Source organism: Schistocerca nitens, chromosome 8, assembly GCF_023898315.1.
Source record: "Schistocerca nitens isolate TAMUIC-IGC-003100 chromosome 8, iqSchNite1.1, whole genome shotgun sequence".
In the NCBI taxonomy this organism is placed as follows: domain Eukaryota; kingdom Metazoa; phylum Arthropoda; class Insecta; order Orthoptera; family Acrididae; genus Schistocerca; species Schistocerca nitens.
In genome coordinates this window covers 127,651,158-128,227,873 of record NC_064621.1, presented here as the reverse complement: position 1 = coordinate 128,227,873, position 576,716 = coordinate 127,651,158, and the positions used below count along the sequence as shown (strand labels likewise).

Sequence of the window (576,716 nt, the reverse complement as noted above, 5' to 3'; positions counted from 1 at the left end):
ACGTCTGGTGAATGGTGGTCGAGCAACTGCCTCGTCACAATACGCAAGTCACTACTCTTGATGAACTGTGGTATCGTGTTGAAGCTGTATGGGCAGCTGTACCTGTACACGCCATCCAAGCTCTGTTTGACTCAATGCCTAGGTGTATCGAGGCCGTTATTACGGCCAGAGGTTGTTGTTCTGGGTACTGATTTCTCAAGATCTATGAACCCAAATTGCGTGAAAATGTATTAACATGTCAGTTCTAGTATAATATATTTGTCCAATGAATACCCGTTTATCATCTGCATTGCTTCTTGGTGTAGCAACTTTAATGGCCAGTAGTGTAGTTCGGCGCACCGAACATGGGCCCCACAGCAGGCGACCCCTACGTCTTCCCTTATTTAATACGCGACGTTGTCAGTAACGATCGTAGTGCGCTCAGGTTCATCGCGAATGCATTGTGTGCAGTATCGACGACATCTACGTCGACTGAACATGGCGCACCAGGCACCGCCCACGTCTCCGAAGAAGCCGCAACGTTTAAAGTCGCTTTGAATGGGCGCCACAGTGGGACTCACTATAGACAGGGCTTGCCGTATTCCTACGGGAGGGCTATAGGAGATACCAAACAATGCACTTTCACTCACTGCGCCTAAATGCATCCGTATGCAAGTATCCTTTTTCAGATTCTGCACCCGAGGTGCATCCCAGAAGAGTCTCAATGAGACACCTACGAACACTGTATAATGTTATCAATATTCAACGCCCATACAAAATATTTCTGTGACACTGCAGAAGAAAGACACACCGTGAACCAAAAGATACGTAATACGAGGTGTGGCTAGAAAAAAACCGGACTAGTACTGGTGAAACAATAAAACGAATGCAATAAGGCTGAAAGTCGCGTGGCCTGTCACGTGACTCTCGCTCCGCCTACTGCTCGAGTTTCATCTGCCTCCTGCACTCAGTCTGCCCGTGGCGTCTGTTTTAAGTAGTTGACGTTTTGTCTGTGCGTCGGAAAATGTTGAGTGTACAGAAAGAACAGCGTGTTAACATCAAATTTTGTTTCAAACTAGGAAAATCTGCAAGTGAAACGTTTGTAATGTTACAACAAGTGTACGGCGATGATTGTTTATCGCGAACACAAGTGTTTGAGTGGTTTAAACGATTTAAAGATGGCCGCGAAGACACCAGTGATGACATTCGCACTGGCAGACCATTGTTAGCAAAAACTGATGCAAACATTGAAAAAATCGGTAAACTTGTTCGACAAGATCGCCGTTTAACAATCAAAGCAGTGTCTGAGTTAACAGGAATTGACAAGGAAAGTGTTAGGCAGATTCTTCATGAAAGTTTCAACATGAACAAAGTGTGTTCAAAAATGGTTCCAAAGTGTCTCATAACTGAACAGAAGGAACGCCGAAGAATGATTTGTTCTGACATCCTGGAAAACATTGAAAGTGATCCCACCTTCTTACAAAATGTTATTACTTGCGATGAATCGTGGTTTTTTACTTACGATCCCGAAACTAAACGCCAATCGATGCATTGGAAAACTCCTGGTTCTCCACGACAAAAAAAAGCACGAATGTCAAAATCGAAACTCAAGGCAATGATAATTGTTTTTCTTTTTTTTGACATCAAAGGGATTGTGCACATTGATTGGGTACCAGAGGGACAAACAGTGAATCAGCATTACTACATTAGCGTCCTGGCTACCCTACGTGAGCGAGTACGGAGAAAACGGAACGATTTGTGGAGAAAAAAGTCATGGATCCTTCACCAAGACAATGCCCCAGCTCACAGTGCGTTGTCAGTGAAGACGTTTTTGGCAAAACACAACATTCCCATCTTAGATCATCCACCCTACTCACCTGATTTGGCCCCCTGTGACTTCTTTCTTTTCCCTAAAGTCAAGTCAGCTTTGAAAGGAACTAGATTTGAGACTGTTGAAGCAGTAAAAGAAAAAGCGACGGAAGTAATGTATGGACTTACCGAAAATAATCTGCAGCATTGCTATGAACAGTGGAAAATTCGTATGGAGCGGTGTAGAGACCGAGGAGGAGAGTACATTGAAGGAGATAACATGAAATTGTAAATAATTGTAAATAAATGTTTTTTCCAGCATCAGTCCGGTTTTTTTCTAGCCGCACCTCGTATTTTACTACACTGTCGATGTTATAAACAAATTTTTTTATGTTTTAGTAATTCTCTTCATCTGTTTAGTGTTTGATGGTTACTCAGCTACCTCTTACAAACAAAAGACAGAGCAGGTCGATGGTCGTGACCACGAACGCCATTATCCAGGCGATCGACTGATCTAGATATGCACTGTGCCGAATATGCAAGCCTGTGAGAGCAGTGTTATGGTGTAAGGGACATCCCTGGGCTTTTGATAGTAATCGAAGACACCATGCAAGCTGTGCACTACGAGGACAATACTGCGGGTGACACTTGTTTGCTTGATGTATCATCTCAGCAGTCATTACATCTTCCAGCAGGATAACCATGTCACGAATCAGAATCGTGCTACAGTGCTATGATATACGAAACCTCGTCCCTTACTCCCGCCCCTCACCCTCCTTACAGCCTATCAGTACTAGAAATCTTAGGTGTAAGAAATAGCCCAATAGCGTAAGTGGAAAATAAAAACCATGCCCTTCTCCCCCTGTCTCCAACCAACCACAGTGCAATACTCCTTATCTCCAGCCAGTCATAATAAAGTATAAAATTGGTGCAAGTAGTCTAAGTGTGTTAATGGAAAATTTATAACCCTCCTTATATGGAAACAGACCAATAGTGTGATGGAAAAAAAATTTACTGTTCATGTTTTAAAGTCCACTGCTTTTTCTTCCGTTGTTGACGGAGGTTGGCGTCGGAGAAAATCATATTTGCCCAAGCGCTGAGTGTTGAACAGATGAAACAAGAGTTAGATCTGTATGATAACAACTTGTGAAGTTTACAAAAGTAAAATGAGGTGCAAAAATTTGTAAATGGCACAAAAGAAGAAGCGAGTTTGCAGAACTCGAGAAATTGTGAAAGGTAAATGTACAACGTGTTGTTTGGTTTCCAAACTCCACTAAAAACGCAGAAAAAAGAAATGAACCCCAAAGCGTGGAAACAAGAGGAATAAATACGAGTGAACACAGAGGATGCTTTGCAAAAATAAACGAAAAGCATTTGGTACAAAACTTTTTTATATTACAGTAAGAGTAAGACGGTAAAGCACACTAATAATTGCAAATCGTGAAGTGATTGTTTTCAAGATGAGTATGTAGGTTGTTGCGTCAAAGTTATTAGACTCCTACTTTGTAAATTCCAAAATTGTTCAAATGTGTGTGAATTCCTTAGGGACCAAACTGCTGATGTCATCGGTCCCTAGACTTACACACTACTTAAGGTAACTTATGCTAAGAACAACACACGCACCCGTGCCCGAGGGAGGACTCGAACCTCGGGCGGGAGGGGCCACGCACTCCGTGACATGGCGCCTCAAACACCGCGGCCACTCCACACGGCTTTATATATTTCCTGGAATTCGCTTTTGTCTGTGAGCTAACTGTGTTTCAGTCAATAGCTCCAAATGTTATAATGCATCAAATTACGGGTTGTAAATAAAAATTTCCCTGCTCTAGCTCGGATAGTTACGAAGAGAGAATGTTTTCTTTTCCTTAATGCTCACATGATCAAAAATAAAAATAATGAGTGAACTTATTTTGCCTAATTTTAGTTGTATTATAGAGTGTGCTATATGTAATACTTGGAGCAAACACTGTTGATTCTTTGTCTTCTTCATTACTGAAACACCTCTCGCACTAGGGTATGAACTGAGAAACTGCAGTTTTCCCAATGATATCGTTTGGTACTATTGGTATTGGTATTGTTGGTACTGGACCGTAATTTCAATCACAGCAAGCTCACAAGCAGCAACTAAAACTAATGTTTAATGATTTTAATACATAACGCCGTGTACCATCTGTTGACCGACGTTCGTAGTTTGTTCTAAAAACTATGTATCCCACGCTACGAATGTATGAGGAACGTTCGATAAGTAATGCAATACATTTTTCCTCGTCCAGTTTTGTCTGAAAAAATGCGGAATTTGTTGTGGAAAATCGTGGAATATTGCCACCTCAACAGGTACATTGATAGTGACCGGGCCAAATAACTCACAAAATAAGCATCAAACGAAAAAACTACAGAGAATGAAACTAGTCTAGCTTGAACGGGGAAACCATATGACGCTATTGTTGGCCCGCTAGATGGCACTGCCACAGGTCAACGGATATCAACTGAGTTTTTTTAAATAGGAACACCCATTTTTAATTACATATTCGTGTAGTACTTAAAGAAATATGAATGTTTTAGTTGGACCAATTTTTTCGCTTTGTGATAGATGGCGCTGTAATATTCACAAACGTGGTATCACGTAACATTCCGCCAGTGCGGACGGTATTTGCTTCGTAATACATTACCCGTGTTAAAATGGACCGTTTACCAATTGCGGGAAAGGTCGATATCGTATTGATGTATGGCTATTGTGATCAAAATGCCCAACGGGCGTGTGCTATGTATGCTGCTCGGTATCCTGGACGACATCATCCAAATGTACCGAACGTTCGCCGGATAGTTACGTTATTTAAAGAAAAAGGAAGTGTTCAGACACATGTGAAACGTCAACCACGACCTACAACAAATGATGATGCCCAAGTAGGTGTTTTAGTTGCTGTCGCGGCTAATCTGCACATCAGTAGCAGACAAATTGCGCGAGAATCGGGAATCTCAAAAACGTCGTTGTTGAGAATGCAACACAAACATCTATTGCACCCGTACCATATTTCTATGCACCAGGAATTGCGTGGCGACGACTTTGAACGTCGTGTACAGTTCTGTCACTGGGCACAAGAGAAATTACAGGACGATGAAAGATTTTTTGCACACATTCTATTTAGCGACGAAGCGTCATTCACCAACAGCGGTAACGTAATCCGGCATCATATGCACTACTGCGCAACGGAAAATCCACGATGGGTGCGACAAGTGGAACATCAGCGACCTTGGCGGGTTAATGTATGGTGAGGCATTGTGGGAGGCAGGATAATTGGCCCTCATTTTATCGATGGCAATCTAAATGGTGCAATTTATGCTGATTTCCTACGTAATCTTCTACCGATGTTACTACAAGATGTTTCACTGCATGACAGAATGGTGATACACTTCAACATGATGGATGTCCGGCACATAGCTCGCGTGCGGTTGAAGCGGTACTGAATAGCATATTTCATGACAGTTGGATTGGTCGTCGAAGCACCATACCATGGCCCGCAAGTTCACCGAATCTCACGTCCGCGGATTTCTTTCTGTGGGGAAAGTTGAAGGATATTTGCCAACGTGATCCACCAAAATCGCCTGACACCATGCGTCAGCGCATTGTCAATGGATGTGCGAACATTACGGAAGGCGAACTACTCGCTGTTGAGAGGAATGTCGTTACACGTATTGCCAAATGCATTGAAGTTGACGGACATCATGTTGAGCATTTATTGCCTTAATTTGGTATTTACAGGTAATCACGCTATAACAGCATGCGTTCTCAGAAATGATAAGTTCTCAAAGGTACATGTTTCAGATTGGAAAACCGAAATAAAATGTTCAAACCTATCTACGTTCTGTATTTTAATTTAGAAAACCTACCTGTTTCCAACTGTTCGTCTAAAATTGTGAACAATATGTTTGTGACTATTACAGCGCCATCTATCACAAAGCGAAAAAAGCGGTCGAAATAAAACACTCATATTTCTTTACGTACTACACGAATATGTAATAAAATCGGGGGTTCCTATTTTATAAAACCCAATTGATATCCGTTTGACCTATGGCAGCGACATCTAGCGGGCCAACCATAGCGTCTATGGTTTCCCCCTTCGAGCTAGACAAGTTTCATTCATAGTTTACGAAGTTCCGATGGTAGACGGCGCTAGGCGTTACCTTCAAAATGGAGTTTCTAAAGGAGGTGTGTCTCAAATAGAGAGCTGTCACCGAGTTTCTTTTGGCAGAAAACAAGAGCACCGCAGTATTCATAGGGGCTTATGGAATGTCTACGGAGAACTAGTAGGGAGCAAAAGCATGGCGAGTCATTGGGCCAGGCATTTGTCATCATGGGAACAACGTCGCGCACACATGTCTGATCTCCCACGTGCCGGCCGGACGCACACAGCTGTGAATCCTGCCATGTTGGAACGTGCGGGCACTCTCATTCGAGGTGATCGAAGAATAACAAATACCACGCTGTCCAACTGGACGTTTCTGTTGGTAGTGCTGACACACTCATCCACCAGTTGGGTACTCAACGGTGTCTGCCAGCTGGTTTCCACGTCGCCTATCAGAAGAGCATGAAGAGCAACAAGGACCATTTGTGTGGAGTTGCTTGCGCTTTACGAGGCTGATGGAAGATGGGAAGGTTATTGATGCAGCAAGACGTTGTCTCCAACGTCGATCTGTAGAGTGGTACCATGCGGTCACTCAAGCTCTCCGGTTAGGTGGCTTAAGAGATCCACTCTGAACAAAGATTATGCTGAAAAATAGGAACCTGCAGCCAGAAGAGTGGAAAATCACGTGGCGTATTGGAATCCTGAAAAAATCAATCTGCTTTCAGAAAAAAGGGCTGAAATACTTATTGAACGCTCCTCTTACAACCCACATAGAAGAACCGAACCAAGAAACAATTTGTTCTGAGAGAAATTTTAATCTTGGTGTTTTACCTAGCAGCATCATTGAAACCTTTGCGTTGCGTGTGAAGCATGATATTGTATTGAACAACGCGGATCCCTCCCTCCCTAAAATCTTGGTTGTGTAACGTAGCCTAAGGACACCGCCAGGTTGAAAAATGATAATTCGGTGGAGAGTTAGTGAAGCTAATGCAGGTGAAAACCGAACGAAGGTTTCTGCCACTCTCTGACCTGCAATGTATCCTAATATATATGTCCACACTGAGCAGAAATTATGTTGAAATATAGGAACCTGCAGCCAAAAGAGTGGAGAATTACGTGGTGTATTGGCATCTTGGAAAAATCAATCTGCTTCCAGAAACTTCCTGGCAGATTAAAACTGTATGCCGGACCGAGACTCGAACTCGGGACCTTTGCCTTTCGCGGGCAAGTGCTCTACCAACTGAGCTATCCAAGCACGACTCACGCACCGTCCTCACAGCTTTAGTTTGGAAGGTAAGAGACGAGGTACTGGCAGAATAAACCTGTGAGGACGGGACATGAGTCGTGCTTGGGTAGCTTGGTAGAGCACTTGCCCGCGAAAGGCAAAGGTCCCGAGTTCGAGTCTCGGTCCGGCACACAGTTTTAATATGCCAGGAAGTTTCATATCAGCGCACACTCCGCTGCAGAGTGAAAATCTCATTCTGGAATCTGCTTTCTGTTCCGTATTCTAGCAGTAGTGGACACCAGAAGATCCTGAGGAAGATCCCAGCAGAGGGGTTGAAACGTCGATCATTTTAGAGGAACCGTGACGCGAATTAATGACCCAGAAGATTTTAAGTTTATACTTAAACCCCCCCCCATGAACCATGGACCTTACCGTTGGTGGCGAGGATTGCGTGCCTGAGCGATACAGATGGCCGTACCGTAGGTGCAACCACAACGGAGGGGTATCTGTTGAGAGGCTAGACAAACGTGTGGGTCCTGAAGAGGGGCAGCAGCCTTTTCAGTAGTTGCAGGGGCAACAGTGTGGATGATTAACTGATCTGACCTTGTAACACTAACCAAAAGGGCCTTGCTGTGCTGGTACTGCGAACGGCTGAGAGCAAGGGGAAACTACAGCCGTAATTTTTCCCGAGGACATGCAGCTTTATGGTTAAATGATTATGGCGTCCTCTTGGGTAAAATATTCCGGAGGTAAAATAGTCCCCCATTCGGATCTCCGGGCGGGGACTACTCAAGAGAATGTCGTTATCAGGAGAAAGAAAACTGGCGTTCTACGGATCGGAGTGTGGAATGTCAGATCCATTAATCGGGCAGGTAGGTTAGAAAATTTAAAAAGGGAAATGGATAGGTTAAAGTTAGATATAGTGGGAATTAGAGAAGTTCGGTGGCAGGAGGAACAAGACTTTTGGTCAGATGAATACAGTGTTATAAATACAAAATCAAATAGGGGTAATGGAGGAGTAGGTGTAATAATGAATAAAAAAATAGGAGTGCGGGTAAGCTACTACAAACAGCATAATGAACGCATTATTGTGGCTAAGATAGACACGAAGCCCACGCCCACTACAGTAGTACAAGGTTACATGCCAACTAGCTCTGCAGAGGATTAAGAAATTGATGAAATGTATGATGAGATGAAAGAAATTATTCTGGTAGTGAAGGGAGAAGAAAATTTAATAGTCATGGGTGACTGGAATTCGTGAGTAGGAAAAGGGAGAGAAGGAAACATAGTAGGTGAATACGGATTGGGGTTAAGAAATAAAAGAGGAAGCAGTCTGGTAGAATTTTGCACAGAGCATAACTTAATCTTAGCTAACACTTGGTTCAAGAATCATAAAAGAAGGTTGTATACGTGGAAGAATCCTGGAGATACTAGTAGGTATCAGATAGATTATATAATGGTAAGACAGAGATTTAGGAACCAGGTTTTACATTGTAAGACATTTCCAGAGGCAGATGTGGAGTCTGACCACAAACTATTGGTTATGAACTGTAGATTAAAACTGAAGAAACTGCAAAAAAGTGGGAATTTAAGGAGATGGGACCTGGATAAACTGAAAGAACCAGAGGTTGTACGGAGTTTCAGGGAGAGCATAAGGGAACAATTGACAGGAATGGGGGAAAGAAATACAGTAGAAGAAGAATGGATAGCTTTGAGAGATGTAATAGTGAAGGCAGCAGAGGATCTAGTAGGTAAAAAGACGAGGGCTAGTAGAAATCCTTGGGTAACAGAAGAAATATTGAAATTAATTGAAGAAAGGAGAAAATATAGAAATGCGGCAAATGAAGCAGACAAAAAGGAATACAAACGTCTCAAAAATGAGATCGACAGGAAGTGCAAAATGGCTAAGCAGGGATGGCTAGAGGACAAATGTAAGGATGTAGAGGCTTATCTCTCTAGGTGTAAGATAGATACTCCTTACAGGAAAATTAAAGAGACCTTTGGAGAAAAGAGAACCACTTGTATGAATATCAAGAACTCAGATGGAAAACCAGTTCTAAGCAAAGAAGGGAAAACAGAAAGGTGGAAGGAGTATAATGAGGGTCTATACAAGGGCGATGTACTTGAGGACAATATTATGGAAATGGAAGAGGATGTAGATGAAGATGAAATGGGAGATAACATACTGCGTGAAGAGTTTGTCAGAGCACTGAAAGACCTGAGTCAAAACAACGCCCCGGGAGTAGACAACATTCAATTAGAACTACTGACGGCTTTGTTAGAGCCAGTCCTGACAAAACCCTACCATCTGGTGAGCAACATGTATGAGACAGGCGAAATACCCTCAAACTTCAAGATGAATATAATCATTCCAATCCCAAAGAAAGCAGGTGCTGACAGATGTGAAAATTACCGAACAATCAATTTAATAAGTCACAGATGCAAAATACTAACACGAATTCTTTACAGACGAATGGAGAAACTGGTAGAATCCGACTTCGGGTCAGTTCTGTTTGGATTCCGTAGAAATATTGGAACACGTGAGGCAATACTGACCCCACGACTTATCTTAGAAGCTAGATTAAGGAAAGGCAAACCTACGTTTCTAGCATTTGTAGACTTAGAGAAAGCTTTTGACAATGTTGACTGGAATAGTCTCTTTCAAATTCTAAAGGCGGCAGGGGTAAAATACATGGAGCGAAAGGCTATTTACAATTTGTACAGAAACCAGATGGCAGTTAAAGAGTCGAGGGACATGTAAGGTAAGCAGTGGTTGGGAAGGGAGTGAGACAGGGTTGTAGCCTCTCCCCGATGTTATTCAATCTGTATATTGACCAAGCAGTAAAGGAAACAAAAGAAAAATTTGCTGTAGGTATTAAAATCCATTGAGAAGAAATAAAAAGTTTGAAGTTCGTCGATGACATTGTACTTCTGTCAGAGGTAGCAAAGGACTTGGAAGAGCAGTTGAATGGAATGGACAGTGTCTTGAAAGGAGGGTATAAGATGATAATCAACAAAAGCAAAACGAGGATAATGGAATGTAATCGAATTAAGTCGGGTGATGCTGAGGGAATTAGATTAGGAAATGAGACACTTAAAGTAGTAAAGGAGTTTTGCTATTTGGGGAGCAAAATGACTGATGATGGCCGAAGTAGAGAGGATATAAAATGTAGACTGGCAAGGGCAAGGAAAGCGTTTCTGAAGAAGAGAAATTTGTTAACATCGAGTATAGATTTAAGTGTCAGGAAGTCGTTTCTGAAAATATTTGTATGTAGTGTAGCCATGTATGGAAGTGAAACGTGTACGATAAATAGTTTGGACAAGAAGAGAATAGAAGCTTTCGAAATGTGGTGCTACAGAAGAATGCTGAAGTTTAGATGGGTGGATCACATAACTAATGGGGAGGTATTGAATTGAGTTGGGGAGGAGTTCGTGGCACAACTTGACAAGAAGAAGGAACCGGTTGGTAGGAAAATGTACTGAGGCATCAGGGGATCACAAATTTAGCATTGGAGGGCAGTGGGGAGGGTAAAAATCGTAGAGGGAGACGAATAGATGAATAAACTAAGCAGAGTGAGAAGGATGTAGCTTGCAGTAGGTACTGGGAGATGAAGAAGCTTGCACAGGATAGAGTAGCATGGAGAGCTGCATCAAACCGGTCTCAGCACTGAAGACTACCACAACAAGAAACAACTTAAAAACAGTTTTTGCCTTCTTCGTCATAAAATCTGTGGTTCAGAAAACGCTTATTAGATAACGGACATGCGAATAAAAAGCGTCTGTCTTTCCCACAAACGAGGCAAAACCTATGTTAGTACAATAATGCCTTCTACAGCTTGTAAAAGGAAGCTGCTGAAGTTTTCATGTACAATGTGTGTTCCATTTCATGAAAATGTTGACAAAATCATAGACTGGTGCTTGTATGAAATCCCAGCACACTAACAGAGGTATCCCATTTGGCATCTCATTTGGATTGCACTGACCAAAAATTCAATTTAAATGTAAACTCGCGCGGCACTTGAAGAGGAGCTTGCAGGGCTTGAAATGAATTGCTTTTTAAATATGAAACACAAATTGTGATTTTTGGTGGTGTTATTTAATTCCTGATATAGATATGTTACTGTCGAAAGAAATTACAGCTGACGAACTACTGCCATTTTTCTTGTTAAAGACTTGGCATTCAAGCATGGAATTTCTACTGCAGATTTGTTGAGGCAAATGGACCATATATATGATATCGCAGTCTGTGGAAAAATCGTATCATTTCAAGGAAGTTCATAAACGACACCACAGGATTCTGTAAATTGCTTTGGATATTATAAAGCCAGTTTTCAGAGAGCTGCCTGACAAACATGATACAGAAGTGCCTCTGTTGTTGAACAAAGAATCAAAACAAAAGTGGAAAGAACGCAATGTACGATACAAGCCAGACAAACCAAGAAAGAAGTAAAAATGAAACGTGGGGAGGAAATGTTTAACTACTCAAAATCCAGCTCAAGGAATAGAATTAAATATACAGCAAAATATTTGAGGCGCATTTTCACTATCCTTGTTTCTTCATGTATAAGCAACTTTTCTCAGTACATATCGAAGATTCGAAATTTTTGGCTATCGTGTTTCCGTTTGGCCGTTTGGAGCATATAGACTACACTGCAATGCTTCTGCTAGCTGCTCATATTCAAGCTTCAGCTTTTTCCCTTCTGGACCTACAAGTCTGTTCTCTTCTTTAGAGAAGTAGGAACGACGGTCTGGCAGTGGCATGTGAGACTGCACCCGGATTAAAACGTGGTTTTTAGAAGGAGAGACTTGATAATTGTCCTCTCTCTCATCTGAAATTTTTATTTCCCGAAGAATTTCATGCTCTTGAAAGTGGATATGGAACACGAATAAATGAGAATGAATAAATAATGGGAATTTCACAACCAGGTACTTTAAGCAGACTTCTGTAGCTCTCAACATATTAATCAGAACACTGCAGGAGAGGTCCATATGTGATCATGAGGTCCTTTTCTTGTAGTGTCAGTATTATAACTGTTTCACTGCTCCACTATACAAAGTTATTGTCCTGTTGTAAGAACACAACAAGACTAGTAGATCGAAGACAGAGTATTAAAATCTCTATAGTAAAATGTCTATGATTCAGCGCCCACTGTAATCATAATTGACAATGTTGTAGGGTTAACGTGGGAACACGTAGGGGTCCTCTGCCGCAGGACACCATGTTCAACACTGCGCCCTGAACCGTTGCTCCAAACACTTGTGCCTGTACCATCACTGTGATCTGTCGTCAGATCTGCCACAGATCGCCGCCTATCCCGCGGGCAAACCTTCGATCCCTATGTTCTGGGATGAGGTATGGACGTCCAAGTTCTTGTCGCCTATTCGTGGTTTCAGCATTCTTCAACCACTTTCCACAGATGCCCACAACAGTAGGACGCGAACAGTCGACCGGCTTCGCCGTTTCTGAGATGCTCCCAGGTATTGGGCCACAACAATCGGGCTTTTTTCAGAGTGGTTTAAGTCGGCAGATTGTCGCATGTGCACCACTTGTCGTCGCTAGAATATTTTTCCATTCGTCTCTGCTCCGCTCATATACATCCTCTTGGCTACAATGGACCATTCAACCTCTCGGTGTACACACACACATACGCACACACGCACACACACAATAAACACAATAAACACATACAGAAATGTTCCATTGCAGCTATCGTGAAAGAAAGTAATGAGATTCCTTTATGGAATATCTGTGAGGCCATTTTGTACCTCTGTCTTTTAACTATCATTTCACGTGAATGTCTTAGTCCATACACATAAACTGATACTATTAAGAAAACTAAAACATTGCTACTCATGTGCTGCATATTAGCACATACATGTGCAGGCAATAGTATGTGCAGACAGCTGTTTTCAAGCAAGTTAATTGTGTACATAAGAAGGAAATGTAGGGAACTTACGTGTACCTGAAATTCAGACCCAGGAATCAAGACGATCTGCACAAAGAACTAATAAGGTACACTTGTAACTTTTTACACATGTGTCCACATTTTGTTTGTATTTGTATCTGCTGATGGACTACAAACCCTTGAAAACAAAATTGGTTCCTGTCTTTCCGTTTGCTATATTGACGTACTTTTTCCGATTGTGGAACTCTATCAACACATTTAAAGAAAAATTATTTGTGCATTGTCAGATTAAAAACTTTTTTCAATCAGACTATTATGCCCTAAATTCTTAACGTAGATTTTGAACATGAAGTTGCTACAGATAGCTCAATTTTTGGAGATGTGCTTATATGGTAGCTACTCTTAATTTAGTTTTGATTTACTGGGTATACATATACGAAATGTTTTGTCTTCTTGTGTGTGTTTGGATATTATGGTCGACCAATTTCGAGGTCATCAGCGCCCTTCTTGTCTTCATCAACAGGCAACTTACTAAAAGTTTTTGCAGTACAAAAGAGAACTGAATACTGCTACAAGTCCATAATAAAGTGACTTACATTCTGTGTATATCACACTTGAAACTTCTTAATTTGTGTCTACTGAAATAACTCAGTAGATGAAACTTCTTTGTGTTTACTTAAACTGCTGAGTGAAACTAAACCTACTGTCTCGTTACTTATGTTTATGATTTCAACACTGACCTATGGAATTTTCCCTGGGAAAGACAATACAAACTTAACCCATTCATTTATTACCCACAATATACAAGCGCAACGCAATCTGACTAATCTAAATGACAGTTACTCATGTACTGGATATATATACTGCTAGTAGGACAGTTCATGGTGAGAGTGAGTTTCCGTGGTATATAGTCGCTATAAAAAAGCGGAGCTTACTGCATAATATTTGTACTAGTGTTCGCCAGAAAGTTGCAATTGGTCGTGAAATGTAAACCACAGTGAAAATCAGAAACATATTATTTGTAACAGTTAGCTACACCTCCCAGCTACTTCCTTACATAGTTGCCACTTTGACTTAGACATATGTCGTAACGTTGAATCAATTTACGAAGATCTCGTCACAGAAAACAACCTCCTGTGCTTTCCGCATGTTATCTCTTGACAGCCAGTGGTTGATGTGAGCAGAGATGAAACTTGGAGGGAGTCATGTCCGTGTCGTGTTGCGGCTGACAAAACACATCCCATCAAAAACGCTACAGAAGGGTCTTCATTGCCCCTTCAGCATGCAGCCGAGAATTGTGAAGAAGTAAATGTGTGACAGTTATGTTATGTGGGGTTGCATGCAGTCAGGCGAATACTCTCGGCAGACAACTTTGTTTGGTGGGAGACACTATTTTATTGGCCTTTTTATATGCTTCTGTTTGCTCAGAGCTGCAACGTGGAACATGACACAATCGATGGACGCTGCCCAACACATTTGCGTGAAGTTTCATCGGCTTTTCACTGTGGATTCCACTTCGTGACTAATCGGAACTTACTTTCTTGACAACCTTTGTAAAACAAAAGGTAGTGCTGTAGATAGGATGATGGTAAATGCAGCACATTTAGCCATCTAGAGAGATATACACGAAGCTTTCAATGAGTACTGCAGCAGAATATTGTCAAATGACCTTTCATAAAAGTGAAAGAAAATAGAGTTATGCAAAACGGCTGTTGGTGGCACCAGACATAGTATCCAGTCACTCGTGGATGAAACAGGAAGTTAATATGGGAATAGCAAGACAAAAGCAAAAATGTGTAACTGTTTCAAATGTTCGTTTGCAAAGGAAAAGTCAGGAGTATTTCCCCAGTTTAATTCTTGTATCACTTAAAAGATGAATGTAAGTGTTAGGGGCGTAAGGAAACAGATGAAATCATTAAAACTGAAAAGAGCTCCAGGGTCCAATGAAAAACCTATCAGATTCTGTACTGAATCTATGGCTGAGTTAGCTCTTTTGTTTATCCATAATCCATCGTAAATCTCTCAGACAATAAACCATGCCCAGTAGTTGGAAAAAAGTGAGTCACCCCCGTCTACAAGAAGGGCAGCAGAAGTGACCAACAAAACTACTGTCCAATACGCTTGACATCCATTTATGGTAGAATATTAGTTCATATTCTGTGCTGAAACATAATGAGGTGTTTCGAACAGAATGACCTCTGCCAACTAGAATGGATTCCGGAAAAATCAATCATGGTAAACCCAACAAGTAATTTTCTCACGTGACCTACCCAATCGACATATGTAGCAATAACTTGGGGGGTATTCCAGGGAAGAGTGTTCCGACCCTTGCCGTTCATGCTGTGTGTCAATGAACTTGAGGACAATATTAATAGTACCCTCAGACTTTTCGCACTTCAAGCACTTCTAATTAAGTACTGTCTGAAAAAGCTACGTAAGTATTCGGTTAGTTCTTATAAGATTTTAAAGTGGTTCTGCGACTGGTGTCTTCATTTAAATATTCATAAATGCAAAATTTTGGAATTCACAAAACGGAAACAGTAATATCCTGTGACTTTAATATGAATGAGCCACAGTAGTAATTTGTTAGTTCATACGATTACGTTGATGTATGATTTGGCAGGAAACAAAATGGAATGATTGCATAAGCTCAATAATGAGTAAAGCAGATGCCAGACTTCGGTTTATTGACGGAATACTGAGGGAACGAAATCAGTCTCCAAATGAGATTGCTTACACTCATGCCACCGATCCTAGAATTTCGCTCAAGGGTGTGGGATCCATACCAGGTATGACGAGCGGGAATGTAAATGCACATATGTTTATTTGTTCGATTGCAGACTCCTGATGATAGGTATAAACTCTCCCGGGAAAGCCTCCTCACAGATTTCCAACAACCGGCTTTAAATGGTAACTCTAACAACATTCTACAACCCCCTGTGCTGGGATCTTGAGAACAAGGTCAGTTCAATTACAATATACACAGATGCTTTTAATATATCATTGAAACCGCACTATATATTATGGAGAGGAAAAAACCGTAAAAACTGTTATAATGTACGTTCTTTCTTGACACACTTCAGAGTGTTATGCAAGATATAGTATGCAGAATGTAGTTGTTGGTGTTTACCTAGATGTAGATTCAGAAATGAATGCAAAATTAGCTTTTCTTAAAAAAGAAAACAAATTCCCCCTACTGTTATGGAGAAATTAATAATTTCTGTTTTGGTTTTGACTTTTTCATTAGTCTTTGGCTGAATAATCTGAAACTAATAAAGCCAATTAATAAGGATTTATGGTTTTACACGCCAGATGTCACATATTTAAAACATCAACTCACTTGTAAAATAAAATGACGTATGATGCGGATTTATACACGGAAATTTGACTCTGGGACAGTGACTTAAATTTTTGCCCCATGGGACGTTTCAGATGCTTCCACTGTCATGTACACGCACAAGGTGCATTATTAAACTATTTTCGTAAACGCGTCAGAAAGGAACTTTTGGAGCCTTCCATGGAAAATCATATGTGGAACAAAAATTGTAATACGAGAAAAGACGGTAGGGGAGTTAGGCTGTTGCAGACGATACGTCACGACTTAACGCCGTACCTAGCCACGTTGCGGGATATCACTCGTCCTGCTGTCTCCAAAAGTCTACACGTACAAAAGCTGACGTTCAGTTATTCATTGTACCATACCTTATGATGAAAGATAACCTTCTGAAACGCTTCTTTGGGTGAATACGTTAATTCACAGAACTGAGATTGAATACTCTTCTAATCACAATTTGTGCTCACACCGTATCAGTCGTCACCATTCCTCCTCTTGAATATGGACGATTGTATTGATTATGAATTTTGAAAAGAAATGACGAAATTCCTGCCTCCGTCGTATTTAAAGTGTTCCTCCGGTCATCAACGGTGTTGGAAACTTATTGTAATATCTGTTTAATCTTCATAAGCGCAATAAAGCACAGGAGGACATGTTGATTTCTATCAACAATGTAAGAAGTAACTCACTGTGTCCAAAGTAAAGAGGTATACAAGTGGCATCTAGCGCTGCCCGCCATCGTCACTTCTATTCGACCTCTCTTATTGGAACTCTCGTCGACGTCTTGGCACGCCATTGGTTAGAATGACTCTGTCTCGTGTGCTTCTTTGAAATATTCGCAGGAAAGTCGCTTTGCTCTAAGCAGTGGTATAGTAGCACACGATACGGAATTATTTGACGAAACAATGTTAATGAAAGTCTTGGTCGTACCGTAGTCCCTTGGTTGTAAATCAGCCAAAGACTCATCAAAATCTGAGCGATACATAATATTGCAAATCATATTGCTGTGAAACCCTTCGAATGTGCTTATCTGGGAAGAGAGAGGTTTTTACATATGGTAAAACGTTATTGACTTCCAAAGAAAATCAAGTAACCATCAACAACTAAAGACATGAACTGCAAAAGTTTCAGTTACGCCACAGATGTTACCGTATAGTAGGGATAGACAGAACGAAACCGAATGCTCTCTGAGCAACGCATGTTTGTGTTTGTATGCACATACTGCTTGCCGTATGAAAAGGGCCGTCGTTGTCGTCTTACAAGGTTCAAAACTTGCCTGTTAAGTTTTTACAAAGGTTATGTGCATCGTTTTCTTGATAAATCTATTTCTCTGCTTCACATGCTGTTTTCACCTGTCACTGCATTCACATGTTTCCTCATTAACAGTATGTACAATCAATCAATTTCGAAAGATTTCAGTCTTCACCAAATATTTTCTTGTGCAAGCCCTAACTCCCCTCAACAACCTCTTATCTATATTTATCCAACGCTCGCTTCCGTACAACGGTAATGCTGTTACCGTAGTTTTCTAATATTTAACGTAAGCATCATTCGTGTTTTCTAGTTATGATTTCTTTTTATTGTTCACGAGAACGCTTGAAATCTGTGCAGCTTTTCATCTATATTATAATAACAACAACTCGTGTCGCAGCCACAGTATTTAAAATGTGACACCTGTTCAGTTATTTCGTATATTTTAGATCGTATTGGGTATTTGACTTGAAAGGCAGTAAATTTCGTCTAATGTAATGATATTTAAACTTTGTTTCGTACCAGACCTCTGTTATTAAGTCACGCTTATCATTAATTTCTTCTATTATTATTTTATCAGTGCCGCGCAGGATTAGCCGAGCGGTCTAAGGCGCTGCAGTCGTGGACTGTGCGGCTGATCCCGGCGGAGGTTCGAGTCCTCCCTCGGGCATGGGTCTGTGTGTTCGTCCTTAGGATAATTTAGGTTAAGTAGTGTGTAAGCTTAGTGACTGATGACCTTAACAGTTAAGTCCCATAAGATTTCACACACATTTGACATTTTTTGACTTTATCAGTAATGGACTTAAATTTGTATGTGTATCTAAATACGAGGGCCGTTGAGAAAGTAACCTCCGGTTGATTTAAAAAAATACACCAAGTTAAACAAAAATATTTTAATATATACATCTTACAACTACATCTTTGCACTATTTTTCTACATAGTCTCCATAGCGATTGAGGCACTTATCGTATCTCTTCACAAGCTTTGAAATTCCTTCTGCATAAAAATCACCCGCTTGTGCCTGGAGCCAGCCTGTGACCGCATCTTTGAGCTCTTCGTCGTCATCAAACCGCTGTGACCCGAGCCATTTCTTCAAATGCATGAAGAGGTGATAATCACTTGGCGCCAGGTCTGGGCTGTAAGGTGGATGGTTGATAACGTCCCACTTGAAGGACTCAAGAAGGGCCGTTGTTCTGCGAGCAGAGTGAGGACGGGCGTTATCGTGCAAAAAAACGATACCAGAAGTCAGCATACCACGGCGTTTGTTCTGTATAGCCCATCGTAACTTTTTTATTGTTTCACAGTACACGTCTTGATTAATGGTCGTACCACGTTCCATGAATTCAACCAACAACACCCCTTTGGCATCCCAAAACACCGTTGCCAACAGTTTTCTGGCAGAAAAATCTTGCGAGGCTTTTCTTGGTTTGGTAGGCGAATTTGAATGTGCCCACATCTTTGATTGTTCTTTTGTCTCAGGGTTCACGTACTTAATCCAGGTTTCGTCACCGGTCACGATTCTGTTTAACAATGGTTCTCCTTCGTCCTCATAACGTGACAGAAAGTCTAATGCAGAGGCGATTCTTTGAGTTTTGTGGTGGTCGGTAAGAATTTTGGGCACCCATCGTGCACAGAACTTACGGTAACCCAATCTTGCTGTCACTATCTCGTACAAGAGAGTCTTAGAAATCTGTGGAAAACCAGTAGACAACTCCGACATTGAGAAACGTCGATTTTCACGAACTTTTGCATCAACTGTCTGAACGAGTTCGTCAGTCACCAATGATGGTCTACCACTCCTCTCTTCATCATGAACGTTTTCTCGTCCACTTTTAAATAAACGTACCCATTCACGGACAACTCCTTCACTCATAACTCTTGGTCCGTACACGGCACAAAGCTCACGATGAATAGCTGCTGCAGAATATCCTTTGGCTGTAAAAAACCTTATGACAGCACGCACTTCACATTTGGCGGGGTTTTCTATTGCAGCACACATTTCAAACTGCCACAAAATCTAACTAGCGCAGGTACGACGTTCACTCGACCACGGCTTGATGCCGACTGACCTGTTGAGTGCGTGAACGCACAGATGGCGTCGCTACTCCCCCCACAACCCGCACTGTGACCAATCGGAGGTTACTTTCTGAACCGCCCTCGTAAATTTCTGGATAATTATTTGGATTGCAATTTTTAGGGATATTCTGAACATAGATATTTAGATAGTGAGACCACACTCCTGACTCCCCCCCCCCCCCCCGATTGATTTCTATCTTATTTATAGTTACTACTGTTTTTCGTACGTGATATAAGCTTTCGATTCCCCTTGCGAGATGTTGCTCCTTATTCTTCACAAATCATCCGATTATTTAGTATGAAATGTTCCTCAGCATCTACAAGACCATCGAGGGTATAAAATTTTAAAAATCCCTTTGTTTTTCACGAGTGTATTGCAAGAATATTAAAGTAGTAGTCTGCTTAATGGGTCAGCCCCACTCGGAACATCCTTTGTGTCAAGCGTCTGAGCAAATGGTGCGGTTTAGCCAATAACCAACCCATTTGCGCCAGAAACTCGTGAAATACGGGAAATCTCTCTTGTGGAAAGCGCTCGAGGAAAGAGAAACGGTCTGCTGAATCACTAAAACGGATCAGGAAGACCCATACGGAGGTGCGCCAGAACCGTGCGTTGGGGCGACATCAGAAGCTGAAGGCGGACATAAACGTTAATGAATGGTTGGAGGGCGCAGGCGCTGGGAAAACAAAACAGTGACGCCGTGCCTCGCGGAGAATTTCCGCATTAATGCCGGGCGCTTGCGGCGGTGATTAAGGAACTGTGCTAAAGACATGCAAAACAGCCGGCAGCGGGGAGTGCAGAGTCTGCAAAACACACAAACTGTGGCCCTCGCGGTGCCCGCCGCTCCGCGGGAAAGGCAAAAAAGTCTCCCACACAGAGCGTGTCTTTAAGGTCTGCGAGCGCTTTTCTTATCTTTCCGTTCTCAGACGTTCCTTGTAGCGGCGTTCCCATTTCCGAACGTTTACTCAGCGAAAATCGAACGTCTCTCAGTGTACGAACGGAGGTAGAGCTCGCACCGCAACTAAAAATTCACTGCATACTTTCTAAAAATATTAATTACTCTTAATCGCAAATGTACATAACAAAACGAAGAGCGATAAACCTCGGTGCGTAAAGATACTACAGGAATTTTTCCATGAGTGATCCCACCAACGCCAACTTCAGTGTCACCTGTACGCCTTTCCAACCTTCCCTGACTGTATCTACTGAGGTGAAGGTCATGACTAGTGAAACCCTGTCTGCTGATAGACTCAACTGACACCACTGCAATCTGAGCCATGCCCTCCACCATCAGTGCCTTCTCCAGCACACCTAATAGCAGCGTTAATATGAGGCGGATCATGACATTGAAACAGTTACACGAAGGGCACCTTAGTGCCACCAGTTTGAGTAGCTATCTTTACCAGGTCACCACCTTCATCACATTCCCCTTCCCTATGAAGACTGCCCCTTGCTCCTCCCACAATCACTACCTAATCCACTTTCGTAAAATTCCTACGTAACTCCCCTATGTTAACAGCCACCTGAGCCTACCCTGCACTAGGCTTCACAGTGCTGGTGACCCAGTATTTACTTCCCAACGCTTCCAGCAACTGCTCGCCCACACCTCTGCCACTCGAGCTACCTAGCAGGAGAATCTTCTTCTTACAATTTGCAATTGACATAGACTATATATTTATGTATGTATGTATGTGTGTGTGTGTGTGTGTGTGTGTGGGTGGGTGTGTGGGTGTGTGGTGGAGTTGCAGTTTGTCACTAGTTAGTTCTAAACAGATTGTACATGTAGGTTTGGGAAAGTTTTTTAAATTCTCATTAAAGATTGAAGATTTAATATTTGGCGCATTGGTTGTTATTATAGAGATGATTTTAAAATCGACGTTGTATTTGTCAATAATAGGCTTTACCCAGTTGGAGATGTTTCCTGCAGTACATCTGTTTTCGAATTGTGACCACTGTAAAAGGTCTGACTTTAGTTCATTCATCCCATCTATGAAATGTGCAGTGAGACCATAGAAACCAATGTCATTTATACTCGTCCACGTATCAGACATAAGGAAGCCTGCATTTTCGGTGTCCAAATCATTTTTAATTTTACCGAATAACTCATGATACAAAGTAGGCATTATCTGGTTTGACAGTGGGATTCTACCTGGTAAGTTATAATCTGGGCAAAGTATATAATATATAAATTCCGTGTCTTCAACTATAGAAAAAGGATAGTACTCTCTGCAAATCATTTTAAGATATGTACATCTAATTCCATACTTTGTAATACTAAAATATTTACTTATTGGGCGTTGTAACTGAAAGCAGTCGACGTGAAGACATCACAAAAGGAAATAAATCAGGGCTGGTACCAGGACCTGATGACACTGAAGGAGTGGATGCAGCTTGAGACTCCATTTGCCTTTCTGAGAGGATTTCTGCAGCCGAGATGGAAGAAAACGTCAGTGAGGACGGTTCACGAGAAATAATTTCCCGAATTTCTGCATCGATTGAAGTCGATCTTGATCGGCTTTCTGACCCAGGTACTGCAGGACGCTTTGATTTTAGGTGTCTTATTCACGTTTGATGATGAGCCAGAAGCAATGGAAAATATATGCTGACAGTAGCGACACTTTCGTTTTTCTTCCATTTCGGTAAAATAGTACCGTACATAGCTCATAATCCTTTTAGTCGAAGGCAATGTAGTTGACATACTGTTATGCTGAAGTGAAAAGTACGCTGGAGGAGTTAGAATATTTACTGATAACACATATATTTTTAATTTTAAAAGCTTAAAGTGACAACAAATATACATGCAGCACATTCTATATTCAGAAGTTATAGGGCAAATGTAAGACGTTATGATCTGCGAAACTTAGGCCGAGAATAGTGAAGTTTCTATCTACAAAAAGGTCTGAAACAGTCTTAGGGATTAAGGAACTCGCAAAGACAACAAGAGAGGATTTCACTGCTGAAAGATAAAAATTTTGATTACTGTAATATCCGATATTGGGCTACGCAGCTTGTGAAAAAGAGATGGCAGGATAATGTGGATAAAGGCTGGAAAAAAGCACTACAAATGAACTCTAAAGCCTGTGCTTTAGGAGCTACGAACTCCTCTACTCATGCGACCCTAATTCTACCAGTGTATATGCATTGTTACTGTAGAACATAGTTGTCCATCACTTTCAACTCATTTCGACGAATTTCGCCATATATTTCAGAATATCGACAACCATGTCTTTCTTCTAACGAACGTAGACAACTAGCTCAAGTCAGTATTGACTGCACTGTTCTAAGACACCACTGAAGTAGCAGATGCTGAGCTGGAGTGGCGGCATACAAACACTTTGACTTACTACCGACCGTGCAGCTCACATCAGTAGTAATGAAGAGAAAGAAGTCAAATATACACTCCTGGAAATTGAAATAAGAACACCGTGAATTCATTGTCCCAGGAAGGGGAAACTTTATTGACACATTCCTGGGGTCAGATACATCACATGATCACACTGACAGAACCACAGGCAACAGAGCATGCACAATGTCGGCACTAGTACAGTGTATATCCACCTTTCGCAGCAATGCAGGCTGCTATTCTCCCATGGAGACGATCGTAGAGATGCTGGATGTAGTCCTGTGGAACGGCTTGCCATGCCATTTCCACCTGGCGCCTCAGTTGGACCAGCGTTCGTGCTGGACGTGCAGACCGCGTGAGACAACGCTTCATCCAGTCCCAAACATGCTCAATGGGGGACAGATCCGGAGATCTTGCTGGCCAGGGTAGTTGACTTACACCTTCTAGAGCACGTTGGGTGGCACGGGATACATGCGGACGTGCATTGTCCTGTTGGAACAGCAAGTTCCCTTGCCGGTCTAGGAATGGTAGAACGATAGGTTCGATGACGGTTTGGATGTACCGTGCACTATTCAGTGTCCCCTCGACGATCACCAGTGATGTACGGCCAGTGTAGGAGATCGCTCCCCACACCATGATGACGGGTGTTGGCCCTGTGTGCCTCGGTCGTATGCAGTCCTGATTGTGGCGCTCACCTGCACGGCGCCAAACACGCATACGACCATCATTGGCACCAAGGCAGAAGCGACTCTCATCGCTGAAGACGACACGTCTCCATTCGTCCCTCCATTCACGCCTGTCGCGACACCACTGGAGGCGGGCTGCACGATGTTGGGGCGTGAGCGGAAGACGGCCTAACGGTGTGCGGGACCGTAGCCCAGCTTCATGGAGACGGTTGCGAATGGTCCTCGCCGATACCCCAGGAGCAACAGTGTCCCTAATTTGCTGGGAAGTGGTGGTGCGGTCCCCTACGGCACTGCGTAGGATCCTACGGTCTTGGCGTGCATCCGTGCGTCGCTGCGGTCCGGTCCCAGGTCGACGGGCACGTGCACCTTCCGCCGACCACTGGCGACAACATCGATGTACTGTGGAGACCTCACGCCCCACGTGTTGAGCAATTCGGCGGTACGTCCACCCGGCCTCCCGCATGCCCACTATACGCCCTCGCTCAAAGTCCGTCAACTGCACATACGGTTCACGTACACGCTGTCGCGGCATGCTACCAGTGTTAAAGACTGCGATGGAGCCCCGTATGCCACGGCAAACTGGCTGACACTGACGGCGGCGGTGCACAAATGCTGCGCAGCTAGCGCCATTCGACGGCCAACACCGCGGTTCCTGGTGTGTCCGCTGTGCCGTGCGTGTGATCATTGCTTGTACAGCCCTCTCGCAGTGTCCGGAGCAAGTATGGTGGGTCTGACACACCGGTGTCAATGTGTTCTTTTTTCCATTTCCAGGAGTGTATATTCGTCAATATCAAATCCCTCAACATAATTTGCCTAAAATTTTTTGTTTTGAAAATTCAGGCTTAATCACACCACGTATATGACAAGAACATAGGTGACCGGTTTCGGTCATATCACATGACCATCATCAGACCCATGGCATCCTTCTCAGCTACTGTGATGTCAACTGGACCAGTGGTCGTCCTTGTATAACAACACCAATGCGGAATCGTTTCCTTCTATTGTCGGCTTGCAGGTGCCCAACATCAACTCCACAAAGTACGGGCAATTACTTCTTCCGAGCAACAGGGATTCGCACCCCAGACCAAAGAGTGCATAGAAAATTACATCAGGTTGGTCTTCATTCGAGAAGACCAATGAGAAGTTTTGCACTGAACCAACAGAGCCTACGACATTGAAGGACTTGGGCTCCTGCACATCATCACTGGATCACTGCTGAATAGGGGACTGTCATGTTTTCTGATGAGCCCAGGATTGGTTTTCGACCAGAAAATAGACGTTATAGGGTTCGGAGAAGCGCTAGACGACACCAGGGATGCCGATACGTACAGGAAGTCCATCCGTTTGTAGGTGGAAACGTAATGTTCCGAGTCGCCATAATGATGGCACGGCGGAAAACTTTAATTTCAATCACCTACATGACACCCTAAAAGCAATTGTTAGGCCCTACAGAGGTGAAGGCCCAGTCGATAACACTGGAAGACCACTCTGTACTCTAGCCGTGTAATGGTATCTTCAAAGATGCAACGTCACCTGAACACATTAGCCAGCACAGTCCCTAGACACGAACAAAATTAAGGGGCTCCGGAAAGGCTCAAAATCATGAAAAGTTCAATTTTTACTTTTTTGCGTTTTCTGAATCTGCAGACTATTACCTTTTAATAGTTATATAATTTATTCAATTCCGAAGACTACAACTATTTTTAAATTTTTTTTGAAATGTGTTCTACATGGGCGTGACCCACTGTGGCGCTATTAAACTGCTGTCAAATGGTATTATTAACGTCCGTGTTCATCAGGTACATTTTAGTGATGTGAGATAAAGTATGTGTTGTGGCTAACCTGTGATGGTTCAATATATATCGCTGGTGTGATTGTCGATTGTTTCATGTTTATTTACTGTGTCGTTATCTCGAAAATATTCGTAATTAATTCTGTTTCTTGAGTCTCTGTTTTGTTGAAGTATAATAATGAGTAAAAGTAAAGTTATTAGAAATCCTCTGAAGGCTTTTAAGAAAAGGAGAAATGTTGGAAAGCCAAAGGTATTTAGAAATATGGGAATGAAGATAGGTTCTAACATGGTACGAGCGATGCTTGCTTTAGACAAGGAACGCCTTCGGGCTGCAGACAGGGCTGTAAAGAGTCTAGAAATACAAACAAGAGTAAACAGGAGGAGGAACAAGAGGAAGCTGGAGGAGGAGTTTGCAGAGGATGAAGATAATCCATCCTATGGATCTGGAATGCACTAAAAAGTTAATCCAATCTTTGTCGCTCGATTCCCAAAACTTTTATTTTCTCATACTAATTACATGTTTTCTAAGGATCTTCCAAACATATTTGTTTCAAACTTTCAGTAAATGTTACACAGTACCTTCTGCATAATTTAACACAGCCTTTTTCCAAAAAACTGTATATTTTTGAATATATAAATAAAAAATTGCAAAAAAATGTTGTGAATTTTCATTACAATTGAAAAAAAATCATCTTTAATAACTGAACTAAAATTTTGTAAAATCCCTGTGTTAAGTTGTAGCCCATATTCCAATAAATAATCTGTAAAAAGTTCAACTTCCTACCTCAAATACTTTGTGAGGAAAGATGTAATTTATAAGCGTTATTTTAACATTGCAAGTATAGGGCGTTCCGGAGCCCCTTAAGCTTGCTTGGGTTCTGCTGAGGATGGCCACTGCACAGCGTCGGAATCCATGTGACAAATTTAAGGACCCCATTGAAGCTGTCACTGAAGAGTGTGACCTCGTACCCCAAGGTAAGCTTGTTGGTCTCATCCAGAGCATGCCTCGCAGAATGGAAGAACTCATCCACATGTGGGGAGTACGTACTACTAAAGACAGACAATCATCATCATGAGATAAAGATTTTCACAGTTTTTCGTTTCATGTTGTACATTTAGGAGAGAGCCTGCTTTGTTTTGTAATGAGTTTTTGTAGCTAATCGAAATCGTTCTTGTTTTCAGAATGAACTATGTTTATTTTGTTAATAAGGTATTATACAAACCCCATTGGGTGTACGGTAAGAGGCCATTGTAGTCTATGATATTTCAACTTTTTGTTGAGGTGTGTACTTCGCGTATTCATTAACTCACGGCTTTTTCTTCGAACTACCGGTTTCCGCCATATGTGTTTGCCTATATGTATTTTCATGAAGTACCTTGCTTATTAAACTTGCGTTCCATTTATCAGGACTTTCATAACGCATCCGTACCCACTGCTGTTTATTGCATTGTAAAATATTTACAGCGAAGCAGGTAAGTTACTCTGATGCAGTTCTGCTAGGTATCCTGCACTTGAAACAACGTTACTGAAATTCATCGCATTCACAAGCTCAGGTTATTAGAGAATGCAGGTAACATACGCCAAGAATATTTGTCCTTGCATACACCGTAAATATAAGGTGCGGTTTAACATACTATAAAGCTGTGAAGTATTTGGTTTACAGTTCATGTACGTATTCAGTATTCAGGCGTGTTACTTCCACGATAGTTCCTCTGAGTTTCATTTCGCTCTGTATAGCATCCCGTCTTCAATTTCTAGTTGAAAAACTGATCGTGTTGTCATTTGGGGTATACAGATTCTTGCCGTAAGAGGTGGAAAATTTTAAAAGGACATACAGGATGTTCCACGGCACAGTGTGAGGTAGGGAACCTGGGATCGGAGAAGCTGGATTAAGCAGATAATCGGAATAAAGTCATAACTGTGTACTTTTTGTATAGATTAGTTAACTGCAAATACCATCACTAACACAATGAACGTACCATTTGTACTGTATCTTACAAAATATGCTGAAACTGACGATCATCAACCTCAATGCAAACATGACATCGGCGAACATGATTCTGAAGCATCCTGACAGATATCGAATCACATCACAGCCAGATACAATTCCGGAAACTAATTCCATCTCCGTATCCAGTAGGATCTCATACGCAAGTGACTTTAGATATACCCATAGGTAATAATAAAGGGAATTCAAGTCAGGAGACCTCGCAGGCCATGCAACAAGACCTCTCGCTTCAGTCCAGCGTCCAGGAAATACTGTAGAGGTACTGTTCCATCGAATTGTACTGTACGTCTCTGAAACTAATAGGTGTTGAAAAACGCACAAACGTTGGACTGGAGACGCATGTTGCACTGATTGACATAAAGAAAGCATACGCTAAGGAACTACCCAAAAAATTGTAGGAAAAGCTGAGAGAGATAGATCAAAGATTTTTTAAAGACTGTTATGAAATTACATGAAAATATCACAGCGAGAGTAAGGACTAGAAATAGTTGGACAGAAAAATTGGAGATGAATGAGGGTCTGTGACTTGGATCTGGGCTCTCACCGACCCTCTTGAAACTTTTTCTAGGAGCAGTCTTGCCTACTTGGCATAGAAAGTGACAGGTTAAAGGAATGACAATAAAGGACAGTAAGATATTTATTCTGAATTTTGCCGATGACAAGATTGTACTAGTAAAAGATGATCTTAGCCATATGTGGGCCTCGAGCTTAAATCATGGTAATTGACGTCTCAGTGGTTTGAAGATATTAGAATATGAAGTTTCATAAAAATATAACAACACATTTCACTAAGGTATATTTTTTCTTCAAGTTTTCTCTAAGTATTAGAATATTAAGGAACGCACTGGTAAGGTTACAAAGTGGAAATAAATTTTTTATCGGTAAAAAGAAGCGATACATAACACATTTGCACAAATTATAAGGTAGATACCATGTTATTCGTTAACGTAAAATGTAGATACCTTGTTATTGCATTAAAAATGTTCAATTCCCACGGGAAAATCTGACACTACGAAGTTAGCCGATAATAATGACACAATGTAATTTAATTAAATTTAACAGTTTTAATAACTGAAAACACTAATAATGGTATTCAAATTTCACTGTCACTGCTCTCATCGTTTGCCTTGGAATGGTCAGTTGTTTTTAATGTCTTGTAATAAGCATGACGTACTTCTGGTATGTATGGTAAACGAGATAGAATGACATTCAATTTGGTTGCGTCATTGGGTTTTGGACCTCTGTGTAGGATTGAAGCCTTAGAGGAACTGTACTGGACGACCTCTTCGCCTTATTGATACAGTATCCATTTTACCATGATATAAATTAAATACTTTCATTTTTTCGGGTTCCTGCCTTGACAACTCCATCTTCACAACATTTCTAATACCAAACTTTTCGCCAGAAACAGTTTTACAAGCCTTATTGAAGTTGTCCCGCATGTCTGAAACCTTTACAAAGTCACCTTTGGTCATATGGTAGACAATCACAGGTTTCTTCTTCTGACACTTCTTCAAGACCGTTATCTACTCCTTAGGCGAGAATACATGCTGGAAATGATACCGTACATATTTCTCAACAACGCCAAAATCACAGCCAGAAAGCAACATTGTACGCCATACTTGCGGAAATGTATATGTGACAGTTTTGAATCGATCCCCTGCTGTAAGTTCAACCGTACTGGAGCAATGGTCCAGTTTTTGTTTTGGATTCCACATTTGTCAGATATGACTATCAACTTCTCTCCCCGAATATCATGGCCTTCAAAGTGCTTCAGTAAACAATTGCCAAATTTACCTGCTCCTCTAGAAGCAGTTTTTTCATCCCACATATAGAAATATCCTCATTTTTCTGAACGAGAACGGAGACTGAGATTGTAACAGAAGAGTTTCTTTTTGCAGAAGGGTGAAAGTTTGGGAGTTGGTAGGGCCGAATCAAACGTAATGACATAAATACCTTGATCTTTCTCTGACTCTTCTGTAGCTAGCGTAATAACATACTGTCTTGGTTTCGCTTTGCGCTGCTGTAACATAAGTGTAGCAGATAAGGATTTTGATAAGTTTTGGTCTTTCTCCTTTTCTGTATTTTCTATTTTAATATGTAGGCAACTGCATATGATGCAAGTGTCTGATTTAGGTTTTTAAAGGATATGTTGTGCTCTCCTACAAAAATCCTTCGAAATTTATCACTGGATAGAGGTTATTTCTGCAGTTGTTCGCATTCTTGTGTTGGTCATAACAGCGTTCTATTGTGTACTCCATGCTGATGCTCATGAATTTCCTATTTGGACTATCATCTCTTTTGTAATGACTGGTTCTAGGCGCTACAGTCTGGAGCCGAACGACCGCTACGGTCGCAGTTTCCAATCCGGCCTCGGGCATGGATGTGTGTGATGTCCTTAGGTTAGTTAGGTTTAATTAGTTCTAAGTTCTAGGCGACTGATGACCTCAGAAGTTAAGTCGCATAGTGCTCATAGCCATTTGTAATGACTGGTATATGTTGACAGTCTATTCATGAAAGTATCGACAAATTCAATATCTGCACTCGAATTCTTTTTAGGATAATGTTGGTGTTTCCCCTTTCCATCTCGTGATTGCGTTTTACAACCTTCCTTTGTTTGGATCTTAAGTACTCTAAACGACCCCTGCTACTTTGTAGTCCATGAATATACAAGAGAGCAGTCTTACAAACTTCAATGCGCTTTCCAGTAGATGACATCACAGAATACAATACAATTGTACTCCGTCCTGATGCACTGTCAGTTTTATTTCTTTTTCTCTTTGTTTCGGTTGCTTGCATGCCACCATGAAGGTAGGCGTTCAGCAAGGCATCGTTTCCCATATTCCAAAACTTCTGAAAGATATGCATTCTCTCTCCCTCGTTGAATAATTGAAAAGACCTTTTCCTGCAGTTACTTTTAGGACCAGCTTCGCGGCTGTGACTCTCATTCCCTTTCCCTCGTTTCTGAACATGAGCTAAACCTCTATTGCGAGCTTCTTTAGATTTCTGTTCTTGGTTCATACTTCTCTTTCTTTTCCTGCCACATCTCTGTTCGCCTTTCTTAGGATCTGTTTTATTCTAAAAGAAAAAGGAAAGAAATCGGTAGGCCTAATGTAATTTCAATAAGAAAAGATATACTTCGAGAAACACACACTGAAATTCGTTTACAATTATATTTCTAGTACAGTTCTTATTAACAAACCTTAACGAAAAATACGTCAAAATTACTTTGTGTATACATTACATTACCTAACCAAGCAAGCTACACACTTTAAAAGATGATATTCACACAAACGTTTGCACAAGAGAATGTTACAGTGCATATCCATCAGTTGTAGTTCTCTGTATTAATTTGTAGCATGTATAACGTGGTAACTACAGAAAACAGCATCTCCATTTCTCCACAGCACGTATAATATGTTAATTGAAGTACATATCGTTTACATGCTAAGGTAAATATGATGTTAGTGACACTACTTACCATATTTTCTTCATTATTACTGCTGACATTACTCTCTGTATCGTGGTAATCTAGATTTTTATCACTGTTATCACACTCAAAATCACTGTTTAATAGCTCTTTGCAAAATCGTGCTCATCCATCGTGCTCCCAAACTCCAACTTTCTCGCGGTAGCCATTTTCTCATAGATAACATGTTATACATGCAGATGTCGCTACTTACACTGAAAATGCAAGTTGTATTTTGCTGCCATCTGTGGAGATTTTCGGAGAGTAATTAGTGTACTACTCTTAGCATGCAAGATACTACCTCGTATGTGGCATAAATAATTTTTGGCAAAACGTCATTTACCATGTTTTATGCCCGAACCCCTCGTATCATAAGAAAGCTGAATGAGGAACGCAATAAAGCTGTCCTGAAGATGAACACGAAGAAGTGTGATTACTTGGCTGCTGGAACGGAAAAAGTAAATAATTTGGAGATAGATGGAGAAGTAATTGTCTTGGGGAAAAGGCAAAATATATTGCACAAGCAATGATGAAATCACTAATAAGATTAATAAGGGATCAGTTACGAGATGTAACAAGGACAATGAACTCTGTGCTGTAAAACAAAAAGATAAGAAGAACAACGAAGAAGTTCTGAACGAGAAGAAGCCAGAAAAAAAGAAAAAAAACTGCTACCAAAATTTCATCTCAGCAGAAGCCAAGGGGTCGTCCACGATGCAACTGGCAAAGTAATGTTTAGGAGGTAATGTAAGCAAGAAATACGAATATTGAGAAAGAGGTCAGAAGACGAAAATTTTTTTCTTTGACTCTCATTTTGTTCGCTTTTGTTCGTTGCATCTGCTGGGGGCGGACGTCGTAAGACATCCGTTTAAGTTCGTTGTTGATCCATTAACTCAGTTTTTTTATTGCAGAGGGCAGCTAACCCGCTGACCTTTTTTTTGCATTTTGTTCGTTATTGATCGTTTGGTCGTTGCGGACGTCGCAAGACATCCTTCCACTCAGGTTTTTTATTACAGAGGCCAACCGGCTCTCTGACCGAACACGCTGAGCTACCGTGCCGGCATGATTGGGGGCGGAGAAGCGGCGATAGCTGTAGATAATGCGCAATAAGCAGAAAAAGAGTGAAAATAGTGCAGCTTGTAATTGTCTTTTAATACATAAGGAATGACGAGGTGCCCCGCGGAACCTGCAAAGAAAGGAACACATGGAGAACACTGACATGAAGAAGTGGCGGTATGATATGACGGGGTGTAAGACGTCAGGGAATAGCTTCCTTGTTACTAGAGGCGAGATGCACAGAGTAGAATGTGTAGGGGGAGACAAAAATTTTAATAAACCCTAAAATAAAGAAGGAAATTTGATGAAAAATACATTTTGTTTCCGAGTACTTCTCTCGTATCTTCTGGCAACATGCTAAACGCAATTTAGCTTCGTGATTACAGTACCTTCCACCTCGGGAGTCAATAGGAGATTCCGATATTTCTTCACAGCTGAGTTTCGTAGGTTTTTTTACGGGATTGTGTGTGATGGGACATGATATTGCCTTTTATCCATTGATGTACACTACTGGCCATTAAAATTGCTACATCAAGAAGAAATGCAGATGATAAACGGGTATTCATTGGACAAATATACTAGACCTGACATGTGATTACATTTTGACGCAATTTGGTTGCATAGATCCTGAAAAATCAGTACCCGGAACATTGAGTCAAACAGAGCTTGGATGGCGTGTACAGGTACAGCAGCCCATGCAGCTTCAAGACAATATCACAGTTCATCAAGAGTAGTGACTGGTTTATTGTAACGAGCCAGTTGTTCGGCCAGACTTTTTCAGTTGGTGGGAGATCTGGAGAATGTGTTGGCCAGGGCAGCAGTCGAACATTTTCTATATCCACAAAGGCCCGTACAGGACCTACAACATGCGGTCGTGCATTATCCTGCTGAAATGTTGGGTTTCGCAGGGATCGAATGAAGGGCATAGGCACGGGCCGTAACACATCTCAGATGTAATGTCAACTGTTCCAAGTGCCGTCAATGCGAAGAAGAGGTGACCGAGATGGCACCCCATCCATCACGCCGGGTGATACGCCAGTACGGCGATGACGAATACACGCTTCCAATGTGCGTTCACCGCGATGTCGCCAAACACGGATGCGACCATCATGATGCTGTAAACAGAACCTGGATTCATCCGAAAAAATGACGTTTTGCCATTCGTGCACCCAGGTTCCTCGTTGAGTACACTATCGCAGGCGGTCTTGTCTGTGACGCAGCGTCAAGGGTAACAGCAGCCGTGGTCTCCGAGCTGATAGTCCATGCTGCTGCAAACGTCGTCGAACTGTTCGTGCAGATCGTTGTTGTCATGTAAACGTCCCCATCTGTTGACTCAGGGATCCAGACGTGGCTGCACGATGCGTTACAGCCATGCGGATAAGATGCCTGGCAACTCGACTGCTACTGATTGACCCTTTGGAATCCAGCACGGCGTTCCGTATTACCCTCCTGAACCCACCGATTCCATATTCTGCTAACAGTCATTGGATCTCGACCACCGCGAGCAGAAATGACACGATACGATAAACCACAAGCGCGACAGGCTACAACCCGACCTTTATCAAAGTCTGAAACGTGATGGTACGTGTTACTCCTCCTTACACGAGTCATCACAACAACGTTTCACCAGGCAACGCCGGTGAACTGCTGTTTGTGTATGAGAAGTCGGTTGGAAACTTTCCTCATGTCAGCACGTTGTAGGTGTCACCACCGGCGCCAACCTTGTGTGAATACTCTGAAAAGCTAATCATTTGCATATCACAGCATCTTCTTCCTGTCGGTTAAATTTCGCGTCTGTAGCACGTTATCTTCGTGGTGTTGTAATTTTAATGGCCAGTAGTGTAAATATCACTGAAGATTTAACGTCCTGTAATGTGCTGTACCAAGCAGTCAAGAGTGACATGCTTGGTGGCGTGTTATGCAGGACACCGCAGGAGCGCATGCTACACTCGCACGTGAATGACGCGAGCACCGCTGGTTTAGAGATGGGGCAGGGCGGAGGAAGGGGCGCCAGTCAGCTGCAGCTAGTGGTGCCCGCAACGTAGTACGAGGTGTGGCTAGAAAAAAACCGGACTAGTACTGGTGAAACAATAAAACGAATGCAAGAAGGCTGAAAGTCGCGTGGCCTGTCACGTGACTCTCGATCCACCTACTGCTCGAGTTTCATCTGCCTCCTGCACTCAGTCTGCCCGTGGCGTCTGTTTTAAGTAGTTGACGTTTTGTCTGTGCGTCGGAAAATGTTGAGTGTACAGAAAGAACAGCGTGTTAACATCAAATTTTGTTTCAAACTAGGAAAATCTGCAAGTGAAACGTTTGTAATGTTACAACAAGTGTACGGCGATGATTGTTTATCGCGAACACAAGTGTTTGAGTGGTTTAAACGATTTAAAGATGGCCGCGAAGACACCAGTGATGACACTCGCACTGGCAGACCATTGTCAGCAAAAACTGATGCAAACATTGAAAAAATCGGTAAACTTGTTCGACAAGATCGCCGTTTAACAATCAGAGCAGTGTCTGAGTTAACAGGAGTTTCCAGGATGTCAGAACAAATCATTCTTCGGCGTTCCTTCTGTTCAATTGTGAGACACTTTGGAACCATTTTTGAACACACTTTGTTCATGTTGAAACTTTCATGAAGAATCTGCCTAACACTTTCCTTGTCAACTCCTGTTCACTCAGACACTGCTCTGATTGTTAAACGGCGATCTTGTCGAACAAGTTTACCGATTTTTTCAATGTTTGCATCAGGTTTTGCTGACAATTGTCTGCCAGTGCGAGTGTCATCACTGGTGTCTTCGCGGCCATCTTTAAATCGTTTAAACCACTCAAACACTTGTGTTCGCGATAAACAATCATCGCCGTACACTTGTTGTAATATTACAAACGTTTCACTTGCAGATTTTCCTAGTTTGAAACAAAATTTGATGTTAACACGCTGTTCTTTCTGTACACTCAACATTTTCCGACGCACAGACAAAACGTCAACTACTTAAAACAGACGCCACGGGCAGACTGAGTGCAGGAGGCAGATGAAACTCGAGCAGTAGGTGGATCGAGATTCACGTGACAGGCCACGCGACTTTCAGCCTTCTTGCATTCGTTTTATTGTTTCACCAGTACTAGTCCGGTTTTTTTCTAGCCACACCTCGTATGTGGAAGTGGTGAACCAGTCTGTGGTGCGTCACTGGCCCGGCGGCGTTGGTGCCCGTACCGGAAGTCAGCTGCTGCGAGGCTGAAAACGAGAGGCCTTCTATAAGCTGGCGCGTGAAGGAGCTGTCCACTGGCACATCAATAACGGCCAGTACAGGGCGTTGATGCTGTGTGAACCCGTTGGAGAGGCGGGTGTTTTTTCTCAGCCCAAAAGATAGCAATTACAGTGGAGTTTTAGAAATGACTTCCACTATTTTAAGATGGACACTATCTACGAGCTGCATCTTTGTGGTTATGTTATCCAGTAGAGTGTACAGCACAGAGTACAAAAGGTTCATGTAGATAGTTGGTTAACGAGCAATATTACACACAGAAAGTGTGTGGTTGCAGCGCGACGTGTTAGCTTTCTCGTGTGAAGGCACGCTAGGAATGCGAATGTGTACTCTAAAAGTGAGAACCATTTTCATTTTGTTGATTGCACACAGGGTGCGTCACTGATTTGTATGTTTTATTGTAGAGAAAGTGATATTCTTTTATTTACACTGTGAGCATAACAGATTTTCTGCGAGAGTTTACATATCTTACTGTACAAAAAATTTTACAGAGATATGTGTTTAGGTAGTCATGCAAAAAGTTGAGATTGCCGGATGTGGACAAAGCGATGACGTTATGGAAGTGTTTGAGTTTGTCCGGGCAGTGTGCTCGGATAGCCGAAGCTGCCGGCACTGTAGGTCAGCGTGTTCGGTCAGAGGGTTATCTGCCCTCTGTAATAAAATAACTGAGTTAATCGATCAACAAGGAACATAAACGGGTGTCTTACGACGCCCGCACCGAGCAGATGCAAGGAACGAAAGGGAACAAGAGATAAAAAAAAAGTGATTAAGACGACCACTCTCATAAAGCGAGAAATCCGGGTTCTAGTCCAGGTCCGGTATAAATTTTCATCATCAGTAATAAACTGTGGAGATGAAGTTTCACTATATTCACAAAGGCGAATATAATTCTTGTATATATATTTTACCGTATGTGGACAAGGGCCACGTACTGCAATTATCATTGTGCTTGACTGATTCCTTGTGCAGGAGCAAAGACGATTTTAATTCTGTTTCACTAAATTCTGTTTTACTGTGATGGAGGCATTTTAATTGTTATTGTGTTATTTGAGCTCTGATTTGCTTTGTAGATCGGTTTCAAGTTTCAAATTAATTTATTTTTAGTTGTTATTGTTCTGTTGTCCGGAATTTTTATGTTTAATAAATTAGTTGTCAAACTGAGCCCACGGCTGTATGATCCCCAGCCCGAAACCTGTTCCACCCAAATATTATGTTTCAGTAATTAAACGCAGTTCCGATTTACTTGAATGTAGCCACACGTAATAGTCGTATCTCGGCTTGTCGCAAAATCACTACTACTTTCTCGTCGCCTCCTTACATGCAGATATTACACATCTGCCTGTACCATCTTGCCATACTTCACGTCCACCATATGCAATCAACTTGTCTTCCTTTCTCGTTGTAGTTTATAACGAATAATTATTAATCTCTCATTCTTTTCACATGTTTATCCACCATCATCTTTATTCAGATATTTCCTCATCAACATCGAGTAAATTCGACTTGTAACACAACAACTCCGTGGGCTACCGACCTTTTTCCTTGCAATTTTACTTTTCGATGTCTTTTTTTTCTTGGGTCAAAGATTGTAAATATGTGTGCTATTATTTGTCATATGAAAGGGAATGTTTTCACACTGTGAAGTTAAATAAATGTTTGCGCGCAAACGCGTCAGCAGTTGGGTACAGTGCAGAGCAGAATGCAGGACAGCGTTGAGAGAGACATTCGAGTCTCTCTGCGGATTTTTTTTGTTGAGAAGTCGCCGTAGAGCAGTGGGGATACAGTATGTAATAGCTTGACATGTATTTGGTGTGGACTAGTATATGGCATTAAATGGGCACAGTATAATAACCGCAAGACGATGAAAATTAACAAGAACAGTACTGTGAGCCCAATTTCATTTGTTACGGAGCTGCAAGAAGAAGAGAGTGTGCCACAAATTGTCAACGAACAGTGCCTGACATTGCACCGACAACATCTCAACCTGGAGCAACATCCAACTAATTACTTGGTCAGACTTTCATACGGCTAGGCAGAGCCATAGTTCACTTTGTGTTGCAATAATACCGAGTTATATCAAAGTGATGACCTTCAGTTTTACCTAAGACAAAATACCTAAGTAGGATCCACCCTATCCGTTACTAATAATCCGAGAGAATCTTAATTGTTAAGGAACTATTACAGCGCCTTTATAAAAGAAATAAAAGTAATTACAATTTCAATAGTATGCAAAACAATAATTAACGCAAGTACTTCAATCTAATAAACAGTAATCTGAAATATGATGTGTTTAACAAAGTAAAATTCAGTAAAAAGTACTTTTCTTCTTTTTCATTGAAAAATAAGTTTTCATTTTTACACAACACTTCCACACAGCTGCAATCACTCAGAAATGTGAATTAAGATCATGAGCCAATTACAGTGTTAGTTGCACAAAGTCATTAACAGTAACTGTTAGTGAATAGAATTAAAATTTGATATTAGATGTCAGTAAAATCATATCACGAACTTTGCAATAGTTTTACAATAGGAATTACGTAACTACAACGCACAGGAATGTGATTATTGAGTAACGCTGTACCATACAATCGAAATTACGTAACTGGAACTCTCAGGAAAGAGATTACATCTACATCTACATCCATATTCCGCAAGCCACCTAACGGTATGTGGCGGAGAGTACCCTGATACCTCTATCGTTTCTCCCTTCTATTCCAGTCTCGTATTGTTCGTGGAAAGAAGGATTGTCGGTATGCCTCTGTGTGGGCTCTTCGCGAGATATACGTAGGAGGAAGCAATATACTACTTGACTCTTCGGTGAAGGTATGTTCTCGAAACTTTAGCAAAAGCCCGTACCGAGCTACTGAGCGTCTCTCCTGCAGATTCTTCCACTGGAGTTTATCTATAATCTCCGTAAAGCTTTCGCGATTACTAAATGATCCTGTAACGAAGCGCGCTGCTCTCCGTTGGATCTTCTCTAGCTCTTCTATCAACCCTATCTTGTACGGATCCCACACTGCTGAGCAGTATTCAAGCAGTGGGCGAACAAGCGTACTGTAACCTACTTCCTTTGTTTTCGGATTGCATTTCATTAGGATTCTTCCAATGAATCTCAGTCTGGCATCTGCTTTACCGAGGATCAACTTTATATGATCATTTCATTTTAAATCACTCCTAATGCGTACTCCCAGATAATTTATGGAATTAACTGCTTCCAGTTGCTGACCTGATATTTTGTAGCTAAATGATAAGGGAACTATCTTTCTATGTACTCGCAGCACATTACACTTGTCTACATTGAGATTCAATTGCCATTCCCTGCACCATGCGTCAATTCGCTGCAGATCCTCCTGCATTTCAGTACAATTTTCCATTGTTACAACCTCTCGATACACCACAGCATCATCTGCAAAAAGCCTCAGCGAACTTCCGATGTCATCCACAAGGTCATTTATGTATATTGTGAATAGCAACGGTCCTAAGACACCCCCCTGCGGTACACCTGAAATCACTCTTACTTCGGAAGACTTCTCTCCATTGAGAATGACATGCTGCGTTCTGTTATCTAGGAACTCTTCAATCCAATCACACAATTGGTCTGACAGTCCATATACTCTTACTTTGTTCATTAAACGACTGTGGGGAACTGTATCGAACGCCTTGCGGAAGCCAAGAAACACGGCATCTACCTGTGAACCCGTGTCTATGACCCTCTGAGTCTCGTGGACGAATAGCGCTAGCTGGGTTTCACACGACCGTCTTTTTCGAAACCCATGCTGATTCCTACAGAGTAGATTTCTAGTCTCCAGAAAAGTCACTCTACTCGAACATAATACGTGTTCCATTATTGAGTGACGATAAACTACAACCTAAACGAAAAAGTTCAGTAATGATTAACATCAGTAACTTTTGAGTTCAATTAAAGACATTACAGAGTGTGAACGAAGTTTTGCACAGTGTTCACTACTGATGAGGTTTTTACTAATTGATTTTCATAATCTGTTACCTAATTAAAAGTTCACTGTGATGTATACCTCTGAAATCACTCTAGAGCAATATTTAGCAGTTTTGTGCTGTTTTCGCCTTGGAACAAAACCAAGCATTCTGCGTAAGTTTTTCAACATTAACAGTGGTTACAATGACATCAATTTTCTTCCGTAGTGTGCGGCGGACCATTAATTTTCTTTAATTAATTGACTGGATTTATAATATTTTCCAAATTTGACCAACTACTGTAAATCCGAACAGTCAATTTATATATTCATTTGACCTTCACCGAGTTTTTACATCTTATCGTCACTGCTGCAAGTGCAGATATTGGAGACTCAACTATAACTGTACCCACATTTCCCGAATATGATTTATTCTTCGGAGTAGACGCCTTTCCCGCGCAACAAAGGAGTTTTGGTACGTAGTCTATTCAGTTCATAAGTAGCCGGAAGCGTAGTGGGTGGTTATAAACCGATCATCAGTTATCAACTCTTCAATAATAGTATCTCTGAAACGCATGCCTGAAAGAACTTGACGAGCGATAGCCATACGAAATATTTAATTCGTTGCTTGTGAGTTGCTTGAAATTGGCTGTATCTACTATGCAGTATAATGGGTAGTAGAACTATACATAATACAGCTGATGACATGAAAATCATATTCAGCGAAATTATTTCGAAATTCTGTGTCCCCTTTTCGTATTTTGCACTCGTAAATTGCGACATACAGTCTTAAGTAAATGTAGATGTATGTACTGTAAATCTTACTATGGTTATGAGATACTTCTAGTTAATATTCGATACTATCAGTACATAAAACGAGGAGCACATTATTATATCTCAGAACGAGTGTCACCCTACAAGATAATAAAGGCACCCTTCTGCTTCATGGGCAGTAAAACCAGAGAACTGAAACTTTACAAAAGCCACTCCAAGGAAAACACGACAGTATTATTCTAAGCAAATATATCGCGAGAAGAGGGTCGGCAAGTCTGGATGGAGATGCGAAGCACGCTTCCGCCTTCCCAGTGGGGAAATACACTGGCTAGACAGGAAATTTAGCCGAATCAACAGTGGTAATTGCCGTGGGGACGCGAAGCCCAACGGCAAACACAACATTAGAGCTGGTATGTTGCTGCCTTTAAATTATCGAGTATCATTACAGATCAGGGGGAGCGCTACTGACTTAATAATTGAAACTTTGGTGGAGAGAGTTTGTGGCGGTGTGGCTAGGTAATGAGGCAGGTTGTTTAAATGTGATAACGAGTTTTAATAGCTGAAGGTGGGAAACCACGTGAAAATCTGTATCCGGTTCCTCAAGTTACAGTCACAATGAGTAGCAGAAATGTAACAAAGAACTCAGAACACGGGTTTAATAACTATGTCGCAACTCCAGGTACTTCAGTATTGGTAGGAAATACTGTTTAACCCTAGCAGCACTAACACATTTTTCACAACGCACTTTAAGTAAGGGCAGAGGGGGGGGGGGGGAGGGGGTAAAAGGGGTAACTTACGCTCACCCTAAAAAAATTTAAGAACTTGATGTTTCTGACTTATGTTAAGACCAAGCTTATTAAGAAGGTATTGACGTGTTAGTACGTTCTAGAACATGGAAATACACTCCTGGAAATTGAAATAAGAACACCGTGAATTCATTGTCCCACGAAGGGGAAACTTTATTGACACATTCCTGGGGTCAGATACATCACATGATCACACTGACAGAACCACAGGCACATAGACACAGGCAACAGAGCATGCACAATGTCGGCACTAGTACAGTGTATATCCACCTTTCGCAGCAATGCAGGCTGCTATTCTCCCATGGAGACGATCGTAGAGATGCTGGATGTAGTCCTGTGGAACGGCTTGCCATGCCATTTCCACCTGGCGCCTCAGCTGGACCAGCGTTCGTGCTGGACGTGCAGACCGCGTGAGACGACGCTTCATCCAGTCCCAAACATGCTCAATGGGGGGCAGATCCGCAGACCTTGCTGGCCAGGGTAGTTGACTTACACCTTCTAGAGCACGTTGGGTGGCACGGGATACATGCGGACGTGCATTGTCCTGTTGGAACAGCAAGTTCCCTTGCCGGTCTAGGAATGGTAGAACGATGGGTTCGATGACGGTTTGGATGTACCGTGCAGTATTCAGTGTCCCCTCGACGATCACCAGTGGTGTGCGGCCAGTGTAGGAGATCGCTCCCCACACCATGATGCCGGGTGTTGGCCCTGTGTGCCTCGGTCGTATGCAGTCCTGATTGTGGCGCTCACCTGCACGGCGCCAAACACGCATACGACCATCATTGGCACCAAGGCAGAAGCGACTCTCATCGCTGAAGACGACACGTCTCCATTCGTCCCTCCATTCACGCCTGTCGCGACACCACTGGAGGCGGGCTGCACGATGTTGGGGCGTGAGCGGAAGACGGCCTAACGGTGTGCGGGACCGTAGCCCAGCTTCATGGAGACGGTTGCGAATGGTCCTCGCCGATACCCCAGGAGCAACAGTGTCCCTAATTTGCTGGGAAGTGGCGGTGCGGTCCCCTACGGCACTGCGTAGGATCCTACGGTCTTGGCGTGCATCCGTGCGTCGCTGCGGTCCGGTCCCAGGTCGACGGGCACGTGCACCTTCCGCCGACCACTGGCGACAACATCGATGTACTGTGGAGACCTCACGCCCCACGTGTTGAGCAATTCGGCGGTACGTCCACCCGGCCTCCCGCATGCCCACTATACGCCCTCGCTCAAAGTCCGTCAACTGCACATACGGTTCACGTCCACGCTGTCGCGGCATGCTACCAGTGTTAAAGACTGCGATGGAGCTCCGTATGCCACGGCAAACTGGCTGACACTGACGGCGGCGGTGCACAAATGCTGCGCAGCTAGCGCCATTCGACGGCCAACACCGCGGTTCCTGGTGTGTCCGCTGTGCCGTGCGTGTGATCATTGCTTGTACAGCCCTCTCGCAGTGTCCGGAGCAAGTATGGTGGGTCTGACACACCGGTGTCAATGTGCTCTTTTTTCCATTTCCAGTAGTGTACTTTTCACCACACTCTTAGCAACATCAACACATTTTCAGCTATGTGTACTAACAAAGGAGGAAGGGTACGTGAATGCAGATTTCGTTAGCTGTTACTCTCTTTTACTCACAACATACTTTTTAGAGAGGTTGTAACCTCCTGATCCCTAAATTCTTGACTATGTTGTTCCCTGAAGAAAGTGACATGTACTACTGAGACTTAAAGATCTAGGTTAAGTTTGTGGTATCAGGCAAAAGAATTCATTCGAAACATAAATACGTTTCTAAAATTTGAAAATATAGAGAAACAGACGAGATTAAAATATTTTACAGAGGTGGGCACAAAGTAATCCCCAGCCCCCTTTTTAATGGAATGTAATTTTACAGTAGATTTATTATAATACCAATAATGAGTATCGTCTCTAATGTCAGTCGATCAGGTGTTAATAAGCAATAAACACTAGTCCGAAACTTACCCTAAACTCTGAACATCATTTACCTGCCTCTTAGTCTAAAAATGATTTTGAGAGACATAGCGTGAAGCAGTCTCTAAGAGGTTGCCTGAACGCTAGCCTCCTTTCGTAAATAATAAGGTGTCAGGAAGCAGTGTTGCACAGGTAAATAACGCTGATCTGGCTCACCAGAATCTTCTGCAGTAGTTGCTTTATGTTATCTCGGAAGACTGTAGTTATAAAGGTATAAGAAATTAATACTAAGTATAGTGGTTTGCATAGTAATAACAGCATGTCAGAAATTAATAATAAGTTAAGCAATTTATATTGTTGGGAAAGAAATTAATACGAGATGAAGTAATCTGCATTGTTATAACAGCATGTCGGAGATTAATACTAAGTTAAGTAATTTACAATGTTGTAACTAGATATAGGATGCGCAGCAATTCGATAAATTTCTATAATTCATAAAAGAATACCATCAGAAGAAAGATAAGAAGCGTTAGGTTTTTAATACATGCCTCTACAGTTAACTTAATAGGACCTTACTTTTCTTCTAAACTGTGCTCGGGATCACATTATCCAGAAGATATCTTACCGTCCTCTTAATGTTGATGTAGAGTGCAAATCACTATGCACAGTAATATTTATTTACATAAAATGATAATTTGGAAAAGTACCCCCTAAACCATCTTGAGAATGGCACTTGTAGACCATCTTTCAGTTTATTTCTTTTTATTTCTTTCTTTCCTTATTTATTTTTTGAATCGTCAGAATCCTGACTCATTCGATGCGACCTGCCACGATTTTCTCCCTTGAGCCAACCTCTTCATCTCACTTGCTCCTTCCATAGTTATTTGTTGTACATATTCCAGTCTGTCTTCCCCTACAGATTTTACTATCTAGAGCTGCCTGTAGTACTATGTAAATTATTCGCCATTGTCTTAACATTTGCTTTGTCACCTTGTCTCTTCACATGTCAATATTTTTCACATACTCCTTTCTTTGCGAATCTGACGGGAATCTCCTCGTACCTTATCAACATCCTTCAATAGTACCACATCTCAAACGCTTTGACTGTCTTCTTTACTAATTTACCTACACTCCATGATTCACTACTTTTTTTTTTTTTTTTTTTTTTTTTTTTTGTTGTATCAGTCTTCTGACTGGATTGATGCGGCCCGCCACGAATTCCTCACCTGTGCCAACCTCTTCATCCCAGAGTAGCACTTGCAACTTACTTCCTCAATTATTTGCTGGATGTATTCCAATCTCTGAGTTCCTCTACAGTTTTTACCTTCTACAGCTCCCTCTAGTACCACGGAAGTCATTCCCTGATGTCTTAAGACACATCCAGTCACATGTCACTTCTCCATGTCAGTGTTTTCCACATATTCCGTTCCTCTCCGAGTCTGCACTTAACCTCCTCATGCCTCGCTTTTTCAGTCCACCTAATTTTCAGCGTTCGTCTATAGCAGCAGATTTCAAATGCTTCGATTCTTTTCTGTTCCGCTTATTCCACAGTTCATGTTTCAGTACCATTCAAAACAGCGCTCCAAACGTACATTCTCAGAAATTTATTCCTCAAATTAGGGCCTATGTTTCATGCTAGTAGACTTATCTTGGCCAAGATTGGCATTTTTGCCAGTGCTAGTCTACTTTTGATGTCCTCCTTGCTCCGCTATTATTTTGCTGCCTAGGTAGTAGAGTTCCTTAACTTCATCTACTCCATGATCATCAATCATGATGTTAAGTTTCTCGCTGTTCTCATTTCTGCTACTTCTCAATACTTTTATCTTTCTTCGATTTACTATCAATCCACATTCTGTACTCATTAGACTGTTCATTCCATTCAGCAGATCATGTAATTCTTCATTTTCACTCAGAATAGCAATGTCTGTATCATTGACATTTTTTCGCCTTAAATTTTAATTCCATTTCTGGACCTTACTTTTATTTACATCATTGCTTCTTCGATCTATAGATTGAACAGTACGGCCGAAAGACTACATCCCTGTCTGACACCCTTTTTAATCCGCGAACTTCGCTCTTCGTCATCCACCCTTACTGCTCCCTCTTGGTTCTTGTACATATTATATATACCGTTTCTCCCCTTATCCCTGCTTTTCTGAGAATTTCGAACATCTCCCACCATTTTATATTGGCAAACGGTTTTTCCAGGTTGACAAATCACTATCACACGAAGTTAGAAATAGGAAAGCTCAGTGTCTTGTCGCTAGTATGTCCTGAAGATGGGCAGAAGACTCTTCGATGAAGTATCGTGCCAGCAAGTTACAGACATCCAGCTGTTCGCCAAAATTTTGTGTAACAGTCTATACGCCACGAAAGTTTTAAAAAGTTATTCATTCTGACAGCTTCTATAATCTGTGTCGTTAGCACCATCGAAATGTTAATGGCTGTGAATTTGACAAAAAGTACGTACCGTACCATATCGTTGACTTTGGAGAAACTTCCTCTAAAGTTTAATTCGAAATAAGAGTTGTTTTAACGGCTTTCATAGTTGCTTGTTTTGGTATTTCACCAAAGAAGGAAATTTACTTGAAAAGTAATTTATTGATAACTTGGATTATGTTTTGCTGTCTTTGACGTGTGCGGAACTAAGTTGGGAACAACACAGTTGGTTTTGCTGTGTTCGTTTAGACAGAACGTTTACACTTAACATTTTTAATGTTAACTATCGGTACACATTCCTGGATAGTATGTACTTTTCTGCACTCAGATATGACTAACAGGCAAAGTAAGTGAGACTGGATGCAACAGCAAGCTTTCTAGGAAGAGAACCTTTAATGATTTAAGCTAAGACAGTATAACTAAATTCGTCTACAGTATTTGCATTGTCGTCTTCACTCAAATCTTCCCAAAGATTTACAGAGAGGAATTGAGTTAATTTAGTAAGATCACTAATGACGGTAAAAAGTAATGATTTCGCAGGTTCTACATTTTTATGTTAAGTGAGGAGAGACGTAAGGCGGCAAAACACATAATGAAGAAAAGATGAAGTACCGTTCGTCATGACAGAACATCAGCTTTTCACACAAGGGGCAATGAAAGCGGGAGTTATTTGCAACCACTTCTCGTATAAAACCTTCTTCGTGTAAGAACTGTCAGGGAAAGCGGTACTTTAGGCAAGTGAAGAAAACTAACTGCTGCACATTTCCCTCCTAATTTACATGGTGTAATGATTCCAGTACTAATTTTGATGATTGTAAATATAACGAAAAGTGGCCAAATAATTACTGTTACAGGCGCCACGGAAAACTTGATTTCCTTACACTGATCCACAAACACTTCTCTAAATGCTTCATCTCTAATTTGCAAAGAGTAGGAAGCACGCGAAACCGTATTTAGCTGTAAGTTCATGGAAGGTTTAATTAATTTAGACACTCGGCAACACCGCATCTAAATCATTTATTTGTAACAAACGAATTTCATTTTCTACGAGATGCAAAGTCATACGTAATTTATTTCAAAATCAAAATAGCAAATCTAATAAAAATCTTCGGAACAAAATTTTAGCATTGATTCTCGTTGCAGGTAAGCCTTACTACAAAAAAATTGCTGAATTTTAATCCAAAGTTTTCCAATGGTCGTATGAAATACTTTTGATACAGCAGTGTAGGTTTCCATGAAGATTTAGATAACATCTACAAAGCTCAAGATGCGTTCCATATGAACTGCCCAATCGATACTATCAACAACATGCTGCAATATCGAACGAATATTTCGCAATTCATAAATTAAATGAATCGTTTAACTGTTACTGCCCTTAATAGATTATTTGCAAAAGATTTGTTGACTAGGACTGATTCATTAATCATAAATACAAAAATTTATCACTGCCAGTTAAAAATCTAATTTTCGTATTGTCGAATGCAGCCGTGTACTGGCAAGCATGTTTCATCAGACAACTGACACGGTACTGGAGATGGGGAAACGATAGAGACGACATTAGATACCACGAGAAAAAACACTATGTTCTTAAGTATACCAAAATTACTCAGAGCGCTCCCAGATTTTACACTGAAGCACCAAAGAAGCTGATAAAGGCATTCGTATTCAAGTACTGATATATATAAACAGGTAGATTACGGCGCTGCGGTCGGCAACACATATACAAGGCATCACGTGTCTGCGCAGTTATTAGATCAGTTACTCCTGTTGCAATGGCAGGCTACCAAAATTTAAGTGAATTTGAACGCGGAGTGTTACAGTCGGCGCATAAGCGCTGGGACACAGCATCTTCGAGGTAGCGATGAAGTGGTCATTTTCCTGTACGACCATTCCACGAGTGAACCATGAATATCAGGGATCTGGGAAAACATAAAATCTCCTATATGGCTGCGGCCAGAAAAAGATCTTGCAAGAACGGGACAACTGAGATTGAAGAGAAACGTTCAACGTGACCGAAGTGCAAGCCTTCCGCATATTGCTGCAGATTTCAATGCTGGGCCATTACCAAGTGTTAGCCTGTGAATCATTCAACGAAACATGATCGATATGGGCTACTGAATCTAAAGGCCCACTCGTGTTCCCTTGATGACTGCGCGACACAAAGCTTTAGGCCTCGACTTGGCTCGTCAGCACCGATATTGGACTGTTGATGACTGGGAACATGTTGTCTAGTTGGGCAAGTCTCGTTTGAAATTGTATCAAGTGGATGGACGTATATGGGTATGGAGACAGCCTCATGAATCCATCGACCCGCATGTCAGCAGGGGACTGTTCAAGCTGGTGGAGGCTCTGCAATGGTGTTGGTCGTGCGCAGTTGGAGGTGATATGGGACCCCTGATATGTCTAGATACGACTCTGACAGGTGACAAGTGCGTAAGTATTCGGTCTGATCATCTGAATCCATTTTTGTCCATTGTGAATTCCGACGGACTTGGTCAATTCCAGCAGGACAGTGGGACACTCCACACGTCCAGAATTGCTACAGAGTGGCTCCAGGAACACTTTTATGAGTTAATATTTCTGCTTATCAAGAAACTCCCCAGACATGAACATTACTGAGCGTACCTGGGATGCTTTGCTACATGCTGTTCAGAAGAGATCTCCACCTCCTCGAACTCTTTCGGATTTGTGGAAAGCCCTGCAGGATCAACGGCGTCAATTGCCTCCAGCACTGTTTCAGTTATTAGTCGAGTCCATGCCACGTCGTGGTGAGACACTTCTGCGTTCTCTCGGTGGCCCTACACGATATTAAGCAGGTGTATCAGTTTCTTTCGCTTTTCACTGTATATTGCATTCAGTGCATTTCAGCGTGTTATATCTGATTAATTAGGTGTCTTAGTTACTGTTACATCTCATCTTCCTCCTTCACATCCTCTAAATTGACAGTGTTGTCACTGTCACTGCGTGTGTGCTACTGTTAACTGTCTGGAGATTGGTGTTACATTGCAGATTTCGTGTGTTGTTTTCGAAGTACTGTCTCTTAATGCATTTAGCTGTGATCTTTGTTCAGGATCTTTTGGAAAACCTTCTTCCCCCGAAGTGCATGTAGGTGTCTGTCTCAGACTCATGTGGTTTAAATGTGTGGAATAAGGTCCATGTCCATTTAGGAAATGTGCTATACCGCGGCTGGGATCTATATGTCTCTTTCTCAACGACTCTCTTATGTCTCGGAGTAAGTCGTACAATCAACGTCCCTTTTCTTCTATATCCAACTTATCTTGCCATGTATCCAAAAGCCAACTTTTAAGGGGACGTATGGTCCACACAAGTTACTGTGTGTGCCCTGTCTAGTGTCCCCACCTTTAACCAGCACATTGCATCTCTTTTTTTTATGACGGTATCTGTCGAGCACATTCCGCACACTACAAATACTGCATCCACTGAAGTGGTGCCGAAGGCTCCTGATAGTCTAAGTAGGACACTTCTCTATCCTCGTCTGATTGGTGCTTTATTGGTGATCAGGTTCTGTTCGTGTGCATACATGCCAGCTATGAAGCTGTGTACTGATCCGAAGTGCGCAGAGCGGTATCCCCATGTGATTGGTAGATGTAGTTCGTACTGTTTTGAATTTAGCCTCGCTAGTTTATGTAGTATTTTTTCTGCTTTTTCTGTTATTAGAGTTGTGTGCTAGTGGGAATTCCATTTCTCGTCAATAAATGCGAAGTAGCATCTGAAGTCATCGGGGATATAGTCGCCTTACATTACAGCTGCTCAGTGGTTTTCGTTTTAGAACACTCAACTGGCGACTGATTCGCTGAACTCTGCTCCGTTAGTATGCTGTTACGTTTATGCTACATCTACATCTACATGGATACTCTGCAAATCACATTTAAGTGGCTAGCAGAGGGTCCATCGAAGCACCTTCACAATTCTCTATTATTCCAATCTCCTATATTGCGCGGAAAGAACAAACACGAGCTCTAATTTCCCTTATTTTATTGTGGTGATCGTTCCACCCTATTTAGGTCGGTGTCAACAAAATATTTTCGCATTCGGAGAAGAAAGATGATGATTGGAATTTCGTGAGAAGATACCTTCGCAACGAGAAACGCCTTTCTTTTAATAATTTCCAGCCCAAATCCTGTATCATTTCTGTGACACACTCTCCCATAGTCGGCTATGGTGGCCGAGCGGTTCTAGGCGCTACAGTCTGGAACCGCCCGACCGCTACGGTCGCAGGTTCAAATCCTGCCTCGGCCATGGATGTGTGTCATGTCCTTAGGTTAGTAAGGTTTAAGTAGTTCTAAGTTCTATGGGACTGATGACCTCAGAAGTTAAGTCCTATAATGCTCAGAGCCATTTGAACCATTTTTTCTCTCCCATATTTCGCAATAATACAAAACATGCTGCCTATCTCTGAACTTTTTCGATGTACTCCGTTGGTCCTATCAGGTAAGGATCTCACACCGCGCAGCAGTTTTCTAAAAGAGGACAACCGTAGTGTAGGTAGTCTCCTTAGTAGGTTCTGTTAATTTTCTAAGTGTCCTGCCAATAAAACGAAATCTTTGGTTAGCCTTTCCCACAACGTTTTGCCGGCCGGTGTGCCCGAGCGGTTCTAGGCGCTTCAGTCTGGAACCGTGCGACCGCTACGGTCGCAGGTTCGAATCCTGCGTCGGGAATGGATGTGTGTGATGTCCTTAGGTTGGTAAGGTTTAAGTAGTTCCAAGTTCTAGGGGACTGATGACCTCAGATGTTAAGTCCCATAGCGCTCAGAGCAATTTGAACCACAACGTTTTATATGTGTTCCTTCCAATTTAAGTTGTTCGTAATTGTAATACATAGGTATTTAGTTGAATTTACGGCTTTTAGATTAGACTGATTTATCTTGTAACCGAAGTTTAACGAGTTCCTTTTCGCACTCATGTGAATGACCTCACACTTTTCGTTATTTAGGGTCAACTGCCACTTTTCGAACCATTCAGATATCTTTTCTAAATCGTTTATCAGTTTGTTTTGATCTTCTGATGACTTTATTAGTCGATAAACGACAGTCGTCATCTGCAAACCTAAGACGGCTGCTCAGATTGTCTCCCAAATCGTTTATATAGATAAGAAACAGCAAAGGGCCTATAACACTACCTTGTGGAACGCCAGAAATCACTTCTGTTTTACTCGATGATTTTCCGTCAGTTCCTACGCACTGTGACCTTTCTGACAGGAAATCACAAATCCAGTCACATAACTGAGACGATATTCCATAAGCACGCTGTTTCACTCCGAGCCGCTTGTGTGGTACAGTGTCAAAAGCCTTCCGGAAATCTAGAAATACGGAATCGATCTGCTATCACTTGTCAATAGCACTCAACACTTCATGTGAATAAAGGGCTAGTTGTGTTTCACAGGAACGATGTTTTCTAAACCCATGTTGACTGTGTGTCAATACACCGTTTTCTTCTAGGTAATTCACAATGTTCGAACACAATATATCTTCCAAAATCCTGCTGCATATCGACGTTAACGATATGGGTCTGTAAGTTAGTGGATTACTCGTAATACCTTTCTTGAATATTGGTGTAACCTCTGCAACTTTCTTGTCTTTGGGTACGGAACTTTCGTCGAGCGAACGGTTGTAAATGATTGTTAAGTATGGAGCTAATGCATCAGCATGCTCCTAAAGGAACCTAATTGGTATACAGTCTGGACCAGAAGACTTGCGTTCATTAAGTGATTGAAGTTGCTTCACTACTCCGAGGATATTTACTTCTACATCACTCATGGTGGCAGCTGTTCTCGATTCGAATTCTGGAATATTTATTTCTTCTTTATTTGTGAAGCCATTTCGGAAGGTTGTGTTTAGTAACTCCGCTTTGGCAGCACTGTCTTCGACAGTATCTGCATTGCTATCGCGCAGAGACGGCATTGATTGTTTTTTGCCACTAACATACTTCACATACGACCAGAATCTCTTTGGATCCTCTGTCAAGTTTCGAGACAAAGTTTCGTTGTGGAAACTGTTATAAGCATCTCGCATTGAAGTCCGCTCTAAATTTCGAGCTTCTGTAAAAGATCGCCAATCTTGGGGATTTTGCGTCTATTTAAATTTGGCATATTTGTTTCGTTGTTTCTGAAACAGTTTTCTAATCCGTTTTGTGTACCAAGTAGGGTCAGCTCCGTCGTTTGTTAATTTATTTGGTATAAATCTCTCAATTACTGCCGGTACTATTTCTTTGAATTTAAGCCACATCTGGTCTACACTTACATTATTCATTTGGAATGAGTGGAGATTGTCTCTCAGGAAAGCTGAAGTGAATTTTTATCTGCTTTATTGAATAGGTATATTTTTCGCTTATTTTTCGAGGATTTCGGGGTTACAATATTCAGTCTCGCTACGACAGCCCTGTGTTCACTAATCCCTAAATCGGTTTTGATGCTCGTTATTTACTCAGGATTATTTGTTGCTAAGCGATCAAGTGTGTTTTCACAACCGTTTACTATTCGCGTTGGCTCATGAACTAACTGTTTGAAATAATTTTCAGAGAATGCATTTAGCACAATTTCGGATGGTATTTTATGCATACCTCCGGAGTTAAACATGTATTTTCGCCAACAAATCGAGGGTAAATTAAAGTTACCACCAACTATTATTGTAAGAGTCGGGTACGCCTTTGAAATCAAACTCAAGTTTTCTTTGAACCTTTCAGCAACTGTATCATCTGAATTTGGAAGTCGGTAATAGGATCCAGTTGTTATTTTATTCCGCTTGCCAACAATGACCTCTGCCCTTACTAACGCACAGGAAGTATCTACTTCAATTTCGCGACAAGTTAAACTACTACTGACAGCAACAAACACGCCACCGCCTACCGTGTTTAGCCTATCCTTTCGGAACATCATTAGGTTCTTCACAAAAATTTCAGCTGAGCTTAAATCCGGCTTTAGCCAACTTTCAGTGCCTATAACGATTTGAGCATCAGTGCTTTCTATTAGCGCTTGGAGCTCTGGTACTTTCCCAACACAGCTACGACAATTTACAACTGTTATACGAATGGTTCCTGTATCTACGTTTTTCCTGTGTTCAGCCTGCACACTTTGTGACTGAAGCCCTTCTTGTATTTTCCCGAGCTCCTCTAACCTAAAAAACCTCCCAGTCCACGCCAGACAGCTCCTGCTACCCGTGTAGCCTCCTCCTGCGTATAATGGACACCTGACCAATTCAGCGGAACCCGAAACCGAACCACCCTTTGGCACAAGTCGAGGAATCTGCAGCCTACACGGTTGCAGAACCGTCTGAGTCTCTCCACTCGGCTCTGTACCAGAGGTCCGCAACCGGTCCTGTCAACGATGCTGCAAATGGTGAGCTCTGCTTTCATCTTGCAAGCAAGCAAGCAAGCAGCCTTTACCACTTCTGTTAGCCGCTCGAAACCAGAGAGAATCTCTTCTGATCCAAAGTGACATCATTGGTACCGACGTGAGCAACCACCAGAAGTTGGCTGCACCCTGTGCTTTCATGACATCCGGAAGGACACTTTCCATATCTGGAATGACTCCACCCGGTATGCACACGGAGTGCACTTTGGTTTTCTCACCCTTCTTATCAGCCAGCTCCCTAAGGGCCCCATAACGCACCTAACGTTGGAGCTCCCAGCTACCAATAATCCCACCCTCTGTGATTGCCCGAATCTTGCAGGCTGAATGGTTTCCTCTGAAACAGGACAGGCGATAGCATCTGGCCTAGCGACAGTGTCAGCTATGTGTTATGCTACATTAAGCGATGTTGTTTGCCATCAACTCGTTTATGTCCCCAGAGCTGACACTGCGCGAGGTTAACCCGACTCTCTATACCCTAATATATGTAGAGCCCATTACCATCAACACCTAGGAGAAATAGTGTCGCTTAATTGAGGATCCACCAGTCCCAACCCCTTTCTTGCCAAATCGAGACTTTTTTTTTCTGAGCACTATGGGACTTAACAGCTATGGTCATCAGTCCCCTAGAACTTAGAACTACTTAAACCTAACTAACCTAAGGACAGCACACAACACCCAGCCATCACGAGGCAGAGAAAATCCCTGACCCCGCCGGGAATCGAACCCGGGAACCCGGGCGTGGGAAGCGAGAACGCTACCGCAGGACCACGAGATGCGGGCGCCAAATCGAGACCATTGCTCCCGCCTTGCGCTCATAATGTCAGTGGGAAGCACGATGTCTGACGATGTGCCAGTTATGTGACACGAGCAGTCGTATTGTTCACGGTGAGATATGGGCGCTCTGCCAGAAAACAGCAGCTCTGCTCATTTATTTGCACAAGAGTATATGTTAGGAGATTATCTTCTCATGAATTGCATTCACAGCCGTAAAGAATTTTTTAAAACACTATCTATTGTAGAGATGGTTTATTTCACTTCTGCCGGCCGCGGTGGTCTCGCGGTTCTAGGCGCGCAGTCCGGAACCGTGTGACTGCTGCGGTCGCAGGTTCGAATCCTGCCTCGGGCATGGATGTGTGTGATGTCCTTAGGTTAGTTAGGTTTAAGTAGTTCTAAGTTCTAGGGGACTGTTGGCCACAGCAGTTGAGTCCCATAGTGCTCAGAGCCATTTCACTTCTAATTTTGTGTCCATTATTTAGTGGTACTAAGGAAAAATTTGCTTCAACACATGTCAGACTTAAAATTTTTCCAACATGTTACATATCCAGAGCCAGTTTAAGGCACAAGTGACACAAACCACGAGGTGGGGCGCTGAGCTGAGAAGGGTGCAGGAGATTACTACGCAGGTCATATCACATTTAGTATTAGGCGCTAGGACGCTAACCTGAGAGGGATGCGAAAGTCCTATGCTTGTATACAGTATGTATCACAGTAGCGAAACCTGACATGGGTGAAAGTGTACGAGGGAAAAGAGAGGAAGGGGGCAAGGAAAGGGCGCCATCTGATAGGGAACAAGTGTGGAAAAATATTCTCGAAGTGAGCCTTTGGCCATCGTTAGAACTGCGCCTTCTCACTGAATGATCGTGAAGCACCTTATGTCGTAAAACGAAGTAATTCACAAGCATTGTTGCCAGTATTAATAGCCTTAAAACAAATCTTGGCTAATTTATGATCTTAAACATTGTAAACTGATGTGCTTACACATCGTTTACATTGTGTAAGAACACAGGTTACAGAGCTTTGTGTTAAGAATGGTAACATCGGCAATAATGCATGTAATTTACATCACACTGCACAATGTAGTGTGGAAAAATATTCTCAAAGTGAGCCTATGACCATCGTCAGAACTGGGCCTTCTCACTGAACGAGCGTGAAGCACCTTAGTGTAAAACGAAGTAACTCACATGCATTGTTGCGAATATTAATAGCCTTAAAACAAATATTGGCTAATTTGTGATCTTAAACATTGAAACAGATGTTATTACACATTGTTTACACTGTGTAAGAACATCAGGTTACAGAGCTTTATGTTAAGAATGGTAACATCGGCAATAATGCATGCAATTTACATCACTACACAATGTACGGAGCTTCGCGCTCGTTCAGTGTTGCTGTATTTTTACAATGAAAAGGCTCAGTTCTGACTATGGCAAGTATACATGTCAGAAGACTTTAAAATATCACATGGGCTGAAGAAAAGTCTTTTGCAGTACCAATTGATAATCGCCGTAAAGCCTGAACTGGTACTGCGAAATAAACAGTCTCTCGAGTCACTGGCGAATATGATATGGTTTGAAATATATGTTAGGGGATTTTCATTACCGAAGACTTTCATCACCGACAGATTGTGTGAAAGGCCAAAGGAACCACCTTCCTAAGTCCGTCCTTGCGTATGGTAGATCATTACTTTCACGTCGCACCCATAATGTCGTCTGAGCCGCTCTGGCGCAAAGTTTAAGATGAAAGCAACACGTACACTACCAATGTGAGCAAGGAAGGACAGAGTTTTACGTTGTCGGCAGTGCAGCCAGTGACGTAAATGGGAGGGAGAGAGAGAGAGAGAGAGAGAGAGAGAGGGGGGGGGGGGGAAGGTTGAAGGAAAGCATATACCCTGAATTGCTTAATCTGATCTTTTACTGCATATCACAAAAACGGTCGGGTATGGGTGGCGGAGGGAGGGGGTGGGATGGAGAGGGAGTAAGTTGAATGGGATTGTAAGAGAAGGGCTTCGCCTGCCCTGATGCCAAGCCAGCTCTGAGGAGGGCAGAAGAAAGGGCTCGGCCGAGGTGTTCCAGCTACCCGCGACGACCGTCTTTTGTTTCGTCCGGGCCGCTGGAAATTTTTGCGCCCCTTTCCTGTGGACCGTGAAACAAAAGACGTCCCGGAGGGGCATCCTTCGCCCTGGCGGCTGACCCGGACAACTGCTGCTGCTGCTCCCCTGGCTCGCTACTGCCTGCACCACCCCGCCCTGGCCGCTCCAGCGCCTTATCAAAGAGTCGCTAGCCAGCGGCCGAGCAGCCTAGTCAGCTCTAGCCGATCCGCGCTGAACATCTGCACGGACAAGCGCACTCTGTTGGAAATGTGCCCGACCATATCTTGCTTAAGGGAAAACCTTTAGCTCTGTTAATAATTTCATCAGACAATCGTATTTCGATGGATCCCTTGAGCACACAATCCCAGTAACGAGAAGCCGGAGCAACTATTTGCGTCTCTTTCAATGACATGTTATACCCTTCATTGAGACAATGCTCGGCGACGGTAGATCTTTTAGGCTGTAACAAACGTTTGTGACGCTGATGTTCCACACCTCGGTCATGAACAGTGCGAATAGTTCAAAATGGTTAAAGTGGCTCTGAGCACTATGGGACTTAACTGCTCAGGTCATCAGTCCCCTAGAACTTAGAACTACTTAAACCTAACTAACCTAAGGACATCACACACATCCATGCCCGAAGCAGGATTAGAACCTGGGACCGTAGCGGACGCGCGGTTCCAGACGGTAGCGCCTAGAACCGCTCAGCCACTCCGGTCGTCTGCGAATAGTCTGTCCAATGTAGGCCTTTCCGCAATGACAGGGAATTTTATAAGCTCCAGGCTTTCTCAATACCAGATCATCTTTCACAGATCCACGCAGGGCTCTAGTCTTAGTTAAAGGCAAATGAACACTTTTAATACAATATTTCCTGAGAATTCCAGAAATTTTTGCATAAATACTTCCAGCAAAGGGTATAAAGCAACTGATTTACTAGCATCCGGCGCTGTTCTCTTGATAGTCGAAACTGAAAAGCACGATTAATTTGATGATCGATATATTCGTTGCGCTTGAAGACAGCCTTCAGATGATCCAGATCCTGTGTCACATTTTCGGAATCAGAAATGGCATAACATCTCTTGACCAATGTACAGGGTGATCAAAAAGTCAGTATAAATTTGAAAACTTAATAAACCACGGAATAATGTAGAAAGAGGGTTAAAAATTGACACACATGCTTTGAATGACATGGGGTTTTATTAGAACAAGAAAAAACCGATCACAGACCTCAGTCCGTGCCATTATTGGCTTTGGGGTTACCTGAAGTTGCAAGTGTATCGTGATCGACCGACATCTCTGGGATGCTGAAAGACAACATCCGACGCTAATGCCTCACCATAACTCCGGACATGCTTCACAGTGCTGTTCACAACATTACTCCTCGACTACAGCTATTGTTGAGGAATGATGGTGGACATATTGAGCATTTCCTGTAAAGAACATCATCTTTGCTTTGTCTTACTTTGTTATGCTAATTATTGCTTTCCTGATCAGATGAAGCGCCATCTGTCGTACATTGTTTGAGCTTTTGTATTAGTTTCGTTCTAATAAAACCCCATCTCATTCCAAGCATGTGTATCAATTTGTACCTCTCTATCTACATTATTCCGTGATTTATTCAGTTTTCAAATTTATATTGACTTTTTGATCACCTGGTATGTAGAACTCCCATGCGCTGATGTGGTGGGAGACAGCTCGTAGAATGAAGACAGTGGTCCGTATGTGTGGGTTTATAGTACACGCCATGAACCAAGGTACCATTTTCTTTTTTGTGTCCTCAAACATCAAGAAAAGGTAATTTGCCATCTTTTTCAATTTCCATCGAACATTTGATGCGTGGACGAAAGTTAAAATGATCCAAAAACCGATTGAGAGCTTCCATTCCATGAGGCCAAACAATAAAAATATCATCCCCGTATCTTCAAAAACATGTAGATTGAAGAGAAATGTCCTGAGTGCGATATCTTCAAAATCTTCCGTAAAAAGATTAGCGACAATAGGGGAAAGGGGACTCCCTATAGCCACTCGGTCAGTTTCTTAAAAAATACGTCATTAAATAAAAAAATGTCGATGTCAACAAATGGCGACAGAGCTCAGTAGTTTTATCATCCAAAAGTTGACCACTTATCAACCGGGACTCTTCCAATATCGTGTAGTGAAGACGATCATCCCCGGAGCATACCAGTGAAGAGCATAAACATATAAGACGCCGAGAATATCTACGGAATCACATAACCAGTGGTATATTACTTGTGCACCGACTGTTTTCTTACTTTCAGCTCTTGTGCACTTGCGCAACTCTGCTCTTTACTGGTACTCTACCTCATCCCATATTTATGTGGTATGCTCTTTCATAATACTACTTTCTCTTTAAGTCATAAGTGTGACGTCTATGATTCTGTTGGTAAATTATAGCGCTCTCATTGTAAAAAATATATTGTACTTTACTGTTAATATAAGACCACTCGTACGTATATCAGATTACCCTGGCTTCTACATCCGGTATCGGATGATACAAACAGAATATGATCGGTATTATTCTTGTTCATTTGTTTGTTATTATCATTGGCGAAAATGTATTATAATAAAGGCAAGGAGTTTCAATGAATAGGGGTCCCCAGCAGAGTTGATTCCGAGATAATTCCAAGTTTGTGGCTATGAGGGACAACTGACTTTAACACAAAATATTGATCAAGTTACTAAAGATGTATTGGGTATACAAACACTTGGACTAAGTCACTATCATATTGAGCTCAAATTTAACACATGGTTTCTTAGCAAGAAATACAATCCTAGTACTGACGTTCCGCAGTAGTATTTATTTTACAGTTCGTTCTGAACCGGTTTTCGGCTTCCTACGCCATTCTCAGACAACTTAAAAATAAACAGAAAGTTGACATAGCGTCACTAAGATTTAATAGGTGAACAAAGATTATTTTTAGAAAGTCATAAACTCTTGCTGATATTGTGTGATCTATTTTTTTAGTCGTAAGTTGTCTAAGGATGGTCTTGAAAGACAGAGCCTGTTCAAAACGAACTATAAAATAAATATTATTGTGGAACGTACTTTCAGTCTTTCATGTTGTATCAGCACGCTTCATGTAACAATGTACCTTTTAAAGGTGTTCCTCGTGTCGTCCTAGTATTTGTGTGCAACACTATGCTCATCTCTGTGCTGGGTTACAAATTTATTCAAACACCTCCGGATCATCTCGTAAATCTCGACAAGAATGTACAGTCTGCCACTATAATTCATTAAGCGTTTCAATAAGAGTGCTGTACATTTCCTTTTGAAATGACTCCAGGCAGGTCAGGTGACTATCTAGGCCAAGATGCAGGTTCTGTTATACATATTCATCTTAGGCCACACTGGCGTGTTAGACATCTTACATCAGAAGTCCTGTCATACAAGTCCAACATTCCCCAATGACGGTCATTATTAAAGCGATTACATTTCAAATATCTTTCTACAATCTGCTGGAATATTTCGTATTCAAGACAGAGGCAGACCCTAAGCACACTTGTTCAATTATCTCGGAAACGTCTCAGTTGTTCTGCTGTCATGTACATTCATCCATGTCAATTTTTGCTGTTAATTACAATACAACATGTATTGGTTTGTGAGTTCATAGTCTGACGTGGCGCAGTACTAAGACAAACGATTCACCTGTGAAGGAATTTCTCATAATCTACCGGAGAGAAAATGACGAGTCAGATATTTAATATAGTCATCGTTTTATGAAACTTGATGCAGATCCGTTCCAGCCCATACTTCTTAGGGTTTCTGAGAAAGGGCAACCGGAGCAATAGACTAAATCTGAGATAGTATTCTCAACACCATAGGAAAACATAAGATCACCTACTGGTTAAAATGACTGCCCTTTAAATGTCGAATATCAGACTTAATCCTGTTTAATGGATTTCAGATCCATCATATCCTACTGGTTAGAAATGTTATGTACCTCAGGACTCTTTCTGGATTTTATTCTCTCATAAACTGGACTGCAGCACTACAAGGGATGGTGTTAATAAGCCTGGATGTACATCGTTTCCTGTTGGATAGCTCCGTTTCGTGCAATTACGGGATGTGCTATCCCTGCAAGGCCGTAAAGTTCTTGAGTTGCTGGTGTTAGAGATCTTGTAATTAGCTGACACGACTGTTTAACGCGCCAGATTAACTGGTATTACTGCGTTACCTGGTGGGTTGGAAACTTCTATGAGAGATATCAAAAGTTCTAATTATCACCTCGAAAAAATGAAGTAACTGTTGTAATTCTTTACTTTCTTTTACTTTGCAGGTAAATGATTGCAGTCCTTACAGTCTGTGAAATCCTAGCACCATAGTACTGAGAACGGCGCTACAGGAACCAAACAAAATGGCAAATCCCGCTGACAAACTGAAGAATGTGGAAGGAAGTCACAAATTATTGCTTATCACTTCGAAAAAATGATGTTACGTGATTAAAACTTCATCATACTTCCACACAGTCTGAAAAGATCGACAGTTAGTTACTGTTTTAAAGACATTTCCATCTACTTACTTCTAATGGCATCTTTCCTCGTTAATGTTACTACGTGGGTTTTAGATGTGGGATGACATACAAACTTCAGTACATTAAGAAGCTGTTGCACATAACTACTAGTTTTCCCAAATATTATTTAAATGAAAATACTTACGTATCCCCATGGCCATTAAAATTTCAGCTCCAGGAAGAATATAGGAAAATCTGTTTATTTTATTGTATATGTAGAGTATAGTGGGAAGAATACATGGTTAAATTTGTAGGTGATTTGAAAGTATACACGGTGCGAAATGTTGGATACAGATCTTTAGTCTAAAAGCAGCATGTAACAAAAGACGTTTGGCGACATAATTTTTAAATGTAGAATTTTCATGTATGAAATTACTGGCCTAAACTTGTTTCGGTTATAATAAAGCTGTTTGGTTATGTTAATAGAATTATGTAAATCCTCAGTGCAACATAAATAAAGTAAAATTAGTTTCCTGTTCTGGTTATTGCTGCTCTCTGTCTTCACTCTCTAACATTCAAAAATTTCTATTAACTATGAAAACATCGAGACGTAAATTTTTAATTTGTTCCTGTGTGGCATTTAATTGACTTATCTACCAACATTTAGTAGAATCACTAATAGACAGAATGATCTGTGCACCCACAACCTTCTCAGCTCCGATAAACCACGCCTGTCAGCTCATTGCACTGGCACGTTTTCATTGTGATTATCAGCATGCGCTCCAGCAAGTTAGACATAATTAAGAACGTCGATGTCACAAGGTAGGTCCATTACTTAACTATTGCAGGCTATAAAGCTGGAAAACACTGTCAGAGCTGAGATCTCAGGGAGGTAACTGAAAAACTCGGAAACACGAAAGCAAAGGGGCTGTAGATTTATATTTCTTCTGTTCATGCTGAGGAAAACAGTCATTCACTACTGACCAAAATAAAAATCTCTGAAACTTTGGTATTTACCACGGTTTTCCACGGTTGTCAGTCGAGCACAGCGACAAAACACGATCGCAAGAAAATCTACTCTCTTGAAATTAGGTTTGGACAAGCAACCCGACGAGTTCATGAACTGAAAATGTAAGAAATAAAAGAGGTCTGGGAAAAAATAAAACTAAAAGTGCTTTGGAGGTAAAAAGACTGTTAATGAAATTAATGTCCTTGCAATATACCATGAGAGCGGGAGATACCTAGAAAAAGTTATCATACTCTGAGCAACAGACAATCAAAGAAGTAGGGGAAAATCAAGGAGGTTGATATAGGACATCAAAGATAACACAGGAATGGAGATGGAAGAACTGAGGACCAAAAGAACGTGCAGGAGAGCATGGACGACCATCGCTCATCAGATACGAAGAGTCGGGGACAAGTTGATGTATCATAAAAACAAAAAAACATAAATTATACAAAGTTCCAGTATTATGTGCAACATTTTTATACTGTTTTGTGTTGAACACACATTAAATGACATTAGGTACGGGGGTACGAAAAATATAATCTTTTGCATCACTTACACGGATATATACTTTTCACTGCATTGAATGGTTTATATATTGTTATTTACAATGGAAAATAGTCTAAGTTAGGAGTTAGCGGAGCATGTACAAAACACAGCGTTACATAGTATTAAAGTCCTGGTGTCGTAATTGGAGAGACAAAGTTTGGAGCTATTAACAAGTAATATTTTAAAGTTCAATCTGTTCTCTGCTATCACATCTCATACTAAGAAATGACCAATGAAATCTGCGTTCTCTATTTTTGCTGTAGCCATTTTTGTGCAGTGTTCATACCCTCTGGTTTCTAGCATACTTAAGAACTGTCACAGGTAGAGAGCAGTCACATCTTACATTTCAATTTTTTTAAAGAAGCTTGGTAGTTGCTTGTTGCTTTTGATTTTCCCACTTCTTCGAGATACAATAAGGAGTGCTAGCAGCAGGAAAAGGCAGTTTTATTTACAAGTTTTATATGCTTGCTGCCGAAGATGGATACACAAACAAACTTGATATTTATCCAGTATTTGAGACTAAGAGCACGTAGTGATTTTCGGTATATTACACGTAACTTCAAACATTTACAAAGATTTTTATCGTTAAGACTTCCTACAAAATTGTGAAACGCAAAATGTTGCTGCATACTACATTTTCACTGTTCAAGCTGTAAAATTGCAGCATCAGGTATGACATTGCACTTTGTTACTCCATTACTACGAATTCTATTCGCAACAAATTTTGCAGGCGGTATCCACATTTACTACTGACATGCAAAATTATATAAAAGTGCGACACATATTTCGTTAGATATGATGTTATAAACATTCAGATTCGTGAAAACCTTGGTTTTGGTTAAAACGGAACTCAAATCACCCAGACTACATTCATTCACTGTAAAGTAATAAAAGCAATTAGCGACTTCGTATAAACGTTATACATAATTTAAAAGCTTTTATAAACTTTTTCTCGCTTACATGATTGACTTCAAATGTTTAATACATTTGCGTTTGATTCTTTAAAGGATCGAGGATTCACTAGTAAAAATCTGGAAGAAACTTTTTCTTTTCCTCGCGTTTCCCAGTTCCACGGCAGGGTCGCCATTGTCATATGGTTTTCCGAAATCTGATTGAGAGTCGGTGGCCGATTGCTGTTCGACGCCACCACCGCACCACTCTAACACCCCGTACCCCCGCCCTATCCACCAACGCAGCCCGACGTGTATCTGAGGTAAGACATGGTTACCAGTTCGGTATTCAGCTAGTTTCATACGAGAAAGCGGCCAAAAGCCACATCCAGGCTGGTCATCTCGCTAATCCGAGGTGCACATTCGATCGGGGAGGGCTCGCCTCCCCGAATCCCGAAAGCGGAGCATTAAGATGCTCTAGAGGTAACTATGGCTGAATCTGTTAAACGACTGAACTATTTTAGTTTCTCTCTCTCTCTCTCTCTCTCTCTCTCTCACTCCCTCTCATATATGTATATATATACATACATATATATATATATATATATATATATATATATATATATATATCCTCCGATTAACACCCATATGCGTAATTTTTATTAGGTGCAGCAAGGCCACCGCTTAATGTTACAAAAAGATAAACTTTCTTCGAAAACAAAAGGATTCTTCTCCCACAAAAATTTTATAACAAGCCAAAGAATATGCCACCTTATTGAATTGAAATATTACGTTCCTTTGTCGGGTTTACTCTCGACGCTTTCCGGCGGATGCCAAGGAAGTAGACAGGCGCAGAGTCCGGGGTCGATGGCCGGCGTAGCGAAGACGGAGCACCTGGACGTTCCGGCTGCGTCCAAGTATCTTCCGGGCGGCAGTCCGGCCGGAGTGGCCGTGCGGTTCTTGGAGCTGCAGTCTGGAGCCGAGCGACCGCTACGGTCGCAGGTTCAAATCCTGCCTCGGCCATGGATGTGTGTGATGTCCTTAGGTTAGTTAGGTTTATGTAGTTCTAAGTTCTAGGCGACCATATGAACCGGGCGGCATTCCGCGGCGGGTCGACAGACGCCTGTTTCCCTTTCTTCCGGCTACTTAAAAAAATGGTTCAAATGGCTCTGAGCACTATGGGACTTAACATCTGAGGTCATCAGTCCCCTAGAACTTAGAACTACTTAAACCAAACTAACCTAACGACAGCACACACACGCTTGCCCGAGGCAGGATTCGAACTCGCGACCGTAGTGGTAGCGCGGTTCTCGACTGAAGCGCCTAGAACCGCTCGGTCACCTCGGCCGGCCCGGCTATTTAACACGTCGGCTCCAGTCTTCCTCCGCTGATTCCGGAGTGATGATTGGCGGCCGTAGGCGATCCCTCACTGGTGGATGGTGATATCATTGTGTGACCATCCGCGCCGGGAAAGGCTCTTGCACGTGCGTAGTTCGCGGCTGATTGAATGTTTGGCGGGAACGCCTCTAGCGCCGGCTGGCGGAACGCGCCGGCACTAAGTAGCAGGCGTCGCTTAACTCTGCCGCGGTAGCCGACCGTTGCGTTTGTGTGGCTGTGCAATAATTTCCACGTGATGCAAATATTTAAGGATGTCTACTTAAAACTTTGCTACTTAAGATGGTCTTATTTTACTTTTATGTATTTCTAGCCGCTTTTGAATTGTGATCGCTAAAAGGTGGATGCACTGGGGTGCAAGTAATTTTCGCGTGATGCATCACTGCCAGGTGACATAGTTCGATGAAACTTCGTCCATACTTAGAAAAAACAGCTACATTTTAGTACGTAAGATAAGTGAAAGAAATACGCAATGAGATGAACAGGAATCATACTTTTATTCAAAGGCACGTATTACACTGAATTCACAGCGATTTATGATGACCCCTGTGAGTAAAAAAGGCGGCATGTGGTTACTAAGAGGGTGTGTGATCACCGCGGACAGCTGTGCATGCTCTGCAAAGTGCTCCCATGCTGGCCATATAATTAGTAAGCATTTATTATGGTAACGCGTTCCATTCCTCCACCAAATAGGCTGACAGTTGCTGGATGGTCGGTGGTACCTCTGGGCGTGCTGCAACGTCTTCCCAATGCGTCCCACATGTGCTGAATGAAACTTAAGCTCGGGTTACGGGCAGGCCAGTCCATTCGCATAATGTCCTACCGTTCCAAGAACTCCTCCAACTGCTCTGTTCGATGCGATTGAGCACTGTTATCCATAAAAAGGAATTAGGGGCGGAATATACCCCCGAAAAGAGGCACTTCATGGAGGAGTACAGCGTCACAATAAGGTAGACCGTTGAGGTTACCTTGTTCAAAGGTTCGGAGTTCAGATCGCCCATGCAACATTACGCCCGCCCACACAGTTGCACCTGAACCACCAAAACTACACTCCTGGAAATTGAAATAAGAACACCGCGAATTCATTGTCCCAGGAAGGGGAAACTTTATTGACACATTCCTGGGGTCAGATACATCACATGATCACACTGAGAGAACCACAGGCACATAGACACAGGCAACAGAGCATGCACAATGTCGGCACTAGTACAGTGTATATCCAGCTTTCGCAGCAATGCAGACTGCTATTCTCCCATGGAGACGATCGTAGAGATGCTGGATGTAGTCCTGTGGAACGGCTTGCCATGCCATTTCCACCTGGCGCCTCAGTTGGACCAGCGTTCGTGCTGGACGTGCAGACCGCGTGAGACGACGCTTCATCCAGTCCCAAACATGCTCAATGGGCGACAGATCTGGAGATCTTGCTGGCCAGGGTAGTTGACTTACACCTTCTAGAGCACGTTGGGTGGCACGGGATACATGCGGACGTGCATTGTCCTGTTGGAACAGCAAGTTCCCTTGCCGGTCTAGGAATGGTAGAACGATGGGTTCGATGACGGTTTGGATGTACCGTGCACTATTCAGTGTCCCCTCGACGATCACCAGTGGTGTACGGCCAGTGTAGGAGATCGCTCCCCACACCATGATGCCGGGTGTTGGCCCTGTGTGCCTCGGTCGTATGCAGTCCTGATTGTGGCGCTCACCTGCACGGCGCCAAACACGCATACGACCATCATTGGCACCAAGGCAGAAGCGACTCTCATCGCTGAAGACGACACGTCTCCATTCGTCCCTCCATTCACGCCTGTCGCGACACCACTGGAGGCGGGCTGCACGATGTTGGGGCGTGAGCGGAAGACGGCCTAACGGTGTGCGGGACCGTAGCCCAGCTTCATGGAGACGGTTGCGAATGGTCCTCGCCGATACCCCAGGAGCAACAGTGTCCCTAATTTGCTGGGAAGTGGCGGTGCGGTCCCCTACGGCACTGCGTAGGATCCTACGGTCTTGGCGTGCATCCGTGCGTCGCTGCGGTCCGGTCCCAGGTCGAAGGGCACGTGCACCTTCCGCCGACCACTGGAGACAACATCGATGTACTGTGGAGACCTCACGCCCCACGTGTTGAGCAATTCGGCGGTACGTCCACCCGGCCTCCCGCACGCCCACTATACGCCCTCGCTCAAAGTCCGTCAACTGCACATACGGTTCACGTCCACGCTGTCGCGGCATGCTACCAGTGTTAAAGACTGCGATGGAGCTCCGTATGCCACGGCAAACTGGCTGACACTGACGGCGGCGGTTCACAAATGCTGCGCAGCTAGCGCCATTCGACGGCCAACACCGCGGTTCCTGGTGTGTCCGCTGTGCCGTGCGTGTGATCATTGCTTGTACAGCCCTCTCGCAGTGTCCGGAGCAAGTATGGTGGGTCTGACACACCGGTGTCAATGTGTTCTTTTTTCCATTTCCAGGAGTGTATCACGTTAGGCAATGTTCCATCTCTCGCCATGTAACAGTGAGTCCTGTATCATTACTCAGACTGCTCTCAGCGGGGCATGCGACCCCACTCCACGTTGGTGCCGTCGCTATCTTCTTGACATCATAGAGAATGGCGCCCTCGATGCGCTAGTATCAAGGAAAACAATATACTCGTCCTAGAGCAAAGAAACCACTCCTATATAAGGCGGTCCATTGATAGTGACCGGGCTAAATATCTCACGAAATAACCATCAAACGAAAAAACTACAAAGAACGAAACTCGTCTAGCTCGAAGGGGGAAACCATATGGCACTATGGTTGGCCCGCTAGATGGCACTGCCATAGGTCAAACGCATATCAACTGCGTTTTAATATGAATGTTTTAGTTGGACCACTTTTTCGCTTTGTGATATATGGGCTGTTATAGTCACAAATGTATAAGCACGCGGTATCACGTAACATTCCACCACGGCGGATGGCATTTGCTTCGTGATACATTAAACGTCTTAAAATGGACCGTTTACCAATTGCGGAAAACGTCGATATCGTGTTGATGTATGGCTATTGTGATCAAAATGGCCAACGGGCGTGTGCTATGTATGCTGCTCGGTATCATGGACGACATCATCCAAGAGTACGGACCGTTCCCCGAATAGTAACGTTATTTAAGAAAAAAGGAAGTGTTCAGACACATGCAAAACGTCAACCACGACCTACAACAAATGATGATGCCCAAGTAGGTGTTTTAGCTGCTGTCTCGGATAATCCGCACATCATAGTAGACAAATTGCGCGAGAATCGGGAATATCAAAAACTTCGGTGTTGAGAATGCTACATCAACATCGATTGCACCAGTACCATATTTCTATGCACCAAGAATTGCATGGCGACGGCTTTGAACGTCGTGTACAGTTCTGCCACGGGGCACAAGAGAAATTACGGGACGATAACAGATTTTTTGCACGCGTTCTATTTAGCGACGAAGCGTCATTCACCAACAGCGGTAACGTAAACCGGCATAATATGCACTACTGGGCAACGGAAAATCCACGATGGCTGCGACAAGTCTAAGATCAGCGACCTTGGTGGGTTAATGTATGGTGCCGGATTATGGGAGGATGGATAATTGGCCCCCTTTTTATCGATGGCAATCTAAATGGTGCAATGGATGCTGATTTCCTACGTAATCTTCTAGCGATGTTACTACAATATGTTTCACCGCATGACAGAATGGCGGTGTACTTGCAACACGATGGATGTCCGGCACATAGCTCGCGTGCGGTTGAAGCTGTATTGAATAGCGTATTTGATGACAGGTGGATTGGTCGTCGAAGCACCATACCATGGCACGCACGTTCACCGAATCTGACGTCCCCTGATTTCTTTCTGTGGAGAAAGTTGAAGGATATTTGCCATCGTGATCCACCGACAACGCCTGACAACATGCGTCAGCGCATTGTCAATGCATGTGCGAACATTACTGAAGGCGAACTACTCGCTGTTGAGAGGAATGTTGTTTCACGTATTGCCAAATGCACTGAGGTTGACGGACATCATTTTGAGCATTTATTGCATTAATGTGGTATTTACAGGTAATCACGCTGTAACAGCATGCGTTCTCAGGAATGCTAAGTTCACACAGCTACATGTATCACACTGGAACAACCGAAATAAAATGTTCAAATGTACCTACGTTCTGTATTTTAATTTAAAAAAACCTACCTGTTACCAACTGTTCGTCTAAAATTGTGAACCATATGTTTGTGACTATTACAGCGCCATCTATCACAAAGCGAAAAAAGTGGTCCAACTAAAACATTCATATTTCTTTACCTACTACACGAAGCGTAATAAAAAAGGGGGTTCCTATTTTTAAAAAACCCGGTTGATATGCTTTTGACCTATGGCAGCGGCATCTAGCGGGCCAACCATAGCGCCATCTGGTTTACCGCTTCGAGCTGGACAAGTTTTGTCCTTTGTAGTTTTTTCGTTTGACGCTTATTTCGTGAGATATTTGGCCCGGTCACTATCGACGGACCACCCTGTATAATCGCAGTGCCTGTGTGGCGGGTGAGGTTGCCTGCCTTGCATTCCTGCTGAATGTGGTTGCAATTGTACCCGTTGCTTGGCGTGGCTCCCTTCTTCGCTGCTGCACAGTGTAGCGGTCATTTGCTGCTGTAGGTGACCATAATCGACCGCCTGCCCACCATCGGGCTCCCCACGCAAGTGAAACAATGCTGTGAGCAATACCAAACTGTTGCGCTACAGTCGACGCGCTTCGACCTTCTTCCAGTTCCTGACGATTCTATCCCACGTTAAGTTATCCAGACTTGTCCTCCGATCCATGTTGTAGTGAACTACTGTGCTATGTAGTTGAGTGCTGATCGATACACACTTTGATTTCCCGTTTCTTTACCTGTCTCCTGTCGAGAGACCACCCCCATCTGGCACCTGTAGTCATGCTAATCTCGCTCCCTGTGACGTCAACTACGTGTGTACCACTGGAAGACCTCTGGCAACATGCTCTCGCTCTTTCATTCGTTTGCAGAAAGTTGTTAATACGTTGTGCTTTATTATCAATTTAGTCCTTTGTCTTGAAAACAGTGTGTATGTAAGAATGGAAATACAAATAAATTTCTCTCTTCGTCGGCTGCATTACTCACGGAACAGCCTGTTGATTGATACAGTTGATGGCAACGACAGGAGTGTGCGTAAACCCGCGCTAATAGCTGGCGAAATTATTTTATTGGAATCTGGATACCGGAGTCTAATAAAGTAAAGGGTGGCGTGGTTGGAACATTCTGATCGACGGCCTTCATTAGCCATGTTCTCCTTTTTTCGTGGAAAGTTCGTTTGATGTTCCTGTACTGGTTTCACAAGAATTTCTGATAATGTAGTATTACGAGGTACACTGTAACATATGACTGATGGATCTAATTTGCCACAGGCCAATAAAATAGTTGAAAGAAAGTTAATTAGCGTGTCACATATTTTCAATATTATAAAAGTATCCGAGGAATGTGGGCCGTGGCGGGTTTAATAAATCAGAGCGCGAACGTCATTGCCGTCGTTTCTGAGGTATTGCGAGACTGGGAGCTAGCTTCTAGTGCGACGGAAGGGGGCAAGACCTTCATTCCGCATCAGTGTTTTAAACAGTCAGTCAGCAAGAGTGGATTAAAAAATGCCTGAGTGACCTGATAAATAGTGACACATTCACTGAAAGTGTGAGCTGATAAACAGTGTCACATTCACTGAAAACTTTGGTCCTGTATTAAGTGTCTCGTCGTATTCATTAAACAAAAAATGAAGTGAGAAATGGCAGATTCGGCAATGTTCGTTCAATGACGTCACATAACGGACCATTCGTGTCGAGGAGGACAGTATATTCCGAGCTCAAGCCGTACACCTCAAAGTCGTGAACGTGTAATATAGGTGCAATGAACTGCGCCTTTGCCTATTACCGATATTAAAAATATCATTATTAGCAGTAATTATTAGTGCTATAAATGAGAATAATAGTCTCTAGCGAAACAGAAGAAAATTTGGAAGCCCTTTATACGAATTACGGAAATGGCAGAACTATTTTCGTCAGCCTGAGAAAATTACGTATTTAATTACTGTTGTTGTTGTTGTGGTCTTCAGTCCTGAGACTCCTTTGATGCAGCTCTCCATGCTACTCTATCCTGTGCAAGCTTCTTCATCTCCCAGTACCTACAGCAACCTACATATTTCTGTATCTGTTTAGTGTATTCATCTCTTGGTCTCCCTCTACGATTTTTACCCTCCACGCTTCCCTCCAATACCAAATTGGTGATCCCTTGTTGCTTCAGAACATGTCCTACCAACCGATCCCTTCTTCTAGTCAAGTTGTGCCACAAACTTCTTTTCTCCCCAATCCTGTTCATTACCTCCTCATTAGTTATATGATTTAGCCATCTAATCTTCAGCATTCTTCTGTAACACCACACTTCATTACTTCGTTTATAATTAAACCAATTACCAGTTCGCTTGTGAGCGCATTTATATGTATTCAGTTCAGGGACGAATTTATAAATATGTGTTGGCTTTCATCTCAGGATTCCGGCGGACGTCTTTCTTAAATGGTTTGGGTGAATATTTGAAAGAAATATGCACGAACTGTCAAATCATCTCTGGAGGCAGAAAATAGGTATTTATAATACGACAGTAGCGTATGCAAAATGGGTATGTGAACTGCAGCGATTTGAAATGTGACATCTGGGATGCGTTTTGATGAAGTATAGGTACTCCACGAATTATGTAAGAATTGTCAGGAAAACTAACACCCGGCGAAGTCAGACTGAAAAGAAAATCCGAAAAGTGGCCGTAAACTGCTGAAACACAGCTTAAAGACTGTATACGAACCCACCAATAAGATCAGAATGTTGGAGATAGGCTATGGCCAAAAAGAATCCACTCGCAATGACGAGAGTATAGCGTGCGCCGCGCACGTCTGGAAAATTCTATTTTGGAGTGAGCGGACTATCCATGAGTGCTAGGATCATCGTACATTGACGGAAGAGCAGGTGAAGTGGAGAAATCGGCAGTTTGGGAGCATGCGCTGAGCGTAATAAAATTCGTCCACATGCAGGACTTTCGCTTTGGAGAAGAGCTACCATGTCGTCTTGTTACGGGAAGCCACTGAAATTCATAAACTGGGAAATAGTTTTAAGAAGAAACCAGGAAGTCTCAAGATAAATGAATCTTGGATTCTCGTGCTGCGGGAAGAGCACGTATAAACCTCGTCAACGCGCCGGACTTCAGTCCGTCATTAGCAATAGAAGGAGAATCTCTTAGATGCGTGCCACTCCAGCTGACGAAAGTCAGAAAAATCGTTAAATGATCATCGGCCGAAGACCCCTGACGAAAGATGACAGACGATACCTCAACATGTGGCTATAAGCTTCAATAATCCTATAATACACGTAAGCAAAGACAGTGGCGTGTTAGACGAATTCTCACTTAAAAGGCTCAAACACTTCTTGACAATGTAACCTGCCATACGATAAAACCAAACGTTCCTTTTCTGAGTTCAGTTATCGCTTCTATAAGTTGTGAACCATGCAGAGCTTCCGTGGAGATATGTGGAAAGAATGACGTTTCCGTTTTTTAAATTTTGCTTCCCAGTTCCAAAAGTCATTCGCTGTTCTTTTGCCTCAAAATTCTATCTAGTTTAAGTCCCCTCCATATCCCCGCGCTATTTGGTTTTACATGAGATACTGTCGAACATTGACACATTCGCAGTTTTCATCGAAAGATAATGAAAGTTTTGTCGGAAGATAAGCAAAGTAAAGAAGTTTAGAGACCTCACAAGACTTTAGTGAGGAACGTGATAAAAATTTTCTGTCTGAACATAGTTAACGCTGTTTTTCACAAGTACTCAAATTTTGTTAAGGTACTGTCGATAGTTACTCTTGTGGATTGGAAAGAAAAGACATATTTCTATCGAGAAAAATGTGTCTAAACGTCATTAACGATTTGTGTGCCTATGAATTCTTATGCAAAGCACCGTTAGGAAACGATGGGTTTAATGCGCCCACTAAGTTCTTCATATCCCTTGTGAATTATTCGATCGATTCACTCACTACCTTTGGTCCCACAGCTTTTAGGTCACTCAGGAACTTTACGGTTTGAATCTGCGAGCACCTTTCGCAGTAGATTGATTTTGGAATTTACTGTTCTCGGTTTATCTCGTAAGAGAACAACTTCCAGTTTCTAACAATTCAGTTTCTGATTTTGTTTTTCCTTCTTCTTTTTTTAATGGAAATCTGTCTGCGTCAGATACCTATTCATTATGCACAACTCGTTGGGTGGAATATATATTGGCAGGCGTCGTAGTTTCTTCTCATTGAAAACAATGTCTCTTCTGGCGATTTTCTTTCGTGTAATATTTTGGTTAGGTATTTATGTAAACTGGGATACAAATGAGGAACGGCTCCGGCTTTTAGACAGCATCTTTGTCTTGGAATTTATCATCTATGATTAAAAAATTTGCTTTTGTTATAACTTCTTCTGCGAAATGTGAATCACACAAGAACAAGCGTGAGTCAGGTATTTACCTCTTAAGGACTTCTTCCACCCATTAAAAAAAATTGTAATTCACTTCTTGGATGTTTGACGCAATGTTATCTATACTTGCTCTGTAGGCGCATCTGTACACTCGATCTAACGCAACAACAGTTTACGTTCTTCTGTTCTTTTAAGTGCAAATAACCAAAACTCACAACACAGTCTTCTCAGCCCATTCTTCACGCACTCAGACGCGTGCGTTAATGCTCGACAATGCAACGCTCATACTCTTCTGTAGATGCTATGCATATACTGTGGTGTATTTTTGTTCAATAGTTAGTACAGTTCCCTGCTACACCGCCATTTAAATTCTTTATGTAGCCGTTCTGACTATGAGAAGCTGCGGAACCGAAATCATATATAAGCAGAAACATTGACGTAATTCACTTGTGTAGGTATGTACTCGCTTAAAAGTCTACTTTGACAAGAATGGAACAGGCAGTCAGCCATGGCCTTATAGTAGGAAGCTGACCGTCATTTGCATTCAGTAATTAGGGGAACCAATGAAAACGTAACTCAGGATATCTGGACGAAAAATGGTGCCTGCACCCTCCTTAATACAAGGCCAGTTTGTGTAAAGCAATGTTACAGCATTAGGATTTTCCATAATGTACAATACTAATTTACAAAGAAGTTATTTAACACTGCGGAAGGATAGTGGTACACTATTCCTTCTTAACTCACTCCCAGTCACTGCACACAGTAGACGCACTATACATACGTTGCTTCATAATTTTACACTGCACATGCCATCAGCTGATGTCGGGAACAGAGCGATGTTTGGTTTCCATTCTGTGTACCGAAACTTCCCATTTATTAGCGTGACTAAGTGAACCAGCATCCCTTTAAAATTGAGATTTTGGGCTCAGAAAGATAACAAGATGTTAGTGTTATACATTTCATTGCTTTGGAGATAGCGTTTCCAGAAAATAAAGAAAGAAGGAAAAACCATAGAGCAAAAGTGTTGTGTGATATTGTATATGTTTCAGTATTGCCATTATTATTTATACATGTTAGATATGTTAGATTTTTTAACAAACCCCTTCTCTGTGTTACCTAAGTAATCCTTCATCGTATAGAATTTATTCTTAATAGGTATTTTTAAAAGCCTTTTTAAAGAAATTAGTTTTTTAATGTCTTTAATGTCTTTATTCATGGGTAGAAACTGGTGTTTTAAATTTTATGTATTTTCTTTCATGTGAATGTAAGTTCGATCTAGCTCTTGTTCTATGGTAACGTGCAGTTATTATTATTAATATTATTATTATTTTTATGTGTACAACTGATTGTTAAATGTATTCACAAGGTATAGTTAAAATCCTTAGTGTTTTTAACAGAGCTTTACAATAAGCTATTTTTGGTTATTATTCACACAGCCCTTTTCTGTAGTTTGAAAACTGTGTTTATATTTGTACATTTGTTCCCAGAAAACAATTCTATAGCTAAGAACTGAATGTACATACGAATAGCGAGGACTTAGAAAGACTAGCTGTTACACACCGGTACAGGACTCTAAGGGTATAACATGCTGATGACATTTATTTACAAGTGCCTTTGCGTCATAACATCACTTCAGCCGAGTTTCAGTCTGCAGTCCTAGAAATTTTGTGTTCGTTATGCAGTATATAGGGATGCCATCTACGTTTGATTTAACAGCGGCTTTTTCTCTCTTCAAAGGGAAGTTCAGGTATTTGTTTTCTTTATGTTCAGTGTCACTTTACTGGGTATAAACCCACTGTAAACTTCCTTGAGGGTTTCATTTGCTTTTTCTGCGTGAAGTTCTCTTGCTTTCTCAGTGTCTTCAATACTTCTGTCGTCTGCAAAGAGCAATTCTTCTCCACAACGGACATGATTGGAAAAGTTATTGACATAAATTAGGAACAGTACTGGCCTTATATTCTACCTCAGGTAACATCTATATTAATGTATTTTTTGTGCTAAGTGTTTTATTAATAGTTTAGACTTAATAGAGATATGTGTTATCCTTGTTCTTTGTACCCTATCTCCCAGGTATGATCAGACCCAGCCATCAGCTGAACCTATTATTGCTAACGGTTGCAGTTCATTTATTAGAATCATATGGTTAGCAGTATCAAAAGACTTCCCTAAAAATATACCTGTAATTTACTCATATTTGTCAAGAGCATCAAGTAACGCTTTTGTTAATTATGGTGTGGCTGATTCCATACTTCTACCACTTCCGAAACCAAAATGTAATTCTCTTAAAAGGTTGTACTTATTAAAGAAATTCATTAATTTGTCTTTCATAACTGATTCCATTATTTTGAAGAATGGTAAGAGGAAAATGGACTGATAGATTTCTTATGTCTACTGTGCTAAATTTCTTTAGGAAGGGTACAATCCTTGCCTGTGTTAAATACCTGGAAATTTCTCTGATGTGAAAAATACATTTATTGTATTTGTGAAGGGCGCTTGCTTCAGCACTCTCATCGGTACTCTGTCCAAGCCAACTGATATTTTACTTTTTAGGTTTTGTACAGTCTGCCTGTTCTGCGACTGACATTTACATCACTGCACGTAGTGCATAGTTCATTACAGGTAGTGTATTGGGTTTAGGGAACTTCTGTTGCAATTTCTCTGTAACATTTGAAACATGTTTATTCACACAATCTGCTGGGTGGCGTGGATTGTTTATTACTTCATCTTCTTCCATTATTAGTTATTATGCCTTCGTTTGTCTCTCTGTTTTCAATGATCTTCTGCAATGCTTTGCTTTTATTCTATGCACTGTATATTGTTTGGTCATTAGATGGATTTTTTGCAGCTATTCGTACCGTCATAGATCTTTTTCTTGTGTATGACAGAAATTTAAGTACTCTGGTTCATTATCACTCTTTTTCATGGAAATGAGGTATTTAAGGCTTTGGGAGGACTTCGTAATACCTGCTGTTATCCACTTGCATTTGAGAGACATTGATATGGATGTTGATACTTTTGGACATCAGTTTAAATAATGTTCACAATTTAGATAATTTCTCAGTTGTATTGGATTCTCTATGCACTTCATCCCAAATTATGTTTTCTAGTTACCTTGAAAAGTATTTTCTTTTTGCGTCTGATAGACGACTTTTGTAGGTTGCCAATTAGAGGTCTTTTCCATTGCGATTCTAATGTTATTGTGTGGTAGAAGTACTCTGGTAGTCCAAGATCTTCTGCAGCTACATCACCCTTTCCCTACCCGCATATATGCCCACATGACCATGTACTGATGCGGTCGTTATAGTCACCATTATTACTCTATTGACCAACAAGAACATACCCAAACTCTAATGGATACTACGTTCATTTATCATATTTGTCTTTATGTTTGTGACTCTACAGAAAATTATGTTGTCTTGTGTACTTGAAACATTATCTAGAACTTATGTTAATTCATCGATAAACAAGTCCACTTTCTCAGCTGGTAATCGATATGCATACAAAATTATTAATTTCACGGGGATACGAAGTGTTTGTCTTCACATACAGTACTAAAAACATGTCTTGATTGATACTTCGGTCATTCACACAGCGACAGTACCACATGTTGGTTTTCTGTGTCCGTGCACCAGCGCTCGGTGGCACAGACTACATTGTAGTTCAAAGATTTGGTCTTAAACTGAAATTGCTTTATTTTATTTATTATTGATTGCATGTTTTGATGAACGACAATGAAGTCTGTGAAATGTCATGTTACTTTTTTCAGTAGTTACCTTTCCTTTGTCACATGTAGTAAGTGTTTCATTTTATGTGTTAGAATCTTTCCTGTGAGTCATATTTCACAATTTTTTAGACTGCTAATGATACTGTCTAGGCAATGAAACATGTTATCTGAGTTTATTATAAAAAATCTATTTCACTAGCCATGACAACAGGTATTTCACCATACATGGTCTGAGGTCACCCCACCTTCCCCCCATACATCCATGAATCTACTGTTACAGTATTCCCTTGTCACTAACAATGAAAAACACATATATTTACGATGTGTCTCATTTCCTGCACAGGAGTAACTGATCATTTTCAGGGATTAAAAAGTAATTTTTATGTCAAAGTTCACACTGACAGTTGCAGCTTTGTTTCAAATAATTGTAAACAAGATGAAAACTGAATGTATTGTAGTGTTACCCTATGCGTTTATAATGAAATTAAAATTTGACAGACAACCTTTCACAAATACCTTAAATTCTCTCTCAACGTCATTTCATTGTTAATCACTATAAAACACTAACAAAGTACCATGGCAAAGCTGAAATAGGATAGCCAAGTCATCGAGACATATAATTAGTGAAAGTACAGAACATTAATGAACGTGGTTAAATAAAAAGTGAAATTCATTATGATTTTCCTAAACAATGGTTTCAACAGTTCTTTGGAGTACAAACTAAGTTTCAGTTAACTTCAAAAGTTGGTCATTACTTTTGTTTCTGAGACTTTGGTTAATGACTTTAGTTAACTAGGTACAACATGCACTTTCAGACACACGAAAAAATGTTGTTTTACTTTCTGGCAAACTTATTGTCCAGAGCATTGATACTGGAGAAAAGGACAGGGATCCTTTTACAGGTATTAATGTCTTGGGATACTGACTATGAAGTTTTCATTAAAATTCACGTTAAAATTATACCGTCCAAATCACTCAAAGACTGGAAAATTCAAAGGCTTACGAATCCAAAAATATGACGTTGACGTTGTTATAGTTCTGGAATCTGATGAAGCGAAGTGAAGCTCAGCGGCAACAACTTTCCATAATTCAGAATAATGATATCTCATCTGCATATGCAAATATTCTTCTGTGGCCACTCCATACCGCATTCGGTGGTGGCACTGCAGAGAATCATCCAGCGGTCCGTTTATGTAGGTAATGTAGTTAAATCTTGTATCGGGATACATTTTCGCTAGACGCCGTAGTTTTCGATTCAATCAAGAAGAACGTACAAAAGTGACGTTGAAACGCAGTCCCAATCCCACACTCAGCCCCCACCGGTCAGGATTTCTAGTACGTTGTTCAGGGCACTCTTCGCTGGGACTGTCGAGATATTAGGAACTGCACGAATAATTTTCCACGTTCGACCTATTTTGTCCTCGTTGACTGGCCTTAAGGGGCTCCGGAAAGGCTCAAAATCATGAAAAGTTCAATTTTTACTTTTTTGCGTTTTCTGAATCTGCAGACTATTACCTTTTAATAGATATATAATTTATTCAATTCCGAAGACTACAACTATTTTTAAATTTTTTTTGAAATGTGTTCTACATGGGCGTGACCCACTGTGGCGCTGTTAAACTGCTGTCAAATGGTGTTATTATTAACGTCCGTGTTCATCAGGTACATTTTAGTGATGTGAGATAAAGTATGTGTTGTGGCTAACCTGTGATGGTTCAATATATATCGCTGGTGTGATTGTCGATTGTTTCATGTTTATTTAATCTGTCGTTATCTCGAAAATATTCGTAATTAATTCTGTTTCTTGAGTCTCTGTTTTGTTGAAGTATAATAATGAGTAAAAGTAAAGTTATTAGAAATCCTCTGAAGGCTTTTAAGAAAAGGAGAAATGTTGGAAAGCCAAAGGTATGTGTTATTACTGTAAACAATAAAGACGATGAAAATCCCCAACATAGCTTGTGTCCCAAAGAAGAAGACAGTTGGTGTAAATATAACAAAGGATTGCTAACTGGTGAAGTGTACACTCATAAGCATAGTCTGCCTCATGCAATAATGGAGGTGATAAAACCTATTTTCAGAGACTTAGCAGCACCTGAACTGTTGAAAAAGTGTATTCACGGAAAAACTCAAAACTCCAATGAAAGTGTAAATAGTGTTATATGGTCGAGAATCCCCAAGACTGTATTTGTTGGAATAGATACACTTCACTTTGGTGTGTATGATGCTGTTGCGACTTTCAATGATGGCAACATTGTAAGGTGCAAGGTATGTAGAAATATGGGAATGAAGATAGGTTCTAACACGGTACATGGCACAAGGAACGCCTTCGGGCTGCAGACAGGGCTGTAAAGAGTCTAGAAATACAAGCAAGAGTAAACAGGAGGAGGAACAAGAGGAAGCTGGAGGAGGAGTTTGCAGAGGATGAAGATAATCCATCCTATGGACCTGGAATGCACTAAAAAGTTAATCCAATCTTTGTCGCTCGATTCCCAAAACTTTTATTTTCTCATACTAATTACATGTTTTCTAAGGATCTTCGAAACATATTTGTTTCAAACTTTCAGTAAATGTTACACAGTACCTTCTGCATAATTTAACACAGCCTTTTTCCAAAAAACTGTATATTTTTGAATATATAAATAAAAAATTGCAAAAAAATGTTGTGAATTTTCATTACAATTGAAAAAAAATCATCTTTAATAACTGAACTAAAATTTTGTAAAATCCCTGTGTTAAGTTGTAGCCCATATTCCAATAAATAATCTGTAAAAAGTTCAACTGCCTACCTCAAATACTTTGTGGGGAAAGATGTAATTTATAAGCGTTATTTTAACATTGCAAGTATAGGGCGTTCCGGAGCCCCTTAATATGCCAACGGTTTAGTAGAGGACTTATAAACGGTAAAACTGACGTTTGTGTAAATGATACCTAACAGTTTAGTGAATGTTAAAAGCTTAAAATCAACTATTATGTCGCTCTATTCATTAGGTTTTCTAGCTGAGAAATTACTGTTCTTTGAAAGGTTAAGAGTGGATCTAATTGTCAACGAAATTAGTTTTAGCGTAGCGTTTACAAAAGTCTTTTTTCGTTCATTAACCTCGAATATTAACAAAGTAGCCATATATACTGGTGTAGTAACTGCCTAATCAATAGAGACCGAAAAGAGTGGAATATTGGTAGTTGTTCGTGTAGTCGGAAATTCTTGTACAGTGGTAGGACGGAGTGCCACGAATAATACTGTAGAAATCCAGACTGCTGAGAGATGAGTGTGGAGTGGAAGTGAGTGTGAAGCTCACTTTTGTACGTTCTTCTCGAATAATTCAAAAACAGAGACAACAACCGAAAACATATCCCAGTAAAAAATTCAACTACATTAAATTTCCTACAAAAAGGGCCTGCTCATTTTTTCTGTAGGTTTAATAGTTCGCTCTTAGCGAGCGGGAGCAAAAATCAAATGGCTCTGAGCACTATGGGAATTAACATCTGAGGTCATCAGTCCCAAAGAACTTAGAACTACTTAAACCTAACTAACCTAAGGACATCACACACGGCCATGCCTGTGGCAGGATTCGAAGCTGCGACCGTAGCAGTCGCGCGGCTGCAGACTGAAGCGCCTAGAACCGCTCGGCCACAGAGGCCGGTCGAGAGGGAGCATTTGAAAATCTTCCACGTAGATTATCAAGCCTGCTGTGACAGTGAGGGTTGCAAAAGACGAAAGCGGTAGGGGCAGACGTATCACCCTGTGTACATGTATTTTAGTTGTGCTTTTTACTTTTACCGTAGCGGTTTTATTTTCTTCGTTTGAAGTAAGAGACACTATCAAATTACGTAGGAAATTACTTTGGGTGAAAGCTGTTAGAAGTAAAGATGTGAAACCGACCAAATGTAACAAAATGTGTTCTCAGCGTTTTAGTGAAGACCGAACATCAGTTTGTTAGTCCGCATTAAGGAAATTGCTGAACTATCAAAGCGGGGATTTCGTATCACATACTTCTCTCCCTGGTTATGTGAAACGAATAACAAAAAGAAAGTTACATTACGTCGTATTACTGGATCAAATATGCATTTTAGATCATAAAAACTTCTGAAAATACTTTCCTGACGCTGGGTTATTTACGAAACCGCTGTAACATTTTCCATGTAAAACAACTGTTGCGTTTACTTGACAGAAAATAAGAAAAAGCAGCAGTTGTAAGCAGCAGTTTGCTAACGTTGTGGAGCATCTGACATGGCTTCACCGGTGCAAAGCAGCGTACAGCGTAAGTTTGTAGCGCCATTTCCCTTTAGTCTACCTGCACAACCAAGAGAGTTTACGCGACTACGCACGAAACAAAATTCCTGACATTGCCGGTGTTTCTGCTGCAAAGATATTACAAAACAGACTTAACACTTTGAGATAATATTTCTTGTATAATAAACGCATCTCTTATATTACCTTACTACGATGTCTACACAATAGTGAAACGGGTTATACATAATAAAAGAAAATTACATACCTGGAAAAGAATAAAATAGTTCAACAGTATTGCTTTGCTATAGTGTCACACAGTATTTTGTAGTGTCACGATCACGCGGAAATTTCAACGATTATATATTTGAAGACACGAGACGAACTGAAGCAAGTACAGATTCCTCAAAACAATTTTACAGAAATAATGAAGGAGGAGGAAAGAAATTACAATGAATGCCCGATATATTACGGATTCGAATATACCGTCGTGTGGGAGTCTCATCACAGTCTGCATGTAGCATTTCTGTTATAGCACTTATCCCTGCAATCTGAAGGCCCTGAAACCAATAACCGAAAGCGATAGGGATATCTACGCTAAACCTTTTGTTTCTCCTATTATCATTGAATCATAACTGTCTGTGAGCACAAACCTGAGTGTACCTTTCACGGTTAGCACTGAGACGCTGACAACAAAGTGACTACAGGTATGTAACAGTGCTTGATAATTGTTGAAAAGAGCCCAACCATAATTTATTATTCATTCGTAGTCTAGAGTTCTGTGGGCTTGTTGCGATGCTGCACAAAAGAAAAGAATAGTCTGCGTGTGAAAAAATTTATAGATCGTGGGAAATATGGGGATACAAACGCAAGTTTATGACGTGAGTCGGGCGTACTTAAAGTGTTCTGCCTACCACCGGTCATGACAAGGGGCAGATAAATTTTGTATGAATGGGAGAAGGCTTGCCAGACAGCTTTAGCCTTCCACAATCTCTCCCTCACAATAGGATTTTGAGCGCGAGTTGTCCTACTAAACCACTGTAGTGGGGCAACGCCAACAAAAATTTCTCAAAGGAAGAAAAAAGGAAAGGAAACTACCACCTATCAAGACTGGTCATGGCACCCATGTAAAACACTGAAATATTCAGCAGTGAATGGTGTAACAGGGATGAAAGCACGCCCGCATCTCGTGGTCGTGCGGTAGCGTTCTCGCTTCCCACGCTCGGGTTCCCGGGTTCGATTCCCGGCGGGGTCAGGGATTTTCTCTGCCTCGTGATGGCTGGGTGTTGTGTGATGTCCTTAGGTTAGTTAGGTTTAAGTAGTTCTAAGTTCTAGGGGACTGACGACCATAGATGTTTAGTCCCATAGTGCTCAGAGCCATTTGAACCATTTTTTTTGATGAAAGCAGAATAAACACTCCATCTTCAGCCACAGGATAGCCCTCTCCTGCACTCACTTGGAATAAATATAAACGGACCTCAAGCTGATGGTACACAGTACCTGTACAAGCAGACGTAACAAGGAATGGGTGCTAGTACAATTACTGATTGCTTAGAGTAACAGTTTAACACAAAGTTATCAGCTAGGATTCTGGCCTCATTGTAAGTTTACTTATCTGCAAATACGTGTATAGTATATGAAGTGGCACAATATCTATTGATACGACTTCACAATTGAAACTGTTCTTGTTTAATGAAGTTACAATTTCTGCCTCTTTCAAAGAGAAGGCCTATAGAAAAATTTTCGTTTGAGCTGTAAGGTCTACTGCTTTCTGAAAGACGTGATACATATGATCTAATGTCACTGGATCGATAAGCATAAAGAATGATTTGGCCGTTAGATTGGTTACACAAAAATGATGAACAAGTCTTGGAAAATTAAGTTAGAGGGGAACGAAATCGGTCTGTGTTAAGTGCGTTACTGAGTGAAATGTGATACAGGTCACATCATCTAGAGTTAAGATGTGGAAATACAAATGACGCCAGGCAAGTTATCTAGCATGTAACAGTGAAATATCGCAGATGTCACTATGATTGTCCACATGATATGATGTAGGTAAATAAAACATTAATGAACTAATATTGTAAAGACATCGTAGGTTACATCCACCCATACAGAGAACATACAATACTAAAGCAATTTTTTTTTTTTTTTTTTTTTACAATATGGATATGAAATGGTCACCTTGTATCGATCATGGCCATTGGTTAGAATTGTTGATTTTGACAATATTCTGGTTACAGACATGAGCATTTTCATGTCCTACTGTGCTACCTTTATGAACAATACACCGATAACGATTTTAGTACTCTTGATAAAGGGAACGTTGTACAATGCTATTTTGTCTAAAACTGACATGGCGAGACCGTGGCTGTGTATAATTAATGTAAGTTAATTCTTACAAAGAGCTTGCCGGCCGGTGTGGCCAAGCGGTTAAAGGCGCTTCAGTCTGGAACCGCGTGACCGCTACGGTCGCAGGTTCGAATCCTGCCTCGGGCATGGATGTGTGTGATGTCCTTAGGTTAGTTAGGTTTAATTAGTTCTAAGTTCTAGGCGACTGATGACCTCAGCAGTTGAGTCGCATAGTGCTCAGAGCCATTTGAACCAATCTTACAAAGAAGAAGACAGCGTCCTGACACTATTAATACTGCTATTTATTTAGGTAAATAGCGCCGTTACCGGTTTCGAACTGGCAAGTTCATCATCAGACGGCCGTTCACATGATTTGCAAGATACACTTTACATTATCGTCAGTTTTCGATTTTTATTCTTCCACTGTGGCGAAATATTTTGGGTGTGTTGGTGCCCTACGGTAGAAAACAGTGTTAGAAGCGCCTTATCTGAAAATAGCTAACCTCCAAACGATGAAATACAGAGTAAATAAATATGTGAGGTTAAGTGGCTATGGTACTTACGTCGAAAATTCCGCGCGATTTTATTGCAAAATTGCAGGATTGTATTTTTCGAATATTCCAAAATATATCCAGCACTTACGTAATTTGTACATCACCATATTGTGCAAAGCATCACACACGCAGACAACAAAAGGAATTCGCCGCAAAGATTGCAGATTTACAAATGCAACAGTGTCAGAGACTTTCTCTCTCAGAGACATCACAATCTACAGATTGCTTTGATTTCACGGTATGGCCGTTTTTAAAGAATAACATAACAAAATGAAAATTAAAACACAAAGATAAACCTTACGTTATGAGCATATAATATTACAGATGAAATTGACAGATGTAGTAGCCAGCTTGTGTGAATGCTACATATATGGTATTATGTAAATACTGTGCTATATACAAGTAGCAACATAGAGGTTAGATAATATGAGTAATATGACAGTAACAATTATATTAACATCTATTTGTACAGAAACCAGGTGGCAGTTATAAGAATCGAGCGACATGAAAGGGAAGCAGTGGTTAGGAAGGGAGTGAGACAGGGTTGTAGCCTCTCCCCGATGTTATTCAATTTGTATATTGAGCAAGCAGTGAAGGAAACAGAAGAAAAATTCGGAGTAGGTATTAAAATCCATGGAGAAGAAATAAAAACTTCGAGGTTCGCCGATGACATTGTAATTCTGTCAGAGACAGCAAAGGACTTGGAAGAGCAGTTGAACGGAATGGACAGTGCCGCTTTGATGCATCTCTCCATGCTACTCTATCCTGTGCAAAGGACTTGGAAGAGCAGTTGAACGGAATGGACAGTGCCGCTTTGATGCATTTCTCCATGCTACTCTATCCTGTGCAAGCTTCTTCATCTCCCAGTACTTACTGCAACCTACGTCCTTCTGAATCTGCTTAGTGTATTCATCTCTTGGTCTCCCTCTATGATTTTTACCCTGCACACTGCCCTCCAATGCTAAATTTGTGATCCCTTGATGCCTCAGTGTAGCCATGTATGGAAGTGAAACATGGACGGTAAATAGTTTGGACAAGAATAGAATAGAAGCTTTCTAAATGTGGTGCTACAGAAGAATGGTGAAGATTAGATGGGTAGATCACATAACTAATGAGGAGGTATTGAAAAGGATTGGGGAGAAGAGAAGTTTGCGGCACAACTTGACTAGAAGAAGGGATATAAGATGAACATCAACAAAAGCAAAACGAGGATAATGGAATGTATTCGAATTAAGTCGAGTGATGCTGAGGGAATTAGATTAGGAAATGAGACACTTACAGTAGTAAAGGAGTTTTGTTGTTTGGGGAGCAAAATAACTGATGATGGTCGAAGTAGAGAGGATATAAAATGTAGACTGGGAATGGCAAGGAAAGCGTTTCTGAAGAAGAGAAATTTGTTAACATCGAGTATAGATTTAAGTGTCAGGAAGTCGTTTCTGAAAGTATTTGTGTGGAGTGTAGCCATGTATGGAAGTGAAACATGGACGATAAATAGTTTGGACAAGAATAGAATAGAAGCTTTCTAAATGTGGTGCTACAGAAGAATGGTGAAGATTAGATGGGTAGATCACATAAGTAATGAGGAGGTATTGAAAAGGATTGGGGAGAAGAGAAGTTTGCTGCACAACTTGACTAGAAGAAGGGATCGGTTGGTAGGACATGTTCTGAGGCATCAAGGGATCACCAATTTAGTACTGGGGGGCAGGGTGGAGGGTAAAAATCGTAGAGGGACACCAAACAGATACAGAAGGATGTAGGTTGCAGTAGGTACTGGGAGATGAAGAAGCTTGCACAGGATAGAGTAGCATGGAGAGATGCATCAAAGCAGTCTCAGGACTGAAGACCACAACAACAACAACTATTGTGCACTAAAATTCTGAATCAAGTATAGTAGCAATAAAGTGTTTTTTTTTCCTCAGAGGAATCAAGGTAGCATTATAAGTATTTATATTACAAAGAATATCATATTCAGTAAGCATTAATTACAAATATATTGGGTAAATGTGATGGCCAGTTGAGATGCGTGTCACTGTCATATCATCACACAAAAGGGCATGTTCACTCCACTTGGGTCGGTGTGTCCTTTCACAGAGTATGGTGACTCAGAGGGCTGTGCACTGCTGTATGTGGCGTCAGAGTGAAGCCCATACTTTCCATTGCTGCTGCTGTGGCGCAAAGGGCTTGGACAGCTGGGGCAAGTCGTAGGCCAGCGCTGTCACGGACAGCAGTAGCCATTGTGAAACTGCGACCATCAGTCGTGGCAGCCGGCATGGACATCATGATTATCCTCTGGTCGCTGACTTCTCGACGCATCAAGTCTCCCCCAGCCAAGCAACACCTATGTGGGTAACTCGTCTGTACTGAGACAGAGCATTACTGAGAGATCATCAACAAGAACATTTGAAATGAAGTAGAGTAGCGTCCACATCTGTTTACCCCATCGAAGAAATTATCATGAGAAGTGACCATTGTAGGTGGTCTTGTACAGAAACGTTAGTGGATTCCCTGGGAAACCCAAAGTTGCAGAGACGTAATCCGGCTATTATGACGCTCTCCAAAGGGAGAAAGACAACAGCACAGTTACAGCGTCATGCAGCAGCGCCTGCAATTGAGATGCGCTGCTCTTGACAACAAGCAGTGATCCGTGTGGTCTGGATTAGTTGACCATCAAAGGCATTTGTCCTTTCCACCACTCGTGTTTACGCGGGCACAACATCAACGTGCGTAGTGGCCTCCGTCCATTGTCTGGCCGCCAGCACCGTGTAAAACTCAGAATAGTCACACTCCTGCCTTTGTCGCGGTGCTGTTTGGCCGAACCTGCACAATACTACAGCTATGTGTTAAATTCTGCACGGCTGGACAACGTGACACGAGACATAAGAAATAACATAAACAAAATAACTATTGCTTATTCTACAGCTACGCCCCTAACTAAGCCATGGCTACCTAAGATATGTGCACATCCACAAACTCAACACATTCACATCATTAGGATACATAAGGAAACTATGCGACTACCTGTTTAGCAATGAAATTAAGATTTTAGCTTTGTTAGAATTGACTTTGGCAAGATTCTGGTTACGGAAATGAGCATTTTTATGTCCTAGTGTGCTACATTTATGAACAATACATCGATAACGATTTTAGTACTCTTGATAAAGGGAACGTTGAACGGTTGTGCAGAGACTACTGTAAAGAAAACAGCGGAACTACTAATGCACCCTGATACTTTTGTCAAGTATATTTAGGACGTTAGAGATGCATGTAACTGTCACATCATCACACAAAAGGCCACATTCACTACGTTTAGATCGGTGTGTCATTTCACAGAGTATGGTGACTCGGAGGGCTGTGCACTGCTGTATGTGGCGTCGGATTGAGTCCCATACATTCCGTTGCTGTTGCTGAGGCGCAGAGGGATTGGACAGCCGGGGGCAAGTCGTAGGCCAGCGCTGTCACAGACAGCAGTAGCCATTGTGAAACTGCGTCCATCACTCGTGGCAGCCGGCATGGACATCATGATTATCCTCTGGTCGCTGACTTCTCGGCGCGTCAAGTCTCCCCCAGTCAAGCAACACCTATGTGGGTAACTCGTCTGTGCCGAGACAGAGCATTGCTGAGAGATCATCAACAAGAACATTTGAAATGAAGTAGAGTAGCGTCCATATCTGTTTACCCCATCTAAGAAATTATCATGAGAAGTGACCATTGTAGGCGGTCTTGTACAGAAACATTGGTGGATTCCCTGGGAAACCCAAAGTTGCAGAGACGTAACCCGGCTATTACGACGCTCTCCAAAGGGACAAAGACAACAGCACAGTTACAGCGTCATGCAGCAGCGCCAGCAATTGAGATGCGCTGCTCTTGACAACAAGCAGTGTGCCGTGTGGTCTGGATTAGTTGACCATCAAAGGCATTTGTCCTTTCCGCCACTCGTGTTTACGCTGGCGCGACGTCAGCGTGCGTCGGGGCCTCCGTCCATTGTCTGGCCGCCGCCACCGTGTTAAACCCGGAATAGTCAGACTGCTGCCTTTGTCGCGGTGCTGTTTGGCCGAACCTGCACAGTACTTCAGCTATGTGTCAAATTCGGCACGGCTGGACAACAACATGACACGAGGCATAAGAAATAACATAAACAAAATACCTATTGTTTATTCTACAGCTACGCCCCTAACTAAGCCATGGCTACCTAAGATATGTGCACATCCACTGACTCAAGACATTCACATCATTAGGATACATAAGGAAACTATGCGACTACCTGTTTAGCAATGAAATTAAAATTGTATCTTGGCCCTGTAAATGAAAGTTAGGTTGTTAACAAACAGGAAAATGCACGTCTTCTTCTTCTGCGTTGTTGGCGCCTCGTCTTTGGCTCAAACTTTGTTCTGGAGGAATCTAATAGAGTATGTGGTAAGATCTCGTTAGTATTTGTCTTAACCTAAGCCGTTGTACAAAGCAGTGGACTGTTCGTGGAATTGCCGGCCACGGTTGCCGAGCGGTTCTAGGCGCTTCAGTCCGGAACCACGCCACTGCGACGGTCGCAGGTTCGAATCCTGCCTCGGGCATGGATGTGTGTGATGTCCATAGGTTAGTTAGGTTTAAGTAGTTCTAAGTTCTAGGGGATTGAGTCCCATAGTTCTCAGAGCCATTTGAACCATTTTGTTCCTGGAATTACATCAGATGTATACATTTGTATTTTGTTTCTTCTCGTAGGTCGCATCTCATCACTTAAAATCCTGCGTACTCTGCTCACTTACAATAGAGATAAAACTCATTTCTATTATACGTGATAAATGCCAATACTCCCTGGCATCACACTACGTAAAAAAGCAAATGAGTCCACAAATCAGTCAAAGTAACGGTGAAGTGAATTTGCCCCAAATAAGTGGCATCCTGAGGACGTTCAACCGGCGCAGAAGACCACAACAAGAAACAACAAAACAGAAGAAAATTTCCGATAATGAAACTTATTAAGTGTAGTAGACGCAGACGCTTCTTCAGTATTCTTCCGGAATCACGTGGTTTGCCCCTCCGTCACAGCCAACTTGTTTTACATGTTTTACAACTGCTAACATGCCACAGTAAAGGTAACGGACGACTGCCAGCACGGCTGCTCCTCTTTGTACTTAGCCATCAATATTTCCATTACCCTCTGTCCTGCTCTAGCTTGTAGACAGATGAACTGACCATCCACATTTTTTTTTCTTTCACCACACAACTCTACATACGCGGCATATCTAACAATAATCCAGTGACGCAAAGCATTGTACAACAATAAAAATCACTGAATTAACTACTTACCGTAATTACGGTAATATATATATATTTCTACGGTCTAATGCTATCCTAATCGAAGAATGGTTTTAGTAGGTTGATGTGGTTAATTCCCAAGGATTTCCTTGTGTCCAGTGTCTCCAGCTCATACACCTTCGGATATGCAAACCGTCTGGTGCATAAAGGACCACTGCATGCCGGGAAAAATTTGTGGCATACACGTTTTTGTCGATTGAAAAGGCGGGAGGATTTCAGCAATTTTTTCCTCCTCCTGATACTGCCAAATTATTGCTTTTTTGTCAGCACATTTCTTTTGAGGGACACTTCCCGGAATCTACGCGATGCTTGGTCCACTATCTCGGAATGACGTTGTCGCGCTGTGGCTGGATAATCCACAAACGCCGTCAGTTTATTCGGCAGATGTCAGTTCTTGAGCACCGTGGGTGGAGGCAACAATGTCGTTCTATGTGCTGACTCGTCCATCACATCCTGTATGCCCTTAATACAGATGTTCCAGGACTTGCACTGTTTCGCACAGTGGAGCCGGCATAGGTTGCATAACTCCTTTATAACCCGTTACGCGCAATTTACGCAGAATGATAAGCTGATTTGAAGACTGGTGTGATTTTGCGTAGTCCGAAGGTGTCCTTCCACTTCTTGGATTTGAAATGCAGGCCATTGTCTGATATGACCTTATCGACGTGACCGACCTGTTGGAGGAAGTCTTTGCATATTACTTCACAGACCATCTGTCCTGTCTCCTCACGTACTGGCGTCAGTGTTATAAACTTGGTTCAAAATGGTTCAAAAAATGGTTCAAATGGCTCTGAGCACTATGGGACTCAACTGCTGTGGTCATCAGTCTCCTAGAACTTAGAACTACTTAAACCTAACTAACCTAAGGACATCACACACATCCATGCCCGAGGCAGGATTCGAACCTGCGACCGTAGCAGTCGCACGGTTCCGGACTGCGCGCCTAGAACCGCGAGACCACCGCGGCCGGCTGTTATAAACTTGCACGTCAGTTCCGTCACCATTATTATAAAACAGAAGCCAGGCCTACTTCTGGGGAGGAGTTCAATTAGATCTGTGGGCCCTGATTTCTCGTAATTTGACAGGTACGATTGGGTACAGAAGATCCTGTTCAGCGAGTGCCGAAGGCTTTGCATTTTGGCAATACTGTCACACGGAAAATAGCTCCCTGAGCACAATCGTGCTGTAGCCACATTACCCTTCCTACCGCTAAAGGCACGTCTTCCAGCAGGTTAAGCAGCGTCACTTGGAGGAAGTGCAGACATGCCTCGCTTGAGACGAATATTGAAAGTATGTGGTGTCGCAAGACGCTCGCCAATAATCACTGCCCACACACTAAGGGCGGTTGGTTAAACTGGTGCTGATGGTTTGCTGCCACCATACCACGAGGATTCTCTGTAGCCCACACGTGTGGTGGTTTAGGTTGAAAATACCACTCCTGATAAAGGCAGCCTCATCTGTGAAAAGGATGGACGACACAGATTCCAACACCATCGTGGTCTGTTCGACAGACCAGCATGAAATGGTCGCCGTGGAAGCATGTCAGTAGATAGTAAGACTTCCACACATTGCAGGTGATAAGGATAGTGGCAATTGTGGTGAAGAGTGTTCCACACAGTCGTCTGCTACACCCGCACAGGAGGCGGGTCACCTGCCTGGTGCAAAGATCTTTATAGTAATTGGTTAAAAACAGTCTTGGTTGCAATTTTTTTTATTTTTAAACTACGCGTTTCGCCTTATTTAGGCATCTTCAGGTTGATCTTTATTCGCTCCTGTGAACGGGAACGCGTTATTCAGGTCTTGAAGTCACCCGCGTCCATCTAGAAAAGTTTTTACTGAGTTTAACAAAGGCGATGTTGGCCTGATGTATTCGACGAGGCCCTTTGGCTACACTGTGTAAAAGATCGTTCCAAGAAATACCAAAATAAAGATCAAACTGAAGATGTCTAAATAAGGCGAAACGCGTAGTTGAAAAATAAAAAACTAAAATTGCAACCAAGACTGTTTTTAACCAATCACTGTTAAGCAATGGTTTGCTGTATGCCATATATCGATTGGAAGAATTTCTAAAGATTTTATGTTTTCCTTTGAATGCATTCTCAGCCATATGCCTATTTACCCACTTGAACCTGTTTGTGTGACAACAGTATGTTGAAGAGAGTGATGGTGAGCACCACTCTCCTGTCACAGGAAGAGCGCACAGGCAGATAAAGTAGTCTCGGTGCCTTAAGAGGGCAGTCCTCTCGGATAATCCCAGAAAATCGATTTTTTTGCATAAAATGTTCTCTGGGACGCCTAGTTTATTGTAATATTCATCCCAAGTTAGCCAGAAAGTCCGTTATCAAATTACAAGGAGATTTGTGAAAAAGTGTGTTCGAAAATCATTCACAGTGGGAAATAAGCGGTCGACACCGCGATCAGTTTGGGAATATGTAACTTCAACGAAGGCCTAACAGGCCCTATAGAAATATGTGCTCGAAGGTGGTATCGGACCAGTCTTTACAACCTCTGCACAACTACAGAAATAAATAACCCAAAACTTCTTGAGCGTTTTTGTTGATACCGTATGTTTCATATTGTCGGGAAATATACCTTGCGAACAGTATACACAAGTTTGATCGGAATTTCATGCCGGTATTCTAAATTGAATTCTCTGTCAGCGGACGTAGCCGTTTTGCTATATCTTCAGAAGCAGATTCGTGCAAGCTTTGATCTACCTTTTGTGACAGAAGAAAATGACGTTTGCTTCAGAAAGTGACCATTTGGTTAGAACTAAATACTTTTCAATTATCTTTTGTATGCTGATATAAAATATATGTAAAATGACTTACAAAAATTAGTTTCAATTAAGATACAAACTCCGTGTGGATAACCTCCCTTATTACCGACTACTGCTTCAGTATGCGCTGCAGGTCTAGATAGAACAAGAAAAAGAAGAAACAACCATAAAAATTACAAAAGTGTAACATTACAGACATTTACTATCAGAGGCTGCTCGAGGCACAGCAAAATATTGTGAGAATACATATATACCTAGCGCTGCAGGTATGCGTGGGTTGTCATAATATTTTGTTTCTAATTGTACAACCTCTGATGACAATGTTTTTAATGGCACCCTTTTGTAATTTTTATTGTTGCTGCATCTTATTCCTGTTCCAAGTAGACCTGAAAATGATCTGCAACTCAGATTGAAACCGGTAGTGGGTGGTAAAAAAAGTATTCCAGTCAGTGTTTTCTTATTTATTGTAAGAGTGGAGATCGCAGTATCCTACTGTAAGGGGTCAGCTGTGAAAAATAAGATTGTTACAAGTTCAATAGGAGGGCTTCTCCCGCCGATGAACGATGTCCCGGCTGCCAGCGTTTTTTCCACCTGGAGCACCAGTTGAAGGGAGCATCTGATGTCAACACAAAAATTATTTCTTGAACGCAAAAGTGTAAGGAATAAAACCGCACCATCAGTTTTAAAATTACGTTTTATTTTACCTAACGAAAATCATCTGTGTCTCGTGCGTAGGGCTTTTTTTAATGTGCGGTGCCTCGTTCGGCCGCCCTCTGGCGGTGACGGCCAGACAGTCAGCGCCGCCCCTCCCTCGGCAGGGAGGCGCGCCGTCTGACGCCGACGCCGGCCGACGCCGACCGAGGCGTCGTCGCGGGGCGTCGCGACGCCGAGCCGCGGGCTGGAGCGGCAGTCGCCGCGCTGCTGCGGTGCGGGTAGCGTGCCGGCGCCTGGCATGTGAGGCGGGCGTCTGTAGCCAACCACTTGCTGCCCCGCCGCCATGTGCTGGAGCTGGAACCGCGGCTGGAGCATGGGGACGGCGGCGGTGCTGCTGGCCGCAGCCGCCCTCGCCGCGTGCGAGGCTCGCGAGCACAGGTCCGCCAGCTGGGCCTTCTACCACGAGCACGCACCTCACTTGAGGCACCACAGGGGTAAGCACGAAGCACAGGTGGCCGCGCCGTCGTCACTGTTTGTCTGGAGTAAAAGTAGCTTTGTCAACATGAAATGGCTGTCTGTATAAAGATCTCTTCTTGTTCTACTCGCAATAGTCGTCACTCTAATCTGAGTAATCTAGCAACCAACTATACAAGTTCCCTCAGGCTCATATTACTAATGATCTTACTTGGAAGGTCTTGATTATAATTTTATATTGGTTAACATTTCATTGCCGACTTTCCAAACAGATATATTCCATGTGAATAAACAAGCAGTGTCTTTTGCAGTATTACTTTCTTTTTATTTATTATTTCCCAATCACTAGTTTCACGTTTATTCAGGTACGGTTTGGTCTACGGAAGAAACACAAAATTACATAATATTTGCGTAACCCCTTTCAGTGAGATTGCATTACCAAGAAAATATAAAAGAACTTACTGATTTGGTGGAGATGGGTACATGGGATACTCCACATAACATATCCCAGCAGGTAAATGTCACTTGTCAAAGCTTTAACTATAAAACAGAGGAAAATTGAAACGTATTTTCTTATGAAAATATATAACTTGCTTTGTCCCTAAACTGGAAACCTATGCCAGAAATGAGATGGAAGACGCAGATTATCTTATTATAGCACGTGGCAGAGTCAGTGCAAACCAAACGAGATCGGACTTTTACATCATAGAAATAGTCAAGATATGTGTATGAGTGATTATATATTATAAATTACAACTTCACTTACGATAGAATAAATTTAACAGTGACTATTTTTACTGTATATTCTCGTGCCAGTGGCATTAAGCATTTGTTGAGTATAAATAACAGTCATCCGATCGTTCTCATCATCCTAACACAGGTTTGCATGAAGATCTCTTGCTGTTCTGTTCCCAGCAACTGTCAAATTCAGCCGTCTGACAAACCAGCAACAGTCAATTTCTGGGACTGCTGGTACTAACATTTAATTTTCGAAAGCTGATTATTCCCCAATATGATGTTGATCGAACACGTTACAAGAGAAACTTTTCTCACATCCTTTCTATTATCTTCGTGGCATCAAATTTTGGTTCTACCCTCTTCACTCATCATAAAAAGGTGCTCTGCCTGATCTCTGTCGGTTCACAAAGTCTGCCATTCTTCAACGTATACTCCAGCGTGTAACTTTGTTGTTAACAGTGTGAACTCATTCAGAGAAAGCTACAACATTCATTCAGTGATGACTAGACGGGAAAACGATGTGTATTGCGGTACCATTTTCTTGATGCTTGTGCACGAAGGTGTGCATTATTCAAGGCGTTTGTATTTTCAGTAGTTCTGCGGCAAACCCGAAAAAATTTTAACCATAAGTCTTCAAACTTAATACGGAGGATGTCTTTGTGCTACACTCCTTCTATCCCCCACAATAGTTCCCCATTGTATTTGAAAATTTTTTCTGTTATATGCTATTTATTCGTCTAGTCCCTCACAAATGTTTTCGTGTTTCATTAATTCAAGAATTTTTCTGCTTATGAACTTACTAATCAGCTTTCATTGCACCATGTACTGATTCATCCCATGACCAAGTATCTTCAGCTTGCATGTTGTGACGAAACTCGTCAAATAAATAGACAAGATAAAAATATAAAAAACCACCAGATATACTTTCGTATCACATGCGTCTATGTGATTATACATTATTTATGACGAGTTTACTCACTGTGTACTTAATTTTTGAGACGTGAACCGGGTACTTTCATGGAATTGCTGTATATACCTTTATTTCAATGAATTTCGGCTTCCTAACCATGGTAACAGTGAATTAGTATTCAGTTTACATATTAATAAAATGACAGACAGTCACAGTTCATGCATTGGTAACAAAGATTGTCACGTTAGTAAAAAAGTGTTCGGAATTGCAAAAAGACTATTGGACACAAACAATTGTTGATGTGGAAACTCCAATCTGGCCATCAATATAGCTGAATGTGACATAAGTAAAAGTAAAATAATGACATACTTCCATCAGAAAATCGTCTATTGGTCCAGTTTTATTTTTAATAAATCCCAATCGTAAAATATATTAAAACTTTATTTATTTTCTACTCTCAACGAAAGAGGTCTAAAACACAATGGAATATAGCTACTAAAAGGAAAGTTACCAATTTTATCTGCTCGATTTCCATGTATTTTGAATAGAAAGTGCGTTTTCATAATTTAATGAAGTTTCCCGTCTAGGTCATATGGATGATCTTCACGAATGATGTTTTCCGGCACGATCGTCTTCAGATGCTATTATAATAAAAAGGTTTACGCTAGTTAAAAGATTAAAATTTTAAGAGGCTTAGTACTTAAATTGTGTTATAATACATATCATACCCTGTAGTGACGAAAATATTCAAGGAAACGTTTTATTATAGAGAAGAAATTTATTATAACAGACCGCGCACGGCAACGGAAAATCTTATATGACACCAGCTGACGAAACTATGCAGGAACAATAGAACCGTCAGAAGTGTAGGCGCAACAGTGTGTAGTGGGGTCGTCGTGGTTCTTATGTGATATACGAGAGCATTCACGCAACAGCCCGGCAACTGTCAGAATTGTCTAATACAGTCAGAGCAACATTTTACGGAAGGAACGTTCGTCATTTGGTTACACAGTGTGATATGCGACGACCTACAGCGAAATACTGACTGCCATCGTATTACAGCTCACAAATCAGTGAGATCACATGGAGCAATATTTTTATCGGTACAAACGAACTGTTACCTTACTGACATTGCATTTGTGCATAAGACATGCAAATTAATGGTATGAAGAAAAAGATGGGAATTTAGGTTTAATATTATTATCATTATGTGTTTTGGAATTGATGGTGCTCTTTCCTGTATTTTCTTGAGTGGTAATAGTTTAATAGATAATTAACAGATCTAGCAATTCAAAAAGGGAGTTAACCAATCGATATCATTAGGGATTTCCTTACTGACCATCCGACAGAAATGAATATGTGCTGCTGATCTGCGGACGAATAAATTACTGAAGTATTCTGTAAAATACTTATAGCTTTGTAATTAATACTGAAATTGCTAATGAAGGTCTTAATAACGTTACTTTCTTACGCATATTAAAACGTTTGTATACCTCCTACAATTATTTTTAATATGGAATAAACTGTAGAGTGATAGAACTACGATTCCTACCTTTGTGTAGAGAGGAGAATTAGTAATCGTTGTAACACGTTTTCTGGTGCTGTAATGGAAGTCTGATGCTAGCCAGGCAGCGTGGTTGTCTCTGAATCGTGGTGTCTCCTTCTCTTTAACTTGCGGGAAGGGCTTTAAGATGCACTTACAGAAACGCTACTACATTTCGTTTCCAAATGGAGCTGGGGTGTAGGCTACGGAATAGAACAAGTTACGACAGGTGATTTCAACAACATCGACATAGAAAGAAAGACACTTCACAAGAACATAACATTAGTCTATTATACAGGATTATTCTTCTGCAGTCACCCTCCATAGCACATTTATGAACTAACAACATTTCGCTAAGCACAGTATCCATAAACTACGAGACTGAAATACGAGTAGATCTCTTCTTTTCACTAACGTACAAGCAAAAACATTGCCAGTACAGTGATTACAATAAAGGACGTGAAGACGTGGAAAACAAATCTGTTTTATTACGCATTACTGTACGTTCCTACGTACGATATCATACTACTACATATTTATTTATTTATTTTTGTAATAGAAAATGCAAATATCTGCCGTGTAACACAATATAGGTTTCCCAGAAGGGGTGCTGTGGCAACCAAATCTCCTTCAGTGGAAATGGTAAACTCCTGGACGAAACTGTCGCAAAGGAACAACCCATTATCTATACTCATGGGAGAAGCTATCTACATTCATTAAGAGGATTGCTGGATTGCTGTAAGACTAGCGATCTCCAAGGCGACCACAAAATTTAGCAATTTCATGTAGGACTATCAGGGCCCATCAGGTGTAGATGATATTGTTCACCGAAGAAATTCACATCGTATTTACGACGACGCGGAAAAAAGTAAAAAAGTTGTGGAACAAAATATCATTCTCTCACGAAGTTATTTTACTAAAAATGTGCGACGATAATCTGCTACTTCATCAAGTCTAAACACTTCTAAAGTGAATATGCAAGTACATTTGGATCCAGTGGCGGAAATACTTCTTAACATATTAGCGATTGTTCTACGGCGTCCGTGTACGGCAATGGGGAAATTATTACTGTCCATATGGTTCGGTATGCTGTCTAATATTTGTGATTCCTTGTGCGAGATGTACGTTGAAGGGAACACAAGTGTCACTCAGCTTACACCGAACCACATTTTTCTTAAGTCAACCAATGGTTTCCACATGAATGACAGCACCTTTCTTTTAAGTTTTCCTTTCCGGCTCTGTGAACATTCGTGTTAAATTTTTTGTGGTCGATACCGAACTACTCTGCCTGACAAAAAAAGTGAACAACTCGGAAAGTGATCAGGAAATGAAAAGAGACTTCACGGTTGAGAAAATTTTGTGATGTTATTTCAGTGACTACAGATGGTTCAAATGGCTCTGAGCAGTATGGGACTTAACATCTGAGGTCATCAGTCCCCTAGAACTTAGAACTACTTAAGCGTACGTAAGGACATCATACACATCCATGGCCAAGGCAGGATTCGAACCTACGACCGTAGCGGTTGCGCGGTTCCAGACTGATGCGCCTAGAGCCGCTCGGCCACACCGGCCAGCTCAGTGACTACAATAACGAGTTAAATTTACAAAGAACTTGGGATATTTGAATACTTGCCCACTTGCCAGTAGGAAATTGCACACTCTCTGGTCTGGATGCATGCACTGATTCGATTCGGGTGTCAAGGAGTCATTGTATGCTACCCTGAAACAAGTTGTCCCACAACTGTAGCCGCGCGGTCTAGGGGGCGCCTTGTCACAGTTCGCGATACTCCCCCCCGTCGGAGGTTCGAGTCCTCCCTCGGGCATGGGTGTGTTGTGTTGTCCTTAGCGTAAGTTAGTTTAATTTAGATTAAGTAGTGGGTAAGCCTAGGACCGATGACGTCAGCAGTTTGGTCCTATAGGAACTTAAATCATATTTCCGAATTTCCACAACTGTTAATATCCTGGATATTGAGACATTCGGATGATGTCCTAGCTATTCCCATACATTATCTATCGGAGAAAGATCTCGGAAGCTTTCTGGAAAGAAGACTACCTGAAAATCAAGGAGACCGTTCATTGATACATATGCCATTCGTGGACGAACATTGTTCTGTTGGAAAATGGCACCACGAAGCTGTCGCATTAGAGATACCACATGAGAACGCAGGATGTAGCTGACGTACCGTTGTGCCGTTAGAGTTCTCTCAGTCAATACTTGCACTGACATGAAGTTATACCCGATGGTCCTCGACACCATGGCTTAGAAGTAGCAACGCTGTGTCTCACCAAAATATCTGTAGAACGGCACATCACCCCAGGTCGCTGTCACTTTCGCCGACGATAGTCATCCGTGGTAGTGCCGAACCGCAATTTACTGGCGAACAAAATGCGATACCATTCATCGGCAGTCTATATTTCCTTGTCACAGCACCACTGCAAACGAAACTGTTTGTGTTGTGGTGTCAACAGGAGCCTCTGCGTGGGATGGTAGTTGCCTAGAAGGCCTGCTGCTGGTCCTCAGCCAGTGGTATGAAGTGATACGGAATGTTGCAGAATGTCCTTTGCTTATTCTGAGACAGCAGACTTGGATGTAAAGGGGTTACATTGTGGTTGCCGCACAGTACGTCGATCATCCATTGTGAGCGTCAAACGTGGTCCACTGATATCTTGACGGTGATATGCCTGCCCTCACGTTACCATACAGTCGAACACCGGGCAGCATCGGAATGCCCCATAAATCTGGATAATGCACGATTCTATCAGTCGGATACACACACTGCGGCCCTTTTCAGACTCTCTCATCAGCTCGTATCGCTGCCAGGTCTCGCACGAGCACGTGTCAGCTCCATGTCCTCCATATCATTCAATATCTGACCCTGTTCACGCCCCTTTAACGCACTAGAGACCTGGCAGCAACAGTGAACACGGATACCACTAATGTATTCTGGTGGCTGATCTACGTGTCACGTAGAACTGCGACTGATAATCTACATACTCTCCGATAGTGCGTATTTGTCAGAATTTGCGTTAACATCCGACCACGTCTAATAGGTACTTCACTATTTTTGTCAGGCTATGCATTAGCATTCCTGCATAACATCTCTGATGTCTTTCCGTGTCTGCGGTCACGCTTACTAGGTAAAGACTATAAAGGCTGGCACAATCACGTCTAAATACCTCATCACGGTTTGTTTACCCTAAATGTTTTCAACAAAATCTTCCATTTGTTTCCTTTGCTACTTTTTTTACGTATTTTGCCATATAGAATCGCTTCATTTATATCTCAATTTGGTTTGAGCATTAGGCGTTTGATATGCTGCACTGGGTTCTATTACTCTAAAATTCTTCGAACCAACCACGTAGTCCATTTGTTAAGGTCCTGTCTTACTTATCAGTGGAAGCTGTGATACAGTGTCGACTTTTGGGCTAAGATGAAAGAAATCTGCATTGTCATCCTGAAACCACCAGCTGTTTCACGTGCTCTCATCAGATGCGACCTGCGCAGATGTTCGAAATTTCGTGTAGGTCATTGGCGCAAGCACTGGTGATCAGGTATTCTTCTCTTCTTGCCAGTCAAACACTGGCTATAAACTTTGCTTCCACCAGCAGGAAACGAACTGGATACGTCCAGCTCGAGCGCCATCTCACAATCGTTCGTTAGCGACCGTGGCTACACAGGCGGAATGCTACATTATATTCTGTTAATTTATATTATATCACTTTCATATAAAGATGTACAAAGCATTTATTATAAAAGACTGAAGCAGCATAATGCAAAGATTCGTATTCACATTTAACTACTGAATTATCAGTACTGAGGAAGACTTATTAGTTAACTGCATGCAATTTCTGAAGTTTTCGTCTGTATTTATTGTACAGAAAACGAAAGATTCGCCTTGATTAAATAAAAATATAACAAATCTCTGTCTACTTGCCTGCATCTACTTTTCTAAATATTGCGGCGTCTCTGCATCCACTTGATTCGACATAGCCTCTGGTATTGCCTAAGTTTATAAGTAATTTTCAGGTCTATCCATCACAAATGTCATCGAAAAACGAGAAACCGAACATACCACAAACTGACTACAGCCACTGAGCGATTTATAGCTGCTACATATCTGCGAAACTGCATCATCGAAACAATGAAATGCTTTTACAGCATTGTCAAACTGAGGCAGGTGAGCCATGCTGCGGCTGGCGTTGGTGCTGTTTGTAGGTTTCCGTCCTCTGTTGGAGGCCAGACCGTATCGTTTAGCCCGCATCTCGTGGTCGTGCGGTAGCGTTCTCGCTTCCCACGCCCGGGTTCCCGGGTTCGATTCCCGGCGGGGTCAGGGATTTTCTCTGACTCGTGATGGCTGGGTGTTGTGTGATGTCCTTAGGTTAGTTAGGTTTAAGTAGTTCTAAGTTCTAGGGGACTGATGACCATAGCTGTTAAGTCCCATAGTGCTCAGAGCCATTTGAACCATTTCGTATCGTTTAGCTGACATGGTTGCGGTTGTTTGCCTTCTTATCGTGTTGACTGGCGCCACTTGGTTTCGCAAGCGTTGCCTGTCCGCTAGTGGCAGCAGTGGAGGTTATCGATATGTAGTAACTGTGGCCCTAGCTTTGGGGCGATGTCGTTGTTCTACCGGGTCGTGTCAGTGTGCAGTTCGGTTGGGGACTCAGGAGGAGCCAAGTCCGCGCAGTGCAAGAACATGCTGGGACCGCTAGTGGCGCGCATGGACTGCCGGATTGAAGGCCTGTGGTCACGAGGGTGCACGGACTCGTTGTAAACCAGATCCTGCAAACTTTGAGTGCATTTGGATTCAGGTAGAGAAACCTCCACCATTACGAGATCTTGCGATTCTCCAGTGACTTGGGTTTGTGTCGCTACTCATAGTGTGCCAAGGCAAAGAGCAGCGAGTGGAGTTCAAATCAAATGGCTCTGAGCACTATGGGACTCAACTGCTGTGGTCATCAGTCCCCTAGAACTTAGAACTACTTAAACCTAACTAACCTAAGGACATCACACACATCCATGCCCGAGGCAGGATTCGAACCTGCGACCGTAGCAGTCGCACGGTTCCGGACTGCGCGCCTAGAACCGCAAGACCACCGCGGCCGGCCCAGCGAGTGGAGTGCTTGGGGAATTCGGATCTGATTAGCTATCCTAAACTTCTAATTAATATTTATTTTGTTCAGTTTGTTACTATTTGTTACGTTCAACCGGCGTTATTTTTCCTTGTTCGTGGCCTCTAACGCCCCAATTTTCTGCCCTGGTGGTTAGTGTGTGTGATGACAGTGTACGTTTCCTCGCCATGCCGCTGCTGTCCGGTGAGGCGTGTAGTTTTGACAGCCTTCTTGATTGGAGGTTGGTTGGCGGTTCCTCTACTCTGTGGTAGTGATTGCTTTCTCGTTCCGGGCGCTCTAAGCACAGTATTCTGTGGGCAGAGACCATACCGCTGGTTCCGGCGTCGGCGAATTTTTATATCTTTGCATTTGGTTTACTGGACGTCAGGTAGTCTCAGCAAGATTATCATTAGTCATTCGTTAGACTGCCACTAGTCTGAGTTACCGTCTTGTGAAGTGAATACAAGTCTTGGCTGCCTATCTCATCACTCGTGAAAGTGTTTTTTGCCGGACCTACTCAGATGTCGATTACTGGTGCACCGTCTGTGACTGGCCCTTGTATTCTATTATTGCATTTCCTGTTTTATTGTATGTTTCTAAATTTTTTTATATAATCGCATTCTTGGCGTTACAGCAGGTTTAAATGATTGTGCTACCTAGTGTACCATCATTTAGCCTCACCTGGTTGGTGATCAGCTGCTTGTTCTTTTAAACTAACCTTTGCTAATGTATTTGCTGTTTTACTGTATGTTTTTTTTTAATTTTATTATTATTGCCATTCTTGGCGTTACGGCCGGTTTAAATGGTGGTGCTACCAAGTTTATCATCATTTTGTTTCTCCCGATTATTGATAGTTGCCTGTCTGTTTAAATTAACCTTTGCTATTGAATTGCTGTTTTACAGTATGTGGATTTTTTTATAATTGCCGTTCTTGGCGTTATCGGCCTTCAGCTGTGAGTGTGGTTAGTTGGCTTAAAATTCAGATTGGGATCACACTGGCTTGTTTTTAAAACGTTATTTGTTGGGTATGTATTTTATGCTCATTTGGTAAATTGTAACGCACTGAAAGCACTATTAATTAAACAGTTGTTTATTCCTTCATTAATAACGTGTGATATCTTGATTTATTGTCGGGATGGCCGAGCGGTTCTAGCAGCTTCAGTCTGGAACCACGCGACCATGCCTCGGGCATGGATGTGTGTGATGTCCTTAGGTTAGTTAGGTTTAAGTAGTTCTAAGTTCTAGGGGACTGTTGACCTCAGCTGTTGAGTCCCATAGTGCTCAGAGCCATCTGAACCATTTTTATTGTAGGTTCATACTTTTAATGTACATAATATCCCAAAAATGTTGCCAGAAACTTTGATGGATTGTAGAGGATGCATTGAGGAAACAATCGATTATAGAAAACCGTGTACGGAAACGTCATCCAATGACCTACAGAGCTTCGAAGTTGTAAGTGCCACTGTCTGCAATTAGGCCACTTATTCAACAGCAAATGTGATTTTTACACTGACGGACTGTAGGCAGACCATTTGTCAATGTTGTTAATTGCAGTGATGTCAAGTGACTGCCACGATCACAAGTAGTGAGGATGGAACTAGCTGCTGCAGAGAAAGTCTTTACTCCTATGAATGTGATGCTGTGTTGCCTCTGCAAATGATGGTTTCGGACACGGGTTTCCATTTAAAGTTTATTTTTTTCCTGGAATGCTCTAAAATCTCCAATACTTTTCGGTGTACAGGAGCAAAACAAACTGCATATGGAAACCTATGCCTGAAAACATCATCCACCAAGGCAACAGAGCACAGGAGACGAGACATGTCTCCGGAAGTACTACCTCTATCTTCTGCAATGGCGATCGTGGCAAGTAGACGTGCTCACTGAATGATAAACAACATTGTGAGACATTCTACCTACAGACTGTCAGCATAAAAAGTCACATTTGCTGCCAAAGGAGTGGCCTACTGGCAGGCGCAGTAGCCTATAAGTTCGATGCTCTGTAGCGTCGTTGGATGACGTTTGCGGACACGGTGTCCTATCCTCGATTTGTTCCTCAACCTACTCCCTACAACCCCTCAAGTTTGTCTCAACATTTCTCGTACACCTGCTATATCTGTAAATCACTATTTTTCTGATTTGAATTTGTTAATAGGCTAACAGACTGGTTAGTAATTAACTCATGTCTATTGAGTCCTGTGTCCCACAGAATACGTCAAGGATGAAGTTTTTTATGTAGAGATACAAGATAAGTGTTTCTAACAATCTTCAGACGCTGCTCGACATCTTACGCTGTTAGCAGCAGCTCAAACCTCTACATTCTTTCTCAAAGATGCTATACTCTCTTTACAAGACAGCAGCTATACAGTCGATGGCGAATAGTTACATTTGGGCCTAAAAATTGGCTTTTTCTTACGAGTCAAAAGTAGTCTTGTATAGTTGTGCTAAATTTTAAAAAGAAATTTCATTTCACCCCAATGTAGTTTTTTAACAGTTGCAGTCAAGAAAGAGTTACTTAAGTTCATTTTCTGCCCGAAAGCGTTGCGCAAATACATTTTGAACCATCCATAGTCTTAGGTATCGTAAAACTCACCAGTTTTTCACTGTTACTACAGTTGTTAAGCTTTTCCGTGAGTTACAGCAATAATAGCGCGGAAAAAGTATGCTAATTTTCATAAATTGCACGTTATAGTGTTTGTTTTCAGACACTTTAAATCTGAACATAGTATATTATATTCCGATAATCACTCATTAACTTCGAGCCGCTTCCGCACATTTTTCGTCAATATCAATGTGAAATAACAAGATAAATACGAAAAAAGGTGTTATTTTCCAAATAATTATACCGTATATTTAATGCGCAAACCAGTGTTACCTGGAAGCTGTTTACATGTACGATGATCCTACATATACAGGATGACTCCGTGATGATGTTACCAAATGTTAGGGATTATAGAGATGTCTGAATGTATCTGAGCTAGGAGACCCTGGTACAGAAACGATCTATTCGAACGTTATAAGTGACAATCGTCCTGATACCTCTGACAACTCTGCAAGTGTGTGTGGAGGAGGCGATATCAAGAACAACAAGGAAAAATTTGCTATAAACACTGGCTCTAAAGTGCGTACCTTTAGAAACATGGGAATTTGTTCATATATGCTAATGCGAAATCCACATCTACTGAAGAAGTGCTCGTAGCTCAAAAGTTAGGCATTTCAGTGCCCGTGTTTATCAATTTTTTTTTCCCAAAATACGGAAAGCAAAGATATTGCAGTGGAAGAATTCCACTGTCAGTGGTATCAGAACGATTTTTGCCTATAACTTTCGACTCGGTCGTTCCTGGACCAGGGTCACTGGCCTCAAATTTACAAATTTATACCTTTACACTTCATCAACCCTGATAATTTGGTAACATCATTATATACTCACCCTGCACGTTTCATCTAATAATGGATGATATGTGTATCACAAATAAATAAATAAATATAGTGGAGAACGCTCAAATAGACATAAAGGCCCAGCAGGGCTTTAATATACACTACTGGCCATTACAATTGCTACACCAAGAAGAAATGCAGGTGATAAACGGGTATTCATTGGACAAATATATTTCACTAGAACTGACATGTGATTACATTTTCACGCAGTTCGGATGCATAGATCCTGAGAAATCATTGCCCAGAAGAACCACCTCAGGTCGTAACAGCGGCCTTGATACGCCTCGGCATTGAGTCAAACAGAGCTTGGATGGTGTGTACAGGTACAGCTGCCCATGCAGCTTCAACACGATATCACAGTTCATCAAGAGTAGTGACTGGCGTATTGTGACGAGCCAGTTGCTCGGCCACCATTCACCAGACGTTTTCAATTGGTGAGAGATCTACATCTACATTCACCTACATCTACATTCATACTCCGCAAGCCACCCAACGGTGTGTGGCGGAGGGCACCTTACGTGCCACTGTCATTACCTCCCTTTCCTGTTCCAGTCGCGTATGGTTCGCGGGAAGAACGACTGTCTGAAAGCCTCCGTGCGCGCTCTAATCTCTCTAATTTTACATTCGTGATCTCCTCGGGAGGTATAAGTAGGGGGAAGCAATATACTCGATACCTCATCCAGAAACGCACCCTCTCGAAACCTGGCGAGCAAGCTACACCGCGATGCAGAGCGCCTCTCTTGCAGAGTCTGCCACTTGAGTTTATTAAACATCTCCGTAACGCTATCACGGTTACCAAATAACCCTGTGACGAAACGCGCCGCTCTTCTTTGGATCTTCTCTATCTCCTCCGTCAACCCGATCTGGTACGGATCCCACACTGATGAGCAATACTCAAGTATAGGTCGAACGAGTGTTTTGTAAGCCACCTCCTTTGTTGCTGGACTACATTTTCTAAGCACTCTCCCAATGAATCTCAACCTGGTACCCGCCTTACCAACAATTAATTTTATATGATCATTCCACTTCAAATCGTTCCGCACGCTTACTCCCAGATATTTTACAGAAGTAACTGCTACCAGTGTTTGTTCCGCTATCATATAATCATACAATAAAGGATCCTTCTTTCTATGTATTCGCAATACATTACATTTGTCTATGTTAAGGGACAGTTGCCACTCCCTGCACCAAGTGCCTATCCGCTGCAGATCTTCCTGCATTTCGCTACAATTTTCTAATGCTGCAACTTCTCTGTATACTACAGCATCATCCGCGAAAAGCCGCATGGAACTTCCGACACTATCTACTAGGTCATTTATATATATTGTGAAAAGCAATGGTCCCATAACACTCCCCTGTGGCACGCCAGAGGTTACCTTAACGTCTGTAGACGTCTCTCCATTGATGACAACATGCTGTGTTCTGTTTGCTAAAAACTCTTCAATCCAGCCACACAGCTGGTCTGATATTCCGTAGGCTCTTACTTTGTTTATCAGGCGACAGTGCGGAACTGTATCGAACGCCTTCCGGAAGTCAAGAAAAATAGCATCTACCTGGGAGCCTGTATCTAATATTTTCTGGGTCTCATGAACAAATAACGCGAGTTGGGTCTCACACGATCGCTGTTTCCGGAATCCATGTTGATTCCTACATAGTAGATTCTGGGTTTCCAAAAACGACATGATACTCGAGCAAAAAACATGTTCTAAAATTCTACAACAGATCGACGTCAGAGATATAGGTCTATAGTTTTGCGCATCTGCTCGACGACCCTTCTTGAAGACTGGGACTACCTGTGCTCTTTTCCAATCATTTGGAACCCTCCGTTCCTCTAGAGACTTACGGTACACGGCTGTTAGAAGGGGGGCAAGTTCTTTCGCGTACTCTGTGTAGAATCGAATTGCTATCCCGTCAGGTCCAGTGGACTTTCCTCTGTTGAGTGATTCCAGTTGCTTTTCTATTCCTTGGACACTTATTTCGATGTCAGCCATTTTTTCGTTTGTGCGAGGATTTAGAGAAGGAACTGCAGTGCGGTCTTCCTCTGTGAAACAGCTTTGGAAAAAGGTGTTTAGTATTTCAGCTTTACGCGTGTCATCCTCTGTTTCAATGCCATCATCATCCCGGAGTGTCTGGATATGCTGTTTCGAGCCACTTACTAATTTAACGTAAGACCAGAACTTCCTAGGATTTTCTGTCAAGTCTGTACATAGAATTTTACTTTCGAATTCACTGAACGCTTCTCGCATAGCCCTCCTTACGCTAACTTTGACATCGCTTAGCTTCTGTTTGTCTGAGAGGTTTTGGCTGCGTAAAACTTGGAGTGAAGCTCTCTTTGCTTTCGCAGTAGTTTCCTAACTTTGTTGTTGTACCACGGTGGGTTTTTCCCGTCCCTCACAGTTTTACTCGGCACGTACCTGTCTAAAACGCATTTTACGATTGCCTTGAACTTTTTCCATAAACACTCAACATTGTCAGTGTCGGAACAGAAATTTTCGTTTTGATCTGTTAGGTAGTCTGAAATCTGCCTTCTCTTACTCTTGCTAAAAAGATAAACCTTCCTCCCTTTTTTGATATTCCTATTAACTTCCATATTCAGGGATGCTACAACGGCCTTATGATCACTGATTCCCTGTTCTGCACTTACAGAGTCGAAAAGTTCGGGTCTGTTTGTTATCAGTAGGTCCAAGATGTTATCTCCACGAGTCGGTTCTCTGTTTAATTGCTCGAGGTAATTTTCGGATAGTGCACTCAGTATAATGTCACTCGATGCTCTGTCCCTACCACCCGTCCTAAACATCTGAGTGTCCCAGTCTATATCTGGTAAATTGAAATCTCCACCTAAGACTATAACATGCTGAGGAAATTTATGTGAAATGTATTCCAAATTTTCTCTCAGTTGTTCTGCCACTAACGCTGCTGAGTCGGGAGGTCGGTAAAAGGAGCCAATTATTAACCCAGCTCGGTTGTTGAGTGTAACCTCCACCCATAATAATTCACAGGAACTATCCACTTCTACTTCACTACAGGATAAACTGCTACTAACAGCGACGAACACTCCACCACCGGTTGCATGCAATCTATCCTTCCTAAACACCGTCTGTACCTTTGTAAAAATTTCGGCAGAATTTATCTCTGGCTTAAGCCAGCTCTCTGTACCTATAACGATTTCAGCTTCGGTGCTTTCTATCAGATCTTGAAGTTCCGGTACTTTACCAACGCAGCTTCGACAGTTTACAATTACAATACCGATTGCTGCTTGGTCCCCGCATGTCCTGACTTTGCTCCGCACCCTTTGAGGCTGTTGCCCTTTCTGTACTTGCCCGAGGCCATCTAACCTAAAAAACCGCCCAGTCCACGCCACACAACCCCTGCTACCCGTGTAGCCGCTTGCTGCGTGTAGTGGACTCCTGACCTACCCAGCGGAACCCGAAACCCCACCACCCTATGGCGCAAGTCGAGGAATCTGCAGCCCACATGGTCGCAGAACCGTCTCAGCCTCTGATTCAGACCCTCCACTCGGCTCTGTACCAAAGGTCCGCAGTCAGTCCTGTCGACGATGCTGCAGATGGTGAGCTCTGCTTTCATCCCGCTAGCGAGACTGGCAGTCTTCACCAAATCAGATAGCCGCCGTAAGCCAGAGAGGATTTCCTCCGATCCATAGCGACACACATCATTGGTGCCGACATGAGCGACCACCTGCAGATGGGTGCACCCTGTACCCTTCATGGCATCCGGAAGGACCCTTTCCACATCTGGAATGACTCCCCCCGGTATGCACACGGAGTGCACATTGGTTTTCTTCCCCTCTATTGCTGCCATTTTCCTAAGGGGCCCCATTACGCGCCTGACGTTGGAGCTCCCAACTACCAGTAAGCCCAACCTCTGCGACCGCCCGGATCTTGCAGACTGAGGGGCAACCTCTGGAACAGGACAAGCAGCCATGTCAGGCCGAAGATCAGTATCAGCCTGAGACAGAACCTGAAACCCGTTCGTCAGACAAACTGGAGAGGCCTTCCGTTCAGCCCTCCGGAATGTCTTTCGCCCCCTGCCACACCTTGAGACGACCTCCCACTCTACCACAGGTGAGGGATCAGCCTCATACGGGCAGTATCCCGGGCAACCACAGTCTTAGTCCGATCGGGGGATGCGTGGGACGAGCTGGCCGTCCCCGACAAACCCCCATCCGGACCCCCACAGTGATGCCCATTGGCAACAGCCTCAAGCTGTGTGACCGAAGCCAACACTGCCTGAAGCTGGGAGCGAAGGGATGCCAACTCAGCCTGCATCCGAACACAGCAGTTGCAGTCCCTATCCATGCTAAAACCTGTTTTGCAAAGAACGTCTGAACTAATCTACAGAGAGCGCAAACAAATCGACAAAATTTAAACGGTTATTAAAATACAAGATTGCCTAGTAAATGCAGTAATGCTGCTACTTGCGCACTGCTGACACACTGCTCGGCGGCGGAAGGAGACTACGCGATTTTACACTATTCAGGTACGAAAACGCGATGCTACAACTCTCAAATACTATAATACGCACGAAATTTATGTATCAAACAATGCAAGTACCAAAAACACTCAAAGAAATTATGAATTAAACTATGTAACAAATGAGTGAGCTAGGAGTATACGACTTGCTGCTGCAGCTGCTTATCCAACGGCGGCAGGGAGCACACTGACTGTGACCAACCGACACTGGCCGTTCAAAACAAAAACAAAAGACAAACGACTACGCGAATTTACACTATTCAGGTACTAAAACGCGATGCTACAACTCTCAAATACTATAATACGCCCGAAATTTATGTATCAAACAATGCAAGTACCAAAAACACTCAAAGAAATTAAGAATTAAACTATGTAACAAATGAGTGAGCTAGGAGTATACGACTTGCTGCTGCAGCTGCTTATCCAACGGCGGCAGGGAGCACAATGTGCTGGCCACGGCTGCTGTCGAACATTTTCTGTATCCAGAAAGGCCCATATAGGACCTGCAACATGCGGTCGTGCATTATCCTGCTGAAATGTAGGGTTTCGCAGGGATCGAGTGAAGGGTAGAGCCACTGGTCGTAACACATCCGAAATGTAACGTCCACTGTCCAAATTTCCGTCAATACGAACAAGAGGTGACCGAGACGTGTAACCAATGGCACCCCATACCATCACGTCGGATGATACGCCAGTATGGCGATGAGAATACACGCTTCCAATATGCGTTCACCGGATGCGACCATCATGATGCTGTAAACAGAACCCGGATTCATCTGCAAAAAATTACATTTTGCCATTCGTGCGGCCAGGTTCGTCGTTGAGTAGACCATCGCAGGCGCTCCTGTCTGTGATGCAGCGTCAAGGGTAACCGCAGCCATGGTTCGGAGCTGATAATGCATGCTGCTGCAAACGTCGTCGAACTGTTCGTGCAGATGGTTGCTGTCTTGCAAACGTCCCCATCTGCTGACTCAGGGATCGAGAAGTGGCTGCACGATCCATTACAGCCATGCGGATAAGATGCCTGTCATCTCGACTGATAGTGATACGAGGCCGTTGGGATCCAGCACGGATACGCTCCGTATTACCCCCCTGAACCCACCGATTCCATATTCTGCTAACAGTCATTGGATCTCGACCAACACGAGCTGCAATGTCGCGATACGATAAACCGCAATCGTGATAGTCTACAATCCGACCTTTATCAAAGTCGGTAACGTGATGGTACGCATTTCCCCTCCTTACACGAGGCATCACCACAACGTTTCACCAGGCAACGTCGGTCAACTGCTGTTTGTGTGTGAGAAATCGGTTGGAAACTTTCCTCATGTCAGCACGTTCGTTGTAGGTGTCGCCACCGGCGCCAACCTTGTGGGAATGCTCTGAAAAGCTAATCATTTACGTATCACAGATATTCTTCCTGTCGGATAAATTTCGCGTCTGTAGCACGTTATCTTCGTGGCGTGGCAATTTTAATGGCCAGTAGTGTACCATATAAATGCCAAATCATGTACAGTAGAGAAGTATTCCGATGGATGAATTTAATCTGGAACTAGTGACACACTTCGCACATTTAGGATTAAGCATTTACAGCTGGACGACTTGTGTAGCGTGGAGTTAGCAGATTATAATCTATCTGATCAAAAGCACCCGGACATGCGTATATAATGCGGAACTGACCACTAGGTGTCATGAGAGGCGCTCCCGGCAGTATAAAAGAAGATGAGGACTATTGTATCGTTAGGAGAGACGCTGTAACAGCAAAAAGGTTCGGTCGGGCCTTCGAACCTGGACTAGTCGTTGGATGTGACTCGGCTAACAAAGCCATCAGTGACATCAAAACCCTTCTAAAGCTACACAAGTCGACTGGTGGAGATGCGATTGTGGAGACGCGAAGGAGCAACCACAGGTAAACGAAGACCAACCACTCCTCAAGTACTAATGGACAAGCACCGTAGAGCTCTGCGCAGGGTGTCTGAAACTGCACGAAACCTGGGGAAGGAATCACAAGTTAAAAAGAATTGGGTACAATGGTTGAACTGCTCCTCATAAGCGTCACTACTGCAGTCATTTTGCAAACGTCGTCGATATGGATGTTTAACCCTCCGTCGCTCTCGCGGATGACAGTCGTCATCCACATGACTTTCCCGCTCAATTTTGTCTGACAGGGCAGGATTGAGACCGCGCCATTTTCAGTATCTTTCTGTTAACTCTCCAGCAGTTATCTCCAATCAATGTTGGCTTTCAGTTACGAAAGATACATTGTTTATGAAACATTATTAGGATACCAGTTATCCGCGCGAGCTCTACTGCCACAATCTGAAACAAAGTAAGTCTGTATTACTTTACTGCTTTCCTAGTTTCATTAGATCTTTCATGTGCGTAGGTTTTGACTTACTGAAACTTACTGCAGGTACCTTCCGTGTTACCTAGTATTCTCTTTATTTTAAGATTGTGGAAGAAATGTCAAAACCAAAAAAACCTCGGACAGAGTTTAGTAGAGATCCTAATGTATGGTTGGAATGGTTCCATGAGCTGAGTCAAGAAGATGCTCACAGTGATAGCGCTTACTCAGAGACTGAGGACTGTTCATGAAAGCGGTCATGAATCAGGGACAGAACAAGAAGTGCCAGAGAATGATGAATATCAGTCACAGGAAGAAGTAACTCTTGAGGATGCATTTCTTTTAGGGAAAGATGGAATAACTAAACGGAAGAAAAATAAATATCCTACCATTGTTAGAAGCTGATCTTGTAATATTATTACTCATTTGCCTGGACCAAAAAATCAAGCTCATATAAAAAAGACAGAAATAGAAATTCTGAATTTGTTCTTGGATGAAAACATAATAAGCATTATCGCAACATGCACTAATATATACATGAATTAAGTTCGTGGTACCTTCTCTAGGGAAAGGGATGCGATGAGATCAGAGCTTTCATTGGTTTGTTATATCTATGGGGATCTTTGAGATGTTCTAGGAAGAGTATATCGAAATTGTGGGATAGCTCAAAGGGAAACGAACTTGAATCATATTATTTATGCATTAGTGAAAACCGGTTCAGGTTTCTGTTAAGATGTCTTAGGTTTGATAATATCCATGACGGAGGTATTCGCAGAGAGACTGAGAAGTTCGCTCCTATCAGAGAGGTACTTGAACCTTTCACGAACAATTGCCAAAAATATTTTTCACCTAGTGAATATCTTACTGTTGACGAACAACTTTTGGAATTTAGAGGTTCAAATGGCTCTGAGCACTATGGGACTTAACATCTGTGGTCATCAGTCCCGTAGAACGTAGAACTACTTAAACCTAACTAACCTAAGGACATCACACACATCCATGCCCGAGGCAGGATTCGAACCTGCGACCGTAGCAGTCGCGCGGTTCCGGACTGAGCGCCTAGAACCGCTAGACCACCGCGGCCGGCTGGTATTTAAACTGCCCATTCCATTCAGGCAATATAACCCTAGCAAACCATCAAAGTATGGGTTAAAAGTGTTTGATTTTGTTGATGTACAAACAGGTTACACTTTCAGTTTAGAACCGTACGTCGGTAAGCAGCCAGAGGGACCATATAATGCCAGTAATTCAACACAAGATATTGTTCTTCGAATGGTCGAACTGTTTCAAACGTTAGAATATATTATACTGTGTATTACATTTAGATTTAATAAAAAGTCATAAAATCAGTCATAAAGACCGTTCAAAGTATACAAATAGACCGCTTGCTTTGTGGATGACACCTGTCATCCGCGCGAGTGACAATGTCACGAATTTTGGCGCGGGTAACGGAGCGTTAAATGAGTACTTCGAAAAGCTTCGCAAATCTTTTGTCTTAAAAGGTGACTGTAATATGATAGTAGTAAATATCTGGATTGGGACTCTTGGAGGATTTAAAAGAGATTTCATTTCCTGTGTAGTGCTCGTTATGCACCGTTCCTTGGCAGCGATATGGGTACCTTTTATACGTGGTGCCGGCAGATTCTTTTATTTGATGAGTTCCCTGCAAACAGACCTTTTTATTTCTCTCTGCGAGAGATGCCCTTTGTTTCTGCTAGCAGACAGAGCGCTCCTCAAAATAAGCTTCCAGGGATAACGTAGAGGAAAAGTGCTCTGGAACAATATGTACGAATTCTCATTTCACGAACGCTAAAGACGCGAGGGAAATGGAGGTTTGTTATGAAGATGAAGTGAAAAAAACAGAACTTCTGCAAAAAAATAATTAAAGTAATAAAAAACTATGCTATAGACTTACGTCGAACATAAACATCCTGCAAGTAGTAGAGAAGATGCAGGAAGGTAGAAAATAGTGAATCTTGCGTAATACACTCATACTGCGTGATAGATGAGATAAATAAAATACATTCGAACGTACTGACGGTTACAGGGACACTATTTTGTTATTTAACTGACAGTGTATGAAACTTGGGACCGATTTTTGGACTGCACAGATTCTTCGACAAAAAATATTTTTATTCCATGAAAATTTTGATTTACAAAAATTAATTTTTGAGCTGCATTGACTAGTCAAATATTGCAAATATTCCTTAGCTTATATCCCAACTTCTGGTCTATGAAGTGTTAATCGAAAATGGCCTGTTGCTTTGCCTACAAATAATGTTGCCTTATTGATTCGAGAGAGGAACTGTGATTTTGAAAGCAGATTTGAACGGCTAGTGATCAAACCCCCTCCAATACGGAGAATACTCCCACCGTGCCATTCTAGTTGATGTAACCAAGGATTCGACGTCGGAATTGAATAGACACTAGAGAATATGTTTCTTGCGACTTGAAGAACCCAATGCGAAATCCCACCGTCCTACACGGGGTTATTCGTAGAACATGCAGACAAATCAACCACTTCGTACTGTCGGATCGAATTAATTCACGTCTGCAGATAAGAAACCCATGGAACAGATTTGCAAATGAGGCTGCTTCTCGCCTTCTCGGGCTATTCCTGTCAGCAGCTTCGATAAGCTGCAAGAGTGTATGGATGGCTGGCACTTCACAAATGGTCATATCGAGCAGCTATGATGTGAATTAAAAACTTAGGCAGATACTCTAGCCACTGATAGTCTTGTGACATTGGCGTCACATGTGACATTATTTCATGGCAGTTCTTGTATACTGACGCGAAAAAATCGCTGCCCCAAGAAGAAGTTTTGCGACGTAACCGAAAGTTGGCAGACGTGTTTCTATGCCTGAAAGGTGATGTCCATTCAAATTTGGTGCCAGTCGTGTAAGAGTGGTGCGGGTAGCACCACTATGAAGATGCAAACTAGGTTTGATTTAAATACACGCTGTAACGGTCGTTGGTGTTAGTTACCTTTGAGATTTGATGGGGTGAGCGTTCATTCCTCGATATTGCAGAAAGACTACGTGATTTCTAGCAGGGTGGTCACGGGAATGTACAGTTGCAAGAAGACGGGGCTGTGGACGGCTATGTAGCACTACCGAGAGGGAAGACCATCGTTTTCGGCATATGGCTCTTTCACATCGTACTGCATCTGAAGCAGCAATGTGAGCAACAGTTGGCTTCACATTGACACAACAAACTGTTACAAATCGGTTACTTCAAGTACGCCTCCAAGCCAAACGCCTTGTAGCGTGCATTTCACTGAACCAAACCATCACCTTTTATGACATCAGCGTGAAGTCATTGGAGGGGAGGGTGTGGATGTGTGTTGTGTTTCCTGATGAAGGCAGGTTCTGCCTCGAGGCCAGTGATGGTCGTGTGTTAGTTAGGAGGCCAGGTGAATCCTGCAACCTACCGTTCTGTGTGCTAGACACGCTGGTCCTACAACTGGAGTTATGGTCTGGGTTGTGATTTCATTTGATAGCTGGAGCTCTCTCGTGGTCATCCCACGCATCCTGACTGTAAATTTGTACGTCAGTCTGGTGATTCTATATGTCCTGCTGCCATCCATGAACAACATTCCAGGGAGTGCTTGTCAGTAGGATGGCACTGGCTCACATGCCGCTGTTGTCACGCGACATTCTCTGCAGTGTTTCGAAATGTTACCTTGGCCTGATCGCTCACCAGATCTGTCTCTAATCGAGCACATATGGGACATTGTGAGGTGATGAAGCAAGCGTCATCCACAAACAGCACTAACTGTCTGTTTATTCACGGACCGTGTAGAACAGGCATGCAATTCCATCCCATAACTGACATCTGGCACCTGTGCAACATGATGCATTCACGTCTACGTGCTTGCATTCAACATCCTGGTGGTTACATCGGTTATTAATGTACTAGCATTTCACATTAGAAATGGCTTATCTCGCGCTTACATTAACCTGTATTCTTGCAGCGTTAATCACTTAAATATGTTACTTAGACAAAAACATTCCCGAAGTTTCATTACCCTACATGACTTATTTTGTTTGCCGTCGCGATTCATTCCGTCAGTTTCTCGCAATCGGCAGTAGAGCGAGACGTTCTCTGAGTGACCATTTTACAAGGAAGAAACACACAAGCGCTGTGAATTCTGATCCAACTTTCAAACGGTTGACGAGTCTCCTTAGTGATAATCGGACTGACTCGGATAATGTTGCTGCAACAGAAGCCACATTTTCGTTGCATGCTGTGAAACACCAATATTTCTACAATTCTGCCTCATGTACATTGAAATTTATGTCTGAGATTTTCAGTGACTGGAACATAGCTGTTCAATTTTTATGGACGAAAATTAAAACTGAACCAGTTGTTGACACTGTTGCACGGACTTTCATAAAAGACACTGTAAGAAATGCTAAATCCAAGGTGAACTGTATCGTGTTGAGTACAGATGCCATTAATCGCAAGGACGCCAAAATGTTTACTATTCTGGCCCAATATTTTAATATTACGGAAGGTATTCACAGTAATTTATTACATTTTAATGAACGTAACCATGTACCCTTCAGTATAGTGTCTGCGTGTGTGGGTAAAATAATTTCTGAATTCAGCCCGAGTGACAAAGCGTATGCGTTTGGTGGGGATAGTACTAACACTAATTGTGTAAGTGTTAGAGGACAATGGGAAAACAATATATTGAGGAAAACGTGAAAACATATGTGGACTAGGGGTACGCTGCCCAGTTCTTGCATTACATAATCCAATCCAAAGTTGAACAAAGAAACCTTCAAGAACTATTCAAAGTATTATTATTTACGTGTATAATCACTTTTTAAGTTTATATTCTTCATGCAGCAACATTAAGGAATTTTTGTGATTTCCGGTATATGACACACAAAGATCTACTCAGGCATGAATAAACAAGGTAGGTAAGCTTATTTCCTGCAATTGAAAGCTTCATATACATGTTACAAGCTCTTAAATTATACTTCCTGCCTCTTGATAAAGTCTTCTCGAGTCTTTATTTCTTATTCTTGTGGAGAGACCCATTTACATTTATTCTTCATGTTCAGGTGAGTGTATTTCAATGCCAGCACTGATAAAGACGATATATATGTTAATGCGGTTATGTTGGAGACCAAGAACGTTGTGCATGTTTTAGAAGCAAGAAACAGGTTTCTCCACGTGACTTCTGAAGCAAAAGAAATACTGTAAGATCTCACACAAAGTCAACAGTTAACTTCAAGAGGAAGTCATGGCATTTCATCAGACAGTTATAGATTACCTGATGAAATCAAGCAAGCCTGTATCTAGCTCGAACATTTTGACCGGATACTGTTGAAGGCTGAAGAATGTAGAATCTTCATTGAAGTGTCTGCAAGGAGAAATAACTTTAAATGTGGATGAGCGTTTCCTATTAGATCATGTAATAAAATTGAAATGTTTTATAAGAAAGGCACAGAAACAGAATTTTGGGATTATCCTTCGCGAAAAGTGTTTAAATTTTTTTGAAGCTTGTGTTCCTGAAGAGCAACATTGAGCACTGCTTGCAATTGTGCAATATTATTTCTCCGGAGAGAACTTTTTTGAATGAATGTGAAACGTCCCCTTAGAAAAATTGTACATGACTGTGCTTAAACTGACACACAATATTTTTTTAGCGCAACGCAATCTGACTTTCAATAATCCCTACAAGAGAATGGCCCTGACTAAATTAACCTATACGTTTCACAAATCACTTACCTCACAAAAATCTTCGTTACTCAAACTACTGCAATACAGCGAGCGCCACTACTGCCAGCTAAATAAAAGAGTCAAACTACTGAAGGCACTAACTACTGATAGGCATAGTTACCAAATGAAAGATTTTGATAGAGAACAATCAATGTATTTACCTTAATAGTGTTCAAAAGTCATAATATATATAGCAGTTCATTACATCCATTCTTACAAATGTACTGTTTCTAATGGACACACGTCCAGATCATCCGCTCTCAAAATTCCGCCATCTCACTTCCCCACATCCACCACCTCTGGCGGCTCACCTCCAACTGCGCAACGCTACGCACTGTTAACATCCAGCTACCCAACACTACAATGGCAGACAACAATGCAAAACTAGCCACAGACTGCACACAGCACTGCCAGTAATTTTCATACAGAGCGCTACGTGGCGTTACCAATAAGAAAACCTATACAGCCTACTTACAAATGTACAATGAACAGAAGAAAGGAACAGTGAATGCTGTGTTCCTAATTCAGTATAACATGAAAAACGTAAGTTTCATGGGGTTCACACACTCATTTCGAATCGGAGCAGGTTCCTTTCTACTCTTCAAATCTCAGAGACATATGAATAGTTAAAAGTTAAGCGTAAAATATATCTCAGCTGTAGCAACACCAGTATGTATAATTCAGTAATTTGTGTTAAACGTTTTAATTAAAAAGTAAAGAAATGCAAACTAAATTTTTTTTCATTGATGGCAACTCCTTTGACAACGGCGATAATGCTTAGACTCATCTTCTTCGTTAATGACAGCTGCTTTACCGCTGATGTTAATGCGTCAACTACGTCTTTGATTTTGCTTCTTGAATAATGGCAACCATACATGCAGGGTGATCGTTAGTAAACCGACAAACAGCTGGGAGGGATTCCTGACTGTAAATGGAGAAAAAAAAATGTCCCATGAAAGTGTGTCTGGAAATGGATCGTTTCCACGGTAGATGGCGCTGACGAATGACAGTTCACAGTACCACGTGCCGTGTGTTCCTTGTATGTTGCAAGCTGTGTGATTGACGCAGCGTACTTTCAGCAGCAGAATTATCCGGTATTCATGTCGGTAACAAGCCGAAATTGTGTTTGTGTACTGCCAAGCATATGGAAACGGTCGAGACGCAGCACGGCTATACCAAAACAAGTACCCTCACAGACAACCACATCCCACAACATTTCAACCGCTCTTTGGGCGTATCTGTAAGCATGGGCCGTTTCAGATAGACGAACGTATAGGGCAGGGGCGGGCAAACGTTGCACGCGGCTCATGAGCACACAGCGCTGCACGTGTGCTGCTCGCGTGCAATCGTCGAACGGAGCAGTGGCGACAGCCGGCAGGTTGCCGCAGTGTAGTTCCAGGCTAAGCTGCGGACGCTGAAGCGAAGCGACCACTACGTAGTGAATTTCAGTAACCGGAAAATGCAGAGTGAATCAAGGAAACGGAGAATTGGAGATTTGCTATCTTTTAAAAAGGAATGGGAGAATCATTTTTTCTCTGTGCAAAAACGTGAAAATTGGAAATGTATAATATGTGACAGTATTCTCGCTGGTCAGCGGAAGTTTAATATTGAACGCCATTATAATAAATTTCAGTATGTTGCCGTTCTTAGTGCAATGAAAGAGGAATTTCTCAAGCGATTTGGGGATATATCTTACTTATCCCAAGGTTTTGAATAGTTCTCGAGACAATCTGCTGTTTCTGTAGATGATATTCATCCCAGTTTGCAAATGGAATTAATAGGTCTACAGCGTAATTCTCGTCTGAGAGACAGGTTCCTTTTGGCAAGACGTGTGATAGATTTTTATCACGACTTTCCACAGCAAGTTTCCTTGTCTCCATCGTGAAGCCGCGAAGATAATGTCAATGTTTGGCTCGACATACGTTTGTGAGAGATTTTTTTTCTGTTATGAAAATTAATAAATCTCCGTTAAGAGCAAACATCAGTAATGAAAATTTGCGTAACTGTTTGCGTTTGTCTGTATGTAGAAATTTTGTTCCAGACATTTAACGTATTGTAACTCCACCTTTGAAAATTAAAGAAAACGTATCGTAGGTAATAGGTACTCTTTCAAACGATGATTACTTTCAAGCACTCCTACTACCCTTATTCCTTCATTCAATAAAGCAGGCCAGGAAACAAAACGCATTACAGAGGTAGAAGTGGAGGGACGGTATGTTGGGGAGGGGAGAGAAGCGGGTGGCCAGCTTGCCCCTGTGTGCACGCAGAACACCTGTTAACTATACACGTGCATGTGCACCGCACACGTGCAGAATTCCTGCCCGCCCCTGGTATAGGGTGTTGGCGGTCTCCGCGTACACCAGATTTTCAGCTTTAACTAGGGTTTGTCTCAATATCCTGTAGAACCCGGACCACTAAATCTGTTGTACGCGCAGGGATAACAGAATAAACGGCGCCCGGCCGTGTAACAGCTTTACAATTGGTGAAGGTGCTTCAGGTTTTATAAAAACTATTAACTACTTTGGAGAATCTTAAGCTTAAACATAGAACGTTTTACAGCATAATGGTGAAGCAAAAAATAAAGTTAAACTTACACTAAAGCCCACTTCTAAATGGTGTCATTTAGATTTGTTACCGCAGGCTATGCTTAGTGGATTAAGTTGGACTACTTTGTATAAACAATGTTCTGGTATGAGTGAGGTCTTCTGCCTGTTGTATTGTATTGAGTTTGTGACGTAGATACGTTTTTCATGGTGTGGTTCTTTGTGTGCTTTTACATTCTGTGTCTTTAAAAACAGCGAAATTCAGAATCGTGTAAAGAAGAAATAAAATGAATGTTTTATGGTCGAAACGAGAGTTCCATTATAATTAACTACGTTAAAGGACACTGACGTCAGTGGCAGAGCCCTAAAAGCCAGCAGCGGATGTCAGATTGCTGGTGATACAGCGAGACGTGTTGTAGGAACACGAGGGGACGTCGTGGCTGGAGAAGGGTTGGCCAGCCAGCCAGAGGGCCGAGGGCCGCCCCTAGCGGCGGGGCCACGGAAGGGAGCGCGGCCACGCTCGGCAGCGCGCGGTCAGGGCGCTCAGCTGGAAGCGCGGGCCCTGCGTGCGTGCGTGCGGGCGACCAATTATAATGCGTTCTTTGGGCGAGACTGCGTAAAGCGAGCACGCGTCGTCGCGGGACGCACTGAGGCGCGCCTCCCGCCGCCGAGACACTGTGCGCGCACGCAGGTCGATAGCCGCGCCGGTGCCGGTTTCTGGCGCTCTCCCTCATTCTCCTGTTTACAGGGACCCTCGCCGTGAAAAGGCCTCCGCTTCCCGCCACTGCCGCCTCCCTCCACGGAACGCCTACGAGTTCTTCGTGCTCCACGTATCCGGCGCGTTAAACAATTTCCCGATACTGCGGGAACGAGGGTTTGCATGGACAATCAAATGGTTAGCAGCTCCACCGGTTCCGAAGCACGTCGAGCTGAAATAATTTGCCGGAGTGCTTCACTTTTCTCAAAGTTTCTCGCGCTCTAATCCGCTGGCAGGTACAATTAAACCGCAAACTGCTGCTTTATACTGCTGCAGTGTTTTTTTTTTTTTGAAAACCCCAGTCGCGCAGAAGCAAGGTGAGTTTTTGGCGTGAACCTAACTTAACCGTATATCGGACCTTCCTGCTGAATAAAACGGACACGTTTCCCTGTTAACCGTAACATTCATGCTAACAGGGCGAGTCAGAAACCGAAGGTTATCGATTCCGAAGGAAGAAAACGCCAAATTCTAGCTAATATTGTGTAAGTTGGCTGGAACATATGCCGACCACTACATCACTAGAAGACACTGGTGAAAGTTGCAGAGATCGAATTGAATGGCAACAACTGACCAGCTTGTAGGTAATGATGGACGATTTTCGTCATATTGACAAAACTGGAAGCGTAAGAGGCCATCAGTGGCTGTCGAGTAACGTCGTATTGCCTGTGCATTTTATCAAATGCCGCAATCGGCACTGGACTAAATAAAGTTCTACATCCAGAACGAGCCAAGGGGAAGCTAACGATCGCTCGGCCAACATCGCTGCCTACGGACCCCCACAGCAGGCGCCCGGTTCATACATCCACACTGACTGCTATTCATCGATGATCGACGACAGGTTGGAGTTTGTGCGCCAGTACCGCTACAGGACGTGGCGACAGTGACGACAGGTGACCTTTCCACAAGCTGTATCACAGAGGAAGAACCCACTGTAGCTCCTTCTCTAAATCCTCGCACAAACGGAAAAATGGCTGACATCAAAATAAGTGTCCATGGAATAGAAAAGCAACTGAAATCACTCAACAGAGGAAAGTCCACTGGACCTGACGGGACACCAATTCGATTCTACACAGAATACGCGAAAGAACTTGCCCCCCTTCTAACAGCCGTGTACCGTAAGTCTCTAGAGGAACGGAAGGTTCCAAACGATTGGAAAAGAGCACAGGTAGCCCCAGTCTTCAAGAAGGGTCGTCGAGCAGATGCGCAAAACTATAAGCCTATATCTCTGACATCTATCTGTTGTAGAATTTTAGATGTTTTTTGCTCGCGTAGCATGTCGTTTCTGGAAACCCAGAATCTATTCTGTAGGAATCAACATGGATTCCGGAAACAGCGATAATGTGACACCCAACTCGCTTTATTTGTTCATGAGACCCAGAAAATATTAGATACATGCTCCCAGGTAGACGCCATTTTCCTTGATTTCCGGAAGGCGTTCGATATAGTTCCGCACTGTCGCCTGATAAACAAAGTAAGAGCCTACGGAATATCAGACCAGCTGTGTGGCTGGATTGAAGAGTTTTTAGCAAACAGAACACAACGTGTTGTTCTCAATGGAGAGACGTGTACAGACGTTAAAGTAACCTCTGGCGTGCCACAGGGGAGTGTTATGGGACTATTGCTTTTCACAATATATATGAATGACCTAGTAGATAGTGTCGGAAGTTCCACGCGGCTTTTCGAGGATGATGCTGTAGTATACAGAGAAGTTGCAGCATTAGAAAATTGCAGCGAAATGCAGGAAGATCTGCAGATGTTAGGCACTTGGTGCAGGGAGTGTCAGCTGATCCTCAACATAGACAAATGTAATGTATTGAGAATACATAGAAAGAAGGATCCTTTATTGTATGACTATATGATAGCGGAACAAACACTGGTAGCAGTTACTTCTGTAAAATATCTGGGAGTACGCGTGCGGAACGATTTGAAGGGGAATGATCATATAAAATTAATTGTTGGTAAGGCGGGTGCCAGGTTGAGATTCATTGGGAGAGTCCTTAGAAAATGTAGTCCATCAACAAAGGAGGTGGCTTACAAAACGCTCGTTCGACCTATACTTGAGTATTGCTGATCAGTGTGGGATCCGTACCAGGTCGGGTTTACGGAGGAGATACAGAAGATCCAAAGAAGAGCGGCGCGTTTCGTGACAGGGTTATTTGGTAAGCGTGACAGCGGTATGGAGATATTAACCAAACTCAAGTGGCAGACTCTGCAAGAGAGGCGCTCTGCATCCCGGTGTAGCTTGCTCGCCAGGTTTCGAGAGGGTGCGTTTCTGGATGAGGTATCGAATATATTGCTTCCCCCTAATTATACCTCCCGAGGAGATCACGAATGTAAAATTAGAGAGATTCGAGCGCGCACGGAGTGTTTCCGGCAGTCGCTCTTCCCGCGAACCATACGCGACTGGAACAGGAAAGGGAGGTAATGACAGTGGCACGTAAAGTGCCCTCCGCCACACACCGTTGGGTGGCTTGCGGAATATAAATGTAGATGTAGATGTAGAATCAAGTTTAACGCCCCATATGACCGATGACCGTAGGCGTTTACAGCGTGAAACGTTTGAAAGGAAACACTCTGCAACAATTACGGTTTGGGGAATGTTGTCGTGGCATTCCCTGGGTGACTTTGACATTCTGGAGGCCGCAGAGAATCGACACAAGTATGCATCTATCCTTGGGTACCGTGTCAACCCTTATAAACAATTTTTTTCTTTTTTTTTCAGAAGACAGTGCAACGTGTCACATAGCTTGCAGTTTATGTCCGTAGTTCAAAGAGCATCGAAATGAGTTTATCTTACTCCCCTGGCCACGAAACTCCACGGATTATACCGAATTGTGAATCTGTGGGAACCATCTCGATCGGGCTGTTTGCGCCATCTATCCTCAACCGAGAGACAGCACAGCTGGCTACGGCAGAGGTCCACATCCCTGTTGGTATCTTCTAGAACTTCATTGATTCATTTCCTGCACGCCTCGCAGCGTTCCAAGCTACAGATAGTGCCTATTCAGGCTTTTGTAGTCACATAAATATTACTGGACTGTGTTGCGTTATTATAGCAACTGTACCGTATTTACCACTTAGGAAGTCACCTTCTGACACCAAGCTTATAATTTTCAAACCAAAACGGGGCCATATGAGGTATGAAACAGATAGGGAATTACACGAGAAAACAACGGTGCTTTTTACACTGAAGCGCCAAAGAAACTGGTATAGGCATGCGTATTCAAATACAGAGATATGTAAACAGGCGTAATACGGAGCTGCGATCGGAAACGTGTTGTTATAGTGAGCGCACGAGCGATGGGCCACAGAATCTCTGAGGTAGCGATGCCTTGGGAATTTCCCCTGCTACCATTCCACAAGTGTACCTTGAATGTCAGGAATCTGGTAAAACATCAAGTCTCAGACTTAGCTGCTGCCAGAAAAACATCCTGCAAGAAAGGGACAAACGACAACTGAACAGAATCGTTCAACGTAACAGAAGTGCAAGCCTTCCTCAAATTGCTGCAGATTTCAGTGCTGGGCCATTAACGAGTGTCAGTTAGCGAACCATTCAACGAAACATTATCGATATGCGCTTTCGGAGCCGAAGACTCACTCGTGTACCCTTGATGACTGCACGACACAAAGGTTTATGACTCGCCAGGGTCCGTCAACACCGACACATGCTGCCTGGTCGGACGAGCCGTTTCAAAAATTGCATCGTGTGGGTGGACGTGTACGGGTATGGAGGCAACCTCATGAATCCGTGGACCCTGCATGTCAGCAGAGGACTGTTCAAACTGGTGGAGGCTCTATAAAGTTGTGGGGCGTGTGCAGCTGGAGTGATATGGGGCTCCTGATACGTCTAGATACGACTCTGAATGATGACACGTAGATAAGCATCCTGTCTGATCACCTGTATCCATTCATTTCCATTGTGCATTCCGACGGTCTTGGGAAATTCCATCAGAACAATGAGAGACCTCACACGCCCAGAATTGCTACAGAGTGGCTCCAGGAACACTCTGAGTTTACACACTTCCACTGACACCAAACTCCCCAGACATGAATATTATTGAGCATATCTGGGATGCCTTGCAATGTGCTGTTCAGAAGAGATCTCCACCCCCTCGAACTCTTACAGATTTACGGACAGCCCTGCAGCATTCTCGGTGTCAGTTTCTTCCAGCACTCCTTCAGACATTAGTCAAGTTCATGTCATGTCGTATAGCGACACCTCGGCGTGCTCGCGTAAGCCCTATACGATATCAGGTCGGTGTAGCAATTTCTTTGGCTCTTCAGTATATCTGAACATTGGTTTTTTTATTCTCGACTTGCGTCGCATTTTTCACGGAACAAGGGAAATGCTAGTGAAAATGTGTCAACGCTACAGGAGCTGCTCGTCTTATTGTCCAGCAGTTTTTAAGGTTGTTGTTACCCAGTTCACCGAAAACTTTGATGCTGCTTGTTAGCCTGCGTTCGATCGTGAACCCTAACGGTTCGCTCGTGATGAAACAGTTCTGACGAGACAGTGGCAGCCCGAAGTTAGAAGCCGAACCTGTGGCGCTCGTGGATAGCTCAGTCAATACGAGTTTTGCTACTGAAAGGATCAGTGATTCAGATCAGCTACGGCAAGCACTTAAAGTCTGTCACTGTATTTCTTAGCTTCGGGTCAAACATGACCGGTTTCGACTTTTTAGTATTCATCAGATGATCTTTTTAAATCTGTATTTTAAAAAAGGAAGATAGTTAAATAGGTTTTTATTTGAGCCATGGATCTTCTGATTGTTTTGATGCTGCCCGCCATTCACTCCACTCTTGCTCAAACCTTTTCGTCTCACACTAGCATGTACTACTATGTGTTTAATTGTTTGTTGGATGTATTCGGTCGCAGTGTTCCCCTACAGTTTTTCCCCACTACTGTTCTCCCAGGTACCATGTACAGTGTGCTTTCGCTACTTGAGCCAGTGTAGACGGAGATTATTTGCCGTACGGGTACTAAACGTTATGGAAATGATGCTTGGACTGTGCGCTGTAGGATTCGTGTTGTTTGTTGTGTTAGTGTCCTGACCTGTCGTTAGGCGCCGGTACTGAGACGACGAAGCAGGGTCGAAACACAAGCATCACTATAGACCTAAGCTGTAGACAGTCGACTTAGGTCTGACAAGGTGAACAAGGCTTTACTCGTAAAGCTGTTTTATCATAGCAACAACGGCGGCAGCAGCTGCTCGCGAATGTTGACGTACAGTCAACTGCACAAGAAAGTGCATATCAGAATTTTAAATGTAACGTCCACAGCGACATCTCTGGCAGTGGTCTGGAATCTGTAATCAATGAGCGGGTTTTTACATTGTGTATAGATAAACAGTGCGAGAGCTGAATATTTTGTTTTGTCGGTTGCAGTTTATGAATTGAAATTGAAATATGTGGTAAGTCATATGGGACCAAACTGCTGAGGTCATCGGTCCCTAAGCTTACGTAATACTTAATCAAACTGAAACTAACTGAACGCTAATGACAACACACAGACCCAGGCCCGAGGGAGGATTCGAACCTCCGACTGGGGGAGCCGGGTTGCAATTTAAAATGAATGCAAATTATCTGAAGCGTCACGAGGCGGTGTTCCTTGCAAATCATCCAAAGAGACGAAAATTTTCATATGGAGCTGCTGCTAGAATTCTTAGAAAGTCGAAGACATTCGTTGCGAAGTGGGTCTAACGTTCTCGATGGGGCTACTTGGGCTTATTTACAGCCAATTTAAAGGTTAAAAAATGTGGAATATTTTGGTTTGAACGAGGCAAGCTGGGTGTTTCAAGAGGATAATGATCCGAAACATTGCAGCCGTCCATGTACAGCGTGGAGATAAGACAATGGGACGGCCACGACGGATTGGCCTGCAATGTCTCCGGATGCAAATCCGATCGCAAATGTTTGGTCATATATTAAGATGAAACTTTAAGGAAAACCCATATATACACTGCTGGCCACCGTAAATGCAACACCAAGAAAGACAAGAGGTAGCACAACAAAATTTATTTTGTAGATAACATGCTGACCAAGTATCAAATGATTACGTTTACAGACGTCTGTGACATGTGGTCCCTGCCAGAATCAGTAGCCAGAGTAGCCGCCATTGTTGGAGATCACCGCTGCCACACGTCTCGGCATTGAGTCAAAGAGACGTTGGATGTGTTCCTGGGGTACAGCAGCCCAAGCAGCTTCCACACGTTGCCAAAGATCATCTGGTGGGGCAGCTGGGGATGTAATCTGGGTCACTCGTTGAGCAACCATGGACCACATGTTTTCTATCGGCGAAAGATCCGGAGAGCGAGGCAGCCAGGGAAGCAATTCAATCTGGTTATTGACGAAGAACCTTTGGACAATGCGTGCCACGTGTGGTCGCGCATTATCCTGTTGAAATATGGCTGTGGCCGAGCCCTGATGGTAAGGAAGGACAACTGGCTCCAGCACCTCGGATATGTAGCGCCGGCTATTTAAAGTACCGGCAATGCGTACTAGAGGCGTGCGAGAGTAATATCCAATACCGCCCCATACCATAATACCCGGTGCAAGATCAGTGTGGCGGTGCATAATGCAGCTGTCTAGCATCATCTCTCCACGGTGTCTCCACACTCGAATCCGACCATCGTGGTGCTGCAGACAGAAGCGTGCCTCGTCAGTAAAGACAACGTCATTCCATTCTGCCGTCCACATCCGTCTGTCATCACACCATTGGCGACGGAGACGTCTGTGGCTCTGCGTCAATGGTAGACGAAGCAATGGACGTCTTGCGGACAGACCACTCTGCTGTAAACGGCGTCGAATGGTACGCGCAGACACTGGATGATGCGTTACAGACGCAATGTGCTGTGCTATGGTTCGGGATGTCACTGAGCGATCCGTCACTGCCACGCGCACAATTTGCCTATCAGCACGTGCAGTGGTGCACCGAGGTGAATGCGATCGACCACGTCGGTCCGTCGTACCCTCCTGCATCCAACGGTCACATATCCGCATTACAGTTGTTTGGTTTCGTCCAACACGACTAGCGATTTCTCTGTATGGTAATCCACAATCTCGGTAAGCCACTATCCTTCCTCTGTCGAACTCGGATACTTGATAAAACGATGTTCGCTGTTGTCTACGAGGCATAACTGATCGTCTTGTGAAACAACCACAAGGTAAACACACGTGCCGAACGTACACTCGTCGAAATCGCCAAGCCTTAAATGGCGCTATGAGGTGGCGCCACAGGCGCGCGTGATGTGCGTCTGCGCTGAAATTCTAATCAGTTGCATATCTCATCGCTGCAAACCCATGGTGTAAATTTCACTTGATTCGGATGCTTCCTTCAGGGTGTTGCACATTTACGGTGGCCAGCAGTGTTCTTTGAAGCAGCTGCCATATAAAATCAGGCTGATATAGAGATTATTACCTAGAGAATATGCAGATAATTGTGTAATTTGTAGTAACATGTATTTCAACGCAAACGTGTATTTATAATAGTGTATTTTATTTCATAAAGATAACAGCGTACGCATTCTTGTGGAACTGACTGTATTAAAGGAATACGCAGAGGTCCGCTTTCCGCAACGGAGTTGATGACTATGATACGGAAGTACGAATTTACTGGCGATTTGGGAATTTCTCCTAGAAGAGGCCGACTTTTAATTGCGCCGTTCTTGAAGAAGTTACTGTTGCCATGGCTGAGAATGCTGAACACGATGTGCGGTGTTCAGTCAGTGCACGAGCTGTGTCACGACAAGATGAGAGGGAAGTACTGACGTCAACTGACTGAGGACATTGAAGAAATTAAATGGCGAAAAGTGAAAACTTGTGCCAGACTGGCACTGGATACTTGATTTGCCGCTTAACGCGAGCGGCTGCCTTCATCTTTTCGGCGTTGCTATCGCTCTTCACAACCAACCCAAATTCCCAATTTGTCGGGCACTACTTCCGTAGCGCCCCCTCGTCCACTATCATCGTTGCTCGAAGCATTCAGCTTGATTACCACAAGAGGCCGAATCTAGCGTGCATCATTACCGACGACGTCATAAAACCATCAAGGCGTACAGATAAGTATTATACATATGGTGTATGTTGATTCAGACATGCGTGAAAGAACAGACACCACACTTATAATAGTAATACGTGTCACGACAGCTGAACACTCCATGATACACTGTTCGAAAAATCTTGCAAACAATTGTGAAATGGTATTTCTGCTGCGGTTCCCGGCTGTCGAGGATACAGAGGGTCTTTTATTGAGTAACATTTTTAACACTGAACATAACATAGCACTCCATTAACAAGTACTACCCTCTCATGCAGAAATTGAAATGTGTTTCTTTCATTGGTGCATTCGTTATTTCTCTTCGGAACGTCCTTTCAAATGTTTCCACGAAGTTTTATTGTTTTTCACAGGTGGTCCTGCCAAGTAGCTATGGTCAACTGTAACCGCCCTACATATGACGTTAGTAGAGTTCTCTTGGTCGAGAACGACCTCTTGACCTGTGTAAGGTTTCTTTTTGTGTATTCCTTCATTTGTAAGATGATTCCTTCACTTCGTCTCCTTCATAGTCAAAAATTTTGATGTTAAGCTTACCGCAAGCCTCATTTCTGCCACTCCGACTTGCTTTCACCTTTGTTCGGTTTGCTCTCTATAAACTTCCACTGAGAAATGTCATTAGCGAATCTTGTGACTGATAAACTTCCGCTGTGAATTTTAAAGCCTTTATTTCCATGATTGTATGTTCTATGTATCGACTACAAACTTTGGGGAGACTGGCTGGATCCCAGCCACATACCATTTGTAATCATTTTCTGCATTACCCGTGTTTCCCTGTAGCTGTTTTATCAGGATCTGGAACATCTAGTAGCAATTTATATTGAATAAAGAGCTTCTATGTCGATAAATCGCACGAACGTTTCCTGATTTTTCTTGCCAGTACTGCGTTTTTAGTGCATTTATATTTCCTAAAGCCAATATGATCATCTAACAGATCCCGAGTAAAATACTAGAAAACTAATTCAAACACAAAGTAAGTACTTCATGCACTTACACGCACTTGAATACGTTGCAATCTAAACACACCTGCGCTCCGACAGTTGTAACTGAAGGCTAATTCACAGGATAAAACTGATTATGGGAGACAGCGTTCTCAAAGCGAAATCTAGTAAAAAACATAATGCAACTGTTGCTTAACTACACCCATAGTTAGTGAAATCTAGTAAAAATTTACCTCTGGGATGATTTCTCTCACAGTCAGCTTTTAATTTGAGAACATTTTTTTATCTTATATTTGCGATTTAAGACTTGGCAATGTTTCGACGTAACGACAAGCGCCAGCACTACCATGGAGAACGGAAGAGCACAGAGGTCTGTGAGACGACGTCAGCCAACAGCACGCTGACCAGGACGACACCGCGACAGGAGCGAGCATCTAGGCCAACAAAATATAAGCACCGCTCCGCCTAGCCGCGGGAGCACTGGGAGACGAGCCGTTATTCAAAGGCTCCAGCAGCGACTGACGAACTTTTGTGTTTTGGTTGCATTGAAATTGCGTATACCGAAGGAGTTGATTATCTGCATATCGCCATTTGCTTGGACTCACCTTTGTCAATACGCAAACTTAAGTATTGTCAAATTACTGTAATAAACTCCATTAATACGATTTGCTCGAATTGTTGTCTAGCGATCCGAGAAAACAGCTTCCTAGGTATCCTGTATTAGACGAGTGGGCAGGATACTACAGCCAATATTATACTGTCACGTAGTTACCTGCACCATTCACTCCCCACATTCAGAACCTGATGATGTGTTCTCATTGTAAGCAGCTGTCAGCCTGTTCACTTGTCGAGTTACTATTTAACACATTCGTGTGCTTTTAGTTGCATTCAGAAATTAGCCTGATTTGCGATCAAGTTTCGCAGTATTTTATTTTATTTCTGGTTGTATCTTTTTAAATAGAACATCTAATGACAACTTACTAAGAAGTCGAAAATTGGTCGTGATACTATCTATGTGACCTGAGGCTCAGAAATAAATAAAAGCTATTCCGTTACACGACATTTAGTGCGTTTCGGATTAAATCTGTTGGAAAATATCACCTCTGTAACTCATTTCATACTTTCGGATATGAAAGTTTTCTTCTTCAGCCTGTAAATATTCCCTCCTGCACACAAGCCTCTTCAGAAGATTCCCATGTCCATCATTGTTGGGCGGTCGGGATTCAGTCTTTTCACACATGTCGCTGGATGCTGTCCCTCCAGCTCGTCAGGAGAGGTCCGACACTTATCTTTATCTCCCTCGGAAGCCACGTCATCAGCGTTTCGCCCCATTTTATGTTGTTCCTGGCCACCCGTCTTCCCCAACACAATTTTAATCTCGCTATCCGCGTCACAATGTCAGAGACCCACCGTTCTTCTCCTTGTCTCTTGGCTCATGATCCTATCGCTCAGGCTCACTTCAGATAATGCTCTCTCTTTCGCCCTGTGACAGACCCAGACTCGATTTTCGCTACTCGTTGTTTCTACTGCGTACGGTGTTGCTAGTAGGATGTACGCGTCATAAACCTTTCTTTCTAAATTTATGGTGGTAGTCGGTTTACGAAGATTGTGATCAAGTTTCTTGAATCCCACCCAGGTAAGACCTATTCGACTGGGGATTTCTGCTGACTGATTATCTTTTCCAAGTTGGACCTTATGTCCCAGGTAAGTGTATTCGCTTGCTACTTCCAAAGCATGAGTTTCGATGGAGACCGTCATACTGACGGGGCTTGTGGCTTTAGTCTTTTGAAGGTTAATATTGAGAGCTGGGAGCATCTTTGAGTTCTTGTCGCTGCTAAAGAGGGTTGCATGATGTATAAAGCGAATGTAGATGAGATATTTTCCATCCATGCAATTGCATTTCTGTCCCCAAGACAGGCACTTGCACACATCTTCCACAGTCAAGGTGAATAGCTTAGTTGAGATTGTATTGTATCTCCTTGTCTGACGCCTATTCGCATGAAAACCATTCCAGTGATTAATTCTTCCTTTGTTTTCACATTTAGAGTGGTACTCTCGTAAATTTCAGCAGGTTATGTTGATATGTGTGTAGCCTCCATTCATCGCCCTGAAGTTTCAGTAGTGTCTAATCTACAAGACAAATAAAAGACGAATATGCCCATAAATCTCGATATTTGTGTTGTCACCTGCTTGAATGACTTCTGAATTTTCCATGACTCTGAAATCTCCCTTGCTCGAGACATTTATGTAATAGTGTTAGAACTACTTCTTCAAATGCCTCTTTTCCAATTATAAGCATTTTCCTCGTGATCCGAATTTCTCCTGACGTCTTACACGTCGGAATTGTTTCAGATCTGTTTCCACTTGATATTTCCAGTTCATCCAATGCCACATTCATTACATATCTTCGTGGTCCATCATAAAAGCTTTAGATTGTTGCTGACTGACAGTGGAGCTTCACATAAAAGCCCTCAGCAGTTTTCATAATTTTAGACCTGTCCATGCAATAAAGCTTCAACATCAGCCCTGACGTTTTAATTTTTTAAGTACTAACTCTTTTAGCAACGCGGTTTTCGGATGGTATCTTCCTATACCACTGAATTTACTTGCAAAATTACATCTTAGTATGACACATAGTTCAGGAGATACGCCATAAACATTGATATGCGTGAGAAACTTGCTTTTGTCTAAAGTGGAGCCAAATTATCCGGACTATATCCATCCATCCGGCCGTTCTGAACTTTGTGTACGATCGTCTTGCCTTTCGACTGACTCAAGCCAAGGACTCTCATGTTCCTATTGTTTCTGATGGTTTTCTCGATCAGTCTTGTGTTTTGCATTCTGTAATCTTTTATAATCGATTCTTTTCGTTTTTGTTGAGGTCTCTGTATTTTGGTTTGTCCCTGTCAGTGTTCCTCTTTTCTTCTGCAAGCTAGTGTTTCGAAGCTGAATTTTGAATTTTTCCGTTTTGGAGTGCATTTACTTTGTTTACTGCCGTTCGAATACTGTTGGTAATTTCTAGCAGGAACTCATCCAGTTCCATTCCTCTTAACTTCTGTATTGGAATTTTCTAGTCTATGCAAAAGTTGAAGTCCTTACTTTTCTTTTTCAGCTCATTTATTGTCGACCGTATAACCGCACGACATTGCCACAGGCTAATCTTTAGACTGCTAGATTCGCAAGTGCATACTATTCTCAAGCTTTCTCGATCCGTTTTTCAATTACATCGCCGCACAAATACATGGAACTAAAACTTGGACTCACTGATTACAACTATTTTTCTTTTATCTGATCTTTTTTTCGCAGAGTGTGCACAGCAGATAGAACTCATACTCGTGACGCAGTGATACTGCGCCGTTCGTCCACTTGTCGTCGTGTGGTCTGAGGACCGGCAGGGCTCGCGGTGGCTGGACACGGTAGTCTGTGGCCTGTGGGCAGCGGATCTGCCGCTGACGACGCCATTACATGCGTCGCCGGTGATTAACGCGGCTGCCGGCACGCTGCCACAGGGGACGCCCTGGCCGACGGTGCCTGACGATGACAGCGGAGCAGAAACGCTTCTGGCTTATGCCCCTCCCGGTCTAATCATCTGCGGAGCCAATAACACTGTATCGAGTCAGCCACTCAGACTGCTAATCACTCTTGTGGCGGCTACACGCTGGCTTCCCCACTGGCATACTTCTGCCCTTCGCACCACAGGGAAACTTGGCTTCGGGCTTCCACTAATGAGCGTACAATACAAGCTCTACGGGGTGCTCTAGTTCACAGAGTTCTAATCTTTAGCGAGTCTCAACAACATGTATGCCATGGCGTAACAGCCACGTTTAACAACAGAATCAAAATTATTTTTGAAACATGGATTTGTTTGAAAAGAGAACATTTTCAGTGAAAGTCATTTTTCTTATACGCCCTAATTTCAGTAAACGTATGTTTGAAATTTTAAAAGTAAACAAATGATATTATTTTGATATGGTAATCGTTGTTCTAACCTGCAACAGTATTACGAGTGAACACATTGCCAATTTGCAGTTCTCTTCCGTAGTTTCAATATGCTTCCCATATCCGGCTAATCATAATTTCTTCATGTACTTTCAGTCCAAAATAAGCGGTTCTGCTTTGTTCAACACTATGTCTTGTGTCTTTGATATCAAGGAAACTGTATTTCCCCTCCCTCAAAGGATCAGTAACAAATTCATATACAATAGCTTGGCCACACAGGCAAACTGAGTGATTTATGCTGTGGAAAGAAACCCGACCAACGTGTTCTTTTGTAACACAAGACTGTCAAGTTCAGAATGCTGGAAAATTAGACAAATCTATTTCATTACAGGAGATGTAATGAAATATTTTTGCTCGTTAGAAAGAAAATTTAATCTCGTTGGTTATCCTGAAGAAATTCAAAATTTTTCCTTCAGCGTTTTTCAACTTTTAATACCAACTAGTTATCTCCCGATTCTTTGTAGAATCGAGCTCTCACGCATAAAACACTTTCAAACGCCTGATTACTTTACAAATGAGACAATGTGTTAAACATTCGGTATTAAGCAAGTAAGTGAGAAAAATTTCTAAAAAGGTTTGAAATTATGCTTAAAATTGTCGGTAAGTGACCTCATTATGAAACACTGGATGGATATAGTCCGGATAATTTGGCTCCACTTTAGACAAAAGCAAGTTTCTCACGCATATCAATGTTTATGGCGTATCTCCTGAACTATGGGTCATACTAAGATGTAATTTTGCAAGTAAATTCAGTGGTATAGGAAGATACCATCCGAAAACCGCGTTGCTAAAAGAGTTAGTACTTAAAAAATTAAAACGTCAGGGCTGACGTTGAAGCTTTATTGCATGGACAGAGAAAACGTAGTAAGCAATAAACTCCTCCCCTATCCTAGGTTCAACGAAAGGCGCACAAAAAGTGAATGTACCAGATGTATAGCATCCCATATGAATGATGCCGTGAATCGGACAAGCACAGCGTACTACACTACTGCCCATTAAAATTGCTACACCAAGAAGAAATGCACATGCTAAAAGGGTGTTTATTGCACAAATATATTATGCTAGAACTGACATGTGATTACATTTCCACGCAATTTGGGTGCATAGACCCTGAGAAATCAGTACACAGAACAACCACCACTGGCCGTAATAACGGCCTTGATATGTCTGGGCATTCAGTCAAACAGAGCTTGAATGGCGTGTACAGGTACAGCTGCTCATGCAACTTCAACACGATACCACAGTTCATCAAGAGTAGTGACGAGCCAGTTGCTCGGCCACCATTGACCAGACGTTTTCAGTTGGTGAGAGATCTCGAGAATGTGCTGGCCAGGGCAGCAATCGAACATATTCTGTATCCACAAAGGCCCGTACAGGACTTGCAACATGCGGTCGTGCATTATCCTGCTGAAATGTAGGGTTTCGCAGGGATCGAATGAAGGGTAGAGCCACTGGTCGTAACACATCCGAAATGTAACGTCCACTATCCAAAGTTCCGTCAATGAGAACAAGAGGTGACCGAGACGTGTAACCAATGGCACCCCATACCATCACGCCGGATGATACACCAACATGGCGATGACGAATACTCGCTTCCAATGTGCGTTCACCGCGATGTCGCCAAACACGGATGCGACAATCACGATGCTGTAAACAGAACCTGGATTCATCCGAAAAAATGACGTTTTGCCATTCGTGCACCCAGGTTCGTCGTTGAGTACACCATCGCAGGCGCTCCTGTCTGTGATGCAGCGTCAAGGGTAACCGCAGCCGTGGTCTCGGAGCTGATAGTCCAAACTGCTGCAAACGTCTTCGAACTGTTCGTGCAGCTGGTTGTTGGTTGTTGTCTTTCCCCATCTGTTGACTCAAGATCGAGACGTGGCTGCACGATCCGTTACAGCCATGCGGATAAGCTGCCTGACATCTCGACTGCTAGTGATACGAGGCCGTTGGGATCCAGCACGGCGTTCCGTATTACCCTCCTGAACCCACCGATGCCATATTCTGCTAACAGTCATTGGTTCTCGGCCAACGCGAGCAGCAATGTCGCCATACGATAATCCGCAATCGCAATAGGCTACAATCCGACCTTTTTCAACGTCGGAAACGTGATGGTACGCATTTCTTCTCCTTACACGAGGCATCACAACAACGTTTCACCAGGCAACGCCGGTCAACTGCTGTTTGTGTATGAGAAATCGGTTGGAAACATTCACGTAGTAGGTGTCGCCACCGGCGCCGACATTATGTGAATGCTCTGAAAAGCTAATCATTTGCATATCACAGCATCTTCTTCCTGTCGGTTAAATTTCGCGTCTGTAGCAAGTCATCTTCGTGGTGTAGCAATTTTAATGGCCAGTAATGTATCTCCAATTGCGGCGAGAAACACATCACGTGTGTACGAATAATACACACAGTCACACAGCAATGCATAAACTAACATCACTCTTTTGACTTTGGGAATAACAAGTTCCTACGCCGACAAGCCGGCTATTGTGACAGAATCATCAAGGAGCCCACATAAACACGGATTTACAGGAACCTGGTCAACACAGGCGAAGCTTATCGACTTTGACATGGAATCCCGTGTTATCTGCAATATAACGAGGGCAAGGCCAACGCTATCAAGCTCACAAGACGCATCCGGAACGCCCACTGAGAGATTGGAGCACAGCCTGCATGGCATCTGCCGCCCCCACCACTGCTCCACCACCTGCCTCCACGCACGCCGGCTGCACAGCAACCAACTGCCCGCAGCGAGTTGGAGGGGGTGCAGTATAAATATTGGGACATCTGCAAATCATAATGCCAGAAGATAATCAGCTCGACACTCGTCGAAACCTCATGGTATCTTAACGCTGCCACCCGGATGGAAAGCCGAGAGCATTCCATGACAGTGGAACTTGTGCGATTTACGATTACGAAACGTTAGTAAATCTACAGGCATTCTCGTCAGGAAAAAATGTTCTCAAAGAAAATTCCAGTCGCTATGTGTAACTACTGTAACTACCTTAAAAATACATAAACTCCTTCGGAAAAGTGGATAAAATTAAGTTTTGACAACAAAATTTAATCACGGTACAGTTGAGCACCAATTAATCATCGTTAAGTTGCAACGATCATCTGTTCTACAGTTTCTGCTCAGTTTTCTCACATTCCTGGAACACTGACGTTGCAGTCTGCTGAAAACTAAGAATGTAAATGGTAGCGTTCTCTTACATCATATGTAAACCAAAAGCGGACATTAGCTTGACTGTCGGAGAGAAGGACGAGATGCAGACTGTTGGAACCAGAAAATAAAATTCAGAAAACGCTTCGTTCCACGAATCTCTAAAGGTGCTGAGTCCAGTTCACAATTATGCCGAAGTGTTTCGAAAGCAGTTCACTAGGGGAACGTTTGGTTTATCGCCTGGAAGGTACCGAGGTTCATCAAGGAACAGAAGTTACAAAATATCGTAACTGTTTGTGCCCACTTAGTAGGAAATAGTCTTAATGCCACTCTCTTCTCTTACAGTTATCATAGGTTGTCGCTCTACTACGAGAACCACATTGCTCACACGTCAATAGGACAGCATCTTCAATGATCTCATGCAGATGAAAACTCTTGTCATTCTTGAAACAGATCACTTGATCAGTTTTGATACGTGCCATGCCACAAGAACTAAATTTTGCAGGTGACTCACTAAACGTGTTGTATCCCAGATAACAGATGGTTATCCAGTCAATATTTGTATTTTTTATAGATAGATTACTTTGCGAAGTCCTGTGACTCATCTGGTTCTTACACGTGACTGGTCTGTCCGATAGAATTACGGCGACAGACCACTTCTCAGGAGCCAATGCTGATAAATAAAGTTACGCAACGGAATTTCATAAAAACAAGCTCTCTTATGTTGCCCTGAGCTATTTATACTGAGTGGGTCTTGCTGAACTGTTACGAGGTGCCAGGGATATCAGTGTATTTAACACTAAATTCTTCTAGAATCTTCATATGGAAATGATGCTTTAAGCCCCCCCTTTTCTAACTCCGACTTTTGCTGTTACACATGGATTAAGAAGAAATGCGAACTGACTGTAATCGACCCTGCAAGTGGAGTAGAAAAGAGTTTGGCACCTGCAATAATTTAATTTGATAGAAATTAATTTGATAAAGGAAAGTTTCATTAACGTAGTGAGAAATGAAAGGGTTGCTCTACCGATCAATAGAATGAAATTTCTGTCCAAAATAACAATTTGATTTATTATAATAATAAACGAAGCAGATGAAACATTTGCAATACATCAAATTGGATACTCAAATAAATGCTGTGAAGGTAAAGTTGTCCATAAACTAGATTGTGACATTTATGACCAAGTGGTATGTGGAGCCAATTCCTTGCAACTCAAATCTTAAGAGAAATACCCAGCCAACCCAACATTAATTGCTGCTGCTGTAGTGAGAACTCAGACGATGAACACCCAAGACAGAACCACGTTAGGAAAGACGGGAACAGGTGCGCTCTGCTGAGCTCTGATTGTCACATAGCTAAATTCCCTAATCTGCCGGTGCTGCGGACATATATTACCAAGCTGTCTTCTTAAATGTAAGGACACGATCTGGCATATCGGAGGCGATGGTTGGTTGCTTCGACGTTCCGTCGTAGTGATGATAAAGTCGCGAGTATAGCCCGAAACAAATTATACTGGTCTGGTTGTTCCAGACTAAAGACTTCCTAGCAACACAAATGCGCCTCTGAGGGAGACGAAGAAGGCTCGCTACACAATCACTGACAGTACAGTGATTGATTTTAACAAGTGAAGTCACACAGTAACTCCGATACAGTCAACTTTAGCCAAAACTGTTCAAGACGGACAACATAGGCCGCTTGTACACAGAACGCTCAATTGCCAACTGTACACGGAAAGTTACGTTGAAGTCGAAACTTCAGCAACTTCGTCAAACAGTTACAATTAAATGAAAGTATATTAGACAGCCAACGGAAGGCAGGCTGTCCAGAGCAGCGAGAGCTCATTCTTGTAACCTGCTCCGACCGAAAGGCGAGAGCCGACTCTCTCAAGAGCACCTGTACAAGCCGAACACAGAACATTCCCGCTCCCACGACAGTGGCCGTGGTTAAAACGTGCAAGTCAGCAACTCGAAAACCGACGGAAAATTCCACTCTATTGCCGAAGCACTACTATTTCACAAATGGAGATACTTGGCACCAATTTCTGCGCCAATTTTGCTACGTCAGGGAGCTATCCCCTGAGCAAGCCAATCACAGTTATGATTTTGCAGAAAACGCGGGAATTTGCCCGCCAAGACTGCCTGGAAACACAAGTCATTCCCACGCCTCGGTGGTAGCCCGTCAGAAAGTGTTTTCAATAAGTTTCTACGAAGTAATGGAATCTCTAGCCCCCGCCGCTCCTTCAGCCCCTTGTGGGCGTGTCGCCCCCGCTCTTATGACAATGTCAGCGTCTGGAAAGCAGCCAATCGACTCCCTCACACCTGTCGGCATAACCCTTTCAAGATCAGCAGTAGCCGCCTGTCACCAGACCACCCGGGTGACGAGAGATGCTTCATGGGAAGCCCTCGTATGAAACAACAGGAACTTTTCACCACATGCAATTAGAGAGGAAAATTGTAGTGTTGGCAGAAGAGCCAACACCCTGTTACTAGTGGAGGCCGAAAGGCACGCGTTTTAGCTCACGCAGGCTGGCGTGAGGAGGGAAGAACTATACTGATGTGAGGTCTGGAACATGACAAGGAATTAGAACTCAGAAAGTGCACGTAGATAGTTGATACTTTAATCCATTAATGATGAACGTCGCTCTTGACGGTACATGATTCACAATATTATTTGTTCAGATTATAGTAACTGAATATGGCGCCTTGCTAGGTCGTAGCAAATGACGTAGCTGAAGGCTATGCTAAACTATCGTCTCTGCAAATGAGAGTGTAATTAGTCATTGAACCATCGCTACCAAAGTCGGCTGTGCAACTGGGGCGAGTGCTAGGGAGTCTCTCTAGACTAGACCTGCCGTCTGGCGGCGCTCGGTCTGCAATCACTGATAGTGGCGACACGCGGGTCCAACGTATACTAACGGACCGTGACCGATTTAAAGGCTACCACCTAAGAAGTGTGGTGTCTGGCGGTGACACTACAAAAATATTCATATCTTCTTAGTTCTCAGTACTAACCTTGTAATGACAATACTCGGCCATTCTTCCCCAAATCTAATTACCCAGAGTAAGATATAAATATGAGAGGGGGCAAGTCACTGTGTGCATGTAAAGGCATGCCACCTCTCACTGTGTAAACTCTTATCTATGGACATGTGATTCATGTATTATGTCAGGAAAATCACTGAGATGAAGTGTACTTATAATTTATGCCACAACTGATATGTAAATCTTGAAGGGATTAAACATTCATTGCTAAATGTTTCAATTAAAATAGTGCATAGATAGTCAAGTTAATGACAGTAACTAGTTGTTAGCAAGATTCTGCAATGGACGTAGGTGACAGCTTGGTTATGATGATTCAGTATTATAGCTACTAAATCACGAAGTGATATGACAGGTCTGCAGTGACTGCAAGGCGTGAGGATGAATTGATTCCTCATTTAGAGATCTCGTTCCTTAAATTTTGCAACAGGTCGTTCATTTTGCAGCTTATCATGTAGATTACAAAACATTTCCTCTATTACAAGCAGCAATTATTATTTTCAGCAATTACAATAGAAGTAATAATATAACAAAACTACATTAGAAATTGAAAGAAAAAACACAAAAAATATTCAGATGTTGAGAAGATATAATGACAAATGATTGGAAAGACTTGGACCATAAGAGAGAGAGAGTGGGGGAGAGAGACGGGGAGAGAGAAGGGGAGAGAGAGGGGGAGAGAGATTTCACTCTGCTTGAGCCAGCCTGGTCTGAAAACCTCGAAACTACTTCGAGCCTTGCAGTTCCAGTTCGCTACAGTTTACTTTACAGATTAATACTTTGAAACACTATTTACAAAAACACTGTAACTATTACGTACATTGTGGAAAGCGCAGTGGTGTGTGATGTAAGGTATGTTTTTTCTTGGGGTTATTAGTTAACCTTCAGTTCCTATATTAAATATCTTTAAGTTTACCTGTTATGTTGCTTATACACTTAGTTTTCAGTTACACATGTTACAGCCCAACAGCGGTATAATTACCGCCGGAAAGATCTGCCTACTGTTTATACTTAAGCTAGAACAGGATTACAGAGTTGATTTCATTGCACTGTTTATTCTGATACAGTTTACGTTAGATGTTGTGTAAGATTGTCTGTGGAACGTGTTGGTGAAAGTGTTTGCTGTTCGAGTGAGTGTGTGTTTCGGTACTGTTGTCTGTGTTTGTGCTCGAATTGGAACTGCTATCTTACGTGCTTCGTGTGTGTTGCAGTGTTCTGTTATACGGCCGCGTCTGTCTGTATTCGTCACGTAATGTCCTTGAGACATAATCAGCCATTTCATTTACTACTTCCCACTCGTCTTTGTCTCTTATTGCTCGTATCATGCCATGGTTGTATTTCGATGGTGTGTGGTGTGCTGTTCTCATCGGTGGCAGTGAGAAAGTACGTGTTCTAGGAACCCATGGTTCCCACATGTACAAGCAGCAATCTGGCTGCGGCCTACGCGGTGTAAGCGCGTCAGTAAGTGAACCATACCTCAGCTGGGATTGATATGGCTCATTCTCAGAGGTCCCCTCATTTCCTGGAAGAATGGATATACCCTACGGCTCCCATTCCCTTTGCCAGGTATCCACTCGCCATTTAACGAGTTAGCGCGTCTCGATAATGTCCTGACGGTAATCTCGATTACCTTCTCCTGTTTCCTCCTCCTCAGACGGTGAATTGAAGCCCGAAACCGAATCGTTAGGTCGATAGAGAAGGTTCCAAGCACCACATAGAGTGATTCCACTGACATAGTGTTGGAAGCACGTGACAGCCATACCATGGTACTTCTCTGTCCCCGCCGCACGACGTTCCGATTCGGCACCATACTCGATGGACACACGCATGGCTGCAAAACAGACCACAGACTCAAGAGGGCACAATGTTAAGTTCTCAGTGTGTGCAGTGGTTCCCTGAAGTGTGTTGAGACTAGCCATTGTGTTATAAATTATGTGTGTCCTTTGGAAGTCATATCTGGACGCTAAAGATATCTGGAGAGATTGAATAAGAGTCCCTGACCATTCTTTCCACCAATCTGTCCCCAAACGCAGAAGACAGCTCGTCCGTCCTGGGATCTTCTTCAGCAGAGGCTGCTACGCTGTTAACTTGAACCTGTGATTGTGCTTTTTATGGGATGCCACTTGCCCAAGTTAGTTTCTGCATCTACAGAAGGCAAGATCTGTAGTACTGACAATGATGGTAGGTGACACTTTTCATTACTGTATCGTGTTTTGTTATATTTTAAATAATCACACATTTTGTACTGTCTTTTACAACACTCGACATTGGTTTCTTAATCGTACGGTAACTTCCTGACAACTTCCGATATAGGGTATGACGTGTGCATTCCTCCCAAAAGACGTAAATATCCAGAATGAGATTTTCACTCTGCAGCGGAGTGTGCACTGATATGAAACTTCCTGGTAGATTAAAACTGTGTGCCGGACCGAGAATCGAACTCGGGACCTTTTCCTTTCGCTGGCAAGTGCTCTACCAGCTGAGCTACCCAAGCACGACACACGCCCCGTCCTCACAGCTTTACTTTTGCCAGTACCTCTTCTCCTACCATCCAAACTTTACAGAAGCTCTCCTGCGAACCTTGTAGAACTAGCACTCCTGAAAGGAAGGATATTGCGGAGACATGGCTTTGCCACAGCCTGGAGGATGTTTCCAGAATGAGATTTTCACTCTGCACCGGAATGTGCGCTGATATGAAACTTCCTGGCAGATTAAAACTTGCCAGCGAAAGGCGAAGGTCCCGAGTTCGAATCTCGGTCCCGCACACAGTTTTAATCTGCCAGGAAGTTTCGACCTAAACTTGGTTACACGTCCGTTCTTGTAGAACACCCGAAACCAAGTTGCGTGATCGGATATTCAGAATGCCCGAAACAGAGTTTCGCATCCGTCCCACTAGATCGCACGAAACAGAGTGACTAGCGCAGCCGAAGTACTTTGTCTCCCGACGGTGTCCGAAGCATTTTGGTTGCAATATCGTTACCTTTACGTTTCTGAAAACTAGTGAAATTCAATAAACAAAAACGATAGACTCGTAGGGTAACCATGAGAGATTGTCGTACTGAAAACTGGTTAAATACAATGAAAAGTATACAAATAATTAATAAGAGTAGTTATGCGTTTTAACGCCTAACACCCGAATGTGCCGAGCAATCAGAAGCAAGTTCAGTACAACTGGCGGACTCTCCCACTCGTCTGGTACATACTGTACCATCTGTCGCTTGTACCTAATTCCACTTTTGTACCATGTGGTACTTCGCGTGTATCAAGCTGCCTCAAGGCAAGCTTCTAGCAAAATAAAATACTGGCGGCCACAGCCAGGAATATCACAGTGTGCATGATCTTGGCAGCCCTGTCAGTCGTTGTTCTGATGTGTTCGACGGAGGACAGTCGTTCGTCGAGTTGCACACCAAGATGTCGTGTTTTCCGTTGTCTACGTATGCTACTGTCGTGTAGTTTTATGGTGGGATTACTTGGTAGTACAGAAACTGTTCTGTGTAGATCCATCTGAAATTTATTATGTTTGCACCACTGGTTGATGCTTGTGAGTAGCTGTGTTGACCAGTGTTCAAGTTGCGCTCTTGAGTCCGCGGAGACCACCACCAGAAGGTCATCCACGTATGCTATCGCCCCGTTCGCACGGTTATCACCAGCCGGTTGACGTCGGAGTGGTTCAAAGCGATATGCCAAAGGGCTGGGCGTTGCGGCCAGCTTCTGTTTATTCTTTTAGTCACTTTTTGATTTAGAGCTCGCTATTCAACCACCCTGTTTCTAGAGTAGTTAGAGAGGCTATCGTAGAGGGCCTTAGGTACCTGCGTCTTTCTGAGTCTTGCAAACACAGGGGACCACCAGGGATGGTCAAAGACTCACGAATTGGCTATAAGAATAGCAACTGCGTATTTGTTTGCTATGTTATTAAGAGTGGTTGGTACCTTATTTAGTGCAACATCTATAGACTTTCCCACCCTAAATCCGAATTGGTGCAGACTGACGACAAAGAGGTCCCTGTTTGCAATTGCAAGCACTACCTCTTCACATGCAAAGGGAATAACGGGGGTACAATTTTCATAGCAAGAGTTCGTTAAGGTTCATTGTCCAGTATGAATCTGTTCATCCGACTGTTGCTCGTCATCGGGGAGGAGTTTGTTTAGCAGGAATGCTGAAGAACTTCTCCATCCCTCTGTTATGATACCGTCACCTCGTCTCAGCCATGCTGAGACTAGTGGCGTCTTCACACGCTCCGTCTGTATTTTCAAGGGTTCACTCCAAATGTTGGTTTGGAGCTGTTACTACACGTGTGTGTCCAAATGGTCTTCTCGTATTTTTCTGCAACTTTTGTTTGTAGCTTTGTTTTGCTTCCCTGAATTATGAGTCTGACATCTCTGTCCCTTGCAGTTGTCGCTATTTCATACAATTTCTGTTCGCTTTTTGCTGCTGCTTAATACTCTCTTTCAAATTCTGAAGGTGGCAGGGGTAAAATACAGGGAGCGAAAGGCTATTTACAATTTGTACAGAAACCAGATGGCAGTTATAAGAGTCGAGGGCCATGAAAGGGAAGCAGTGGTTGGGAAAGGAGTGAGACAGGGTTGTAGCCTCTCCCCGATGTTATTCAATCTGCATATTGAGCAAGCAGTAAAGGAAACAAAAGAAAAATTCGGAGTAGGTATTAAAATTCATGGAGAAGAAGTAAAAACTTTGAGGTTCGCCGATGACATTGTAATTCTGTCAGAGACAGCAAAGGACTTGGAAGAGCAGTTGAACGGAATGGACAGTGTCTTGAAAGGAGGATATAAGATGAACATCAACAAAAGCAAAACGAGGATAATGGAATGTAGTCAAATTAAATCGGGTGATGCTGAGGGGATTAGATTAGGAAATGAGACACTTAAAGTAGTAAAGGAGTTTTGCTATTTAGGAAGTAAAATAACTGATGATGGTCGAAGTAGAGAGGATATAAAATGTAGACTGGCAATGGCAAGGAAATCGTTTCTGAAGAAGAGAAATTTGTTAACATCGAGTATAGATTTAAGTGTCAGGAAGTCGTTTCTGAAAGTATTTGTATGGAGTGTAGCCATGTATGGAAGTGAAACATGGACGATAACCAGTTTGGACAAGAAGAGAATAGAAGCTTTCGAAATGTGGTGCTACAGAAGAATGCTGAAGATAAGGTGGGTATCACGTAACTAATGAGGAGGTATTGAATGGGATTGGGGAGAAGAGAAGTTTGTGGCACAACTTGACTAGAAGAAGGGATCGGTTGGTAGGACATGTTTTGAGGCATCAAGGGATCACAAATTTAGCATTGGAGGGCAGCGTGGAGGGTAAAAATCGTAGAGGGAGACCAAGAGATCAATACACTAAGCAGATTCAGAAGGATGTAGGTTGCAGTAGGTACTGGGAGATGAAGAAGCTTGCACAGGATAGAGTAGCATGGAGAGCTGCATCAAACCAGTCTCAGGACTGAAGACCACAACAACAACAACAACACAACATTTTGCTTCTTTAGGCAACTTGTTAGTTTCCTCGTCCATGGTATATTTAGCAATCGGAATTGCAGCCCTTTGTGGTTTTTGTAGTAAATCAATCAAAATATGTGCTTTATAACCCAGTGATCCCTCAATTGCATGTAGGGGGGAAGGCCTCAATCATCTTAGTTTTGCCTAGTCCGCCATAAGAAATAACAATCCCTGATGTCTGTCCTATGTAGGTGTGTATGTTTGTGTGTCTATTTTCATGATAAAAGCGTTGCGGTCGCTGTGAGTAGCGCCATTCGTAACCTCCCCTCCCCCCCCCCTCCACCGTTACAAGTGGAAGTGCATTTGGATTTGCAATTGTTATGTCAATCCTGCTGCTGGCCCCTTGGCCCTATATAGGTGGGTGGCTGATTCGGACTTCTGACGATGTATAGGTAGTGTTCAGTTAGCACTTCATGGACTTGGTGCCCTCGGTCGTCCGCTGTGTCAGAGTGCCATATAGTTATGTCTGCAGCTATCAGTTTCTGTTATGGCCTGTTCGACAACGTCTTTGATGTAACTGAGATGTGGTTCACTGTCCTGCGAGTACTGCGCGTATGACGACGTAATAACCCACTTCTTGCCTTCACGCTCCATCTGCCCTGTTGCAAGTGCTCGGTACACAGATGAGCTATCTGTGTAACTGTAAAGTTTCGATTTGTGACGTCGATCGTAGTCTTGGAATTGCATGTACCTGTTACAATGATTTGTTTGTGGTTAAAACTTACTAGTTTGCAGTTTCTGGTGTAGGGTCCCTGCAAGAAGACCACGTGTACTTAATCTACTAGTTTGGGTACCTCTATACTATCTGGTTGTTTGCATTCAGTTGTAAGTGCTTCATTTAGATCCCTCCCATTATAATCAAAGTATACTCGTCCGTGGGACCTCGAAAAGTCTTTGTATACATTTTCTGGAATGAGCTTCTCGTCCCTTCTTGTGCAGACTTTGTGTAGTAGTGCAGCCAGTTCTTTAATGACTGTCGGCATATCAGCTGATTCGAGAAAATGTCTGTTTGTCTGTTCGGTCGATGGATTGCAGATTGTGGCACCTTTTGAGTTTCCAATCCTAGTCACAAGTCGCATGGAAAGTGTGGAGACATGAGCTACCATGCAGACATGCTTGTTGTTAAGACAAAATAATTAGGAATAGAATTAGTTAGTGATGATTGTGGAAAGCGTAGACATTAAAAATAAGAACAACACGAAATTAGTGATGAAATGTGCACCAAGTTCTGTGGTTTTTGTTTAAGTTCTGTGTTTTTTGTCTGGGTCTGATCGTTCTCTCACTGTCTGCTCAGCCTGCGAGTGTGATGTGGATGTCTGTATCTCCTGTTTCGTGTCGTATTCTTGTTTACGTTCGAGCTTATGTGGTTAAAGTTCTGTTGTGTTGTCTGTTTGTTCGTGTCCTTTTGGAATCCTCAAGTTTTCACTTTTTTTCCCCTCCCAAGCATTTCATTATGTGTCGTGATATTGTGTGCTGTGTTATTTGTGTTTGTGGACCCCCCTGAGATGAACGCCACTTTTCAGTGTTGTATACCCAGTTGCGTTTCAGTGTGTTATGTTTGTGTTCTGTCTCGGTGCTATTTCCTGTGTCTGTGTTTTGGGTGTATCCTTGGGTGTCTGAGCAATTTCGTTAGCTGTGTAGTTGTTGGTTCAGATTTCATCATTAATTTCATGTTGTTCTTGTTTGTGTTATCTACGCTTTCCACAGTCATTACTGACTAATTCTATTTCTAATTCTTCTGTTCTTAACAATAAACACGTCTGCATGGTAGCCCATTGGTACATTTCACGTTTTAGGTGCCTGGCTGCCTCATAGTCCATGGCACCTTGCATGCACCATAGATCAATGTGTTCCGTTGTCTGTAAGTAATGACGCTGAACTGCGTCGCTGGCAAGCAATGACAGGAGGATTTCAGTATCACCGAACGTCTCTGGAAGGACGCCCATCCAACTGCGTGGCACCATGACCGCGACCTGGCAGCTGGAGACTAGTGTTTCTGGCAGTGAATGTCTTCGTATGCGCGGTCGAGATATGTGGAATGAACGTCCTCTTGACGTGTCGTGGTCTTAGTAGACATAGTTTTGATAATTTAAGTCTGTGTTAGCGAGCAGTTTTTGAAGTAACTGTTTATATGTGTTGCATGAGGATGGCAGAAAATGAATACAAGCTTGTTAGGAAGGTAAAGCAAACAACAGAAGATTCCAGGCATCCAAACAAATTAAGAAGCTATCGTTCCTGTTCGTCGCTATGATGCTGTAATGTATTGCTACTGTAAGCAGCAGCAGTGGTGGCGTAATTTTAGGAGGGCCTCCATCTCTGCCAGTCAGGTGTGCTGTCATGTGAGGCCCTCCGCCAGGGTCTCAAAGTCTACCCTGAAAGTACACTATGTGATCAAAAGTATTCGGACAGCCCCAGAAACATACGTTTTTCATATTAGGTGCATTGTGTTGCCACCTACTGCCAGGTACTCCATATCAGCGACCTCAGTAGTCATTATACATCGTGAGTGTATAGAATGGCGCGCTTCGCTGAACTCACGGGTTTCGAACGTGGTCAGGTGATTGGGAGTTACTTGTTATACCTCTGTACGCGAGAGATCTCTACACTCCTAAACATCCCTAGAGCCACTGTTTCCGATGTCATAGTGACACGTACAGCACAAATGCGGACACACCGATCTCGTCTGTTGACTGACAGACATCCGACAGTTCATGAGGGTCGCAATGTGTAATAGGCACACATCTATCCAGACCATCATACAGGAATTCCAAACTACATCAAGATCCACTGCAACCACTATGACAGTTAGGCGGGAGTTGAGAAAACTTGGATTTCATGGTCGAGCGGCTGCTCATAAGCCACACATCACGCCGGTAAATGTCAAACGACGCCTCGCTTGGTGTAAGGAGCGCAATTATGGGACGACCGAACAGTGGAAAAACGTTTTGTGGAGTGACGAATCACGGTACGCAATGTAGTGATCCGATGCCAGGTTGTGGGTATGGCGAATGCCCGGTGAACGTCATCTGCCAGCGTGTGTAGTGCCAACAGTAAAACTCGGAGGCGGTGGTGTTACGAGGTGCTCGTGTTTTTTATGGAGGGGGCTTGCACCCCTTGCTGCTTTGCGTGGCACTATCACAGCACAGCCCTACACTGATGTTTTAAGCACCTTCTTGCTTCTCAATCACGAAGAGCAATTCGAGGCTGGCGATTGGATGATTCAACACGATCGAGCATCTGTTCATAATGCGCGGCCTGTGGCGGAGTGGTTACACCACAATAACGTCGCTATAATGGACTGGCCTTCACAGAGGCCTGACCTTAATCGCACAGGACACCTTCATCTACATCTACATCTACATACATACTCCGCAATCCACCATACGGTGCGTGGCGGAGGGTACCTCGCACCACAACTAGCATCTTTTCTCCCTGTTCCATTCCCAAACAGAACGAGAGAAAAATGACTGCCTATATGACTCCGTACGAGCCCTAATCTCTCTTATCTTATCTTTGTGGTCTTTCCGCGAAATATAAGTTGGCGGCAGTAAAATTGTACTGCAGCCAGCCTCAAATGCAAGTTCTCTAAATTTCCTCAGTAGCGATTCACGAAAAGAACGCTTCCTTTCCTCTAGAGACTCCCACCCGAGTTCCTGAAGCATTTCCGTAACACTCGTGTGGGGATCAAACCTACCAGGAACAAATCTAGCAGTCCGCCTCTGAACTGCTTCTGTGTCCTCCCTCAATCCGACCTGATAGGGATCCCAAACGATCGAGCAGTATTCAAGAATAGGTCGTATTAGTGTTTTGTAAGCGGTCTCCTTTACAGGTGAACCACATCTTCCCAAAATTCTACCAATGAACCGAAGACGACTATCCGCCTTCCCCACAACTGCCACTACATGCTTGTCCCACTTCATATCGCTCTGCAATGTTACGCCCAAGTATTTAATCGAGTGGCTGTGTCAAGCGCTACACTACTAATGGAGTTTTCAAACATTATGGGATTCTTTTTCCTATTCATCTGCATTAATTTACATTTATCTATATTTAGAGTTAGCTGCCATTCTTTACACCAATCACTAATTTTGTCCAAGTCATCTTGCATCCTCCTACAGTCACTCAACGACGACACCTTCCCGTACATGTTTTGGAACGCCGACTTCGTGCCAGGTCTCACCGACCGACATCAATACCTCTCCTCAGTGCAGCACTCCGCCAGAATTGGGCTGCCATTCCCCAAGAAACTTTCCGGCACCTGATTTAACGTATGCTTGCGGGAGTGAAAGCTGTCATTAAGGCTAAAGATGGGCCAACACCATACTGAGTTCCAGCATTACAGACAGAGGGCGCCACGAACTTCTAAGTCATTTTCAGAAAGGTGTCCGGACACTTCTGATCACATAGCGCGTCTTTTCGGAGACTCTAAGACAAAGTATATGCGTATGTCGAAACTCGACAGCTCAAACGCGAATGCCTGTTGCGGTCCCATTCTGCGCTCCATGCCCAAATAATCACTAATGTCCAAAGACGCACTCCTCCACTGCAACGACAGTGTTTCTCACCCCTGCAGTTTCTCATTGAGTCACTAAATTTACCACCACCACTGACCAGTGGTATAATTTTGTAATACCCTTCACTGTACCTCCAGCGGCTCCGTAAAAACTCATCTCCCAATCCACTTCTTTACCACCCTTCTCAGTCTTAAAAGCGCAACTCAGGACCTACGTCATAGGCCACCTACCTATGGCGATCGTGATTTTCCGGCCAGAGCGATTTTGTCATCGTGGGAAACAAGAAAGAAGTCTTACTCTCTCGCTGTCGGCTAAGGGTGGGAGGGGGATGGGGAGACCACAAGCCACACAGTATAGTCACTGATTTTCTTACTTTTGTAAATATGTTATCAATGTCCAGAGTCTACGCCTTTTCATCTTCATACCTCTAGTAGCATTTCTCTGAAATTCCTCATACCGCCGGGCAAGTTTTGCTCGCTAAACTGAGAGCGCGTTTTGCGTCCCGGAGGTTAAACTGGGGTAACAAGAGGTTTTAACACTGCGACTGCGTCCTGCTATATTGTCCTCTGTCCTCGTAGTGTGCGGTGTATCGCCTGCTTGGTGAATGTCCGGCACCATTCCCAAAGCCCACTCCTCCTGCCTTTCGTCAGTCATGGGTTCAATGTCCATCTTGAGGAGGACACCACATTCAAAGGGAATGACCCTCTTGGCGGCCTTTTACTCTTCCTAGCTCTCGCCCCTGATTGCCCAGTGTCCACCTCTGCACTGACTTATATGGCATGCATGAAGTCCCATCACTGTCATCTATCCCTCATTAGCATTATAGCTGCAATTATCGCATTTAATTTGTCACTAACATATTAATCCGTTCTATTACTAAGTACATGGATGACATGTCGTTAGATGGAAAGGTTAGCCACATCTCAACTTTCTTACTTAAAAGATAAGCATGATTAATGATTATCTTGAAATTAAACCATTATGTATCACTAACCCTTAACTCATCATTTGAAACTTTTAGTTAATGCTACATAAAATTTATTTTTATGTCTATTTAATTATTGTTGAAATATTGTTGATTTTATTGGTCTAAATAAAGCCTGCAGAATCGTACTTTTTATCACACAGAATCACATACTTTTGTGCAGTTTTTAAATAGTATACATAAACGAATTTTCACAGACCTAAATTTTACATAACTTTCACATAAAAATAGCCCTCGTACGTACGAAAGGAAATACTACAAATTTGACATTTACAATATTCTTTATTACCACTCAGACCACGTTTGACTTTCGTTAATATTTAACGTACTTTACTGGAGGAAACGGAAAGGTCGCCACCACTGTTATCCTGAAGTTCTCTTTCTGGATTATCCTCCGCTCACTGGCTATCTTAAAATCGTCGTCTTTTTCATATGTTTCTTGATCTGTATCACTGACTTCTTCAAATGTGTGTGAATTGCTGAGGGACCAGACTGCTGAGGTCATCGGTCCATAGACTTACACACTGCTTAAACTAACTAACTTATGCTGAGAACAACACAAACACCCTCCGGTGGGAGGGGCCGCCCAGTCCGTGACATGGCGCCTCAAACGGCGCGGCCAATCCACGCGGCATTGACGCATTCCTCCCTTCGTTATAACCGTGGTGTTGCAGCGTACTTATTGTTATGGAAGGTAGAGGGACTTGCAAACGAATCGAGGCAGTGCTTAATAACCGAATGTCTAATGCTACAGTTTCTGAAGGAAAGACTGTAATCGCCACGGTTTTATCTCTCTGCGATCAGCCACATAATGCACCAAATAACTACACGAGAGTTTTTGAGAAATCTCGGACATTACTTGTAGAGGTGTAAGAGAATTCTGTAATGAATAAAGGCTACATACTCCAGAATGCATGGTGGGGGAGGCAGTGATCTCCCTTATATATCTCTCCCCCACCCCCCTCCCACCTTTGCTGTAGGGATATATCCAAAAGTAGTGTTGTGTGTTGTAGCGTTGCTCTTGGGGGACGAAAAGAAAAAGAATTGTTATTTTATATTTTTTTTTGAAAAATGTCGAAAAAGTGAATATTTTGGTGGGCCACTTGGCAACAGAATCAGGGATTGATTACACTATTATAATAGCGTATGTTGAGCATTAAGTACCTGAATAAGAGCAGCATATTGATATATATATATATTTGAGATCGTTCGGAAGAAACATTATCATTTCTGTGCATTTTTATAGTCGCGATGTAGTCATACCCGGATCAACACTAAGGGACCAGAAGATTTATAGACTTTAAAAGAAATGCATCACTACACAAAAAGTTGGTTCAGAAATAATAGGAAAACGTTAATGTTCCACTGCCTCATGCAGCGTTCGGCCCACCAGCGTGATCGTATTTTCTGGTGATGAAGTAACACAAAATAATTATAATTCAAGTAAATGAGGAGATGGAAATCATCAAGTTTAATTTACTAAAATAAGCACACTTATCTGTAACACAACTTTTTTTTTTAATGCTACGTACCTTTTCATATTAAATTACAATAGATGACCATTGTGGTTAAATACTTTATACATAACAGTCAAAATGTCCTCTTGATGCTGTCTGTTCGTAATCAGTTACAAGAAACTACATGTTTTCTGATTGAAAAAAAAATAACGTTTAGCATATTGACTCTATATTTTCACATAGAATATAAAATACTGTTGCGGAATGCAGCAAGTCCGCGTCCGCCTTTCATGGGATACCAACAGCAAAAAGTGAGGCGCCAAAAGCCTCATTTGTCTTGAAAAAACAGAATTCTTTTTTATACCATTAATCGATACATGTACATAGAGATTTACAGGAACCGCGCAACAACGGCAAAGATAAAGAATAATAGACTCTGTCGCTACTATGCGATGGTTCACTTCTTTTACTTTACAATTGTTCGATAACTTTAGGCCATCAGGCATTTACTATTGAGCGTATATTCATGTTTGTGAGGCGAAAATTACTAATATTACACTGCCTCCCATGAGGAGGAAAGGAATACCGGAGGTATTACTTTCATCCTCATGCCCATTGGAATATTTGTAATTTTCGGGTGTAACATACAGGTTATTAAAAGTTTCACTTCACATTCATTCCATAATAAAAGAATTAACGTTTCAATTTGTAATTACTGACGGTGGATCATTGTGAATTTGTTCTGTGTTTCAATCAGTGTTTGCATGGATTCAGTCTTTCTTGATGATTGTTAAAATTAAGGCTATAAGTACACATATTTACAAAATTTATAAGGAAATAGAATCACACTTTATTTTTCATTCTTGCAAAAGTAATTTGACTATCACAACTGGTACACAACTTTCTGTTTTGACTGTATTCATTATATTGTCATCGTCTTGTCGATTGATTGCCTTGTCCGTTGTCGCACTTAATTATACATTTCTTTTCGTCGCACACACACTATTTATGATAGACTTGGATTGTAGAGCGGCCACTGGTGATGGCTTCGACAAGGAAGTCCATATCTTTCACTTTCAGGGCTCGAGTGTGGGTCTCCGAATTATTTCACATATGAAACAGATAAAATATCTGATATTAGAATAGCTTACAAAACTAATTTTATATACATGTGGGATGGGATATAGGAAGGATCGGATCCTTTGACGTATTTTAGTGTGCTTATTTTCATTCGTATCGTGACCTCTCGTTAAAGTTTACTTTTCAACAGTGTTCAGAGGTGAACTTGTGACTTATCTCTGTGTACAATCAGTCATTATACTAATTACGCTAACTTCTCTATCTTAGAGTCTCTCAGAAGGTTTATGATACACACAAAAATGTTTTCAGTACTGGATGTGAATGTTTTTGCTACAGAATATAGCGCACAGCAACTGCTGTTGGCGGTTAAACGTTTACATTATTTCGTCACATGGTGGCGGTCCGCCTCCACTGGTGCGAGCAATCTTGAAATTCAGTCTGTGCGCGCGCACGTGACCGGAGCTTTCTTGCAGAGCGTTGATTTCGCGTTTGAGATGCCGTGCGTCGCTTTTGTTCGGCGGATCGTGGCTTTGTGCTTTTTAGATTGCTGGAGGGAGCTTCTGCCACCGAAACTGCCTCACATCACTTCCTGTCCACTATCCAATTACGGATTCACAGGTAAGTGGTAGCTACCGCTGCAACTGCATGTGTGGAATGACACTGATTATTACACACTGCACACATCAATGAATTTTTCACACATATGGTGCAGTAGAATACTGCCACTGAAAATCGTCAAACTTTAAAACTTCACTTGCTCTGTGGTGAGCGTCTGCGTGAACGGTGTATTAAAAGAAATTCTCGCTTCATAACATCACACGGTGTTTACAAATTGATTTAAATACTAATATTTACAAGAGTTAATTTAAATCGAGAAATAATCTAATTGACCACTTTGAATCAGAACAATTGTTTGTTAATTAGTCTTTTTTTTAATATTTAAGCCTACAGTCACAGGTAAGCTATTTTAAGTCCTTTTTCTTTGACCCAATTCATTCCAATCTCCTTTACAAATTAATTTCATTCATAGTAATATTTATCACGCTTGCTTATTCATTTTGTAGGCTCAATACATTTTCTTTAATGCTCATCTTATTTAGTGACTTGTGAGGGGAGCTTCATTTATGTCAAAGTTTCTCTCGTAAGTGTTTGTCTTTAAAGAAAGTTCCAGGACAGATTTGAAAATAGCAAATCCGCCTCTGGATTTCGTGTAGAAATACAAACAGTCGAAAAAAAAGTGGGCAAAGCGGGTCTACTCGCGGATCGTCGATAAAATTTAAATTACTCCTCAACCAGGTCGAAAATTTAATTTACATTGCGCATTACAAAAGCAATTTGCGCGTCGCTTACCTACTCATTTTTATACGTAGTGCCTCACTTCCCAAGCACATGTGCATCTTTACAAGTTGATCCTGGGGAGTGGATAGGATCAAGGATCTTAAAGGATTTGCACTTAGGAAAGGGGTTCAATAATCACATAATCACAGAGAAAACAATAAATATTGCAGTGCGCACTTAAAATCTATCACTTCAAGCATTAATATCTAATATCTATCTTGCTGCAGCTTGCTTACTACTCTTTGTTCATTTCTTAGACTAAGTCAAGTTTATGCATTACGCATTTGGGTATTAATTATCATTTGTATATATAAGACTCTTACTAGAGTGTTGTTGTCTGCTGCTGTCGCGACCTGTGAAGCTTGTGCGAGATTCTTATTCTATTTGCTGCTAGCTTGTGAATTTTCAGTATCGCTAATGCTCAATAGTACCGTGAAGTTGCCATAATAAACCATGTTACTCATATGTTCTTTTACTCAGCTTGTTTATAGTCTGGACTCATTTTACTTTGCGTTATATAATAAATTTCCTTTTTATTCCATCACGCTTTTACTTAGGGTTAACGTCAGGCCTTTTTAGAACAATTGCACTGCGTTATCAATCTGGTCATGCTTAATCCTAGGTACCTGTTTACTTCAGAGAGATGTTATTTTATCGCTGGCACAGCACTGTGCTGGAACTTGCAAGTTAAATCTACCGACTGTTTTGCGCTAACAGGTGGTGCCTTATTTACGTCACATTTGAAAATAGGGAATATCCTCATGGAATCGAATCTTTTCACACAACTTTCCTCTTTTGTCTGGACGTTTAAGTATTTCCTCTTAAAACAGGTCATTATTTGTCCTCAATTAAATTTCACTTACTAATACTAAGCACATATAATCATCATTTTCATATTACTATTTAGCGAGAGAAGTGCATTATTCGCTCCTTCCTACTCGTTCTCAAATTAATATTTAGCGAGAGAAGTGCATTATTCGCTCCTTCCTCTTTCCTCATTTTAGTACCTCGGGGCTAATTAATACCTCTCGAGTACATAATTTTTCGTACATACTAACTTATAACTAAAATTGAAAATCGTCTCTAGGACATGTCCTCCTATTTACATAAAGATTATTCATGTAAATACTTGTCTACAACTTATTCTGTATTTTATTTTCCAGACACGTTGTTTTAATACACAAGGTTTCCTTTTAGCACTGGTTAACGTCCGTAGTCAGTTCAGTTCACTTCTTGTTACTCATTGGTTAATCCTGATCTCCAATACCTTAGAATTTTCTTATAGCTTAAATTAACTTAATTCCTGGCGTTATAAAATTTTCTTAAATCATGATGGTGGAACAATCCTTTGATTTTCTTCGTGGCAGGGTCAGATAACAAATAGCTACCAATGTGTGGTTTCCTCATGATCACAAAGGGACCTTCATAAATGTGTTGCCACTTACGATTCTTCTTTAACAACAGGGATGGTTTAAAGTGAGTCCTGACTAATACCTTGTCTCCTTCTTTGAAATCTATAACTCTGTTTACCTTCTTATCAAATGCCTTTTTTCGGAGGTTAGCATACGTTGTCAATGATATGAGAGCTTGCCTGATTTTTGCGTCTAGGTCCAATTCGTTGTCTTGTAACTTTGGAAGGGGGTCTATCCATTCATTCCTTTCTTTTGATCTTGACATTAACTCATGTGGCGTGAATCCGGTCGACAGATGAGGAAGGTGGTTTACAATCTGCTCGAAAGGTGTTATGAAGTCTACCCACTTAGATTGCTTATTCGGAATGTAAGTCCTTATAAATCTGTTGAATTCTTTGAAGATTCTTTCTGTCGGATTCAATTGCGGTCGAAAAAGGGATATCAAAATTTGTTTGATTCCATGGTGAGCAAGAAATGCACGCCACGGGCGTGATATGAAATTTGAAGCACTATCAGACAAGATTGATTCTGGAACCCCGAATCGTGGGAAATAATCATTTTCAATGTGACGAATTATCGGATTTGCACAAGAAGATTTCACTGCGTACAGTCTTATGTGCTTAGAAAAAATGTCCAGGATTGCTACTAAGTATATAGCGCCTCCCCTATCGGTGGGTAGTGGATCTGCTAAATCAATACTAAGAAGCTGGTTTGGCCTTTCAGCAATTATTGGATTTAGTGGGATTGAAGTGGAAATGTTCAAGGATTTTGCCTTTTGACAGATGACACAGTTTCTCAATAATTTATGGATTCTCTGATGTAGATTCGGAACATAACAGTAAGTCGCGATTTTCCTTTTACATTTTACTGGTCCGTAGTGACCCCATGAAATGTGAGTATACCACAGAAGATGTTCAATGAAATTTCGAGGGATGCAAACACACCACCTCTCAGATGACTCAGACGTCTTATGAAGCGGCACTTGGTTATGAACTTTATAAAACTTGGACAACTTGTGGGCTGGATTTTCGTGAAGAATTTGTCTATCCTTTTTCCATTTTGGCTCTGTATTTTGAAGAATCTAAATCTGCCTACATAACTGAAGAAAATACTTTCTGTGAATTGGATCTTTCATTGACAAAACTTTATAATTAGACATTTGTTCCACCAGTTCGCTGGTTTCTGGTAAGCCATCAGGTGAGCGAGAAAGTGCGTCTGCTATAACATTATCTTTACCTTTTATATATATATATATATATATATATATATATATATATATATATATATATATATATATATATAATGTCACAGTCATATTCCTGCAGGAATAAGCACCATCGAGTAAGACGAGGATGTTGCAACTTGCATGTAAGGAGGAATGATAAGGCTTGATGGTCTGAATAGACTTTAATTTTTTTTCCATAGATATAATAGTTAAATCGCCTAAAAGCCCATACTACGGCGAGTGCCTCCAATTCCGTAACCGAATAAGACTTTTCACACTCAGATAACACTCGACTCGCAAAGCTGATCACTTGGATTTGCTCGTGTCGATTTACTAATTGAATCTGGAAAAGACAAGCGCCGATACCCACAAAGGAAGCGTCTGCAGTAATACAAAATTCCTTATCCATCTGAGGATGATGGAGAATGTTACTGTTAACCAGACTGTCTTTAATTTTCTGAAATCCGTCTTGGCATTCCGGCGTCCAATTCCAATGTGAATTCTTTTTTAAAAGGTTGTGAAGAGCGGGATTGTTCAATACCTGATTGGGAACAAAACGTCTGAAAAATGACGTAAGACCGATAAACCCTTTCAGTTCCCTTTTTGTAACAGCGGTTGGAAAGTTTTGTATAGCAGACAATTTTTTCGCGTCAGGTTTAATTCCTTCAGGGGTGATGATGTGTCCTAAATATTTAATTTCACTTTTTCCAAACTTGGATTTCTTAAGATTTGCTGTAACACCATACTCTCTGAATCGTTGAAATACCTTTTGCAGAAGAGCCACATGATCTTCCCAATTTTTCGATGCTACAAGAACGTCATCCACATAGACTGTTACCTCATCTAAAAGTTCAGGACCTAGTACATAGTCAAGGGCAGAAATAAAAATTCCGGAACTCACATTTAGTCCAAACGGTACAACTTTGAAATGGTAAGATCTACCTGCAAATATAAACGCAGTGTACTTCCTAGACTCCTGTGCAAGTTTTACTTGCCAGTAACTGCTTTTCAAATCAAGGGTGCTCAAATACTTAACTCCATGGAACTTCTGCAGATGCTCTTCAAGAGCCTCTGGTCTCGTTCTTATGGGTACTATAATTTTATTGATTAATCTTGCCTCTAGGACTAGCCTTACGCTACCATCTGATTTTAGTACAGACAATAAAGAACTCGAATAAGGTGAATGAGATACTTCTATCACATTCCAGCGTAACATTTTCCTGATCTCGCACTTAACAGCTTCGCGTCTCGCATATGGAATGGAATAGCTTGTTCTACAGTAGGTTGAATGGGGCAGGACATCCATTCGATATTCAAAGCCTTTTATTAGTCCAGGTTTCTTAGAAAATACTTGAACGTAATCTGTTAACAAACTGTAAAGCTCATTCTTCTGTTGTTTGGATAATTCAGTGGACTCACTAGCTTTACCGTATAATTCATTCTGACCGGGAATTAGGTCTTTATACTCATCATCATTAACACTTTCAAGATCTGTCATGTCTTCTGTCTGACTGTACTGTTGTCTTTTAGTCCATGGCCGTACTGCTATTTGAAGCACCCCAAAGTTTGTCTTCACCTTACTTCTTAACAAATTTACAGTTACTTGTTGCTGGCTCGCTACTAGACTACAGATTCCACACTCGATGTCAATTTTAGCTTTCGTCTGCCTCAAGAATTCCATACTCAAGATACATGGCACTGATAGGTTTTTAACAATAAGAAAAATGCACGTTACTGAAATAGACTCTATCTGGATTTGAAGCTCAATCTGAAGATTTACACGTTGTGTTAGTGGACCAATTGCTCCCGAAACGGTGCAACCTTGAATTGGAAGTGATAAAACTTTGCATACAGACGATATTTGCTTAAATAAACATAAAGATAAGACATTTATATTAGCTCCTGTATCTACAATGGTTGTTACTGGTATGTTGGCAATTGATACTCTTATGGAAGCTTGAACTTGTTCGTCCCATACGTCATCATTGTCTTTCGTCTCAGTGTCTGCTACTAGATCAACCCGTAAGTTTGTCTCTTTGTCATACCTAATTGCTTTAATTTCGTGTGGACTAAGGGACAGGGTGCCCCCATTCAAACCTGCAGCATCCTCTAGGAGGCTCAAAGGTACTGCTTTTTATTTTCCGCTCGACGCTTACTTACCTGCTGATTTATATTTCTTAAAGTTTCTTCCGTCTGGAACTGGTGTTGGTTTTGTGGTACGAACTCGGTTGGAAATGGATCTTGTTGTCCTGGCGTATTCGCTTGCGCATAATAAATTTGCGTATTATGCGGGCGTTTAGGCTTCAGACTTCCCAAAGGTCCGTTCACTTGTTGCGTGAAGTGTATATCTTGTGGCTGAAAGGTATTTTGCTGTGGCTTCTGTTGATTGTAACCGTTACTGAAATGTGTACGTTGGTCTCCACCTTGATTATGCCATTTATTTCCTTTCCACTGACGATTTGAATCGTAAGACTGATCGTTTTGATAATTACCGTTGATCGGTTGCGTGTTTCCATATTGCTGGGGCTGTGTATTATAAAGTGCATTTCCGTACTGAGGTGGTGACGAATTATATATTGGGTTGTATCTCTGGCCGTTATTGTACTTATTTTTGTATTTACTGTTGGAGTACGTAGTGTGTTTATTTTTGAAACCGTTATGGGGTTGGTACTGGCCGTCGCTGTGACGCGCTTTCGCTCGGCCACCATTGTTGCCTGCGTATTCTTTATTGTGCTGGCCGCCTGCACTGAAGTGGGCGTCGCCAACATCAACTCTAGTGTCCTCGTAAATCAGATAGGAAAGTGTCCATATCGTCCTCAGACACGTTTACTAACTTTTCTCTGATCGCAATCGGTAGCTTAGTTTTTAGAATCGTAATAACGTCTTTGGCGGTGATCGGCGAATCCCAGAACTTGATTTTCGCTAAATACTTTTCAAAATATCTTCTCAAACTACCGCGCTTACTGTTAAACACTTCGGCGTTGTAAACCTCTTTTCTCAGGCGCTGCTCCACACCAGAACTCCAGAATTTAGCTAAAAACATCTGTTCAAACTCTTTGTAACTTTTACAAGAGTCGACAATTTCGGTTCCCCTTAAGGCAGCATCGCCTACGATAAATCCACTAACGAACTGAATTCGCTGGCGGTCACTCCAACTATTCGGGAAAATTCCTGAAAAATTTCGGAGGAACACTAGAGGATGAATTTCTCTTTTCTGTGGGTGAAAGGTCGGAAAAACACGATGTTTGATCACGCTTTCCTCCTGCATCAAACTGACAAAAGTGGGTTGGCTGGTACTCTGGTTAAATTGTGCTTCTATAGAAGTATGAGTTTGAGCGTTATCAAATGGTGAACTGTAATGTACCTGCTGTTGTTCATTACATCGTGGTGAATTATTCCACTCTCCTGACACGGGAGGTGGGGAATTTTCAACTTGACATTTTAGTGTACGAACTTCATCAACTATCTGTTGACGCCATTCAGGTAAATCTTGAGCTAACGTTCGTCTTATCTGGCCTAATTCTGACATCACCGTGTGACGTTTTTGACAGTTTCCCTGAGTTCGTTCTTGACCTTGTTTTCTATGAATCCGTCTTTGTTTTTAATCCACTCTTGGTAGTGGTCGGACAATGCTTCAGCAACTGCCTTAACAGTATTCTTTATTTGATCCTCTACATTAAGAGTCTCAATCTGTTTGGAAAGATCATCAACAACATTCTCGATCGTGTCTACTGCGGTTTTAACTCCTTTGACCTCATCAGAGATTGCAGTATAATCTTCTTTTAAGGTCGCTGCTTGTTTTTGATATTCCATCACTTTTGAATTTATCTATCCCTTGGCTGCTTCGATTTTTTCATCTAACCGTTTTGAAATATCCTCTATTTTTGACTCTACTTGTGTGTCAATTTCTAGCCTCATGATCGTGATCTGACTACTGATTTGGCTTTGGACATTACCCAACAGGGTATTTAAATCAGCTGTTATGTCTGCCTTTAGTTCGGCCTTTACCGAATTTAACCGTGTATTTAGGTCATTTATCTCCGTTTGCAGATCTGTTTTTACTGAATTTATGTCTACTTTTACTGAATTGCACAGATTTGTAAGGACCTGATTTTTATTATGCCGTCTTTCGGCCTTCTCTTTTTCTTCGTGGGCTTTTTCATCTAATTTTTCCTGCTTTTCACGTTCCTGTCTTTGCGCTTCTCTCTGTCTTTGACTTTCGAACTTGCGTTCCATTATTGCTTCGATCATTGCGGCCAAGTCATTTTTTTCAAAAGCGGGAATAGTTTGCACACTAGGACCGGCTTCTAAAACTTCGGTCGAGGCTGCTTCTGCCTCCGGTCGTGTACCTATCGCGCGTGATCGTAAAGGATAGTGAGGTCCATTCGCATCACCGCTGTCGTCTGCTTTTGTTTGTGTCCGCTGTTTACCGTCAGCCATGTTCATTAATTATTTGTCAAACGTCAAAATGCTACAGATATTGTTCGTCACTGCCGTCAGTCGTTTGTCTGTGACGTAGTGCTATGGCTTACTGGGACCTAAGATGAAATTTTAACTCTGGGTAACAGCTGACGTTCATGTACGCCAAGAAGACAAGATGGTTTCTACTAATTACAAACAAATGAAATATCACACGTTTTACCAGTTTTGAGCGTAATTATCCGCCATATCGTAATTTTTTTATGCACTGACAACAATGGTACACTTTCTCTGAATTTAACTACATAAGAATGGACTATGGACAAATTGAAATAAAGCTGTTTCAAGGCAAGGAAAGACAGGTTTACGTTCTGATCGACTCGAAAGATGCAACATCACTACGAAAGCTTGGCTACTGCGTATAAAAATTTGACTTACTATGGCTGTCTTGATGGTGATACGGCTGGATACTCGCGTTTTTTGGTAATTTCATCAATCTTTCTTCTGAATTAATTAAAGGGTTTTCCCACTTCTCTTTCTCGCTTCAATTGCATCCACATGAAAAAATGAAACAATTATTAGAACAAGCACTGAAAAATTTTTAAACACATACATGAAATCATTTTTTGATCAAGTCCCTGTTCGGGCGCCAAGTGTAGCGTTGCTCTTGGGGGACAAAAAGAAAAAGATTTGTTATTTTATATTTTTTTTTAAATGTCGAAAAAGTGAATATTTTGGTGGGCCACTTGGCAACAGAATCAGGGATTGATTACACTATTATAATAGCATACGTTGAGCATTAAATACCTGAATAAGAGCAGCATATTGATATATATGAGATCGTTCGGGAGAAACATTATCATTTCTGTGCATTTTTATAGTCGCGATGTAGTCATACCCGGATCAACACTAAGGGACTAGAAGATTTATAGACTTTAAAAGAAATGCAACACTACACAAAAAAGTTGGTTCAGAAATAATATGAAAACGATAATGTTCCTTCTGCCTCATGCTGCGTTCGGCCCATCGGCGTGATCGTAATTTCTGGTGATGAAGTAACACAAAATAATTATAATTCAAGTAAATGAGAATATGGAAATCACCAAGGTTAATTTACTAAAATAAGCACACTTATCAGTAACACACCTTTTTTTAATGCTACGTACCTTTTCATATTAAATTACAATAGATGACCATTGTGGTTAAATACTTTATACATAACAGTCAAAATGTCCTCTTGATGCTGTCTGTTCGTAATCAGTTACAAGAAACTACATGTTTTCTGATTGAAAAAAAATAACATTTAGCATATTCACTCAATATTTTCACATAGAATATTAAATACTGTTGCGGAACGCAGCAAGTCCGCGTCCGCCTTTCATGGAATACCAACAGTAAAAAGTGAGGCGCCAAAAGCCTCATTTGTCTTGAAAAAACAGAATTCTTTTTTATACCATTAATCGATACATGTACATAGAGATTTACAGGCACCGCGCAAGAACGGCAAAGATAAAGAATAATAGACTCTGTCGCTGATATGTGATGGTTCACTTCTTTTGCTTTACAATTGTTCGATAACTTTAGGCCATCAGGCATTTACTATTGAGCATATATTCATGTTTGTGAGGCGAAAATTACTAATATTACAGTGTTCACACTTCGATCATCTGTGCCCGGGCGTATTTTAAAGGAATGTTACTATACAGCCTGCTACAGCAGACTACGTTTTATTTAACTGTGGAAAGTAGCGACTTGATTGTAAAGTTTACTCACTCCCATAGTTCACCAGTTTTAAACTGAACAACAAAATTTCTGAAAGTGGCTCTTCAATCTCTTTTGAACATAAAAATATAAAGATATTGTTGATCCTTTTTTCTGGGGGTTCAGAAACTCTGAATTATAAAAATGTTGCATGCTGTTGTTAGGAACATACGGCTCAATTAGAGCCACACGTGTTAAACACAAAATAAGTAGTTATTTTGACTCATAATTGTGATTAATAAAATCTCACATTGTCAACCTCTTTTGAGCTTACGTAGCATATGTACATTCACACATCAAAGTCATCACTCTGCACATTCTAGGCATTTTTACGTTGTATTGTTTCTAATGTCCCCACATTTATCATTTAAACACCTGACACAAATTTTAAATAGTGACACGTTCTCCACACAGTTTTCATCACAGAGAAAACACATCCAGCCTGCACCTGAACTTAAGATGCGTTGGGATCATTTGTAGCACGCACGTCTTTAGAGCTGGTCTTCTTACAGCTCTTTCCTTCATCATTAAAGAGTGAGGCCCTAATTACTGTTCCTTTGTAGTTCGACGATTTACTTGAGATCCTCTCAGGGGTTTTTGTTTCAGCGCGGGGAGAACAGCCGAAAATGGAGTTGGAGGTGTTGTTGTTCGTGATGTTTCTGCCACTTCTTAGTTAGCATTGTCGACAAAAAGACTAAAATTAGAGGTTTCTACTGTGCGAGAGCTTTGCGAAGCTATTTGCAATGAGGGAGACACGCATAATGAGTCGTCTTGAGTACTACTGGGGCGTGAACCTTCTGCTGTAGGCTTCGTTTGATCCACAGTTACTGATTCTGCTTGTCCCTCTGCTTCAGATACAGCTGATGGAGCAAATGCCTCTTCAGGAATGACGCTAGGGTTGAACGGATAGATCCAGTGGATCTAAGGCCACTCACTCAGTTGCACGGTGTCAAAGGTTTTGCCGCTACTGTGGAACGCTGTTCCGAAGTCACTTTTCTTGAAGTCACTGGTCTTGTTCCTGTCAAAGGATAACATAATTTCTTCGTCTAAGAAATTCTCAAAAGGTTTGCAATTGCTTTATCCATCGGCTGCAGTTCATATATTGTGTTGCTAGGTAGGCAGTACCGTATGATCTCATGTTTACCTGGAGCAGATACGGTGTTCGCATCCAGATGGAATCACGCTCCATAAAATATCAGCTATACTTCTCCAGCTAATATCGGGCAATGTGGTCAAGCCACATGACGAATAAAACAATTGATATTGAATCCTTTCAACTCATGACAGTCACAGTTCGAAGAGGTACGTCCTTTTTCGACTCAGGTTTCAAACGTTGGCCTTTGAAAATTACCGTCTGTGTGATTTATGTACCAAGAGAATTTGCGCATGCAACAGCAATGACGTAATGAGCATGCTCTAGTGCAACTATATGCACTCTTTTGGCGCTTCTCCTTGTCAAAACCGTCTTGTGATGATGTACAGTGAGCCCGCACCTACAATCATCGATATAATATATTCTCTCTGGCTTCATCATTAGGTCCTTTTCGATTGTGACTTCTTGGCTATGAAAATGATCTCTCACAATATATTCAATTTCGCTGCACGACGTGCGTTCATTATTGGGGTTTTTCTTGCAACTACCTACGCGTGTCGTTGCAAGAACAGTCTGAACCACTTCCTGCCAGCTTACCATCTTGACACATCAAAAGGATGTTGTAAAGTCTTAAGGAGGCAGAAGTTGAAAACAGAGCCATGCAAACTTTCGCAGTTATTGACATATCAATCTCACGCAACTGAAAAATACGACAGCATTGTAAGTCTTCCATTTCCATACTGAGGTAAGGACTACGGCCAAGCTATATGGGACGTGATCCAGTGTGGATAAAATCGCATAGTCCTCCGAGGAATTTTATATACTTTTCTTTTTACACTCATTCCTTCGTTTACTGTGTTAATCGCAGCCGACAACTGTTCTTCTGACAATAGTGCTCTTTTCAGCATCTAAAATTAAAGAAAATATCATTTATAGTAGCTACAGTAATTTTATGCAACATGATTGTTTTAATATTATAAAGATATGAAACAAAGTAAAAAGATTATTTAGGTAGTGTACCGCAACTGTAATTACATAAATCTTTTGCATGTAGTCCTGTATAGCTATTACAGTGCTGTATGTAGACCTACAGGATGTTTCAAAAATGACCGGTATATTTGAAACGGCAATAAAACCTAAACGAGCAGCGATAGAAATACACCGTTTGTTGCAATATGCTTGGGACAACAGTACATTTTCAGGCGGACAAACTTTCGAAATTACAGTAGTTACAATTTTCAACAACAGATGGCGCTGCAAGTGATGTGAAAGATATAGAAGAAAACGCAGTCTGTGGGTGCGCCATTCTGTACGTCGTCTTTCTGCTGTAAGCGTGTGCTGTTCACAACGTGCACGTGTGCTGTAGACAACATGGTTTATTCCTTGGAACAGAGGATTTTTCTGGTGTTGGAATTCCACCGCCTAGAACACAGTGTTGTTGCAACAAGACGAAGTTTTCAACGGAGGTTTAATGTAATCAAAGGACCGAAAAGCGATACAATAAAGAATCTGTTTGAAAAATTTCAACGGACTGGGAACGTGACGGATGAACGTGCTGGAAAGGTAGGGCGACCGCGTACGGCAACCACAGAGGGCAACGCGCAGCTAGTGCAGCAGGTGATCCAACAGCGGCCTCGGGTTTCCGTTCGCCGTGTTGCAGCTGCGGTCCAAATGACGCCAACGTCCACGTATCGTCTCATGCGCCAGAGTTTACACCTCTATCCATACAAAATTCAAACGCGGCAACCCCTCAGCGCCGCTACCATTGCTGCACGAGAGACATTCGCTAACGATATAGTGCACAGGATTGATGACGGCGATATGCATGTGGGCAGCATTTGGTTTACTGACGAAGCTTATTTTTACCTGGACGGCTTCGTCAATAAACAGAACTGGCGCATATGGGGAACCGAAAAGCCCCATGTTGCAGTCCCATCGCCCTGCATCCTCAAAAAGTACTGGTCTGGGCCGCCATTTCTTCCAAAGGAATCATTGGCCCATTTTTCAGATCCGAAACGATCACTGCATCACGCTATCTGGACATTCTTTGTGAATTTGTGGCGGTACAAACTGCCTTAGACGACACTGCGAACACCTCGTAGCCGGCCGAAGTGGCCGTGCGGTTAAAGGCGCTGCAGTCTGGAACCGCAGGACCGCTACGGTCGCAGGTTCGAATCCTGCCTCGGGCATGGATGTTTGTGATGTCCTTAGGTTAGTTAGGTTTAACTAGTTCTAAGTTCTAGGGGACTAATGACCTCAGCAGTTGAGTCCCATAGTGCTCAGAGCCATTTGAACCATTTTGAACACCTCGTGGTTTATGCAAGATGGTGCCCGGCCACATCGCACGGCCGACGTCTTTAATTTCCTGAATGAATATTTCGATGATCGTGTGATTGCTTTGCGCTATCCGAAACATACAGGAGGCGGCGTGGATTGGCCTCCCTATTCGCCAGACATGAACCCCTGTGACTTCTTTCTGTGGGGACACTTGAAAGACCAGGTGTACCGCCAGAATCCAGAAACAATTGAACAGCTGAAGCAGTACATCTCATCTGCATGTGAAGCCATTCCGCCAGACACGTTGTCAAAGGTTTCGGGTAATTTCATTCAGAGACTACGCCATATTATTGCTACGCATGGTGGATATGTGGAAAATATCGTACTATAGAGTTTCCCAGACCGCAGCGCCATCTGTTGTTGAAAATTGTAACTACTGTAATTTCGAAAGTTTGTCTGCCTGAAAATGTACTGTTGTCCCAAGCATATTGCAACAGACGGTGTATTTCTATCGCTGCTCGTTTAGTTTTTATTGCCGTTTCAAATATACCGGTCATTTTTGAAACACCCTGTATAACGCCACCACGGAGTTAAATTGCTACTTCATAGGAGTATACATTAGCTTCTAATACTACAAAATATTGTTACAAATTAAGGTTTGTAGCCTTAAAGAATAACCTTGAAGGATCGCGAAAATATGTAGTTCTGTATAGTTATTCATTAATACAGGGGCAAAAACTACCAATAATGCTTACTTTGATATAATAGCAACCGTTCAGCCGACTGACGCAAGACACCAAGGCCTGTGTAATGTTGAGATGAAGGGTGATGGGGAACATGTAACACATTTTTCCGCCGCTAGTTGGCATCACACTAGTGCTCTCTGGTGGGATTACTAGAAATTACTTGGCTGGCGTTGTTTGGTCGACGTGCCTTACGAGAATTTTCACATGTCATGGAAATTAGTTTTCGACGAATACAAAAATTCTGATTCACAGTCTCTAGAATGCAACTTTCAGTTTATATTTCATGTGATTTTGTTTTATTATATGAGTGTCTGGCTTATAAAGGGACACCTCAGTTGTGTCACGTATTTGGTTGAAATTTCACACAGAGAACGTTCGTTTAAAAAAGACTGATACTTCGTGTGTATCACGTCGCTACGCAAAACGCCAAAGGGTCTACATACAGAATTTCTGTATCTGTCAAGTAAAGGAGATGAGTCCTCGATGTCAGTTGTACGAGCGTCATACTTAAGATTAACAAGCTCGGGTGAAACGGTACTTCCCAAATTTGACGAAACTACTTTCCTGGTGGTGACTTCCAATGCCACATTTAAAACTATGAAATCTGGAAGACTGTTAGTCACATGTTATAGCAAATCTGGAGAAGGCCTGTACACAGATTTAGACTGATTTATCGGAAGCAGTTGTTAATGACAAGGTGTTCTGTAGCCTACGCAGTTTGCGTCAAATTTGACAACAGAAAGGCAGGTTTCCAATACCGTCAATCAAGCGATTGCGAGGGAATTGCCAGTGCATATCAGTGTCATTCATTAGTACGCATGGTGTAGCAAAGCCTCGTATTTCTGGTCCTTTTAAAACAAATCCTACCTGGAAGCTAATGAATAGCAGAATGTGTAAGATAAAAATAAGTTCCAATAATATTTTTTCACTTTTTGGCTCAATATGCGCTGTATTTGAGCTTCTTGAGACGTTAAAAAATGTGAGTTGGAATAATCGTTATTTTTTTCCTCATACTGACGCATTACTACCATAATAATCTTCCTTTTGAATATTTGCTTCTATTTATCAGCTTTTTTTTCGGAGAAATATCACGTCTAGAACTAGATGTTTTTGGTGTGCGGACTTGAATGACTGCTATGGAACATTTCTTCGTTATTTCTCTAAAAAAAAGATATTATGATTTCAATGCATTCAATATCGGTAACAATGGTTTTCTTAGTTTTAATAAAATCTATTATTTTTAGAGTTAGGCCTGGATGTGAGTTGTAAAAGACACAAATTATGTATAACCGACACATGGAATAGAAAACAGTAAAAATCTACAGTGAGGCCGAAAACAGACAACTTCCTTGTATTCAAAGCAACTGGATATTACCACTAGATGTTCAGGAAAGGACATGAACATGAGACCAAAACGCAGCCTGGTGTAGAAATTCGAATATGTATGCAAAGGAATGTCGTTAATGTGGATTACCAGTCTTGTGTTATTGCAATGAAACAAAGACATTTAAAGAGGAAAACCACTCAGAAACGAACATTTTCTCACTTCGCAACTGGGAAATTCAAGGTGGACGTTACTAGTGAATGGAGGGGGGAGGGACTGGGGGGCTGAGGGCTTTTCCATTGTAAGCACCATATGTATAATCCTTGGCTGTGTTCCGTAGATAAAAATGGGGTTCATCATGTCTATTAATCATGTACTGGGGTTAAATTCATTGATTCTTGCTCCCGTACGGAAGTGTTGCTTCGCTCGCGTCACGTTCACGTACTATGGAAACTGTGTGGATTATCTGACTATACAAGACTGGATAAGGCCAGTAAATTATCAATGATTTATTAGTGTAAGGGATAAATCGGATCTACATATAGGAGAAAATATAAAAATGCAGTAAAATGGAGAAAATATAAAAATGCAGTAAATGAAGCAGGCTAAAAGGAATACAAACGTCTCAAAAATAAGATCGACAAGAAGTGCAAAATGGCTAAGCAGGGATGGCTAGAGGATAAATGTAAGGATGTAGAGGCTTATCTCACCAGGGGTAAGATAGATACTGCCTACAGGAAAATTGGAGAGAAGAGAACCACTTGTATGAATATCAAGAGCTCAGATGGAAACCCAGTTCTAAGCAAAGAAGGGAAAGCAGAAAGATGGAAGCATTATATAGAAGGCCTATACAAGGGCGATGTACTTGAGGACAATATTATGGAACTGGAAGAGGATGTAGATGAAGATGAAATGGGAAACACGATACTGCGTGAAGAGTTTGACAGAGCACTGAAAGACCTGAGTCGAAACAAAGCCCCGGGAGTAGACAACATTCCATTAGAACTACTGACGGCCTTGGGAGAGCCAGTCATGACAAAACTCTACCATCTGGTGAGCAAGACGTATGAGACAGGCGAAATACCCTCAGACTTCAAGACGAATAAAATAATTCCAATCCCAAAGAAAGCAAGTGTTGACAGATGCGAAAATTACCGAACTATAAACAAGTCACGGCTGCAAAATACTAACGCGAATTCTTTACAGACGAATGGAAAAACTAGTAGAAGCCAACCTCGGGGAAGACCAGTTTGTATTCCGTAGAAATATTGGAACACGTGAGGCAATACTGACCCTACGACTTATCTTAGAAGAGAAATTAAGGAAACGCAAACCTACGTTTCTAGCATTTGTAGACTTAGAGAAAGCTTTCGACAATGTGGACTGCAATGCTCTCTTTCAAATTCTGTAGGTGGCAGGGGTAAAATACAGGGAGCGAAAGGCTATTTACAATTTGTACAGAAACCAGATGGCAGTTATAATAGTCGAGGGACATGAAAGGGAAGCAGTGGTTGGGAAGGGAGTGAGACAGGGTTGTAGCCTCTCCCCGATGTTATTCAATCTGTATATTGAGCAAGCAGTGAAGGAAACAAAAGAAAAATACGGAGTAGGTATTAAAACCCATGATAAGAAATAAAAACTTTGAGGTTCGCCGATGACATTGTAATTCTGTCAGAGACAGTAAAGGACTTGGAAGAGCTTTTGAACGCAATGGATAGTGTCTTGAAGGGAGGATATAAGATGAACATCAACAAAAGCAAAACGAGGATAAAGGAATGTAGTCGAATTAAGTCGGGTGATGCTGAGGGAATTAGATTAGGAAACGAGACACTTAAAGTAGTAAAGGAGTTTTGCTATTTGGGGAGCAAAATAACCGATGATGGTCGAAGTAGAGAGGATATAAAATGTAGACTGGCAATGGCAAGGAAAGCGTTTCTGAAGAAGAGAAATTTGTTAACATCGAGTATAGATTTAAGTGTCAGGACGTCGTTTCTGAAAGTATTTGTATGGAGTGTAGCCATGTATGGAAGTGAAACATGGACGATAAATAGTTTGGACAAGAAGAGAAGAGAAGCTTTTGAAATGTAGTGCTACAGAATAATACAGAAGATTAGATGGGTAGATCACATAACTAATGAGGAGGCATCGAACAGAATTGGGGATAAGAGGGGTTTGTGGCATAAATTGACAAGAAGAAGGAATCGGTTGGTAGGACATGTTCTGAGGAATCAAGGGATCACCAGTTTAGTATTGGAGGGGAGCCTGGAGGGTAAAAATCGTAGAGGGCGACCAAGAGATGAATACACTAAGCAGATTCAGAAAGATGTAGGCTGCAGTAGGTACTGGGAGATGAAGAAGCTTGCACAGGATAGAGTAGCATGGAGAGCTGCATCAAACCAGTCTCAGGACTGAAGACCACAACAACAACAATATAGGTGTAACGGAATATGATGTCGCCAAGATTGACCTGGTGTTGGTTATCATAACTCAATTTCACTGCCTTTATGAGAACATTAACATTCAATTCATGTCGTTGGAATGGGTAACATGTGGGAACGGATGTGGATGGAAACAGTGATAAATGTCAAGAAAATAAGATGTTCATTACCACAAAGAATGGCAGTTTATTGAAGAATGAAAAACATTGTGTTGCTATCAGTCTTTACAAGAAAAGAGCATAAAAAGTTCTAGTACAGCACACAATTCACGAAACAGTAACATGTTTTAACAGGGAGTCTCTTAGCATGGATGATGGGACAAAAATTAATGGACTCAAGTATACTGTCTTACGTATCGCCAACCACGTTTTGGTGACGGATGTGGACTGGGTATATTAGGAAATACAATTGGATCACTCGCAAGGATTCATGTAGCCAAGTATGCTGTGGATGATATTAAATCTCATACACCACTACAACTAGATACATCGGAGCATAAGCAGAGAGAGCACCATTAAGTCTCATTCCTAGTATCGTGGTAGGAACAGTGCGTTAAAATCTATAAATGGAAAACGAAAATAGATTCTTTACACTTACATGTAGTCACTGCAAAGGTAATATTGCATATTACGAGAAGGATTACTGCACTAATCGGCAGGAACTAAATGAGGAACATGTGAACTACCCACTGACATCGTAATTCGTCGTGAGTAGAAAGAGGGCATGACGAAACGGTAGAGAACGACTGCTGAAGGCTTAACAATTAAACGGTTTAGAGTGAATTTAATCATGCAGTGGTAGCAAGTGATAGCATAGCGTATGAAGGATCACTTCAATATACTGCTTACTGAGTCAAAATTTCGACAGATATGAATTAACGGCTATTTGGCTCATGAAAGACAAAGCACAACAAATTAAGGGTGCACGAGGTTGCACTACGCACTGAAATAAAGTCCAGCATGCTAAACTGTGTTCTTTGTGTAAAATTAAAGTAAAGAAATCAAATATGGAATCGTGGATAACGTTCCATAACACAAAACTGCTGAAAAAAAACAGATTAAGCACCATTACGTGTTGCAATTACTCATTCCAACATCTGACTCTAAAATCCAACAGGAAACGAAGATAGAACAGTTCCTCATTTACGCATCGGAAGCAAAGTATCGTTGGTCATTTTCTCGTGATTACTCGGAGTTCCCTAACGGTTGGGAGCAGGGGTCAATGCTGGAGGGACAGGGGAAGTGAAATGGTTCAAATGGCTCTAAGCATTATGGGACTTAACATCTGAGGTCATCAGTTCCCTAGACAGAATTACTTAAACCTAACTAACCTAAGGACATCACACGCATCCACGCCTGAGGCAGGATTCGAACCCATGACCGTAACAGCAGCGTAGTTCTGGACTGAAGCGCCACACCGCCCGGCGGGAAGGTGAAGAAACGGACCTGTTACTTGAAATGACGTCCAGCCACTTCCCAGTGGCGTTCTGTGGAAACGATCCATCTGCAGCCTGGCCTTAGTTCTATAATCGACTACAAGATTAAACTCAGACACAGAGAAAGATATGAACAGGTGGGCTCAACTGTGCACAGTAAAAAACATTTCATAACTCAACCTTCCTCCAAAGGCTCGCTATAAGGGCAAAACGTACGAACTGCATGATGCGAACACACTTGCGAAAGTGCAGTACAGTTTCACTAGGAGAATCAGAAATCAAACAAAGTGATCAGTGGGGTGAAACACGTACAGTAATTACGATTGTATTGAAAATTAAGGAAAGGCGTATGAAGGACGTGTAGCCACGCAAATGGATGATAGTCTCATGACTCTGGTTCCAGTCACTACGCGCCAGACATTTTTGTCATTTTAGTACTTGCATTACAAATCATATTTCATTTAGCTGCGAGTTATAAGGTCTTAAGTAGTACAGCACGTAAGCAGCAGTGCATTTGAGAAATGAGAAATGGATGTTCCCACAGGTAGTTAGCCAAAGGCATCTTTTGTGGGAACGATACTGGAACAAACTGATGTGGTGTGCAGCCGTCAGCACGGAATACGTTGCAACAAATATTAAACAAGATTGGCGAGAGCCACAAATATGGAGCAAAGGATAACTGTTTACAAGTTTCTTGTACTACCACTGTTTCTAATGAACTAAGAAATAATAGTTCAATGAATCAGTGTCTCACTTGGTGTCAAGTGGGGTATACCTGCTAATGCCACATTGTATGACAAAGTTGTAATACTGAAACTGCGCAGTGATAGAAAGTCAGCTTTGGCGTGGGTTTGGCCTGGGACAGATTATATGCCACTTACGATTAAACTGACTGATCTTATGCACCACTGAGCTTATTCATATTTGTAATAGTGGATAAGGGCACTGGAATTATGCCACATGACAGTGATTTTTGTGTGAAATACGTAGGAGTGATGTTAGGGAAATGCATGGAATTCTCGAATGAGTTTTCACTTCGAGGAACATCCAGTACATATCAGTTAACAATATCCCTTTTTTATTATTCAAGACGACTCTCCTACAACTCGTTTGTCATATCATCCACCATATCCAACTAAACTCATTGCCAGCCAATAAGCAACGACACAGTTGGTAGTCTGCAAACCAATTCAATTCCAGACCATGATTTGGTATACGTAAGTGCTCTTACAGAATTTTCACTCGGCACTGATTTGAAATTTCCTCTAAAAGTCAAACGGAGCGGCACTGGAAACTGTGACCTCTGGCTCTCGCGGGTAAATGCTGTACGGACAGTGCTATCCAGACGTGATTTGCAACCCGCCCTCAGACCTATCATTCCGCTACAACCACTTGCTTTTTCTTCCCGGAGTGCTACAAAGTAAAAGAACTTGTGTCATGTTGGAATGTACGATGGTTGTTTTTTAAGTAAGGGCCGTTCGCGCGTATAGTCCCGTAGTTCGCGCGGACGCCGCACAAGCCACCGCGAGTTTTGCCGGCATCCTTCCCGTTCACACTGATGCAAGTTGCAGCTCTGTAGCTGACGTGTACGCATCGCTGTGCTACTTTATAATGTTTACGATTATTGAATCGCCCGCCGCGTGTGAGATACGGTCAGTGATACGTTTTTTGACCGCGAGAAGCCTATATCAGCTGCAGAAATTCATTGTCAGTTAACATAAGGTTATGGCTTGAATGCAATGAGTGAAGGTAAAGTGCGTCAAAGGGTTAGAGAGTTTAAAAATGGCTTTCAAAACGTCCATGACGAAGAACGCTCAGGCCGGCTCTCTGTGATCACTGATGATTTGGTGGCTGCAGTCGAAACAAAGATTCGTGAGGACAGAAGATTCACAATTTCCACTATTTCTTTGGAATTTCCACAAGTTTCAAGATCGGTTTTGTACAAAATTGTGTCTGAAAACCTAAACTTTAAGAAACTGTGTTCTCGGTGGGTACCCAGACTCCTCACAGAGGAGCACAAAGGGAAGAGATTTGCCACTTCATTGGACTTTTTTATTCGTTACGAGGAAGAAGGAGATGACATGTTGAGTCAAATTGTCACTGGAGATGAAACATGGGTATCCCGTATCACTCCCGAAAGCAAGCGACAATCGATGGAATGGCGACACATAACCTCACCCGTCAAGGTCAAAGCCAAACAGACGCTTTCAAAGCGCAAGATTATGGGAACTGTGTTCTGAGACCGGCGTGGTGTTTTGCTAGTGGACTTTATGCCACGAGGAACGACAATCAACTCAGATGCCTACTGTGCAACTCTAAAGAAGCTCCGCAGAGCAATTCAAAACAAAAGGCGCGGCATGCTGACAAAAGAAGTTTTGCTCCTGCACGATAACGCTAGGCCTCACACCTCTCAAAAGACTCGGGATTTGATTGATTCTTTTGGCTGGGAAGTTTTGGACCATGCACCATACAGCCCCGACCTTGCTCCTAGCGATTTTCACCTTTTCCGGTACCTGGAACACCATCTTGGCGGGCAGCGCTTCATTGACGACGATGAAGTGAAAGCGGCCGTGAACTCTTGGCTGTCGGAGCAGGCGGCCGAATTCTTTGAAGAGGGAATTAAAAACTTAGTTGTACGGTATGACAAGTGCTTAAATAAACAAGGCAACTATGTAGAAAAATAGGTAAAAGTGTGAAGAATCAGAAAATAAAAGTTTTTTTTTACAAAAGTATTTGTTTCTTTTTTAAAAAATAAAAACGGCCCTTACTTAAAAAACAACCCTCGTAGGATTAGAGCTATTGGCGGAAGTAAAGCTGTGCTGCCGAGACACGAGTCGTCGTTGGATAGCGCTGTCGATCGAGCTCATGTTAGTGAAAGGCAAAGTTCCCAAGTTCGAGTCCTGGTCCAGCACACTGTGTTAATCTGCCAGGAAATTTCACATGTAGGTACTATGTGGAAACTACAGCTCCTTTAATATCATATATTTTATTCTTAACATTTCTTGGTGGTGTATTAGTTCTATTTATTTATATTACAAGAATTGCATCAAACGAAATATTTCAACCTAAATCAATTACCATAATTATCACCCTAACAATATGAGTCTTTATTATATCGACATTAATTATCCTAGGCATAATAATATTTATAGACTTCTTTAAAAATACCGAAACTATAAATACTGATAATTCAATCAATTACCAAGAAATAATAATATCCTTAGAAAAAGTATATAATACAGCAACGTATCTGTGGAGTAATTCTACGATGAATTTCTAGTAAAATAAAAGCAGTAATGTAGTTAAAATTTACCTTCTTTGACATAAAACAAAGAAGACTTCTCATATTACTGAAATGCTGATAATTTTATGAAAAATATATGTTTCAGAGAAAAAAGTTTCCTGAATACTGGTATTTGGACCTGAACAGCGGTAGGGCCAATTCTTACACACAATTTAAGAATCGCTACTTGGCTAGCAGCAAATGGAACATGTGATAGTAAATAGCTTATAGCAACTGGGTAAGGGATCGCAGCTTGACAGTTTGACTAAAGGAAAGAAAAGCTTCGTGTAAAAATTTCAACCTGTTCAAGAAGAGACGATGTCCCAGTAATGAAGGTTGCAGTAACGGCCCTTGACAGTGTCGTTCTTGTCCACAGGTCAGTCACGACACCTATGTAAAGTTTGTTTCCCAAACGTGACCTACATGCGGCGATATCTCGTTTTTAGGTGACTAACGATTTGAAAGTAAATAAATGTAACGTACTAAATATAAATTGACGAAGACATTCGCTGCTCTTCTGTTTGTCCTTGGCGATAAATCAATAGACACAGCAATCACAGTAAAATACCTAGGATGAACTGTCCGGAGCGAATTAAAGTGGAATGACCATGTAAAGCTCTGCAGGAAAAATGGAATACAGACGGAGATTCACTTTTAGAACCTTAAATTAATGTAATACATTCACAAAATAAGTAGCTTGCAAATCACTTGCAAGAACATTTCGTGAATATGGCTCACTAGTCAGAGACCCTCATCAGGTTCGATGAACAGAGGAGATAAAGAAGATCGAACAAAGAGAGGGATGGTTTAGTAAGCATGCAGGTTTGTCACAGAGATGCTCAAACTCCATTGTCAGACACTACAAGAGAGGTATTGTCTGTCACGGAGAGGTACATTGTTGAAATTCCGAAGGCGTACTGCGTTGGTACGCAGTTTTGTTGGTGTGTTGTTAACTGCTGCGTTAGGTGCTTCTCCTTATGTGTTACCTCGTAGATCTGTCACTTTGTTTCGGCCGTCATAACACAACAGACTGAGCCACAAGCACGTGTTCGAAAAGTTAACACATTAACATTCGACATCTCAAAAGATTACCACAAGACTGTGTATGAAAATAATGGTAAATTATATCACTGGTACGATAGGGCTGATAAAAAAAAATAAAAGGTAATTGTATGATTTTAACTCTATATTTGTTCCGTGTGGCTGAGGTATAATTTCATCACTAAGAATACAGTACCCTCGACTGGATATTATGTTTAATTAGATTAAGCCTGCAGTGAATTAATCATACATCTATGTGTACATTATTATTTCGCAATTCACAGTTTAAGAGCCAGGCAGAGGGTTCAACGAACCATCCTGAAGCTATTACTCTGCCATTCCACTCTTGAAAGGCGTGGGGGAGAAACCATCACTTAAGTCTTCCTGTGCGAGCTCTGATTTCTCTTATTTTATCATGATGATCATTTCTCCCTATATAGATGGGCGTCAACTGAATATTTTCTCAATCGGAGAAGAGAGCTGGTGATTGAATTTCCACGAGAAGTTCCTGCTGCAATGAAAAACATCTTTGTTTTAATGATTCCCATCCCAATTCGCCTATCATATTCGTAGAACTCTCTCTCCTATTTCGCGATAGTACAAAATGAGCTGCCCTTCTTTGAACTTTCTCGATGTCCTCCGTCATTCCCATCTGATGTGATTCCGAAACAGCACAGCAGTTGTCAAAAAGAGGGCCGACAAGAGTGATGTAAGAGGTCACTTTAGTAGATTTGTTGCAGTTCTGCCAGTAAACCGCAGTCTTTGGTTTGCTTTCCATACAACATTATCTACGTGATAGTTCCCGTTTAAGTTATACTTAACTGTAATCCCCAAGTATTTAATTGAATTTACAGCCTTTAGATTTGTGTGATTTATCCAGTAACCGAAATTCACTGAAGTTTAGTGGATATGTTTTAGTGCTCATGTGGCTGACATCTCACTTTTCATTATTGAGACTCAACTGCCACATTTCGCACTCTAGAGATGTAGTTGGTTTTACTCATCTGATGACTTTACAACATGGTAAATGACAGCATAACCTAAGAGGGATGCTGAGATTGTTTCCTATGTTGTTTATATCTATAAAAGGAGAGGGCTACGACCTGTGACCATGATGACAGGAGCTAACGAACCCAGTCGCACAACTGATGCGATACTCCATAGACACGAAAATTATTAGATGCCGCTTGTGACGAACGGTGCCAAAGCCTTCTGGAAATGTAAAAATGTAGAATCAATTTGACATTCTCTGTCGATAGCACTCCTTACTTCGTGAGAATAAAGAGCTCTCCGTGTTTCGCAAGAGCGATGTTTTCTGAACCGTGCTGACCGTTTGTCAATAAATGTTTTGTTCGAGGTAATTTATAATGTTCGAGCATAGTAGATTTTCCAGACTCCTACTGCAAATCAACGTTAGTGATATGGGTCTGTAATTCAGAGGATTACTCGTATTTCCTTTCTTGGGTATTGGTGTGACTCGTGCAATTTTTCACTCACTAGTATGGATTTCTCTCGACGATAGGGTGTCTGTATATGATAGACAATTACTGAGCTATGATATTAGCGTATTCTGAAAGGAATCTCTCTGGTACTCAATTTTAACTGGAGGCCTTACCTTATTAAATGATTTACGCTGCCTCGCTAGACTGAGGATATTTACTTCTAAAGCCGAATTCTGAGATACCTGTGTCAGTTTCTTTGGTGAAGTGGTTTCGGAAAGTCGTGTTAGGTATCTCTGCTCTAGTGGTACTGTTATCAGTGAAATCACCATTGTTATCGCCTAGTGAAGGTACTAATTGCGTATTGCCGCTGGTGTACTTTTCATAAGATCAGAATTATTTTGGGTTTTCTGCCAGATTTCATGACAGAGTTTCGTTGTGGAAACTGTAACATAATTACTACCACAGCCGCAGAGAGTACAGTAACAGGCAGACGTAGTGTGCCACGAGCTTGACAGACATAGTATCAATCGCATACCATCCAGCAGCTGATTAAAATCAAACATCTGCGTACTTTTGCCAGTTGTTCAAGCTGAATGAGCTTAGGGCGCTATGAATGTTCCATTACTATTGTTCAAGGCAAAATTGTTCCGGCCAATGTCCAGTCGAGTACTATGGTGGTCGGTCACAGTTCTATAATGATGGCCACTGGATACGCGCTCTTGGATGGTTCGAGCGTAGGTCGAAGTTGAGGTATCGTTACCGCTCGACTCAGCGTTGTGTGGAAGGGAATGCTTTTTGCGCCAAACGTGGCGTGATCAGTTCTATCCATCCCCTTCCCTTTGCTCACCAATACTCCGTATCATCACGGGGCCGGCATGTTAACTTGGATTTAGCTGTGTTAGTAGGGGAGGGTGGTTCAAATCGTTTACATGGCTCTGAGCACTATGGGACTTAACATCTGAGGTCGTCAGTGCCCTATAACTTAGAACTACTTCGGACATTAGACACATAGATACAAGAAAATGGTTCAAATAGCTCTGAGCACTATGGGACTTGACTTCTGAGGTCATCAGTCCTCTAGAAGTTAGAACTACTAAAACCTAACCAACCGAAGGACATCACACACATCCATGCCCGAGGCAGGATTCGAACCTACGACCGTAACGGTCGCGCGATTCCAGATTGAAGCTCCTAGGGCAGGGTGGCTGGATTCCCTTCCTGTCCCGTTTTCGCCCCTGGACGCAACTTTTGTTCGCAACATGTCTGCGGCTAATGTCATCCCACGAAAGTGTAAGACGATGTTCGAAATGTTGTCGAATATTGTAAGTGAGGCAGGATATGGTCACCAGCCAGGATGTCGGAAATCACCTAAAAATCATATCCAAGTTGGCCAGTTCTCCGGTCCTTGTCATTAATATGGCGGGTGCATAGAATTCAGGGCTGGCACGCCGCCAGGAATCTTGGAAGCGGCGTGTTAAGGCGAACGGCTGTCGGAGTGGGTCGTTTGCAGCCAACCTGTGGCTTTTCAAAACTTACTCCTGCAACGTGACTAATAAATGATTTGAACACACGTAGCTCTCTTGCTCCAGAAGATCACTAGCGCATTTGCCGGCTCATCCTCACAGTACAACTTCATCGTTTACTCACAAAAAAGACTTTAACTGTGCCTATGAATCTGACCTAATAGGCGTTCTCTCCCAGTATATTGGAAGAATATGTATCAACGACACTGAGGTGACAGGAGTCATAGGATATCCCCTAATGACGTGTCGAACATCGTTTTACCGAGCGTAGTGCAGTAACTCGATGTGTCATGGACTCAACACGTAGCTGGAAGTACAAACGGCTCTGAGCAATATGGGACTTAACTTCTAAGGTCATCAGTCCCCTAGAACTTAGAACTACTTAAACCTAACCTAAGGACAAAAAAATGGTTCAAATGGCTCTGAGCACTATGGGACTCAACTGCTGAGGTCATTAGTCCCCTAGAACTTAGAACTAGTTAAACCTAACTAACCTAAGGACATCACACACATCCATGCCCGAGGGAGGATTCGAACCTGCGACCGTAGCGATCGCGAGGTTCCAGACTGTAGCGTCTAGAACCCACGGCCACCCCTGCCGGCCTCTGGAAGTACACTGCAGAAATAATGAACCAAGCTGCCTCTGGAGGGTGATTGTTTACATCGTGTCCAAACTCTAGGGATTGATCGATGAGAGGGTATGGAACAAAAATGGTCTAATGAACTTAATGTCCCAAATGCATGGTTTCTGTGCAAGAGAGCAGTTATTAAATCGTACTTTGTCACAGACACTGCGGTCTAAAACGTGCTGTACTATGCAACATAAGTTACAGTATGCATGGTTTCCTCCTAGAGGGTGGTACTGATCCTCATACGTCACACCCTAGCGCCCTCCACTGCCATAGTACTCAGTAATGTTGTGTCCGATTCACATCTCTTGCTGACTCACTACGTAATGGATGCGATGCAGCATTGTACACAATGGTTCTGTATTCGAATCCAGAGTTTGCAACAGTGTTCCACCGTTTGTCTTAGGCAGGGTCGTTTCAGGAAACAGGAAATCATGAAGAACGTACCCGAAATGTTCGGAAACCAGGCTTGAAGGATTAACACGGTGGAAGCCGACCACTGTGTCAGCACCTGGCAGCTGGCCCGCTAGTACACGGTAAGCCGTGCGGAACATTCTCAGTGACAATTGAAACTACACTTATCACTTACAGTTTGTGCTAGGCTTACTAGCGACAGACTTTCCACATCTGGGGCAGCCGACCGGTGTGACCGAGCGGTTCTAGGCGCTTCAGTCTGGAATCGCGCGATCGCTACGGTCGCAGGTTCGAATCCAGCCTCGGGCACGGATGAGTATGATGTCCTTAGGTTAGTTAGGTTTAAGTAGTTCTAAGTTCTAGGGGACTGATGACCACAGATGTTAAGTACCATAGTGCTCAGAGCCACATCTGGAGTAGTTTTGTCACTGATTTCTTCACCAGGCAGTCACGATTCCGTAATTGGTGTCAACCATCCTATTCACAGATGAGGTCAACTTCACGCGGAGTGGTATCTTTCACTTTCATAACAGTCGTCTGTGGGATAGTATGCAGAACCTCAAGGTATGGTGACTACGAATCATCAGCATCGGTGCAGCCAGAATGTGTGGGCCGGGATAATTGGCGACCGTATTTCGAGACAAGTTTTCTTTCCATGTCGCCTAACAGGCCTGAACTATTGGCGTTTCTTGCGGATAACTTTGTCTCCCCTGTTGGAAGAAGCGCCATGATGATTCGAAGAGTTATATGTCTGCTGCATGATGGTGCTTCAGCCCACTTCACCATTAACGTCCGGATGCATCTCAGTCGTGATTCTCCTGGTCGACAGATCGGACGAGGGAGTCCAGTTGCATGGCCTGCTCGTTCACCGGATCTCAATCAGTGCGATACCTTGTTATCGGGACATCTCCAAAGTATCGTTTATGGTAGTGGTTCCTAACAGGTGGTCCGCGGACCCCCAGGGGTCCACGAGGTATGCCAGAGGGCTCCCATAGAGTAGAAATATCTCTGGAGTGAGCATTCACATGCGCAGAACAGATTTTGTGTTGTCAACATACGTTGCCACAATGGTCACGTGATCTCGGGACGCCGTAGATTTGTCCGACATCTATAAATTTTGAAGTCATATAGCTAGTAAGGCCAGATTCCCTTCGTAAGTGCTGTGGGTTTAGTATAGACGTTTGCAGGCACCATAGCAGTTTACGTCTGATATTTGAAATAAACTGGGCTCTTAGCTTTGAAGAGCAAAATGAACGAACATGACGTCACAGAAGCTTCACGTTAGCATGTATTTACAATGTCTTTCATGTCACATCTCAAGTCGCTTAACACAGTACTGAACGGCGAAATTGCGGTTTTGAGTCACCATCCCTAATATGCATAAAATGTTATAGTATCAGAAGTGAGGAGCTAACAACGACAAAATTTGTCAATGGCCGAAGAAAACTTTATAACCTATGTTCTTGATCCATTATGTTTGGTAAATCACTGAAAAGTGAGACAACGTTTCAAAAGATCGACAATTATTTGCTAGGGAATATATGTACACTCGTACACATCAAAGAAAGCTTCAAACGAATTAATGAAGCCTGTTAAACTTATACATTATGTTTTTTTCTTACGTAAATAACGACATAAACAACTGTATTTTACTCCTTCATTAAAGCTGACTTTTTTGCTTCAAATCTCATACGGTGGAATTTACTTCGTCTACTTATGTTCTTATACATATCCATTGTGGGGTCAGCGCCGTTGTGTTATCGTAAAACCTAAATAACTTTTCGCCTTCAGATATACGACCTCGGTTGTGTAAGAAAGTGGAAAAAATATCCCAGTCGTCATGGAACATCTCCAATTTGTCACTAAAACAAAGCGCTATTATGAAATAAAGATTATGAAGATACAACAGTACAAAATCCACTATTATAAGGAGCATGAGCGCGGTGAAAATAGGTTAACTTAAGATGTTAACAGACTGGTACCGTTAAAACTTTCTTCCCAAGAAACCTTGACGTACCGTGAAGTGACGTGACGTTCCGTTGACGACCTGTGCGAATGCCTCCATTCGAAAGGTATTGTAGAATGTTTTGGTGTTACGTGACGAGACGTGACGTTACCTGATGGCGGACGTGAATTGGCGCTAAACAATCGACGTCGTCCCTAGATCACGTGACAATTCCAGTTTAATGTTGACAGCATGCGCAGGACGCAATGCTCACTCCAGAGATATTTTTACTCTATGAGGGCTCCGGAAGACGCTATTACAATAAGAAATATATTAAATATATTTCGTACGATAACAGATTCCTTGTTTTGGCCGCTTCCTGCATGAGCAGATCCTTAGCGAACGCTAACTTTTGCGTCTAGCGTCTTCCTAGAGCCAACTGAGACTAGCAAACTCTAGCGCAAAACTAGAATTAAATAGAGGCTAATAGTTCTTCTGTATGCCGTTAGACATCGCGCGCTGCCTCTTTGCAACTGACAACTGACAGTCACTTTACACAGAAACTCGCATTTCAGACGACAATCGGCCATTGTTATTTTATTGCCAGTGCTTTCACCGACGGTGTTTTTTATATATTCAATATTGTGTATTAAAACAGCAGTGTTTGTAAAGCGTTATTTTTCGCGGAAGTTACAGTTCGCTTAGTAAAAAATGCACCTTTGGTTAAAAAGTGGTTCGTTAAAACGAGGAAGGCCTACAGAAATAATGGGCTCAAAGGACAGATTGAACTAATCTCATTAAGAACTGAAAATTTAAACTAACTGTATACTGATGGAGTACTCTGTTGTAACTGTATTTTTTCAAATAAATAATACCTTGTATGAAATTGGTGTTTTCTTATTTTTCACACATGTCTACTCAATGCAATCTCAAGTGTAGTACACTTAAAAGACCAATACATTCAGTTTTAATTTTTTCCTGTCATTTTCAGTTCATACTCAATTTTTATTTTTTTAAGGGGTTTGTTATACTAAACACCCACGTTTGAAGACAAAGATTTTGAGCACTAATCAAAAATTTAACAAAAACAACGGTGGCTAAATTGAAAAACTTTTAAGTTCAACATTTTTTCAATAACGAATATGTCAATGTTTTTTCTAAGTACCGAAAATATAAAACGTATAAAAAGACTCTTAATTTTGCTTTCGTAGGTACTTGATACTGTGATACAACAAGGTACCAATCATGCTCGATGAGGGGGTCCTCGAGAAAATTTTGTTGGAAACCCCTGGCTTATGCGAAGACTTTCCAGATGTGGAGATAATGGGGCAGCTTATTCAAGCTGCCTTTGACACTGCTCCGGATGCAGCCTGGCCCATGTGAGCGTGTGAGGAAGAAGATACTACGGCGCGTACACGCAGGTGTTGAGGCACATAGAAACATTTACAACACATACTGTAACTGTGGATGCATGTTACAGCGCTTATTAGACCGCAGTCTCTGTAACAATGTATGATTGAGTAAATGGTCTCTAGTATGGAAACTATGCACTTCCGGACATTTCATTAGACCTTTTTTGTTCCGTGTCCTCTCTTCGATCAATCCCTATACTTTTTACGCGGTGGAAAAAATCGCTATGTATACCCGTTCATAATTGCGAAAGCGTTGCCGGTACAGGATTTTCTGCATGAACTTAATTATGTCCCGTTCGATGGGATTAATGTCGCACGAAATATACAGAATGTTCTTCAAACCAATCGCGAATTGTAGTGACCCGGTGACATGGTGCAGTGCCATCCATAAATATTCCATCGTGGTTTGGGAATATGACGGCCATGAATGGCTGCAAATGGTCTCCAAGTAGACGAACATACAGAAAACCCAGTCCATTCGATGTAAACAAGCCCACACCATAATGGAGCCACTACCAGCTTGTACAGTGCCTTGTTGTCTGCGCCACACTCAGATTCTACCATCAGCTCTTAGCGTCTGAAACCGGGACGCTTCTGACCAGTGCACGATTCTCCAGTCGTCTGGGGTCCAACAGATACGGTCACGAGCCCAGGAGAGCCACTGCAGGCGATGTTGTGCTGCTAGTAAAGGCACTCGCTGCTATTATTTCAAGCAGTGTTAATTGTTAGCACTGACAACTCTACATCTACATCTACATTTATACTCCGCAAGCCACCAAACGGTGTGTGGCGGAGGGCACTTTACGTGCCACTGTCATTACCTCCCTTTCCTGTTCCAGTCGCGTATGGTTCGCGGGAACGACTGTCTGAAAGCCTCTGTGCGCGCTCTAATCTCTCTAATTTTACATTCGTGATCTCCTCGGGAGGTATAAGTAGGGGGAAGAAATATATTCGATACCTCATCCAGAAACGCGCCCTCTCGAAACCTGGCGAGCAAGCTACACCGTGATGCAGAGCGCCTTTCTTGCAGAGTCTGCCACTTGAGTTTATTAAACATCTCCGTAACGCTATCACGGTTACCAAATAACCCTGTGACGAAACGCGCCGCTCTTCTTTGGATCTTCTCTATCCCCTCTGTCAACTCGACCTGGTACGGATCCCACACTGATGAGCAATACTCAAGTACAGGTCGAACGAGTGTTTTGTAAGCCACCTCCTTTGTTGATGGACTACATTTTCTAAGCACTCTCCCAATGAATCTCAACCTGGTACCCGCCTTACCAACAATTAATTTTATATGATCATTCCACTTCAAATCGTTCCGCACGCATACTCCCAGATATTTTACAGAAGTAACTGCTACCAGTGTTTGTTCCGCTATCATATAATCATACAATAAAGGATCCTTCTTTCTATGTATTGGCAGTACATTACATTTGTCTATGTTAACGAACAGTTGCCACTCCCTGCACCAAGTGCCTATCCGCATCAGATCTTCCTGCATTTCGCAACAATTTTCTAATGCTGCAACTTCTCTGTATACTACAGCATCATCCGCGAAAAGCCGCATGGAACTTCCGACACTATCTACTAGGTCATTTATATATACTGTGAAAAGCAATGGTCCCATAACACTCCCTTGTGGCACGCCAGAGGTTACTTTAACGTCTGTAGACGTCTCTCCATTGATAACAACATGCTGTGTTCTGTTTGCTAAAAACTCTTCAATCCAGCCACACAGCTGGTCTGATATTCCGTAGGCTCTTACTTTGTTTATCAGGCGACAGTGCGGAACTGTATCGAACGCCTTCCGGAAGTCAAGAAAAATAGCATCTACCTGGGAGCCTGTATCTAATATTTTCTGGGTCTCATGATCAAATAAAGCGAGTTCGGTCTCACAAGATCGCTGTTTCCGGAATCCATGTTGATTCCTACATAGTAGATTCTGGGTTTCCAAAAACGACATGATACTCGAGCAAAAAACATGTTCTAAAATTCTACAACAGATCGACGTCAGAGATATGGGTCTATAGTTTTGCGCATCTGCTCGACGACCCTTCTTGAAGACTGGGACTACCTGTGCTCTTTTGGAACCCTCCGTTCCTCTATGAGACTGTTAGAAGGGGGGCAAGTTCTTTCGCGTACTCTGTGTAGACGCCACTGTTCTTGAGCGTTAAATGAAGGCCGTCGGCGCCTGCGTTGTCTGTGATGAGAGCTAATACATGAAATGTGGAGTTCTCGGTACAGTCTCGACACTGTGCAACGCTGAATATTGGATTCCTAAAGAGTTTCAGAAAAAATGTCCCATGCGTCTAGTTCCAACGACTGTTTCGCGTTCAAAGCTTGTTAATTCCCGTCGTACGAACATAATCACGCCGGAAGCCGTTTCACATAAATTACCTGAATACAAATGACAGCCCCACCGTTGCACTGGCCCTTCATACCTTGTGCACGCGACGCTACCGTGCACTGCATATTTGCGTATCGTTATCCCATGACTTTTGTCACTTTAGCGTACTAATACCTTCACCTAATGTCTCACGAAATGATCACGAAAAGGAAGAGAAACCAGAGGTCATGTGGATGTTTCCCAACATAAAACTCTCGAATGAAACGAGGATTAATAAAAGTAAGCATGGTCCGTAGTAGGCAGTAATGTGAATTTTATTTAATCATACGATTAGCTAATTTCAACTACTTGTCATTGTCAAGCACCTGTAAAAGTAGTCGAAATTAGCTAATAACGCGATAAAAGAAAAATCACATTACAGCCTACTACGGACCATGTTTACGTTTATTAAGCATCTGGAGTCTCTGTATTCCCACAAATAAAAATTTTATTTTATTTTTTTTTAAACAAGAAATGTTCGAAATTGTAGCCGGCCGGGGTGGCCGAGCGGTTCTACGCGCTACAGTCTGGAACCGCGACCGCTACGGTAGCATGTTCGAATCCTGCCTCAGGCATGGATGTGTCTGATGTCCATAGGTTAGTCAGGTTTAAGTAGTTCTAAGTTCTAGGGGACTGATGACCTCAGAAGTTAAGTCCCATAGTGAAATTGTAGTTGATCCAGACGTACCCTTTCCGAGCGGCGGTGTATAGATGTAGATGTGCACTACTGGCCATTAAAATTGCTACACCACGAAGATGACGTGCTACACACGCGAAATTTAACCGACAGGAAGAAGATTCTGTGGTATGCAAATGATTAGCTTTTCAGAGCATTCACACAAGGTTAGCGCCGGTGGCGACACCTACAACGTGCTGACATGAGGAAAGTTTCCAACCGATTTCTCATACACAAACAGCAGTTGACCGGCGTTGCCTGGTGAAACGCTGTTGTGATGTCTCGTTTAAGGAGGAGAAATGCGTACCATCACGTTTCCGACTTTGATAATGGTCGGATTGTAGCCTATCGCGATTGCGGTTTATCGTATCGTGACATTGCTGCTCGCGTTGGTCGAGATCCAATGACTGTTAGCAGTATATGGAATCGGTGGGTAACACGGAACGCCGTGCTGGATCCCAACGGCCTCGTATCACTAGCAGTCGAGATGACAGGCATCTTATGCGCATGGCTGTAACGGATCGAACAGCCACCTCTCAATCCATGAGTCAACATATGGGGACGTTTGCAAGACAACAACCATCTGCACGAACAGTTCGACGACGTTTGCAGCAGCATGGGCTATCAGCTCGGAAACCATGGCTGCGGTTGCCCTTGACGCTGCATCATAGACAGGAGCGCCTGCGATGGTGTTCTCAACGACGAACCTGGATGCACGTCATTTTTTCGGACGAATTCAGGTTCTGCTTACAGCATCATGATGTTCGCATCCGTGTTTGGCAACATAGCTGTGAACGCACATTGGAAGCGTGTATTCGTCATCGCCATACTGGCGTATCACCCGTCGTGATGGTATGGGGTGCCATTGGTCACATGTCTCGGTCACCTTGTGTTCGCATTGACGGCACTTTGAACAGTGGACGTTACATTTCAGATGTGTTACGACCCGTGGCTCTACCCTTCATTCGATCTCTGCGAAACCCTTTATTTCAGCAGGATAATGCACGACATGTTGGAGTTCCTGTACGGGCCCTTCTGGATACAGAAAATGTTCGACTGCTGTCTTGGCCAGTACGTTCTCCAGATCTCTCACCAATTGAAAACATTTGGTTAATGGTGGCCTAGCAACTGGCTCGTCACAATACGCCAGCCACTATTCTTGATGAACTGTGGTATCGTGTTGAAGCTGCATGGGCAGCTGTACCTGTACACTCCTTCCAAGCTCTGTTTTACTCAATGCCTAGACATATCAAGGCCATTATTACTTCCAGAGGTGGTTGTTCTGGGTACTGATTTCTCAGGATCTATGCACCCAAATTGCGTGAAAATGTAATCAAATGTCAGTTCTAGTATAATATATTTGTCCAATGAATACCCGTTTATGATCTGCATTTCTTCTTGGTGTAGAAATTTTAATGGCCATTAGCGTAAATGTACCTGTTAACGCCTCCCATTGGACACCAAGCCTGACAACGCCAAGCTCACTGCGTTTCCAATATTCCAAATATCGCCTACCTTGTGGTACGTGCTAGCGAATCTTGGCGGCGTCAGTCGTATGTCTCAGGTGGTGGCTGACTAGCAGAAGTTCCGCACGCGCGATAGAGGCGGCGGCTGGCGAGCGCGTGGCTGTTAATATGCATTAGGCCGGCAGCAGACGCAGCACCCAAGTGTTGCTCTAAAATTGGCCCCGGCAGCGGACAGCGGCCTCCTTGGGCTCATTTCCATACAGATTGGCGCCGCCGGGTCGCACTTCTTGCGGCAGCGCTTTGTTTGCCTCGCGCCACGCTTATGGCCTGCGGGGGTCTCTGGAATCGGCGATCGCATGGAAATCATGCAGGCTGTAATTGCGTCCGGGTGCAAGAACCAAATTACACTGCCGTGGTCACAGCCACAAGAGAACATTCGCTTTGGCTTTAGCATCACTACTTGTGATTTGTCGGCATAGGGTAAAGTCATCTGGGATAACTGTGTACGCAATGAGATCGATAAAAGCGGACTATCTAACCCAACCTTGAAACGAATGTCGAGAAATCTGGTGTTTGTTTTCTCGGAAACTGGCGCAGAAGAGCGGCGGGCACAATAAAGTTTATTTCATGTGGTGATGGGGCTTTTTTTTTCAACGAATTTCCCTGTTAAAATCTTCTCCAATTATCAGTCCACTTGTGTCGTTGTCACAACGTTTCAACGAGTTTCCTGCACGTAATCTTCAGGCGAAGTCTCGCGTTCGCGTCCGGAGGTCAACCGCCACTGGCCGTGAGCTGTCTTCCGGTTGCGCGCAACTTGCCGACGCCTCGAGCCCTCGTCAGAGACGTATCCGGTGCAGTGGCTGTGAAAGGACAAACTGGTGATGAACGTGACACTTTGCCAGAAGGTGAAGAGTGGGAAATGTGTTCCGATATTGAGGGAAAACTACGCCACGACTCAGCCGAGAATCCCAAAATTTTTCATCAAAGTTTATTGCAGTTAAATGTTAATTTTAAACCTTACATAGCTAAACCTGTCTCCTTGGATACTTAATTATCAATAGACGAGGAGTAATTCTCTCTCTAAGGCTACAACACATTATGCTAGGTGTCACCATTTATCCGAGGATATTAGTGTTCTGATAGGAGCTTATAAAAACGAAAATGAATTATGCAGTCCAAACCGGTAAAAAAAAGTCTAAATCTGCAACTGTTACAAAGAAAATTGTGAAATGCTTGGGTGTCACTTATTATTGCGTTGTTTATGTGTAAAGGTCACATCTGAGCGCTTGCTACTTTATCGCAGAAATGCGTAAGAACCAAGAAGAGGCAACACAAACCGCAGCAGCATACGCAATGCTTCTGAAGATCCTCACACTGTAGCGCAACTGAAGAAAGGGCTCGAAACTGGTTATGAAAATTAAACAAATCTTCTTAAATACATTTGTGAGTGGCTGCAATCTCTCTCAAAAATTCATAACTGATTAACAGTCACGGAGGTCAACAACATCAAGCACAGAGGAAAAACACAAACTTTATTGTTTCCAGCTATTGTATGTTCCATGCTTCAAGAAGAGAAGAAATATATCTATATCCTTGTGGCCCAAAACCCCTTATTAGAAACTAAAAAACCGGTGTACCATATTTCCCACTTCTCTGGAAGCTCAAATGAATTTACGTTTCTCGTGTCATCTCTGTAGATTTCACATTATTTGTTCAAGATGTATGCTCAACATCTTAAAGTGGTTTTGTAGATGATTGATGCTAAGTAACAAGTTGCTATTACTTGCCAGCAGTCACTAGTTGCGTGGATAAAATGTTGTGGAATTTAAACTACATCATCTGGCAGTAGACTTGAAACCATATTCTGAACCCTTCAGATATTCGAATCATGGTATTTATGTTCTTCTTTTATGGTCATTACTTTGAAAACTCTTTCCGAGTGTTTCAATTTCAAAAGAAGCTTTACAAAGGCTCACTTTTAAATTAAATCAAAGTAACAAATAACTGCTGAAATTCAATAATTTGCCACAGATCGTTAACCAGCAAACCTAAAAGAGCATTATATATTGATTTCAAGAAATCATTTGATTCTGTACACAGAAAAATGATAGGAAAAAATTAAAGAATTTGGTGTTAAAGCAAAATTAGCAACCACAGTTTGTAAAACTATAACAAATCAGTATCTAAAACTAAATTTATGGGAGAAGTATCTGAGCCATTTGAAATAAAAACTGGTGGTAGACAAGGGGATGGTTTTTCCCCTTCACTGTTTAACTACGTTATAAAAGAAATAGTAAGTATCTAAAATTTATAGCTAAAAAGTCGCATAACTGATACAAAAATTCTAGGAACGAAAACGAATGGAGTTTATGTGAACTGCCTAGCTTTTATGGCCTAGCTTTTCGCAGCACTTTAAGAAAATCTGATAGACACATTCGAACAAATCTCTTGAAAAACGTAACAGATAGAACTGGTCTCAAAATTTCAAATGAAAAAATAAAATTCATGAGAAATATAAAAAATGCATCATAATTCATAGAAACACAAACAGGCAAAACAGAGTGAGTAAGTAGTGAGTAAGTAAATGTAAATATCTTAGAGAAACTACACAACAGAATTGACTGGAAACATTTGCAGTAAATGTCAGAATTAACAAGATGGAGAGAGCGTATAGTCTGAGAAAGAATATTTACAACTAGAAAAGCGTATCTAGAGGAACAATACTAAACCGCCATACCACAGTGTTGCGAGTGTAATGTTTGCATCAATATGAGCGCCTAACGATGAAGTATAAGTTGCACAGATCGAAGGTACCAGAAAGTCGGTTTGTTAGAAAAATAATTGACGTAATACAAACTAAAGATGGCTGCAAAATGAGAAGCAACGACGAAATCTACAAAAATGTAGGGAAAATATCAGAATTAATGGCTAAAAGATTAATCTCTTTAGGACATCTCTACCGAATGAATGAGAACAGGCTAACGAAACATATATTCCTCTAGTTTTGGAAAAATAAATCGTCCATAACATGGATTGCAGAAATAGGGAAAGAACTAGAATGAAAGAACATCAAAGAATCAGAAATAGCAGACAGAAACAATTTGAAGAATAAAATACGAAATTTAGAAGGTTTTCAATGCAGAAAAAATAAGGACTCGGGTACAAAATGGAAAGAAGAAGGGACAGGAAACTTGATGAGAATATGAAGAAGTATTGGAATAATTGGAAACAACAATAACAACAAGGAAAGAAGAGGAAATGGATTTGATACGTGTTCAAGATAAAAAAATACTGCTTTTTCAACAAATTTATATTTCCAATTTTCTAATAAATCTGTTGACATTATGTCACCTGTCCCTGCTATAGTCATGAGGAGTAAAACTACTAGTCGCTTCTTATATGGGGAGGTGGCAGCTTCTAGAACCTTCCGGAGGAGGGATGAAGTAGCAATAGTGCTGGAAGACGAGTTAGCAAACACCTTTTCTTTTTCTACACAGGATTTATATTAGTCTTTACCAGCTATTAATGCGCTGATTCTTCGAAGAATCCCACACATATAAGAGCTTCAGATTTCTGATTACTTTAAAAATGTGTTAATGCGTCATATATTTGAATTTCATTATACAGGGTGTTTCAAAAATGACCGGTATATTTGAAACGGCAATAAAAACTAAACGAGCAGCGATAGAAATACACCGTTTGTTGCAATATGCTTGGGACAACAGTACATTTTCAGGCGGACAAACTTTCGAAATTACAGTAGTTACAATTTTCAACAACAGATGGCGCTGCAAGTGATGTGAAAGATATAGAAGACAACGCAGTTTGTGGGTGCGCCATTCTGTACGTCGTCTTTCTGCTGTAAGCGTGTGCTGTTCACAACGTGCAAGTGTGCTGTAGACAACATGGTTTATTCCTTGGAACAGAGGATTTTTCTGGTGTTGGAATTCCACCGCTTTGAACACAGTGTTGTTGCAACAAGACGAAGTTTTCAACGGAGGTTTAATGTAACCAAAGGACCGAAAAGCGATACAATAAAGGATCTGTTTGAAAAATTTCAACGGACTGGGAACGTGACGGATGAACGTGCTGGAAAGGTAGGGTGACCGCATACGGCAACCACAGAGGGCAACGCGCAGCTAGTGCAGCAGGTGAGCCAACAGCGGCCTCGGGTTTCCGTTCACCGTGTTGCAGCTGCGGTCCAAATGACGCCAACGTCCACGTATCGTCTCATGCGCCAGAGTTTACACCTCTATCCATACAAAATTCAAACGCGGCAACCCCTCAGCGCCGCTACCATTGCTGCACGAGAGACATTCGCTAACGATATAGTGCACAGGATTGATGACGGCGATATGCATGTGGGCAGCATTTGGTTTACTGACGAAGCTTATTTTTACCTGGACGGCTTCGTCAATAAACAGAACTGGCGCATATGGGGAACCGAAAAGCCCCATGTTGCAGTCCCATCGTCCCTGCATCCTCAAAAAGTACTGGTCTGGGCCGCCATTTCGTCCAAAGGAATCATTGGCCCATTTTTCAGATCCGAAACGATTACTGCATCACGCTATCTGGACATTCTTCGTGAATTTGTGGCGGTACAAACTGCCTTAGACGACACTGCGAACACCTCGTGGTTTATGCAAGATGGTGCCCGGCCACATCGCACGGCCGACGTCTTTAATTTCCTGAATGAATATTTCGATGATCGTGTGATTGCTTTGGGCTATCCGAAACATACAGGAGGCGGCGTGGATTGGCCTCCCTATTCGCCAGACATGAACCCCTGTGACTTTTTTCTGTGGGGACACTTGAAAGACCAGGTGTACCGCCAGAATCCAGAAACAATTGAACAGCTGAAGCAGTACATCTCATCTGCATGTGAAGCCATTCCGCCAGACACGTTGTCAAAGGTTTCGGGTAATTTCATTCAGAGACTACGCCATATTATTGCTACGCATGGTGGATATGTGGAAAATATCGTACTACAGAGTTTCCCAGACCGCAGCGCCATCTGTTGTTGAAAATTGTAACTACTGTAATTTCGAAAGTTTGTCTGCCTGAAAATGTACTGTTGTCCCAAGCATATTGCAACAAACGGTGTATTTCTATCGCTGCTCGTTTAGTTTTTATTGCCGTTTCAAATATACCGGTCATTTTTGAAACACCCTGTATAAGCGAGAAGAAGTTCAGGAAAAGTTTGAAATTACGAATAAAGTTTGTGTGAAGTTGCTAAATGCTCTAATTATGAAACACTGGGTGCGTGTAGTCTTGTTAATCTCCACTCCATTTTAAGCAGAAGCTATTCACGTATCTCAATGCTTATGACGTCATATCTCCCGAAATAACGTTGTACAGCGATATAATTTTGCAGACTTTCACCTGTATACGCGGATACTGTGTGGAGGAAGTTATAACTCTCCCCCTCCGACTGAAAAGAAGAGTTACTCTGGTGAAGGAGATTATTTGAGAAAGAAGATACACGTACTTCGCTGTCAGAACAATAGGCTCGCAATTTGGGATTCGTGACTGCGTTAATGTAAATTATTACAGCTACGCCAGTTTTATTCGCGTTTGGACATAGTGAAATAATAGGTGTAGGCTCTGAGAAAGTTTACTATTTTTTGCAGGTATCTGCATGAGATTTAGAAAATAGTGACTGGTGTTTACACTGTACAAATGCACCGCCTCCTGGGCGGCAGTCCGTCCCAACTCGAGGCAGTGAGTCTTACTGGTAAAGACCTATTAACACAATCGGCGGGACAGCAGCACTCCGCCTAGTGAAATATCAAACGGCAAAATTTACATACTCACCTCCCTGATGCACAGCTATTATGTCCAATAATTCTGGTCCGAGCTCTGTGTCAAGTGAGGTTATAAAGACTCGCGAACTAACATTCAGTCCAAAGGGCAACACATGGTACTGGTAAGACCTTCCAGTACAGACAAATGCAGTATGTTTCCTCGAGTCTTCCGAGAGTAAAATGTGTCAGCATGAAAATCGAATGTCGACAATAAATACGTACCTAACACAGAAAAACTTCTGTAGTTGCTCCTTCAAGTTTTCAGGACGCGTTTATGTCAGCACAATTATGCGATTTAATTCCCTTGCATCAACTACGAGGCCTACTTTCCCAGTAGGCTTGATCACTACTGGAAGAGGACTACCAGTAAGGGGGCAAACAAGGTTCGATGACCTCCCCACTCTAATATGCGTCATAGCTTTTGAATCACAGCCTATCTTCTCGACAAAGGGACTGAATAAGAGTTTGCACAAAAAGTTTCCAAGGATTTCATCTCCATGCGGTATTCATAGATTTTAACTCTGCCTGGCTTCTTGTCAAACACACGAGTATACTTTGATAGTAAATGTTCCAATTGGTCCTGCTGTTTGAGAGTAACGTCGGTGGACTATGAGTTTTTATTGTGAACTAACTTTTCATCTTCACAACTCGAAGTTCCGTGATGAACGAATCATCAGTCATTTACTACCTCATTACAACAAGCCTTTTTTCGAATGTCTTGACAATACTTATCGTGGGGCTTAGGACTTTTGATTAAATCCAAAACGACTCACTTCTCATAAACAAGAAATTAGAATTTACACAACTATAAGTCAATTTTGACACCTTTCTCCGTTAAGAACTCAATACAAAAAATACACCATTCTACAAAATCTTCCACTACTAAATAGATGCATTCTATGGCTGTCCATCCTACCATCATAACAACATGGGTTTGGATTTTTACTGCCCTCGACTTACTGTCCAGAGCGCCAACGATTCTGTAATTTTGAACTGTGTATTTTGTCAACCTTAGAATTTTACTTACTTCCTCAAACAATACTCTAGACCAGGGATTCCCAACGTGTGGTCCGCGGACCTCTTAGGGGTCTGCCGGCTCTTTCTAGGGGGTCAGCGGCCACCTTTCACCAAATCGTGTAAAATAATGAGTAAAATTATTGAACAAAAATGTGAAAATCAAATTCATCACTATTTTTTTTCCTGTGAAAAACATGTGTACTTTACTTCAGATCGTATTCACAAGCAGCCTTTGTGGTTCGTAAGTGAGAACGCACACACAGTTTAGTGCCGGAGGATGCGGCTTGTCTGATCGACTGTTTCGCAACAATACGGGGGTCGTTTGTGCGCCGGCTCAAGGCGCTAGATGCGCCGACACAAAAAAGTTGGTTCAAATGGCTCTGAGCACTATGGGACTTAACATCTGAGGTCATTAGTCCCCTAGAACTTAGAACTACTTAACCTAACTAACCTAAGGACATCACGCACATCCATGCCCGAGGCAGGATTCGAATCTGCGACCGTAGCAGTCGCGCGGTTTCGGACTGAAGCGCCTAGAACCGTTCGGCCACCAGCGGCCGGCTGCGCCGAAACCTTTTACGCAAGCGCGGAGCGAGCTTTGTCGGCCAATCACAGCGCTCGCTGGCAGGTATGCGGCCCCAGGCATCATTAAATGTTAAACTTGCTTTGTCAGTGCGCTACCTATTTCATAAGTCGATTTTTGACCAGTTTGTTACTTCTAATATGGATCGGTGGCTGAAGTCAGGATCATTGTTGAAGGGTGCAGTTTCTCCATCGCTTTCACAAGGGAAGTTTCCAGTTGAAATGAATGCGGTGGGAGGACGACCAAAGGATGAACAATCACAAGAAGCTCCACAGCCGTATTTATTATGTGAAGAATTTGCAAGTACTCCATTGGTTGCAATATCCTGTGGAAGTGGAATAACCAAGAAGAGTAAGTACGACGAAAGCTATTTAGAAGTGGGCTTTATGGAGACAAACGAGGGTAAAGCTCAGTGTGTAATTTGTGCGCGAGTCCTTCCGAACAGTTCAATGGTTCCAGTTAAATTGCACCATCATTATGAAGGTACTCACCCGGATTCCCAGGCTAAAGACATCGATTTTTCCAAAAGGAAGAGTGCTGAACTAGCTGCTTCTCAGCATTGCATGAAAACTCATGCCAAACCAGTTAATGAAAATTCATTAAAAGCTTCTTTCTTAGTCAGTTATCGATTGGCAAAAACAGGCAAAGCTCATACCATATCAGAAAATCTCATAAAGCCGTGTGTTAATGGCATTGTTTCTTGCATGCTAGACGAAAAGGCAGTAAAGCTTGTACCTTCGGTGCCATTATCAAACAACACTATCAAGAGAGGCATTGTTGACATGTCAAATGATGTGAAAGACAGTCTTGTTTCTCGCAACCAACACAATTCATTTTCTCTGCAGATAGATGAATCCACTGATGTTGCAGGATTAGCGATTTTATTGGCTTTTGTCTGTTATGAATATTCTGGATGTTTTGAGGAGGACCTCTTATTGTGCAGACCACTACCTGCCAACACAACAGGTGCTGAAATATTCCGTCTATTGGATGATTTTTTAAGGACTAACGAAGTTTCATGGTCTAATTGCGTAGATGTGTGCACAGATGGTGCAAAAGCTAGATGGTGCAAAAGCTATGACTGTTCCTACAGTTGCCGGATATTTGTGAGTGTTTCGTATCGAGCAACTTAACCTCTTACCCGTGTTTACATTCCGCGGTGACCAGTTGCAGCTGTAGCGGCGCATCGAAAGCTAAGTACTAATTAATTGTTTGTGTATAGTAGTTTATTTAGGAACTTTAGTAGTCTTCAACCGATGTTCTTGGTGTTTTCCGGTGAAATAACTTCAGAAGAAATTTTTGCGAACTGCTTTCAGTTTCGTTACTGTCATTAGACGTTTGATTTTCTTTCTGTGTTAGTATTTTGTTATATTCTCATTTGTTGTTGATTAATACTGTCAATAATAGTAGTTACTTCCCTTGTAGAGCAAGTTTGTGATTATTGTAGTCAGTTTTTAACATCTTCTTACTGTAGTAGCGGAACTTAGATAAAGTTGTTTTCTTGTTTCAATAATTGTAAAATTTTACCATGAGTGAGAAGTGTGGGCTCTGCCGTAGGTTCGTGAGCAGTGGATTGCGGTGTGAGACTTGTTCGAAGTATTTTCACTGGGGGGAATGCAGTGGGGAAGCCAGTGGGCATTCTGGTGAGATCCTCTCCTGGAACTGCAGGTTATGTAGCAAGAGTAAGTTGATAGAGGAGCAGGAGCGTAAGATCTGTGCCCTTCAGGTGCAATTGTAAGTAGGCTGTTTAGGTTTTTTTATTGGTAACGCCACCTCTGTATGAAAATCACTGGCTGTGCCGTGTGCAGTCTGTGGCTGCTTTGCATTGTTGTAATACTCGCCATTGTAGTGTTAGGCAGCTGGCTGTGAACAGCGCGTAGCGTTGGGCAGTTGGAGGTGAGCCGCCAGCAGTGGTGGATGTGGGGAGAGAGATGGCGGAGTTTTGTAATTTGTTATGAACTGCTATATATATGATGATATCAAGGTAAATACATTGTTTGTTCTCTATTAATATCTTTCATTTGCTAACTATCCCTATCAGTAGTTAGTGCCTTCCATAGTTTGAATCTTTTATTTAGCTGGCAGTAGTGGTGCTCGCTGTATTGCAGTAGCTTGAGCAGCGAAGATTTTTGTGAGGTAAGTGATTTGTGAAAAGTACAGGTTAATGTTAGTCAGGGCCATTCTCTTGTAGAGATTATTTAAAGTCAGATTGCGTTGCGCTAAAAAAAATATTGTGTGTCAGTTTAAGCACAGTCATTGTATAAATTTTTCTAAGGGGACGTTTCACAGTTGAAAAACGCACAGGAGGAGCTAGATAGGATGAGGAGGGAGAAGGGGGTTGGGGAATGGGAGCTGGCTGTTGGCAAGAGATCTGCTAGCAGAAGGAGATTTTCAGATAGTTTTACTATTGGTGTTTGTAATAGATATGACTAACTGTCAGAGTCTAGTGGAGAGGAATCTGTAGTAGCTGTAGATGTAGGACGTATGCAGCAGACCTCAGCAGTTACGGTGGCTAGGACAGTTGCAAAGTCTAAGAGAAAGAAGAAGGTTCTGTTGTTAGGTAGTTCTCATGGTAGAGGTGTAGGCCAGCAGTTGCAGGAAGTTTTGGGGAGTGAGTACCAGGTCACCAGCATTGTGAAGCCTAATGCAGGATTGGCTCAGGTGACTTTTAACATAGGGGGGTTATGTAGGGATTTTACTAAAGAGGATCAGGTAGTGATTGTGGGTGGGGCTGGTAATAGTATTGATAGGGATGGGGAGTATGATATAGATGGTGACCTGGAAAAGATAGCCACTCAGACTGGCAACACGAATGTGCATTTCGTGGAACTGTTTCAGCGTCACGATCGGCCTCATCTTAATACAGCCGTCAGGCGTAATAACATGAGACTCGGGGGTGCGCTGATGACAGAAGGCATGAGTCACATTTCAGTGGTGTCGGTGGAGTCTATCAGCAGGACGGGTTTCACTAGACATGGCCTGCACCTCAACAGGTATGGGAAGGGGAGGTTGGCAAAACTTATAGGTGACAGCATAGGTGGGGGTGGTGGGATCACTCATAGGAAAATTCCGGTAGTTGTGGGTGTTAGAGCTGTACCTTTTTTAGATTGAAGTCAGCTGATAGGTATTCCTGCTTAAGGGAAGTCTCTCTAACAAAGAAACCACTTTCTACAAAGCTTGGGTATCCGATTAATGAGGGAATTAGTATATTTCATCAAAATATACAAGGTATTAGAGATAAAGTTAGTGAACTGCTTATAGATGTTGACTCTGAAATTACTGGTATATCTGAACACTTCTTAAATAAGGAGATAATTCAGAGGCTTCCTTTACCAGGATACAGGTTGGCTGGCAGCTTTTCTAGGAGCTCTTTGCGGTGTGGGGGAGTAGCCATGTATGTGAAAAACGGTATCCCATTTGAGTCAATTGATGTTTCAAAGTACTGCACTGAAAAGGTGTTTGAATGTTGTGCAGGTGTGGTTAAATTTAGTGGAGCTAAACTTCTTACTGCTGTTATTTATAGATCCCCAGACTCCGATTTCACAACATTTTTGCTAAAGCTAGAGGAGGTTCTTGGTTCACTTTATAGGAAATACAAAAAGTTAGTTATATGTGGTGACTTCAATATTAATTGTATAAGTGATTGTGCAAGGAAAAGGATGCTGGTAGACCTCCTTAATTCATATAATCTTATGCAAACCGTATTCTTTCCAACGAGAGTACAAGGGAACAGTAGAACAACCATAGACAATATTTTTGTTCATTCGTCATTATTAGAAGGGCATTCTGTTAGCAAAAAGGTGAATGGCCTTTCAGATCATGATGCACAAATTTTAAGTCTAAAAGATTTTTGTGCTGCAACACATGTTAAATATAGTTACCAACTTTTTAGGAAAGCTGATCCAGTTGCTGTACAGACTTTTGTAAACCTTATCAAGGAACAAGAGTGGCAAGATGTTTATAGTGCTGATACAGTAGACGATAAATATAATGCTTTCCTCAAGACTTTTCTCGTGCTCTTTGAAAGTTGCTTTCCGTTAGAACGTTCAAAACAGGGTACTAGCACAAACAGGCAGCCTGGGCGGCTGACTAAAGGGATAAGAATATCTTGTAGAACAAAGTGGCAATTATATCAAAACGTTAGAAACAGTCACAATCTAAATGCAGCGGCCCATTACAAACAGTATTGTAAGGTGCTTAAAAAAGTTATTAGGAAGGCAAAAAGTATGTGGTATGCAGATAGAATAGCTAAGTCTCAGGATAAAATTAAAACCATATGGTCAGTCGTAAAGGAAGTGGCTGGTCTGCAGAGACAGGTCGAGAATATAGAATCAGTGCGTAGTGGGGATGTCCGTGTTACTGATAAGTCGCATATATGTACAGTGCTTAATAATCACTTTCTGAATATAGCAGGTGAACTAAATACACTCCTGGAAATTGAAATAAGAACACCGTGAATTCATTGTCCCAGGAAGGGGAAACTTTATTGACACATTCCTGGGGTCAGATACATCACATGATCACACTGACAGAACCACAGGCACATAGACACAGGCAACAGAGCATGCACAATGTCGGCACTAGTACAGTGTATATCCACCTTTCAAAGCAATGCAGGCTGCTATTCTCCCATGGAGACGATCGTAGAGATGCTGGATGTAGTCCTGTGGAACGGCTTGCCATGCCATTTCCACCTGGCGCCTCAGTTGGACCAGCGTTCGTGCTGGACGTGCAGACCGCGTGAGACGACGCTTCATCCAGTCCCAAACATGCTCAATGGGGGACAGATCCGGAGATCTTGCTGGCCAGGGTAGTTGACTTACACCTTCTAGAGCACGTTGGGTGGCACGGGATACATGCGGACGTGCATTGTCCTGTTGGAACAGCAAGTTCCCTTGCCGGTCTAGGAATGGTAGAACGATGGGTTAGATGACGGTTTGGATGCACCGCGCACTATTCAGTGTCCCCTCGACGATCACCAGTGGTGTACGGCCAGTGTAGGAGATCGCTCCCCACACCATGATGCCGGGTGTTGGCCCTGTGTGCCTCGGTCGTATGCAGTCCTGATTGTGGCGCTCACCTGCACGGCGCCAAACACGCATACGACCATCATTGGCACCAAGGCAGAAGCGACTCTCATCGCTGAAGACGACACGTCTCCATTCGTCCCTCCATTCACGCCTGTCGCGACACCACTGGAGGCGGGCTGCACGATGTTGGGGCGTGAGCGGAAGACGGCCTAACGGTGTGCGGGACCGTAGCCCAGCTTCATGGAGACGGTTGCGAATGGTCCTCGCCGATACCCCAGGAGCAACAGTGTCCCTAATTTGCTGGGAAGTGGCGGTGCGGTCCCCTACGGCACTGCGTAGGATCCTACGGTCTTGGCGTGCATCCGTGCGTCGCTGCGGTCCGGTCCCAGGTCGACGGGCACGTCACGTTCCGCCGACCACTGGCGACAACATCGATGTACTGTGGAGACCTCACGCCCCACGTGTTGAGCAATTCGGCGGTACGTCCACCCGGCCTCCCGCATGCCCACTATACGCCCTCGCTCAAAGTCCGTCAACTGCACATACGGTTCACGTCCACGCTGTCGCGGCATGCTACCAGTGTTAAAGACTGCGATGGAGCTCCGTATGCCACGGCAAACTGGCTGACACTGACGGCGGCGGTGCACAAATGCTGCGCAGCTAGCGCCATTCGACGGTCAACACCGCGGTTCCTGGTGTGTCCGCTGTGCCGTGCGTGTGATCATTGCTTGTACAGCCCTCTCGCAGTGTCCGGAGCAAGTATGGTGGGTCTGACACACCGGTGTCAATGTGTTCTTTTTTCCATTTCCAGGAGTGTAGAAACCTAGTCCCAACAGGGAATCATATAGCGCTATTAGAAAAAAGTGTTCCGAGACTGTTACCTGAAATGCTCCTCCATGATACTGACAAGAGGGAGATTGAGTTAACAATTAAATCACTAAAGACCAAGAACTCTCATGGATATGACGGGGTATCTAGCAGAATACTGAAGTATTGTTCCACATATGTTAGCTCAGTACTTAGCCATATCTGTAACTCTTCCTTTAGGAGTGGTCGGTTTCCTGACCGATTAAAGTACTCGGTAGTGAAGCCACTTTATAAAAAGGGAGACAGGGATAATGTTGACAATTATAGACCTATTTCTATGCCATCGGTGTTTGCTAAAGTTATCGAGAGTGTTGTATATACAAGGTTACTGCAGCATTTAAATTCACATAATTTGCTGTCAAATGTACAGTTTGCTTTTAGAAATGGCTTAACAACTGAAAATGCTATAGTCTCTTTTCTCTGTGAGGTTTTGGACGGATTAAATAAAAGGTTGCGAACGTTAGGTGTTTTCTTTGATTTAACGAAGGCTTTTGACTGTGTTGACCACAAAATATTACTGCAGAAGTTGGAACATTATGGAGTAAGGGGAGTAGCTTACAATTGGTTCGCCTCCTACTTTAAGAACAGAAAGCAGAAGGTAATCCTCCGCAATATTGAGAGTGGTAATGATGTTCAGTCCCAATGGGGCACTGTTAAATGGGGCGTTCCCCAAGGGTCGGTGCTGGGGCCACTGCTGTTTCTTATTTATATAAATGATATGCCTTCTAGTATTACAGGTGATTCAAAAATATTTCTGTTTGCTGATGACACCACCTTGGTAGTGAAGGATCTTGTGTGTAATATTGAAACATTATCAAATAATGTAGTTCATGATATAAGTTCGTGGCTTGTGGAAAATAATTTGATGCTAAATCACAGTAAGACTCAGTTTTTACAGTTTCTAACTCACAATTCAACAAGAACTGACATTTTAATCAGACAGAATGGGCATGTTATAAGCGAGACGGAACAGTTCAAGTTCCTAGGCGTACGGATAGATAGTAAGCTGTTGTGGAAAGCCCATGTTCAGGATCTTGTTCAGAAACTAAATGCCGCTTTATTTACCATTAGAACAGTATCTGAAATAAGTGACATTTCAACACGAAAAGTAGTATACTTCGCATATTTTCATACGCTTATGTCATATGGTATTATTTTTTGGGGTAATTCTTCTGATTCAAAAAGGGTATTTTTGGCTCAAAAACGGGCTGTTCGAGCTATGTATGGTGTAAGTTCGAAAACCTCTTGTCGACCCCTATTCAATAGTCTGGGAATTTTGACATTGCCTTCACAGTATGTATTTTGTTTAATGTCGTTTGTTGTTAGCAATATTAGCTTATTCCCAAGAGTTAGCACCTTTCACTCAGTTAATAGTAGGCAGAAATCAAATCTGCTTGTGGAATGCACTTCCTTGACTCTTGTGCAGAAAGGAGTGCAGTATTCTGCTGCATCCATTTTCAATAAGCTACCACAAGAACTCAAAAATCTTAGCAGTAGTAGTTTCCTCATGGCTCACTCCTTCTATTCTGTCGAGGAGCTCCTGGAAGAGCTAAAAAATTAAGCAAATTCCAGTGTTACATTCTTGATTTTCTTTATTTAAACTAACGACTTGTCGCCTGAATATGTTTCTTATATTTCATTTCATCTGTTTCTACAATCGTGTTATAATTTCATGTATTGACTCGTCCCATGACCATGGAGACTTCTCCTAAATGTGGTCCCACGGAACAATAAATAAATAAAAAAAATAAATAAAACAGTCGGAGCAATAACGAAAATAAAACAAAACGCCAAGAACTACAGCAGTAGTCATTGTGCTCTTCACAGATACTCTTTAGCTACGAAACAAATGCCTGTTTCGTTCAAAATAGTTTTAGACTAATCCATTCAAATCATTAACTACATAAAATCAAGGCCGTTCAAGTCAAGACTTTTCACAATACTGTGTGAAGATATGGGAAGCCTTCATCGTTCCCTGCTTCTCCATACAGAAGTGAGGTGGCTCTCACGTGGGAAAGCACACTCTCGGTTGTACGAATTAAGATTGGAAGTCTTAGCTTTCCTTTTGGAGTATAACACCAAATTAGCAGACCTTATTAATAACGAAAACTGGCAGTGTATACTTGCCTATTTGTCAGATATTTTCTCCGAAATGGACGAAATGAATATTTCACTCCAAGGGAAAAGTCAAAAGAAGGTCACTGCTATCGACAAAGTTCGAGCATTTTGGGGAGAGTGTCGAGGAGGGGGAGGTCGAGTGTTTTCCTCTTCTCAAGGAGTTCTTGGAAAACAAAACATTGGAGCTTGGGAAGAGTTTGTTTCATCAAACCCTGGAACATCTCCGAAGCTTGATGTCATTGTTGGAGCATTATTTCCCAACAGCTGAAGATGAGAAGCTGCAGAAATACGAATGGGTTGTCAACCCATTCACTGTATCCAAAAAGCCGGACATTCTATCATCAAATGAATATGAGTTGCTGATAGAAATTGCCACAGACCCTACCTTGAAATCAAGTTTTGACATTGACGGTTACTCATACTTTTGGATCCGTTTGGATAGCAAGAAATACTACCCCCTTGTTGAAAAGGCAAAAAGTGTACTTCTTCTGTTTGCCACAACATACATGTGTGACTCTGGATTCTCGATCTATGCTGTCCACAAAACTAAGTACCGAGGCTGTCTAGATGCGGAACCAGACATCCGTATTCAGTTGTCAAGAATTGAACCCAACTTACCAAAAATGTGTTAGGAGAAGCACCCTCAGCCATCACATTAGGAATCCATTATTATTCCTACAGTCTCATCCATAGTATAGAAGAAAACATTTTTCTTAGTAGATGCTCAGTGAACGTACCTGAACTATAACTCTGTAGGAATTTTGTTTCTGTCTTCCATCATTTACAAAATAATTATTAATTGAATGATGTTGGCATTGATACTTTTGTTACGAAAATTAAAATGATCTCTAAAGTTAATTTCTTTTCTTTATAATATATTCCGTCCTCTCAGTTAAAACTGTGGCCTGCCTATACTTCAATTACAATTACTTGCTATTACTCTGACACTATATTGTGACAACTGGTTGCGAGCGTAAACAAATGAGGACATTTCACATGCCACTTTGTAAAAGGTAAACCTCCTCTGCCAGAACTGTTTCCTTTGAGAAAAAAAGTCTTACGTTCTGTGAAATGCTTTGTTTTCTTATAAAGAAATAAGAGAGTCTGTATGTTTGTTTTTCTAATTTGTTTACAGTCGAGGCTGACTGCCACGATATAGTGTCCCAAGTAGTAGTTGAAGTTCGTCAGCTGTGGCTAAACTGTTGCCACGCTGCCTGCCAGTTGCCAGCTACCAACTGACAGTACACTGTTGCAATGCCGCCTGCTAGCTGCCAGCTATGTATGGACTGACAGCTGCCGTTCAGTAGATACGCAAAGATGTAAAAATAACGAGACTTTCCGAGATGTTTACATGTGCACATAAATCGATTGTGGAACTGGAAAACGGTTTTATAAAAGCAGATTTCCAGAATCGACTTTGAAGTGTTTACCTGACAAACCAAAAGCGGAACTGGGACATCGGCTTACGAAATCCGGTTTTGGAAACGCATGTAAACTGGGTGAATGTATTCCCACACATTGCACAACAGATGTCACAATAGTCCTTTAAAGGTAATTCCTTGGCCACTTTTCTATCGTGATGTGTTTGTATCCCGAATCATGTGTCTGCCTCCTTTCTTCACAGCAGAGCGGAATGGCCGCGCAGTCAAGGCGACATGACGTCGTGGATTGCGCGGCCGCTCCCGCCAGTGGTTGAAGTCCTCCCTCTGGCATGTGTGTCTGTGTGTGTTGTCCTTAGTGGAAGTAAAACTTCGGTTAATAGTGTGCAAGACTAGGGACTGATGACCTCAGCAGTTAAGTCCCATAGACTTTACATACATTTGAACATTTTTCTTCGGATTTCACGAAAAACCACAAACGCACGCACGCGCGCACACACACACACACACACACACACACGGCTGTTACGAAATATGCATGCTCCTTACACAACAGTAGCCAAACAGTGGAAATGAACAGACCATAAGCGGCAGCTTGTCAACAGTGAACAGTTTGGATGTGATGTTGATTGCTCTTGGAGGAAGGCAGCTCCAACGTGTGAAATGTCAGTTACCAAGTAATTTTAATCAGGCTATAGTGTGTTGAACAAAGGGAGTAAATTCACTAGTAAGTATCTGGATACAGTGGGAATTCAAATTGGATCGTTAATTTCAAGTTGTTTTCATTTATCTCTAAACCTGGAGGGAGGGGGGGGGGTCATTGGGAACATGGTACTTGCATTAAGAAGCTTTCAGTTCCCATGGGTTTCGCTCTGAAATTTAAAGTTACTGTTCTCGTGACTGACTAGGGGTCCGCCATGGATTTTCGACTGAAGAAGGGGTCCGCCAGCTGAAAAGGTTGGGAAGCCCTGCTCTAGACAAACACTGATCATTGCCCCATTTAGAGCAAGGTATCAGAATTGTTTCTATAGTAGCTTTCGTAATACTGTATAATTATGCTTCCACAACTTCAAAAATGGTTCAAATGGCTCTGAGCACTATGGGACTTAACAGCTGAGGTCATCAGTCCCGTAGAATATAGAACTACTTAAACCTAACCTAAGGACATCACAGACATCCATGCCCGAGGCAGGATTCGAAAAAAAATGGTTCAAATGGCTCTGAGTACTATGGGACTCAACGTCTTAGGTCATAAGTCCCCTAGAACTTAGAACTACGTAAACCTAACTAACCTAAGGACATCACACACACCCATGCCCGAGACAGGATTCGAACCTGCGACCGTAGCAGTCCCGCGGTTCCGGACTGCAGCGCCAGAACCGCTAGACCTCCGCGGCCGGCCAGGATTCGAACCTGCGACCGTAACGGTCGGGCGGTTCCAGACTGAAGCGCCTAGAACCGCCTAGAACCGCTCGGCCACTTCGGCCGGCTTCAACAACTTCCGTTGAACCACCAGCACACGTGCGCAAATTATCCGTTAATTCGTTTCTCAAATCTACATCTTCATTATATTTACTGATGACTGCATAAATCAGTTTCACCCCCATTCCATCCTATGGCCAACATTATGGCATTAAATGTGGCAACCCTAATTTTTTAAACAGCCACTACAGCACGTGTCTCATTTGTGACGCCGACAGTATTAACTATGGATTCTGATTACGCCAACGAGTGTCAATATCACGATTTACTTCGGGATTTTCTTATACTTAAGTGTTGCTGTTTCCATTAAAGGGGATCGTATTCTGCTGATTTGAATTCCACTTGACTGTTTAAATTACTTTGTTTTGAAGTGAACTGATGTGTTTTGTGCACTGGAATGCCACTGATTACGATTACTACGATTATTCCAGGAGCGTACTCCATTATTTTGACAACCGGAACGTAGCCTATGATCCACTGTCCTCCTCTTATGATTTGGAGAGTCACTATTGACATACCAACCAGGCACCTGTCATCTGAGGCGTCGGCGGCAGGACAACAAATCCGACGCGAGTGTCAGCTGGTCGGTCTTGATTGTTGCCGCACTGGTGTCGCGGCGGCGTTGCCTGATTCATTCCATTCCCATTCGTGTGATTATCTCCATTACTATTAGTCCTTGAATCTTCATTTATCAAGCCAATGGAGTCTAGTACAGATAAAAAGTATTAGAAATCGGGTTTAGGTACCTGCACTAGCTTAATCTAATGTGAACTGGCAACTTGGCTTTCAGTATGCGTAACACATCTTTACCTGATACAGGTTCATCCCAGAAGCGAATCTTGTTCAAATGTTTCTCATAATCCTTTCTTAGGCTTCCTTGTCTAGGATTGTATCATTCTGGATTACAGAGTATTTTTCTAAATTTCTCTTTAGACCATTTTGAGCATTACGTTGCTAAAAAGGCATTTTCGAATTGTTCATACGAATGACAATGTTCTACAGTTGCGGCAGCCCATAGGGCCGGCTCTCCTGGACAAAGTCGTGATGAAATACGAATCTTTTTTGGGTCAGACCTTCTATGAAGGTGTAATGAAAAGAATAGGAGGTACATTGTTCCCTTCTTGTACGAAAAAGTGAAGTGTCCATATATTTGAGGGAGACTTTCCTCCAAGAAGATAGATGTAGGGGTGGGTCCTTCTATTATATTCCTACTGGTATAGTTCTGTGGCAGATGTCTATCTGACCATGCATTGCTTTGCGATATCGGGTATCATAGTGGTCATTGGCGTCATCTAATCGAGATATGTGTCATGTGGCGTCATCAATTTTCCCTTTTAGAGTGTTTAATTCCTTTTCCATGCGATAAATGGTTCAAATGGCTCTGAGCACTATGGGACTTAACATCTATGGTCATCAGTCGCCTAGAACTGAGAACTACTTAAACATAACTAACCTAAGGACATCACACAACACCCAGTCATCAAGAGCCAGAGAAAATCCCTGAACCCGCCGAGAATCGAACCAGGGAACCCGGGCGCGGGATCGATGCGATAAGTTTGACCAGTTAATTCATATTGAACTCCTGTTGATATGTGGACCGATCTTGAGTCAACATTTTCCTCACGAAACTAAGTTCGCTCTTGACATCTTGCCCTGTGGTACTCTGTTCAGCACATTCCACAGTGACAGAATGGTCTATCGTTTTCCTTAGCTCTACTTCGAATTGTTCAGTAATTTAATTACTCTTTTTAGAAATTCCTCTACATAGCTTTCAAGTTTAGTGGGTGGATTATCTGTGCACGACACTACTTGTTTTTTGCGAGCTTCAGACAATTTTTCTTTGGCAGGTATCAAAACTTTCGGACAAATCTTTTACTCTTTCAGTTAGGCTCTTTATGATTTCCGGCAAAACTGATACTTCGGTATTTGTGAAACTGATATCGTATCTTCTGTTACGCGGTAGAGCCACTTCTATTTTCAACTGTTCGGTCTGATTCTTAACTTGTTACTGACTCGCTCCACTTGTTGTTTCAAAGTGGAAAAACCATTAGATATAGTACTACGTTTCTTATTCATAGGTGATAGGTTACTATTCATGTTTTCTTGTTGTTTCATGCTTTGTGATCTTTACAAAACCAGTGCAAGAAAATTTTGCGCTGTAGTTCTGAGGGCTGATGTTACGTTATCTACTCTGATAATGGGACTAGATATCATTGAATCTGGGTGAGTTAATGAATTACAAGTTGTGATATTAACTTCATCAATAGACCTGTAGGGCATAAAAAATATTGGGTTGTGTACACGTGTCAGTTTCAGCTGCCGACGCAATACTACTCGCTGCAGGTGAGCCGGCAGTTGTGCTTACATCGGTGGACTCCCTTTTAATCATTTGAATATTCTCATTTACAGTATTAACGTCTGCCATTTTTAGCAATTACTGGCGAGTTAACACCGTAATAAGGGATAGCAATTTTCAGAAACGTAATCACTTTTACGTAACACAATTAAAAATATTACAAACGAAATGCTTGCCCCTCGCTAGTGCAAATGATGAAACGAATCTTTGGTGACAGATGTCAATCACATTAGTCAATGACACGCGCTTAACTAGGTGGATACGCCATCTTTTGGAATTCCTATAGATTGTAATTACAATTACAAAAAATTAAATAATCCAACTAAATGCAAGAAAGTCTTTCAGTGCCCAGGAAATTCATTCCTACTGAATCAGGTCTACTTAATTTAACGGCATTAAGTGAGTCTGTTCTCTGTAGCCGACGGTCGTCAAGATAATTAATTCTTAACTCTTTGATTTCGGATTCTTTTCCTTCCAGATTTCCTTGCCATGCACAAAGATCAGTGCACTTTGCCCTCTCTTTCTCGTCAGGTAGCAATTTCTCAGTGCATTTAATTACTGCCTCACCAATTTCAGTCGTTATACATAGCATTTTAGAAGAAATAATGAAACTGTTTCAGCCCATACAGCATAAAAATCAAGCCCTGTCACGATAGCCAGTATAAATTTCTCTCTCTAAGCAAGAAGTATGGTTACATTAGTAAAGGAAATTATTTGAGACTGAAGATATTAGACTCTTACTCCGTTGCCATGATAACACTGTCGCAATTTCTATTTCATAACCACATGAATATTAATTATTACAGACATGCCAATTCTATTCACATATTGACATCGGACATCATAGTGAAATAATAGCTGCAGCATCACGAAAACTATACTGCAGTTAGTAGAGACATGTGTAAGATGTAGAAAAGGTTAATAACTGTTCGTCAGTAAGCCGTTAAACCGGAAAGAGTTACAAGTCCTTACAGAAAGAGGAACGTCCGGCTCGTTAGCTGTGAAAATGATGATTATTACTCTTAAAATAAACACAAGTACACCATTCTAATTAATGCAGTTATTGTTAACTAAGTCCGCCTGTGTAGCGTCGCAGTAGCGTTACCGCCTACCACGCTGGGAGGCCGGGTTCGATTCCCGGTAGAGGACTGGGTGTTGTGTGTCCTTCATTATCATTTTCATCATCACTGACTCGCAAGTCGCCGATGTGGCGTCAACTAAAAAGGACTTGCAGTTCGGCGGCCGAACTCCCCCGAATGGGGCCTCCCGGCCAACAATGCAATACGCTCAATTCATTTTTATCATTGTTAACTAGGAATTACAAATTCTTACATAAGCAGTGACGAAGGCAGGAGAGAGCACGCTATCTGCAGAAGAAGAAAAAAAAGAGAGTTTAAAAATAAATGATGAACAAGATAACATTTAGTTACTTTTAACGCAGTTACTGATATACATAAAGTCTGCCTTTTCTGGCCGTACATATACACTCCTGGAAATGGAAAAAAGAACACATTGACACCGGTGTGTCAGACCCACCATACTTGCTCCGGACACTGCGAGAGGGCTGTACAAGCAATGATCACACGCACGGCACAGCGGACACACCAGGAACCGCGGTGTTGGCCGTCGAATGGCGCTAGCTGCGCAGCATTTGTGCACCGCCACGGTCAGTGTCAGCCAGTTTGCCGTGGCATACGGAGCTCCATCGCAGTCTTTAACACTGGTAGCATGCCGCGACAGCGTGGACGTGAACCGTATGTGCAGTTGACGGACTTTGAGCGAGGGCGCATAGTGGGCATGCGGGAGGCCGGGTGGACGTACCGCCGAATTGCTCAACACGTGGGGCGTGAGGTCTCCACAGTACATCGATGTTGTCGCCAGTGGTCGGCGGAAGGTGCACGTGCCCGTCGACCTGGCACCGGACCGCAGCGACGCACGGATGCACGCCAAGACCGTAGGATCCTACGCAGTGCCGTAGGGGACCGCACCGCCACTTCCCAGCAAATTAGGGACACTGTTGCTCCTGGGGTATCGGCGAGGACCATTCGCAACTGTCTCCATGAAGCTGGGCTACGGTCCCGCACACCGTTAGGCAGTCTTCCGCTCACGCCCCAACATCCTGCAGCCCGCCTCCAGTGGTGTCGCGACAGGCGTGAATGGAGGGACGAATGGAGACGTGTCGTCTTCAGCGATGAGAGTCGCTTCTGCCTTGGTGACAAAGATGGTCGTATGCGTGTTTGGCGCCGTGCAGGTGAGCGCCACAATCAGGACTGCATACGACCGAGGCACACAGGGCCAACACCCGGCATCATGGTGTGGGGAGCGATCTCCTACACTGGCCGTACACCGCTGGTGATCGTCGACGGGACACTGAATAGTGCACGGTACATCCAAACCGTCATCGAACCCATCGTTCTACCATTCCTAGACCGACAAGGGAACTTGCTGTTCCAACAGGACAATGCACGTCCGCATGTATCCCGTGCCACCCAACGTGCTCTAGAAGGTGTAAGTCAACTACCCTGGCCAGCAAGATCTCCGGATCTGTCCCCCATTGAGCATGTTTGGGACTGGATGAAGCGTCGTCTCACGCGGTCTGCACGTCCAGCACGAACGCTGGTCCAACTGAGGCGCCAGGTGGAAATGGCATGGCAAGCCGTTCCACAGGACTACATCCAGCATCTCTACGATCGTCTCCATGGGAGAATAGCAGCCTGCATTGCTGCGAAAGGTGGATATACACTGTACTAGTGCCGACATTGTGCATGCTCTGTTGCCTGTGTTTATGTGCCTGTGGTTCTGTCAGTGTGATCATGTGATGTATCTGACCCCAGGAATGTGTCAATAAAGTTTCCCCTTCCTGGGACAATGAATTCACGGTGTTCTTATTTCAATTTCCAGGAGTGTAATATTTCTGACTGTAGCATAATAATTTTTCTATGTGCTGTACATAAGATTTCTTCCACCTCATGAATGGAAGTTCCACGCTTGGGCACAATTTGTTCTTGACTGACTATCGTTCAGTCTTCATTATTTTCTGTTGTAAGGCATTCCAGTTTTTGTAAACATATAACGAATCACACGGTAATAACAGTGTGACGCGTAACATGTTTATCTCATGTTATTTTACAATGGGCAGAGGCAGGGAAAGTTGAGTCCACTGATATATCATTATTTTTCTTCCTAGCTATCGTGGTGTGAACATTATGTCCAGCTTGTTCCAAACAGTTTTGCATAGTCCTCATGGAATCTTATCGCTTGACGTCCTAATTGTTGGTATGAGCGATAATCGTTGAAATCGACTGGTCGATGGTAAATTATGTAAGTAGCAGTGTGTCTCATCATCAAAATTGCGCCGGCCGGGATGACCGAGCGGTTCTAGGCGCTACAGTCTGGAACCGCTCGACCGCTACGGTCGCAGGTTCGAATCCTGCCTCGGGCAAGGGTGTGTGTGATGTCCTTAGGTTTTGTTTAAGTAGTTCTAAGTTCTATGGGACTGATGACCTCAGAAGTTAAGTCCCATAGTGCTCAGAGCCATTTGAACCATCAAAATTGCTGCCTTGTTTTAGTATGGTGGATATAGCAATTTTTGTGTCCTTTTTATTTCCACTATGTCTATGCAGTTGTGCGCTCTATGATCGTAAGTCACTTTCGGATATCAGACCAGATCTCAGGTGTGGTTTCGCAGGTGAGCCTGTGAAAACGTATCGATGAGACCTCATATTTCAAACGTGAAAGGTGTTCTTCGATGGATGTTGTATAATTTTTCTCCAGTTGCTGGTATTACGTTGACAATTATGTGCTACATAGTTTTAACATTAGATATAAAACGTTGCTTTGCATATTACTCCTGATGCTGTTCCAGCTAATCTGAGAGTAGGTCTCACCCACATATATTTGTTAGGCTGCTTAAGATGTGCTGCGGCTTGTGTTTCTTTTATATGTTCCTGAACTCGTAAAAAAAATCTAATATCTATTGAAGTCCATCGCTCCATTCTTATATCGACTGGCATCTCCACGCTTACTGGCTCTGATCTGCTGATTCTCTTGTTTCCAGTAATTATGGTCTTTCTAGTATTACGGTTCCCTTTCTGCGTTCCTTTGCGCAAGCAATTGATTAGTAGAGATTTGTATAATCGCCTTGCATCAGTGAAGTCCAGACGACCGCTAGTGGCGGGCAGTGTTTGGAGCTTCAGGGTTCGTGTACTTACTACCGAGATTTTGATGGTTTGTACGTTTTGTAACAAGTTCAGCTGATGGTTGCCGGTTGTGGAGTATATCGGCACGAATGACGCCCGCCGCCGGGATTCAGAAGCCTCCATCGCTTCCTACAGGCGGATGGCCGGATGGCTACTTTCATAGTCCCACGGTAGCCGAGCTAAGGTTTTGCAGGCGCGGTCCTCTGATCAGGAGCCGAGTGGTGAGATTTAACCGGAGGCTCAGACGATTACGTAACGCTCTCGGATGCGGATTTCTCGACCTCTGCTATATGGGAGAGAAGTGTAGGACCTATCTTCATAGGTCAGGCGTGCACTGCACGCAGGAAGCTGGTACTAGGTTGGCGGATTACCTGTGGCGTGAAAAATGTAGATTTTTTGCGATAGAGAAATCCCTCCACAGTTTCGATAACATACGTTTGATTTCAGATAGGGCATAAAATCATGATACGAGGGCTGTCCAGAAAGTAAGTTACGATCGGTCGCGAAATGGAAACGACTATGAAAATCCGATAAAGCTTTGCAAAGATGTGTTGGGCAGTGTCTCTAGTATGACTCTAGGTAGAATTATGTCGCTCTTTTCATTCCTGAGCTCTTAGTGAGCGCGTAAAGATGTTATAGAAAATAGTGTCTCCCGCCAAGTACGAGAGCCTGGTAAGAATTTTCCCCTGAAGCTATGCAACCAACATTACATAACTGTCGTGCGGTTTCTTCTTCAAGACAATTCTCAGCCTCATTCTGCAGGGGCAATGAAGATGTTCCTGCATCGCTTCAATTGGAAATGTTTGGTTGCCCACAATACAGCCCGTAATTGTCTCCCACTGAGTTTCATCTCTGCTCAAACGAACCGCTGGCTATGAAGACAACATTTTGGCACAGACAACGAGCTTTAGGCCAGCGTAGAGAATTGGCGGAAAGCACTGGCGGCTGCCTTCTATGATGAGGGTATTGGAAAGTTGGTACAACGCTACGACGAATGTCTGAGTCAGAACGGCGACTACGTAGAGAAGTAGCTGAAAGTTGTGCAGATTTAGGGGTAATACACCAATGATAAATGCAACACACGGTGAGGAAATAATAGATAGGATGAGAACTTCAAAATTCTGTAGTGTCGCCGGCCGCGGTGGTCTAGCGGTTCTAGGCGCTCAGTCCGGAACTGCGCGACTGCTACGGTCGCAGGTTCGAATCCTGCCTCGGGCATGGATGTGTGTGATGTCCTTAGGTTAGTTAGGTTTAAGTAGTTCTAAGTTCTAGGGGACTGATGACCACAGATGTTAAGTCCCATAGTGCTCAGAGCCATTTGAACCATTTTTTTTTTCTGTAGTGTCGATACTTATGGGAATATAAAGTAGAAAAAGCACATTTTGATGGTGAGGCCACTCGAAGAAACCAAACAATGGCACTTTTAAGGACACTGTTACCATTTGTTCTATGTACGCTAGGATTCAGTGCAATACTAGTGTCATCTGTAAAAAGAACCAAATTCACTTGTTGTATATAAGACGGAAGATCGCTTACATACATAAGGAACAATAGCGGAGCTAGAACTGAGCCTTGGGAAATTCCACGCGTGAATTTTTTCTCAATTAGAATAATGTCCACGGCCTACATTGTTTGAAATACTTAGTACAACTTTCTGCCTTTTTTCGGTTAGATATGACTTTATCCATTTGTTGGCTATATCATCAATCCCAAAAAAACAATTTATGAAAAAGGAATATTGTTATCCACACGGTCAAATACCGCAGATAGAACGCAGAAAATACCACCCGGCGCTATTTTGTTATTTGATGCTTGTAATATTTGGTAAGTCAGCATGTAAATGGTACTTTCAATAGATCAGCTATTCTGAAACCGAAACTGTAAGCTTAGAGACTGATGACCTTAGCAGTTAAGTCCCATAAGATTTCACACACATTTGAACATTTTTGATAAATCAGTAAATGGAGTGAATCCACCTGTGCAGCCACTCTGTGGCCATAATGGTACCGAAATGAAGGACAACCGAAAAAGGTCCGAAATACTTAACACCTTCTTTCAAAACTATTTCACTGAGGGAGGTTGAAGAGCTGTTACCCCTTTAAACCGTCTCACGAAAGTGAAAATGACGGATATCGAAATAGATGGCAGCGGTAGAGGAACAATTGAAACCGCAGGAACTCGTTGAGATAACTGTAGTGGAAATGAGCGTTTGGCGCCGTTGGTCGGGAGGCCCCTTGCGGAGCAGATCCGGCCGGCTTGGTGCAGGTCTTATTACATTCGACGCCACAGTGGACAACCTGCGCGCCGGATGGGGATGAAGTGATGATGAAGACAACACAACATCCAGTCCTTGAGCGGAGAAAATCTACGACCCAGCCTGGAATCGAACCCGGGCCCATACGACGGCAATCCGTCACGCTGACCTCTCACCTATCGGGGCGGACGTTGAGATACCTGTGAAATCCTACATAGGACATCCAGAAGAACTTTCTCCTTTTCAAGCAGCAGAGTACCGTAGGTAACTATAGCAGAGATGACTTTCTAGGTATTCTCAAACAACAGAATTCATTCCCGAACAGACGCGCAATACTATAGGCCTATGTCGCTGTTGGATTATGTTGTTGAATTTGGGAAAATGTTGTTAGCTCTCGTACTATGCCATTTCTAGGGACCTAAACTCTCCTGCGCAGGAATCAACATGGTTTGCACAAGCAGCGATCGTGTGAAACCCAGTTTGTAACGTGCGTTTTGTGAATAGAAACTGATCTGACAAAATCCTGGCCTATGCAGCTGTGGTCTAAAATAGAAATGTTAATGTCCTTGTATTCAACTGAACTCGCTATATGATCACAAGTAAATAAAGAAAGTATCACAGTAGCTAACACACTTACGTAAATATACACAACAGTAAACATATTTGCGTAGCTATGTACTTGAAATTCAATAGCACTCGTAAAGTCCTACCTAAAAATAATATAATATGGATACTCCGAACTTATAACCAAAGGTTGTGGATGTTTCCTCGTGATCGTAGTTACTGAACTCGTACTCGAAAAAAATTCTTCGTCAGAACAACGGGATCATGTACGTCAGAAGCAAAAATCTGTTCATGCCATTGAAAATGTGAAATGTCCTACTTCTACGTACCCCACAAGATATCTCACTGTGATTCTAAGAAATCACACTGCATAATCTCCCACCGCAATCTGCATTACAGGACAGCGTCCAAAACTTACCGTGAGGCACCTGTGAATTACTCATGCTCAGGACGTGATATTTTCTATTAAAGAACCGAAATTGCTGTGTACGATTGAAGTATTTGATGACTCTTACATTGACTTACCATTGAGAGGACAAAAATTTGAGCTCCACGTGTCGACAAAACCTCTCTTTCATTCAAGAAAAACTAAATGCTTACGAAGAGCAAAGTAAGTAAAAGGAATACTTAAAATACTGAACGTAATTATTATATTGTTACATGTAAATTTGAGGAGGAAGGGGAAGAAAGGAAAGGGACTATCGATATCAGCTGCATCGGGGTTTTACGCAGAATCAGCGGCGACGAGTGAAAATATGTGCCGGGCATGAATCGAACCTTAGACCGCCGGCTTAATAGGCACTTGCTTTAACAGTTGCGCCACCCGCACACACTGTTTATCGCAACTGCATGGATTATCTCAGTACTTCTCTCTGCCAATTCACATTCTCACCAAGCGCCACTTATCCGCTGTCCCTGTCCCAGTCTTCCATGCTCGCTACTCAGAGATTCTCGCCGGAGGACGGACGTATTTGTGCATCTGCACTGGAGAAGGTGGGTTCGTTGACCATCGAGACAAATCGGTTATATAGATGCGTGGTATCTGTTCTTTCAGACATGTGCTAAAGAACAGACACCACGCATCCATATGTTACATTTATCCCAAACTGTGCAGACAGATAGCAAAACCACATGGATGCTCAGTAAACGTAACAAAGAATTAAAGTTAAAAAAGCGTGACGTACACTGATGGAAAAAAATCACAACAAGGCGTTGTGCGACATAAAGGAAAGTTTGTAGTCGTGTTTCTACATGCGAAATATGACGTCTATTCAGATTTCGCGGCAGCCACATAAGACAGTTTAAATCAACTTTGCTTTAAATACACGCTGTAAGAGTCGTGAGCGTTGATACTGGGTGTGGTGAGTTAATGTTAATCAAGAATGCCTTTACGGCAACAACGAAGCCGTTATCTACACCTCACTGAGTTTGAACGACGTCATGTAAGATTATCGTGTTCGGCGTATGTTACTGGCGCATCGTACTGCGCCTGCAACAGCAATCTGAGCAGCAGCTTGCAACAAAGGGACACAATGAACTGTTACAAATCTATTACTTCAAGGACAGCTGCGAACCAGATGCCCTGTAGCGTACATTTAACTAACTGACACCGTACCACAGCGACTTGCAACTTCAGTTGCGTCGAGGGAGAGCTCATTGGAAGGCAGGGTGGAGGCGTATTGTGTTTTGTGAAGCAATCTGGTTTTGGCTCGGTGCCAGTGATCGCTATGTATTGGTTAGAAGAAGGCTAGTTGAGGATCTGCAACCATCCTGTCTGCGTGCTGGACCTACACCTGGGATTATTTCTGGTGCGCAATTTTTTATTACAACAGGAGCACTCTCGTGGCTATCCCACGCACCCTAGTAACGGTGGTGAAAAATGCACCCGTCCCACAGGCCAAACAGGCAGACTGCGAAGCATAGATTTATAAGTAAAACCTTTTTGTAGTTTAATAGAAATTCCACGATCTCTTTTGCAACTATATTTAGATCCATTTTGTATGGAATATTCAGAATGAAAGTGTCTGAAATCTGTATCTTGCTGTATTATCCGAACAGAAAACTCAAATACTGAAGTTGTGAAGACAACTATCGAGACTCTTGGAAGTGATAAGAAAGTGAAAAATGGATGGGTCACGCGATGCAACCATGGAAGGAGAAATTGACGGAATAAAGGAAGTGGCATAGAAGAATAAGAAATTTCTGAGTGTGTTCGTCTGGAGAACATAATTTAAAGGAAGGTTAACGTGGACCATTCTATAACTGGAAACGAAGATGCTAAAAACATTTAAAACTTGTCGCTGTCGAAGAATATAAAAAGTTTATTGGTCAGTACGAAATGAAGAGTTATAAAAGGAGAAGGTGATGAAAGAAGGCTGTAGAAAACCCTTACCGGAAGATATGACTTACTTTTGCTACATCGGGCACAGTAACCAGGAGTAGCGAACCTGGCGCTAAAAATAACAGAAGAGGGAAAGATATTGAGGGACAGGCAAATACTAGTAAAGGAGTAGCGAACCTGGCGCTGAAAATAACAGAAGAGGGAAAGAATTTGAGGGACAGGCAAATACTAGTAAAGGTGTTGAGTGCAATGGTTACGGAGTTACGAAGGGATAACTATAAGAGCTTAAAAGATGAACATCATTCATTCACCTGAAATACAGATAGCTTCAAGTGCGAGCAATCATGATAGTACAAAGACAAGAACGACCGCTACAGAGGAAATAGCATTAATTCATAAATACTCATATGGTTTAAATACCGGTTTTGACACATTAAAGACTTGTGGATGATAAAACGGAGGTTAAGAATAAAATTAGGAACTTCTTCTTGAATTAGTCCTTCTTCTCCAGGAAGTTGATAAATAATGTATCCATTTCTTTAAGTTATTGAACTCCCACGTATAAAAACATCTTCAGACATGTAATGCTTTACAAAGGAGCTAATTTGTCAAATATTTTGTTGAAGATGCAAATCCTAATTATGTTGGTTTTATTAGTTTCGGATTATCCACCCACAGATTAATGAAAGAGTCGAAACCAAATAATAAATTAAAACGTTCTACTTGATACTAATGTTTTACCACGTGAACAAAAAACATTTCATGAGCGAAATACTGTTTTAATTTCATTATTTGGTGGAGATGTATGCCCTTAAAAGCTCAGATAATACTTGAAATTGTATTTAACGTTTCTTGGCAGTTGCTAGGTGCTCCCATTATGAAACACTAGATGAGTATATTGTTAGTAATTTGTGCTCCTCGTTGAGAAAAACTAGTTTTTCAAGCATGTCAATGCTTATGACATCATACCCACTCTATTATGTTTTGCAGGTACATTCAGTGAGATTTGTGGATCCTACCTACAGAGCTTTTTGCAAATGAAAGTAGCAATGAAGAATTAATAAAGTAAAAAGTCATTTCCGAAACTGCAGTTTTGCTGCATGAAGGGCGAAAATTTAGCAGGCGATAAACTTTTTGCCTTACATTATTTTGTGGAAGGTGTTTTGAATTGCGTATAAAGTTTATAGGAAATCGCTAACGACACTCATTCTCGAGTGCTGGATAAATATTTGTGGGTAATTTACCCACCGTGAACTATGCTGGCGCAAATCACACAGTTCCTGACTAACACTTGACTTATTGCGTTAAACCTTTAATGTAAAATTGTACCTCTTTCATTGTCAGCATTTTTAATTTCAGTCAATAACTAAATGAAAAACCGATAATCAAACTTTTGTTACACCCGGAAGCCGTTAGACAGCAAACCGCAACTGGAACAGCGTGACCGTTTTACCCGTTTATTATTATAGATAATGAGTAATACGAGGGGACTTCAAGAAGTGAGTTACACATTGTTATTACAGGTCTGGTGACTTTTACGAAACGCTGCACTACACTTCGAAGTGACGCAGATACATAATACTATTTTTCATCATAGACACCAAGTCTCGATAATAGCGGTCGAAAATTTCTGCTAGCCGTTGACTTGCGCTACGGCAGAAACTCGCTCCTTGTTCACGGAACCGTGGCGTGAACATCCTCAATGTCGGAAAACCTGCGATTGCTGCGAATCGGTTCCTCTATTGCCTGGTAATTACCGTCTTTCGCCCTCGTCCTCGATGGCCTCACCGACGTCTGTGTGGTCTTGGTCACTTCACTACGGCACTACGTACGGTTTGCATACCGTCAGAATTTCAGGGCCAATCTGTGCTTAATTTGGACGTTTCGTTGCCAATTGTCGTAATATCCTGCGACTTCTACTCTGGAATATCTTTCTAGTTGCCTCGCCATTTCAGTCACACACTGTGATGCTCCTGTTACCCGTATCCCAGCAGAACTGCGTCCGAAATAAAACCAGAACATGTATTCTATTCTGACGACGCATCAGTCTTTTTCAATTGTCTTTACATGGGACGACAATTGTCATTTACTTTTTGAAGGCCCATCGCATTGCCACTGTTGTATTGCCATATTTCATAAACATAAAATGGTTCTGGTGTACTGCATTCTAAGTAAAGGATGTGTCTTTCCTAGCTACTTTTCAGTAACGTCCATGCCTGGAACCCACAAAATTTCTTGCTTGTAATGGAGTTTTCTTCCATCGCAACGCAATTGTGATTGTAATTAACTAACTAGAGGACCGTTCTGTGTATGGTGAGAAACTAAACCACAGCCCATCTGCAACAGCCTGTGCCTTTCTCTTCCTTCTATTAGTTGTATTTGGTTTTCTGTATATAATGCGAACAAAGGTGAGTCATTTTTCTACGCAGCGGAGCTTAATGAAAGTCCTCTTTCACAGAGGCTTTGCACAAAATTCATCAGTGTTGTGAAGTACACTTGTGATGCTGCTGCTCAAACATGCTACGGGTCTGCTACAAAGAGATGCACAAACAAGTCTCCTCATAAAAGAGAATATTCACCATAACAGCAGGTGTAATTATCGGTTATAGCGACTCACCTTTTTGTTCCGCGTGGTATACGGTCTTTTGCCGAACAGTCGGTCTTGTACTGAAAAACTTAAGAATAAACATTACCCCTAACCTGATCATGATGAGGTATAAATTGAGAAAGAAATCAGTACCCGCCTATACGAATATCTGCGAATGCAGAATGGAAGTGCGATAAATGCCCAGTTTCGAAAGTATGTACGTTTAGTAATAATACGAAAGCCTAATTGTGATTTTCAGCAACTGTAAACAAAAACAAAGCTTTGGAAACAATAGTAGTTCCAGTACCCATAACCGTACGTACAAACAAAGAAAGAAAATATTCCATGCGAAAGAAGCACGCGAAGTAATTTCATTAAGAGAAATTAGCCCAAGAAATATTTTAAGGTATTAATAGTATGTCCGAAAGTTTCTCATAGAATTATGCCGTAACGAACCAGACGTTGTTGATTTCTAATATGCCTTAGTAAGTAAATAGAAGGCGATTAAAAGATAATGAACCTGTAAGGTGTGTGTGTGTGTGTGTGTGTGTGTGTGTGTGTGTGTGTGTGTGTGTGCGCGCGTGCTGTGAAATGCCCTGAAACATAAATTGAGCATATCGAAATATGCTATGTAGTACACGAATGAATAGATTCATGGAGGCAACAGAGTACTTTGAATGTGTTTTAGCTTTCAAACTGTAGCGTCCAGCACCGCTCTGTCGCTGTCTTCCCTGTTGTGGACACATGAAATCAGAATGCAGAAAATAGTTAACTGACTGAATGATCTTTTAATCATTGTTGTGAAACACAACTAGCTCTTCAATCTCCCGAAGTAATGAGTGCTATCGACAGGAGACGTCTAGTTGTTTTCACGTTTTTAGATTTCCAAAAGGTATTTCAACCGTTCCTCACAGGCAACTTAAACTGAGTACGTGTGGATTATCGTCTCAGATACGTGACTGGATTCGTGACTTCCCATCAAAAAAGTCACAGATCGTAATAACCGACGGAGAATCATCGACTAAGGCAGAAGTAATACCAGGCGCTCGACACGAAAGTATTATACGCCCTCTGTTGTTTCCGATCCACATAAACGGTTTAGGAGACAGTCTGAGCAGTTCTCGTAGATTGAATGTAGATAATGCTGTTATTTAACGTCTTGTAAAGTCATCACATGATCAAAAAAGAATTGCAAAATAGTGGAAATTGACTGTAAATTATGACACGTGTGAAATTATCCACAAGAGTACCAAAAGGAATCCGGGGATATTTTCGTTGCCTGATAAATCACACAGATCTCAAAGCTGTAAACTCGACTCAGCAATTTGGGATTACAATTACGAATAACTTAAATTGGAACGATTGCATGGATAATTTTGTGAGGAAAGCAAGTCAGAGATTGCGATTTATTGACGGAACACTCAGTGAATGTAACATGACTACTAAAGAGAGTGCTTACATTAACCTTGTCCGCCCACTTCTGGAGTGTTACTGTGCGGGGTGGTATCGTCATCAGATGGGATTAACGGAGGCCATGAAAAAAGGTCAAAGAAGGCAACTTACGATTATAATCTAGTACTAACTCACTTCAGTCAAGGAAACAAGAAGGCTTCCAACCTGCGAACTCTTGCTGTGGTCTAGACCAAAAACAACTCACCAAAGGCTATGTTCGCCGAAGTGACTTAGCAAAGAGGCTGCGAAAAAGCTTTCATTGACATATGTTGAAACCGGTCAGTCCAAGATCTTTAAGACTGTATTGAAATAAATATCTCGATTCCCGTAAAACATACTGTAAGGAAATAAAAGAGCCGAACCATAGGCACCTTTCAAGTTCGACGAGGCCGTCGTTGGGTAACGACACGCTTTTAACACAGTGAAAGAGATTGCGCAGTGCGCAATGTTAGGGAGCTGTACGTACAGTATGGGGAACGGCTTTTCAAATCCCTGCCCGGCCATCAGTCTTTTTTCCCTTAATCACTAAAGGCAGATGTTGGATTTCTTACTTAGAGAGGGGGGAGGGCACAAGTGATTTCCACCCCTATCCTCCCCAGTCTGAGCACGTGCCCCGTCTCTAATAAGTAATAACCTTGCCGCAAATGGATAGTTAAACTCTAATCTTCTTTCCTGTTCATTTTTCCCTTCTAAGAACTGTGAACCTCGTCACGATACTGGCAAATTTATACAAAAGTCGACGCATACAAGTACATGACGTCTTCACACAACCAGCCTTTTTTATTCCACATCCTTTATGCTTCCAGTATTCTTTCGCAGCCGAACATTTTGATGATGGTCCTTTTATCCATAGATTTCCGCACTGAATCAAACTTTGTAGACATGTTTCTGTTGCATACACAACCTCTGAAATCTCACTGGTTTGCAAGGACTCTGCTGCTCCAATCACTGTGCCACCAACAGGCTTCACATGGCGTGGCGATGTAAGCGCATTAAATTTGGCACACGATTATGATACTCATAACAACCTTGAGAAATTGCTGAGTCAGATCTTGAAGAAAAAAGTCCTTATATTTTGAGGTTTTATTTGAATATTTCATTTAGATATTATGATAAGGAATAGCTCCGTAGGCAGTTCATTTGAAAAGGAATGGACATCTCTAAAAAGGGCAATAACAGAAGTTGGAACGCAAACGTAGATACAAAGAAGCTAACTGCGAAGCAACCATGGGTAACAAAAGAAATAGTTCAGCTCATCGCTGAAAGAAGTAAGTACAAAAAATTCAGGAATACAGAAATATAAGTCACTTAGGTATGAAATAAATAGGACGTACAGGGAAACTAAGGCGAAATAGGTACATGAAAAATGTGAAGAAATAGAAAAGAAAAGACTGTCGATAGGACTGGCTCAGCATGCACAAAATGCAAAACAACCTTCGGTGAAATTAAAAGCAAGGGTGGTAACACTAGGGCTGCAGTGGAAATTCCGCCATTAACTGCAGAGGGGTGAGAGGGAAGGTTAAAAGAGTACATTGAAAGCCTCTATTAGGAGGAAGACTCGTCTGATTACGTGATACAAGAAGAAGCAAAGGACGTTATAGAAAAGATAGGGGGTGCAGTATTAGAATCAGAATTTAAAAGAGCTTTGGAAGACTTAAGACCGAATAAGTCAGAAGCCGTGGATACCATTTCAAAAATCAGTGGAAGAAGTGGCAACAAGAAGGCTACTCACTTTCGTGTGTAGAATGTATTAGCCTGGCGAATTAGCATCGGGAAAGCATCACCAACATGATTCCAAAGAAAGAGATAGCCGGCAAGTGCGAGAATTGTCTCACTATCAGCTTAACAGCTCATGCATCCAAGTTGTTCACAAGAAAAATATACAGAAGAATGGAAAAGAAAATTGAAGATGTGTTATATGACGATCAGTTTGGATTCAGGAAAGTAAAGGCACTATAGAGGCAAGTCTGACGTTGTGACTGACAATGGAAGCGTGGAATCAGGTTTTGTCAACGTGGAAAAAGCATTCGACAGTGTCAAATGGTGCAAGATGTTCGAATTTCTGAGAAACGTAGGGGTAAGGTGTAGGGAAGGACGGACAATAGACGTTATGTACAAGAACCAAGAGGGAACAATACGAGTGAAGATCAAGAACCAAGTGCTCGGAGTAAAAAATTGTGTAAGACAGAGGTGTAGTCTTTCGCCCCTACTTTCATCTATACACCGAGAAGCAATTACGGTAATAAAAGAAGGTTCAAGAATGGAATTGAAATTCGAGGTGCAAGGACAGCAGTGATCGCCGATGACATTGCCATCCTCTGTAAAAGTGAAGAAGAATCACAGGATCTTCCGAATGCAATGAGCAGTCTAATGAGTAGAGAGTGTGGATTAAGAGTATATCGATATACAGCAGATGAGTGGAAGAAAGACGAAAGTAATGAGAAGTAACAGAAATGAGAATAGCGAGAAACGTAACAGCAGGTTTGGTGATTGCGAAGTAGGTGAAGTTAAGGAATTCTTCAACCTAGGTGCCAAAATAATCGATCACGGACGGAGCAAGGAGGACATCAAAAGCATTCTAGTGCTGGCCAAGAGAAATCTACTAGTATCAAATCTTAATCTGAGGAAGTATGTCTCCCGCATTCGGAGACGAAACGTCAGGGGAGAGTTTTTTTTATAAATGGACCACGGTCTATTCGACCGGAAGTTTTAAGTGAAGACGATACCGGCCATGAAAGTATACACTGTATGATCAAACGCCTCTATGGGGAAAATATGTCAGCATCGGTTCGACGATTTGAAGGAACGCGCAAGAAGAAAGCACAACTATGTAACCTCACCTTCCTGTTACGCTGCAGGGACACTTCGACGGTTCCGAAATTTCTGAAGGTGAAGAGGATGCTTCGCTCGGTTCAGGCTCATTGTATTTGCAACCGTCTGGAATCTGCAATGCTACAGGAGAGGATTCATCAGACGCGGCGAGCACTGAAGGAAACTAGCAGTAAGCTTTTTCATCTGCTCTTGGTTATTAGTAATGCTATGCAGTGTGGTGATTGGAATAAGATGGACGGTCTAACATTCAAAACTGTGGACGTTAGTGCAGAAATATCAGTAAATAGACAGAAGAAGAAGTTCGAAGACTTACAGAAGAACATTTCGGAAGGTTCAGTTGAGGACAATTCTCGAAGTGTTATTAACCTGTCTGATAAAGATTTATCAAAAATTGAAATTTCTGTACTAGCCAAAGAAGGCAATTTTTGCTGTGACTCCCCAAAACGTACCCACAGAGGATATTGTAGCAAATATTGAGGCCAGTATCCGTCAGCTTCCACAGCAGTCCGCTGACGTAATTAGGATGGAAACTGCTAGGATTTTGCCTACGTGTAAGCCACCTAACAGTAATTTGTCGCAGGCACAAAGAAAGACTCTGAGGGATGGATATAAACGCAGATAAAAACATTATTGTTTTTAATGCAGATAAGGGTAATGCCACCGTCATATTGAACAACGAGGACTATCATGGAAAGATTAATGATATTTTGGTTCCCTCCAAATACAAAAGACTTCAGAAGGATCGGACTATGAAGATTTTAAGAATGACCAATCGACTGGTGAAAGCGTCTTCATTCTCCTCCGACGATAAGATGATGCTTTGTAAAACAGAAGCGTACCCACCTAGACTTCGTGGATTACCCAAAGTGCATAAACCTGAGGTTCCGTTGAGGTCAGTTGTCAGCGCTATAGGCGGACCAACACACGAGTTAGCTAGACACCTTGCCTCATTGCTGCAACCTTATGATGGTAGGACGGACAGTCATATTAAAAAATCAGTTCATTTCATTGACAAAGTAAAGGAAAGGAGCGTGGGCCTGGATGATACCCTCGCCAGTTTTGATATTGTGTCGTTATTTACCATGATTCTGGTAAACGAAGCTATGTTATGCATAGCGGATGATTTTTTGTATTGATATTGTGGCATTATTCCGACACTGTCTCACCACAACCTACTTTCAATGCAACAGCGACTTTTATGAAGAGATTGACGGGATGGCAATGGGCAGCCCTCTTAGTCCTGCTGTGGTTACTTGTTTATGGAGAGCCCGCAGCTCGTGGTCGTGCGGTAGCGTTCTTGCTTCCCGCGCCCGGGTTCCCAGGTTAGATTCCCGGCGGGGTCAGGGATTTTCTCTGCCTCGTGATGACTGGGTGTTGTGTGATGTCCTAAGGTTAGTTAGGTTTAAGTAGTTCTAAGTTCTAGGGGACTGATGGCCATAGATATTAAGTCCCATAGTGCTCAGAGCCATTTGAACCATTTGTTTATGGAGACTTTTGAACAACGGGCGTTGCAGACTGCCAGAAAGAGACCAGCCATATGGTATCGCTATGTCGAAGACCTCGTAGTATGGACACACGGAGCAGAGGCGTTGAATGCCTTCATGACACCTTTAAACAGCATTAATCCGATAATCCAATTTACTATGGAGACAGAGAGTAATGGGCAATTGAATTTCTTGAATGTGTCTGTGATTAAACGACGGACGAAATGTTGGGCCATAAGGTGTACGGCTACGGTCGCAAGTTCGAATCCTGCCTCGGGCATGGATGTGTGTGATGACCTCAGGTTAGTTAGGTTTAAGTAGTTCTAAGTTTTAGGGGACTAATGACCTCAGATGTTAAGTCCCATAGTGCCAGAGCCGATGGCCCATGGCTATCTCAGAATATGTGCTTGAATCGAGAAATTGTAAGTGCAAGACAAAACTAAGTTAAAATTTATCAAATATGCCGAAATCTACTCGTGATAGAATTTATTAATATTATAATGGACTGTGAATCTTAATAGAATATGGTTCTAATATTTTTTAAACAAAACCATGAAATTTTGTTTGTTCTAAAGCATTGTTTTTTCGTCAAAGAGTGTACAATATTTCAGAACACCGTTGAAAAAGAGGTGTCAAGTATGAACACAGGGTAAATGTTATCTTTTTCGGTCCACTGGTAATGCAATTAAAGATGTTAAATACTAAAAACGTGTAGAGCGAGAAGATATGAAATACATTAACATTTAACTCGGAATAACCGTGACTATAAATCATTAATAATCTCATGAAAATCCCAATATCTAGGTTAGTTTGATTTAAATTCTTTTAAATTTGATTTGTTTTATGGGAATTAATTCTTCGAGTTTACTGTTGATGTATTTTGTGGTTACACCCCTACATATTTATTTACTCTCTGTTCAGACCTTTTTCCTGATGTGTAACATATTTTCGTTGTTGCTCTCCAATATTCTACCTTATTTGACAATGAGTCTTGTTAGCGGACAACTAGTCTACAAAATCAATGAATACTGCAGAAAAAAACAGAATATTGTGCTTTTCATTGACGATTAAGAAGTAGTTCTATCAAAAAACAGCCAATAAATTAACATCGTTTTAATACACCATAGTTTATGAAAATTACCACCTACGAATACTTTCGAAACTTGAAACAAATTTAATACGACAGATCAGGTACATGACAACTCACGTTTAGCATTAGAGAAATATTCTTGTCTATTTTGTAAGTATTTTGTATTACATGTTTTTGAACACAAGGTATTGAGGCCACAGTATGAAAGTGGAGCTGGGTATCTCACTGTGCATTGTTTCCACGTCGTTCACATGCGGGTTCAAAAAGCATCCAGAGACGCTTTTGGAGGGCAGTCGCTCACTAATGTAGATGTTGCTGTTCAGATTAGCATTGACACGCAGAAATCGAACCGCCTTTTGTAGCCGATGACGACTCACACATGAGGTTTGTCTGTTGTACTGTTCAACAACACAGGTTGGCAGACTTCGATAGACATGGGGGTATGTAACGCTTATATAATCTCTGCTATAATTCAGCGTTATGTGGGATTCGTAAGAAAATTCCTCCTTTTGCCTCTCAGAATACCAGGGACGGCGTCAGTGCACCCTTCGCAGTCAGAGTCGTTTGTCGTATTTGTAGAGTGGCAAACCTCTTTCCAGCAGACCGATCGTTCAGTTCTACAGGAAAACTCGGGCCTTCAGTTTGGAACTTTATACGTCGACGAGACCCACTGGCTTTTATTTCGACGTTTCTACTCTCCCCATCAATACCGACCGAAATTTCGATGCAACCCCACTAATTTCAACAACGAACTGCAGCTTAACCTGCTGATGTTTCTCAATATGTCCATCCCCTTAGCTGGGAGTTCAGCGAGTCTGACTACCACGCAAAGGGCCCGGGTTCGATTTCCGGCCAGACCGGGGATTTTCTCCGCTGGGGAGGTGGGCGTAGTCTTCTCTTCACCATCATTTCATCATCGTCGACATGCAAGCTGCCCAGTGTGGCTTCACCTGAAAAGACTTGCAAATCGGCCTCAGAACTATCCCAGGTGGCCTCTCATGGCCATCAATGCCGTACGAATGTCTCAGTTTTCGGTTCGCAATATATCCCTGCTGTGGACGGAGATACGCAGGCATGGGCCATGTACGAACCCGTGCCAGAAGTCATACTCCTAAATAATTCGACACTAGCACCACTGCCTATGCGAGATTACGAGGGCAATGTTATATCGTCACCAATTGCTAGCGGACAGAAAAAAGTTGTGGCGCCCCTTCACCTCCATACTGCTCCCCTAGAGCTGTTTGGACCAAGGTTTACTAAACTCTACGCAGGCTGAGTGTGCGGGCCACTGGCGGGCCACAGTTCGTCTCTCCCGACTTTGCTTTTTCCTTCCTGGGAGTACTCGGCACGGTGTGACTTTTCGCTTAGTATTGTGATATATTTTCGGTCGGCACAACTCTCTTCATTTCGGGAGAATCGTGATGTCAACGCTGTTTACATTTCGTTATTTGTTCGAGTGTGATGGATGTTCACAGCTCGAGAGGATGTTTGCTCAAAAAGAGGACAGGGATCTGTCGTCGCAAGCCTTTAAAAATGAATGGTAACGACAGAAGAGAGGAGCGAGAATTCTCTCAGTATCTGTTATGCAGACGCCTAAGCAATAGATACTGCAAATTGGTACGAAACGGTATCACAATGCAATGCAGAAAGTATTGAAAGATTTAGTTGAGAATGAAAGAGCAAAATTTACAAATGCCGACAGACGGGATGCGTTGTTTAGTGTGTCAAGAAACATTTCATTCTAAATTTTCAGGCACACAGCACATGAAGGAATTTGTAGTATGAACAGTAAAATTTATAAAGTCGCATGCATTATTCCACAGTCATTTTTGATGTAATTGAACGAAGAGTATGGAAACTTCATATATTGCTGCAAAGCGCGTACCTGGAACGAGTTTTTGGTTGAAAACTCGCTAGTGTTGAATTATGAAGAGAAAAGGATGCAGGAACGAAAATTAAAACATCCGGAATGGAATGCAGACCTCACATTTTATGTGGACTTGACTGCACATTGCTCACAGTAAGACACTGAAAGATGAGAAACAACTTCTTTCTGATTTGATGAGGATGCAATTGGAAAGAAAATCGATTTATAGAAGGAACACATTGTAACAAACGCAGTCAAGTTCCCTAAGCTAGTTACCGTTAGAGGAACGCGAGGTTTGAAGGATTCATTATGGCACTGAGAGAATTACAGGGATACTGTTCTAAAGGTTTTGAGGGCAATGTCACTCTCACATCTGTTTTCGAGAACTTTTGCCGTTTCAGCTGAAATCGCCACTGTGCATGTGCAGACATAAGTAACTGATTTTCAAGGTAATTCCAGTTTGAATGACACATCTTTTCACGTTTAAATTATCCCGGGCTTCTACATTGCTCTCCCCAGGTAGAATTTCCACGTTTCCATAATGTTCCATAGTGTTACCATATTTCAATCGCCATACATGTGGGGAAGACGTTTTTCGATAATGAAACTAAAGAAGTCACGATCACGTCGCAACTTGAGTACAAAAGTGTGTGATATTGTGTGTATCTATTTATATCCCGACAGTTTCTACAGATAAAAATTATATTATGTCTTCAGCGCGTCTAAAATAATTAAGTAATATTGAAAAAATGTTTATTTTATAATTACGTTGTTGAGAAATATGAAGTATAAAACCAAATTGCGTGCAGTGCGACTGCATTGCCATTTACACTGAAGAGCCAAAGAAACTGGTACAGATGCCTAATATCGTGTAGTGCCCCAGTGAGCACGCAGAAGTGTTGCAGAACGACCTCGCGTGGACTCCACTAATATCTGAGTAGTGCTGGAGGAATCTGACACGATGAATCCTGCAGGGCTGTCCATCAATCCGTAAGAGTACGAGGGAGCAGAGATCTCTTCTGAACAGCGCGTTGCAACGCATCACAGATATGCTCAATAATGTTGATGTATAGGGAGTTTCGTTGCCAGAAGAAGTGTATAAACGCAAAAGAGTGTTCTTGGAGCCACACTGTAGCAATTCTGGAAGTATGGGATGTCGCATTGCCCTGCTGGAATTGTCCAAATCCATCGGAATGCACGATGAACATGAATCGATGCAGGTTATCAGACACCTGTCACAGTCGTATCTAGACGTATCTGGGGACTATATCATTCCAACTGCACACGGCCCACACGATTACACAGCCTCCACCAGTCCCCTGCTGACGCGCAGGGTCCATAGATTCATGAGATTGTCTCCATACTCGTACACTTCCATCTTCTCGATACAACTTGAAACGATACTCGTCGGACCAGGTAACATGTCTCCGGTCATCAACGGTCCAGTATCGGTGCTGACGGGCCAAGGCGAGGCCTAAAGCTTTGTGTCGTGCAGTCATCAAGCATACACGAGTGGGCCCTCGGCTTCAGTAGCCCATATCGGTAATGTTTCGTTGAATGATTCGCAGGCTAACACTTGTTCATGGCCCACATTGAGATCTGCAGAAATCTGCGGAAGGGTTGCACTCTTGTCACATTGAACAATTTTCTTCAGCCGGCCGTTGTGGCCGAGCAGTTGTAGCCGCTTCAGTCCGGAACCGCACTGTTGCTACGGTCGCAGGTTCGAGTCCTGCCTCGAGCGTGGATGTGTGTGATGTCCTTAGGTTAGTTAGGTTTAATAATTTCTAAGTCTAGGGGACTGATGACCTCAGATATTAATTCCAATAGTGCTCAGAGCCATTTGAACCATTTAATTCTCTTCAGTCGTCGTTGGTCCCGTTCTTGGTGGACCTTTTTCCGGTCGCAGCGATGTCGGAGGTTTAATGTTTTACCGGATTCCTGATATTCACGGTACACTCGTAAAATGGTCGTACGGGAAAACCCCGCTTCATCGCTACCTCGTAGATGCTGTGTACAATCGCTCGTGCGCCGACTACAACACCACATTCAGACTCACTTAAATCTTGATAACCTGCCATTACAGCAGCAGTAACCGATGTAGCAACTGTGCTAGACACTTTTTCTCGTATATAGGCATTGCCGACCACAGCGCAATATTCCGCCTGTTTACATATCTCTGTATTTGAATACGCATGCCTATACCAGTTTTCTTTGTCTCTTCAGTATAAATACGGCACATTCCCAGGTTTTCGGTCTTCTTCCCCCCCGCGTTCAGACAGCATGGCGGGGCGGTGGGGAAATGTGCAGCGAGGCAAACAGCTTTGGCCCTCGGGCCCATACACGTCCCACAAGTTGAAATTTTATCGGGCCTTGCCCTAGAGAATGGGCAGGGTGGCGCACAGAATTTTAACCAAACCCTACGGTCCCGTTTACAAGATCACGTATAAATTTAATTTCCAAGTGTTTCCTAATACCACTGTACCATTAATTTGAAATGGAGCCCTGAAACTTAGCGTTGTTACAGTCCATGTAATGGCCGGTATCGAAATAGTGTCCAGTTCTCAAAAACGGACTACATGAGCGAGTAAACACATTAATATACAGTTTCCCGCAGTATATTGTAGGATATACGTCAGATATACTGCCCAGTCACTTCAATGTGACCATCTGCCAAAGCCTGAATAACCACCACTAGCAGTGATGACTGCTGTGAGACATGGCTTAACAGAGTCAGTGAGGTTCTGGAAGGTAACGACAGGGATGTGGAGACACACCGACTCCAGTGGTGTGGCCAGCTGCCATAGGTTTCTCTATTAAGGACAGATGGCGCGAACAGCCAGTGAGGTGGTCTCATAGATTTTTCTATTGGGTTTAAGTGCGGGGAGCTTGGTGGACAGCGAAGCGCAGCAACCCCATCACGGTACTCTTGGATTCACGCTCATACTCTGCAACCTGTGTGACTTTTTGCATTGCCCTGTTGGTTGTTGCCATCCTGCCGGAAAAAAAAAAAACAAAAAAAAATTTCATGTGTGAGTGGTCCTGGTCCCCTGCGATAGGTACATACTTGTGTTGATCCGTTGTGACTCCCTCAGTGACGCTCCCTCCTCCTTCCGACGATTGTTGCAGGGTGTCTGCTTTCAGACGCCGATGGAGTATAAAAAGTGATTCCACTCGGTGGACGTCCAGTTGCTATATTGCCGTGGAAATTCCAGCTTTCGTCGCCGACGAACAGGATCAGCGTGGGTGCTTGAACCAGCCGCCTGCAGCACAGGCCCATAAGCGGCAACGTTCCATGAACGATCGTTGAAAACACAACGTTGGTCGCCCCTTGGCTTGTCTAGGCCAGTGGTTCCCAACAGGTGGTCCGTGGACCGCCAGGGGTCCGCGAGCTATGCCAGAGGGGTCCGCAAGATGTTATTAGAATAAAAAATATATTAAATATATTTCTTATGATAACAGATTTTTTTGTTTTGGCCGCTTCCTGCATGAGCTGAGCTTTAGCGAACCCTAACTTCTGAATCTAGCGCCTTCCTAGAGCCAACTGCCACTAGTACACTCTAGCGGAAAACTATAATTAGACAGAGGCAAATAGTTGAGCTGTACGCCGACGACAATCGGCCATTGTTAATTTATTACCAGTGCTTTCACAGACCGTGTTGTTTACATATTAAATATTCTGTATTAAAACAGTAGTGTTTGTAAAGCGTTGTTTTTGGCGGAAGCTACAGTTCGTGTAGTTAATGATGGCTTAAGCTCAATATTTTTTCAATAATGAATATTTCAATGCTTTTCTAAGCACCAAAAATAGAAAACATATAAAAAGACTCTTAATTTGGCTTTTTTAGGTACTTGATAGTGTGATATAACAAGGTACCTTCATGCTCGATGAGGGGGTCCTCGAGAATATTTTGTGGGAGCCCCTGGTCTAGGCGGTCAGCTGCTCAACAGTTGTATGCCTATTTGCACGTATGCACCTCCGCAGGCATCGTTCATCCCTCTCGTCTACGGCTTGTCATTTGCCACAGCTGCCTCGACGCCGGTTTTTAGAGCGCCATTCTGCCATGCCATGCAGTATGCATGCGACCAGTTTGCAAACTTAACCGTTTCGGAAATGCTTCCAACCTTAACCCGAAAGCCAATCATCGTGCCCTTTTTTTTCTTTTTTAGGCTCTGAGCACTATGCGACTCAACTGCTGAGGTCATTAGTCGCCTAGAACTTAGAACTAATTAAACCTAACTAACCTAAGGACAGCACACAACACCCAGCCATCACGAGACAGAGAAAATCCCTGACCCCGCCGGGAATCGAACCCGGGAACCCGGGCGTGGGAAGCGAGAACGCTACCGCACGACCACGAGATGCGGGCGTGCCCTTTCGTAAGTCAAATAAATCGCTCCGTCTCCTCATTATGCTAACAACTGCACTATTTTACGTTGTCACCCAGACACATTTCATATACTCCCACTGCTAATACTCCCATCTGCCATCTGTCAGTGATTGTTGTACCTTGACGTCGAACACGGGCAGTGATCATATTAATGTGACGTTACCACACTGTTCGGGGGATCAATTCTTTTGTCTAGGTGCAGAATTATTTGTGTATTTGCTGTTTATGTTATACTATAAGTACTGAAACTGACCGCACGTAGCGCAAGAAGTCATATACATGAAACAATTTATTTTAATAAAATTAAGAAAAACACAATATCTTTTTATAGTAACGGAGGAAAATGTAAAGTGGGTGGGAAATAAGAAGAACCGAAAGAGAGAGCTAGCGAGCGAGGGAGAGAGGGAGGGAGAGAGAGAGAGAGAGAAGAAATAGAAGATAATACATTTCTTACGAAACGGGAACTCTCGTAATTGGTGTTCAGCCCCATGACCACGCAGCAATACACACATACTTACCAGAATTTCCCCAATATATTAAACCATTTGTCACTAATAATAGCCGGCCGGGGGGCCGAGCGGTTATAGACGCTACAGTCTGGAACCGTGCGACCGCTACGGTCGCAGGTTCGAATCCTGCCTCGGGCATGGATGTGTGTGATGTCCTTAGGTTAGTTAAGTATTTCGAAGTTCTAGCGGACTGATGGCCTCATAAGTTAAGTCCCATAGTGCTCAGAGACATTTGAACCACTAATAATGAAAGAAAGTATGCACAATGCATAAAACTAAGCCAATTTCCACTAATCTTCGTACATCCATATTTAAATTGGATGAAGGTGAGACATCAGCTGTTATAATTTTTGTTCAAAATGAAACTCCTCCAGATGTACTTAAGATTTCATATTTATTTGGCTACTAGTTTCGACGTTGCGTCAACGCCATCTTCAGGCCCGTACACATTGATGATATCAGTTGTGTGTGGCTGATTTCTATTGGTTTCACCGCGGACTTCGAGTACTCAGCCACACACAATTGATATCATCAAACTGTAGGGCCTGAAGATGGTGTTGACGCAACGTCGAAACTAGTAGCCAAGCAAATAATAAATCTTAAGTACACCTGAAGGAAATTTATTTTTAACTAAAATTTCCACTAATGTTGAGTGGAAGTATGCGCAATGGAAATAATGAACAATTTGTCATTAACAATGAATGGATGTATCCACAACGCATAAAATCAGAAATGTTGGTAAACGAAAGGGTTAGACAAGATCTCCAATATTTTCAGCACAGTATAAGTTCTAATCATTTAGTATACGTGGAAATAACGGGCATTGTATGGTACCTATTTCCTTCTCGTCATTCTCTGATTTGTAGACAATAAAATGTGGCAGTCAAGGATAACTGAATAGGATACCGTCCTAATAGCACGTAGCACCGGCTTTCGTCATGATAACGGTAGCTACTTTTCGAGGTATGTACCTCGCCGCACTTTCAAAGTTCTGAGGGTCCACGTTGATCTACGATCGAGCAACCGCTGCCACAAGTCAGAGAGATAGATCGGAAGTGAGTCCAGGGGAACGTACTACTGTCCATTAGGTCCTATTTGCTTAAGATATACTACAATTTTCCGGAGCGATGGGGTAGTGTATTTTCTTGAAGCATGTGGGTGCTCTGAGCGTGCTATCTGCAATATATCGAACTACGTAATCGGAAAGTGCTTCCTGCTCTTTTACAGCTAATGGATGATGGTAGACTATAACACCGCTTATTTCATCGTGTATAAATATTAGCTATATAGAATGCCTCCACTAACCACTTGAACGGAGTCTCGGAATCATGTGGACTTAGACATACACTATGGATAGCCCTTTGTGACCGCCAGATGTCACGAAAGGCGGATCCGCTAGTATAAAAGGAGGTGGAGAATATTGTGTTGTTAGTGGAGAGCAGTAGCAGCAGAATGGTTCAAGCAGGAGAGCTAAGTGACTTCGAAAGTGGATTAGTCACTGAATATCAATTCACACGCAAATCCACCACCAGAATTACTGAGTAGAGAGTTAAAAAGAATAGATTAAAATGGGTGAACTTTTCTTCATGACTCACGCCGTTTCGTACTCACTACTAAGTGACGCTTGGTTAGTGGAAAGACCGACGCCAGTGGAAACTGTGTAACTGTGAGTGATTTGGAGTAGCGAATCACGCCACACACTGTGGCAACCCTAGGCAGGGTTTGGGTTCGACGTACAGCTGGAGGACTTTACCCATGCAGTTATGTGTACAGCCAAAATTGAACTATAGCTGAGGGTGTTTTGCGGCATGGGGTGCATTTCATGGTCAGGATATGGTCCCCATATTGCGTTTAAGAAAACTCTAAATGCAGAAGCATATGAACACATGTTACGTCATTGTGTTCTACTTACAGTAGATCAGCAATTCGGAGATCCTTGACTCAGTGACGTGATCATGACATAATTCGGAAAACTAATACCAAACGTCTCACTGCAATATTTCTTGACGTTGACGACAGAGGAAGTCGTCGAGGTTTATAAATCTCACGGGACAAGAGAACAGTGAAATGTTTATTCAAGAATACCACAGAGAAAAATTACGATTTCATAATTTTGTGCAGTTCATGAACTTTGTCGATTGTTGTATTGGAAGTGATTGTCCACCACTATACGATTGCCCCTGGACTTATTGACAGATAGTCCGCCCCCGGTATCTGAGTGGTCAGCGCAACAGATTGTCAATCCTAAGGGCTCAGGTTCGATTCCCGACTGGGTCGGGGATTTTCTCCTCTCAGGGACTGGGTGTTGTGTTGTCTTAATCATCATCATTTCATCCCCATCGACGCGCAAGTCGCCGAAGTGGCGTCAAATCGAAAGAATTGCACCCGGTGAACGGTCTACCCGAAGGCCCTAGTCACAAGACATTTACATTTACATTGACAGATAGGACAAAGACTCATTCAGTTTCATACCCTCAAGCTCCCAAGCAAGCTATCGTTTAGTTAAAAAGAACAGTCATGTTGGAGACTGCGTTTCTTCCGGAATCCAGGTACCCATGGTACTTTCTTGACACAGTGGTACGTGAACAGCCGCCAGTTGGCCGTACATCTTCGAAAATGAGGTGTTGGACATATCAGGCACTCTACATTACACTTCAGTCAAGCTGTTTGATTCAGTGTATCAACGAGAGTAAAAACAAGGTCTGGCGGTGCGACACGCTAAATTGTTTCATTCGCCGCTATTACACGTCTCTCTCTCTCTCTCTCTCTCTCTCTCTCTCTCCCCCTCTCCCTCCAAAATACCGGTTCGCTCACATTCAGTTACTCATGTGTCCGTTTATAAAAACCAAATATTCTCTATATGTATATCTATAAGCCTTTTTGTGATGACGCTATAGACATTATGATCCGACGCTTCATTAAAAAGCGCTATGCTACTGATTTTTGTCATGTATAGTTCAGGACATATTAAACCTAAACACAGTCATCTACGACAACCGCAGTCCATACGTGGATGAAAATTCACTCAGGAGTTTTGTGTTTTAATACACCCGGTGCGTTACAAAAATTGGAAAAATCTGGCAAGGACTATGGGACCATACTGCTGAGGTCATCGGTCCCTAGGCTTATACACTACTTAATCTAACTTAAAGTAACCTACGCTAAGGACGACACACACACCCATGCCCGAGGGAGGACTCGAATCTCCGACGGGGGGAGAGCCGCACGAACCGTGACAAGACGCCCCAGACAGCACGGCTACCCCGCGCGGCGGGGTGTTACATTTTAGGCTCACGAAGAACCGCTATTAAAAAAGCGATTTTAGGTATGTATCATAATACAAAAACGTATCTCTCTGTCATTAATGACGGGCACTGAATTAACATTTGAAATGAAATGCCATAACCTGCATGGCAGCTCGCAACTAATACGCCTACTCAACTCCCTTTTATTCCCCAGCTGCTGCCGATTTGCTGTCCATCCACATCCACATCAGCTCCACCCTCTCACTGCCCCTCTTACCCCCTGCGTTGCTGCCGCTAGCCATATTCCTCACCGACATGAAATGCCCCTGTTACAGCAATGTTTATATTCTGTCAATATTTGAAACGCGATCGCAGCGGCGGCTGACCGGCCGCGCTGGGCGGAGTAAATTTTCCGGCTCGGAAATGAGCGTCGTTTCGGCCTCTGGCTCGGCGAGTAGCGAGCCGCGTCATGTCAAATATTAACACTACCGCTCTAATGTAATATGTACACGCCGAGTGGAATATATTGTACGTCGCCGGCGGCGGCAGCGGCTTTGGGTCGCGAGTATTTGCCGAATAAACGAAGTTGGCAGCGACGGCCGGGCGCGACAGGGCTGCCAACGTCAGCCGTCCCGACGAACGCTAATCACAGCCGCACTCGGCCGCTGGAGCGTGACGGCAGTTCCAGACAGAAAATCGGCCGACCGGAGCTGCACCTCACCCGACTGTCCGTAATTACTTGATGAGACACCTGTGGCGCTGAGTGGTAGTCACTTGGCAACTATTAAACCTTACTGACGGGCTGAATGATCACTCGCTCCTAAATACGCGATTTTGCTAACGCACGCCTGTGCATCGGCTTTCGCTTCGGTGGGAAGCGGGCTACAGTCCTGGTAATGAATTACATTTTCAGTGTCAGTATTTGACTGGCAGGGGAAGGAGAGGAAGTGGGGGGCGGGGTAGTTTTCATGATATTGACTCTTTGTGCCAATATCTTGAATTACACTACTGGCCATTAAAATTGCTACACCAAGAAGAAATGCAGATGATAAACGGGTATTTAGTGGACAAGTATATTACACTAGAACTTACATTTGACTACATTTCACGCATAGATCCTGAGAAATCAGTACCCAGAACAACCACCTCTGGTCTTAATAACGGCCTTGATACACCTGGGCATTGAGTCAAACAAAGCTTGGATGGCGTGTACAGGTACAGTTGCCCATGCAACTTCATCAATATACCACAGTTCATCCATAGTAGTGACTGGCGTATTGTGACGAGCCAGATGCTCGGCCACCATTGACCAGATGTTTTCAATTGGTGAGAGATCTGGAGAATGTGCTGGCCAGGGCAGCAGTCGAACATTTTCTGTATTCAGAAAGGCCCGTACAGGACCTGGAACATGCGGTCGTGCATTATCCTGCTGAAATGTAGGGCTTAGCAGGGATCGAATAATGAGTAGAGCCACGGGAAGTAACACATCTGAAATGTAACGTCCATTGTTCAAAGTTTCGTCAATGTGAACAAGAGGTGACCGAGACGTGTATCCAATGGCGCCCCATACCATCGCGCCGGGTGTTACGCCAGTTTGGCGAAGATGATTACACGCTTCCGATGTGCGTTCACCGCGATGTCGCCAAACTCGGATGCGAACATCATGATGGTGTAAACAGAACCTGAATTCATCCGAAAAAATGACGTTTTGCCATTCGTGCACCCAGGTTCGTCGTTGAGTACACCATCGCAGGCGCTCCTGTCTGTGATACACCGTCAAGGGTAACCGCAGCCATGGTCTCCGAGCTGATAGTCCATGGTGCTTCAAACTTCGTCGAACTGTTCGTGCAGATGGTTGTTGTCTTGCAAACGTCTCCATCTATTGACTCAGGGATCGAGACGTGGCTGTACGATCCGTTACTGCCATGCGGATAAGATGCCTGTCATCTCGACTGCTAGCGATACGAGGCCGTTGGGATCCAGCACGGCGTGCTGTATTACCCTCCTGAACCCACCGATTCCATATTCTGCTAACAGTCATCGCGATAGCCTACAATCCGACCTTTATCAAAGTCGGAAACATGATGGTACGCATTTCTGCTCCTTACACGAAGCATCACAACAACGTTTCACCAGTCAACGCCGGTCAACTACTGTTTGTGTATGAGAAATCGGATGGAAACTTTCAAAAAAATGGTTCAAATGGCTCTGAGCACTATGGGACTTCACATCTATGGTCATCAGTCCCCTAGAACTTAGAACTACTTAAACCTAACTAACCTAAGGACATCACACAACACCCAGTCATCACGAGGCAGACAAAATCCCTGACCTCGCCGGGAATCGAACGCGGGAACCCGGGCGCGGGAAGCGAGAACGCTACCGCACGACCACGAGCTGCGGCCTGGAAACTCTTCTCATGTTAGTACGTTGTAGGAGTCGCCACCGGCGCCAACCTTGTGTGAATGCTATGAAAAGATAATCATTTGCGTATCACAGCATCTTTTTCTGTCGGTTAAATTTCGCGTCTGTAGCAAGTCATCTTCGTGGTGTAGCAATTTTAATGGCCAGTAGTGTAAATTTCAAACCTATCCACACTGGCCCATGGAGTAAGGGCATGTCAAGCTGTAGATCGTGATCCGTCTGTCGGATGGGGACGTTAAGCTCTGCTCCTTTCTCCCGTCATTATAATGAAACAGAAACGTAACAGTACACTATACATGCATCGTTTACCCGCAGCTACACTCTACAAATACACCATCGACACATCTCTGGCATATGAGCAAGGAAGTGGGTCAACGAGAACGGGGGAATTATCTTTTTCCTGCGGTCGGCTCGACCCTCCCTCTCGGATACTATGGCCTTCATTGTCATACGACATGTATACTATTGTGAAGGTAGTCATAAGGTTTTGGTTATCTCGGAGAGCAAATATAATTATGTAATTTTTTTTTTTTTTTGTAGGTACTCGCCTGCAATCGCGGTTAACACTGAAATCCCATCGCCACTCTAGGGATGGCTGTTATTGCTGAAACAACGGGTTTTGATAATACCGGTTTATTTCGACGACATGTAACCTGCATATTAAAACCGCTCAAAATAACCGGTTTCTGAAATGACTAATTTTCGGTTTTCTATTTCTATTATTGTATGAGACGTATAAATCGACAAGATCGAAATATTTTGACTCCCTCAGTTTCGAGATACATAAAATCAAAATACTAAAACAGACAAATGAGGGAAGACTTAGTACATCCACTGTTCACTGCTTTTCACGAAAAGTGATAAGTGGTCTAAAATCACAAAAGAGAAAAATCCCAGTGTTCTCCTACTGATTCTGATTTTTTGAGACTCATCTTGCAATCGAGGAGTATGCCACCATTAGAGCATCTGGAATAGTTAATGCTAACGAGTGAAAACTGAAGTTGAAGAACTCTATTTCTCCTGATAATTTGTGTGTTTGCAAGGCTGCAAGATAATAAAGACATTTTACGTAGACGGGGGTAACAGAACAGCTAGTTTCAATGAATGAATGAATTGACAATTTTTAAGTTTTGTCCTTATATGATGTCGCAAGTATGTTGTGTCTCCTCCCATTCTTAATCTGTTAAAGGAAATACACCATTGTACTTCACTGGTACCGTGCTTTATAAAATACTTCCAGACAAGGGCTGGTGCCATTCTGTACTACAAGTAATATCGGAAAACGATACGTAACTACCATATAGAGCGAATGGGGAAAATCTCAGGCACTGTTTGTACACGCGTACCGTCCAACAGAACATGCCACATAGTTACAGGTTGACTATTGTCTCAGCAACGCTGCACCATTTCGTACGCGATGGTTTGTTGTTCGTCTCCGCCGGCGTTGTTGTTAAAACAACAGTGATCGGTTTTCCAATTTCCTATAATAACGCAATTTTTCAAAGCAATGGAAATTTTACCAATAAACATTATGTGCAATTTTTTTTAAAAAAAAAGGTTTGTTTGGAAACAAAAAAAATTTAGCACTGCTGCTATGTTTACTTGACATTTCAGTTTATAAAAATCACCTGTTATAACCTAGACCAAACAAATACCAAAAAGTATCTTTATTTGGAACTAATATACCGGTACCGGTTTTAACTGTTCGGTTTTCCCCATTCCAGCGCCACACTACCGTAGTACGCTGCTTTAGGGTAGCAAAACAAAACTGGACAGCCCAGTGGCACTGTGCATGTGAGCTGCACCATCACGGTTTGTCTGCCCTAGCTGTGGGCCACTGCACCCAAACAAAGAATCATTGGAAAGAGAGACATTTCCAACATACTGGGAACGATTGTGATTCTTGAAATGATTCATTTGAAACTAATTTATTTTTGGGCACGTTCGGACACTGTAGGCAGCTACAGGTTTCGGGTGTCACGGGTCATCATTAGATCACTGTACACATGCTGGGAGTGCTCTCCAACCACTGGGGACACCACAGTCTCAATCAATAACAATGACAATCAATTGGAAGTCGAACTTCCTCGGTGCCTGGAGTGAAAGAAGGCTTCTGTCTAAAGATGAAGCTACCGCTAGAGCAGACAGAAATCTCTAATTTCGTACTGAACTGTTGTGACTGGCCGGAAAATGAATTATTTTCAAAACAAACAAAGAATGGATTGTGTAACTTAATATTTTCGTAGGGGCAGTTAAACCTCTATGATTTCATATCGACGTCCTGCGCAAACAGCGAAGTCCCATCACAGGGTAGAAGCACTTTTTGTAATCGGGAACATATGTTCAGACTTCGACAGAGATTTTGAGTAATCCAGCAGTTATTACAAACACGGTGAGTATGCTGATGTATTCACGGATAATCCTGACAATAACTACAGATATTTCGGAGACGATGAAATTATCTGTAATAAACTAATGCCTGTGAAAAGGTTCACAAATCTTCAGTCAAATGTTGGTAAGATTTCGAAATGGTGGAAAATTTAGCAACATGCTTTAAATTGTATAGTTCACAAATCTCAAAACCGTTGTATCCCATGATTACACCATCAGTGAGTCACAGCTGGAATCAGCTAACTCTTAAAATGTCTGGCTGTAACAATTTACGAGGTAATATCCGGGGTAATTACTTGTAGACGAACGCCATCTATCCCTCAGAACTTCCCGCCAAAGTTTCAAGATTTCTTTTTAAGTGAGGAATCTAGGAATATGTGCCGGCCGCGGTGGCCGATCGGTTCTAGGCGCTTCAGTCCGGAACCGCGTGACTGCTACGGTCCCATGTTCGAATCCTGCCTCGGGCATGGATGTGTGTGATGTCCTTGGGTTAGTTAGGTGTAAGTAGTTCTAGGGGATTGATGACCTCAGATGTTAAGTCCCATAGTGCTCAGAGCCATTTGAACCATTTAATAATATGTAAAACCCTCTACGTATACCTCCTCTATGGACAATGAAGGCATTATTTACAAACATTTCAGACTCATTTAATCAATCATACATCCTGCAGCCAATATCAAATGTACGGAGAAGAAATCCTAATGCGTGGTACAATGCTTCCCCCATACACTTAACAGTGATTTGCAAAGTACAGATGTAGATATACATTATCGGATCAAAAGTGTGTGGACAACTCTATGTACTGCACAACTGACCACTAGACGTCACGAGACTCGGAGCCGCCAGTATAAAAGTAGTAGGGGAGTATTGGGTTGTCGATACAGAAGCATTAACAGCAGAACGAGTCGGTCAGGAGAGGTCAGAGACGGCAAACATGTACTGCTCATCGGGTGTCACCTTAGTATAAATCCGACGTGGGCATTTAAATCGTTCCAAATATGCACAGTCCGACCGTTGCCGATGTGATTTTGAAGTGGAAAGTGGAAAAGTGAAGGAACAACCGAAACGAAACTAAACCAATACCAAGCAGACATCACGTACTGCCCGACAGGGACTGTCGAACATTGCTGAAGATGGTTGTAAGCTGTTCCGTGAAATCTGAGGAAATAATCACTTGTGAATTCCAAAGTGCTACCGACAGTATAGGTAGCACAGTGACTGTGTGTAGGGCTTTAAAAGAAATAGGGACGGAGTGGTCGGGCAAGTCCCCAGAGCTCACACATTTTTGTAATCAGTGCTTGGCGACGTTTGAAGTGAAGTGCAGGGTGACGCTAATGGGCAGTGGATGACTGGAAACGTGATCTGAGAGTGATGACGTACCACGTGGTACTTTGTGGCAATCCAATGGTAGGATTTAGATTTGGTGAATGCCTGGAGAACGTTACCTTCCATCATGTGTAGTGTCTGCGGTGAAATGCGTAGGAGGTGATGTTGAGGTATGGGAGTGGTTTTTGTGGGTGGGATGAGGTACGTATTGCAGTTGCGTCTCCACTTTCGTCTACGCTTCATAAACGTGCGTTCGATATCAAGTATTAGGTCTCATTCATGATGCTGGTATCCTAACTCTTGATTCTGGGTATTATGGTGACAATATTCATAGTCTAGAGTCGCTACTAGTATCGAAAATGTCGTATTTCAAGGATATGATTATACCACTATGAAATTTCACTCCGCAGCACAGGAAAACTTCTGTGTAATTTGGAGGATGGGTGAAGAGTACTGGCAGAAGTAAAGCTCTGAGAGGTGAGTTGCTTGTGAGTTGTACTTGAGTAGGGCAGTGGGTAGAACACTTGTACGCGAAAGACAAAGATCCCAGGTTCAAGTCCGCTCCACCACACAGATTTCATGTGTGAGAAAATTTCCTTGTGGTGATGGTTATTTGGTACTGGCTGGGCATTCTGCAAGTACAGAGAGAACTTCCACAGCGATTGCTTAAGACCTTCAGACGACGTCTCATGGAGGACGATCAACATCGTCAAGTGAAAAATACGAACAAACCGCCTGGAAATGAGCCATTCCCTAGTTCTGTGTCCATGTTTCCAGATAATATCACTGGAGTGGAGTCCTTTGTTGTTCTCGGGTAAGTTAATATCTCTATACGCCACCGTCAGCTCTTTCCTGTCGCCACTGTAATCTTCTGCGGGACGGCCGTAAAGAAAGGAAAATACCGCGAGGGACAGTAAATTCTTCCGGACGGAGAACACACATAAAAGAGGCGATTGAACCCGGTGTATCTACGGTCGCTGGTCCTGATCGATGTCCGCGCTTTTACTGGCCGATAAAATGTGTGCTCGGCTATTAGGCGCGTACACAGTTTCCGGCGACCTGCCTCGAAAACTCATCTCGCGGTCCAGTCACTTTTTCCGGAAACCGAGTTTGGTGGCATTTCATTTTCGCGAATTACCATGTCATGCGAAAAAATGGCTCGGACGTGAGACGCGGCTGTCCTTACCGGTGGATGGCTGTTTGACCAGCAAGATCGGAGTGCCATCCGCTGAGATTGGAAACGTCGCCCCGATATTCCCGCGCCACGCGTAAAAATCGGAAACGCTAATCCTGACGGTTTACTATCCGGTTTTACGTCCTCGTACGTCAGCGATGGACGGGACTCCGGCCTCACCGACGCAATATGTAACGTTTACGACAAATTTTACGACCCTTATTTTTTTGGGTATTTTGCTTCGAAAGTTTCAATATGGGCTGTGTAACATTAAACAATTTATTTGCCACTTTCGCGAGTAACACTGTGGTTGCTTAATACTAAGACATAGGTCTGCCGTTTTTACAAGCTCACAGCATAAAAATAATATCCACGTAAAGCCTAAGCCTCGAAGCATATTGTAACTTCAGGAGGTATGCAAGAGAAATGGGTCAAGACTGGGCCTGTAGACTGGCGTTCATACCATGCAAGAAGCTTGTGCAGTTCACCATTTGTGACATGATGCTCCATAGTGATGTTATGTTATGGTTGTACCTGTCTTTTGACTTCCAAAGGGTTTACTGCCAGTGCAGACATGCCGGCCGAAAAAAGTACACATCTTAAAAGATGACCATGATACCGTGCACCTCGGTTCGTGGTTAAAAATCGCTTTGGTGAGGGGCAGAAATTTCAACACGGTATGAATGTTGATTTACTTCTGCCAGTTTCCGAGCAGACATACCCGATGCAATTTTATTGATTGATTTTCCCTTTCCTGATGAGTCGAATATTTGTAGGCATCAACATTCTTGTTATTTGGTATCAACAGATCTTCGTTTGGGCACCATCGCCACGGTTTTATGTAGATCATTGTGCGTTGATCACTCTGTTCTCCACAAAAACCGTATCAGATTTTCTCCTTTGATTAATATATGCCATCTTTAGATTCACCTTGCATTTTCAGGCACCTGTGCTAAGTTGGTCCATAGTATTCAATGGAGGAATAGGCAAATCATGGTCAGATAGTTAACTGTACATACATTGGAACAATGGGAAGGGGAATCACTGTTTCCCATTTATGAAGTCTTTCACTTGTTACTTCTCTTGGAGATGTATTGTTCTTGCTAAGACTACCACGCCAGCAGGGCATCCACTCGACGATGACGTAGCTGCTGCTGCAGACCCAGACAGGGGAAGTCCACCGCGATGAGGCGCCTGTCCTGCGATGGCGAAGCACTGCTGGTGGGGTGGCAAAGGCAGTGACGCACTGCCTCCAAGGAAGGAGTCGTCCACACTCCTGCAGCACATCTGGGATGGCCCGTTGCCATGTGACACTGTCCAGAAGGGACTTAATGCATAGAGCTTTTTCCCTGCGGTGGCCTCAGGCCAGTAGCTTCTGCTGGCAGCTCCCTGTCGCGACCACATCCACCCCAGCCGTGTCATCCTGGTAGAGCTGCAAGACTGTGAATAACTTCGTTACTGTGTGTCCAGGACTTACATACAGCATCAGCGCGCTTGTTGTGTACATGTGCCACTACTACCTACGTATCATAAAACTCCAGTGCGGAGATCTTCCCTTTCCGATTTCAATAAAAGTCCATGCAGTCCCGCTAACCCACTGTTTCAGCAAGCTAACGCAACTTGCAACATTATCGTTGTTGGATTATTACAGTCGTAACATCCAACGCTTGCCTGTTGTCAGCACTGCTGCAATACATCATTGATGCCAATGTATGGTTAGTATGCTACAGTGAAAAAGAACTTCAAATAGTAGTTGGCAAACTTACGTCAGTGTTCTCTGTAGCTGGTGTAAAACTGAACTGGGGCAAAACCAAGTTCATGATGAATGAATGCACACCTGAGGGAAATATTTGTATTGGGAATTACACAACTGCAGTGGATCACAGAAGACGTTTATCTGTGCCAACGTATAAATACACTGCCACAAAAATGCAACACCCTCAATGACAACACCATTGTGTGGATCAGTGATGTACCAGGTAATCATCGTTGTAGGAGATATGTTTAGAAATTTAGACCAGACTCATTTATCACACTAAAGGTTGCTCAAACAGTTGCGTCAATATGGAATTTGGCGGCAAAGCAGACATGTATTCTCGTTCGCAAAAGATCATAAATGTGCTGAATGACATCCTTAGGTAGACTGTCCGAAGCACCTTTCACCTTTTGCCATTGGGCAGTGGCTCTTCAGGCTATGGGAATTGGGTATGTTCCCGCTTCATTATGTCGCGTATGCATTCAGTTGTCGAGCGGCGGTTCTGCAGGCCAGCTGTTGTACACCACAAAAAACAAGTTGCGTCACAGCAGCCGAAAGTGACTGAGCATTGTTCTGCTGGAAAAGAGCATCATCTTCCTGTCGAAGAAATGTCAGCAGGACAGGGATATCCATATATGCAATCTGGTGGGCACTGATTGCTCTACCCTGAAGAGAAACCACATGCGCCCGCACACGCACCCCCTCACCGCCATTGGCTTCTCCCGCCCCCTCTGCATCGTAAAGCCCTTGGATAGGATCTGATTCCCGTGGGCGAATGCGCTCTGGAAAAGGCAGTTCACTAGGTCTATTCTGTACACGTGAACATCCATGACTCGCTTACAGAGAGTGCCTATCCCATTACTGAAGACAAGAGATCATCATTCCAGTCAGTAGTTGACTCTTCACGACATTAGAGTAACTGTGCTCGGCGGTGTCATGGTGTCAGTGGCAGCCTGGCCAGGGTCCAGTCGTTCATAGCGACACTGTACGTCCAATATGTGCCCAGATTTCTTCTCTGGATGAAGTTCGTTCTACCAGTGCTGCCTGCACAGTGTCTCGTACTTGTGTACTACAATGACGTCCAAAACCTGATCCACGGATGCGGGAATGACGAGTGCTGAAAGTAGCTAAACACTCCCGGACTGCTTTTTCCGAACATGTTCAGTTGAAACGTCCCCTTTGAACAATTATACAAGACTGTGCTTATCCTGACACACAATATTTTGTTAGCGCAACGCAATCTGACTTTCAATAATCCCTACAAAAGAATGGGCCCTGACTAACATTAAACTATACCTTTCACAAATCACTTACCTCACAAAAATCTTCGCTACTGGAACTACTGCAATACAGCAAGCGCCACTACTGCCAGCTAAATAAAAGATTCAAACTACGGAAGGCACTAACTACTGATGGGCATAGTTAGCAAATGAAAGATTTTAATAGAGAACAAACAATGTATTTACCTTAATAGTCATAATATATATGCTGTTCACAGCCAGCTGCCTAACACTACAACGGCGAGTATTACAACAATGCAAAGCAGCCACAGACTGCACACAGCACAGCCAGTGATTTTCATACAGAGGTGGCGTTACCAATACAAAAACCTAAACAGCCTACTTACACAGTAATCTGTCGATACATTCAGTAGCCTTCTCACGGGCCCACAATGTCTGAAGTTGCTCAACAGGTATGCATACTCGTGGGTGAGGCATGATCGTACCCTGTAATGAACGTTGCAAACACTGTTCACCTCTGTCTCATAACAGTTACTGCCTGCAGGGTCACAACAGAGAGTGCACAGACAGGCCTCTTGCATGCCGCCTGATGCCTGATATCGTGACAAATGAACCACTAACAGTACAGCCCCTCAGTACGCATATATTACACCCTTGTGCACTAAAAACAGTTTTTAATCAGCGTATACTGAAACATGGACATTAAATGAGTACATTGCTAGAAGACTCATTGTAGCTCAAGGAGCAAAGGAAAGATCAATGTTGGACTTGACGAGTAAAGACAGAGATAAAGCAGCAGATGTCACATGTACAACAAAGATTAGTGATATTATGTGTTGTGTAAGAGTCTTAACGGTACCCAACAAATAACATAAGACGCCGCCACCAAACAGGTACAACCACTCGCCCGGCGCCTCTCATTTCCGAGCGGCAACCTCCAGATAGACCACTTTCTGTTTCCGTGCACCTTCCTTCAGCACATCATACTAGTCCGCCGTTAGTGTTGCCAGCCACCAGAAAGAACGCTTGTCAACCATGGACTACACTGCTTCCGCCTTGTACTGGCGTAAATGGAAATACTTTTGCCCGACAGGCAACACTCTCACAGTTCTAATCTTGCAGTTAGACGAGACAGGTATGATCCTGCAGTCAGCTCGTTACAGTACCTGCAATTACACGACGGAGCACAATTCCGCGTCTTTCGATTTAGCAGTCGCTACTTACAGGATAACAGGAGAGCCAAAGGTGCCTGTTTAACAACACATAGTCATGGTGACAAGATTTTAAACTGCTATGAAATAGCACAGCTATTTAGTTTTCATTGTATTTGGTATAACCCGCAAGTGCCGAACATCAAATTTTACCATAGTTCAGTATTATTTTGTAACATAGCCACTATTAATAAATATTATTGGTTATATCTGCTGCATTGGTGTTCTAGCACCAGCGTGTCAAGAAAATGTTTGATAGTTATAGCAATCTGACACTAACTGTAGTAGTGAAACCACTTTTCTGTTGTAATGGATGCTTGGGGATGGATTAATATTAACATGTAGTTACAACATAACGGAAAGAATAAACGCCTTGGAATGGCAGTGGTCTGGTCACGTCCTTCGAAGAAACGACGGCAGATGGTCAAACCAATTACTGGAGTGGTGCCCAGATTACAAAAAATTCTGTCAGAAAGACAACTGGAAAGATTGGAGAGAGACTTACAAAAGACTGCTGGATTTAATTATCAGAACAAATTCAAGATCGGCAGAAATAGATGAAGATTCTGTGTTGCACACCGACTCAAACAAACCACATCACCAAGTGAGAGAATTGGCTGATGATGATGATGAGTTCCTAACTCTGCGTGATACGTCCGCTTTCGTTTACGGCAACATAGGGGCACCGAACACAACATCGTCTGCCAGTTAAAGTTGACCAGATGATTCGCATATATTAAGGTCAGAAGGGTTCCCAAAAGCAGATCTGATTATTTTAATACAGAAAAATTCTTCACTTGATTGATTGATTTCACCTTTCTTTTTTTTTTTTACTTTTTGTGTGACTTTTTCTGTTTCTTTCTTTTGGACACCAGGTGCCCCTCATCCTCGGGGACATGCCGTAATGTTCGGGTCACTCTAGCATAGTTAAGACTCTCACTTACACGGCTGCCGTGCTTTCAGTCGGAATACTTACATAGTGCTGTTATCTTCACGAGTATTAATAGCGTTCCAAGACGATGGTCATGACACATTGCATTACAGCTGCTTTCCGTTAAGCATGACAGACATTCAGGAACAATCACGTATAAGAATATTTCGTATAGTTTTCGACACTGTTCCTCAGAAAAAGTCATGGAAAAATGTAAAAACTTGCTGAATGACAGAGACGAACTTTAAAGCATTGTTTCCGAGGTACGCAAATTGTGAGAAGTAGTAATCGGATATCGAGAAGTATATCCAGTCCATGCCACGTAAGGCAGTAGCTGTTACGACCGCTCTGGAGGCAGTTGTGGGCTGATAATGCGAGGGAGAGTGTCATGTCTGGCGAGTTTGGAGTCAGACTGCAATTAATCTTAGCAGAGTGCTAGCCTAGTTGGTAAAGAAGTTTTTACAAGAAATTATTCAGAAAATTGTTTCCGTTGTGTTACTTAAATGGCGGGTCTCGGTTTAGAGTTGAATGATTCCAGATTTGTTTGTTCACATTGTCATGAACTAATGTATGCTGATCAAAAGGCAGTAGATGAGGAATGAAATCTGTAAAAGGAAAAACAGGAAATGATTGAGAATAGTGATGAGGGGTTTGTAATTCAGATATGAAATATAGCATTGATATCATATAAAGATTGTGACTTCTATTAAATACTGTGAGACGAATGTACCATGTAAGTAACTTACAGAAAGCTACACATAGATGAACAACATCATAACGAACAACACCAAGAAGGAACTGAGTAGTGATATTATTGAGTACATCGAACGGTATGTTTTGAGAGCGACATACTCGAGAAAAGCCTCTTTGTGTCCTCCTTGTAGCGTGTAGCCTTATGCAGAAATCATAGAAAGTATAAATCTCGATAGTCATCTGAGGATTTAAACTTATTCCTCTCAATACAAGTCAATATCGGTAAAAACTGCGGAACTTCGCTTATTCTAAGGAGAAGAAAACGACAGTCTTGCCAGAAAAGGTTAAAAACTTTTAGTGGTGAGTGCGTGCTTGTTACCTGATATGTGACTGAATAACCAAGTAACTTCTCTTAAGGAACTCATTAACTCAACATTGACATCATATCTGTACTGGATAACTCGTAAAAATGATAAAAAGCCGTACTTGCTGTAGCTTTAGTCTTTTGTCCAAATTTTATGTGCTGTCATTTAGTAGTTTCAGACGATTGAGGCGTAAAAAGCTTAAGTAGTAGTGAAGGTAACTGATGAGAATGAGGCATCATAAGCAGGGAAAGAAGATCGGTTTCGAGAAGCGTTGGCAGTTGTAAGATATTTTCCGTGATACACATGTAGGATTAGAGTATCTCGCAAACACGCATATGTGACAATAGTAGTGACACTATCTTTATACGAAAGCTGCGCTTGTGTTCATTACAGTTGTGGATGCTTCTGAAATGCAGGAATTATATGCTACGTTCTATTAGCACTGTTCGTAAACTTTAATAGTCATTGACTGGGCCTTGCCCTACTTAGAAATGAGCTGCCGGAAGCAGCAGCTTCTCCTGAATTTAAAAGTGCATGCAGTTATTAAAAGTAAGCACGCTTTTTTTCTGATCTGAGTTATTTAAATCCACAGGGTTTTCTTACTTTACTGAAATAAACTGACTTGAATGCTAGGATGATTTTCAGGCTGACACAGCAGTTTAGCTCTCACATCTGGATCCAGTTCAAACTCGCAGCCAGGGCGTAATGACTTTGACATCGACCCGATGCTGAACACAGGTGCACCATCTTCTATGTTCATTATGACAGCTCGCAGAACAAACCTCCTTATCTGTATCTCTTGGTTTTGCCTCATATTTTCGTACTGGTGGTCGGACCACCAGTACCCTGACTAGCCTGCTACTGGTGACGAGAAAGGTGTCAGAGTATGGAGGGAAAAAGCAAAGGAGAGCTTGGGAGGTGGTACTACTGGCTCATGATGTTTTAAGAAAATCCAGAGGCTAGATTCTACGTGTGCATCTCGTATAAATATTTTGTAGAATATATATCCAGGTAATGACGAACCCGCCAGAAGCTAATATGTATACATGAACACGAAAAATTGTTCACAAAAATAACCTGCAAAATGCGTGAATGGCAGCAGTGAACATTTCTGTGACTCTGACGAGGGAAGAACAAAAGTAACTCAGTGCCCTTATAGCCACAGTCCGGCCAAGCGGATTCGACCGAACGCCATATCGTCCATTAGCCTATGGCGTCACATGGATGCAGGATGGAGAGGGATGGGGGCAGCGCACAGCACTCCTGGCCATTTTTGCGTTAGCATACACGACGCAACCACTTCTCAACGAAGTAGCACTTCAGCTGGCCTCATAAGGATGAGCGGACACCGTTCCTGTCCACGCATCAAGGAAAAACACTTGGTAGTACCGGGAATCGAACCCGGGTCGTCCACATGGCAGCCTTTCACAATGAATAGGATCCAGAAGTAAACCATCTTTTCTTGTTGAAGCACTTTGTCGACATGTGCAGATTCTCAGATGTATACAATTGAACACAAAACATTTTATCGAGGGCTCGCAAATTATACCGATGTAGGAGGAGTCGTCTTGAAGTAATCAGAATGAAAAATTGTCCTATCACACCCCAAAAATGGCGAGTATCTCCTAGGCAGAACTGGATATATTATTAAAAGGAACTAGCTTTTCGATTCATTTGGCAGCTTTAAAGGGGTTTAATTCAAAACGTCTTGACGTACTCGCGCGTTATATTTGTTAGTATTACCATACATGTCACGTAATACCTGTATAATTCATCATGTCAAGTAAAGAAACATTATACATGATGTCATGATTTCAACCCCGCCCCACCCCCCTCGCCACCAGGAACAAATCCAACCCTAGAAATTTTGTACCCCTAGAAAAGTCGTTTAAGGTATTATATGTATGCTCTTTAGCGATATGATATTATATGTTGTGTACTATGGCTGGCGAATCTTATGGATTTTGGACAAAGGCTCAGGGACTCCATCCTATAATTAGCAAGACACGGATCTGCCAGCACCTTGCAGCTAAGAGAGCTCATTGTGCCGAGAAAGCTGGGTTAGCTTGTCAAAAAGCACGGATATGTCAAGATGTTTTGATTAAAATGTCTTGGAAGTTGTCCGATAAGTCGAAAAGCTAGTTCCTTTATTTTATACCACTTACTCTGACCACGACGTATTCGCGTTTATTTTGTGCTATGATGGAAGCATTTTGTATCCTGGTTCCCAACATTTACTTTACCGTAATTTATGAGATTAGACGGCCAAAGCATGGCAATCGATGTAGATTTTTAGTGATTCGCCGACGAGTGATCCGGTGTAGATTTTTTTGTTGTGTTTCGAATCAGGTTGCTTGTATCGTGGCAACGAATAAAGTTTTCACGGAACAACAGGACGATCATTAATTGCATGTATTTGCTTGCATTCTCACTAAATTTGAAGCGCTTCGTACAAGTTTGAAACATATAAGTGGTCTGTGTAAAAGAAACTTGCAAAAGCGTGCTTTTTGCAGGTAAAATCCGATTGAAGCTAGGTTTTTGAAAGGAAGTTTCAATTTTTTATGATAAGAATGCATTTTGTGTTTATTTGAATCACTTTATACCGTCTCTACGCATTCAACTCACGCAACCATGATATTTACGATCTACATTTACCTCGATTTGAAACCATCGTATCTCGACAAAGGATAGAGATTATTGTATACGAGAAATATTGTTTTTTGGCTCTATCCATTTATCTCCCTTAGTGCAAAGATTGAACCGATTTGTACAAGTTTAAAATATAGATGTGACGCGATTAAAAATCTCCCATATGGTCGTCTTTTCTGCACATAAATTCAAACATAAAGGGCGCGCACAAAAAAAAAAAAAAAAAAAAAAAAAAAAAAAAAAAAAAACTTACAAGAAACATGTTTCCACGTAAAATGCGAATAAAGCCAGATTTCGTAAAGCGAGTTATCAGTGTTATCCTATGAATGCATGTTGTTTTTATTTGAGTAACTGTAAACAGCTTGCGCGCGTTTGACTAACGTATGAATGAATATCATGTGCTACATCTAGTTCGACTTTAAATAATCGTATTTTGGCAATGGACAAAGATTAATGGATTAAAAAATTCCGTTTTGAATTAACCCTTTTATTTACCTTAGAGGAAAGTTTCAACCGATTCTTGCCGGTTTAAAGTATAGGAGTGGTGTGCTTCAAAAACCTCCCAGGAAAACGTGCTTTTCGCACGTATTTGCACGTAAAATCCGAACGGGGCGCACGCAAATGGTGCAATAACTGAATGTTAATTTGAGCTCAATTAACGTCTTGAAATTAAATATTCAGTCAATTTCCGTAGGTGCTAGCAACGGTTTGTCATTGAATCCTTGCTTTCAAAAATGGTTCAAATGGCTCTGAGCATTATGGGACTTCTACATCTACATCTACATTCATACTCCGCAAGCCACCCAACGGTGTGTGGCGGAGGGCACTTTACGTGCCACTGTCATTACCTCCCTTTCCTGTTCCAGTCGCGTATGGTTCGCGGGAAGAACGAAAGCCTCCGTGAGCGCTCTAATCTCTCTAATTTTACATTCGTGATCTCCTCGGGAGGTATAAGTAGGGGGAAGCAATATACTCGATACCTCATCCAGAAACGCACCCTCTCGAAACCTGGCGAGCAAGCTACACCGCGATGCAGAGCGCATCTCTTGCAGAGTCTGCCACTTGAGTTTATTAAACATCTCCGTAACGCTATCACGGTTACCAAATAACCCTGTGACGAAACGCGCCGCTCTTCTTTGGATCTTCTCTATCTCCTCCGTCAACCCGATCTGGTACGGATCCCACACTGATGAGCAATACTCAAGTATAGGTCGAACGAGTGTTTTGTAAGCCACCTCCTTTGTTGCTGGACTACATTTTCTAAGCACTCTCCCAATGAATCTCAACCTGGTACCCGCCTTACCAACAATTAATTTTATATGATCATTCCACTTCAAATCGTTCCGCACGCATACTCCCAGATATTTTACAGAAGTAACTGCTACCAGTGTTTGTTCCGCTATCATATAATCATACAATAAAGGATCCTTCTTTCTATGTATTCGCAATACATTACATTTGTCTATGTTAAGGGACAGTTGACACTCCCTGCACCAAGTGCCTATCCGCTGCAGATCTTCCTGCATTTCGCTACAATTTTCTAATGCTGCAACTTCTCTGTATACTACAGCATCATCCGCGAAAAGCCGCATGGAACTTCCGACACTATCTACTAGGTCATTTATATATATTGTGAAAAGCAATGGTCCCATAACACTTCCCTGTGGCACTTAACATATGTGGTCATCAGTCCCCTAGAACTTAGAACTATTTAACCTAAGGACATCACACACATCCATGCCCGAGGCAGGATTCGAACCTGCGACCGTAGCGGTCGCGCAGTTCCAGACTGAAGCACCTAGAACCGCTCGGCCACTCCGGCCGGCCCTTGCTTAGTATACTGTAACACAGCTGCAGCAAAAGTGATGTTCAAATGACTATACAAATAGTCACTGGTCCAGGCTTAATCGAAAAATTTTTAACCCACGTTCCTAGCTCAAATAGGAACCGATAACCCCACCAAACCGCGATTATGCGCGCGGCCTTCTGAAACACATTTGTTACAACGCTTCCGCACTGTAACGACAAGGCGGTGTCATGTTATAATTTCCACCTCGGAAAAATAGGGTTAGGCAGTTAATTTTGTTTCTTCTCAGGTAGATCTATTCAGCCCTCGCTCACACAGATATCCACGCTCCGTAGTACCGTAGCACGCCTTGATACGAGTCAGAAAAAAACGGCGCAGTCAGCTGATAGAGGGTGGTGTATCGAGGGGACGTCAGTTTTCTGGAAGGAAGGGGAACCATGTATTACGTCTCTCTACTGTAATTTATTATTTGATATTTTGATTTATTAGTATTGACTGTTACGTAAAAAACAATAGCCGTAATAAGAAAATTGACTTGTAGGTGGCCAAAATAAATGTTAAGTTATGATTTACTTGAGCGCCAAGCACCCTACAAATTATTTCAAATGTACTTAGCGTAATGAAATTCCACTGACCTAGAAATAATTGCATCTCCGAAAAAATTTAGTTTGTGCCAAAATAACGTTGTTGAACTTTTCCACTTTAAATAACTTAGTGACTTGGAATGATTTTTATTACGCTGCCTATTGAAGTAGTCTGCACAAAATAGCGATTTTAAATATGCGGCGTAATGGCGGCCAATTGTTACCAGTCGAAGATCACCGCTGCTCACTTTGCAGCATCTGAAAAATGCTAAATAAATTTTTTCAATTGACACTTTATGAAGAGGTGCTTGTATGGGTTTTTAAAGGACAAAATGCACCTACTTCTATATATATTTTTTCACCAAGCACAGGATACACTGTAATTAATCGCTAAGCAAGGGAACAAACAGAACGAATGTTATCGCTATGCGTAATCTCTTCAATACAACAGCGATAGTACCTCACAGACAGCAGACTAACAGCAAAAGAAAAATTCATTGTTTTTTTCAGTTTATACATAAGAACAAAGATCATGATGATTGCGTCTATAAGTTATACACGACGGTTTCATCAGTACATATAATGTCGTTTTTGATAAATTTTCATAATAAATTTGACCCTGTCATTTTAATATTATTCAGTCTCTTTTTTTAGTCATTTCATATGTATTGTCCTCAATATCTGAAAAGGGACAGTACACACGCTGTACACACGCTGCAACGACAGATGCTAAGTTGAAAGAGGTGTATGACAACATGCACCGTTTTATGACGCAGTTATTGGGTGGGAGAGATGCTTGCAAAGTGGTCGTATAAACCTGAATGACGAAGAACGAAGTGGCAGACCACCTCTCTGTGATGAACTGGGAATCCATAAGACAGGTGGCGGTGCTGCTTCTCGAAGACCGACGTATGGCAATCGAGGCGATAGTGGAAAAAGTTGGTAATCAGCCGCGGACCAGTTTCCAGTGATATTTTAAACATGACGGCAGTCGTCGTCCGCCGTGTTCCGCGGCTGCTCACACCGCTTCAAACAGCCTGCCGAAACGAGACAGCAGCAGAAACGTCGCTGTTGTGTCAGGCCGATCCAAACGACCTGTTTAGTCGCCTTCTCGCCAGGGACGTGTGATGACTCCAGTGCGACGCTGAGATAAAGAGCGAAGTGAGCTATGGAAACACGTGGCTTCACAAACACCGCGAAAGGGGAAGACTCAGCGGTAACCCACTTGTGTGCGTCGAATTCAAAGTGAATCGGACTCGTTCCTACTCCAGACACAAAATTAATCGCCAGTGCTGATCTAATGTGTACAGTGGATTTAATAACGCAAATAAGGTCGGGTTCTCGCACTGAATCTTAAAGTGGGAGTATAAAAAATTTCACTCTTCAATTCTACGCAAATGATGAAGGACTTGCTCATTAATGGAATAAGAAGCAAATGAAAAATTAACTGATTTATTACAATCCAAGGAAGACATGTTCAATGTAACTGAACACAACATTTTTCTCTTTACTCTGTACGTTCGTTAACGTACGTACCTAAAAATAAGAACAACTGTGTAAATGGGTATAGTCTGGTCTTTCGGACATGTTCGAAAGAACAGACGCCACAGATAACTGGTTCGCCTCGGTGGGCTATGGATCAACCATCTTCAATCCAAATGCGCAATCAAGTTCGACCTCCTGCGGGAATCTGAAAGTAGCGAGCAAAAGGGTACCTGGACGGGGGTTGCGGGTAGATGACGCAAGGTGGGAATGTGGATCGTCCGAGGGGCGTACTGAGACAGTCTGCGCAATTGCACTGATCAGTATATCCCGGCAGTGCAGTGCTTAACGTAACTGCCTAGTAATCAGGAGATCTCGGATTCGAATCCCCGTCCGGCACACGTTTTTACTCTTCGCCACTGGCTCTGCATAAAGTCCCCATGCAGCTGACTTCATGAACTCCTTCCCTTCCACTTCTGTCCCCCCCCCCCCTCCACGCCCTCCTCCACTGCATCTTCAATTTAGATAAAATAAGAGTAAGTTACGTTGTAGCGAACATATGTCAAAATTCTAGAATGGGGTTGAAGTAGCAAGTAGTTCTTTCCGACGAAATGTTTCAGAAAGCTTCTCTGCCCTATTCGTTACCTTCAGCGATTCTAGAGAAAAAGAGTGCTCTGAAACTCAGCTTCTGTTGAAGCGCTGTAAATGCGTATCCCATCGCTTGATCTGATTCTATTTCTCAACTCCCTAAGACGCAAATGCTGCATGCTCACCATGATAGTCCTATTTTTGACGGTGTGGTGCGCTCGATGGTGAGGAGACAGGGTGTTACCCAGTACCGCACTGCCGCAGATCTGCTGTTGTGGACGGGTCAAGGAACTGGACCCCATACTATACATGACGAAGTAATGCACTATCCGCACTTGCAAAGATGTCGACTCTCTGCAGTCTCGGAATCGAATGTCCTTTCCCCCTTGTTCTAAGACTTCCTTCAGTTTATTTCTCGACAAAAACTGCGACACCCAATCGTATGTTCAGCAAATATCCTACAACCAACAGTCACAAGGCACTTTCCAGTCAGTGGCATCCGTCAATCTTCTAGCCTCGCCACAGACCCCCAGAACGCAGGAGGCTGGGTGAGAGAATAGTCCGACACAGTTCCAGCACTTTCCGATCTCTTGTTCTGTGTTAGCTGTTCGGATGCTGTTATCACAGCACAGACGCCACAACTTCAGAGTCACTACAGTTTCGTATCCCAGAGTGAGAGCTGTTTCACACAAAGCAGGGTGCCTCGTGCGACAGTCGTCACTTAGCCAGACGGTGTCTCGCAAATCCCCAAATGGACTATGGTGAGGCGCTTCCACCAAGCTACCTTCCGCCGCACACCTATGGGCTCCGTCTTGAAAGCCCAGTGAGCTCATGGGTGGAAAAGTACCCATATCGCTTGACCAATAATGCATGCAAGTGAGTCACACTATAACTCGATATCAAATCCTTTCCTATGTAATCCGCTACTGTCCGATGTCATTGTTCATGCCATTAATGATGGTGAAGAGGTGGATCGTTATGAAAAGAGACAATGAAAACTACCTTTTCTGAACATCTGACGCCGAGTGTTATTTTGGAACTGCCGTGGTGTGGAGCTGATAAATTACGTTCGTAAGGTTACACCATCATAGGAGTGCACTACCGAGATTACTGGAGGCTCTTTAAACAAAGCGATACCAGAAGTTGCCAAACCTGGTGTTCTTGCTCCATAACAACACCCTAGATCATGCTACATACACTCCTGGAAATGGAAAAAAGAACACATTGACACCGGTGTGTCAGATCCACCATACTTGCTCCGGACACTGCGAGAGGGCTGTACAAGCAATGATCACACGCACGGCACAGCGGACACACCAGGAACCGCGGTGTTGGCCGTCGAATGGCGCTAGCTGCGCAGCATTTGTGCACCGCCGCCGTCAGTGTCAGCCAGTTTGCCGTGGCATACGGAGCTCCATCGCAGTCTTGAACACTGGTAGCATGCCGCGACAGCGTGGACGTGAACCGTATGTGCAGTTGACGGACTTTGAGCGAGGGCGTATAGTGGGCATGCGGGAGGCCGGGTGGACGTACCGCCGAATTGCTCAACACGTGGGGCGTGAGGTCTCCACAGTACATCGATGTTGTCGCCAGTGGTCGGCGGAAGGTGCACGTGCCCGTCGACCTGGGACCGGACCGCAGCGACGCACGGATGCACGCCAAGACCGTAGGATCCTACGCAGTGCCGTAGGGGACCGCACCGCCATTTCCCAGCAAATTAGGGACACTGTTGCTCCTGGGGTATCGGCGAGGACCATTCGCAACCATCTCCATGAAGCTGGGCTACGGTCCCGCACACCGTTAGGCCGTCTTCCGCTCACGCCACAACATCGTGCAGCCCGCCTCCAGTGGTGTCGCGACAGGCGTGAATGGAGGGACGAATGGAGACGTGTCGTCTTCAGCGATGAGAGTCGCTTCTGCCTTGGTGCCAATGATGGTCGTATGCGTGTTTGGCGCCGTGCAGGTGAGCGCCACAATCAGGACTGCATACGACCGAGGCACACAGGACCAACACCCGGCATCATGGTGTGGGGAGCGATCTCCTACACTGGCCGTACACCACTGGTGATCGTCGAGGGGACACTGAATAGTGCACGGTACATCCAAACCGTCATCGAACCCATCGTTCTACCATTCCTAGACCGGCAAGGGAACTTGCTGTTCCAACAGGACAATGCACGTCCGCATGTATCCCGTGCCACCCAACGTGCTCTAGAAGGTGTAAGTCAACTACCCTGGCCAGCAAGATCTCCGGATCTGTCCCCCATTGAGCATGTTTGGGACTGGATGAAGCGTCGTCTCACGCGGTCTGCACGTCCAGCACGAACGCTGGTCCAACTGAGGCGCCGGGTGGAAATGGCATGGCAAGCCGTTCCACAGGACTACATCCAGCATCTCTACGATCGTCTCCATGGGAGAATAGCAGCCTGCATTGCTGCGAAAGGTGGATATACACTGTACTAGTGCCGACATTGTGCATGCTCTGTTGCCTGTGTCTATGTGCCTGTGGTTCTGTCAGTGTGATCATGTGATGTATCTGACCCCAGGAATGTGTCAATAAAGTTTCCCCTTCCTGGGCAATGAATTCACGGTGTTCTTATTTCAATTTCCAGGAGTGTAGAACACCGTAGCATATGCTCCTTACTTTGGCTCTCAGATTTTGACCACCTCACCCGTATGCTCCTGAGATATCATCCTCCGTTGACAAACCCATAACGTGACAGGCATTTCCATAATAACGACGAGGTCATTTTCGTGGCCACTTGTTTCCTGAACAGCCAGAATGCAGGTTCCTTCAGTCAAGCTCTGCCTCTATTCATCTATAGTTGGTAAATATGTTTTACACTCAAAGGTCAATATGTGGGGAAGAACAAAAACAGTCATCAAGTTTATTGATCGCAGCTTCATTTTTCGAAGTGATAACTGAAATTTTATGAATCTACCACGTACGTTGTGAAATGTTTTAGTGCTAATACATTCAAGTGATGTTCTACGATTTTTAAAACCGAAACTGCAACCATTGATGAGTATTCTCAGGCACGTAGTCTGAATTTATGAATGTACTATACAGTTTACTGAACATACTAGTAAATTTAAGGAAACTGCTGGTGACAGAAATGTTGTGATATACGTTTTAGTGCTAATACAATAATAATTGCATCTGGTAAATACTAGGACACATTAGCAAATACACTCCCTGCTAAGAAAAGTGAAGAACCGAGAGTAGACCGTCAGATATCAATGTAAACTCGCACACGTACACATGCGAGGAGGGTATGCAAATAAATACCGTAGCTTGTGTCTGTGACAGGTAGAACAGTCAGCAGAAACATCAACGTTGTTTGTGTTGTTACCAGGCCTGGTAGGGCATATAAAAGGGCGAGAACAGATGCTGAACGATTATCGAGATGCCACCTATTCAAGTGAGACACCATTATCAGCATACAGGATGTGATTTTGGGACTCTGTTTGGCCGGATGATCTAATACTGCTATATCTACGCTAGTGAAACTTTCCGATGTGACAAAGGCCAGATGTTGGACTGCATGAGAACGAAATGGAAGGCATACACGTCGTATAGTTGACTACCGCAAGACACGAACGTTGTATTGCACCAAACACATCGTAAAGACTTTATAACTGCGCCTGCCACGCGAGGACAAGTTCTTGCTTTCTTACAATAGTCCATGTCACATCGGACGATCGATCGGAAATTAGCCTCTGCGATCAGTCGCGGTTCTGCACTGTGCCAGAAAATCTCGTCGGCGAGTAAGGCGGAAACGAGAGATCCCATTCTTCTTCCTCATGTGTTACCTCTCTCATACGACAGTACTGTGATGCAATTTTTCAACAGAACAATGCTCTTCTAGATACAGCACGTCTGTTAACGAACTGTGTGGCCAGCAAGACCATCAGATCTGTCCGTGATGGAACGTAAGTGGAACCAGTTCTGACGTCGTCGCAGTGCCAGTATCCATGATGTCAAAGACCAGTTACAACAGTTGTGAGTCAGTTTGCCTCGGAAGAGGATGTAACGGCCTTATGAATCCGAACCAGTTCCTCCCTTTCAGGGTGCTTCACATTTTTAGTCGGGCTGTGCACCTGTCCTATTAATTTAAAAGAACCGTCCGAAATAAGGAATCTATTTGCTCTGTACAGATCTACTGCCTGAGTAAACCATTATTCCACACATTCCACGAATTTACACCAGATTCAGTGTAGTGGACGAAAAAGTGTTTGGTAATGCCTGTCACAGTATCACCGGAGGGACGTTCCTATTTATCATTTCATTTCCGTTCCTTTGCCAGCTTTCTGCTTGCCTTCCCTTTCGGTGTTCTTGTCGTGCCTTCCCCCTTCGTAGCTGTAATTCTCCGAGCGAATAAAAATTACAGCGTATTAACGGAGTGCGATGCAGCTCACGTAGCGCTCCGCCGTCAGCTCGCAGAATTACGGTGTCCGCCGCAGGACGACCAACCTTCACGCGCCGCACAACTTTTTTTCCTCACGCAGGTAGTCCCTACGCGTTCCGCCGGCTATGTGACACTGCCTTCTCGTCATACATATTTCTTCATGCAGCCCACAATGAAGCTGTAGGTTGAAAAATGTTCCAATGGTTGCGATAATCGCGAGTCATACCGTAGTGGTAATCAGTATAAAAGCAGGGTTGATACGAAAGTACATAACTGGCCATTAAAATTGCTACACCAAGTAGAAATGCAGATGATAAACGGGTATTCATTGGACAAATATATTATACCAGAACTGACATGTGATTGGGTGCATAGATCCTGAGAAATCAGTACCCAGAGCAACCACCTCTGGCCGTAACAACGGCCTTGATACGCCTCGGCATTGAGTCGAACAGAACTTGGATGGTGTGTACAGGTACAGCTGCCCAAGCAGCTTCAACACGATACCACAGTTCATCAAGAGTAGTGACTGGCGTATTGTGACGAACCAGTTGCTCGGCCACGATTGACCAGACGTTTTAAATTAGTGAGAAATCTGGAGAATGTGCTGGCCAGGGCAGCAGTCGAACATTTTCTGTATCCAGAAACGCCCGTACAGGACCTGCAACATGCCGTCGTGCATTATCCTGCTGAAATGTAGGGTTTCGCAGGGATAGAAAGAAGGGTAGAGCCATGGGTCGTAACACATCTGAAATGTAGCGTCCACTGTTCAAAGTGCCGTCAATGCGAACAAGAGATGACCGAGGCGTTTAACCAATGGCAACCAATACCATTACGCCGGGTGATACGCCAGTATGGCGATGACGAATACACGCTTCCAATGTGCGTTCACCGCGATGTCGGCAAACACGGATGCGACCGTCATGATGCTGTAAACAGAACCTGGATTCATCCGAAAAAATGACGTTTCGCCATTCGTGCACCCAGGTTCGTTGTTGAGTACACCATCGCAGGCGCTCCTGTCTGTGATGCAGCGTCAAGGGTAACCGCAGTCATGGTCTCCGAGTTGATAGTCCATGCTGCTGCAAACGTCGTCGAACTGTTCGTGCAGATGGTTGTTGTCGTGCAAACGTCGCCATCTGTTGACTCAGGGATCGAGAGTTGGCTGCACGATCCGTTACAGCCATGCTGATAAGATGCCTGTCATCTCGACTGCTAGTGATACGAGGCCGTTTGGATCCAGCACGGCGTTCCGTAATACCCTCCTTAACCCACAGAATCCATATTCTGCTAACAGTCATTGGATCTCGACCAACGCGACTACCAATGTCGCGATACGATAAACCGCAATCACGATAGGCTACAATCCGACCTCTTATCAAAGTCGGAAACGTGATGGTACGCATTTCTCCTCCTTACACGAGGCATCACAGCAACGTTTCACCAGGCAACGCCGGTCAACTGCTGTTTGTGTATGAGAAATCGGTTGGAAACTTTCCTCATGTTAGCACGTTGTAGGTGTCGCCACCGGCGCCAACCTAGTGTGAATAGCTCTGAAAACCTAATCGTTTGCATATCACAGCATCTTCTTCCTGTTGGGTAAATTGCACATCTGTAGTACGTCATCTTCGTGGTGTAGCAATTTTAATGGCCAGTAGTGTAGGTTCTTTCTTAACACGAGCTACAAAATCAGGGACTTACATTTCCCGGATGAAAATTAATGTAAAGTAACTCAATGTCCTGTAGTGTTACTGCACAGTAGTTTATTCGACTTCTTCATGATTACCTTTAAAATTCTCTTCGGTATTGATATTGTTATGGTCTGTATTTCTTGCAGTGAACATACTACCCACTCTCCTCGTATCGCTCTTTTCAACTTACTTATGGCCCTAATTTCCTTGCATTGTAATAGATACGCCGTGGAAGTATCTCCCAAAGGTTTTTCACAGGTTTCAAATACGGACTACGTGCAGGCCAGGACAATACTTCCGTTTTTTTTGGTCCTCAAACCACTTTTTGGTTGTAGCAGAAACATTGGTAGATGCAGTATCTAGTTGAACCATTAAGCTTTCATCCCCACGTTCTCATACGTTCTAATCAGTTCTGTCTCTAGCATCTGAGTGTACATGTTCGAATTCCTTCTGGTGTTCAGTCAAACGGTACGTCATTAACCTGAAGAGCAGAAGGTTGTCAAAATCATAATTCTTCCACCACCAAAATTTGTGCTCACACTTACCTGCGGCTATGTTCTCGTATCATGTCAGCAGTATTGACGTCTATCTAGCCCACCTAAACTAAACTTCTTCTCACCATTAAAGATCACTTTATCCCATTCTGAAGTCCATGACATACCTTTCACAGCAAACCCCAATCTAGCCTGTTTGTGTTTGGGTGTTAAAGCAGGTTCCTGCAGTCGTTTCTTGGATGCTAGATACATGTTGTGTGACAAAATGCGTCGTACATGTCTGGTTGTTACTGAAGACTGTAAATCAACAACAAGCTGAGAAGGATGTTTGCGGCCATTGTGTTTCTCAAAAATAACCGTTTCCATGAGTCAAATAATTTCCTACTTTACACACATATTCTGATCTGTCAATATCGTGCGTCATTCTAACCGAATTGTCCGTCACTTTACTGGAGTGGTTCAACTTCTTGGCGATTTAACGATTTATGTTGCATTTCGTTGTAGGCATCGATTTTTGCTTTCTCATCACAACTGTTTTGCTCGTGGAATTGTCTCAATGATGTTTAATGTACTCAACACGCCCTGTCACTCTACATCTAGATCTACATACATACTCCGCAATCCACCATACGGTGCGTGACGGAGGATACCTCGTACCACAACTAGCATCTTCTCTCCCTGTTCCACTCCCAAACAGAACGAGGGAAAAATGACTGCCTATATGCCTCTGTACGAGCCCTAATCTGTCTTGTCTTATCTTTGGGGTCTTTCCGCGAAACTTAAGTTGGCGGCAGTAAAATTGTACTGCAGTCAGCCTCAAATGCTGGTTCTCTAAATTTCCTCAGTAGCGATTCACGAAAAGAAAGCCTAATTTCCTCTAGAGTCTCCCACCCGAGTTCCTGAAGCATTTCCGTAACACTCGCGTGATGATAAAACCTACCAGTAACAAATCTAGCAGCCCGCCTCTGAATTGCTTCTATGTCCTCCCTCAATTCGACCTGATAGGGATCCCAAACGCTCGAGCAGTACTCAAGAATAGGTCGTATTAGTGTTTTATAAGCGGTCTGCTTTACAGATGAACCACATCTTCCCAAAATCCTACCAATGAACCGAAGACGACTAACCGCCTTCCCCACAACTGCCATTACATGCTTGACCCACTTCATATCGCTCTGCAGTGTTACGCCCAAATATTTAATCGACGTGACTGTGTCAAGCGCTACACTACTAATGATTCAAACGTTACAGGATTCTTTTTCCTGTTCATCTGCATTAATTTAAATTTATCTATATTTATAGTTAGCTGCCATTCTTTACACCAATCACAAATCATGTCCAAGTCATCTTGTATCCTCAGATCATTTATGTAGATAGAAAACAACAGCAGAACTACCACACTTCCCTGGGGCACTCCAGATGATACCCTCACCTCCGATGAACACTCACCATCGAGGACAACGTACTGGGTTCTATTACTTAAGAAGTCTTCGAGCCACTCACATACTTGGGAACCAATCCCATATGCTCGTACCTTAGTTAGGAGTCTGCAGTGGGGCACCGAGTCAAACGCTTTCCGGAAGTCAAGGAATATGGCATCCGTATGATACCCTACATCCATGGTTCGCAAGATTTCATGTGAAAAAAGGGCGAGTCGCGTTTCGCAGGAGCGATGCTTTCTAAAGCCGTGCTGATGCGTGGAGAGCAACTTCTCTGTCTCAAGGAAATTCATTATATTCGAACTGAGAATATATTCGAGAATCCTGCAACAAACCGATGTTAAGGATATTGGTCTGTAATTTTGAGGATCCGTCCTTCTACCCTTCTTATATACAGGCGTCACCTGCGCTTTTTTCCAGTCGCTCGGAACTTTACGTTGGGCAAGAGATTCGCGATAAATGCAAGCTAAGTAAGGAGACAATGCAGTAGAGTACTCTCTGTAAAACCGAATTGGAATCCCATCAGGACCTGGCGATTTATTTATTCTCAACACATTCAGCTGCTTCACAACCCCAGGGACGTCTATCACTATGTCCTCCATACGGGAATCTGTACGATACTCAAACGGCGGTATGTCTGTACGATCCTCCTGCGTGAATGATTTCTCAAATGCTACATTTAAAATTTCAGCTTTCGTTTTGCTGTCTTCCGTTGCCAGGCCAGACTGATCAGTGAGTGACTGGATGGAAGCCTTCGACGCGCTTACCGATTTTACGTAAGACCAGAATTTCCTTGGGTTTTCAGCATGATATTTTGCTTAGGTATAACGGTTGTAGTGGTTGAATGCTTCGCGCATCGCTCTTTTTACAGCAGCACGAACCTCTACTAACTTTTGCCTGTCCTCATTCTCCCAATCTTTCTTCTACCGCAAGTGCAACTGCCTTTACTTCCTGAGCATTCTCCGAATTGCACTGTTAAACTAATGTCGCCTGTTGCCTATCTGCAATGCAGCCACGTACGCACACACCAACACCGCACACAGTCGACTGACTTTATACCGAGTTTCATCTTCCGCCACGTAAATCGTTGGTGTCTATTTACATACTGTACTACTGAAATCATATGCGATACCATTTGACTGTATTTGTTGGTATACTGGATCTCATACTATTGCATATGCACTGTCCACAAGTATTGCATTCGAGAATGTTAATTTTCCTACAAAAGCCCATGGCATTATACTGATTTCCACCAATGTAAGAGACAGCGTTGTTCCTTGATACACTTCTCAGATTTTCGTCTCTACCCAGCCCTGTCACAGAAAGTTAACACATTTCCTTATTTCATTCTTGAAGGGTGGCATTTACTTTTATGGCCTGCAGTCTTTTTCTGAAACTACAAAAATTACTCCAGTAAATTGAGGTTTTTCCAAAATTAATCTGAAGACATGTTGTTAGGTTCAACATGGTCATGTTCAACATGGTTATGTACCTAGGAACAAATATTCAATTGAAATCTGAAGGTGTTGCAGTCGAGAAAATCTTGTCAATTCTGCATTTAAACGTCTATGTGTCACGTTTTTAATCTACTATATGCCAATAACCAGTAAGTTAAATCTAATCAAGGGGAAGTATTACGAAAAACCAGTTACAAGTAAAATACATTTTCAAACAGAATCTGTTGGATATTAACATGAATATTTGTTTTCAAAACAGATAAAGTTGTTGAGACGTTCAAGAAACTCAATTCATTTGTAAGAATCAAACATTTCATGGTAAAAGACCGTGCTCTGTTTCAAGGTACAAGATGACGCACGGCCAACTACGAATGGCTTAACTGTCCACAAGTTATCTAAATAGTTCTAAAAATATATAGCATTTCATTCGAAGACTGAAGGATTAACAATATTTTCCAAATATACTGCGCAGTACTCAACTGTTAAAAGTCGAAATATTTACAAATGCTGCACAAAACGTAACTTCTTTTCTAACAAGAACAAAATCGGTATAAAATGGTGGAGACTGCTTACGGCGGTCTCTAGTGAGCATCCTGACATCAGTCGTTAGCGTTAAGTATGGACCAAAAAACATCATATGTTCCCACGTACACTATCCTATAGGCATAAACAATCCCACTTGTGTGAGCATCGATCTGTTATAGAACTGCTACGGTAGGCAAATGTCGTAACGCTATTATTATTATTACTGTTCAAGTTTTAGTCTAATGAATGTTACGTGCTAATAACAAACACACAGAACGTTATAACATAAATATAATAAAATACTTAACTACAACAATTTAAAGCAATAATTATCCTTGCCCACAAGATCCCCTTACTTTGTTAAAATGAAACAGTGACTTCTCCTTCAGGGAGCTATAGATGGAAAAAAACAAAAACAAAGGAACAGTAAGTTGAAATTGAATATAACGCTTGGAAGAATAATTTAATGGTGCTAGTAAGAAACATACACCGTAAGGAATTATTACGGTTTTTTAATGTTAATGGTTGGAGAGAAAAGCAGAAATTTTTGACGTGGCCTGTTATGGTAGGAATGAAGCTGCTAAATGTCAGCAGCCATTTTGGGAATACTATTCAAAAACGGTAATCAGCGTACAGAGGCCTGTGACCGTTATGCGTGGATAAGTTTTGTACGTTCTGAAAGTTGCTTCTTCATTCAGGACTTCTTCTCGTTATAATTTCTTTATAGCAGATCCCGGCATTTATCTTTCCAATACTTAATGCGGGTCTGCTATGATCATTTTCAATTAAAGGATCTAAGCAACGAAGCAACTGCTTCGATTGGTCACTGAAACAATTTTACGTATTTGAAGAGTTAAGTTCTCTTCCACCAATGGGAATAGTTCGTGCGTTGAAGCCCGCGCTTCCTTGCAAGAGTTTTTGCCATGATATGGCGATTCGAGTGCTACGTGCTGCTCTGCGGTAGGTTGGATGATTTATGGTGGAGTTATGTCTGGAGGGAAGACTGCCTCTGTCTGGTGGAGGTCGATGCTGTTGTGGAGATCCTGCATTGAATGAGGAAATGGGTGAGACAATTTCAGTTTATTTGCAGTTGTGGAACTTAGTTATTTTTGCAAGGTTACATAGGCAGTGCTTGGTTGAGATCACTCCAGGAGCAGGAATTGGGTCGTGTGCTTGCAGGTACGAGCAGTAAAATGAAAAATTCGAGGTTGATCGTGCTTAGTTAACCGGAAATTTATTATAGCTGCGTACATCATTTTGTCACTTCGTGTTTCTACAAATTCAAAGATGTTATCGCTCTCCGGGAGTAAAATAGTTTTTACTTATTTAACAAACGTGTGACATGATGGTCCAATTGCATATCGTGTAGCTGAATCTTGCAAGTACCCATGCGAGGCTGTAAAATCATTTCCATTTTTTCAGCTATAGTATAACTGCTCATCTGTCTATTTCTTTCGGATTTATTTCAGCATATACCTTAATATTCTTTGCATTTAGCCACTTGAGTGTGCCAGGGTGTACGGCGCCATCTTTTTGAACGTTGTGACATCGCGATACGATCCACAAGCGTGTCAACAGTATGAGTGGGTGGGATGGCGGCACTGTCAGCGATGTAGAGTGGGGACAGCAAGAGGGGATGACAGTGACACTGATGTGCGCCTCTACCAAACAAGTAAAAGAGTCAGAACGAACTTCAACGGTCCGCAGCTCCTGGTCGTGACGTAGCGTTCTCGTTTCCCGCGCCCGGGTTCCCAGGTTCGATTCCCGGCGGGATCAGGGATTTTCTCTGCCTCGTGATGACTGGGTGTTGTGTGATGTCCTTAGGTTAGTTAGGTTTAAGTAGTTCTAAGTTCTAGGAGACTGATGACCATAGATGTTAAGTCCCACAGTGCTCAGAGCCATTTGAACCATTTTTATTTGAAGTTCAACGTCGACGATGGCCGATGTGACACTGCCGAAGAGAACACAGAGCAGGAGACGGAGAATATGTAAGTGGATGCACACGTTAGTGACCCTACTTTCCGTGAAAGGCAGATTCGTTGCAGATTGTAACTGTAGAGGAAGACAGATTGCAGATGAAAGATATATGTATAAGTAAATGTAAGTTCTAGGCCAGATTCGGTCTTTAATCTGTCATGAAAAGAAAAAAGAAATGAGAAAATGTGCGAACACAGAGATCGACAAGAAAATGAAGCCGAAGATGCCCAGACAAAAGAACAGTGGAAGCAAGAGGACGAGTTTTCAAAGGACAAAAGAGGCTCAAGAAGATGGGCACGATGCATTTTATTATGAGGAAAGTGAAGAAGGAGACGAAGATGAGAAGGGAAAGAATGCAAGCGATGAAAGAGGAGAATACTTTGGTAAAAGACGAGCAGACAGAGGAAGATGGTGGAGAAGAGCCAACAGAATGGCAAGCTGAGGAGCATGGTTGGGGGCAGCAGTGGACCAGTATTACGTTCGTTGCGTTACTCTGTGGTACGTTGTCTGTCTTGAAGCATTGTGAGCTATGTTCGTTAGTATTTTAAGAACGCTCTACAGTAGTTGTCTGGGTGGTTTAATTTAACACCCTTGAGTTGTATCAGCTTATGAGGGGTATGTTTTCAATTGGTCTGTTTTATCTTACATCCAGTGGCGATGATCTATAACCGATACTGGTAGATAATATAGAAGTTAAATAAAACATCAGATGATTAAAATGCGTTTTCTAAAGTTGTTCTCACCTGATGAAAACATTGACTAAATTAACAGATTTTGACACAAATATATTACATACAACAACCAACTCACCCCTGAGGAATTCGTCAGACGTTACACGAGAGAAATATCGCAGCCGGTCGTAGCCCGCTGCAGCAATAACAACACTGCCTCCGAAAGATACGTGCAACTATTTGAAAAGTCGTCTACTGCACGGGGCGTGAAGGTAGAGAACCACGAGCAGCAGTCAATAGAAAATGTGGAAGAGAGGTAATACGTAGGAAAAAGTGGCATGTTAGGAGAATAAATCATATGCAATCTCGAACTGGAGACTGGTCTCTGATGAGAAATCACAAGAAATATAATGAGGAAGGAAAAGAGGCTTAATTTTTTGTATATTTGAAGGACCATTTGTAGTTTCTAGAAAACGTGTTGAAAAAGTGTACAAATTAGCTGAACCACGGTCGAACGAAAAATATGGGACGAGACACATCAGAGAACTACGAAAATATTATTAACGAATAGACTATATGAAAAAGTTTATTTAAAGAAATTGTTTAGCAGAAACTGTTTTGCAATGTCTGTTCTTTGTTTTATGTATTATACAGGGTGGTGCATTGATAGTGACCGGGCCAAATATCTCACGAAATAAGCATCAAACGAAAAAACTACAAAGAACGAAACTCGTCTAGCTTGAAGGGGGAAACCAGATGGCCCGCTAGATGGCGCTGCCATAGGTCAAACCGATATCAACTGTTTTTTTTAAAATAGGAACCCCCATTTTTTATTACATATTCGTGTATTACGTAAAGAAATGTGAATATTTTAGTTGGACCACTTTTTTCGCTTTGTGGTAGATGGTGCTGTAATAGTCACAAACGTGTAAGTACGTGGTATCACGTAACATTCCGCCAGTGCGGACGGTATTTTCTTCGTGATACATTACCCGTGTTAAAATGGACCAATAGCGGAAAAGGTCGATATCGTGTTGATGTATGGCTATTGTGATCAAAATGCAGAACGGGCGTGTGCTATGTATGCTGCTCGGTATCCTGGACGACATCATCCAAGTGTCCGGCCCGTTCGCCGGATAGTTATGTTATTTAAGGGGCTCCGGAAAGGCTCAAAATCATGAAAAGTTCAATTTTTACTTTTTTGCGTTTTCAGAATCTGCAGACTATTACCTTTTAATAGATATATAATTTATTCAATTCCGAAGACTACAACTATTTTTAAATTTTTTTGAAATGTGTTCTACATGGGCGTGACCCACTGTGGCGCTGTTAAACTGCTGTCAAATGGTGTAATTATTAACGTCCGTGTTCATCAGGTACATTTTAGTGATGTGAGATAAAGTATGTGTTGTGGCTAACCTGTGATGGTTCAATATATATCGCTGGTGTGATTGTCGATTGTTTCATGTTTATTTACTCTGTCGTTATCTCGAAAATATTCGTAATTAATTCTGTTTCTTGAGTCTCTGTTTTGTTGAAGTATAATAATGAGTAAAAGTAAAGTTATTAGAAATCCTCTGAAGGCTTTTAAGAAAAGGAGAAATGTTGGAAAGCCAAAGGTATGTGTTATTACTGTAAACAATAAAGACGATGAAAATCCCCAACATAGCTTGTGTCCCAAAGAAGAAGACAGTTGGTGTAAATATAACAAAGGATTGCTAACTGGTGAAGTGTACACTCATAAGCATAGTGTGCCTCATGCAATAATGGAGGTGATAAAACCTATTTTCAGAGACTTAGCAGCACCTGAACTGTTGGAAAAGTGTATTCACGGAAAAACTCAAAACCCCAATGAAAGTGTAAATAGTGTTATATGGTCGAGAATCCCCAAGACTGTATTTGTTGGAATAGAAACACTTCACTTTGGTGTGTATGATGCTGTTGCGACTTTCAATGATGGCAACATTGAAAGGTGCAAGGTATTTAGAAAAATGGGAATGAAGATAGGTTCTAACATGGTACGAGCGATGCTTGCTTTAGAGAAGGAACGCCTTCGGGCTGCAGACAGGGCTGTAAAGAGTCTAGAAATACAAGCAAGAGTAAACAGGAGGAGGAACAAGAGGAAGCTGGAGGAGGAGTTTGCAGAGGATGAAGATAATCCATTCTATGGACCTGAAATGCACTAAAAAGTTAATCCAATCTTTGTCGCTCGATTCCCAAAACTTTTATTTTCTCATACTGGTGGTGGTGGTGGTTAGTGTTTAACGTCCCGTCGACAACGAGGTCATTAGAGACGGAGCGCAAGCTCGGGTGAGGGAAGGATGGGGAAGGAAATCGGCCGTGCCCTTTCAAAGGAACCATCCCGGCATTTGCCTGAAGCGATTTAGGGAAATCACGGAAAACCTAAATCAGGATGGCCGGAGACGGGATTGAACCGTCGTCCTCCCGAATGCGAGTCCAGTGTGCTAACCACTGCGCCACCTCGCTCGGTTTTCTCATACTAATTACATGTTTTCTAAGGATCTTCCAAACATATTTGTTTCAAACTTTCAGTAAATGCTACACAGTACCTTCTGCATAATTTAACACAGCCTTTTTCCAAAAAACTGTATATTTTTGAATATATAAATAAAAAATTGCAAAAAAAATGTTGTGAATTTTCATTACAATTGAAAAAAAAATCATCTTTAATAACTGAACTAAAATTTTGTAAAATCCCTGTGTTAAGTTGTAGCCCATATTCCAATAAATAATCTGTAAAAAGTTCAACTTCCTACCTCAAATACTTTGTGAGGAAAGATGTAATTTATAAGCGTTATTTTAACATTGCAAGTATAGGGCGTTCCGGAGCCCCTTAATATGCCAACGGTTTAGTAGAGGACTTATAAACGGTAAAACTGACGTTCCGGAGCCCCTTAAGGAAACAGGAAGTGTTCAGCCGCATGTGAAACGTCAACCACGACCTGCAACAAATGATGATGCCCAAATAGGTGTTTTAGCTGCTGTCGATGCCAATCCGCACATCAGAAGCAGACAAATTGCGCGAGAATCGGGAATCTCAGAAACTTCGGTGTTGTGAATGCTACAGCAACATCGATTGCACCCGTACCATATTTCTATGCACCAGGAATTGCATGGCGATGACTCTGAACGTCGTATACGGTTCTGCCACTGGGCACAAGAGAAATTACGGGACGATGGCAGATTTATTGCACGCGTTCTATTTAGCGACGAAACGTCATTCACAAACAGTGGTAACGTAAACCGGCATAACATGCGCTACTGGGCAACGGAAAATACACAATGGCTGCGACAACTGGAACATCAGCGACCTTGGCGGGTTAATGTACGGTGCGGCATTATGGGAGGAAGGATAATTGGCTCCATTTTATCGATGGCAATCTAAATGGTGCAATGTATGCTGATTTCCTACGTAATGTTCTACTGATGTTACTACAAGATGTTTCACTGCATGACTGAATGGCGATGTACTTCCAGCATGATAAATGTCTGGCACAAAGCTCGCATGCGGTTGAAGCGGTATTGAATAGCATATTTCATGACAAGTGGATTGGTCGTCGAAGCACCATACCATGGCCCACACGTTCAACGGATCTGACGTATCCGGATTTCTTTCTGTGTCGAAAGTTGAAAGATATTTGCTATCGTGATCAACCGACAACGCCTGAAAACATGCGTCAGCGCATTGTCAATGCATGTGCGAACATTACGGAAGGCGAACTACTCGCTGTTGAGAGGAATGTCGTTACACGTATTGCCAAATGCATTGAGGTTGACGGACATCATTTTGAGCATTTGTTGGATTAATGTGGCATTTACAGGTAATCACGCTGTAACAGCATGCGTTCTCAGAAATGATAAGTTCACAAAGGTACATGTATCATATAGGAACAACCGAAATAAAATGTTTAAACGCACCTACGTTCTGTATTTTAATTTTTAAAAACCTGCCTGTTACCAACTGTTCGTCTATAATTGTGAGCCATACGTTTGTGACTATTACAGCGCCAACTATCACAAAGCGAAAAAAGTGGTCCAACTAAAACATTCATATTTCTTTACGTACTACACGAATATGTAATAAAAATGGTGGTTCCTATTTAAAAATACGCAGTTATCGGTTTGACCTATGGCAGCGCCATCTAGCGGGCCAACCACAGCGCCATCTGGTTTCCCACTTCAAGCTAGACAAGTTTCGTTTTTTGTAGTTTTTTCGTTTGACGCTTATTTCGTGAGATATTTGGCCCGGTCACGATCAATGGACCACCCTGTATAGTACGTTAGTGCAATAATGTTTATATGAGAGAGTGAATTGAATTCAGTGAGATAAGGGCAGGCGATGCAGTAGCAACTGTCAGTCTGGCTATGCAGGCTAATCATTTTGATAACAGACGACAGTGTTGAAATTGAAACAGTGAATTCTGTGAGAGAGTTCCAGATGAAGCAAGTAAGAATTTGTGTAAACATCCAGGCATGGTTTGCAACGCTTGTGTAACCGTCTGCTGGCATGAACAACATGTGAGGCTATGTGACGAACTGTATGTAAGTACTGAGTTTTTAGCCAAGCGACTATGAGCGGAGATCACACTGTAGTTAGAAGATCGGAACGAAGAGTGCTCGTGAGTGGTCCAGAGGCGTTAGTGTCAATAATTATTGGTCGAGCAGAGTTTACAAAGCGTGACTTTCTTCAGAGATGCATACAGTGGACGGATGTGGTTCCGCATGCTTCGAAGGATTGTTGACGCCCTGTCAGCGAGTCACGACGTCGCCGTCTCAGGTCAGTGACTCAGCCGTTGTGCTGACGACGTTATCGGGTCTAGAAGGGCGCAGCCAACCCACTCGTACTGTGATCACCCAGTGTGGCTACCCCTCCGTGCTCCCAGAGACAGCCTGTCATGTATTCAGGTGGAGACTGCCGATTGTCATCCAGGATGACACTTGTCATGAAAGCTAGATTTTGGTCACCCACCAGCACCGACAAAGCCTACAGCGGATTCCCACGGGTGAGCCAGGAAGCTGCAATTATGTGCCTCGAACGGTCGGTACAGAGATGACAGCTTTCAGGTCCTCCACAATGACCCAGTAGTGGATGAGGGCTGGCTTATCAAAGGTCTTCTTATCCGTAGGCAGCTGTGGTAGACCACGGCTGTGGTATATATTGGTTAGCTGCCTCTTGGTTTTGAAGTCAGTAAGCATGTAGCAGACTGCCCGTCGTCTATCACTGTGCTGTGGTTTCACCGAAACTTGAGATACAGTAGTTCTCTCCGATTCTAGTGACAGAGTGGCAGCATGACACAATGTGTTCTTGAGCCACAAAACCCCCTCTTTAACGCACCTACGACGTTGTAGCTCTGCTTGTATGAGTGAATTTGGTCCATTTACTTGTCCCGCCGGTGCTCCTTGCCCGCTAAGTTAATTTCAATAATACTTCTTGGTGGCTCTGAGCACTATGGGACTTAACATCTGAGGTCATCACTCCCCTAGAGCTTAGAACTACTTAAACCTAACTAACCTAAGGACATGACACACATCCATACCCGAGGCAGGATTCGAACCTGCGACCGTAGCGGTCACGCGGTTCGAGACTGAAGCGCCTAGAACCGCTCGGTCACCCTGCCGGACACTTCTTGGTGGCTGAGTTGGATTCTTTTTATCTACGTTTGACTTTGCAGCGGCGCGGCGCTCAGTCAGTGAAGTTACGTGGTATTACCTCACAGTTTCTTGTTAAGTAGCACAGCATTGTTTGCACGTCCTCTTCCGATGTCTGCTGCATTGGTGGTGCACCATGTTCCCATAACGACTGACAGTGCAGCCCAGTGATAAATTACTCTCTTCTCAGTTCACCCACTACAACTTTAACAATAAAATTATTCTGCTGTGTACCATTCCTCCTCTATTTCAAAAAATTTCGTCTGAAATTTTGCCTCTGCGTATCCTCTACATTATATCTTCGATGTACTTTCATAACTACGCGTGGTATAAAACTTGGTTCGTCGTGAAAGCTGGCATACATAGTTTTCCTAGTTCTATGTTATCAGTCGAAAATTTCGGTTTGCTAATAACCCCTTTTTTACAGTTGTGCCGGCCGATGTGGCCGAGCGGTTCTAGGCGCTTCAGTCTGGAACCTCGCGACCGGTACGGTCTCAGGTTCGAATCCTGCCTCGGTCATGGATGTGTGTGATGTCATTAGGTTAGTTAGGTTTAAGTAGTTCTAAGGGACTGATGACCTCAGATGTTACGCCCCATAGTGCTCAGAGCCATTTGAACCATTTTTTTTTCACAGTTATATTCTAATACCCATACTTCCTTGTTTTGCAAGTTATACTGATTTACAATGCCCTTACCCTACATTTTTCAGATGTTGCTAATTTACCACTCAGCAGCTGTCTGATGTGTCGGTAGGTCTGGAGAATGGATACCAACGTCTGAGACAAAAGTAAAGTAGGCAAATTGCGTACAGTCGCACTTGTGAATGTACCCAAAGCTGGAAGTTAATACGGACTATCTCAGAGTTGTGCCATTCACCAAAATGCCACTATCACGTACCTCAAACTATGCAATGCCCCGAGATTTTTATTATCTGTAGCAGTTCATACTTACAGTTTTTGGTGCAAAGACAATATTTTTAACAGGCTCCAATCTTTTGATAAAGAGGCTATATTGCCAGTATTTCTTTTCTGCATTATGTTCCCTTTATTCTCCGTAGAAACAGTGCCAGTGGCATCCAGCATACACAGTTGTTTTCGTATCTCTCCCAAATCGCTGCTCATCTTTCTAAAATTGTATCCTGGGGATATTGGGCTAAGCCTATGGTTAACTTGTGTAGGAACTTCGTGTTTTTGAGAACCGTTGCTTCTAGTTCAACAGCTGTGTCGTATGCCACCCTACATTTACGGACTAACGTCTGCTGTAGGATATCAGTAATATGCATCATTTGATCTCTCAGATTCCCATATGACAACCTCAATTCCTGGTATTTACCCATCACCTCAGTGAGACTTTTTTTTATCCTGCACTTCCTTATGCAGCTCTGTGAAGGCTTCCTGCAGATTATGAACTTAACTTCTTGTCTTTCACACACAACGGTTAACGTTAATGTCCAGTGGTGATTCATTAGCAACAGATCTGGTTACTGATGAATTAACACATCTGCCTTCAATGGGTGAATGTCAGCATCTTGCATTGCTCTTCCAGTGATGCCACGCAGCAACATTAGTAGTACCTTCACCCATATGGTTTCTCCTGGTAAGTCGCCACCCAAGGAAAGCAACTTCCATCACAGCCTCTTTCGCTTAAAAATGATTATATATACTGAAACGTCCAAGAAACAGCATGTGACTATTATAGAATTATTACGGCTCACACTACAACTGTGAACACATTCGACATGAATACAACTCCTAGACACAACACAACTAAATTTAAATACTACTATTTGTCGTAGCCGGCCGGTGTGGCGTTGTCGCTTCCCGCGCCCGGGTTCCCGGGTTCGGTTCTCGGCGGGGTCAGGGATTTTCTCTGCCTCGTAATGACTGGGTGTTGTGTGATGTCCTTAGGTTAGTTAGGTTTAAGTAGTTCTAAGTTCTATAGGACTGATGACCATAGATTGCTGAGAGCCATTTTGGAACGGCCGGTGTGGCCAAGCGGTTCTGGGCACTTCAGTCTGGAACCGCGCCACCGCTGCGGTTGCAGGTTGAGTCCAGCCTCGGGCATGGATGTGTGTGATGTCCTTAGGTTAGTTAGGTTTAAGTAGTTCTAAATTTTAGGGGAGTGATGACCTCAGAAAGTCCCATAGTGCTCATTTGAACTACTATTTGTCAAGTGACCTTAATGCATAGGGTATACTCTGTGTACCCTGCTTATCTATTGCTATTTGCTTCCGAACTCGTCTAGTCGTTTTCGTGCATCCTGACTGCAATGTCAGGACTTAGATGGCAATGTGGCGAGTGACCTCTAAAGAGATAACTCTGCTTTCATGGATGATAGACGCTTTAGTTGGAACTGCACTTTAACAATACGAAGTATAAGACATAATTGTTGCATCAAGCCTGTCAAAAAATTTGCACCCTGATCCATAGTTAAGGGCTCTGAGCACTATGGGACTTAACATCTGAGGTCATCAGTCCCCTAGAACTTAGAACTACTTAAACCTAACTAACCTAAGGACATCACACACATCCATGCCCGAGGCAGGATTTGAACCTGCGACTGTAGCGGTCGCGCGTTCCAGACTGAAGCGCCTCGGACCGCTCGGCCATACCGGCCGGCCAGGAAAGACTAGAACTGGATTAGATACTAACGCTGCCTTCAATGCCTCAACACTCTTTGACATTCTGCTAGTCGGTGGAGTTTCAGCACTTCCTCAAAAATCGGTTCAAAGGCTCTGAAATATGTGCAAAATTTGTTACGAATTCATGATAATAATTGTGTGGACACAGTAATGAATGGAGTTGTTTTGTTGTTAGTGGTGTTGCAAAGTTTTGGATTGCCTCTGTTAGGAGAAGATGACTTTGAACACCTTTCCCACTAATCTCATGAGCAAAGTAATTTACATGTGTATGCACCAAATGGATGTCCTGTTATCTTGTCCCTTGTTCTTATGAGCGTTTCCCATACGTTCCTTTCCTCGCCGATTCTGCAGAGGACCTCCTCATTCCTTACCTCATCGTTCCACCTAATTTTCAACATTCTTCTGCAGGACTACATCTCAAATGCTTCGGTTCTCTTCTGTTCCGGTTTTCTCATAGGCCGTTTTTCACTAGCATACAATGCTGTGCTCCAAACCTATATTCTCATAAATGTCTGCCTCATATTTACACCTATGTTTGATACTCTTGGTCGGGAAAGCATATTTTGCCAGCTCTAGTCTACTTTTTGTATTCCTCGTGCTTCGTCCACCGTGCGTTGCATTCCTGCTTAGGTATTTCCAGTTCTGGTGTTTTCTCGCTGTTCTCATTTCTGCGACTTCTCATTAGGTCTTTTTTTCGATTTACTCTCGATCCATATTTTGCACTCATTCGAGTGTTCATTCCTTTCAACAAATTCCGTAATTCTTCTTCAGCTTCGCTTAGGACAGCAATGTCATCAGTGAACTTATCTTCGATATCCGTTCGTCTGCAGTTTTAACCCCACTCTTTAACCTTCCTTTTATTTCTGTTGTTGCTTTCTCAATGTATAAATTAAACAGTATGGGTGAAAGACTACATCCTTGCCTTACGCCATTTTTAATTCGAGCAATTGATCTTCCATTCTTATTGTCTCTTGGTTCTTGTACATATTGTATATTACCCGTCTTCCCCTATAGCTTAGGGCTATTTTTCTCAGAATTTGTATGTTTTACCCCATTTTACACCGTCGAACGCCTTTTCCAGGCCCTATGAACAAGTCCTGCCGTTTCTACGGCCTTGCTCCCATTACCAACTACACGTCAGACCTGCTTGTCTTGTGCCTTTACCTTTACTAAGGCCAAACTGACTGCCATCTAACACATCCTCAATGTCCTCAATTTTCTCTTACATTCTTCTGTATATTACTCCTGTCAGCAACTTGGAGCATGTGCTGCTAAGCTGTTTATACGATAATTTTTGCATTCATCTGTCGTCGTTATATTCGAAATTGTGTGGATTTCTTTTTCCAAAAACGTCATGGTTATTCGCCATTCTCGTACATTCTACACACCAACTAGAACTTTCTCCAATACTTTAGAGATGTCGATGAAATGTTATCTGTCACTTGTACGTTATTTGAACGTAAATCGTCCAAAGCTGTTTTAAATTCTGATTCCAAAAGTGGATCCCCCATGTCTTCCTTATCGACTCCTGTTTCTTCCTCTATCGCGAAATCTGACAATTCCTTCCCCACACTGAGACCTTCAATGTACTCTTTGAACCTATCCGCTCGTTTCCAGTCATTCAGTGTCCTGTGGCGTCGGTTTTAAAAGCTTCTCCAGCGTCGTTTAGTTACTGACTACAGAATCGACTGCTCCCTTGCACAGTCATTGTATAAACTGGGCTGCAGGTACCGCTCCATAACTCATGCTGGTCCCAAGCAATTTTTCACACACACCTCCGCATTGTTCGACAGTCTCCGTTTATCCGTATAATGTCTGCCTGGTCTTGGGTTAACTGTGAATGTACCTTCGCGTTTCCAACTTCACCAACTGTAGTCTTGTGTAGCTTAAGAGGGATTGGAATATCTCTACAGGATGTGTTGTTACTCAGGTGACGGCCAGTGATTAGTCCATGTGCGGAATCAGTGAGGTCTTCAGAGCGACCCATTATGCTGTTTCTGCTGGTCTACTGTCAACATAATGGTCCGCGGCTCCTTTTATACTGGCGGCATCTGTTGGTCAATTCCGCATTACAGAGAAGTGTCCAGATACTTCTGATCAGACAGTGTACATTGTGGTTGAACCCGGAAATAAGGAAAGGAATGTAAAACATGACCCCAAAACCTGCAATAAGGCTATCAGTATCGCTTATTTAAACAACACTGGTGTCCAACATTAAAGCAACAAAAAGAAATTTTGCAAGGTTACGTTTATTTTGCCACAAAGCAGTATAAACAAGTGACAGTAAAATAGAAACGGTGTAATGAATATAGAACGCAAACAACTGCAACGTGCATAACGGTAGGCAAAAGTACTCGTTTTTTTTCAACTCAAGGGATTTTGACACACATTCCGACAACTGGTTAATGCGGCCAGTACGGGATGTGACCACCTCTGGCAGCAATACAAGCCAGACAGCGACGGGGCATGCTGTGAATGATGTCATCAGTCTCATGTTGAGGCAATAACGACCGTTCTTCTTGCAGAGCTGCTCGCAGTCTTGGAGAGTAGTTGGTGGATGCTGACGTGATGCAAGCCGTCTCCCTAGTGCATCCCAGACATGCTCTATGGGATTCAAATCGAGAGAGCGAGCAGACCACGCCATGCTCGGAATATCTTCCGTTTTCAAGAAAACAAAGCTCTATGATGTCGAACATTATCGTTAATCAGTACGACGTCTGGGCCAACAGTACGTCGCAACAACGACAAATGAGGTCCCAAAATCTTATCACAATACCTGCCAGCAGCTATACTTTGCCGATTAACCTGTGGAATTTTAAGAGGGGTTCGTGTGGTACACATAATCCCAGCCAACACCATCCTCCTTGATCTTGATATATTTCCACAATGTTTGGGCCCAGAAATCGAGTTCCACGTTCACTCCAGAAGCGAATCCATCGAGAATCACTCTCCAGACTAAATCGGGACTCACATGTGAAAACAACAATGGCCCACTCTTCGACCGTCCAGGTGGAGTGTTGATGACTCCCTTCTGTGAAGACGTGCGAGAGGTAGACATACAGCATATTTCCGACAATAAAGGCAGGCCACTCTGCCGAAGCTTTCTGCACACTGTTTGCCTCGATACAACACGTCCAGTGGATGCTGCGTGCTCACTTCCCAGTTGCCGTTCAGTACTAGGGCGGTACTGTCGTTCCCTTACAGCCAAAGAACACTCCTCTGTCCTAAAGTCACACGTGGTCAGCTCTGACCTGGTCTTTGCGATACAGTTTCGGTCTCTGTAAACTGTCGTCGCTTCCGAGAAACAACAGGAAGATTCACATTAAGCCATCGCGCCAAATCAGTTTGCAACTGTCCAGCTTCCTTTTTTCTATGGCCCTCCACAGTAGAGAGTCTTTGGGCCATACTGCACCGTCTGCGACTGTGTGCACAGTGATTGTGGATGTGGAGCTATCTGGCAAACTACCTTGTTTCACAGGTGCCCTGCATGATTAACCGTTGACAGGAATGCTATCTTCCGTGCAGAACACGTCCGTACGGACATCTGGTTGACAGTTTATATGATTATATCGTGGATTAGACACAGGACGGGGAAATGGTGGTTTGTTGCTTTAATTTTGGACACCAGGGTATTAGATGTTAGACTCTGGGAGTATTATTAGATGTGAGATTCTGGGAGTATTTGTCTAACAGTTTCGCTGAGTGCTCTATGTCATTTGGAGTCAGGACAAGTGAACATAGGTATTTAGTGGGGCTGTGTTTCAACAGGCTGAAGCAGATAATCTCTACACGCTTCAGTCTGAAACCGAGCGACCGCTACGGCCGCAGGTTTCAATCCTGCCTCGGGCATGGATGTGTGTGATGTCCTTAGGTTAGTTAGGTTTAAGTAGTTCTAAGTTCTATGGGAGTGATGACCTCCGCTGTTAAGTCCCATAGTGCTTACAGCCATTTGAACAGTTTTTGAGATAATCTCTGTCTTTAATGGCGTGGCATATGACACATGCACATTCGACCAGAGTGAAACAGAACGTGTACACAAAACTCTTTTTCGAATATGGTTTAATAAAACAGATTTGTGTCAAACATATTCTTCAAAATTCAAAAAATTGACATACTTTTATCACTGATGTGTTTCTTTTTCTATCTTTCATCTTTGTTTCTTTTTTTTCACCGCTTTAAAAATACTGCACAATCACGCACAAATGATCCTAAACATTGTTATTATTTACAGTTGATAGCTGCTAACGGTTAATTTTCTCACGAAATAACAGGTAAGAGTGATGTGTACCTGCTGTCAGCACAGGGCAGCAGCATTTGCTTCATATGCTGTATCGATAAACTGCCTCAGGTTCTCGTGCCACGCGTGTCCGTCAGTAAACACTGCAAAGTGGGCTTCGGAGTACAATCGCAGTTGTAAAGAAGAGGTTGTAGTTTTGTGTGGGAATTCTTCACAGTGTGTGGTCTTGGCCGTAGTCGATGCTAGCAGACCCATCACGCGGCTGCAGCGAGTCAGTGGAAGTGGAAGGAGACGAGAATAGTCAATGGGCTGGCGATGTGTCTCCAGCTGCCGCTGGCGGGGAGCGCCCGACATTTGGCATATTCATCGATCGCACTCGCTCAGCGGCTGGAATGACTCATTATTCGGAGCGGATATTAGTACGGCCCAACGTCTGCTGCTACAAAGAGCCAGGAGCGGCTCCGTCCCCAGGCGGAAATTAATTCGTTGTTAGTACTGCCAACCGCGTCTTTCACAACGTTCGACTTAGTCGGTATCTCATTAGTGGCTGGCAGATACGCGGCAGGGCGGCTTAGCCACCAAGCAGAAAGCTTTACTCACTGCACGTCGCCACTTTACGCGGCAGCGTGCTTAACGAGGCAATCAACGTGGATGAGCGGAATTAGAAACCGCAGACGTCTCCTCGCAGGTTCAAGTGCGCGACACAAGTTTTCCCGAAAATGGGGACGGATGTTTTTCGTTTCATCTAATTCTTTCAGGAGACATTTACATTCTGACAAGTATCGCCACAGTGAAGCGTATGTGGACAAAATTCGCCAAGTTGGTCTAAATAAACGATAGTAAACTTTGACTCTAAATGTAGATAAATTTGAGGTAGTGTATTTCGCAACAAGATATTTCTTTTTCTTTATTGTTCGCTTCAGTTTTCAAACATGGAACCAGACGATAAATAGCAACGTTGCTGTTCTTCAGTTTAACGTTTATTTTAAAACATATAGGAAAGCATCTTCTAAGTAAAAGGTAGTGGACGGAGAATGGTTGTTTAATCGTGTATACTTGAGTCCTTTTTTATCTCTGAATGGCACAGAAAGTAAACAGTTACTGTTGAACGTCGTCTTATACAGATGTCGTAATAATGTATAGACATTGATGGAACAACTGTTATTAATCGATTAGCTATTTACCTGTAGTTATGGGTGAAAATACTTATTATATACTCTTTTAATTTGGAAAGTATATTTCACCAACTGAGTTTTAGTGGTTATGTTCCGCTAGCAGTTGAATCCATGTTTCATATAGGATCGTGACCGGACCGTTAATTGTCTAACACTACTGGGTTTTACTGCTCCTTGTCTTAACAAATGTACACAGTTATTAACGAAAATACACGGAAATATATGCAAACTGAATGAAATAATTTTAATGTCAATGTCTGATAGATTGTATCATTTATGTCTTAATGAAACGGTTCGTTTCCTGTGGGTGCATTCTAAAACTTCCGCTTTCGAAAATTCCTGCGGTGTATGTACTGAGCCGAGCGGTTCAACGCGCTACAGTCTGGAACCGCGCGACCGCTACGGTCGCAGGTTCGAATCCTGCCTCGGGCATGGATGTGGGTGATGTCCTTCGGTTGGTTAGGTTTTAGTAGTTCTAACTTCTAGGGGACTGATGACCTCAGAAGTTAAGTCCCGTAGTGCTCAGAGCTATTTGAACCATTTTCTTGTATGTACTGTAAACAATGCCGTAAGCCAAAAATTTTGTGTATGTAACACAAAGTTTTCTTTTAGTCCACCCCTTTTGTTTACTTATTTTCAAGTTAGTTTTCTTTGTCGGCTGGCTGCCTACTGACAAATGGATGTATTTTCAAATATCTGCGACGGAGTACCTCTCAAGTAAGTAAATATGTCGTCTTTTGAGAAGTTTAAAAGTGTGAGTCGAGGACTCTAAGATGTTTGTAAAGCCAATAAGCCACTTGTAATAAGTTCAGCAGACGAAATATTAGTCTCCCTTCAAAATTGCATGCTGGTGGCTCTGAGCGCTGTAGATTAGGTAGAAGTGGCGTCTATGCGACCCCGTACCAATGATGTAAGGCACGGCAGTGAAGTGCAGTGTGTTGTGTGGAATCAGCGCAGTAGAATGGGTCGACGTGGATGCGTTGGAAACGTTGAAAAGGAGCTGTCTTATTTGGACTTCGCTATAGCCACACCGTTAAGAAAGTTGCCCGATTTCTTGGTGTATCAACGCGGTATGACCATCTTGTCTACGAGAAATAATGTACCATACGCAGACATGTAATACGGCGTAATAACTATGCCCATAAAAAGATTCTGACCATCAGGGCTGCACACGAGTGGTACGTCTTGTCAGTGACAACTAGTTCGAAAACCGACAAGGAATACTGCTGTCAGCAAATGCAGGTCCTTCTCAATGATTCCGCGCCGACACTGCATAGTGCAGAGTGCGGCTCTTCGCAAAAGGCAACAGCAAATAAAGGCTCACATCTTCAAAGGGCCAAACAACAAATAGGCTGGACTGTAGGTGGTTGTAGACTTACAGTTTCGTCCAATAAATTTCGATTTTGCCTCTTTCCAAAAGATGTAATGCACCGCGTGCACTGGCGGCCGAACGAGGCGTTTAACCACAATATGTGAAGAGTTTGACAGAGCACTGAAAGACCTGAGTCGAAACAAGGCCCCGGGAGTAGACAACATTCCATTAGATCTACTGATGGCCTTGGGAGAGCCAGTCATGACTAAACTCTACCATCTGGTGTGCAAGATGTATGAGACAGGCGAAATACCCTCAGACTTCAAGAAGAATATAATAATTCCAATCCCAAAGAAAGCAGGTGTTGACAGATGTGAAAATTACCGAACTATCAGTTTAATAAGTCACAGCTGCAAAATACTAACGCGAATTCTTTACAGACGAATGGAATAACTGGTAGAAGCCGACCTCGGGGAAGATCAGTTTGGATTCCGTAGAAAGGTTGGAACACGTGAGGCAAAACTAACCTTACGACTTATCTTAGAAGAAAGATTAAGAAAAGGCAAACCTACGTTTCTAGCATTTGTAGACTTAGAGAAAGCTTTTGACAATGTTAAATGGAATACTCTCTTTCAAATTCTGAAGGTGGCAGGGGTAAAATACAGGGAGCGAAAGGCTATTTACAATTTGTACAGAAACCAGATGGCAGTTATAAGAGTCGAGGGGCATGAAAGGGAAGCAGTGGTTGGGAAAGGAGTGAGACAGGGTTGTAACCTCTCCCCGATGTTATTCAATCTGTATATTGAGCAAGCAGTAAAGGAAACAAAAGAAAAATTCGGAGAAGGTATTAAAATCTATGGAGAAGAAATAAAAACTTTGAGGTTCGCCGATCACATTGTAATTCTGTCAGAGACAGCAAAGGACTTGGAAGAGCAATTGAATGGAATGGACAGTGTCTTGAAAGGAGGATATAAGATGAACATCAATAAAAACGAAACGAGGATAATGGAATGTAGTCGAATTAAGTCGGGTGATGCTGAGGGGATTAGATTAGGAAATGAGACACTTAACGTAGTAAAGGAGTTTTGCTATTTGGGGAGCAACATAACTGATGATGGTCGAAGTAGAGAGGATATAATAGACTGGCAATGGCAAGAAAAGCGGTTGTGAAGAAGAGAAATTTGTTAACATCGAGTATAGATTTAAGTGTCAGGAAGTCATTTCTGAAAGTATTTGTATGGAGTGTAGCCATGTATGGAAGTGAAACATGGACGATAAATAGTTTGGACAAGAAGAGAATAGAAGCTTTCGAAATGTGGTGCTACAGAAGAACGCTGAAGATTAGATGGGTAGATCATATAACTAATGAGGAGGTATTGAATGGAATTGGGGAGGAGTTTGTGGCACAACTTGACTAGAAGAAGGGACCGCTTGGTAGGACACGTTCTGAGGCATCAAGGGATCACAAATTTAGCATTGGAGGGCAGTGTGGAGGGTAAAAATCATAGAGGGAGGCCAAGAGATGAATACACTAAGCTGATTCAGAAGGACGTAGGTTGCAGTAAGTACTGGGAGATGAAGAAGCTTGCACAGGATAGAGTAGCATGGAGAGCTGCATCAAACCAGTCTCATTTTAATCTGCAGTTCGTAAGCAATAATCTAAGGTTGTATTACATGTATACATATAGGCAGCTAGGAAAATGCTTTATGAATTAGTGTATTCCTATTAAACTATCAATCTGTAACTTTCTGGTGGCGTGGGTCTGTACCATGTATACAACAATTTCCCACATTTGCCGGCCGTTGGTGGCCGAGCGGTTCTGGCGCTATGGCCTGGAACCGCACGACCGCTACGGTCGCAGGTTCGAATCCTGCCTCGGGCATGGATGTGTGTGTTGTCCTTAGATAGGTTTAAGTAGTTCCAAGTTCTAGGGGACTTATAACCTCAGCAGTTGAGTCCCATAGTGCTGAGAGCCATTTGAACCAATTTCCCACATTTCTTAACGAAGTGACAGCAATGGTCAAATCATGATCTGTGCAAAATCCTGCCAGTCGGCATCCCTTTCTCCCAGCCACGTCCATCTACATCTACATTTATACTCCGCAAGCCACCCAACGGTGTGTGGCGGAGAGCACTTTACGTGCCACTGTCATTACCTCCCTTTCCTGTTCCAGTCGCGTATGGTTCGCGGGAAGAACGACTGTCTGAAAGCCTCCGTCCGCGGTCTAATCCCTCTAATTTTACATTCGTGATCTCCTCGGGGGGTATAAGTAGGGGGAAGCAATATATTCGATACCTCATCCAGAAACGCACCCTCTCGAAACCTGGCGAGGAAGCTACACCGCGATGCAGAGCGCCTCTCTTGCAGAGTCTGCCACTTGAGTTTGCTAAACATCTCCGTAACGCTATCACGGTTACCAAATAACCCTGTGACGAAACGCGTCGCTCTTCTTTGGATCTTCTCTATCTCCTCCGTCAACCCGATCTGGTACGGATCCCACACTGATGAGCAATACTCAAGTATAGGTCGAACGAGTGTTTTGTAAGCCACCTCCTTTGTTGATGGACTACATTTTCTAAGCACTCTCCCAATGAATCTCAACCTGGTACCCGCCTTACCAACAATTAATTTTATATGATCATTCCACTTCAAATCGTTCCGCACGCATACTCCCAGATATTTTACAGAAGTAACTGCTACCAGTGTTTGTTCCGCTATCATATAATCATACAGTAAAGGATCCTTCTTTCTATGTATTCGCAATACATTACATTTGTCTATGTTAAGGGACAGTTGCCATTCCCTGCACCAAGTGCCTATCCGCTGCAGATCTTCCTGCATTTCGCTACAATTTTCTAATGCTGCAACTTCTCTGTATACTACAGCATCATCCGCGAAAAGCCGCATGGAACTTCCGACACTATCTACTAGGTGATTTATATATATTGAGAAAAGCAATGGTCCCATAACACTCCCCTGTGGCACGCCAGAGGTTACTTTAACGTCTGTAGACGTCTCTCCATTGAGAACAACATGCTGTGTTCTGTTTGCTAAAAACTCTTCAATCCAGCCACACAGCTGGTCTGATATTCCGTAGGCTCTTACTTTGTTTATCAGGCGACAGTGCGGAACTGTATCGAACGCCTTCCGGAAGTCAAGAAAAATAGCATCTACCTGGGAGCCTGTATCTAATATTTTCTGGGTCTCATGAACAAATAAAGCGAGTTGGGTCTCACACGATCGCTGTTTCCGGAACCCATGTTGATTCCTACATAGTAGATTGTGGGTTTCCAAAAACGACATGATACTCGAGCAAAAAACATGTTCTAAAATTCTACAACAGATCGACGTTAGAGATATAGGTCTATAGTTTTGCGCATCTGCTCGACGACCCTTCTTGAAGACTGGGACTACCTGTGCTCTTTTCCAATCATTTGGAACCCTCCGTTCCTCTAGAGACTTGCGGTACACGGCTGTTAGAAGGGGGGCAAGTTCTTTCGCCTACTCTGTGTGGAATCGAACTGGTATCCCGTCAGGTCCAGTGGACTTTCCTCTGTTGAGTGATTCCAGTTGCTTTTCTATTCCTTGGACACTTATTTCGATGTCAGCCATTTTTTGGTTTGTGCGAGGATTTAGAGAAGGAACTGCAGTGCGGTCTTCCTCTGTGAAACAGCTTTGGAAAAAGGTGTTCAGTATTTCAACTTTACGCGTGTCATCCTCTGTTTCAATGCCATCATCATCCCGGAGTGTCTGGATATGCTGTTTCGAGCCACTTACTGATTTAACGTAAGACCAGAACTTCCTACATTTTTGTTTCCTCTCCTTCTGTTGACATTCAGTTATAGCCTCTCTCCCCCCCCCCCCCTCCTCACAACAGCAGTTGAGTCCCATAGTGCTCAGAGCCATTTGAACCATTTGAACCCCTCCTCACAAAAAAGAAGTAAAAGTCACAACTAAATATTCGTCTCACTTTACAATCGGAATAATTTCATTTACGTCATCATACGTTCTGTCAGTTTCATCATCTGCGGAGTTTAGAGACCTGTAAACTTGTGTTAATAGGGTGGATACTGGATTTCTGTCTATCACTTCTATAATTTTATAAAGACTTTAAAAGCAATACAATTGTAAAGTATTGTTGTAAACGTTAGACAAACTTTTGTCCACAAGAATGAAATGTAAGTAGCGCACCTTGTATCTTCCGCCTTCCTAATCTGCCTGTTGGCCTGCGATATGCATATGCCTAATGATATTTTACAATGAGTAAGGCTACCGTTACCGAAGAAAAATAATATCGGTTAGTAGGACAGTGAAACGTCCCCTTTTAATAATTTTACAGGACTGTGCTTAACCTGACACACAATATTTTGTTAGCGCAACGCAATCTGACTTTCAAAATTCCCTACAAAAGAATGGCCCTGACTAACATTAAACTATACCTTTCACAAATCACTTACCTCACAAAAATCTTCGCTGCTCAAGCTACTGCAATACAGCGAGTGCCACTACTGCCAGCTAAATAAAAGATTCAAACTATGGAAGGCACTAACTACTGATAGGGATAGTTAGCAAATGAAAGATATTAATAGAGAACAAAGAATGTATTTACCTTGATATCATCATATATATAGCAGTTCATGACAAATTACAAAACTCCGCCATCTCTCTCCCCACATCCACCACTGCTGGCGGCTCACCTCCAACTGCCCAACGCTACGCGCTGTTCACAGCCAGCTGCCTAACACTACAATGGCGAGTATTACAACAATGAAAAGCAGCCACAGACTGCACACGGCACAGCCAGTGATTTTCATACAGAGGTGGCGTTACCAATAAAAAAACCTTAACAGCCTACTTACATAGCCCCCATGCTCCCCACAAAAAATTTTACAAATTTTGTTGGGCACTGGCCAATACATATTTGTTAAATTTTTTTTCACAATTACAATAACAAAGAAATCAAATGCACACACTTATTGATACAATGTTGGTCAAAAGCTAAACTTTCTCACAGTCCATAAAGACAGTCCTAATCGTTCATCACAGTAAAATATCAGTGTTTTTCTCAAAGACTGAGCAGTAAAAGACAATGCACACAGACGTAGTGGATTTCCATGCAGTCTTGAAGTAGTAGTGTTGTCCTTCCAACGGAAAGACAGTGCTGACTCGACATGCAGACAGGTAATGGGCCACAACTGAGTAAACCCACAGCGGAGTCAGTCGAAGTCTTGAAGAATATTGGTAGGTAGTAGGTAGGTCATCACAGAGCAGACCCACTGTAGTCCTGGTAGAGATTACGGTATTGGTGGGCCACCAGAGGTGCAGACCCACTGTAGTCCTTGTAGAAATAATGGTATTGGTGGATCATCAAAGGTGTAGACCCACTGTAGTCCTTGTAGAGATAATGGTACTGGTGAGTCAGCAAAGACGCAGAACCACTGTAGTCGTAGAGATGGCCAGCAGCCATCTGTTGTGACTGTGCAGGTGCACAATCACCATTGAAGAGTCTTGCGGATAATATAGCAAGTCCATAACCACCACTTGTGCACTCACAAAGTTTTTGGAATTGTCCTCAGAACCAGCAATGCTGTTATCCAGTCCCTTGCTGAATCATTAAAACACGTGCAAGTACTAACAGTCCCTACTTCTCACATATTGTCCATATACTATGACCAACAGAAACGTGTGCAGTGAAATGTAACTTACAAGTTAATAATATGATGAACTGGTGACAAGTACAATTTTATAACATAAGAACACAATAACAAAGGTACAAAATACATCATTAAAGAACATAACAATACAGAGAACATTTGTAATACAGGCTTTACAAAAGAATCGAAATAAACATATACATCAATGTTACAGGAATTATGAGATAAGTAGATACATAAAAGTTCAGAATAACTTTCGAAACATCAACTTCACACATGAGCATTAAAACAAAACAGAATCAAGAACGTCTAAGCATATTTACAAGGTAAATAACATATTATTAATCCCAATTATATTTGAGGATAACAGTATTCCTCATCATAGTGAATGTAGCTTAGTATTAGAAGAAGAAAAAATTCTATGAAACTACACAGAGACAGGAAGAAAACAAATACACAAGGGTGCACAAACACATAGAGGGATAACACAATGGAAAGGACAGGGTTCGTTTTCAGTGTAACTTTTGATGCTGCAGTATTTTGCGAACAAAACCTTTTTTGTTCTTGGAGATCTCCCTTCGTTCATCATTATTCCCAAAAAGTCCTATCTGTACCTCTTTTCTGTATTCTAACCATATATCTTTCAAAATAAATATGGCTCATTATACAATACTCATTTAGGCCCAAATCGTTTTCATATAACCTTCAAAGCATTCTTTCCCTATTCTCCATAGTTAGGTTCTTATATAGTCTACCCCCTCTTAAGCTAACTTAAATCTACTGAGCTCAGATATTAAACTAAGGGATGAGGCAATGCAGCATCACATAAAACAATTAATATAAACAGCAATGAAAAAAAACGCAGATTTGCGAAGCAAGCAGCATTAAGAAATTAGCAAAGCAATTGTAATATTACAACTAATCTAAGGCAATGTGCAGCAAACAATAAAAATAAATCATTAGTAAAACTGGCTTAACAGAATAATACGAAGTCAAATTCAATAACACTATGCCTGGCAAACAGCAGCAACTTATATCTAAACATGACATAGCTCAAGCAGAAAAAATATTACAGTAAAAATGGCCATGTTTAAAACTTACGTCACATCTTAACACTAGAGTGATGCATCACAAAAACTTACTCTACGAAAAAAAATTGCCAAGTAGTTGAAAAGAAAATTATGTATGCAGTTCCTGTTATTAGTCCCTTCTTATTGTTCTTTCCATTCCAAGAGCTCCTTTTTCGAAGAATGTGGGTCATAAAATAATTATTTAATAGATCTGTTGACAGAAAGTATTCACATTAGCAAATGAATTTTTTTATAAAACCAATGCTGCAACACAGCTGGAAACTAGATATCAAATGAAATAAGCAACTATGAAAGGCAAAGCATAAAAATATTATTCAACAGTCATGTGACATTTCATAAGTTGGTAGAAATTCTCACAACTCTCGTAGAAAGACGCTTGTCGTAATCAGGTGTGCAGATGTAAAAATGATTCCAAGTTATTATTAGCGTGTCGTATTTACGATGCTTTCTACAAAGGAACGTCAATAGCGAGGATAATGGCCTCCCCCCCTTTTTTTTTCTACCTGTGTCGCTGCTCGCAATAATGGCTTTTTCTCCAGGCATCTGACACACCTGGCCGCTCACCTGGGTGTCCACGACGCATTACGTGCAGGTGGTCACTGAACTTTCTTACCGAAATATTTACGACACCAGTTTCCGCTACAGTGACAGTCTCATATAAAAATATTTCACAGGTCAAGAATTTGGGTTACAAATCTGTAGAAACAAAATCCTATAAATATAACAGCGTCCAAAAAAATTTTCGTCGGCATTGTGATACATTCACGCATTTACACACATTTCATAACTCTTAAAGTACGATTCTCGGTTTCCAACCAGAGTCCCTAACTTCTATTGATTATTCATATACATATAAACACGTAATCACATTCCTTATATAGCATCAGCTTATTGATCATAAACATACCGCAACAGCATAATACACATCGTCGTCGTAAAAATAACATCATAACACCTCAGTCAACTCTCAAAATCGTCGTAGCTTCCTCCAATAATATCAAAACTTAAAAAAAATTCTCTGCTCATGTCAAAAGTGTCATCTACCTCAAACGTACTTTAAAATCATGCTCCCTTACCAAATATATCATTCAAAGCTCTCATAGTATCACAATGGTTCTGAAGAAAATATGAACAGTTCACAAAGTACAAACAACATACAATTTCGTAAGTGTGAAGTTATCCAACGGTGTAGTTACGTAAACGTCTGTCACTGATGTAGTAAAATAAATGTTTGTCTCTCTCAGGTAAATAATCAGATAGCTGTGTATTTTGTGTTGGAGCAATATGGTACCGAAGTGTAAAGTTGTATAAGCAAATACCATATTGGCTAGGGCTCCTTGTGCGTGCCAAACACATGGTACACAAAGTAAACGTGTACCCCCCTGAGGTTTAATGTAATTATACCCTCAGGAGTTACAGATTACAACAATGGAATGAAATGTATCACGGAAAACTTTCTTTGTAATTCAAAAATCTTGAAAAATAAATGGTTTAAGTACAAAATTGATCACTCAAATGCGTGTCCTGTAGCGCTAAATGTGCGTCTTGCTGTAAGATAATTCTGTGGAAGTGTCGTAGTTATCGTCCTCCGAAAGCTAAGTTCTGCAGAAGTCAATGTACTTACCTCATGATACACAAAAGTGAAATGCTTTGCGTATAGATATCTTAGTTATTACGCTTATTGGCGTGATGAAGAAAGTACTGTACAGTAACGTATTGTTGTGCCACGAAAAAGGCTGTCTCATTGTTGCTATACCACTAAATTTACCACTAAAACATGTTTTACTTTTCAGAACAATACAGAAAAACTGTGCAGATATAAAACAGAAACACTGCAACAGCAACATTGTAAACTGTCACTCATTAGTAGCGTCGTGATAAAAATCGTGTAGCTGTCACATAAACTAACCACTGTGTCATCTGGTATCTCACAGAAAGTACTTTAAATCCAGAATGTATTTTCAAATAAACCAAAATGTTACATTTAAATCTCATTAGCAGTACTGGTAAATGTTCTAAGTATGTGAGCCTTATAGTCGTTACGTAATCGTGCAACAAACAAGCAAGAATGTACAAATACAACACTGTGTCGTCTGTTCACTATAACATTACATTCGTAATTTCTGTTTAAAAATGTTCCCTAGGTTCTAGACTGGATGTGTAACTTCAAACATTGTTGCATGTTAACAGTTTCTTAAGTCTGACAAAGCATACTAGAAATGTGAAGTGAAAAATTTTATGGCAAAGACTAAGTTTAAAAGCAGATTATCTTTCAATAAGCGGTTTTATATGTGAAGTGTGGTGAAATCCTTTACTCTTCATAGTACTCAGAGTTTGAACTTGAATGCAATTGTCATGCAGTATACGTATAGGACAGGCCAGAAGTATCTTTAATAAGATGAAAAATGCATTCTGTTCGAGAGACATTTGTTTAAACACAAAAATGAGGTTGCTAAGATGCTATGTATTCTCAAAATTATTATACGGAATGGAAGCATGGACATTGAAAAAGAAGGACATGAACAGTTTAGAAGCTTTTGAACTGTGGGCATATAGAAGAATACTTAGAATTAGTTGGGTGTCGAGGATTACTAATCAAGATGTCCTAAGAAGAATGGGAAAGGAAAAAGAATTAATTAAAACTATTAAAGTAAGGAAGCTACAATATTTAGGCCATGTTATTAGGGGAGTAAATTACAAAATATTGCGAATAATACTAGAAGGGAAAATTTGTGGGAAGAGAACGAGGGGTAGAAGACGGACATCCTGGATTGACAATCTAAAAAATTGGTACAACTGTTCAACGTCAGAACTCCTTAGATCGGCCAAATCAAGATCAGAAATTGCCATGATGACAGCCAACCTTCTTAGAGGAGACGGCACATGAAGAAGAAGAAGATACGTCGGTAAGGAACACTGGAATTTTTCTCAAGGTTAGCGTCTACGTTATTTACCTCGGAGCCAGCCGGCGTAGGTGTCTGCCTGCGGTGCGGGTCATTATCTGTTGTCTCTTTGTTGGCGCGCGTCGTTATTGGGATTTGGAGACCTAACTTCTACAAATTCACGTTGCCCAGAGGGCCCAGCCCTGTTTAAATCCCGCCAGTTCTGATGAAATTCAGGTCTGTCGGTATGTCGGTAGATTTCATAATTTCTTCCTTGTCCGTCACGTGGTGGAGAATTTCTCCCTGAATCGTCACTGTGCGCCGAACTGTTGCGTCCGAAGTTATTCTGCCTCCCTTTTTTTTTTTTTTTGAACAGCTTATAGCAAAAATCATCGTGTCGGCGAGTAGCATATCGGTCATTGTTAGGTCGTGTCGGCGGTTCCATCTCAAAATTCGGTGTACATTGCCAATTTCTTTCATAACTTCCGAAATGCCCTGTGTTATTATTTTGTGGTTGTTCCGTATTTCTATGTCCCTCTTCCTGTACTGGAACGCGAGTGTCCTCTGAAATATGTAATTCTTGTATTACCTGCGTCAACTGATCTTGTACTTCCCGGATTTCTCTTTTGTACTGTGTATTGATTTGATTTTGATTTTGTTTGAATTTTCTAATTTGTTCATACTCTTCTGTGTCAGTGAAGGCTACAGGTCTTGTGTCATTCAGATCATCATCTACCTTTGTAGATAAGTTAGTGAACTGATCCGAAAGTTCGGCTACTTTCTCCGATAGTGAACACATTTCCTCAGTGTGTTTTTCTGAACCAAGTTTCAGAGTGTCCATTTGTGTTGAAATCGAATCTACTGTGTCCTTCAAGTTTTCCTGTGTTTTTGCAAGTTGCGTAACCGAATCGGTAGATGCAACTGAGTCAAATTTAGCTTGCAAGATCTCATGATTTTCATGAACAGTAGTTTGCAGTTCTTTTATGGCTGCTTCGAGATTCTGTAATGCATTTTCATGACGCGAAAAAATAGGTTGGAAATGCTCACAAATTTGTGTTTTTACGTCATTACAGTCTTTTTGGCATTTCGATTCAATGTTATGTAACTCAGTAGTTAAATCGTCACGTGTTTGTTCAAGAGTTTGTTCCAATGAGTCTAACTTTTGTAGCTGTTGCTGTGTTTGTCTCTGATTTTGTTCCATTGTGTCTAACTTTTGCTGTGTTTGACTCTGATTTTGTTCCATTTGTTTCTGATTTTGTTCAAACGTTGTGTCTAACTTTTGTGGCCTTTGTCCCATTTGTTGCATTAACTGTAATAACAATGCACTGGTGTCTGAAACACGTTCCTCAGTGCTTTCCGGCAGTGAAGTTGCACCGGCAACATTCACATTTTGACAAGCAGAAAATGTGTCTTGACTTATTTGAGAAAACGGTGAGGACCCAAATCCTGAATCCACAGCATTTGCGCGATTGTTTCCTGTCATTTCGGATTCCTGAGGCGAGCTGTCGCCGACCGATCGATCGATAATGCTTCCCTGTTTTCTAATTGTTTCGCTGTCTACACCATTGTTTGCCGCCCGCTCCATTTCCCTATGCACAATTACCAAATTACTACTTTGAACATTAGTTAATTCATTACTCTGCGGCGCTAACATACTGCTTTCGTCTTCGCTGTCATTTCTTAATTTACTTTGGAGCCTAGTGTTACGTTTCTCACACGCCATTATTGTCACAGTGTTTCACACGACAACACAGAAAAACACAATTTGAAGAGCAAAAATAGGGGAACACATTAACATAGCACTGAAAATAATATCTAGTTAATTGCAGCTGCGAAATACTTGGTGCAAATCTACATGCATGCCACAACTGTTTTACTGTACAACAATGAAAAACTACAACTACAATGGAAATTCTCTCTATAATTACGCGCTGGCAATAAACAAAAGCTACACTAATTACACAAACTACAAGAAAAAATCAGAAGATTCCAGTGAGGTATCCTCGGCTAAGGGTCGACATATGAAACGTCCCCTTTTAATAATTTTACAGCACTGTGCTTAACCTGACACACAATATTTTGTTAGCGCAGCGCAATCTGACTTTCAAAATTCCCTACAAAAGAATGGCCCTGACTAACATTAAACTATACCTTTCACAAATCACTTACCTCACAAAAATCATCGCTGCTCAAGCTACTGCAATACAGCGAGTGCCACTACTGCCAGCTAAATAAAAGATTCAAACTATGGAAGGCACTAACTACTGATAGGGATAGTTAGCAAATGAAAGATATTAATAGAGAACAAAGAATGTATTTACCTTGATATCATCATATATATAGCAGTTCATGACAAATTACAAAATCCGCCATCTCTCTCCCCACATCCACCACTGCTGGCGGCTCACCTCCAACTGCCCAACGCTACGCGCTGTTCACAGCCAGCTGCCTAACACTACAATGGCGAGTATTACAACAATGAAAAGCAGCCACAGACTGCACACGGCACAGCCAGTGATTTTCATACAGAGGTGGCGTTACCAATAAAAAAACCTAAACAGCCTACTTACAACAGAAGTGTACAACAGACTCTTCTGAAGGAAAAATCTATTCTAAACCTAATCTAGATACTGATAACAATTATGAAATGACTGTAATTTAATGCAGTTGCTTACGAACCACACATGGGGGAAATGGTATCACGTAATATTTAATACAAAAAATATTGATTAACAAAAAAGGATAATTAAACGGTCATCAGTAAACTAGGGCAATCAATATCCAAAATCCTAAGAAAGTTAATGGCATAGAAAATTAAGCAAATAATCACTGGCGTGGCAACAGACGGTTGTCTGCTTTTACACAACACAACAGTTCACGAGAAAATGAATTAATCATAAAGCAGTGAGTTTCCAGTTACTTATTCTGAAATAATAAATTTTAAAAGCAAAGGTAACTGAAGTTGTTGATTAAATAAATGACTGACCGTAACTGAAACTTCGTTGCGTTAAAATGACTTTCTATAGCCTCAGTGTAACGTAATGCAAAATTTGGGAAAAGGCAAGCAATTTATTTTTAATTATTGTAAGGTTGAATTATATTTACTTTAAGCAAATGACCAACTGATTTCCTTTCAACATAAGAACAATAAAATACTTACCAAGCCAGTGGAATTCACTTTCTAAGCTAAATACAGAATAAATGAAATTGCTCTCTCTTTAAGACTCAAGCAGCTGTGTCTTCTCTCTGCTCACAGCGCCGCAGATTCTTTCCATACACATAGGTAAAAAATGGCTCAGCTACTGCCATTCTACCGTTGCTATCGATACCTTTAAATAAAATTCGCTTGGCGATTACCCAGCAAATTACATTATTTACATTATAATTACAATCAATTAATACGTTCACAAATAAATACGCTAGTACATCCATTATGTATTAAATACAGATTCTGTAATTAAGCTTACAGATTAAGAAAGAGCAGTATATTACAAATTATCAACAAATATTTAACAGCGAAAAATTTTGTATAGTGTAGAAGGTATTTTTTCTGCTTTTTCGGAGTTAACAACCTCTCATGATACAAGTAAAACTAGTACTTAGCCGCAGTTCAAAGAATAGTTACTCTTTTCCGTATATTTAAGATCCGATACAGCTAACATATCGATATTTTACGTTCAGTATATGGTCAGAATACATGTTATGCAGACAGTTTATCTAAATGTGATACGCCGTAACTTCGTATCAGGGTACCGCTTAAACTTGTGAATACTTTGAATTGTCAAAACCAACTGTTATATAACATTTCCTGTTTGAAGATGGCTGCATGGCTACGGTAAATCTGAAAATAGTATTAAATACGTTAATCAGGAAGAAGAATCTTCTAACATAGCATTTTTGGAATACAGAACACGAAAAATCGGAACACATTTCTCACGATATGATAGGAAATGACTGAGTGAAATATGAGTTATTTCACAAGGCAGACTGCATATTATAAGAACGGATTTTTCGTTGATAAACTGTTTTACGTACATGATAATTTTTCAGTGGAGGATGAAAAATTGCAAAGTTTGTCTGTGCCGGATTCACGTTTAACAGTTAATCGAGGAGACAAAATACATTATGAATGAAGAGACTAGCGTAAGATTATAAAGAGAAGTCCTACGCTGGAAACACCAAAGGGGTCTCAGAAATAAATGTGCTAAAGAAAATATAACAACTAATTAAACAACACAGAAGTTGCTCCTGAAGAAGTTATTTCAGTACTTCTGTATTCTTATAATCAAAGTAGGTTACATGAACAAAATTAGTTAGATTATGGCCGAAACACCTTCCTTTTTTATCACGTTTTGGTTTCTTGTTTAATGCAAATAAATAACTAGTTTCATTGCTTCACCTTGTGACAGAGAGTCATTCATGCTGCATCTATTATAATATCTGCGCGGCTCTGGATGTTGGGTACAGACGCTCTTTGCAGTAGCAGCTATCTGTCGATAACATCTTTGTGGATTAAAGCTGCTGTTTGTGGGCGGCAAACAGAGCACCAGTGTTTCGCGGTATATTGGAAAAACTGTGTACAGTGCATTGCGCGTTCTGTGGATCATGTGTGCGGAATGTAACGAATAATGCAAATATTTACTGTGACCAGCTAAAATACAGTCTGCTTCTGTTGAGGCCTTCCAGTTTCTAATAACAGCTTAGGCACACACGAAATACATTCCGTGGCCTGTATTGCAGTACATTACCGTATGTCGTGCTAAAAATTGCAATATTCTCGTAAGATATGTATATACAACGCAGCCACTGATCGTGACCGGGCAAAATATCTCACGAAATAAGAGTCAAACGAAAAAACTACAAAGAACGAAACTTGTCTAGCTTGAAGGGGGAAACCAGATGGCGCTATGGTTTTCCCTAAATAGGAACCCCTTTTTTTATTACATATTCGTGTATTACGTAAAGAAATATAGATGTTTTAGTTGGACCATTTTTTTCGCTTTGTGATAGATGGCTTCCACCCATTGTTGTTTTGTGTGGCAGTATCACAGCAAAGACCTACATTGATATTTTAAGCACCTTCTTGCTTCCCACTGTTGAAGAGCAATTCGGGGATGGCGACTGCATCTTTCATCACGATCAAGCACCTGTTCATAATGCGTGGCTTGTGGCGGAGTGGTTACACGACAATAACATCCATGTAATGGACTGGCCTGCACAGAGTCATGACGTGCATCCTATAGAACACCTCTGGGATGTTTTGGAACGCCGACCGACATCGGTTCCTCGCCTCAGAGCAGCACTCCGTGAAGAATGGGCTGCCGTTCTCCAAGAAACCTACCAGCACCTGATTGAACGTATGCTTGCGAGAGTGGAAGCTCTCATCAAGGCTAAGAGTTAGCCAACACCATATGAATTCCAGCATTACCGAAGGAGGGTGCCACGAACTTGTAAGTCATTTTCAGCAAGTGTCCGGATACTTTTGATCACATGATGTATACGTCGTACGGGAATATATATTGTAGTAGGTAGATTCAACGACAAATGTGGATATCGTCTAAGGAAAGTGTTGCGAAAAAAGTTAGTTACAACGAAGTAATACATTTAAACGTCTTGAATGCGGTAGATTTTCTCGCTTTTAGTGTTTATGATATTGTATTTCCTGGACTAAGTGGGTAGAATAATATAGTTTCTCTGGTACGTTCTGTGATAAATGTGGATACTGCCAGGAAATTGTGTTACGAATACACTTAGCAGTAATCAAGCAACGAAGTTAAAACGTCATGCTACCAATGACAGTTTTACTACATAAAGAGCGAAAATATAGTAAGCGACGCGCTTATTCCTTTTATCATTTTCTTTTTTCTGGAGGGGCGGGGTCAGCAAGAAAAGATTTCGTAAAGATTTGAAATTATGTGTTAAGTGACTAACTGCTTTCATGCTCAAGTACTGGATAACTGAAGTATGATTATTCTCTCGTTATGGGCTACATTGCTTCATCACCCACACCCCAAATACTCGATAGGTGGGTGGTTCTTAAAACGCACTTTGATCCTTTCCAGACCGTAAATGATAAGTGTACGAAGTATGGTTCAATCAATGGTTCAGATGGCTCTGAGCACTATGGGACATAACATCTAAGGTCATCAGTCCCCTAGAAAGTAGAACTACTTAAACCTAACCAACCTGAGGACATCACACACATCCACACCCGAGGCAGGATTCGAACCTGCGACCGTACCATTCCCGCGGTTCCAGACTGAAGCGCATAGAACCGCACGGCCACAATGGCCGGCATGGTTCAATCTGTCCAGAGGTTTACGAAGGGATGTGTAATATACATACATACATACACTGCTGGTGATTAAAATTCCACCACCAAGAAGAAATGCAGATGATAAGCGTGTATTCATTGGACAAATATATTATACTAGAACTGACATGTGATTACATTTTTATGCAATTTGGGTGCTTAGATCCTAAGAAATCAGTAACCAGAACAACCACCTCTGGTCGTAATGACGGCCTTGATACGCCTGGGCATTGAGTCAAACAGAACTTGGATGCCGTGTACAGCTACAGCTGCCCATGCAGCTTCAACGCGATACCATAGTTCATCAAGAGTAGTCACTTGTGTATTGTGAGGAGCCAGTTGCTAGGCCACTATTGGCCAGACGTTTTCAACTGGTGAGAGATCAGGAGAATGTGCTAGCCAGTACAGCAGTCGAACATTTTCTGTATCCAAAAAGGCCCCTACAGGACCTGCAACATGCGGTCGTGCATTATCCTGCTGAAATGTAGGGTTCCGCAGGGATCGAATGAAGGGTAGAGCCACGGATCGTAACACATGTGAAATGTAACGTCCACTGTTCAAAGTGCCGTAAATGCGGACAAGAGGTTGCCGAGACGTGCAACCAATGGCACCCCATACCATCACTCCGGGTGATACACCAGTATGGCAATGACGAATGCACGCTTCCAATGTGGGTTCGCTGCGATGTCGCCAAACACGGATGCGACCATCATGATGCTGGAAACAGAACCTGGATTCATCCGAAAAAATGACGTGTTGCCATTCGTGCAACTAGGTTCGTCGATGAGTACACCGTCGCAGGCGCTCCTGTCTGCGTTGCAGCGTCAAGGGTAACCGCAGCCATGGTCTCCGAGCTAATAGTCCATGCTGCTGCAAACGTCGTCGAACTGTTCGTGCAGATGATTGTTGTCTTGTAAACGTCCCCATGTGTTGACTCAGGGATCGAGACGTGGCGGCATGATCCGATACAGCCATGCGGATAAGAAGCCTGTCATCTCGACTGCTAGTGATACGAGGCCGTTGGGGTCCAGCACGGCGTTTCGTGAACCCACCGATTCCATATTCTGCTAACAGTCCCATGATCTCGACCAACGCGAGCAGCAATGTCGTGATACGAAAAACCGCAATCGCGATAGGCTACAATCCGATCTTTATGAAAATCGGAAACATGATGGTACGCATTTCTCCTCCTTATACTAGGCATCACAACAACGTTTCACGTGGCAACGCCAGTAAATGCTGTCTGTGTATAAGAAATCGGTTGGAAACTTTCATCGTGTCAGCACGTTGTAGGTTTCGCCACCGGCGCCAAACTTGGGTGAATGCTCTGAAAAGCTAATCATTTGCATATCACAGCATCTTCTTCCTGTCGGTTAAATTTCGCGTCTGTAGCACGTCATCTTCGTGGTGTAGCAATTTTGATGACCAGTAGTGGTGGTGTGGTGGTGGTTAGTGTTTAACGTCCCGTCGACAACGAGGTCATTAGAGACGGAGCGCAAGCTCGGGTTAGGGAAGGATTGGGAAGGAAATCGGCCGTGCCCTTTCAAAGGAACCATCCCGGCATTTGCCTGAAACGATTTAGGGAAATCACGGAAAACCTAAATCAGGATGGCCGGAGACGGGAGACCAGTAGTGTACATATGTATATCCATTTTTATAACTGTATGAATTCTTAATTTCATATTTTATTTTTTTAGATATCTTTCATATTATGACCTTTTTAAAGGTATAAAATTTTAACTCTGTACGTATGGGGCACTCTTATCACTGCTGGCCTAATTTGTACCTACTTAAAGTTTGAAGTTGATCTTTACTTTTGGTGTGACACATCTATTTGGGAAGCGAGCGTGACGACTGCGTGCCAGCGGTAAGGACTACTTATACGTTCAAATATTGTATCTTTTTTGTGTCAGAGAGAAAAATATTTGGTAATTTCTCTCGCATTTTTGTTCTCACTATGTATTGGAATTTTTTGATCATAAAATACGGGGGATTGTGCCGTGTGCTGAAACCGGCTACCAGTACGAAAAATAAAAACTTGTGACTATAGAGTAAAACATATATTATTAACTAAAACCAATATTGTTACAGTAAAGGCTTTTTTACAGAGAGGAATGCATTACTGCATATACGTATATCCTTTACTCGAGACAAAAGCTCAGAACTCTCGTAATCGCATAGTAGGTATCGAATGTGTAAATCGATTTAGCCGGCCGCGGTGGTCTCGCGGTTCTAGGCGCGCAGTCCGGAACCGTGCGACTGCTACGGTCGCAGGTTCGAATCCTGCCTCGGGCATGGATATGTGTGATGTCCTTAGGTTAGTTAGGTTTAAGTAGTTCTAAGTTCTAGGGGACTAATGACCACAGCAGTTGAGTCCCATAGTGTTCAGAGCCATTTGAACCATTTTTTGTAAATCGATTTAAGTTTGTTGTTACGAAATTTATTTAGTCTGATGCTTAAGAATGACAGGTTGTTTAGGATCTGAGTTGGTGAAGTTTTGTGTTTATTATCTGAAGCTGTTTGTTTTCGTATTAATTAAGAATAAATTGGGAGGTGGCTATCTTTCTACGCAAATGAGTCTGGAACTGCTACGTTGGGTCTCTGTAAACTTCTGCTATTATTATCATTTTTTTTTTGCAAAGAACTCTTCCAAAAACATTCAATTACATGTATAACTAATGCTGCATTCCCCTTACCTTTTAGAACGAGCACTGTCATCTCTGTTTACAACTTTGCATTGAAATTATTCAAAACAGGACTCTCGTGGTTAAAACTTTTCAGGAGTCATAGCAAACCAGATAAAGCTTTATTAACTGTTAACGCCATGTCTGCTTCACACGGTATTTTAGTCTAAACTATGATACGCTTAAAATTTTTCTTATTAACATTTGGAGTGGTATGATGTTATAAAGCTATATTCGACAAAGCATTTTCATCCTCGTCAGTTCTATGTTTGGCAAGCTAGGTAACCTGTCATTAAAACGATGTTGTTCAGTGCCAGTCTTTCTTTCTACAATACTAGCATTCTGATGTTTCATCAAAAAAATGTTCAAATGTGTGTGAAATCTTATGGAAGTCCCATTCATGCTGTCGTTGCGCGTCAACATTGCTTGGCAACATCCCACACAGGCAGCCATGTGGTCGTCCATCAGCATTCGTGGCACCCACCTGGATGACACTTTTCGCATTTTCAGGTCATCATGCAGGATTGTGTGCACAGAACCCACAGAAATGCCAAATCTGGAGGCGATCTGTTCAACAGTCATTCGGCAATCCCCCAAAGCAATTCTCTCCACTTTCTCGATCATGTCGTCAGACCGGCTTGTGCGAGCCCGAGGTTGTTTCGGTTTGTTGTCACACGATGTTCTGCCTTCATTAAACTGTCGCACCCACGAACGCACTTTCGACACATCCATAACTCCATCACCACATGTCTTCTTCAACTGTCGATGAATTTCAATTGGTTTCACACCACGCAAATTCAGAAAACGAATGATTGCACGCTGTTCAAGTAAGGAAAACGTCGCCATTTTAAGAATTTAAAACAGTTCTCATTCTCGCCGCTGACGGTAAAATTCCATCTGCAGTACGGTGCTGCCATCTCTGGGACGTATTGACAATGAACGCGGCCTCATTTCAAAACAATGCGCATGTTTCTATCTCTTTCCAGTCAGGAGAAAAAAAATCGGAGGCCTTGAAACTTGAATGCACCTCGTATTACAATGAAAAATATTGTTTTCATACGTGTTAAATATATGCGCTTAAAATATGACGAGTCCTAATATAGAGTCCCAGTGTAATGAAGACGTAGTGGCATCGACAAAAATTAGAACTAAGACCAGGTTAGAATTTCTCAGAGAGTATTAAAATGTAGCGTAAATTAGAGTACAGTGTGGCAGAGTCATGCTATTAACGGCACTGGTGTTCGTGAAAAACTGAGTTACATGACCCACGGAAATACGTTTGTGACGCAAGCTCGTTAGATGTCGCTATTTTAGGCCTACACATTTATACGAAGTGCGGTATAATGAGAGAGTATTAGATGTAAAAACTGTACAGGGCTAATGAAGTGTATACGTTTTTACAGAAATAAAATGAAATTCATTAAAACAGGAATAAATTTACATTTTACAATTATTTAAATGAAATTGATTAAATGTTAGTATATGATTCTGAGACACTGTTGCGATGATTTAAGATAGAATCGTCCCACTTAGTAAAACTGCGCAATTTTATATTCGTTTTCTGGTAATCTTCGAACGGAAATGCAGCAAACCATGCTGGGGTTCTAAATTTATCTTTCAGTATAAAACCTGCAGTTTTTCAATGTACTGTGTTTAAAAGCATTTGTAATCCTGGCTTTGCTAATTTTCCCATGTAGGGGGACGGATAACGAATAAGAAAAAATGCTTTGTTATGAATTATACCATTTAACACAAGTCGGTGTTTGACACAGAAGTCTTGCAGTTTCATACTCTACAGACTGAACACAGATTTAGTAATAAAGTGTAAGTCTCCCATCATTTGCCCAAAACCTCCAGTATTCCACCATCGCAGGACTCGTGGAGAGCGAAAAATAAAAAGGAGAGAGGGAGTCTGCGTGGCCTCCCGCTGCAAAATGAACCGCCCGCGGCCTGTAACTCCGGACTGCAGGCCGAAGATTAACCCGTCAGGACGGATGGCGACGGGGGGCGGCAGAGGTTGCCAAACGAGAACCTGCACGCACAGGGGAACGAGGGCGAAATAAAAACGCCGCACTTCCGTCTGGTGCCAGGGAACTACCGCACTCCTGGAGCTGAAATGCTTTTCCCCACCAACAAATTCTTATCATTCCAAATAGACATAAGCTCACTTCATTCCAGTTACAAATTGGAATAGTTTTTGAAGAGTTTGGAATGACTTTAGGTTCCGAAATGGCTTCTTTTGCGAGTTTCTGTGTTCAAGACTTTCAGTTCGTTGTGTTCATTGACGTATACAATTTTTAACGCTCACTATTGCTGATTCCTAACCAAAAAGACAGTGATCCAGTTGTCTAGCGAGAACAATACAAGTAGCTGCTAATTTTGTTGTTGTTGTATAAGATGGAAATGCAATGGATATTTCCACTTTCGACTTCCTTATGGTTACCAACTACTCTGACGTTACCTGTTAGGCTGGTGCATAAGTTCGTAGCATTTTGTTTTGCATGTTGGTATTCCGGTTGCAATGGATTTATTTCTTGATTGTCAATATCTATTTGTATTTTACTGTGTCTTTTGAGTCTATACACTACTGGCCATTAAAATTGCTACACCGCGAAGACGACGTGCTACAGACGCGAAAATAAACCGACAAGAAGAAGGTGCTGTGATATGCAAATGATTAGCTTTTCACAGCATTCACACAAGGTTGGCGCAGGTGGCGACACCTACAACGTGCTGACATGAGGAAAGTTCCCAACCGATTTCTCATACACAAACAGCAGTTGACCGGCGTTGCTTGGTGAAACGTTGTTGTGATGCCCCGTGTAAGGAGGAGATGACAGGCGCGACTGTAACGGATCTTGCAGCCACGTCTCGATCCCTGACTCAACAGATAGGGACGTTTGCAAGTCAACAACTATCTGCACGAACAGTTCGACGACGTTTGCAGCAACATGGACTATCAACTCGGAGACCATGGCTGCGGTTACCCTTTACGCTGCATCACAAGAGCGCCTGCAATGGTGTTCTCAACGACGAACCTGGGTGCACGAATGGCAAAACGTCATTTTTTCGGATGAATCCAGATTCTGTTTACAGCATCCGTGTTTGGCGACATCGCGGTGAACGCACATTGGAAGCTTCTATTCGTCATCGCCATATTGGCGTATCACCCGGCGTGATGGTATGGGGTACCATTCGTTACGCGTCTCGGTCACCTCTTGTTCGCATTGACGGCACTTTGAACAGTGCACGTTAAATTTCAGATGTGTTACGACCCGTGGTTCTACCCTTCATTCGATCCCTACGAAACCCTACATTTGAGCAGGATAATGCAAGACCGCATGTTGTAGGTCCTGTACGGGCCTTCCTGGATACAGAAAATTTTGGACTGTCTGCTCTGGTCAGTACATTCTCCAGATCTCTCACCAACTGAAAACGTCTCGTCAATGGTGGCCGAGCAACTGGCTCGTCACAATACGCCAGTCACTACTCTTGATGAACTGTGGTGTCGTGTTGAAGCTGTACCTGTTCACGCCATCCAAGCTCTGTTTGACTCAATGCCCAGGCGTATCAAGGCCGTTATTACGGCCAGAGCTGATTGTTCTAGGTACTGATTTCTCGGGATCTATGCACCCAAATTGCGTGAAAATGTAATCACATGTCAGTTCTATTATAATATATTTGTCCAATGAATACCCGTTTATTATCTGCATTTCTTCTTGGTGTAGCAATTTTAATGGGCAGTAGTGTATAATCCAATCCGTCTCGAACAATGCGACTGAAAGGATGAATTGACAGAGCACCATCTCCTACTAACGACACAGTTCTCCGTAATTGGAGAGGCAAATCCTCTGTATCAGTTCTGGAGGGGTCTTCCCAATAAAATCTCCACAGGCAGCTCACGTTAGACATCCCAGGGTAACACATAGATCTTCCAGTCATCTACAATTCCAGCCACAGAATAACATGACATTTGTTCGGATGTCTAGTCAGAATTGTAGCAAGATGATTTTCATTCTATCTGTAATTCTGATTGCAACAATTTCCTATTTCACCTATTCCAATGGTAGACTTACCTGTGAACAATGGTGAACATGCAATCAATGGATTGACAGTTTGCATTACACCCCATCGCTGGTCGATGATAGACAAGTTATAGGCCCTGCGCACAAACATGACACAAACAACAATACGATTCATGACAAGGCGAAGCGTTGCGTCATCTTCGATAGTGTGGAGATTGTTTTCCTTCGGATCAAGCTTACAAGTAAATCTCACTCTATCTCGACGAAATGTTTGTGATGTTCCAAAGACTGCCTCACCAACGCCACGCTGAATAGCATTAATACCTGTATCACTTAGCTGTTTCTAGACGGTAAACGCGTTTTCACACAGACAGCTTGCATTGCGTCTGTTACAAATGGTAGCAAGGAAATGAATATCCTGCAACGCTTGAACGTAACTCAGTACTACTAATGCACATATTCAACATGATCTAAACTTATTTAAGCTTCAATATCAAACAGTAACACGTCTACGTAACAATACGTCGCCACCGATGATAGGATGAGTCCCGTCCTTATCAGAACGACTGGTGGGGGATTTTAGACCTTGGAGGCGCTGCTTCAGCTGGCATCACGGCGGCGATAGACTCGTGTATGAGGAATCTGAGAAGTATTTATGATATTATCTTAAGGTACATCAAGCAACGAATCTGGTACAATATCAAAGGTCAGTTTACTTAAGTTTCGTACCACAAATCAAGACAAAAAAGGATACGAACAAGAAATTTGGAAAAGGAATTAAAGTAAAGGGAGACGAAATAAAAACTTTGAGATTTGTCGATGATACTGATTCTGTCAGGGACAAGAAAGGACTTGGAAGATCAATTGAACGGAATGGAAAACACCTTAAAAATATGTTATAATATGACAAACAGCAAAAGTAACACAAGGGTAAATGGAACGTAATCGAACTAAATCAGGCGATTCTGAGGAAGTTAGATTAGAAAATGAGACCCTAAAAAAAATAGATGAGGAAGCAAATTGATTGCACAGCGACTGAAACAATGATCGGTTGACACGTTGTAAGCCATCAAGGAACTTGGTACTAGAAGGAGGTACTGGAATAAAATTGTAGAGGGATACCAAGACACGAGAAGGTTCTTATGGATGGAGGTTGCAGTGGTTATCCGGTGACGGGAAGTCCTGTACAGGATGTAAAAGCATGGAGAGCCTCATCAAACCAGTTTCCGGAGTGAAGGCCATAAAACAACAACACCAACGCAAATTAGTTCAAGAAATATTTCCGAACTTACGCGGAAAATGTGATCTCACTTTATTTGTAGCTTTCGAAATAAGAGAACATTAAGTCGATCACACTTCGCATTCTGTGCTGTATCTCAGTGCAATGTTAGCAGTGCGTATATCACCGTGTGTAAAATTGTACATGATATTGGCGTAGAACTCGATCGAGGACATACTCATTGTACAATGAAAATAATGCAGCTTAATTGTGTACTATCTGTTAATAAGAAGTATAACAACTTCACTCAACAATTCCAGCATTCAAAGTGAAGTCGACTTACTAGCTATAAATGAGTTATTTAAATAAAGCAAGTGAACATATTAATTTTAATTTTAATAATTAACAGCCTCAGTTGCACCGTTTGTCTATAATTTACCTATTCTTCAGTCGGGATAACCCAACCTTCTCCAGAATAACAGTAACTACCGTCTGTCCATAGTTCCAGTACAGCACTCGTGGCTGCCGCATCGCGGTTGCGAAGTGGGACCGAGGCAGTTCCAGATACGTTTTATAGTCTGACGATAATTTATGGATTTGTAGTTTTAGCTTAACGATGTCCACTATGAACAAACGGTATTTACTGTTATCCTTGAGAAGGTCGGGTTATCCCGACTGAAACCTAGGTAAATTCTAGGCAAACGGTGCAACTGGGGCTGTTAATTATTAAAATTAAAATTAATATTTACACAGTTGCTGACAGGGCCACGAAATGTCGAAGATATTTTAAGTTCAACTGAATATAGGCGGTAGCACCACACGTATATGTGCATATATAAAGTTGAAAAGAAAACTGCCGATCTCTCTCCAGGTAAGGATCATATAGTCTGAACACACAATCATTTCGTGCTGGAGGCGTATTCAAAGGTTGTTGCAACAGTGTTCTTTTGTGGTTCGCAGGGGGAACGTATTAAATCTGCTGACAATATGGTAACTGATCTTAAAAGTCCGTTTATCTCTTTCAAGTATAATAAATTAATAATAGCCCCGCGGTCTAGGGCGCCTTGCCATGATTTGCGTGGCCGGCCGGAGTGGCCGAGCGGTTCTAGGCGCTACAGTCTGGAACCGCGCGACCTCTACGGTCGCAGGTTCGAATCCTGTCTCGGGCATGGATGTATGTGATGTCCTTAGGTTAGTTAGGTTCTAGGGGACTCCTGACCACAGAAGTTAAGTCCCATAGTGCTCAGAACCATTTGAGCCACGATTCGCGTGGCTACTCCCGTCGGAGGTCCGAGTCCTCCTTCGGGCATGGGTGTGTGTGTTGTCCTTAGTGTGAGTTAGTTTAGTTAGATTAAGTAGTGTGTAAGCCAAGGACAGATGACATCAGCAGTTTGGTCCCATAGGAACTTACCATTACGACCATCAAATTAATAATTTTTGACGCCAGGTAAATCACAAAAAGCGTCGAAACATTCGGCTTAACTCAAGTGGATCTAACATTGCAGCTAAAGATGCTGTCATTCACACAATGACGACAATCAGAACCAGGGACACAGACAATGTGAAAATAAATCACAGTTACAAGTAAATTCACATCAGCGGTTTCAGTCCAGATTAACATTCCACACGGAAATACTTTACCAAGCCGTATCAACTATAAATTACGATAGGAAAATGCAATCAGCGGTTATTACCAAGTCTAACAAATTTTGCTTAGCTCATTAAGAAAGAATAATAACAATGCTGCTGGGCAATACACCAGATAAAAATCCATTTAAAGGCAATGGTCTATTCAACCCCGTCAGCTGAAATCACTCAACTCAGTTGCTGCTCTGTTGTCGGTCGTAAATGCTGAAGGAAACTTCAATAAATTTTTCAGTTCATATTATTAGTGACTTATCATTTTGGCCACGATAATTTCAAGGAATTTCTTTCAAGGACGATTATGAACATAAAAGAACATTCACCTTGTAGACTGCTATATACATACAGAAAGTCGTTTACTTATTTTTATACATGCAATTCCCAATCACTTGGTTTCATTTACGTACTAAAATCTGTCTCTTTTCTATCAGTAGTCCCAATATTCTACGACCTTAATATGTAATTACGTGATTACTGATGAGTGTTTAGCGTTTACCAACTAAAATAGTAGTTTAAGTTCTCAGCAAAAGTTTTGCCTGTGCTGTCGCGTGCTGTGAAAGAGATTTTATCAGGTTACGTACAAACGTCAGAAGCTCAAAGGATAGCCGTACCGGTATTTTTAGTGTTAATGTCACGGTGCAGACGTTGATAGAATTCTGATAAGCTTTTCATTGACGCTAGCGCAAAGAGACTGAAACTGTTTCAGTGTAAATACTTGATTACGGCAAGCGTTTTGAAAGAACGGTGTGCAGACTAGAAACGGCCTCCTGATAACGGGATCCAAAGAAGCCCATCCACTACACCATCGGAGAACTGCTAACGTTTCGGACGACTGTATTGGACGTTTCTCTGAAAAGAGTTCGCTCGGTATACATACGGTGTTCAAAAAGTATGCAGAGACTAAACCTGTGATAAAATGCGCAACCCTGAGTTTGTAAACAAGACGTTGCACTTGACTGCAGGTCATAGTATAATTTCCACACAGGTAATCCATCGAAGGAAAACAAACGTCAAATATTTACTGAAGTAAACAAAAAATATGGACATCTTCAACGCCTCTTCGTGAAGGGGTTCGTCATATCAGAAAAACGTACCACTCTGTCAGGGTGATGTCAGGTGATACCATGTGTTGCGTCACGTTATGAAATAGTGTGTTTATTTTGCGTTTAATGTATGTAGTGTGTGCTCTGACTTGGCTTCACTTTACATTATAAAATACCTTCTTTACAAAACTGTATTTCGCGGTAGCGATAAATCCAATGGGATAGCCCTGTTTTAAACAGACTAGGTTTGCTTTCAGGATGGTGGAGACTCCAGTCTCTATCCACCCATCCTGGTGTAGGATTTCCGTGATTTCCCTAGATTACTTCAGTCAAATGCAGGAAATCGTTCCACTCATAAGATGACGGCCGACTACCAGTCTCATCCATGTCAGACTAGACCGGCAAGCATCTAAATATCTGTAAAAAGTTTCAGAATCATTATTACAGGCTTCCAGTGGCTGTAGAAGATTTCGTGGATAGTGTAAAATAACTAACCCTTTGACGGTACGCACACAGCGTATTCAATCAACTCTGACCTGTGTGTTCTACAGGATCCCATGGCATGGGAAACGTTTGCAGTACTCGTCCTCAGGACTCTCCTTCGTGAGAAAAGACGTTCTCTCCAAAGTTTAGAGTGCACCACGACTGTTGAGCACCACAATGAAGCCACCCGGTGGCGAACACACCAGTTACTTGCAGTCGGACGAAAATGAAATGAAACGTCATAGTTACAAAAGGCTTTGGCACCAACGCTGTCTTCTATGTCCGAACTGAGAAGCAGGAGACTTGAGTGATCCGATCTTAAAATTATTTTGTACTCAAACGTTAAACTTATCTACTAAGTCCACTCTACAACCCGTAAGAACCTATTACAAGAAGAATGAACGCCCTGCATCTGAATTACGCAGATTTTGTTTCTCTTGAACTACACTCCAGGAAATGGAAAAAAGAACACATTGACACCGGTGTGTCAGACCCACCATACTTGCTCCGGACACTGCGAGAGGGCTGTACAAGCAATGATCACACGCACGGCACAGCGGACACACCAGGAACCGCGGTGTTGGCCGTCGAATGGCGCTAGCTGCGCAGCATTTGTGCACCGCCGCCGTCAGTGTCAGCCAGTTTGCCGTGGCATACGGAGCTCCATCGCAGTCTTTAACACTGGTAGCATGCCGCGACAGCGTAGACGTGAACCGTATGTGCAGTTGACGGACTTTGAGCGAGGGCGTATAGTGGGCATGCGGGAGGCCGGGTGGACGTACCGCCGAATTGCTCAACACGTGGGGCGTGAGGTCTCCACAGTACATCGATGTTGTCGCCAGTGGTCGGCGGAAGGTGCACGTGCCCGTCGACCTCGGACCGGACCTCAGCGACGCACGGATGCACGCCAAGACCGTAGGATCCTACGCAGTGCCGTAGGGGACCGCACCGCCACTTCCCAGCAAATTAGGGACACTGTTGCTCCTGGGGTATCGGCGAGGACCATTCGCAACCGTCTCCATGAAGCTGGGCTACGGTCCCGCACACCGTTAGGCCGTCTTCCGCTCACGCCCCAACATCGTGCAGCCCGCCTCCAGTGGTGTCGCGACAGGCGTGAATGGAGGGACGAATGGAGACGTGTCGTCTTCAGCGATGAGAGTCGCTTCTGCCTTGGTGCCTCTGATGGTCGTATGCGTGTTTGGCGCCGTGCAGGTGAGCGCCACAATCAGGACTGCATACGACCGAGGCACACAGGGCCAACACCCGGCATCATGGTGTGGGGAGCGATCTCCTACACTGGCCGTACACCACTGGTGATCGTCGAGGGGACACTGAACAGTGCACGGTACATCCAAACCGTCATCGAACCCATCTTTCTACCATTCCTAGACCGGCAAGGGAACTTGCTGTTCCAACAGGACAATGCACGTCCGCATGTATCCCGTGCCACCCAACGTGCTCTAGAAGGTGTAAGTCAACTACCCTGGCCAGCAAGATCTCCGGATCTGTCCCCCATTGAGCATGTTTGGGACTGGATGAAGCGTCGTCTCACGCGGTCTGCACGTCCAGCACGAACGCTGGTCCAACTGAGGCGCCAGGTGGAAATGGCATGGCAAGCCGTTCCACAGGACTACATCCAGCATCTCTACGATCGTCTCCATGGGAGAATAGCAGCCTGCATTGCTGCGAAAGGTGGATATACACTGTACTAGTGCCGACATTGTGCATGCTGTGTTGCCTGTGTGTATGTGCCTGTGGTTCTGTCAGTGTGATCATGTGATGTATCTGACCCCAGGAATGTGTCAATAAAGTTTCCCCTTCCTGGGACAATGAATTCACGGTGTTCTTATTTCAATTTGCAGGAGTGTATAATGCCACAACGTGTCTAATATGCATGTAAAAGAATTATAGGGATGAATAAAACTACGAGAGTTTGCTAAAAAGTATTAACTCCTACTTTTTGTGTCAAAACTCTTCAAGCTGTTTCAATAAAATAAACGTTATTTACGTTGTGCATGTTTTTTCTTTACGTCTACATCCTTACTTCTTAACGTAGTCACTCTGGCGACGAACACATTTCTCCAAGAGAGCATTCAGTTTGTCATCACCGTCACCGTAGAATGCTTGACATTGTTGACGGAGCCACAGTCACACCTCTGCTTGCACCGCTTCATCACTCTGAAACTGAAGTCCTCGAAGGTGTTCCTTAAGTTTTGGAAACAGATAAAAATTAGATGGGGCAAAGTCGGGACGATGTGGAGAATGATCGATGACAGTGAACCCAAGACGTCGGATTGTTGTAAAAGTCACACCGCCCGTGTCATGAAGAAAGAGAGGGTACTCCTCGTGTAGAAGAACTCTTCGAAGTTGAAACTCGATTACAGCACTCTGTTTCACTCACACATGTGTTTTACACTCAAAAAGTGGGGATTTTTCCTATACGACCATTTCACGACTTTACGGTAAATATCCGGAAACCGAAAAAACATTAGACCTCCGACAACGCTGTCCGTCCCGATAGCTGACTGGTCAGCGTGACCGACTGCCGTCCTAAGAGGCCCGGGTTCGATTCCCGGCTGGGTCTGGGATTTTCTCCGCTCAGGGACTGGGTGTTGTGTCGTCTTCATCATCATTTCATCCACATCCGGCGCGCAGGTCGCCCTACTTGGCGTCGAATGTAGTAAGACCTGCACCAAGGCAGCCGGACCTGCCCCGTAAGAGGCCTCTCGGCCAATGACGCCAAACGCTAATTTCCATTTTCTCTTACATCGCTGCGGCCGGGAAAAGTTTCTGCAACAACGAGACCAACGTCGACTGAAGAAAATTGTTCAGCGTAATAGAAGTACAACCTTTCCGCAAATTGCTGCAGATTTCAATACTGGGCCATCAACAATTGTCAGCGTGCCCAACCGTTCAACGAAACATCATCGATATGGACTTTCAGAGCTGAAGGTCCACTCGTATACTCCTGATGACTACACGACGCAAAACCTTACGCCTTGCCTAGGCTCGTCAACACCGATACAGGACTGTTGATGACTGGAAACATGTTGCCTGGTCGGACGAGTCTCGTCTCAAATTATATCGAGCGGATGGGCGTGTACAGGTATGGAGACAACGTCATGAATCCATGGACCCCGCAGGTCAGCAGAGGACTGTTCAAGTTGGTGAGGACTCTGTAATGGTGTGGGACGGGTGCAGTTGGAGTGATACGTCTAGATACTACTGTGACAGGTTACAAGAGATCTCCACCCCTCGAACTCTTACTGCTTTATGGGCAGCCCTGCAACATTCATGGTGTCAGTTCCTTCGAGCACCACTTCAGACATTAGTCGAGTCCATGTCACTTCGTGTTGCCGCACTTCTGCGTGCTCTCGGAGGCTCTACACGATATTAGACAGATGTACCAGTTTCTGTGGCTCTTCAAGTATGCATCACATGAAGAGTAAAGCCGTCGAATGTTAATAAAGTTTATTTAAATACCTTTAGGAGTCCACGCCATCCTACTATTACTATTGTGCTACTACTAATACTACTTACTACTACTGCTACAGCCTTCTGGCTGGTTTCATGCTCCCTGCCACATGTTTCTCTGATGTGTCAACCTCTTTATCCCAGAGCTGAAATTGCTCCTAGCGTCCTCGACTATCTGTTGTATGAATTCCAATCTATCTCTCCCTCTTCGGATTTGGCCCGCTATGGCTCCCTCTAGCACAGCGGAAAATTTTCCCTGAGCTCCTAACACGTGCTCTATCATACTGTCCCTTCTAGGCAGTGATATTTTCTGCACTGATTCTGGGAGAAACCTCCCCATATCTTACCCTGTCAGTTCGACATCCATTCGACATCCACCTGTAACGCCACATCAATACGCTCCAATTCCCTTCCTGTCGGATTTCCCAAAGTCTGTGTCTCACTTCCATACAATACTGTGCTACAAGCGCACATCTTCAGAAGCTTCCTCCTAGAATTAAGTTTCGTGTTTGATGCTAGCACATTTCTTTCAATGAGGAATGTAGTCTACATCTTACACTCTCCTTTCCTCGCCTGTAAAGAACTATTTTGCTTCGAAGGCAGCGGAAGTAATTCACTTCGTACACTACATGTTTCCTGCCTCTAACGCTGCAGTCTGGAACCGCGCGATCGCTAAGGTCGCAGGTTCGAATCCTGCCTCGGGCATGGATGTGTGTGATGTCCTTAGGTTAGTTAGGTTTATGTAGTTCTAAGTTCTAGGGGACTGATGACCTCAGATGTTAAGTCCCATAGTGCTCACAGCCATTTGAACGTGCCTCTAATTAGCTTCGCCTTCTTTCCTTTCCCTCTCACTCAGTGTTCTGTTCCTCTCAAACTGATCATTCTGTTCAAAGATGTCCTGTAATTCTCACTCACTTTCACTGACAATCAGTATGTCATGAACAGATCTTAATATCTTCTCAACCTGACATTTAATCCAAATTCTAAAGCTTAGTTTTACTTCTGTCGCTGTTTCTTCGATGTACATGTTGAAGAACCATACCTTACACCCTTCCTAATCAGAGCGCTTCTGTCTTGATCTTCAATTCTTATTCACATCGCATGCTACACGCCCGTTCCTAAGGCCTACACCTTTTTTTCTGCGAATTTCGAACACAACATACCACTGGAAACACAAATTCTATGGAGGTGTCTTGAGTTTCCTTAAGTTTTGCATCCATTATCAAAAGCAAGTTTGAACTGCCTCTCCGCCGCCTAAATCTGTCCTAATGCCAAAAAACTCTATGTAACAGATTCTCGATTTTCCTTTCCCTTGTGCTGTATATCCGCCATCCGTTTTTGTGCTCCACCCGTAATGACCTCTTTGTCGACAGGGCGTTAAATCCTCCCTTGTTAGATGGTACCAAAAGTGCGCCGGATGAACGGACGACGAGAACAATTCTCGAAGCTAAATAGCGGTTCATCCCTGGACACTGTTCTTCTATGTGTAGGGAAGGTTAGCGCATAGAGCAACTTTTCGAAACGAATAATATGCTATTTGGCATAAGCTGAGTGACCGACTGGGTGCTACAAATTTCTGGTCAAGGCGAGTACTGTTCAGTTGCGAAAGAGCAAATAATGTCCTTCACGCAGAGTTGTAGTGCATGGCTGAAGTTTTTTGCAGTACCGTTGAATGTTTTCCATCCCCTATAAACTACTCTACAGACTCGAAATCACGATACATTACAGGTTCTACTCGTGGCCAATCTCCCTCTGACTGTAGCTTGTCTCCAACCCACCAAGAACCTGGTAGAAGACGGTGTCATCCATGTGCGTTCACTATGCCCTTCCTTGATACGTGTTCACAAATGGTGTGAGGAATGCGTAAAATGTGCAGCCACAGCCACTGTACCCAACACCCCTGCCCATCCAGACCGTTGAACGCACACTAAAGGTCCAATACTGGTGTGCCGTTGTACGCCACATACTCCTAATAATGTGAAGTCTGCACAGTGGCGACATTTATTTTTAAAATGATTGATTCATCGGCGTATGTATGTGGGCATGCTACAGACCTCCCTCTTCCAGATCGTACCGGCCTCCGTTCCCAGTCTGTAGATTATGTAAGACCCAATGTTTAACATTCTCTCCTCTTGTCAGTTCCTGTTTAACGATATTCATTTTGCTTTGAAACCTTACTTATAATGTCAGTCATGTGTGTGTCATTCCTTTCTTTCCTTTGGTCTATAAGTTATGAAAAGCTAACTGTAACTAATGTGGTTACGTGTTGATAAAATTGAAATGCATTTATCTCTAGTATATTATTAACAGTAACTGTTAGTTGCGCATCTCGCTTCCCACGCCCGGGTTCCCGGGTTCGATTCCCGGCGGGGTCAGGGATTTTCTCTGCCTCGTGATGACTGGGTGTTGTGTGATGTCCTTAGGTTAGTTAGGTTTAAGTCGTTCTAAGTTCTTAGGGACTGCTGACTATAGATGTCAAGTCCCATAGTGCTCAGAGCCATTTGAACCATTTTTTGTTAGTTGCGCATTGCCAATTTTGAAACAACAACTTACTCAAAGTTTATGTTTGTGACTTTTCAGATCACATGAGGCAGTTCTCTTGTGGCCACCTTTACTACAGGACATTCTACCTTGATGAGAAGAGACATTCGCTTTTTGTTGGAGCTATGTAAGTACACATGCTCATTCACTTTTAACAGCTAAGTTAACACACAGAATAATATAAGTAACAGCGGTTAAGGATGTATCCCGTTTTATGATGACAGCTACACCTTACGCTCAATTTAAATATCCTGTCTACAGTGCAAGTGTATTTTACGAGTGAAGGTAATGCGGTACCTTCAGAGCCACTCTAGCCGATTGTCCCCATTCAGGCTAAAGCAGTTTCAGAAAATACATCTATGCGCACAGTGAAACGATGCAGTAAACAATATCTGCGCCTTAAAATGCTATAATATCCAACAAGATAGACAAGTGTTAGAAATGAGTTAATGTAGAAGGTACTTCCTATTTTCCACCTCAAAGTCAAATGTTCGCATTAAATTTGGTCATTCGTCTCGATGACTGCATTTTGATTAATCCTAATCGTTTGCCTGATTTAACGGCGTCGAGTTCAAAAATGATTCAAATGGCTCTGAGCACTATGGGACTTAACTGCTGAGGTCATCAGTCCCCTATAACTTAGAACTACTTAAACATAACTAACCTAAGGACATCACACATATCCATGCCCGAGGCAGGATTCGAACCTGCGACCGTAGCGGCAGCGCGGTTCCAGACTGTAGCGCCTAGAACCGCTCGACCAATCGGGCCGGCACGGCGTCGAGTCATTTATTTTAATAAATACTCCCTCAATATTCAATTACCTTATTGTACGTCTTCAATAATTTGTGTCAAGTACTATACGCTTAACATATACTCATTCCAATTTCTAATCGTTGTAACGCCACAAATTAAGCATCCTGTAGTGCGTGTATAAGTCCCTGTTTGTCTGACAGATAATTTTTTTTTCAATCTTCAAATTTGTAGTGACTAACAGCACTCCATTGTCTCCACTATCAGACGACGTCATTTGTAAGATCGCTTGGTAGCATCATATTTCAAATTCTGGACCTCTGCAGTGGTGGTTTTAATATTATGTTACACTACTCTACAGGTAACGTGATTTTAAAGATCGACAATCCGCTGAACCCTATTTTCTATTCCGTTATTGGACAACGTTTTGAAGAAATAAAACAAATAATTAGTGTTCAGGTGAATGGTGGATGCAGTGCACAACGCAACGATTAATACTTCGGGAAATGAGAGGAGAAAGTCTTTTAATCAAACGCACTGATGTAAACGTTGTCAGGTACAGAAAAAAAGCAAGGAATTGAGGAGAACAAATTTTTAAAGCTAAAAAAAAGGAAGAAATATTTAACAGAATGACAACAGAGAGAGAGGGGAATTATATTGGGAAAAGAAGTGAGTTGAAGGTAATGAACGCATATAATTGTGGAGGTGAATTAGCGAGATACAGTAACTCGAGTTTTTAAATGTGATTCTGATGATGGCTGTGGCCGAAACACTTTAAGGCATATTTTTCTAAAAAACAACGTATTGGTAGTGACAAAGTCTGGCATTATATTGACTCCTCATAATGATCTTGGACACTTATAATGATAATTTGACACTGCAATGAAGAAATTTAACAAACACTTAGCGTTGAGATGAATGATGGATCAGTGCACAGCGGGATTATACACTGTTTCGATAACATGAGAGGTGAAGGTCTTGTCATCAGAAACATTGATAGAAATATTGCCAAGTACAGAAAGAAGACAACAGAGAAAGAGAAAAATGTTTTAAAAGTTTTAAAATGGAGGAATACATATGGAACTGAACGAAACACAGCGGCACTGTCTATATTGGGAAATGATGTAATATGAAGGTAAGATAAAGTGGCATAAACATTTTAGACAGAGATATTACCATTGCAATTACGAGACAGCCTCAAAGTTAGTATGACCCTCTAATTGCGACGAAGATAATTTAGTTTCCTCCCTCTGATATATGAAGCAAAATCGACGCTAACACATTTTGTTACAATACGAAAGAAAGAATACGCACAAAAACTGGTACCATTCATTTTAGCTTCAGAGAAAGTACATCCAGACGACGATTAAATGTGAAGTCACACCAGAATGTAATTCATTTTAGCTCCGGAGAAAGTACACTGCTGTCCATTAAAATTGCTACACCACGAAGATGACGTGCTACAGACGCGAAATTTAACCGACAGAAGAAGATGCTGTGATATGCAAATGATTAGCTTTTCAGAGCACTAACACAACGTTGGCGCCGGTGGCGACACCTACAACGTGCAGACATGAGGAAAGTTTACAACCGATTTCTCATACACTAACAGCAGTTGACCGGCGTCGCCTGGTGAAACGTTGTTGTGATGCCTCGTGTAAGGAGGAGAAATGGGTGCCATCACGTTTCCGAATTAGATAAAGGTCGGGTTGTAACCTATTGCGATTGCGGTTTATCGTATCGCGACATTGCTGCTCGCGTTGGTCGAGATCCAATGACTGTTAGCAGAATATGGAATCTGTGGGTTCAGGAAGGTAATACGGAACGCCGTGCTGGATCCCAACGGCCTCGTATCACTAGCAGTCGAGATGACAAGCATCTTATCCACATGGCTGTAACGGATCGTGCAGCCACGTCTCGATCCCTGAGTCAACACATGGCGACGTTTGCAAGACAACAACCATCTGCATGAACAGTTCGACGACGTTTGCAGCAGCGTGGACTATGAGCTCGGAGACCATGGCTGTGGTTACTCTTGACGCTGCACCACAGACAGGAGCGCCTGCGACTGTGTACTCAACGACGAACCTGGGTGCACGCATGGCAGAACGTCATTTTTTCCGATGAATCCAGGTTCTGTTTCCAGCATCATGATGGTCGCATCCGTGTTTGGCGACATCGCGGTGAACGCACATTGGAAGCGTGTATTCGTCATCGCCATACTGGCGTATCACCCGGCGTCATGGTATGGGGTGCCATTGGTTACACGTCTCGATCACCTCTTGTTCGAAATGACGGCAGTTTGAATAGTGGACGTTACATTTCAGATGTGTTACGACCCGTGGCTCTAATCATTATTCGATCCCTGCTAAGCCCTACATTTCAGCAGGATAATGCACGACCGCATGTTGCAGGTCCTGTACGGGCCTTTCTGGACACAGAAAATGTTCGACTGCTGCCCTGGTCAGCACATTCTCCAGATCTCTCACTAACTGAAAACGGCTGGTCAATGATGGCTGAGCAACTGGCTCGTCACAATACGCCAGTCACTACTGTTGATGAACTGTGGTATCATCTTGAAGCTGCATGGGCAGGCCATCCAAGTTTGACTCAATGCCCAGACGTATCAAGGCCGTTATTATGGCGAGAGGTGGTTGTTCTGGGTACTGACTTCTCAGGATCTATGCACCCAAATTGCGTGAATCACATGTAATCACATCTTAGTTCTAGTATAATATATTTGACTAATGAACACCCGTATATCATCTGCATTTCTTCTTGGTGTAGCAAGTTTAATGGCCAGTAGTGTACGTACGTCTACTCAAGTGCACCGAACGATAACAGTGAACACGGAAGTTGTACCACGTCGTCTTTTCAAACGTAGTCTTATTCTGCGTACAGCATCATAACACTCGCACCGGCGTGCGGAGGCTCCAAGGAAATCGAACATTTCCAAAAATCATTCGTCATCGTCTTACATGCCCAGCATCTGATGGTTTGGAGTGCCAGTGGATACGTTACACGTCCATCTCTGGTTCTCATAGCCTGTGATCTGGACAACAGTCGTTACATGTCTGACTGTTAAGGCCCGTGATTGCACCCTTTAAAATTTCGATGACTTTGGCTTTCAGCAAGGCCATATTTTGCCTGTGCTGTCCTACCGAACGTCGATTCACAGTAAATTTCACTGTGGCCAGAGCAATGTTGGCAACTACCACAGTTTCATCAAATTTCATACTGTGTCCCTCATTTAAGCAGTGTTCTACTACTGCTGATTTTTCCGACTGTTGTAGCCTAGTTTGAAGGCGATGTTCCACACACCTGTCATTCACTGTGCGAATCGAACGGCCAATGTAAGTCTTTCCACACTGACACGGAATTTTGTACACACCGGGTTTCCTAAGCCCCAAATCACCTTTCACAGAGCCGAGTAGTGCCCTAATCTTAGAAGGTGGACGGAACACACTCCTAATGTTAAAATTCCATCAAATTCGCCTAATCTTAAACGTAAACGATATGCCTCCAGCATAAGGAATAAAGGCCACCGATCTATGTTCTTCTTCATAGCCCGAAGAATCTGCTTTTCGGAGTATCCATTTTCCTTAAAAACAGCCATCAAATGCGAAAGTCCTTGGGTTAAGCTGTCCGCTTCGGAAATGGCATAAGGACGCCACTGCGTTGGTGTGGTGGATGACAGCTCTTAGGATGCAGATACCAATCTGTCTGCGTCGGCTTTCGGTGAACACTGTGTCCCAAATTACCATCTGTTATTTTATAAACCATAACGTCTAAAAATGGAAGCATCCCTTCACTTTGAATCTTCATAGTAAATTTGATGCGGGGATCAAGACAGTTGAGGTGATCCAAGGATCTATTAAGAGCATCACGTCCATGGAGCCAGACGAAAAAGGTATCATCCACATATCTCAAGAAGTACGTTAGTTGCCGTCATGCGAGGCTGCAACAGCCGGAGAAATCGGTAGTAGCAGAACACTGCTTAAATGAGGGACACAGTATGAAATTTGATGAAACTGTGGTAGTTGCCAACATTTCCGGTTTTTGGAACACTGTCTATAAAGAGGCGATTGAAATTAGGTTGGAGGATAATTTAATCAACAGAGACAATGGGTTTCCTCTTAGCAAGACTTGGAATCCTGTATTGTCTCTCATCAAAATTGAACGTTCCTCGGTGCGGCCCTGAGTGCGATATATCGTTGCCAGCAGTGTTCCACTAAGGGCGGCGCCACCTCCCTGTCTTGGAGGGCAGCAACCGTGATGGGCGGCGCATGCGCCGTGTACTGAACGGTGACCTATATAGGACGTCGATTTGCAACCTGGCGTCAGTTCTCAGCGGGACTCATCAGCAGAAGCAGCATTCTCCTGAAGATTGCGACCAGTTGGATCGCCGAAATATCGAGTCAAGTTGATTTTATGATCCGGCAGCAAACCCGAAGATACTTTCAAGACTTATTACGCTGGGAAACCCTACGTAATCACAACCACCCACACATTTAATTATGTACTCATCCTAATACACTGTCAGTGCACAGTAAGTATTAGATCGTTACTTGCCTGTTTCCTCATGATGCAGTTTTAATGGGCAACAGTGTAGTTGAGGAAAACTGCCGCTACAGTGCTATAATACACTCCTGGAAATTGAAATAACAACACCGTGAATTCATTGTCCCAGGAAGGGGAAACTTTGTTGACACATTCCTGGGGTCAGATACATCACATGATCACACTGACAGATCCACAGGCACATAGACACAGGCAACAGAGCATGCACAATGTCGGCACTAGTACAGTGTATATCCACCTTTCGCAGCAATGCAGGCTGCTATTCTCCCATGGAGACGATCGTAGAGATGCTGGATGTAGTCCTGTGGAACGGCTTGCCATGCCATTTCCACCTGGCGCCTCAGTTGGACCAGCGTTCGTGCTGGACGTGCAGACCGCGTGAGACGACGCTTCATCCAGTCCCAAACATGCTCAATGGGGGACAGATCCGGAGATCTTGCTGGCCAGGGTAGTTGACTTACACCTTCTAGAGCACGTTGGGTGGCACGGGATACATGCGGACGTGCATTGTCCTGTTGGAACAGCAAGTTCCCTTGCCGGTCTAGGAATGGTAGAACGATGGGTTCGATGACGGTTTGGATGTACCGTGCACTATTCAGTGTCCCCTCGACGATCACCAGTGGTGTACGGCCAGTGTAGGAGATCGCTCCCCACACCATGATGCCGGGTGTTGGCCCTGTGTGCCTCGGTCGTATGCAGTCCTGATTGTGGCGCTCACCTGCACGGCGCCAAACACGCATACGACCATCATTGGCACCAAGGCAGAAGCGACTCTCATCGCTGAAGACGACACGTCTCCATTCGTCCCTCCATTCACGCCTGTCGCGACACCACTGGAGGCGGGCTGCACGATGTTGGGGCGTGAGCGGAAGACGGCCTAACGGTGTGCGGGACCGTAGCCCAGCTTCATGGAGACGGTTGCGAATGGTCCTCGCCGATACCCCAGGAGCAACAGTGTCCCTAATTTGCTGGGAAGTGGCGGTGCGGTCCCCTACGGCACTGCGTAGGATCCTACGGTCTTGGCGTGCATCCGTGCGTCGCTGCGGTCCGGTCCCAGGTCGACGGGCACGTGCACCTTCCGCCGACCACTGGCGACAACATCGATGTACTGTGGAGACCTCACGCCCCACGTGTTGAGCAATTCGGCGGTACGTCCACCCGGCCTCCCGCATGCCCACTATACGCCCTCGCTCAAAGTCCGTCAACTGCACATACGGTTCACGTCCACGCTGTCGCGGCATGCTACCAGTGTTAAAGACTGCGATGGAGCTCCGTATGCCAAGGCAAACTGGCTGACACTGACGGCGGCGGTGCACAAATGCTGCGCAGCTAGCGCCATTCGACGGCCAACACCGCGGTTCCTGGTGTGTCCGCTGTGCCGCGCGTGTGATCATTGCTTGTACAGCCCTCTCGCAGTGTCCGGAGCAAGTATGGTGGGTCCATTTCCAGGAGTGAGGTTAAGCAAGGAACTTCATTTATTGGTCGGTACCAGCGGAAAGAACGCAAATTCGATTCCAGCCTGTTGTGTACGACTACATGCACAGCGGTAAGGAGAGGGGAGGCTACCGGGTGCTGCGTCATCTATGTAGTCGTTGGAAAGCAGATATCATTAGCGAACAAGTTATCGCAGTAAACAGAAGAATTACTTAACTTATACTTCTCCAAGTATACGAAGACTTATTACAAATAATGCAGCAAGAAATTGTGTCCAGCTCTCAATGTTAACAAGAATGAACCTCTGCAAACTAAATCACAAACGATGGTGTCAGAGCCGGAACTAGGTGGCGTCAGCATACAGCCACCCAATGAGGAGGTTCCAAGTACGCGTGGGCTGAGTGGCTGCCCCCGTCTGGCCTATATCACGGTGGCAGAAGGCCCTCTTGGTACAGAGCCACTGGTTGTGTGGCACAACAGGAATGCACAACTGGGTCTGCCTGATCCTGTGCGACTGCTATTGGCGTCTGATGTATACTTGCAATTCCATTACCAACTGCAACACCCATGGAGAACTGTCGATACATGGTACTACACAGACAGGTTGTTATGAAATATTCCTTTGCTCATGAATGTGCATACACATCCAGGGTTAAGTAATTTGGCTGCATTCTACATACACCATACACTGCATGTTCCCTTCAGTATATTTTGGGCATCCTGTCTATAAGCCGCCATTGTATAACCGCTATTTCCTTAAATATTTATCTCTACAGATTAACTACTTCCTAGAACTCTAACCCATTGCATGTGCGCTGCTTACAAAAGTAGTTTAGGACATCGTTGTTTGAGACAAATTAGAACTATGTGTTGCGTTTAGAACTGAATCCGGATATTTACTTTTCATACGCATACAAACGCAGGGGTGATCTGGTTTATCGCTAAGGAGGACTTCCAAAGATACTTGGAGGATCAGCTAACAGGGACGACTTGCGAACTTCCGCATGCTGGAGTAGCTTGAGTCAGCAACTTCTCTTAATCAGTAGAACGAAAAACCAGTCCAAGTTGCAAATTTTTGCTTTTCATTCATTCGATGACCAGATTCGGTCCGATACCCATTTTCAGATCATCATAACAAAGTCAATGTGCAGTGAACATTTACAGTGCATACAGATAGCTGTATGAACCGTAAATATTCACTCCAAAAATTCTTTCATTTTAGAAAGTGCCATTTACGGCTTTGTTATGATGATTTGAAAATGGGTCTCGGCCAGAATCTAGTCATCGAATGGATAAAAAGCAAAAATTTTCAACTTGGACTGGTTTTTCGTTCTATTGAGGGACCACTTGATTGTATCTTCGCACTACGGCAAAAGATGATGACATGTTGCTGTTACATGTAATTCAATCTCGATCTTGTCTTATAGAAGCTACCGTTTACTTTGGCATTACAGTATGTGGAAAATTTAATTAGCCGCAGTAGATCCTTTAAGAAAAGTTAGCCTTCTAGACGAATTACGTGTATGACAGGGTGCTATCCACCTAAAAATGCTAACCGATATTATTATAATATTAACTGATACCTTCGAATCGATGTTGTCCTCGCAGTTCTTGCATCCTGATTATACCATGCCGATCCAGTGACAATAATGTTTTCTTCGACAAATCCAGAGATGTTGCGTATAATCCAGTCCCGTTAACTCATACCAAAACAATACACCACAAAACTCAGTATGTTACTTGTGTAACGTTGTTGCTTTAATTTACTATGAAAGCGGTGCTGATAGACAATAAAAGCGGGTTAAAAGCTGTGAGCTGTCTGGGGAAGTTAACCTTGCATTACTGCGCAACTGTTTCACCAGATATCCAGTCTAGCTTACCAAATTCCCAACCACACTAATATTAATTATAATCTTTTAATTGTCATACGACAACCGGTGATATATATATATATATATATATATATATATATATATATATATATATATATATATATATATATATATTAAAGAGAATTTAAATAAAAAGAAATAAATCAGTTTATATTTGGAAATTTATTTTAACATTGATCATTGAAATTTCAGCATATTAAACTTCAGTCATAACTAAGCTGGTGCCTTATTTAGGATTGTGTAAATGTGAGTTTGTAATCTTACGGAACACATCAAATAGGGAGCCAAGATTGAGAGACTACATACAACATTCCATTTGTAAAATAACACACGAAGAACGTTGAAACATATGCAAGAGGAAATTAACCACAACCAACCTATTCAATTTTCACCCAAAGAAGTTACGTTCGTAGCGCAATCCTGTCCGTCATGTAATTACTGGTATACTAAATTCATACTAACTCTCTGTGAAATATTCCCGAAAAGAATAGCTGAGGGCTACTTTGATGATTACACCACATGCTTCACGTGGTCAACTTGGTTTACACAAAGAGTGCAACTCCACAATAATTTTGATAATTAAAATAAATTAGATCGAAAAGCAATTTGCAAAAGAAAAACCTCGAACTGGTTACTAATGTCTTACTATTAACCTGATGGGTCAAACAATTGTATAAGCACGTGGTACTGGTCTCACAAAGTACACCCCACGTGGGTTGAACATAAAGAAAAGTTGCTATATTGAAAAATATTGTCAAGACGAGACGTCATAATCTCACGCACATTCGCATTGAAGATTGATGATGCTAGTTAGAGTTACTGACCAACACGTGGTTCCACTTTACTCACAAAGTAGTGACAAAGCAACTACCGGAATATATTCTGAACTTCACACTCGAATTACACTGCGTTGCAATTTAAGATAACATTAGATATTTTAGAGCTAAACCTGAAATAAAGGTGATTAAATTTTCAGTTAGGCTGAACTTAAGAAATCCATTGTCCTACGGACTTAGCAGTCACGCGCTTAGCCGGAGATCTTACCACTTCAGACGCTCGCCGCGGACAGACTGCTGTGCTCCCTTCTTGAGGGGTGCCTCACGAATACAAACGGAAGTGGCCAGAGAGGCAGCTTCCTATACCAACATGACAAGGGACGGACAGGACCATACTAACAAGGGAACATCCCCATCGCACCCCCCTCAGATTTAGTTGTAAGTTGGCACAGTGGATAGGCCTTGAAAAACTGAACACAGATCAATTGAAAAAACAGGAAGAAGTTGTGTGGGACTGTGAAAAAATAAGCAAAATATACAAACTGAGTAGTTCAAGGGATGATAGGTAACATCAAGGATACTTAGAACGCAGGAGCGCCGTGGTCTCGTGGTAACGTTTGCAGCTGTGGAGCGAAAGGTCCTTGGTTCAAATATTCCATCGAGTGAAAAGTTTAATTTTTTATTTTCAGTTTACGTGACAAACTCTTATGTTTTCATCACTTGTTTGGGAGTGATTATCACATCCACAAGTAAACCTAAATAGGGCAACCCATTCGCCAAGTGTACAAGTTAGGTGGGTCGACAACATATTCCTGTCATGTGACGCACATGCCGTCACCAGTGTCGTATAGAATATATCAGATGTGTTTTCCTGTGGAGGAATCGGTTGACCTATGGCCTTGCGATCAAATGTTTTCGGTTCCCGTTGGAGAGGCACGTCCTTTCGCCTACTAATCGCACGGTTTTGCGATGCGGTCGCAAAACACAGACACTAAACTTATTACAGTGAACAGAGACGTCAATGAACGAACGGACAGATAATAACTATGCAAAAATAAAGAAAGTAAAATTCTTACTCGAGAGAAGACTTGAACCTAGGACCTCTCATTTAGCAGCTGCTCACGCTACCACGGGACCACGGCGCTCCTGAATTTACATTGTCCATGATGTTGCTTATGTGGCCCATGGACTACTCAGTTTGTATATTTTGCTTATTTTTTCACAGTTCCACACAACTTCTTCCTGTTTTCTCAATTGATCTGTGTTCAGTTTATCAAGGCCTATCCACTGTGCCAACTTATAACTAAATCTGAGGGGGGTGCGATGGGGAGGTTCCCTTGTAAGAATAGAAACCTCTCTGCTTTTAGAAAGCGTAGCTACCTGTTCCGACGTTGGTCCTACTGTTCTCTAGCAGACAGGCTTGTCTGCTACCCTCAAGCATGCAACTAGAAACACATTTGCTCATTAATCCTCTCACACAGAAGGGAAGGGGTGTGACAGTATCTTATCATATACGGTATATAAAAGAAAGCGGATGTAGGTTCCGTATGAGACTGTTTGACATGAATTACATATAAACTGTGTTTTAAAGTGTAGTAGTGTGACTGATCGTTCTTGTTTATGTGTAAAAGTAACACGTTGCACTGCTCAGTCTCCTCCCAGATAGTCAGAAACACCACAGTAAATTTAGAAGAGAAATTTATGCCGTAAATGACAACAGATTTAAGAAATTAACATGAAAGGAATCCAACAGAGACCTTTCACTATTCAAAGATGACGTAGTGCAACTCCTCAAAATTTCAATAGTTCTGACGCTAGTATTTGCCTCTTCATTGAATATGATCATCCGTGACACTATTTCTGCTCCAGAGACGTCTAAAATTCGCAAACAACTTTACCGGTAGTGTCATTGTCTATGTAGCTGCTCCGATTCACTGAAAGAGTGAATTCCTGTGTGTAGCCATCTGTGTACAAATAGTGGGCAGATTCAGAGTTTAAAATTGTCACTCAATCACTCACTGACTCACTAATACGTTAATCCCTTTTCCATGCTCCTATGGCGGAAAATAAGATAGCTGGGCGTTTGGCTTATCCAGTGCCTCATCGTTGAACCAGAAAGTGAAATTCTATGGTGAAATTCTATCACTGATGGCGGAGCACACGCTCCGTTGAACATTTGTCAGCCCCTGAGTGCCTTCTGCATGGCAGAAAGTCCTCTGTAAAGTGGGGAAAAAGTGGAGTAATACACGGACAATTTTGACATACCAGTTTGTATGTAGATTTTGCTATAGGTATTCGTTGGAGCAGAGAGTTCCACAAAGGGCAGGTCATCGGTTCGATTCAGCGTCTGGAACATATCTTCAGTCTGCCAGGACGTTTCACTTCAGCGCTCAATCCGCTACAAAAGTGAAATATCCATTCCGGAAGCTTGTGTCTTCGGTTGTGGCTAAGTCATTTAGTGGAGACACCCTTTCTTCCAAGAATGATGTACGCACAAGATTTGCAGGAGAAGTTTAGTGAGGTTTGGAAAGTAGGAGAGAGGTACCGGCAGAACTGAGGCTGTCAGGATGGTCGGTAAGTCGTGCTTGGATAGCTCAGTCAGTAAGGGCATTTCCAGCGAACGGCTAATTCTTGTGTCGCATTCGCCGTCCGGCTCACTCTCCAATGAAGAATGAAAGACACAATCTCGGAGACTGAAAGAATTTCTGCCCCAAGCAGCCTGAGACCCCAACGTAGACCAAAGTAAGCAGAGAACAAAATCAATGCATTCAGTAATAATAGTAACGCAAGAGCCTTGAATGAAATGATCCTAGTGCATTACTGGTCTAGAGACCTCATGTGGGTTTGTTCGGCTGCATAGTGTAAATCTTCGATAGGAAGCCACTTCCCCGACTTGTACGTCTTTGCGACGAATATGAGACAAATCAATAGAATCACATACTCAGTCACCGAGAGAAGAAAATCTCTGACCCGACTTGGAATCAAACCCATGACCCTTCCATTTAGAGGTAGCTATGCTAACAGACTATGAACTGTGGATAATGAGAGCATTGATAGTATCATATAAGCGTGGAAAAAACTTATTCCTTAGGAAATTTAACACAGAATGAGCGAAACAATTTTCCGTCTCCCGAAACATTATAGGTAATGATAATTCTTCATGTTTCGTTAGTTTATACTATCCTAGACTCCACAAACAACTGAAAATAAATACTTGCTATTTCGCTTTTCATTGTCTTCCAGGGAAAGTGTTTTCTCCAGAAACGTTAGAGATAATGACCCGAGTTCAATCCAAGACAGTACGAACGAAGCAATTCTTGATTGAAAATTTGGAAGATAAAATCAAATGAACTTACACATTTGGGGGCATGATGTGACATTAATGAACAGCGCAATGAAAATGGCTTATAATTCTGTTTCAGTCTTCCCGACGTCGTTTTTAGTACGGAATTAAAACAAGGTAAGCGCAAAATGTTTGATATCATGTTAGGCTGTAGTTATTCACCACAGTTTCCGGCGGGGTATAACGAGTTGCACTAAGCGTAAGCTGTCGTGGTGGACGAGTCCAGTAAATCATCTGGTTCTTAAACTTTGATAACGGCGCAGTATTTGCCGCAGGCCTTGAGCAGTTAAAGTGGAAAATATTGTTTTAATTACAACGTAACTATAATTCCGAGATACTTCTGCACCTTCTCGGCCTCCATAAACAATATTAGAGCACAGCAGCCTTGTAATAGAGTCTAGACGCCGGGTAAATTGCGTTCTGCGCGGAGGTAAATTGTTTTAAGGCCATTTAAATTCCTGCTTCCCTTTATTAAGGCAGTAACTAAACGGGCCTAACGGTCTAGAAGCTGTACTTGCCGAATTATCCCGTTAAAACTGAGGAAATAATGAACGAGGAAGTTGCGAGATAATGGTTTCCACTTTCATCACTTCACAACCGATCCAATGATTTCCAGAGTGATTTTGCGTATGGTGTTAAACTTCTATTTTATCTTTTCTGTTTTCTCTTGAGTGCTGAGTCTGGAACAAATTTTTAAGGCCGAAGAAAAGAAAAGAAAAGAAAAAAAAAGAAAAGAAAAAAAACAGTGATCTTATTCGAGATGCTGTGATAATGACCTATCATATTTTCTTTTGCGTGAAACTAATTTCGGCGACAAGCTATGCATCATTTAGCTGCGCAGTAAGATTTTTGAGGGGGAAATCATTTAATTCTGTGACAAGCATGTTATATCCTAAATGCAGTTTCTTACGCCAGCGATCATAACCAAACGTTTCATTATAAAGGTGGAGAAAAATAGAGTATGGAACTACAGGTTTCATAATAACTAGCCAAAAGCTGTTCTACGTGACCAGATTCGTATGGGGTATTTCAGTGATATCTGGAACCACTGTACTCATCTTCAATCAGTAGAGTATGTTTTCTATTCTTGTTTTAGATTTTATAAAATTCTGTGTTCTGCATGTGACTCTTTGCGAGAATGTTCTTGTTTATCTTATAATTATGTGGGATTGGTGCTTGGTATCCGGAATTATGCATTAGTCAGTGGTCAGTCTGAAGCTGAGCAAGATGTGATGAAAGCTTTTACGTGAGAGCACATCATTCATCCAAATCACTCTTGTAGAATCAACTGAAACTGATGATATTGTTCCATGAAGACATAATTTGCAGCAAATGACAACTTAACTCTAAATTCAGATTGGGTGTTTCTCACTCATACCATTTTTAAATTTCTCTCACAGTTTCCAATAGATGACTTAATTAATTGCTCCAGTTCCAGCGGAGTCTTAATCGAATCCAGTGCCAATTACAATCGCTAATGACCATTTAAAGCCTTTATTTACTAAAATCTGTAAGCAGAAAATATGCATTGGCTGAACCATGATGTAATGAAATAGCATACACTACTTTTTAACAAAGTCTTCCTCAGTGGATATACTTGGACAATGTATCTTTACGAAAACTAAGAACAAAGTGTGTAATATATCCGTCCATTACGAATGCAGGTGTCAAAAAATTTTGCAGTAAGTATCCGAATTTTGGTATTCAAGACTGGACTAATAAATGGCTACCAGTATTGGACGGTTATTTTATTATCTACCAACACCGCACGCCGCAACATATTTTGCAGAAGCCTTTCTCAGAACCTTGGAAATCTTAGACTAACTTCTCAGTACATTTGCTCCTAAATGGATTTTGCTGCTTAGAATAAAATACAATTTTAGATGAACTGTGATCTGCATAATCTACATAATTAAAATAGAAAACGTAAATAAAAGGTACGGTCGTTAACTACGGTTTACAGTGTCATATTATGGTGCGAAGTTATTCAGCAGTCTTCTAACTAACATTAAGACAGGATAATCATCTTGATGTTGAAACTCTTTTGTCTGTGTTTGCTTTAACAATAACACATGTTTTTGAGTGGGATCCGCCTTTAGCAAAACACAATCTTGTTTTTAGTCCCAAACATGTTTCATTGCAGTTGCAGCATCATCACTGGAATTTTATTATTATGGCTGTGAAACATTTTGAATGTTCTTTACTGTTTAAAGACATATAAATATTAGTTTCTAAATCGTAAATACGGGTTTCTGAAGAGCATGTAAAATTGTGTATTCATAACTTCTTACCACATGGTGTTTTTTTCCTGCTCTATTACGTTCTTACAGAGACTGTTTATCTTAACAGTTTGTCGCCTGCAACTGCATACAACTTAATGTAGACCAAGCATTTACGCAAAAATTATGATTTCTAAACTGTTATGGCTACGCCTGAGATTAATAAGGTTGTGTGTGTATCTACGAGTATTTACATTATGTTTCACTTACGGTTTCTTTTTTCGTCATCTTCTTCATTGTCAAGTTCTGCTCAAAGACCCGCGTGTGTGTGTGTGTGTGTGTGTGTGTGTGTGTGTGTGTGTGTGTGTATGAGAGAGAGAGAGAGAGTGAGATAGAGAGGGGGGACGAGAGGGAGGGAGAGAGATGGAGAGATTAGGTTTGAGGATTTATCATTATTATTATAGTTCTATTTATTTACTTTTAGTTTTGTGTGTGTGTGTGTGTACATATGATGTGTCTGTGTGTACATGTGGGGGAGGGGGGATTCTATGGGTTGGTATTATCTAATAATTCTCTGAGGGCAGAGAACAGAGTTCCACTGCAAAGAGCTGTGTATTCATTTATTGATTGCTTTCCTTCAACTATGGCTTTTTGTATTTGATAATTTTCTTCAATTATTAGTTTTTGAGGGGGGGGGGGCTGTTGCTGCATTTGAGAATTTTCAAATCAGTGTTGATGTCTGTTGGGCAATGTTTATTGTCCATAAGGTGTAAAGCATATGTGGAATGACAGCTGTTATTTTTTTAATGCTCTTCTGTGTTCTGTGTATCTGGTATTAAAGTTTCTTCTTGTATTCGAAAAGTTGTGGGAATAACCTTTGGTTACACGGGTGTGAGAGTCACACACCTTATGAGCTACAGGCATTTCTGATTAACATGATGGAATAAGCCGCAGAATTCAAAGAAACAAGGCTACCGTATTCCCCCACTAACAGTTACACTGTAGTTGTACGGAAAGAACCAAAGTGTCAATATTTCACATTTCTCAGATGAGTTATCCATATTGTTGCCATTGCATCAGGAAACTAATGACTGGTTCAAAATGGCTCAAATGGCTCTGAGCACTATGGGACTCAACTGCTGAGGTCATTAGTCCCCTAGAACTTAGAACTAGTTAAACCTAACTAACCGAAGGACATCACAAACATCCATGCCCGAGGCAGGATTCGAACCTGCGACCGTAGCGGTCTTGCGGTTCCAGACTGCAGCGCCTTTAACCGCACGGCCACTTCGGCCGGCCTAATGACTGGTTATCTATTGATTCGTTTCATTGCAGAAGTTACGGAGGTTCTCAAGCAACCGTCGTAGTGAAAGATGACGGCTTAACTTTTTAAAATTTCTGTGTATTCCTATCTGTCTTATGATAATTGGAAACTTAATAATAAATTTTATGGTACAATGAGCGTTTCATTGTCACTAACTATAATTTCTGTCACTATCAGTTTGTGAAGTAGTTATGAATTTCACCTTTTTCTTTAGACATAAATTATTTTAAAGGCAAGCTACACTTTAATGTGTTACGCCTATGTGTGTTATGAAACTCATCACAAATTTCGGCTGTGAACTGTGCGTGCTAATTTTCTTAATCGTTAATTATAAGCTTCACATATGCACGATAATATTGTCTAACAACACAGGACAACGAGCTTACCGTAAAGAGTCAATATTTGAACAAATGACTTGAACCCTAAAACTGCTGGTGGTGTTGGTATGTTTTATCAGCAGGAGCTGTCTGTCGTCTCTATGTTTATATTATGCAGAAATCAGTATCGTAGAACTGTATTACGCGCAAAATGAAGGTGTCAATCAAAATCTTCAGATGTAAAACCATCAGATTAAACTTTGTTAGCTGTAGCCTAAAGTATATCCCACAATGCATTTTCATTTTATTTTCTCGTGGGATATGATGAGCCACAGACTACTGCGCGAAAAAAAAGGAGCTGCCACGGAGAGTCGTAAAAATGCGTAATTCTACAGAAATGAAATAGCATAATATTTACTTTATTAAAATTGTTACAGTGGCTGTGCGATAAAATGTCAACAATGCATCACCCATAGGTTGAAAGAAACACTGCACAGGATCCATTGTAAAATTTTTCGCCGTCGAAATGGCTGTGTAATGTTATTTTTATGTTTAAATATATTGTGAGACTTAAGTCTGGAGAAATTAAGTGCGTATACAACTATCTATTCCTATAGAATCGTAAACAGTTTTCAGACTTCAGCTGATAAAATCGTGCATTTTGTTTATAATTTCGTCCACCACTGAAATACCTTATTCGTAGCCGCCCAGCTAGTTAGCTGCATTTCCTAATAGCCGTAACTGAAATCTCTCGCTGTGACCCTAAACATGTTTTCTCGAATGATACATCTTACTCAGGAATAAACAAAACTGCTACTACGTTAGGTCAGATTTTTATGGCGAATCATAGCGCTACACGTATTGCAAATACAGTGCCTGATCAAAAGTGTCCGGACACCTATACATAACGCAGAATTGGCCAGAGTTGATGTCTCGACAGGCGGACATGGCAATTTAAGAGGAGGCGGGAGTGTAACATTGTCAACAGAGAAATATTAACAACAGAATGAGTCTGTCAGGAGGACTCAGCACGTTCGAACGCGGACTATTCGTTTGTATTCACCTAAGTAACACGTCCATCAGAGACATTCTCTCCCTTCTAAAGCTGCTCAAATCAACTTCTGGTGATGCGACTGTGTGGTTGAAAAGCAATGGAACAACCGCATCTAAACCAAGACAAGGTAGATGCGATGTACTCACTGGAAGGAACTGTCACTTACAGTGCACGACTGTTATAAAAAAATCGGGTGAAACTAGCGGAAGAAATCACTTGTGAATTCCAGGGCACCAGGTTCAACTAACACAATGACCGTGGGTAAGGAGTAAATAAAATGGGCTCAACAATCGGGCAGCTACTCGTAAGTCACACATTTCTGTAGGCAGTGCTAAGATGTGTGTGAAGAACGACACCACATGACAGTGGATGACTGGAAACATTTGATTTGGAGTGACGAATCACGGTGTACCGTATGTAAATCCGATGGAAGTGTTTATGTTTGGCGAATGCCTGAAAGACGGTAACTGCCGTCATGTTTAGCGCCGAGACTGAAGTACAGAGGGTGGTTTTATCGTGTGGGGGTCTTACTCGTGGTTAGGGTGTGGTCTCGTCATTGCTCTTAAGAAAACGATAAATGCAGAAAGCTAACAACGCATTTTATATCATTGTGTCCTACGTGCAGCAGACGAACAGTTCGGAGTCGATGATAGTTTGTATTAAAATGACGTAAAGCAGTAAAGATGAGGCCATGTTTCATGCGCAATGAAATTCCTGAAATTCTTTGAAATGCCCAGAATCGAATGGAAGATATTAGGGATGATGTAGAACGTCGGTTTTGCTCCAGACCGGAGCGTTCAAAAACACTAGACTCTCTGGTTTGGGCTCTTTAGGGAGAATGGGTCGACATTCGTCCACAGACATTGACACCCCAAGCAGAGTTTAGTGAGTCATAAAGGTGACGGTGGACACACCCTGTGTTAATGTCCACCAATAGGTACTCGAATCCTTTTCACCGGATAGTGTAATTTATACCAGGAGAAACTAACATTGAAATGATGACTATAGCAACTGTACTACTTGTTTGTTGATTCAAACTAAAGTACGAGGTGTGGCTAGAAAAAAACCGGACTAGTACTGGTGAAACAATAAAACGAATGCAATAAGGCTGAAAGTCGCGTGGCCTGTCACGTGACTCTCGCTCCGCCTACTGCTCGAGTTTCATCTGCCTCCTGCACTCAGTCTGCCCGTGGCGTCTGTTTTAAGTAGTTGACGTTTTGTCTGTGCGTCGGAAAATGTTGAGTGTACAGAAAGAACAGCGTGTTAACATCAAATTTTGTTTCAAACTAGGAAACTCTGCAAGTGAAACGTTTGTAATGTTACAACAAGTGTACGGCGATGATTGTTTATCGCGAACACAAGTGTTTGAGTGGTTTAAACGATTTAAAGATGGCCGCGAAGACACCAGTGATGACACTCGCACTGGCAGAGCATTGTCAGCAAAAACTGATGCAAACATTGAAAAACATTGAAAAAATCGGTAAACTTGTTCGACAAGATCGCCGTTTAACAATCAGAGCAGTGTCTGAGTTAACAGGAGTTGACAAGGAAAGTGTCGAACAAGTTTACCGATTTTTTCAATGTTTGCATCAGTTTTTGCTGACAATGGTCTGCCAGTGCGAGTGTCATCACTGGTGTCTTCGCGGCCATCTTTAAATCGTTTAAACCACTCAAACACTTGTGTTCGCGATAAACAATCATCGCCGTACACTTGTTGTAACATTACAAACGTTTCACTTGCAGATTTTCCTAGTTTGAAACAAAATTTGATGTTAACACGCTGTTCTTTCTGTACACTCAACATTTTCCGACGCACAGACAAAATGTCAACTACTTAAAACAGACGCCACGGGCAGACTGAGTGGAGGAGGCAGATGAAACTCGAGCAGTAGGCGGAGCGAGAGTCACGTGACAGGCCACGCGACTTTCAGCCTTATTGCATTCGTTTTATTGTTTCACCAGTACTAGTCCGGTTTTTTCTAGCCACACCTCGTATACTTGTTTGTTGATGCAAGCCAAAGTGAAGTTTTTGTATTTTAAAATTCTATTTCCTTCTTTGATATATTTGTACCTCGTACGAAGACGACGTTATTTTAATGGAACATTAATGCGTCGTTAAGTGAAACCACCACTTCGTCATTACAGGTTAATTATAATTCAAATACCCAAGAACACTCCACATGAACTTCAGAATTATGAAAGCACAGATTGCGGATGCTCGCTCTATTCTGGGTCACTGTTTGGCAGTCATCTTGCCTGACTCTAGGAACACTTCTCACCACTGCCCCTACATGATCCATACAGTTTTCTGTTTACTCTTGAACCGCACCACTGAAATGGTGACAATTACGGCCTCTTAATTCAGCCAGGTAGGAAAACCGGGAGAGGCTTTACCAGTGGGGATTTTACACACTTTGTTCACTGGCAGAACGTAAATTTATTCAACACAGTTTCAATCACATAGCAGCCATTTAACCTTATTTTTTAATTAATTAGAAGGCCCAGTAATGAGGCTCGTTTAAAATTCAAATTTTCACCGTAACAGATGCATTTTGTTACAATTTTTGCCGTAAAATCGATTCATACGTTAAAATTTTTACTGTAGTGTGGAGCATTTTGTACTAATGTTCTTGTAAAATGAGCTTCCATACAGTTAAAGCCCCAGTAACCATGAACGCCACTAAGCGTGACCGTTGTTTGAGATATTACAGTACAGTCAGACATATATCAGTGTCCCACAAACTATCAGATTTGCATTATTTCCCCGAGTCCTCGCAGCAAATTTTCTTCTTTAGGGTCAGCAGCGTAACATATGTCTGATAAAGACATAATTGTTAGAGTACATGCACAATATAGCTGCTTGTAATAAGTAATCTTTATTTACGACAGTCTGTTTCGGTTTAATCGCCATTTTCAAGTACGTCTAGATTGATGTGACGTCCAAAAAATGGTTCAAATGGCTCTGAGCACTATGGGACTTAACATCTCAGGTCATCTGTCCCTCAGAACTTAGAACTACTTAGACCTGACTAACCTAAGGACATCACACACATCCATTCCCGAGGCAGGATTCGAACCTGCGACCGTAGCTGTCGCTCGGTTCCAGACTGAAGTGTCTAGAACCGCTCGGCCAATCCGGCCGGCTGTGGCGTCCATATTGCGTCTTTAGTAGACTGTTTTGTCACTGTTACTACTTCATCAAGATAGTAAATGGTGACAAAATGTTGAAATTAAATGTTGGCTACGACGTGAAAACATTCGACAGTTTCACTTTTACACCATACCGCGTCGTAATACTGCAACTGTCAAACTGCTGGCACGTCGTAACTAACATTTAGTTTCGACATCTTGTCACCATTTACGATCTTGGTGAAGTAGTAACAGTTACAACACAGTGCACAAAGGACGCAACATGGACGTCACATCAATCTAGACGTATTTGGAAATGGCGATTAAGCGGAGTGAGACTGTCGTAAATACAGATTACGTATTATAAGCAGCTATCTGGTGTATATACTCGAACAAAGACTCTTTCAGTACTTGTCTCCCAGTGCTCACTAACAAGACCAGCAGATTTCCTGCACATCGCTCTTGTTGAAGGAACCGCATCTGCATTAATCGGAAAGTTATTTAGGAATCCTATAGAAACATCCGATCCTTCTACTCTGAACTCATAGATGACCACTGCAATTATTCCTTTTCCCATCTGAGCTGCATCTGTCGGAAATCGTGTGGAACATCTGATGTTAACTTTTCAATGTGACACTCATAGCAAAGGAAGAACCCTTTGATGTATACGATCTGTGACTTGGTGTTGCTGTTAGGTGTCGTTTGAAAAGTTTAAAACGATGAAGTAACTACATTTGGTTCGTTAATCTACAGATTCGAGAAGGATGTTTGGCACCAAATGCACTGATTTCAGCTTTATGCTCCCAAATTGACTGATCTCGCTGTCAGTTTCAATAATTTCACTACAAAATTTGCTGATATCTTCTCAAAATTGAAAGACAGATTGCACTTCCGCTTGATGTTGGCGTCTGTCATGCAAAGAAGAGCATGTGGGATGTGAACTATGCCATTTCTCTGTAGTATCTGGTATCCTTGCTCGTAGTTTGGTTATAAGTTGAGTCGTCCATTTTCGTAGCTGTAGTGATTCTGAAATGGCTCTGAGCACTATGGGACTCAACTGCTGTGGTCATAAGTCCCCTAGAACTTAGAACTACTTAAACCTAACTAACCTAAGGACAGCACACAACACCCAGCCATCACGAGGCAGAGAAAATCCCTGACCACGCCGGGAATCGAACACGGGAACCCGTGCGTGGGAAGCGAGAACGCTACCGCACGACCACGAGATGCGGGCAGTGATTCTGAGTCAGTGTCAAGAATTTATGTGATTCTGTAAGCTCTGTGAGCACAATTCTCTAGTCAATTGCTTGGCAGTTATTTAAAGAGAGACATTGGGATGAAATAGTTTTTCTGCTTTTGTTCGTAACATCAGAACAGTATCGACATCATACTGTTAGCCACAGACCTCAAATGCTGCTGCCCTGCACACGTGAATTTTTGCTGATGAGATCTCTTTCATCATATTATTCAGGGAGATGTGTATTAATGGCTATTGGTTTTTGTATGTATAGAGAATAATGAACTGTGACAAAGACAGTATGGTAGTTCACCTTATGGAGTGCTTAAGACACAGGCAGGTCAGAAATATGTAAACACACTGCAGTGTGGAAGAAGTATCATTCTCGAGGCTTCTAGAGATTCGAAAGTCATATCACCTACAAAAATACATGAACATAGTGTTGGAGTACCCCTAAAAATGTATAATATTCCACGCATCTCCCCTATCGTTCAAATGGTTCAAATGGCTCTGAACACTATGGGACTTAACTTCTATGGTCATCAGTCCCCTAGAACTTAGAACTACTTAAACCTAACTAACCTAAGGTCATCACACACATCCATGCCCGAGGCAGGATTCGAACCTGCGACCGTAGCAGTCCCGCGGTTCCGGACTGCGCGCCTAGAACCACTAGACCACCGCGGCCGGCTCTCCCCTATGCATTTGCTTCCTTCACACTCCTAGGTATTCCACAATCCTTTTTTGTATTTCACTCAAGTGTTTACCATGACGACGTCAACGACGTGATTGCTAACATTTTTTCAGTGTGGTTCACTGGTCATACTTTTTCGGAATTCTGTACAAATGATGCCAGTTTGCTCATACCTTTTCGACAACTGACTTAGACATCTTTCTAACGTTCTCTGAACTGTGGTGTTATGTGTGTTATCAGTGTCACTAAAAGTTCCTGTATCAGCTTATTACAAAATGGAACTACATACGTATTTCAGAAGCCATCATTCAGCGCGTATTGGAGCCTATTCTATATCACTGATAGTCATTCCTTCGCAATAGCACTCGAACGATGGAAGGACACCTATGTCCCTCTGTGTGAGTCCCACGTGCTCTTCTCTTTGCAGTCTTGAAGCGAGTTGCACATTTCTTTCATTAAACCGCACATACTTTCAGTATTCAATACAAACGAGCCTCTTTTTCCGCAATATTTCGATAACTGACTTAGTAATATTCTTAAACTGCTCTGATTGGTGGTGTTACGTCCCACCCCTCGTAACTCATTCGTTGTATGGCGCTGCTATGTCATTAGAGCTTCCATTAAACATTTTAAAACATTAGATGACGATAACCAACGTCCAGGCCTATTAATTGCTGAAGTAGACAACCTCCCCTAGTAAGCTGTTTGTGCATTCCTGCCTTGTAAGCTATTGAACCATTGTAGTTTTTAACAGTGCTATGGCAATATAGTATTTCAGATCATACGATACTCAGCCTAATTTTTTCATATTAATGTTCACCACCAACATCAGGGCTCATGTGATTCAAATTTCATTTATATTTCTAATCAAATATTCATTAAGTGACGTTCATTGAATTAGAAGTACTGCAAGTTCTTGAACACTCTATTGCAGATGTTCTGATTATAATATTTCTGATACATATTGCACTGCCTTACAATGTTGTTCTTCGTACATCTTTGAAATGATCTTCCTCAATGTACTATCAACATTTCAAACTAAAACTTTCGTCTTGACTGTAGCATGTCTACTTACTATACCGATATGTTTAATCTGTCTTGCCAGAATAGCGAAATTGTCCTTTCTGTTTCTGTTTTCCTCAATTTTATTGTACACTAAGTGCCAGTTTTCATTTTTACCAGTGTTCATCAGTTTGGTCTCTCTATTGGTGTATCTTAAATCAATGTTAAGTGTTGCATCGATACTTCGGGAACAGAGAGTAGGACAACTGTGCACCTCAGTAGAGATATTTATGCTAAAGGCAGTGTTTAATTGTACGCCCTCATTAACTTCTGAAGATCCATTTTACCGTGCCTATACTCACTGCTACGACAGTTTTCCAGTGTAACATGGGGAAATTACCGTCTTGTCCTGTTTATGCCGATCAAAGGTGGTAAATGCCAATCTAAATCAGGCTCACTGCAGCGTCAACCGAGATCAGATTTTGGTGTGACTGGTAATCAACTTCGGAATGTTCCGCCCCTTTGTGTGATTCGAAAGGTCACTACACAGCGTCGAAAGGGCACAGCTTTCTAACAGGCAGCAGAGCTCGGCTGAAATTGCCTGTTATATTTAAAATGCACAACATTTCTCACCAATACCGCTGTGTTGTAACAGACTTCGTTAGCTCACATTTTTATCTTACCGAATTATAAGCGATTAACGAATTGAAAATTAACAAATAATTGATTTTATCCCGAGGTAGCAAGAACAATTATCTGCAAATGAAATAGCAACAGGACGAGAGAGAATCGTTTGTTTAATCGGACTGGTCTTTGTTTCGTGAATAGCGCGAAGTTCCCGAGTTGTAAACGAACGGCTGTACGCACCATTGGACATTTACCGTGCATTCATAATTTCAAACAAATGCGTAAATCCAGCCTGAAAATTGGCTGTTGTCCGTATGTTCCACCATTTGATTTATTACCTATTGAGAGAAGTCGAAATGATTTGAATCGCTTCTCTAGCAGGAGTTAAGAAGTCTGCAACAGCAAACAGAAACATTAATAAAATAACTGAGCTAGGCGTGACACCTTAAGAATTATTGTATGCGAATAATACAGGAATAATATTTCTGTTGCTGTTTTAGAAGTTCTTGGAGAATGTGAGTTTTATTTTTACAGAATCTGCTCACCATAAAACAATTCAGTAAGACAATGAGTGTATGCACGCGCACCACTGGCTACGTGTAATTTAATTTGTAACCTATTATCAGAATAGTACAGTATTTAATTACATGACAGGCTACACTTTCCTGTTTGAGGTTTTTCTCAATAAATGTCACTTAAATATAGTTTAGTTAAAGCTATCTGACTTTGCAACCTTTTCAGTTGCTTTAATGATGTAAGCCGCACTTGTATTCGTGCAGCCCGCATTGATTTCTCCCACTTCTTGGTCTTTCAGTGGAGTTATACGTTCTTGCTCCAAATAACCCATGAATGTTCCAGACGTAAATACTGCAGCAGAAGCGATAGACATTTTATCTGAAATATTATGAAAGATTCATTCACGTTAATCATGCAAAAAGTGTAATGAAACCAACACTTATTGATTTAAAATGGTTGTACGTTCTAATGAAACGTTGTCTTAATTTCAGCTAGATAACATTTTTGGCAACTTGTTTTGTCTTCGAAACGACCGCTGTTCTTATGCTCATTTTTATAGTTTATATGACGTTGAAGAATTTGAAGGCGAGTCACGGTGTCTGATCTGTGTTCCATGAAGTTAAGTGGATGAAAATTAAAGGAAGCTGTTAATCATCTAGTCACATCCAAATACAAGTTATGATGCGGTTGCACCTGAAGAATCTATCGTCGTGCAATCGTAGGACAGCGGGAGGAATCGGCCAGCTATAGCAAAAATACCTTCCTGTAAAATTGCTTTCTGTAAACTGACTACTAAAATTTAACTAACGTAGTCGTCATATACATATAAGTCAGTTCAAGTGAGCTCCTGGAGTGTATTACGTTCTACATGTTGTGGCGTAACAAGCTAGCTACGCCACACTGAAGTAGCCGAAAGGGCACGCGTCAACTCACGCCGTCTTGCGTTAAGTCTGAAACAGGATACTCTATGAATGCTATAAAGAAAAGAACGGAGCTTTTCGTATACTTAACTTTTATTCACTTCTGCGGTACATCGCTCTTGATAATACAAGTGAGACTCTCTCCAGATATGGTTAACTGCGCCTTGCTAGGTCGTAGCCATGGACTTAGCTGAAGGCTATTCTAACTGTCTCTCGGCAATTGAGAGAAAGGCTTCGTACGTGTAGTCGCTAGCAATGTCGTCCGTACAACTGGGGGTTAATGCTAGTCCGTCTCTCGAGACCTTCCGTGTGGTGGCGCTCGGTCTGCGATCACTGCCAGTGGCGACACGCGGGTCCGACATGTACTAATGGACCGCGGCCGATTTAAGCTACCACCTAGCAAGTGTGGTGTCTGGCGGTGACACCACACTACACATTTGCAAATAGCATGCGGAAGCATCGCGAGACGATTCATAAACATAAAGAGTATGGAGTTCAGGTAGTATGCAAACAGTAATAAACACACTTTACCATACTTAAATATGCATCAACATTTCATCCACTTCATTATGATGAGAGTCAATACCTGCGGTGGTTGCTTGTTTCACTGATACGGTTATATTGTCAAGATAAAGGAAGAAGGCTTGCTCTAAAATCCAGTGATGATAATTACGAACATTGCAACAAACAACAGTTACACCAACGCACTAGGCGTAGATGCAGCACAAATATATACATTTATATACAAATAAATCCATTAACACAATAAGTATTAGAGTTCTGCAGCAAAGGATGGAGAACAGCTATACGAAAATGCCGTCAGTCAAACACAGAAAATTTCGGAACTCGAAACAAAGGAAGATTTCCTTTATGCTGAAAATAACGTCATTTCATCGTAATACCGTCAGAACAACATAGGAATCACAAAGGAGAGTTGTTCTGAAATCCATCCGCAGTGGATGATGTAAGCTGGGTTGCCTGAAAGAGCTTCCTGTCAACCTTTATCTTGCCTATATTGTAATTTTTACCATTTTTTGGGCGTGATCGTATATTCGGCAAGTGTTGATCATCTGTCGCTTGTTACAATACCATTGTCGAACTCAACATAACGTAGACACACTGTTTTCCAGCTTTTGTTCATTTCATTTTGTTGCCGTTCGTAAACGTTCACGCGGCAAGTATTACGTTCCATTTGATGATTATAGCAATATTATATAAGAAGTGCAACAACACTGTATACGAACTTCTACGGTTTCTATAAGCGGTGATGTGCCAGTACGACCAACCATGACTGGACTCTGTGAGCCTTATGTGGTTCGAACGATACCAAGTCGAGAGATGTGGTCTCGACTTCGACGAAGTCTGTAGTGACGACAGCTTCATCTATATTGTCCAGAGCTGAGCGTAGCTTTCCGGCGTGCATCAAATAACAAAACCCATTATAACTTCAAAAAATTGGTTGAGTTCTGTTTATAAATTGGTCGAACAAAATCTTAATCAGACCCTTAAAAGAATACGGTAGTCATTACAGAGCATTCTAATGGTGTAGACTGGTACTAGAAGATCAGGTGGCACTCCTACGTGGATAGCTCAGGCGGTAGAGTAGTTTCCCACAAAAGAGAACGATATGGGTTCTCTCCCAAATTCAGACAAAATAACCAGCGCAGTGCACACGAGTAGTTAAAACATTACATATGGTGCAGCGATCGTGTCACGTAGTGAACGTCGTGTGCACTGCGTCTACGTGAGCATAAGTTAGTAGCAACCAGTGAGACGGTTGTGTATCAAGAGGTCGTTGTACGTAGATAAGGGTAAATGTAAGGACGTGACATAGTGGTAGAAATGGGTAATATATTTGGCCGTGCCCACGGCCATACGGTATGTGAAGTTGCTCGATTCCTTGGTGTTTCGTGGAGGACTGTTCATTGTGTCAATAAGCAGTGGTCTAATACATGTGGTTGTGAAAAACAACGTGAGGATAGTGGTCGGTAAAAAGCCCTGAGTGAGAGGGATCGGAGACGTATTTCAGGGCTTGTGAATCAAAATCGCCCCAAACTCGAAGGAAATTGCTGCAGGCAGTAAATAAAGGTCCATATCAACCTGTCAGCGATAGAACACTGCGCTCTGAATCGCATGCAGTGGATGTTTGGTGTCGATCACCTAGCAAGAGGCCACTGCTCAGACAGTCAAATGAAGACGAGGACAGCGAAGTTCATCATGCTGGAAGAATATGTGACTGTTTTCTGAATATCATATTACATCTCGAATGCCCTGAAAAATCACCTAACTTGAACCCCGTAGAAAATCATTGGAACATGTTGGATGCTGGAACAGCGGGTAAAACACCGACATCAGCATCTTCGCAATTACGTGGCACTGCTCGTTCAAATCCTCGGCGAGTGGCTGAAACGGGATGAGACGTACCTACAACCTTGTGAACTCACTCCCTAACAGAGTCCAGCTGGTAATCAAGTCCAGTGACGGAATTACTCGGTATTAAATGATGCTTGTAACGATTTCTTTAGGGTTGACTAATAATTTGTCCGGTGATGTGGTGAAGTGGTGCGCAAGTGCTAGTCGGTGCAGTTAGATGGTTCGACGTGGGGATTAGACACTGTTTTTGATTCATCAGTATTGTCCACCCCCGGTAGCTGAGTGGTAGCAGGCACGGTAGCTCAGCGTGTGCGGTCTGTGGGTTAGCTGCCCTCTGCCCTAATAAAAAACTGCGTTAATCGATCAACAAAAACGGGTGTCTTACGACGTCCGCCCCGAGCAGATCAACGAACGAAAACGAACAAAATGAGATTAAAAAAATAATTAAAAAAGTGGTCAGCGCGACGGACTGTCAGTCCTAAGGGCCCGGGTTCGATTCCCGGCTGGGTCAGAGATTTTCTCGGCTCAGGGAGTGGGTGTTGTGTTGTCCTAATCATCATCATTTCATCCCCATCGACGCGCAAGTCGCCGAAGTGGCGTCAAATCGAACTACTTGCACCAGGCGAGCGGTCTACCCGACGGGAGGCCCTCGTCACACGCCATTATTACTCATCAGTATTCTGACTGGTTTGATGCAGCCTGTCCTGAATTCCTCTCCTGTGCCAACCTCTTCATCTTGTCACCTACGTCCTCAATTATTTGCTGGCTGTATTCCGATCTGTCATCCTCTTCAATTATTACCCTTTACAGCTCCCTCTAGTACAGTGGAAGTTATTCCTTGATGTCTTACCAGAAGTCCTACCATCATTTCCCTTTTTCTTGACAGTGTATTCCATATATTTCTTTTCACGCCGATTCCCCGGAGAATTTCCTCTTTCCTTAGCAGTCCACCTAATTTTCAACGTTCTTTTTTAGCACAACATCTCAAATGCTTCTATTCTCTTCTGTTACGGTTTTCCCACAGTTCATACTTCACTACAGTACCATAATGGGCTCCAAATGTACATTCTTAGAAATTTCTTCCTCACATTAAGGCCTATGTTTGATACAAGTAGACTTCTCTTTGCTACGAATGCTCTTTTTGCCTGTGCTACTCTGCTTTTTATGTCCTCCTTGCTCCGTCCGTCATTGGTTATTCTGCTGCCTAGGTACCAGAATTCCTTAACTTCATCTTCTTTGTGACCACTAATCCCGACGTTAAGCTTCTCGCCGTTCTCATTTCTGTTTCCTCTCATTACTTTCATCCCCTTCGATTTACTCTCAGTCCATATTCCGTAATCATTAGACTGTTCATTCCATTCAGAAAATCATTTATTTATTTTTGTCTTTCAATCTGGATAGCTATATAATCAACGAATCTTACCATTGATATTTCTCCATTGACTTTAATCCCTCTCTTGAAGCTTTCTTGTATTTTCCTCATTGCTTCTTCGAGATATAGATTGAAATCTAGGGAAAGACTTTATTTCTGTCTTCCACCCTCTTTATTCCGAATATTTCGTTCTTGGTCGTACATTCCAAACACCAATGCGATTAGTCGTTTCGTTACCGTTTCCCCAGAATGATTTTAGAAATTTTGATGGAATGTCATCCATCCCTTCTGTCTTATTTGATCTTACGTCTTCCAAAGTTTTTTCTAAATTATCATTCTAATTCTGGATTCCTATGTCTTCTATATCGATTCTTCTTTCTCCTTCTGTCACGTCATCAGACAAGACATCCCCCTCACAGACGCCTTCAGTGTACTCTTTCCACCTATCCGCTCTCTCCTCTGCATTTAACGCAGGAATTCCCATTGCACTCTAAATGTCATCACCTTTGCTTTAAATTTCATGGAAGTTCGTCTTTTTTTTACTTTTCTATATGCTGAGTCAGTCCTTGTGACTGAAATTTGTTTTCGATTTCGTCACATTTTACATGCGGCCTTTTTGATTTAGCTTCCCTACGCTTCCAATGTAATTCATTTATATGCGTCTTGCATTCCTGAATTTCTCAGAACATTTTTGTACTTTCTTCTTTCATCGGTCAACTGAAGTATGTCTTCTCTCACCTGTGGTTTCTTTGCAGTTACCTTCTTTGTGACTATGTTTTTCGTTCAAACATAAGTGATTGCCCTTTTCAGACATGTCCATTCCTCTTCAACTGAACTGCCTACCGAGCTGTTCGTTGTCGGAATATCTATAGCCTCAGAGAACTTCAAGCGTAATTCTTCTTTCGTGAGCACTTCCGTATCCTACGCATTTTTTGCGCACTGATTCTTCCTAACTAATCTCTTAAGCTACAACGTACTCTTCATCACTACTAAATTGTGCCCTGAGTCTACATCTACTCCTGGGTACGCCTTCAAATTCAGTATCTGTTATCTGAATCTCTACCTGACCAAGAGGTAATCCAGCTCAAAGCTTCTGCTACCTCCCGGCTTTTCCAAGTATTACCTCATAGGGAATGTAATTCCTGGTTTGTTGCTGTAGCGGTTTACAATGGCCAACTTGTCGGCAAAAGATGCTGTGCATTCACAGACACACAATATGGTGTGAGAACAGTGGGTGTCAAAAATGGTAACAGACAGGAACTGAATACGTGTATCGCACCTTGTCAATGAAAAGCGGTTTGAAACGCAATAGGAATAAATACCGACAGTGAATTAAGGTCTGTCTCAATTTTCCCCCTAGAGAACATTGCAGATTGAACGGCTTGTATGTACATTTGGTATCGGGCGCCAAGCAAAATCCCATTGCTCACCGAAGCAGTTGAGTAGCAGGTCTTTAGCGGGACTCTGTCCAGCTGCAGGCGCGCAGTGTGGCTAGAGGAGTTTCAGCTTCTCTTATTTTCATATGATGAAATGCATCGAGTGCGTAATGCGGCATTCAGCCAGCAGTGTATGGTCGGATCGGTGACCAGATATTTTTTTACGCCATGTATCAGTGGCGTTACGTTGGTGCTCGGACTTCGTATTTTCGGCCTGGGTCTTAAATGAGCGTGGCACAAGAAGAAGGAAAACTGTTGAGAGAAATTTGTGGGAGGGCGCTAAAGCACTCCGTCATCAGGCAACAAGTGGCCCACCGGGACCATCCGACCGCCGTGCCATCCTCAGCTGAGAATGCGGATAGGGGGAGCGTGTGGTCAGCACACGGGAGGGCGGTAGGACAGAGAAAAATATCTTCGTAATAAAATATGGCGTCAGATCGCTTCGCCAACAAAATTGCAATGTTGGCACAGAAATTACAACTCAAAAAATCACACTAAATACAATTATCATAAAAGAACATCACAGACTGTTAGTAGTATTCTACGCAGACTTTCCCGCACTTCGTAGCTTCTAAAAGAAATGATTAATATTTTGATAAAAGTAATACTCGTAACATCAGTAAATCGGCATCTAACTCTCCGATAATTTTTAACCTCACATCAATGAGCATGACCAACGCATGCTCTATATTAACTTTCATTCGCATTTCAGGTAATCTGATGGAGTATCAACCGCAACAACACACTTGGTTATCGCAATGATGCAACCATGACAATTAACAAAACTGCAATGAATAAGACATTTCTTAAATTCTTTGGATACCGCGGGCACTTACTGGAGTACTGACAGCTTCTAGCACGCAAACATCGGTGGCCAGCTACACGCGGCCGTGTTCACCCCGACGATGCGGCGCGCGTTGCCCGAGTTATCTTTCGACATGAAACATAAAAAAAAGCGCCATCTTCTGCGGTAACATATGCAAAAATCAAAACCAATAATAAACACAACCAACATACAACAGTCCGACTAACGAAACAAAAATGTAACATACATTCAGTCGGCTACAAGCTGATGTCCGTAAAATAATCTTCAACATGAGTATGCTGTTGACACTCGCATCGTCCGAATTAACAACAACCCTGATGACAGGGCTGAACGTGTACGTTCGTCACCTGACGAACACTTAGGAACCTTACCGCACGTTGACTACTCAACTAAATCTCCTGTCTTCCCAGTACAGCTGTTGACGCTTAGCAGCAACACCCAAAAGGATTACAGCACGGCGGTATCTAACCATCATAAATAACCTTTGGGTGGAAATAATACACCTGTGATTGAGTTCTTGCTTGTCCGAATTAGGCAATTACCAAGTCTACATGGCGTTAAGGTAATCTGTCGTCGGCCGCAGTGGCCGAGCGGTTCTAGGCGCTTCAGTCTGGAACAGCCTGACCGCTACGGTCATAGGTTCGAATCCTGCCTCGGGCATGGATGTGTGTGATGTCCTTAGGTTAGTTAGGTTTAAGTAGTTCTAAGTTATAGGGGACTGGTGACTTCAGATGTTAAGTCCCAAAGCGCTCACAGCCAGTTGAAGCCATTTTGTAGTCTGTCTCCGCGTGTGGGAAGGGCACCACTTTTTTCCTGTGTAATAAACGGGAGCAAGTACGCCCTATACCTACAGGGTTAAAACTATAATGACAATGAACCCCCCAGAAACTTTGATCGATACAGAACTCAAATTGTTAGAAAACACTGTGTAAATCTTTTTCTGATTACTGAACCAGACTCAAAACATATGTACAAACATCTAATTACGAGTAATTACGAATTTTTAAAATTTATGTTCATTTTTTCTCTCAAAACTCCACTCTTTACCTCTATAAGTAAAAGACCGTTAGCGATAGATGTACACGATACCCCATGAAGATGACGTGCTACAGACGCGAAATTTAACCGACAACACTAAGATGCTGTGATATGCAAATGATTAGCTTCTCAGAGCATTCACAGAAGGTTGCCGCCGGTGGCGACACCTACAACGTGCTCACATGAGGAAAGTTTCGAACCTATTTCTCATACACAAACAGCAGTTGACCGGTGAAACATTGTTTTGATACCTCGTGTAAGGAGGAGAAATGCGTACCATCACGTTTCCGACTTTGATAAAGGTCGGATTGTAGCCTATCGCGATTGTGGTTTATCGTATCGCGACATTGCTAGTCGCGTTGGTCGAAATCCGATCACTGTTAGCAGAATATGGAATCGGTGGGTTCAGGAGGGTAATACGGAACGCCGTGATGGATCCCAACGGCCTCGTATCACTAGCAGTCGAGATGACAGGCATCTTATACGCATGGCTGTAACGGATCGTGCAGCCACGTCTCGAACCCTGAGTCAACAGATGGCGACGTTTGCAAGACAACAACCAGCTTCACGAACAGTTCGACGACGTTTGCAGCTGCATGGACTATCAGCTCGGAGACCATGGCTGCTGTTACCCTTGATGCTGCATCACAGACATTAGCGCCTGCGATGGTGTACTCAACGACGAACCTGGGTGTACGAATGGCAAAACGTCATTTTTTCGGATGAATTCAGGTTCTGTATACAGCATCATGATGGTCGCATCCGTGTTTGCCGACATCGCGGTGAACGCACATTGGAAGCGTGTATTCGTCATGGCCATACTGGCGTATCACCCAGCGTGATGGTATGGGGTGCCATTGGTTACACGTCTCGTTCACCTCTTGTTAGTATAGACGGCACTTTGAACAGTGACCGTTACATTTCAGATGTGTTACAACCCGTGGCTCTACCCTTCATTCGATCCCTGTGAAACCCTACGTTTCAGCAGGATAATGCACGACCGCATGTTGCAGGTCCTGTACGGGCCTTTGTGGATACAGAAAATGTTCGACTGCTGCTTGGCCAGTACGTTCTCCAGATCTCTCACCAATTGAAAACATTTGGTCAATGGTGGCCGAGCAACTGGCTCGTCACAATACGCCAGTAACTATTCTTGATGAACTGTGGTATCGTGTTGAAGCTGCATGGGCAGCTGTACCTGTACATGCCATGACAGTTCTAGTGTAATATATTTGTCCAATGAATACGCGTTTATCATCTGCATTTCTTCTTGGTGTAGCAGTTTTAATGGCCAGTTGTGTATTTTCGTCGTTCAGTGTACTGAGTGGTCACGAAGTGTGAAACATGGTACAGCTATCTGTTATAGTTCCTAAGATACTGGGAAAATATAAAAAAAGTCAGTTTTCGGAACTGAAGTTCGATGTTTCAGGTGATATCAACTCACATATGGACGCATGGCAGCTCCTAGACATAATCAGGCACTGTCTGTATACTGTTCTTCATCACTGTGAAAACCTACATGCTACCTTCTTTTCCTGCATCTTCCTTCTTTAAACATTTCTTCTGCTGTACTCTGTTCTTTCATGATTATAAATCGGCCCCATTCGCTGGAAGCGTGTTGGCTCCTGGAGTGCAGTCAAGTGGCTGTAGTACCATAATACCGCCCTCGTTCCCATCATCAAATATTATTTCAGGGTGACAACACCAAGATATAGAGTTTTCATCCCTACAAACACACTTTTTGATATGCGGGTCCTAATGACAATAATGAAAGACTCATTCCGGTTTCACGTTCGACCATTGTGACATTTGGAGAGAAGTTAAGTATGAACTAGCTCTCTATACACTGATTTAATAGCGTCCATCGCTGCAGATGTTATGTTGTTTTTGTGCCTAAATTAATCCTCTGAATCTGCTGCCTCAGCTTTGCAGTACTTACACCGTGAATCAGAGGCCACAGGACAGACTCCCTGTAGAAGGGTATCATCAGTGGAGGATTTGTGGAACAATGTAGCCCTCACTGCTCTTTTAATGTCTTGTTGTCACAAGGGTTATATCTTATTGCTATTCCATACTAATGCTGGAGTTCATTAATCTTTTTCTCTGTAAGTCTACCACTTCGAGATTATTGTCTTTACAATTCAGTACTTACGAAGTATTAGATCCTGGGGGAATTATGCCACTTCTGCTTACATAGCGCATGAAATCTCTTAATATGAGCATGATATCAAGAAGCACGCACTGAATGAGACCGTCCACGTAATAAAATTCGCCGACACGAAAGTTATGGCTGTAGAGAAGCACTGTCACACGCGCGTGTTCAGAGAAGCTGTAGAAATACAAAAACACGCGAACAGCTCCAACAAGAAAGAGGAAAGCCTTAAGGTAAACAGATCCTGGCTTCCTGTAGTGCAGCGAACAACCGTCGCAGGTAGCAAGAGGAGAACCGCACCGGAAATGACCGAAGAGAAATCCCTGCGGCCGCGAGCTCGGCTCCAGTTCACCACCGGCAATGGAGGGTGAAGCTTTGACAATGCCAGCCACTCGTGCTGGCGAAACGTCAGTAAAACATTAGATGAACGTCGGCCGAAGAACCCGAGACAGAGGTCAATAAGCTGTTTGTCAACAAGTGACCACGAAAGCCTTAACAATTATGAATCGATGAATAAATAGGAAAAATCACAGCCTTCTTGAACCGTAAAATTACTACTGGTTCACCAGAGGTTATTAATTTTAATCAATACACAAAATGTAACGTGGAAGTAGGTGCCAAGGAATAACTGGTGAAATTACACACAATTTTCAGTAACACTTTTTATTCAAATTTGGTGCAAGACTTTGCGATATTTTTTAAAAAGCAACAATAATTTAACAAATAAGTCACAATTTACGATAGCAAAGGACTTTTAAATTATTAATTTATTATAAAATATTTCACGCCAGTAAAAGACAAGTACAGGGAAGCAATTTAACGTATACAACGCGAGGCTGTATAAAATTTCAAGCTCAGCTAAATTACAGGTGAATTTCACTCCATTCATTAAACGGCGCAGAATCTAACTTGTCTACGACATGTAAAGACAATCCTCTTTACAGTAGTTCTCAAAATAGAAAAACCAAAATGCATGAGTCATGCACATGGGGTACACTCACAGTTAATAACATTAACACTTCCAAAACATATAAAAAACAAATTTTACAAATTTCTGCCAGTTAACTTACGGAAAACACACACGCTCGCCAGGTAGGACTTGCGAACTTTAACAACATTCTCCTTTCAAGTCAACAATTTCTATCCGTAATAAAATGGCAAACTTTTGCATGGCAAGAAAACACACTAATAACCAACTCCCTGTATAAAACACATAAGCACGTTGAGTAAAAGCCTTAAAAGCTATTGAATTGGAAAAATACACAACAGTTTTTGCTGACTAGGAACAATATAAAAAAATCCACTACGGCGTACATTAACAGCCTTGCTTATTATAGCCAAATATACATAAACACAAATTTTCGTAAGTTACAGCTTCCCGATGAGCAGGAATTCGTTAAGCAATTGATTAATTCTTACCACGAGACAAAAGCAATTTTCTTATTTCTTAGAGTATCTTTTACAAATGGCTCTGAGCACTATGGGACTTAACATCTGAGGTCATCAGTCCCCTAGAACTTATAAGTACTTAAACCTAACTAACCTAAGGACATCACACACGTCCATGCCTGAGGCAGGATTCGAACCTGCGACCGTAGCAGTTGCGCGGTTCCGGACTGAAGCGCCTAGAACCGCTCGGCCACCGCAGCCGGCTACCTTTTATACGTGAGTCTAGTAATACTACTTATGGCAGGTCTTTAGTGCCTTGCATTTTAAACAGTACAGTCACTAGTGCCTTAGACTTTCACAGACATGGCAGAGGCTAAAAGTCGAATCAACCCGTAGGTAAGCTGGGAGGGGAAAGAAGCAATCCGAACCACAGATTTACTCTGACACACCCCTCCCCCCCCTTTCGTCCTCAAATGGGGTCAAACAAACCACCCTTTGTAAAATTACCACCTTCCCGCGGGTGGGCAGAGGAGAATGAATGGCGGGAAATCCCCAAAAAATACGGCTGGTGTAATTAATAAAGAATAAGTAAATTGAATTCAATTAAACTTCATAAAATCTGTGAACAATCACTACTCAACTTCTGGTGCCTTACGAATTCCTGGACTGAACCAACGCAGCACATCCAAATGCTCTGCCGAGCCACCCGCTGCCAGCCGTTTCAACGGACGCAGGAAGGCGCACCGATTTTCAGAACCTCCTCGCCGGTAGACAGCATAAGACCGAACTGCAGATTAGGCCCCTTGCGGCCCACGCTCAGGAAGATTCCTTTCGCGACGAGCAGTTAACGCCCCATACCACGGAACAGCTGCTCGCGTCGCTTACGCTGATTCCGCGGTCTGCGTGCTGTCCCTCTAATACCGGCAGAGAAGTCGCTTCTTCATGCCCCGACTACCAACCCTCCTTGAGAGCCCATACAGCCACCTCTTAAACCCACGCGAACAGCCCACTTTTCCCATTTCCCGCTAGAGGGAGACATCGAAGCCTTCAATTGCGACAACGGCTTTCAGAGATAGAGATAGCTCAGCAAGTCCTATCAGAAACTTTGAAATGATAAAAAGTACACTTGCTTGGAATTATTTCACAACTAATACATCAAATTGTTTGGATGGCATCAAATATTATTAAGATACAATAACTGCAAAATGTCACGTTGAGAGCAGTTTCACAATACTTACTCCCCTTGAGACTGATCTGATAATGGCTTATCCATACTTAGCTTCCTTAGGTCCAAGCGTCAAGTTTTGGTCCATCGCCAATGAAGTGGATGGGCAAACGTCTGCTTTGTTTGTGCAATTCGGCGGTCTCAAGCACCGGCGGAGCTTCCTAGTTCCAAGTACATTGTGGAAGCAAGCGACAGGGCATTATAGCACACACAGTGTATGTTAACTTGTAATATAACGTATTATAGCATCATGGTACTGGGTCAAAATGGTAAATAATTGAAGAAATCATATTAACAGAATCTTCCGTCGGTTCTTCGTAGAACAACATTATAATAAATGAAAAGCACCAGTTTGCTTTTGTTCTACAATATTACATTTATTGTTGACCGGTTTTCGGCTTACAAGGCCACTTTCAGACATTTACTGAGTATTACGTTCTGTATGTTTCTACTTCAGTCTAGATGTGTTACTTCTCTTCCATTGTTGTCTGCTAACATTTAACTTCTTTGGTGATAATAGCAAATGCCTGAAGATGGCCTTGTAAGCCGAAAACCGGTTCACAATAAAAGTAATACTGGAAGGAGAAACAGCATTGGTCGTATTTTTTTGTTTTATTATCCACAAAATCGATAATAAAACCAAAAAATACGACCAGTGCTGTTTTTCCTTCCAATTATATCCATTATCTGGTCGTGGTGCACAGAACACTCCATGGAGTCGCCAATCAATAAAAGTAATATTGTAGAACACAAGCAAACTGTTGCTTTTCATTTATTATAATTGAAGAAATATGATAATTTCCTTCAGAGTGACGCTCTAACACTATCAGCTGTTTAAACGATGTCTTTCAACAACTAAAGATCAAGCAAAGACGTAAAAAGGTAACAACAGCAACAGAGTTGAAAAGTAAGTAAATTCTCCTAATGAAGCAATGCTATAACTAGACCCGATGTCCAGTAATACAAGAGTAACGTCGCATAAATCGTTGAGTCTTGTACAATAGGAATCAAGGAAGAGGATGTTGTTTAGTGGCTGGAATCCTCTTTTTGCAACTCAAATGCACACGTGGATTCGAGTACCTATTACTGGACATTAACACATGGTGTGTTCTTTATTTACATGAATAGATAGCTGCTACTTAAATATAATAGAGTCCACGTGTTGTGGCACAAGCTCATCCATATAGTCTTCTTGACGACAATCCAAAGTGGTGATACAGCAAGTGATGGAGGCCCTCCAGTCAGTGGCGGCGATATAAATACTCGCGGTCGGGAGGGCGTTGGTGGCGTGTTGTTTGCGAGAGTGTCGTTGGCCTCTTCCCTGTTAGGTTGGCTTGATACAGCGACTACTATCGATCCTTGCGCTGCATCTTTGCCGACCGGTGTGCTGGCGACAGCTTACGCCAGCACATTCCTCCCCCCTGATATGCCGCATCATTGTTGTGTTTGGATACGAACGACGAGGAAGGGGAGGGGGGGGGGCGGACGAGGGATGAGGCAGGACGCCGGAAATAGAGATGAGCCGGGAACCGTGACTGTGGAAGACGTACAGCACCATCTGGCTTGCGAGGCAACACGAACATCCTCCGGAAAACTGCTGCCTAGGCACACGTCGAGGGCGTGTCCTGGAGCGACGCCAGCGACAGCGACGGCGGTCCAGGTCCAGGTCCATCGGGTCGGCAAACGGGGACGGCGGGGGCGAGTGCGCATCCGCTCCTCCTGCGACGCCCGTGCGGTCCCCTGAGGCCGAGAATCGGGAGGAAGAAAAGCAGCAGAATCACGTGACAATTTGGTTCTGGCGGAGGCGCTGCAAACCATCGGGACCTGCGATTAAGTACATAAAAGTGCCAATGCGTTGCTGGATCTAGTCTCTATCCCAGCGCCTACAGTTGCTGTAAGCCCTCAAAAGAGCAAGATCGCAGGGCCCAAAGCGATAGTTGCGCATCATTTTCGGCGCCGGATCCTGTGGTGGGTGTATCAAGTGTAACAGAGTCCAACGGCGGCGGCCATGCAGAAGTTCCGCCGGTCACGGTCCGTCTAGTGGGTGGGAGCGATCATCATCATCATCACTTATCTGCTGTATTAGCAGGTCCTTTGCCTCTCCGTTTTCTGCGATCCATTGCTTCCTTCTTAAGGCTGCTGTATGTTGTACCGTCCATCATGTCGTCCAGTATCAGGAATCTCTTCCTTCCTCGCTTCCTTTTCCCTTCAACATAGCCTTCTAAAACTGTTTTTATCAGTCCGTCATTCTTTCTTAATATATGCCCAATCCCTTTTTCTTCTCTTTATTACATCTAGTAACTGTCTTTTCTCTCCCACTCTTCTCAGTACCTCTTCATTTTTTACTCTGTCCATCCAACTTATTCTTTCCATCTTCCGCCATGTCCAGATCTCAAAAGCCTCCAGCCTCTCTCTGTCTTTTTTCCTCATAGTCCACGTTTCAGCGCCATATGGAAGAACACTCCATACAAGACATTTTATGAGTCTCTTTCTGAGTTCTCTGTCCAGACGGCTGCAGAAGATTCTCCTTTTCTTATAAAACGCCTCTTTTGCCATTGCTATCCTTGTTTTAATTTCTGTGGTGCACTTCCAGTCGGTGTCTATCCTGCTTAAAATTTTGCACCTGTTCTAGTGTTTCTCCATTCAGCACAATTTTTATTTCCTTATTTCCTCCTATTGCCAATACTTTTGTTTTATTTGTGTTAATTTTCATTCCATATTTTTTTCCGTTAGTTGCAATGGTGTCCACCAAATCCTGTAATTCTTTTTCCCTGTGGCTAGAAGGACCATGTCATCAGCAAATCTCAAGCATCCTACTCTTCTTCCTCCAATTTCTACTCCTTTGTCATCTAATGAGCATTGGTCAATCATATTTTCCAAGTACAGGTTGAAAAGAGTAGGTGATAAACAGCATCCTTGTCTTACTCCTTTCCCTAGTCTGATCCAGTTTGTACTTTTTCCTCTCACTTTAACTGAAACTTTTTGATTAAGGTATAATGAGTTTATAAGTCTTCTGGAGCGATAGGAGGCGAGAAAGAGTTGCAGCAACTGTTCCCGTGTGTGGGTGGTGCGAAGCTTGGCCATCTGTTGTTTGAAAGTGCATATGAAGCGCTCTGCTTCTCCGTTGGGGGTCAAACGGAGCACTTGTTAGATGACGAATGCCATTTCGTTGACAAAACTGTTCAAAACCATGTGAAGTGAAATGTGATACATTGGCCAATAGAAGTACTTCTGAACTTAGTGGCAGATTAAAACTGTGTGCCGGGCCGAGACTCGAACTCGGGACCTTTGCCTTTCGCAGGCAGGTGCTCTACCATCTGAGCTATCCAAGCACGACTCACGCCCCGTCCTCACAGCTTTACTTCTGCCAGTACGGGTCGTGAGTCGTGCTTGGAAAGCTCAGATGTTAGAGCACTTGCCCGCGAAAGGCAAAGGTCCTGAGTTCGATTCTCGGTCCGGCACACAGTTTTAATCTGCCAGGAAGTTTCATATCAGCGCACACACCGCTGCAGAGCGAAAATCTCATTCTGGAGAAGTACTTCTGGCAAACTTCTATGCAAAATATAGAGGACAACGCTTGAATGGTGCTACATGATGTGTTAGAAGCCATAGGCACCGCAAATAGGAATTTGCTAAAAGAATCTGCCACTATGAACCAACGAGTGTTCGAAAATGGATCTCCTAAGTCAGTGTGCACTCGTTGCCGTGGCGATTGAGTCTGAGGCCAAGCTGAGAATATTTGTGGTGGAGCTAATTGGTATCCCGCGCGTTCTCGAAACTGTAACATCATCTGTTCAATGTGGGCGTGCATGCTCTACCAAATACAGTGCGTCGCGTTAACTGTTTAGTGCGAACGATTCCCCAGTGTTCTTGATGGAGAAATCGTAACACATGATTTTGCAACACTTTGGGAATAAGCATACGCGATTTTCCACTGCTATTTTGAACTGGAATCACACCCTGTTGAACTGAAAGGCTTTGCCGGCGTGCAAAATATCGGCGCACAACTGAGTTCTGATTACTGTTCAATGAAGGAAGGCAAGACGTGCGAATGAAATGCAACGAAACCTTGCGATCAGGTCCTGCTTTCTCTAGTGCAAGGGAAAGGATTCCAGCAATTCAGAGTCCAGCGCAACGATTGGCAACAAGATGCGGCGGATGCATCAAAATGTGATTCTGGGTCTGTCGGAAGGCGAGATAGGGCGTCTGCATTGCCATGCTTTTCCGTGGGTCTGTGCACAGTTTCATACTGACACTGCGAAACCAACAAAGCTCATCGTTGCAATTTTTGGGCCGTGCATGTTGGAACCGGTTTTGACGGATGAAGCAAGGACTGCTAAAAAGAACTTGCGACCATACAAATAATGATGGAATTTTGTCACACCACACACAATAGCAAGAGCTTCTTTTTCAATTTGAGAATAATTGCACTGAGTTCGAGTTAACAATCTTGAGACAAAAGAAATAGATCTGCCTTGAGCGCAAATTCCGTAGGAAGAAGCGTCGACTTACGAAACTACTGGCTTGGCAAGGTCAAAATGCACTCAACATCTGTCACTAAGCAAAATCATTTTTGAGTTTCTGAAATGCGTCTTGACAGTCTTTAGTCCACACAAAAGGTACATTTTTGCGACGCAAACGATGCAATGGAGCCGCGATCTGAGCGGCATTCGTTATGAACCGAATGTAATATGTTATCTTGCCTATTACTGACTGCAGTTCAGACACATTGCGAGGAACAGGTAGGTCACGGATTGCAAGCAAATGAGACCGGAGTGGGTGCACACCCTAACTGTGTATCACATGACCTAAGTACTGTAATTCAGTTTGAAAAAAGTCACACTTTCCGAGACGACACTTAAATCCTGATTCTGACAACACTTGAAAAAGAGTACGCAAATTGACAATGTGTTCCTCTGTGGCACGACTGAGACGACAATATCGTCAAGGTAATTTGAAGAAAGTGGGACTTTTGCACTCAGCTGTTCCAAGCAACGTTGAAAAATGGCGGGTGCAGAAGTGTTGCCGGCAAACGTAAATAGTTGAACAGTCCTAAGTGTGTATTTACAAGAAACACTTTCTGTGATTCTTCATTCAATGGAATTTGCAAGTAGGCTTCACGCAAATCTATCTTAGGAAAGTAACGTCCAGCACCAAGCCTGTCCATGAGTTCCTCACAGCGAGGTAATGGGTAAGTGTCCACTACTGTCTGTGGGTTGACTGTAGATTTGTAGTCAAACAAATGCGAATGCGACCAGAAGGCTCAGGTAACATAACGAGAGGACTTGCCCACTGACTAGCTTGAATGGGAGCAGTTACCCCATTATCTTGCAATTCTTTTAATTCGCGGGCTATTTTCTCTCTTAAAGCAATTGGAATGTGCACTGACTTTCAATGTACCATGCGCTACAATGTTATTAGCTTTTCTCATTCCTTCCGAAAATACAGGTCTATTACAAATGATTGAAGCGATTTCATAAATTCACTGTAACTCCATTCATTGACATATGGTCACGACGCACTACAGATACATAGAAAAACTCATAAAGTTTTGTTCGGCTGAAGCCGCACTTCAGGTTTCTGCCGCCAGAGCGCTCGAGAGCGCAGTGAGACAAAATAGCGACAGGAGCCGAGAAAGCGTATGTCGTGCTTGAAATGCACTCACATCAGTCAGTCATAACAGTGCAACGACACTTCAGGACGAAGTTCAACAAAGATCCACCAACTGCTAACTCCATTCGGCGATGGTATGCGCAGTTTAAAGCTTCTGGATGCCTCTGTAAGGGGAAATCAACGGGTCGGCCTGCAGTGAGCGAAGAAACTGTTGAACGCGTGCGGGCAAGTTTAACGCGTAGCCCGCGGAAGTCGACGAATAAAGCAAGCAGGGAGCTAAACGTACCACAGCCGACGGTTTGGAAAATCTTACGGAAAAGGCTAAAGCAGAAGCCTTACCGTTTACAATTGCTACAAGCCCTGACACCCGATGACACAGTCAAAGGCTGTGAATTTTCGGCGCGGTTGCAACAGCTCATGGAAGAGGATGCGTTCAGTGCGAAACTTGTTTTCAGTGATGAAGCAACATTTTTTCTTAATGGTGAAGTGAACAGACAGTATGTGCGAATCTGGGCGGTAGAGAATCCTCACGCATTCGTGCAGGAAATTCGCAATTCACCAAAAGTTAACGTGTTTTGTGCAATCTCACGGTTTAAAGTTTACGGCCCCTTTTTCTTCTGCGAAAAAAGCGTTACAGGACTCCTGTATCTGGACATGGTGGAAAATTGGCTCATGCCACAACTGGAGACCGACAGCGCCGACTTCATCTTTCAACAGGATGGTGCTCCACCGCACTTCCATCATGATGTTCGGCATTTCTTAAACAGGAGATTGGAAAACCGATGGATCGGTCGTGGTGGAGATCGTGATCAGCAATTCATGTCATGGCCTCCACGCTCTCCCGACTTAACCCCATGCAATTTCTTTCTGTCGGGTTATGTGAAAGATTCAGTGTTTAAACCTCCTCTACCAAGAAACGTGCCAGAACTGCGAGCTCGCATCAACGATGCTTTAGAACTCATTGATGGGGACATGCTGCGCCGAGTGTGGGAGGAACTTGATTATCGGCTTGATGTCTGCCGAATCACTAAAGGGGCACATATCGAACATTTGTGAATGCCTAAAAAACTTTTTGAGTTTTTGTATGTGTGTGCAAAGCATTGTGAAAATATCTCAAATAATAAAGTTATTGTAGAGCTGTGAAATCGCTTCAATCATTTGTAATAACCCTGTAGTTCATTAATTTTTTTAAGCAATCTAGCAAAAATGTCTTTCGGTCTTTCGGTGCGAAAGCTGCCACAGAAAGTACATTGTCATGGATGCTAAGTCCAAACAAATCAAAAGCAAGATTTGTAAGTTGTACCCAAACCATATTGTCCAGGCACTGGAATTTCCTGTCCATTGCAAGCAGTGAGGTGCTTGCAAGATTTCGAAAGGCGTGTGAGATTAACTGATCGTACGTGGCACGATTACGTTACTGAGACACCTATGGCTAACTGAAAGTTCACTTGACGGCCAGAAGTTCGAAAAGAGACAAATAGTTTGTTAGAAGGTCGTCGCAAAGCACTAGGGCGAGAAGGAGGCACAACCTCAGTCTTACTCTTGTCAGAAGCTGTCGTAGGTTTTGAAAACACATCGTTCACTTCATGTGCATGGTCCTTTTTATTTGGAGGCGGGCAAAATTGGCGTTTTTTGTTCCGTTGCAAAGAAACTGCTTGGACACGGCCATTTTTCCACATGCATAACACGTTGCGTTACGTGATGAGCAATCCTGGCTTTTATGGCAAGCAAAACATCTAGGGCAAGACTTCACTAAATTATCAGGCCTGTTTACCTACCTACGTGACTGTCCGAGAAGCTGTGTACGAGCTCATTGCTGTGGCTGCCTGGGGCGGTCGCCAACAAGTGGCGACTCGACCCGACAAATCTGAGCCAGGTCAAACTTATCGCCCGCTATGGCTCCCGAATCATATTGCTCTAAGATTTGCAATACTTGGGGAAGTGATTGATCAGGGTACTTTAAGATCCGTTCCCTTATACTACTATCTGGAACATTATTGTATCCCGTATCATGAGATCATTGTAAAAGTTGCCCCAGCTGCACTTAAATTTACGCTTCCTAGCCATGCCCGTTATTTCAAATGGTTCAAATGGCTCTGAGCACTATGGGACTTAACTTCTGAGGTCATCAGTCCCCTAGAACTTAGAACTACTTAAACCTAACTAACCTAAGGACATCACACACATCCATTCCCGAGGCAGAATTCGAACCTGCGACCGTAGCGGTCGCGCGGCTCCAGACAGTAGCGCCTAGAACCGCTTGGCCACTCCGGCCGGCGCCCGTTAATTATGTATACCACTGGCGGTACGTCTCTTCCGGCTTTTTCTCAAGCAAAAGAACTGATATCTAGCTGCGGGTACTTGAATTTCCTCGTCATAATACTGAGTTAACGCAGGTATTATTTGGTCATAGCTGAGTTCCTCGAGAGACGCAGTTGGGAATAGTTCTTGAATCGACCTGAACATTGGGGACCCTGCAATCGAAAGGAAGTATTTTAACTTTACAATACCTTGAACACAATGAACTTGACAATGTGGTTGGAACTGAGTCAGGTATTCGAGCCATTCCTCATCTGTGCCGCTAAATTTCCGGAACGGTGGTATGCTGGTCGGCGGCACTTGTTGGGCAGGTTGGTTGGTCGGTTGTGCGGCCGACGAAGCTTGTGCAGCCAGTAGTTGTACTGTCGTCAGTAGGGTAGCGATTTGTTGGTTCTGAAACTGAAAAGCTTGTGTTAGATCCATCACGTTGGCCGTCTGCGGCTGGCTGGGCAGGGGGGTGGAGTGTGCGCGGCAGTCACTGTTTACACAAACACGTAATAGCAGCCGGCATCTGTGGCCGAGCGGCTCTAGGCGCTTCAGTCTGGAACCGCGCGACCGCTATGGTCGCAGGTTCGAATCCTGCCTCCGGTATGGATGTGTGTGATATCCTAAGGTTAGTTAGGTTTAAGTAGTTCTAAGTTCTAGGGTACTGATGACCTCAGATGCTAAGCCCCGTAGTGCTCGGAGCCATTTGAGCCAATGTAATAGCAAAAAGCAAGCGAAGTCTGTGGAAAGAGAAATGTAATTAGTTCTGCGGCTCCCCTCCTGCAATACATGCAAGGACACAACAGACACATTTGAATACGATCACCCTTGCAAGCTAAAACACAAGATAAGCAAGCAAAATTGTCAGCCAAGTTGATTAACTTCGAACGCCACTGAATTATCGTCGTCGCCACTGTGGTGTCCTCGTCGCCGCTGTTGAGTCTTGTACCGTAGGACCAAGGAAGAGGATGTTGTTTGGTGACCGATATCCTCTTTCTACAAGTCAAATGCACACGTGGGTTAACACGGTTGTTTATTTATATGAATAGATAGATACTACTTTAATAAAGTCATGTGTTGTGGTACAAGCTCATCCGTAACATTCCTCTTGCAGAGAATGTGGGTAATCTTGCTATTACACAATTGTGGATGTTATGTTCTGTTGTAGCCTGTGATAACTATAATGCTCCGTGCGTATACTGACAGACGCCAAACTAAAGTGAATCGATGACTGAGCTAGTGAGTGAGGCACTCCGGTCAGCGGCGGAGATTGACACTACTGGCCATTAAAATTGCTACATCGAGAAGAAATGCAGATGATGAACGGGTATTCATTGGACAAATATACTAGAACTGACATGTGATTACATTTTCGCGCAGTTTGGGTGCATAGATCCTGAGAAATCAGTACCCAGAACAACCACCTCTGGCCTTTTTAACGGCCTTGATACGCCTGGGCAATGAGTCAAACAGAGTTTGAATGAAGTGTACAGGTACAGCTCCCCTTGCAGCTTCAACACGATACCGCAGTTCATCAAGAGTAGTGACTGGCGTATTGTGACGAACCAGTTGCTCGGCCACCATTCACCAGACGTTTTCAATTGCTGAGAGATCTGGAGAATGTGCTGGCCAGGGCAGCAATCGAACATTTTCTGTCTCCAGAAAGGCCCGTACAGGACCTGCAACATGCGGTAGTGCATTATGCTGCTGAAATATAGGGTTTCGCAGGAATCGAATGAAGGGTAGAGCCACGGGTGGTAACACGTCTGAAATGTAACGTCCACTGTCCAAAATGCCGTCAATGTGAACCAGAGGGGACCGAGACATGTAACTAATGGCACCCCATACCATCACGCCGGGTGATACGCCAGTATGGCGATGACGAATACACGCTTCCAATGTGCGCTCACTGCGATGTCGCTGGCGCAGGCGCTCCTGTCTGTGATGCAGCGTCAAGGGTAGCCGAAGCCATGGTCCCCGAGCTTATAGTCGATGCTGCTGCAAACATCGTCGAACTGTTCGTGCAGATGATTATCGTCTTGCAGACGACCCACTTGTTGACTCAGGGATCGAGACGTGGCTGCACGATCCGTTACAGCCATGCGGATAAGACGCCTGTCATCTCGACTGCTAGTGATACGAGACCGTTGGGATCCAGCACGGCGTTCCGTTTTACCCTCCTGAACCCACCGATTCCATATTCTGCAAACAGTCATTGGATCTCGACCAACGCGAGCAGCAATGTCGTGATTGAAAATGCGCAATCGCGATAGGCTACAATCCGACCTTTATCAAAGTCGGAAACGTCATGGAACGCATTTCTCCTCCTTACACGAGGCATCACAACAACGTTTCACCAGGCAACGCCGGTCAACTGCTGTTTGTGTATGAGAAATCGGTTGGAAAGTTTCCTCATGTCAGCACGTTGTAGGTTTCGCCACCGGCGCCAACGTTGTGTGAATGCTATGAAAAGCTAATCATTTGCATATCACAGTATCTTCTTTCTGGCGATTAAATTTCGCGTCTGTAGCACGTCTTCTCCGTGGTGTAGCAATTTTAATGGCCAGTAGTGTAAATACTTGCGGTCGAGAGGGCGTTGGCGATGTGCTGCTGCCGGCCTCGGTGGCCGTGTTGTTCCAGGCGCTGCAGTCCGGAACTGCGGGACTGCTACGGTCGCAGGTCCGAATCCTGCCTCGGGCCTGGATATGTGTGATGTCCTTAGGTTAGTTAGGTTTAAGTAGTTCTAGGGGACTGATGACCTAAGATGTTAAGTCCCATAGTGCTCAGAGCCATTTGAACCATTTTATGTGCTGCTTGCGAGAGTATCTTTGGCCCCTTTCCTGGCTGGCGCGCTTGATCCAGCAGCTACCATCAATCTTCGCGCTGCATCTTTGCCGACCGGTGTGCTGGCGACAACTTACGCAGCACATAAATTATGTTGAAGGAACTGTTGCCCTAGACGCAGGAGTTAGTCGTAAGTAGTGGGATAACCGAGGCGGTCCAAACAACTGAAAAAAATTTGCATGCAATTTTTAATTTGATTGTTGTCAGTATTTCTCACTCATCTGTTGCAGCAGCCTAGAACAAGTTTCACTACTTAGATGTTGAGGAGATATGCCATAGCCACAGTGGTTCCCAACCTGGGGTAATTACCGCTGACAGGTAAAATGAAGTTTCCTGATGGGTAAAATTTAAACTATTCGACTCTGTTTCAGTCACGAAACTAAATTGTTTTCGGAAGATCATTACTATTATCATAACTTTTAAGACTCTAATAGTAATTATATAAGTCATCAATAATTACTTTTTCTCAATTTGTAGCACTAACGCTGTAGAGGTTACAGGTTCTTCACATAGTCGACCCACTACTACACTCATATGTTGTGCTTTGTACCGCATTTTGCTGATGATAAAATCAAACACATACCTAACAAACGCTAAATATCTAGGCTGTAGATAGTAACTGGAATAGCCTAGAAATTGCTTTATTACTCGCTCCGAAACAGATAAATGAATTAATTGACAGCACGACGCAGCAGCAACTTCGTAAGGGCTACTACAGTGCTGCATACAGATTTGTTATTTAATCCTATGTTGAAACTAGTATTGGTTGCCGAATAACATCCATATTCAAAACTGTATTATTATTATTATTATTATTACCATTAGTGGCTGTTGTCGGACACAAAGCAATAATAGCCCACAATCTTCCAATTTCTGACAGTTCAGGAGCATGGAGTGAAGCAATCAAACGATGTACGAACTGTAAGTACAGTACACATATTTCAACTGGGTTGACTTTAAATGCAATATTCAGGCAGGTCAAGCAAGTGCTGCAATGAAGAGGAGTAAAGCAGAGGAAGTTTTTGTAACAAGTATCTACCCTCAGTGTTAGCTTTCTTATCTCAGGAGGAGTTGTTGGTAGCACTTGTGCCGCCCCACGAATTCCTTCGTCGTTCATTCTAACACAAACACACACATATACATAAAAACTAAATATCATTCATCTTCCATAATTTAAAAAATAAAATTGTTCCAAGAAATGTGTCTCATTCTACAGTTCATTTAGGTGCTGAATTTGGTGATAATATGACGGGGTGGGCAACAGACGGCAGAAGGGGTGGGGGGGGTGGGGATGGTGGGGGTATTAGCTAATGTTATAACGCACTCAGGCGTAATAGTCTAAGAAAGAGTGGGAACTGCTCTACAGGAATGTTTACATAACAAATCTTTGCAGCTGAATGCGCTCTGTCATTCCGCAATGTTATTTCTTCCAGATTTATCACTCCAGTGACGTATGCAGCAGAACTTCTGTCATGTTTGGGACGTAAGGGAGGGATGCTGAGAATTTAATGCTGTGAAAACAGGTGGTGAATCGGATCTGGATAGCTCAGCCGGTAAAGCATTCACCCGCAGTATTCAATGTTCTGGGTTCCCCAGCAAACAGTTCTAATCCACCAGGAAGTTTCAAAACAGTGCACAGTCAAAAATTTATGCTTTAAACAGTCTACTCTTCATTTTTCTCGTTCATTTCTAAGTATACATCACACGAAATTTGTTTTAACTACCTAGTTTCTACAGCAGCACAAGACGGCATTAGAATTCAGATACATTTATCAGCACAAACGTTATTGACGCGACGAAAAAGTAATGATGTAAAACGAATATTTTGCGATAGTCATACAGACAGTATGCTGAGACGTTCTTGTGTGTATCTGAGATCTTCAGGCGTTTCTGTGTCGATTGCGGTGACGTGTTCATACCGTGAATCCTTCTTCTCTTTATCGAATGGTCTCGACAAAGGCGGGTATTCAGAGAAGGGGTCAAACTACAGTTTTAGATTATCATCTATCACAGTGTTATTGTCATGTGGTCTTGGAAAGGTGTATTTGACTCCACCGTGTTTAGGCCCTCACGGATGACAATAGTCAGCCATTCTAAATGAGACGCATTACTGCACAGACAGTGATTCCCTGTAGTGAGACCCTGTAGCTCGCTTTACAGGTTTCTTATTCTCATCGGAACGGGAGATGTGACACCAAATATTCAGTGAAGGACGACGCTATTTTTCACGAATTTACAGAGTTTCAGAGATCCTCAAACTTCAACGGAGACAACGCTATAGACAGTGCACGCCGAAGAGTTAAAGGAACTGGTACACCTGCCTAATATTGTGTAGGACCCCCGGGAGCACGCACAAGTGCCGCAACACTACGTGGCATGGAATCAACTAATGTCTGAAGTAGGGCTGGAGAGCTGACACCATGAATCCTTAACAGTCCGAGGGGACGGAGATCTCTTCTGAACAGCATGTTGCAAAGCATCGCAGGTATGTTCAATAATGTTCATGTCTGGCAAGTCTGCTGGCCAGAGGAAGCATTTAAACTAAGAAGAGTGTTCCTGGCGCCACTCTGTAGCATTTCTCGACTTGTGGAAAGTCGGATTGTCCTGCTGGAAAGACTTCTAGTCTGTCGGAATGCACAATGGACACGAAAGGATATAGGTAATCAGACAGGATGCTTACGTACGTCTGACCTGTCAGAGTCGTGTCTAGACGTATCAGTGGTCCCATATCACTCCACCTTCACATGCCCCACACTAATATAGAGCCTCCATCAGTTTCAATATTCCCCTGCTGACATACAGGGTCCATTGCACTTTGGGAATTTGTGGTAAGGTCTTATGGGACCAAACTGCTGAGGTGATTGGTCCCTGAGCTCACACACTATTTAACCTAACTTATACTAACTTACGCTAGGGACGACACACACATCCATGCCCGAGGGAGGATTCGAAGCTCCGACGGAATGAGACGCACGGACAGTGACAAGACGCCACAGACCGCGCGGCCACCCCGCGTGGCAGGGTCCATGGATTTATGAGGTTGTCTCCATGCCCATACACGTCCTTGCACTCGATACAATTTGAAACGAGACTAGGTCGGATAAGCAACATGTTTCCAGTCGTCAACCGTCCAATGTCGGTGTTGACGGGCCCAGGGGAAGCGCAAAGCTTTGTGTCGTGCACTCATCAAGGGTAGACGACTGGGCCTTCGGCTCCGAAAGCCCATATCGATGATGTTTCGTTGAATGGTTCGCACGCTGATACTTGTCCATGGCCCAACACTGAAGTCTGCAGCAATTGCGGAATGGTTGCACTTCATTCACGTTGAACGATTCTCTTGTTGGTCCCGTTCTTGCAGGATCTTTTTCCGGCTGCGGCGAAATCGGAGATTCGATGTTTCACCGGATTCCTGATGTTCACTGTACACTCGTGAAATGGTCGTACGGGAAAATCCCACTTCATCGCTACCTCGTAGATGCTGTATACAATCGCTCGTGCGCCGACTACAACACCACATACAGACTCACTTAAACCTTGACAACCTGCCATTACAGCAGCAGTAACCGATGTATTAACTGCGCCAGACACGTTTTGTTGATTATAGCCATTGCTGACCACAGCGCAATATTCCACATGTTTACGTATCTCTGTATTTAAGTACGCATGTCTATAACAGTCTTCGTCGCTTCAGTGTACTGCGATGACAGCCTATTACTGAAATATTGATATCCTGTGTTCACACATGTTAAGACTGTATGGAATATTAAAAAATCGCATTTACGTAATTGAGACCTTGGAAAATGTGCTTTTACATGATGCGCACAGTACACTTTCCCATGAATGATCATCTCTATAGTTTGCATTAAGAAACGAATTGGAGGAACAGATGCTAAAAGAAAATAGTACAAAAGTATTGTATGGTACATCATACGCTGAGTTGTTCATTATGAACAAAGAAGAAAATATTAATTTCTTCCGTTCAGCTGACACCAAGCATCACCTATCAGCTGCTTACCTACTTTGTAATAAACACATTTTTTTTCTATTTTTCAGGGATCGTATTTTCAAGCTGAGCCTGAGGAACATCAGCCAGTCGCACTGTGAGGTAAGTATTGTATTGTTTTGCATTTACTATGAGTGTATGCTATTAGCTTTTTGTGTATTCCTATTAGTCCTGTCAATTTTTGTGTATTCCTATTAGTCCTGTCAATTTTTGTGTATTCCTATTAGTCCTGTCAACAGAGAGAAGGCAAAACATATTTCTCTTGTTTAAATGCGGATTGTTTTAGATACACGTAAATTTTAGAAAGAAACTGAAAATTAAGGTCGCTAGATCTTTAGGAAAAGAAACTGCTGCTAGAGAATGCCAACTGTAGATTTTTCCCAGTACGGTGACTCCATGGAGATGCTGTGGTTTAGCGGATATTGAGTGTGGTTGAGAAAAATCGCTGCCTAACATTTGGAATGTTACCTTCTTATGACATTGTCGTAAACTCCGACTGCCTTGGCCATCGGTATAGTGTGACTTGAAGCAGATTTTTCTGAAAACTTTCAAGTCTGCTTTATTGCGTGGTGAAACATGTGACCCACTTAAATACAGTTCTACAATTTGGAAGGCACAGATTCAAGCTGAGGTGGCAAAAGTCATGAGGTACCTCCTGATATTGTGTCACATTTCCTGCTACCCGGCTTAGTGCTACAGCCCGACGTGCCGTGGACTCCACAAGTCGTTGGAAACCCCTGCAGAAACACTGAGCCATGCTGCCGCTATAGCTGTCCCACATTGAAAAAGTGTTGCCGGTACAGGATTTTGTGCACGAACAGATCTGTTGAGTACATCCCATAAATATTCGATGACATTAATGTTGGACGAACTGGATGGTCAAGCCATTCGCTCCAACTACACTACTGGCCATTAAAATTGCTACACCAAGAACAAATGCAGACGGTAAACGGGTATTCATTGGACAAATATATTATACTAGAACAGACATGTGATTACATTTTCACACAATTTGGGTGCATACATCCTGAGAAATCAGTACCCAGAACAACCACCTCTAGCCGTAATAACGGCCTTGATACGCCTGGGCATTGAGATAAACAGAGCTTGAATGGTGTGTACAGGTAAAGCTGCACATGTAGCTTCAACATGATACCACAGTTCATCAAGAATAGTGACTGGCGTATTGTGACGAGCCAGTTGCTCGGCCACTATTCACCAGACGTTTTCCATTGGTCAGAGATCTGGAGAACGTACTGGCCAAGGCAGCAGTCAAACATTTTCTGTATCCAGAAAGGCCCGTACAGGACCTGCAACATGCAGTCGCGCATTATACTGCTGAAATGTAGGGTTTCACAGAGATCGAATGAAGGGTAGAGCCACGGGTTTTAACACATCTGAAATGTAACGTCCACTGTTCGAAGTACCGTCTATGCTAACAAGAGGTGATCGAGACGTGTAACCAATGGCACCCCATACCATCGCGCCAGGTGATACTCCAGTATGGCGATGACGAATACACGCTTCCAACGTGCGTACACCGCGATGTCGCCAAACACGGATGCGACCATCATGATGCTGTAAACGGAACCTCGATTCATCCGAAAAAATGACGTTTTCCATTCGTGCACCCAGGTTCGTCGTTGAGTACAAAATGGCTCTGAGCACTATGGGACAACATCTGTGGTCATTAGTCCCCTAGAACTTAGAACTACTTAAACCGAACTAACCTAAGGACATCACACACATCCATGCCCGAGGCAGGATTCGAACCTGCGACCGTAGCGGTCGCGCGGATCCGGACTGAGCGCCTAGAACCGCTAGACCACCGCGGCAGGCGCTCCTCCCTATGATGCAGCATCAATGGTAACCGCAGCCATGGTCTCCGAGCTGATAGTCCATCCTCCTGCAAACTTCGTCGAACTGTTAGTGCAGATGGTTGTTGTCTTGCAAACGTCCCCATCTGTTGACTCAGGGATCGAGACGTGGCTGCACGATCCGTTACAGCCATGCTGATAAGATGCCTTTCATCTCGGCTGCTAGTGATACGAGGCCAGCACGGCGTTCCGTATTACCCTCCTGAACCCACCGATTCCATATTCTGCTAACAATCATTGGATCTCGACCAATGCGAGCAACAATGTCGCGATACGATAAACCGCGATCGCGATAGGCTACAATCCGACCCTTACCAAAGTCGGAAACGTGATGGTACGCATTTCTCCTTCTTACACGAGGCATCAGAACAACGTTTCACCAGGCAACGCCGGTCAACTGCTGTTTGTGTATGAGAAATCGGGTGGAAACTTTCCTCATGTCAGCACGTTGTAGGTGTCGCCACCGGCGCGAACCTTGTGTGAATGCTCTGAAGAGCTAATCATTTGCATATCACAGCATCTTATTCCTGTCGGTTAAATTTCGCGTCTGTAGCACGTCTTCTTCGTGGTGTAGCAATTTTAATGGCCAGTAGTGTATTTGCCTTATTTAAAGCTGGATTATTCTAGATACACGTAAGTTTTAGAAAGAATCAGAAATTTCAGGTCGCTAGATCTACTGTAAAGAAACTGGTGCTAGAGAACGCCAACTGTATCTTTTACCCAGTACGTTTATTGCATGGAGATGCTGTCGATTAGCGGATATTGAGTGTGGTTGTGAAGCTCCGATTGCCTTGGCCATCGGTATAGTGTGAATTCAAACAGATTTTTCTGAAAAGTTTCAAGTCTGCTTTACTGCATGGTGAACCAGGTGGCCCACTTAAATACAGTTCTACAAATCGGAGTGCACAGATATAAGCTGAGGTGACAAAATCCATGAGGTGCCTCCTGGTATTGTGTCAGATTTCCTGCTACCCGGCGTAGCGCATCAGCTCGACCGGCGGTGGACCCCACAAGTTGTTGGAAATCCCCTGCAGAAATACTGAGCCATGCAGCCGCTATAGCTGTCCCTCATTGCAAAATTGTTGCCGGTACAGGAGTTTGTGCACGAACAGATCTGTTGATTACATGCCATAAATAGTCGACGAAATTCATGCCGTCGAACTGGGTGGTCAAGCCATTCGCTCCAACTAGTCAGAATGTCTTTCAAATCACTCGCTAACCATTGTGTCCTGGAGACGTGGAGCATTGTCATCCATAAATATTTGCATTGGTGCTTGAGAACATGAAGTCCATGAATAGCTGCAAATGTTGTCCAAGTCCATGATCTGTTCAGCTGGACCAGAGGATGAAGTCCATATCACGTAAACACAGCCACCACCATTACGGAGCCGCCGCCAGCTTTCAGAGTGCCTTGTTGACAACTTGGTTCCATAGCTTCGTGCGGCCCGCTCCGCACTTGATCCCTACCATCAGCCCTTTCCAACTGAAATCGGAGCTCATCTCACCACGTCAAGGTTTTCCAGTGGTTTAGGGTCCAACCAATACTGACACGAGCCCAGGAGAGGCGCTGCAGGAGATGGCGTGCTGTTAGCAAAGGCACTCACGTCGGTCGTCGCCTGCCATAGCCCATTAACGGCAAATTTCGCCCCACTATCATAGTGGAGACGTTCTTCGTATGGTCCACTTTGATTTCTGCTCTTATTTCGCACAGTGTTGATTTCTTTTAGTACTGACTTCTCTGCGCAAAGGCCGCTGCTTTTGGTCGTTAAGTGAAGGCCGTCGGCCGCTGCGTTGTCCGTGGTGAGAGGTAATACCTGAAATTTGGTACTCTTGGCACACTCGTGGTATTGTGGATCTCAGAACACAGAATTATCTAACGATTGGCTAAGATGGAATGTCACATGCTTCTACCACAAACTACCAATCCACGTTCAAAGTCTGTTAATTCTAGTCGTGCGTCCACAATCACGTGGAAAATTGTTTCATATGAATCATCTGAGTACAATTGACAGCTCCGGCAATGCACTGCCATTTTATACCCACAATGCATGTTTCAGTATCACACAATGCTATGCGTACATTCTCAGAAATTTCTTCCTGAAATTAACTGAAACTAATACTACACAACTTACTGTTTGTCTAATTTTGTAAACCTTATTGCGCTGATCTGGAAACAGTAATTTACAGTCTCTCCTCTGCCTTTAATAATCAGTAATTTGAGCATGAGGATAACTATCTGCAAAACACGCTACCAGCAGCTTACCCTTCAACGATCAAGATTATGTGAGGTTAGCTGTCGTGTGTTAAGTTCACGTGCATTTGTGGATACAACTTCGGAAGTATACAGAAATAAGTAAATGAGCATTGCTGCCTGAGGATATCAAAGAACTGAACTTGTAATATCATATGTGGAATGGAAGATGTGCTCTGTTTTACGTAGTACCTGTGTAAAACATCACTTTGCTGGAATTTGACCTGAAAAAATCGCTCTTCTGTGTACTAATCTGGAAGCAAATGCCTATTAAATATGTGACACGGAGTTCAGTGGGTTCATAAAAATTTAAGGTATTGAACACGTGACTGTGCAATGTCTGTTCGGAAGTATCATGCTCAGCAAGCTTTCAATCATCAAGCGAAAGCACAAAAGTTGTGGGTTGACAAAATCAAAAACCTGTTTCTACCGAAATTTGTGTTATAGCTCAGAACACACGAAGTTAAATATTTTCTGTTACATTCGAATTAAAACTCCATGCCTCTTTTAGACACTGTCGCTAGCAGTCACATAGACAAAAGTATGAAACAGAAAAACCGTACTGATGCGTTAAACAATTTGGAAATGTGGTGTCACCGCCAGACACCACACTTGCTAGGTGGTAGCCTTTAAATCGGCCGCGGTCCATTAGTATACGCCGGACCCGCGTGTCGCCACTGTCAGTGATAACAGACCGAGCGCCACCACACGGCAGGTCTAGAGAGACGTACTAGCACTCGCCCCAGTTGTACAGCCGACGTTCATAGCAATGGTTCACTGACAAATACGCTCTCATTTGCCGAGACGATAGTTAGCATAGCCTTCAGCTACATTTGCTACGACCTAGCAAGGGGCCGTATTCAATTGATATTGGGATTCTATTAATGTATCATCAAGAGCGATGTTCTACAAATGTGGATTAAAGTTAAGTATTCCAGAAGCTACGTACTTTTCTTTATAGCATTCATTACGTATCCTGTTTCAGACCTCACGCCAGCCTGCGTGAGTTTAAGCGCGTGCCTTTCGGCTTCCTCTCATTGTGTCTAGGCTGTCTTGTCTAGACACAACAGGAAAAGGCATCGTCTCTACATTACGTGCATTTAGAAAGGTGAAGACTGTTGTAACTGCTTCTGAACGCCTGCATAATAATTGTGAAGTGAAATATTTACGTAGACAAGGTTTCGCTAACCATGAATTTCTCCTCCACGTAACAACTCGCGAAATGGATAATGTGCGTTAAGTACGTCGCGCAAATGTTAGCGATCGCAGCAAATGCAAAATGTGTGATACCCTACTTGTTACCTTATACCATATGTACGGACATAGAAGACAGCATCCCTTAAATAAGTCTCTGCAGTATGATCGCCAACGCCACATTGTAACATACTTGGTTGGCAAGAAGCAAGGGTGTCATGTACACATAGCATTAACTCTGGCTGCCAAAGAGATCCATTCCACCCGTGTGTTAAGGTACAGAACCCGCTGAGGCAAAGATAATAAAAATTGCAGGCACTTCTCATTATCCACTCAGCTTCCACAGTGATCTCTCAGTATCTGAGGCTTCTCAAGCCGCTCATATATCCTACCTAGCCTGGTAAAAACGCTAAACGCAAACAGCAAAAGTTACATTGATGGCAGACCACGTCCTCTGGCTGCTTCCTCTCGTTTTCAAGCAGTGTACTTTACAGCCACGAAAGACAAAAATAGTACCATGACTGTTTTCAACTCCTAAAGAAGCCATCATCTGGTGATCTGCTTATAAAGAAAGGTAGTTAAATAATAGGAAATTAAAAAACAAACTAAGCAAACTTCTACACACAACACTACATATAAAAAAGGTAGCTAACTGAAAAATAGTAACTGAAAAATGCGGAATGAGGCGAACAGAAATGATACTTTTATGCAAAGACAATAATTTCACTGAAATCAGCGTGATTAATGGTGGTTCCTTGGGCATTAGAAATAGTGGGATATGCTTCTTGGTGTTTTATCACCATGGAGGGTAATGCATGCTCTGAAACGTACTTTCATAGTGGCCACAAAGTTGGTGAGGTGTTGTTGTGGGAAGGCGTTCCATTGTTCCACCAGCGCGACTGATGGTCGTGGGTGTACGTGGACGTGCTGCAGTTTGTCTACCCACTGCATCCCGTGCCTGTGTTCGAGGCATTTAAGTCAGGATAACGGGAAGGACAGTCCTTTCACCGAATATCCCATCGTTTCAAGAAATCCTCTACCTACGCTGTTCGGTACTGAGGCAGTAAATGATAAAAATTAAGTTTGGGCCAAATAAAACCTTGAAAGGACCCACATGGGGAAGGAGTACAGGTCACAGTTATGTTGACCACTGGGTGTATCGTGTTTGTAGATCAGTACGATCGTGCAACGTTATGTCTCCCCACGCCATAACACCTGGACCACCCAAAGGATAAAGTGTGACAGTGTTGTTGGGCGCATTACGTACCCTCATATGGCAATAGATGGGAACGAATAATCCACACAGGAACACTGTCGATCGTGATCGTTTTGGTGGCCCAGGTGCTGTGGTATCGGGAGACTTAATGTCGCATGGGCGTACTGACCTCCAAAATCTTTGAAAACAATACACGTACCGGGTGTCAAGGTTTTTGTGACCCTGCGCTCTTGTGGCGTCTTTTGAGGCGTGCTTTCGGCCTTGGCTTTATTTTTATGGATGATATTGCGCGACCACATTCAATTGCGTAGGTGATAGAGCTCCAAAAAAGAGAGGCTATTCCGGGATGTGACCGATGACCATCTACGAGTTGTCAATCGCGCTGTTGGAGGAATTGAATGTCCTACCATAAAATCTCCTTACCATACTTCTAGCCCGCATGGGAGCACGTTTCTGAGTATGCACTGCCGTCCTTGATGACTATAAACCCTATTAAGAGCCATGTCCCGCCTTTTGTAAAGTCCAGTTGCCTTCCATACGGTACTGTACTGCAATTTAATGTAGCAGTTCGTTCTATGTAGGATCCAACTTTCATCCTGTTAAGTTACTTCACAGTGACACATCATGCGACAGTTAATTTCGTCCTTAAGTTTTGCACACCAGTGTACATTAGAAGCAGGACGAATGACTCCAACCTGCAGAAGCGATCCGCGAGTTCAAACTGGTAGTTGGCGGTCCTCTGTATACACCCACTAGGCTGAATGGAACAACTGACAGATCAAGCTGCTCCAACTTTAATAGTCTTTAATAAGCTTTATATGAACGGTTAATCCTGTTGTGGCCTCTAAGTAAATTCTCAAATTCAGCAATCGACGACAGTCAACGTAATTTCTGGGAATTCAGTTCTTTTGTGACTGCCGGCCGGAGTGGCCGACCGATTCTAGGCGCTACAGTCTGGAACCGCGTGACCGCTACGGTCGCAGGTTCGAATCCTGCCTCGGGTATGGGTGTGTGTGATGTCCTCAGGTTAGTTAGGTTCAAGTAGTTCTAAGTTCTAGGGGACTGATGAACTCAGAAGTTAAGTCCCATAGTGTTCAGAGTCATTTGAACCATTTGATTTTGTGACTACGATCACTGTTACTCATTTCCGATTAAACCCAAGTTTACAGAACAGACTATCAAAAGGGTCGGTATGTTATTAGTGACAGTATTGTGCCAAGTCGAAGTTAGCTAACTAATGTGAAGCCAGAAGTAAATTATTACTCGATTTTCAAAATCCCTCTTCCTCAGTGAGGTCACTAGCAACATGTAGGTCGATGAAAGTGGTAGGAATATGTTTTTTGCATATTGAAGGCTTCGACATTGTTTTAACGTAGACTCAACTAATTAATAGAGGAAATGTACGAGGGTCACACCAAAACAAATGCACCCTGTTTTTTTTTTAATCCATCTTTTGTTCTACATGTTTGAAAGTTTTACGGTGTGTAGATACATCCTTTAGGAACAATATTTTCATTTCTCTACACAATTTCCATCCCTCTCAACTGCGTTACGCCATCTTGGAAGCGGCGCTGTTTATCCGCACGGTAAAATTCTGGACCAACCTGTTGAACCGTTGTTTGGCAGCGTGCACAAAGGAGTCATCATCTTCAAACCTTGTTCCACGAAGAGAGTCTTTCCGTTTCCCAAAGAGATGATAGTCACATGGAGCCAGGTCAGGACTGTAAACGGGTATTTCAGTGTTGTCCACCCGAGTTTTGTGATCGCTTCCATAGTTTTTTGACTGACATGTGGTCGTGCATTGTCGTGCAACAGCAAAACATCCTGCTTTTGCCGTTGTGGTCGAACAAGACTCAGTCGAGCTTGAAGTTTCTTCAGTGTCGTCACATATGCATCAGAATTTATGGTGGTTGCATGTCGCGTGATGTTCACAAGCAAGAGTCCTTCGGAATTTGAAAAACACCGTAGCCATAACTTTTCCAGCAGAAGGTGTGGTTTTGAATTATTATTTTTTTGGGTGAATTTGCATGATGCCACTCCATTGATTGCCTCTTCGTCTCTGGTGAAAAATGATGAAGCCACGTTTCATCACCCGTCACAATTCTTCCAAGAAATTCATCTCCACCATTCTCGTAGTGTTCCAAAAGTTCGCTGCATATCGTTTTCCTTGTTTCTTTGTGAGCCACTGTCAACATCCGGAAACCCACTTGGCACAAACATTTTTTGACGCCAACACTTTCACTATTCTGCAAACACTTCCTTCTCCTATCCCAACGTAGCGTGACAATTCGTTCACTGTGATGCGTCTGTCAGCAGTTACCAATTCGTTAACTCTCTGCACATTGTCTGGAGTGTGTGCAGCACGAGGCCTGCCACTGCGAGGACAATCCTCAATATAGCCGTGCCCGCTTTCATCACGTAACCTGCGTGCCCACCGACTAATTGTACTGAAATCGACAGCAGCATCTCCATACACCTCTTTCAACCTCTTGTGGTTGTTTCCCACAGTCTCGTTTTCACAGCACAGGAATTCTATGACAGCACGTTGCTTCTGACGAACGTCAAGTGTAGCATCCATCTTGAAGAGATGCTGTGACGGCGCCACTCACGGGAACAGGTTTGAAAACAAGCGGGAAGGATGTATCTACACACTGTAAAACTTTCACACAAGCAGAATGAAGACTGTATTTTTACAAAAATAGTGTGCATTTCTTTTGGAGTGACCCTAGTAGATAAAAGAATCTGCATGGAATACGAAGACTGTACTTCACGGACAAATTCTAAAAGACCACATCTTCCCTATTTTCATGTAATGCCCATCTTTTGTGGAGGGAATACGTATTCAATAGGGGAGGCGACAGCAGAAAGCATGTTTTTCAAATGCAGTCCTTGGAGGAGAGGTGAATCACTAGCAAATGGTGCCTGTGAGTCAGAGAAATACCTCTGATACCTCTGCATAGTCTAAAGCTCTTTACAGGGCTCGCTGAAAATGTCTGTTTTCTCGATTCCGCACTATGTTATATTTTACTATTCCTAAATACAACCAAAAATATAGGTTTCTTCTGCCTCGCTTTGCATATCCAATTCCACTAAATATTGACAAGTATCTGTTTCACTCTGTCCTTACCATTGTGTACAACTGAATAGTTACCACAATTACCGATTTTGTTGGAACAGAGTGCGAACCGCATTTGTGGAAATTCAAACAAATTTGTTTAGAAGTGTAACAGCAAAAGCCAAAACAGATTTATCGAAGGATGCGGTTTTTAATCGTGCAGAACATCCGCATCAATTTCAACCGCAGAACCGCTAAACCGGTTGTTTACTTGCTCCGCCATATCACCGCCAAAACAGCGCAGTGGCGTTTAATTATTTCCATCTTTTTTTTTTTTTAACACTGACTTCTCAGAACTGCAGAGCAGGGCTTTTATGTAGATTCGAGTTCGTTATTTTGAGCGGAAATAATCTCGACCTACCTAATTCCACCACTTGGTTAATTAATTAAAAAACTGTCGTGGCAATAACAGATTAAAAATAGAGTGTTTCTGTCAGGCAAGCAGCGCTTAATATGGCGGGCAGCAGAGCCCAGCGTGCAAAGAGTAATTTTGGCACAGTTATTGCGGAAAGATTAAAAAACTGGCGCTACGCCACGGCTGTTTTCATTTAGTGCCTCTCGCAGTTTGCAGCAGAAATTGCAATAAAAGCACTGCTTTTAAACTACATCACCGTCCTCTATGCAGGACTAGAACAATATATGATACTTTCGTACAACACGAAGATCACAGTTGTTATGCAAAGTTTCATTTCCGTCAATGATTTTACCAACTGGCATTTTATTTCGAGCATATGATGACTGTTTAAGAAAGAGTATTTTCCGTATTTCCTTTTTTGCTTTCTTCTTGGGGACATGATCTGTCTGTGCATCTAAATAAAAGGCGTTGTTGCCATGCACGTTTGGCTGCGTTTTATTTGAGAAGCATCCTAAGTAGGATGTTTCTGGGATCTTATTATTACATATGTGTGGCCTTAGAGTTTTACCTTGATGTCCTGTGTACACCAGTATGACCAATGTTCGATGTTTGCGAGGGCATTTCACAAAAACACTTTGCAGATTAATAATAATAATTCAGAAACAATTAAGGACCACCAGGAAACACGAAAATTCAGTATTGGCAGTGCTGACAAAACAAACAAATATTAAGAAAAATTGAGCCTTAAGGTTTATCGATCTGTCGAATATAGGGTCCGTTTCTAGCAATCGGCTTATAGACAAATGTAATGCCAACTTAGTCTTGTCTCAACTGGGTGATTCGATTTCCGATTTATTGTCAGAAAGGTTACAGTTTGTAATCACCGACGGGAACTGATCCAGTGAAACGCAAAGTGCATCAAGTGTTCCCCAAGCAAGCATTATAAGCCCTCTGCTGTTGTTAATCTATGCAATCTGATAAAGCGCCAAAGAGACTTGTACAGGCATGCGTATTCAAATACAGAGATATATAAACAGGCAGAATATGGCTCTGCGGTCACAACAAGCAGTTGTTCGATTCGTTATTGCTGAGACACAGCATCTCCAAGATAACAATGAAGTGGGGATTTTCCCTTACGCCCATTTCAGGAGTAGAGCGTGAATATCAAGAATCCGGTAAAACACCAAATCTCCGACGTCGCTGCAGCCGGAAGAAGATCCTACAAGAACGAAACCAACTACGAGTAAATAGAATCAATCGTTTAATGTGACAGAAGTGCAACCCTTCCGCAAATTTCTGCAGATTTCAATGCTGGGCCATCAACAAGTGTCAGCGTGCGAACCATCCAACGAAACATCAACGACATGGGCTTTCGGAGCCGAAGGTCCACTCGTGTACCCTTGATGACTGCACGACACAAAACTTTACGCCTCGCCTGGGCCCGTCAACACTGACGTTGAACTGTTGATGACTAGAAACCTGTAATCTGGTCGGAGGGGTCTCGTTTCAGATTTTATGGAGCGGATGGACGTGTACGTGTACGTAGACAACGTCATGAATCCATGAAACCTGCGTGTTACCAGGCGACTGTTCAAGTTGGTGGAGGCCTTGTAGTGGTGTGGGCCGTGTGCAGTTGGAGTGATGTCGTACCGCTGATAACTCTTGATACGACTCTGACAGGTTAGACGTACGTAAGCATCCCGTCTAATGAACTGCATCCATTAATGTCCATTATGCATTCCGAAGGATTTGGGCAATTCCAGCAGGACAATGCGACACACCTCGCGTCCAGAATTGGTACAAAGTGGCTCTTCTGAGTTTAAACACTTCCGCTGAACATTATTGAGCATATTATGTGGGATGCCTTGCGATGTGCTGTTCAGAAGAAATCGCCACACCGTCGTACTCTCACGGATTTATGGACATCTCTGCAAGATTTATGGTGTCAATTCCCTTCAGACATTAGCCGAGTCCTTTACACGCTGTGATGCGGCACGTCAGCGTGCTCGCGGGGGGCCTACACGATATTAGGTCGGTGTACCAGTTTCTTTGGCTCTTCAGTGAAAAGACAATCTGAGCAGCTCTCTTTGATTGTAGGTGAAACTCTAGCTTTCAGGCTAATAATGTCAGCAGAAGATCAAAACCAATAAGAAGTTCTCTTCTCTTTGTACGTATAAATTGAAGTCGTTTTCTTGCATCCATCTGTACATGCAGTGTAATCTCAGGAACTGTCGTAGGGATTGTATCCGGTTTCGACTTATAGATACACTGATGTACGCGGAAGATTTTTGTAAACCATTTATTAATTTTTCGTACAAGTAGTCTCAATAATGATGAATGGAAATTAAGTTGTACAAACACCTCATTGCCATGTAGTGAACAGTCACCAGAACTCGAGAGAGCAGCTGTGCCTCGACAACGCAGAAAGCTGGCTGTAATTTTCGTATGGTTAAACTACGGCCATAATCGGTCTGATTCTTAATTTTGGTCTGATTTCTTAATTATTTTGTTGTGCATATGTTATCATTATCCCTAAGGAGTTGCAGTAGTCCAATCTCAAATCTCATGCTAACTTCTCGCCTGCTAACATACACATACATTAAAAATTAAACAAGTATGATAGAAGTTCAAACCGCCAATTTCTGTGAATTCTCCGAACAACGGGCAATGAATTACTCAACTCTGACGAATCGTAATCAATATGACCAATACCTAAAATATAATCACCTCATCAACAGACTGTGACGTGGAACTTACAGTTCGAAATAATCAAAGTTTTTAAACAATAGTTTCCCTGAAATCGTTGCATACCGAGAAAACATGTGAATCCTAAAGATAAGGTGTTTCACATTTTGTGTTAGAGGTACAACGTTTTCCAAAATTTTGCTTCGTTCACCTACAGTACATTCTTTCAGCTTTGCAGCAGATGATTCAAATCTCAGCTTTCTGCCTACACGTATGAATGTCTGACGGGTATTGTGTTATGGCGATACATACACTTTATAAACACAAACATTATAACCATCAATGATGTATCTGTGCCTCAGAGGTCTAAAATGACTATATGATATTTATCTCCTTGGGTTGGGTTAAAAAATTCTGCGAGCATAAAAGTAAAAATTACGTGAAATGCGAAAGTTTGGATAGGTTCTGAAGGCGTGCTCGGTTCGCCGAAGTGGTTAATGCGTCCACACGCGATAAGGTGGAAATCTGGGCTCTGGTGCCGGTCTGGCTCAAATTTTCGTTTGTCAAAACCAGCTGAACTCAGTGCATAATCGCAGAATGCGAATCTACTCAATAATGTTTACCACAGCTGTTATCGTTAGTAACAGTGTCTATTGTTTCAGACGTGCAAGCATATCTGAACGGCATCGTATTGTGATGATAGCTGGCCACGGTGGCCTTAGCGGTTCTAGGCGCATCATGTAACCACCAAAGAAAGGTATCCTCGTTGGAAACACATTTAAATTTGAATAGAATGTTTGTTCCTAGGTACATGACGATGTTTTACCTCGGAACAGGTTTTCACCTTTGTTAAAATCCTTACATTTCCAGAGTAATCTCTGAAATCTCAAGAAAAGATTGTAAACTACTGGCCATTAAAATTGCTACGCCACGAAGATGACGTGCTACAGACGCGAAATTTAACCGACAGGAAGAAGATGCTGTGATATCCAAATGATTCGTTTTTCAGATCATTCACACAAGGTTGGCACCTACAACGTGCTGACATGAGGAAAGTTTCCAACCGATTTCTCATACACAAACAGCAGTTCACCGGTGTTGCCTGGTGAAACGTTGTTGTGATGCCTCGTGTATAGAGGAGAAATGCGTACCATCACGTTTCCGACTTTGATAAAGGTCGGATTGTAGCCTATCACGATTGCGGTTTATCGTATCGCGACACTGATGCTCCCGTTGGTCGAGATCCAATGACTGTTAGCAGAATATGGAATCGGTAGGTTCAGGAGGTTAATACGGAACGCCGTGCTGGATCCCAACGGCCTCCTATCACTAGCAGTCGAGATGAGAGGCATCTTATCCGCATGGCTGTAACGGATCGTGCAGTCACGTCTCAATCCCAGAGTCAACAGATGGGGACGTTTGCAAGATAACAACCATCTGAACGAACAGTTCGACGACGTTTGCAGCAGCATGGACTATCAGCTCGGAGACCATGGCTGGGGTTACCCTTGACGCAGCATCACAGACAGGAGCGCCTGCAATGGTGTAATCAACGACGAACCTGGGTGCACGAATAGCAAAACGTCATTTTTTCGGATGAATCCAGGTTCTGTTTACGGCATCATGATGGTCGCATCCGTGTTTGGTGACTTCGTGGTAAAAGCTCATAGAAAGCTTGTATTCGTCATCGCCATACTGGTGTATCACCCGGCGTAATGATTTGGGGTGCCATTGGCTACACGTCTCGGTCACCTCTTGTTCGCATTGACACATTTCAGTTGTGTTACGGCCCGTGGCTCTACTCTTCATTCGATCCCTGCGAAACCCTACATTTCAGCAGCATAATGCACTACCGCATGTTGCAGGTCCTGTACGGGCCTTTCTGGATACACAAAATGTTCGACTGCTGCCCTGGCTAGCACATTCTCCGGCTCTCTCACCAATTGAAAACGTCTGGTCAATGGTGGCCGAGCAACTGGCTTGTCACAATACGCCCCAGTCACTACTCTTGATGAACTGTGGTATCGTGTTGAAGCTGCATGGGCAGCTGTACCTGTACACGCCATCCAAGCTCTGTTTGACTCAATGCCCAGGCGTATCAAGGCCGTTATTACTTCCAGAGGTGGTTGTGCTGGGTACTGATTTCGCAGGATCTATGCACCTAAATTGCGTGAAAATGTAATGACATGTCAGTTCTAGTATAATATATTTGTCCAATGAATACCCGTTTATCATCTTCATTTTTTCTTGGTGTAGCAATTTTAATGGCCAGTAGTGTAGCACACCTAAAGTCAACGCTGTATTTTCACAAAGTAATAATAATATACAGTGAACTTCTATTATAGGGCTAAAGGTGACAGTGTTCCAAGGTTCAGTATCCTCCCGCACTTGTCGGAAACACAGGGTGGACACAATAGCGACATCAAAATTTCTTAGGTTGTTCAAAGATGTTTCTGATTGTTTTGGTACATGGATCTCGTGTGTCTCCGGTCGCTCCTTAGTCTAATAAAGTAATTGCAAATTCTTCCATTTGTTTCACGAATTACCTCCATATCAACGGAAAAGACAGTAATATATCAGCACCGAAACATCCAACACAAAACATAGGGTAATGCAAGAGCTCTCAGACGGGCTCGCTGTTGCTGCCGGTACAGCTGCGCGTAGCGTCGCCGCGCCATTCCTCCATTGCAGTCAGCGTACCCACACTCGAGGTGCATCTCAGCCGTCTTGTATCAGTCGAACTGTCCTTCCTGCTGCGTATCACTGTTAACGTACTGAGCGACGTGGTGCAGAGGTGGGAACTCTCATTAGAGTGGACAACGGTTAAAACCCGCATCCGGCCATCCAGATGTAGGTTTTCCGTGATATACCTAAATCGCTCCTGGTAAATTCCGGGGTGCTTCTTTGAAAGGGCAAGGCTAATTTCCTTCCCCATCCATGACACAATCCGAGCTTATGCTGCGTTCCTAATGACCTCCATGCCGATGGGGCGCTAAATCCAATCTTCCTACCTTTCCTCTGTTAACATACACCTGACACTATTGAGAAAACAAACCACAGCAGTAGTAAATTCAGGTCTGAGTGCGTGCGTAAAATGTGCGTTATTGTTCTCAGTAACAAGTACTGTGAGTCAATGGTGATACTCTATTCCCAAACTAGACACATAGAGTACACCATCGAGATCTGCACTATTGTGCTGATGTTTACAATGGAATACAGGCACACAGAGAATTGAAGTTACGACAGGAAACGAAGTGCAATTAATGTGCAACGATCCAGCGGCGAGTACTAGTCCCCTACACCAGCAAATATTCGTGAAAAGCTTACAAAATTTTTCGATTGATTTCGGGTTCATTCTGTATGTGAGCACATTCGTTGTATATCGTTATCTTCTTGTGACTTAGATAAATCTGACGTCGTGGTACTTTTTATTGAAACGATAACAACTCTTTGCCAGCATGAATGTATTAGAAAAGGCCTTTGTTTTCCAAGTCACAAAATCAGATTACTGAATAAATTTTAATACGACACATTTCATCACCTTATCAGGCGGAGCAAAACAATAATGCAACTGGTGTAGATGGCATTGGCAGCAAGATACTAAAATACGGCGAGATTCTCCATAAATCAATATTTCCTAAATTTATGGAGAATGAAAGCATGAAAGCGGGAAATCTAGGTAACAACTGTTGTGTACTGTGGCTTTTTTTTTAAACTGAAAACCAGTTTCGATTTCCAGCTGGACGAGCAGCAAGGGATAACACCCTCCGTTTGAAGATACTGATAAATAAAAGAATTTTAAAATGATAACCACATCGCTGTTCCTGACCCATTGTTAACAAAACTGAAGAAAAGCTACCATGAATACACTGCAGGAAATGGAGCAACGCCTGAGGAGAACCATCCTTGGTGTGTTTCAATACCTAGGGAAACCTATCGTGTCGAATCCACACGCGTGAAATCACTGTTGTTTGGATGTTCAAAGATGTACGAACACTCAACGAGTCAAGTGATCATAATGTTTTGGTTGGTAGGTGTATATGCAAAAGCGAATGCGCGAACAATATTACAGAACGCACAGTGGTGAGGAGGGGCTCATCTGAGGCCGGGTTTCAATATGTGTTGTTTGGATAATGAGGTGACTATGTAGTACGTCTTGCGGTTTTGTTGTTACGACAAAATTTAAAGTAAAATATATACTGGGATAAATTGTGTACCATCCAGAAGGATACCAGAAAGGCAGGGATTTGTGATAATTAGTTACTGTCGACCTGATTGTTCGACCACTGTGTCATATTAAATCAAATAAAGCACAACTCTCGATGGTGACCCACTCGTTCGTTTTGTTGAGACTGTGAACTGTCTGCTTTCTTTAATGCGTCCACTGATGAGAAGGCTATGTACCTACTTCGGCTTTCACCGTTTCCAATGCTGTCTTCACATACTCATCACCAGAACACAAAATAAAACTATGCTAGGTTGTCCCTGTGAACAGACATCCTTACGATAAAGATAATGTACTTCCTCACCCTTTAGATACTCTGTGTGCTCCGACAACATAACTAAACACTTTCTGAGCAACGTAAGTACCAGAAAGGACAGATTTCGTATATAACTGAAGAATACGTCGTACAGAAACGATGCCCCTTGCACTAGCTACTCTTTTAAGGCTTTAACGAATAATCGAATAATACAATCAGTATGAATGTTATAAATTTTTACGTAAATTGGAGAATACGTTCACAAGGCAAAGATAAAATTTAATATTGCTTGTCTTTCGTTGTCAGTCAACGATAAAGTTCTTAATTAGCGCCTTGCAATAACCAAATTATTCACATTATTGAAATTTCAACGTAGTAAACTATTTCGTCAATATCAACCTTTCAGAATTAAAGGGAATGACTTCTCACTTATAATTAATCACTTTTCAGTAAAACATAAACTTGCTTTCCCTGTGTAAATGAAGGTTAGTTATCTGTCTTTTCGTTGCGAGTTATTAACTGAAAATTACTATTTCTTCTCTTTCGGTTTTTAATTTCATTGAACATTGATTTTACCAATATGCCAATCTTTCACTTTCTCGATCTTTGGATTTACTTTAATATGAAAAGATATATTCGAGATATTTGTCTGCTTTGAAATAAAATAATGAATATTTTACTTGTAATAGTTCAGGGATAAAGGACAAGTAGGACATTGACCAGCACAAGCCAGCGTCTTTCTTTGCGAGTGCTGGTTCTCTATTCAAGACCCCACTAAGCAGAAATGTAATAAAAAAAAATAATCTGAGTGCCATCGCTACTTTTCAACTATATGAACTTTAAATAATCAAACGAAGTTCATCCACTTCATACGTTGACTTCCGCGACCCACTAATATTTAAAACTCAAAACACAGCACTCGATTAACTCTTTTAGAGAGAATTAGCGTACTCTGAAATAAACTGTTCTTCATTTGTCGTTTAGGGAAAAGGGAAAATGCTATAAAGCTCTCAATATACTTCCGATTGATTCTGAACAAATAATTATTGCGTACGACGACCGTTCTCTTTAATAAAGACTACACATTCAGTGCACCCAACAAGATTTTCGAAATTTCCTATATTACGACGCTCATGCCGAAGTCATAAAATAAATCCTAACCAAATATGGCTAAGTCACTATTCCTTAGTATTAGCCTACACCGGCAAAACCACGATAATGCGATTCATCGCAACTATCCCATAGTGCGTGCTTTAATCCTCAACCACAAAATAACTGAACGACTTGGTGTGAACACGTCTCTTCACATACACCATCCAACAGAAAATCTCCCAGAAATGTTGAAACACGGTTCGCCTACAAACACGTGGCTATTAAGCAGCACGACACACCATTAGTCACAAACAGGAGAAACTAATCTCACACTTCAATAAATCGGAGCTTTTCCCGTACATGGCTCGTCCACACTCTACCAAAATCAGCAATACAATCGCTTTCTACACAAGCTGATAATCTGTTCAATATGTCTTTGTAAACGACGTAGAACTGTTTTGAAAACACTTGACTTTTATCCTTATTGCAGACTAACTGACGTATGGCATGTGTGGACAGATCTCATCAGAATTTTCAGGTAATCTCTCTCAAGGCTCAGTACTCGAACAATACTCGTACACTTACCTCAAATTCTAACAGGACAAGCCAAGAATTATTTTCTGCGAGGAAACACGCTAATTCTCCCTTTAACAATAAATTTTCTTCTCAGCAATCGCCGGCGAAGGTTTCTAGTGGTCAGTTGAACCGCTGTTGTCGTCTCTGTCGCACGCCGCGATTCACCAGTCGGCTGGACGTTGCAAACTCCCCGACTTGACAGGACACAGCTTTTCTCGAACATTATATACTTTAGTTTCCAAAGAAATTTCTTCCTCAATGTTTGAGTTCGATTCGTAACATTTCTCTTCCATCATTCCCACATTATTATTAAGCTTAATGTTCTGGTTATTGACTTTATCGCTAGTTTCACCCAGCCTTATACTTTTGTTCAAATCTACCCATAACCGTCGATTACCAACATTAATCCTCAATCTCTCATTAGCTAAATCCAATGCACCACAATTGTCTACCAACCAATTCACTCCTAAAAGAACAGGAAAATTTATTTCTAAATGAGATTTTCACTCAGCAGAGGAGTGTGCGCTGATATGAAACTTCCTGGCAGATTAAAACTGTGTGCCGGACCAAGACTCGAAGTTTGGAGGGTAGGAAACAAGGTACTGACAGAATTGAAGCTGTGGGAACTGGTCGTGAGTCGTGCTTGGGAAGCCCAGATGTTAGAGCATTTGCCCACGACAGGCAAACGTCCCGAGTTCAAGTCTCGGTCCGATACACAGTTTTAATCTGCCAGGAAGTTTTGAATTTATTCCTGCAACTAGCAACATACTCTAGTAATACAATACCAGAAATAGAAAATGTTAGTAGTACTTCATGTTCTATTTCCCTACCTTTTACCCCTGTTAGGCCTACTACTTGAACGTCGATTACGGGGAAAGGAGGACACTGCCATCTGTTCTTACTAGCCTTTCACCCTTCTTTAGATAAAATACCTACTTGGCTACCTGTGCCTAACACAAAGTCTAAAATTTGATTGCCGATTCTTCGTTGCAGTGTCAGAGTCGATATATCCTTAACCTTAACTTCTTTCTCATGAACAATTCTTCATTTAAAGGTTGTTGTCCTTGATACCTTAGAAAGGTACTTTTAGAACCATTATGACTATTGGATGGGCCAGCCGTTGGAATAGCAGTATTTTTTTTTTTTTTCAGTCTACTGACTGGTTTGATGCGGCCCGCCACGATTTTCTTTCCTGTGCTAACCTCTTCATCTCAGGCTAGCACTTGCAACCTACGTCCTCAATTATTTGCTTGACGTATTCCAATCTCTGTCTTCCTCTACAGTTTTTGCCCTCTACAGCTCCCTCTAGTACCATGGAAGTCATTCCCTCATGTCTTAGCAGATGTCCTATCATCCTGTCCCTTCTCCTTATCAGTGTTTTCCACATATTCCTTTCCTCTCCGATTCTGCATAGAACCTCCTCATTCCTTATCAGTCCACCTATTTTTCAACATTCATCTATAACACCACATCTCAAATGCTTCGATTCTCTTCTGTTCCGGTTTTCCCACAGTCCATGTTTCACTACCATACAATGCTGTACTCCAGACGTACATCCAGAAATTTCTTCCTCAAATTAAGGCCGGTATTTGATATTAGTAGACTTCTCTTGGCCAGAAATGCCTTTTTTGCCATAGCGAGTCTGCTTTTGATGTCCTCCTTGCTCCGTCCGTCATTGGTTATTTTACTGCCTAGGTAGCAGAATTCCTTAACTTCATTGACTTCGTGACCATCAATCCTGATGTTAAGTTTCTCGCTGTTCTCATTTTTACTACTTCTCATTACCTTCGTCTTTCTCCGATTTACTCTCAAACCATACTGTGTCCTCATTAGACTGTTCATTCCATTCAGCAGATCATTTAATTCTTCTTCACTTTCACTCAGGATAGCAATGTCATCAGCGAATCGTATCATTGATATCCTTTCACCTTGTATTTTAATTCCACTCCTCAACCTTTCTTTTATTTCCATCATTGCTTCCTCGATGTACAGATTGAAGAGTAGGGGCTAAAGGCTACAGCCTTGTCTTACACCCTTCTTAATACGAGCACTTCGTTCTTGATCGTCCACTCTTATTATTCCGTCTTGGTTGTTGTACATATTGTATATGACCCGTCTCTCCCTATAGCTTACCCCTACTTTTTTCAGAATCTCGAACAGCTTGCACCATTTTATATTGTCGAACGCTTTTTCCAAGTCGACAAATCCTATGAAAGTGTCTTGACTTTTCTTTAGCATTGCTTCCATTATTAGCCGTAACGTCAGAATTGCCTCTCTCGTCCCTTTACGTTTCCTGAAGCCGAACTGATCGTCACCTAGCGCATTCTCAATTTTCTTTTCCATTCTTCTGTATATTATTCTTGTAAGCAGCTTCGATGCATGAGCTGTTAAGCTGATTGTGCGATAATTCTCGCACTTGTCAGCTCTTGCCGTCTTCGGAATTGTGTTGATGATGCTTTTCCGAAAGTCAGATGGTATATCGCCAGACTCATATATTCTACACACCAACGTGAATAGTCGTTTTGTTGCCACTTCCCCCAATGATTTTAGAAATTCTGATGGAATGTTATCTATCGCTTCTGCCTTATTTCACCGTAAGTCCTCCAAAGCTCTTTTAAATTCCGATTCTAATACTGGATCCCCTATCTCTTCTAAATGGACTCCTGTTTCTTCTTCTATCACATCAGACAAATCTTCACCCTCATAGAGGCTTTCAGTGTATTCTTTCCACCTATCTGCTCTCTCCTCTGCATTTAACAGTGGAATTCCCGTTGCACTCTTAATGTTACCACCGTTGCTTTTAATGTCACCAAAGGTTGTTTTGACTTTCCTGTATGCTGAGTCTGTCCTTCTGACAATCATATCTTTTTCGATGTCTTCACATTTTTCCTGCAGCCATTTCGTCTTAGCTTCCCTGCACTTCCTATTTATTTCATTGCTCAGGGACTTGTATTTATGTATTCCTGATTTTCCCGGAACATGTTTGTACTTCCTCCTTTCATCAATCAACTGAAGTATTTCTTCTGTTACCCATGGTTTCTTTGCAGCTACCTTCTTTGTACCTATATTTTCCTTCCCAACTTCTGTGATGGCCCTTTTTAGAGATGTCCATTCCTCTTCAACTGTACTGCCTACTGCGCTATTCCTTATTGCTGTATCTATAGTGTTAGAGAACTTCAAATGTATCTCGTCGTTCCTTAGTACTTCCGTATCCCACTTCTTTGCGTACTGATTCTTCCTGACTAATGTCTTGAACTTCAGCCTACTCTTCATCACTACTATATTGTGATCTGAGTCTATATCTGCCCCTGGGTACGCCTTACAATCCAGTATCTGATTTCGGAATCTCTGTCTGACCATGATGTAATCTAATTGAAATCTTCCCGTATCTCCCGGCCTTTTCCAAGTATACCTCCTCCTCTTGTGATTCTTGAACAGGGTATTCGCTATTACTAGCTGAAACTTGTTACAGAACTCAATTAGTCTTTCTCCTCTTTCATTCCTTGTCCCAAGCCTATATTCCCCTGTAACCTTTTCTTCTACTCCTTCGCTTACAACTGCATTCCAGTCGCCCATGACTATTAGATTTTCGTCCCCCTTTACATACTGCATTACCCTTTCAATATCCTAATACACTTTCTCTATCTGTTCATCTTCAGCTTGCGACGTCGGCATGTATACCTGAACTATCGTTGTCGGTGTTGGTCTGCTGTCGATTCTGATTAGAACAACCCGGTCACTGAACTGTTCACAGTAACACACCCTCTGCCCTACCTTCCAATTCATAACGAATCCTACACCTGTTATACCATTTTCTGCTGCTGTTGATATTACCCGATACTCATCTGACCAGAAATCCTTGTCTTCCTTCCACTTCACTTCACTGACTCCTACTATATCTCGATTGAGCCTTTGCATTTCCCTTTTCAGATTTTCTAGTTTCCCTACCACGTTCAAGCTTCTGACATTCCACGCCCCGACTCGTAGAACGTTATCCTTTCGTTGATTATTCAATCTTTTTCTCATGGTAACCTCCCCCTTGGCAGTCCCCTCCCGGAGATCCGAATGGGGGACTATACCGGAATCTTTTGCCAATGGAGAGATCATCATGACACTTCTTCCATTACAGGCCACATGTCCTGTGGATACACGTTACGTGTCTTTAAAGCAGTGGTTTCCATTGCCTTCTGCATCCTCATGTCGTTGATCATTGCTGATTCTTCCGCCTTTAGGGGCAATTTCCCACCCCTAGGACAAGAGAGTGCCCTGACCCTCTACCCGCTCCTCCGTCCTCTTTGACAAGGCCGTTGGCAGAATGAGGCTGACTTCTGATGCCGGAAGTCTTCCGCCACCAATGCTGATTATTTATAAAAATTTAGGCAGTGGCGGGGATCGAACCCGGGACCGAAGACGTTTTGATTATGAATCAAAGACGCTACCCTCCTTTTTTTTCTCTCTCTCTCTCCATTTTGTTCTTTGTTGATCGTTGTGCTTGTTCGTTGCGGACGTCACACGACATCCGGTCACGTTCGTTTGTTGATCGTTTCACTCAGTATTTTTTATTACAGAGGCCAACCAGCTCTCTGACCGAACACGCTGAGCTACCGTGCCGGCGTCCTAGACCACGGGCAATATTATCATTAGTTATTTCTTGTCTAATGTCAGATTACAACCCATTAGGCTGAGGATTACCTCGACTCCTTGTTTGTCTATCGTTATTAACCTCCCTATGTTCCACATTTGACACAACAGTTTCATTCACACTATTTGAACTGGCATTAATCCTACCCTGCATTTGTTCATTAAATTGATTAGTATTTCTTTGGTTATTACAATGATGGTGATTTTTTACTATTATTTCCGTTCCATCGTCCACCAAGGCCTCTAAGTCTTCGTCTATTATTGCTGTTATACACTCCTGGAAATGGAAAAAAGAACACATTGACACAGGTGTGTCAGACCCACCATACTTGCTCCGGACACTGCGAGAGGGCTGTACAAGCAATGATCACACGCACGGCACAGCGGACACACCAGGAACCGCGGTGTTGGCCGTCGAATGGCGCTAGCTGCGCAGCATTTGTGCACCGCCGCCGTCAGTGTCAGCCAGTTTGCCGTGGCATACGGAGCTCCATCGCAGTCTTTAACACTGGTAGCATGCCGCGACAGCGTGGACGTGAACCGTATGTGCAGTTGACGGACTTTGAGCGAGGGCGTATAGTGGGCATGCGGGAGGCCGGGTGGACGTACCGCCGAATTGCTCAACACGTGGGGCGTGACGTCTCCACAGTACATCGATGTTGTCGCCAGTGGTCGGTCGACCTGGGACCGGACCGCAGCGACGCACGGATGCACGCCAAGACCGTAGGATCCTACGCAGTGCCGTAGGGGACCGCACCGCCACTTCCCAGCAAATTAGGGACACTGTTGCTCCTGGGGTATCGGCGAGGACCATTCGCAACCGTCTCCATGAAGCTGGGCTACGGTCCCGCACACCGTTAGGCCGTCTTCCGCTCACGCCCCAACATCGTGCAGCCCGCCTCCAGTGATGTCGCGACAGGCGTGAATGGAGGGACGAATGGAGACGTGTCGTCTTCAGCGATGAGAGTCGCTTCTGCCTTGGTGCCAATGATGGTCATATGCGTGTTTGGCGCCGTGCAGGTGAGCGCCACAATCAGGACTGCATACGACCGAGGCACACAGGGCCAACACCCGGCATCATGGTGTGGGGAGCGATCTCCTACACTGGCCGTACACCACTGGTGATCGTCGAGGGGACACTGAATAGTGCACGGTACATCCAAACCGTCATCGAACCCATCGTTCTACCATTCCTAGACCGGCAAGGGAACTTGCTGTTCCAACAGGACAATGCACGTCCGCATGTATCCCGTGCCACCCAACGTGCTCTAGAAGGTGTAAGTCAACTACCCTGGCCAGCAAGATCTCCGGATCTGTCCCCCATTGAGCATGTTTGGGACTGGATGAAGCGTCGTCTCACGCGGTCTGCACGTCCAGCACGAACGCTGGTCCAACTGAGGCGCCAGGTGGAAATGGCATGGCAAGCTGTTCCACAGGACTACATCCAACATCTCTACGATCGTCTCCATGGGAGAATAGCAGCCTGCATTGCTGCGAAAGGTGGATATACACTGTACTAGTGCCGACATTGTGCATGCTCTGTTGCCTGTGTCTATGTGCCTGTGGTTCTGTCAGTGTGATCATGTGATGTATCTGACCACAGGAATGTGTCAATAAAGTTTCCCCTTCCTGGGACAATGAATTCACGGTGTTCTTATTTCAATTTCCAGGAGTGTAGTTACGATTGTTACGATCCTTCTTATTTCTATAACTATTCGTTCCTCGCTTCCTTCTACCCAGTTAGCTGACTTTGTCTCGAGCTTCTCTTTAGTCTTATGCAGATAATCTAACTGGTCTGAAAATTTTAATAATGGTTGTGATCGAGTCTAATGTTCACCAAACAGCGTTTCCGTAACTCTGTACAGTAATCTAGCCATTAAAACGTGTATGAGATGTACTTCATTTATTGGATCGTCCAAATATAGCGCTTGGTTGAGGTGATATTCAACAAAATCACGGTAGCCACCCCAACCGTCATGATATTTTTGCGAACCAAACAATACTAACCTCAAACTTCCGCTACGCATTTTCTGTTCAATATTTTACTTTAGAAACGTTTGAATATTTCTCCACTGTTCTAAGCTTGTCAGAATTCAACATAGCCCTCTGAGCTGCATCGTCTCCTAAATTTCGAACTATGAATTATACTTTATCAGCCTTATTCCAAGCAGCTGATAAAGCATCTTCCCGCCATGCATTAAAGATATTTTTGTTTCTTCTGCTATTTTACGTTTACCAACTTTTGAATGACGCTCTGGTGTCTGTAAAAAACTCGACTCATTAGATCTAAATCCGGATACAATCTCAGTTTTTGGTGCTAGGTATTGACGTTAGGGTATCAGTGCCTTCTACACGTCGTTCATCTTTGCTAGACTGAGTCTTATTATCTTAACTACATTCTGTCATTGTAATATTAGCCTGCTTTAGTCTTTCTACAGTCCAATTTTTAGTTCACCTAAGTTATTGTTATCGACTTCATTAAACCCTCTGAACGGAGCAGTAACTCCTTTCTTATTGCTTTCGATTTGGTCGTTCACATCTTGCATAAGCAAACGTATTGGCATTTCTTGGGATTCCTGAAGGTTCTATAACTCTTTCGGAGGTGGCGATAGCGCTCCTTCCACTGCTAATACTTTCTTACTAACTGTTTCATATTTATTATTTAAAATAGCTATTCCATATTTTATTTCTTTCTATCTCTAAGCTCCTTCTTTAAATCATGTTTTACTCAGGCTATTCTACGTGTTAAATTATCATTGATCTCTTTCGCACTTATCGTTAACCTTATGTATATTGGCTTCCACCTTATCGTTAAGTTTATTTATATTGTCTTCCACAATATCATTCAATTTCTTCATCCTTGTCTCACTCTTCATATTAGCATCCTTCTTCTTGGCGTCTACTCTGGTGAACATCTGCGCCGATTTATCATTTACATCACTAGTCGTTTTAAACAGTTACTAATTATCCACTTCAGTGTCGCAAAGCCACAATATTAATACTTTTCTCTAATGTTCAAAAGTCACCTCGTGCATTCAACAGTCTGTCGGACTAAATGTCTACAGCTTAAATAACCAAAGTGTCTACTTCACTTTACACGGAACACTTATTCAAACTAATCAATAAAATGTCAACCAACTTACTCCAAAGTACTTATGGTTGTCCTCCTTACCGTCATTAGCGAGATACAAAGTATTAGCCGCTGCCGCTGTTGAGAACGCAATCGACGGCGACGGCTCTGGAGCTGCTGCCGCCGCAGGTTATGCAGCAGCTGCACCCTAGGCGATGCTGACGCCGAAGCTGCCAACGCAGCCGCCTGTTGTGCAGGAGCTGCACCTGGGGTTGAGGCCGAAGTCAGTAGATGCTGCATCCTCAGCTGACGGCACCAACCTTGCCCAGCTACGTATGGTCGTACCTGCACAACTGAACACCACCAATCTGCTTTCGACTAACGTTTTTTGAAGACAGAACTTTCTTCAGGAGATACTTCAACTCTGCGAATCCTAAATCGACAATTCTGTGATGGACTCACTGGAAGACAAACCTCTAACAACTTTTTACCCACTCAGAATGCACGTTTCATTAGTAGCAAATGCAGGACCACAGTGTTGCCAACTTCGTACTGCACCGCTGTTTAGATACCACTAACTACCAGGAGATACACTGTAATACGTTGGAGAAGAGCAACGTCGGAAAATGTAGCTCACTCTCGTAATAATACAATAAGGTTCAATGACAATACTCTGCCTACGCTCAACGACGTAATATGTGTGACATGAAGCAATCGTCTGTGCTAACACAAAAAAGTTACCTAAAATTTGCCATTCAGCTTCTCAACCTATAAATAACGCTACAGCTCGCTACACATCATAGTATGCAAAATGATGGGCACTTTTCGTGGTATGGGGTGCACTCAGCCTCGTGATACCAACTGAGGACCTACTCGACCGAATAGCAGTGGCTCCGGTCAAAGAAAACCAGCATAACGACCGGGAGAGCGCTGTGTTGACAACTCAAAACACAGCACTCGATGATCTCTTTTAGATAGAATTAGCGAATTCTCTAATAAATTGTTCTCGATTTGTCGTTCATGGAAAAGCGAACGCCCGCATCTCGTGGTCGTGCGGTAGCGTTCTCGCTTCCCACGCCCGGGTTCCCGGGTTCGATTCCCGGCGGGGTCAGGAATTTTCTCTGCCTCGTGATGGCTGGGTGTTGTGTGCTGTCCTTAGGTTAGTTAGGTTTAAGTAGTTCTAAGTTCTAGGGGACTGATAACAATAGATGTTAAGTCCCATAGTGCTCAGAGCCATTTTTTTTGAAAATGGAACAAACTATAAAACCCTTCCGACTAATTCTGAACAAATAACTACTACCTACGAGCGACCGTTCTCTTTAATAAAGACTACACATTCAGTGCACCCAACAAGATTTTCGGAATTGACTATATTACGACGCTCATGCGAAAGTCATGCAGTAAATCCTAACCAAATATGACTACGTCACTGTTCCTCAGTATTTGCGTACACCGCCTCAACCACAATAATGCGATTCATCGCTACTACCCCTTAGTACGTGCTTTAATCCTCAACTACAAAATAACTGAACGACTTGGTGTGAACACGTCTCTTCACATACACCATCCAACTGGAAATCTCCCAGAAATGTTGAAGCACGGTTCGCCTACAAACACGTGGCTATTAAGCAGCACGATACACCATTAGTCACAAATAGGACAAACTAATCTCACACTTCAATAAAGCGGAGCTTTTGCTATGCATAGTTAGTCTACAATCTACCAAAATCGGCGAAATAATCGCTTTCTACACAAGCCGATAATCTTTTCAAAATGGCTTTGTAAACGATGTAGAACTGTTTTGAACACACTTGATTTCTATCCACGTTGCAGACTAATTCACGTATGATATGTGTGGGCAGATCTCATCAGGCTCTTCAGATAATGTCTCTCGAGGCTCAGTACTCGAACAATACTCGAACACTTACCTCAAAATGTGAAAGGATAAGACAAGAACTATTCTCTGCGAAGAAACATATTACGCTAATTCTCCCTTCTCAGCAATCGCCGGCAAAGTTTTATAGTGATCAGTTGAACCGCTGCTGTCATCTTCGTCACACGCAGAGATTCGCCACTCGGCTGGACGTTGCAGAATCCCCGAGTTGACAGGACACAGCTTTTCTCGAATGTGGAGGTGTCACATATGTACAATATTTTATCACAAAACATAAGAAAACTTTACAAACCTCTTAACAAAACACTCAAAACATTAAAGTCGATAATAATTTCTGGCGATATTAACAAGTGATTCGCTTTTTCGAGAAAAACAGACGTTTCGCGGATTACAATACACACTTAATAGTTAATAATAGATTGGATAGGAACTTTGGCAGACAATACCTTGGTTAAAGATTTTGGATCTTTGTATGGCATAGCACATATTAGTTCATATGACCCTCCGTTATGGGACGTAAAGCACAGTTGTTTCAAATATTTTAACTCGCTTTTTTCTGATAGGCCATTATAATCCTGATTCCAAAAGAGATATGCTGCAACGTATGAACATTATCGAACTCTCACTTGAAGAACTCATGATTCCAAAACACAGGCAGGCATTATTTACGGAAGAAAGAAAAGACTGGTAAAACCCAATATCGGGAAAATCAGTTTGGGTTCTGAAAAAATGTACGAACATGTGACGCATTACAGACTCTAGGGCTTACTCTAGCAGACAAACTGAAGAAAGACAAACTCACGAGCACAACATTTATAACAGCGAGAAATAAACACGTATTTAACATTTACTTACCTTAAATTTAAGGAAGCCGTTCCTGAAAGCATTTATCTTTAGCACAGCTTTGGAGGGAAGTGAAACGCAGATGACAGACAAAATAGTCAGGAAGAGAATAGAAGCTTTAGAAGTACGGTGCTAATGGAAAATGCTGAAGGTTTTATATGTAGATAGGAGAACTCATGCAGAGGTGTTGAATATCACTAGGGAGAAAATAAATTTATGATACAACTTGTCTGAAAGGAGGGAGCAGTTGTTGGACACATCTTGAGGCATCGATAAACAGCAACTGTCGATGTGTAGGAAGTAAAGTGGTTCACTGAATTAGACAGGGGAAGTGGTTTTCAGTTGTAGTAATTATGCAGAGATGAAGAAATACGCACATAATAGACTAGCATAAAGAGTTGCATCAAACCTTATTTGGGACTGAGGAGGACAACAATGTTGATTATCTATAGTTTCTTGACTTGAGACTTAGTTAGCAATTATATTATTACAAGTGATATAAACAGTGTATCGAGGTGAACAAACAAATATCAACCTGATGTTCTGAACTTGTTTAGCACTGTAGGTTAGTTTCAAACTTAATAACACAAATCACCCAAAAAGTACCTGCCCTTAATCACCGTTCCAAAAAGAGATAGTTGAACGAGAATACTGATGAAATGATTAACTGAAAAACTAGGTCCTGCTACTGGTAACTTAAGTATAATCACGAACTTTCAGATTTCCAAATAGAGCAGCTGCTGAGAAGTGTGGTATTACCGAAATATCACTGTAATAAGTTGACTTACTGACGGATAAAATTATTGTTCAACAATCTAACTTAGTCTGAAACAGAATTATCCTCAAATACACTGCTCCTATATATCGTGCTTAACATAATTAAGACTCAGAAACCGAACGCCATACAAAGACGCAAATATGTGTGAGCACCTACGTACATAACTAAACTGTCTAATAGATGGCATAAATATTTTTAAATGCATATTACATTGTTGTTCCTATAACAATTTCAAATCATAGATGAATACTGGAATATAAATATTATATAATCAGGCATAGTCCTGTAAATGGGCAGCGTGTTTTTTTTTTTTTTTTAATGTGTACGAAATAAGTTTTCAAGTATCACGTTCCATATTGTAACAGGTACCATGAATTTAGTGAATAGAACTCGTAACTAATGACCTGCTGAAAACCTCTCGCATTTTTGAAAGCAGTTACCAAAGCAAATTCGAAACGTTTTCGCTACGTCCGCGATTCGTTCATTCGATCGTCAGCGGGAAAACATCTGCAGTAGCAAGAGGCCTGCCTGTATCCTCGATTCCCGACCGCAGAGCAGAGGAGAAACTGCTTGCTTCTGCTGCGGTTCGTACGTGTGTCACTGAAAAGACGCCCCCGCCCGCGGTGGGAACTCGCCATCTGTTATGCCGCACGACCGTGGGGGGCAGAGAGAGCGGACGGGGGTGGTAGAGGGTGGGCAGCAGAGGGTAAACTGTTGCTCCCCATTGCCGGCGAGGGGAAGCGCTGTCTCTCCCAAAAACAATCCCCCGCTCTTCGCTAGCTGCGTGTCGTCTCCCCTACTGCCGTGTAGTGTCGCTGGAATCGACTTGAGAACGAATCCTGCCGTGTCTGAGAGGTTGGCAGCAGCTGCCAAATATGTAAGATTTTCTTCTTCACCCACGGGTATTTCCAACTTCGGTCAAGTCCACTCCTGCCGTTCTAAGAAAACCATTTATGTCAGTACGTTTCGTGTCACGAAAAGAAGGATATAGTTTTCATCATTTTGTTAGTGACGTGGTTGCCTGTGACTGTTTCTCTTCCCACATGACTGAATAGCGGAAAGTAACCAGTGGGTGTTGATGTGGAACAATGGGCACTATTGATGGTGCCTCCTACACAAATACACTGATTTCATTAAGTCAAACAACCATTCGTGCGGAAGCGTCAATTTGGCAAAATTGCTTGTTTTCATAATCACTGTTTTGCATATTTGACGACTTTTATTCCATCTGCTCTATGTCTTGAAAACGGTTTTATTTTAGGTTCCTTTTTAATTTAAGGAACAGGAAGAAGTATGCGATATGCTGGGTGCAATATTGTTGTCATTTTGAAGCAGGAAGTCGTAGTAAAGAGAACTGTCTCTGCTTCTAAATGTTTATTATTTCTTACAAATGTAACCAGCTAATTTCAACCCACTGCGCCATTCTCAGCTAGCGAAAAATGTAGTATGTACAGGTCCAAAAAGTACAGGAACTAGACACTATTTTATCATGAGGACCCAATTTCTTCAACGGTGTAGCACGAGTTTTTATTTATACATAGACAAGAATAAAAACAGTGCAAGTTCAGGCAAGAGTATACACATAATTTCAACGAAGGAATGTGCGTTAGCTTGTTTAATCACCAACGTAATATTTCCTGACGCTTTAACACAACATGCAGTACCACGAGGACAGTTTTTAAGATATTCTACGTGAAGCGTATCACTTAAACAACATATTTTCGTAATAGCGATATATAAACACGAAAACAAACGAACGCGGTGTATTAGCTTCACAGAAACTACATCAACATGGGGGGCTGCTCGGTTTGCTTCTGTCAGCCAATCACAGCACGGGACCCATGATGTCACGCGATATTATTCTTTCGTTGCACGAACTCATGAACATCACATATTGAAGTGTGCACACGCGTAACTTTAATCTTCCAAATTCGGAACTGAAAACACGAAAAATATTAACCATGCTGCAAAGCTAGCACACACGGCAATAAAGATTTCTCGAAACGCATCGCTTTCACTAAAAAAAAGTGTCGTACCTGAGGACAGTGTACCGAGAAGCATATGACGTTTGCTCGTCGGTGTTTCAATTTATCGACCGATTTTCTAATCATATGAAGAAAGGGGAACTACAGGACGCAGATTTCAAGATTTTCAGTTGTTTTTGTTGTTGCGAGATGTGATATTTTTTTTGTTTTGTTTTTTACAGAGTTTGTATTACGAGCTGTAGATATTTAAATGCTGTGTAATACAGGGTGATTCAAAAAGAATACCACAACTTTAAAAATGTGTATTTAATGAAAGAAACATAATATAACCTTCTGTTATACATCATTACAAAGAGTATTTAAAAAGGTTTTTTTTTCACTCAAAAACAAGTTCAGAGATGTTCAATATGGCCCCCTCCAGACACCCGAGCAATATCAACCCGATACTCCAACTCGTTCCACACTCTCTGTAGCATATCAGGCGTAACAGTTTGGATAGCTGCTGTTATTTCTCGTTTCAAATCATCAATGGTGGCTGGGAGAGGTGGCCGAAACACCATATCCTTAACATACCCCCATAAGAAAAAATCGCAGGGGGTAAGATCAGGGCTTCTTGGAGGCCAGTGATGAAGTGCTCTGTCACGGGCTGCTTGGCGGCCGATCCATCGCCTCGGGTAGTTGACGTTCAGGTAGTTACGGACAGATAAGTGCCAATGTGGTGGCGCTCCATCCTGCTGAAATATGAATTGTTGTTCTTCTTGTTCGAGCTGAGGGAACAGCCAGTTCTCTAACATCTCCAGATACTGTAGTCCAGTTACAGTAGCACCTTCGAAGAAAAAGGGACCAAAAACTTTATTGGCTGATGGCACAGAAAACGTTCACCTTAGGCGAGTCACGTTCATACTGAGTTGTTTCCCGCGGATTCTCAGTGCCCCATATACAGACATTGTGACGGTTGACTTTCCCGTTAGTGTGGAAAGTTGCTTCATCACTAAACACAATCTTTGAAACGAAAGATTCATCTGTTTCCATTTGAGCAAGGATAAAATCACAGAAATCGATTCTTTTAATCTTATCAGCTGCAGACAGTGCTTAAACCAATTTCAGACGATAAGGTTTCATAACTAACCTTTTTCGTAGGACTCTCCATACAGTTGATTGTGGAATTTGCAGCTCTCTGCTAGCTCTGTGAGTCGATTTTCCTGGGCTGCGAACAAATGCTTGCTGGATGTGTGCTACATTTTCGACACTCGTTCTCGGCCGTTCAAAACTTTTCCCTTTGCACAAACACCCATTCTCTGTAAACTGTTTATACCAACGTTTAATACACCACCTATCAGGAGGTTTAACACTATACTTCGTTCGAAATGCACGCTGAACAACTGTCGTCGATTCACTTCTGCCGTACTCAATAACACAAAAAGCTTTCTGTTGAGCGGTCGCCATCTTAGCATCAACTGACGCTGACGCCTAGTCAACAGCGCCTCAAGCGAACAAATGTACAACTAAATGAAACTTTATAGCTCCCTTAATTCGCCGACAGATAGTGCTTAGCTCTGCCTTTTGTCGTTGCAGAGTTTTAAATTCCTAAAGTTGTGGTATTCTTTTTGAATCACCCTGTATATTAAAGCTACTAAATATATTAAAGCTAGTTAAAATTTTCTTGATAATTGTTTATTTTGCATTTAGATGTTCAAATGTTCTATTGTGTGTGAAACCTTATGGGACTTAACTGCTAAGGTCATCAGTCCCTAAGCTTACACACAACTTAACCTAAATTATCCTAAGGACAAACACACACATCCATGCCCAAGGGAGGACTCGAACCTCTGCCGGGACCAGCCGCACATGCATTTAGACGAATGCTTTCAAAGATATCATCTTCAGATCATACATTTCTTGATGACTGTAGCAATCGTTGCCTGGAGCACGTCAACCTATGGGGGCGTAGAGAGCAGTGTCTCCACACAGACAGTTCCTGTAGTCATCAAGGAATATAAGTTCTGGACATGATCCTTAGAAGACCGAAACCGGTCATCTAAAAATAAAAATAAAGAACTTAAATGGGATCACGACAGTAGTGCGATACACAATGTACTAGCGCATTTTGTTAGTGCTGGTTAGGGGCAAGTACACATTCAGGAGAAAAAATACTTTTCTGCTCCATGTCAGCCCTTAAACTATGGTACTCTTTTGATTCACAGGACTTTAACCTCTTGTTATATGCCACTTTATATGAAATTGATATCAAGTTAATTATTTAATCATCCCCACCCCTCTCCCTCTCCCTTCACCTCCCCATCGCTCTGGGAACCCACAAACCATCGCCCCTATGTCTCGCCAATATGAGCACACTTTTAATACAAAATTAGTTGACTAATTAATTAATTCGATTAATTAATTGGCCCCTCCCACTCTGGGAATATCCCCAGTCTCCCCTACCACACCTCTAGCCATCCCCCCCCCCCAAACCTGGAAATTGGTGGAACAGGACTCAGCCTGTGTTTGAGAGGAAGAATCTCATGATACGAAATTGAAGTGAATGTCAATAACATAGCAAACGGTATAATATTTTCTTATAAAATTCGGTTTTCACGGGTTGACTTCCTACTTTATTTGGTGGGAAAAGCTCACAACCAGTAACTACATGTCCTAATTATGTAATTACAAAGCTATAGATTTAAGTCTTGTCTTGTTGGGAAATTTTCGTGAGTCCCCTTGACATGCAGGGATCGACTGAGCTAGTGCACAATGTCACCACCAGAGGACGTCCCACACCCTCTCCCCACGCCCCCTCCCTCCCCACACCTCCCAGAAAGAATACGTGGGCGGAAAAACTCACTCTGTGCTGAAGACGAAGGATCTCAAGACATGAAATTCAAATCAAAGTCAATAATATATTGACGCATATTCTTTAGTTAATCAGTTTGTGGGAGACAGGGCTTCCCCACTTAGGTAGAGCTCAAGTATCCACCCCTCCCATGACGTAATAACTGTAAGCTCTGGGAAATGGGGTCTCCCACATGTGGGTCTATCTTCAGGGCGCTGGCACGACAGTTGGAAACCGACCAATATCCTACTTACAAATCAGGATACTAAATACCGCAAACCACAGACCGAAAATCGTCCTCCTTATATGTCAAGTCTCTCAAACCAAGCATGAAGTGGCGGCATTATGTTGATCAGGAAATTCCGAACTCGCTTCCTTTCTGTGTCTCTCCGAAGAGGCCACTTGCTGTTTGCCTCTGTGAACCAACACATCCAAACATGCGGACTGTGGTTCTCATCTTTCCTCAGAATACTTTGTTCCTATTAGCTAATGCTGGGGAGAAAGAGAGAGCTGACGCAATTTCTTTACAAAACATAGAGGTAAATGCCCTATCAAATTAATTGTTAAAAAAATTATAGGAGTCAAACAGGTCTCTTAAAAAAATCACCATCAACCTTATGATTAGCCCTCATTCAAAATGGTTCAAATGGCTCTGAGCACTATGGGACTTAACATCTATGGTCATCAGTCCCCTAGAACTTAGAAATACTTAAACCTAACTAACCTAAGGACAGCACACAACACCCAGTCATCACGAGGCAGAGAAAGCCCTCATACTAATCAAACATATTTTCAACGTTTGAGTACCACACACAAACATTATGCGAATGAAGTAATGAAATTTCCACCACAAATAGATTGTAGCGCTAAATATGGTTCAAAAGGTTCAAATGGCGCTGAGCACTATGGGACTTAACATCTGAGGTCATCAGTCCCCCATAACTTAAAACTATTTAAACCTAAATAACCTAAGGACATAAAACACATCCATGCCCAAGGCAGGATTCGAACCTGCGACCGAAGCGGTCGCGTGGTGCCAGACTGAAGCGCCTAGAACCGCTCGGCCACAACGGCCGGCCGCAAATATGTCTGAGATCTAGTATGCACCGTCATTTGAGAACACAAGCACCCCCTCCACCGCAACGTTTCCACTAACATCAGGTGAAAAAATCCAACTGATCACACACACTAACGATCGCGAAGAGCGCGCCATCCACCTACTGCCTGGTAGGCAGGTCCGCGCCGGCCTGGAGAGACCCACACACGGGCCGGCTATCCCAACAGCTGCATATCCATCTCCTGGCATCCACTAGTGGGCCAGACCAAACGGGCCGCGCCGAATGCTCAGATTAGTTCGGGAGAGACTATCACCAAGCAGTCAACCGATGAATTCTCATGGGGGGAATAAACGTCTAGTGCAAACACCCGACATTTTGAATCCTCTCGTGCAACCCGCCCGCCGTCGCTCACCCAGCACACATGTCACTTTGACTGCCCCCGCTGCGGCAGGGAAGCGTAGATACGTTGGCGCATTCTTTGTAACTAACCATTCGACTGAAGCCTTGTACCTATACGTAGCGCGACTCGAACTAACTGCAGCTCCAGCACCAGCATAGACGGTTCAGTTCAAAAAATCAGAAACGGGTTGTGTTTTCCCATTACAAGTCCAATTTCTCATTCAAAATGTATATTACTTCCGTTTACGCAAGTTATTTTCGAAGAGGGAATAAATCGTGTCATACACGCATTTTTACATCGCTAAGGTATCATTACTTGTTATGAAAATCCTGTACAGCACTATAGAATAGGCTAAATAGGCTACATTTCTGTCAAGTGTTCTCTCATTAGAAAAATATCTGTTCTTATCAGCTTAATATCTGCTATATAATGCATCACAGTCCTGTCTCCCGCAATCTTGATTAAACAAAGAATATGCATCAATATATTATTGACTTTAATTTGAATTTCGTGTTGTGATATCCTCCATCTCCAGCACAGTGTGAGTTTTTCCCCCACCAAATTTTTCTGGGAGGTGTGGGGGGGGGGGGGTGGGGGAACTCCACTGGTGATGCCACTGTGCATAAGCTCAGTCGATCCCTGCAAGTCAAACAGTCACACAAATAATATTTCCCAACAAGACAACACCTCCAATCTACAGGAATGTAATTACAAAATTCAGATGAGTAGTTGCTGGATTTGAGCTTTTCCCGCCAAATAAAAGAGAGAGCCAAACCCTGAAAATGGAATATTGACAAGTAAACTGTATATACATTGCTATGTAAGTGACATTGAGTTCAGTTTCGTATAAGAGGTCCTTCTTCTCCAGCTCAGACAGTAATTTTACCGCCAATTTACAAGTGGAGGAGGCGAGGGTGTGAGGGGTTGGCGGCCATTAATGAATTAAGTTGATGTCAGATTGATATAAAGTGCCACATAGCAATAGGTTAAGAACCTGCCATCAAAAGAGAACAATATTGTAAGGGCTGACATGGAGCAGAACAACAGGTTTGTCCTCTGAATTTATTCTTGCCCCTGATGTAAAAAAATCGAAAGAACATAGTTTCTCCCACTGATCACGACTGTATACAGGGTGGTCCATTGATAGTGATCGGGCCAAATATCTCACGAAATAAGCAGCAAACGAAAAAACTACACAGAACGAAACTGGTCTAGCTTGAAGGGGGGAAACCAGATGGCGCTATGGTTGGCCCGCTAGATGGCGCTGCCGTAGGTCAAACGGATATCAACTGCGTTTTTTAAAATAGGAACCCCAATTTTTATCACATATTTTTGTAGTACGTAAATAAATATGAATGTTTTAGTCGGACCACTTGTTTCGCTTTGTGATAGATGGTTTCCCCCTTCAAGCTAGACAAGTTTCGTTCTTCGTAGTTTTTTCGTTTGATGCTTATTTCGTGAGACATTTGGTCCGATCACGATCAATGTACCACCCTGTATATTGAAATGAATTACAATATTGTTAATTTTTCTTTTGTGTTGAGTATAATTATGTTAATGTTTAAAACTAGTCACATAACGTGTATACTTTAAGTCATACTTCGTGGTTCGTGCAGTCTTCCCTTTACCCAAGCTCATTTTAACCATGGAACACTTTATATATACAAATAAACTGAGTTTCTTCAACGCCTTAACAATTTTCACTGCCACTAAATGGGAAAATTGTATTATTATACGGCAACTATGGTTGATTTGCGCGTAATTATGTTGTGTTGTTGACTGCTTGTGTTTATGAAATTTAGTGCTTGATTTCCAAGAAAAACAGGTTCTGGTAGAGTGGTTTTCCGGTGATGGTTGGTGGGGGGCGGAGGCGGGATGGAGTAGCTGGTTGATTTTTAGTTTTTCGCAACAATCATCTTGTATTCTGTGCACTTCAAGGTCTCAAAATATCAGTTTTTGACAAATGTTTTTTGAAATTTGGACTTCTTAACGCGCTATATTAACGCTTTTCCGTGTCTTTTAAGAGTTTATATACACCGTTCACACTGGTAAAAAATAACGTTTATCTAATAATCTGTGCTCTGACTTTTTTCGTCAGAGGAGCTTACCCTCATATCAGATAAATTACGTAGACAAAGCACCTTCTTTATGTATAAACATGCACGTAGTGTAGGGTACCACATACACAGCAAACAGTGTCTACAAAGATGGTGATATCACAGACAAATCAGTGCCAAAGAATTTCTATCTGAGAGATATTACAATACATACAGGTTGTGATAGGAAAATATTTACGTTTTCTAAACTTTTCACTACTCGCAATTTACATTTTCCGAGGGCTGGTTACGATTAAAATAAAAAAAGGAAAAACCAGTTGTTTAGAAAACGCTACTGAAATAGATACTATGTAACTATTGTATAAAACAATGGGACCAAAGTAAATTATGACAAATAATTGTACTTATACGAATATTGCGATAGTGGACATTATATTGACATGTAATGTCTACTTGAAACTTTTAACGAACTAAACTATTGCGTTAATAATGTACGAATACACAGGTTGTTATATTTTAGTGTCGGCATATTATTGTTAATTAATATAAACTACAAATGCAGTCTAAAGGTTAACAGCCGTCTGAAGACGAACTTACCGGTTCCAAACCGGCAACGATATATTCTTGTACATAAATAGCATTATTGACAGTGACTGGTTGCTTTTATAGTTCTTTTGCAATAATCATCTAGTATTCTGTGTACGCCACGTTCTCAAAACGTCAGTTATCGACAAAATTGTTCTGGGTATATTGCGATGAGATGGAGTCTCGAATAATTTAAACAAAATGAACGGAGGTTTAAGCACAGAACCTGACGTTCAGTTCGATTCAATGTGATTGGAAATAATCTTATTCTGAACTGGAGAATATCCACAAAGGAAATCTTATAGGGTGAAGTGCCGTTCTGAGTAATATTCTCGGCTTCGGTTCCAATTTTAGATCCGCACGGGTTTATATCAATCGATTAAGGCGAGTACCTGGATGAATTCATTGGAAAGGTCAGGGCTGATTTCCTTCCGTATTTTTATCCAGTCCGAGGCTGCACTAAGTACCCAAATATCTCGTATTTGATGAGATTTTGGATCCTAACATTCCTTCCTTTCTACTTAGTGCCATTTCTGATATGGACACAAATCGCTGTTTGCGAAAGTCGAGACAATGCTAATCCGATTCTCAGGTTAGTTGAAGTCCAACCAGCACTGTACCGAGATCTGCACTCAAAAAACCCGATCAAGATAGGGAAACGTTTGAAAAATGCCATATTTCTTTAGGTTACCAAGTGAAAAAGAAGCTAAGGCTCTTTCTGTTTTATAAGCAAGTGTTCTTAAGATAAGCGAATTTATATTAGTTTTTTCGACAACTCTCTCCCATGATTTGAATAAACTTGTGAACGACCAGAGCGGATTTCCTTCTTTTCACTCTATATAATGCATCAGGCCAACTTGACTAGGATCTCATCTATCAGAGTTGTATTTTAGTCTTTATAGTGCAGTAGTTTCAAAGGCGGTTTCTTCCACAGAGAAACATCAGTTTCCTTGTGTCACTCTAAAAATTCGAAGGCTGCGGTCATTTCTCAAGGCTGAATGTATGTAATCGCTCCATTCAAAACTCCACGAATTATTATCAGTAGTCTAGTATTCCTATAGTATGAATGAATGCAGTTTTTATTTACTCTTCAGGACAGACAACTCATATATAAGGGCTTGATTGTTGTTTGCTGAAACAGTTTCGTGGGGATGGACAACCATCGTCCGAACTTCTACGGGAATCAGAAATCTGCGAGAAGGCGTTTAATGGGAGGGTGCTTTTATGGAGCGGCGAGGGGGAAGTTGGGAATTTGCGGCTGACGAAAGCGTGTCCGGATGGCCGACGCTGTTAAGGCAATCGTTCTAGAGGAGCAGAGCTTCCGGGTTAAAATCCCTGCCCGGCACAAACTAGAAAATCTCGCCCTTGCACTGCGGGAATGCTCTGTGCAACTGTAAGTAGTAATTCCCTTCCTACATCTTTCCCAACCCCTTTTCCTTTGCATTCCTTTCACTCCGCCATTCCACGCATGTTTAAGTACGGCTTCTGATACGACGGATTAACGACGAGGATAGGTGTGCCAGGCAGCCTGGACGTGGTTTGTAGGTGTTTTCCCACAGCCCTCCAGCTGAATACTGGGTTGGTACCAAGTAACCTCTCAGTTACATGCTTCGCCAACGTTTCGCTCACTTCCACATGAATACACGCAAACATTTGGGGTTCACATATTCCGTCCCGCGGCGTAACGATGTGGTCAACGGTATACTATCCGGTCACCCTTTAAACTAACCATATCAAATCCGTCCATAACAATTTCAATCCTGTGCCCCTGCGGGACAAAGGCACAAAAGAAGAAGAAATATCGCCCGTGACATAATTGTAGGCGATGAATTAGTTCGCTTTAAGAAAGAATGGAGAAGAGTGTCATTTGCCTTATAGCAGAAAAAAACCTGCTAAGGATAATAGCGATATCGATATTTGCGCTTTTAGAAACCTCAATCCTGAGCGACAGTACACATTTATTGATCTTTTACGCTACCATCGACTGCTATGTGCGAGAACCGAATCTGCAACAAGAGAATTTGTGAACCGAAAGTAGAAAGAAACGTACATATATTTATAAACCTACCTCTGGTGATTTATCCTACCGACAATAAATTCGTAAAAATTAAATTAATGTAGCTAATAACTGTGATGCACATATATTAAAAATAAACTTTTGTGTAATTATGCAAAAATATACTAGAATTTTTCTCAGAAACATAGAGGTCATGTTTCATAATCAAAACAGGGCGTAACTGAGAAGAATTACTTAAGAAGATTTAAGGCATATAGTGCCAGAATTATCTTCGGTAAACATTAATCTCGGTGAGAAGGCTAATCCGTCATGCGCTGACGTAAAACGTAACCTGTAGGCCCACACTCAATCATCAGATGTTGGGAGACAAGACAAAGATGCAACTTTGCTTTCAAGGAAAAAATAAAGAGGAAATTATTTCCTCTGGCTCTCCTTTAATCCACTTACATAGGAGAAGGAACTACACAGATAGTTTGAGCCGAGTGACATGGGCTATGGCGAATACGAAGTGGGAAACTAACGTATCCACTTAGCGACAGATATGTTGTAGTTGTTTAGATGTTGGCAGTAAGACATTTAAGAAAAGAAAAGGTCGTCCAGTATACACAAAGAAAACAATATCTTCCAGCACGTGAATATAAAACTGGTTCAAATGGCTCTAAGCGCTATGGGACTTAACATCTGAGGTCATCAGTCCCCTATCAGTCCCCTAGACTTAGAACTACTTAAACCCAACTAACCTAAGGACATCACACACATCCACGCCCGAGGCAGGATTGGAACCTGGGACCGTAGCAGCAGCGCGGTTCCGGACTGAAGCGCCTAGAACCGCTCGGCCACAGCGGCCGGCATGTGAACATAAATTTTAAAAATTTTTCAGCGTCAGCTTCTGTAAACTTATATATTCGCACTTGTACCTAACGGTTTATTTGAAGTAAGTATAACCTACATCAATGAGCTCAGGAAATCTCAGAACGTGAGTGACCCGTGGATCCGTTGTTTCGTTTCTCACTGTTGTAGTGTACTAGTATAAATTTCTAAAACGACTCGCAGTAATGAACATTGATCCATCTACTGAGAGGTTTTCAGTTCGTTGCTACAACGTGCTGGATTTGCGTCTTGTTGAACGATGAGAACATTCTTTTCACAGAAGGACCTCTTCCAGCAGTACCTGAAGATCATTTTGTGGGAAACATACGGAGACCGTCTGCACCGACTGAGTAGTGTCTAGAAAGGTGGTAGCCGATTATTTGCACGACATACTTACGGAGAAGCGACGTGGTAAATTCGACAACTGTGATGGTCACAAGTACAGTCAAGTGAGCTACAGACTTTGTTACTGCAATTCCGGGGGAATGAAGTCTCGAAGGGCCGTCCATTGAACCTTCTGGAGGAAATGGAGATGTACTGATACAAGGAACATTACCTCACTACAATTCTGAATGAACAAACCGATTCACACTGAACGCCTATATTTCGCTGTATAACAGACTGTTGTAGTTCTTGCACATCGTGGTTTTCTGGTTCTATCCACCTGATTTCTATCCTTGGTCCCGCGGCGATCATGACTTGCTCTTGAAATTCGTGCGCTCTTTTGCCTTTTTGGCATCTTCTTGCTTCTGTTTTAGTGCCTCGTTATGCTTGTGTCTTCTTTTGTGTCTTGGTACGCTGGCCCAACTAATTTCATGATGTTCTATACACATCATAGAAACCTATTTGATATCTGGCATTTGTAATTACTTACTAAGGACCTAATTTTATGTTTCAGCTCCCTTTGAATTACACTTCGGACTCATCCCGTTTTGGTTTACGCAGACTCTGATACCATTTATCTCTGGTTTTGTAACATGACTTTCTAAATCCTTCTTACAGTCAGTGACACCTAGCGGCCAGGCCCGTCAGTTGTTTGAACTGCATGTGTAACCACAGTGTCCTAACGGCGGCCCACTATCATGAACAGAGAGTTGTCTTTACAGTATTAGCATGTTTTATATCTTATGACGATGCCACTTACCTTCTTCTTTGACTAAATTTGAGGAGACAGGTGTGTTTGATGTGAATCATTGCTATAAATTATACTGCTGTGACTTACTCATAACTGTGCATGTCCTTTCTTTTTTAATCTGATGATCCTTATAATGACAGTAATTGGCAACTCGATTAAACAAAGAAATTTGCGATTTTAAGCTGTTTTCGTTTCTACAGATCGTTAAACAGGAAACCACCGCGATCTTCAAGGTGATTACATTACTTCTTAACAATAAAATCATTAATTAACAAAGACTTAACATTAAATTCAAGTAGCAGACGGTCAAAACCTGTAGCATGAATCACCTCTCAACTGTATCTCATATCTGTTCATTTCATTTATTTATTTGCTGAATGGCTCATTGCAATATATGTAGTACCTGATGCTCATGTCTCAGAATTTTCAGCGCCCCATTACCCCAGACTAAATAAATTTATTAAAGTCATCAGAATTACGCACTGCAATGTTTTTAACAGCCTTAAGAAATGTGAAAATAATCATACACATAATTATACCCAAGTCACACTCAAGATAAACATTGGGGGGGGGGGGGGGGGGGGAGAAGGGACGGGGGTTAAGGGTTGTTTCAAACTTCACTCTACTAAACCACAATTTCTCACCTCAGCTAACTCCTGAATTGGCAAACACGGTTACCCTTATTATTCCACTGTAACTGAACCACCTGTTGCAACAAGACACAGAACCTCCAGTAATGAATCTCATTAAGGAAACTAAAATAATCGACAGGTAACCGATAAATTGGAAATCCACAAGAATAATCAGTTGCACAGATACAGCTATATTCTGCCAGCAGATACACAGATACATATTTAAGCCTACATTCCAGTCGATTAGGTGTATGTAAGCCAGAGTAATATTTCATATAATTACGGAAATAAAGAATATTGTGCATTGAGAAATTCAATACAGATATTCACATTGCGCTTCCCTTCAATTACAAAATAAAAACAAAAGAAAATTTTATTCACTGCACATTCGGCCTGATAGGAAAAGCCGACCAGATGTCGGAAGCATCCCTTAGAAAGAAAAACTCTCCTATAGAATCATGAATACTTAACACAGACGATCTGATATCGTTATTATTGAAGATCCTGACAAAGACCTTAAAGTATTCACTGTTCCGAAGTATCAGTCTCCCACCAAACATTTACAGGTATCAAATGGTTCAAATGGCTCTGAGCACTATACGACTTAACTTCTGAGGTCATCAGTCGCCTAGAACTTTAGAACTAATTAAACTTAACTAACCTAAGGACATCACACACATCCATGCCCGAGGCAGGATTCGAACCTGCGATCGTAGCGGTCGCTCGGCTCCAGACTGTAGCACCTAGAACCGCATGGCCACTCCGGCCGGCTACAGGCATCTTAAGTCTCACTAAATACATAAAGAATCTCAACATGAACCACATAATCTGCAACGCATAACTGACCACTCAGTACAACTACAAGTTCCCCCTAAGTAAAAGACAAAAAATTTATCAGTTCCAGTTTAACACAACAAGAAATTATGAAAATCATTCCAGTGCAGTAACATACAAGTTCACAAAAACAGAAATTTCTCATATAAAGGAAGTTGTACTCCTAATCAACATAAATGCATTAGTTTAGCAGTTAGCTATTTAATTGCACATAGCCATCTGTGAATGTGGCATTCTCTTCAATGAGTATTCAAAGAGGCAACACAAACAGTATAGCAGAAGTAAAATAGACATATGTATCAAGAAATTTGTCAGTAATTAATAAATAACGTAGCACAGGAAGAAGTAATTAACAACAGGAATTGTGAAAAGACAGAACCAAGGTGAATATCTGCAGAAGTTGCCCACTGGAGTATGTTTTCGAAGTGTATGAATTATCTGTTATGAACGCAGACTCATTCAAAATAAAATTCAAGTGTCAGCTATGGCAACCATTTCCATAACGGCTCTCATATCAGGCTAACATACAACAGACAAGAAAGTTAACTGCTCCCCACACCTCCCAAATCACCGAAATTCGCCACTCTTTTGCTCTGACATTTGTGAAAAAAAAGTCTCTTAAAGCTCTTTCAAGCAAACATATCATACATTCGTTACTAATTGAAGGCCTTAAAATGGTTTCAGACTTTTGACTATACGAAATGTCTCACACATTACTCTTGCAACAAAAATCTGAAATTTTCAGTATCATAATTATGGTCACCGTGACGCACAAAACATTCGTGTGTCGAACACGCGGTAGAACAAATCATCAATAACGAATAATTTAAACCTAACGAGTTCCATATGTCTTAGAAAGTATTGAAAAAAAGATCAGTAAACGAAGGTGTGATGAATTCAAGTGCCCGATTATTCGGGTACATTATTGCAAACCCGGTTCTGTACCACACTTCGTAAACTGACCGTGTCATCAAAGAGCCAACGTTTCATAAGACCATAGGCAGCTGTTGGTTAAAGATCTGAAAGTGCTGTAAATCGACTACACAAAGTCTTGCAGTACAAGCCAGAAACTCGGCAAACATTTGTAGCCTCAGAAAGTGACATCAGTTCTACTTAATACGTAACTCAAATATAGCATCGTCTTTGCACACGAACCCATTCGGATTGGAACACCAAGACCGACGGTTTTGCCTAGAACTCCCTTTCTATGTTTAAACTAAACAAATCAGTCATTTTAGAAAGCACCTTATTGCCAAGTCACCATTCTTCAGGAATAAAAAAATATTTTATCTTTTTTGTATAACAATTACAATAGTGTTTAATAGCACCAAAATAAGTTGGAAGTGAGGCAAGTGTTAGTGCATACATTAACCTTAGCCCATATGTATTTCCTACTTAAAACTGATCTTTTGAGATTTGGAGCAAATCCCTTTCTTTAGTGAAACGAATAAAACAAGTAAAATGTGGTACGGTTGGCTTTCAACACACATGGTTCTCTTATTATCTCTGCATTTAAAAAGAGAACACGTATCTACACAAATAGTAAACAAATTATTACAATTTAAGTTATGAAGTTATTAATATTTGTGGTAAACTTAAATAAAATAAATCAATCATTATAAATTCCTTTCTCAGAAACGGTGTAAGAGAGTATTTCATCATAGGGAGATTTGTATTCTTTAGGGATGTATCTAATTAGGTCACGTATATCAGTAATTTAAAAAAAATTGATACTGACTTAGTCACGACATGCCCTTGTTAATGAGACCTGAATTTGAGTTGCAGGGAATCGTAAATCAAAAGTATGCCTTACAAATCCTGCAATGTAAGGAGATGCTGCACTTTGATGACTTGTAGAATAGCGTTCAAAATAAATGAAAGCTGTTACTTGAAAGGGTACTTTACCTTATGGTGGAGCACGTCTACCACGTGTCTCAAGAGACAACGCTCTTTTCATATAGTATTTTGGTCACCGTTTGGAAAAATCATAGATATTATCATTCTCAAGTCGTCACACTGTAAACTGCCCACTTTTTGCTGCATCCGCAATCAGTTCACATATTCCTTCACAATATACATACGATTCATTGTTCTTACTGCACGTTTTATCTGAACAATATCTTTGCTGCAAGCAATAAAAGAGTAGCTCCAGACACGAAATAACTGTTTTACTTTCTGAAATCTCCCTGTATCTACTTGTGCAGAACCCAACTTAATCATGCAGTGATTATTGTTTTGTTCAATGCCTCCACCTGAAACAATCTCAACTCCTCAATAATATTTTATATGTTCGGACTCTTCTGTATACTTTAACAGGAGTGAACATACCTAATTTTTCCCTTTTTCCGCTGTTCTCTCATGGTATGCAGAAATCACAAAAGAAAAATCTTCATATTTTTGATACAAAAACCATTAACCCACAGTTACTTGGGATAAAATACACCCTGGAGAGGAAATGTGAGGTAACAGCCAGTTCTGCATAAAATCAAAACACAGACCTTTCTTTCAATCTTGGTTCAAATGGCTCTGAGCACTATGGGTCTTAACTGCTGTGGTCATCAGTCCTCTATAATTTAGAACTACTTAAACCTAACTAACCTAAGGACATCACACACATCCATGCCCTAGGCAGGATTCGAACCTGCGACCGTAGCGGTCACGCGGCTCCTGACTGCTGCGCCTAGAACCGCACGGCCACTGCGGCCGGCTCTTTCAATCTTCTTGAGTTTGTTTTATTGTAAAAACAAAAAAACTATATACTTCGACGTTAATGAACCAGTAATTCAGCAACAGCTACTCGTTTTGCCGTTTCGCTATGAGAAGTGCTCTTTATCTTCACTCTCAACTCTTCAAATGTTACACAAGTGTCCACCTGAAGATTGCCAAGGGCTAGACTGTCACTAAAGTATTTAGCATAATATTTGTAGGTAATTATTGATGCAGAATGTTTCTACTGGAATGTATCATGCATTACTATTGTTGATAACCTAGGATCAAGATACCTCTACTCATATGAACTGTAGTGAGAAAATAAGTGCTGGATAGAAATTTATGTGGTCATGTATTACTTTCCGGCTCTCTGGAGACGAGGAGCGATTTTTATTTTCTATACCCCTCGTATCTTGAGGAGATTTATCTTGAAGAATGAAGCCCTAAAATCTCTGTACTCTTTTATCACTTACTACAAATACGTTCAGGAAAGCTTTTCTGCAGACATCAATACACCTAGCATTAATTATCAGAAGAAAACTTGTAACTGGCACGTTGTGAATTTTTTACAGAGAGATTCATCTCCTCCTGATGCTCGTCGTCGAACCTTTAGAATCCATGAAACTCATTAAAAGATGTCTTGTCCATTTATTCTATTGTAATTGCTCAATTTTGTAAACATAAGAATTTCTCCTTCCTCTAATATTCTCTTAAAGCAATGTTCATGGCACCTAAAACATAATAAGAAACACTTTAGTGCGATCATAGAAATAATGAATCCACATTTTCTTAAGTAACGGAAGTTGCGTTATAACATATACCTACAATGCTCGCCGGGTTTCTTGGTGATTAGCACTTTCCCAGAATTAATTATGTATTGACAACCCTTTACTCTTACCTGTTTGATAACATTACGCTATTACACTTCTTTAGTATTCCTCTTCCCTCTTTTCTCTTCTATTACACCTGAAAGCTCACAGTTCCTTGACATAGGTATTTCCTCCATTCTGAGAAACTGGTTAAAGAAACTGAAACCAGTACCATGACAATATAAAAGGTTTTACTTCTGGATTGAGGACATTTTCAAAGTGAAGTATGAAACGTTATGGCCACTGTGACCATTAAGATGGCTGCAATGAAGCCTATTCTATACAGAACCATTCCTAGAGTGAGTTCTCATTTTATCGATTTTGGAATAAACCTCATTCTTTGATGATTGATACAGATATTTCTCAGTATACCACGGGGTGCGATCGCCCCAGTATGGCCAATATAACCGCTCACCAAAGTGTTTTCTCATACATTCTGAGTTCGTCGAAGACAGTTGAGCTTTCAGAGACAGAAACATTTTTGCAAAGTGCCTGTAATTTAGAACACTCGAAAGTAAAACCACTTCTGAAACTTGCGATTCTTCAAGTAACGGTATCTTAGGAAAACACTTCTTATCTTCTCATCTCACTCGAGTGTGGAGGATACTGCTGGACGGGGTGGAGGAGGGGCAGGGACCATGACACCCATTCTATAACGACCCCTTCGAGGAGAAAGAAAAACACATCATTGTAGCTGCGGCGCAGCTGTCTTTGGCCAGACAGAAGCCCGCTGCCCCCACCCGTCTCCTCACCCCATTCCAGGATCTGAGGCAAGCTTTGACAGTACAGAAAACAACCCGAGACTGCACTTTTCTCGAAAACTGTTGCCATGTTGTTACTGTGCACCACCTACTGACGATTACATTTAGTAGAGATATTATTTTTTGGGGTGTTTATTGTCGTGTTAAATCCACTGTTGGAAATAATCCAGATATTTTCTGTGGAATTAAGATTTGGTAACATGAGTACCTGCGTACTTGTCAAATCAGGAACGTATGGACGCAGCACTGTCAACATGGCAGTTAATATCCTGGAAGACGGAGGAGTACACGGCACGCTCTTCAAGATCATGTAGAATGAATGGAAATATGTGGTCACCGAGAATACTGAAATAAACATCCTGGTTCACGTTCATGGTAATCTGAATGATCAGTGGGCGCTAGTTATGGAACGGAAAAAGATTCTGTCAGTTTCACTTACGGTCTCAGCTCGACCTCGACACACCGCGGGTAAATGCCTCATTAGACCGTCCGTGCATACGACGTCTTTCATCATTTTGACAGATCCAAACTCGTGAGCCGTCGGTCACCATTACACACTTTCAGCCCAGTCCTACTGCCCGGTTCCTGTATCATTTGGCTCACTGAAGAAGTGTAGATTTATTAACAGCTGTGAACAATAGACTTTTGCAATGTACCCTCCCCAGAATGTCCACTGCGTACAGTTCACTTCGAAAAGCTTACTCGGACTTTAGCTGAATTCACTGACAGCAACAATAATGTCAGGTTGGAGCCCGATTGTCGTTGACAAGTCGTGACACACATCTCCTGCCCGCGTGGGTTGGGACATTTTTACTGCCACCGTTCTCAATTCGTTTTAGGTGCCTGAACGTTCCTTGCAGATATAGACAAGTCAGCGCTCATACACCAACAAATCACTACGAATCACGAAATTTGTTGACCTACGTAAACGTTTTACTGAAGCAACATCTTTAGAGGTATACTGTCGTATTTCAATATAGAAGCTTTTAACAGAGGTACAAATACAGGGTGAGTCACCTAACATTACCGCTGGATATATTTCGTAAACCACATCAAATACTGACGAATCGATTCCACAGACCGAACGCGAGGAGAGGGGCTAGTGTAAATGGTTAATACAAACCATAAAAAAATGCACGAAAGTATGTTTTTTAACACAAACCTACGTTATTTTAAATGGAACCCCGTTAGTTTTGTTAGCACATCGAAACATATAAACAAATACGTAATCAGTGCCGTTTGTTGCATTGTAAAATGTTAATTACATCCGGAGATATTGTAACCTAAAGTTGACGCTTGAGTACCACTCCTCCGCTGTTCGATCGTGTGTATGGGAGAGCACCGAATTACGTAGGGATCAAAGGGGAACGGTGATGGACCTTAGGTACAGAAGAGACTGGAACAGCACATTACGTCCACATGCTAACACCTTTTCATTGGTCTTTTTCACTGACGCACATGTACATTACCATGAGGGGTGAGGTACACGTACACACGTGGTTTCCGTTTTCAATTACGGAGTGGAATAGAGTGTGTCCCGATATGTCAGGCCAATAGATGTTCAATGTTGTGGCCAACATTTGCTGCACACAATTGCAATCTCTGGCGTAATGAATGTCGTACACGCCGCAGTACATCTGGTGTAATGTCGCCGCAGGCTGCCACAATACGTTGTTTCATATCCTCTGGGGTTGTAGGCACATCACGGTACACATTCTCCTTTAACGTACCCCACAAAAAGAAGTCCAGAGGTGTAAGATCAGGAGAACGGGCTGGCCAATTTATGCGTCCTCCACGTCCTATGAAACGCCCGTCGAACATCCTGTCAAGGGTCAGCGTAGTGTTAATTGCGGAATGTGCAGGTGCACCATCATGCTGATACCACATACGTCGACGCGTTTCCAGTGGGACATTTTCGAGCAACGTTGGCAGATCATTCTGTAGAAACACGATGTATGTTGCAGCTGTTTGGGCCCCTGCAATGAAGTGAGGACCAATGAGGTGGTCGCCAGTGATTCCGCACAATACATTTACAGTCCACGGTCGCTGTCGCTCTACCTGTCTGAGCCAGCGAGGATTGTCCACGGACCAGTAATGCATGTTCCGTAGATTCACTGCCCCGTGGATTGTGAAACCCGCTTCATCGATAAACAGGTAGAACTGCAACGCATTCTCTGTTAATGCCTATTGACAGAATTGCACTCGATGATTAAAGTCATCACCATGTAATTGCTGATGTAGCGACACATGAAACGGATGAAAGCGGTGACGATGCAGTAAGCGCATGTCACTACTTTGACTCAGTCCACCGGCTCTCGCAATGTCCCGTGTACTCATGTGTGGGTTCATGGCAACAGCAGCTAACACACCAACTGCACCCGCTTCTCCTGTGACGGGCCTGTTACGGACCCGTTTGCGTGCTACGACCATACCTGTTGCATACAGTTGGCGGTAGATGTTTTGCAATGTGCGGCACGTTGGATGCTCTCTGTCCGGGTACCGTTCTGCATACACCCTGCAGGCTTCAGCTGCATTTCGTCGACACTCGCCATAGATGAGTATCATCTCCGCCTTTTCAGAGTTCGAATACACCATGGTCACAGTTCCTACAACACTACACTATCACAGACGTCTGGTAACACGGTGTACTACAGTTGGTCTGCGTGCGGAGACGAATGCAGAATAACAATAGCAGCAAGCGCTACATGCGGACACTGCGACAGCTAGACCAAACCACCACAGTGCACTACAGCCACACTCGTAAACACGGTCGTCATCGTAAACATGTCCCTGCAGATGCTGCTCGCTGACCGTGGCCCGTGTTTGTTACAACACGCAACTGAACGTCGGAGGTTTCAAGCGTCAACTTTAGGTTACAATATCTCCGGATGTAATTAACATTTTACAATGCAACAAACGGCACTGATAACGTATTTGTTTATATGTTCAGATGTGCTAACAAAACTAACGTGGTTCCATTTAAAAAAACGTAGGTTTGTGTTAAAAGAACATACTTCCGTGCATTTTTGTATGGTTTGTATTAAACAATTACATTAGCCCGTCTCCTCACGTTCGGTCTCTGGAATCGGTTCGTCAGTATTTGATGTGGTTTACGAAATATATCCAGCGGTAACGCTAGGTGACTCACCCTTTATATATTGAAGTTGTTTTGCTCAGTCTTGGCAGGTGCATTGCTTATCTTCGCTAATACGAAATGATTATCTTCCTGTGGTATGTTCAGCTGCTTTCTTTGCTATGGCTTTTTCGATTTTTTAACCATTGTTAACTTGTAAGGGACATTTCAAACAGAAGATCACAATCAACCGATCAACCATACTGTGTAGCAGAAACAAGACTGATATCAAGACAAACCTTATTTCGATTTAACTACCGGTGTGTCGATCCTGATGTTATCAGTTACTTGCAGTGCTTTCTGCATACATTGTTGCAATTCTCATGTTGGTCGATATACTGTAAGGGAAGCTGTGACAAGTTGATGTTAAAAATGACGGTACAAATATTATTTTAAGTAGTTGTAACTATATTACAATCGTATCTCGTATTCATATGTGTTCTTACTTGTTACTCGTTTCCTTTTTAAACAATAGTGAACTGAAGTTGATGAGGAAATATGAGTTCTGGATAGCTGTAATTTCGTTTAGGATCTCGTTTTTCAACTTTTGTACATTTCCAGCGCTTCTCCGAAGGATGGAGTACCTTCAGATAACTGTCTACTTCTACTCTGAGCCTTGTTTCTTCTATCTGCTTCGCAGTAGCCTTTCTCAGGTGTCAAAGAGTCAATATGTTCGTTAAAACGAGTTTTGAAACTTCCACCGATTTGGCCAATGAAAGATCGTTAATCTTTTTGATGCAGTCACGGTCGATTATCAGTCAATTTGTATTTAGAAACGAAAGATTCTTTCTTTCTGCCACATTTGCACGTCTACCTACGTTATTGTGATTGCTCAACGCAAGTCTGTCACATACACGCACTTTCACGTCTACGACATATGGCAGCATTGGAGAGTCACATGACCTCTAGTTACTAGAATTACAATGCATACAGTGTCCCAAAACTCTTTTACGTAGCTATTTTGTTCGACGAGCTTATCAGTGCAGAGATCGATAGTTTCTTCTGTGCATATGTACACTCCTGGAAATGGAAAAAAGAACACATTGACACCGGTGTGTCAGACCCACCATACTTGCTCCGGACACTGCGAGAGGGCTGTACAAGCAATGATCACACGCACGGCACAGCGGACACACCAGGAACCGCGGTGTTGGCCGTCGAATGGCGCTAGCTGCGCAGCATTTGTGCACCGCCGCCGTCAGCGTCAGCCAGTTTGCCGTGGCATACGGAGCTCCATCGCAGTCTTCAACACTGGTAGCATGCCGCGACAGCGTGGACGTGAACCGTATGTGCAGTTGACGGACTTTGAGCGAGGGCGTATAGTGGGCATGCGGGAGGCCGGGTGGACGTACCGCCGAATTGCTCAACACGTGGGGCGTGAGGTCTCCACAGTACATCGATGTTGTCGCCAGTGGTCGGCGGAAGGTGCACGTGCCCGTCGACCTGGGACCGGACCGCAGCGACGCACGGATGCACGCCAAGACCGTAGGATCCTACGCAGTGCCGTAGGGGACCGCACCGCCACTTCACAGCAAATTAGGGACACTGTTGCTCCTGGGGTATCGGCGAGGACCATTCGCAACCGTCTCCATGAAGCTGGGCTACGGTCCCGCACACCGTTAGGCCGTCTTCCGCTCACGCCCCAACATCGTGCAGCCCGCCTCCAGTGGTGTCGCGACAGGCGTGAATGGAGGGACGAATGGAGACGTGTCGTCTTCAGCGATGAGAGTCGCTTCTGCCTTGGTGCCAATGATGGTCGTATGCGTGTTTGGCGCCGTGCAGGTGAGCGCCACAATCAGGACTGCATACGACCGAGGCACACAGGGCCAACACCCGGCATCATGGTGTGGGGAGCGATCTCCTACACTGGCCGTACACCACTGGTGATCGTCGAGGGGACACTGAATAGTGCACGGTACATCCAAACCGTCTTCGGACCCATCGTTCTACCATTCCTAGACCGGCAAGGGAACTTGCTGTTCCAACAGGACAATGCACGTCCGCATGTATCCCGTGCCACCCAACGTGCTCTAGAAGGTGTAAGTCAACTACCCTGGCCAGCAAGATCTCCGGATCTGTCCCCCATTGAGCATGTTTGGGACTGGATGAAGCGTCGTCTCACGCGGTCTGCACGTCCAGCACGAACGCTGGTCCAACTGAGGCGCCAGGTGGAAATGGCATGGCAAGCCGTTCCACAGGACTACATCCAGCATCTCTACGATCGTATCCATGGGAGAATAGCAGCCTGCATTGCTGCGAAAGGTGGATATACACTGTACTAGTGCCGACATTGGGCATGCTCTGTTGCCTGTGTCTATGTGCCTGTGGTTCTGTCAGTGTGATCATGTGATGTATCTGACCCCAGGAATGTGTCAATAAAGTTTCCCCTTCCTGGGACAATGAATTCACGGTGTTCTTATTTCAATTTCCAGGAGTGTATTTTTACAATTGCGTTTTATTGCTGCTATTCTACATTCCCCGGTGTCGTCCTTTAATAAAGATTCTACCCTAGAGATATGTGGGTCAGTGGTCAGCTGTGACCTCGTAACCGCACTTCGGAACACCTGTGCTGTGGGATGTTCGTCGTTATTCATCCCCGTCGCGTGATACGACGGGCTGTGATTCAGTGCGGAAACTCAAGTGCAGTTATCGGATGTCTTCCAGACTGCCTTGTGTTCGGGACCAGAGCGGAGTTTCCATATTGCGACAGCACGCGATGCCTCGCCAGGGTCGTATCGCGTTCGATCTCCTGTTGACAGACAACGATATTTCTATTCGCATAACTCAATTCCTGAGCCATAAACTGGAACTACATCACAAATGGTGCAAATGTAAATACATATATAGAGACGCACATAAATTTCGGTGATTGATCGCTTCTGAGAAATTACGATGCGCTATCAAGGATATAAAATACAGCCCATAGATCTAACAGTATTTTCTGTTAACTCTAAGCACAAATTAAATTCCATAATTAATCACATTGCGCGAAATAAAATAAACCTTTAACATTTGTAGATATTTGACACACAACTAACATTTTCAAACTCAACATCTCATAGGATTTGTAATTTTAAATGGCATACCTACACAAATTCCTTTATTAACATGGATTAAAAATATTTGGATACTTAAAAATGTTTTCTGTCACATAGTAATCTTGGTCCTGAAATCTGAGTGATAATGAATTACTATGGCTTAAGAATCTTTAGGCAGGACTGCAAACTTCAGGTGATGGGACACTGGCAATAAATACAGGTTCGTTATACTAAAAACGATAAATACACTGCTTCAAAAGCAAAGTTTTCCTTTTGACTTACCACAGAGCTGGAATTAGTTATAAATACTTTGACAAGTTGGTTAATGAACAGAGTAGCGAGCGTTGTATGTGCTCTACTTAGATGCTTACCTCCTGCACAGTCGTAGGAAAGCAAGTCTTCTGGTCTAGACTGTATACCAATTAGGTTCCTTTCGGAGTGTGTTGATGCATTAGCTCCGTGCTTAACAGTCACATACAACCGTTCGCTCGACGAAAGATCCGTACCCAAAGACTGGAAAGTTGCACAGCTCACACTAATATTCAAGAAAGGCAGTAGGAGTAATCCACTAAATTATACGCACATATCGTTAACGTCGATATGCGGCAGGATTTTAGAACATATATTGTGTTCGAACATCATGAATTACCTCGAAGAAAAGGGTCTATTGACATACAGTTAACATGGGTTTAGAAAACGTCGTTCCCGTGAAACACAACTATCTCTTTATTCACATGAAGTATTGAGTGCTATTGACAAGGGATTTCAGATCGATTCCGTATTTCTGGATTTCCGGAAGTGTTTTGACACTGTGCCACACAAGCGGCTCGTAGTGAAATTGTGCGCATAAGGAATATCGTCTCAGTTATGTGACTGGATTTGCGACTTCCTCTCAGAGAGGTCACAGTTCGTCCTAACTGACGGAAAGTCATCGAGTAAAACAGAAGTGATTTTTGTGGTTTCCTCAAGGTAGTGTTATAGGCCCTTTGCTCTTCCTTATCTGTATTAACGCTTTTGGGGACAATGTGAGCAGCCGTCTTCGCTTTTTTGCAGATGACGCTGTCGTTTATCGACTCTTAAAGTCATCAGAAGGCCAAAACAAACTGCAAAACGATTTAGAAAAGGTATTTGAATGGTGCGAAAAGTGACAGTTGACCCTAAATAACGTAAAATGTGTCATCCACGTGAGTGCTAAAAGGAACTCGTTAAACTTCGGTTACACAATAAATCAGTCTAATGTAACAGCCGTAAACCTAGGTATTACAATTACGAGCAACTTAAATTGGAAGGAACACATAGAAAATGTTGTGCGGAAGGCCAACCAAAGGCTGCGTTTTATTGGCAGGACCTACTAAGGAGACTGCCTACACTACGCTTGTCCGTCCTCTTTTAGAATACCGCTGCGCGGTGTGGGATCCTTACCAGATAGGACTGACGGAGTACATAGAAAAATTTCAAAAAAGGCAGCACGTTTTGTATTATCGCGAAATATGGGAGAGAGTGTCACAGAAACGAAACAGGATTTTGGGATGGACATCATTAAAAGAAAGGCGTTTTTCGTTGTGATGGAATCTTCTCACGAGATTGCATTCACCAACTTTCTCCTCCGAATACGAAAATAGTTTGTTGACTTCGACCTACATAGGGAGGAACGATCACCGAGATAAAATAAGGGAAATCAGAGCTCATACGTAAAGATATAGGTGTTCATTCCCTCCCCGCGCTATACGAGATTGGAATAATAGAGAATTGTGAAAGTGGTTCGATGAACCCTCTGCCAGGCACTTAAATGTGATTTGCAGAGTATTCATGTAGATGTAGAATAAGTCACCTTGTCAAGAAGTGACGTTGTCTCCCAGCTCTGTTGTCGTTTACGGCAGAGACATTAGACCTTCCTCGAGAAAGAGTCCAAAGCAATTATTCGGTGTGAAATACAGACAGTAAAGATCAGAAGAGCATCGGTGCTTCTTTATCGTGGATTACCCAAAACAGGGGGCACACAGTAGACAGTATTGTCCCTAAAATAAATTAAAATAGTTACAGTCTCCCGGTCCCGTGCAAAAGTTTAGAGGGTTATCAGGCGAATGCCTACAATAAAAGCCCCTTTACAAGGTATTACCAAATGGGGATCTCTCTCATCAGTTCCAGCCTACTGGGATATTTGAAAGGAATAAAAAATGTCGTTCTGTAATAGCTCGTCTAGCCCTCATGGATCATCAATGGAACATGCAAGGAAATGCTTCTTCATGGGAACTTAGGTTTATTCACCGTTGGAAACAAAATTTAGAACTGAATGGAAAATACCCAACATGACATATGTTAATATTCCGAAAGGGAACATCCTATCGCGTGCCGAACTACGGAGATTACAAAACACTTATTGTTACAACTAAGTGATCATCGTAGACATAATGCAGGTACAGAGACATTGTTCGACCATGGAGGAAGACTAGTCTCCTGAGCTATTGTCATTCTGAAATGTCTTACGATTTCACGTTGGTACCCGTCATACACCAAATAAAAGACATCTGAAGCTACGGTCGCTGGTTCGAATCCTGCTTCGGGCATGGATGTGTGTGATGTCCTTAGGTTAGTTAGAGTAGTTCTAATGCTCGGGGACTGATGAACTCAGATGTTAAGTCCCATAGTGCTCAGAGCAATCTGAACCATTTTTGAAGAAGTCGATACCAGGAAAACGGGACAATTGACTGATGAGCTAAAACATCATTCTCACTGCAAACAGCGACGTTGAACTCCGCCTTGTGGTGTTTCCGTCGCGTGACGCAGTGTGGACAGCAGCAGAGACGAACGGGGAATCAATCTAGATGCGATATGGGCCGTAAATGGGGAAATCTGTTGATATAACAGACGCTGTCAAAGAGCAGCTTCTTATGGCTCGGCTCCTGGTACCACGCATCTCGGAAACGGAGAAGCTGGTCGACAGTTCGCGTGCTGCTGTCGTCGATGTTTACAAAAAGTGCATGAACAATGCTGAAATCGAAATAAGATGGCAACTCTCGTTACAGAACGTAGAGGTCGGAGGCTTATTTTGCCTATAAAGCGAGATACGAAGCGAACTATGTCAACTCTGAAGACAGATTTTAAGATAGGCAACCCAACATGCATCATACATCCCAGACGCGGATTGTGTAAGTCGTGGTGCCTATCGTAAGGTATATGGAATATTTTCTAGGTCTGTGTAAGGTCACCGTTCTTGCGGACATATCCAAAGGAACAAGCACCGAAGATATATACGTAAGTAAGGCGGGGACGGCCAATGATCTTTTCGATGCAGATGCAAAATAGGCTCTAAGTTACGTGAATTGGCGAAGTTCCGCTAGTAATGAGGATAATGAGCAGGCCACTACATCAGTTGTGCGTCGTATGAGTTGAGTAACTGCTTCTGAAGGGAAGCGTGCTGGGTAGACCGTGCATTGCCGTGACCGCTGGATCCAGAGGACGTAGTGGTCAGCGGATTTGCCTAGTACGCAGGAAAACCGGCTTCAAATTCACAGGTTCACAGGTTTTCAACTTGCCCACTCAGATAAATCAATGTTCCCTGGCAGCTGATGCCTCCATTCCTTTTCCATTCGCCGCGCGGTCTGTGGCGCCTTGCCATGGTTCGCGAGGCTCCCTCCCCTCGTAGGTTCGAGTCATCCCTCTGGCATGAGTGTGAGTGTTTTCCTTAGCGTAAGCTAGTTTCAGTTACGTTAAGCAGTGTGTTAGCGTAGGGATCGATGATCTCAGCAACTTGGTCCCATAGGAACTTACCACCACCACCACTTTTTCCATTTCTTTACGTCTTGGCTCATAGTGGATCAAAATGGAGTCTGTTTTATTCAGACATGTCCGAAAGAAAGCTATTTTAAAGACATATCTAAATGAAGGAGTCTTTCTTTTCATACATGTTCGAAAGAACAAACACCGCATATATGATGGCAAGGACAATAATCCGTTTAGTCTAGATGCACAGCCATATCTAACTTCTACAGGCATCGTGGAGATGCCACGGTCAATGACGTTAATAAGCAAGGGAATTACATCAGCAGAGTGTAGTAGAGAATTTAGGTCTGACGGGAGGCTGGTTATGTAGGAGTCACCACTGTCGAGATGGTGTGGCAGTCGGTGTATCTGCCCAGTAAGCAAGAGACTCTGGTTCGAATCTCGGTCCAGAAGACATTTTCGATAGCTCCATCGATATAAATCAATTCCAGTGGCAGGTAGTATATTTAATTTCTTTGTCCTTTGATTCATAATCGCTGAGTGATAAAAACTGTGTCTTTTCTGTTGCTCATAACCGAAATAACAGACAACAAATCTATAACCGGTTTAGGTAACGATAGAAAATGATCCTTTCAGTGCAAATGCACAACAAGCTCAAACTTTTATGAGAATCGGCGAGATGCTGTGAGTAATGAGGGTAATGAGCAGGGACACTACATACGTAGTGCGGTATAAGTTGAGAATTAGGGTGTGACGGGAGGCATGCTGTGGTACTCTATACAGTCGTGAAACTTCCTGGCAGATTAAAACTGTGTGCCCGACCGAGACTCGAACTCGGGACCTTTGCCTTTCGCGGGCAAGTGCTCTACCAACTGAGCTACCGAAGCACGACTCACGCCCGGTACTCACAGCTTTACTTCTGCCAGTATCTCGTCTCCTACCTTCCAAACTTTACAGAAGCTCTCCTACGAAACTTGCAGAACTAGCACTCCTGAAAGAAAGGATATAGCGGAGACATGGCTTAGCCACAGCCTGGGGGATGTTTCCAGAATGAGATTTTCACTCTGCAGCGGAGTGTGCGCTGATATGAAACTTCCTGGCAGATTAAAACTGTGTGCCCGACCGAGACTCGAACTCGGGACCTTTGCCTTTCGCGGGCAAGTGCTCTACCAACTGAGCTACCGAAGCACGACTCACGCCCGGTACTCACAGCTCTACAGTCGTGTCTGGATGGACTAGTGATCAGTGCAATTGTCTAGTAAGCGTTAGACCAAATTATAATCACGGTCCGGTAAAAATTTTGAATTAAATCAATGACCCTTGAAAGCTGAAGTTTTCTATTTCTTTTGTGGTGTCACCGCCAGACACCACACTTGCTAGGTGGTAGCCTTTAAATCGGCCGCGGTCCATTAGTATACGTCGGACCCGTGTGTCGCCACTGTCAGTGACTGCAGACCGAGCGCCACCACACGGCAGGTCTAGAGACACTTCCTAGCACTCGCCCCAGTTGTACAGCCGACTTTGCAAGCGATGCTACACTGACAAATACGCTCTCATTTGCCGAGACGATAGTTAGCATAGCCTTCAGCTACGTGATTTGCTACGACCTAGCAAGGCGCCATTACCAGTTATATTGAGCTTATTATTAATGTACCGTCAAGAGCGATGTACTCCAATTATGGATTAAAGTTAAGTATTACAGCAACTGCGTCCGTTTTTCTAAGTTCTCATTTCTCTGACCTGTTCCAGACCTCACGCCAGTCTGCGTGTAATTAAACGCGTGCATTTCGGCCTCCTCTAGCAATACGGTGTTGGCTCTTCTGCCAACACAGCATCTTTCATCGTCATTCAGAGTGGTTGTAGGATCAAAATGATGTTTTTTTTTTCTTTTAGACATGTCCCAATGAACAGACACCACATTTGTAATCAGTGCGATGACTGCGAAACATCCCTTCGGTGCAGATGAACGCCCAGCTAGAACTCTTGTGACATTCGCCCAGTTGACGCGAGTAATGAGTGTAATGAGCAAGGGCACTTCATCAGTAGCATAGGTTAAGAATACGGTCTGATTTGAGGCTCGCTACCGTAGTCCGTGAATATGCAGTGACCTCTGTGAATGAATGATGTAATGGTCAGTGCATCTGCCTAGTAAACAGGGTTCGAATTTCTCTGCACCATAAATTTTCAACTTGGTCCATTGATTTAAATCAATACTCAGAGGAGCTAATTGAATTCTTTTGTGTATTGATTCACACTGGCTGCAGGATGAAAATGGTGTCTGCTGTTTTGGACATGTCCAAAAGGTCAGACATCACACGTACAATTAATTAAGGCAATGACGGAAAATGGTCCCTTCGGCGCAGACGCAAACCAAATTCGAACTCTTTTGAGAATTAGGGAGATGCCTTGAGTAATGAGGCTAATGAGTAGGAGGCACTACGTCCTTAGTGTGTTGACTGTGTTTAGGTTGTCGGTCTGATGGGCGGCATGCTGGAGCTGTCCGTGCTGTTGCGGTCAACACTGTGTGGCGCAGAGTTCACAAATGAATTACTCACACTACAAGCTCTAAGCATGCATAAATTTTCCCTGGTGCCACTGAACAGATCTCTTGAGAGTGTTGCATTAATTTTGCGGCAGGATACTTAAATTCTGTTTTCGTAATGGATATGTGTTTTCTCGGGAAAATAAAGTTATTCACATCCCTAGCATTCCAGACACTTTTTCTCCATAGACCAGTTCTGCTGCATAATCTTTTATGTCAACAAGACAATTAACAGAAACGGTTGCGTAATATAGTGGATGTACCGTACATTTTCCACTGTTCCCTCAACCACCGCCATGGGTGTGCATTCACTGCAGTATATGCCGTTCCTCATTATGACGCCAACAAATGGTCCCATATGTCCAAATCTGATTCTGTTCGGTAATAACTCTTCCGGTCAACGTTTTAGAAGCAAAAGAGCATCAAAATACCTAACCAAAATTTTCTGTCATTATTAATATCTGCACTCATAGTTGCATCATATGGTACGCCATTGGTGGTGGGCTGTTCCTTAAAGAGATTCGAGCTGATTTCTTCCAAGCAGTGTCGTTGCTTACAGTCCAGCCCTCAGCGGGAGGTTGCTGATGGTGTCACCTTAGACTCTGGATATGAAATTGCTCAAAATTTCTCCCGTAGTCTCTATGCGATCACCATTCAGTTTCCGACTTATGTGGAGGTGAAGACTTCTAATCTGCACTGTACAGATACTCAGTTTGTTGTGTCTGCTTGTTCTGCTGTTACACTAGATGTTTTGTTAATAACAGACTCTGTCATTTAAAAAGTGGAATAGTGGACGTATGTCCAGTAGAGTAGAACTGCTGTATTCTCGCAACTACAGTTACCAGCGTTATCATAAGACGCAAACTTTGTTTACTTTCAACGAAGCAGCTACTAGGATGAATGAAGTCGCCATGATAGTGTTTGTGTGTGTGTGTGTGTGTGTGTGTGTGTGTGTGTGTGTGTGTGTGTGTGTGTATGTGTGTATGTGTGTGCGTGCGTATGTGTGTGTCCAGGAATCCCTTATTGCCACCATGTAAAGTATATATGACCCCCTTTAAGGTAACTACCTCCTTAATTTGATTTGACGTGGGCACTGATATATCCCTTTCTTCATCTGTTACAGAAGGATTCGTTGAATTCTGAGCCTAGCCATGTGGCCAACTGTGTCTCCAAAGGAAAATCAGAGGTAAGATACAGCAGGCCTCCTTATTACTGAGTTCAATTTTTACAATAGTTTATTATGTATTGTGCACAAACACAAATCTTTGAATTTGACTAAGACAATGGTAGACACTGCCCCAGCAATAAATTGAGAAACCTTCAATCAGTTCTGATCAAGTTTGTCATGAGGTACACATTGGACATAAGAGAAATGCCAGTACTAGAAATCCCCCCTCCAATATCCTGAGTTGGGAATTACGTGCGCCTCACTTCCAAACTGCTGGTAAGTTTGACTGAAATGATCAAAGTCCTAGGACAGCCCGCGAAATCTCTTTTTTACGGAAGGAAAGAAATAGTCACTCTCCAAATAGCCATTGCGTTCAACGATTTTAGTGTACTTGTGTTTAGTAATAAGAAAAACTGGATGCAAGAATAAATACAGATCGAGCAAGCATAGAGAAAAAAATAGCAGGAGTCAATCAGTGAGAATACTACACAACTAAGGTGAAGTAGACGTAAGTACAGATATTCGTGGTGTCTTGGGATAATGGTCCATCATATTGATCCACCTGTTCAAAATCAACCTGTATAATACTTATTCATGTGGAGCTCCACACAATGTCTACAGATAGGATACAAGATAAGCGAGTTCTGTTGCTTCTTCATTTGGTGGTCCATTTCATTCTGTGAGTTTGATTGAAATTGCAATAAATATTTTAAATTATTACATACTGCCTGCACTGTCACTATTACTTCAACCATTAGTATTGCACAGTTTTGGCCTCATGACATTTTCAGGTGCCTGGACATTTATAGGCAGTAAATTTGTCGAAAATGAGCTATGGCATTGGTATATCGTTGTTTATTGCCCGACAACAGCTACCAGCAATACAGGCGTGTCCGTCGGGATGCCAAAGCTCCGGCACGCTCGCGGCAGTGCCTCTGGAAGATCGAACGAAAACATTCTGGCCAACAACATCAACACAGCCGTTCGCTGTCGAGAGTACTTCCAACAACCACCACTGAGACGTGCAGCATCATCATTGCCACGAAAGGTGCCAACATAGCCACCAGCGGCACGAGTATGTAATCAACAGCACTGCAATACTCGACACTGTTTATTGTCCATGAATCACGCGTCCACCGAGTGCCAATCAGGTATCCTTCCACTGGACGTGTATTTAGAATACCCCCAGCCAGTATACTGTCATTTCAGTTCGTTGACCGAAATGAGGATTTCCTTATCACAGTTGTCAAGCATCCAGCCAGTTCCATGCCACTACACTGGCCTGGACACCATGCCCGCATAGCCACCATGAGCATCCAGCCACCAGCAGTGACCCTCTGCCCAACTACATTGGACTTCTTGGACACAGCTATCAGGACGCTCACACTCATCAATGATTGGAAACTGCACCAGTGACACTACACTCAGACTAGTCATTAGGTCATAAACTCAAGAGACAATACTTCAGAATCCATATTCGATAAGGAACATCAATTTGTTTAATTATCAGATAACTAAGCACGTCAGTGGACTCGGGTGAATCAGTAATTATTTGTTTCTTAAAATAAAGTACTTCTTGTTTTATCTCTTTCAGTGATGTGTCTCCTCCTTGTGGAAATCGCATAAGGTCACAATAGGCATATCACGTCACATGTTGCATTTGATGACTGTATGCAGGCCAATGCACTTTTCAGTGTAATTATAGTATTTATAATGAAAACATGCACCACTAGCACAATTAATATGCATGCATATCACAAATTTCAGTTGTTAAATTTCAGTTATTAGAGCGCACCACACTTGAGTTGCTCATAGTAACTGGACATGTCATGGCGCTACAGACAATTATGTGATAATACACGCACTGTTAAATTTGTTATGTGCACTCGTATTAATGGCGTTTGCAGTGAATAGCACAGTAGCTGTAGACATTCTTGGAAAATATCATGTGCAAGAGTGTAGTAAAACTCTTCCAACGTGAGTCCTGTCTCTTGTACTGGTCGTTCCATTTGTCTCAGGACCCGCGTAGTCTCACAGGAGAACGTTGATTGCAGTGACTTATCAGCAACGCTGGACGATACCGGGTTAAGCGCCAGACATGCCTCATTAACTCCTCAGGGTACGGGAGAGTTTTTTCCGAATTACAGTCCGCATTGCCACTACTCAGTACTTAGCCTTTACAATAACCCAACCCTAACTGACACCTGAGCAAAGCTAATCCTATCTCTTCACAATTCTTGATGATTCATTTAGATTACTCCCTATTCCCTGCATTCACTAACGTACAGTCACCACTATCCCACCACTTGCTCCAAGCTTCCACTACTTGGACATCATACCACAGACAGAGCTGAACATATGCGTCACGTCATATGGTACAGCACAAGTACTACTAAAAATCGCAACACTGCTCCGCGTCGCGAGTACATTACATGCGGACACATAAAAGTGTGTCCCTATTCCTCCCTAGCAAAATTTTGCAGTCTTATACAACGCCATCGTCTCTATAGGCTACGCTCCAGAACCTTGTCAAATCTCCAAAATCCTATTTTTTCTCGCAGGAAACAAACCCCGTGGGAATAATTCGTCATATCGACCAATCAGCCGCACTTCAGTGGTCAACAAAGTCTTCGAATCCATCAGATCCCAGTGCATTTATAAACACTTGACTCAGCTCCTACTCATTACTGTTAACTAGGGTGTTGTGGTAACCCCTGTGTTAACAAACTTCTCTATCATACACATATCCTGTCCTATCAATGTAAGAACAAGAAATACATAATTTTCTTCCCCTTGACATCTAAAGATCATATAACCCATATATGGCATTCAGGTCATCTTTTCAGACTCCAGATACTTGCACTTACAATTAACTATGTCCGGTTTACTGACTCCTTTCTACCTAATAGTCGATCCTTGGTCACTATTACCAATATTTTCCGTACTCCTGCGCCAAGGTTCTGTCCTCTCTCGTCTCCTTTATATCTTGTACGCTTCTGATTTGTTCAAACCACACCATTAGTACGCATCCTTCAATGTGCTGATTACACTACTTTCCTGGCGTGCTTCCCTTCACTCTACAAATCCCAACGTTTCTTTCTACCCCACGTTTTCCTCCTGGTGTAACAAGTGGCCCTGAAAACACACGAAATAATTATTATCCATCACTTTTACCTCACCTGCCCTGTTAACTAACACACTAAAATACATTAGACTAACGCTCGACGTGCAATTAACATACGAGGGTCACCTAATGACCATCCAACAGAAAGCCCAAACAGCCAAACCCTACTAAACCGCCTTGCAATACACATAGAATCACGAATAAATTATGGTTAATATTGAATACTGTATATAGAAATATCCTGGACGGCCTCAGAGACAGGTAAGGCTGTAACCACCACAATCCTGATTTTGCGGTAAGGGTTACCATCCCTGGAGAGGGGTCTTACACCTACTCCTTTCCTCTTCCAGTCTACAGCCTGACCCACAACCCTGTCTGCGTCTATACTAGACCCTCACATTCCACGTTCCACGTGCTAGAAATCTTTGCGCTACTCCCCAGGTCAGTTCCCTGTTTATACACACACCTTAGGTCGTAGTGAACCTCTGAAAAAGACCGCCCCTAACGCTATCCATTCCCAGTGCAGGTCTTCCCAATTTGTAGTGACTGTGCAGATTACATTTAGAAAACCTTCCCTTTCCCTGCAACAAACGGTATGCTTTTTGCGTCAATCAACACACGTTTATTAAATGCAGCACCAAATGTAATATGTTTTTATTTTTAAACTTTTTTATACCATTTTTCATGCATTAACGGAAACGCTTGGCTATCAAACCTGATGATTGTACCATACGGGGTGAGGGCTATGAAAGTGCAGGGAGATGAAAGAGTATGGCGTAACATGCGGTAGCTAACTTTTTAGCAATGTGTCTGCAAAACGTCAAGATGCTTGATAATGGACCAAGGTCGAAATCGTACAACAGCACACAGAATAACGTAAACGTGAATGAAATCACTTAAAAGAAAATATTTGTTCAATTGAGATTAGTGCACTGCATTCCTTGTTTAGCTGCGAACTGTGTTTTATATCATCTGAATTTATTTTGAAATCAGAACTCATGTAGAAGTATAAGAATCGTTACTAAGCTGGGGAAACAACATTTATACACAAATCAAAAAAAGTTTTGCGTCACCTCAGTTCCGAGAGTTTCGGAAACTGTACAGAAAATTGGAATAGAGATCAACATAAACATCATTTCCGCCCTTTGTATTGCTCATGAAAACCATAGATGCATGTTGTACCATCATACAGCGAGACCTTCAGAGGTGATGGTCCAGAGTTCTGTACACACAGGTACCTCTAATACCCAGTAGAACGTCTTGCAATGATGCACGCATGTAATCGTCGTTGCATACTATCAAGCTCATCAAGGCACTGTTGGTCCAGATTGTCCCACTCCTCACCGGCAATTCGGCGCGCATCCCTCAGAGTGGTTGGTGGGTCATGTCGTCCATAAACAGACCTTTTCAAACTATCCCAGAAATTTTCTATATGGTTCATGCCTGGAGAACATGCTGACTACTCTAGTTATCCTGAAGGAAGTCATTCACAAGATGTGCACAATGGGGGCGCGAATTGTCGTCCATGAAGACGAATGCCACGCTAATATGCTGCCGATATGGTTGCATTGTCGGTCGGAGGATGACATTCACGTATCGTACGGCGCCTTCCATGTCCACCAGCGACGTACGTCGGCCCCACATAATGCCACCCCAAAATATCAGGGAACCTCCACCTTGCTGCACTCGCTGGACAATGTGTCTAAGGCGTTCAGCCTGACCGGGTTGCCTCCAAACACGTCTCCAACGACTGTTCGGTTGAAGGCACATGTGACACTCATCGGTGAAGAGAACGTTATGCCAGTCCTGAGCGGTCGATTCGGCATGTTGTTGGCGCATCTCTACCGCACTCAATATTGTGGTGGTTGCGAAGATGTACCTCGCCTTGGATGTCGGGAGTGAAGCTGCAGCCTATTGCGCACAGTTTGAATCGTAACACGACGTCCTGTGGCTGCACGAAAAGCATTATTGAACATGGTGGCGTTGCTGTCAGGGTCCCTCCTCGCCATAATCCGTAGGTAGCGGTCATCCACTGCAGTAGTAAACCCTGTTCGGCCTGAGAGAGGCATGTCATCGACAGTTCCTCTCTCTCTGTATCTCCTCCGTGTCCGAACAACATCGCTTTGGTTCACTCCGAGACGCCTAGACACTTCCGTTGTTGAGAGCTCTTCCTGGCACAATGCGGACGCCGTCGAACCGCGGTATTGAGCGTCTAGGCATGGCTGAACTACAGACAACATGAGCCGTGTACCTCCTTCGTGGTGGAATGACTGGAACTGATCGGCTGTGGGACCGCCTCCGTCTAATAGGCGTTGCTCATGCATGGTTGTTTACAACTTTGGGTGGGTTTAGTGACATCTCTGAACAGTCAAAGGGACCGTGTCTGTGATATAATATCCACAGTCATGCATGGTTTGGAATTCCTGATCGCCCTGAAATTCTGTGCTTATGGTGGTGGTGGTGGTGGTGGTGGTTAGTGTTTAACGTCCCGTCGACAACGAGGTCATTAGAGACGGAGCGCAAGCTCGGGTTAGGGAAGGATTGGGAAGGAAATCGGCTGTGCCCTTTCAAAGGAACCATCCCGGCATTTGCCTGAAACGGTTTAGGGAAATCACGGAAAACCTAAATCAGGATGGCCGGAGACGGGATTGAACCGTCGTCCTCCCGAATGCGAGTCCAGTGTGCTAACCACTGCGCCACCTCGCTCTGTCTCTGTGCTTATGGAGCTCGCTTCGTGTTGATTTGTCAGTAGCTGGGTTCCCGAGTGTTGTTTGGTGTCATCTGCAGTGATGCAAAACTATTTTTGATGTATGTACATTCTTTTTACTTCATGAATAGCTTACAGCTTGTTAAATTCTGTAGTTTTCAGAGTTCTTGATAACCAATTGGTTAAGAAACTAAGCGCACATTCGTGACAATACTGGTACGTTCCTCATCCAGGCTTCGTGATTAAGGTTTATCTTATTTTTCTTTAATGATTTCAGGCGATTTAGACAAAAATGAGTCTCTTTCCCAGATGATGTGCATACGGAGGTTGAAGAAAACAACTGAAACATCAAAAACGCAATACGTTAGCATTCCTAATACAGTGTTGGAAACATGTTGGCACTCGAAACAGCTACCGGTCGTCTAGGAATGGATGAAAACCATACGGAACCTGTATCTTACATCGTACTTTCTGAAAAGTAGTGGGAAGTTCCGATAACGGTGTTGAAGGTTGATAGCGATCACACACTCTTCTCTCCAAAGTAGATCAAAAGGGGCAACAGTATTGATACCTGGTGACTGTGATGGCGACGAGAGACGCGAAATTCATCCTCATGCTCACGAAACTACTCTTAGACGACGCGAACAGTGTGAACGGGGGTCCTGGCGTTTTGGAGCACAGCATCACAACTGGGGAACAAATACTGTGCCATGGGGTGCACCTGAGCAGCCGAAATAGTCATATGATCATAGGCTATAATACGAACCTGCACAGTAACCATGGCTCCCACAGAATACCACGATATGGTTTCTCAAATCGTTACCGAAATCTCGCCATGTTTCACTGCTGGGACAGAAACTCGGCAAGAAGTTGAAAACAGTGTGAAACAAGTTACCCGACCATTGCTCCACAGTACAGTACGTACGTGAATTCGGTACCACGTATTTCTTACAGGCATTTGCATACTGATGAATGGTTTGGAATTCCTGGTCGCCTTGAAATTCCGTGCTTATGGAGCTCCCTTCGTGTTGTTTTCTTAGTTGCTGGGTTCTCGAGTGTTCGGTGGTGTCAACTGCATCCTTTTCAGTGACCGTGTATCACAATTACTCGACACACACTTTCGTCCGCGTTGTGACTTAGCGAGTAATGTTTTTCGCTTTCCTTGTATGCAGTGTACGTCTTAGATACGGTGCCTCTTGAAACAATAAACACTTCTGCGCCATGGTTGTGGAGGCACCCACCACGCGATCGCCAGAAATCTGCCCACGTTCGAATTCACATAACTCCGATATAGTGGACACACATCTACACAGAATACTGTTCTGACCACGAGTGACGCTTGCAACGTAATGAGGGCATTGCGCAGGTGCAGTGCGTGGTCAAATATAACAGCGTAACATGTGGGCTTGTCTAGCATCTGCGTTTATGTTCCAGAATGCTTTTCTCGCCGTTTCCATATTTTTGTCCAACCCCTGTACCTCTCCGCTAATATTCTCGTTGTATACGGCTCGTTGACACTATCCTCCTTTGTGGGAAATATCGCGTTGAGGGTAACATTTGCAGTTGTCTTAACCATAGAAGAAGGAAAATAATAAGAAGAAGATAAAGAAGAAGAACAGGAAGAAGACAATGCACATCTTTGTCTTTGGCTACTCTCGGTTCATCTGCTGCTGCACCAGAGATATAAAGCACAAATAGGCATTGCAAAAGTCGATGAATTTGCGAGTTCAACTTATGTATCACCAGGTCTGCATAGTTTTATTGTTCATTACGACTGGTACGCTATCCGAGGCAAGGATGATGTTTGACAATTAGTGACGCTGGCATGAATCCACAAGACAGTACCTGTATATCACATAAGTAAAAATAAACTTTTTCTGTCGATTTACAGTATCAGGTTGCGCATTTTTTCTGCTTATGTTCGTGTTCTTTGCATTGTTACCATACATTATTGAGACTGTTGTTTTTATTCATTTTTAAATTTATTTCTCCATTATCTCTGTCGCAGTTTAACAGAATACGCCTGAGATCAGTGATTTCTGAATACTATCTTCCATCACCTACAAAAATATTGTTTCCAATAACGAGAACCAGATTACTTTCCATAGTTCAAAAAAAAAAAAAATGGTGCAAATGGCTCTGAGCACTATGGGACTCAACTGCTGAGGTCATTAGTCCCCTAGAACTTAGAACTACTTAAACCTAACTAACCTAAGGACTTCACACACATCCATGCCCGAGGCAGGATTCGAACCTGCGACCGTAGCGGTCACGCGGTTCCAGACCGAAGCGCCTTTAACCGCACGGCCACACCGGCCGGCTTTCCATAGTTGCGATCTTTAGAATTACACATGAGAACTTCGAGAACTAGTCACGAGACGCTCTGCCCAATATTTCCAACAGTTACATAAAATGGGTAAATGAAACAGAATCACCCTCGCGTGCGAGTTATTTACTTATCAGTCATGGAATCGTGATAGAATATTGCATACGCGGTAGCGGCCTCGAGACAGTGGAAGGTTTTAAACGGGTGCATAATGAGACAGAAGTAGAGGCCATCTATTAAGCTGCAAAACGTTTTCAGGGACAGATGTAGACTCTGAAACTTCCTGGCAGAGTTAAACTGTAAGCCGGACCGAGACTCGAACTCGGGACCTTTGCCTTTCGCGGGCAAGTAGGAGACGAGGTACTGACAGACGTAACGCTGTGAGAACGGGGCGTGAGTCGTGCTTGGGTAGCTCAGATGGTAAAGCACTTGCCCGCGAAAGGCAAAGGTCCCGAGTTCGAGTCTCGGTCCGGCACGCAGTTTTAATCTGCCAGGAAGTTTAATATCAACACACACTCCACTACAGAGTGAAAATCTCATTCTAGATGTAGACTCTGATCACAGCTTATTGGCTTTGAACTGGAGACAAAAACTGTAGAAGCTGCAGAAACGTACGAATCAAAGATGATACCTAGATAAACTGCAATATCTTGGGATTCCTGAATTTTTACCAGTTATTTCTGTCTATGATGCCCTTCTATAGACTACCAGAACAGTAGCACAGAGGTCTCTCGCCACACGAAATGCATTACATTTACAAAACAAGGCAAACAGATGTCAATATATGTGAAAATAACGTTTTTCGATTACGTCGAGCCATCGTTTGTAAATATGATACACTCAAACCAATAAGGCACACAAACTTCAACGTGTATATGTAAAATTGTAAGAACCACATAGACTATTCTAACAGATGTGTTGACAATTTACAATATCCTAGCAGACTCATATGCAGCTACTGCTCATCCATTTGACATAAATTGTACATTAGCCATTTATGGAATAAATCACAAGCCCAAAAGCGTTTCATTGAGAGTCAATAATACTTTCTACAAATGCGCTCATTACAATGTTACCTTATATGAATGTAGACTGCGAGAAAAGAATTTCTCAAGAAGATAAATTTATTAACATTGAATGTAAGTTTAATTTTTAGAAATTTTTTCTGGATATCCCTGTAAGGATGTAAAAAGTGAACGACAAGCAGTTCAGACAAGAAGAGAACGAAACTTTTTGAAATGTATTGCTGTACAAGAATGTTGGACTTTTAGACCTGTAGACCAAATAACTGCTAACGAGGTATGGAATCGAGTTGGAGAGAAAAGGAGTTCGTGACACAAATTCACTGGAGAAGTGACTGGTTGATAGGATACACACTGAAGCAACAAGGAATCTTCGCTTTGACAATGGACGGAAAAGTGTGGGTTAAAAATTGCGGAGGGAGACGAAGACTTGAATACTGTCAACAGGTTCAAATATTTGTAGGCTGCAGTCGTTACGCAAAGATGAAGAGGCTTGTACACGACGCATTAGAGTGGAGAGCTGCATCAAATCAGCCTTCAGATGGAAGAACAAAATATCAAAAATAGCAGCAAATCTATAGGAAACAATCAGTTTACATTTTGTCTGGTCATACAAAATATATTCACAAAACAATGCTAAAATTTTTATCACATGAGACATAGGCTAAGTAATTTTAGTGCTTCGTCTTTAATATCTTATACCAACTCTGTGCATTCGCAAACAATTTTCTGGGTACACAGAAGGGCAGATAAAAAAGTCTGCCGTATCAGTTCGTGAGCTCTGAACATCAAGTACTATAAGAGCCTCGGAATTGAGACTGTGTCATCCCGGTACATATACATCGTCACAAAATTTGTGGTTAATAGCATGAATTAGTCAGAAGAAGTTGCTGCATTCACTTAGTGAACACCATACGTATTTGAAGTTGGATGGCACTTATGTAACGATTGTACAAAAAGGTGTGAATTGCATTTTCAATTGATCTGAAAAATTTATGTGATAAACATCAGATTTTGAAATAGGAGAGTTGGATCGGAAAAAATTTCTTTGATATTTTCGCATTTTTATCCTGTTATAAAATTAATTAAAAGGTGTTTAAATCAGTTTTAAACTGATGTGGAAATATTTGATTTTTAAAGTATCGTCCACACTTGTTTAAAATGTAAAAAATCTTATATGCATTAATTGCAACCAAATAAAGTAGGTAACTATTGAGATAGAAAGTTGTGGATTGCAGTATTAGGAAGGCAAAATTCTGTTGTTACTATTCATAGCACCTTCGAAACATTACAGTAGCTTTTCATAATATAAACCATGTAGTACGTAGAAATACTATGAGTTCTCTTGTTGCGGTGAGCAGTTTGGATACTGGAAAGGCAATCAAATTCTGACAAGCTATTGTTATAAATGTAAATTAGTGAACCAAGCATAACACATATGTGATAGAAACTATGAAGGAACAAGTGGTGGAATGGAGGCCTCTGCAGCTATTGAAATTTTCAGTCGATCCATGAATGAAACGGGCCTTTGTTATCATAAGTTCTTAGGTGGTGTAGACTTCAAAGTATACAACAGTGTAGCAGCAGCAGCTCGGATTTACTGTCGTAATATTATCACAAAACTGGAATGTGTAAATCACGTCCAGAACAGAATGAGTACCACGATGAGGAAGTTGAAACTAAGTAAACCAGAACACTTCTGGTGGTACGAATATAAGATATAGGCCGGTAGGCAAACTTACTGATGAGCTGCGACAATACTACGTGACGACCATTTGGAATAATACAGATGATTTCTTCAGAACGTGGCAGGCTGTATGGGCTATCTTCCTATTCCCACAAACTATCAATAGATGGCAAACATATATGTCAACTTTGCTCTCCTGGATGAGGTTCATGGTCTAAGTAACGCAACGTCCAATACTCAGACACTTTATACAGCCAGAAACATTCCATCCTAGCAACAGTCATATAAGTCAGGAGGGCCATTTACAGAGACCAGGCGTATAGTAGAAGCGTTTAAACTGGCAGACTCAGAAGCCAAATGAGTCTGTCAACAACTCGCACACCAAACAATGTTTTTATTGCGAGGAAGACACTAAAATGGAGAAGAGATGTGATGTAACGCTGTTATTGCTTTTAATGTTCGCAACAGTGGTAGTGTAAAGGTGCTACAGCATATCCGAATTATTCCTTGTGTAATCTGCACCAGATGACATTACGGGACAGACGAGGTGCGCATCAATAAAGCTCAGTATGCAGCAGAAATGGCAGGTAAGGAGTCCAGATGGAAGAAAAGAATGAGACTCATGAAAAATGATTAAAAGCGTGATACACAGTATAGTGCACGGTGGTTCTGACTGAATGCAAATAAAAAATAAAATATATATTAAGAAAATGTTAGTCATTTCAAACTTAAGAATCTGTTAACGAACTATCCCCTACATCTCAGGAACGGCACCGATCAGATTATTAGTCCTTTCATTTGTTGCGACACAGATATACCGAGACAGATGAACTTAATTTAAAAAAGGAAAAACAGTTGAACTTGTGAGAAGTGGTGGGAATTGCTATATACTCATGTTAACATAGTGATACTCTTCTTAATGATCAGTTAGTTAACAAGAATCAGACATTTTATGTCATAAGATCCCTCCATTGACTTAGCACTATTACTCCAATAATTTTGTTTCATAGTTGTATTCTGGTATTATAACCTTAGACTCCTCCGTTGGTTATAGACCTTGCACTTGTCCTCTTTCTTGTGTCGTGTGTGCGTGTTGTAATCCCTTGAGTACCTTGTCGACACTCAGATTTAAAGATGTTTATTGCCCAGTAGGACATCCACTATAATTTTATGGCTTTTAAGCGAGCATTTAATAGTGCAGTGTCATAGCAGACTGCCTCTGACACACACACAAGTAATTTTTTAACGTTTTTAAGATTTGTAAAGGTTTTAATTCAATTTTGCAGTTGCTTTATTTATTTAATTGTTAATGGACACTACTTTTGTTTGTTTTATGCCTTTCGTATTTGTTGGCTGGCTTTTAATATTACCGTCGTTTACCACAATAATGTTTACATAGTATGTACATTAAGCATCATACTGTAGCAGGTGATTTGGATGGCCCATAAAACTTGTTCAATAATTTGAATCTTAACTACGTTTTAATTTCAGTTTTAAACTACTTTAATCCTTCTTATCAAGCCTTTGTTAATCAATTCCATATTACGCTTGTCCGTAACTTAAGATACTAGCGCCTTCCGTTGTACTTTAGTTGCATTGGCGCGGCTACCTGGGGCCATCCACCATTTAGTATTTCTTGTGGCGCTGCCCGTTAGAGCGCTGAGATGTACGCGTTCCTCTACACTTTGCTATACTTGCTGCTGTAACAGATCAAAGCTAACTGTAATTCTCCATTGGTTTCCTTTATCTGTTTGTCAGGTCTCGTTTCCGTTGTGGCTATGGGTTGATTTATGAAATTTTTCCATTTAATTCCCACAGTTCTTTTTAGTTATTCTGATTTATCAAATCTGTCCGTCAAGTTCCCACTATTGCTTTCAGTAATCTGACAACCGGATTTTCATGTGTTTGTGGTTGACACAGAGCTTTGGTAGCCGGCGCAACGAACTCCATTTGACAGTTTTACGTGAATGCTGTTCACGGTTTTAAATAAATTATTGGCGCAGCTTAGACCCATGTCTTATAGTGTTTGTAGAATAGTTATTTAAGTAGCCTCCTTTATCGTTTTAGATAATATGATGATAACCAACCAATGGAAATATGTTATTTTTAAATAAAAATAACTAACCAATGGAAGCATGTTATTTTTAAATAAAAATAACTTTGCAATCGTGACTGTTTTATTTTCAACACAGAGAAAAACCTAATTTTAACTATAATTAAAATTACTTTTCTGAAAGTCCAAAAAGTCGTTAAAAATTGGATGGCTGAAATGCTATGATTTTTAGTAACTGCAGGAAGAACATTCCTGTAATTTCCTGTGTAAGCTTCATGACCGTTGCTACAATGGTACAGGGCACTCCAATTCTCCTTAGTTGAAAGTCTTACTTGTGGCGCACCCCTTTCATTTAGTATAATAGCTAACACAATAGTTTAGGGTTGCACTGTAACCTAAGCTTTATTGTATCAATCATGGGAAAACTTTTTTAAGTTTTCGTAGTCTTCGTACTTTTTTAAATTTTACTATCAATATTCTGTGAATTATTTAGTGACTCACTCTATAAGAAGTGTATTTGGGTTACATGGTGCAGTGGTTGACGAGCTGAAATTAAAAAGACAAGTAACACGCTTTGCATGCAAGTGATATGTTTTCATATGGTTCCAGCACTTCGACTGTCGAAACCACATACGGGTCATCCAGCCAATGGGTGACGGCACGCGGCTCTATGTGTGTGGGACCAACGCGCACTTCCCCAAGGACTGGGTCATATACGTAAGTCACCTCTGTCTCTCATCAACAGCAGAACTCTCTAAATTAAACCTACTGCAGCGTAGTTTTCTTATGTATTAGAATATAGGATTCATCTGACAAAGTTTAATTTTTGGTAATATTGAAAGACAAAAGAAATACGTTTGTTATGGTACGCTGTTTTCTAATGTATTGTAGAGCTTACCTAATTTACGCTCTCTTCACTAAATGTCGCGGTACAGAATAGTACTCAACCTCTGGAAGAGTTATATAGTCACAGTAATAATAATAATAATAATAACAATAATAATAGTAATGCTCTGCCATTCCGGTTTCACGTGGTTCAATCGAGATCGAAGTACTATCGTGCCATTATCTGGACGCGGTGTGGTTGTGTGCGGGGTCAGCACACAGCCCTTCTGGCCGTTGTCAGCTTTCCAGATCCCGGAGCCGCTACTTCCCATTGAAGCAGCTGCTCATTCAGCATGTAGAGGCTCAGTGCACTCACTCTTATCACCAAGGAAAAAATCCCTGGCAGTTCCAGGAACCGAAACCGAGTCGTCCGCTTGATAGTTAGCGGCGCTGACCATTCAGAGACAGAGACGGACTCCGGATGACTTAAGGAAATAAAAAAGAGGCGATGTCACACTGCTAAGGTAGCAAAGATTATGACCATTAATGTTTGATACAGATTAATTACAACTTGTGACTCCTTACTTTTCATAATTAACCTGAATGAAATGACGTTATGACTGTATCATGTTGCAAACCATTTCGAGACCTTTCCCCAAGACAAATTCAGAACGGTGATTAAGAACTGAGTTCAAATCAGTATTTTACTTCAATCATTCTTAACAAGAGTTCTTTGTTCATGGCGTGTCATTTTAAAAAGTGTCGGAAAAATTCCCTGGATGCAAAATGCACTTATAACGGAAGCGTCTCTTCTTCCACACCAACAGACAGGCGAAAGTAACTAATTTCCTGTCATTCCTGAGCTTGGCTCTGGACACAGAACAGAAGTACACGACAATATAGATAAAAATACAGGTTGTAAGAGAGAGACAAACAGCGATATTATGTTCATCAGCAGTACAATACAACAATCTGCGAAATGCAATGCCTTATTTGGAATAGCTATCGAGATATGGTAGCCTTCATCGTCTAGCGGTTAATATTTCAAGCTAATAAGGTGTAGGTACTGCGTTTAGTTTCCGGCTACTACCTCATTTTCTCTGGTGGAAAAGCCTAATACATGTTTCACTTAGCCTCACGGGAGCGTCTAGCCTGGAGAAATTTTCGTACTACATTACTACGGAAGATAACAAAGTACAGAAACGTCAGGGTTACTATGATTAGTATGCAAGATGTTTGGTGGAAACGAAGTATTAAGCTGATCAATTAGGTAATACATGTAACACAGAAGAGGAAAAAGCACAGCCACAACTGCGACAGAGAGGATGGAAATAATGCTGAAAACGAACCTATTCATGGGCCGTGACCCGAGAGAAGACTGACTAACATCCCATCTAACGACAACTATATGCAACTGAAAGAGATAATTTGTAATTATAAGTCTTTTGGTTTTAATTGCATATCTCATATATAAGAATCAATATGCTAGCACGTTCACAAAGGTAGAAGGTAGTTTCCCTTTTATTGTTTGTTTCATTTGTTTCCTGTTTTCATTCTAACGTTTTTATTTATCTTGCCTGTTGCCAATTCAAGTAACAAGAATCATACTATCAAGAGGGAAAAATAATGCGAGACAAAAAATTAACAATGTCTATCAGATTATTTTGTAAGAGGACTAACAAAAGTAGCGAACTACACTGCTCGCCAAAAAAAAAAAAAAAAAAAAAAAAAAAAAAAAAAAAAAAATGGTAAGAATAATAATTTTAAGCCCACCACAGGAGAGGAAGAAACGGGACGAAACTTCATGACTGGAGCAGATATTTGTTGTTATTTCAGTGATTACAATATCGAACCACATTTCACAGACAGCAGTATGAGGCCTCATATCATTATGACGTAGCAGCCTCTCTGTCTGGATACAGGCGCTGGTTAGACTGGGATAGATAGGACTTTGATGGCTACGGAAGCGCGTCAACATCACACATTGCCATGTATGGATGAGTATTGTTGTGTTGCCAATGGCACCGATACATTACCGTATTAGAAGTAACACATAAGGTCGCTGGATGTCCGTGAGGTACCGTCATGCCTTTCGCGTCCCTCCCCCCTCCCCCTCCCCCCAAATAACTGTCAGCCGTGACCCGACTGCATACCAGATGGCTCCTCACACCATGACGCCTGGAGTAACAGCACTGTGCCTCTCCAGAACACGGGGAGACGGGACCTCCACCGACGATGGTCATGCGGGGTAGTGCACGTCCGCGATTCGTCTCTGAACACAGCGTCGCGCCGTGCCACCCTGTCACGACAGCACTCCAAATGCAGCACTTTGTGTTGTGGTTTTAACAGCAGCCCTCAGTTCGAATGGTAATTCCCTAGTCTGACTGCTGCTATTCTCCGAGCAGTGGTGCGGACTGGCGTAGAGTGTTGCAGGAAATCGCCGGCCGTTGTGGCCGAGCGGTTCTAGGCGCTTCAGTCTGGAACCGCGCGACTACTACGGTTGCAGGTTCGAATCTTGCCTGGAGCATGGATGTGTGTGATGCCCTTAGGTTAGTTAGGTTTAAGTTGTTCTAAGTTCTACGGGACTGATGACCTCAGATGTTAAGTCCCATAGCGCTCAGAGTCATTTGAACCATTTGCAGGAAGTCTATCACTTCTTCGCGAATGGCAGCATCAGATGTGTTGGGGGGGGGGGGGGGGGTACGATGTGGTTGGTATAGTTACAACACGGCTACGTGGCCGGACGACTGTTACGCCTGTCCTCACGTTCCCGTTCAGTCCAACATCGTGGCCCCTGTCACGTTCGAATAGCCCATAAATCTGGACACTGGTATATCAGAATAGTCGGCCAAACGGAGATCAACCACCAGTGAAGCCCTTTACAAACTCTGTGAGCTGCTGTGTCACACGAGGATATGACTACACTGTGTCATTCACAATGATTATTCAACGTCTGACGGTATTCACACCTCTTGCATATCGTACTATGCCCAGTAACAGCACGACCAATGAATCCTGATGGGCATTCTACCTGTCACATAGAACTGCAACTCCAATGATTTGCGTACCAGCCAATGGCGTGTACGGGTCTTCTCCATGATTCACATATTTATGGGCACTGTACTTCACAAAGAGGATACGTCTATAAACGTGGCGGTAGAGAGCGAAAGGAAGATTAAAAAATGAAACTTAGGACCTTAAAAGGTATGTGAAAAAGTAAAAAGAAAAAGCAACAGCAAAACGTTGCTTCATAAAACTAGTGACGTTATAGCGCAAGGTTTTCGTCATGCACGATTCCAAATGAAATTTCCTTATTTTAGTGCCTCATAGAAACGTATGTGAGTTTTCTCTAAGAAAAACCATTCACGTTACGTTTTTCATTTGTGGCCCCAGTCAGCCATGCCGTACGTCTTTACTTTTTATTATTATAATTTTTGGAAGAATTACATACCGATAACAACTAGCACCAGCTGGCGTCAGTTGTAGCAGCCGTCCTCCAGTGACCTAGACGAGAAAGTGGCTTAATGCGGGACAAAGCAGATGTCAACGCTAAACATCAAACGTGTTCTCGACTGTCATATTCTGCGAAAAAAATAGCACCTTCATATATGAGTTTCATTTTCTCAATAAAACAGTATATTCTATGTGATCGAAGTTATATGGCCACCCCTATGTAAATCAGAACTGACCACTGGATGTCGCGCGGAACCCCCAGTATGTAATGAGGCCAGGTGCATCGTGTTTTGCATAGAGCAACAATAACAGTATAATCAGTCAATCGAGAGAGCTCAGTAACTTCGAATGTGGACTGGTCGGTGGATGTCACCTGAGACGCCTTTTAACCCTTCTAAAGCTGCCCATGTCAATTCTTGGTGACGTGATTATGAACTGGAAACGCGAAGAAACAACCACGGCTGAAGCAAGACCATTCGGACCCTCATGTAGTGGCGGACGGGAACCGCCGGGCATTCAATCAGCCTTGTGTTCCAAAGTGGCACCAGTAGTCCAGCCTGCATGATTACTGTGTTACAAAGAATAAGGTTCAGTGGTCGAGGACCTCATCATAAGCCACTCATTTCCGTAGTCACTCTCTATCGATGCTTGAGGTGGTTTGTAAATCGCAGACAGTGAATACTGGATGACGAGAAACAACTCATTTGGAGGGATGAATCACGCTACACCGTGTAGCAGTCCGATGGAACGGTTTGGGTTACCACAGGATATAGCGTTTGTGTATTGCGTGCAGTAGAGGAACAGTTCGAAAACGGTGACTGTCTGTACGAACATGAGAATTCTACCATATTGTAGAATATTAAACCCATGTCGTGCGTTTTTCTGCATTCGAATTCTACCATATTGTAGAATATTAAACCCATGTCGTGCGTTTTTCTGCATTCATTTTATTATGTGTATGGACGCCAACAAAATATTTTCACACTCTGAGGAGACACTTGGTGATTGAAATTTCATGAGAAGATGTTATCGCACCGAAAAACACATTTGTTTTAATGATTGCCACCCCAAACCAGGTATCACACTCGGCGCGCTCTCTCCTCTGTTTCGCGACAGTACAAACCGAGCTGCCCTTTTTGAAATTTTTCGGTGTCCTCTGTGGACCATATCTGATACGGATCCCAAGCCACACAGCTATATTCCAGAAGAGGACGTATATGTGTAATGTAGCAAATTTCTTTAGTAGACCTGCTGAATTTTTTTAGTATTCTCCAAATAAATCGTAGTCTTAGGTTTGTTTTATGCACAACGATATCCAAGTCATCGTTCCAACTTAAGTTATTCGTACTTGTAACCCCTATATATTTAGCTGAATTTACAGCCATTAGATCCGTGCAGTTTATCGTGTAACAGAAATTTAGTGGATTCCATTTGGCCTCATTTTGATGACTTCATAATTTCAACTTTTTTGTTGTCAATTGCCACTTTTTCCGCCACAAAGATACATTGTCTAAATCGTTTTGCAATTTGTTTTGATTATCTGATGACTTTATTAAAAGGTAAATGACACCAGCATCTGTAAACATTCTAAGTGTGTTACTCAGATGTCTGGGAAATCGTTTATGTATATCAGAAACCACAGAGGACCTATAACCGTTGGCGAACGCCAAATATTACTTCTGTTTTACTCTATAACCTTCCGTGCATGATAATACACAGTGATCCAATTCTGTAAACAAATGTTTCAAGTTGCTAAAGGCGACGGGCTTCAATGGTATTGCAATACAAGTGACGTACACAATGTGATGTGCGTGTCTTCATTCATAATTTATACGACAGGTATTCAAGATAACGCATCAGTATGCTGTCAGTTGCTCAAAAAGGAGTACATTACTCTTTAATCATTTGCCCAACAACATAAAGTGTCTGGCAGGTAGCAGATCAAGTTTTAATCGAGCTTAAAATCATTTCTTTTGGACAACTTATATTCCGTGGAGAAGTTTCTGTTTCAGCACGGGTAAAAAAAAATATACCTCTAAATGTAGTTGCACGCTTAGAACTAAAAATTTCCGTAATATTAATATTAGCTGTATATATATCTTGTAATCTGACTTGTTCCACATCATATCGATGAAACAATCGTGAAAATGATCTATGGAACATGACATAACCAAACCAAACTATCAACTGTTACATGAGTAGCGATAGGTCATACAAGAATGACTTTAAAATGTGGCACTCATAATTTTCCAGAGGTACATTAGAAGAATGTCCTTCTTTCATTTAAATATGAAAGAAAACGTGATGCGATCCTTTTTAAAGTCATGTTACTCATAGCAGATCAAGACATGGCTTGGTTAAATCTGAAAATATGGATTGGGCAATGAAGGAGTTGGGCTGTTGCTGGTCGCTCGAGCTGTAGAAGCTGTTTGCTAACTCAAAACGACTGCGTGACCTGCATGTCCAACGCAAAAGCCATAGATTACCATCGGCCACGCAAATATCTTTTAATAGAGATCTCAGCCGTCGCGTGACCGTGTAATTAAACGTCACACAAAAGAAATTTCAGTGTCGCTCCCGATTTTTCGCTTTCTGGGAACCATTAAGGTTTATTTGAATCCCTAAACATAGACACTTCTACACTTATGACGTAAGTTCTGTAAAACGTGTGTAGAGTATAATAACATAGCAAATCAAGTTGTGTAAACATAAACTTTGAACGAAGAAGTTTCTTTCATTTTACATCACATTGGCACCATCCTTTCAGTCGATACACAGTTACAAGCATCAGATGACATTTAGTAATTACAAAACGTATGCTAGAACTTAAACACATGTTTTTTCTTACGTGTTTCATTATTCTCTTTACGTTTTAGCCGCAACTTCAATGTTTCACATCGAACTGATTTCTTCTCAGCGGGTTCAACAGCCTTGAGAACTTCAAAGAGGGACGTAATTACCTCTACCAGATTTTTTAGTAAAAATAAGTACATTATTTAGCACTACTAGCCAATGCCGAGGTGTTTACTTATTTTAACGTGACAAAATGTAAGTGGACGCATTGTCTTAGTAAGTATTTGTATTTAATTTCACATGTCATATGCAGATGTGTATGACGTATGGCGTTTAGTACGTAGGATGTTCAAAAATTCGATATAGAGACGGAGATAACAACAAATACATTGGGTGTAGAAAAATTGTGTGTAAACACTTTGAAACTGAATGTTTCTTTAAATAAAGGAGACGGAAATAATTGTTTGGTGAATAATAATTCAGAAGGTAGTGAAAAGCTTAATAAGGCTTCAATTTGTTGCAGGATTGGAAATAAATAGGGCGTTATCGTTTGAAGAACGGGAGAGTGTGCTAAAATGTTACCGTAAAACAGTGAATATGAGTGACATTCGACGACATTGGGGATTTTAATTAGGAACACCACCACCTTTTAAAGTAACGGTTAGAAGAATTCGATGTAAGTTTGAAGTCGACGGAAGATGCGAGATGTGAACAAGGAAGGAAGCGGAGGAAAGAGACGTTCAAAAGGCAGCGGAAGTATTGCCACTGTGATTCATGCGTACACGCAATTCCCAAAAAATTCTGTGTAACAGTGCTCTCTTGGGACTGGGATCAGCGAAATCAGTGTTCAGAGAAATTTTAGGACTCTGAGATAGAAGCCTTACATTCAAACACTGCTTCATGCTGTGAACTACGATGATCCCCACAGGCGAACTGAATTTTGAGGGTGGACCATCTACACATGTGAAGAAGATGAATGAATGCTATCAAGATCTCATTATTTGGTCGGACGTAGCGCCCTTTAAACTTAGCGGAACAATAAACTGCAATCATGTCATGTACTGGACTAATGGAAATCCATACGTAACTGAAGAAAGAAGTGTAAACCCAACAGGAATATCATTCTGGTGTGATCTGTTGTCTAGAAGACTAACTGAACCGTAGTACTTTGAGGATATTGTTGTATGGCCGAGCGGTTCTAGGCGCTTCAGTCTGGAACCGCGCGACCACTACGATCGCAGGTTCGAATCCTTCCTCGGGCATGGATGTGTGTGATGTCCTTAGGTCAGTTAGGTTTAAGTAGTTCTACGTTCTAGGGAACTGATGACCTGAGATGTTAAGTCCCATAGTGCTCAGAGCCATTTGAACCATTTTGATATTGTTGTAGAAATGTTCCATGTGATAACTCCATATCTTAACGACATTTTTGACAGTGAATGGTATTGCTTTCTCATTTGCTACCTCATTTTGTAGTTAACGTCAGCAAATTTCTCAGTTCCACATTTCCTTCGAGATATATATGTTGAAGAGGAAGTGCTGTTGATGACCAAGCTTGATCGAGGGATTTGGACCATTTAGACTTCTATATATGTGGAGCAAGTGAAGCGCACATTGCATGACACAAAACCACAAATTCTGGATGATTTAAGAGAGAAAACTGATCTAGCGTACGATGCTATTCAATTCGAAACAACTCAGTTGGAATTTCGCTCTGTTATAAGCAGTTGTGTGGGAGGAGGTTATTTTGAGCATTCCCACCTTAAGATGACCTTCAGTCTATATTGTTCCGAAAACATTCCTTTCCTATCTGCTTTAATTAAAGAGGTATTCAGTTTCAAACAGTGTATTCATTATTTTGGGACATCCTTTACTTCATGAAGCAACCAGGTATCGGAAACGCATATTCAGTTGATCTGAAGAACGTAGTGTTGTCACGTGCTGTAGTTCGCAGTGAGCCACAGTTGCAGTAAACATGCGGGGCGGTATCGTGGCTACTATTTGCATGGGCCTTACGTGCTGCCTCCCCTATTCATACGACCGATGTACAGACCGCTCTTGCAAGAGCACCTGCCGGCGCTACTGGAGGACATTCCCCTACACACAACAGGGAGGATGTCCATCAAGGGTGATGGGACCCCGCGGCACTTTGGAGAACCAGTACGCGCATCACTAATCCATACTTCAGGCAATCGGTCTGGGAGAACTGTGCATTAGCCTGAAAGATCCTGGCAACCTCAACCAATTAAACATTCTGCTCTGAGGCTACATGAAAACCGAAATGTATTCTACCATATGCTCTCAGGGTAGGAATTAGTTGCAAGAATTTTTAGCAGTCACACTTACATACTTGAAACTGAGAACACATGTTCGGGACATGCGTGCCAACATAACGAAAAAAAAGCCGACCTTGGTGGCGGAGCGGTTCTAGGCGCTACAGATTGGAACCGCGCGACCGCTACGTTCGCAGGTTCGAATCCTGCCTCTGGCATAGGTATGTGTGATGTCCTTAGGTTGGTTAGGCTTAAGTGGTTCTAAGTTCTAGGGGACTGATGACCTCAGAAGTTAAGTCCCATAGTGCACAGAGCCATTTGAACCATTTAACGGAAAAAAAGATCGATAGTTGAATGTAAATTACCTTTTGAACTGTCCTCGTACGCAACACGTCATACACTTTCCGTCGAACACAGCTCGCCCTGTTAGATCGATATCAGCTCTGCGTTGAAATTGATTGTTCTCATTTTGAATATTAAATTTAAACATAATTCGTATAACATTTGAGTAAAACACGTTTAACATTGTACTGTTCTCAGACACATCAGCTGATCTCCTGGATACTCCGCACTCACTCGATATTCATTTCCAACACCTGGAGGCATAATGAAGTACACTGTTCAGTCCAGATAATGTTAAAACTTATCAAAAGGCTGAATAACCTCTTTTTGCTAAGCATACTGCTGCAAGACGTGCAGGAAGAGAGCCAATGAGGTTCTGGAAGTTACCGACAGGTCTGTGGAGCCATGTAGACTCCAGTGCCGTGACCAGCTGGGCTAGGTTTCTTGTTTGAGTATCCAGGGCCCGATAGAGGTCGACCAACAGATTCTCGATTGGGTTTTAATCGGAGGAGCTTGGTGGCAAGTGCAGTACAGTTAACCCACACTGGTACTCTTCGAACAACTCACGTAAAGTGTGAGCTGTGTGACATGTTGCAGTGTCCTGCTGATGCCGAGGAAAAACAAGCTGCATGTAGGGTTGGATATGGTCCCCCAAGGATAGATGCATACTTCATCCAGTCTGCCTTCCAGAATGGCGAGATCACCCAGGGAATGGTCTCCAGCCTGGTCCCTTTCGAAGGTTGTTACATGGTACATGTGAGTGTAGGCTTTCCCGGCGTAAACTATTGATGAAGGTTTCTCGGGTCTCCAGCCGGGTGGTAGCGTTGATATCTCGCCACGTTCCGGGAAGTGTCATACTACGCATCTTCTGGCGAAATGTCGAGATTCGCGGAGAGCGGGCTATTTATATGCGCGGTCACCCCCCTCCACTAGACGTCGGGTGGCTGCGGTGGACCAGCGGCGTGCGCGCGGTGGTGGGGATGGTGGTCGCCCCCGGCGGCCGCGTTCGGTTCTCGGTGTAAGCCTTCTGTCTGCGTCGGCGGCGGAGACGTTGACGAGCGCGCTGCCGACGGATTGCCGCTATCGCAGGGTTCCATGGTGCGCTGAGTTGGTATCCCTCATCCCTGTTGACCAGATTGTTGTGAATTCTTATTTCTATGGATTCTTTGGTAACTGTTTCCCAGAAGCCAGATGCTCGGCACAGTACCTTCGTGTTTTCGAAGCTGATGTGTTCCTCATTTATGCTGTGCTTTGCTATGGCTGATTTTTCTGCGTGACCTAGTCGCACACATCTGATATATTCTTCACAGCGTTTAGATGTGCAGCGCTGTGTTTGCCCAATGTATTGTTTTCCGCATTCGCGTAGAATACTACTGGAAATGGAAAAAAGAACACATTGACACCGGTGTGTCAGACCAACCATACTTGCTCCGGACACTGCGAGAGGGCTGTACAAGCAATGATCACACGCACGGCACAGCGGACACACCAGGACCCGCGGTGTTGGCCGTCGAATGGCGCTAGCTGCGCAGCATTTGTGCACCGCCGCCGTCAGTGTCAGCCAGTTTGCCGTGGCATACGGAGCTCCATCGCAGTCTTTAACACTGGTAGCATGCCGCGACAGCGTGGACGTGAACCGTATGTGCAGTTGACGGACTTTGAGCGAGGGCGTATAGTGGGCATGCGGGAGGCCGGGTGGACGTACCGCAGAATTGCTCAACACGTGGGGCGTGAGGTCTCCACAGTACATCGATGTTGTCGCCAGTGGTCGGCGGAAGGTGCACGTGCCCGTCGACCTGGGACCGGACCGCAGCGACGCACGGATGCACGCCAAGACCGTAGGATCCTACGCAGTGCCGTAGGGGACCGCACCGCCACTTCCCAGCAAATTAGGGACACTGTTGCTCCTGGGGTATCGGCGAGGACCATTCGCAACCGTCTCCATGAAGCTGGGCTACGGTCCCGCACACCGTTAGGCCGTCTTCCGCTCACGCCCCAACATCGCGCAGCCCGCCTCCAGTGGTGTCGCGACAGGCGTGAATGGAGGGACGAATGGAGACGTGTCGTCTTCAGCGATGAGAGTCGCTTCTGCCTTGGTGCCAATGATGGTCGTATGCGTGTTTGGCGCCGTGCAGGTGAGCGCCACAATCAGGACTGCATACGACCGAGGCACACAGGGCCAACACCCGGCATCATGGTGTGGGGAGCGATCTCCTACACTGGCCGTACACCACTGGTGATCGTCGAGGGGACACTGAATAGTGCACGGTACATCCAAACCGTCATCGAACCCATCGTTCTACCATTCGTATACCGGCAAGGGAACTTGCTGTTCCAACAGGACAATGCACGTCCGCATGTATCCCGTGCCACCCAAGGTGCTCTAGAAGGTGTAAGTCAACTACCCTGGCCAGCAAGATCTCCGGATCTGTCCCCCATTGGGCATGTTTGGGACTGGATGAAGCGTCGTCTCACGCGGTCTGCACGTCCAGCACGAACGCTGGTCCAACTGAGGCGCCAGGTGGAAATGGCATGGCAAGTCGTTCCACAGGACTACATCCAGCATCTCTACGATCGTCTCCATGGGAGAATAGCAGCCTGCATTGCTGCGAAAGATGGATATACACTGTACTAGTGCCGACATTGTGCATGCTCTGTTGCCTGTGTCTATGTGCCTGTGGTTCTGTCAGTGTGATCATGTGATGTATCTGACCCCAGGAATGTGTCAATAAAGTTTCCCCTTCCTGGGACAATGAATTCACGGTGTTCTTATTTCAATTTCCAGGAGTGTATATACTCCTGGTGTGTTAAGGTTCAGTGCGTCTTTGGCAGAACCTAGGAGCACCTCGTCTTCGGTGGTGGTCGGAGAACGGTTTTCATCTTGTATTTGCCCAGAAGTCGTGCAATTTTATCAGACAAAAACGACTCGCGTTCCTTCCGTACCTGGGTCCGCTCTCGGCCAAAATTGCACGACTTCTGGCCACCCGAGGTCTAGTGGAGGGGGGTGACCGCGCATATAAATATCCCGCTCTCCGCGAATCTCGACACTTCGCCAGAAGACGGGTAGTATGACACTTACCGAAACGTCGCGAGATATCAACGCTACCACCCGGCTGGAGACCCGAGAAACCTCCATCAATTGTTACATGGTGTTTCCTTTCAGACGCTTCACGTCATATACGCCACCGGCTACATGTCCCATGGCGCATACAACGTGATTCTTCTGAAAAGGCTATCTATCACCACACGGTGCACTTCTAGTTGCATTATTGACGTGCAAAGTCCAGTCTTCGTCGACTATGAGTGGTAGTCAGTAGGGTTCACGAACCAGGTGCTTGCTGCGGAGGTTCGTACACAGCAAAGTTCGTTAAAGTTCGTTGAAGATGTTCTGTTGTTAACTCCTTGATTCATTTGGGTGATCAATTGTTCACCAGTTGTGCGTCTCTTCACCCATGCACATCTTCTCAGCAGTCTATCACCATTGTCATCTATGGCCCGTGGTGCTTTTCAGTTGCCTCGGCACCGGTTTTTGATAGTACCGTTTTGTCATGCACGTTGTATCTTAAACACTACGGCGGCAGGCGAGCAGTTTACGAACTTAGCCGTTTTGGAAATGCTTCCACCCTTGGGCAGAAATCCTGTTATCATTACTTTCAGGACGTTAGAGAGATCATTTCGTTTTCGCATTACTACAAGAATTCCACTGTTTTACACGCCTCACCCCACATGCTTAATATACTTGCCACTGCTAGTGATAACACGTACCGTCTACGATTGGTTATTGCACGTTGACGTGGAACATAGACGGTTAACACAGTAATGTGACTGGACTGTATATATCTGTCGTAGCCTCAGTCATCATATTAAACGTTCTTTGCACTGAATTTTTGAACAACTTGTGTATTAGTATGCTTGTGCACCTGGAAATGATCTAGTATTACTATAAAAAGACGTTTTAACGCGACAGCATGGTGGAAATGATGATGTCTTTGTTCTCTCGATTTTATATTCGAATTGTCTCCATACCCAGTCTGTATATGTTCAGCGGACATTAAGATTGCCTAGTGAATTGAATCTTATAGTGACTTCAGGAGTGAGTTATTCTGCAGAGTCTAATAGTAGAGCGTCCAGATACTAACGCCTCCGAATTCTTTATGTGATACTCCTTAAACCTTTTAAAATAAAACAAACATTAGCAACATTTTACATTGCTCAACACACACCCCTTGGCGCCGCACACATTTCCCCCAGCGAGAGACTAGTTTCTTGATACTGTCACTGTAGAATGTTTGACTTTCACAAGCTGCGACATCGTCGCGAGAAAACACAGTGACCCATACAGGTAAAAAGTTTCCTTTAATTTACGTCTATGGTCACAATCTTTTTGTTTAACAGATTACCGGTTTCGGTCTTTAATGAACATCATCACATATGCAGCAAAAATGGGAAAAATATAAATACACTCGCGAACTGTATGCAGCTCAAGAACAATACATAGACATACTGAAAAGTAGTACTGACAAAATTTACATTTGTGAGCTTAAAATATGAAAAGGCATACCTGTTTCATAAAGACAAAGTCCTAAGGTACTGCAGCCATAGTGGCATCGTCAAATGTTAAATGCGGAATCAGCGCCAGCATCGTCAAATACATGTAAATCACATCATATGCACGAGTCATGTTGTCAGTAAAACTACTGTTTGAAACAAGCTGCCGTACAGTAGCCACAATATGTTTGTGTTGTAAGTTCACCGGATGTCACTAATGTCGGCATACACAAGTTTTCAGTAATTAATTGAAGCAGCGAGAATAAAGGGGGATACAATAGTTGAAGTCTGTAATAAGCTTATAAAGTATAAAAGGCATTACAGTAATAAAAAATAAAAAGAAGAACACGACAAAAGTAATATTGCTAAAAAGAGGAAGAGCTTTTTAAACTCCCTCTCAGATTTAGGAATTAATCAATTTTTTTTATCCCGGGTCAGGTTATTTAATTTATATGGCATTTGCGAGTTTATATACTGAAGTCCCAATTTATGTTTGCCGTGTGTGCATGACAAATAGCATTCTGCAACGTGTGATGTCGCGAGCATATCTGACGTGTAATTGTACATTATTCCTGTGGTCTGTAACGTTGTCAATTACTATATTACTGATTATGAATAACGTCATTCGCATTATTATTTACCGAAGTTTGACTTGGACTTTCCAAGCTTGTCGTTTCTCTTTCAAAATTTAATTACAAACAGTTAATAGTCGTATAACATGTGGAATTTACTACAACTTCACGAAAACGCACGTGGTTTTTTTCACTATATTACCTCTCAAATGTCATATAAAATAAATAACATAGCCAGTAATTAAGAAAATGTAGATTAAAAATCAATTTTGAGTAGGATTCGAACCGTCGCCTCTTACACTTCTGGCTCACGACGGAGCCGGAACTCTAACCACTTTTATTTATTTATTTATTATTTTTTTCCTTGGTCGTAGTGGACGTCACACGATATCCCTTGAAGCTAGTTGTTAATCTTTTCACTCAGTTTTTTTTATAAACCCCTTGATCACCATGAGCTCTGGCAGTGACCACCTATGCACAGGTACATCAGTTACATAATAGACGCGTATGACTTCGCTTACGATTTTCTCGAAATTGCCAGACTATATTGCTTCAATGACCCACTAAGGGCGTACTGTGTTGGAAGTAAATTCTTAATCCCACAGCTGTGACCTCAAATGGTTCAAATGGCTCTGAGCACTATGAGACTTAACTGCTGAGGTCATAAGTCCCCTAGAACTTAGAACTACTTAAACCTAACCTAAGGACATCATACACATCCACGCCCGAGGCACGATTCGAACCTGTGACCGTAGCGGACGCACGGTTCCAGACTGTAGCGCCTAGAACCGCTCGGCCACCGCGGCCAGCGCTGTGACCTCCTCTTGATAGTAGAACAACTGTGCTGTAATCCAATTTATGATTTGCTGAGGATATTATTGTTGTTCAGGTGACACACTAATCTAGACTAGCGTGGCTTCGGTCATTGTAGATTACAATGTGAAAGATCTTCTATTTTCAGCTTCAAGCGGAGTGCAAGTCCCTTGGAAGGCATTTCCGGTCGTATGTCGGCATGTCCTTTTATGCGTCTTATTCTCTCAGGGATCATTTCCTGCAGTTCGCCTCCATTCACCAAAATCGCCCTGTATACAGTCTGCGTTGCAGCACACTTGATTAAGCTACGCCTCCGCGCTGCAGGCGAACCTGACGCACCTGTCGCGGCGCGACCACGTGCCCGGCGTGGGCACGGGCGTGGCCAAGTGCCCGTACGACCCGGCGGACAACTCGACGGCGGTGTGGGTGGAGCGCGGCAACCCGGGCGGCCTGCCGGGCCTCTACAGCGGCACCAACGCCGAGTTCACCAAGGCCGACACCGTCATCTTCCGCACCGACCTGCACAACCTCACCACCGGCCGCCGCGAGTTCTCCTTCAAGAGGACCCTCAAGTACGACTCCAAGTGGCTCGACAGTGAGTACTACCCACTACCCCTCTCTACACATTCAGCTTTCCTGTTCATTTCGTCTTTGCTTGTACAGTACTTCAAATTTTCTCAAATTTTTATCCTGTGGTTTCATTCGATAATATAAAAAAAAAAAATGTGTTCAAGGACATCGATGAGGTTGGAGTACCTTATTAGATACGCTGGTCGTCCTTTCGACTCATACTGAAATGATCCTGCAGGATGTGGGATGTGTCAGAAGAACACTAATACTGAAAGGTTATTTAATTTGTAGCAGGAGAGAATGTTCCATGAAGGCTACAGTACCTAGGAACACAAGGTGTTTCCTGGTTGGTGTTACTGTCTGGTGACCGATTTTAGAATCACATGAAGGAACGTACACTAGGGACTACCATGACAGTTTCCAATATTTTCTACTGTTTTTGTTGTTGTGAGATATGAGGTTGTACTAGACCTATTCGGAAAGTAAATTCCGATGGCGTGTGAAATCGAAAGCACAGTGAAAATGTTGATGAAGCTTTGCACAGTTGTGTTGGGGAGTGTCTCTAGTACACCTGTCGTTTGCGTCACGTCGCACTTTTCAGTTCTGAGCGCACAGTGAGCACGTAAAGATACCTGGAACAATAGTGTCTCCCGCCATGTGTGAGGGCCTCGTGTGAGATTTCGCCTGATGTCGCACAGCCCACATAACTTAACTGTCATACGTTTCCTTTTCCTTGAAGTGAAGATGCTTCTGCAGTGTTTTCTATGGGAAGCGTTTGATTACCCACAATAGAGGCAGTAACTGACTCTCCATGAGTTTCATCTCTGCTCACATGAACCGCTAGGTATGAAGAGAACGTTCTGGTGCAGACAACGAGCAGAAGACCAGCGTAGAGAATTGGCAGGAAGCACAGACGGTTTGCTTCTATGACGAAGGTATTGGAAAGTTGGTACAACGCTACGACAAATGTAGAGATGTAGGTGGAAGGTGTAGCTAACTGTTGAAATAAAACATATTGGATTTCCACAGTGATTTCCATTTTGCGACCGATCGGACCTTACTTTCCGAACAGGCCTCGTATTTAACGTAGTTTTTCTAAATATACTAGTTATATACTTGTGAATGATGTATAATGTATAAAAGACTTTTTGGATTATTACTAATTCTTCTGTTGCAGAGTTTTATGGTGAGTAAAATTGTGTATATTTTTAAAGTCATTTGTGTAACTTATTGACGGTTAAGCAATACTTCGTCAGCCATGTACCCTCTTGTCCATAGGAACGAAACGTCTCTATACCTGGGAACAAGTGATATTTGGAAATGAACTGCTTGTCTTTAATGTCTTAACAATGTTCCCTATCTCAAAATGGAAACTGGTGTCAATTGTCCTTGGCTTCGTTTTCAAAATTTCTGTAACTTTCAACTGGTTTTTGATAATACCGTGCATCCGCGAGGTCTCTCCACAGCGGAAGTCTCACTATCACGTGTTCCATGGACCCCCGTTGGTAGGGAGAGTTATTAGTGTTACGTGTAAGTTGCAGCTCTTAATTCCATTGTAGTCTAGTTCTTATGTAAACTAAGTGTAGTGAGCATGCTTGGCACTGCAGAGGGAGCAGTTTTAATGGAAGAGATTTTCTGTACCGAGGAAACTTTACGAAGCATGTCAGGCGGCAATTTAGATGTTTTCCTGCTTCGAGGTGACCAAATCGCAACACTGTACCCTGTACGTGATTTAATCCGCAAATTCCAGCCAACAGGTTCAGTTCATGATGTACTTCGAACTGATTGCGCCACAGTTTTAACGTAACGGGTGCTTGACGACCATGCTGCGGAGTCCAAAAGAATCAGTGAGGAAATTATCACAAGACGCTGAAGTCTCTCGTACGACAGCGCGTAGGGTCTTAACAAAATATCTGGGTATTTATCCGTACAAAATTACTACTGTGCAACATTTATACTATATGGACAAGACGGAACGATTAGCGTACTGTGAATGGTTTCAGCGATTTGTTAACCACAATGGAGTTGGTGTTCTAGATCGAACGTTTTTGGCTTATGAGGCTTGGTTTCTCTTATCTGACTACATCAGTTCCCAAAATTCACGAATTTCATTAACAGGAAATCCACATGTCTTAAGCAAAATACGATTGCACGCAGAGGAAACCGGAGTGTCGTTTGCCATAACACGAGCAAGAATTATACGGTTGATCTTTTTCTATAATACCGTCGCTTCCATGTGTATTGTTCCCAAATTATTTTGTCCGTTTATTGCCCCGCTGAACGAAGATGATATCTGTCATTAATTTGAACAATATGGCAACGCTACTGCTCATAGGGCACAGCAGTCCCTATGATATATAGATGAAATCTTTGGATACGGAGTAATCACGAAAGATCTCTGGCCCCCGCGCTCACCGGATCTGTCTCCGTCCGACTATTTTCTCTGGGGTGCGGTCCGAACGTTATTGTGTCAAAATAACCCAAAGACAATAGATGAACCCAAGACATTCGATTACACTTGTACGATTAGTGTTCGGAAATAAATGTAAAAGGGTTGAACTGAGCCTTCAATAAAGAAGGGAAACTATTCCAGCACCTACTGCGATATTGGCAAGTACACTGTATTTAATTATAATCAATGTAATTAATTAAACTGTTTTAATTGTAATAATGTTGAATCCCATTTCCCAACATGACTGTAGCCACAAGCAGTGAATCTCGGCCCCTATCTTACACAACAACACTAAATGTTATCGAGCTTACGCGTCTAGCAAGGCGAGTCACTTGAGACACTTGGAGCTCTCTACTGCAGAGAGACTTTTCAGACGCACTGTACTTCTTTTTAATTTGATTTCACTTACTGATTATCAGTATGTAGTACAGCAATAATTTAACACACACATTATTAAATACAGTATTAACAGTATTTTTTCGATTGAAACAGCTTTAAATTTGAATATAATACACTCCTTGAAATTGAAATAAGAACACCGTGAATTCATTGTCCCAGGAAGGGGAAACTTTATTGACACATTCCTGGGGTCAGATACATCACATGATCACACTGACAGAACCACAGGCACATAGACACAGGCAACAGAGCATGCACAATGTCGGCACTAGTACAGTGTATATCCACCTTTCGCAGCAATGCAGGCTGCTATTCTCCCATGGAGACGATCGTAGAGATGCTGGATGTAGTCCTGTGGAACGGCTTGCCATGCCATTTCCACCTGGCGCCTCAGTTGGACCAGCGTTCGTGCTGGACGTGCAGACCGCGTGAGACGACGCTTCATCCAGTCCCAAACATGCTCAATGGGGGACAGATCCGGAGATCTTGCTGGCCAGGGTAGTTGACTTACACCTTCTAGAGCACATTGGGTGGCACGGGATACATGCGGACGTGCATTGTCCTGTTGGAACAGCAAGTTCCCTTGCCGGTCTAGGAATGGTAGAACGATGGGTTCGATGACGGTTTGGATGTACCGTGCACTATTCAGTGTCCCCTCGACGATCACCAGTGGTGTACGGCCAGTGTAGGAGATCGCTAAACACACCATGATGCCGGGTGTTGGCCCTGTGTGCCTCGGTCGTATGCAGTCCTGATTGTGGCGCTCACCTGCACGGCGCCAAACACGCATACGACCATCATTGGCACCAAGGCAGAAGCGACTCTCATCGCTGAAGACGACACGTCTCCATTCGTCCCTCCATTCACGCCTGTCGCGACACCACTGGAGGCGGGCTGCACGATGTTGGGGCGTGAGCGGAAGACGGCCTAACGGTGCGCGGGACCGTAGCCCAGCTTCATGGAGACGGTTGCGAATGGTCCTCGCCGATACCCCAGGAGCAACAGTGTCCCTAATTTGCTGGGAAGTGGCGGTGCGGTCCCCTACGGCACTGCGTAGGATCCTACGGTCTTGGCGTGCATCCGTGCGTCGCTGCGGTCCGGTCCCAGGTCGACGGGCACGTGCACCTTCCGCCGACCACTGGCGACAACATCGATGTACTGTGGAGACCTCACGCCCCACGTGTTGAGCAATTCGGCGGTACGTCCACCCGGCCTCCCGCATGCCCACTATACGCCCTCGCTCAAAGTCCGTCAACTGCACATACGGTTCACGTCCACGCTGTCGCGGCATGCTACTAGTGTTAAAGACTGCGATGGAGCTCCGTATGCCACGGCAAACTGGCTGACACTGACGGCGGCGGTGCACAGATGCTGCGCAGCTAGCGCCATTCGACGGCCAACACCGCGGTTCCTGGTGTGTCCGCTGTGCCGTGCGTGTGATCATTGCTTGTACAGCCCTCTCGCAGTGTCCGGAGCAAGTATGGTGGGTCTGACACACCGGTGTCAATGTGTTCTTTTTTCCATTTCCAGGAGTGTATTTGTTTCAAGTACATGACCATAATATACCTTGGAAAAGTGGTTCAGATTTGAATGAACCTTAGTTTTCTGGAGTTCTCTGTTGGTTAAGAAAAAGCCTGCGGTGTGCATAAACTGGATGTTATCATTTGAAAATGGAATAAGAAAACGTATTGGAGGTCTTCTACAGGGCTGGCTAGACTGAGAAGTGTTTCAAGATAGAATACTCTTCCCTACAAATGATTAACCTTGATGTTTTATACATAGCTGTATGACTGACGTTTAGTTGTAGAAGCACATTTGACTGACACAAACTTCTAAAGCACAGCTGAGTAAGCTTTCTTATTAAAACGTATGTGCCTTTTGTTGAGTATACTAACACAACGAACTAATAAAGAATATAAAAAGCAACGGTCTGCTAATGAAAATACATCGAATATGATGAATATATATAGTCTAAAAATTTTTGACACTAGATTAATAAAAAGGGGAAAGTGAAGTCGATGGTTTCAGTGCATAAGGTATTCTACACAGTCTTCCCTCACTTGAGAATAACGCAGAGAACAATCGTACAAAGATGCGAAACTGCCAGTAAAAGTCACACGGACTTGAATGTCGGTTATATCGTCGATCTGTTGACGTTTCACGTTAATTTATTCACTGTGTCGTTTTGTGGTATATTCGTATTCATTACATGTAGTCTCCCTACCCGTTGATGATACCTACAGAAAATTGTTGTTAGCTTTTCAGTCAAGTCTTAGTAGGCGCCGTTGTTTTGTTCTGGAGACGATGTGTATGTTTGTCATGATGATTCTTTCCAGAAAATAAGTGTTCGCGTTTTTCATTTCAATCAAGACGCGGCAGGCGCCTACGAGTTCTTGCTTTGTTGGGATTTCAACATGTGCAGCTTACACTTTGCACACACTTTTCTCTTCCTAAAAAATTCTGGAGAATGTCTAGAAAACATGATTTACATATGTTCAGCTCGTTGCTGCATTTATGTTTGTGAGACAACAGGAGAGTCAACATCAATTATGTGTTACGTCTGCAATAACGTAATCTTTACGTGAATGGCGCACTGCTATACGGTTTTCTATAGGTCTAGAGAAGAAGATGTGACTTACATAACAAAAAAAATGTAAGGTGGTATTTAAAAACGACGTACTGGTGTTGATATATTGGTTGTGAACAAAGCTGTAATGTCTCCCTGGCAGCTAAAAATCATTTGCTTTATGTTTTTTACTTTGCTTCGGGATAAAAAGTTACTTCCTATGGTCAAAATGGTTAGCGTTACTTATATCTGTGATGTATGGCCAAACTGCGTAGCGTTACTTATATCTGTGCCGTGATATAGCATCGAATATTTATGCTTCATGATGGTGTAAAGCCGAAGTTGCAATAGCAGAATTAAACGTCATACAGCCTTAAGGGAAAATGACTTCAATTACTATTGCTTTCGCCGTATTAACCTTAGTGCAATTAATTAAAAAGAATATTATTTGCAAAGCATCTTCTGTGGTCCCTCTGGAAACATGGATACATATTTTTTTACGGTTTGGTTGTTGTAGATTTAACTCAGTATGTCCTTAAGTTGTGTGAACTTTACATAATTATTTACTTGACTTCTTTGAAAATATTCGTATAGACTTTGGACTGGTGTTATGGGAAGTAAATGAAAGATCACCGGAATGTTGGCATACGGTACAAAAGCTGATGCACACAGGCGCAATAATATTGCGCCGTTGAGATGAAGCAATAGCAAATAATGAACTGACTAACATAGTATATACATACGTGTATGTTAGGTAATACTGATTTTCTCTGAAAATATACATCGTCTCCAGAACAAAACAACGGCGGCTACTGTGACTTGACTCAAAAGGTAACAACAATTTTCTGTAGGTATCATCGACGGGTAGGGAGACTTCGTGTAATGAAGACAAACGTACCATAAAACGATAGGGTGAATAAATTGTGAAACGTCAACAATTCGATGATATAACCGACATTCAAGTCCGTGTGACTTTTACTGACAGTTTCGCAGCTTTCTATGGATGTTCTCTGCGTTATTCTCAAGTGTGGGAAGGCTGTGTGGAATACATTATACACTGAAACCATCGACTTAAGTTTTCCCTTCTTATTAATCCAGTGTGAAAACTTTTTCGACTGATAGACTATATATACTCATCAGATTCCGATGTATTTTCATTATCAGACCGTTGCTTTTTATATTATTTATTAGTTCGTTGTGTTAGTGTACTCAACAAAAGTCACATACGTTTTAATAAGAAACTCAGCTGTGCATTAGAAGTTTGTGTCAGTCAAATGTGCTTCTACAACTAAATGTCAGTTATACAGGTATGTGTACAAACAGCAAGGTTAATCATTTGTAGGGAAGAGTATTCTATCTTGAAACACTTCTCAGTCTTACGCCTCTAGCCAGCCCTCTAGTAGAACTTCAGTACGTTTTCTTATTCGATTTTCAAATGACAACATCCAGTTTATGCGCACCGCAGGCTTTTTCTTAAATAACAAAGATCGCTAATGATTTAATTACTGGAGATATACAGAAGTTTATTAGTCTTAAATCTTTCGTTAGATATGTACGTTAGAGGAGCCAAAACGAATTGGGTGGACAATCGAAGTAGCGGAGATAGGCTGCTCCCTTTAGTTTGCTCTACCAGCGTGCTACGGTGATGTGGGGCCGGGTATTTCAGAGTGTTCCACGGAGGCAGGCGTGCACCTGCAGACAGATAACAAATTTACGGCACAAGTCTGATTCATGACTGTGTTAAGTAATACCTTATGAGGGCCCCTCGTAGCGTGCGGGAGTTATTCTTGGTCATCTACATCTATATATTCATGGCTACTTTGCAGATCACACTTACGGGACTAGCAGATGGTTCATCGAACCACCTTCACACTAATTCTCTATTATTCCCCTCTCGAATAGCGCACGAAACAAAAAAGAAACTAGCTATATCTTTCCGTGCGAATTTTGATTTCCCTTATTTTATTATGATGATCGTTTCTTCCTATGAACATCGGAGTCAACAAAATATTTTCACATTCGGAGGAGAAAGTTGCTGACTGAAATTTCGTGAAACCATCCCGCCACAACGAAAAACGACTTTGTTTTAGTGATTTCCACGCCAAATCCCATATCATATCCGCGACATTTTCTACCCTATTTGTCGATAGTACAAAACATGCCGTCCTTCTTTGAACTTTCTCCGTTAATAAAAGATGGTAAGGGTCCCACACCGCGCAGTATTCCGAAACAGGACGGACAGGCGCAGCTTAGGCAGTCTCTGTTCACTGTATAAGTGTTCTGCCGATAGAACGCAGTCTTCGGTTCGTCTTCCGCACAATATTTTGAGTGTGTTCTTTGCAATTTAAGTTGTTCGTAATTGTAATTCCTAGGTATCTAGCTGAATTTGTTGCTTTCAGATTTGATTGATTTATCGCGTAACCGAAGTTTAACGGGTTCCATCTATCACTCGTCTGCATGAACACACACTTTTCTTTGTTTAGGGTCAATAACCAATTTTCGCACCATACATATATTTTATCTAAATTTTGCTGTTGGTTTTGATCTTCTGATGACTTTAGTAGATGATAAACGGCAGCATCATGTGCAAATAACCTAATACGGCTGCTCCGATTGTCTCGTAAATCGTTTATACTGAGAAGTAACAGCACAGGGGCTATAACACTACTTTGGCGAACTTCAGAAATCAATTCTGTTTTACTCGATTACTATTTCAGTCATTTACTACGAAGTGTCACCTCAATGACGGGAAATCACGAATCCACCATATTCCACGATATTCCATAGGCCGACAGTGTGGCTGAGTGGTTCTAGGCGCTTCAGTTTGGAACCGCGCGACCGCTACGGTCACAGGTTCGAATCCTGCCTCGGGCATGATTGTGTGTGCTGTCCTTAGGTTAGTTAGGTTTAAGTAGTTATAACTTCTAGGTGACTGATGACCTCGGATGTTACGTCACATAGTGCTCAGAGCCATTTGAACCATTTTATTTATTTATTTATTTATTTTATTCCATAAGCACGCAGTTTGATTACAAGCGTCAAGTGAGGTACAGCGTCAAAAGCCTTCTGGAAATCCAGAAATATGGGATGGATTTGAAATGCCTTGTCGACAGCACTCAACGCTTTATGTGACTTAAGAGTTAGTTGTATTCCATAAGAACTATGTTTTCTAAATCCGTGTTAGCTGTGCGTGAACCGACCGTTCTCTTCGAAGTAATTCGTAATGTTCGAAAACAATTTGTTTCAAATCTTGCATCATATTGACTTTAATGATATAGGCCTGCAATTTAGTGGCTTACTCCTATTGGGTCTCTTGAATATTGGTGTGACCTGTGTAATTTATTGGGTACGGATCTTTCGTCTAGCGAGCGGTTGAATGTGATTGTTAAGTGTGGAGTTACTGTAACAGCTTACTCTGCAAGGATTCTAACTGGTACAGAATCTGGCTCGGAAGAGTTGCTTTTATTGAGTGATTTAAGTTGCTTCACTACTCAGAGGACATGTAGTTCTAAGATATGTTGGTAGCTCTTCTCGATTAGAGTTCTAGAATGTTTACGTCGTCTTCTTTGGTGAAGAAATTTCGAAAGGCAGTGTTTAGTAACCCTGCCTTGGCCCACCCGGTTGACTGTGCGGTCTAACGCACGGCTTTCCGGGCGGGAAGGTGCGCCTAGTCTCCGGCACGAATCCGCCCGGCGGATTTGTGTCGAGGTCCGGTGAACCGGCCAGTCTGTGGACGGTTTTTAGGCGGTTTTCCATCTGCCTTGGCGAATGCGGGCTGGTTACCTTACTCCGCCTCAGTTACACTATGTGGGCGATTGCTGCGCAAAACAAGTTCTCCACGTACGCTTACACCACCATTACCCTACCACGCAAACATAGGGGTTACACTCGTCTGGTGTGAGACGTTCCCTGGGGGGGTCCACCGGGGGCCAAACCGCACACTAACTCTAGGTTCAGTGTGGGGCGGTGGAGGGGTCGACTGCGGCAGTCGTCGTGGAGTTGTGGACCACTCCGACTGCGGCGGAGACGGGGCCTCTCCGTCGCTTCTAGGCCCCCGGTTAACATACGATACAAAACAATACAACCGTGCTTTAGCAGCACTGTCATCGATAGTACACTCCTGGAAATGGAAAAAAGAACACATTGACACCGGTGTGTCAGACCCACCACACTTGCTCCGGACACTGCGAGAGGGCTGTACAAGCAATGATCACACGCACGGCACAGCGGACACACCAGGAACCGCGGTGTTGGCCGTCGAATGGCGCTAGCTGCGCAGCATTTGTGCACCGCCGCCGTCAGTGTCAGCCAGTTTCCCGTGGCATACGGAGCTCCATCGCAGTCTTTAACACTGGTAGCATGCCGCGACAGCGTGGACGTGAACCGTATGTGCAGTTGACGGACTTTGAGCGAGGGCGTATAGTGGGCATGCGGGAGGCCGGGTGGACGTACCGCCGAATTGCTCAACACGTGGGGCGTAAGGTCTCCACAGTACATCGATGCTGTCGCCAGTGGTCGGCGGAAGGTGCACGTGCCCGTCGACCTGGGACCGGACCGCAGCGACGCACGGATGCACGCCAAGACCGTAGGATCGTACGCAGTGCCGTAGGGGACCGCACCGCCACTTCCCAGCAAATTAGGGACACTGTTGCTCCTGGGGTATCGGCGAGGACCATTCGCAACCGTCTCCATGAAGCTGGGCTACGGTCCCGCACACCGTTAGGCCGTCTTCCGCTCACGCCCCAACATCGTGCAGCCCGCCTCCAGTGGTGTCGCGACAGGCGTGAATGGAGGGACGAATGGAGACGTGTCGTCTTCAGCGATGAGAGTCGCTTCTGCCTTGGTGCCAATGATGGTCGTATGCGTGTTTGGCGCCGTGCAGGTGAGCGCCACAATCAGGACTGCATACGACCGAGGCACACAGGGCCAACACCCGGCATCATGGTGTGGGGAGCGATCTCCTGCACTGGCCGTACACCACTGGTGATCGTCGAGGGGACACTGAATAGTGCACGGTACATCCAAACCGTCATCGAACCCATCGTTCTACCATTCCTAGACCGGCAAGGGAACTTGCTGTTCCAACAGGACAATGCACGTCCGCATGTATCCCGTGCCACCCAACGTGCTCTAGAAGGTGTAAGTCAACTACCCTGGCCAGCAAGATCTCCGGATCTGTCCCCCATTGAGCATGTTTGGGACTGGATGAAGCGTCGTCTCACGCGGTGTGCACGTCCAGCACGAACGCTGGTCCAACTCAGGCGCCAGGTGGAAATGGCATGGCAAGCCGTTCCACAGGACTACATCCAGCATCTCTACGATCGTCTCCATGGGAGAATAGCAGCCTGCATTGCTGCGAAAGGTGGATACACTGTACTAGTGCCGACATTGTGCATGCTCTGTTGCCTGTGTCTATGTGCCTGTGGTTCTGTCAGTGTGATCATGTGATGTATCTGACCGCAGGAATGTGTCAATAAAGTTTCCCCTTCCTGGGACAATGAATTCACAGTGTTCTTATTTCAATTTCCAGGAGTGTATTTCAACTGCTATCGCGCAGAGAAAGGGCTGACTGTGTCTTGCCGCTAGCATATTTTACACATGACCAGGATGTCTTTATACACGCAATAACCATGCGATAGCTTCCACGAGAATATCTTTGCCCCGAGCTGCACTGGCTCCAGTTTGCGGGGGAGCGGTTCGACAGCAGGTAGCAGAGGTCGCCCCCGCCGCAGCTGCCGTAGCACCGCCGCCCTCTGCGGCGGCGCCTCCACGGGACCGATGCCACTCCCACCAACCCGCTAGGGGCGGCCCGCGTCGTAAAGCGCTAATCCGTGTAATTGGGTGACGCGCGGCGCGTGGCGCTTGACGGAGGCTTTCGCTATCCTAGCTGCGGATCCGGGGCACGTCTCGCGAGGTAATGCAAATAAACGGCGAGCCGGCATTTATTGGGGTCGTTACGCGTCGACTTAAGCCCCGCCCTCGTATATTGCCCGGCCGCCGTCGCCTCGCAGGGCTGTAAAATATACGATTATTACGCCAAATTTTTATCCGTTTCAAGGTTTTACTGCTCGCCAGAAATAACTTTACGTACGGCAGAGTGGGGCCATTAGGAGAAAGCTAGTCGCACTTTCTCGCCCCGCCGCCACCGGGCATTCGGGCCACGCGTGGGCGTTAAGGCGGCCGCACCGCCATTACCGGGAGCTGTTACTTTTATTGCGACAGCCCATTCCGGGCCCGCGGCGTACCCCAGGCGTGTGACCTATTACATTTCGCTCTTCTGACTAACAGGGTGCCGTGTCATATACTCGGCAAGTATCTATTACAATCTTCGAGAACGTGTGTGTCATGCCACGTGATGCAGCCGCGGATACTTTATCAGCTCCCATAAAAACGAATCAAGCATGCACGTTTTACGTTATTATCTTTCCCCTACTGCCATATGTTCTAGACCTAAAGCAGAACTTTATTGATCATATTTTCTAAAGTAAATGTCTTTATTGACCTGATGACGCACAACCGTCCATTTTGCAGCATCATTAGGTTATGTCGTGTCTGTCATCTCGAAATGGTCGTTAACACATAATAGGAAAAGCCTTAAGTGGGGGAACTTTGCGTACCATCTAGTTCACACCCACCCACATAACTACACTGAACGAAGAAAATCGCTACACCAAAAATATTTAATGTAGATTAATGGAACTTCCCGAGTACGTCTAGGTAAAGTATTTAAATGATTAACATTGCAAGATCGCAGATTAATGTAAGCGCGAAATAAGCCATTGCAAATGTAAAACGCATATATTACACTACTGGCCATTAAAATTGATACACCGCAAATATGACGTACTACGGACGCGAAATTTAACCGACAGGAAAAAGATGCTGTGATATGCAGATGATTAGCTTTTCAGACCATTCACACTATGTTGGCACCGGTGGCGACACCTACAACGTGCTGACATGAGGAAAGTTTCCAACCGATTTCTCATACACAAACAGCAGTTGACCGGCGTTGTCTGGTGAAACGTTGTTGTGATGCATCGTGTAAGGAGAAGAAATGCGTACAATCACGTTTCCGACTTTGATAAAGGTCGGATTGTAGCCTATCACGATTCCGGTTTATCGTATCGTGACATTGCTGCTCCCGTTGGTCGAGATTCAATGACTGTTAGCAGAATATGGAATCGGTGGGTTCAGGAGGGTAATACGGCACGCCGTGCTGGATCCCAACGGCCTCGTATCACTAGCAGTCGAGATGACAGGCATCTTATCCGCATGGCTGTAACGGATCGTACAGCCACGTCTCGATCAATGAGTCAACAGATGGGCACTTTCGCAAGACAACAACCATCTGCACGAACAGTTCGACAACGTTTGCTGCAGCATGGACTATCAGCTCGGAGACCATGGCTGTGGTTACCCTTGACACTGGATCACAGACAGGAGCGCCTGCGATGGTGTACTCTACGACGAACCTGGGTGCACGAATGGCAAAACGCCATTTATTTTTGATGAATCCAGGTTCTGTTTACAGCATCTTGATGGTCGCATCCGTGTTTGGCAACGTCGCGGTGAACGCACATTCGAAGCGTGTATTCGTCATCGCTATACTGGCGTATCACCCGGCGTGATGGTATGGGGTGTCACTGGTTACACGCCTCGGTCACCTCTTGTTCGCATTGACGGCACTTTGAACAGTGGACGTTACATTTCAAATGTGTTACGACCCGTGGCTCTACCCTTCATTCGATCCCTGCGAAACCCTAAATTTAAGCAGGATAACGCACGACTGCATTTTGTAGGTCTTATACGGGCCTTTCTGGATACAGAATATGTTCGACTGATGCCCTGGCCAGCACATTCTCCAGATCTCTAAAAATTGGAAACGTCTGGTCAATGGTGACCGAGCAACTGGCTCATCACAATACGCCACCAGTCACTACTCTTGATGAACTGAGGTGTCGTGTTCAAGCTGCATGGGCAGTTGTACCTGTACACTTCATCCAAGCTCTGACTGACTCAATGCCCAGGCGTATCAAGGCCGATATTTCGGCTGGAGGTGGTTGTTCTGGGTACTGATTTCTCAGGATCTATGCACCTAAATTCCGTGAAAATGTAATCACATGTCAGTTCTAGTATAATATATTTGTCAAGTGAATACCCGTTTATCATCTGCATTTCTTCTTGGTGTAGCAATTTTAATGGCCAGTAGTGTATTTAATGTAGATTAATGGAACTCCTGGAGTACATCTAGGTAACATATTTAAATGATTAACTTTGCAAGATCGCAGAATAATGTAAGCGCGAAATAAGCCGTTGCAAATGTGAAATTCTGGTATATTAATATCCAGCGTAACCGCCAGAATGTTGAATGCAAAAATGCAGACGTCCACGCATTGCGTTGTACAGTTCCAGATGTCAGTTTGTGGAATGGAGTTGGCCGGCCGCGGTGGCCGTGCGGTTCTAGGCGCTCCAGTGCGGAGCCGCGCTGCTGCTACGGTCGCAGGTTCGAATCCTGCCTAGGGCATGGGTGTGTGTGATGTCCTTAGGTTAGTTAGGTTTAAGTAGTTCTAAGTTCTAGGGGACTAATGACCACAGCAGTTGAGTCCCATAGTGCTCAGAGCCATTTGAACAATTTTTTTTGGAATGGAGTTGCATGCCTGTGTCACTTGGTCAGCCAATACAGGGATGGTTAATGCGATTTGTGGATAACGATGGAGTTGTCGTCCGATGATGACCCATATGTGCCCAATTCGAGATAGATCTGGTGGCCGAGGAGGCCACGGCAATATGTCGACCCACTGTAATGTTAGATTATAAGAGCGATGTGTCGATCAGTGTTATCCCGTTGGAAAACACCCACTGAAATGCTGTTTATGAATGGCAGCACAACAGGTCGAATCACCAGATTGGCTCACAGATCTGTAGTCAGGGTGCGTAGGACAACCACGAGAGAATTCCGTGCTGTCATACGAAATCGCACCTCAGCCCATAGCTCCAAGTGTAGGTCCAGTGTGCCTAGGCTGCATTCAGGTTGGTGGCAGGCGGTCACTTGGCCTCCTCCTAATCAACACATGCCCATCACTGGCACCGAGGCAAAACCAGCTTTCATCAGAAAACATAAGAGATATTTACCCTGCCCTCCAGTGAACTTTCACTTGGCTCCACTGAAGATGCAAATGGCTGTGGTTTAGTTTGAGTGGGATGCACGCTACTGGGCGTCTGGCTCGGAGCTCTCCTTGAGCTAACCAATTTCTAACATTCTTTATGTCAACTGGTGGCCGAATTGCTACTGCAAAATGGTTCTTTAAATGGCTCTGAGCACTATGGGACTTAACTTCTGAGGTCATCAGTCCCCTAGAACTTAGAACTACTTCTACCTAACTAACCTAAGGACATCACACACATCCATGCCCGAGGCAGGATTCGAACCTGCGACCGTAGCGGTCGCGCGGTTCCAGACTGTAGCGCCTAGAGCCGCTCGGCCACCAACGCCGGCTAATTGCTACTGCAGACGTAGTATAAATGGAACAGCATATGAGTGGTTTAAGTCATATCTACAGAACAGGAAGCAAAAAGTCTCTTTATAGGCTTCGAGTGATTCAAAGGAGTTTGCCACTTCACCTAACTGGGGTGAAATTACATTAGGTGTTCCACAGGTTTCAAACATGGGTCAACTTCTGTTCTTGATATATGTGAACGACCTCCCTTCCTATCTGAAACAGGAAGCTGAACTGACAATGTTTGCTGATGATAGAAGCATAATTATTAATCCAGTAAAAGAAAGTGCGATAGAGAACGATACAAATAAGGTCTTTGGAAAAGTTATTAATTGGTATTCTGCAAATGGGCTTACTCTGAACTTCGAAAAAACACAGTACATCCAATTTTCTGCTGCAAAAAGTATAATTCCTTCAATAAACATAACAGGTTGGTTGGTTGGTTTTGGGAAAGAAGACCAGACAGCGAGGTCATCGGTCTCATCGGATTAGGGAAGGATGGGGAAGGAAGTCGGCCGTGCCCTTTGAAAGGAACCATCCCGGAATTTGCCTGGAGCGATTTAGGGAAATCACGGAAAACCTAAATCAGGATGGCCGGACGCGGGATTGAACCGTCGTCCTCCCGAATGCAAGTCCAGTGTCTAACCACTGCGCCACCTCGCTCGGTAATAAACATAACACATCAGAAGAAGTCAGTAGCCACGGTAGAGCATACTACGTTTTTGGGTGTATATATAGATGAGAATCTTAATTGGAAAAGTCATATTTTGGATCTCCTAAAGCGACTTGGTTCGGCAACCTTTGCAATTGGAATCATTGCCAATTTGGTTGATGTAGAAATTAGTAAGCTAACATACTTTGCATACTTCCACTCTCTGATGTCATACGGAATAATATTCTGAGGCAACTCAACACTTAGGCAAAAGGTATTCACTGCTCAAAAGATAGTTGTTAGAATAATGTGTTGGATTCATAGTCGCACATCTTGTAGGCATCTGTTTAAAAGGTTAGGAATTCTTACAAATGCTTCACAGTACCTTTACTCAGTAATGAAATTTTTTCTCAACAGCATGGACCAGTTTAAAATCAACAGTGACATTCATGATTACAATACCAGAAAAATGAAAGACCTACACTGTCCTTTACTTAACCTATCTTTGGCACAGAAAGAGGTAAAATATGCTGGTATAAAACTTTTTCATAAATTACCAGATGAAATGAAATGTCTGACAGACAGCAGTAATAGTTTCAAAAAGAAATTGAAATCATACCTCCTTGACAACTCCTTCTATACCATAGACGATTTCTTGAATATGAGTACATAAATCTGGAGATATAATATATGCATTTTGTGCCATTTAAGCTAATGGGATGGATAATAGAAATATTTAGGTATAACACTATAATGTAAAGAAAAAAAAGAAAAGGAAAAAAAAACTTGTTTCCTGTGAGCATTTCTTGTGCATTTGACACGTTCCACATCATAACGGTTTTTCCGTGCTATTGATCAATGGAACACGTAACTAACTAATTAACTAACTAACTATGATGCGTCACAATCATATGTCGAATGCGATGGTCATCCCTCTCGCTAGTGCCACATGGCCGTCCGGAGTCCAGTCTCCTTGCTACTGTACATTCTCCTTACCATCGTTACCAGTAACCATGTTCAGTAGCTACATTCCTGTCAAGTCTTTCTGCAATATTGAGGAAGGAGCATACAGCTTCTCGTAGCGATATTACACGACCTCGTTCCGATCAGCGAACAGCAGATAATGGTGTCTTCGTCAGCTTAAAGGCATTTTTTACTACCATCAACTCACAACTCCCAATCACAAAGGTAACTGACGCTCATGACGGCGTATTTAAAGCGAACCTCCTGTGAATCTTCAAGTGACGCTACTAGCGTCAGTCCTACGCGACTGGAGTGAAGTACGAATAGATGTCAGATGTAGAAACACGGTTACCAACTTTCGTTTATCACCCACAAATCCTTCTTGGTGTTGGGACTATATGGTGGACTCCGGCAATACGGAAAACTTTCTCGAAACATGCATCGGGCTGCTCTGTCATTACGCATCGTACTTGTAAGGAGCAGATACGAAAGTCAGCCAGTTGCAAACTTTTTTTATATGTGAAAGATATTTTTCGGGACATGAATCCTTACCAAATCTTTATCTACTATCTTTCTTGTACAGCCCCAAGAAGCAAGAAATGGGAGTTGTGGTACACCATATGTGCAGAGTGTTTCAAAGTCTTTGCATCAAACGTCTAGGGGAACAACTTCTGTTAGAGACAAAATGTACACTGACGTTTCCCGGTAAACTATGCCTCCTTTAGTATTCGTCGACCCTGGGACGACGAAATATTACAGAACTAGCAGCGTACATTAACCAGCTGTGCTGCATACTACCTACCCCAGTAAACCGATTTTCGACAAGAAACCCTTAAGAATGGGTCTAAGCGGAGAAAGGTATTTCAGAACTGAATCAGGAAGTTTAATTTTGCTCGTCCTCCCCACCTCCTTAGGTGAGAGGGCAGCATTGCTGTCTGTCTCGCAGAGGACCCCGGTTAAATTCTCGGTACTGACAAGGATTTGTCCCAGGTGGTAGAAGTGGCACAGGTTGCTCTCAGACTAGTGTTTCCATTTGAGGAGCTGCTTGATTTAGAAGTGGCGACGGGTCCAGTATGTGGGAAGTCGGGAAAACGGCCGGGAGAACGGTGTGTGGGCTTCATAGCCCTATATACTACCCCTATATACGACATCGAAAGAGGAGGAAAGAGTGGCTGGTCGACACTTCTTGGACATTCACGCCCTGGACGAGGTCTGCTACCCCTTCTTCATTCAGAGCAGATGAGTTGGTTATAGGCAACACATAAGGTATACCCACTTCACGGCGTTGCTACATTCTGCCACCTCCCAGGAGCATAACGCAAACAAAAGGACGCCTAGTGTCACCGAGAAGCATCTGTGAACTACACTCATGGAAATGGAAAAAAGAACACATTGACACCGGTGTGTCAGACCCACCATACTTGCTCCGGACACTGCGAGAGGGCTGTACAAGCAATGATCACACGCACGGCACAGCGGACACACCAGAAACCGCGGTGTTGGCCGTCGAATGGCGCTAGCTGCGCAGCATTTGTGCACCGCCGCCGTCAGTGTCAGCCAGTTTGCCGTGGCATACGGAGCTCCATCGCAGTCTTTAACACTGGTAGCATGCCGCGACAGCGTGGACGTGAACCGTATGTGCAGTTGACGGACTTTGAGCGAGGGCGTATAGTGGGCATGCGGGAGGCCGGGTGGACGTACCGCCGAATTGCTCAACACGTGGGACGTGAGGTCTCCACAGTACATCGATGTTGTCGCCAGTGGTCAGCGGAAGGTGCACGTGCCCGTCGACCTGAGACCGGACCGCAGCGACGCACGGATGCACGCCAAGACCGTAGGATCCTACGCAGTGCCGTAGGGGACCGCACCGCCACTTCCCAGCAAATTAGGGACACTGTTGCTCCTGGGGTATCGGCGAGGACCATTCGCAACCGTCTCAATGAAGCTGGGCTACGGTCCCGCACACCGTTAGGCCGTCTTCCGCTCACGCCCCAACATCGTGCAGCCCGCCTCCAGTGGTGTCGCGACAGGCGTGAATGGAGGGACGAATGGAGACGTGTCATCTTCAGCGATGAGAGTCGCTTCTGCCTTGGTGCCAATGATGGTCGTATGCGTGTTTGGCACCGTGCAGGTGAGCGCCACAATCAGGACTGCATACGACCGAGGCACACAGGGCCAACACCCGGCATCATGGTGTGGGGAGCGATCTCCTACACTGGCCGTACACCACTGGTGATCGTCGAGGGGACACTGAATAGTGCACGGTACATCCAAACCGTCATCGAACCCATCGTTCTACCATTCCTAGACCGGCAAGGGAACTTGCTGTTCCAACAGGACAATGCACGTCCGCATGTATCCCGTGCCACCCAACGTGCTCTAGAAGGTGTAAGTCAACTACCCTGGCCAGCAAGATCTCCGGATCTGTCCCCCATTGAGCATGTTTGGGACTGGATGAAGCGTCGTCTCACGCGGTCTGCACGTCCAGCACGAACGCTGGTCCAACTGAGGCGCCAGGTGGAAATGGCATGGCAAGCCGTTCCACAGGACTACATCCAGCATCTCTACGATCGTCTCCATGGGAGAATAGCAGCCTGCATTGCTGCGAAAGGTGGATATACACTGTACTAGTGCCGACATTGTGCATGCTCTGTTGCCTGTGTCTATGTGCCTGTGGTTCTGTCAGTGTGATCATGGGATGTATCTGACCCCAGGAATGTGTCAATAAAGTTTCCGCTTCCTGGGACAATGAATTCACGGTGTTCTTATTTCAATTTCCAGGAGTGTATTTGTCCCTAACAAAATTTGTTCCCATGCCATGATCTGTGTATTTGTTGTCTCATAAGTCCGTTGGCTTTTCGCTTTTCGTTACAGTGCAGTAACAAAGAATGCTTGGTGAGACACCTCCCCACAGGTCAGCAGCCACGACAGAGTGTGGTTGCTGGCCTCTCTGCTTACAAATTTTACGCACAAGGTCGTGTACAATATAATGAAATGAGACGAGTGGGCTTTGTAAACGAACTACTTATTTCCTGCAGTATACACCATTATTGTCGACTGTATATTATCATTTTTCTGGAAGCTTATAAATGACACTCTTCCAAAATGTGGGGTTTTCAGTTTGATGCCGGCCTGGGTGGCCGAGCGCTTCTAGGTGCTACAGTCTGGAACCGCGCGACCGCTACGAATCCTGCCTCGGGCATGGATGTGTGTGATGTCCTTAGGTTAGTTAGGTTTAAGTAGTTCTAAGTTTGATGAATTATTCGGGGTTTAGTCTGCAGTCGTCCAAGAAGGTCAGCTGTTTGCCATTCAGGTTCTGCAGGGAACTGAATAGAGGAACTGTATGTCCATCTTCTTAGAGATGGTTGCGGGACTTGGCAGTTTGGTAGAGGATGTCCAATTAAACACTTTGAGTCGTCAAGTTTCCAATCTTATTTTATTTGGCAACAAGGTTCAGCGTTTTACTACACGATCCTCAGGACCCTGACCGACGTGTAGGAAGAATCTTGCTCGGTTGTGGTCAAAACAGGGACCAGCAATATTGTTATTAGTAGATTTTTGCTATAGCGATCATTTCAGCCATCACCTACCGGCAGGTGATGGCCGAAGTGTATTCCTAAGGGACCAAACTCGTGAGGTCATCGGTGCCTAGACTTACACGCTACTTAAAGTAACTTATGCTAAGGACAACACATACACCCATGGCCGATGGAGGACTCGAACCTCCGGCGGGAGGGGCCGCGCAATCCGTGATATGGCGCCTCAAACCGCTCGTCCCTTCACCTGAAAACGAAGTGCTGTAGAGTGAATGTTTCGCAGTGGTAGTACAAAGTGTAGTCAGCTGAGGTATTGCTCAGGCAGCCATAAAATGAGATCCATATTACGTCTAGAGCATATTGTAACTCGTGGGTTCAGTGTAAGGAAATGTTCAACCAAACTACCACTGAACTTTCGAGCTTATCTACAGTATAAACTTGTGATCCGTTTCTCTGGTGGCATTTCCTTTCTACGCCAGAAGCAAAACTGCACTTTCTGCAGTACTGTGAAAAGACACAGCAGCAATAAACGTTTCATTACCAACTGTCCATGGAATGAAGCCAACAGTACAGTAAGAGTCATACGCTATACACGCAAAATCTGCAGACGAGTGGTGCGTAGTTCTGTTTGGATCAAACTATTCGAATGAATAAGGGGAAAATTATCGATTTGAAAACTTTCCTGAACAAACATGCATTGGTGTAAAAGTATGATTCTGGCACTTGCCCGCAGAGCCGAACTTCGTGGGTTCCTTCGACGTGGGCGAGCACGTGCTGTTCTTCTTCCGAGAGCCGGCCATGGAGTACATCAACTGCGGGAAGCGAGTGTACTCGCGCGTGGCGCGCGTCTGCAAGCGCGACACCGGCGGCAAGAACATCCTCTCGCAGAACTGGGCCACCTTCCTCAAGGCGCGCCTCAACTGCTCCCTGCCCGGCGAGTTCCCCTTCTACTTCGACGAGATACGTGAGTACCCATCGTCATCATATTTTAATAATTAATAATGCGACTAAAGGGTGCATCATTTTCACCAGTACTTTGTGTTTATTGAGAACTATCTGTACTTATAGCACCAATGACAAGTTTCAGCTACATAGCCGCCAATTAAGGTCACGCAATTTCTAAACATGAGGCAGTTGTCACCCTATGTAAACAACCAAAATATCTTATCATGAGATTATCAGAAAGCTGGTGAATGTCATGTAAACTTTAATCCTAAGATAGAAGCTCAGCGTGTGTTCTCCATCTCTTAAGGGATTTGTATGGCCTAACTTGGTCAATGGTGGTATGAATAAATGCTATTCTCAGAATGTGTACAGTACTGTTGGAATTAATGTAGTCCCTCGAACATTTATAATAAGTATGGAACCAAAGATGAAAGAATACGAGGTGTGTAAATAAAGTAATGAGACTGATGGCGTAGTGTTCGATGCGGGGACACTGTTGATATCGGACTTGGAAAATTTGGAAATTTGTGGTAAGATCCTATGGGACCAAACTGCTGAGGTCATCGGTCCCTATGCTTACACACTACTTAATATAACTTAAACCAACTTACGCTAGGGGCAACACACACATCCATACTCGAGGGAGGACTCGAACCTCCGACGGTGGGTGGGGGGGGGGGGGGGTAACTGAATCGCTCGAACCGTGGCAAGACGCCCAAGACCGCGCGGCTCGGACTTGGAGGAGGACTTGTCAATTCTTCTTTTCTTTTACTATCGAAGAAAGTTTTGCTTGTGCAGTCAACGAGAGCAATGGAGACGAACCAGATTTTGTGCAATGGGGACGAAAAAAACTTCTACTTGCCTACGGAGAGAGTGTTTTGTCAAGGGCCGATTAGGTGGTTTAAGGCGTTTGCATAACGGAGGCAGTCAATTGAAAAATGAAGCTCGCAGTGGATAGCTTTCGGTTTCAAGAACTCATGCAAATGACGACGGTCTGGGATCTTGTGAGTGCCGATCGTCATTTGATAGTCACAATGATTGGGGCATAGTTGAACTTAAGTCAGACCACCGTACACCAGATATTGACAAATGAACTGGGAATGAGAAATATCTGCTCAAATCTAGTTCCGACAAATCTCATTCGAGATCTAGAGGACATTAGGGAGAATAGATTCGTAGACTGCATGCAATCGACCGAAAATCATTCGCATTTTCTGGAACGTGTCATTACCGGTGACGAGAACGTAAACACACCTCAACGGATGTCGCATTGGGGAACTGGATAACATTGCAGTGACTGTAACTGAGCAGCTGAAGTTTATTCCAAAACCTGAGTTCTAGCACGGCTATGAGGAGTGGAAGAATCGTCTCCAGTGTATGGCTTCCCAAGGCAACTCCTTTGAAGGCGGCAATGGTCAGTTGTTATTCGAATAAAACTGGAGAAAAAAAGTCAATTACGTTACTTTGTTTACACACCTCGTACGTTACGGAAGCTACACTGATCAGCGAGATCTACTATCGATATAAGTCCATCCGAGCAATAGCAGCGTCACCTGGTGATGAATGACGTCTAGTAAGATACACGCACGATGCATGTAGTATTAGTGGGCGTGTTCGCGTACGGAATTTGGAAGGCGCGCGATCTATCTGAGTTTGATCGAGGGCAAATTGTGATGGCCCGGAACATACCAGGATTTCGGAAAGTGTACGACCCTTAGGGTGTTGGTGCAGCGCTGTGGAGCGTGTCTTTAAACACGTGGCGGAACCAGGGTGAAACGTCTAGATGTCGTGGTGTTGGGCGGCCACTCCTCATTACAGATATCGGACGTCATAGGCTGTGCAGACTGGTAAAACAGGACGGCGGCGAACTGTGATGGAATTAACAACAGGCTATAACAGTGGGCAGAGCACATGTGTGGCTGAACACACAGTGCACCGAACGCTCTTAATAGCGGGCCTCCGCAGCCGACGACCCATGCATGTGCCAATGTTAACACCACGACATCGGCAACTACGGCAGAAATGGACGCGTGGAAATGGGCAATTGTCTTTGGTGCTGTGGTAGGGTGTTGCTTGGTCTGATGAATTCTCTCACCTTCTTCATAATGTCAATGGGAGGGCCCGAATCCGTTGTTTTCCAGGGGAACAACGCCTGAACACCCGTACTCGGGGCGGAGACAAGTTGGCGCTGGCTCCATTATGCTGTGGGGAAAATCCGTGGATCCAGTGGACCTCGTGCAAGGCCACCATGATGACCAAGGAGTATCGTCCGATGAATGCAGGCCAGGTATACCCATTCATGACGATCATGTTTCCCGACAGCAATGGCATATTTCAAAAAGATAATGCACAATGTCACAAAGCCAGGCGTGTGATGGAATGGTTCGAGGAACACACGAGTTAGTTCCAGTTGGTGTGTTGGACCTCAACGCGCCAGATTGGAACTCGAACACATCTTGGAAACAACTGAACGTGGTGACTCGGGGCTCATCGCCTTCTGTTGTATTCTCCAACAGTTTATTGAACGTAACTTCTTCTACAATACAATGGCTGTACAATCGATGTAGACGTCCGTCGATCTAGCCGGAGATGTAGTTCCTCTCGGTCGGCTGGTACTTCGATCGGCGGTGCAGTACAGCGGCTTTGGTGATATCTTCTCGGAGACTCTGCTAGAGCCGTTGCCATTGGCAGCGGACGAAGACTGGTCTGCCTTTTTTTTTCTTTATTGATTTTCAATTCCCCCCGAAAGGGGTGGGCAGGCATCAGCTTACTACGCTGCTCTACAGCCTACAGACTTTTGTTTAAAAAAGGAAGAAGAAAGAAACAAGGAAAAACAGGCGATAAAATGGTGATTTAAAGTGTAAAATGGCGTAAAAATGCGGAAAGTTAAAACAGAAAGCAAAAGGGGTTGGCAATGTTGATAAAATACACAGGAATCAGACAAGTAACATAGTAGACACACAATTAAAAAACATGGCGACAGTCTGGTTTCTGTTCGCAAGTGATAAAAGAAAAAAAAAGAAGCACACCCAGCGGCAGTATGATGGCTGTTCGCTACACTTCCCAAAATACACAACACGGAGCATGCACTGGAAAAACACACTGTAAAACACTACACGAAAAAGGCGGCACAAAGATGGCACTCCCGATCCAAGGCAGATTGGGGGGGGGGGGGGGCTGGAGTAGCGGGAAAAACAAGGAGGGAGGAGAGGAAAAAACGAAAAGGGGGGGGGAACCAAGGAGGTAGTGGACTAATAAAGGGGGAGAAGGGCAGACGCGAGACGGAATGAGAGGAGGCAGAGGAGGGAAATGTAAAAGGACTCGGAGAGAAGGGGGCAAAGAGAGGGGAAGTGAGGAGGAAGGGGAGTGAGGATCAGAGTTGATAGGAGGAATAAATGGAGGGAGAGAGGGCATCATCTGGGAGGGGGAGTTGATAGAAGCCACCTTGGGAAAGGAGATGTAGGGTGTAGAGATGGAGGGTAGGGGGCACACAACGGTGAAGACGTGGCAGGGGGCGGGGATCGGAGAGGAGAGGAGAGGAGCAACCAGGGGGTGAGGGGGTTCAAGACGGCGGGAGGTGTAGAGGATGCGGATATGTTCGAGGAATAGGAGCAGATGGGGGAAAGGAATGAGATCATAGAGGATCCGCGTGGGGGACGGGAGGCGTATATGGAAGGCGAGGCGGCGTGCATGACGCTCAAGGATCTGGAGGGACTTATAGAATTTGGGGGGGGGGGGCAGATATCCAGGCAGGACTGGCACAACAGAGGATGGGACGGATTAAGGATTTGTAGTTGTGGAGGATGGTAGAGGGGTGCAACCCCCATGTCCGGCCGGAGAGGAGTGTGAGGAGTCGGAGGCGGTTGTGGGCTTTGGATTGGATGGAGCGGAGATGAGGGATCCAGGTGAGGTGACGGTCAATGGTGAGGCCAAGGTAGGTGAGGGTGGGTGTGAGGCGGACAGGACGGGCACAGGCAGTAAGGGAGAAATTCAGGAGCCAGAAGGAACGAGTGGTACGACGTACAATGATCGCCTGGGTGTTGGAAGGCTTGAGTTTCAGGAGCCACTGGTTACACCATGCAGCAAAAAGGTCAAGGTGATTCTGGAGAAGGCGTTGGGACCGTTGAAGGGTAGGAGCGAGGGCGAGGAATGCGGTGTCATCAGCATATTGCAAGAGGTGTACTGGAGGGGGGTTTGGGGCATATCTGCCGTGTACAGGAGGTAGAGGAGAGGGGAGAGGGGAGAGGACAGAGGCCTGGGGCACACCTGCAGAGGGGTAGAAGGTGTGGGAATTGGCATTATGGACGGTAACATAGGAGAGGCGGTGGGAGAGGAAGGAGGCCACCAGACGGATGTAGTTGATAGGAAGGGCGTAGGTGTGGAGTTTAAACAGGAGACCGGGATGCCAGACACGGTCGTAGGCCTTTTTGAGGTCAAGGGAGACAAAAATGGCGGAGCGATGGGAGTTTAGCTGGAGGGAGAGGAGTGAGGCGGAGGAGTTGGTCATCAGCAGAGAAGGAAGGTCGAAAGCCACATTGGGTGTTTGGGAGGAGGTGGTTTTGGCGGAGGTGGTGATGGATGCGCCGGGAAAGGATGGATTCCAAGAGCTTGCTGAACACCGATGTGAGACAGATAGGACGATAGGAAGAGGCATCAGATGGAGGCTTGTTGGGTTTGGAGAACATCAGGATACGGGAGGTTTTCCACAGGTCGGGATAGAAGCCAGTGGCAAGGATCACATTGTAGAGGGTGGCAAGGATGGAAAGGAACGAGGGAGGGCAGTGTTTGAGGTGGCGGTAGGTAACGCAGTCGTGGCCGGGAGCAGTGTTGGGTTTAGTGCGGAGTGTGATGCTGATGTCCTGGGTAGTGATAGGAGTGTTAAGTTCAGATGGTGGGGTGTGGCCCACTGGTCTGCCTTCGACCGGCCGGGCCTATATAGTGAGCTGGAGCCAATAGAAACCCGGCGTAGGAATCCGTGGCCGGATATGTCGCGGCGACCTCTGCAAGGAAAGGTTCCTATTAATCGACTGGAATCTTCGGCGTGTTTACCTGATGTCTTCGCCTGTTTGGCTGTTGGTTTGTTTCCCTCATAGCGTGGCTGTTATGCGGTACTGCCTGCCATTTAGGGGAACCCGATGGCAGACAGTACACCTTCCTCTCCGGAAATTAAGGGAGTTAGATGACTTGTGTGTGCATATGTGATGCAAACACCTCCAGTGACCTACCAAGACCTACTGCTTCGTCGCCACCTTTATCCGTGCAAAAGGTGGTCACACCGGCTATTAGGTAGATGGTCATAATGTTCTGGCTGATCAGTGTAAATGTTAATGCTCTTTCTGTTGGAGACAATCTTCTTACTCCATAAAATAATTCTCTTTGTTATAGCTACGTCATGTAGGAATTTTCATTCGACGTTTCCATGACATTCTCCCACCCCTTCAACATGACAGAACCTAATTGACATTAGTCTGGTGAGCTTTATTTTTGTCTGACCTGTCAAGTTTGCTTATTATCTTTCTGTTTTAGAGGACGTGTACAGGATCCCCGGCGAGGGGTCGCGCTTCTACGCGACTTTCACGACGGCGAGCACCGGCCTGGTTGGCTCTGCAGTCTGCGCCTACACTCTCCGTGACGTTCAGCAGGCGTTCCGGGGCCGCTTCAAGGAGCAGGCCACCAGCAGCTCCGCGTGGCTGCCCTTCCCCTCCGGCAAGGTGCCGGAGCCGCGGCCCGGCGAGTGCGTCAACGACACCCAGACCCTGCCTGGTCAGTGCTGCTTCACCACTAATGGCGATAATGTACCAATGTTACACAGTACACAAGGAACACAGCTGTTCAGTCAGCAAACTCACCCAACCAAATGTTAATCACCATTGTCTCATTGTAAATATTACAGACATGTTGATGATCTATGTTTAAGTCAGAATAGAGAACCAATCGACCTGAAGACAGTTATCGAGAATGTTAATGCCGACCTGTTTGCATTATGCAATAATGGATAGAGAATATAGGATTGACGGTCAATCCACCCAAAACCACGTGGTCCTGGATAGTCATTCTATGCACAATAGCCAGAGATTCCTCTAAAAATGACAAATACATGGTGATTCAAAAGACTGGGCAGAAACTGAAGGAGCTGACAGAGCAGTCGTCACACAACAACTGTGGAAAAAAAACTTACGGTCTAGAAAGTAATCCTGTGCCACAGACAGGTAGGGACTTTCAGTAACAACAAGAATAATCAACACATACGCATAAAAACACGGGAAAATGTGCCGGATGTCAGTTACGTCCTGCCACGACATTTCGGATCAGAGTCTTCTGGCCATCTTCAGGTGAGTACCACTGACGTCTTCGTGCAACGTAAGAGTGATGCCATACTTGGTCACTCGGTGTACAGAAAGCCCACTCATACAGACCTGTATCTGCAAGCTACTAGTTGCCACCATCCAGCACAAACAATGGTCTTTCTCAAAACCTTAGTCCTCCGTGCCCATACCATCTCTGACGCCGACAGTCTTCAAGCGGAACTGGAACACATGAAAAAAGTATTTCTGGAGAATGGCTTTTCAAGCAGGCAAGTGAACAGAGTGATGCAGACCTACAAACGATGGAAGAAGGAAGAGGAAGAGGCCTTCAGGTGGACTGTTTATGTACCACTTATTGGGAATATTTCTTCACAGATAGGCAGAATATTGAGAAAGTATCAAGTGAGAGTCATCTTTCGGCCTCTTTCCAAAATTTCATCACTGGTGGGATCCGTTAAAGACGATCTGGGCCTGCGTAAATCAGGTGTTTATAAGATTCCGTGTGAATGCGGCAAATCATATATGCGGCAAACAACACGAACTGTGCAGGAACGCATTGTGGAACACCAACGGCATACTCGCCTTCTCCAACCCACCAGGTCCGCAATCGCCGAACATTGTATTTCCACAGACCACTCTATGAATTACAACGATACAAAAATTTTGGTCCATACATCAAACTTTTGGAGCTGGATTATCAGTTAATCTGTGGAAATAAGATTGTCTGACAACGAGACTCTCATCAATCGTGATAGCGGTTACCAGCTAAACTCTGCTTGGAATTCTGTTATAGAGAAACTTCGTAGTCGACGTAGTTATCTGCATAAAGATGAAAATCGACCTGATGTCGATACGCCAAGCTTTCACCGTGGAGGGCGCGAGGCGCAGCGCACGGAGTTGTTATGAACGCGCACGCTGAGCAGCGCATGCGCAATGTCACCTCATTATGGCTTTAAGTAGCAGAGCTCAGCGCGTACTCGCCAGTACCACTACAGTGGTACTCACCTGAAGATGGCCAGAAGACTCTGCGCCGAAATATCGTGGCAGGACGTTACTGACATCCGGCAGTTCACCCATGTTTTTATGGAACAATCAGTACGCCGGGAAAGCTTTAAACATCACAACACATACGCATCTTACGTTCAGAAAGGTAATGCATTATTTAGTATTAACAATGTTGTACATCACGGAAGGTGTTCAAAATGAGGCAAACACCTTCAGTACGGGCATGTTTGACGAAAATCCAGGTGTACCAAGTATGAAAGTCATCTCACGAACCTCACTGACAGAGTAAGTGTACAGGCGCGAAATGTTTCTTCGGCGCAAACTGGTGTTACGTACACGAACTAGTCTGCTAATATGCCCCGCAACAAATAAATAAACAAATAAATCAAGAGGTGTTAGATCAGCGGGACAAGGTGATCAAGCAATTGGACCTCGTCTTCCGATCCAACGTCTGGGATATGTGGCACTGAGGTCGTCACGTACTTTCACAGGGAAGTGTGCAGGTGCTCCGCCTAGTTGGAGTAAACAGCACATTCTTCTTCTGAATTGAAGGCTCTTTTGAATTGATTTTCCCTTTTCTTCCTGATATTCCAAAGATTTATTTGTCTCAGGATTCCTTCCAGCGCCATAATTTCGCATTCCAAACTTGTAATTCGACTCCTCCGGAAGCTCTTGGAATTTGTGCACAACCTTTTGTATCACTCTGTATAAAATTATTTACCCCACTAAAAGTGTCCAGAAATAATACATGAAAACCTAAACTGGACTGAACACAGAACTAGAGTGTGCCATAAGGGATCAGCACCTCTCCATGCTATTCATTAATATAAACGGTTATTCACGCTTTGGACTGAAAAAGAAATCTGCACGTTCCCAAGTCCTTCACAATTTTTTTCTTTTTGTTACAGCTGTGTTATTCTCGGAAGTATTACTAACGAAACTCTACAGCGGCTGGAACTCATGACGATTGCCAACATACGACACACCTGTCACGTTCCACTTTTCTTCCATATTTCACTACCTTATTCACAGATATGCTGGCTACGTGCAGACATGTGGCGAAATTTCGAAACAAACTATCCTTTTTACCCTCTAATTAATGTGTACTAGTTTGTATCTCACCTCGAGCTTAACTATTCGGTCTGAACAACACCAAAAACACTCGTCTGCTTGCGAGAAAAATTCTTTCTGTCCTACTCCATCATTAGTTACTTTCCAGTAATATACACACGACTCTCAAATTATCTGCCTCATTATGATAAGGAACTAAATAATAGCTCCAGCTTCAGAAGACAGTTAATGAGATATCTACCAAAGACAATAATATCTATCCGTGTTCTATGCGTACTCGTTACCTCCATTATTACTAAGTATCCCCATTTGCCGCCAATTCTGTATCAGAAACTATCAATTATTATGCCCATAAATTCAATTGGCCGCTACTAGTATTATTATTATTATTGTTGTTATTATTGATTACTGTTATTATTAACAGCACCAGCAGTGTTGGTAACATTGCCACTAATATTAACGCTGTTAGTTCATAGCCCGTACTGTAATTAAAATTTTCCTTAGTTTCATTCAAATCCTGTTTGAAATCATTTTTTCAATCTATTCACTGATAAGTACCACATTACATTTGCTATTATTCTAACGTAAAAGCAGACAAATCACCTGGTTCAGGCTTTGATGAGACAATCTGAACCGTCCGAACATCATGTCGTCCTCTGCCACTGGCGTCTTTGAATGCGGTATGGAGGGGTGTTTTATCAGCACACCACTCTCCTGGCGTGATCTGATTTATTGATCTTTAAGCCGTTACATCTCATTCCAACGGCTCCTTTGTAGGCAACTCGAGTGTAAGCCCATTCCAGTCCTCCCAGCAAGGAAAAATTCCCGGGTTATCAGGAATCAAACCCGAGTCCTCCGCAAGGCAACCTGACACGCTGACCACAAGTATTATGACATTAGTTCACTTTTTAACGTTCTAATTACGGCCGGAATATTTTAATACATTAAAATAAGTGATTATTCAAATAGTGTGAGTCAGGCGGGAGAGTGCCTGTGCTGAAACCAACCGCCACTGGTGCCACGGAGACTGACAAGAGGCAGTGGCTCTGGCGGTGACGGGAGCTGCGAGATGCGTCTGCGACTGGAGCAGTCGTTTACGGCGTACCTGTTCACGAAGGATGCTAGCTGCGGCGCCCACACTGAACGCTCTTACTGTAGTGTTGGCCGAAGAGCCAACACCGTGTTACTAGTGGAGGCTGTGGGGCGGCTAGTGGAATTTGTTATGAGATGGATGGTTTGTAATGTAGAAAAGATGCATTTCCCGGCCGATTAGCAACATATGTGGGGCGGCGGGTGGAATAATTGTTATTATAAAATGGTTCCCATTATTTATTTAATGCTGTTGTTTGCCGTTCTCAACACTGGCTCTCTAACTACAATATTGGCAACCAGAAAGTGATTAGCAAAACGTGAAGCCTGTAATTAGAATTCCTAGTGCCCACTTCATCTGAGAAATACACTTATAGCTACAGCTTATAGCTCTGAGGAATTAGAAGATTGTCTGGGATTCATAATCAAAAACGATTCTGTCTAAAATGTTCACTATACTCTGAAATTCACAGACCAAAAAAAAAGAATCCACACAGTCCAACTACCAGAGCAGTTCAGAGTCTAATGCGCTGATGCAACTATAACTGTCCAAATTAAATGTTTAAGTGAATGCTCGCCGTAATTGGATGATAATGTTCATCAAACGCCACGCTAAATAATGGTAGAATGTCTGTCCCGCGACGGCACGTGAAAATACGACATACGCAAACTGAAGATAGATCATTAAAGTCATCCCAGAATTAACACTTCAGTCGAAAACGAATTCATGGTTACGCGTATCCCGAATAACTTATTACGGCATCGGAGGCTGTTTATATCAATGATGCGACGCGACTCCCGGCACAGATGGTGCGCTAATCAGTGTCGGGAGAGAACTGGGGCCTTTCTTCCTCGCGCTGCGTTCTTACATATAAAGCCGCGGTGCGGACGGCTAAGGGAACGCCTGATCAAATCGGCTCTCCCGACTAGCCGCTGGGCTAGTGGTGCACCACTTTAAGTTATCAAATAAATCATTGCTTCCTTTGCTGATGGCCGATGAAGCTCTCAATTTAAATGTGCAATCAGCACACAGGTAAGTAATCATAATAAAAGTCTGACGTGGCTAAGTCAAATATTTTGGGCGAGAGAATTAATTTAATTACACTACACGCAGTAGATGAGCTCTGATCTTGCCCTTTGGAGATATGCTATCGCTATAGTTTTATAATTATTAAATTGAAACTTCTCACATCTTTATTATTATAGCGGATCTCCCTTCTATTTAAATTTAAACATCCTAGCCTTATTTATTCGCCTACTTAATCTATCTTGCTTCCTTAATTTCTAAGACAAAAACCAGAAAATCATGAATTTCTACAAAAATTTTAATTTGTGAGATCCAGAATACTGTTTCTACTAAATTATTATGAGAAAGGAATCTAAATACAAATTTTTCGGTTTCTAGCTCTTTTCTGTTGCGCCAATGATTTTTACAGAAAAACGTTCAAATTTAGAAAATGGTTAAAGTTATTGAACTGACACTCAACACATATTGATTTAGTATTACTCCTGACATGCTAGAACAGTTTCAGGTTATTTACTTGATTTTTAAAGTATTGCGCAACATTTATGACGTCAGAGCTAGTTACAGCGGACTAGGCTGGCACACAATGGAAAGACTGATGAGAATTTTATAAGGCGTGAGTAGGCTGCTTCCCTACAAGGCCTGCGTTTTAGCTCACGCAGGCTGGTGTGAGGAGGGAAGAACTATACTGACGTGAACTCTGGAACATGACAAGGAACTAGAATTCAGAAAGCGGACGTAATTAGTTTGATACTTAACTTTAAACCATTAATGAAGAACGTCGCTCTTGACGGTACATGATTCACAATATCTGTTCAGAAGACATATAGTAACTGAATATGGCGCCTTGCTAGGTCGTAGCAATTGACGTAGCTGAAGGCTATGCTAAACTGTCCTCTCTGCAAATGAGAGCGTATGTAGGCAGTGAATCATCGCTAGCAAAGTCGCTGTACAACTGGGACGAGTGCTAGGGAGTCTCTCTAGACTAGACCTGCCGTGGCCGCGCTCGGTCGGCAATCACTGGTAGTGGCGACACGCGGGTCCGACGTATACTAACGGACCGCGGCCGATTTAAAGGCTACCACCTAGCAAGTGTGGTGTCTGGCGGTGACACCACACTTACCTTCTTACACAATATTTTGTTTATGCTGTCTTTGTGTTTGTTCTCTGCGCCGTACCACTGTATCCATCTCGATAATGCTGTTTCTGGGCCCTGTTGAGGCCTTCACGGCTACCGTAGTGGCCACGACGCCGACGAAATCTCCACCATACTTCAACTCCGACAGCAGTCCGCTTCTTCATTTTGTCATGTTTGTGTTAATCATACCTTTATATATACAGGGTGAAATTTAATAAATTTCACAAACTGCAGGGATGGATTCCTGACTGGCAATGTAGAAAAGGCGGCCTATGAACATGCGTCCGGAAATGCATCGTTGCTACAGTAGTTGGCGGTGACAAATAGCAGTTCCTCTGACCACATGCCGTGTGTACCTTATCTGCTGCAGCCTATGTGATGGACGCAGCGTACTGTAAGCAGTAGAATTGCGCGGTATTCATGTCGTGAATTAACCGAGATGGTATTCCTGTACAGCCGAGCAGATGGAAACGGTCGATAGTCAACACGGCTGTACCAAAACAAGTTCTCTTACAGACATCAAGCAAGTCGAACAACTTTTCAAATCCGTTTTGGGTGTTTGTGTGACCATGCAACCTTTAATACAGACGTACGTGCAGGGAGGCGGCGGACTGTGTGTACACTAGATTTGGAGGAACGGCTTCTGCAGGACATGAACACCAGATCATTCTGCTGCTTACAGTACGCTGCGTCAACCACACAGCCCGAAACACAAGAAACTCACGGCTCGTGGTCAGATGAACTCTCATTGGTCAGCGCCATCTAGAATCATTTCCGGACATGTCTCTTTACCTCTTTGGTAGTCAGGAATCCGTCCCTGTAGTTTATTGGTTTCATCGATTTTATTAATGTGTTGCCTGTTCTTTAGAATATTCTAAGAAAGAACAGACACCGTATATATATATTACAGCCCCGTCAGCAACTGTGATCTGTGATAGACTAATATTTTGAGGAACCAGCCTCAGTTGCACAAATTTTCTAGTCTTTACCAGGTTTCGGCTAAATTAATCTAGTCTTCTTCAGAAGCATAAAATTGCTATAACATGCCAGAGTAAGACACAGTCAACATTAAAATTAAAACCTATAGTACCGTGGTACCATGTCGAATAAAATTACTTAGCTGAAGTCCAGCCCAGGCATCTCTTCACCACACGGTCGGTTGGCAGCGGCAACTAGCGTTGGCACTCTAGTTTCATTTCGACATGATACCTATAGTACCGTGGTACCATGTCGAATTAAATAACTTAGCTGAAGTCCATCCCAGGCATTTCTCCACCACGTGGTCGGTTGGCAGCGGCAACTAGCGTTGGCACTCTAGTTTTATTGGACATGGTACCACGGTTTTAATTTTAATGTTGATTGTGCCTTACTATGGCATGTTATATTAGTTTTATGCCTCTGAAGAAGACTAGATTAATTTAGCCGAAACCTGGTAAAGAGCCGGCCGAAGTGGCCGTGCGGTTAAAGGCGCTGCAGTCTGGAACCGCAAGACCGCTACGGCCGCAGGTTCGAATCCTGCCTCGGGCATGGATGTTTGTGATGTCCTTAGGTTAGTTAGGTTTAATTAGTTCTAAGTTCTAGGGGACTAATGACCTCAGCAGTTGAGTCCCATAGTGCTCAGAGCCATTTGAACCATTTGATCCTGGTAAAGACCAGAAAATTAGTGCAACTGAGGCTGATTCCTCAAAATATTACTCACACGCACATACACACACACACACACACACACACACACACACACACACATACGTATTAAGCTGGAGGTCTGGGTTCGAATCCAAGACCGGCATAAATTTTCAACTTTCCCCATTGATTTCAATGAGTGCCCACTCGCAGCGAAAGTCTGTAATTTCTTAGTGTCTTAATTGTACCCTTAGCCTACACCCAGTTTTTTAAACATAATTTTGAACATACTATCGAAGTTCTTTTATCGTTTATTTTTTTAATATTCCTTATAATACTTTTCCTTTACAGATTCTCTGTATTTTACATTATAATTTCCGTTCTTGGTTATAACATAACTGATATAATTTCACAACCCATAATATGACAATGAGTTTTGTAACTTCCTGACAGATTAAAACTGTGTGTCGGACCAAGACTCGAGCTCGGGACCTCTGACTTTTGCGGCCAAGTTCTCTACCAACTGAGCTACCCAAGCACGACTCAGGGCCTGTCCTCACAGTTTCAATTCTGACACTACCTCATCTCCTACCTTCCAAACTTCACAGAAATTCTTCTGCTCCCGAGTTCGAGTCTTGGTCCGGCACACAGTTTTAATCTGTCAGGAAGATTCATATCAGCCCACACTCCGCTGCAGAGTGAAAATCTCATTCTGGAATTTTTTTATGTTGGGAAATAAATTTCTTCCTGATAGAATAAGTTATTCAGTGTTATTTTTCTTAAAACATACTGTTTAAAGAAATGGACGTCCACTGCAATTGCCTTCCATACATCTTTTGGCCACCACAAATAAATCGGTGACTTAATGAGTCGATGTTGTTGTATTTTGGATGTGAAGCTGTTGCATCGATTCCTACCGAGAGTAGTTCATCTGCTATTAACAGCATTATTTATGACTGTGTACCATGTCCCTTGTACACCTGTTGCTGCTATGTCATTTCTATTATGTTTCCATATTGTTGTCTAGTATCTGTGTGGGTGTTTTACCTTCATCTTACTTTCGTTTCTTTCGATTTTTACTTATGCAGTATATTGAGGAGACACAGGAAACTGCTGCTTCTATGGGCACAAGAAGACGAGCTCAGAGTGTGGAGAGTGTTCCAGTGAAATACATAAGGACATCAGTGATGCAGTGCTGAACGCAACTATATTATTTTGAGAACTCACACATTACCAACAGCTTCTCTGTGGTGTTGACCAAAGGCGGCAGAGCAGCGAATGCGACTGGGAGTTGCTGAGTCGTCCAGTCGATTCATACTGGAGGTCAGGAACCGCGCCTTCAGCAGTGGCGGCGTCCTGCAGTGAGCTGACCCAGGTATCCGCAGGCACTACTCAGAAAGCTGGATCACTGGCAGCATGGTCTGCTGCTTTACCAGCGCTCTCTCAGAGACATCACAGTTCGTGCCTACATCAGCAGTGAAGAAGGAAAGGAAGCTACGGGTGCTCAAGACGGAGTCAACACTTCCGCACGGGATGACTGTAGCCTTGCAGAAGTATGTTCTGGCCTCCCTACAACAGAGGGCCAAACACCAGTAGCTGCTGTACTGTACAACCAGGGAGCAGCACGTATGTGCCTCTCCTGCGCATTGTACATTTCCAGCAGCTGCGAGATAATCTTCAATGCACCCCAGTGAGATGCTGGTTGTAGATGCTCAGCTCTTCACATCACCGACAGCAGTGGAATTTCGTGGCCGTGAAGTGCGTACGGCTGGCTAGCATCTCATTGTTGAAGTCACCAGTTGAATATTGGGCAGCACATTGTGATATGGCACCGACATTGATTTGCTTTAACTCACAACACTGTCACAGTGACTCATGAGTGGTTGCTCGCCTAGAATAGCCTGTGTGCTTCAGATGTACCAGTATTCATGCTGGACAGCTCATGCCAACGTCAGTATCGAGCTGTTGTGATGAGAAAATTTGGTCCAGTTTTCTAATGTTGTGAACTCTTTACTCCATGCCGCTGTCTCGCAGTTGTTGCAGTCTGCTCTTCAGCTAGACGCTTTCTGCCACGTCAGCTGGCTGAAAGTCGTTCTCGTACATGATTTATGCCTTGGTACGGCACTTTGCAGCGCTGTCAGAATTTTATGATGCAGTTATTCTGCTGTGGTCGCACTTAGAGCCCTCTGCTGAAATGTGGTGTGGCAATGCACGAGTTGTGGGCCTCCCTGATTGCTACACTGACTTTCTTTCTGGTTACATTCTGATTGTACTGGAGTCTGCCCTGGCTTGGCTCTGCACATTTGGGGTTGTTATTGTTGTGGTCTTCAGTCCTGAGAATGGTTTGATGCAGCTCTCCATGCTACTCTATCCTGTGCAAGCTTCTTCATCTCCCAGTACCTACTGCAACCTACATCCTTCTGAATCTGCTTAGTGTATGCATCTCTTGGTCTCCCCCTACGATTTTTACCCTCCACGCTGCCCTCCAATACTAAATTGGTGATCCCTTGATGCCTCAAAACATGTCCTACCAACCGATCCCTTCTTCTGGTCAAGTTGTGCCACAAACTCCTCCCCAATCCGATTCAGTACCTCCTCATTAGTTATGTGATCTACCCATCTAATCTTCAGAATTCTTCTGTAGCACCACATTTCGAAAGCTTCTATTCTCTTCTTGTCCAAACTATTTATCGTCCATGTTTCACTTCCATACATGGCTACACTCCATACAAATACTTTCAGAAAAGACTTCCTGACACTTAAATCTATACTCGATGTTAACAAATTTCTCTTCTTCAGAAACGCTTTCCTTGCCATTGCCAGTCTACATTTTATATCCTCTCTACTTCGACCATCATCGGTTATTTTGCTCCCCAAATAGCAAAACTCCTTTACTACTTTAAGTGTCTCATTTCCTAATCTAATACCCTCAACATCACCCGACTTACTTCGTCTACATTCCATTATCCTCGTTTTGCTTTCGTTGATGTTCATCTTATATCCTCCCTTCAAGACACCATCCATTCCGTTCAACTGCTCTTCCAAGTCCTTTGCTGTCTCTGACAGAATTACAATGTCATCGGCGAATCTCAAAGTTTTTATTTCTTCTCCATGGATTTTAATACCTACTCCGAATTTTTCTTTTGTTTCCTTCACTGCTTGCTCAATATACAGATTGAATAACATCGGGGAGAGGCTACAACCCTGTCTTACTCCCTTCCCAACCACTGCTTCCCTTTCGTGTCCCTCGACTCTTATAACTGCCATCTGGTTTCTGTACAAATTGTAAATAGCCTTTCGCTCCCTGTATTTTACCCCTGCCACCTTTAGAATTTGAAAGAGAGTATTCCAGTCAACATTGTCAAAAGCTTTCTCTAAGTCTACAAATGCTAGAAACGTAGGTTTGCCTTTCCTTAATCTTTCTTCTAAGATAAGTCGTAAGGTCAGTATTGCCTCACGTGTTCCAATATTTCTACGGAATCCAAACTGATCTTCCCCGAGGTCGGCTTCTACCAGTTTTTCCATTCGTCTGTAAAGAATTCGTGTTAGTATTTTGCAGCTGTGGCTTATTAGACTGATTGTTCGGTGATTCTCACATCTGTCAACACCTGCTTTCTTTGGGATTGGAATTATTATATTCTTCTTGAAGTCTGAGGGTATTTCGCCTGTTTCATACATCTTGCTCACCAGATGGTAGAGTTTTGTCAGGACTGGCTCTCCCAAGGCCGTCAGTAGTTCCAATTAAAAATTTTACGTTCACCCGGAATTTCTTCCTGTGGCGCAAACTTCCTTTCTCTTCAGAAAATCCGCTCGAGACTGTCAGGTTGTTTCTGAAACAATCTTATCACAAATATTTTATACTGACAATTATGCATATACAGATTTTATTATTCATATGTTCAGGAAAACTGATTCACATGGTCTTTCTTTTAATTCTTTATTCTATATAGTCCCCTGTGACAATTTTTTGATGCCAAGCTAACTCTGGGGACGGCAGTTTTGTATTTAAAGCAAATACAGACCACGAATAGCTAGTGGAATCATGGCAACATTGGTAGTAGTAGTAATGCTTACAATTGTGATGTTATAACGCAGTTGGTCTGAATATCGCTCGATATTCTGGAACACTTGTTCCACTTAGATTCGTCCTCCCTGAGATACTGTAAGTTTCCAATGATTGTGGTAAAAAAAAGTCGGGATTCAAGGTGTTGTTCTGGAATGTTAGGATTAGTGTTGGTAACTGTTGTAACAGTTTTTCCAGCGAATACAAGACAGGGAGTGATAACTTTACTGTCACGTGAGGCCAGCAATGAAGGAGCTTGTTATATTCTAAGTATAAACATATATAGTGACGAACACCGAGTGCCTTATGCTTCTGGACAACTAAACAGGTCCGAATAGAACTTCTCCACTACAGGAAACGAGATGTTAGTGGTTATCTGTAGAATAACCTACTTTCACTGTTATTTGTATGATCAGAAATTTAAAGTAGTAACTGATCACGAGTTGCTAAAATGATTCTTGGGAATAAAATATCATTCTAGTATAGGCTGACAAGGAACACTCAAACTGACTGTGTTCGACTGTGAAGGTGTTCATAAAGTGGGCAGAAAGCATAAAATGCAGATACATTAAGCGGAATAAACGGAGTGGTGCAAAAACTGGGCAAAAATGTGCCTCAAAGGCAGAAGGCACAAACATCTGACGTGGACCGTCAGATTTACAAAATGCGGATGATGTGTGGCATTTTCAGTAGCATCCAAGGACAAGGTTTTGCAATATGTTAGTGATCCTGGTGGTCACAGAAAAATGCATGGATGAACTACCGGAAAACTAAAATATGCGATGTGGAACAATATGTGAAAGATCGCGTACCTTGTGCTCAAATGTCTCACCTTAGTCATTGGAAGATTCCGTAACAAAGATTTCCAGAGGTGTCTAAACCTTGTGAAATCGTTGTGCTTGATATTTTAGGACTATTTAATGACACCTGAAGGGAACAAGTATATACTAACCATGTTGTTGTTGTTGTGGTCTTCAGTCCTGAGACTGGTTTGATGCAGCTCTCCATGCTACTCTATCCTGTGCAAGCTTCTTCATCTCCCAGTACCTACTGCAACCTACATCCTTCTGAATCTGCTTAGTGTATTCATCTCTTGGTCTCCCTCTACGATTTTTACCCTCCACGCTGCCCTCCAATGCTAAATTTGTGATCCCTTGATGCCTCAAAACATGTCCTACCAACCGATCCCTTCTTCTGGTCAAGTTGTGCCACAAACTTCTCTTCTCCCCAATCCTATTCAATACCTCCTCATTAGTTACGTGATCTACCCACCTTATCTTCAGCATTCTTCTGTAGCACCACATTTCGAAAGCTTCTATTCTCTTCTTGTCCAAACTAGTTATCGTCCATGTCTCACTTCCATACATGGCTACACTCCATACAAATACTTTCAGAAACGACTTCCTGACACTTAAATCTATACTCGATGTTAACAAATTTCTCTTCTTGAGAAACGCTTTCCTTGCCATTGCCAGTCTACATTTTATGTCCTCTCTACTTCGACCATCATCGGTTATTTTACTCCATAAATAGCAAAACTCCTTTACTACTTTAAGTGTCTCATTTCCTAATCTAATTCCCTCAGCATCACCCGACTTAATATGACTACATTCCATTATCCTCGTTTTGCTTTTGTTGATGTTCATCTTACATCCTCCTTTCAAGACACTGTCCATTCCGTTCAACTGCTCTTCCAAGTCCTTTGCTGTCTCTGACAGAATTACAATGTCATCGGCGAACCTCAAAGTTTTTACTTCTTCTCCATGAATTTTAATACCTACTCCGAATTTTTCTTTTCTTTCCTTTACTGCTTGCTCAATATACGGATTGAATAACATCGGGGAGAGGCTACAACCCTGTCTCACTCCTTTCCCGACCACTGCTTCCCTTTCATGCCCCTCGACTCTTATAACTGCCATTTGGTTTCTGTACAAATTGTAAATAGCCTTTCGCTCCCTGTATTTTACCCCTGCCACCTTCAGAATTTGAAAGAGAGTATTCCAGTCAACATTGTCAAAAGCTTTCTCTAAGTCTACAAATGCCAGAAATGTAGGTTTGCCTTTTCTTAATCTTTCTTCCAAGATAAGTCGTAAGGTCCGTATTGCCTCACGTGTTCCAACATTTCTACGGAATCCAAACTGATCTTCTCCGAGGTCGGCTTCTACCAGTTTTTCCATTCGTCTGTAAAGAATTCGCGTTAGTATTTTGCAGCTGTGACTTATTAAATTGATAATTCGGTAATTTTCACATCTGTCAACACCTGCTTTCTTTGGGATTGGAATTATTATATTCTTCTTGAAGTCTGAGGGTATTTCGCCTGTCTCATACATCGTGCTCACCAGATGGTAGAGTTTTGTCATGACTGGCTCTCCCGAGGCCATCAGTAGTTCTAGTGGAATGTTGTCTACTCCCGGGGCCTTGTTTCGACTCAGGTCTTTCAGTGCTCTGTCAAACTCTTCACGCAGTATCTTATCTCCCATTTCGTCTTCATCTACATCCTCTTCCATTTCCATAATATTGTCCTCAAGTACATCTCCCTTGTATAAACCTCTATATACTCCTTCCACCTTTCTGCCTTCCCTTCTTTGCTTAGAACTGGGTTTCCATCTGAGCTCTTGATATTCATACATGTGGTTCTCTTCTCTCCAAAGGTCTCTTTAATTTTCCTGTAGGCAGTATCTATCTTACCCCTAGTGAGACAAGCCTCTACATCCTTACATTTGTCCTCTGGCCATCCCTGCTTAGCCATTTTGCACTTCCTGTCGATTTCATTTTTGAGACGTTTGTATTCCTTTTTGCCTGCTTCATTTACTGCATTTTTATATTTTCTCCTTTCATCAATTAAATTCAATATTTCTTCTGTTATCCAAGGATTTCTATTAACCCTCGTCTTTTTACCTACTTGATCTACTGCTGCCTTCACCACTTCATCCCTCAGAGCTACCCATTCTTCTTCTACTGTATTTCTTTCCCCCATTCCTGTCAATTGTTCCCTTATGCTCTCCCTGAAACTCTCTACAACCTCTGGTTCTTTCAGTTTATCCAGGTCCCATCTCCTTAAATTCCCACCTTTTTGCAGTTTCTTCAGTTTCAATCTGCAGTTCATAACCAATAGATTGTGGTCAGAATCCACATCTGCCCCAGGAAATGTCTTACAATTTAAAACCTGGTTCCTAAATCTCTGTCTTACCATTATATAATCTATCTGAAATCTGTCAGTATCTCCAGGCTTCTTCCATGTATACAGCCTCCTTTCATGATTCTTGAACCAAGTGTTAGCTATGATTAAGTTATGCTCTGTGCAAAATTCTACAAGGCGGCTTCCTCTTTCATTCCTTCCCCCCAATCCATATTCACCTACTATGTTTCCTTCTCTCCCTTTTCCTACTGACGAATTCCAGTCACCCATGACTATTAAATTTTCGTCTCCCTTCACTACCTGAATAATTTCTTTTATCTCGTCATACATTTCATCTATTTCTTCATCATCTGCAGAGCTAGTTGGCATATAAACTTGTACTACTGTAGTAGGCATGGGCTTTGTGTCTATCTTGGCCACAATAATGCGTTCACTATGCTGTTTGTAGTAGCTAACCCGCACTCCTATTTTTTTATTCATTATTAAACCTACTCCTGCATTACCCCTATTTGATTTTGTATTTATAACCCTGTAATCACCTGACCAAAAGTCTTGTTCCTCCTGCCACCGAACTTCACTAATTCCCACTATATCTAACTTTAACCTATCCATTTCCCTTTTCAAATTTTCTAACCTACCTGCCCGATTAAGTGATCTGACATTCCACGCTCCGATCCGTAGAACCCCAGTTTTCTTTCTCCTGATAACGACGTCCTCTTGAGTAGTCCCCGCCCGGAGATCCGAATGGGGGACTATTTTACCTCCGGAATATTTTACCCAAGAGGACGCCATCATCATTTAATCATACAGTAGAGCTGCATTTCCTCGGGAAAAATTACGGCTGTAGTTTCCCCTTGCTTTCAGCCGTTCGCAGTACCAGCACAGCAAGGCCGTTTTGGTTAATGTTACAAGGCCAGATCAGTCAATCATCCAGACTGTTGCCCCTGCAACTACTGAAAAGGCTGCTGCCCCTCTTCAGGAACCACATGTTTGTCTGGCCTCTCAACAGATACCCCTCCGTTGTGGTTGCACCTACGGTATGGCCATCTGTATCGCTGAGGCACGCAAGCCTCCCCACCAACGGCAAGGTCCATGGTTCATGGACCATAACAGGCCATTTTTAGTGATACCTAGCAAGTCGATACCAACAAGGTAACAAAGTAGCACAAACGATGGAAAATGGCTGGATAATGATCCGTGTACAAACTTTGTATCACATTTTATTAAAGAGTTTTGTCGTTTGCTTCACATTTAAAAACTCTGAACATACCGCTTTTATCCGCAAGCAAATGGAAAAACAGGTAGGATTCATAAAGCCATTTCTAAAATGTTCAACCATAACGTTAACAGCCAACACGGACACCTAACTTTAGTTCATAGCCACAACATATAAGTCGAATACCAGTACTAATCCTTCGTCACACATAGTGGTTTATGGCAGAAGGACGCCATCTCCCTTCAACATGATGAAGCCTAAACGTGAAGGTAATAGTGAGTCAGTGAAGGTATTTGCAAAACAGTTACGTTTAGTTTGGCGAAGGGTGGACTGAGCCCACACAAAAGCCTTAGGGAAGCTGCCGCAATATAGAACTGGTCAATGGGTGTTGTTAAGTAACCCATAAACGCTGAAGATAAAATGAGAAGTTTCTAACGAACTACCATGTCCATATCAAATCACTGCATTGACTTCGCAAGTAAATTTTAAGTTACAACTGTCAATGAAAGACATATTCACGTGAGCAGGGTAAGACAATTCATAGGAGATGTGGATACATTGCCACAAGCCCCATCAACCACGCAAGTGACAAAAAACTATAAAAATAAAAAAACCAAAAAAGGCCACTCCGAGTAAGACAGAACGCGATTATCTGTGTACCTTATCCACTAATATCATGGGATAAGTAGTTTTTGATCCGGCTTTTTGTTGATTCTAGAGATATTATCTACATTCATTGTCTTTAATTTGTTAATTGATACTATAAATTTAGTGGTGTGATATCTATCTTGGGGTTTTGTAGTTAGTTTTCCCTGTATTTATCAACAAGTAAGGTAGAAATTATTTTTCAGTTACTTTTTTCTCATGTATACTGTTACATGGAAAAACTTCGGCACAACACATTTCGTGATGTAAGTCTGGAGGCTTTCGTGGCCATTGTCACGAAGGTTAAAAATCTTCTGAGTTGTTAGGCAGCGTCAAATTCGTTCTAAAATAACCAACGTTTCGACCCCTCTCCTAGGATCATCCTCAGGATGTTTCGGTGTTCACTATTGCTAGAACACTGCCAGGGACCAGTGTCGCGTTCTCTTACAAAGGGGAGTTTTCACGCCTTTGTACTTGAGAAGCGGGAGTATCGGTTAAAATTCTTGTGGCTATCGTTGTTGGACCATCGTCATAGGAAATATGACGCGGTCTAACAACTCAGAAGATTTTAACTTTATATTTCACGATCTTGTACACTCATCTCTTTGGTCGGTTTTGTCTCACAACTTACACTGCATCGCAACTGCAGACAATATTTAGTAGTGCCAGTGAATGTCCATTAAACTTCCTCTTCTCTTCCCTCCTCTTTTAAACCGCTGGCCATCCAAAATGCAACAACAAGAAGGAGCAGAAGTAACACAGCCAAACTGATTTTGGGAGAGAACACGGTGTACAAAGATCTCATGATTGGAAATACAGCCCCATGTGAAGTGAGGATGAAATCAGTACTGAATGTTGTCGCCGTTGCTGGCTATAACTACAGCTAGACGGTTTGGCATTGAATCGAACAGACTGTGGATGTGTTGCTGGGGTGTGCAGTCGATGCTGCCGTCACAGATTGCCAACGTTGATCTGGTGTAGCAGCAGATGGTGTATCCCGGGCCGGTGGTTCCGCAATCATAGACCAGACGTTTCCCAAATGCGAGCGATGAAGAAGACATGAACACTGCGTGCCACGTCTGGTCGCGCATTATCCTGTCGCAACGTGGCCGACGGAAAGAAGGTATGGGAAGACAGCAGGCTCCAACACTTCAGAAGCGTTATGTTGGCTGGTTGGTGTACCGGCAAGGCGTACTAGGAGTGTGCGGGAGTGGAATCCAATAGCACTTAAAACCATAATAGAGGGTGCAGCACCAATATGGCGAAGCATGGGGCAACAGTTCAATTGTCACTCACCACAGTGTAGTCAGACGCCAATCAGCCCAACGTGGTGGTGCAACAGAATCGGGATTCGTCGGTAAAAGCAGTGTCGTTTCATTCGGTTGTCCATGTCCGTCGTGAAAAGCACCAGTGACGGCGCAAACACCTGTGGCGTTGGCTCAGTGCCTTGAGAACAATCTACCCTTTTGCGAAAGACGTCGAGTGGTATGCGCGGACACTACTCGTTGCGTAAGAGCCCGAATTTGTTGTGATATGGTTCGTGATGTGCCACGCGTACAGTACGTGTAGCGATGCAACGAGATGGGTGCAACCGGTTCCGTCGGTCCGTCATTCCCTGCTGGATCCACCGATTACAGATCCACGTCACAGTTGCTTGGTTCCATGCGACGCAATCTCCGACATCTCTGAAGGATAATCTGCAATTCCTATAGGCAACTATCCTTCCTCGATCGAACTCTGAAACGCTAGCTGTCTTCTACAAGCCATACTGTAGCTGGTTACAAAAAACAACTGCACGAAAGAAAGATTCCAATCAGTCCACATAGCCGCCTCCTACCCCCTTATACAGCGCTTGCTGGTGACGCTCCAGTGATGTGCGCCTGCCCCGATCATGTGCATCTCTCGTCGCCACAAACGCATGCTGCAAATTGCACCTTATTTTGATGCTTCCTTTAGGGTGTTTGATTTTGGGTCGCCAGCGGTGTATTATGGTGAGGGCTTGCTATTTTTCTGCAGAGCTCAAGGCGTTCAAGCTGGCTGGGACAAGAGAGAAGCGTACTTAAAGGAACAGGGAGAAGCATCAAAAACATGTGAGAGCTGAAGGCTGACTATCACCACAGGTCGTTATCTGCCAAAAAACGGTTTTGTTCGATAAGTTCCCAGAAATATTTAACCCAGGTATAGCCCTTTAGAGATGCTGCAGCGTGCGAAACGACGTTTGCCTCGGCAACAACTCTTCAGAAGAACGTTCAGTTTTAACTTTTGGAACAGGGGTCATCATTGGTTCATAATGTTATTTTCTGTAGAGTTCATGCTTTCTCACATGTTCTTACGTGTAAGCTTTCCTATTTGTCAGCTTCATAATCCTACCATGTAGAGGGAGAGGTTTCTTGGCATCCTTCCCATACTACAGCACTAGTGAGTGGTTAATAATAGTGAAATACGTAGGCGTAGGAGTTTGTTTATTACAAAATTACTATTGGATGGAACCCGCAATGTCTGTCACTATTGCCTTGTAAAATTCCTGCTGTGACAGAAACAGGCAAGTTTTGGCGTGTTAGGAAAGAGAACACCTGCTTCTGGGGAACTGAAGAGTGAAGACTTGCTGCCAGAATAGCACTGCTGTCATACAGAAAGCATGTTCCCACTTCAGTAGTGAGTACATAGGGTGAGCTGAACGATAATCTCCAGTCGTTTCTGCTGCCACTCCCCATATTCATGCTGCATGGGCGTGGTTAGAATGGGCCGGCGTTGCTGACCCTGATTTGGTAGGGATGTGATGTCAGCTTTCACCAGGGGCAAATTGTACAGATTCAATGTTTCACAGCCAGCTAGTTGTTTCCATTATGTACGTTGGCAATCTTACTGGTGTTCGTACTTATTTTTCCGTGTTATTCCAGGGTTTTTGCAGTCATCGGTCGTATACCTAGTTTATTCTCATGATTATGCTTTTATGGTTCTCACCCACCTATGACAAGATGGAATTTCGCAATTACCATCCCTTGCCCATTTATTAACTTATCACTTGTTTATCGGAGTGGTTAGCTCAGATGTTGATGATTTATGATAATAACCCTGAGAGTTACCGTCAGCAGTTGTTTCTGTTATAGGGAGATGATTCCTCCTCTCATTACTATATCTGTGATGTTATACCCATTGTTTTATGCTTCACTCGGTCACCTCTCTTAATTATCATTCAATGGCAGGTTTCCGTTTTCATTACATCATTATTTCCTTAAAATCTACATGACCTGATGAGGTTGTCTTCTTCTTTGTAGTTCACCACTTTTCGGACTCATATCAATCGCCACCGCACAACACGCACTTTGGAAGAGTGGAGGCCAGTACCCGACAGTCACTACGCCCTTCCCTAGCATTAATAATTTTCCCCAACAGTGTGGCGACTGTAATAGCCTCGGAAAGATCAAATTCACTCTCCATACTGACTCTGCGTGACGTATCAGCGGGTATGCCCCATAACAGGACGTCGAGACCATTATTTTCGGCTTCATGCAGGATGACGCGGTCAGCCTCTGCACTCCATGTAAGATCATATGTACTGATCTTTCAGAATTTGTCTGAAAAATATTCCACTGATTCATTGTGTTACTGTGACAGACTATTAAGTTTTTCCATAAAGAATTTCGTACTATTCCATTTCAAGTAGCGGTTTTGCAGGTCAACAGCTAACCGCTCAAATGTCTCTCATTTACTCAGTGTTCCGTGATACATAACGTTTGTTTAAGCCTGGCTCACTAAAGGTAAATTATGCTGTGTTGGCAGAAGAGCCGTGTTGCTAGAGGAGGCCGAAATGCACGCGTTTAATTACACGCAGACTGGCGTGAGGTCTGGAACAGTTAAATGTAATTAATATAGCCAATAAGGTACATTGTTGCTGGAATACTTAACTTTAATCCATAATTGGTGTACATCGCTCCTGACGGTACATTAATATGCTCAATATAAACTGGTAATAGCGCCTTGCTAGGTCGTAGCAAATGACGTAGCTGAAGGCTATGCTAACTTTCGTCTCGGCAAATGAGAGCGTAATTGTCAGTGTAGCATCGCTAGCAAAGTCGGTTGTACAACTGGGGCGAGTGCCAGGACGTCTCTCTAGACCTGCCGTGTGGTGGCGCTCGGTCTGCGATCACTGACAGTGGCGACACGCGGGTCCGACGTATACTAACGGACCGCGGCCGATTTAAAGGCTACCACCTAGCAAGTGTGGTGTCTGGCGGTGACACCACAAATTATCCATATGCAGACATGTCCCATCTGACCAGTTACTCAGATCGATAGTAACGTCGTTAATAAACATAGTAATACCCTCTCCTTTGAAATGGCGCGGCTGATTTCTTTCCCCCTCCTTGCCACAATACGAGCTTCTGCTTCGTCTGTAATGCCCTCGATGTCGACGGTACGTTGAATCCCATCTTCCTTCCTTTTTTCCGCTGTTCTCCCGGAAAAAATACGTTATCAAATTGTTTGCTGAGGGATCCGCAGAAGGGGTGGGTACATTCAACACTGACTGATTTTATTTCCTCAGAACAATACTTTATCTGCTGCTGAACAGCTTCCAGTGCTTCTGCTTCCCTACGTAACTCCGCATGATATTCTTTCTGCTGAGAATTTACCGCCAATAACCCGATAATACGGCAACAAACTCACGGGTGGTAGAAGCGTGTTTGTATGACAATTTGTGTATTGAACAGCTGTCATTACAATAAAAAGAATGCGAAAACTGCACTTATAATACACACAAAAAATATAATAATCTAGGTGCATCATGCCCATGCGAGATTCCAAATAGTCCTGTGCCAAATGATGAAGTCGTCTACTAATGTCACATTTAGCCGGCACTGCCTCAATAAATTACTGAATCTATCTGAAGGTATCTCTGAATAGCGAAGAGTCATTAGGTTCCTGTGGCTTAAAAAACGACACTTTCAAAATGCTGTTAAGCTCTATACGACTCATCATGCCACAAAAATTGAACACAAAGAGAAGACCTTCAAAAAACGTTCACTCGTCGCACTGCATTCTGTCGCACTGCAAATCTGAACAGGTGACAATGGATGACGCTGCAGATGCGGTCCGACTGCCATCAAAGTACCGAGGTGGCAGACAATTCTGACACCAATGGTAGGGACCCAGGATGCTGTGGTCTCTATTGGCGCAGGATGCAAAGCTCAGAGTGCTGTCCAGAAAATGGCCTGAAGGTGTCAGTGCTGGTTGTAAATGCATGTATTTCCCAATTAATGGAATGCAAGTAGCTTCTCCGTGACACTGACTGAAGGCAGCAGAGTTGCGCACATGCTCAGCAGTTGCTGACACATCCAACTCAGCGTCATCTACTACAGTGTACACTGGAGATTAGGAACCTGTCGTTCAGCACTGGCTTCGTCATGGAGGTGTCGACCCCGAGACCTGTAAGCACTGTCCGCTTAGCTGGGATGCTGGCAGCACCGTGCAAAGCACTGAGGTGCTCTTGAAGACATCATAGTGCACACCTAAGTTAGGATGCAAGAGCTCTGCACAGGATAATGATAGCCAAGCGGAGCTATGCCCATGCTTCCCAACAAGAGGTTACTGGACACCAGTAGCTCCAAACACGTACAGCCAGGGGCAGTTGATGGGAGGGTCGGTGGAGGGGGGGGGGGCGTGTTGGTGGGAGGGATGGTGGGAGGATAGTATGGGTTGCACTCAGTCTCGTGGGGCTACGACCGATTAGTGGCGGTTCCAAGTACGAAAATCTCGAAAATGGACGGGAGAGCGGTGAGCTGACCACATGGCCGTTCATACTACATCCGATAATGCTGTTGAGACAGGATGACATGGAGGTCGGTCAGGTCGGTCGGACTCTTACCTCACTTTACTTTTACTGTATATTATTATTATTATATCTTTCCTTTCTCAGACGTTATGTCTGGTTAAAAATGGAAAGTGACGCCGACCTTGATCAAGCGTGACTTCCTTTTAACTGTACGGTATATGTTACATTGCATTTAGGAACTTTCGGGTAATTGAACATGTATCAATAATTAAAGATTTCTATAGTTGTATATATACGTTTGGGTGTAGCTGTATTGCGTTGATGTACTGGTGGATATTGTGTGGTATGACTCCTGTAGTTGATAGTATAATTGGTACAATGTCAACTTTATCCTGATGCCACATGTCCTTGACTTCCTCAGCCAGTTGGACGTATTTTTCAATTTTTTCTCCTGTTTTCTTCTGTATATTTGTTGTATTGGGTATGGATATTTCGATTAGTTGGTTAATTTCTTCTTTTTATTGGTGAGTATGATGTCAGGTTTGTTATGTGGTGTTGTTTTAACTGTTATAATGGTTCTGTTCCAGTATAATTTGTATTCATCATTCTGCAGTACATTTTGTGGTGCAATCTTGTATGTGGGAACGTGTTGTTTTATTAGTTTATGTTGTATGGCAAGTTGTTGATGTATTATTTTTGCTACATTGTCGTGTCTTCTGGGGTATTCTGTATTTGCTAGTATTTTACATCCGCTTGTGATGTGATCTACTGTTTCTATTTGTTGTTTGCAAAGTCTGCATTTATCTCTTGTGGTATTGGGATCTTTAATAATATGCTTGCTGTAATATCTGGTGTTTATTGTTTGATCCTGTATTGCAATCATGAATCCTTCCGTCTCACTGTATATATTGCCTTTTTGTAGCCATGTGTTGGATGTGTCTTGATCGATGTGTGGCTGTGTTAGATGATACGGGTGCTTGCCATGTAGTGTTTTCTTTTTCCAATTTACTTTCTTTGTATCTGTTGATGTTATGTGATCCAAAGGGTAGTAGAAGCGGTTATGAAATTGCAATGGTGTAGCCGATGTATTTATATGAGTGATTGCTTTGTGTATTTTGCTAGTTTCTGCTTGTTCTATAAAGAATTTTCTTAAATTGTCTACCTGTCCATAATGTAAGTTTTTTATGTCGATAAATCCCCTTCCTCCTTCCTTTTTGCTTAATGTGAATCTTTCTGTTGCTGAATGTATGTGATGTATTCTATATTTGTGGCATTGTGATCGTGTAAGTGTATTGAGTGCTTCTAGGTCTGTGTTACTCCATTTCACTACTCCAAATGAGTAAGTCAATATTGGTATAGCATAAGTATTTATAGCTTTTGTCCTGTTTCTTGCTGTCAATTCTGTTTTCAGTATATTTGTTAGTCTTTGTCTATATTTTTCTTTTAGTTCTTCTTTAATATTTGTATTATCTATTCCTATTTTTTGTCTGTAACCTAGATATTTATAGGCATCTGTTTTTTCCATCGCTTCTATGCAGTCGCTGTGGTTATCCAATATGTAATCTTCTTGTTTAGTGTGTTTTCCCTTGACTATGATATTTTTCTTACATTTGTCTGTTCCAAAAGCCATATTTATATCATTGCTGAATACTTCTGTCATCGTTAGTAATTGATTGAGTGGTTAATTTGTTGCTGCCAGTAGTTTTAGATCATCCATGTATAGCAAATGTGTGATTTTGTGTTGGTATGTTCCAGTAATATTGTATCCATAATTTGTATTATTTAGGATGTTGGATAGTGGGTCCAGAACAAGGCAGAACCAGAACCAGAGTCTCCTTGGTATATTCCACGCTTAATCTGTATTGGCTGTGATGTGATATTATTTGAATTATATTGGATATTAAGTGTGGTTTTCCAATTTTTCATTGCTATGTTTAGGAACTGTATCAATTTAGGATCTACTTTGTATATTTCCAATATTTGTAGTAACCATGAGTGGGGTACACTATCAAAAGCTTTTTGGTAATCAATGTATGCGTAGTGTAGCGACCTTCGTTTAATTTTAGCTTGATATGTCACCTCTGTATCCATTATCAGTTGCTCTTTACATCCTTGTGCTCCTTTGCAACAGTCTTTTTGTTCTTCATATATAATTTTGTTCTGTGTTGTATGTGTCATTAATTTCTGTTTAGTGACTGAAGTTAATATTTTGTATATTGTTGGTAGGCATGTTATGGTGCGATATTTAGCTGGGTTTGCTGTGTCTGCTTGAACTTTAGGTTTCAGATAAGTTATTCCATGTGTAAGTGTATCAGGGAATGTGTATGGGTCTGCAATGTAACTGTTAAATAATTTAGTTAGATGTGAATGTGTTGAGGTGAACTTCTTTAGCCAGAAATTTGCTATTTTATCTTTTCCAGGGGCTTTCCAATTGTGAGTAGAATTAATTGCTCGAGTGACTTCATGTTGCAAAATTATCACTTCAGGCATTTGTGGTACCATCTTGTATGTTTCTGCTTGTATCCACCGTGCGTGTCTGTTATGTTGTACCGGGTTTGACCATATGTTGCTCCAGAAGTGTTCCATGTCTGTATATTCTAATGTGTGTGTTATCTATTGTCTGATAAAATTTCTTTTGGTTTGTGTTGAATGTTTGGTTTTGTTTCCTTCTATTTTCACTTTTTTTGTATCTTCTAAGTCGTTTGGCCAATGCTTGTAATTTCTGTTTCTTTTCATCTAATTGCTCTATCGCTTCTTGTTGTGAGATTTTACGTAACCTTTTTCGTTTTTGTCTGATATTTCATTTCTTATAAATTGTGTTAGCTGTCCGATGTCTTTTCTCAGTTTTTCTATTCTGATCTGTAGCCTGTGTTGCCATGCTGGTTTTGTGGGTTTCTTCTGTGTGTTGGATGCTTCTGATCTCTGTCTAGTGGGTATATTTAGTGTAGTGAGTGCTCCTATATAAATCAGTAGTTGTAACTCTTCCATAGTTGTATTTTCATTTATTTTGTTGTGTATGATTGTTTTGATGGTTGTTATTGTTGTTTCGACTTGTGGGTTATTTGGGGGTCTATGCAAGAATGGTCTAATGTCTGTATTTGTGTCTTTGTATTCTATATATGTCAGCTGAAATTTTTCTTCTATATCTAACGTGTGTGTCACTTCGTGTTCTATTTGTGCTTGTTCTGGCGGCTGTCTTAAGATTTCGTTTTCCTCTGATTGTTTAATTGATGCGTGTTGTTCTTTGTTTGTTTGTTCTGGGATGTTTGAGTCCATTACTGTATTTTCGTCTTCTTCTGATTGCACACTATTTTCTTCCAGTATTTGTTGTACTTGTTGTTTGATGTTTTCTAATTCTGACTGGGGTATCCTGTTATTTTTTATTATTACACGGATCTGATCAGGTAGTCGTTGTTCAGTTAAAAATTTTAATTCTGGGTATCTGGTAATAAATGTTTTGTATACTTGTGATCTGTATCCAGTTGTGTTGGTTCCTAAGTTTGTTGCTTGGTAATAACAGAACATGAGGTGTCGGTTAACTTCATCTGACCATCTCATCCTCTGTCTTTCTTTTCCTTCTAGAGTGGTTGCAGGAAGCATATCCTGCAAAACACCTTTATATGGATTTAAATTATTTTCCGTGTGGCTAGCAGTATTGTTACCATTGTGGACGGGCATAGGGTTCAAGAGTCGTCCCCGACCATGACAGCGCTTGTCCGAGGCTTCATTAGTTCTGTGCTGAACCAACTAATCGTACTAAAAGGGGGGTTAGCCCTATTAGTGGTTGGTTCTTTTCGTCGCCTTTTACGACTGGCAGAACATACCGGAGGTCTATTCTTTTCCCGGGCCTCCACGGGGTTTATTATTATTATTATTATTATTAGTATTATTATTATTGTTATTTCCTGTCAATAAACAGCTGTGAGGTGTGTCTTCTGATGGGGAATGATAGAAAAATGTGAGTCAAAAATCGTTTGAAGGCAAAAGAATCATTTTATCAATCAGCTAATTATTATAATAATTATTATGTCCACTACACGTCCACCGACGCACACGGTGGTGCAGCGATGTAGCAATCCACCAGCAACTGTTTCGCTCAGCGAGGTCCAAAAAATGGTTCAAATGGCTCTGAGCACTATGGGACTCAACTGCTGAGGTCATTAGTCCCCTAGAACTTAGAACTAGTTAAACCTAACGAACCTAAGGACATCACACACATCCATGCCCGAGGCAGGATTCGAACCTGCGACCGTAGCGGTCGCGCGGTTCCAGACTGTAGCGCCTAGAACCGCTCGGCCACTCCGGCCGGCCCTGCGTTGGACGTTAGTGACTTTGGGAAGCTCGTTATCATGTAGCAGCAGCACCCCGTAGCAATTTCGCCTTAACTGCACACCATAATTTCTCTATCGTTTCACAGTACCGTTCCCCAGTCATGGAGACACCAGGTTTCTTGAAATCAGTAAGCAGTGGGGCCCAATAATCAAAGAACAGCGTGAGCATCAGCAGCATAGATCTTGGTACACCATTCCACAACGATGCTTTTCAACAGACATGCTGCCGCCCACACCTTCTTCCTTTTCCAATAAATGTCTACCAGTGTTTGTCCCTCCGCATCCAAGAAAACAACAGAGTACGTTTATTCTGTTTGGACGCAGTTGGTAATCCCCTCGCAGTAGTTCATGTTTCCCCATTTACTGGACAGTCGTCAGAAAGTCACAAATGGCACACTAATCCCTTGGCTACATGTCAGTGCTTATATACGTGCACCGGAGACGCGCTACGTTGCATATATGAGGCTTGTTTTTTAAGTAAGTACCGTTTTGAAATTAAAAAAAGACGTGCTAAGATATCTCAATAATTTTATTTTTGCATGAAACCCTGTACCTTAATCTACTTTTCTACATAATTTCAATATTGTGGCACTTGTCATAACGTTGTACCAGTTTTGAATACCGGCCTCGTAGAAGTCTGCCTCCTGACTTGTTAACCACTGCATCACCACTCTTTGACTTCGTCATCGTCTTGAAGACGCTGACCGCTCTGGTGTTTCTTCAAGTGCAGGAACAGATGGTAGTCACTGGGCGCAAGATCGGGGCTGTACAGAGGATGTCCTGGAGTTACCCATCGAAAAGATGTGATGAGATCTTTGGTCTGATTCGCCACAGCAAAACGATGCCCTTGCTCAACTTCCATGGACTGTTACTTTGATTCTAGTGTGACGTAGATCACCCGTGTTTCATCATCCATAACAATTTGGCTTAAGAAATAATCACCGTCGTTGTGGAACCGCTCAACGAAAATCAATGCACTGTCTAAACGTTTGGTTTTGTGCATACCCGTCAACATTTTCGGTACCCAACGTGCGCACAGTTTTCGGTAATTCAAGTGCTCGATCACAATGCCATACAAAACACTACGATAAACTTTAGGAAAGTCATCCCGCAAGGAGGAAATCGTAAAGCGTCTATTTTCTCTCACCTTATTGTCCATTTCCTGTACCAAACTTTCTTTTGTGTGACAATCTTTACATGCTCTCACTCACTTTTTTACCATTCCATCTTTGATAATGTTTTCTCCGTAAACTGCATAGATCTCACGATGAACATCGATCGCTTTTAGGCCTTTAGCACTAAGAAATCTTATAACAACTCGTACTCCACAGTCGGCGGGACTCACAATTATCGGAGGCATCTTAAACACAACGTAAACAGGGAAGAATCAGACTGTAATGGCGTCAGTGCGTAGATTAAGGTACAGGCTTTCATGCAAAAATAAAATTATTGAGATACCATAGCACGTCTTTTTCTAAATTTCAAAACGGTACTTACTTAAAAAACACACCTCGTACGTTGCAGCAACTCCATCAAGTAGAAACTTTCTGGTAATCCCTTATAACTGCTCTAAGGGCGAATGGAAATTATTCGGTTTCGAGTCCAATATATCAGCTTTCAGACTAGTATTTGTTGAGCTATACGTTATAGGAAAACCACTTTTTCTTCTTATTAATAGGAGATATATATCTGTGTGGCATTTATAAGGTCTGAATATATCCAACACTCCAGTATTAAAAGATATTTCCTTCCTTTTGCTGTTAGTTCAGTATTATGTGTGACGAAAATGATTTTGAAATATTTATTCCGCCAAACTGGAATTACGACGCAGGAAGTATTTGGATGTGGAATAATTTGTTGCTATACTCCCACTGCAACAAAGACATCAAACATTGGCTACAGTGACAAAAATTACATTGTCAAAAATTGTATGAATTTAACTGTCAAACAGACAAGTTTCCCTGACGTGGTACACTGCCCGCTTTACGGAACTGAACGTGTTCGCAGACGTGGTGCTCAACTTCATCCGCTCGCACCCGCTGATGGACGAGTCGGTGGCCCACGAGGGCGGCCGGCCCGTCTTCTACCGCGGCGACGTCGTCTTCACCAAGCTGGCCGTGCACCGGCTCAAGGTCGACCTCGTGGGCACCCACAAGGACTTCACCGTCTACTACATTGGATCCAGTGAGTACAGCACAGGCCCAAGAATTGCAGCTTCTTCACCATGTATAAATTGTAAGTTAATGCAGATGATGTCGAAGAAAACTCCTGTAATGTTCGAACGTGCTACTTGACACAGACACATGTGTTAAATGTCTAGGAGTAACGTTCCAAAACAGTATGAAGCGGAACGAGCACACTTTATTGGTAGAGGGGAAGGCCAATGGTCGACTTCGGTTTATTGCGAGAATTCTAGGAAAGTATAGCACATGTATAAAGCAGGGCACGGACCAAAAACATTTACGACTTGTTCTTAACTATTGCTCGAGTCTGGGATCTTCATGAGCTCGGATTAAAGGAAGACATCGAAGCAATTCATAGTGTGCTGGTAGATTTGTCGCTGGATGGTTCGATCAACAAGCAACTATTACAAAAATGCTCAACAGTATTAACGGGGAACCCTGTAGGGAAGACATTCATTTCCAGAAACGCTATTGAGAAAATTTTGGAAACCGGCATTTGTAGCTGACTATCAAGCGAGCCTACTGCCGCCGACATACATTTCGCGTAAGGACCGTGAAAACCAGCTTAAAGAAATTAAAACTCGTACTGAGGTGTACACTCGTATCCAGTTTTTCCCCCTCAGCCCATTTCGAATTGAGTGGGAAAGTAAATGACTAGTAGTGGTTCAAACTTCCCTCCACTATACACCGTATGGAATCTTGCGGAGGTAGGTGTTGATCCACTCGACAGGATTGAATATAAATTCGACCACTGCTGTGTAAGACTCCCTAAGAACATACTAACCAGAATGACAAATGATCCTATCGCAGCACAAAAAAACAAGTATGTCCCGGGGAGGTTCAGGGATGAAAAGAGTGGAAACTAACTTATCGACTTATCTGGCAGCTTCAAAGACATTTGAATCAAAACAATTTGACATATTCCCAACTTTTTGCCAATGTAATGTGGACATTAGAATGCCACAGCTTGGCAACCGATATAGATTTTTGTTGACTCCGGCGACGACTGAACTGGTATAGGTTTTGTCTCTCGAATAACGTTGATTATATCATGGCAACAGATAAAGCTTTCACAAAACGACAGGATGACCGTAAATTACTAAAAAATGAATTTTGCGTGCTATACCTAGCTCTACTTTAAACCATCGTATCTCGACTACGAATAACGTTTAGTGGATAAAAAAAGTTCAAGTAGACTTCATCCATTTACGTACACAGAAAAGCCAAAGAAGCAGGTCACCTGCCCAATTTCTTGTAGGGCCCAAGCAAGGGCGCAGAAGTGCCGCAACACGACGTGACGGGGATTCGACTACTGCTGAAGTAGTGCTGAAGGGAACTGACAAGGTGAATCTTTCAGGGCTGTCCATAAATCCGAATAAGTACGAGGGAATAGAGATCTCTTCTGAACAGCACGTTGCAAGGCAACCAAGATATGAATTTCATGTCTGTGGAGTTTGGTGGCCAGCGGAGGTGTTTAAACTCAGAAGAGTCTTCCTGGAGCCACTCTGTGGCATTTCTGGACGTATGGAATTGATCAAGTCCGGTCCATGGGTTCATGAGGTTGTCTCTATATCCGTACACATCCACCCGCTCGATGCAATTTGAAACGACACTCGTCTGACCAGACAACATGTTTCTAGTTATCAATTGTACAATGTCGTTGATGACGATCCCAGGCGAGGCGTATAGCCATGTGTCATGAAGTCATCAAGCCTCCAAGAGTGAGCCTTCGGCTACGAAAGCCCGTTGAATGGTTCGCACGATAACAGTTTTTTATGACTCAGCATTGAAATCTGCGGCAATTTGCGGAAGGGTTGCACTTCAGTCATGTTGAACGATTCTCTTGAGTCGTCGTTGGTCCCGTTCTTGCAGCATCTTTTTCTGGCCGCAGCCATGTCGGAGAGCTGATGTTTTACCATATTCCTGATTTCGCGGTACACGCGTGAAATGGTGATACGGGAAAATCCACACTTCATCGCTACCTCACTAGAACAGCACGTTCAAATTCACTTAAATCTTGGTAATCTGCCATTGTAGCGGCAGTAACCGATCTAACAACTGCGCCAGACACTTATTGTCTTGTATGGTCGTTGCCAACCGCAGCGCCGTATTCCGCCTGTTCACGTGTCTCTGTATACGCATCCCTATACCAGTTTGTTTAGAGCTTCAATGTACCCTAGTGCAAAGTTTCAAGTGTAGAAGTGGCGAGCTTCAGAAAACTTAAAGAAAACGTGTTTTTGACACGCTAAAACATAACGAAGCAAGATTTTTCAAAACGGTCAAAACTTATTTCAGACCAATGTCCGATACTTCGGCGGACCAAAGTTGAACCATGACTCTCACTCCACTTAAGGGTGACAGTTTTTGCATGTAAATTGAGAACGGTACACTTAAAAAATGGTGCCATTAGCCGAGAATTAATTTCAACCAGCTAAAATCTTTTGGAAAGGCGTTGATGGATTTGCACAAGTTTCCTGGGTGCCATCTCTGGTACATCTGTCGAATCTTACTTAATACACTCTACCATACCTACAGTTAGACAGATATTCGAATGGCTATACAAACGGCCGCTGTTCGGTGCTAAACGAAAAGATTTTACCCCATGTCCCTCGCTGAAATAGGAACAGAGCACCATGACCCCTCAAACCGCTGGTCTGTGCGTGGCCTTTTCACATCCATTTTTTACAGTGCTTGCGTGCTCTAACGATTATGTTGATTGCAGTCTGCCCAGTACTAGGAGTACACACTCACTCACTCACACACACACAAACGTCATTTAAACTCGTAGGGTACTGTCAAACGCCCACTTCGACACTCAAAATTTTTCCCATTTAAAACACAGAAGGTCCACGCCCTCTTCCAAGCTACTCTACAATGTTCCATGTCTTTATTGAAGTTTTTTTCAATTCTTGTGAATATCCGCCGGTTCTCTTCAGATCCAAGTCTCAATATACACTCCTGGAAATGGAAAAAAGAACACATTGACACCGGTGTGTCAGACCCACCATACTTGCTCCGGACACTGCGAGAGGGCTGTACAAGCAATGATCACACGCACGGCACAGCGGACACACCAGGAACCGCGGTGTTGGTCGCCGAATGGCGCTAGCTGCGCAGCATTTGTGCACCGCCGCCGTCAGTGTCAGCCAGTTTGCCGTGGCGTACGGAGCTCCATCGCAGTCTTTAACACTGGTAGCATGCCGCGACAGCGTGGACGTGAACCGTATGTGCAGTTGACGGACTTTGAGCGAGGGCGTATAGTGGGCATGCGGGAGGCCGGGTGGACGTACCGCCGAATTGCTCAACACGTGGGGCGTGAGGTCTCCACAGTACATCGATGTTATCGCCAGTGGTCGGCGGAAGGTGCACGTGCCCGTCGACCTGGGACCGGACCGCAGCGACGCACGGATGCACGCCAAGACCGTAGGATCCTACGCAGTGCCGTAGGGGACCGCACCGCCACTTCCCAGCAAATTAGGGACACTGTTGCTCCTGGGGTATCGGCGAGGACCATTCGCAACCGTCTCCATGAAGCTGGGCTACGGTCCCGCACACCGTTAGGCCGTCTTCCGCTCACGCCCCAACATCGTGCAGCCCGCCTCCAGTGGTGTCGCGACAGGCGTGAATGGAGGGACGAATGGAGACGTGTCGTCTTCAGCGATGAGAGTCGCTTCTGCCTTGGTGCCAATGATGGTCGTATGCGTGTTTGGCGCCGTGCAGGTGAGCGCCACAATCAGGACTGCATACGACCGAGGCACACAGGGCCAACACCCGGCATCATGGTGTGGGGAGCGATCTCCTACACTGGCCGTACACCACTGGTGATCGTCGAGGGGACACTGAATAGTGCACGGTACATCCAAACCGTCATCGAACCCATCGTTCTACCATTCCTAGACCGGCAAGGGAACTTGCTGTTCCAACAGGACAATGCACGTCCGCATGTATCCCGTGCCACCCAACGTGCTCTAGAAGGTGTAAGTCAACTACCCTGGCCAGCAAGATCTCCGGATCTGTCCCCCATTGAGCATGTTTGGGACTGGATGAAGCGTCGTCTCACGCGGTCTGCACGTCCAGCACGAACGCTGGTCCAACTGAGGCGCCAGGTGGAAATGGCATGGCAAGCCGTTCCACAGGACTACATCCAGCATCTGTACGATCGTCTCCATGGGAGAATAGCAGCCTGCATTGCTGCGAAAGGTGGATATACACTGTACTAGTGCCGACATTGTGCATGCTCTGTTGCCTGTGTCTATGTGCCTGTGGTTCTGTCAGTGTGATCATGTGATGTATCTGACCCCAGGAATGTGTCAATAAAGTTTCCCCTTCCTGGGACAATGAATTCACGGTGTTCTTATTTCAATTTCCAGGAGTGTATGTTGGCGCACACAACAATTCCCTATTTTCGAAGTCACAAATGTGGCCTTCCCACAGAAGGAAAACCAGCATTAAAAGTTCCATCTGATTCAAGATCATTAGACACGGAGCAAAAAATGAAGCTGGGGTCTTCCCATTATATGCCGTAAGTTTCTAACTCCATAACAATTTGTGAGCTCGGCAGAGCATTCATTTTTCGAGCAGGTAGTCTTCCCTACCCAGTTACTAAAACCATCCGGTGCTAACTACCAGAGTATAACAGTTTGATTTTCAGACATAAATTCTATTTTAATAAAAAAGGAAATCAAAGCTGTGGACACAGGTGACACGTGATGAACAACTGCAAAACAGATCTGTAGTACAGGTTAATAAAACAAAAGTGGAAAATACGACTGCATAATTCACATGCAGTAACATTTATGCTCGCAATTGCTTCAGACTTAATGCACACATGTTTGTCGCATTTTACACATTGTTTTCGTCAAGACAAAGCATTCAACATCAAAACAGATCTCTAATCAAATCTAACTAACTCTATTTTCACTTAGATTGTGTATTTAAAAAATCTAATTCGCAACAGAAATTACACCATACATAATGTAAATACAAAACTATAAGGTTACTCTTCAGATTCCGTCATACTCTACGCGCACTTTTCGTGAAGCTCTTGTTTTTCCACAATGACACAAAATTTTTAAACACCCCAGAACTGATTCCAGTTACTACAACTTTCGATACCATATGAGTAAGCTTCTTATCCCGTGAAACCACACGGATTCTGGCTTCATATCCCCTATCTGATCAGATAAAGTACTTGGGGCTTTCTAGCCACATGGTACGCATAATCTAGAATTTACGAATAATTTCCACTCCAGGAGTTTATAACCACACCACACATTTCAGCACAACAAATTCCCGAATAGTTACGAAATACACGACCGAGAAGCGACCACAGCAACAGATTATAAATTCACACTAAGGAGCAATGTAAGAAATGCCAGTCCCTCAACGTTCTCCAACAATACCAGCAAATAGTCACTACGTCTATGTTCAGACATCAAAACACTTGGTCTACTCACGCAATTAAAACCTGGGTCTGATTCAAGTTGCAGCTCAGAACGAGCTAGAAATTTTATGCACCTCATTCCTGTCTAATCCTAAAAATTACAACCTTCTATACTCAGTTTCACGGAGATTCCTTCAGTACGTATCATTACCTCTCCTCTATGCAAGTCTATTACAGCTTAGCGGGCATTCGTAAAATCATAGACTTAAGTTACTTCATTCATCAGTAAACAGAACAATCAATATTCTAACTTCAAACTTATACTCTTGACAAGTGAAACTCAACCGGGTCTCAACTGCAGTATACCAACCAACGTAACTATCTCTAACTTAAACTTCATTTTATACTTTTTTAGCCGGCCGGTGTGGCCGTGAGGTCTAGGCGCTTCAGTCTGGAACCGCGTGACCGCTCCGGTCGCAGGTTCGAATCCTGCCTCGGGCATGGATGTGTGTGATGTCCTTAGGTTAGTTAGGTTTAAGTAGTTCTAAGTTCTAGGGGACTGATGACCTTAGATGTTAAGTCCCATAGTGCTCAGAGCCATTTGAACCATTTTTTTATACTTTTTTAGGAATTAATGACATAAATGCGACCCATTATACTGCTGTTTTAATGTATTCACCAAAATTTGAATCTTAGTGCAGAGATTCGCTCTTTATGTACTATTTTTATGCAGGACGGCTTGCGAAAGAGGCCACAAGCACGAAACTAGTAGTGAATAAGGAAATAAGAAATACGTGGCTGCCGAACTGTTATTTCGAGGGGAAAGAAGTTATTCTTGTTCCTTGAGTTCAGGCTGCGCAACTGCACGGTCATTAGAGCCCTGGTTTTTCCTTCTCCAGCAACGACGTTCAATCAGTGGAAACACATCTAAGGATTTGATACAATCGGGGGCATAATCAATAAAGTGCTCAGAAAGGCCATGTTTGTCTATCAAAGTGGAGAGACCAATTGGCTCGTCTTGGCGGTGACATCAGTGGAGTATCACTGCAGTGTCAGTAGCAAATTGATGGCCTTCAGGAGGATGTTTATCAGTGGCAGCTCGCAACGTCCACACGTTAAGAGGACACAGCAAGTCTTACGTAAAAGTACACCGCCTCATAATAAACAACTCTGGTCAATTTATCATTTCTTTTTCTTCTGAGATCCAGTTTACCACACGATTCCAAGACGTGTAAGGGGACAACCTGTTTTGACATATCCTGTTTTGCCTGTAACTGCAGTGTCCGTCTACAGCTTCCATTGCTCTGCAGAACCTTAGTGAGGAGTGACTATAAAAATGAGAGCAATGGACCATTCAATGAGGTGACACTTTCGGCGTTTCTATTGCGAGTACCGAATTTTACAACCTTTATTCTGTCGCTTCCGTCCTCAGCAATACAAAAACAACAGTGTTTCCTTTTGCATTTTCGCTGTAATTAACACTGGGCAGTTTAGCTAAATACTTATATTCACGCTCTGAAAACAAAACTGGTAATTCGATGACCGAAGGAGCCTATTATGTTTCCCAGTCCACGAATGCTATTCAATAGATTGTTAGGCTGATTCGTATCCAAAGTGTTAGCGAAACAACAGTAGTGACGGCAAACTCATTGCAGTGAGAAATGTAGGATGGACTGATTAATGAATATTTGTGTTTGTACGTCTCGTACATCATGGCAATTTTTCAGCCAAAAATCATCCCATACCACAGAACTGTCATTTATTATACGATATTGAATTGCCTGTGTTATTCCAAATTACGATGCAGTGTTCCTTCGGACAGGAGTTGCGGCCTATACAGCCGTTATATAAGCCAAAAAGCGGATTAAGCCAAGAAATGCATTCGCAGTTGCGAATATGGACAACCATCAACTGTGTAATGGAATCACGATTATGAAAATTTGTGCTGGACTGATGCTCGAATCCGGGATTTCCCGCTTACCGGGAGCGCACGCCTAACGCTGGGCTATCCGAGCAGGGATCCCGGGTAGACTCAAACTTTCATACGTCGTCAACCAAGTGTCTACAACCTCAACTCGTACATCCATCTGGTATATTCCCGTACAGGGGAGACATTTTACTTGAAAGTCGCACGCACGATGTCGGCGGATACATGCGATATTGCAGTACCTGTGTTACTCCGAATTACGAGGCAGTATTGTTATTCGCAACTATTAATACACTCCTGGAAATTGAAATAAGAACACCGTGAATTCATTGTCCCAGGAAGGGGAAACTTTATTGACACATTCCTGGGGTCAGATACATCACATGATCACACTGACAGAACCACAGGCACATAGACACAGGCAACAGAGCATGCACAATGTCGGCACTAGTACAGTGTATATCCACCTTTCGCAGCAATGCAGGCTGTTATTCTCCCATGGGGACGATCGTAGAGATGCTGGATGTAGTCCTGTGGAACGGCTTGCCATGCCATTTCCACCTGGCGCCTCAGTTGGACCAGCGTTCGTGCTGGACGTGCAGACCGCGTGAGACGACGCTTCATCCAGTCCCAAACATGCTCAATGGGGGACAGATCCGGAGATCTTGCTGGCCAGGGTAGTTGACGTACACCTTCTAGAGCACGTTGGGTGGCACGGGATACATGCGGACGTGCATTGTCCTGTTGGAACAGCAAGTTCCCTTGCCGGTCTAGGAATGGTAGAACGATGGGTTCGATGACGGTTTGGATGTACCGTGCACTATTCAGTGTCCCCTCGACGATCACCAGTGGTGTACAGCCAGTGTAGGAGATCGCTCCCCACACCATGATGCCGGGTGTTGGCCCTGTGTGCCTCGGTCGTATGCAGTCCTGATTGTGGCGCTCACCTGCACGGCGCCAAACACGCATACGACCATCATTGGCACCAAGGCAGAAGCGACTCTCATCGCTGAAGACGACACGTCTCCATTCGTCCCTCCATTCACGCCTGTCGCGACACCACTGGAGGCAGGCTGCACGATGTTGGGGCGTGAGCGGAAGACGGCCTAACGGTGTGCGGGACCGTAGCCCAGCTTCATGGAGACGGTTGCGAATGGTCCTCGCCGATACCCCAGGAACAACAGTGTCCCTAATTTGCTGGGAAGTGGCGGTGCGGTCCCCTACGGCACTGCGTAGGATCCTACGGTCTTGGCGTGGATCCGTGCGTCGCTGCGGTCCGGTCCCAGGTCGACGGGCACGTGCACCTTCCGCCGACCACTGGCGACAACATCGATGTACTGTGGAGTCCTCACGCCCCACGTGTTGAGCAATTCGGTGGTACGTCCACCCGGCCTCCCGCATGCCCACTATACGCCCTCGCTCAAAGTCCGTCAACTGCACATACGGTTCACGTCCACGCTGTCGCGGCATGCTACCAGTGTTAAAGACTGCGATGGAGCTCCGTATGCCACGGCAAACTGGCTGACACTGACGGCGGCGGTGTACAAATGCTGCGCAGCTAGCGCCATTCGACGGCCAACACCGCGGTTCCTGGTGTGTCCGCTGTGCCGTGCGTGTGATCATTGCTTGTACAGCCCTCTCGCAGTGTCCGGAGCAAGTATGGTGGGTCTGACACACCGGTGTCAATGTGTTCTTTTTTCCATTTCCAGGAGTGTATATGTGATAACAATACGGTCGCAAAATAACGCTCTTCAACGCCTACATTTTCTGAAATGACGTGGGATTTGTAAAGATTTCAGATGACATCGGGTTATAAATGAAAGAAACTGGCAAACGATAAAATAATATAGTTAACATGAAGACGAAACTACTGCTATGTAATTGGTTAATTTCGAAGGAGAAGCAAGTTTCCTGTGGGAAACATACACGCATTATTTCCTGTATATCTGTATCTTCAAATCTCTACACATATTTGAAAAATACTTAAAGTGTAGAAAGCATTTTTTCAAAACCGAATAAACATTATATTTTTATAAAGTTACAGCGGCAATTGTTTCGGAAAGAAACCGTTGATTCACTAAATTTCAACGCATTACGTCGTTCATATAGCTATGGAAGCTGATGAGAAGTAAAAGTTGCATTACACAGACCGTGAATGACGTCATTTTAGCAGCTCGAAGCCTTCTCTTTCTAACAGCTACAATCTGAAACTTTTCATAGACGATTTCAACAATTCTTTTGTTAAAAGTTTTATAGCTTCAGGGATGCTGCAGGTATAGGCATACGATCTAACACTGCACAGGAGGTCTAGTTTCTCCCTAATCAGCTACGGAAGATTCAATATTTGCGTGAACTCTTAAGTACTTTTTGAGGTCAGCGTTGCATGGTAGTGAATCGTGGACAGTGGGGGAACCAGAAAAGAAGAGAATCGAAGCGTTTGACATGTTGTGCTGTAGTAAGAACTTGAATATTACACAGACTAAGAAGATAAGGGATGAAGAGGTTCTCTGCTGAATCTTATAAGACAGGTACTTATCGAAAATACCGAAAAGTAGAATGGACAGGACGACAAGTCGTGTGTTAAGAGAAAAGGGGATAACCTTTATGGAATTGGAGAGAGCTGAAGTGAATAAAAACCGTAGGGGAAGCCAGAGATTGGGATACTCCAAATAAAGAAATGAGGACGTAAGGGGCAAGTGCTATTCTTATATGAAGAGCTTGGTACAAGAAAGGAATTCTTAGCGGGTCGCATCAAAGCAGTCACATGACTGATGACTCAAAAAATTTTGGGTAGTCACTTGAAGCTGATTTGAACCCGGACCACTGTGAGATCTCTCTGTGACAATTTCTTATCTGTTGTTGTTGTGGTCTTCGGTCACGATACTGGTTTGATGCAGCTCTCCATATTACTCTGTCCTGTGCAATCTTTTCATCTCTGAGTAAATATTGCAACCTAAATCCTTCTGGATCTGTTTATATTGAACTCTTGGTCTCTCTCTACAATTTTTACCCTCCACTACTAAACTGGTGATACCTTGGTAAATCAGAACATGTCTAACTTACCTATCCCTTCTCCTAGTCAAGTTGTTCCACAATTTCATCTTCTCCCCAGTTCTATTCAGTACTTCCTCATTGGTTACGTGATCTACCCATCTACTCTTCAGCATTCTTCTGTGGCACCACATTTCGGAAGCTTCTATTCTCTTCTTGTCTAAACTATTACCATCCATGCTTCACTTCCATACATGGCTACAATCCATACAAATACTTTCAGAAACGACTTCGTGACACTTAAATCTACACTCGATGTTAACAAATTTCTCTTCTTCATAAACGCTTTCCTGGCCATAGCCAGTCTACATTTTATATCCTCTCTACTTCTACCGTCATTAGTTATTTTGCTCTCCAAACAGCAAAACTAATCAACTACCTTAAGCGTCTGATTTCCTAATCTTATTCCCTCAAAATCTCCTGATTTAATTCGACATTCTATTATCATCATTTTGCTTTTGTCGATCTTCATCTTATATCCCCCTTTCAAGAAACTGTCAATTGCGTTCAACTGCTCTTCCACATCCTTTGCTGACTCTGTCAGAATTACAACGTCATCGGCAAATCTCAAGTTTTTATTTCTTCTCCATGGATTTCAATTCAATTTTTATTTTGTTTCGTTTACTGATTGCTCAATATTCAGACTGAATAACAAAGGGGAGAAGGCTACGACCCTATTTCACCCCCTTCTCAATCACTGCTTCCCTTTCATGCCCCTCTACGCTTATAACTGCAATCTGGTTTCGGTACAAATTGTCAATAGCATTTCGCTCCCTGTATTTTACAGCTGCCACCTTCAGAATTTCAAAGAGAGTAATCCAGTCAAGATAGCCAAAAGCTTTCTCTACTTCTACATATGCTAGAAACGTAGGTTTTATTTTCCTTAATCTATCTTCTAAGATAAGTCGTAGGGTCAGAATTGCCTCGCTTGTTCCAATATTTCTACGGAATCCAAACTGATCTTTCCCGAGGTTGGCTTCTACCAGTTTTTACATTCCTCTGTAACGAATTCGTGTTAGTATTTTGCAACCGTGTCTTATTAAGCTGATAGTTCGATAATTTTCATACCTGTCAGCACCTGCTTTGTTTGGAATTGGAATCATTATATTCTTCTTGAAGTCTGAGGGTATTTCGCCTGTCTCATACATCTTGCTTACCAGCTGGTAGAGTTTTGTCATGGCTGGCTCTCCCAAGGCTATCAGTAATTATAATGGAATGTTGTCGACTCCTGGGCCTTGTTTCGGCTTAGATCTTCCAATGCTCCGTCAAATTCTTCACGCAGTATCGTATCTCCCAATTCATCTTCATCTACGTCCTCTTCCATTTCCATAATATTGCCCTCAAGTACAACATACTTGTATAGACCCTCTATATACTCCTTTCACCTTTCTGCTTTCCCTTCTTTGCTTAGGACTGGTTTTCCCTCTGAGCTCTTGATTTTCATGCAGGTGATTATCTTTTCTCCAAAGGTCTCTTTAATTTTCCTGTAGGCAGTATATGTCTTAACCCTATCGATGTATGACTCTACATCCTTGCATTTGTCCTCTAGCTATCGCTTGCTTAGCAATTTTGCGCATCCTGTCGATCTCATTTTTGAGATTGTTTTGTATTACTTTTCACCTGTTTCATTTACTAGCTTCTTCTTTCATTCCTTACCCCCAGTCCATATTTACCTGCCACTTTGCTTCTCTTCCTTTTCCTACTATCGAATTCCAGTCCCCCATGAGCATTAAATTTTCGTCTTTCTTACTCAACTACGTTAATATTTGCATATCGTATTGCTGATACCCGTTGCAGACCGCATATCATGAAACCTGTCAATAACTTGACCGCAGTCGAACAACTCCGAAGCCACAGCCTCTTGCCCGTATTACTGGTACAGCAATACTCCAGAGGGCTGCGGTAGCAAACGTTCCGTGGAAATATCACGTGACTCTGTTCCTCTGACGTCACTGCGTTTCTGGTGGTTGAGATCGAGTCGCGCCTGTGTTGTGGCGCAAAGGTGTTGGTAGCGCTTCGTGTTCAGCGCGCACCTCATTAGCAGCGTTTCACAGGAAACAGTGCTCCGTCACTCCTGTGCTTTGTGCAGGCTTGCGAGCCCAAAGTGTTGAAAGGAGGTGGGGAAACTGTGGAAGCCTGCGTTGTATCCGGATACCGCAGTTTTAAAAGGCACGAGACTATTCTGCGTATGTTTTCAAATAAAGGCACTGTCGGTGACTGTGACAAATAGTAACGAATTTAGCGGTTGATAAACTTCTCTCAAAATCAATAAATGTGGGAAGGTAAATGTGTGTGGAATTGGGACGAGAAATTAAGTGTTTGAATTTCATAGCTAAAAGTCTAGTATCTGAGCCGCCGGAAAACGCCTCATTGAGTAGCTTAGTGCGTCATCTTATTAGCTCCTCTTCAGTACAAGATTGCATAAAAGTAACTGTAAGTTAGCGAGTGCCGTCTCGTAAACAGATATGAACCACCCCGAAAGTTTATTTCAGCGTACATACCGCTAAACAGTGGGCATTTTATTGTCAAATCAATGTGATTCCTAGCAGTTTCCTTTCTATGTGTGCTGCTGGAGCAACCTGCGCTGAATACCCATTGTAGTGGTTGAAAAATGAAATAGAGTTATTTTCAGCCGAGACTACGGCAAGGTGTCACTGCACCAAATGTCAGTAAGTAGAGTAAAGTAAGTGAACAGTGATATTTACTTTCAAAATCTTTTCTTGAAGAATTTGCCTTATTTACTAGCGATTCATCTACAACATTAACACATTTAATCACACTATGTGAGCGTGGAAATAGTTGCCAGTGGGTAACTGATGAAAACAAATTAAATTCAACAAATGGAAATTTTATTCTTAAAAACCCTTTTTAGCAGATTTAAAAATTATGATCAGGAAGCACCCTCTAAATATCAAGTTACAATTTATTGAGGGGCAGAAATAACAATCTTATTTTATTTTGACAGTATGAGCTTTCGGGCTGAAAACCTAGCCGCTCCCTTTTAACACGGCCATAGTCACGAACGCTCACAACAACCTCTGAATGACTACACTGGTGCAAATCTGTAACACACCAGATTACTTTAAACTAAAAATTTTAACAACTCACACAAACATATAAACTATACACCCCGTAGGAGGGATGGAAAAACACTCACATTAAAAAAAAAAAAATACTTGCCACCGAATGTGAAACCTGTTTTTAAAAGCAAACTCTTACGGTGGAAGGGTGGCAACTTTATATACTAAAATGACCATTTAAATAAAAACCCATGAAAAGCAGTCTTACATAAAATGTACAAACATGCTCCACATTACACATATACCGCCTCTCAAGATAATACGCAAGATAAAAACATATTTAAGGAATTCGGCCTTTACACCTTAAGGACTAAATTCGTTAACACCGAGGCAGCTATTAACGTATGGGTGACCGACAGACAGACAGACAGACACTAACCGCCTAACAAATGCGGACGAGAGACAGACGAGCAAGCTGGGACGAGAGACTGACCAAGAAACGCGTAGAAGTTAAGAAGTAAATGAAACAACATATCACGAGTCACAATAAACTGCGATGTCTGGCGAAGACCTGGCGCAGGACCCCCAAAACGCTCTCCCGAACCATCCGCTGCCAGCCGCAGGAAGTCGCGCCGATCTCCCGTCTCACGGCGTCGCAGCTCGCACAGGCCAGACCGATGTCGTGGGTTGACTCCTGTTGCTCTCATGTCGCCCGCGAAACCACTATACCTCGCTATACGCCGCGGCCCACTGGACTGACGTGGCGACCTCACATGCGCCGACGCTCAAGACGGGCAAGTCATTCTGTGTCCCAGTGCGCGACCGACCAACCGATCTATCCGACCGCCAATGCCCATTGCCTGAGCAAACTCTAACAGACTGGCGGCCTAACACATACTAGCACTCCGGACGACAGACAGACACTGACTGCCCCACACTGACCCGGCTGCCCAACTGACCGGACTCGACGAGACTGACAGACTCTCCCCGACTGACCAACCGCCGAGCTCATAGCGCCCCTTAAATGCATGTGAACAGGCAACCTTTCCCCTTTCCCACCAGAGGGAGACACGAAAGCTGCGATTGCCACAGCGGCGCCTCCGCCAGAAACGGAGGGCGACTGCTTCACACTACGCGCTGCGGCGCGCTCTTCAAAACAGCAATTTTTACCTCAGCTCAGTAAGAGATACTGACTTGTCACAATATTGCCAATGAGGTTATGTCGTATACATATTTGAATTCCGATGCAGTTTCAACCAGTCAGGATGATTCTTGCCAACGTAAACCCTGTTCAGTAGTGGAAATTTCACTCTAGAACTTCTCGTAAGTGCTACGAAAAATGTACACGGACCTGTTACGGAACAGAGCTTCGCTGGTCAAACCTACGGAAGTAGTAAAGTTTCCAACGGCTATAAGTTTCACTTGGATGACTGCTTGTTAGAGTGTAACCTACATTACCTCAAATGAATGCCTCCAAGAGCCAGCTAATATCCCAAAGCTCACACTAAGGCCCAGGTGTTAACGATCCATAACGCACCAGATTAATCCACGAAATGTCGTAATAAACATTCACGTCTACTAAATCCACCCAAAAGACTAATCTGAAAAGCTTTGCATCGGTCTGTAAACGCTTGTAATGAATAACTGCCAGAAAAAGGTGTAGTCACGTGATATTGCGACGTTTGGTCGTCTGGACCAAAATCGCATCCTATCATCATCCTCTATAGATTTACATACTGGTATTCATGCGGAAAACTTAATTTTGTTCTCACTCAGATACGTGATAGAGAGAGGAACAGGATTTAAACTTCTATAGTGATGACGATTAGTCTTTCACTGCTATCGTATTCATATCTTCCAGATTAGCGCACACTTACAGCTTTTGTTTTCTTGTTGCAGACACTGGTCAAGTGCACAAAGTGGTTCAGTGGACCGACAGAGATGGGCGCCCAATGTCGAGAGAACTTGACGTCTTCGATGTCACTCCATCGGAGCCAATCCGTGCCATGGAGATCTCCAGGCAGGTAAGGGCGTTGTATTATCTATCCAGCCTCCTGCAATTACAGCTTTTGCGTAGTTCAAATTTAACTGATTTGTAAATTTCAGCCGGCCGCGGTGGTCTAGCGGTTCTAGGCGCGCAGTCCGGAACCGCGCGACCGCTACGGTTGCAGGTTCGAATCCTGCCTCGGGCATGGATGTGTGTGATGTCCTTAGGTTAGTTAGGTTTAGGTAGTTCTAAGTTATAGGGGACTGATGACCACAGATGTTAAGTCCCATAGTGCTCAGAACCATTTGAACCATTTTTGTAAATTTCACGTCCAGCTTATAAACATAACGTTTCGCACTTGCTTTAGTAGTCATTCGTCGTAAAGTCTGATGTCACTGTAGCAAGTGCATAATATTCCTAAGAGGGAGATGCTCGTCATCTTCAGGTGTTTATGCAACATTAAAGAGCTGTCTTTCCTTTACCGATCACCTCATATACTTACGTTCCTCATTAGAGGCGAGGAGGGGGGGGGGGGGGGAGCGTGCTTGCTGGCAGCAACCATATTGATGCTCTTCATCCTAATACGTTTCAAGATATCAGTAAAACTTTTACAATAAGTATTAATAACAAGAAAGGATGATTTACTTTAATGGATTTCTGTGTAAAATTCAAATTACTATGGTCTGGCTGACGTTGTGATATAGCTGACAATACCTCTTTTGGTTGACGGTGACGGATATTGTTTTGCATGGTGACGAGTTCCCCCTAAGTATAGTAGGAGTGAGAGAGGAGAATGTTCGGGAAAATAAGGTAAAACTGTTGGGACACTAGGACTAAGATTTCGTAGTTGTCCAGTATTGGAGAGTGTACAAGAAGGTGAGAGTTCGAATAGGTATGATTAGGATGTTGCCAAACAAGGTTGGGTTGGATACAGGAGACTTGGTAAAATGGGAGCGGGAGGTCTGGTGGAGCGCAGTTGTTAGCTCATAATTGTGGAACTTGGACTGGGACTGGATTGAAGGCGAACAGAATTTGAGGGGGAAGGGAGTGTGGAGGTAGGAGCTACTTCGCCGAGGCGTAGCAACGACCCGGCGTTGGGATGATTTTAGGAGGCAATGTAGTTTGATTTCCAAATTTACAAGACGTGTAGGATGGCTGGAATTTAACCAGACGGCAGAGAAACTGTGTTGGTGACAAAAGACGAATGTGGTAGAGAAGGCTAAGTGAATGGCGTTCAGTGATTATTAAAGAGTGGAAAATGTTTGGTAATGCAGAACCAAGCTCCGTTGGCAAAGGCAAGTATTTGGTTGGTTTGAAGGACGGTACAAGAATGTACTCTCCATGTGCAATTCGTCTGTAATTTCAACATTTTTCTCTCTTTGTTGTTTTATCTCTCTCGAGTCACATAGGCACTGACTTCATAGAATTTTTAAGTAAGTGCGTACAAAACCATATTGAAAACGACGGATTTTGTGATTCATTAAAATGGACGATATTGATTTAGTCATGCTATTGTGTAAGGGTGAAGCAGCTTCCACGATAATGCTGCAGAGGATATTGATGTTGGGGCTGTTACGATTTCGCTGAAAATCTTTCGCTAGTCTGTGATGCTCAGCTCGAGTTAAAAATTCCGATGTAATGGTATTCTTCTTTTCCGTCACCTTTATCCTGCGACTTCCCGATGTCAGCATCTAAACTGCTGCATTGGGAAATGTTATCGATAGAAAGTGGTCTGATGTCCTTCTTGTCTCACGCATTGACGACCACAACACTTCTACCAACGATAAGATATTAAGGGTATTCTTCAACTAACACAACTTAATACGGATCTCTGTGCTGAGCTGACATTTCCCGAGCGTGCTGAACGCTGTCAGGAAACAAAGAATGAGTGGCTGTTGTTTTAAGGCAACTGACTTGTGATAGTGATAGGTGGAATTTAAATCTCACTTAACTAGTTTTACTTCTTAGATTTTTGAATTACTTTGAAATGCGTAACTTGCTAAATACATTTAATGTAGATTACGACATACTGTCTGCTCAAAAACATTCACAATTGAAAGCTCGAGAATTTGTGATACTCGCAAGTCGAACTTACATGAATTAAGATTAAGTGCATAGGTCGCCGTTATGCGGTGTTGAAAGTTTGCAGATTCGGATGCCACTGAATAACATGATATGTATGTGGCAATTACAGGCAATGCATGCTGGAAATGTACTTTGTAGCACACTAGTACATCAGAGAAGTAGACATATTAATCAAACAGACAGAAGAATCCATTTCCATCTAAAAAGTACTGGTGAATTCCATCAATGGAAAATACACACACACACACAAACACACACACACACACACACGCACGCACACACACACACACACACACACGCACACACACACACACGCGCGCGCGCACGCACACACACACACACACACACACACACACAGAGCGAGAGAGAGGGAGAGGAAGTGGGGTGGGGAGGGGGGGACGAGCTGGGGAAGGGTTGAAACGGAAATGAAAAGAAGGAGAGTGAGTTACATGAAAACATTTTGAGTAACATTCACAGACCAAGCAGAGCAATTCGAGCAGATTTTAAAAAGAGTTAATAGCGATGGTACACGACGGAATACAATATAGGGGCTATTCTGCTTGGTATGAAGCCTACAAGTGTTTGGTAGGTTTCAGGAAGTACGTGGCATCAGATGTCTATGCTTACATCACATCAGATCAGATCAGATGGGTAGTGAGCGCGGAGCTGGCGATCAATAGTAACCAAGGAGTGTCCCATCGTCTTCAGATCAGGCGAATTTGGGATCCAAGACATCAAACTGGCTTCACTGTTACGTTCTTCAAGCCACTGTAACACGACTACGGCCTTGTGAAACCGACATTTATCATGTGGAAGATGCTGTAGCTGTCAGGAAAGTCATCAAGCACGAAGGGAAGCAAATGGTTCGCAGTAACTTTCACGTAGTTCACAGCTGTCACGGCACCGTTGATTTCTACTACAAGTCTCACGGGAGACCAGGTGAACGTCCCTTATATCATAATACTGCCCCAGCAGTCTCCATCCGTGGAGCAGTGCACTTTTCGAGGAGTCGTTCCCTTAGATGACCGCGTATCGAGATATGACCATCTATTTGATGTGATATAATGCGAAGGGGTGACACTTTTCCGGTGATCTACGATCCAATTTTGACGATACCGTGCGCACTGCATTTGTAAGTGATGATTTCTTTGGGTCAACAATGGGACACTTAGGGGTCGAAGACTGTGGAGCCCCAACTTTAACAGTTCTCACTTCACGGTCTGTTCTAAACGCTTGTGCTCGCATAAGCGTAGTTCTCTGTTCAGATCTCCCATTGATTGTCGCCTGTCCTGCTTCACAGAGAGCACAAGCCTCCGATCTCAACATTCTGTGATGTGGGGTGAAAGTCCAACACCTCGTCGTCTCCTCGTGGTTTCTATGTCCTTAACACATTTTCCGTGCACACTCACGACAGTGGCGTGCAAATATTCGACAGTGGCTCCTAGCCATGTCTTTTGTTAGAGTCGCTCATGTCAGCCTTTTTCCCCATTTGCTGCCCGTATGGCCTCTAACATGATTCCCCATGCTCCTCTTACAATCCCCTTCGTAACCTACGGTAACGCTTTCCCGCTACTTCGCAAAGCAGCATTTATTTTTGCGGTGGACTGTGGACGCAATGCCGGCCGAAGTGGCCGTGCGGTTAAAGGCGCTGCAGTCTGGAACCGCAAGACCGCTACGGTCGCAGGTTCGAATCCTGCCTCTGGTATGGATGTTTTTGATGTCCTTAGGTTAGTTAGGTTTAACTAGTTCTAAGTTCTAGGGGACTAATGACCTCGGCAGTTGAGTCCCATAGTGCTCAGAGCCATTTGAACCATTTTTTTTGTGGACGCAATCTTCTGCCTCATTAGCGTATACGCGAGGTTTTGGTCGGTTTTCGTGGGCCATAGTCGAGTGGTAACAGACTGCTGTATCGTTTCTGACTTCATTCTCGTGTAGCCATGGTGGTGGTCGTAGTGGTAAGTTCCTATAGGTCCAGACTGCTGAGATCATTGGTCCCCAGGCTTACACACTACTTGATCTAACTTACGCTAAGGACAACACACACACTCATGCCCAAGGGAGGACACGTGCCTCCGACGGGGTAGCCGCGCGAACCGTGGCAAGGCGCCGAAGACCGCGCGGCTACCCCGCGTGGCGGCCATGGTACCGGCTGCGATGTCACCAGTGCTCACTCCATCAACCATGTTTCATCCCGCACATGCCGCGCCCAGTTTATTCTCTCTCGATGTGGCTGGCTTCCACGCTGTGCTCATCTGCCTCTTTCTTGATTGTGTTACCAGATACTTTGGTGTATATAGATTCTATTATAACAATATCCCAGTAATCGTTAGCCTTTGCGATGACTGAGGTGTCGATGAATTCTGTTTTATGTCCACATTGCGATGCTGATTCATCCGAAATAACGTAGTTGCAGACATCTCTTACATTTAATGTAGAGTTGTTGTATTGTGTGCACGATCTTCCCGACGGAATACTTTCCAAAATAACGATATTTTGTAAACACAGAGAGTTATAACACCTGTATTATCTTTCGCAACATTCATGAGTTTTCGTATTTTAGCGAGAGTGTGAAGATTGACATTCTGTTACATCTCAACAGGAGCCGGCTAACCCTGCCTGTCACTGAACCACAGATAGGCTCAAACGCAAGCTTTTTGCTCTCCTCCAAGGAGGAGTGTCAAAACTCTTACGTGAGTTTACGCAAAAGGATCTGGAAGACTGTATGGGTGCTACAGTCGGCGTTCTTCCAAATGACATTCCGGTTGGCTACGACTACGCCCGTTCGCTCTGTTACGCTCTCGGAATTCTGACGGTATGCCTCTTCCTGATTAATACTGCCTCTTTGCTACTGCCTGCCACTGCAGTTGCATGAGCAACAATGAAGAGGCGAAACTTGCAGCCTTTATTTTAATCCTATATCTCTCCTCTAGTGGTCCTGTCTAGCAAACCTAAGCCTTCAAGAATGATGAGCTACCACAACACTTCATTGGTTTGGGTTTCGTAAATTATCTCATTCATGGATCAATTACATTTACTAAGAATTCTTCCTGCGAATCTAAGTATCACATTTACTTTCATACGATCATCCCTTTCTAGTCCTCTCTGGGCTTATCCTCCGAGATATTTTAATTATTTTTCTTGTTGTAGTGATCTTTGGCCATTTATGTAATCAAAAAATAATTAGTCTCTCCGTCTACACTTTGTACTTGTTTATGACAACTGTCATTCGTGTCGTTTATGCCACATTGAAGATCATGCTTTCTTGTACTTTTCCTTTTAAATGCCACGGCCGATTCCTTCGCCATCCTTCCCTAATCCAATGGGACCGATGACCTAGCTGTTTTGTCCCCTCCCCCAAATCAACCAACCCACCAACCTAGAATCGCTGTTGTAGCTTTGCGAGTCGTTAGAGAGACAGGTTACCCGATTTAAAAACGACAGATGGTCGCGGACGTGGATACAAAGTGTGGGAAAGCTATGACAGTGCTCTGCTTTGTCCTTTATCGACAGAAAATCAGAGAAACTCCCGTATGAGAGCTAGCTCAATAATGGTTAAAATGGCTCTGAGCACTATGGGACTTAATATGCGAGGTCATCAGTCCCTTAGAACTTAGAACTACTCAAACCTAACTAAACTAAGGACATCAGACACGTCCATGCCCGAGGCAGGTTTCGAACCTGCGACAGTAGCGATCGTGCGGTTCCAGACTGTAGCGCCTAGAACCGTACGGCCACACCGGACGGCCTTCAGAGCTAGCATAACGTCCAGTAATAATATTAATGTTTGACCTATTAATCCAACACTGCTGAAGTCTGTACTCATGTTGACGCTTTGTAATTTAATTCATTAAAAAGTAAGATGATAAAAACAGCAAACGAATTAGATCAATATAACGAATATCGGAGGACATGGCCGAGTTATAGCGAAAGCGCATACCGCGCGGGCAAGCGTGAAACAGGAGCAGTCACCAGACTTCAGTTAATTTGATCTTTAAAAGCTCGGATGTAAACACAGGAATGTTATGTTTTGTGGTGCTCGAGATCAGAATTCGCGACCATTCCATTGATTTATCAGTTACGACTGGCTCCCACGTATGAGTGATTGCGTTGTATACGTATATGTAAGTCTTTGCTTATTTCGCTTGGATAATTAATAAGATGACATCCATCATTCACAAAGTAAACACTTGGAACATTATAGTAGTCACCTTCGTAACAATTACAAAATCTACACGAAATTTAACTGTTTAAAAAAAGTAATGTTGATGCCGCAGACACACGGACAATAACTATAATGGTGACAACGAGACATCCTTAGTGAATATGAAGTAGGAAGGTCGCTACTCTATCAGTTACCCACGAAGAGTACACTGAAAGAATCTGCTGATGCAGTTTATCCAAATTAACCCTTGATATACAGCTTTGCCTGAGAGACCAATTACGATGTTAGTATATTGAAATGTAGTTTTTATAGAAGAGATCGGGAGAGGGGAACTGCTAAATAGTCCTCACATCAAACATTGAGCCTCAAACGTTGTGTCTTTGTACTAGATAATCATCCACGAACAAGGCGTTTTCTATGATATCCATCATATTTTTTCTACGACCGGCGCTTCGACAACTGTACTGGGATACGCTTGGAGTTACTTTGCACACTATGATTTTGATCAGTTAAAGATAACGTATTGAGTTCAATCTCCTGCGATCTGAATTCAGCCACTAGCCTAATCAGAAGAGAGGTCCGTCACCGATTGAAACCAAGTTTACGAACAAGAACGGAGCTACAGCGAGTGCAAGGAGAACAGGTATCCTCTTCGCGGTGCCATCTTCGGAAGAACATCTGCCTAATTTCGAGATAAGGTATCGCGATATACAAAATAACATAATATCGCTCAACACTGAAAAGTTAATTGGAAGCAATGAGAGATCTGTTACAGTCTACACAGATTACATAATAAAACTTTCTCCCTTCTTGGTGTAGTTTTTCGTAGGTAGCAGCAGCAACGAGCCCTTCGAAACTATTAGGAAAAGCTCGGATCATTCCCGTTTTCGAGATGTGCTGTCGGAGAGGTGGATATAATTAAAGACGTATTTCTGTTGAGTTGCGGAACACGATTTAAGTTCGTTTATAGAAATCTTTCTGAAAAATACAAATATCGTACGTAAGAATCAATTTACAAACCGTAAACAGCGATCTCGTGAAAATCAACTCGCCCTGTTCCGCATTAAAACATGCGTGTTGAATTAAAGCGGATGCTTCCCATACTGGCAATGTTGCTCGTGACATCCGCCTCGAAAAAGTAACTTACAATAAAAATGAATTTTATCCATTGACACTCGTTAAAGTGTGTTGCGTATCTACAGTAAACTTGCTTTATTCTTCACTATATACTAGCACTAAATTACACCTCGTCACAAAGGGTTAATAGTTGCAATGGTTTATCATATTCAGTGACTACATGATGAAAAATACCAATGTAATGAGAGGTGTTCTTGTCTTATCAGATCTAATGAAGTGCTAGTTTCTTGTTATGGGTTGTACTGCTGTTTCCGCTATGCTCTAACTGTCGCGTCTCATTTTCCCATGACCTCAATATCCACTCGAGTACTGAGTTTAAACTGACGGTGTCTTTTACAAATTCAACGAAATGAAGAACTCGTGGTGCGACAGAAAAATTGACAACTCTTTCTTCTGCGGACAGGCGACAGATACAACTTTCGTAAAAAATGCACCTGTCAATAACTGAACTCACTAACACACCAAAACGCTATATGGAAGAGCAATCTGCTCCAACACACCAAATCTGAATCATGTTATTGATGTATTGGGAGATAGGCAAATAATGTGGTTTGTGGCAGCCGTAATATTGTATGATATAGTATAAAATCAACTGGGCTACACTTATCGCGTCGCGATAACGCACTGGGTACGTTGTCGAAAGCGTGAAACGACGGTAAAAGAGAGACCAGGCTCTAAAACGGCGTGACGCAAAGCAATGTCTAGGCAGTCTGAAGGTGAGCGTGCAGGGATAAAGACGTAAATAATGTAGGAGCGTGCCGCGAAGAGTACTGATTTTACTTATGTTTTATTTAAATTCTGTGAAATTTTTGTTTAAAGTGATTGTGAATACGAGTGGTACAATTCCACAACGACAGCTTGGCATCCATAGAAGAGGTATGAATACACATTGGCAATAGCCAAGCAGCATATTAATCGTTTGTAGGGATCCTCACTGCAGTAACGGTGAGTCGGTCAAAGGCCTACAGCGTCATATCTTCTAAGTGAAAGACATTTCTGTAGAAGACGCAAAGCTAGTGGGAAAGTTCATTCGCGACGAGCATCTGAAGCATACATTTCCACCCGCATCATATGTGTGAAGTAATTGGCTATCAGACTTAATCATCACATATTCGGCAGCAGTGACGAGTGAACATGTTGAAAAAAGATCACAGTACGTATACTAACTTACGGATCATAAGTACGACAGCCTGGAAATTTTTTTCAATTCAGGGTCATAATTACTGCCTTATAGTGAGATGTGCTCTCCTAAGGCTGAGTTCACAGTGGCACCGACAATTGTCGTCAGACGCTGTCGTCAGAAGTCGCCCGATAGTATCGCCCGACGGCTTGGTCACAGTACGTGCGATCTCCTTTTTCAATTTTTGGCGGGGTCAAAGATGTTATGTTAGTTTTGAATCTATTCTGTGTAAGACGTAGGTTGGATTTTAACCTCCTATGGTGGGATGGAGAGAACGGAAGCTTCTGTACTTGAAGAGGAGTGCTGCAGTGTGGCTTTTGCTACCAAAAAGACACCGAAAGCGGAAGAATGGGGAAGATTTATCTCGAAAAGAACTTGGCGAGTACGGTATGCTCTGTTCTCAGTTACCGGAATAACGTAGCACGTTTTACGAATTTGTGAGATAACGGAAGGGACGTTCTGTTATATACTCTAGATGATTCCTAGTGATCTAGAAAAGCAAGATTAACACTCTCTTCAGTTGCATTTACTTCAGTGTTGGAAGTCGCGAGCTCTATCTTCTTATCTCGTGTTTTCTACTGAAAATCTCGAGCTTGTACTCTTGTTAACTTTATTATTACAGAGATCGCCTAAACTTTTTTTTTATTGGTCCTGTGCGCAACAAGTAACTCACTTGGTCTTTTTGCTGCCACTGCTTGATCTGCTGCATTCCATTATTTAACAAAAGCATAAAAAACTATTATTCATGCTGAGTGCAATGCGTGTTCTGTATGGCGGCTCCTGCTGTTGCTGCGGCTGATGCTGCTTACTACAACTACATATAATTCAAGAGAAAGGGTTTGGTCAAATCTAAACTCGATAAATGATAACCCAAACAAGTAATTCCTTTTTTTCAAAAACTATATTCTGAAAGCGATTCTTTCTCATTCAATTAACAAAACGGTAGAAACTCTTTGAACAATCGCTTCGTATGTAAATGTGCCTCCAGTGGCATTAAAGGAGTATTACAAATTAATCAAACTCTTGAGACAGACTGAAATACTTCTCAATTAAATACATAGTGAAACAATTCCCTGACAATTACAAAAGAAATCAATGACAAAAATCAGTAAATCTATTCGTCTAACGATGGTTTCCCTTAAGAATTCAACTCCTATTATTATCAAAATTACCGTCTGCTGATACGCACATACACAAACCCTTTTCTTTAAATATTAATTTAAAGAAAATCCTGTGTCGCTGCTGGCGGACACGGCAGTACGGCAGCTCGGCGACGACCCCTCGCCCAACACGTGCGCACCACAGCAGGCGGGCTCCTACACTGGCTTACAAACTGCCACTAATTAATCCGTGTGCTGCGAAGCGCGACAACAATATCTTAGGTTCCAGAGCTTGTGTATGCGCGCTGTAACCAAACTTTAAATCCTAAGAGAGTATTGCCAACTCTCAATGTGTGCAGAGGTAGATCTACGTCAGTTAACCTCAAATGACTCTCATTCAGCATACGTGTAAAAGCAAGTATAAGTTTAGAATATTCTGGACGCCTGAAGTACTGAATAGTGTAAAAACATAATGCACGACATCTGCAAACCATTTCACGGAAGAGAATCACCAGCTTATTTTCATAAAAATGGTAGAAGCAGAGAGCTAATGTCCACCTATCACCGCTCAAAAGAGGCTATTAACCAAAAATTCCCGATGTACATTACTCCTACTTGTGGTATCGAAAAAAATACATTCCGAACGATGTCCAGAAAATGATGTTTTTCATCCTCAGGATGTGACAAACTTACTTTCTCGGACTAAACTTACCAGTTTCTCACAGCCCATGTTCCGAGTGTAAGGAACTCGATCGATTTGACAGAGGAAAACAAATTGATCTGAATTTCGCCGGCCGAAGTGGCCGTGCGGTTAAAGGCGCTGCAGTCTGGAACCGCAAGACCGCGACGGTCGCAGGTTCGAATCCTGCCTCGGGCATGGATGTTTGTGATGTCCTTAGGTTAGTTAGGTTTAACTAGTTCTAAGTTCTAGGGGACTAATGACCTCAGCAGTTGAGTCCCATAGTGCTCAGAGCCATTTGAACCATTTTTTGATCTGAATTTCATGATTGTCGTCAGAGGTCTGTATGTTCGGGCGATGAGATCGGCTAAAGTGTGACCGCGCACGTAGTGGCCTATAGATTTGAAAAGGTCGACCGTCTTCGTCCGACATCGATCGTGGCGTAATCCAGCGGCACCGGTGCCACTGTGACCGCAGCCCAAGCACGGCAGTGAACCAGTGCAGTGGTCGCGACAGAGCGAGCGTAGCCTACGCGAGTGTATCGGCCGCTCGCACGGGCAGTGGCCACACAGAAAGCCGACAGCGGCGGGCGAGCAGGCCGTGGCAGTGACGATGACGGACGAACGCCGCCGTGCGCCGCGGCCTCATAACATGCGCCCACACGCCGCCTGTCACACCGCCGTCATCCCAATAGCTGCCAGCCGCAGGCCCCGCTTTACGCAAGCACTCTCCTCTTCCCGAGCCTGTTGAACTGAACCAGTAGATATCGCTGTTTGGCATTCACAATCAACCTACCCATAGGCGAAAGAAATCTGGTTGGTGTTCTACGATTGACCGGGCCAAATATCTCACGAAATATGCTCAAAACGAAAAAACTACAGAGAACGGAGCTCGTCTAGCTTGAAGAGGAAAACCAGATGGCGCTATGGTTGGCCCGCTAGATGGCGGCTGCCATAGGTCAAACGGATGTCACGGCGTTTTCTTTTTTTTAATAGGAACCCCCATTTTTAATACATATTCGTGTAGTACGTAAAGAAATATGAATGTTTTAGTTGGACCAATTTTTTCGCTTTGTGATAGAAGCCGCTGTAATAGTCACAAACGTATAAGTACTTGGGTACGTGGTATCACGTAACATTCCGCCAGTTCGGACGGTATTTGCTTCGCGATACATTACCCGTGTTAAAATGGACCGTTTACCAATTGCATTAAAGGTCGATATCTTGTTGATGTATGGCTATTGTGATCAAAATGCCCAACGGGCATGTGCTATGTATGCTACTCGGTATCCTGGACGACATCATCCAAGTGTCCGGACCGTTCGCCGGATAGTTAAGTTATATAAGGAAACAGGAAGTGTTCGGCCACATGTGAAACGTCAACCACGACCTGCAGCAAATGATGATGCCCAGGTGTTTTAGTTGCTGTCGCGGCTAATCCGCACATCAGTAGCAGACAAATTGCGCGAGAATCGGGAAACTCAGAAACGTCGGTGTTGAAAATGCTGCATCAACATCGATTGCACTCGTACCATACTTCCATGCACCAGGAATTGCATGGCGACGAATTTGAACGTCGTGTGCAGTTAGGCCACTGGGCACAAGAGAAATTACGGGACGATGACACCTGGTTCTTGAGGCCCTCGCTCACGGGTCTGCCCAGGAATCTACGACTGTCTCTGTGCAGCGACTTAGATTTTTTGTCCGCGTTCTATTTAGCGACGAAGCGTCATTCACCAATAGCGGTAACGTAAACCGGCATAATATGCGCTATTGGGCAACGCAAAACCGACGATGGCTGCGACAAGTGGAACATCAGCGACCTTGGCGGGTTAATGTATCGTGCGGCATTATGGGAGGAAGGATAATTGGCCCCCATTTTATCGATGGCAATCTAAATGCTGCGATGTGTGCTGATTTCCTACTTAATGGTCTACTGATGTTATTACAAGATGTTTCACTGCATGACAGAATGGCGATCTACTTCCAACATGATGGATGTCCGTCACATAGCTCGCATGCGGTTGAAGCGGTACTGAATAGCATATTTCATGATAGGTGGATTGGTCGTCGAAGCACCATACCATGGCCCACACGTTCAACGGATCTGATGTATCCGGATTTCTTTCTGTGTCGAAAGTTGAAAGATATTTGCTATCGTGATCCACCGAAAACGCCTGACGACATGCGTCAGCGCATTTTCAGTGCATATGCGAACATTACGGAAAGCGAACTACTCGCTGTTGAGAGGAATGTCGTTACACGTATTGCCAAATGCAATGAGGTTGACGGACACCATTTGAGAATTTATTGCATTAATGTGGTATTTACAGGTAATCACGCTGTAACAGCATGCGTTCTCAGAAATGATGTTCACAAAGGTACATGTATCACATTGGAACAACCGAAATAAAATTTTCAAACCTACCTACGTTCTGTATTTTAATTTAAAAAACATACCTGTTACCAAGTGTTTGTGACAATTACAGCGCCATCTATCACAAAGCGAAAAAAATGGTCCAACTAAAACATTCATATTTCTTTACGTACTACACGAATATGTAATAAAAAATGGGGGTTCCTATTTTTAAAAAAAACGCAGTTGATATCCGTTTGACGTATGGCAGCACCATCTAGCGGGCCAACCATAGCGCCATCTGCTTTCCCCCTTCAAACTAGACAAGTTTCGTTCTTTTTAGCTTTTTCGTTTGACGCTTATTTCGTGAGATATTTGGCCCGGTGATCAATGGGCTACCCTGTATATCTCAAAATCTACATGTAATATTCTCGAGATTTTTTTTCCCCAGCATTAGGAACCTTTTACGTCAGCACGTCTTCTGCCACATTCCTCGAGCTCAGAATTCTCGCTGTGGATACTGACAATGGACCATGAATAAACTGAATCGTGTCCCGTGGTCGTATGAATCTCGTTTCTTGTTACACTAGGTCAATGTTCGTGTTTAGATACAGTATCATCCAGGCGAACGGCTACTCGCAAAATGTACTGCACGAGATGTGGAGCAATATTGAGCTATGGGGTCCAGTAACTCGGTGGAATCTGTGGTGTTAGTCAAAGGCACCACACGAGCTGGGGACTATATGGACATCATTGCGGACAGCTCACCTGCATCCCTTCATTCTTGATGTCTTACTTGGTTGTGTGGGTATCTCACAGCACGATATGGTTTGATGCGAATGATGCAGAATGGAAATTGGTGTCTGAACCCGATGGAACACATCTGGGACGGTCTTCGGTCCTAGCTCTGCTCCCGCAAGTCGCCGGTCCGAAATTTACGGAAGCTGCGCGACGTTTTCATAAGCATCGGGTGTCATATAACTCCAGAAAATTATGAAGCATTTGTTGAATAATAATCGAGCAGGGTCACTTACGTACCGCTCTTAAAACGTGGAACAACGCGCCATTAAGCAGATGGTCGCAGTGGTTTTGACTCATCAGTATATGTGACAGCTTCCGTTACACCAGAAGGCTAAGATAACCACAGATACGAGAACACGCCTAGCAACGCAACCCACCCGACTACACACACACACACACACACACACACACACACACACACACACACACACAAACACACGCACGCACACATTTAACCGACGAATTAATAATAAAGTCATTACAAGAGTGTAACTTAATCATACCTGACACCTGGTTCAAGAATCATAAAAGAAGGTTGTATACATGGAAGAAGCCTGCAGATACTAACTTTGAGATAGATTATATAATGTTAACACAGAGATTTAGGAAACATGTTTTAAATTGTAAGGCATTTCCAGGGGCAGATGTGGACTCTGACCACAATCTGTTGGTTATTAACTGTAGACTACAACTAAAGAAACTGCAAAGAGGTGGGAATTTAAGGAGATGGGACCTGGATAAACTGAAAGAACCAGCGGTTGTACAGAGTTTCAGGGAGAGCATTAGGGAACGATTGACAAGAATGGGGGAAAGAGATACAGTAGAAGAAGAATGGGTAGCTGTGAGAGATGAAATAGTGAAAGTAGCAGAGGATCAAGTAGGTAAAAAAACGAGGGCCAATAGATATCCTTGGGTAACAGAAGAGCTACTGAATTTAATTTATAAAAGGAGAAAATAAAAAATGCTGTAAATGAAGCAGGCAAAAATGAATACAAACGTCTCAAAAATGAGAATGACAGGAAGTGCAAAATGGCTAAGCAGGGATGGCTAGAGGACAAATGTAAGGATGTAGAGGCGTATATCACTTGGGATAAGATAGATACTGACTACAGGAAAATTGAAGAGACCATTGGAGAAAAGAGAACCACTTGCATGAATATCAAGAGCTCAGATGGAAACCCAGTTCTAAGCAAAGAAGGGAAAGCAGAAAGGTGGAAGGAGTATATAGAGGGTCTATACAAGGGCGATGTTCTTGAGGACAATATTATGGAAATGGAAGAGGATGTAGATGAAGATGAAATGGGAAATACGATACTGCGTGAAGATTTTGACAGAGCACTGAAATACCTAAGTCGAAACAAGGCCCCGGGAGTAGACAACATTCCATTAGAGCTGCTGATGGCCTTGGCAGAGCCAGCCCTGACACAACTCTACCATCTGGTGAGCAAGATGTATGAGACAGGTGAAATACCCTCAGACTTCAAGAAGAATATAATAATTCCAATCGCAAAGAAAGCAGTGGTAGACAGATGTGAAAATTATCGAACTAACAGTTTTATAAGCCACGGCTGCAAAATTCTAACACGAATTCTTTACAGACGAATGGAAAAACTGGTAGAAACGGACCTCGGGGAAGATCAGATTGGAATCCGCAGAAATGATGGAACACGCGAGGCAATACTGACCCTACGACTTATCTTAGAAACTAGATTAAGGAAAGGCAAACCTACGTTTCTAGCATTTGTAGACTTAGATAAAGCTTTTGAAAATGTTGACTGGAATACTCCCTTTCAAATTTGGACGGTGGCAGAGGGAGAATACAGGAAGCGAAAGGCCATTTTCAATTTGTACAGAAACCACATGGCAGTTATAAGAGTCGAGGGGCATGAAAGGGAAGCAGTGGTTGGGAAGAGAGCGAGACAGGGTTGTAGCCTATCTCCGATGTTACTGACTCTGTATATTGAGCAAGCAGTAAAGAAAACAAAAGAAAAATTCGGTGTAGGAATTAAAATCCATGGAAGAGAAATAAAAACTTTGAGGTTCGCCGATGACATTGTAATTCTGTCAGAGACAGCAAATGACCTAGAAGAGCAGCTGAACGGAATGGACAGTGTCTTGAAAGGAGGGTATAAGATGAACATCAACGAAAACAAAACGAGGATAATGGAATGTAGTCGAATTAAGTCGGATGATGCTGAGGGAATTAGATTAGGATATGAGACACTTAAAGTAGTAAAGGATTTTTGCTATTTGGGGAGCGAAATAACTGATGATGGTCGAAGTAGAGAGGCAATGGCAAGGAAAGCATTTCTGAAGAAGAGAAGTTTGTTAACATCGAGTATAGATATAAGTCCAAAATGGCACTGAGTACTATGGGACCAAACTTCTGAGGTCATCAGTCCCCTAGAACTTAGAGAACTACTAAAACCTAACTATCCTAAGGACGTCACACACATCCATGCCCGAGGCAGGATTCGAACCTGCGACCGTAGCGGTCGCGCGGTTCCAGACTGTAGCGCCTAGAACCGCTAGGCCACTCCGGCCGGCCATAGATTTAAGTGTCAGGAAGTCGTTACTGGGAGTATTTGTATGGAGTGTAGCCATGTATGGAAGTGAAACATGGACAATGAATAGTTCGGACAAGAAGAGAATAGAAGCTTTCGAAACGTGGTGCTACAGAAGGACGCTGAAGATTAGATGGGTAGATCACATAACTAATGAGGAGGTACTGAATAGAATTAGGGAGAAGAGAAATTTTTCGCACAACTTGACTAGAAGAAGGGATCGATTGGTAGGACATATTCTGAGGCATCAAGGGATCACCAATTTAGTACTGGAGGGCAGCGCGGAGGGTAAAAATCATAGAGGGAGAGCAAGAGATGAAGACACTAAACAGATTCAGAAAGATGTAGGTTGCAGTAGGTACTGGCAGATGTAGAAACTTGCTCAGGATAGAATAGCATGGAGAGCTTCATTAAACCAGTCTCTGGACTGAACACCACAACACACAACACGACAAAGAATCAAGAAAGCATGAGAAGAATGACGTAGTACCTACCAGTTATTGGTTCAGTAATACCTAAAAATGCGTAGCACAATCTAACAAACAAAAGTAAATTTTCCACAAAAGATGGAACGCAGTAAAAGATCGGGAACTGAAGCTGATAAAACATAGACTCAATACGACACTAAAAATGTCATGATTAATCGTACTCCCGGAAGCAAACGTAGGTGTATATCCAAAAAATTGTGCGGTACGTCTGCCTGTGAACATAGGATACAGAAACACGACTATAAAGAGAGGTATTGCAAACGACTAAGAATGTTAAGATGTGGTGGTCAATACTTCTCATTTGGCGCTTATCTCGTGGAGAAAAATTGTATTCTAACGAATATTGTAAATGATATGACGCTCCACTAATGAAGAAACGAGAGACGAAATGTTACACTTCTGAAAGCAAGTAACGCAAGAAAAAAGATTAGAAGGCATACATACAACTCCTCTAAATATTTATGCTCTAATATTGCATAAAGTTCGTATTTTAATGCATTTCTCTAATTATAGTAATCAGTTGTAAGAGAGAGCAGGTTGTACGTGCGGTGGTACTGAAAGTTTAAATGTTTCTTGGAAAGAAAATAAGATCTTTAGTAACACTTAACTAATGAAGGTCTATGAAGATGAACAATGAAGTAAAATATGATAAGCACCGAAGGTTATTGAAGCTACCGTCATAACTGATAATCGGATTCAACAACTTCTAGTTAGTAAACGTTAGCATTCGTGTGATCTTCCTCTCATGATTGCAAGCGAAATGGATTTAATCTCTAACTCAAAAAGAACTCGTTCAATATCAGGAGGAACAGAGCATAAAGTATCGGTAGAACTGAAGCTTATTAGGTCGGGTCTCGCCGTAGAGCTCAGTCGGTTGCCCGCCGTCCGACATACACACTTAACATGCCGAAGACTTCCAGAAAGAAGGCATACATCGGTGCTGAGTGAACGATTTATTCAGGAAATACAGCAGTATCCGGATTTCGAACTACAACACACTAAACATGATGACGCATGAAATACTTTTATAACCTCGCATCTTTGAAAAGTACCGCTGAAAACTTAGACCACATAGAGTTACCATCGGTCAAACGAAAAGAGATCAGTAAGAACAAAACCTGAACACGCTCTTTGATACGAGCGGATGTCTCACTTAGAAAGAATTATAACCACAAATCGTCATCGCTAACGTCACTCACACTCACACACACACACACACACACACACACACACACACACACACACACACACACACACACTCACACACAGTCACTTTCTCTCATAAAACATCACAGAAAGTGAGCGCATGATAAAAGAATGTAAGAAGTTACAGTGTAAGTGATGTGTCGGCAGCTGGGCCAACACCTTGTAGATAGAGGTGGCTTAAAGGGCACGCGAGACTAACGCAGACGGGCGTGAAGTACTGGAACAGGATACGTAATTAATGCTATGAAGAAAAGAACGGAGCTTCTCATATACTTATCTTTAATGTCTTCTTGTACATCTCTATGGTGAACACAAGTGAGACTCTAATTACAATCACTGTAAGGCTAATGGCGCCTTGCTAGTTCGTAGCCATTAACTTAGCTGAAGGCTATTCTGTCTCTCGGCTAATGAGAGAGAAAGGCTTAGTACGTCTAGTCGCTAGCTCTGTCGTCCGTACAACTGGGCTGAGTCTCTCGAGACCTGCCTTGTGGTGGCGCTAGGTTTGCGATCACACAGTGGCGACACGCGGGTCCGACATGTACTACAGGACCGCGGCCGATTTAAGCTACCACCTAGGACGTGTGGTGTCTGGCTGTGACACCACATTCCTCCACCGCAAATCGGCGAACGGTCGTGAGATAAGGCTTCCGCCCGCCGTGGGGAGGACCCCATGTTGACGTATGCGATGAGGTGGGGAGCCTAACAACAGGCGAGGCTGTGCCACCCGCACCCGGCCATTCGGTCCGAGGGGAGCTAGGAAACGCCTGAAAACCTAGTCCAGGGTGCACGTCAACATGCGGTGTATGCGCCAGTAAAGAGACAGGAGGGGCCGAAGGGTCGACCTCCATGTGGTCGGAGAATCCGACGCGCGATGACGACATCTGGTCCGGAGCGGGCAAGAGTTCCATGGCGGAGGACAGCTGGTCACGGGAAGCGATCGGCGGCGCGTGACCCAGGGAGGCGCTTGGCGGCTGCAGCGAAGCGTCCACTGCGGGCGGCGCCGGAGGCGGCTGCGGCGGCGGCGCGACGCCATGAGGCAAAATGGAAGGCAGCGTCGGTAACACCTGGGGATGAGGCGAGCCAGTAGATGGGTCCCCAGGGCGCTGACCTGACGGCGCCGTCGCTGAAAGCAGACGGGGAGCGGCAGAACCCGGGCGACGACAGAGGCGCAGCTGATTGAGATGCCGACGCACCTCACCAGAAGCCCCCAAAACCAAATACATCGCGCGGCCGAGGCAGCGAAGAATGCGCCCTGCGAGCCAACGCCGTGAACCGCGATAGGTGCGATAGAAGACAACGTCGCCAGGAACAAAAGCAGGAGTCTGCCGCTGCACAGGAACCTGATGCGGCGGATGCAGCAAAGACATCAAGGTTCGATGAGAACGACCATGGAGCAACTCAGCCGGCGAGCGACCATCGCGGGGCTGAGAGCGATACGAGGACAAAAAGAGCAATAATGCGTCCTCCCGAGAATGCGACTCTTTCAATTTCAACATCTGTGACTTGAAAGTCCGGACCAATCACTCCGCGGCACCGTTTGACTGAGGCGAAAACGGCGCGGACGTCAGATGTTGAATACCAGTGGCCTTGCAGAAGGACTGAAATTCTGCGGACATGAATTGTGGGCCATTGTCGGAAACAATAGCCTGCGGAAGACCTTCAATGCAAAAGATAGCAGACAAGGCTTGGATTGTGGCAGAAGACGTCGTGGAAGACATCCGGACAACAAAAGGAAAATTACTGAAAGCATCGACCACAACCAACCAACGAGCATTCCAGAATGGACCAGCAAAATCGATATGCAAGCGTTGCCAAGGGGAAGTGGCTTTCGGCCATGCGAAGAATTTCCGCGGCGGTGCGGATTGTTGTTCGGCACACGCCACGCAAGAGGAGCACATATTCGTAATCGCAGCATCGATTCCGAACCAAGTACAGTGCTGACGAGCAAGTTGTTTCGTACGCACTATACCCCAATGTCCGTGGTGAAGAAGCCGTAAGACAGAGGACTGTAACGAACGTGGGACCACGACTCGAGACTGATCATTATCAGAACGCAACAACAAAACACCACGTCGTACAAAAAGTCTCTCCTTGTGAGCAAAAAATCGGCGAACCAGCGGATCCTCGATCTGTGACTTGGACAAGGGCCATTGCGTAGCAACAAAACGCAAAACAGTAGCAAGGACAGGGTCAGCTGCCGTGGCTGTAGCGACACGACGAAAATCAATCGGAAACGATGCGACCACGTCATCGGTTTCCGCATCAATGAACATGCAAGCAAGTTCGGAAGAATCGAATGCTTTATCCTCAGCAACAGGCAAACGGGACAACGCATCAGCGTTTCCGTGCTTAGCAGTGGACCGATACAAGATATCGTAGCGGTACTGCGAGAGAAAAAGAGACCAGCGAATGAATTTCTGCGCCGTACGCGGAGGTACCGGCTTGTTCGGATGAAAAAGCGATGTCAAAGGTTTGTGGTCCGTGATGATGGTAAAGTGACGACCATACAAAAAATCGTGAAACTTAGTAACACCAAACACGAGAGCTAAAGCCTCTTTCTCTATCTGTGAATAATTTCTTTGCGCAGATGAGAGCAATTTTGACGCAAAGGCAATAGGGCGATCATTCGATCCCTCTTTGTGCACAAGCACAGCACCGATCCCGAAATCCGATGCATCTACCATCAACAAAAGGGGTTTTCGGGGATCGAATGGCGTAAGGCAAGTATGTGAAAGCAACGCCGATTTCAACTGGCGAAAGGCGCGTTCGCATTCCGTCGTCCAGACGAACGGAACACCTTGACGGCGTAAGCGATGAAGCGGAGCTGAAATGGAAGAAGCATTGCGCAGAAATTTATGATAATAATTGATTTTACCCAGCACACTTTGCAGCTGTTTCAAGTTCTGCGGTGACGGCAAATCCTGTATGGCACGGAGGTGCTCTGGACTCGGATGTATTCCTTGGGCATTGAGGACATGGCCCAGGTAGGGTAAATCCCGAGCAAAAAACACACATTTGTCCTTCCTCAAGCGAAGACCATTTTGTCGCAAGACCTGAAATAAAGTTCGGAGATTTTGCAAATGTTCGGCTTCTGTCTTTGCGGAGATCACAATATCGTCCAGATAGTTCGCAGCAGTAGGGACCGACGCACAAATAGTTTGTAAATATTGCTGAAACAATGCAGGTGCGGACGCACACCCGAATGGCAGTCTTTTGAAGCGATACAAACCAAGATGCGTGTTTACCACCAAGACGCGCTGGGATTCTTCGTCCACCGGTATTTGCAAGTACGCATCTGCTAGGTCCAACTTTGAAAAATATTTTCCCGGGCACAGTTTGTAAAAAAGATCTTCCGGGCGGGGCAAAGGAAAAGTTGCAGTCACAAGTTGTGGATTCACAATTGCCTTGAAGTCCACACAAAGTCTCAATTTTCCGGAAGGTTTTGGCAAAATTACTAAGGGAGAGGCCCAGAGAGAAGCCTGCACACGTTCAATTACACCTTGAGATTCTAAATCGTGCAATGTTCGTGCGACCTCATCACGCAATGCGTGGGGAACATTGCGCGCTCTGAAAAATTTCGGTTGCGCGTTCTCTTTCAGTTCCAAATGTGCTTCATAGTTCTTAGCGCAACCAAGGCCCGGTGCAAAAATGTCCGCAAATTCTTCACATAGACTAGAAACACTGGCGGAAGGCACAGTCTGAATCACTGAGAGGACCTGATCTACTATAGACAAATTAAACAACTGAAATAAATCGAAACCAAACAAGTTCACTGCAGTAGAAGAACGAAGAACGTAAAATGACACAAGTTTTGTTTGTCCCTTGTATGTTGCAAGAAGGCTGCACTGTCCTAACACTGGTATTTTCTGGCCTGAGTAACTATTGAGCTGAACATTTGCGGCACGCAACGGAGGTTTGCCCAGTTGGTTGTACGTGTCGTGATTGAGCAATGAAACTGCAGCTCCGGTATCGAGCTGGAATGGTATCACTTTGCCTGCAAAGTCTAAGTCTACAAAAAGTTTGTTGTCCTGCTGACGACAAAAGCGACTGTGTTGTGCAACTGGAACAGACACTGGGACAGAATCACGTGCGACGTGACGGGACTTCCGTCGACGTCGACGCACACTTTTTGTGGAATGAACACTGTCACCGGACGGGGTGGAATGAACGACATGAATATCCATGGGCGAAGGTTCACGAGCCTGTGTTTCCTTGGTTCGATTCCGGCGCGAAGCAAAGGGCCTGGAATTGGTGTGAGTGTCTGATCTGACCTTTTTCTGGCAAACACTTTGGACATGTTCTTTCTTATGACAGTAAAAGCAAAGAGCTTGGCGTAACGGGCAATTGGCACGCGAATGTCTAGTTGCACACCGCGGGCATGATTTCACTGCATTAGCTTGCTTACGCGGCGCACGTGTTTGCGAGCTAGTCTGCCGCTGCGCCGACGGGCGCGAGGGCCGCCTAGCGTCCCGTGCAGCGGGCCCGGCGGGCCGGTTTATGTGACACACTGCTGGCGAAGTTTCAAACGAGTCCTGAGCAAAGTCAAGTGTGTCTTGCCTATCCAATATATCACTTGTTGAAGGGGGGGATTAACTAGTTTCAAAATCTGTTCCCGTATGCGAACATCAGAAACGTTCTGTGCTATTGCATCACACACCATAGTATCGGAATAAGGCAGGCCACATTCGCATTCAAACGCACACCCCCTAGTAAGTCCTTGCAATGTCGCAACCCACTCCCTATTAGTCTGACCGGCCGTACGTTTTGTACGAAAGAACGTATACCTTTTTGCAATGACATTTACTGTTTCCTTGAAATAGGCATCTAAAGCAGACAAAAGTTCTTCGTAGGACAGAGTTGCTACGTCGCGCCGGGGAAACAACTTCACTATCACTCGGTAGGTGGACACACCGACACAAGAAAGCAAAAACGGCTGCCGCTCATTACCTTGAATTCTGTAGGCTGCTAGGTGGAAGTCGAACTGACGGGACCACTCGTGCCATGACTCGTGGGTGGCATCAAAGGGTCTGAATTGAGGTGCAACAGCATGTTGTGGCGGCGGTAGCGATGAAGCGGCGGCGGCCGCATCGGTGTGCAGCGCACGTTGACCCTGGACGAGCTGTCCAAGAGCATCCAATAACGCCTGCGTCTGCTGATTCTGCAAGCGATAAAATTCGGACAGTACATCTGGAGATTGTGGCGAAGCAATGACACAAAGAAATTAGGGCAAAGTAAAACACAAGATCCTTTGTAGACTCGTCGCCATGTGATGTGTCGGCAGCTGGGCCAACACCTTGTAGATAGAGGTGGCTTAAAGGGCACGCGAGACTAACGCAGACGGGCGTGAAGTACTGGAACAGGATACGTAATTAATGCTATGAAGAAAAGAACGGAGCTTCTCATATACTTATCTTTAATGTCTTCTTGTACATCTCTATGGTGAACACAAGTGAGACTCTAATTACAATCACTGTAAGGCTAATGGCGCCTTGCTAGTTCGTAGCCATTAACTTAGCTGAAGGCTATTCTGTCTCTCGGCTAATGAGAGAGAAAGGCTTAGTACGTCTAGTCGCTAGCTCTGTCGTCCGTACAACTGGGCTGAGTCTCTCGAGACCTGCCTTGTGGTGGCGCTAGGTTTGCGATCACACAGTGGCGACACGCGGGTCCGACATGTACTACAGGACCGCGGCCGATTTAAGCTACCACCTAGGACGTGTGGTGTCTGGCTGTGACACCACAGTAAGTATTTCAGGAACCGTTTTAGAAAGTAAATTAAGTTGTTGATTCTGAAAAAACAAGTTCATAATGACAAGTAAGAAAACTGATTGTAAAATTTTAACATCCATAAACAAAGACTTACGAAGACAATATTTTGCTCATCATGGATTAAAAAGAGTACACCATTGACGAAAAGAAAACCTTCCTGTGATTCCAACAGTTCCGTTAGAATTTGTTCTTGCTGATCTGTTCCCCCTTTCACGATACTAACTGTATGAGAGTTCATACTTTTATTTACACTGTGAAAATATGTGAGATTTTTATTAGGTCATTTTCACAGTGTTATATACTGTTGAGTGAAATCATTATAGTGTGACCACTGCACATAGCGAGATGGCGTTGTGGGAACCTGACGCTGTAGCGAAAGTATCTGAGTGGAGCAGAGACGAATGGCGAGCCGTTGTCGCGAAGACGCGGGTCAAGAAGTGGGAAATCCACGAACGTAGGCGACTTCACGGCGGAAAGTTTGTACTGACACAGCGCCTGCAAACTTCTTGCAAACAGCGGAGCACGTCAGCCGTTGGCGGGCTACGGTGACGAGCACGTGTTGCAAGTGGCTGAAGCATGGTGAGACCACGAGCAGGCGAAGTGGTGTCAGACCTCCAAGCCGCGTCACACAACGTGAGAAAGCAGAATACGCGGCGACTTTGGCTGAGCTGATCATGGAGTGCATCGCAGGTGTGGGCACAAACGTTTCCGAGCACATCGTTCACCGCAAATTGTTGAACTTTGACTCTGCAGCAAACGATCCCAATGTGTTTCCATGATGACTCTATGACGCCGTCAATTACGACTGCACTGAAGACGGGATCATCACGATTGGACCGTGGGTGAATGGAAACGTGTCACCTAGTCAGTGAATCACATTTATTGTCGCATGAGGTAGATGATCAAATCTGGATACTACGTCATCTAACTGAAGGGTTGCACGAAACTTGTATTGAGCCTTGAGTGAGGGTAATATTATGCTACGCGAGACGCTCATCTTCGCTCCCGTGGGACCTGTGGTATAATGAAAGGAACCATGAAATCTGGGGATTACGCGGACATTGCAGCGGGCCATCTGCATTCGTTCATCCTCGATCTTTTCCCCAACTTCGATTGGACCTTCCCGCAACTAGGCTAGAAACGTGCTGCTGGCCGGAGTGGCCGAGTGGTTCTAGGCGCTTCAGTCTGGAACCGCTCGACCACTACATTCGCAGGTTCGGATCCTGCCTCGGGCATGGATGTGTGTGATGTTCTTAGGTCAATTATGTTTAAGTAGTTCCAAGTTCTAGGGGACTGATGATCTCAGATGTTAAGTCCCATAGTTCTCAGAGCCATTTGAACCATTTTTTAGAAACGTGCTACAGGTATTTGATGTCATGGTCTCCAAGTTCGACTGATCTGAAGTCGACGCAGCACGTCTGAGGCGCTAAGAGATCCTCATCGTTTATGAAAACGATTGCAGTTAGAGAAAACATTTCTACAGTGTCTTCATCAGTATTTGTTTCTATTGGTCTTCTTTTACCTTCCATGGTGATAAGTGTACGGGTTGTTACAGTTTTGGTGGTATTTGTGAAAATAGCTGAGATTCTTATTAGGTCGTTTCATTCAGATTTTAACGCACATGGATATTTGAAACACCATTATGGCAAATAATTTGAGCAATCAGGTTATCTGTTCCGAAGTTAGCTTAAATGGCCCATGCTAGGACGTACACTTCTTGTAAAGGCGGTACCCTACAGCACATATACGTTTGAGAAAAGTTGTTTTTAAGAACTACCGAAATACTGAAGTAAACCTTTGTTCAAAAAAATGGCTCTGAGGATTATGGGACTTAACATCTAAGTTCATTAGACCCCTAGAACTTAGAACTACTTAAACCTAACTAACCTAACGACATCACACACACCCATGCCCGAGGCAGGATTCGAACCTGCGACCGTATCAGTCGCGCGGTTCCAGACTGAAGCGCCTAGAACCGTTCTGCCACAACGGCCGGCAAAACCTTTGTTAACTATTAGTTTCGATCAACCTATCATCACCAGATGTGATAAAAGTATTAACGTCAGACCCTACGGTATCACCAGAAAAGTAAGTGAAAAACCACCTTGTGCTACTGAAACTGTCGACAACAGTAAAATCCATTAAGGTAGCCAACAGTAAAGTGCTTCGATTCAGTTAAATAATCCTCGTGCACTGGCTATGTCCAAGTCCCATTCTTCTGTATGAAGAACTCTCTGCGTATTCTCAGTTTTGCAGCTCGTTTCCTCCCGGTCTTGTCTTCGCCCTACTGTCAGCAAGCTAGAGTTATAGGGTGGATTGCCGGCCGCTGTGACCGAGCGGTTCTAGGCGCTTCAGTCCGGAACCGCGCTGCTCCTACGGTCGCAGGTTAGAATCCTGCCTCGGGCATGGGTGTGTGTGATGTCCTTAGGTTTAAAGTAGTTCTAAGTTCTAGGGGACTGATAACCTCAGATGTTAAGTCCCATAGTGCTCAGAGCCATTTGAACCATATAGGGTAGATTGAAGCTTGGGTTGTAGCAATTTATGCTGTGTCAGTGGAAGGACTGTCTTCTTCTTATTGTGTATGGCTGCTACGCCTGCACCTGCTGCCGAGTGCCACGTGAGGGACCTGTTGCTGCGCCTGCCCGCAGTACGGCTCGCTGTACGTCGCTTCTGACGGCGGGGTGCGGCAGCTGGCGCTGGAGGCGTGCGCGCGCCGCTACGACAGCTGCCTGCGCTGCGCCAGGGACCCCTACTGTGGCTGGGACCGCGCCGACCGCCGCTGCAGGGCCTACTCGCCGGGGTGAGTACCTCGTGCACGCTCTACTCCTCGTGACCAGGTACCGGACAACAACGCGAGCCGTCAGCTGTGAGTACTCGTAGTCTTCCCAGCACGACCAGCTACTCTACACCGGAAGGGTTGGACAAAAATATGGAAACACAGCGAGAAATGCATGTTACAACATGTAGACCAGGGCTTAACAACTGGCCGGTTTTGAGCACGAGTACTCGCGTCTGCTCAGGCACCTGCTCGCGAGCAGCTGCAAGGTCGCGGAGTGGGGAGGGAGGGGAGGGAGGGGAGGGAGGGGAAATGCGCGCGCACGTTTGAATAGGGCCGCAGCGTGCCTATTGAATCCGCGCCGACTGTGTAACGTTTTAAAGAACTACGATCAGCTCGTAACAGTCACTTCGCTGGTTAAGAATCATGTGAAGTCGCCGTTGTGTAACCCCAACCATGCTTTCGCAGTTCAAGATCTGGCGACGAAGAAAAATCAACTGAGGCAGCTCTCAGAGTGGGTTACAAAACTGCTTTGCTTTTAGCAAAATCCCTGCGCCCCTTAACTGATGGAGATTTAATAAACGAATGTTTGGTAGCTGCAGCGGAACATTTGTGTCCATCTCAAGTTGAACAGTTTAGGATTGTGCCATTATCTAACATGACCATTATGCGTCGCATACAGGACATGGCAGACGAGGTCCAGAGCCAGCCTGCAAATATCTGTAAAGATTTTATGGCGTATTCTCTAGCTCTGGACGAAAGAGTTGATATCACTGGAACAGCGCAGCTTGCCATATTTATTAGAGGTGTTAATAGAGATCTTCAGGTGAGGGAGGAGCTCCTCGATGTAGTAGCCATGAACACTACAACCGGAGGTGATATTTTAAGTAGTGTTGAAGAAAGTGTTGAAAATATAGGATTGTCGTGGAATTCTTTAGTTTCAGTGTCTACAGATGGTAGAGGCATACACTAAGCTAATAAAATTATGAGGCACGTGTACATTCTCCTTTATTTGTTTCATTTGTCGCAGTAATAATTCATGAGTGATATCCCTGCAGGTGGCCGCGGGTTTACATCGACTGGCGGCAGCTGTTGTGTACCCCACGTGACTCTCCCCACTCTCCGCTCTGGTCCGGTAGTGGGGGTAGCGTGCTCGCGCTGCTCAGTGCTCGCGCCTTGCTGCTCACAGCTTGCTCCGCGAGCACGTATGTTGTGAAGCCCTGATGTAGACGAATGCTAGCAAAGCCTGCATGTTGCGCTGTTGTATTTGACAAGAACGGTACCTGTGCAGTGTCGTCAATACGCTGTACTTTCTGTGTAGCTGTCAGAACATTATGTAAGAGTTAAGTAAATTCGAAATAATCCGCCCGGCTAGCCGCGTGGTCTGACGCGCTGCTTAGCGAGCGGGAAGGCGTGCCGGCCCAGCAAGAATTAGTGTCGAGGTCCGGTGTTCCGGCCAGCCTGTGGATGGGTTTTAAGGCAGTTTTCCGTCTACCGCGGCGAATGCGGGCTGATTCCCCTTACTCCGCCACAGTTAAGCCGTCGGCACACGGACCGTGCTCTCGAGTTCAACGTGCTGCTGAACTCTCAGGAACGATGCGACTTGTGCATACGGTATGTGCGCCCCAACAACGCGATCGCAACGCACTCCAGCGGCAGTTAAGGGATATTTCTAATTCGTAAATCACACTGTTTACTCAACGGGCGCGCGTAAAATTCCCACGTTAGCTCTATTAAAACGCACATTTCCACCATCGTCCACGAAAAGGAAAGAACCATGTCCAATCAATAAGGACACAGGCTTATAAAAGTTCCATTACAAACAGTGCGTTAGTAATTTTGAATACTTCTCCGCAGAAGATAAACATTATTTCTCATTCCCACATTTTAGTAAAACCCCAAGGTCAGTCTTACTTGATCACTCCTCCTACCCAGTAGCAGAATCTTTGCAACATGTGAATTACGAAGCGTAAAAGAAAAAGGAGCAAAATATCTTTATACAAGTAGCGCAAGCTGTCTAGTAGATTATGCCAATCGAACAAAGTCACTCCTCAAAAAAAGGTGAACTTGTATTTACATAACATCAAATATTATAGTATATACGCATATTAAACTAATAATAAAGTATCTGAACATAATAAAAACGCGAGTGATAGGAAAAATAATTGGAAGTAACAATACGGGAACCACCGCCCAACTACTAACGTAATATTGGGCAGTGACGCTACTCATTCCACTTTTTTTTTTTTTTGTTTTTTGTGGGAGATGGATAAGGTAGTGGGGTGGCGGAGGCAAGGTGGGCAGGGGTCGCAACCCGAGGCCTGGCCACGATGTCTCCTGCCTCCCACCCTGGGGATGTGGTACAAAGGATGCAGTTGGTATATTATTGTGATTTTTTTTATTTAGTCATTTATTTAGTTTTAATTATGTTTTTATTCTTTTTTAATTTTTTTTAACAGTAAGGAACTGAAAAGTAGTAAGTGCACTCGTTGCGTCGAGTTGGGGACGCACATAACTAAAAACATGCTAATAGTTGTAGAAAAAGGCATAAAGAAAGAGAGCAAAGTGCGGGGCTAAGGAAACCATGAAACAAAACTGAAGGGTGGAATCCATACTACCATTAACCAGTGCTACATCTTGCACCGGATGGGAAACAAAAACTGCGAAGACCTTTTCGCACCGGGGACAAAAAGAGGAAATGGAGCAAATACTGCTACAGAGTGTGAGGGTTCACGACGAAACTCTCCATCTGCTGTATCATCAAGGTATGACTTCTCGTAATGACCAAGGTAGATCCCACGTTGTACCGTGTAGTGTTCTATCATCGTCTTGTAATTTTAGCTTCTCTTATCCGTGATGTTCCAGCTACGTGGAGGGTCGTGGAACGCACTCCACAAATAATTGGAAAAATATTGTCGATACTTTGGGTTACGGAGGATCTTGCAATGTCGTTCCTGCAAATAGTTCCAAAAGTCTAAAGTGTCCTTAGTGCCGTCTTGAAAAAAATAATGCACTGCATGTCCACGAAGCCACGTCATTGCATTAGTTTTAGTTCGTGGGTAATACGTCTCATCCGGGAATAGGATAGTCTTGGGGTCGATATGATTCGCCGTTACTCGAAGGAAGTATGCTGACATTTGCCTCACTGAGTGCCACACTGCCGTAGACTCGCCACAGCTAAGACGGTGTTCATCGTTGTCTTGAACGCCACAGCTCGGGCACGTGGGTGAGTCTACCATGTGGAACGCATGTAGCCGTGATCTGGTCACCTGCTTACCGTTGACAGTGATATACCACATCGCCGTGACGTCAGTGTCCAGTGTTACGTGGTGAATTGTCCTCCACACTACTCGCCAGTTGACGTTCGGGTGCTTCCTCTCCACGAAGTTATCGGGTCGTCCACGTTGCAGGACCCGATAAACCGTCTTTGCCGTCGCCAGTTGAGTCGCGGGTAAGGCAAGTCGAACGTAACTTAGTTCGAGGTAAAAGACACCGATGTAGAAGAGCGAGGAGGGGACGTGGTGTATCGGCACAGGTGGCAACAGGGAGGGCGGTGCTAGTTCTTCAATTAACAAACTCGTCAGACTGTCCGGACTACGGTGCCATAGTTTGACTAATGTGCTCACAAATAGGGCGACCGCTCTGTCATCAACGTGATGTAGGCCAAGCCCTCCCCGATCCGTGGGAAGGGTGAGAGTCTCATATCTGATCTTGAAAAGCATTCCTGAACTCTCGAAGGACCCAAAAGCCGCAAGTATACGGCGAGCTAACATGACCGGTATAGGTAATATCTGGGCGATGTGCGGAATGCGTGACGCTAAATGTGTGTTAACATACTGGGTCCGTTGGACGATGTCCAGGGCTCGTAGGCGGTTGTTGGCAATTCCAGTCCGAACATTCCGTAAAAGCCGTCGAAAGTTGTGAGCAGCGGTCCGTCGTATATCGTCTGTAAAATCAATGCCGAGACATTTCAAACTATCTCTGAGCTGTAAGGGGGTGACACTGTTCTCAGACAATCCGACCCCGATGTTCATCGCCACCGATTTTGCGACGTTGATACGACTACCAGTGGCCATGCCATACTTCGTTATCCAATTTAGTGCGCTAGCGGTGTCGTCACCGTTGCGGACGACAATCACCAGGTCGTCAGCGTACGCTTTACATCGGAACGTGTGGTCTCGTAACGTCATACCTGTTAGTCGGTGGCGCAGGCCGCAGAGGAGTGGTTCCATGGCCACAGCGTAAAATAAAGTGGACAGAGGGCAGCCTTGGCGTATCGATCGAGAAATGGTGAGGGGCTGCGAAGGTCGGCCGTTGATGATCACCTTGGACGTCGCGCCACGGAGTAGTCGCATGACGACAGTGACGAATGGCTATGGGTACCGCATATGTTGGAGGACCGCTTCCAAATAATCGTGGTCCTCTCGGTCGAGAGCTTGACTAAAATCGATTGCCGCCAGTGCACCCTTCAGACTACATGCCCTCGCCAGTGAGATCAAGTCACGATATTCACTGAGTGCTGTTTGAATATTATTGTCGCCTCCTAATGACGTTTGATCGGGTGAGATAACATTTCGTAAGGTCTGGCGTATCCGCGCCGCCAACAGTCGAGAAAAGATCTTAAAGTCGCAGTTCAATAGCGTCAACGGGCGGTAGTCCTGCAGTCGTGAGCCACCGGACGGTTTGTGAATAGGAATAATCTTCCACAAGGGCCGCAGGGAGCGGCACTTCCGGGGATAGTAGTTCGCGACAGATGTCCGTCCATCGGGAGGCTAATAAATATTGAAAAGTCCGGTAAAATTCCAAGGGCAGGCCATCAGTGCCCGGAGACTTGTTGCCAGCTCCTTTTCTAATGGCGTCGATCACTCTTCTTCTGTAATTTCTTCCATCAAGGCCGCTTCCATTGCCGGGGTGGCGGTGCCGTAAATCGTCTGAAAGACGTCCTCCAGTGCTGTCGGATCAGGGGTCTGAGCGGAATAGAGTTGGGAATAATGATTGTAGAACGCTATGTTTATGTCTTGTTGTGTGATGAGGCGACGACCGTCCTCCGTGTCGATGAAGCGTATCAGCGCTCGTTGGCGTCGTTTACGTTCACGAAGTACGTGGAACATTGACGGGCGTTCGCTCGGTATTCGATCCTGCGTCCTCGAGCGGATGACTACCCCCTCTAGGTGGCGTCGCATAAGAGCGATGATCTGAGCCTTAGCACGGTGGACCGCCGTTTGTCGTTCCGGAGACGGCGCCATAGCATCGCAGTCGCGCAGTACCCTGAAGTAAAAGTCGAGTGTATGTCTACGCCAAGTAGCGTGGTCGCGACCGTAGGTTATCAACGTTCGCCTCAGTGCCGGTTTGGCGCAGTCCAACCACCAGCGGATCGTTGTGGGATACGCACGGAGGCGATTTTCACACGAATGCCACGTATCCTCAACGGCGGCAATCCGGGTACGACAGGTGAGCGATGTTTAATTTCCACGGGCTGCGGCTTCTCCACACTTGTTGCCGCCGCAGGGTGATGGCACAAATGTAAGCTGTGAAGGCTGCAGGCCACAGTTCCGCATCCTGTGTTCCAGCGGCGAGAGAGCGTGAGACATAAATCCGATCGATACGACTGGAAGAGTGACTCGTGAAGTGTGTGAATCCCGGTCGGTGGCCGTGAAGATGTTCCCAACTGTATACCATCTGCAGGTCCCGAATTAGCGTCTCGAGTTCCGGGCACGGATTATGTCGTGGGGGTTGGTCTCTGGGCGCCAGTACGCAATTGTAGTCACCTCCAAACACCAGATGGTCGTGGCGGCCTTGGAAGAGCGGGGCGATGTCTTCCGCAAAGAATCGTGAACGTTCGCGACATTTGTCCGTCCCGGAAGGTGCGTAGGTATTGATAAGGCGGACACCCAGTACTGTGAGGGCCATTGCTCTTGCCCCAGGCAGAAACAGGATATCGTCCGCCACAATCCCTTCCCGAAGAAGTACAGCGACACCGCTGCCTGTAGGGGAAGCTGGAGAGACGCAAGCATCGTAACCGTACATGCCTGGGAAGTCGTCGACGTACACTTCCTGGAGAAGGGCTATATCGATGGAAGCAGAGTTCAACATATCCTGAAGCAAGGATAGCATAGCGCGCGTCCGTATAGTGTTGATGTTGATAGTTACAACGCGATAAGTTTGAGGTCTATCCATAGCACCCGTGTTGGCCATCAATACCCTTGTAAGGCTGTCTCGTCACTGTAGCTGATGGTGGAAAAGGATCAACACTGGTGGGGTAAATTTCCCCGCGTGTCGTCCGACACGATGGGCAAGGAGTTTTCCTCACAGTCGTCCGCCCAGTCGCCATGAAATACCATCGGCTGTTGCTGGCTGTTAGTGGCTGCTGCGGCTCTCGGCGATGACTCCATCGGCTCTACTGGCTGGGAATCGGCAGCGGCTGTCTGCATGTGATCCTGCTGTCCTGTGGGGTCGGAGGGGCTGAAGCCGTCACCACGGCGAATTGTTGAGTTTGATGTTACAGCGGCCTCTGTACCGCCGGTACCGTCGTCCGAGTGTCCACAGTCCATGTCAGACGATCGCTGCAAACACTCGTCCGATGGAGCACGCCGCCGTCTCTTGTGTTTTCGCGGGGAACGCTGTTTACGAACGTGTGTTTCAGTATCTGAATGTGGGTGGATATCTTCAGCTGCTCCGGTGTCTGGAAGAAAAGCCGCTGTCGGCACAACCCGTGGGTCAATGTCCATCCTGGCATCCACGCCGTCTTGCAAGGTCGGTCGGCGATTATCTTCAGGTGGGGGCGCCGTTGTAGAGGCCGGATCCTGTACTGCAGAATCCATCATGGTCTCGCTGTCGGGGGCGGCTATCGGACTAATGTGGTCAGCATCGGAAAGGGTTGCTGCCCGTGTAACTTCGGCGTGATTGAGAGGAAGAGTCGTCACCGTAGAAGGAGTCATAGATTCACCTGTCGGAGACAATCCGACCGGACGTGCCCTTCTTAGCCACAACCAGAGCAAGTGCGTGGCTGACCGTCATACATAATGATCGCCCTACATCCGCCGATGACAAGATATGACGGAACATGTTTGGTCAGTTCAATTTTGATCTGTCGTACCCCGTTAAGAACGGGGTACGTTGTAAAGGTGGTCCATTTTTCGGCCATATGGCTGATCACTCTGCCGTAGGGCTGGAAAGCCGCGGTGACTACGTCCGGTAGTACTACGAAAGGGAGTTCGAAGACGCGTATCGTACGGAGGCCAAGCCCCGCGTGATCGATAGAGACCGCCCCAATATGGCCATCAGAATGTTTGAATTTAAGATCGTTCGCATGTGCGCGCACGATTCTGTTGCACACCTCATCACTCACTAACTTGACGTAGACAACACTGCTCGTGATAGAGAGATGGATACCAATTATGTCTCGCGGTTCAAATGGTTCAAATGGCTCGGAGCACTATGGGACTCAACTGCTGAGGTCATTAGTCCCCTAGAACTTAGAACTAGTTAAACCTAATTAACCTAAGGACATCACAAACATCCATGCTCGAGGCAGGATTCGAACCTGCGACCGTAGCGGTCTTGCGGTTCCAGACTGCAGCGCCTTTAACCGCACGGCCACTTCGGCCGGCTCGCGGTTCAATTTTAACGTCGTCACGTAGAAAACGTTCCACTTCAAAAGCTCGCGGTCGTGCATGCTCGGGTTGAAAACTGATCTTGATGGTGGTTTGTCTGTATGAATGTGCCATGTTGCGTCGGTAGTGATGGACTCTAAACTAGCGACAACGCAGTAGTATTCAACAACGGGCACTCGCGACCGCGCGGACGGGACGTAAACAAGACGTCCTCGCCGCAGCGCTGCGGAAAGCAGACTGACTAAATCAACATCACATCTTTCGTCTATAATCATATTATGTTACCCTTTGCTGAAAACCGCAATCGTAGATGTGTTACTAATTGAAATTTAATTACAACAAATTGTACAAAGAACAATACGTTTTAGGTGGATCTTCAGTGTGTCGCTGCCTTCAAATAGCCTACTCTCATAATACGCAAGTTACAATAATTCTTTAGCCACGAATATGATGTTTCTCATTATTTTATTGGAACGAATCACACAGTTAACAACGGGTTTTCCAGTGATTCTCAATTTGCTGGTGCTCAGAAACGGCATATATACATATAGGCTTGAAATGAATTCCAATATGGCGCCTCACAACTCTTGAAGGGACACGGCGTTGTGCCATCTCATTGGTCAACGCTCAGACGCACGCTCAGAATATCTGACATGCCAGAAATTGCTCTGCACGTTCGGAAAGACTCCCGAGCCTGCTGTTCCACGCTATGACGTCAGAAACTCGGCACGCTCAACGCCCAACGTTCGGATGCACGCTCCGTGTGCCGACGGCTTTACGCTGTGTCGGCGATTGCTGCGCAAACACTGTCTCCACGAACGCGTACACCACCATTACTCTACCACGCAAACATTTTGGGTTACACTCGTCTGGTATGATGAGACGTTGCCGGGGGAGGAAGGGGGAGGGGGGTTTCCACTGGGCTTTGGAACCAAACCGCACAATCAATAACCACGAGGTCTACGGCGGGACGAAGCCTCTTCGTCGTTTCTAGGTCCCCCAGTTTACATGCATAATACACAAAATCGAAATTGGGCATATTATTGAAATTTGTACAGTGGATGCCTCCGTAACGCAGGGAGCTGAAGTGTTTGGCGTTTCAAGATGCATCGTATCTAAGATACACGAGGTGTGCTACCAAAGTTATGAGACTGAGAACACTGCGGAGGATCTGGTAAGGTTGTGTTGTACCTGCTGTATAGACCGTTGTGTTCATCACTTCCAAATGCTCAGTCCGAGTTTCAGCTCTCTATAGCCACCACGTGGTTTCTGAGATCGCCATCCGTGAAGTTCTGTCTTTTGTTGTATGTTACGAAAATGGAGCAGCGGAATTTAGAGCAATGTTATGGAATAAAGTTATGTGTTAATCTTGTGGAATCTAGGAGTGTGACCTTTCGAAAGTTGAAACAGGCGTCTGGGGAACATTACATATCAAGATTGCAAGTTTTCCGCTGGCACAAATCATTTTTGGAAGGCTGAAAACACCTTGAAAATGGTTCTCTCTCAGGAAGGATTTCAGCATCAAAAATCGAATAAAACGTGGAAATTGTGCGTCTGCTTGTGAGATAAGATCGGCGTCTAACAATAAGGACAATGGGTGACCTATAAACTTAAAAGGAAAATAGAGAATTGAGACCAGACATTTTAAGCAGTTTGCTTAGCCCCATGTCACACGGCCAGTTCTGTCAAGGAATTTTTGGCTTCAAAAAGCATTCTTGTTGTGCCACAACCCCCTGGTCATCTAATCGGAGTCCGTGTGACTTTTCCCGAAATTGAAAAAGTCTTAAAATTATGTCATTTTGGGACTCTGGAGAACATTCAAAGCAATGTGACCCTACGACTTGAAGATTTTCAGCGCCGCTACCAAGACTGGGAACAACGGCTACGCCGATGTATAGCTTCCGAGGGAAACTACTCTGATGTGGACAATATTGTTGTCCAGTGATTGCTGTCGAGTGATTGTGACAGACGACTATTGAAGAGTATAGTGACTAAAAGTAAGAGGACGACAGCTACAGAGTCCACTACAGAAATGAGTGTCGCAATCGCGAACCCAGCCAGTAACCAAACAACAAAGAAGGGAGCTCCATGAGCAGGAAATCGCAGTGCGATATGGACTTCCAAAACGACTCACCAGTGACTTGGATACTCGTAACAGGTAAATGTTGTGCCAAAGCCGTGAAACTTGAAATATCGAACAATGGCGGAGAAACAGTTTTCAACTTTTGGGCAAATTTACGTCTCAAGAGAGAAATATTTCAAGGGTTCCCTGATAATCTGGACAGCCATATAGTGGAATTCCGTGGGTTCTTTGGCCTCTGAAATGTCACATTACTACCAAGGATTAAGTAACCATTTTAGCTGATCAGGTGCATCGGATGGTACAATGTTTGTTCAAATGGCTCTGAGCACTATGGGACTCAACTGCTGAGGTCATTAGTCCCCTAGAACTTAGAACTAGTTAAACCTAACTAACCTAAGGACATCACAAACATCCATGCCCGAGGCAGGATTCGAACCTGCGACCGTAGCGGTCTTGCGGTTCCAGACTGCAGCGCCTTTAACCGCACGGCTACTTCGGCCGGCAATGTTTGTTCCTGAACTGTTCACACAGCACGCATCTTCCATGACTGGATTTGTTGGCAGGGGTTGGACTGGTTTTGTGAGCACAGAGATCGATTTTCACATCTCCCCTGGCCACCACACTAACCAGATCTCAATACTGTTGAGCCTTTGTCATCTGCTATAGAGAGAGGGGCGCCTGATTGCTATCCGCTTCCGTCATCGTCTTCTGAATTTGTGACTATTTAGTAGGAAGAATTGCATAAGATTCCCTTGAAAACCATACAGAACCTGTTGAGACGTGGGACTTAGGGAAAGCAGAAAAAGGTGTGGACGTGGCCTGATCAGTTGCACAGTAAACACATACACTTTATATAAGGAAACAATTTTTTAAATAACAAACATTTAAAAAAAAATTGACTGCGACACAAGCTACACTGGCGGCTGAAGGCCTTATTAAGAGAGAATTCACATTATTTGTCGGCTCAAGGCCACAAGCAATAGGAATAATTAAAAAAATATATTATTTTTAAACAATTGACACAATGAGACCAAAGAAAAAACGGGAGTGATCCACAGACAGTGCTCCAAGGATCGACCTGAGAAAAGTCCCTACAGCTGCGTAAGCGGCGAGACAGGCAGCCAAGAGTTATGCTCACCTAACAGGATGGCCACTCAAACTAGGGACAGTTTAAACGCCCATCAATCCTCTTGCCAAAATGTTACTAACGTGTGATAACCGGTACAACGATGGAATAATTCAAGTGATGGTGAAGTGGCAGGCAGCACTGCGTCTTCAGAATCCGGTGTTTAAAACATCGAAAGGCACAAGGAACCAATATAACCAGTGGTAGACAAAAAAAACCACAATCTACACAGATATCAAGGAAGCTGTCAAACTACACGTCATGCCAGACGCATCGGCAAAACGAGGAAAATGCACTGCCGCAAAAATACGCTAACATCCAGGGCAGGTAACTGGGGTGTAAGCGGCCACTGGGCAGTAAAGAAGTGAAGTGGAAGGAAGACAAGGATTTCTGGTCAGATGAGTATCGGGTAATATCAACAGCAGCAGAAAATGGTATAACAGGTGTAGGATTCGTTATGAATTGGAAGGTAGGGCAGAGGGTGTGTTACTGTGAACAGTTCAGTGACCCGGTTGTTCTAATCAGAATCGACAGCAGACCAACACCGACAACGATAGTTCAGGTATACATGCCGACGTCGCAAGCTGAAGATGAACAGATAAAGTGTATGAGGATATTGAAAGGGTAATGCAGTATGTAAAGGGGGACGAAAATCTAATAGTCATGGGCGACTGGAATGCAGTTGTAGGGGAAGGAGTAGAAGAAAAGGTTACAGGAGAATATGGGCTTGGGACAAGGAATGAAAGAGGAGAAAGACTAATTGAGTTCTGTAACAAGTTTCAACTAGTAATAGCGAATACCCTGTTCAAGAATCACAAGAGGAGGAGGTATACTTCGAAAAGGCCGGGAGACACGGGAAGATTTCAATTACATTACATCATGGTCAGACAGAGATTCCGAAATCAGATACTGGACTGTAAGGCGTACCCAGGAGCAGATATAGATCACAATATAGTAATGATGAAGAGTAGGCTGAAGTTCAAGAAATTAGTCAGGAAGAATCAATACGCAAAGAAGTGGGATACGGAAGTACTAAGGAATGACGAGATACGTTTGAAGTTCTCTAACAGCAATAAGATACAGCAATAAGGAATAGCGCAGTAGGCAGTACAGTTGAAGAGGAATGGACATCTCTAAAAAGGGCCATCACAGAAGTTGGGAAGGAAAACATAGGTACAAAGAACGTAGCTGCGAAGAAACCATGGGTAACAGAAGAAATACTTCAGTTGATTGATGAAAGGAGGAAGTACAAACATGTTCCGGGAAAATCAGGAATACAGAAATACAAGTCGCTGAGGAATGAAATAAATAGGAAGTGCAGGGAAGCTAAAACGAAATGGCTGCAGGAAAAATGTGAAGACATCGAAATAGATATGATTGTCATAGAACAGACTAAGCATACAGGATAGTCAAATCAACCTTTGGTGTCATTAAAAGCAACGGTGGTAACATTAAGAGTGCAACGGGAATTCCACTGTTAAATGCAGAGGAGATAGGTGGAAAGAATACATTGAAAGCCCCTATGAGGGTGAAGATTTGTCTGATGTGATAGAAGAAGAAACAGGAGTCGATTTAGAAGAGATAGGGGATCCAGTATTAGAATCGAAATTTGAAAGAGCTTTGGAGGACTTACGGTCAAATAAGGCAGAAGGGATGGATAACATTCCATCAGAATTTCTAAAATCATTGGGGGAACTGGCAACAAAACGACTATTCACGTTGGTGTGTAGAATATTTGAGTCTGGCGACATAGCATCTGACTTTCGGAAAAGCATCATCCACACAATTCCGAAGACGGCAAATGCTGACAAGTGCGAGAATTATCGCACAATGTGCTTAACAGCTCATGCATCGAAGCTGCTTACAAGAATAACATACAGAAGAATGGAAAAGAAAATTGAGAATGCGCTCGGTGACGATCAGTTTGGCTTTAGGAAAAGTAAAGGGACGAGAGAGGCCATCCTGACGTTACGGCTAATAATGGAAGCAAGGCTAAAGAAAAATCAAGACACTTTCATAGGATTTGTCGACCTGGAAAAAGCGTTCGACAATATAAAATGGTGCAAGCTGTTCGAGATTCTAAAAAAAGTAGAGGTAAGCTATAGGGAGAGACGGGTCATATACAATATGTACAACAACCAAGAGGGAATAATAAGAGTGGACGATCAAGAACGAAGTGCTCGTATTAAGAAGGGTGTAAGACAAGGCTGTAGCCTTTCGCCCCTACTCTTCAATGTGTACATCGAGGAAGCAATGATGGAAATAAAAGAAAGGTTCGGGAATGGAATTAAAATACAAGGTGAAAGGATATCAATGATACGATTCGCTGATGACATTGCTATCCTGAGTGAAAGTGAAGAAGAATTAAATGATCTGCTGAACGGAATGAACAGTCTAATGAGTACACGGTATGGTTTGAGAGTAAATCGGAGAAAGACGATGGTAATGAGAAGTAGTAGAAATGAGAACAGCGAGAAACTTAACATCAGGGTTGATGGTCACGAAGTCAATGAAGTTAAGGAATTTCTCTACCTAGACAGTAAAATAACCAATGACGGACGGAGCAAGGAGGATATGAAAAGCAGACTCGCTATGGCAAAAAAGGCATTTCTGTTAGGAAGGAAAGGCGACGACCTCTGGGAGATCTGAAGACAGAGTACATACAATACTTGTCGAGAAAGAAGAGTTGCTAGCACGTCGTTCAGCACACATTGTTGTATCTGGGGCTCTGCAGCAGACAAGCCCTACGTGTTCCCTTGCTGACTCAAGGGCATCGTCCATTACGATTGTAGTAACCACGAAATCATCGAGATTGGACTATGGGTGAGTGCGAACATGTCACCTTATCGAATGAATCACGTTTCTTGCTACACCAGATCGATGGTCACGTGCGGATACGTCGTCATCAAGGCGAACGGTTGCTCGAAACATCCACCACGCCATGGATGCCGGTAACACGGTCAGCTGAGGGACGTACCATACCACCACAGGCGTTACTACCATGAACATATGGCTACCACACGAAGACTCTTTTAACCTTCACTTACAGATTACACGTAGACACAAGAAATCAATGAATTTAAAACACATCACAAGGCTCCAACAACAAAGGCAGACGTACTAGGTAGAGGGTAACAATGTTCTGGCTGATCAATGTATAGTAAGGCTCGCATTTTTGTAAATGTGTTTTAGAAATGAAGATGGTCACACAGTAGAAATCTGGTGTTGCAGTAAACAGTATTTGCGACTGACTGCTGTACTCCTTACCACTTGCGACACTGAATCTTACCTTGGCTGGAGAGTCCTCGACAGCTGTAGATGCAACATCGGGCGGTCCTATGAAAGTGTGTTGGAATCTTGTATATTAATGATATACCACACATTGTTAATACCAACCTCAGATGATGTTATTAATGATGAAAAAGTGTCTGAAGAGAAGGATGCACAAATACACACTGAGGAAAAGTCATGGGATAGCAACACGCTCACAATACAGATGGCAGTAGTATCGCGGACACAAGGTAGAATACGGAAGAGCATTGGCACAGCTGTTATTTGTACTCAGGTGATTCTTGGGAATAGATTTACTACTTGATTATCGCCACACGACGGGAATTAATAGATGTAGAAAGCGGAAGGCTAGTTGATGCTAGGCGCATGAGACATTCAGTTTCGGAAAAGGTTCGGGAATTCAAATTTCGGAAATCTACAGCGTCAAGAGCGTGCCGATAATACCAAATTTCAGGCATTACCTGTCACCACCGACAATGCTGCGGCCGACGGTCTTCACTTAACGACCGTGAGGACCTTTGCGTAGGATTGTGAGCGCCAACAGGAAAGCAACATTGCGAGAAATCAGTGTGGGACGTACGACGAGCATATCCGTTAAGACAGTGTAACAAAATTTGCCGTTAATGAGCTGTGGCAGCGGAGGACCGACGCATGTCTCCTGCACTTGTGATCATATGGGTTAGGCCCCCAGACGACTGGAAAACTGTGTCGTGGTCAGATGTGTCCCGATTTCAGTTGGTAAGAGCTGAGGGTAGTGCTCGAGTGCGGTGCAGACCCCATGAAGCCATGCACTCAAGGCACTGTGCAAGCTGGTGGTGGCTCCATTATGATGTGGGTTGTGTTTATACCGAATCGACTGGTACAAATAAATCGATTGTTGACTGGAAATAGTTGTTCGCTTACTTTTAAACCATTTGTAGCCATTTACACTTTATATTCCTAAAGAATAATTGTAAGACGTTGTGGTCTCCTGACCTTCATTGCTTACATATTCCGCCCTCACAATCATATTCCGCACATCAAGACGCTTCATTCGAACCCAAACTCGATAAGGTCAATGTTGTATGAATTCACGTAAACGATATGCAATTAACAAGTAAGGGCACCGTCGTTGAAATACTCGAGGCTGGCGTACACACATACATTCCAGACACGATGGTCACAGAAGATTTTAGTTCGGGAGAGAAACCGCACAACGGGACACCGGTCCCTTCAGAGGATGACCCAGTCTATGTCGGCCAGTGACCGCCCGTGTAGTAGACAGCGTGGGCCTGAGTGAAAGGGGGCAACAACCCCGTGTTCGGCTACATTGTGTGGGAGCAGCCAGTCTACGCATTCTTTACTCATAGCACAGAGATTTTCACAGGGAGACAGCAAACACCAAACGCCAATGCTACAGGTTTTCGGATTGGTCGCCTTAAACGAAACGTCATTCTCCTGTTTTAGAAGAGCAATGCTCATTGGCAGACGATATTTCTGATGCCTTGAGCTTAAGGAATAATGGAAGAGACCGAAGGATATACCCCTTCATTTCTGGCATGGAGAGGCGCCATTCCGTTGTTGCTCTTGGAGCGAGGAACAAGTCTCTCCTCAGTACTTCACTGGGAGAGCACCTCTGTCGAGAGCGAATCGAAATGCTACTCTATATTGAGTCCTTGTGATTAAGAAGTTCTCTGTGTTGGCCGACACACTTATTGTGCTGTGTGAACGGACAGAGTTATAGTTAAACGCCTGCGAGCGAAATTTGAGTGGCATCGCGGTGGACTGGTTATCTGACCGGTGTACCACGCCAATAGTTAGACTAGGGGCGAATATGAATCCTTCATCAAGGCATAGGGAGAGTTTGATTGGCGAAGGTCAATCCAGACAGAACGAGAGTTATCTTATTTGTCAGCAGCGAGAGGCGCAGACAGCAGTCATCACAGCTTCCGGTAAGGTGCGCTACAGCTATTGCGAGCCCCCCATATCTCCTCCACAACAGTACACTTCACTGCATTTCACACGCGACAGCCTCGACCGTACCTAGCAACATTCTAGTTTCTCGAGTTGAGTAGGCGCGCATCTCAGCCATTCTGCCAAGTCAACAAACATATTAAACTTTGTATAGAGATTTCATTAGCGAATCCTATCCTTGAGAGGTAACTTCACATTCCGAAAAGAACCAGGATATAACTTGTTCAATTCATAACTAAAAGTGCCATTGTGATTTCTCAGAAGTTTTGCA

General features: G+C 43.1%; 1 protein-coding gene and 1 non-coding gene across 2 annotated transcripts; one reads left to right on the top strand and one right to left on the bottom strand.

Moving 5' to 3' along the window:
• Nucleotides 1–7,093: 7,093 nt before the first annotated feature.
• Nucleotides 7,094–7,168, bottom strand: Trnas-cga (transfer RNA serine (anticodon CGA)). Its single transcript has one exon. It is a non-coding gene; the product is annotated as a tRNA-Ser (tRNA).
• An 85,119-nt stretch (nucleotides 7,169–92,287) lies between these two features.
• On the top strand, nucleotides 92,288–560,407 carry LOC126199444 (semaphorin-2A-like). The gene is made up of 11 exons (XM_049936362.1): nucleotides 92,288–92,344; nucleotides 319,222–319,309; nucleotides 371,626–371,677; nucleotides 433,945–434,007; nucleotides 447,518–447,625; nucleotides 462,849–463,119; nucleotides 483,896–484,126; nucleotides 489,634–489,870; nucleotides 518,537–518,713; nucleotides 533,993–534,117; nucleotides 560,252–560,407. The coding sequence occupies exons 2-11, from the start codon at nucleotides 319,227–319,229 to the stop codon at nucleotides 560,405–560,407; spliced, it is 1,503 nt and encodes a 500-aa protein (XP_049792319.1). The 5' UTR covers nucleotides 92,288–92,344; nucleotides 319,222–319,226.
• The last annotated feature ends 16,309 nt before the right edge of the window (nucleotides 560,408–576,716 follow it).

Coding starts and splice junctions, on each gene's coding strand:
- LOC126199444 (XM_049936362.1), top strand. CDS start 319,227: ATGAGGCAGTTCTCTTGTGGCCACCTTTACTACAGGACATTCTACCTT. Junction 371,678..433,944: donor TCAGCCAGTCGCACTGTGAG/GTAAGTATTGTA, acceptor CATCTGTTACAG/AAGGATTCGTTGAATTCTGA. Junction 463,120..483,895: donor CGACTCCAAGTGGCTCGACA/GTGAGTACTACC, acceptor ACTTGCCCGCAG/AGCCGAACTTCGTGGGTTCC.